General features: G+C 37.7%; 4 protein-coding genes and 1 long non-coding RNA gene across 34 annotated transcripts; 3 read left to right on the top strand and 2 right to left on the bottom strand.

The window, feature by feature from the left end:
* Positions 1-37,356: 37,356 nt before the first annotated feature.
* On the top strand, positions 37,357-124,638 carry CHD9 (chromodomain helicase DNA binding protein 9). Of its 7 annotated transcripts, none has more exons than XM_032122230.1 (41): positions 37,357-37,457; positions 45,535-45,612; positions 47,343-47,431; positions 52,171-53,773; positions 72,185-72,522; positions 81,952-82,063; positions 85,237-85,386; positions 86,553-86,621; positions 86,710-86,765; positions 88,138-88,255; positions 88,772-88,858; positions 90,171-90,308; positions 92,488-92,609; positions 93,855-94,098; positions 95,193-95,369; positions 96,189-96,332; positions 96,431-96,686; positions 97,494-97,704; positions 99,703-99,898; positions 100,645-100,812; positions 101,390-101,569; positions 102,883-102,993; positions 103,680-103,876; positions 104,658-104,857; positions 105,316-105,475; positions 106,420-106,509; positions 107,309-107,412; positions 107,535-107,652; positions 108,323-108,380; positions 108,713-108,755; positions 108,920-109,139; positions 109,262-109,464; positions 109,694-110,602; positions 112,755-112,915; positions 113,860-114,132; positions 114,903-115,071; positions 116,004-116,143; positions 116,642-116,836; positions 117,639-117,767; positions 119,760-119,864; positions 121,191-124,638. In XM_032122230.1, the coding sequence occupies exons 4-41, from the start codon at positions 52,337-52,339 to the stop codon at positions 122,052-122,054; spliced, it is 8,652 nt and encodes a 2,883-aa protein (XP_031978121.1). In that variant the 5' UTR covers positions 37,357-37,457; positions 45,535-45,612; positions 47,343-47,431; positions 52,171-52,336; the 3' UTR covers positions 122,055-124,638. The 7 variants fall into 7 exon arrangements, with proteins under 7 accessions (XP_031978121.1, XP_031978118.1, XP_031978120.1 ...); XM_032122227.1 differs by having other exon boundaries at positions 37,358-37,457; positions 116,615-116,836; XM_032122229.1 differs by having other exon boundaries at positions 37,358-37,457; positions 112,752-112,915; positions 114,930-115,071; positions 116,615-116,836.
* Positions 124,639-128,136: 3,498 nt separating this feature from the next.
* On the top strand, positions 128,137-148,352 carry RBL2 (RB transcriptional corepressor like 2). Its single transcript, XM_032121550.1, has 22 exons — positions 128,137-128,322; positions 129,684-129,814; positions 131,019-131,219; positions 131,853-131,917; positions 135,237-135,365; positions 136,174-136,334; positions 136,440-136,504; positions 137,190-137,376; positions 138,087-138,253; positions 138,872-138,981; positions 139,861-139,964; positions 140,323-140,460; positions 140,669-140,833; positions 141,391-141,502; positions 142,102-142,374; positions 142,855-143,126; positions 143,709-143,885; positions 144,066-144,137; positions 144,519-144,636; positions 145,634-145,836; positions 146,043-146,207; positions 146,628-148,352. The coding sequence occupies exons 1-22, from the start codon at positions 128,254-128,256 to the stop codon at positions 146,796-146,798; spliced, it is 3,255 nt and encodes a 1,084-aa protein (XP_031977441.1). The 5' UTR covers positions 128,137-128,253; the 3' UTR covers positions 146,799-148,352.
* A 2,502-nt stretch (positions 148,353-150,854) lies between these two features.
* On the bottom strand, positions 150,855-164,555 carry AKTIP (AKT interacting protein). 2 transcript variants are annotated; one of them, XM_032121552.1, is made up of 10 exons: positions 164,494-164,555; positions 160,183-160,298; positions 158,700-158,905; positions 157,098-157,162; positions 156,914-157,014; positions 155,529-155,617; positions 155,356-155,454; positions 155,031-155,138; positions 154,409-154,469; positions 150,855-151,781 (listed from the first exon to the last, which is right to left on the bottom strand). In XM_032121552.1, exons 2-10 carry the CDS (start codon positions 160,222-160,224, stop codon positions 151,671-151,673), a joined length of 882 nt encoding a protein of 293 aa, XP_031977443.1. In that variant the 5' UTR covers positions 160,225-160,298; positions 164,494-164,555; the 3' UTR covers positions 150,855-151,670. The 2 variants fall into 2 exon arrangements, with proteins under 2 accessions (XP_031977443.1, XP_031977442.1); XM_032121551.1 differs by lacking the exon at positions 164,494-164,555 and having other exon boundaries at positions 150,855-151,778.
* Positions 164,556-206,281: 41,726 nt separating this feature from the next.
* Positions 206,282-257,376, bottom strand: LOC116449779. 16 transcript variants are annotated; one of them, XR_004242540.1, is made up of 15 exons: positions 257,303-257,376; positions 255,707-255,866; positions 253,039-253,130; positions 252,120-252,264; positions 239,884-240,031; positions 238,637-238,708; positions 234,572-234,710; positions 231,536-231,710; positions 228,002-228,060; positions 221,338-221,520; positions 218,800-218,886; positions 216,402-216,483; positions 215,194-215,560; positions 211,874-211,993; positions 206,282-208,577 (listed from the first exon to the last, which is right to left on the bottom strand). It is a non-coding gene; the product is annotated as an uncharacterized LOC116449779 (long non-coding RNA). The 16 variants fall into 16 exon arrangements; XR_004242546.1 differs by lacking the exons at positions 228,002-228,060; positions 231,536-231,710 and adding an exon at positions 253,857-253,929; XR_004242544.1 differs by lacking the exons at positions 228,002-228,060; positions 231,536-231,710 and adding an exon at positions 242,455-242,574.
* FTO (FTO alpha-ketoglutarate dependent dioxygenase) lies at positions 257,315-492,135 on the top strand. 8 transcript variants are annotated; one of them, XM_032121609.1, is made up of 11 exons: positions 257,318-257,571; positions 297,989-298,066; positions 302,967-303,624; positions 314,463-314,606; positions 322,070-322,149; positions 322,405-322,548; positions 328,418-328,537; positions 362,164-362,288; positions 488,222-488,301; positions 491,453-491,575; positions 491,667-492,135. In XM_032121609.1, the coding sequence occupies exons 1-11, from the start codon at positions 257,533-257,535 to the stop codon at positions 491,684-491,686; spliced, it is 1,611 nt and encodes a 536-aa protein (XP_031977500.1). In that variant the 5' UTR covers positions 257,318-257,532; the 3' UTR covers positions 491,687-492,135. The 8 variants fall into 8 exon arrangements, with proteins under 8 accessions (XP_031977504.1, XP_031977500.1, XP_031977501.1 ...); XM_032121613.1 differs by lacking the exon at positions 328,418-328,537 and having other exon boundaries at positions 257,315-257,571; XM_032121610.1 differs by lacking the exon at positions 491,667-492,135 and having other exon boundaries at positions 257,319-257,571; positions 362,132-362,288; positions 491,453-491,569.
* Positions 492,136-576,716: the final 84,581 nt, after the last annotated feature.

Genomic DNA, 576,716 nt, shown 5'->3' with positions numbered 1-576,716 from the left:
CACATTGCCTGAAGCAACCATTTTCTGTGACCACAGAATTTAGTAGAGATGCTGACTGTTTGTTCAGCAAAAAAAAAAAAAAAAAGAAAACAACAAGAATAAAAAAACCCAGAAATTAATAATAGAGGAATAGGAGCAAATTACACGAATTACTCCCATAAAAACAAGCTGTATACAACAGAGGGGCGAATTTCCAGTAACTCACTTTTCAGGACATTAAGGAAATATTTCTCCTTGGAACCATCCAAGGTTATACCCATCAAGAAGCCAGGCCACTCTGACAAACTTGTCTAGTACATTAACTGTGGTACAATCAAGTGCAAACAGAGCATTCCCAGAAAACTATCACAATAAGAAACAATGGTTGTATGCAGAACTTAAAAGTGACATTTTAAATTGCTTAGGCCCTGAAGACAAAAGCAAAACTAAAATCTGCAAGCTTCCAAAAACCACTAACAAAGTAGGTGCATTATACAGAAGATCCATCCATTGCATTCATCTTCCCTCTAAGAAGAGGGTAAAGTTAAGAAATACAAGCACAGAACCATCAGTGGGGACTTGGGCTGATCTGAGAGGCACGGAGGTGCTCATTGAGATGTGGCTTTAACTTCTCCAAAGTATCTTTGCTATAGGCCCTGAGGCTTATCTGTTTTGCAAACCCAGTGTGTCACAAGCTGGTTCTTTCCTTGAGTCCCTGATTACATTTTAAAAATACTAAGTAATCTTTCTAAACACTTTACTTCTAGAACATGCAGAAACAAAAGTTCAGGTACCACAGTTTTTTCCCCAACTTCTAGGGCATGGGAAGACAGTAGTACATTGCTATGTGAAGAGAAGAGGTGCTTGGGGATGCAGTTTAGAATCACTGCTTTGGAGATATGACAGTAGCTCACACAGTTCAACCTTCCCCTTGAAGCAGGACTACTCAGCTCAGCTGGGCTTCACCTTGCTGATAAACCTGAGTTTCCAAAGGTCCATACTCACCTAGGTGTGCAAAAAAGCATCACAGATGAGAAATACAGAGAGCCATGATTGCCGCTGGGGGTCTTTCAAATGCAGGGGCTCTAATCCTCAAAAGGCAGGGCATCTGCCAAGATTGAGTACTTGGGATGGGTCAACACTGAAAATCATCCCCCACAAATTCATTTAAACCCCATCCTTAGAAAACCTTTTTTTCTATCTACTGTCAAGTTTCCTTTGGGGGAACAAAAAGAAAGTGATGAATTGCACGCACACAGGATGGCAGGGTGGGAGCTCAAGCTTCAGAGATTTTTCTTAAGGCTCATCTTCCATATGAAAGAGGCAGATGAAAGGGGGAAGGGAAAGGAACATGAACTCAGTTATGCCTTCTGGAGCACAAACAGGACTCAGGTATGGGAGAGGATGGCTGATGCACAAATGGCTCGAGACAGAAGGACGCTGTCCTTCCTTGTCTAGGCCTTAAAACTGTGCTACTTTGCATTTGGACAATATAGGTCTAAATAAGCTAGAGTTCACTGTTACTTAAAAAAAGCCCATACAAGTCACATGCTTAGCTTTCTTGTATAGGGAAAAATACAGGAAGAAATATGCATTTGCTTGTCACACTTTCCTACTGATGAAACCCTCTTCACAAGGAATTGGATTGATAAAAGTACACTACACTAGAAAAATCATCTCCATAATCCAAGTCAAGAATAAGGCACATAATACAACAAAACAGAAATCAATGTAAATCAAGCCAAAGCAGAATTCAGAACTTAATATCCTATTCAGAACCAAGTCATCTATGCATAATTGATGGTTTCAATAAGAACAAAATAGTCTCATGGTGACACTTAACAAATGTTTAGGGATCCTGATGGGTTAAAATTACTATACAGAGACATTATTGTAATTTTGCATTTATTTTATAGTATTTGTATTTTAAATCCACATATACTACAAAACTCAAATAAATAAGTAGGATACATTCAGAGAGATGCTCTCTAATTCCATAACTTATTACCACTAACAATGATTAACTAAGAAGGTTTACAAGGTGTAGTGTTGGATTGTTAGTCCTTTATGACATTTTGTACCCTGTCTGAAACTGCAGGCTCTGGCATTTTCTAAGAAGTACAAGATCATCATCTTATGATAGATGCTTGCAAAACCTGCAGCCAGTTTAGTCAGTAATGGCCCATTAAGTTCTTTGGGAACTGCAGCAGAAGAAAATGCACAAATTGCAGCTAAAAATGTTCACTCAAGAAAACCTGTGCCCAAGAAGTCAGCCATGCATTCATGCACCATATTTCAAAGGCCAGATATATAAAGCCAAAACACCACTGTATAAGTGAGGTTTATGAAGTACCTGGGTCAAAATTAGTTATTCCTTAGGGAAGATTGCCTGTGCTGTCAGGGGAAGTGATGCTGGAACTAGCCAAAACTACCAGACTGCTACAAAAATAGGATGATTTCATACCTGCATTATGGTATGAAGAAAAGGATTAGATTTCACTTATTAACCCAAATTTCTCACTCTGAAAACTTAAATTCAGCTGGATAAGATGATCACTATCCCATTTGCCTTTGAACGCCCAGGCAAAGCACTGACCAGAACTCCTAAATGTTCCCTGCACTTCTACAGGAAGCAGATAGTGACTTCTGTCAAAACATCAAGTGAAAACACATCACACAACCAGAAACTTTTCCAAACTCTGAGGAAATTTTCATCTGGAGTTTTACATCAACCCCAATACAAAAATAACCACAAAGCACAACATCTGCTTCTACTAATTTCTTTGATTCCCTTAAAATATTTAGACTCCTTGGCCAGAGTATATTATCGTAAAGAGTCTACATTTATATTACTGGTTTATATATGCTCCAGTCACTTGCTTTTCATCTGAAACCTTTACTGTCACACAACAGCAATCTTTAGGTTTGGAGCAGAGAAACTTCTTTTATTAGAGAGTTTGTGGCTTCTCTTCAATGTTCTCACTTAAAGACCTCATGAAATTTTAGGATGAGATTACTACATGCATACCCTGTGTGACGCAATTATTTAATAATAACCTAGGTTAAAGCTGTTACTCTGTACAAAGTTATAGGGGTAGTTTACACAAAATGTTCTATTAATGTTCACATTAATAGAAGTAGAAAAATTAAGGTGCTAAGTACTGCCTTTAAAAAAATGGTTATTTACACAAGAGTATACATAATTGGCATTCACAGGCTGAAACACAAACATAGCAAACAAAAAAAAAAATTAAAACATTTATTAACTCAATTCTAGCTTACTAGGAATCCAGAAATGGAAATGTATTGCAAATAGCAGCATCATGTTTGATCGTGCATGCATGACCTTAAGATATCATTTTATCCACTTTAATGCAAAGAATATTTCTCAAGATACCAAATAACACACATAAAAGAGTACATAATTTATTCCATTTATATTTTTCATATATCACACATACATGTGATTATGTACACACTCCATATAAGTACTTTTTTTTATATATGTGAAAGTGCTGAATCAAATAGCACAGAATACTTACATGGTCATGCCTGAAACAAACCACAATAAAAGTTGGGGTAAGTGGGGCTGTCAAATGCTTTTGGAACCCTTATATAAAGTCTAGTCCACCATACTGCTCCATCAAGGAAATATTATAGAGGAGATTTTTCCACCATAGTTTCTTAATAAGCAACATGCAGGGATTACACACAAAATCTTACATATGGAAATATGACACAGCACAAAAAAATAAGATTACCTCTGACCCCAATCCTGACAGTGAAAGGCTGGCACAAGTACTTCCACTGCTGAATTAAGTAAATGCTCCTCAAGCTGTACTAATGCTTTACACTTCCACATTACTTTTCATCCTTGTCAAGCTATTGCATTTCTAGACCAATTCTTCTTCTTTGTCCTGTAGCTTCATACAATTAAGAGTAAGCATTTTACACAAAAATGATTTTCTCTGTGCTCTGACATTACTATATTCACATAAAAGTAGCATAACATACTTGATTCATTCTTGGATGCTGGGGAACTGAAATACTTGAAATATTTCAAAGTTATTATTGCTGATAATTCAGGGGTTTAATATTTAATATTGCACATACTCGGTGCTTATGCTTATATGATATGGATGGAATTGAATGGTTTTCTCTCCACTAGTGCCAAAGAATTCTGATACAACAGTCAACAAAAAATTTAAGCCCATTTTACACATCTGTTACTTGTGCACTGCACTCACTTACCTACAACAAAGCAATTAATTCCTTTTTGCAAAGAGCTGCTCTCTTATCTGGGAAGAAAGCATGAGAAGTGTAAGGCAATAGGAAGCAATACAGATTGATTCATGAAGTACAGAAATATACTTAAGTGTGAAAAAATGTCCTAAAGCTGGAGCCAGTCATTCTGGCATAAGATTTTGTTAAACCCATTTTAATCAACTGTTTAAGTATTTCACAGAACACATAGGGCAACAGTTGAAAAAGTTGTGTTTTCTGTATACTGCAAGCCATACTTATATCTTTATGAGCAGGTTGGTAGATACCATTCTCTATTAAGCTGGTGAAGGATCAGAAGTATATATGGACAAGACATAAGCACAACCAACACTACCAAAGTTACATTTATAGGATTTGTTTTTATTCAACTGTAAAACATATTCCATCCTGAAAAGATAAACTGTCTTCTTCAGCCAGTTTTTCACATACTGACATTTTCTTCTGTTAATTTTTTTCCAAGTGTGGTCTCATTTACCTCTAGCTAAGGAGTAATATAACCTGAAAGGCAGCACTGAATAATTCTACCAACTATTGGCATGAAAATATTTATTTTTATATCTATAAAGACTTAAACATTGATGCAAAACAGTAACAGGCAAGAGAAGAAGTGATTTCAAGTCTATAATACTGTTCTATCTTTATCTTGTAACATGGAGGAAAAAATGTAAGAAATGTTAAAAAACCTCTAAAGCTCTGAAGAGGTACAAGCTACATATGAATTTACAGAAAATTGCATGGATCTTCAAGTTACTGGCAAACCTCTGCCTGACTCTCATCAGAAGAGGTAAGGTTATAACAAAAGGACCTAAAAAAGGAGATCTGCGGAACAGCAAGTGAGATGCATTTTTTCACAATTACTCTTTGAAATAATATTCTGTGGATAACGAATCAATTTTACACAAGATTCTCCAAGAGACATGGATGTTACAATAATATCCTAGATCTGATCCTTTGTTTTTGAATGTTTATGTTAAAACATAGAACCAGAGTTATCAGTTTACCTTCTCTATAAACAGTGAGTGCTTAGAGCTCAACCTTCACATCACCCATATTGCATTAGCATCCAGTCATCTACTCAGTACAATTCAGAGGATTATATATTGCTAAACATATTGTATTTCACAATACTATACCAGCACTATGTTATAAAGTGCAAATTTAAGACATATAAAATATCAGTATTCCTAAACAGTGGTTTTAATGTCATTGTATTTCTTCTCAGTTTGAATGAGATGAGACAGCTCATTACTCTATAGAAGAGCTTATGTAACATTAAAGAATCTGAAAGCTGTGACTCTTGAATTTGAAAATCACTAAAGCTTGAAAAACTGAAAAATTAACAGCTGATGTTTATTAGAAGGTTGTCATGCATCTATTTTAGACGTTTTAATACACACTAATCTGAACTCAGTGTTGCATCAGTTAAATAGTTTCCTTCAAGTCTATCAAACAGCATCACTGATAAGACTGGCCAGGAACAACTTCAAAACACTACAAAATAGTGTTCTCCTACTCTGTGTCATTTTACTGTCTGTCAATTTTCTTCAGATCATCATCTTAGTGCATATTTGTCTTCAATTGTTACAACAAAAGCTCCTTTCAAGTCATATCAAGTGATGCTATTTTCTTCTTGCAGCAAGCAGCACTAACAAAGTAGTAGCAATACTAAACATTGTCTACAATTGTTATGGAAATATATTTATCTGTATCCTGTTGTCATGGAAGCCAAAGATCAAGGCATACAAGCTACATCCAATAATTTATACTCCTCTGAAAGAATATTTCAAGGAAACATTCAAATGTATAACTGTATAAAAATCAGAACAGTTTCAAAGGCACTAGTTACCCAAGGCATGATTCTGAGAGAGTGGTATTTCAATCAATATTAAATTCTTTACTTACATCCTCTAGGTTCTATTAATGTCCACAGTACATCCAATTTAACAGCTCAGGCACTCTCAAACTTCTAGCACTTTTCTATCTTGGCATTAGACCAATTTTAGCAGTGCTCCAAACTACAGAAAAGGACATTTGCTGACATTCCACATTTGTTTCTTTTTCATAAAGCAAGGCTGTTTATTCAAGTCCGTTGTATTGCAGCTGACCAGTTTTCTAAAATGGAAAATTCATTTGATTTCCCACAACATGGAGCTACTATTCTTTTATGAGTTATGTTCCGTTTGCTCCATTTTTACTTCTCCGAAAAGGAACGCTACCACTTTTTATGTACCAAATGAGTCTGAGCCCTTCCTTACAATGAAATTGTCTTTTTCTATACAGGTGCGAAACATGGTTTTACCTGTGCATATGCATAACCACTCTTCTTGGAGAAACATCGAGTGCCACGTAGCATTTCATTTTCGAAGCTCTATGCAGAGCAAAACATGATACAAATGTAGTTTTGTGAAATAATAATGCATTCATTTTGTTTCATCTGCTATTCAAGAAAAAAAACTCCACATATCAAGTTTGCTAAACCAGCTTTAAAATTTAAGAAACCTCACCAATCATTACCCTTATATGATGCTCTGATTTCCTGTACTAAACCAACTCCTTAGGGCCACTAATAAAGTAGAAATTATTTTGTCTTTTCTATGATGGCTCTTATGTCATGATCCAGATGAGAAATTGGGGTATTACACAGACCCGCATTAGAATGGCAATAGAACTTCAGTTAAGTCTACTTGTCACTGTGACTATACCTGATAATTGGAGAGACATTATAATTAGTTGATCGTAAGATTACATCCAAGTAATTCTAGAATTGTTAATAACAGTTGTAATTAATAAAAATGGCAATGCAACAAGTCCCATGCTCCACAGAGATGACCTGAAATTGTTTTGAACTGTATTGTAATATGAACCACAAATTGAGTGGTAATGGAATCACATCAGAGTCTGTTCAATCTTTAAATCCTTCTGCCATAAGAGTATTGCATCATAATAGCACTGTGACAATAGCACCATTTTAAGGAACACAACCTTTTTCCTATACCACAATAACACAAGTTAATAATATATGCACAGCACTAAGCTAACAGGATACTGAGAGAATACAGTATGTTGGCGTGTTAAAGTTTGCAGTATTTTACAACAATTCTAGTTTGGATTTCCACAGAGGTTCAACATGATAGCACTCAATTATACCTCTGCTAGGAAATTCCCTTCCCACAAAAAGCTACCAAAGCAATGACAGGAACAGACTACAAATCTAAAAATATTTCAAGATAATCCACATTGGTTTTGTGTAAATCTGCTCAACAGTGCTCTGGCAAAAAAAATGGAAAAGCAGCTCTACAACAAATAAAGAAACTTAAAGACACCCCTCCCATCTCAACTGAGTAAAGGAGTAGAAAAATGTTACTAATGACAAAACTACAGAAAGGAAACAGAATTATAATCAAGGTATGAATGACAGGATTGTGCCTGATATTATAGATACAGAAAAAATATCTATGCTTAACAGTTGTACATCATTCAAAAATATGTCCTCAATTATTCAAATAAAAGCACTCTAAGGCCTTCTATCCATATATTTTGGCTCATTCCATTTTTGGTTTTGGTTAGGCCACTATTGTTAACTCCATTAAAGTACAGCAATCTCCTCATTGAGCAGACTTTCCCTTAAAATGTTAATAATGGTCATATAAGTTTACGCAAAAACATGATATGCTTTTTATAACAATAAAAGGCAAAATGCAAATCAAATAAAAGTAATCCCTCATTTCAACAATAGTTGTTTCAAGTGTACAAAGACAGGAAAAATTAATTTTGAAGTGATCCATTCCGGAATTTAAATGGTTATAATGATATAATCATTAAGTTACTTAATGGATTTCATTAGGCTTATTTCTGGGTTTGATGTCATTTTTCTTTCCAATTAACTCAGCTGTTAAGATTAATTTTATATTACTATAAAAAGTAAAGATCAGAATCAAGATTTCCACTAGTTAGGTTCACACAACCATACAGCAACCAAATCTAGTTTTTCCTCAGCATAAGTATAAAATGTACTATATCCTTACAACAATAACAACAATTTCTATAAACTAGTGTTGTTTTCATATTGTTTAAATGAAGTCTCATATTACGCCATTCAGCTACAGTCATCTTACAGTTTAAGTGTACTTCAGTCACAAAATTTAAATGTCTTGTTTTCAGACAGAGAGATAATAGATGGCACCTTAGGTTGTTGATAAACCTATAGCATTAATACCAGTTCAAAAATATAGCATGAATCTGTCATGCAACTCTCAGAAACACCACAAGAAACGTAAGATTTTTCTTTTCCAAAAGCTCAGTTTGGACCAAAATTAACCAAGTACAAAACTCAAGCTGAAAACTGTCAATCAAGATTTGGTTCTACAAAAGCCTGATGCTGCAAAGTTCTGAGCATACCCAACTTGCATTCAAATCAAGGAAGATTAGGGTTAAATTGGAGCATTAGGTATGGGATGAAAACATTAAGCCCGCTTAACAATGGATGCCTTATCCACAGGGAAGGAAAACGTAAGGGGATTCAAGTCATTCATTACCTGACACCCACCATCCCCTCCCCTCAAATAAAATTTTCAAAACCATGAAGATGGTGGAAATCAATGCCTTGTGATGAGACACGTATCTGTAATATACAGAGAAATTGGAAAGGTTTTGTTTCTGTTCTCACAGGAATTTCATATATCCTGTGCTGCTTTGAAGGAATCCTTATGGATAAACAATGTGCAGGTAAAACATTACTTTAACAAAACATTAAATCTGCCACAAAAAAGGAAAAATAAATTCCTGCTATTTCTGAACCATGTTGTTTTCAATCTTCAGGAACTATTTTACAGCTAGGATTTATAAACCATCAGGATGATACAGGTAGTATTATAGAACATGAAATGTGAGAGAAATGAAAGAGAAATTAAAATATATCAATAGCTATCCCACCCTACATTAGTTGCATATGAATGCTATTCTCTAATCAGAATCCAAAAATCATCAGCTTAAAAGCTCTTAGAATCATAGAATGTCCTGAGTTGGAAGGTACCCACATGGATCATTGAAGTCTGACTCCTGGCTCTGCACAGCATAGCCCCGTGAATCCCAAGATGTGCCCAAGTATTGTCCAAACACTTCCTGAACCCCAGCAGGTTTGGTATATTGAAGCCATTTTCAAAATACTGGGTTGCACAATTTTAAAGATCAACTGGTTATTTCCAGCCCCCCTGCCACTGGCAGGGACACCTTCCACTATCCCAGGTTGCTCCAAGTCCCATCCAACATGTCCTTGAGCACTTCCAGGGATGGGGCATCCACAGCTTCTCTGAGCAAACTGTGCCAGTGCCTCACCATGCTCACAACACAGAATTTTTTCTTATTATCTAACCTAAACCTACTCTCTTTCATTTTAAGACCATGCCCCTGTGCCCTATCACTACCTGTCCTTGTGAAAAGTCCGTCTCCAGCTCTCTTGGACAAGGTCTATAACATCTCCCCAAAGATTTCTCTTCTCTGGGCTGAACAGCCTCAACTCTCTCAGCCAATCTGCAATGGAGAGGTGCTCCAGCCCTCTGAACATCTAACAGAGAACAGCAGAATCAATATAACTAAGCAGCCTTGTGTAGGATCCCTGTCATATCCCAGTGTCAGATGCAACTACAGGCAGCTGATCGGTTCCCTCGTTGCTGTAGATACATAAATTGCCATATAATGGGAGGATGGGTGAGAGTTACCACCTACTTTGTTGGTTTATTCACTGACACTTGCCAAGATTTACCAACTGTTCGTTTCAAGCAAGAAGTAAATATTGTATTTGGTTCATATTTCAGCACAAATACTCACGTGCAAATGTATGCACACATACCAGAAGAACACTGGGTTACTTACATTTGTTCACATTCTGTAGTAACACAAACAGCAATATTGCTGCACCAAAACATTCCATTAGGCTAAGGAATAAACTACATACCCTTCACATTTTTCCACTGCAGTTCACATGGAACGAGAAGGTAACAACAAAGTTTTGCTATACTACATACTGATTGCTTGCATTCTTTGAGCTAGAGCACCGTTTAATTCCTACACAGATACTTTATTAAAAGCAACAAATAAGCAGCATTTTAAAAGGGAAAACTTCCAATGAATTGTCATGAACTACAACAGTATAACCTTCATGCTTTTTAAGCTAGAATGGCTTCTGATCTATTCACATGAAAAGCAAATTCTGGGGCCTTATCATCTCAGACACTGAGCTAGTGGGAGAGTAAACTGCAAGGGTTCAGCTGTTTAAAAGCAGACCAGTGAATAACAAAAATGCTAAATTTATCACAACATCTGCTTCCTTAGTAATCTAGTCTTACAGAAAGGTATATATCATCTGCAACATCAAATTACTGAAAAGAAGGAAAAACAACAAAATTGAGAATCCTAGATGACATGAACAAATCCTTTTTTCTGCATCCTTTTACAGCTGAGAGACAGTTAAGTAGGAAAGAAGGGAGAAAATTGGGATCAACTTAAAAAATAAAACCAATGTTTAGGTCATTCAATTTTAAAGAAAAGTATTTAGTAGGCAGAAATAGGCTTTAATACTTCCTAAATGCAAGCAGAAATTACATTATTACATTTACAGTGGCTTAAGAGCCCAATATAATAATGTGAATTATCAAAACACATATTTGTCTAAGCTTAGAACAGAAAAAAAAGCTGAAGAGATGAGAGAAAAGGAGAAAATAAAGAAGCACATTAGCCATAAAAAGGAAATATCTAAAGAAAATAGTTAAATACAATACAGATCCTAAGATTATGAGAAGTCAAAGTTGATTAACCCAACTTGAAACGAGAATTTTTCAAGCTTTTCTCCAAAACAGGCTTTCAACTTTCATATATCAAATACAGCAATTGTTCTTCTTCCTCTACAGGAGCCTTTTTAATCAATAATTTTTACAGCACTAACACAATACACAGTGCTCAAGTAGAGGGGTTTTTCTTTAACGCACCACATGGATTTTGGCAAATCTAACATTACACAGCACAGATTATGGGCTCTGTTATGGTGTGTCACAGCACAAACTGTCAACCAATACATCTAAAAAGGTACTTTTATAGAAGTACTCAAGACAACAGAGAGAATGAAAAGGGGCAGCATGGAACAGGACAGAAGGCAGAAAGGGATTTCAGAATACCTGAAGGGCTCCTAAAGTTTCACATTCACAGCCTTAACCCACATATGATTATGGATCAGAGATCATTAGATCAAAGGATTTTCTGGCCATCCTGAATAAACAATTATGCCAGGCAGCTGCCTAACTCTTAGCTTATTCCATAACAGGCTGAACAGAAGGCACAGGTAAACACTGAACTAGATGGATGTGGTACTGAGCTATTCAAAGATCCAGTGGCCTGCTGGTTTGGCTGCCTGGATTACGTTTTCAGGGTGCACATACAGGAAAACTTGCTCAGCATCTGAAAATGGGTAATACTGGAAATAATTCTACCTCCCCAACCACCAAAAATAAATCCATATATAAACCATAGAAGGAAAAGTAAGAGGTTTGTGCAGTATAATATTTATCTTCAGAGTCTGTGTTTTGGACTTGCCATGAAAGACACTGGAAATTCTCAAAAAGGGAAAAGCTGGCTTTGTGTAATTTACTTGTTTGGGACATTTAATTGACTGGGGACAAGGGCAAATGTGCTATTATGTCCCCAAGTTCCTGCTGACAAGAGAACCTATTCACTATTTATTTAATTCTCCAGGTAATAGTTGGGAAATTACTGGAACATCATTATGTATTACAAATAGATGTGCAGTAATATAATGACAAGGATATTTTCTTTGCACTTAAGTGAAAATATAAACAACCTCAAGAACTCTGGAATCAAATAAGTATAAACAAGCCCTCTCACTGCTGCCTCATTAAAGAGAAAGCTTTTAATTAGTACACAAATAATAACCATGATTTTGTCTTCCTCTCTTGTTTTTGTGTCAGATTCCACAAAATGACACTGATAAACTCTTAATATACTTAGGGTAGAGAAATTTAGAACTGATATTTTGAAAAAAGGATAGCATAGAGCAGAAAAGAAAAAGAAATCTATACATCTTAATATTCAAATCTAAACGTGATCAGATAATATTTAATACCGATATTTCAAAAATCATTTAAAATTCTTATATAAAAGAACAATAGTCTTGTACATAACACCCTACTCAGCTCACTTTCACAATTGTGGAGTAACTTAGAATATTTAACTGTCATTTTCAAGTATTCAGCTATTTCAAGACAGGCATAGTCACTTGATCTAGCCACAATTTTAAGACACAGGGCAGGAAATGGAAATTTGAGAAAAGGCATAAACATTCTATGCACAACTCAGTCAGCTACAAGGTGCTTTGTTTTTCTTCTGCTCAACAGATTCAGGTATCAGAAGTCAGATGAAATGCAGTACAAAGATAATGAAGCCTTAGGCTGGAAAGACAAAAAGAGTATGACAAATCTTTTGCAGAAGATTTAGTTCCCTCTGATGAACATTCAATAGAGCTACAGAGTGTGAGGAACTTCAGATCAATAACTGGATTTGCTACAGCAATTTAAAAATAAAGAAGCTGGGGAAAGCATCAGCAGTAATAGTCTCCCTAAGCAGATGCCTACAGAGGTCATCTCTAGGAAGAGCTGTAATGAGTTTACTCTTACTCCACCTAGCCTATCCATAGGGGTAGGTTACTAATGATTGGTCCTTTCGCAGCAGTTAGTGTCTTATGCCTCACTAGATTAGATAAATGAGATAATTAAGCATCATGGGGAAAAGCTTGCTAGTGATTAAAGCAGACATTGAGCCAGTTTTCTATTTATTCATCTTCTATACATTTCGGTTCTACCCAATTTACATCCGCAGATGTATAGTTGTGAATGATCAAATATCAATGGGCATTTCCCTTCTCCTCAAATTTTACATTTCTCACATACAAGAAATGGAACTAACTCCAGTGTGTGCTGCTTGGCAGATATCAGGTATCTGCTCAAATAATGGACAGTAAAACTGATACTTGAATAAGCTATAATATAACAAACTTATAAGCTATAATGGTTCAAGAGCATCACACAGCTGAAACAGTTGATAAGCCTCTTCTATACATGAAACGAAAGACCATGATTTTGAGCATATGGCCAGGATGTTTTGTTCTTCAGAAAGAATGCATGAAATTAGGTGACAACTTCATCGCAGTGCCTGTGGAAGCTTTCTAGCTCATCACTCACTTGAAAGCACTGAACTAGTGCAACGGAAACTCCCCTGTCCAACCATGGAGATAACTGGCAAGTCTCCAACAGAAATGTTTCTCCTCAGAAAAAAAAAACTATAAAGGATCACTTAGGAAATTTTAAAAGTTTTAAAACGGTTCTACATTTTTGAAGTGAAGAGAATATATCTGGGACTTCAGAACAGCTTTTTAAGGACAGTGAAAGTTAACTTTCAATTGTGACCCATTTTACTTTTTCCTTATTATTAAAAAGAAAAAAGAATAAAGCAAAAACAAACAAAACACATACACACCCCCCCCCCCCCCCAACTGAAAAGCAGGTACCCTGTCATCCCTTGAATCCAGATGAGCCAGGTCACTACCAAAATTCTATGCCAATTCCAGTCATTTGCATCTGAGGATTTCTTTCCAACATCAAATGTGGTACAAAATAGATCTATATCTCCCCCTTGACTTAAAGGAAGAGCTTGCACAAGTTTCAGAAGGATCTTACTCTGTATGCTTAAGGCCTGATTCATGTCCAAGCCCAGGAAGGTGACTACATTTACGGGGCATGCAAGCCTCAGGTGTGATCAGTTCACTTCTGCTTTTTGGCAACCTAAGGAATAACTTGCAATCTATGGCCTTCTCTGTTTATAGTTTAACTAGAAGTTTACTTCAGCTGTAAGAGAAAGGTTTATTATTCCCATTCATCCTTCCCTTTCAGGAAGGGAAAGTCAAAAGAAAAAGTGGAACTGTCCAAGATGAACTTCAAGTATTGGAATCTGATAGACATTTAGATGCTGCATTCATTTTGTATGCAAATCTCTTCTTCTGACTTTCAAGAAAAGTCTTTCTACATTCTGAAATATTAGAAAGTCAAAATGTGGAGGCTTACCAGTACCAGCAGTAGCACACCTCATAAAGTAAATTTCAATATGATCAAAATTAGTGTTTCCTTCAAAAAAGTATCCATTTAAAGCTCTGGAAACACTGAAAAGATTTTTAAATCCCTAACAGAATTACTAATTTTTATTTTTTCCCCCCCACATGACCTCATTTAGCACAGCAGAAGACTACTTTTCCTCATCTATTAAGACTTCAATGAAATAATTCATTTATAGTTAACAGCCACAGTATTCACATTTAAACCTGAATATTAATTGACTGATAATGAGATGATAAAACTGCTTTTCTCTGCAGGTGCACCAATCAATTTCAATGAAACTGAAGGAATATTTTTCCTTACTGCATCTACAGTTAAAAAGTTATTTTATTTTCTAATAAAATGCCTTACAGTGATCTTCTGGAAAAGTATGGTTTCATTTTCACCTTTTTGAATTATAATAGTTTCTGTTTGCATAGAAATTATTTCCCAATATTACTTTTCTCCAACTGATGATTAGCTTCCATATAATTAGCTCTGCAGAATTCAAAAATCACTCCAAAAAACTAACTTTTGTTAAACTTTCATTCTATTGGCTGGAGATCTTAAACTGTATAAGAGACACAAAAGTATCAGAATGATTTTTAAGCAAGTATTTCTCTTGGACTTCTCCATTTGTACAAACATTAATGTTCATCATTGTGGCTCCAAGACAACTATTAAAGACCTTTGACACTCATCAATAACAGAATCCAGCTTGCAGCAATTCAAAGTACCCATTATCTACCAAAATTTTCTAACACATTTGAATAGAGCAATCAGATTTCACTCCAATAATATTATTGTCTTTCAAGTGCTAATAATTAAGGAGCAATGAAAAGAACACTCTATTCTGAACATGTTTCAAACACCAGACTCACTGTAGGGACCATGAAAATTGGGTACAGATTGTTTGCTTCAAAATCAGGAGACCACAAGAAGAATGAAAATATGTGATATGTGTAAAACATATACAACTATAGGCATAAATATTACTATAAACCCAGAGAAACTAAGGACAGAAGCTCAACCTCAACTCCTTTGACCTCCAGAGGTCTGACACCTTACTGGGCACAGATGGTTAACCAAGGTGGCACTCATGGTATGTGCAAACAACACTGGTACTTGATTAAAAAAAGAAAATAAAAGTTTAATGTTTTAGTATTTGTAGACATAGGATCATTGATTATTAAGAATGGTCTGAAAGAGACAGAAGAGTAATTTTTTCTTCACTGAATGAGAAGTCAAAACAGAAGTCATCATCTCCAGCATTCCCAGTGACTAATCACACATAAGTAACTACTACTGAAATTGGAAGCGATGATAAATTCCTCTGTGATCTTACCAAACTTTTTAGAACAGCAAAGACTTCACTTGCATGTTAGACACCAGAGTCCTAGATCTAAACTCTGGATCTTCAAGTGACTGGCAACCCAAATCTCTTACCAAAACAAATACTTCATAGCACAAAACTAACTTTAGTAAAAACATTAAAATTAAACAAGCAAATAATGCCCAGTTGTGACATTGGTTCTACCAGATGACTGAAGCCTGCCCAGATGGGATCTGATGTGAGCACTGTAGACAGCAGCCATCCCAGAAAAAACAAGAGTGAAAAAGCTGCAAACCAAGAAATTGCTTTCTTCTCATATACATTGGGTAAGGATAATAGATATATTATCATAGATAATGAGGGAGAGCCAACACAAGCTCTGGAAAGTTTAAAGAAAAGTTAGCAGAGTTTGGAAGCTAACTCCATAACAAACCAGAAACCAGTACATAGCTATGGAGACAAAAATGATGCCAGGACTCAGGAGTTAAGGTGCTAATGCATAGTCTTAATGAAGAGCATGTGTGTAGCTGAGACATAGTACTCAGTCTTCTATAAGCTTCTCTTGAAGGATCTATCTAGATAAATAATTTCCCATCATGACAGGGCCTAGAATTTAACCACATAAACAGCAAGTATTTTTATTATTTATCTAAGACATTTTTGGTAGATAATGCAGGGTAAATTGATCAGAAAGCACCAATTTTGTTGTGACAGAAGCTACAGAAGCAAAATTGATCAAAGACTCAAGGATGTAGGAGAGTAACGTTTACTATGACAGCCTTTAAGCAGACTTTTACATATACTTTGCAGGCAACAATATTCTTTTTAATTAGAGATCACTTCCACTAAATGTAGAACTGCATGATAAATACAGGAAATAGCTTTCCATTAGAAAATCTCCTTTACAGCATTTATTATGTTCCAAGTATTTTCAAGCTACATGTATAAACTTACGAATAAACATAATTAATTCTCCACTGATTTAAGTATTTCATTTGAAGAATTTAGTTTCTTAATGGTATCATCTAGCTATACCATACCTCTGTTCATTGAAAAGTAATTCCTTTTCTTACTGCACTGTAAGAGACTGAAATATGTTTAAATTAGAATAGATTTTAATTCTACTATTTTCCATGATAGACCCAAACATACCTGTTTCCATTTTGTTAAGAATCATCATCTAAAGACAGCAAGCCTAAACTCATTATAATTTAACTGTACATAAACAATATTTTCTTCTCACATTTAAGTACACAGCAGTTTGAAACATTTACTATAATAAAAATCTTGCATCTCCAGCATTACTCTGAACTCTCCCCAGAGCGCCACCATCACATTTCTGTAAATCAAAAGTAGTTTTTGTTCAGCCTCTGAAGAACAAAGGAAATGATAAGTTCCAAAGTAACTGCAGTTTAGTTTAGGTAACTGCCTCTAAACTGTAGCTTAGAGGCAGCATGTGTTTCCTCAAAGGTCTCCCAACAGGATTCTCCATTGAGCCACTGACCTTATCTTCCACTACTGCTCAGCTCCAAATTTAGAACTAATTTGTACCCTTTGGAAGTCATAATTGACACAACATCAAAAACAGTTTAAAGGAGCTCAACATATTGGAGTCACAGAAAAAAATAACCTGCCTCAGAACAGTGCCCATGACTTAGTGCTACAGACGCCCAAATACGACCAACAGGGCCTGCGTGCACAACAGCAACAATGGCACAGAAAACACTTGAGAACAAAAGCACTAGGTGAAAGACTTAAAACCCTTCAATTCAGAACAATGGCAAAAAATTAAATCAAAGCCTTGGCAGTTAAATCTACCAATCAGAAAGGCTACATGTTTTAATCTAGGCAAGGTTAGTGTTCTGCATTTTTCCCTGCCGGCCCTCAGCAAAGATTCCCTAACGTGGGACAGCTTTTAGTCCTGCAATTCCTTTTACAACACTGCCCTCCAGTGGGCTTTGCCTGCAGGGATTTTCTTAACCAGTAGCTAAATTCTTTGCTTCAAGGATTTACAGAATCACAGAACAGTCTGAGCTGGAAGGGACCCAGAAGGATCATCAGGTCCGTGAAGGGCCCGTATGAGGATAGAACCCACAACCCTGGCACCATTAGCACCACACTCGAGCCAACTGAGCTCATCTCAGGGTCATTAGCACATCTCAAGAAAATATGACAGGTCTTGCCAAGTATTTTTGTAGGCACTAAGTAGCTAGGAGAGAAAAAGGATATGGACTTAAGATTTCACTTCATCTAACCCACCTTTCTTGGAATTTCAGTTATTTATAAAGAGTATTTTTAAGTGAAGATGGGAAGACCTTAATTCCAAAAAAGCCTACCATGCAGACCTTGCCACCAATTTCAGAGTTCAACTGCTATTTAAACTTAAAAGTCATTGCAAAAGAAACTGTTTCAGAGTCAGAGAATTAAAATATATAAATAAATTTATATTTTGGGTTTTGTCGTAAAACCAGTAATGTCCAAGATTTAGCGCCTCATTGATTTCTGTGAGATGACTTCAGATTCAGCACTAGTTCCCAGGAGGATATGTTGATGGCAAGGATTCTCTTGCAACTTACATAGGTTTCCTTCAGTATTCTTGCAGTGAATTCATCAGCTGAGATAGCAAATCTCACACCAGTGTCTGTAAACGCAGATTTCCTTAAGATCCAATATGAAATCTGCCTTTAGCTACACTATCAGTAACACAAAGATCAATCCTTTCAGGCACAAAATGCCAATAAACAAGTTGCTTACTTCATAGTTACAGTGTGTATTGGGAGCACATCAATACCCAATTTCAGCTTGTTCAGTCACATGCACTGTTCTTTATAGCATCAGCAGTTGTTTCTGTGCCAGGGTCTTAATTTTTTTCTTCTTCCTCAGGCTGTCCTCCAGGTTTCTGGACAGATTCCATAACTCTTGTGCTCTTACTGGTATTGCAGCCCATTTGGTCTTAAGCAGTAAATGAAAAGATTTATCTTCTTTTGCAGATGCCTACAGCAGGCTCCCTGCATTGCAGGAATGAAGAACAAGGAAAGGAATTCCAAGCTAAATAGCCTTCACTAGGCCAATTAGTTAGTATCAAGTATCTCTGATTTCTGTAACAACTCACTGATCCTGGCACTCAAACACCTGCTATTAAAGAGCCATGGTTTACTGCAGGTTGCATAAGAAAAGTTTTGAGACTAGGAAACTGTTCTTCATTAGTATTTTTTCCAACAGTGTAACTCATAATTGCCTTGCCCAAGAAAGCCTGATTTAACTTTTGAACATTCTTAAGCTCAGTACTAGGAAACAGTGTCTGGAAACAGGGAAAACGCATGTTGTCAAATTAGCAAGTCTGTACAATCTTGTAAACATCTTCAGTATCATAGTTTATACTGCTATATAATTACCAGTTATTTTAAATGAACAGTAACACCTTCATAGTTTTCTTCCTACTGTTTTAATGGCTTTGAGTCCAAATCCTTCAAGTTTCAGTGCAAGTTGTAATAGAACTCCTTGACCCATCCATGAGGGATAAATAGGTTGCTCAATTCATTTATACAATTTACTAATTTATGTCACAAAATTAGTGGTTCACAACTTTTTTAACAAAAACCTGGCTATTGGCATGTCCCTCCTGTTGGCAAATTAGGCTTCCAATTTGACACAGCTCTGAAGTAACAGTAGCAGTGATTACTAAGTCCATCAGTAGGTAGGTGATTTGCTTGTCAGCACCTTATCCAAGGGATGGGACAGTCACGGTTATCACAATTTATTAAGTGAAAAACCAAACAAGGCATCAGTCTCAGACCGTATTTTTAGTAATTAAAAAAAAAAAGTCGCCATAACTGAAGACAGTCACAAGTTTCAAAGTTACGTGGCAATTTATAACTTTTTGGTCCAATAAGTAATTAACACGAAGCTTTGTTTTGACTTTGTAACCTATCACCTTTGGCATTATTTACTGCATTGCTTCTGTTTCCCAACCAATAACTTGCTAGCTCATGTACACACATATACTTCTATTACAACATCTAAATTCTTAACTTAAGCTATAAAATCACATTACTATACTTAAAAACCCTTCACCATATCACCCAATACATATTCTTACTTATAACTATAGAAACACAGGTTTATAATTCTTCTGCTTAAGGTCTGTATACCTTTATCATTGCATCAACCCAAGCTCTTTCCAGGGCTGTAAATCAAACTCATTAATGCCTGTGGAAGTTTCTACTCCTCTGTTTCCCACGTGCAACAACTTGTGATTTTCTCAAACTTACTCAAAACGTTTTTGTTGTAACCAGCCCCAAGAAAAAGCCTCAAGAGTATGGAGACACCTTGCTTGAGATATTTGTCTCTCAGAAGTGAGAGAAGTTTATATGCCCCCTTAAAATATCAGCTTGAATCTTAGACTTAAGAAATGCAAAAGAAAACAAACAAAAAATAACCCCATCCACCCAAAAAAAAGATAAGTCTCTCAACTCTGAAGTATCTTGAAGTTTCCAGTTGTAAACAAGCCTGAATACTTAATATACTTAATATCCAGACTTGTCAAATAGCACATCTCTACCAGATTCTAAACCAACAAGCTAACTTACAAGAAATTAACCTAACCCACAAGAAATTTTCTAGTAAGTGATATACAATGAGTTCAAAGGGACTGGCTTATACTGTCATTGATCCATACAAACTAGCTACAAGCCAGTAGTACCTTCACATACAAATGGACCTCTAGTGTTTATTTTCTCATGAGAAAAACTGTCTTCTCAATTTTTTAAACAGTTAACTACAAAGGTGCATTCCACAGAACTCTGTCGTAGAGAAGTGCTCAACAATACTAGACCTTATAGCAACCCATGTATCCTGTGGGCTGCCACACACACAGATTTGACTACAGGAAGATCCTCCCTCCCACACAGCCCTCAATCAGCAGTGCATTGAAGCTGAGCTGCAATTCTCCATAATATACTCAGGAATCTAGAGAGGACAGCTTCTGATGAACGTTGATTGTTGTAGGGTATCCATCTATGAAGTCAGAAAAGGATTTAGGAGGAAAGTTTCAGAACCATTTCCATCCTCAAGCTAGAGCTAGTTTAACCTCAGAACAATCAAAGGGCATGCAGAATACAGCTGCTCCGGAAGAGGAAAAAAAGCTGCTGAATGGAAATATGAGGATTAGGCAGAGAAGAACTATAGCTGTGCTGAAACATTTTGCAATTACTCTTTTATCATGTTTTTAAACATAGTATGGGACCACATTTTCTGTTTCTAGTACACAAACAGTGCATTTCTGCCAAATACTCCAAATCAGGATGAGTTTCACCTCAGTTCAGTCATCTTGGCTATACTGGTAATACTGGAACATCCAACCTAAGGGGCTTTTGGAGTGAGCTTGGCTTAAAGCTACATAGAGTTGTCAGAATGAGGTCCACACAGTAACAAGTGGAGCCTTTGGAATTTCAATCTGCTGAACTGACTTAACCCAGCATATCCATTTTGAAAATACAAGACTGGAAGATGGAGGTATTCAAACTCTAAAGGTACATAGGAAGTTTTTGGTTTTATAAGAAAACCCCAGGAATACAATTCTATGCTTCTGTGCTTCACTATTTGTATGCTTCATTCACCTCAGTATACTTCCTCCTTTTAATTCAGGTTGGCTTTAATAGCCAATACATTCTTACTTGCGAGCACTACAGTTAAGACAAAAATCTCAGCAGCTCCCCAGAGTGCAAACCTGAACAAGTACTATTATTCCAGAGTTTTTACTGGTCTGCATTTTCAGAACACTGTCTCAAATCCTCCACTAGATGGTAGCTGACTACTATGTTGATGGTGCAATATTATACAGTCTGTGTTACCCACAGGAGCTGCACCTGATGACTACGACTTTTCAGGATTAATCGCAGTATCTTAGATTAAATATAAGACATGCTCAGAGACTGACACTGTCTTAAATATTTAAAGGTAAGAGATGCCTAGATAATTACACTATCCTGCTTCTTAGGAGTTCTGTGGTCTCACAGCATTCTGCTTTTAGTTCAGTTTTGTGTTTGCCCACTATTGCAACAGTGTTTGCGAGCCTCCAGAGTCAGGTATTTCTTTCAAACACCCCTTTATTTAACACATTTACTTCCCTCATCTGTTGAAAGACAATGCTTTGGTTTTTTTTTCTGTAAGGCTCTTCATTACATCCCTGAAAAGGCTGAAAAATTTCAAAACAGATTGCTTCAACTTAGGAAATCATTCAGCTCTGAAGTACTAATTTCGTGTTTGTATTAGTAGCCACTGACAATAAATGCAGAAGCACTTTACATAAGAGTATTTGCAAAAGGCTTAAGGTGTTATTGATTATACTTAAAACCCAATTCTCTAAGTTTCTGACCTCCCTCCACTCCAGTCTGGCTACGCACCAGTTTAGCACCTGGGCAATAGTCCAGGTACCGATGTGCTACAAACTCCAACAGCAACAACTTCTACTCAATTGCACCAACTTTTTGTTCCCATAGCAACAATACTAGTTTTTCCATCCCATATTTCCTTTTCAAAACTGGAAGTACATAACAGCCAGACAAATAAGAAAGTATTCCAAACTTAACCATGAAGTAGGCCACTTCACAAATTTTTAATAGACTAATGAAGACACTTTTTGTAAATGAACTGAAATACAACTTCTTTTCTTTGTCTACTTATTAGACAGATTATTACTTGCCAAGTACTTTTACAGAAGCACGCTGAAAGCAGAAGAAAAAAGTCTACACTGAAACACATTATTCATTACATTGTGCTGTTTTAATTGAGTGCTTTTGTACCCTTTATTTCTCCTGACAGCAAGGGAGATCATCTAATTAATCTTATAACTATTCCATCATCTCCAATATTTCAAGGCTGCCTAGTAGACCCCATTTGCAAAGCTGTCTCAGTTTGACTGTGCTTCTCCCAACTTGAATGGACAGTATTCCATCTATCTCCTCTAAAACCAGAAGAAAACCTTCTCTCAAAGCTTTTGTAGCAAGTTCCATGCAAAGTTTAAAGATGAAAGTCAAATGCACTTCTGAACCATACAGGCCACAGGCGTGGCAAGTTAGTTCAGCACAGGAATTCTAGGATTTGAAGAAGCCAAGGCACAGTGACTAGTAAGCCAACTAGCCATGAAGAGACAGCTACACAAATTACAGATATTCAAGCCACTAACGGAAGAAACATTCCAAACTCTTGAAGGAATTTTCCAGCACAATTCTTGAAAAGCATCCAACACTTGAATAAATTATAATTTAAATGATAAAGTGTTAATTGTCAAAAAAATGCCTTGAATCTAGCTGAATAATTTTACTGTCAAGACAAGCAAGAACAAAGGTTTTTGGGTCCAAATTTACTTAGGGTAGAGTGAGAAAAGTTACAAGAAGCAAGAGAGACCAGACTGAGAAGTCATATAGGTATATGAATCTAAGCATTCCAAATTCACCTAGCATAGCTCTTCTGGAACAACTCTTCACAGCTTTAGCTAGATTCCATTTCAAATGACCCTAAAATGATTTATATGACCCTGGTCATGCTTTCTCTAGAGAATAAGTAGCATTTTAATCTTCATCCCAACTTCTCGGAATTTGTTCTAATCAATTATATATCTTTTACAATGAAAAAAATACACAAACTGTGAGACTTCCAAGACTTCATATTTCTTCATTTAAGAAGTACACATTTATTCAAGTAGCATAGAAATATTCCCCCAGAGTATTTTTATAAAGAGGTGAATTCACTCACATACAAGGTCCTCAGTCGAGCATTTATCATACCTAACTCAAACATGTAACTGATTTGGTACTTACAGTAACTGAAAAGCTAAAAAAATACTTGTTCAAACCAAATTATCTATTATACAAAGCAAGCCTCTATACCATCTAATCAAACAGCTAAACTGAATGAGTTTTTCCTCATTACCACAGGTAACAAATTAGAAGGTTTTGCAGATGTGACCACTAAAAATACAGGTCTACAGGAAAGAAAAATCAGTGTTTAAACAGTTCAGACTACTTCAGTGAATCATACACGAATATATTATGGCTTGATTTCATGGTATGACTACAGTACACAGCAAAATATTAGGCCTACAACTGGTTTTGAGCAGGAAGACTCAACCTCTTATACAAAATCCAGAAATCTTCAGTTTGAACCCCTGCGTAGAGAAATTTTGTATCACAAACAGCAAGCAGGATATGCACACTGTTTTCTTAGCACACCTGGAAAAGGTTTCCATAATGTAAAATAGAGCTCTGCTCCATTGGCAATGTTTTCTCAGCACTGCACACTGATGACAAGGCCCATTGACATATTCTGGAGATTCACCTTCTGTCATGCATTTAGCTAATGCTTTTATGTGTGTTACCTCCTATTGACTAGAGTTTGATAGCCAGCAGCCAGATCCACTGGTCAAGCATTTCCAGGCAGGAAGAAGATACTGTAATTACATTGCAGGTACACAATCAAGGTACTTAAATTTTGTGTGTGCTTAATATATAACTTCCTTCCCCACTACTCTGTTCTGCATTTTCAGTGGCAACACAAAGGAAGTGTTAAAAACTCCAATGGCACATAAAGTATATACTGTCATCCATGTATTTATCAGATTTTTCAAATTGAATGGCTAAACAAAACTTGTAGTAGTCTTTATGTTATTCTTCTTTAAGAAGTTGTCTGCCCACCTCAGCCAAGTAATCTTAAAAGATTTTTTTAATGAAATTCATGTCAAGTACATATGGTTTATCTCCAAATAGCAATATGAAAATATACTATTTCCTTATTATTTTTCATTAGTAGTTATGAAGGATTAATTTAGCAGTATGCTCTTAAAGGACTATTTGCTATTCATTGATTCAAAAGAATAAAAAAGCATATATTGGTAAGTGTTCTGTTGAGCTATCTTTGTGCCTCCATCCTACCATGCTGTTCTGCTGCTGTCAAATATGCCTGTGTTTCTGTACACTAAAGAGAAGGAACCACGACAATCTGTTCTCTCTTTAAAAACACAATCTGTGTTTGGCTGGCTGAAAGAAAAAACAAAAAGTAAATATGTTACGGTACTTGAAAATTTCACTGAACTAAGTTTAAGAACTAAGCTTTTAGAATTCTTAAGAGACCTGTCACTCTTAAGATTTGTGTACATGCTTTTGGAACATCAGTAAGATCTATTGCACTGAATTGCTAAATGCCAAATTTCTGCCATTTGCCAGGTGAGGGAGAAAGAAATAGCGAGCCTACAATATGACATGATAAAGATCCTGAGATTCTAAGCTTTTGTCTATCTGCCAAAAGAAAATGTTACCTAATTGGTGACATTGTTTGCTGTACATACACACACTTGGTCAGTTCACACTTAATAAATCATTCTCTTGAAGACTAAACAAAAAACCTCTGCTTAATACATGCTATAAATCTCACAAGAATCCCATTCTGACTTGACAGAAAAAAAGTTCTACACATTCCAGCAAGATATGACAGTAACAACAGCCTGACCGGATACCTCAGCAATCAGAAACTGCCGAGCTAAAGAAAGAGAAAGACAGACCACAAGCCAGTGTGGATTTACTACAGTCTAAAGTTTTATTTTTATAACAGTGTCTAATCATATCTTATCACTTAATTTCAGAGAAAGACTGACCTGGGGGTTTTTTTGTTGTTGTTTGTTTTTTATTTGGGTTTTTGTTGTTTGGGGTTTGTTTTTTACTGGGGGATTTTTGATATGGACATATTCTAGCCGTAGATAAACTTCTTTATATTCTTTCAAGTTTGGTGCCTGCTTTGCATTTCTCCTAATTCTTATCTCACAGAAGATAATCAGTAATGAGTATTTTAGACCAAACCACTACACATGTAACAAAGTTTTTCAAATAAAAATGCTGAAACATGTCTCCTTTGGATGGCAGAAGTCACATAAGAAGTGCTTTCAGTGCTTTCTATGACAAGTTCAGGAATAAATCAGAGCTTTAGTGGCATGCTCCAGGTGCCAGATAAATACACAGAAAAATAGTGTACTGACCCTGCCAATCCCTCCGTGGGACAGATCACAACCGCAATAGAGAGAGGATGGAAGGGGCTTCACTTATGAAGCACCAGGAACTGTTAAAAATAAATCAAGCTAGGCATTCCAGCCACAAGTTCGGCCCAGTAGCTTTTCAACAATACACAAAAGTTCTATCACCACAGTCGCAATTCCATCAAAGATCATAATACTTCAGTCATTTTGGGACAAAGCTCCAGTTGCTCTACGAGTCACAAAGCAGTGATTTCACAGTACTGCCAGAAAGTTACAGTTTTCCTTTAACCAGAGAAGACCTTATTATTCTGCATTTCATAGAAAGTTTGGACATAATGTGACCAACAGACTTTATAGTAGGCTATCAGTGCAGCAATTCAATTCTTTCTGCTGTGCAAAATCAGACTCTAACTCTGCAAAAAACCCAAACAAACCCTAGATTCAAAGTCAGCTCCATCAGTTGTTGATTCACCTGTACCAAATTCACCTATTCCTTAATGAGATGGAGTCCAGTTACTTGAACTTGTGAATAAAAACCAGAAAACTTAAGTTTCAGTATGCAGGCTGCACTTGATGAAACACCTTCTGGGAACGTTCTTGATCTTTTTCGCTGCAATTTAAGTAGCTAACTTAAACAAGCCATCCAACATGTGAGAAGCCTGGTAGTACTGTACAAACTGTGCCACACATCCTAAGAAAACATACCATGGTCAAAATGTTCACCCCAAAAAGTACTGAAACCTGAGTTTGGCAGACAATCTGTTCATGTCTACTTGCTCTTTAAGCCAAGCAGAATGCACTTGACAATTCATTTCGTGTCATTTTAAAGAGCTGGGGAGGTGCTCCCAAAATACAGGTGAATCAACAACTGATAAGAGAAAACGGAAAAGGCAGAACTACTGAGGAGCTTAACAGTACCATGGGATAAGCTGCTGAAGCAGAACTTGGAAATCTCTGTAAACCAGGCTCATTAGCTGAAATTATCACTCTAGTCCTCACACAAATGACAGGAGTTCTTCTCATGTAGCTTGTATACCTGGGTAGCTCTTCACATGGACTAAGTTAAGGAGTAAGGTATTCAGGCTGGTTGGTTCTTTCAAGATAGATCACAGCAGTGTCACTGCCTAGATTTATAAGGCAACTGCAATACACTGATTTACTCCTTCCCACACAGGATCACATCAAATTCCACAGTAAACCAGACTCATTTGCCATGAACAGCAGTCACACAACATTAACAAAAAGACTCAACTATGCACCCAATTATTATTATCTGTTCTTGATGAATTATTTATCTAGACATTCTTACTTAAGAAAAAATTCTCTCACTCTTGTTTCAAAACTGCACTGTAACAAGCCTGTCCCAACAGCTCAGTCTGCTTAAAATTCTAAATTGTGCCTACGTCTTACCAATATCAAGTTCTTATTGTTTAAAACAAAAAATTATCTTCCTTTTTGACTTCACTTTCAGAGCACTGTATAAAAACCAATTTTATACTTATCAGCTAAATCCTGTTCTGGAGATCCTAAGTTCATTCTGTTATCAGGAGCTATCCTTACTCTACTGAAACACCTTACACCATATCTTACTCACTTCTTGTAGTAATCTTTTTTTTCCTCACTGTACATTTGGGTGTTTCCTGTAGCTTTTATCAGCTCCCTGCACCACCTTCATAATCCTATGGTATATGTGCTTTTCGGAAGCATATAATAATTTTTATATAACTACAGATTTTCTTCCATAGCTTTTCATGGACTCTTCAGCTATTTGCAATTTGGCTACAAACCTGCCTTGTCTATTCAGTGACAGACTTTTTCATAACTGATTTTTTGAATGTCTATGCCATTTAATGAGAAGTAATTTCAGAAGAGGAAGAGCCATTACGGAAAATTGTAAAGTCAGTTTGTTATAATGAATTTCTTCAGCAGGTAGACACTAAAAGCCCAACAATTTGTGAGTTGTCAGTCTTTCATATTTCCACTGAGAAAAAGAAATCCTAGAACAAAAATTATTCAACAATTATTCTTAAATACAACAAATGCATGGATTAAAGGTAACCAATAATAAAAGAAAAGAAAAAAGAAAAACCTCACTGTGCTTTACAGTTCATGCACTATTAAAATTATGTATTCACAACTTCGGCATGCAATCCAATACTTAATTTTGTTTTACTTAAAGCACAGAGTTAAATACACACCAAAAAGCAGTTTGCAGAATCAGAAACAATTGACCCACATCAACTAATTATTCTTTCAGGAGTCAGACCTTGAGGCAAGAGAATGTTATCAAGTGTAAAGACAAACATGTTCCTCCAGCTGTTTGACATACTTATTGGACATAATAAACTTGATACGCTGGAGGCTATAATTAATCTTTACTAAGTGAACACTCCTCTCATGATGACTTGCCTACTGAGCTGTCTAATGACACTTAAGGCTTTGATAAGTAAATAAATTAGTTCATTATGGTCAGACAGTCTTCCCTTTTTTTTTTTTAATGAGATCACAGCTTTCTTTATCTTACTTGCCTTACTCAGTCATCATCAGCTACAATACTCTGACCCCGAAGCTGACACAAGGACATTCCATTCAAAGATCTCAACTCTAATTTCTGTATTACTTCCAATACCTTAATTTCTGTTAAAAATAAGAGCAAACCAAAACCAAACTGGCAATCTATACTGATAAGAGCTTCATTTTAAAATTACACTGGAAAATGACAATATTATTTGCTTTTCTGTTGCTAGATCTCATGGCTCAGAATAACATGCACAAAAGTAAAGCTGCAGTGCCCTCTTGTGAGCAGTCAAATCTCATTTTTGCAGAAGTAGATTTAACAATATTATGAAGTTTGAAAGAATTTGTGCTACAAACTGCCTCTTCTGAAGTAGAGGCATGGTACTATACGCATATACTTTATATATGGACACACCCCTCCTCCATCTAAGCTAATAAAAGAGGCTCATATAAAAAGGTAAAATACAAGTATTTTCCTTTATTAAGTTCAGTAGAATTTAGGTTATTTCTTTATTTCTAACTTCCAAATAGGAGCAGCCAAAAATCAGTTTCTTCAGAGCCATAATCAAGGGGCACAGTCTTCTTTTATTAAGCACTACTGAAAAAAACCCAACAAACCAACAACACAAAACCCCATGCATGTGCACAAACACACAATTCAAGTAGCCTTCCAATTTAGCCATTAAATAATGCAACTGACAAGGACTGGAGGGAAAAGTAACTATTAGAGGAATTTGGAAAAAAAAAAAAAGGGAAAACAGGTGGTAGTAGGGAGCACAAAAGCAATAAAGCAGCTAAACAATCAAACCCAGTATAGCCAAAATGCAATCCTAATTCTTATATGTCTGTGGGGAACCATTAGAAGATGGTGATAAAAGTCTGCACAGGTATTGCATTCCTTGTTGGATAGAACAAATATTTAAGATCTCATTTTTTGTGAATAACAGAAGTTCACTAAAAGTCAGCAGTTAAGTCTCATACTAAGGTCAATTTTCCAAAGCATTGCAAAATGCATTACAAAATATAAGATCAGTTACAAGTATCTGAAAAATTACCAAAGTTTATAGCAGCAATAGAAAACTAAACAAGCAATACAGAAACAGTACCACACAGTTGATTCTGTTGCCCAGGAAGCACATTAGAATTAATTTTCTAAAAAGTTATGGTGTGTTACCTGCCAAGAAATGTTTTGCTAAGGCTCAAATTTCTCATTTCCCTTGCACAGATACAGTTTATTGTATGCAGTAGTCTTCAGTCATTGAGCAGACAACCACTAGTACATACTTAGGCTGCACATTACTGTTTCAGTTATGTTTCCACAGGTAACAATTATAAAGGCCTTTAAGTTTCATTTCACCATATTCTTCTAGTTTGTGGCTGGTAAAGAACTTGTACAGAAGTGAAGCTGAACAAGAAATGAAAGTCAGAACAGTTGCAATTCTTTAAAAGTTCATCTTATCATATTAACTAATCACTTGTAAGCAGATGTTAAATATTTGACTTCAGCCCAGAGAGTCAAGGTCCAAAGGAACTTCATTTGTTTAGGCCCAGATTCAAAGAATTATTTCAACTGAATTTAGGCAGACAGGTCCAAATTACCACAGAACGCTAACAAAACAAAACCTCTCTCCTGTAGCTTCCTAAAATCCCTGTCAGACAGACATCTCTGTTCTGCCCTCACTCCCTATTGGACCCATCAGTCCTGCAGATGGGCAGAGCAGCCACAACCTGTTTGTGTAGCTCTTACAGTATTCAGGATTGTCAGAAGCACTTTAGCCAAATGACTGCTGAATCCCCCAGAGTTCACCTCGAATCAGTCCTCAGGAGAAGATACTTTGGGGCACATAGACACAAACTTCTTTGGTTTAGAAGTCTTACAATCAGTACCCTACTGTAAACCCTACGGCAGGCACAGCAGTCATGCAGAGCCACTCTGGAGATGCACAGACCAGTGAGATTCCTGGTCTAGCACAGATGATGCAAGTTAAAATACATGTGCTGCAGTAATCAGGTGATCAACTACACCATTTATAGAATTCAGTAACATTAGCAGTTATTCCATCATACCTTAGAAACTCACAAGACAACCATTTGCATAAGCTGTATGGCATTGATCAAGTTTACACAGTAATAAATTTCTTTCACGCAAGTGCTGAACTACAGTTTTCTTCTGCATGTATCCAGTTAAAAGCAAAGGCAAGAAGGTTCACTTTAAAAATGACTGGTATTAGTGGCACCAAAAAAAGAATTTTCTTTCTCTTTAAATTTTTTCAGGTGAGTTTTAGTCTCAGTTAACAGCAGAGAGTTATAAAGAATTGAACTCATGAACTCGTCTACAGTTTCATGATTACTTGGCTATTACCTCAGTGGAAATTTGAGGTTTACTTACTGAAGCCAACACTGACAAGAGACTGAATCATAGGTTTATAGTTTCACTACAATTTTTGTAAAGCAACAAATGATAATCCACGTTTTCCATCAGATAAAGAGTATACGAGTTGGCTTGGCTTATTACATTATTTAGATTTACAAAACAAATTTCTCAATATGTTCAAGACAGCACAGGACATACCAGATTCCTAGAATGTGTTCAGATACTAGAAAACAAGCTTCAGGAAAGCATGTTCCTGCCAGTACTGTCTAGATCTGAGTGGCAGCCTCATCATCCAGCTTGTCACCTGGCCCTACCCCATTTTCTTGTCACCTGCAAACCTCTGCAAGCAGCTGATAAAGCTGTTAAACCGAACTAGTCTCAATATGGGTCCCTAGGGTATTTTTTCTCTTACCAGAAGTTGTATAGTGTATTAAAACACTCCCCCATGCCTGTTTATCCAGTTTTCCATTCATCTGATTACTTACCCATTCAGAGCATGAAATCCTAACTTGGATAGATGAATACTGCAGGATATGTGATGAAAAGCTTAACAAAAGCTGAGATAAGTGACATCCACTGCTCTCCTGTCATCCACAAAGCTAATTTTACCACAGAAAAATACTTCATACCCTGTAACTAGCTCTTTCGTACCAGAATAAGGACACCTTTCACTTTGCAGGCAGCTGAAAACTCAGCTTTTCAAAGGAAAGTTAATGTTCCAGCAGCTCCAGAGCAAACCCGTGTCCATGGGAAGGGCCACAGGAGGGCAGCAGGACCTTTCTGCACGGAGGAACAACGAGAGGGTTGGGCGCACCGGGCACAGCCACTGCTCGGCCGCGCTCTGCCTCGCCTGTCACACGTAAGTACTGAATTAAAACGTAACATTTTAGGGATTTATTCCATAGGCTGCTCAGAACAGGAATATGGATGCCCACTTTATATAAAACAGTATTTCCAGCTCTAATTTCAGAGGTGCTTAAATGAACTCTAAAAACCCAGGGGATGTTCTATGTTTTCCCTCAAGCTTAAGGGGTCCCAGTGTTGCCTAGTTTTACAGCTAGCTGTGGAGTGAAAGCAGTCCCAAAGCTACAACCTTAAAAAGTTTAGTAGAGCTACACGGGCAAGCCCTCAAAGTCTATTGTTTATGGTTTGCAATTACTCTTGACTATCTGAGCTGCTTTTCCTTCAGGAGGATTCCCTCCCTACTCCAGTTCAAGAATAAGCAACTGACAAATTAATAACTTATTCTTACTTCTATTTTGTACATTCAGACTCCCTGAGGAGTTTCTGAAGCTTCTGTTATTCTGAAGTGTTGTCCTATCCTATCAGAACTCGATAATACATTGATTTTTCCCACTCCTTACCAAACTTTTACCAGAGGCTTTTGCATGGAAAATCACGCTATGAAAAGCCAGTGCCCATAAAGCAGACAGAGTTCTGCAACTTTATTCGAATAAAGGGAGAGAGTCCACTGGACACGTGCCCGTGGGGTTTTGTCTCTCGAGGTTTCGAAAGGTGCAGCCTCCTTTTATCCTAAACTCCCGGCCGCATGTTGCCCTCTCCTTTTCCCTACTGGCTGAGGTACTAGGAAGGTACAGCCTTCCCGAACCGCCTACCACAAAGCCCCCCTTGAACCTGTCATTTTACCCCAAAGTTCAGAATTCAGGCTTGTGCAGACCTTTTTGTCTGTTTCAGGAGCCAAGCTGTCTGGGCTCTGCAACAAACCTGCTGCCCAAAGTTAGTAGAGACATTAAGACCCATTTCAAAGGCTTTAACACCCATACCATCACCCATCGAATTGTTTGCAAAGACATTTAGCGCACGCCTTCCCTCTCGAGGACTGTAGAAATAGCAGAAAAACACTTTTCTACAGCTATAATTGATTTCTTTCTCTCCTGAAAACTCCTCCCTACCAAACCACTCTGCAGAAAACTGCAAGGAGGCCTCAGTGCTGCCTTACGGAGACAAGAGAGAGTCAGGTGACCTGAGCTCCATGTGCTCATCACAACCTGCAGCTGGGCTTAATAAAGGGCTGTTTTCTTCCTAACACAAGAGAGCCTAGAGGAGGTCCTGTATCCCCCTTCTTCTTTAAAAGTGATCTTTACAGACTACACTTTAAACCCCAACTCACAAATCGCAGTGCCTAGAATCACAAACTGACCCCAGCCTATCAAGATACAAACTTCTGTTCTTTCAAAAGACAATGCAGTAAACCTTTGCTAAAACCTAAAATTGGGCACTGCCATGTGTACCCTAAAAACGTGCTTTATAAGTTTCTTAATAAAAAACATGATGTGGTAGAAAAAGAATTTTTCAGTAAGCTCAGATTTAAAATGTTCACCCTTCATACCTCCTATTTCATGACAAATTTCAATACTATCATTAGGGCTTCATCAAATTAACAGCATACTTGTGGCTGTCATTGTGGTAAGCAGACACAGATGTAGGTGTTTGAGGAAACAGCAACGAAAATAGTTTCAGAAATCAGCATTTTGATACTTGACTGCAGGTTCACTCAATTTACATCAGTAGTACGCAGCTGCCAGTTAAACTTTTAGGACATAGTAAAAGTAGAACACTCTAGCTGCCAACAGATTTCCATATTACAAAGCAGATTATTTGCACATATAATTAGCAATCAGATCTTTATTTGTAGTTGTTTATCACAATATGAAAGGTTTATATGCAGAATTCCAGCCTCTATTTCTGACCCACATCCTTGGACGCAATTGTTCTCAAGCACTGTCAAATAATTAAATTTTGTCCTAATCTAAAAAGATTTATAACGATATCCTGATTTACATCTGTCTCTGCTAGGCCATGAGAGAAACCATCTGCTTCCGGGTACTTCCTTTGCATCTGCAGTGTTTCAGATGTGCAGGTGCACAGCATAGCTGCTCCCTGCAGGAGTTCCAGTGTTCATTCCAGCTCACACAAAACCACAAACTGCCACACAACAGCACAAGGAAACAAGCAGGGCTCCCCGATTTGAACCGTATGGGAACATGTGACTTTGAATATATTCAAAGGTAAAATGATATGAGCAGAGCCCCTCACCTTGCAGAGTTGTTAATAGCTCCAGAAATTACCTGGAGAAAGTGTTCCCTGTTCATGCTGCAGGTTGCAGAGGCACCCACTGAGCAACCGAACATCTCAGCAAGGGCTTGTTTTGCGTGGCACTGCAGGTCTTCACCTGCATCCCAGATTTTACCAGGCTTTTAGAGCACAAAGACACAGAGAGAGATGCTCCAACACAGCGATCTGTGCACACAGCTGCCCTCTGCTTTCCCAAGCCACACAGAGTGGCTACTGAGAGGGATCAAAGCAGTCACTGTGGCAACAGTGAAATCTCAGCAGCACATTCAGTTGCATGAGAACTTTATTGCTCTCTCCAGCTACCTGAAGGGAGGAGGTTGTTGTCAGGTGGGGGGCCGTCTCTTCCCCTCAGTAACAAGTGATAGGACAAGAGAAAATGGCCTCAAGTTGTGCCAGAGAAGGTTTAGATTGGAGATTAGGAAACATTTGTTCACTGAGAGGGTTGTAAAGCATTGGAACAGGCTGCCCAGGGAAGTGGTGGAGTCACCATCCCTGGAGGGATTTAAGATATGTAGATGTGACATTGAGGAACACGGGCCAGTAGTGGGTTTGGCAGTGCTGGGGGAACGGTTGCACTCAATGAGCTTAAGAGGTCATTTCATACCTAAATGATTCAATGGGTCATTTGAGCCCTGACCTAACACCTCTGCAGCAACTTCCATGGATAACCGAAGTACAGAAAAGCTCAGCAACTGATTTCCTCTATTAGAGGTTTTCTTGCAAAATTTTATTCCACACCTACAGAAGGATAAAGGATGAATATCCTTGTTTTGAGTACACAGGACTTCTCCCTCTATAGGCTACAATGAGTTACAAGACACACACGTGGTAAATCCTGAGCAGAATAAATCACTATAGTTCTGTAAGAACCGAAAACATTAAAAAATGCATGTGTTCTAAAAGTGTGGTACATGAGACATTTGAAGAAAAGTATTTATTTAAAAAAAAAAGGAGAGGAGGGACAAAGCATTCTTTCACTCTTACCAAACCCAACATTTCAAAAGAATCACCAATACACTATATTCTAGACAATATAATTACCTTGTGAAGCAGTGCTGCTGAGAAAATAAAGATACCATAAAATATATAAAACCTGTTAAAATTATGATTGCTTGAAACAATAGTAGGATTTCAGGGTGGTAATGTAAAATGTAAGAAGCTTTGATGGAAATAAAAATTAACACTGTGTAAAAGCCATCTCCAAAACTGATGAGACAGTAATGTGTTTAAGAAAATGAAGCCTAGAAAAAAAATCACCATTTAATTCTGTACATTTATGCAATCTGTTTTCTAACTTTTAAAAGGAGCCATCTAAACATTAAATGCTCATGAGTTTCAACGTCCTTTTGAGCAGCAGAATAACCAGTCACATGATCCTATTTTCAGTCGTTCATGTGATTTATGATTCTAAGCTTGTGCTCTCAACTTATGACACTGCCATTCACACTATCCAGAGCTGAGAGCACTTCACAATGTTACACTGGTGTTGATAGCTTTATTAAGGAAGCGCTACCATTGGCTGGCTAATTGTAATAAAAGGGTGAAGGCTACCTTTTTTCCATTGAAGAACTTGCTTATTTCTCTATGGGAGCTACAGGAGTAAAGACATAAAGGTTTTGATTTAGAAACCATTAGGACTTAAAAAAACCCCCCAACAACTATATTTATTTTTTGAAGTTTTTCTCAATTGCTAGTGAGAGAAAAGAAAATTAGGAAGAAAAAATCTATAGGGCTGGCTAAAATAAGAGAGTAACACAGAAAGTTTAGCATAAATATTAACAGTAGTCTTCTGAATAGTCTGAGAGGAAAATTAAAGTTTTTATGATGAAGGATTTGACAGATAGGGAGAAAAATAAAGGTACTGTAAAGCTAAAACATTGAAGCAGCTTGCTTAAAGGCTTGTCCTCTAAACTAATGCCAAGCAAGAACCTACCTTACGCTTGTAGGTACAGAATCTCAATAGAGAAACTATTTAGAAACTCTGAAATCAATTAATGAGTTACAATATATAATTAAGCATATAAGATACACAACAAATCTGACTCTTGGTATAATGATAAAATTTATCTTAAATTATATCCTAACCCTAGAAGCAACAGGTTGGAGAGAACCAGAAGCATATCCCTAGTTCCCTGCCAGCAAGGAACGGAAGACTTAGGGTGAGATTTCTGATTGCCTCTATGCATGCGGTCCTCACAGGCACAATACCCAAGCATAGATAACTCTGACTGAGAATTTTCTTATATTCCTGGAATTCTTAATTCAGTCTTTAGGTCAACTCACAAGAGCTATGTAACTGCCCACGTAAAGTGTTTCTTCTTCTTCTTTTTTTTTTTTTTTTCTCTATTTATTTGGCACCATAAGTAAAGCTGCAGGCAAGACCCAACAAGGTTTCTCATTTCAGCCATGCTACAAACTCCCTCCTCGAGCTTTTTGCTCTGCTGTCCTGCTACAGGCAAACGACTCCTGTAACAGCTTTGTAGCTTGACACTTCAAAAATAAAAGTTATTTCAGATAATATTGAAGTGGTTTTGGCAATGGTTACTTCTGAATTTTCATCTTGAAATCAATACTTGGGGATAAATGCGCTTAATTTTAATATGTTTGGAAAAGTATTACGTAAAAGAAAAAGCTTATAGTTAATTTTGTAGGAATGTATGTGCCCTTTTAGCATGTTCAAGAAATGTATTCCAAAGTGGCTTGATATGGTGTACCTGAGGCTACGCTCGTCCTGCCTGGCATCCACCTTTTCCTTTGACAGGCGGGAATTCCCCTTGCTCTCCCTGCAAGCACTTGGCTTTCAATGGAAGACCTGGTGGGTCAGATGAACTGAGCTGCCAGCCCACAGGCTCCGCCGGAAGGGAGGGAGAGCCTTGGATAACAAGCAGCATCCCCAGTGTCGGTGTCAAACGCGCCCCCGCGATTTCCTAGAGCGAAGGTGGCATTCCCGCTGCTGAGCGCGTTCTTCCCGAGGCACGGCCGGGGCGCCCACAGCGGCTGCGTGAGCGCCTCGCGAAAACGCGCTGGAGCGCCAAGTTTCCCTTTCCCAGGGAAAATCCCCGCTCCCCCCACCGCCGCCACGGGCCTGCCCCGCATCCCGGCCCGGCCTCCGCCGGAGCCTCCGGAGTAACCGCGCCCGGGATTGGCTTCTCCCGGCACAGGGGCCATATTGGATATACCCAGCCCGCCGCGCGCACCATTTCATCGGCTCCGCGCCGCCCGCCCCCGCCCCACCAGGGCGGCCCCTCCCGTGGGGGCTGCGGCGGGAGGGAGAAGGTGTCTCGGGAAGGAAATTCGCACGCTCCCGGCTCCCCTCTCCGCCCCCCGCGCATCCCCGCCCCGCGCACGCCCCTTCCCGCGCCCCGTCCCCGCTCCGCCCGCCTCTTCCTCCCCTCACGCCGCTCCCTCCCTCCCTCCCTCTCCGAGCCGCCGTGTCAGCGCGCGGCGGCGGCCCCCGCGCGGGCGGCCAATCAGCGCGGGGGTGACAAATATGCAAATGCGCCCCCCAGCCCGTCCCCGCGGGTTCGCTGGGGCCGGTGGGGTCGCGGCGCGGAGCGAGTGAAACTTCGCCCCCCCCCCTCCTCCCCCCCCCCCCGCGCGGGGCCCCTCCCGCGCAGCGCCCGCGGGGAGGAGCGGGGAGAGGCGCGGGGACAGCGCCGAGCACCGCCCGCGCCGCCCGCCGGCCTGCGACACCGCACGGTGAGTGCCGCCCTCGCCCGCCGGCTCCTGGGGGGGGGGGGACACGGGGGGAATCCCCGCGGGGGGGAGGGGAAGCCGCCGCGCCCGCCCGCGGCCGCCCCGGCGCGGAGCTGTCACAGGCGCGGGGTATCGCCGCCTCCTGCCGGGCAGCGGCGGCGGCTCCGTAATGGCGAACCGGGCGGTGAGTACGTGCGGAGGGACGGGCAGGCCGCGGTCCAGGTGCCGGAGACACCGGACGGCCCCGCCGGCCCTGCCCGCCCCTGCTGCCGCCGGGGTCGGCGCGGCGCGGCCTGCTCGGCACCCGGGCTCTCCCCGCCGCCGCCCCCGCCCGCTTCCGCCCCTCGCCGACACCGCCGGGCGCGGGGCTCCGCGCCGGCCCCTCGCACCTCGCCGGCGGAGGTGGGAGGAGGAAGGGGGGCGGCGGCGAGGCGAGGCTTTTCCCGGGGGCGGCGCGGGTGGAGCGGGCAGGATGGAGGCGGCGGGGGCGCCCTGGGATGTGGTCCCCGCCACCCGCGGCCCCGCCACGGCGCCCAGAGGTGGCCGGGGGTGGGGGCGAAGTTTGGGGGGAGGAATTGGGCCTTCCCGGGGTAGCGGGGTGGGGGGAGAGCCTGAACGTCCCGCCCTCTTCCAGGTAAGAAGATGGCAGGGCGAAGGGAAGAGGGCTGGTCTCCTTAGGGGAGTCAGAGGAAAAGGCTGCATGTCCCTCTCCCCCACCGAGGTGGCAGGGAGAGAAAAGGGTTGAGTGGAGGAAGATAGGGAGGGCAAGGATGTCCCCGGCCACCTTGTGTCGTTTAGGAAGGTACTGTGAGGCAGGGAAGGGATGCAGACCCTCCCAAGCAGAACAGTGGGCATGGCAGACCTGGCTTCTCATCACACAAGATAATAGAGGTGGGCAGAGGGAGAAATTAAAATCATTTCCCAGGGCAAGGGAAGCAGTAAGGAAAAGAGGAGCTGAGTTTGGCAGCCCACTGGCTTGCATCGACCACACCAGGAAACGTGGGAGCAGGGGAAAGGAAGATGGCAGGGGAGGGTTGACACGAGGTGAGGTGTGTCTGGGAGAGATGGAGATGGGCATGCAGTCTGCTCTCCTGGGCTGCAAGATTGCTGAGGTGAGGAGAGCTGGTGGTGCATGGCCACAGGCTCCTGCTGCATGGGTGGAGGCTTAAAAGGGGATTTGGCTGTCAAACTGCAGGGCTGGAATTTATGGACTGGCGTTTTCCAGATAGGGGCTGCAAGCTGACCTCCTCCGGGGATGACAAGGAGAGGATTAGGATTCTGAGGCCAGCTCGGTACTGTGGGTAGATGGCACTGGGTGGATAGGTGGCATGCATCTTTATTCTAGTGAAGTGGAGAAATTGTCACATTTCCCAATGAGGCTTTAACACAGCAAAAGGTTAAAACCTCTTCATTCCTTCTTTACACACAAATTTTTGTGAACGGGGATGAAAACCAGGTGGAAAGGATTCTGAATTCTCTCTTTTTTGTTGGATAGCTGTGACAACAAGGTTGATGCAGACACTTTCAGTTTGCAAGAAATGGTTTGGTCTCCTCACTGTTGCATCCTAAGTGCCTTGAATCTTTAGCAGCTGAGAACTTCCTTCAGTTCGTGAAAGTCATTTAACTTCATCAGTGTGAGAAGATACGGCTTGGTCTCCTGCCATTATGTTGAAGACAGCTGAACCCTTCTGTGTTACAATTCATGCTCATGGGGGACAAAGTAACAATTTCTGTGGCAGGATAGGGTTTCTAGTTCTCTTGGGTGTTTTTTGAGACTTTAAAAAGTAGCCTTAAAGAGTAACCCTCCTCTCTCAGGAGAGCTAGGCCCGTCAGTCCTAAGAGATCCTTGCAACTCTTTTTAAACCTGGATCATTTGACACCAAGTTCCCAATTGGCAGGTGTGAGGTAGAAAAATTATTTCACCTTGTTTTACATGTAATCATTTGCATGCAGTTATAAATATGTTTATAATTCAAAGCAGAATATTAATATTCCATCATTTTTGAGCAAAATCTGGATTTTTATCCTGTCCCTGAATTTTAACGTTTTGTTGCACAGATCTACTTTCTGTTAGTTTCACAGGGTAAATATTCTAAAATCAACGATTATTCCTATCTTAGACTTTGTGAACTATTAAGGAAAGAGTAGCACTTAGTAGTTTTTACACACCTTCAGCGCCTTACACCTGTAACTAATAATGACTTTTTCATTCTTCCTGCATATGTCGGATGAGACTTCCAAAGTGCCACGGACTTCAATGCCCAGATTGTGTAAACCAAAGAGCAAAAATTAATACACGTGTTTTTGAATGTTAACCTATTCAGGGATCAGTGTGCCAGGCCCTTGGCACATGGAGAAGTTAGTGGGAAGTAAAGTAGGATGTCAGCTTAGATATCAACAGCTCTGTGGTTAATGGCCATTGTGAACTCTCTAACCTTAAAGTAAATATGAAGGAGCTTTTTTTCTTTCCCTGTTAGTGAGTAAGCATCAATTTACTTTGTATTTAGAAGATGACAAGGGCAGGCACCTAAGTAGTTACAGTGCATCTGTGCTGGTTTACCTTGTGCTAACTTGCTTGTTTGTATTTAACCAAATAGTTCTATTTATACAACTTTATGCTGCTTTTCATGATGAAGCTATGCTAATTCACGCCACTCAGAGCAAGGCTATCATTTTTTCTGTAAAAAGAAGTGGAATTTAAAGTCTTACAGTTCCTCAAGAATTTAGAGGAATCTCAGCACCTTCTCATTTCACATGAGCTGCTTGTGCTAAATGCTCCTGAAGATTAGTCGAAGAGTTCAGTCATGGAAAAATGTTGATGAAAGCAGAGTGTGGTTTTAAAAAGTATTCTTAGTGTCATCTAAAAGATGTATGACATGAACCACTACTGAGAGACTATGGAGACCCTAAATCAGGGAATTTTCATTTGTTTCCTTTTATGAGTGAGATAAGTTAATGATGCAGACAGATTAAACCCAAAAGATTGACATGCTTTAAAATTGCCTTTTTTGTGGAACCCATGAAGTAAGTAGATGCACATTTGTTCTCACTTGGTTTATAGGGTTAGTTTTAAGGTGGTTTTTTTTAATGTATCTTACAGTAAAAATATTCCATATATTTATGGTATATGTATCCTTCAGACACTTCAGAAGTACAGGTAAGCTGGACAATTATATATTTTATGGGTTCAGATTCTTTACAGTGCTTTTTTCTTCTTCTATATCAGTCTCGTAGACAGAAGTGCCCAAATACCTGCATCATCGTATTTCTTTGATACTTTTCATACAATTTAGGGTGGAGTCAAATGGCATATCCTATTCATCACTGAATTGCAGTATTCTCCTTCTTTCCACCATTATATATGAACTGAATTCTCAGTAATGCTTGGTACTTGTGTTTAGAAATCATCCAGTTGAAACATTTTTGTGTTTAACTGAAGTCTGGTAACCCTTCACACCCAGATTATTTCCTAACCCATATAATTTTGTCAATACTTTATATTCTTCCACCAACCTATCCAGAGTTGTCCTTTTAATGGTCTTGGCTCTACCAAACCATGTTAGCTGTAAGCTTAATGAAGACTTTGAAATCTCACACTTACTTGGGCTCCCTTAGTGTCCTCATTCTATTTCCCAGTGCTCTTCCTGTAGTCAGATGTGGTGCCTCAGGAACGCAGGGTATCCGTGTACACAGGAATGGATGATGGAGAAACCAGCTTTTTGTTTAGTCAAACCTTAAAGAATTGATAGTTAACATTATTATATTGTTGAAGTATTCTCTTTCCCTTTCAGCAAAAGAAAAATACTAGGAAGTGATTATTTTGCTGATAAAACAGCAACTGAAAAGCATTTGCAGCTTTTGCTTTTGCTGAAGGAATAGCAAGATTCTCATATTTAATCTGTCTGACCAGTTCATAAATGCGAGAGTGAGCTGGACAAAAGTCAAACAGGCTGACCACAGGACTTTCTTATTTACAGCAGTGCAGGGAGGGGAGATCGTTTTTTTAAGCAGTATTTTTTTTTCTAGAAGTGTTACAAGAAAATGTATAATGTGGTTTACAATGACCATGTTTTTGAGTAAATGCAGCATTGAAAACTTGCAGAAGACCAAGTCTAAATAATTTTTAACAGTGTGGTTAATGAAGATTTATCTTGACTTTAGAAACACTAGAACCTTAGGAGTACTTTCAAAATGTGTATGTAATAGAATTCAGATGTATACTTTGTTACCTCTTAGCATGAGCTTTAGTGATCAAGTAAAAGGCTACTTTTGGAAGCACCTTGGATCCAAGTTCCACTTTCAGTGCTAACTTTATATTACATTCACTTTCTAAGCTGCAAGAAAAATGTTACAAAGTAGGAAGCATTTTTTTTAAAAGTCAGAGTTCAGTAGAAATACATTGGTAAGGTATGGCATCTGCCAGTAAGCAGATGTGTTGAAATCTTCAGGTTCATTCATACAGATTAGCCAGGCACTGCCAAATATTAATGTCTGTAGGCTGGCAGTGTACATGTGTCTTTCTCTTTGTAAGTGATATATATTTTTGTTTTAATCTTAAATCAACAGTTAGAATTTGCAGGAAGATGGAAAAATGTTCCCATCCTTTTTCTGGAGACAAATGGCAATTTTGACTTTGTTCTTTATCTGAGTCATATTAGAAAATGTAACTCTGGTTACCAAATTGTTTCCGTCTGCAGTGTTTTCTTGGGCACTTTTCCTTGTGCCGCATGAGCAGTATAAAAGGTTTGTTCACTCTTTTATGCTGGTCACTAAAATTCAGGAATTCCTCCAAAATTTGTTCTGTAAATGGCTTTTGAAAAGAAATGGTTTTATTACATTTGATACTGAACACCCTAATGAAGAAACTTTTAACTTCAGAAATATTTCATTTATGTAATGCCATGAAAGTCTGCCCATCTGATATTCCATATGTTATTGGAAATCCGAGAATTCAATACAATATATTTTTGCTTTCAATTACCCTGTAGTAAAGCTACTGTAGTTATGGCTTCCACCTACGTTAAAAACAGTGTTAGGTATGACAATGGGCTTGAGTCCATGTAATATGGTGTTGCTGGTTTCAGCATGTAGTTCTTCAAAGTATTTTTTTGCTGTTTTTCAGAAGCTAAACTTAAGTTTAGCTTCAGAGGCAGGTTTTTAGGCAAGTTCGTAAGAACTAATTCATAAATACTCTTGATAAACAGGTGAGTATCGTCCCATTTAACTGGGGAAGTTTTTTTAAAGTCCATTTTGACTGTCAGATTCTTGTGCCAAAGTATTGATGTCACAGTGAAAGTTGTCTGGAGTCTCTGTCTGTTGCAGGTAAATTCAGGAATATGTCCTGACTGTGCTGGAAACTGAGACAAGATGCAAAATGATGTTTTGCTTGAGTTATTAGTTTTAATTGATTTCCTAATTTAAGAAGAGTATACTGAATAAATTGCGAACTTGGAGTGTCTCGCTTAACATGTGCCTGAGAGGAACTCTTTTAGGAAACTTTCTTATCAAATCTCCTTATATACAGTTTTAAAAAACCCCAAAAAACAAAACAACAGAAAACTTGTAGGCAGCCTTCCTCTGAATGGGGCAGACTTGTGATATAGATGAAACTCCTTATGCTGGTAAATGTGGTGTGGAGTGGGATGTCTGAACCTGTTTTATTCAGTAAAGTACTGGCATATCCTAATCTGGCAGTGTCAAGACTTGAAATTGTACTCTTTTTTTTCCCAATGCAGATTTCTGTCAATGTCAAGTCTTCACAGCTGCTGTCTGTACTCATCAACCAGGATCCATAGGAATCTGTAAAACAGGCACAATCCTTTGCATTGTTCTAGTTGGTACTTCCAGGTTATAAACTTGCAGTAGTTCACTCAGATGCTTATCAGGCTAGAACATGAGAATTATTGGAAGATAGTGTATTATCAGATTGTGAATTGAAAGAGGGCTGTGCTCTGAAGTCTTCTGTCTCTGATGTTTTGTAATGAAATCTTGGTTTAGGGCACACGTGAAAATGAAAAGGGTTTTTTTTCTGACTTTTAATGCAAATGTTTTTCTAAATCTTAAAATGGCCTAAATGTTCCTGAGGAAAGATACCAGAATCCAGAAACATATGTTGTAGGTCTAATTTAAAGTGTAACGCTGAAATTGATGACAAAACTATAGAAAGCCTGTAATGCTTACATCTGAAATCTCAGCAGCACCAGAGGATTTTCTTTTTAAATTTACAAGGAAGTTTGTGTAACTCTTTCTAGTGATCAGAGGTAAACTGCAAACTATAAATACATTACACTGAATATGTTACTCTTTTGACAACTAAAGTTCCAAAAGAGACATTTGTATTTTATGCAGATATACTAAAAAGAAAAAAGTTGAGTGTAGTGGTATTAAAACAAAACATGGGAAATTTTTGTTTTCTGTATTAGAAATACAAGAAGGAAATCACTGAAGTCCTGAAATTTATGAGAATCTCCACAGGTGCACTTTAGAGAAACAAAATTGCAGTGTTTTAAGAGCAGTACTTATTACTAATATGGATTCCTTCAGTAGTTTGGTGGCCAAATGCCTGAACTTCTCAGCAGCTATTTTCACCTGACTTGGGGATAAACTTTGTTCTTTGTAAAAAGATATTCCAACCTCTTGGTATCTTTCTAGATCCCTATCAATAGTAGCAGATTAAGATGTTGTTATTCGCTGTATTATCATTGTCCCTTTATTGTAATTAACGTACACAAAATATAAATGACAAAATCTGCCGTTTTAATGCAAAGTCTAATGGGTTTGTTAAACAAACAAGAGGAACAGTTAAAACTTATGGGAGACTATATACTGAAGCAGCAGATGCACACCTACGTGTTTTGTTCTGCAGGTGTGCGTTGAGGGCAATAACCTTTGGCAGAAAGGTGAAAAAGGTAGTCGAAAATAGTGTCTTCAACTGCTGTTAAATTTTCTAAAGGTATTTGCCAAAACTGAAGACATAAAAGCACACAAGGATGTTGTGTAAAACTAAACTGATTTATTAAAATTTACATGACATTTTAAAAAACAGAAGTTTGGGGAGCTATTCTCAACTAATTGAAATGAAGTGTTTATTTCCTGTTACACTGACGTGTATAAAAATCTGTGGTTTAGTGTCCAAAATAAGAATTACAGATTCACAGAATAGGTCAGGTTGGAAGGGACCACAGTGGGATCATCTCGTCCAACCACCCAGCTCAGGCAGGGCCATCCCAGAGCACAGGGCACAGGATTGTGTCCAGACAGTTCTGGAATATCCCCAGTGAGGGAGACTCCACAGCCTCTGGCCAATCTGTTCAGTACTTGGGCACTGCACAGGAAAGAAATCCTTCCTCATGTTCAGGTGGAACTTCCTGGGCATCACCGCTCGTTCCCCTTGTCCCATTGCTGGGCACCACTGAGCAGAGCCTGGTCCCTGCTCTGAGCCCTCCCTGCATATATTTAGAGAAATAGCCAAAATACTGTTGTTCACATTTTTTTATTAGTAATAGTAATGCTTTAGAAATTCATCAAGGAACATAAGGGAATCATGTACTTAGGGAAATGTGTATTTTTCTTTCAGTATTTTAGGAAGATACTATATTAGTTGGACTGTGAAAGATAATTTTTTAAAAACTTTCTAAGATGGTTCAATATGGATCTAGGCATGCTTATAACAAACACAGTTCTGGATCTATTTAATGAAATGTAACTTTTACTGTATATCAGTTAATTTTACCAATTCAAGATTCAAAAGCAAGGATTAAGACCTTCTCCCAAAGAAGGCATCTTTACAGAATAATCTTTTTAACACATCACACTTAACAGATACATATGTATATATATGTGTATTTAAAAGTTCACGTGCAATATAACTTATGTGAGAATCTGTGGAGGTAGATCCCATTTTGGAACTTATGAAAGCTCTAAGTTCCTTTTGTGTGGATTTCTCTTTGGCACTTTGTATAATCATTAGTGAATCTTCTGCTGTCTGACGTATTTGTTGTATTTCATATTTAGAATAATGTATTGCAGACCTGGTAAATGTATATCTAGTTTTTTTTTTTTCTTCTTCTTTTCAATGTAGGATTTTTCAAACTTTTAAGTATTCCACAATTGTCTCCATATTGGAAGCTGTTCAAGCAAGTGGACACTGTCCTAAAGAGTAAGAAACATCTTTTTTTCTCTTTATTTTTAGGATTCAAGAACAATCTAGTTGAAGAAGGATACACAGGTGTTTTGGATAGCCAAAACAGAACTTTAAATAGCATTTGTCTTATATGGTAGATATAGGTGAATTAGATTTCTTTTTTTACTGTTGAACTCTTACAGGTAGGATAAATTACCTGATACCAAGTTTTCAATTTTTCTTTTTTCAAATAATAAATTTTTGAATGCCTCTATTCAGTTAGTTAACATATTGTAAAACCTTTATGCTTTAACTTTATTTAGCCAACAAAGAACTTTCAAATAAGCAGAGATTTAGGAACAAAAAAATAGATTAAAATGTTGCATAGAACCAGACAGTTAAATAGTTTCAAACTCTATTCTAATTTCTGGATGTGAAGAGGACTTGTGCATGACAGGAGCTCTATTTGTATTATGGGATTTCCAGTACAGAAAAACAGAACATCTAGAGCAAGTTTTCTTGCTGTTTGGATACAAAATTCATATCCCTTCACATAGATGGTAAACAAAGATGGATGTATTTTAGCAACTTTCCCCTACATGTGTGTTTGGGTACACGCTTACCTCATATGAATTTTAGAAAAATACCTCTCTGCGTTAAGTGTCCCCATTATTACAGAGCAGAGACATTTTAGTTTAGCAACCTTGGAATAAGTCTTGGAAAGTTACTGAATAATAAAAGGAGGTTAAAGGTAGTAATTTATGTACCAAATTAGTACCAGATAATTTTTTTTTTTCTGGAACATTGCAGGATTTGGTACTGCTATAACCAATTTGTATCTTCCACATATGTTACAGCATTCAAAGATGTAGGGAGAGGAAATAATTGTATTAAAATCTGCTTCTCAATACAGTAATAGATTCTATGCTATCTTCTAACGAAGTTTAAGTTTGAACTGTGTTAATAGTTCTGCAAAGGTGTTTGGCATCACAAAACTATATTTAGGGAAAGAAGAATCTCTGTATTGGAACTGGAGGATGTTTGGTGCCTTGGACACAATAATCATTTTTGAAATGGAAAAACACACTGGTGTAGAATATCAGTTCCTATACAGACTGACTGTCTTTTAATGTTAGAGAATAGATTTGTGTGCTTTGAGGCTTTTACACAGAGGCCCTAGAACCACCCCACCCCCACCCCCCATGCACATTTTCCCTTAAACTTTGTAATGTTTTGAAGCCTCTTTCAGATTAAAAGAGAAACTCTTGAAATTGAGCTCGTCTACCTACTGTCAAGGCAAGGAATAGGATAAAGCTGTCAGGCAGGCATTCTCCCCCGGAAAGGCAGTGTCAGTTCCCATTGAAGTCCGTCTGTCAGTGTGGAACAGCACACTGCTGTTAAAAGACATGTACAGGGCTTCTCAGACTGACAGGTTTAAAACCTAACCTCAAAACTTTTTGTTTTGTTGTTGTTTTTTTTTGAGTACTTATATTGTGTCTTAAAGTTACCCTAAACCTTTTAGTATTGTGGCACAAACTACCCTTCACCCTTAGAAGTTTGTAGACTTGGGTTATTTTTAGTGGTCTTCCAAAATGAATGTGTACCTATATACCAGACACTTAAAAAAGCTACTAGTGATTGTGTATTAATTCTGGTGTTCTTGGATTTATGATATCTAGTGAGTTTTTGAGTTGCAGGTATAGCATTTGAGTGTACACTCCTGAAGTTGGTTATTGTGTGACTTGTTTAACATGCTTCATTTTCAGGTCTCTGATGATGAGGTATCCATCTGGATTTAAAACACATCTCTGAGCTTCTTAACTCTTCATTAAAGAGATGTGTTCTATATTCATGGGTAAGAGTATTTTTTATTTTGACATGGGACATTTTATTAAAGATATATTTTTAATTTAGAAGATCTCAGCAACTTATTTTTGTCTTAAAGGTTTATCAGGAACTTTTACAGTATAGGGTTCATTAAGTGCCTGTGCTAGCTCTTAACTTCAACCCAAGCTAATAATTAAACTTTGGAATTCATATATCTAAGTATTAATGCTCTAATTAAATCACTAACTCTTAGTATTGCAGATAAACAGTGGTATACAGGTAAAGAATTTATAAATTGATCTGTGAGTTAAGAGTAATTTTCTGATATATACAATACTATAGGCTTTAATGATGCATCTTGCCATACATCTTTTAAATTTGCAGTTTTGGGAAGAAAGTGATTCTAACCTGGAATGCAACCAAAGCAAAGGGTCTGAATTTTGTGCAATCACAACAAACACCACCACCTTTTCTCAACAACATAAACCTTACTCTGTCTGAAGAAGTTTTGTGGTATTATACACACCTGCACTTCAAAACAGTAGGAAAAAAAAAAAAAAACAACCACAAAAGACTCTCTAGAAAATATCATTTTTTCAGAAAGCTGCTGGTATTTTTAATTTTTGTAGGTCTCTAAAGAAAACAGCTAAGTTTACTTCATACATTACAGAATTTGTTATTTTGTCTTCTCTCCATATAATAAGTACAGCTTACCGAAATACCATTTTGAGGCTTCATAAATTTACCTTGAGTTAAAAACTAATGTTAACATGGATCTGGTAAAGAAGTATAGTAAGTAGCCTAAGTATATGCTGTGGGACTTTTTGATACCATGTTGTTTTATTGCAGAGAGTTCTGTGCTACACTTTCTCTTTGGGATGGTTTTGCTCTAGTGAAGGCAGACATGGCTGAGAATGGTAGAAGTGTTTTCAGTTAGGGAATAAAAGAGTTTAGATCTACTAAACGTTCTTTTTTAGTCTTCTGTATTACTGGGATTTTGAGGAAATTATGTCCCTCTAGTCCTTTTAAATTTAACATGTACATTGATCTTTAAATCTATGATAGAACGTCATTTATATTGGCGCATCAGCAGGAAGTAACTTCTGTATTATTTAATTAACTCAGCCTTTTGAACTTGGCCAAAGCTTTAGTTAAAATCTGACAAGTAATGATAGTGTAATTGTCTTTTAATATTGGGAAGGGAATGTTTCATTTCTAAATATTGTGCAGAAGTGATCAGTTTTTTGAGTATCTGCGTTTTACCATGGTGTATTGCACCTCTTTTGACACAGTATTCCATCTGCTAATAGATGGGCAAATCATAGCAAGTCACAAAGCTGTCATGCTGTTGCAAGTTACATAGAATTTAGCAAATACAGTGATTTTTTTCAGTCTCTTTGGCAGATTTCTTGTTTGTAATGCCTGGTTGCATTGCTTCCCTAAAAAGTCCCCAAAACTAAACCCTTTGCATCCATATAATGTAAAACTCTTCCCTAGTTATGGCTCTGTGTTTACCTCTTCTGTGTCCTTTTCCTGTAGTCTGGATTTCTGTTATGTCATGTTTTTATGACTTGTTTTAATTCCTTGTGGTTGTTAATTTGTCCTACCTTCTCTCTGAGATGGCTTCTGTTATTTGTCTGGATAGCCATCATTTTAACTTCTTTTGAAATGGCTACCAAAGTCACTGATTGCTCTTATCTTTGGTACTGTTGCTCATCAGTCACATGAAGCAGTGCTACCTGTGTATCAAAGTGTGAAATAGTGGATATCATGGTAATGTGCTTAAGCTCCACCTGATTTACTTGCCTATAACTAGAGTAGCTTCATTTCTGTTGTCACTTCAGCAAAAGTAGCCAAAAATGCAATTAAATAAATATATGAAATAAAATGCATCCAACATTTTTATTATATTCCTTTTACTGCTACCCCCACTTCATGTTTTGAGAGTGAAATTTGATATCCATTGCCTTATGTTTTTGTATGAGTTCAGTCTTTTTTTGATATATTCTGTAAAATAAATCTTGTTTTCTTTTTCTTCTGGTATAAGACAGACATTAAGTTTCCTTGAAGACTGGGTAAAAGTACTTCCCTGGTCAAAACGCAAGTTCTCTTTGCAACAGAGTTGTGTTCAGGCTATCTATAGTGGTATTCTTTACAAAAGAGGTTTGGGTTGTTGGGGTTTTGTTTGTTTGTTTGTTTTTTTGTCACTTCACAATCTCTTCTTTACATAGAAGCTTTCTTCTTAGTAAGTTTCCATTGGTCTAACTAGCTGGGAGAGGTTTCTCATGTACGTAGCCTTCAGATTTCTCGGTTTGGAAGTTCATCTGTGCTTACCCAGCTTGCTTGGATCCTTGAAGTGAAGCTGACATCTTCAGATTATATTTCCTATTTATACCTGCTAACATTTATTTGTTTTATAAAACCTTTGCATTTTAAAAGGAGAGTTCATATTATTTGTTCATGATTTCCTCTTTTGTTTTCCTTATGCTGAAAGAAAGTAGGAAAAACTAAGATGGAAAGTGTTTCTTGGTTTTTGAGCCAAGAAGTAAATTTCTGTGAGGCCAGCTCTGAGTGTGCTGCAGTGATTCCAGCTGTTCTGTAGGCTTTTTTCCCTTTCCTTACTGTAAAGGGACACAGTCAGTAAAACATGAAGAGATTCTGGTGTTTGTTTAATACGGGGTTGTTTTAGTCCTGTTGGGTAGTTAGTTCTAGGCTTCTATAGTTAAGAGCATGTATACTAGTTAATAATTGTACATCCTTTGGATCTATATTGCAAAAGATGGAAGAAATATCTCTTTTTCCCCTCTATTTTTCCCGGTTACCAAAAATTGATCAGACTCAGTATGTAAACTTACTGATACAGGCTTCAAATTTGAGATTTTTATCAGTAGTCCTTGATAGCCTGGAACATGACATTTTACCCATGGCTACCATAATTTCCATCTTGTCTTTCCTCAGGTGGGGTTTCTTGAATTGCATTTGTTCTGTGTCTACAATATTTTTTCTTTGTACTTAATCTGAATTGGTTTTCTTCTGAGCTAAAATAGCTCTCTCCTGACTTATCTTTTGAGTTGAGATAAACTACGATGAGATATCATTATATTAGCAATGTTATAACCCATGCCAGACCTTCTACCTGGATCCTGCTGTTTGTCATCTGTTGGAAGGTGTTCCATATTGGGAAAGTCATCATTGTGTTGCATTTAATCATAAATAGACAAGTTAATCAGTGTTAGAAGATAATGAGGTCTAATTTATATTAATGCTTTCTTTATCTTGGGACTTTAGGAGATCTCAACTTTAAGCAATAATTTTCCCATGTATAATCTGGGATCCACAGCTGCTTTGCTGCGCTAAGGTGTCATCTCCCTAAGCTTCTGTCACTTCTTTTTTATCGTGCTTGTTCTCTTGCTCACTGACACATCAATCCATACTTGATCGGTGTCTCTCAGGATGATAACAGGATCCATCTGTCCTTTCTCTGTACAGACCAGAAGTTTCATATACTCAAACTCTAAAGGAGCTTTGTGAACTTAAGTTTGGTTTTAGTCTGACTATGGTCACGACCTTCAGTGGCCTAGGAGTATATGCAGCATGGGTTTTCATCAGCTTGCTGAAAAGTACTTTGGGCGTAGTAGGTTCAGCACTAACCTTTTCCATCACAGAGTATTTCGGATTTACAGGGTGTTCACTTCTGGATGGATACTATACTAATTTTATTCTTAGGAAAATTCATTAATGAGGAATTGCAATTGAAGGTGAGCTTTAGTAGAAGGGTCAGGAATTATAAGTTGTGGCTGGTTCCCCCTCCCCCCCCCCCTTTTTCCCTTTTTTATTTTAATTAGACATATGTACTGACAGGATAAAGAAATGATTATTCCATGAAGGTCCTCATTTAAAGTGATCCCTCCCCTATTCTACATGGTTACCAGTTTTCTGGGGAGTTACATTATCAGACACACTTTTTCATTCATTTCCCATTCTGTTTGATTACACTATAAATGTGGGAGTTTTTAGGCTAAAGTTAAATTGACCATGCTTTTCTACTCTCCTTAAATCCCCCCCTGCAAGTCAATTAATTGATGATCACTCAGTGTTACTATGAATAAATTGTTTCAAATGTTTCAAAACTAGGGGTGCAAACTCCCTTGAATGAAAGCTTGTTCTTTTTGGGTTTTCTTTGTATCATTGTATTCATTCTCTTGTCTTTCCTTCTAAGAAGAGTATGTTATGTCTTTAGTACAATAAAATACAGTTTCTTGGGAACTTGCATGATGCAACTTAAATAGAAGAAACAAAGTATCCCAGTTTTTCCTAATGAAATTAAGCTTTGACTTAAATGTAGTTTATAACCTTTCAAGTTTTTTTGTTTAAACATATAGAATTATTATATACATCTTATGTAGTATATGGTTTCTTTGCTATAAATAAATTCTAATTCTGGAGTACTAAAACCCAGTTCTGGTGCAATTTGGTAGTTTTAATGAATATGACCAAGGAGAATCTAAAATTGTGCTTTGAGTGAATAAAACAAATGAAACCATTACAATTAAAACATACTTATATAAGGGACAAAAATTATAAACCCTGCACAGGGCATCAAGTATAAGCAAAAATAACTTATATGATTTGTGGTTTAGCCAAAGTTTATATTATGAACAAAGTATCAAAAATCCTTAAAAGTGTTGGGAAGGGGAAGGAAGGATGAAGAGAGTCGTTAAAGTAAATTTTTCCTTTCTTTTTTTCCCCCCCACTCCTCTCCCTCAGGATGCTTTAACACTTGAAGACGAATGTTTCATCAGAAGCACTAATGGCTGTTGGCATGCCTTGGATAAGGTGGTGACCGCTGGATGTCATTTGTTTCTGTTCACTGCAGAGAGACAAAATTGACTCCATTTGGAGTTGAGAGCAAAAGCAGAACAGACCTCTCAAGATGACTGATCCTATGATGGATTTTTTTGATGATGCCAATCTTTTTAGTGAGACCTTAGAAGGTTTGTCAGATGATGCCTTTGTTCAACCTGGACCTGTTTCACTTGTTGATGAATTGAATTTGGGTGCAGAATTTGAACCTTTGCACATAGACTCACTGAACCATGTGCAAGATGCTCAAAATCAACAAAAGATGAGTGAGTTTGATCAGCTGAATCAGTATGATTCACTGAAGCTTCACTCAGTAAATCAGTCTTTTAATAGCTCAGCTGACAATGTCTTATCACCACACTCTCAATTCAATTGTTCACCAGTTCATCCGCAAAACCAGTCCAATGGGATGTTTCCAGATGTGGCTGATGGTAGTCCTATGTGGGGTCATCAAACTGCCACAACTGTTTCAAATCAAAATGGGTCCCCTTTTCACCAAGGACATTCTCAGTCTATGCAGCAAAACAAAAGCTTTGTAGCACACCATGACTTTGCCTTATTTCAGGCTAATGAACCACAGCATCAGTGTGCCTCGCTACGGCCGCAGCAAAGCAGGAACAACACGGGGCAGGATGCTCTGAGTCAGCCAAAAGACTTCATGGAAGTTAACGTGTCTACTTCCCTCAGAGTCAGTGTTAACCACCCACCTTCAGTTTCTAATCCATCAACTTCACAGCAGCCTCTGTCTGTTCAACAGTTTTCTCAAACTGCAAGTGCTTCAATACATTTTTGTGGGAATCAAGAAGGAAATTTTGATGGACAGTCCCCAACTATTACTCCATGTTCTGTCAGTAATAGTCAACAATTTTCATCTCCGTATTCTTACTCTAATAATCACATTTCTCCTACCAGCCTTCTTCAGCCTACAACAGCTCTTTCTACTAGCCAGCAGACACACTCTATCTCTGACTTCACTGGAAGCGATGCCTTTACATCTCAAACAGGGACCAAGCAAGAAACAACCGAGCACATGTTGAATCCTAATACACCTTTGAATTCAAGTACTTTTCAAATGTTGCATTCTGCGCATCCTCAGGGCAACTTTAGTAGTTCAAAACTCTCTCCTGTGAATATTAATTTTCCAGCTTCCACTGGTTCTGCTTCTCAGATAAGCCATTTCACTGACCCTATTGAAAGCAATGGTTTTACATCTTTAGATGACAACCTACTTCATCAAGTGGAGACCCATAGTGAACCATTCACAGGACTTGACCCCGATGACCTCCTGCAGGAAGACCTTCTGCCACAGTTCGATGACTCTGCGTTTGTTCAGGATAGCACAAGCCATGTTTTAGAGCCTGACCTAGAACACCACATAACCCCACAGCAAGTGACACCGTCATCCGAACTCGTTCGGGCACAGTCTCAAACTCAGATCCATCCTTGGCATTCTTCAGTTTCTAATCAGCACCTGCAAGGTAGAGGTCGTGCAACCTTACAAGGACAGGTATGTAGGGATTTGGGAGTGGGGGTTTGAACTGTTTGATTTAGTTGATCAGGTGAAATGAATAATAGTGACTGGTGTTTGAGTCAAAGCATGACAACTGAATCTCTGAGCTGTTACTTGACCCTGAAGAAGTCTAGGTAACAGCTAGTTCAGGAGAAAAAAAAAAAACCTAACCAGTTGATGCAGACCTTGCTTTCTCCTGTTGTTTTCTTATCACTGCAGAAAGCAAGACTTGCATGATCTTATTCAGATAAAATGGTGTTGCTCCTTCTGCTGCTTGTATTTCTGAAGTACAGCAGAGAAAATTTACTGATTTATGATTTTGGTGCAAATATAATGGCTTATTGTCTTGAAAAGTACTTAGAGAAACATGTTCTTAAGAGCTTTGGTAAGGTTTGTATGGCTGATTTCCTGCAAGAATTGCAATGCTTATGTTGTTGCTCTGTCCTTTGCTTTGTGTCTTTGTGCTCATGTTCATTTCCTAAAAATACACACTTACTATTCTTGTTTTTGATGTGATCAATAATAATAGAAAACATATAAAAAGCTGTGTGTATGTTGGATTTTGTAACTTTTGGCTAAACCAAAAAACTCAGCAGTTGTTTTACTATAATGTGCACATCTACTGCAAGTATTCGAGTCCTCCACATGGAGGAGAAGATGACATAAAAATTGTTTTCTAATTTTCAATCTGTGCATTTCAAAACAGAAGCAACTCCGACATCAAACATACACATTCAAAAAAAAACGGCTTTAAAAAGGTTCTTGTAACTGGTTTACTTCTGTATTCTTGCTACCAATATTCTCTCTACCTGAGAATATAGAATGCTGTCTTTCTGGGGAAAAAAAAAAATATGAGGAAGGCAAGGAACTTAGCTCCTGACTTTTGATTCTACTTAGTTTGTAGGACACAGGCCTGTGAAGGAGACAATGCAGCATGTTTCTTTTCCCCCTGTTAATTTGATATCATCAGTGTAGAGATAAGGGCTTAACACGCTTAATCTTTGGTCTTGGTTCAGTAGATTGCTTCTCCATCACAACTTCTGCGTATGTTTATGGACCATGTAATTGTCAATTCCTACCAGTGAAACTTTTTCTGTAAATTGTGGTGGAGTGTTAATGGAACATGGATATCCAGCAGTGCAGTTGAGATGAGCTTGATTAACTGAATGATGCAGTAGATGCAATCTGTTGGTTTTGATAAAGATTTCCTTTCTTTCCCCTTCCCTACCTAAAAAAACAAAAGAGGGTGCACCCAAGTAGGTACTCTTGTTTCAGACATCTCTACAACTTGAAGACACAGGGTGCAGCAACTCACAGAGGAGTGATCCTGTTGGAGTGTGTGCGTGCAGTCCTGCCATGGGAGCAGCGCCCCGTTCCCTGCCAGGCAGCAGAACGAGGGGTTGGGAACAGGGGTGTTGAGGCTCTTGGGGTCTCTGAGCATACTTGGGGTGAAGGGTGAAGAGGAAATGGGTTCCAGGAAAGGGGGGGGGCGGGGCGAGAAACCCAGGAATTAGGATCACTTTTGAGGAGCATGTGGGATATAAGCCAGGCAATGAATAGTAGGTCTAATAGAACTTTGCAGTGCTGTGACTTTTGTGTTGTATTTGTCAGAACCTTTTTAGACTTGCTTACATCTCACTGACATCAATTTTAGTACTTTGCTTTGTAACAAGGAATAGAGGGAAAGTTCTGAGATCTGTGGAGAGCCTTTAAAGTTTTAGGGGTTTGGTTTTGTTTTTATCATGGTGTCAAAACAAAGCAACTTTGCAGTATTTAAAATTTTAGTGTTTTTCCTCTTTGAAATGAAACAGCCAGAAACTAGATAGTTATAAAACTGCTTGGTTTGGTTTTTATTATTTTGGGGTATGCAATAAATTGTATAAATTAGATTCTGACCTTATCTGGTCAGACAGATGTTTAATGTTTCCTTCAGAAACTGGTTGTGAAGTGGTAGCTGTCAAACTGCTGAGGAATGTACAGATGGGGGATTGACAGAAGCAAACAATGTAGAAGCCTCTTTAAATCAGTGGAGTATGTAGTATGAATAGTAATGGAAAAGTATGGCAATTACTGAAGTGTTTCAGATCTGTCTTTTGACTGACTACAATTCCAAGAGGGGCTTTAGTTGTAATGCGCACTTCTATTCTTTGATCTCTTTTTAGAATTTCAAGTTCAAGATGAGTAGGTTCTGTTAGAGCTTTTACAAATGTGTGCAGTTTAGCCAGGGAGGAAGAAGGTGGGGTAAAGGGGGAAGGAGTTTTGATCTTCCTGAAACTGGTTGGCTTTAGGAGTCAGGCGGGAAGGGATTTTGACAAGTTACATACGTAGTAGTTAAGGTAAGCTTTTAATTTTTTAACAAGACAGTGTTTCATACTGGCTTTAGTGCATATTGAAGAAACAATTACTAGTGAATTTAATTTTTTTCCCAACAGTTTCAGTTTGATAATGGTTGAGGTTTTCCCAGAAAGAATAACTTTATTTTATGAAATAGTTAATGAACTGTAGGTCTTGGAATGGACCCAATATTAGAAAACCAAAGATCTTTAACTGTAGCTAGACTGAGGTTATTTAAATTAAGGAAGAATATTAAATACTTGTTTCAGTATTTGAGAGCAAGCATACTCATAACATTTTTACTTGTATGGTTATTCTTTTAATGGAAAGTTAATTTAAAAATTAATACAATCTGTTTGGTGTAATAATGCTGCAGAATTAAAAAGACTGTCTTATGCTGCTAATACACTTTCTGCTGTAATTAGATTAGAATTGTAAATAAATTGCACCCTTAATTTTACATCATGCATTTTTCATCAGAGTTAGTTTGAGAACAGAAAGTAAAGTGGAGAAATGCTGAAGAATCATGTAGCCTTAGCTTTGACTGATGCAAGACTTCTGATCTTTTAACTCCACTTATAACTGGTTTGAGTTTGCTAAGGCTAAATAATCTATTCGCTTTTCAGAAGGATGAAAAAAGGCTTCAACGTTGTTTTACATCTTTAGAAGAAACAGGAAGTTGAAAAGATAATGTGAAATATAAACTGTTGGAAAAATACTGTGAAGCATAAACTGTTGGAAAGATAATCTGAAGTATAAACTGTCCTAAGAGAAGTTTACAGCTGTCTCACTGTGTATGTTATTTTGTAAGAAGTGTTCTAATGTCTTCTGGCTGCGCACATGAAAGCAGAGGAATTGAGATTAAAAATAATATGAAAATGAAAAATATACTGATGAAAAATAATATTTCATTAATAATATAAAGTGCTATAGGATGAGGTGGTGGTTTTAGTTCTGAAATCACATAATTAATTTTTTTCCTTTTTGTGACTTAAAGTTTGGCAACTAACTTGACAATTCAGTGTATTCATGAATTTGTGTAACAACTGACTTGAAACATGCAAGTGTTTTTATGCCTGCAAGCCTGGAGCTGTCCTACCACTTCTTTTATAGAAACAGATGACAGTAATTTTTTTGAAAGAATTTGTCTTGCCCTTATTGAAAGTTTGGCCAAGTCTGAACCTCATAGATGATTGCTTGGGTGGTGTTGTACCCCAGGACATCTGTATATATCAGAATGGCATAACCTCATATATGAGCATATCATCAGAGAGGGAATTAACTCTCACCAGATCCAAGTGCAGATGTATGTGCTGCTGAGACATCCTGAGTTGTCACAGGCCATTCATATCTGACTGTGGTATCAGATGGCACTTTTATAACAATTCTAAATTCATTGTAAACATGTATCCCTTGGATTACTCCACTTGTAAAACTCTCATCCTGCCAATGGTTGCTGTTCTACTTGTATATACAATCTTGGACTGTGAAGTTTTTATGAGAGAAACACACAGTAAGCAGTGATATGCTTTCTTGACTAGCTGTGAGATCTAAAACCAGACATCTACTTGATATATATGCAGTTATGGAAGATGTATCAAAATCAAGGATATAGTATTTGTGTGTGTATATATAAATATATATATATATACACACTATATTGTATAGATATAGTATAGTAGTAGAATGTATTTCTTACATTCTGTATGGTTAATTTTAAGTAAGCCTGTAATGAGGAATATTTTAAATTAATGAATTGATCATACTATATAGAAATTCTTTGTAGAGGAGACTGGCTATTTTGCATAGTAAGTTTGTAGGATATGGCTCCTAAGTGTTGGTACAATACAAGATTTTAAAATTATGGTGCTGCTATACGCATGTGGCTTGGGAAGCAGTGCAATATTCAGTGAGACTGGGCATAATAAAATACACATCTCAAAATCTGTCCTACTTTGCATCACCTCACATATTTGCATCAAGTCGAAGGTTGGACTTGATTTTGGGAGTCTTTTCCAACCTTAATGATTCTATGATTGGAAATCATAGTATCCAGTAAGAATTTGGATATCTTGTAATTTTGGTATGTAAAAAAACCTTCATACCCCTAAGAACAACTCACAGATCAAAAAAGCCCTAAATGCTTATTCTTCCTAAAGTGTTTAATAGTGCTGGTATAGCTCCCATTAAGCATATTCACTGTATTTATATTGTTCCTTTAATTAGGGTCAATTTTATGGGTGACATCATATTAACAAATGTAAATCTTTGTCTGAAGTTTCCTTTTAGGCGTTTCTGCAAGTTGTATGCACTGGATTTAGTTTTCTGTGCCTCAAGAACATTTTCTACCTTCCTCATAGGAACTTAAATCCTGTACCACAGTGAAGCAGCAGAATTCCCAGCACATAATAAGTTTATCATCCATGCTGAAGTAATGAAATCAATCTCTCCACTGACCAATGTGCAATATTTTGCAGGTTTTTTGCTTTATATCTGTGATTTGAGAAAAACCTGCACAAACAGGTGGGAGTGACCATGGCAAAGCTATGTCAAATGCCCAGAGTTAATGAGAAGAGTAGGGCAGCATCTCTGAGCCTAAGTAGTGCAGTTCCTGGAATGAAATTCTAAATTATAGCTGTATATAAAATGTTTTCAGTATTAATCTATGGCTTTTTGCCAGTAACATATTACTCATTAAAAGAGCAATCTTTCAATGGCTTTATTTATAGTTGAATATGTATGAAGCACTTGCTTTTGTATATATTATATATGTTTTATATAAACCTTTTATACATTTTATTTTTTAAAATTGCAAATTGTGTAAGTTGGGGAAAGAAAGTACATGTTTGTGAGATAAATTTGTAACACATTTACTGATGAGTATAATATTTATTGTCTGCATTTTCATTTCCCCTGTTTTGGCTTTCAAAATAAAACTGTGTAGTAAGGGCAAGACAAAAATTGCTGGGCTATTCAGAACAGTGAAAATGTGCCAGAGTAATTGTTTTACAGTTTTAAAAGCTTTGAGTTTGTTAGTAATTACTGTTGAGTAGAATTAAATTTTTTCCCAATTTTTTGGATCTTTTTGCTATCACTAATGCTTTTCTTAAACCTTTCTTGAGAAGGTCTCTCTCAACCTTCATCACTTGTCAAATAATTGGGCTGTCCAATTCTTTGTGTATGTTTCCTCTTTAAAAATAAGTACTTGCTGTTAAAATGATTGTCATAATATAGTAATATATTTTTTCCTGAGATAATTGCACACACATTAAATAACTGCTATAATTGTCCTTGAAATGTGCCAAAAGAGAAGCATTTTTGTAAAAAGCAGTTAACAGATGGCAGGCATCGGAAGAAAGCTTCTGGCTGGGTCAAATTGCAGGAGTAAAATAGCAAGGTGAGACTAGTTGATAAAAATAAGTTAAATTGACATTATTTTTTTAATGATAATGCAGGGTAAGTGTGGTTGAATAATCTAAATAACTGTTTGCAAATAGGTGTCTTGTTAACACTGAAGAACTATAAAGCAATTCATTAATGGGAGAGTACTGATGTAATTGTGCCATTTTAGTGTCTGGAACAAGGGGTACCTAATTACAGAGAAAAGAGGAAACAAAACCCATGTTGAATTGTCTTTTAAAGACAGCAACCCATTCTATAGGCTGTTAAAGCTGTTATCTTCAATATATGCCTAAACTATAATAAATTATGGGGAAAAAAACAGTGTAAAGAAAAAAGCTCCTATTTCACTTTGTGTTGTGTTAATGCAACGTTTGGGCTATGAACCGAATTGGGAAACTCCTTCAGGTACAGAGAAACTTGGCACTTTTTTTGTCAAAGGTGTTTTTCCAGAATACAAGGCCTGGTTTAGTTCTCTCAGTTGCACAGGATCATGTTGCATAGAAACACCAGAGGGGCAATGCACACAAATATGTGAAGGTGTCAAGAGCACGGGCCAGACTCATTCCCGTGGTGCCCAGTGACAGAACAAGGGGCACAAACTGAAACACAGGAGCTTCCATCTAAATATGAGGAAAAATTACTTCACTGTGAGGGTGACAGAGCTCTGGAACAGGCTGCCCATAGAATTTCTGGAATCTCCTTCTATTCAAGAACTGTCTGTACACCATCCTTTGCAGCCTGCCCTAGGGGGTTGAACTACATGATCTCCAGAGGTCCCTTCCAACCTCAGCCATTCTGTGAGAGAGGAAGGAGTGAGAAACATTATTTTCTGCAGTACAGGCAAAATAATTGTGCTTGGGCCTGCAGTGTTAAATGCAGAGAGAGTGCAAGTGGAGTCCCTGTGAGACTGTCCATTGGCTCCAGTAACTACTTACCTGCTTTAACTAACGCTATTATCTAAACTCGGCATTTTTGAGTGGCTTCGAACATACCGTTGCCTGTAAAACTTCCAGAGCAGCATTTTATCTTGAGACATTTTGTAGATTTTGTAGAAAATCATCACTTTATGAAGTGTTAGTGAAGCATTACTACTGAAAGAGAAGCAGAACTTGTAAAGATGTTAGCCAGTAGTACGATTTTGAAGCCAGAGAATCTGAAGTACATTTGGAATTCATGTGGCTTTTGTCCAGATGTCTGTGTGTTTTGTGCACTCAGGTTTTGCAACATCTTTTAGGTACTATGTTAATTCTAAATATATAGATAGATCAAAGCAATTTCCAGCACTTCGCCTATCAAACAGCCTCCTACATCTGGAGAGGTATTGTTTTCTTTGTTTATTATCAGGTTGAAAAAATTTCCTCAATTTCCTGGTTACACAGATTTCTAATAGAGTGTTTATCATCAGGTGTTGAGTGGATTGAATTTGGGAACTCTTAAGGCTAATAAATATAAATTAGTGGGTTTCTTAGGATGATGAGATGGAGAATTCTAATGCTGATTTGAGTAAGCATGATAAATGAAGCTAGGAATGTAGCTTTAGGCTAGAAAAGATGACAAGTTTTACATTTTTGAAAGCTGTGTAATTTGTAGCAGAGATTGATTTTTCTTTCATAAATGTGGCAGGTTTTCTTTTGTGTGGATTATTTGGCTTGCATTTTACTTGAGTTTTTTGTTCCCTTGATATCTTACTGTGAAAGCAAGCATTTTAATTTATATCTCCTGAAATTGTTCCTATCTTTTACATACTGCCTGCTCAGGAGTTAGCCCCCATTTGAAAATAATTTCAATGTTAATAGCATATCATATATGTGCACATAATGCTGTTGAGCAGAATATTGAACTGCAAACCCAAATTAGTTTCATACATTGGTAGGCAGGCCTCTTTTAAGAGACATTCATGACCTCACAATTTAGTTTTAGTTTATATCTTGGAAAGAAAAGAGAAGTTAGCCTTAATGTTAAAGAAGACATGGCAAATATTGTGGTTCTGAGATTTTTGTGTATTTTCTTAGAGTTTAAAGCATTGTTTCAAAAAGATAGCCCTACTGATAGGTTTTAAAAATAATCTTAAGTAATCTTAAAAGGAACTGTTTCACCGTACCTTATTTTTTTATGAGTAGCACAATACAGAGATTTCTTTAATAGTATTTTAAGCAAACGCACAAGAAAAGCATAGCCCTTGCACTTTCTGAGACTTGCAACGTGCTATGGGTTACAGTACCTGTTTGTATTCCTCAGAAGGATAAGAAGATGCTGTACATGAGCACTGTTTTTTATCTTTGACTCACTGCAGCAGTTGTCCATGACGCCTAGGTATGGCTCAGCCTGATGTGTAAACTTCGTTGTAGCAGGAACTTTGGTCCTTACAACTCTTAAAAGCAGAAGCCAGCTGTTAGAGAACCCAAGCTGTGTCAGGGAAGGCAGGTAAATTATTTAAGGAACATCTGAGTGACAAAACCAGACGTGTGTCTTACTGTCTTTGAGTTCAGTAAGAACAATTTTTAAAATAGATTAGGCAAATTTATTTTGATGTGTCTGTATTGTAGCTCCTATTTGTATCATCCTTTGGAGGATTCTTTGACGTGCAATCATGTAGTGTTTGAAATCTGATCAACTCCCGACACTACACGAAGAGATGTGTTTTATGGTGCCAGCCCAATGTGCTTTCTGACTTAATGTGGTTTGATTGCAAATGTGTACAGGCTTTGACCCAACCTTGCTTGTTGGGGACAGAGGTACAAAGGGGCTCCTGCTCCATGATCATGCTTGGAGATGCCCTTGGCAGCACACTGTGGTCTCTAACCAGGCTGTCACTCTGTTCTGTGTTGGTGGCAGTTTCTGCTGACTTCAGCTCTGTTAAAGATAAGAATTTCTGTTTTCTTAACCATTACAGTGGATCTAGTCTTGCCCCTTTTGCTAGTAGCCAAACTCACTTGAGATTAGAAGCATAACCATAGCAGTAACTTTTCAAGACCTGTCTTGCAACTTTTTCTGTTTGATCCCTACCAAAAAGTTATTTTATGGTTATTCTTATGAAGCTCTTGGATGCTATGTTCTTTCTCTAGAAATTTTATAGGAGATTTTTGGTGAAAAAACAGTTTGGTTTTTTGCTTTTTGGGTTTCATTTGCCTGAAATCAAACGGTTGCTCCCCAGTAGTATCCTCTGACTTGGGACTTCTTATGTTTGAACCATCACCCTTTTTGATAAATTCTTTTTCTTTAGGCATCTTGTTTAACTCCTTAACTAGGGAGAAGGATTTTGTTCATGAATATTCAATTAAGAAAACTAGATTCAAGGGAAGTGGTTTCATTAGGTTAGCAAAAATGCCAAAGTACTCTTTTGTCTTGAAGATTCTGGCATACAAAGCTGCTAAAGTAGTTTATTGAAGCTGAAACAAAAAATACGTAAGTTAGTTTGAATTGAAGTGGAAGAAATATGCCCCCTCTTTGATTTAAATGGAAATATGCTGTGCAGTCAGTACTGATATTAGTGACTCCCCAGCTGTTGATGTTAAAAATAATTTTCCCAATTTCTGTCATATATATTTTAGTGTTAAGTGCTGGGTTTTTTTAATCTCACTGAAATTATGAACATTTAAAACACTTTGGATACTCTGTAAAGTACCAAGTAATACTATAACAAAAAGGCATGTTCAAAGATTAAGTAAACTTTTAACTGCTTCTAGGGAATAAAATTATTGTACAGAGATGCTACGTGCTAGCCTTTCTGAATATGCAATCTGTTTTGATTTAAAGAGCTTTCATGATTGGTATTTCCCTCTTAATCAAATGATACTTATTTTTCACATCTGTCATCATTCACAATACTTAATTGTTTTGCTACAAACAAGCACTGAAAATGCATACTTTAAAAGAAGAAAAAATTAAAAAGGAGGCTGCCAATATTATCATAGGATCATTTCCTGGGACTGCCCAAGACAATGATCCATTGCAGTGTTTTTCCAGGAGCCATTATACTTTGAATAAGCTGGTTCACTTAGCTTTTAATTGAATTGTATTTTACCATTGCACTCAATGTACTACAAAATGTGAGTAGAATTTGGTAAATTAGGCTTTTAAAGCATGCTGTGGAAGAAAATCTACCTCTGTGTTTTGTTCAATGTGTGGTTGTTTCTCTGACCTAGCCCGAGTTCCCTTTCTGTAGGTATTTGCAGAAGTGAGGCATTCAGACAAAAGGTGGGCAGCTTCCTGCTGCTTCTGAAGAGTTCTTGCCCATTTGCCCTTCCTCTCATCCCTTCAGTAGCCTCGGTGACGCCTCCAAGTAGCATAAGAGCACCAAGAATAGACTATGGAGGGTTGTGCAGCTTACAACCCTTGACACCCATAATGCCTTCTGAATCTGGGCTGATAACAAACTGAGAGAGAGTGGGAGAACCGGGGGATAGTGGAAGGAAAAACTGACAGTCGTAAACTTCCTAAGCATGAAAGTGGGCTTTGTTTCAATCATAATGTCTTCTTACAAGACTACTTCCATGAGAGATGTAGAGGGAAGGAACACTGTAACTGAAGTTAAGTTTTCACAAGAACCAACTACCTTTAAGGTCCTGTTGCTTTTTCTTGCTGAGAGATGGCTGCTGTGCTGGTTTCTTAGTGTGATTGGTACAGGCATGCTGAAGCTATCTTGGATGTTGGGATTAAGGGGAATAAAAAGCTCTTCATGTGATGTTCTTGAAGGTAGTTTGGGTGGGTTTTTTTCTTCTGGTCTTCTCTGGTTGGTAAGGAAAAACAGAACATGAGAAAATAACTTTCTCAGGGGCATACAAAAGTGGTGGCCATATAAAACATGGGTGGGTATGTGACAACTTGTGAAAATTCAGCTTGAGTTTGTTGCAATTTTGTTTTCTGTTCTGAAGACTTTTGCAGTCAATTCTTTATTTTACCTTTACATCATCACTTTAAAAGATTTTGTCACCTTAAATTAGAGCAGTTTCAGTTAATGTTATGTTTTTCTGGAGTTTAAGAAGGTCATTGAAAAAAAATTTGGGGATAGAAGCTACCTGGCTTTTACATGTTAAATACATTTTTCCAGTTGTAAAATCAGGCATGTGTATGTGTGTTTCAGATAAGGCAAACCCTTATCTGTACCTTCCACTTCCAAGAAGGTGTTGGATGATGTTAGATTTCAGTGGATTTAGAGCTTTATCTGGGGATTTTGAACCCTAATGACTACTCTTTAAAACATAAATATCTGCTTGATTTTTCTTGTCCGTAACTATTTGGTGAAATATTTTACAGATTTATTTCCAGATGCCCACATAAGACTTGTTTCCAACAGTGAACTGAAACCTGACTTGCCTTTTATAGAGTAGAGAGTTTAGTCAACTCTGGTTTTTAAGCAGTCAAGTAATTGCAAAATTTGTAAAGTTAAGATTAGGCAAGAATGCAAGAAAGAAACAGAAGGTTTTGCTAGACCATTTTGACCCTTAGAATAGATTAAAGTAGAAGATCGGAAGGTAGAGGTATGGCATGACTGTGAATTTGGTCTGGGTATAGTAACTCAATGGTGCATCCACCAGGTGCCTTGAATATGATAATTACATTTTTTTCATAGACAGGAGCCCATGGTTTTCTCATGGTAAGTGCAGTGATTCTGCTGGTGGGGACCGCACCCCATAGTGCACCATGAGGTGTGCACTGCATCAGGCTTAGACCAATGCAGGTTCTGAGTATTCCTGGCCATGCATGTGAAAAAGAGCACTGAGAAGTTTTGCTGAGGCAGTGGGTTTTGTTGGCATTGTCTGCCATTATCCAAATAGCTCTTACATTTCAGACTGGAACCGAAGAGAAGTGGGTACATGATGGGCACAGAACATCAAGCCACTGAAAACTGAAACTCATTAAAAGCAGCAGCTTGGCAGAGCAAGCAGGATGAAGTTCTCAATTTCTTTCATTTCCTGGCAATTTAGTATGCTCCATTACATAGTGCCTCCTTTAAGAGTTACAGCGCAAACTACACACACGTTTTTATACCACTACTAAATATTGAGAAAAAAATTCTAACGATATTTGGCACTGAGCCTCAAAATACTTTCTTCAAACAATCTCTTCCAAATGGAAGCAAAATGTGTGCTGCAGACTCATTCTGTAACTTCTGATGCTGCCTCTGCAGCATGCCCAGGTTAGCAGCTGCTTACATGGACATGGCTTGATCTTCCCCCCCATGAATGATAGGGGAGGTCACTGGTTAAGAAGCTGCTACTACTGACAGCTATGCTCTCGTCACTGTATTAGTGGCAAAACATGTTTAGTGATATATTACTGGGCTCTGTAGCATTGAGATGTGAAACAACACCCCAGAGAGAGTGTGACGTGCTAACAGGTGCATGTTTCATCTTAGAAATGTGACTAGTTTAAGGTTGCTGACCTTTCCATTAGTGTTTTCATTTCCACAGAAATTTAAAATTTGGTTATAAGCATGGTGCTAAATGCCTTGTGAGGCATAAATCACATTCACATCCCAAATCGTAGATGTGTGTTCTGAAGTGATTGTTACACAGATAAAAACTGTTTTCTGGCCACAGTGCTGTAATTGTTAGCCATTCATTTACCAACATCATAGATAACAAGTATGGAAGATGAAAAAGGTGGACTCTCACTTGGTATCTTTTTCCTTTTTTTTTTTTTTAATGTCTATTTTAATTTGGGTTAGGTTTCATATATGTGTGTCTTGAAATTCTGTATCCCTTAAATACTGAGACATTCATTAACAGTGATAATAAGCTAGAAAAAGAAAGAAGTGTATTATCAGCATATTGAAAGAATCACAATTCGGAATGCTTCACTGGCTCTCTTAAGAGTTCCATATATGCACCAAAGAAAATGGAAAAATGATAGAACCCCACAGATCTTCATTTGCTAGTGCTCTTGGCTTTGTGAAGCAATCCCAGCAGATGGTGTGGGGCAACTGTTGAACAAGAAAATAAAAAGCAGTTCAGAAGGAATTCTGGGGGGAGTTCTCTCTGGAGAAAAGAAACCCTGTTGCATATTTAGGTGATCTTCGCATTAGTTGTGCAGGAATAGCTTGATTTACTGAAAAATCTCATTTCAGTGTACTGTCTAAAGAAAATGTCATCTTTTGCTGGGATTGCCACGCAGCAAAGGAGATGCCTTTCTGCATGCCTGTGGGGTGACACACATTGATATGATAAGTAATCTTCTACAGATGGACTCTGTCAAAGCTGTGAGGTTTTGGGTTTTTTTAATAGATGTACTTTTTAATTACAAATCCACCATTTAAAAAATCACTAGAGGAATTATTTTTGCAGATGGTTCTAGAGGAAAAAAGTTCAGAGTGCTAGAATGGAATTCAGAAATCACTGAGTTGAGTCCATGCTTTCGGGGTTTTTTGAAGTTGCATTCCTAAATACAATTTTATAATGCAAATGATGAATGGATATACCTTTAAGAGTGAGTTAAAAACAACTGCAGTTTTCAAATTTTAATGTGATTATAATGTGAAAAAATGAGAAGCTAATTTGGACAAAGTCCCCAAACTATTGATATTGTAAGTCATGCAATTTATTTATTTGTACTATGGTTCTGATATTAATACTATTTTGGTGACTTGACATGCACAAAGACATGCCTTGTTTAGTAATAAACATGAACAGAGGTGATGTGGTAATGCATGAAGATCAAGTTTCCAGGTGGCTAATTTTAGCTGCTTTTAGTGCAGTTGATGTCAAGGTCATCTTGATTTCTTTAAGACCTGGTAGACTGTCAAGAACTTGTTATGCTCTCACGGCAAACAGTACTTGCTCTGAGCATCATCCTGCAGCTGTGTACAGCTAGCAGTAGGAGTGAAAGAGTCACTCAGGGCATTGCAGATGTAAACCTTAGCTTTCTGTTGTTAGACTCATTAGGGTCATAATTTAGCTCTTAGTTGTAGCTAATCTAAGTGGTCAGTAGATCCACAAGTGAAAAACATTATTTCAAAAAAATGCCTTGTATAATTCAATCACAAATGTGTGACTTGTTAAAATTTCAGAGAAAAACATTGTCAGTTCTTAGAATATATCAAGAATGGGTGCAACTAAGGAGAGATATTTAGTCTGAAAGGGTTTGTACACACAAAGAATTGAAAGTAATGCTACTCTATTGTGAATTGCCATACTTACTGTAGGAAAGGTGTTCTTACAGTGGAAGCCATATTTTACTATTGGAACAGATAAGGCAGGATTTGGCAAGGTTTTCCAGGAGGTTAGAAGTAGTTTCAGTGTTAAACTCACCTTCTCCTTGGGGCTTCCTTTGTAGTGATATGCAGAGGATGTGAAGGAATTATTTGTTGTTGTGGAGAAAATGAAAATGGGTTTAGGCTTTAGAGGAGAAAAACCTGATGTCTCTCAGTGTTGAGGATGGTGGTTTGTCCTTGCTGGGGGAAGGACTGTTATGCCAGTGAAGGTCTTCAAATGCATGTCCTATGCAACCACAACAAAGTGTTGGAGGAAATGCCTTTCTATGAAAAGCCTCCTCAGCTGAGTACTGCTATTGAAAAGATGCTGTCATGATTCTGCTTCTTGATACTGCCTGGTAACTTGACTGCTTTTACATTAGTTCAACTAAGAAATCATTCAGATATGTATAGGGTACCTTCTACTCCTGTGAGACAGCATGTCAAATTCCCTTGAATAGTGCCAAAAAGATGCTCCCCTGGCTGTGAATCAGGGCATGTGTGGGGAATTCTACAGCTGTTGTCTGAGCTGTTCCCTGAGTATTTTTCTGGGCTAGCTCTGCGGTGTGAGCACCACCAGGGCCCATACCTGCTGCTGCTAATGGCTTTTGCAGGCAGCAGCAGTAGTGTGAATCTGAGGTGATTCCTGCCAATTTCCCTGCTGCCCACAGGATTGCGTGGAGCAGCAGGGAACTGACTGGAGGCTTGTTCGCTGCACTCGGCTGCTGCTTGGCAAAGCCATTAGCAGCAGCCGATACCCTGGAGCTCCCTCTGTGGAGATTCAAGACAACATTGCATTGCTTTGCATTCACTCATATTGGGATGATTATCTTTGCAATGGTGAGAAGTACAAACCTTTTTCCAAATAAAATCTTGAGTTTTTAAATATATGGTCGCCTCAGGGTTTTCCTTTTCACCTTCTCCTATATGTTTGTCAGTTAAAAATTTCTTTCTTATTCTAGATAGAATAGGTTTGTAAGCCATTGGTGAGAGGATATATTTCTTTATGATGTTTATCTGCGTTCTGTCTCACTGAGGGGGAGGGGTTTACCCTTTTTTTTGTAGATGCTGTGTAGCTTTTGAAATGGTTTTCAGTGTGCATCATGATTTATAACTGTTCAATCATTTTATAGGCGTGCATATTTTTGAATCATGAAATTATTACCAGAATAAAAGACCTCTGCTGAATTAAATGGCTTTTTTTGCTAAGTACACACAGATCCTGTCCTCTGTAGCGCAAGCGTGTTTCATATTCTAATCTCAAAACATTTGCTTTCCAGTTTTGGTTTTTGTGACAATGGTGACTTTCTTGATGAAGGTTTCATTACAGATTTATTTAGCTTAGAATGGCTGGCTGGTGCCTTCCTGCATCTTCATGAATGTCATTTCCATATGGTTACAAATGCCATAGCAAAATTTAAAAAAAAACATGGTCTGGGATTTCTAACAAATAGCTTAATGTTTGTGCAGTGCAGGAAACAGAACTCGGAAGGGATAGTACAGAGCAAGACGCAGAGGGTCAGCCTGAGGAATTATAACACTGAGGAGCCTCGTCCAGCATACTCACAGTTCTACAGTAAGAGTGTAGTAAATGTTGTTGAAGAATAAACTGGGAAGCAGCTTTGAGCTCTGAGAAAATGTAGCAAAGAAACTTTGTTTTAAAGGAATAAAATATCTAGGAAGAGACTGTAAAAGGATTCACGAAAAAGCCACCACTTCTTTATTGCCTACTTAATTATTAAGCTTTTTTGTTTGTTTGTTTCTTAATGGCCCAGGAATGTTCAAGAACAGACCAACAGTACTGGATTTAGTAGCATTTGGCTTATAGCTGAAATAATACCAAGGGTACATTAGGAATATGGTTTTTTGTTTAGCTGATCTCAAAATGCAAAATAGTTGATTATTTACCATTTTTACTAAGATATGAAATAATAACCCTAAATAATAAATCCCTGTAATTTATAGTTACTGTAAGCATAATGTCTTGGCTAGAGTTCTCAAAAGTAAAATTAAAATGTAGTAATTGTCCTTGTGATGTTGCTGCATAATTACAGAAATATCCTTGAATTTAAGTGGTGTTGTTAAGAAAATAATCCATTTAAAGTAATGGTACCACTAGCGTTTCCACTGGACAAGGAACTTAATTTTGAAATCAATCTTAAATAGAAGTGAAATTATCTTTTAAAGCAATGACTAATTTTAACAATCTCAAAGTCCTTGCCACATTTTACATTTTCTATGGAAAAACATATATCTTACAAAATAAAGGTATATGTATATATTGAGCAAAACAGAAATCAAGTCCTGATCTTTCTTCATTCTTCTTGAGTGGGCTTTTGAGAATCAAGGGTATTGCTAGGATGGAGCTATGCTGTCAAAAGCTTCTTGTTTTTGTGTGTTTTTTTAAATAACCTTGCAAAAACCCCCATCTTCTTTTTAGTTTTATTTCATATGTTTACGTATTTTAAAACTTGTCTGATTTGTTCAAAATAGCACTTTAAGCCAGCCTGGGAAAGAAGAGGCGCTTACCAGAGAGCCGTGTCCCGAGGAGGTCTCCACCGCAGGGTCCCGCAGGTCTGGGCAGGGGCAGAGGGATAAAACCGAGGAGTTCTTCCATTTTCTGTAGGAAGCAGGGGAGCCTGTCAGCAAATGATTATAGTCACTGTTGCCATCTTATAGTAATGAAGTAAATGCAAGAGAAATTATAATTTAAAAAAAAAAATCAAAAAGTACATTGGAGAGCAAAATCTGTTTGCGAGGCCACAGGCTCGGCTTCGGCCGCTGTCCCCCCCGTGCCCTCCCCCGGGGCTGGAGCCGCAGGCTTGCAGTGCAGCGAGGTCCAGGACGAACAGCGCCCGGTTCCCACGGTTTTCCACGGGAGCGAGCAGCCGCTGTGGGCGGCGCTGCGGGCGGGGAGCGGGAAGGGTTAAAGCCGATCCCCGCGGGGGTTAAACGCGGAGCCTAATGGAATAATGACGGGTAGCACCATCTGCTGGCCTAGTTCCGCGGGGAGCGGGTCTAACCGGCGCTAATATTGGCGCTGATGCCTTTTGATGCTTTGTGCGTTTCTTTCCGCGCTTTGTTGGGATCCGGCGGTCCGCGCACGGCGGGGCCGGGCCGGGCCGGGGGCGGCGGGTGCGCGCCGGGCAGGGCGCGGGGATGCTGCTGAAGCGGACGAGCGCTCGGGGAGGGCTCTGCGCGGCCCGGCTGCCGCTCGCTAAATAGGCCATTTAGCAATCTTCTCCCCATGCTTTTCTCCTGAGCACTGCCGGGGGTGCTGGAAAAGCGGAGGGCAAGTCTTTGTCTGACGCCAAAAATGTCTTCAGTGAAGAGGCCAAGAGGAAGGGTAAGTGAGAGCCTGAATGAGTGGGAGGAGGAGGGGTTCTTTGGGCTAAAAGGCTAATGGGATTGAATAACCTTCCTTATTACTGGCTGCTGCTGCGGGAGCCGCATCGCCATCTTGAGCTGTTCCCGAGCTGGGTCCGGCTGTTTGTTCCAGCCCCGGGGCTTTAAGGTGGCATCGGGAGCGGCCCCATCCCTGCCTCCCGCCCCCGCCGCCCATGAGGCACCTATAGAACATGTATCCCGGGAAGTGCACGGGGTTTGGCCAGAAAATGTGTTTGGAAATTCCTGGTGGCTTTTCTTCCTGCTCTAGGCAGAGGCGCATTTACGGGTGAGAACGTAACATAACTGTTATCTGCTGGGGTTTTGTGTTTGAATAGGAAATTCTTTCCATTCCTCAAAGGGGGAGGGGAGGAAAGCAAAAACATGTCTTCTGGCTGGCTGCAGGAGAGGCTCATCAGCCCCGTAAACAATTCTGCGTCCATGAAATGGGCATTAAAAACCCGAAAATAAAAAACCAACTTACGTCTTTTATCCAAAGCATGGAATGTATGTTGATCTAAATAAAAGAAACGCTGCTTTCTGGTCCGTTTATGGATATATAGCTGTGTAATTTTAGTTTTGGTTTTATCTTTTGTCTGTTTTTTAATCTTGGTGTTGCTCGAGCATCTGTTGTGTTCATCACTGAGTTAGTCCTGTAGATCATTTGTCTGCTTTAAGGTAACTGTGGTCCTGGTATCCTACCAAAGGCAAAAACACTGATGCTGGTACCTTCAGGAGCTCCTTGCTTTTTCATATTTTATTGAAGGTGTTGGAAGTGTGTGTCAAATGTATGGGAATGCTGCAGAGGTTTAGGATTGCTTTCTTTAATTACAGAGGTGGAGAGAAGGCTGAGAGAATTTCAGAAGGTTATTTTTTATTGTCTTTGAGTACTTGGATTGGTTGTTTAAAACCAACAATTGATGTAGTTATTTTGAAACCCACGCCATTCTGTGGTATAAACTGAATTCCTCGTTTTTTGTGTCCACCTAAGTCCCTGGCAGTTACAATTTTTAAAAATGTATATCTATATCAAAAATGTTTGTACTTCATATTTTTAAAGTAAGGGAATTTAATTTACTTTTTGTTTCTTGCTACAGCCTCCTTCTTCCAAGAAGACTGATGGTTCAGGATCATATACTAAGTTGCAGAATACCCAGGTGAGGGCAATGTCTGAAAAGAAGCAGAAGAAAAAAACAGACTCGGAAAGTAAACAAGAGAAGGCAAATCGAATAATATCTGAAGCAATTGCAAAGGCAAAAGAGAGAGGAGAGAGAAACATTCCAAGAGTAATGAGCCCTGAAAACTTCCCCAGTGTTTCAGCTGAAGGAAAAGAGGAAAAGAAGGGTAGAAAAGTTAAATCCAAACCAAAGGATAAGGAGAGTAAAAAGCCGAAAACTGGTTCCTCATCCAAAATTAAAGAGAAAACAAAAATTGGGTAAGTAGATTAAAACATTATCTCTCTTCTCTTCAGACTGTAAATCCTTGATTAAAATGGAAACTGCTTACTGATAATAAAATGTTCTCCTCCACTGCCTACACAAAATTCTTCCTGATTAAGTCCATGTGTGGACTCTCTCATTCAGGAACAAGAATGCTCTGTTTTCTCTTTAGATAAAATTGCTGTAGGAGTGTCCTTTTGAAAGGAATTATTTTAAATTCATATTCTAAAATATTCTGTACTCACTTTGAAGCACAGACCCAAGTATCTTTTATCTAGTGTTGTAGTCAGGTCTGACTCCAAACTAAGTTTTTCTGGATTATAAATGCTGTCTTTATCAATTTTGGCATGTAGCTTCAATATAGTGTGCTTGGTGAACTGCACAGGGAGAAATTGGAAGTTTAATGAACTTGTAAGCAAGAGAATACTCTTATAAATATCATGTGTATCAAAAGTAAAGCACATATTGGAAAAATTAAATCCAAAGACCTTTGTAGGCTTCGGTCATATCAGTTTAATCTGCCGTCTTAAAATTTTTGCAGACTCAGCTGGGTCAAGCTGGGTGGATACCTTGGGATGAGGAGCTTTCAGAAGGCTTTAGGTGTTAGCATGCTCCAGGGGCTTCAGGAGCTGGCTCATCTTGGAACTCCAGAGCTAGCCTACGTTGCCTGTTTACTCTTAAAGGAAAGTGTGTGATTTCCAATGTTAAGTACGTCAGTCAGAACTTGAAATGGAAATCTTAGCTGCAGTCTGGTTTTTTTTTTTTTTTCTTAAATCCATGCTCTTTTTGCGGTAGCAGAAATATTAACTGGCATATCTCTCAAATTTAAATGTCTCATATACATATGCATATTTTCATGTATGGAGCAGAAATGAATGTTCTTTTAATCGGCCTATTTCTCTGCATTTTCTTTTTTTTCTTCTAGAGATCAGTGCTTTTCTTACATGTTTAAAGTAAACTGTTTTGAGTAGTTATCCTGTAGTATGAAGGTTACTGCTCTAAGTTCAACTTCATTGTTAACATAAAGTTTCATGGTGTTAATTTCTTTCTGTACTGTTTATGGGTTGGCATATGGTGCTGCTTGTAAGTGCACTGAGTAGTGCTTCCTTTTCTTTTTTTCTCTGTCTAGTTTAAGGTGGGATTATGGATGTGTACTTCCGAAGTTGATTTCACTTTCATGTTTCTGAATTTATTCATGTTCTATAACAAACATTTTGTGGGTCTACCTAATCAGAGAACTTACACAGTGTTGTCTAGGTAGTGTCAGTTTCATGAAGCTTTGTGGTTTATTCTTCGTGTGCTTTTTATTCATTCTTTTGGATAATTGACAAAACCTGCCAAAAGATTGTCCTTATGATATACTACATAGTTGCCATGCTATTTTTACTGTTTTTAAATGAAAAAAAAAAAGAGAGAGAGAAGCAAACTATTACATTCAATTTATGATTCTGCACTCAGTTTTGTCTTGGTGAAATGCTTTGCTGTGCACACTTAGGATCGGTTTTCAGGATTTCATCAGACGGCGTCAGTTGAGAATGAGACATTTCTCAAACTGTGTTTTTAACCATGGTGTTTGTGTTTGATGCAAAGTGCTTGCAAGCTGCTAGAGGAGCTCCCATTTAATTATGGTCAATGTTTCATAATTTTGCATTGAGCTGTGAAGGTTTGCCTCCCCATTATTTACCAGTTTAATCAGCTAATGCCCCAGTAGCACTCTGCTAACTTAATCATGCTGCCAAGAATTGCTTTAATTACGTGGGGTACATACCTAAAGATGCAGCAGTCAGGTCCTGGTAAGGAGCTGTGAAGAGTATTCTAGAACCACATATTACAGATTTCTGTTCATATTCACAGAATTCCATTTTATTTAGACGGACAGCAGCAAACCAAGTGCTTTGAGACATCCAGATACTTCATTTTGTATCCAAACAGATTCATGTGTTGTGTTGAATTAGCACTATTGTATATTATTGATATAAATACGTAAAATAATAACTATTTACCAAAGAATATACCAGTGATTTTGCAGAGCAGTAATTGCAATAAGGCCTTGATTTTTTTAAAAGAATAATCTTACCAAACTGCTTTCTATGCAAATGTAACTGCTGATATTATAGCAGAATAATTGCTATAGAATCACTATACTTGTCTTTTCAGCCATGGTCAAAAAAATTGTATGATTAATAAAATTTGTTTTATTCAGAGAAAACCAGAATTAAATAATAAGGAGTTTAGAAGGCTAAACAGCTTTTGCAGAGTTTTCATCCTATCTTCGTTCTTAAGAAAATATTTCTTAATGAATCTAAGCACATCCTTGGAATTTTTTTAAGTCCAAATAGGATTGGGTTTTTAAGCCTGTGGGTTGCTCCATTGATTTTCTTGTTACCTTAAAATAAACTTTGACTGAATCTTGGGAGAAAATTTTGCTATGCTAGAATTTTCTCCTGTAAAAGACAAGTGCTTTATTGGGCAGGAAGGGAAGGGAAGATCTCAGTTCAATGGAAATAGGTTTTTTCCTTGGAAAGAAAGATTTTTGAAATCTGTTTAAAAGGTGATGAAAAAAATTAAAATTCTTTTTCATTCAATAATGAGGAAACCTTTATGTTATAAATATATATACATATTTATATATATATGTCATTCCTTGCATTTAATCAGAAAACAAAACCTGAAGTCCCCTCATGTTTTAAAAAGATCAAGTAAACAATTCCCAAATTTCCAACTGTTAGACTGTTAGAAGCTATTGTGAACTAATTTTTCTGCAAGAAGTATAGTCATGAGTGAAATCTTAGAGCCAGTAAAGGTTTACAGTACAATACAAAAAAAAAAAAATCAATATACCTTTTTAATAGTAGTGGAGAATTTGTTTGGGTGCATCTGCTGTTCCGTTTTAGGAGTTCTATTGTGATATGTCCATCTCAGATGAATACATTTCTTTTCATTCAGGTTTTTCTATACCAAACTCATTTAACTTGCAGGAACTGTTAAATCTGTTGATTCAGTTTGGATTTGGAGTGTCAGAACAATGCGGGAGGTGGTGCAGAGTTGTGTGTGCTTGAGAAGATCTGAAGTCACATGTATGTTTTGGGTGACTCCTGTTTCATTTTTGCAGGCCAACAGTATCTGAAACAATAATGAATGTGTGAATTTCTCCTTTTTTTTTTTCTCGAAATATTTGGGAAAGAGCTTTAATCTGGTCTTTCACATCTGTGCTCGCAGCAAGCACAGCCTGTTCAATACAAGCACAATGGTACCTTCTGTAGCCCAGCACTCAAACAGCAAACTCTTCTTTAGATTGTGATCATAGACTTCGACCTCTTCCAGGGCTTTTGTCTGTGTAGCCAGTTCTGTGTTGCTCTTGAGGAGGATTTTCAGAGTTACAGTTGAACTGTAAATGCTGTCCTGCAGAGCTGCAACACTAATTGCTGAACAGACCTTGATAAAATTGCCTGGTAGCCATCTGTTTAAAAAAAAAAAAAATTATGTTTTTAATTGTAATACAGCACAGCTTTTACTGAAATTGAGTAGCCCTCATCTGGGATCAAGATGAGTTTTAACTACTGTGTCTGGATTTAGGGAGCAGGATGATTTTTCAAAAGTTTCTGTTCTTTGCTGCTCAAACACAATCAGTTTGTGTTTGGTGGCTTCATGTTAACTGTTTATATTTTCCTTAGTGCCTCTGAGATCTGCATGTACAGGAAAAAAATATAGCATGATTCATTCCAATTTATCATTGCTACTTAAAAATTGTTAGCAGTTACTTTCTAGGCAGGCTGTAGTTTCTTTCTAAAGGTGAGGGTTAAGGTTTAATTTCCCTGAGCTGTGAAGTCAGAGAAATAATGCTTATTAATTGTAGCCAAGTCTATTAGAACTGGATTCGGTGGTTAGTAAAATTTCTGTGCCATAAGTATTGGTGAAGATTAATGACTAAATTATATTATTACCAAGAACGTTGTAAGGCTATGACAGAAATTATTAGAAGAATGTATGTATAATTTATTTAGTATTACCAAATTAAGTTAACCAATTTGCTTTATGCATTGATTACTGATTAAGTTAATTCTTCAAAATTTGCTTTACAATTTCTCTGCAGACTGCAGAACCACTTTCCGTATCCTGGCTATTTACCAATGTGTATTGACATTTAGGAATTTATTTAAACCCTTCCATATATCTGTATAGAACTTTTTTCTATTTACAAGCTTTTTCTAATTGATTCTACTTCTTCCATCTAAGGTGATGCATATTTAAGCTAAAAAGTGTACTTCTTACCACTTGATGTGAAGAATTATGAATTTGTGAACATTCTCTTGTTCAAAAAAGTAGATTGGCATTTAGGTTTTATAGCTTTCAACGTATTCCCACCTACTCAAACATAAAATTAAATATCACAGCCCTGATGAAAAGCAACAGCTCTGCACTGATGATGTAAAGGACAATATCAGTTGAATACATTTAGGTAATTTTTTTTCTTAATCACTGCATAATTTAAATAAATAAATCCCCCAGATTCTAAGAACTCAATTTACAAACGTTTGCGTCAGAGTGGTAGTGCTTCAGTTCAAAACTGCTACCAGAAATGGCTGTATTATTTCTTGTGCTAAAAGAGCAATGGTGGATTTTGTTCATTAATCTTTGAATTATGTAGCAATGAATCCAGCAAGTGGGATGTGATCCTGTGCACTACTCAAATGAGTAACTGTGCTTGTTGTCTTGAACCTTGAAGTAGGTCTCACAGATACTGTTTACAAGCAGTTTGAGGACCTAAGACCCTTACAGATAATCTTTGCTTGTTGATCTGATATGTTAAGGTGGTTTGAAACCCTTATAAACTCAGGTAGCAACTCAGCCGACATGGGGAGGGGGGCTGGAGAGGAGGTGGTTCACTTGTTACACTGATGCTGTATTAAGTGTAAATAGCTACGACTTGAATTTCCTGGGAGGCAGATTCTGGCAGTTGTCTTTGTTACTTCATGCCAGTGAGGCAAATGCTGGTGACCAGGTCTGTGGTCAGAAAGAAGGGGTGCTCACTGAATCTTTGAGTTCTGTTAGATCATTTAAGGTCATTAACTTGTGTCATTATTAAAATGGCACATAAATTCAAGATTGGACCATACTTCTGGGATGTTGTTGCATGCTCTGAGCTGTGACTCCGGTTAAGTTTTCTCTGCTCCCAGGTTGTAGTTTTGATGCATAAGCTGGGTCTAAGTGGCATCATTTAATGTTTCTGCTGCAGATTGTATGAATACAAAGTGGTGTGGTCTTAGCAAATAAATTTAAAATAAAAAACACTTTTTTGTTATTTCGCATTGTTGTTTCAATATTGTATGAGCTTGAAATGACTGATAATTCCAAAAAGAATATTAGGAGTGTTTAAAAATCTGTGCACAGTCCAGAAGTTATTAATTTGAAATACAACTGTAGAAGGAGACAGTGGTTAATATTACTGTGTTCATATTATTTGTTGTAGTATTATTTGTAGTATTATATGCTAAAAGGATAAGAGAAAGTGGTTTTATACCAGCAAATTAAGTCTCATCCAAGAGGATACAGTATCTTGTCAAAGAAACTTCTACTTTACATTTTTAGCTAAGTTTCTAGTGATAAAGAATTGCTAATACTGTTGATAACATAGGAATTTTATTGTTAGTAATTTAACAAAGTGCTTTGGCTACAAATGATAATAACATAGGAATTTTATTGTTAGTAATTTAACAAAGTGCTTTGGCTACAAATGATAATATCTTAGAGGTGGCTTTGGACACTAATAATTAGTTACTTGGTGTTTCCTGTTTTGGGAAAACTGAAGTAAAATGATATATTAAAGGCATGCAATGAAGGCCAAATGTACTTCCTATTCCTGACATGCCTATTACATATTTGCTGCCTTTTTCTTTCTATCCTCTTTAATATTTCCTTTTTCACTATTTGGAAGGCTTTGGAAGGTGTTTATCGCTTTAAAGCTGTTCAGAGTACTGACAGTGTTTCCATCACGTTCTCAGCTATCAAACAGAAAGGGAATGGAGCACATTCTTCTTACTGGTTTTCATTTGTAAGAAAGAAGTCGCAGTGCTTCTCAAATAGTGGTTCTTGGTAGCTCTAAACCATGGTAGGAGTCTTATACTGAGGATCAGAAGTAATACTGGCTCATGAGAAATCTTCTTTTTAAACTTCTTTTGTGGTATAAGTTTCTCAACATCTTTGGTTTGTAGTTATAGAAGAAGAAAATATGTATTGAAGAAATCTACTATATCTAATTGTTGAAATATTTCGTGATGTTATGTAATAAGATAAATCTAAATTTAAAAAGACAAGAGAAAGTGAAATTGGAGTGGAGTCTGGTGATATTATTTTTTCCATGTCTACAGTGTGCTGTTAACTTTTCATAGAAACAGAATAGATAGTTTCTGTTCAGAACAGTTTGTTTCAGGATGGAAAAAGGGATTTTAGCCAAGGATCTTTATGCTTTCATGCAGAAATTTATAAACTGGCAAGAGAACTTGTTCGCTCAATGAAAATTTTTCACAGAATTGATCCAGTTTACAAGCTTCTGAAAATCATTGTTTTCACATAGCAGATTTTTTTAGAAGTTTTTGGCCAAAATATGAGCAGATTGCATTTTTACTGATAGGAATGTATGACTTTAGCACCATACTGTTGTTCATCAACTTCTGATAGCAAGGAGCATTGTGATTCTGGGCACTGGATCAGAAAGAATTGAAACTGCATTTATTCCTTTCACTGGCACCATATCCATATAGAGGAGGAAACATTCTGATCTGTAGCATGTAGAGATGTTCAGAAAATTTCAGGGAGATGCTTGTGAATTATTGGGCATAGGGAATGTGAGCTCCAAGCAAGACACAAAAGCTGACAGAAATAGGATAATGTGTGTTGGACTGCAGGGGCAGAGCAAGAGGTGAACCCAAGGAGGGACTAAAACTAAGAAAAGGAGAGGAACAAATATGCAAGGAAAGATGTAGCTAGAGCAGTCTAATCACAAAATATCCCCATGACCTAGAACAGAAGGTCCTTAAAATCCTCAGCTATTCAATGGATGCCACTGCAACCCAGCGTAAACCCCACATCCCTTAATATTGTGCTTCTTGAATACTCAATATATTTACTACTAAAGTAGTAAACAGTTGTGCATGAAGTGAGAATAGGCTGTGGTCGCACAAATACAATTACTTAACATAGCAACATGCATTTATGGATTGTTTTAATCTACCATTTCACAAAAGAGGATCAACATTTAGAATAGATCGTCCAGGTACCTACCAGCTGTCAGCCTTGGAGATAAGTGGAACTTAACTGCGCTGAGCAACATAACAGAACTCTGAAACTGGCATTGAGTAGGGATCACAGGTCTTCCAGAGACCCCTTCCAGCTTGACTTACATCTTAACACTTACTTGATTAAAGAACATTCAGTTATCCTTTTTCTTTGAAAGAATTCAAGAGCAGGGAAAACATGTATTGATACTTTTTTTTCCAAACACAAAAGGTACAAACCAGGAACCTGGTGGGATGGATATTGTTTCATGAATGGTCTTCCAGGAAATTCTCACTCATAAATTTACCAGGTTTCCCTTTAAATCCATGTTAAGTTTTAGCATCCAGAATTCCATTTAACAACAATTTCAGAAGGTCAATCACAGCGTGCCTCATCTGCATCATTTTGGAATACATTAGCTGATTTGACATATTAGTGACAAGTGCTAATGTAACACTTAAATTTTATGAAACAAAGTGAGATAAAAATGGAAAAAGTCATTATCCAAGTCCATAGCTAGAAAGTGTCATATTGGACAAATACCCAAGAATACAAGTCTTAAAATAAAAACCAAGGAAAACAGAAAGATGATTCCTAATCAGAGCTTAAAAAGTGAGGGGAAAAAAACTGCTCAAAGTAACCTTGAAGTCAGTAGGGAAACCAGTGTGTTTATTGCTGAAATTATTTCCTGTGATTATGAAACATGTTTTCTAAGTAATAATTAAACTGAGAACACCTAATGAAAAGGCAAGGACCAGAATTTACTTGTGAACAAGCAGCTCTGTGATTATGCTGACTGCAGCTTCATTTCAACCTGCATCCATCAGTGCTGTTGACTTTGTGCTAGAAGTAAAAAAAAATATGGGAGTGGAAGATCTTCGGTGGTTTTGGGGTTTTCTAGCCTTTCCACTGAACATACCTAGTGATTAAATATTGAAAAGCAATGAAAATGTTCATTGCCTCTGAAGATATACCTGGAATCTTTTGTAAGCCATGTTGTTTAAACTTTCCATAGTGTTTTGATAATTCAAGATGCTTATTTTCTATGTGAACTGTTAGTCTGGACATAGTAAATATGTGTGTATTCTCTTTGAACACTGGCAAAGAGAAGTCAATGAGTTGTGTTTCAACCATTACATTCTCACCAATAGTATTCTGATCAGGTGACCAATATATTTGATGTTATTTTGCTGTAAATAACTTGTATTGTCTGTATAGAGACTAAAATCTTGTGCTTCATTTGTTTGTAACATGGCAGAAACAGCTTGTATGGTGGAACACTTTCCTCGTATTCTGTTACAGGTCTGATAAGAGACTATATGAAATACATATTTTAGGACAGCTTCTATCTGTGATTTTCTTGGACAATTTGTCACTATTCTACAATTATGCCACTGTAAATATATTTAAAGAAGTGTATTTGGCACATGTCAAATATGGAAAAATATTTTTACACTCTTTAGTTAGAAACAAATCTGATGAATTGGTGTGATTTATAGTGTAATCTTTAAATCCAAACAAAGAAATAGTTGGTGCTTTTTCATTAGAGTTTAACTAATTTATTTAGCACAATGGTGGTTCTTAACATATTCTGATAGGTTCTAAGATTGCTTACAGATAAAACAACCGGATTTTGGATATAGCTTGGCTTTTTTTTATAAGGACAAAAAGGATTTTTTCAATTCCCTTATTTTTTTTGTTGAATGACTTATTTAAGTGTAACAGTTCTGCATGTAAGACTGATTTGAGTGATTTTAGTAAAAATAAAGGAAGATACATTTTAGAGTGGTAGATTGTTTGTGATAAATCATTTAGTGTTGTCATCTGCAGATGGTATCTCTGCTAACTTTGTGTAGTTCACCATTGACAGTTGGTTTACGTGTTGGATTTTGTATTTCTGTTTTCGTGTAAAGACTTAAAATGTGTATGATAATTAGGAATTTGTGATAGCAAGGTAACTGTAGAGAAGCTCACTAACACTAGTGAACAATATGCTGTAAGGTATTTGAGAGCTATTACTTATTTTTCAGACAGGGGTGTGCTATCTGAGTTTTATATTGAGATTATGGGAATTGGTAGTGATGTGATCCTGAAGTTACACACACTGGTGTACAGCATTCACTCAGGTGCTGGGGTTTTGTTTCCAACAGAAAGCTGATCATCACGCTGGGCAAAAAGCAGAAAAGGAAAAACGAATCTTCAGATGAATTGTCTGATGCTAAGCAGACTCCACAGAGGCCGCTGAAAGATGAAGACTCACAGGTAAGTAGTCAGTATTCTTCCTTTATAAATTTGTGTGTGTTATTTCTACAGATCTTTTTTCCCCTCTCTCCAGAAAGTTACGCTTCCTTTGACACAGTGACAGTTACTCTCACACGTCTGTGTATCTCGTGGGTAGAACCTTTCATCATCAGCCACTTTCCTCAGTTGAAAATCAGAAAATCCTACAGTGTAGAATCCCTTTTCCATAATGGGACATCAATGCCCTGCTTGTATCTGTTTAATTTCAGTACAGAAGCCCATAGGTTTGAGACTGTAAGTACTTACGCTGAGCTGGCAGTTAGACCTGATCCTTATTTTGGCTGAGAGTGAAAATGCAGAGATTGCCTAATAGAAGGGACATTTATCAGTGAAACTGGCTCTTTGAGAACTTTTAAAAGGGTTTTTTCAAGCTTTAATGTGGTTTTTTTCTGAGCTCTGCTTCTGTAGAAACAGAAAAAAACCAGATTTCTTGCAGTGTTGGATCTGAAGGCAGCAATGATCAATATGCCAATAGATTCGAGTTGCTTGTGGAATACGTCAGAAGTGCCAGATGAAGAATTGAAGTGGTCGAGTCATTCTCTTGAGGAATAGCTCTCTTGTAACTTACTTCCTGCATTTTTGTCATAGATTGCCCAGGAATAATAGTAACATAGCTAATTATTTCTAAAACTTGTGTACAAAGAAGCATGAAGTGTTGATAAGAGATTATATTCTATTTATGTGTGTATTAGTAACAGAATTATAACTTCTTGCTTTAGGGCAATCTCCAGTAAAGTAAGGTTATGTGCTGGAAATGCACAGGTTTTTGTCCTGTGGCATTTTCATCCACAGAGGCAAAATCAGTTTTCAAAATAAGATGCTGTTGACTAGAAATTAATTGCATTAGTTGATGGTAGTTGTCAAAAAACAATTATGAGATACTGAATTGCCCTCTGGTGTTACACAGATAATAATGCTGGAGGGGAAAAGGGATCAGAAGCCATTTCCCAGAATGACTTCTCATTAACTGAAGTGATAGCTCATCTTAGGTAAAGGTTACATGGAAGGAACTGTAACTTCTCAGTAGTGTTCTGTTATCAGATAGACATAAATTTATAGGCCAACAAATATGATATACAAGACTGAAGATCAGTTCTTTCCTGGGTGTATTGTGTAATCACCTGCTCATGGTGTGAAGGGAAAAGAGGGTAGAGATGGTAAGGGGTGGTGTGAGAGAGAAATAACTTTTACTGCAGAATGTCACAGCATTGCCCTGCTCTCTTTGCAGGAACTGGGGAGAAGCAGGAAAGACATAAACTCCTTTACTTCATTAATTCATTTTCTCCTTAGTTTTCGAACATGTTCATGATTTTATTTTCAAAGAGCTGTTTAATTTCTGCTGCGAATAGCTGTTTTGAAGCTCTGGGGGGCAATTTTAGGCCTTTTCTCTCCCCTAATTTATTTTGCATGCTTAGTTTCACATTTAGTGTCTTCCTTAAATAGACAGATTTGTTTTTATTTTTATTTTTAATGTGTGATCCTACTTCATTTTGTGTCTTAGAGCCATTTGTTTATGGCCATAGTTCTCAGCTCAGGGAAATACAAAAGTTTTTTTCCAAACAGCTCAGATTATGTATTAATGTGTTGGAGAACATATGTTGATGTTTTGCTAATCACTTCATACTTTAAGAAAAGACATAGTAAGAAGAATTGAAAATGCCAGTTACATAATTTTGTATTGCTCATATTACCTGGCTTTTTTTTTTAAATCCTACTTCTGTCAGCAAACTATTATTGATTTAACTGTAATGTGACACTAGTGTGTCTTTGAATTAGAAATTCCTTTTGGTGCTAACACCCAACCCCGCAAGAACTTTATGGAAGAACAGCTAATCTACATAAATGTGCAAAGCTCATGAAGTAGTTTCATTTTTGCAGCTTCTCTAGAGGAATGGTCATGCCCATTCTTTGGCTTGGACTATATACGTAGGTTGCTGCTCTGTAGTTGTGATGTAGTTAAAGTACAGCCACGTCTTTTACCAGACACCAGCCAGACCAAGGGCTGAATTAACAGTCAGGAAGAAAAGCTCCTGTGCTGCAATCTCACTGTTACTTAATATCTGCTCTGCAGAAGCCAGTGTGACCACAGGATTTTGGGTTTTGTCCTATTCACAACTTATTCTCCCAACTGAGTACTGCAGTGTAATAAAACATTGCAACTTGCAATGGATTTCCTGCACAAAGATACCCTCTACTGTGTAGCTCAATATAATAAACTTGTTTCATAGAGACTGTTTTGTTTTGCTGTTTTTATTTTTGTGATGATCAGTTCTCTAAAGCAGATTATAGTATTTTCAAATGTTAGCTGACTAGTTTGATACTGCTATTTTTATCCAGTGAATCCAATTTACAAATTAATCTTACAGTTAAATAGGCAGTGTCTCATATATTGGTACTGAGGGGTTGGAAATGTTATGCAATATCCTAATAATCTTAAGTATTTGAACTGTGAGTGAGAAGGAGTTATTTTCTTTGACTGAACATTACTTCTTCAGCTGGAATTTGTTGTCGTCAGATTCTCGCAGAAACCAGAATGGAAGGTTAGAGAGAGAAACTGCAAAGTAAGCCAGATAATGCTGTGAAACAAGCCTCGATTAAGGTGGAGGAGAAAATACAGACATTAACAAAGGAACAGACTTTATTAGCCATCACGTCAGACTTCATCAGCAACCTGACCGATCTAGTGAAATCTTCATAATTTTTTATATATAATCCACCGTTGTTTAGTAGAAACACCTCAGCTTATTTGACATCTTTTCCTCTGATTCTGGAGTTGGATGGTAACACTCTGCTGTTACACCGCATTAGGAAATCACTGTTGAAATACTGATGCTCGTGGGAGATCTGTTAAATATCAGCTTTGCTCCCATACCGTGAAAAGACTGCTGTTTCATGTTTGCTTTTGAACCCTAAAAATAAAAGTATTGCATGCTTACATGAAAGAGAAAAGAACTGTTTAATTAATTGAACATAAATGAATCACAGAGGTACATTATTTCATGGTTTTTATCAAATGTTAGCCTTTAGTTTTAGGTGCAGCTGAAGTATTGCTTAGAGCGTCCCAGAACATGCAGCTCATGTTAGGGGAAATTTTGGGTAAAACCTGTATCTCTTTTCTTTCTCCTGCATGGCAGAAGAGAAGATCAAATCGTCAAGTTAAAAGGAAAAAATACGCTGAAGAGGGAGAAGGGAAACAATCAGAAGAAGAAGCAGCTAAAGTTTCTGTAAAAATCAAAAAGAATTCTGCCCCTTTACCTGCTGAACAGCCTTTACAATTATTTGTGGTAAGTAGAAATTGGCTTGGTCTGTGGGAAGTTTCTATTTGTCTCAAGCAGTTCAGTGAATAAAGCTCCTAATTTGGAATGCATTATTATTTCTAAGCCACAGTTTAGTGTGACATTTTGCTAAGATCTTGAAAACTGGAAGAAATTACTTCTTACTATTTTTTTTTGTGTTGCAAACTTTTGTTGACTTAATTGAAGTTAAGAATAAGGATAAGACTAAGGATGGGTATATCTCAAGTAATTTTTTATATGCCATAGGCATATGAAAAAGCTCTGTTCTAATCTTACCATGACTTAGAGAAGCATCAAATTATTTGGGGGATCTCTGGTTACTGAGATATTTGAAAGGGACACTCCTGCTCTCCCCACAATGCGTTCAGGTTTACACTTCACTGTTTAACTTGGTAGACTCAAACTTACTGTCAAGCCATTGGAGGTAAACAGAGTGACAGGGAAAAAACAGGAAAAAAGTGTTTATGAGATGCTTGAAAGAGTGCCAGAAGTTGTAAGGGAAGGAGAACGATGGTATAGTTGGGAACAAATCAGACAAGAGGGAAGGTGACTGATTATTGCAAGCAACTTTTTCAGATGATCTCTTTATCTCTGGAACCACAGCCGCAGTTGTGGCAGAGCTGTGTAATCCAATCTGCGTCTCATCTAAGACCTGCTGGAATTCCCAGCCACAGCCTTTTCTCTCTGATTCCACAGCATGTTTGTTACCTGTGTTCAGAGTAGATGTATCAGCCTGAGTTTGTCACATGCTGGGTTTCTTTCCTCTTTTTTCACCTGCCTGTCAGAGTTCTTCTCCACTTGCGTATAACTAAATTCTGGGTATGTCCAGTGCATCGGTTTAACTCAGCAGGGCATTCACAGTGTCTGGAAAGCATCAGAATCCCCAGTGCTTGCAGTGAGTGTGTTTGGCAGGTGAGCACTGCAGCTGATGATGTGTGGAAGGGCCGGACTTGCTGTACTTCTGCATGTAATCCTTTCTGGGTAGAGACCTGGATTTTAAATACTACTCCCAGCCTGTTAGGAAATGCTACTGGTAGAGGTTAAATTTACCTTTATTGCTCATCTTCTGACAAGCCACTTGTGGTTGAAGGTTTTAAGCCTGAGAGAGAGGGCGTTTACTGCAGTTTTGTAATATTGTTTTCCTGTGTTTATAGGAAAATCCAAGTGAAGAAGATGCAGCAATTGTAGACAAAATCTTATCCTCCAGGGTAATAAAGAAAGAAGTAAGTGATTGTCATGGAATAGAATACTTTCTTTGAAAAAGGGGTTTGCATCTATCATTTTACATTTCCCCTGAATTTCCTTTCCTAGATATCTGCTGGGATGACAGTAGACACAGAAGAGTTTTTTGTAAAATACAAGAACTAGTAAGTATTAAAAAGTTGTTTCATTAGATGTGTTGACTGCACTGTTAAGTATCATATTTATATACTCAAGTTTTGTATTGTTTGAAGGTTATTTTGTCATCTATTGAGATTTTTCTTTACCACTTTAATCTTTAATTTTCTAAGAATCTGCAATATATTGATAGTAATAATTCTAAAATTATCAGTGTTGTGAAATCAGCACTGTCCAATAAGCTGGCAGCCTTTATTTGCCAAATAAGAGAGTTTTTTTAGAGAAGATATTTATTAGATTAGAAGATATATTTATTAAATTCAGCAGGGACTACATGCCTGAAGTAAATTTTAATTTCATGAATTTAAATCAGAGGTGTTTTGTGAACCTAGATTAGATTTACAGTGTCATGTATTTAGGAGATGCCGATGTAATAGTCTTACTGTTTCAAAAAGAAAGAAAAAACTTGTGGTAGAAGTGATTTTACATCAAAAGCAGGAAATAAGAAAAAAGACTGAAGAAAAAAAAGAACTTTTCCCATACTTTATTTTAAATTTCATAACTATTTTCCTGTTACTACTCAATTCTTCATGCTGAAAATCAAGCACATTTTAAATTTTACATATGTGAATAATTTAATCAGATTTTTGCTAATAAATGTAATCTTTTTTTGAGACTCTGGTTCCACATGTTGTTGGAGAACATTCACCTCATGTTTTTTTGAAAGGATAAAGTCTGTCTTTTCATCTGAGAATGAGTAATCCCCAGCTGTACTTTATTTCTAGCGTATCTTTAGAAAGCTTAAAAAATGATGACAATATACTAAAAAAGGGGGGTGAGGAAGAAATATGTGTCCTTCTGTAATGTAATTTCAGAAGGGGTCTCCTGGGGGCAGTTAGATGCTGTAGGTACTGGTGCTGATGTTTCCTTCTCCTTTGACTCTGAGCTTCTCTCCCAGCCCAAGCCAGTGACAAGTTCCTCTCTGCCACGAGCTCTGCTGCTCCTCACTGAGCTTTCTGTGGGCTGAGCTCTGTAATCCAGCAGTGCTTGTGGAGAGATGGTCACAGGAGGTACATGGGAAAATCAGATCCAATATATTAAGTAATTTATATCTCTGGGTACTTTCTGATAGAGGTGTCAGTTTTTAAACTTTACTTGTTTAAGCTCACTTGAAATAAGCTTGTTTCTCTTCTTAGGACACATGAAAGAAATTTGTGAATCTATAGAGTTCTATAGATTCCAGCTCAAAAATGCTGCCTTAACTTGGTGCTGCAAGATGATTATTTGGAGGAATAAATCTTGGATCTTTATGGTGTATTCTGTTATTTTAACTGTATATTAAAAATAGATAGTAAGCTTTTGCTTTCACCAGTGCGTTAATGTCAATCTCTGTGATTTTAGCTCATATCTCCACTGTGAGTGGGCCACAGAACAACAGCTTTTAAAAGATAAAAGAATCCAGCAGAAAATAAAACGATTCAAAGTAAGGAAAGCACAAAGAGCTCACTTTTTTGCAGATGTGAGTATGAAATATAAATTAAATAAGCTTTTTTTTTCCCTTGTAAAATTGTGATTAGTAGTTTGCTTTTATATAAAAGAGCTGATTGTTAGGAAGTAAAAATAAGCCATTGGTGTTGCAGCAGGAGGGTGGGTTATTTAATGCAATTTTAAGAGCCAGTCTTCTGGAGTCACTGAACTAACCTGACTTACATGGTTTAAAGTGGAATTGGCTGAGTAACTACTTAGAAGTGGTAAGGAGGGAAGAATTACGTCAGTATGGCTAGTTTCTCTAGGACTTCCACAAGACAGCATTTCATCCAAGAATGAGTGGATCTAGTGTCAAATTCCTCTTCAGTGAGTGCTGCCAAAGAGAACCAAGGGGATGTGTGCAGGGGGCTGGTATGGAATTTAAGGTCTGTGCAAAAGCCTCAATAATTTCCAACTACCAAATTAATTTTGTGTATAATGAGACCAAGTCTTAACAAATACCAACTATTTTTGCCTCTCTACTGATTTTAATAATCTTTCCCTGCAGATGGAAGAGGAACCTTTTAATCCTGACTATGTTGAAGTAGACCGGGTATTAGAAGTGTCTCTTTGTGAAGATAAAGACACTGGTGAGGTAAATATGTGTTAAAGCAAGTCAGGAAGATAAAATTGTCAAACACTACTTGGAGGTGTAATTTTATCAGATCTCACAGTAACACTTTATTGGTTTTAAAACTTCACTAATATTTTTAATGAGACATGGCAATCTTGTCCTTTCCTGTGCTAGCTGTGGATTTGAAAGAGAAATCAGCATTTAATAGCTTATATTTTTATTAGTATTAATAGGTCACAGTAGACAAAGCTTAGGTATTGACTGACATAAATGTGAGGTTCAGTAGTTGTCTTGTGGGTTCCATCAAAAGGCTGTGTCTCTGACAGTGGCATGGGGTCACTGGTAATAAAAGCTTTAGGCAGACAGTGATTTGAAGCTTTGATAGCCACCAGTGAACCTTTCCCTCTGTATTTATCAAAACTCTTTCTTTAAAGTACCTCTTCTGAAAAGCTATTACAGAATGAAAACATTCTGAGATTAAAAAAAGAAAATTAAAAAAAGAAAACAGAAAAGCAAGTCAAGCAATTAAATTGCCAAAATTCAGGAAGAGTCTGAGACAAGTGGAGATCAAAGACTGAGAAGAAAGTTGTTGATTAAGGCTACTGGAATATCTGTAATGCTTATTCTCCTTGTGTAGATAGCAAAATGAGCTGACTTTTACCCAGTGATTTCTACATTAATCTTCCTAAAGCAGGGTTGAGAGTTAAAATGACTTTTCATTTGTATGCAGCAGATTTGTCATTATTAAACTTTTAGAAAAAATGTGTTGTCATAAGACTTTACCCTTAGCTTCTGGAAGGATGACTCTTTATTTGGTTTTTAAATATTTATGTACCGAATCTAAATAAGATAATCTGCTTTGGTTCCATTTTTTTATATATGTTGTTCATCAAGACTGTAAAGCTCTATCAAAGTTTTGTTGATAAGACTCTGGTTTAGGAGCTCTAAAGCTCTTTGGTTTAGGCCTAGGTAGCCTGATTTGGAGAGTGGAGGAAATGTCCTGGGTAGCACTTCTGTAGTTAGTCCTGCCACCCTGCCCCATTTCCACAAATACCACAAATACTGTAATTTATCTTTCCTGAGGCTAAACCATGATCTACTTGTGGGTAAGTGGGATTGAAAAGTACTCCACAGGTCTACAAAAAGTGGCAGAGTGTGAGGAACCAAGGATGAGTAGGTAGCTAACAGGAATCTCCATTGAACATTTAAAAAATTGTTAGAAATACGCTTTTGATACCAGCTCTTGTGTAAGCAAGCTACTCTAATAGTAAGGCATATTAGCAGTCTGTATACTAAATTAAAAACTGATAACATTCAGAATTTTCTTCTGCAGCCTGTTATTTACTATTTAGTAAAATGGTGCTCGTTGCCATATGAAGACAGTACGTGGGAGCTGAAAGAAGATGTAGATCAAGCAAAAATAGAAGAATTTGAACAATTACAAGCTTCCAGGCCTGACTCAAGGAGATTGGTAAAATTATACCTAATTTACTTGTCTGTCTTGGTAAATCTGACTTGATTTTCCCAGCTTTAAACTCTTGTGTTAAAACCTAAGGCTTATTGACATTCTGTGTAAGGAAAGCATCTGTGTGCCTTGTTACCTAGGAATAATAAAATACTCAGGTAGGCATAGATAAATATTCTCATCTTAGTTGTTACACTAAAAAAATAAAAATTTTTGCTTAGGAAAAAACCTGAAGTGCTTGAGCTTCTAACTGAGCAGTGAGCTGCACATTGAAACTGGCTATCACAGAATCTGAGCACCTTTAAAATGAGCAGAAACCAGGATGATGTATTAACACCCTTTTATAGAGAAGAGAGTTAAGTCTTGTGCTTCAGCACTGAAGAGAGTTGGCAAATGAGATCTGTCAAACAGATTCTGTAATTTCTTCCTGCTTTTATTTTTCTTCTTGTCGTTAAATAGCTAGCTGAACGAAAGAAAAATACGTGTAATAAGGAAACATGTTTTATCTTTAAATTATCAATCTTCTGTCTCCTAGAGCAGGAGAAAGCAAAATAGTTCTATTTCAAGTCCTGTATGTCATTGTCAGAGTAGGACATGTGTCCTGCGTGGTGTAGTACAACACTTGTTCTAACTTACTTCTTTTACATAGCTAAATATGCACAGTGTTTTAATTCGGAGGCTTTGGAATTTATTTTAATGGTTTTTCCATCTACAGATAATGACAGTAGTCACGATTAACATCTTTATATTATATTGAGTTCATTTTTGTAGTATTTATTTAAAATACTGACATTTTGGCATGTGGGAAGAAGAGCTTTTATACCTCTGTTACCATATTTGGCTGTGAGAGAAAAAGATGATTAAAGCGCAACTGTACAACTGACAGTCATCTCAGCATCAGCAACAAGTATTTTTGCTTCAGGCTTCAGCAGCTACAAGAAATTATTTGCTGACTGCAGCCTTGCAAGCAGGAGTGTGGCTGCTGCGGGTGTGGGGGAGTGGACAGATGGCAGGTAGTGGGAGAGGGGAGGAAGCCACAGCTGCTGGGGAGGGACAGCTCCTGCTGTGCCCAGACCTGGGTTCAGGTGATGCCGACGCTGGCAGTGCAGAGAGAGAAAATTCACGTGGAAAATTCAGAGCTGCCACATGAGTCTCGAGTGAATGCAAGCTTTTATAAATGTTGAGAAATGGGGAGGGAGTGGGGGGGGAAGTACAGCTGGTGAGAAAAGCTCTTACTAAAATTACTTCACTTGAATGTGTGAGTTTGTTCACGTTGGGATAGAGGAGCTATCAGAAGAGTTTTCTGCTGGAATCCTACCTAGTATCAGTCAAAAACTATGATTTCACCTCTAAGTTGCCTGCTAAGCTAGAGGCCAGGCTGTTCTGGCTCCAGGCTTGGAAGCTAGTGTGTGTGTGTATATGTAAGTATTTTATATGTAGCCTCTCAGCTTTCCTTAGCTTGCTAGGGCCCTGAAGGTGATACACCTCGATACTGTCAGTCTGTTTTGTCTTGGCCTTTGCATCCTGATCCTGCAGATGCTGATGCTGACTTTGGTCTGATCCCTTGGGGAAATCTATTCAGGACACTAAACCTCTCAGAAGTTTGCATTTTTTTGTACTCCTGACCCTGGCTTCCTGCATTGGCTGTGGGACAGAGTGGTCAGCATTGACCAGGGCAAGTGCAGAAGGGAGAGGATAAGATCACAGTAACTGTGTAGATGCCCAGACTGCTTCAGCATCAGCATTCAGAGCTACCTAAGACTTCAGGGGTGTTGGTAATCCCAAATACTCAGTTGGCTTTCTTGTAGGTCAGCTGCCTGTTCTTAGAGCTGCCAAAGTGAAATTTCAAGTAGTCTTGAAATATCATGTATAAATGAATTAGCGTGTCATATTATTCCTGCTAAAGTATTTGTATTCTACTTTCTAGAAACTAGTTGCTTGATTTTATTATAATATAGTCTTAAATTAATTTTAAAAGTAACAATTCATAGAGAAAAATAAATACAAATTTCAGGTTTCTGCAGACTATTAGCTAGTAAGTGATGTTAACAATGACACTTTACTTTTAAGTTTGAATAATAACATTCTAAATCTAAAGTGATACACTCACAAAGTAGTGCAGTTAGATATTTCGGAAAAATAAAGCATATATCAACCTGTATGTATATTAATCTTTCCCTTAAAGGATCGACCACCTCCAAACTCCTGGAAGAAGATAGAACAGTCCAGGGAATATAAAAATGGCAATCAGCTCAGGGAATATCAACTGGAAGGACTTAACTGGCTCCTATTCAACTGGTACAATAGGTATATGCATGGAATATTTTTTAATGTAGATTTTGAACCATATGGAGTGAATTGCTGTTATTTGGTATAAATACTGTTTTAACTAAAAAAATTGCAATTTCTCTGCTTATAGCTAAAAGGATGTAACTGGAACAAATTTCTCTCCCTTTGGGTGTGCAAGGATGTTTTTATCTACAAAAATTAGCAAAATATTAAAATAATGCAACTAACATTTTTAATGGCTAAACTTTCATAACTAAATTTTCAGTGGCTATGAGGAAGTTAAAACAAAAACAAGAAAAGTGCAAGCTTTCAGAATTTTTGAAACTGGGAAATGCATCTTTTAAAATGATTGCTAGAAATAGTATGTATTTCAAAAAAAGTTACCTCTCTTCAATAAGGCTAGTAAATAATCTTATTATCTGAATTTTAAGCTAAAGTTAACTTTTGTTCCTTAATGCTATGTGATATGAACAGGAATATAATCACTTTGAAGATCTTTTCCAGAATGATGTATTTTCTCTGTATCTAAGTTGAATTTCTATTAATGAATCTTCCTGCTTGCTGTATTTTCAAACTTCCAGTTGCGTGTCCCTCATAGAGATGATGGCAGCAGGCATAGCATTTACCATTGATCTGCAGAAGGAAATCTGATTTTAATTCTCATTCAAGCAGTGCAGAGCTGTGTGACACCTGCAAACAGAGTGAAGGGCTGGAATGTATGGCTGAGGGCAACTATGGAGTGGTACTTCATGCAGTAACTTAGTTATAGGCATCTGTCTAGTTCTGGAATCAAAAAGGGAAATCTGTTAATGATGCTCTAATGGACTCCTTTCATGTGAGTGTAGCTGGGATACTTCCCATCTATGATTTCTAGGGAATCTTCATTAATTTCTAGCAGTTTTGTCAAGGTGAATGTGCATGTACGAAACCTGCTTAATTTAAATTCCTTTAATTAGGGCAGAGGTAGTCCCAAAAGAATACTTCTGGAATATTTTTGTAGGAGAACTTCACGGAACACTCCATTCTCAGGTTTTGACGATGCTAAACCTGATGCAAAGCTTTACACAAAAGTTTTGTGAGCATTCTTTCACCTTAACAAGGGAGCACTTGCAAGGATCTTTTTGCAGTTCCTCTGTTTTGACTGTTGTTGTAAACTGGTATATTTGAGCTTTGTTTTTTGTAAATTGCTCATTGTAGTAACAGCTTTAGGATGGTCTGTACTTTCTTTGATGGTAGTAACAAATAAATATTTTTTGCTTTCAGGCGAAATTGCATTTTAGCAGATGAAATGGGCCTTGGCAAAACCATTCAGTCCATTACGTTCCTGTATGAAATCCTCCTGACTGGTATAAGAGGCCCTTTCCTGATCATAGCTCCGCTTTCCACTATAACAAACTGGGAGAGAGAATTCCGCACGTGGACTGACCTGAATGTTGTGGTGTACCACGGAAGTATGATCAGCAGGCAGATGATTCAGCAGTATGAGATGTACTTCAGGGACTCCCAGGTATTGTAAAGTCACTTGTGTGCAGTAACTCACCCAAAATATGGTTCAGGTGGCAGTAATGACAAGTGTATTTGACAATATCTGTGTGTTTATCTTGGTGAAAGTCATTTCATGTTCCAGGATGTTACATATGAGCATCTTCAACAAATGCTTACTGGGTAAATTTAGTGGCAGTGTTTTGCAGCAAGATGTGTGTGTTGTTTCACTGTGCTGAGTAGTTTTGCAATTGAATAGCAGTGATGCTGATACTCTTGTGGAGATTAAAGTGTACACAGATGGTTACAGTTGGGTCCTGAATTTGAAGAGCAGGGAGAAAGAAAACAATACTAATTAAGCTCTGCTACCTTTATGTAGCTGTTGATTTCCTTTTGCTGGTGTTAACTGTGTACAGTTTGCTTTTCAGTCTGAAATATGTACCCTTAAATGGCATGAGAAAACCTTGAAATCTCATTATTTTAAAAGGGTTTTGTTTTCATTTTTTATATATTGTGCATAATTTTTTTTTTAATTGTCATGGTATTTCTTCAAAATTGATAAGGCTGAGAACTTCTTATTAATTAGTGCTAAATATCAAAATGACATCTTGTTTGTCTAGTGAGTTATTCTATACTGCCTTGCTGAAGGCCTTACATATTCTCCTTGTCAGACCAATGGAGTAAACTGGATAAAAAGTTTTCATTTAGCTCTCAGGTGGAACTGTGATTACTTACTGTATGACTGCTAACTGTATTAATGTCATATATTTTGATTGACTGACTGTAGAATTTTTCCAGTCACTCTTTCAGATTTTCTCAGGGTTAAAAATGGGGTTTTATCTACATGCACCTTCTGAAACAGTTCTGTTAGATGGTATATCTGTAATTCAAAAGTGGTTAAAATTTTACTGTTGGTTAGATAATACCAGATTTGGGTCCATGAATATTACTCTTTAGTATTAGTTAGAGAGTTACAAAGATTAATAAATGTGATGGCAAAGCAATTTATAATGTAAAATCCAGTGTCTGACTCCTGGCAAAATTTCAACAACAACAAAATCTGTAAATTGAGTAGATGGGAGGGAATGTAACAAATTGTGTGTGTTGATGAATTTCTAGGGCCGTATTGTTCGAGGTACCTACAGGTTCCAGGCCATTATTACAACCTTTGAAATGATTCTTGGTGGGTGTCCAGAATTAAATGCAATCGAGTGGCGGTGCGTTATTATTGATGAAGCTCACAGACTGAAGAATAAAAACTGCAAACTTTTGGAAGGACTAAAATTAATGAATCTTGTGAGTAACTACAGTTCACTTTTTGGGGTTGATTCTAGTTCAGTATAGTATGATAATAAATAAAAAATTTGCTTTACATGCCGAAAAAGACCTCTCAAGTGGTCTTTCTTGAGAGATAACTATTCCTGATACTCTTCAAACATATGTGGTTTTGATAGCTGATGCCGGTATATTTTTGATTAAACAAAATGTGGCAAGTTCTCACTGTAAGCATAATCTATTTCTGATGATACTGTTATATCGTTTTAGTTTTGATTAGGATGAAAATATAATTTCAATTTTGCTTTTGTTTTTGTGCAATGTGTTAAAATCTAGAAAGTATTTTAAGCAAATTATTTAACAATAAAAGCAAGCAAGTAGTGGAATTTTAAACAGATTTATTGTCTAGTCCAGTAGTTAAGATTTTTTAAAGCAGATAACTACCATGTATCAGATGCACCAGGACTAGTTTTGCATTTTTTTTTATTGCTTCATTATTACTTTCTTTTGGATTCTCAGAAGTCATCTAAATTGCTTTCTTATACGTGCTTAGTGTATACTTTCCACGCTGTAGAGAGGGAGGTTTATAAAGGTATGAATATTACAGGGGAAGTCACTGTGTTCACTCATTCTTTCATTACAGATGTAGGGAGAAAAAATTTGAAGAAAAGCTACTAGAAAATACTTACTAGTGTTTTTTAAATAAATCTGCTTATCTGCTTATTACCTGTGTTCTTAGTGACACACAGAACTGGTATTTTTGGGGTTTGATGCTCAGACGTAAACATTTTGGCGTATGTGTGCAAATCAGGTTATGTAAGGTTTTTTTTCTTTTTCTAGGAGCATAAAGTGCTGTTAACAGGTACCCCACTGCAGAACACAGTAGAAGAATTATTTAGCCTCCTTCATTTCCTGGAACCATTGCGCTTTCCTGCTGAATCTACGTTCATGCAAGAGTTCGGAGACCTTAAAACAGAGGAACAGGTATAAGTTCATCTGAGCTTTAGTGTTTAAGAGGGACTTCCTTTTAATTGAGCTACAGTATCACCTTACGTTCCAACAAACTGTTGTGCTTCCTTTAGGTTCAGAAACTACAAGCTATCCTGAAACCCATGATGCTCAGGAGATTAAAAGAAGATGTAGAAAAAAAGCTGGCTCCTAAGGAGGAAACTATAATTGAAGTAGAACTAACTAATATTCAGAAGAAATATTACCGAGCTATTTTGGAGAAAAATTTTGCTTTCTTATCCAAAGGAGCAGGGCAGGCAAATGTACCCAATCTGGTTAACACTATGATGGAGCTCAGAAAGTGTTGTAATCACCCTTATCTCATCAAAGGTAAATACAGGATAAGAACTGATTTTTTTTAAACTTTTTTATTTTTATTTAAAATATGTAAAAATTTTGTAATAATTTGTTGATGTTTTCTTCAGATTTTCCAAGGATTGGATTAGGTAGAAACATTTTTTTGATAGTCACAAGACAAACTTGTGAGACATTTGCATATTTGAGGCCTGAAGCTTGAACTTTTTCTGTAGAATTACACAGAACATTTAGAAGCAGTTATCTCATGGAAATGGTACAGCTTGTTACAAGCTGTATGAACAAAAACTTTAAGGTCTAAGTTTTAAAATGAATGCTTCTTTCAAGTTATATGATCTCTGTCAGTCTTCAGTGCTTTTCTCACTTACTGATAACTGATGTTTTTCCTGACTTGCAAAAAAAGACACTTCACGCTCCAAAAGTTCTGGCTGTGGTTTCAGAAGTAGTATTCAAAATACTGGGTTATTTTCAAAGACTCATGACCCATTTAAAATATCACAAAGAGAAAAGAACTTTTTTTTTTGTAGGTTTTTTTACATAATACTTGAGAATAAATATTTCAGTTTCTGAAATTTGGAGGAGGGGGGTTCACCTCATCCAAGGTGTTTGTTCTGTTTAAAAACTTAAAATTAGTTTTCAAAGCTGATAAATATAAATGTTCTTGCTTAGACTTCAGACCTATCCAGAACTCTGTTCTGTCTCCATCAGTGCCTAAAGGGGAATATTTAGAGTACAGCACTGATTTTGGTAACTTAGATTTGAATGTATGTAGAGATATTTGTGTAAAAACACCTATAGATACGGAAATACATCCTTTGATAGGTGCTGAAGAGAAGATCCTTGGAGAGTTTAAAGAAACATACAGTCCAAGTGCTCCTGACTTTCACCTGCAAGCAATGATCCAGTCTGCTGGGAAATTGGTTCTTATTGATAAGCTTCTTCCAAAAATGAAAGCAGGAGGCCACAAGGTCCTTATCTTCTCTCAAATGGTGCGCTGCCTTGATATTTTGGAGGATTACCTTATACATAAAAGGTAAGATTCGTATTCTGTATCCTGTAGTGTATTGTTGTGTGAATGGTAGTGCAGGATTAATGACAGCAGCACACCAAAGCTGGGAGTTGTTTTGTTTGCTAATCAGTGTGAAACTTTGTGTTCTGTGTTCATTTGTTCACTGACTAATTAAAAACTTCAGAGGAAAACTAAGGAGAGGTTGTCCAATTTGAGTAAGCGATGTGCCTTCACTTTGTTGCTTTTTCCATTAAACATTCAATTATGTATATACTGGTTTTACATTTTCTGTCAGAAACCAAGTAAATTCACGCTTATCATTGCTTGTCCAAACCCCAGGAAGCACTGAATGTGTTCTTCACTTACACGGTGTTGAACTGGAACCAGATGGATCCAAGATACAGCTCCTTGCTTCAAAAGGAGTATAAGGACAAAATGATAAGCAGCTGGAGATGTGTTTTTTATTAATGTAAAAGTGCAAATGTTCTTCCTATCTTTCCTAAATTGACTGCTTTGAATTTTGCAGCAGAGCTGGACTCCCAGCCATAAACCTGCTCCATAAGCTGGCTTTGGTCATCACATGTAATTGCACCCTCTGATTATTACTGACTGTTGACTCAATGAAAATGAAATGCTTATTTGGGCATATGACTAAATAAATGCCTAAAACCTTAAACTTGGTTACAATCAGTAGTTGCTGTATCAACCTGAAAATCTGTAACAAGGCATAGTTCTTGTTTTACAAGTGGATTTGTTGCAGTGTACATACTGCTTTGAAGTGTGTAGTTGTCAGTGAACTACATCATAGTAACACAGAGTTAACATGTTGAAAAACAAAAATTATTAATGTTAAGCCTTCCTGCAGTGGATACTGGAATACTGGATAGTAGATTATTTTAATTCCTCTTTTGGTGATAGTTTTATATTAAGGCTGTCTGTTGGAACTGGGAGTGCAACAGTTTCTATGTTTTATTTTAAAAAATTAATTTTAACTTCATAGTAGTACTTATAATTCAGTATGGAAAATATTCCTTCTTCTGCAACGTTGTTACATTTAGACCAGTGAATCATATCTACAGGTGGAATCTTCTGAAATCCATAAAAGCCGAAATTTGCTCTGTGCTGCCATTTGGTTAGAAATGCTGGAGTGCACACATGAGCAGACTTAGCACTTGACAGAATTCAGGCCTGTAGGAGATAGATGGCTGCCTGCCAGAATGCCTGTGGTCCTGTGGATTATCTGCTGTGCCATTTTATAGCTGATGAGAAGAAAAATGGTTGTGAGGCTTTTTGACTACTAGATACACATTCGGCATCTTATTCAGTTTACAAGTACGGAAGTATTTGCTCCCTTTTTAAGCATTTTACTTGATTTCAGAAGTCTCGAAGCAGTCTTTGTAATTGTCAAAGTTAACAAATGACAGTTTTACTTCAGGCTTGAAAATTTGCTGGGTTAAGTCTAGGAAGCCTTGGTAAAGACTGTTAGAGGTGCTGTCATGTCATTTTTGTTCCATTTCTCTTCAGCTTTACAGAATCAATATGCTTTTGTCCAGTGACAGCTCACCAAATTCTGCTTTCTGCTGATTACTTGGTTCCCCCTAATGTGTTCAGACAATTTGGTGTATAATACAAGAGTCCACTGTCCTGCCTCTGTGATCCTAGACCGGGATCCAAGGATAGTATGTGAAAAACTTGAGCGTCCACATAGGACAGGGTGTGTTCTAATGCAGCTAAGTGCCATGGTAATATATGTATAATCAGGTAGTTGCTTAGTGGACAAAATGCAGAAGAACTTGTCTTAAAATGCTCAGTGTTTGGACTTGCTGATGTGTGTTGGTGCTACAGACATGCAGGTTCTGACGTGATTCTTGGTTCTGTTACCCACTGCTAATTAGAGTTAGTCTTTTTAACTTTCCTTCTCTGTAAAGAATAAATCTATAAGCAGTAGATCTGTTCAAATCCACCCTTAAATGATAAAAACATTTGTAATGCTTTGTGTGTTGTATCTGTGGCCGTTGGCAGGTATTTGTACGAGCGAATCGACGGGCGCGTGCGAGGGAACCTCAGGCAAGCTGCCATCGACCGCTTCAGCAAACCAGACTCAGATCGCTTCGTCTTCCTCCTCTGCACCAGGGCTGGGGGCCTGGGCATCAACTTGACTGCAGCAGATACCTGTATCATTTTTGATTCTGACTGGAATCCTCAAAATGACCTGCAGGTAAATTTCTTTGGTAGTGAGCCCTAATTAAACCCGATGGATGAAAATTTCATCACTTTGAATATTGTCTCTGTTTGAACACACGTAATTTTAAAACATTCATGTTTCTAAGGCATGTGTTTAAAGTTTTTTGATGTCTTCTATTCTGGACAGATTTCATTTGGTTGGGAACTTTTTCTTTCAAATTGGTGACTTTTGAAAAATGCAACACAGTTAAAGTCAGTGAGTTGATAAAACCCTTAAGAATTGATGACGCTGTGAACCTGGGGGCTATATTTTGGATGAACTGACTGACACAATTTATGGAAATAGAGGTGTTCAGTTGAAACATAATATACAGAAAAGGATTAATATGCATTAAGAAAAAGTGAATTAATCAAATCTAGGAATTGGATGCTGGAATTGAAATAATTCTCAAGTTGCAACTCCTTTATTGTTCATATCTGGAGATCAGATAACTTAGGAGCTAGCAGGTCTTTTTACCTGGTGTTACTGCAAGGGAAGTACTAGTCAGGAGCATTCAGCACAGGTCATTCATCTGCATTTTACTTGCTACACTGTTCAGAAAACTGTTCATAATGTGTAAAATGTCTGATAGCTTCTGTTTGCTTAAATGTGTATTGACTCCTTTTGAGTTCATGCTCTTGTTTTTGGCTTGGGCTACAACAGAAACAGGTTTTTAAAAATCAGTATCTCGTTCTTAGATAAGTCTAATTTCTAACTGCCCTTTTCCCATCCTTCCAAAGGCTCAAGCCCGATGCCACAGGATTGGTCAGAACAAAGCAGTGAAGGTCTACAGGCTGATTACACGTAATTCCTATGAGAGAGAGATGTTTGACAGAGCAAGTCTGAAGCTGGGACTGGATAAGGCTGTCTTGCAGAGTATGAGTGGAAGAGAAAACAGTGTTGGTGGTGTATGTAGATTTATTTCCTGAAATAACCTTCCTTTTGCTTTTGTAATCATGTGGGAATTACTTTAAAATCACAGAAGCTGCCACTTTTCCCTTTTTCTCTCACTTGCATCTCCGTTCTGTTTTCTGATGTGGACTAGCAATATAGTTGATACAATTTTAAATATAGTCAGTTATTCTGATAAATCTTTCACCGTTTCTTGCCTCATAAAGTTCAAGGTAGATAATGGCAAAGTTTAAAACAAGGAAAAAGGTTTCTCTTTGTTTCCTTGTATCTTCTCATATTAATATAGTGTGTTGCTTTAATGTAAGTATGAACAGGTAATTCTTTTAAACATGCACATCATGGTTTTGAGAATAGCCAAAGGAAAAGAGAGACACACTTCTAAAAATGTGTACTGTAACCACCTAATTTATTATTTCAGCTGTTAGCTAGACTTTTCTCTTAGCTTTTAATACTCCAGAGTTAGGCTTATAAATCATAAGGCACAGCTGGGTTGTGGAAAGATGTGAAAGAGGAAGGGAAAAGACTTCCAGGATTTTTTTTCTTAACTGTCTAAACCCAATTTTATTTGCTCAGATCCAACAACTCTCCAAAAAAGAAATAGAAGACTTACTTCGAAGAGGTGCCTATGGTGCCATTATGGATGAAGAGGATGAAGGCTCCAAGTTCTGTGAGGAAGACATTGACCAGATTCTGCAGCGTCGGACTAAAACGATCACAATTGAATCCGAGGGAAGAGGCTCCACATTTGCCAAGGTGCAGAACAGCAGGATGTTCTGTGACAGTACAGAGCTGTAAATGTGGCTGGATGTTGAAGAGTTTAGGCTTTATTTTTAAATTAAGTTTACTTGTGTTTAATGGGTGTGTGTGTTAGGTACATATTTTGGGTTCTTGCATCTGTATGTTTATGTTACCGTGCACATAAAAAATCCAATTGGCACAGACAGATTTTGTAAATGCCAGGTGCAAGGAGCATGCTTGAACAAAGATGAGGAATGGATCTGTACTGCTTTGGAAAAGGCTGGGGGTTGTGTGAAATATAACAAGCTGCATTAACCAAGAATATTAAAACAAATTTGTTTATAGATCTATTTGTATTTAGATACAGTAAGAGCAGGGGAAAATATATATGACAATAGTTATTAAGGTTAAAAATTGTCAGGCTTATTCTGAAAATGTGTAAACAAAGGATATATTTTGAACCTTAATCTTTTTTGGTCAGAATTGGAAAAGCAAAATAAGAAACCTCCTAAAATAGCAGTGAGTGGAGATACTTTTTGTACATGGGAAGGAGACTGAGAGTGTAAAATACAAGCAGTAAAACTGAGCTTGGGGTGTGGGCACTTCATGAATGCAATTGTGAGAATTCCAAAATAATTAAAAAGGCAAAGAAAAAGGAAGACTTGAAATACAGTAAATGTATATTTATATTCTTAAATAGCAATATTTAAAAATATTATTTATTTACATGTCTATTTAGGTTTTCTTATATCTTGCTGATTATGGCTTAAATAAGAATTAGGTTTCTAAAGATCATCATCACTGTCTTTTTATCAAAAGAGTTAGAAATTTTTATATATATTTACTCTTTTCCCAAATGCAGTGTATCAGGGTTTTTTAAATGCCTTCTGAAATTAAGCCTATTCCATGTACTCAGGCTTTGATTGTTGGCAGCTTAAACGCCCCTTTGAAATTTCCCTCAAGCGAGTACTTCTGCATGAGATGAAATCCCCAAATGCTGATAAGCCTCTTCAAAAGATTCTTTTTTCTTCCATTCGAGTAATTTAGATTCAGACTTAGAAGCAGAAGAATCTTGCTGCTTAATGTTCTTCTCTCCTGATGGTGCATAAAAGTTCATTAGATTTTTCTGATATATTATGGATCTGATTTTTAAAAATTAAGGGGGAGGAGAGCTTTTGAGTTGCTTTGCAGTGTAAGTAACTTCTAAAGTTTTAACAGCTGCTTGGGAGATTTTTGATGAAATAAGGTCGTGCAATCTTCACAGCACTGAGGCAAACTACAAACTTTTGATGTATGATGTTGGTAAACTTTAGTTTTATTTATTACAGGCTAGTTTTGTTGCATCTGGAAACAGGACTGATATTTCACTAGATGATCCCAACTTCTGGCAGAAATGGGCCAAAAAAGCAGAAATAGATATTGATGCTATCAGTGGTAGAGTAAGTACTTTTTTAATGTGTGTTTTTTCAAGTCCATGCTTGCTGTTGAATTCTGAAATTGCAGGTATGGGATTTCTGGTGCTTTTTGATAAATATTTCAACAAATCAGACTTTTTGGCTGGCTGATTTGTGCATGAGCAGTCAGCCTGCTGATAGCTGTAGTATTTCCTGTTTCCCTGCTGTCCTGAAAAAAGTTTGGGCATCTTTGACTTTTGTCAAAGACCTGAAAATGATGGAAAGTATGGAATTTCTTCTGAGTGCCCTGTTTCTCTGTCTGTAAATCCTGGACTGGAATCTGCAAAATAAGTGACTAAAACCTGTATAAATTGTATAATACTGCAATCTGTGAAATGCTATGCTTGAAGACATTCCCCATGCATTTGATTCAAAAAGGTTACAGTGCCCCTTGTCTCTCACAAAGCCTGCAGAGTAGGCTGTGTAAGTATTCAGCTCAGATGAGATACTCTGTGTTGTTTATAACTGATGTACTGGCATTAGCATATGAAACTTATTTTTTGTTGCCTTAAATACCACAAAATGTTTTACTTGCTCCATGGGTGTTCACTGTGATGTCTTTACAAAATAGCTGTGAATGACAAGGTATAGGAATTGTTTCTGAGCTGAAGCCCAGCACTTAGGAAAAACTCGACAACTGTTTCTCATGAGGTTTGTTTGCAATTTTGCAGAACAGCCTGGTTATTGATACCCCAAGAATCAGGAAACAAACACGGCCCTTCAGTGCTACAAAAGATGAGCTGGCAGAGCTGTCTGAGGTGGAGAGTGAGGGTGATGAAAAACCAAAGCTCCGCAGGCCGTGTGACCGTTCCAATGGCTATGGAAGGACAGAGTGCTTCCGGGTGGAGAAGAACTTGCTGGTCTATGGGTACTGTGTACATCCTTCTTCATTCTATGAAGCGTTTTAAAAATACGGTTTTTCCATGTACTAAATTGTATTTGTGCAATAACTTAACTCTATATTAGCAGTAACCTAGTGTGTGTGCAGAGAATATATTTAGAACAGGAATTTGTCTTGCACCCTGTACAAATCTTCCTGACAATTTGCAATTAAAGAAACATTAAGAGAGAAGGGTGAGAATCTTTCTTCAAATGAGATTTTAGCATTTAACATGGGTACTACAGGAGTCTCTCTAAAAATCATTACAGTAAGTGCTGCAGGCAGACTCGAGACTCCTTAAAAAATGTCTGAAATAAAGCCTTGGTAGGTAACTTGATTTTCATAATTGTAGAACATCTTGCACTTCTGGGAGGCACAAATAGGAACTGAGAATCTAACCAGTTATTTTAAGCATACTGAAATCAGATAAGTTGATTTGGAAATCAAATCTTAGGTCTTCTCTCACCCATCTTACAAGAAAAATAACAGCATTCTTGTCAGAATGAGTTTGCATCAGTTTTGTGTCTTTGAAGTCTACAACAATCATCCATATTTTTTGTAAAGAGGCACTTTTTATTTAAAACTCTGTTTTAATCAGATGGAGTTATGTTGCAAATGTTACTTTCTTATTTCCACTCAGTAACTTAAGCTGAAAGAAAAAAGTTGAAAGCTAAGTATTTTAGAGAACAATTCCCTTTTGTAAGAGGAGTCTGTAGGCTCCCCCAGTGCTCCACTTCCAGGTGCTGATTTGTGTTTCACTTTGGGCCAGGTGGGGTCGATGGAGAGAAATTCTGTCCCATGGTCGCTTCAAGAGGCAGCTGAATGAACAGGATGTGGAGATAATTTGCCGAGCCCTATTAGCCTATTGTCTTGTTCACTACAGAGGGGATGAGAAAATAAAGAGTTTTATATGGGATCTCATCACCCCAACAGAGGATGGGCAAACACGAGAGTTACAGAACCACCTTGGTAAGGACTTAATGTGTTTGTGCAGTTAAACAGCTTTATATGTGTGCCTGTGGTACTGGGATAAAAACAGCTAAAAACCCTCTCTGAACACACCTACTTGAAATAAATGGGATTTATTTCAAACACAATTCAACCGATTCAAGTGTCATTTCTGCTTTGCCTTGGATTTGATGGCTTACCCAAATGATGCTTGGTGTGAGCTTTCATTTCAGTTCGTAAGAAGCTATTCTGTTTCACAGTAGGTGACAGACAACACACTCCTCTTTTGCCCCCTCTCCTGTTTTGTCCTTACTGGCTATGTGTACTCCAGAGATGCTCTGAGATAAAAAAAGATTCATGTCCAGAGCCTGATGTTAGTGTTGTTCCTGCCCTGTAGATCACAATACCTGCATAGGATATAGGAACTGTAAGAATCATGGGCGTTTATATCTATACCTTTAATATTTTGTGTTATGTAGGCTTATCAGCCCCTGTGCCAAGAGGAAGAAAAGGAAAAAAAGTGAAGACCCAGGCTAGCACTTTTGATATACACAAAGCAGAATGGCTTCGAAAATACAATCCAGAACATCTTTTGCAAGATGAAGGATACAAAAAGCACATAAAACACCATTGCAACAAGTAAGCAGTAGCTGAAGTGTGAATGTCTTTTGATGTTTTTTTTTTTTTAAAGTTTGTTTTTTCTTCTAATTTCTCATTGTCTTAGAAAACACTAGAACAGTTGTGGCAGTAGGAGGAAATAAGTTTTAGTGGTGTTGGTTTGATTAGAATAAACAGGTCATAGTGTATTTGGAGGTGAACGGATGATTTCACATGTAAAATAATTCTGTTAAATTTTTAAAGAAATTGGTTTTGTCTGTGAAGAGATCTCCTGCTAACATGTTTGGGATGCCTTGCAGCAGCCAAGGGACTAAAGAGTGGGAGTGCTTATCAAAGAGACTGAAAGCACTGAAGTTGTTGCCCCTGAATTGTCCATGCTGTTACCCTGGCATGTTTTCTAGGCTTCGGAGACTCTGAGCTACCAGCTTGTGAAAGCTTAGTCATTCACGGCAGTGACTGAGCTTGGTTTAGATGAATGATATTTCTGTAGCAAAATTTGTCATATTCTGCTTGGACAATTCATACAGCTGTAGTCAAGAATTGATGCATGGAGAAGTCACGGGGGTCATGCACCAAATTTATGAGTGACAAGGAATGGAAAGGCTAAGGGGAGGATGTTCATTGTCAGCCCACTCAGTCCTCTCTAAGGGCATGTTCTAAGCAGGAAAAGCGAAATAGCAGTTTGTTCTTAGCAGTATTTTATGAAGCAAGTGAAGAGTGTTCTGCTGACCCTGGTCTTCAGGATTTGAAAGAAGTTTTGCAGTGAAACAATTTGTAAATGTGATAGCAATAAAAGCTCTTAGGTCATCTGAGTCGGATGTTCCCCCCTTTAGAGCTGAAGGAAGTATGTTTTAGGAAAATTACTTGAAATCTGTGTGATATTACAAAAGACAGGACAAAACCATCCACAACTATTGAAAGCTCTTAAAGTTCTAATATTTGTATTTCTCTTCTTCTTTGTTTAGGGTCTTACTTCGAGTAAGAATGCTGTATTACTTAAAACAAGAAGTCATTGGTAATGAATTCCAAAAGGTCTTTGATGGAATTGATGCCAGGTGAACTATAGAGAGAGTATTTTTGCTTGTTTATTTCAAATGTCAGATGAAAATTGAAAAATCTGCCTAGACCTAAATAAGAAATGTTAAAACTAAATGTATTTATCCTTAGGCTGTGAGGAATGTATTTCTGTTTTCTCTTTGTTTACTAAACACTTCATCAACTTGACATGAGGAAGTCCTGATTCCTTTATGAGTCTAGCTATATCAACTAAAATAACATGAGTCAAATAGACTGAAAAAGTGAGTGAAAGATAGAATTATGTACTTGACATGCTAATTGGCAGGGTTTCCCATGCTTTTGATTATGTTCTGTGTATTCTGTTAATGTCTTTATTTTTTATTTAATTTTTTTTTTTTAAATGCAAATATTCCTGTTTGGAAATTCTTGAACTCACTGCTACAGGAGCTTGTGGCAGATAGAAAGCTGTAGGTTGATTCACAAACATGAGTGAAAGAACAGTCCCTCTCATGCTGTTAAACACTAGCACAGATAATCCTTGGTTTGCAAAGTTGTGTAAGCACAGATTGCTGGGAGTTGGTGAAGTTCACGGAGAGGAAGAATGCTGTATACTGGTTTTGCTTTTGTATTCTTTCCCTGTTAGTGGTTTCTCAAATACAAAATACCAAGCTGTCTGGGCATTTTGTATTGCTGGTTTTAGGGATTTACTGTATTTGTGTGCTTGAAGAGAGAAGTTTGAAGTCCTACATAAAGTAGAAATGTACTAAGAGAATATAAAAATTTACTTCTTCCTCGGAATTCTATTGATGTTGGTATGCTCTTGGTGATTCTCTTCAGTGAAATTGATGTTTGGGTTCCTGAGCCAGATCACTCTGAAGTTCCTGCTGAGTGGTGGGATGCAGATGCAGATAAATCTCTTCTAATTGGAGTTTTTAAACATGGTGAGTAATGAGGGTGACTGTGTATGTGCTTCCCCAGCCCCCAATATAAAAACACCCTACACTTTTTTTTAATATAGTTTACCCTGGACGTTGAATTTTTGCCACTGTTTTTTCCTTTATAGGTTATGAAAAATACAACACTATCAGAGCAGACCCAGCTCTTTGCTTCTTGGAAAGGGTTGGAAAACCAGATGAGAAAGCAGTTGCTGCTGAACAGAGAGCAAATGATTATATGGATGGGTATGGAAGGGAATGTTTTGGGGCCTCAAAGCAAGCAAATTTGAATTTACATGCTGTACCTTATCCTCTTCCTAACTGGTTTTACATGAGTTTGATGTCATTGTTGTGAGGAATACTACTTTGATTTTACTGCCATAGAGTGGAAAAGAGGAATGGTATAACGGAACCATTGAAGTTTGGGATTTCACAGTTAGGGGGAAAATGCAGCAACTTGTTATTAACAAGGATTCTACCTCGTGTTAATTTATTAATACTACTTAGACACTGAAGTGCAGAAGCCTTCAGAGGTGGAGTGCTATGGAGCTGTTTAACTTGATTTCAGGTCAGCTTTTGGTGTCTTAGTCTTGTGTAGCTGACCAGTGACCCCAGTAGATCAATCTGAGAATTGCTGATAACTGTTGAAAGAGAAAACTGCTTTTATTCATTGCCTCATCAGTGAAGTTTTTAGTTGTGGTCATAAAGAATACTTTTGAATGAGAAAGCGAAGTAGGGCAAGCAGGATTCAAGCCAAAGCTGCCATGAAATATTTTCTTCATTTAAAATGAAAGTTAAATACAGTATCTTACTAAATTTAAATCAGTTTTTCTTAATTGAAAAGAGTGTAAGAACTTCTCAATTAGTAGTGTAAAATATTACTAAGATGGCTTCTTTTGTGTTGAAATTTTAACAGGGATGTAGAAGATCCAGAATATAAACCAGCACCAGCAATGTTTAAAGATGACATAGAGGTATAGTAGGCACCAATAGCTCCTTTTAACACTCATTCACTTAGACACTTGGTAATACTTTCACCTTTTTGTTGAGTAAATTACTGTGTCTTTTTCTGTATTTCTCTAAGTTGATAAAGCTTACTCCATGTGTTTCTGAAGTTGTCTGGGTGGGTGGGAATGGTAGGGAATTGTTGCATAGTTCTGTTGTATGCCTTGTTAGCCATTTATCCGAACTATTTGTTACTCTTGTTCTTTGTCATATTCATAAATTGTTGTAAGAGGTAAGTTTAACCTAAATCTCTGGAGAGGGCTGTATTTTAAATTGTGCTTCGCTTTTGTTTTTTTTACAGGATGATGTTTCATCCCCAGGTGATCTAGTAATAGCAGATGGAGGTAAATCCATAAAACTTCAAATCTGAGCCAGTTGCCTTTGTGTTTTGAATTGTTTAATTCTTGTGATTCTTAGCTAAAATGTAGTTAGATTGCCTAGTGTAGAGCCATAGACACCTAGCAATGATCAACTTCTTTTTTTTTCTCATGACTTGGTCTTCATGTAGATGGACAAATGATGGAAGGCGACAAAATCTATTGGCCCACTCAGTCTGCCTTAACAACGCGTCTGCGCCGCCTGATAACAGCTTATCAACGAACAAGTAAAAACAGGCAGGCCCAGCAGATCCAGCCAACATTCCCAGTACAAACCAGTATGATGCAGCCTCCATATGAAGAAGCTGCACTAAATCCAAAGATGGCTGCTAAGATTGAAAGACAGCAAAGGTATGTGCAGCATGCAAATACGCTTTTTCAATCTGCCCTTAGGTAAAAATGGTAAAGACGTAATAATGTGTGAAACAGTGAAGAAAATGACAGAATTTCACATCTTTTTCTTGCTGGTCAAGATGGACAAGAAGAGAAGAAGCTGACTTTTACAGAGTCGTGTCCACATTTGGAGTGGTGTTTGACCCTGAAAGGGGACGATTTGACTGGACCAAGTTTCGAGCAATGGCTCGGCTGCACAAGAAAACTGATGAGAGCTTGGAGAAGTACCTGTATGCATTTATGTCAATGTGCAGGAGGGTCTGTCGTCTCCCCTCAAAAGAAGGTGGGTGTGCATGTTTTTACTTTGCAAATTTGTGTTGTCAGTGCTTACCTTAAAAAGGTTTTTCTTTCATGTGTTGGAAAATAAAAATAGGGGAGGAGGAATTAAGGAAATTGTTGAGAGTAAAATTGAAAGCTTATAGTGGTGAGACAGATAAACTGATCAGAGTCGTCTATTTAAAGTACTGATTTGGTGTTTTTGGCAGATTCTCATTTGTTTTGTTCTTGTACAGAACTTGTGGACCCAAACATTTTTATCCAGCCCATCACAGAGGAACGTGCTTCCCGGACTTTGTACCGCATCGAGCTCCTGCGGAAAGTGCGAGAACAGGCTCTCAGACACCCACAGTTGTTTGAGCGACTAAAGCTGTGCCAGCCAAACCCAGACCTACCTGTCTGGTGGGAATGTGGGACTCATGACCGGGATTTACTTATTGGAGCTGCTAAACATGGAGTTAGCAGGACAGATTATCATATTCTTCGTGATCCTGAACTCTCGTTTATGTCTGCCCAGAGGAACTATAATCAAAACAAAGTGGCTCTCTCGAGGACTTCTACTCCACTCTTGCACCAGTACCAGATGGCATTATCTGCTTCTCCTCTTACACCTCAGTCAAGACTGTCAGATGCTAAAGTGAATGCTTTCGAGGACGCAAAAGCTAAAAATGAAAATCTGAAAGAGGACCCTCAGTCTTCTGAAGATGAATCTATGTCTACAGAAGAGACACAGACAATACTGAAATCTGAACCTCTGAGTCCCAAAAATGGCACCCCGATACAAATTACAGACCACAGACCTAGCATGAAGGCTGAGACAGACAGGCGCATGGTGGCAGCAAGGACAGAGCCTCTAACTCCAAACCCAGCTTCCAAAAAACAGAGAGTCAGCAAAAGGGGGTCTGACTCTAGCTCTGACTCAGACTCTGACTCAGATAGATCATCCTGTTCTTCCAGGTCATCATCTTCATCCTCTTCGTCTTCCTCATCTTGTTCGCACTCTCGATCTGGTTCTAGCTCTTCATCATCTTCATCTTGTTCTTCAGCATCTTCATCCTCCTCCTCATCGTCCTCATCATCATCATCGTCGTCATCATCATCGTCTGAAGAGAGTGATAGTGATGAAGAGGAGGCACAAAAACGTGGTATGTGTGTAGTCTTACTTCTGCAGTATAATTCTTAACTGAGCAAGTTTATTCTTAATGGAAAAATGTCTAAAAAAGGCTATTAAATCCCACAGAAGTAAACTTTATTAAACATTAAGTAAGCGTAAATAAACGTATTTGCTTGATTCTTCCAAATGAGTTGGAAGAATTTCAGGAATACTGCTCTTTGTTTGCTTCATATCAGTGCCTTGGGTTAGGTACTTAGGATGTTTGGACTGGCTCCCTAAGCAAGGTTGCTGTGCATGTGCTTTGTATGTGGGAGAGTGGAATGGACAGTGTTTTCTGGAAATATATTATGTGTGTGTGTATTCCCTACTGTGGTTTCTTTCTTGTTCTAAACAGACTCTTTAGGTTTCCCTGTTTGTTTTTTTCACTCTTGCTCACGTCTTTGTAGCTTCCTCATTGTTCTTTCATGAAACCTGCAAGCTTCCTTCTGTCCAAACTCAAGTCATGTCAGCTGCTTTCTCTTGTGAACTGGAGGTGCCCAAACAATGTTCTTGCACTGAGAATTTTCAAGCACTTAAACACTTCTCAAAAAATTAACTTCAAAAAAAACCTGCTTAGGCAAGACTGAGATGACTGCAGCACATAAGACCACGTAACACAGAGACACAGTGAAAGCTTTGAACTAGAAGCAAAAGCCTCTGATAAAGTGATTTAAAGTTTTTAATAACCTAACCATTCATTATTTAATACACTCCTTTCTTTGCTGCTGTGAAGTGTCCTCTACATCCCCCATTGAAATTCAGAATGTGGAAAGATTTCTCTAATGTGTGATACAAATGGTAATAGAGAAGGGAAGAAAATGAAGGTAGCCAGTGGGATTAAAGTATAAGTAAAGAAGAGTTTTCTTTCCAATACCTTAGGGAAAAAGGCATTGTGTTAATCAGATGGATCTTCTTGTCCATGGAAATGACAAATGGAAACCATGGGGTTAATTTACTGGGGAAATGATTGCTGGGCAAGTAAAATGCCACTTAAAGAAAATTACTAATATGCTGCTGTGTGTAGCAGGAAAAGGACATTTTCAGAGGAAACAGTTGTATGCGAACAGTAAAACAATGAGAGCAAAGGAATGCTTATATAACATTAAATATTCAGATAGAAATTGTGGATACCATAAGTGTACTACATGTCCAGATACTAGGTTTGTTCTGTGCCAGCCCAGTCTGTTTAGGCAAGTAATCCTGCCTTCCTTGGACTGCAGAATCCCATAAGTCAGTTGGCCTTTTTGTTTTGGGGTTTTTTTGGCAATTTTGCTGTCGGTGTTGAAGAGATTGGTAAATGCTGGAAAGTTCACTTAACTTCATTTGTATTTTAATTTTAAGCCCAGGTTTTATTTCACTGGTTGTACCATGGCAATGACCCTTTACTTTCCACATTTGGAACATCTCTGAAGGGAGTGCTGGATTCTATCAGATGACTCAGTACAGAGCCATTGTTAAAGACAAATTTGATTTCTGTAGAGCTGACCCTCTTACTCCTTGTGCTGATGTAGTAGTTACCTTTTCAGGCAATACTTCTTTGTTGTTGTTTCAGACTATTTCCCCATGTCATAGTGAAACTTCTGTTGTTGTCTGGATGGAGGCAAAAGTGAAATACTAATGATGAGAGAAATATAAGAAAGTCAGAGATCACACTGGAAAGATAATAGGAAAAAATCCTCAGTGATTAAAAATTGAACAATTGAATTATGCAGGCACACATGTTCAAGACATGGAACATGCAGTAAATGAAATGGGCTGTCCTTCAAAGTACTATCCCGATAGATTTGCCATGTGCTGGTGATAGATACCTTTGATTTCAGTTTAGTTCTATACTTTAGTGAATGTAGGCTTGCAAAAGAAATACATTAAGTGAAGACTGTCTGTTAGATTACTCTGAAGCATGTCTGTTTCCAAATAGCTAAATGTTCAACATCTTAAGCTTCAAAATACTAACAGGAATATGTGTGGAATTTATATTCCTAGGAAAGGATCGGCCTGAAAAACCTAAGAGATTAGTTCTTCAGTTTAACTTTGTATTTGGACTTTCTCTGAACATTGTTGTGTGTATTTTGTTCTCCTGAACCTCTTACAATGAGTGTTTAACTCCCTTACAACATCATGATTTTGATGGTTTTATTTAGCAGAAGGAACTCCACATATAAAAGCCTATGATGAAGAGAGTGTGGCCTCTCTGAGCACCACACAAGATGAGACACAAGACAGTTTCCAGATGAACAATGGGACACCAAATTCCGGTTATCTCCTACAAGGTGGATACATGTTGGCTGCGTCCTACTGGCCAAAGGCAAGTTTATAATGCAACTTTGAAAACCAAAGTAGTATTTGAAGATGGGCTCTGACATCAGTATTCTGTTAAATATATTAAAACCATGAAGCAGGGGAAATAGCTGTAGGATTTGAATTTTGGGACCTTTAGTTGTTGTTATGTTGGCTTCTGAAACATGCATTAAATCCACATAGTACTTCTCATAATTTTTGAAGGGAAGCATAACTTTTATGTCACAGGTCCATGGCACTTCGTGAAAAATTACATTCAAAGTGTAAAAGGTTGACTTATATCAAATATAGAGGAGAGTCTTGAATTCAGAAATAAGTGTTTGCTTACAGAACTTGTAATTTTAGCAGTCACAAGTTTTATTTGACAAATAACTGTGAAATGATCAGAAAATCCAGTAGTTTCTGGAGTCCTAATGTACCCAGCTGAGTTTATTGGGACTTGAGAACTGTGTATTATGGAGGTGTGTGAAGTGTTACCTGTGTTTGGTGTCTAAAGAAGGGGAATGAGGAATAATGTGGTTTTGGAAGCTAAAAGGAGACATGAATAAAAAGACTGTAGATCTTCTTTTATAAATGCTATTTGCTGTATGTTATGGTGGTGGCTCACAGGTTCAGATCCTGCTAGCAGAGAGTCAAAGCCACACATACAAATACTACTTTGGTAGTTACCATATCTTTCCTTTAAATATCAGGGAGACAGTATATTTCAAGCATTTGCCAGACCCTGTACACATGAGAGAGATTGCACATTTGTTTACAGGTACACAGTGAAGTTAAGTACAGAGGTAGCTTTCACTGACTTACAGGAAATCAGTACAAATCCAGGAACTTGAAAATCTTCAAGTCCAGAAATAACGTCATTTCTCTTCTCTGTAGAATTAAGAGCTAATACATCAATGTAACAGTGTTGGTAAGCATTGGTCTTACAAAATGATTTTCTCTGTGTTTTAGGATCGAGTTATGATTAACCGACTTGACAGTATTTGTCAGACAGTGTTGAAAGGTAAATGGCCTTCAGCCCGAAGGAGCTACGACAGCACTACAGTGGCATCGTTCTACACCACCAAACTGCTGGATAGCTCAGGGGCAGCTGCAGAGTACAGTGAGCCCAGTGCACCTACACCCCCTCTTGCAGCTGTAAAAGAAGAATATGACCAATCACCCCAGCTGTCAAAGGTGAAGAAGCATGTACGAGAAAAGGAGTTTACAGTGAAAATCAATGACGTATGTTTATTTTTATTGCCCTAGGACCTGGTTGCGATTGCGGTGTGCGGCATGCTTTACCTGCAAGTGGCTGCCTGCTCTCACTCTCACTTCCTTCACACACTTGTTTGTGGGTATTTGGGTCTGCTGCTTCTGGGCACTGAGTGTTTGGGGTTTGGGTTTGGTTTTTTGGGGAGGGGGTTTTTTTGTGTCCTTTTTTTCTTTTTCTTTTTTTTTTTTTTTTTTAATTTCCTTAAGCCACTGGAAGGAATCATTATTTTTCTCTCTGAACTGAATTTTTGCCATGCTGATGCTTCCTCAGACAGCTTGTTTTATGCTGTTTCTAACAAATGAAATGGTTAGTATAAAAAGGTATTTCTGCTGTTAAGCTTTTTTTAAACATTCCAGCAAGTGCTTTATTATTTCATGGTCTTTTAGAGGATTACAGGAAAATTTCCTGGTTTACAAGCTAGAAGCTTCAAATATTTTGTTTATGTGTAGTTTGAGATCTGTTTGTAGCACATAAGAATATATGACTATTTGCTCTTGTAGTTGGGTCTAGGACTGGATTCAGGAGGTAAACAGCTTACCAGTGTCTGGATTTTTCAGTTCAAATGAAATTTCTGTTCAAATGTTGGTTTTACATGGAAGAACGAGGTTGTATAAGGTCTAACATAGTGTTTTCATTCTTTCTTAATTCTTTTGGAGTAACTGTATGTGAAAACCCTGATTATGAAGTAGTTATTTCTGCTTCAGCAGAAGCTCTTCTAACCCTGGCATTTATTTAACAGGAAGGTGGTTTGAAATTGACTTTTCAGAAGCAGGGACTGTCTCAGAAAAGGCCATTTGAAAGCGAGGAGGGTGCATTGGGTCAGCAGCAATATCTGGCTCGGCTACGTGAACTCCAGAATGCTTCAGAAACCAGCCTTGTCAACTTCCCAAAATCACTTCCCAAATCAGGTACATAAAGTATCAGAGAGCAGAAGGGTAATCTAGTATTAAATTTTCTGTGTTCTTCTGTTGATGTCCATGGATCAGCAGTGGAGAGAGATGTTTGCAATGTTGCTGTTCTAAACTGCAATCTGGAGAAATTCTATCTAGTGTGGAGACACTCTCCAGTTCGGAGCACCTGATACTTTGTCTCAGTGTCAATTACTGTAATGTTCATTTTTTAGAATGATGCCATTATACACTGTAAACATCCCCCCTCCAAGAAAATTTTAGTACAGTGCATCACCATGCACTGACAGTAATCAGTTTAACTCAGAACTTAATGTGGCTACTTGTAAGTTAAATGACAAGTTCCAGATTTATGCCTCTGTCAATTTGCACTCTTCATAATCTTTCTTGTGTCTCCTATAAAGAGACAGTGGAGGACAATAATCTAGAATCAATTTTTGATTTATAGCCAAGAACTTACAGCTTGTTTCAGAACAAAATAACAGGTATACTCTGACAAAAATGAGCCCGAAGTAAGGAGTTAACATTTGGATTAAAATACTTGACATTATTAGAAATGGGTTCTCAATTTAGTCCAGCTTCTGCTTAAATTTTGCAACATACCATTAAGGTCTTGCTAAACATTTATTTAGGGATGTCTGCCCCTCTGTGTATGTGATGTCAACAGTTTTCAACAGCTATCATCCCTGAACAGATTAATTTGGAGGGGGTGGAAGGGCAGTAATGAAATTTTCATAGTAAAGTGGCTTTCAGAGCCTGTTATTTATGATGCTTTAAATAATCAAAAAACAAAGGGCAGTTTGTCTTAGCTATTACATCTAGAAATTGTATGCACTCACACTATTTCAAGTAATTTTATTTTATTTTTTTATTCAGACATGTTTCTCTTTATAAACAAGCATCTGACTCAAGTTTTATTGCATTACTCTTAGGTACTTCCAGTCACTTAACAGCCAGTGCCAATGGAGTCATAGTTGACAGTCAGCCTGTAGTCAAAAAGAGACGAGGAAGAAGGAAGAATGTGGAGGGGGTTGATGTCCTCTTCATGAATAGAAATAAACAGCCTAACCATGTAAGTAAACTTGATTTTGTATCCAAAAAATAAGATCAAAATTATTATTAGTGCCTTAACTGAGCATAACCAGCTGCCCCTGTCCCTGTTCAACTTTTGGGTTTGGGATTGTTTTGCTGATAGTTTATGATTACACAGATGAGAACTTCATGAAGTATCATTAAATATTAGATATATAGAATATTGATAATTGTTTTTAAAATGTAACTTTAATTCTGATGAATTTTAACAATGTATTATTAGAAATTTGTGGCTTGACATAGCAACACTTCCTGACGTGCTTTCCTGTACATCTGTTATGGGACCAGATTGGGCAGTGACTTGAAGGGATTTCTGTGACATGAGCAGTGCCCAAGTCCTTGAGTGTGCCCTTAGTGATCTGCAGGACTGTGGCCTTCGTTGACTTACACATGAAATAATTGTGATGGTTTGTTTTCAATGCAGAAAGTCAGATGTCTTTAATTTCTCCAGGTTAATCCAGGTATTAACTCCTGTCAGGTTGCTGCAGGCATAAACCCAGCACTCACTTACACGCAGTCCCAAGGCATGCTTGATGCAGAGAGTCCCGTTCCTGTTATTAACCTAAAAGATGGAACAAGGCTTGCAGGTGATGATGCCCCCAAAAGAAAAGATTTAGAAAGGTGGCTTAAAGAACATCCTGGATATGTTGAAGATTCAGGAGCTTGTATTCCTGTGAGTATTTCTTTCACCTCTCTCTAGCTAAATAGTAAGATAGTTCTCATATGATGTATTTGGGTTTGTATTCTATGTTACAGGGAATTATTTCCTTGTTCCGTTCCACTTAGGAAAAGGAAAATACCCATTTCTTTTTACAACGTGAGGTCTGCCAGCCGTCCTTTTGTCTCACAAGTGTAATTGCCAAGATAACCAATACTAAATCAAGACATTTGATCTTTGTATTGTTTCACTTAGGATTTAAAATATTATCTAGGATAAGAAAACTCATATTACCATGGTACTGATGATTGGAGCTGAAAATGTGTAACAGCATATTTAGTGATGTGGAAGAGGATTAAAGACTTTCCTATGGAATGTATCTCATACCTACATTACAGTGCTATGGTAGTGATGTTTGTGTGGGTATGATCTTCTCATTATGTTACTTCCAAATTTGAGATTTGTTAATATTGAGCAGAATGTAAGAAGATCTTGTGTGTGACGTCTGGAATAACAACCTTACTTCTCCATGAAGATGTTACAATTCAAAACAGCAGCAATGCTCAGGACAGTTAAAGCACTGTTAAAAACTGGAAATTAGTGAAACAAAGCAATGGGCAAAGGCATCAGGGAAATGATGTAGTGCTGTTTACTGCTTAGTAAATGATTGTGATTAGTAAATAGGTATTGTTATTAAAATATTTCTGAAGTTGGAGTTGACTTCAAGTGAATGCCTGACTCAAGAGACACAGAGATCTTACTGTTTTTAAGTAGTTATATCAGAAAGATAATAGGCTTTTTAATTCCTTTATAACAGAGGATGCAGCTGCATGATGGGAGGCCCAAACAAAAAAGACACCGCTGTCGAAACCCCAATAAACTGGATGTTAACAGTTTAACTGGTGAAGAACGTGTCCAGCTCATAAATAGAAGAAATGCGAGAAAGGTATTCATTATACTGGTACTCCCTAAATGAAAAATTACTCCAGATGAAGAACTTGATATACTACACTTGCTAAAATGTTCCCAGTATACAAATGAAAGGTTTTTGCTTTAAAGTTTTGGCACAGAGCAAAAAGGTCAATTACAATCTTTTGGTACATGTTTTGCAACTGGGAAAATATGTAAGATAGAAACATGGTTTATGTTCAGATAGAGCTGAACACTCAGGGTGGTACAATGTTTGTCATTGACTCAGAGGCAGGGCCACTAAAATACGTTTTCAAAATATGTGATCAAAGTGGCAACTTCATCAGGAGTTTGAAATGTTTTGTAATCTTCTCATTACTATTTTTGACGTAATTAAAATTATATTGGTAGTATATCCAGCAGAGAAGCTTGTCCATTGGAATTAAGAATCCTGTGTACTGGATTTTTTTGCTTTTTTCAGTAATATCTGGCATTTGCCCTTTATGGATCACCAGTAGATATTGGCTGTCAGTCACATTTTTAGGTGCAATGTTAGGGAAACAGGAGAACAAAAGGAGAAGGGGAATTCTCGTGTTAAAATGCAGCAGTGGAAGATGTGAGAGCAGGCATTGAATTGAATTTTTGTACAGGTGATCACAGTTTGGGAACAGCACAGTGCATTTGAATAGGCTCTGGGGAAGGCTAAAGGCAATATTCAAGAAAAGGATGCAGAACATTACTGGTGTCTGTTGAACAGATCTGGCCAGATGTGTGTGATGGTGTCTTTGAATGTCAGTATAGCACCAGAGCAGCAGTCCAGTGGGAATCTTTGAGCTGTTGTGTCCATGTATGGAGTGTTTTCCCTTTCTCTTGTTGCACTGCCAGCTTTTCTTTTTGTTAGAGCAGCTGCAAGGGAAGCAGGATGGGGTTTTTTTGTATGCTGCTATATTAAGGTCAGGAGCTTTGTCCATCTGTACAGGAGAGCGAGGCAGAATTTGAGTCTTTAATCTCTTCAGTGTATTGAGACAGCAGCTCTAAAGGGGAACCAGAATGGTTTGTGAGTCTCTGGAAACTGGGATCTGTGGCTGCTCTTCAGTAAGCTCTGCCCTGAGGGATCTTGTCAAAATTGAGGATCAAGGAGTGAGAGATCTGATCTCTGTTTACTGTGAAAACCTGTGTTTTCATGATAGCTTTTTTCCCCTCAAACTTCCACTCCATAGTTGGCACTTGGATACTTTATTAATCTCTGTTTTTCCATATATAAGTTGTCCTCAACTTCTCTGCATCACCAAACTCGTTTCATCTCATTTTCTTTTATAGTTTTGTAACATTGTGAGTAGCAGAGGGTGAGGGACCAAAAGTAGCCTAGAAAATATGAGTTTAAGTTGCAGTTTATAGAGAAAGTTAAGCAGAAATTGGAGAATTTTTCCTTTTTTCTTTCTGGATCTGAATAACACCTCCCATTAATTTAAAAGCTTGCTTTCCTGTATATGTGCTTTTGTTAGGATATGCTGTTCAGCAATTTTAACCTGGCCTTTTTTGTGTGAAAAAAACTCAAGAATTTATTTCATGATGGCAGAGCCTCTTAAAAGAAGTATTTCTAGAAGTTGACTGAGATGATAGAATAGGATTGATATATTAAATAAAGGAAAAGTCTAACAGGATTGTACTTACAACCTTCTTGGTAATAACTGCACCACCGTTGTTCTCTGTTCATGTGGTTGGTCTTCCATTCATTGCATGTCTAAATAAACATTAAATATTAAACATCAGTGGGAATGTCAAATATCGAAGTCTCAAACTGAGTTTAATATATGAGTTTGAATTTTGTAGATTTAGAACAAATCATGTACACATTTACCACCAGGAGTCAGTCAAAAGCTGGATCATGCTCAGTGATAATTTGAAGTGAGGCTTTATTTGTGCTGTATTATGTAAAAGGTAAAAATGAAACAGTGTCAGGTGTTAATGTTGCCTTTTTTCTTATCAGTTGTCACATATTCGCTGACTTTTATCTTCTGCTTCTCAGGTTGGAGGTGCATTTGCTCCCCCTCTGAAGGATTTGTGCAGGTTCTTGAAAGAAAATCCAGAGTATGGAGTGGCTCCTGAGTGGGGAGAAGTTGTAAAACAGTCTGTGAGTATTTTCAGAATAAGATAACCATGACATGAAATGTATATGAAAGAAAACAAGGCAAACAAAAAAAAAAATGCATGCCAAGAGGTGTGATTTTCGTTTCTGGTATTACAGTAACAGCGAACATGAGTCAATGTCAGCTTTCTGCCAGCTTAGTTCAGTAAATGCTGTGCTGGCGCAGCTGGAGTAGGAGAAAGGTGGAACAGTGACTGGCAACCCCAAATTAGAGATTTTGTTGAAGATGCTGTAATACTGTGACTTTTCATGTCTTAAATGTAGCCCTAGTGGCTTTTAGGAAAGATAATAGCCAAGGAATTATTTATGAGTAAGAATATTTTCTCTAAAGTTCCAGTTAGGAAGAAAAAAAATGCTTAATCTTAAATATTTTACTTTCAGTGTGCACCTTTGAGAAATTAGGATACTGAGGATACTATCAGTTAGTCTTGCCTTGAAGATAACGACATATTTTGAACTTCAAAAAGTTGTGCTGTATAGTGTACATCTCTGAATATAGGTATAAATAATAGCAGAATTACTTTGAGAAAGTAGTAGTTATCTGCAGTAGGGAAGAACAGAACTTGTTCTGAATTCCTGTAGTTGTATTAAGCTAATATAAATTAGAGTTATTTGCTGGGGGAAAAAAGGCAATTGTACTATGGAGTTGCATAATAATTGATCTTATGATTGCCGTTTTAAAAAGGAAATTTCAAGACCATGCATTTCAAAGGGAATATTGGTGTTCATTGCAACTCTTTCTTTGTTAGGTAGGAGGACTGAGAGTGGTGAAGTAATACTCTACAAATCCTAAATAGAAGTACTCTGAATTTAATTTAAATTCAAGTTGAGTCTTTATTGTTTATTCTTCAGTTTATGGATGAGATGAAATATGAGGACATTAAAGAGACACTAGCAGTAATAAAAAAGGCTCAGAGATTGTTGGTCTGTGGGCAATCACACATATTTAACTTTAAATTGAAAACTAATTAAACTGTCAAGTGATTGCTGTGTGATAATATTTCAAAGCAATGCTGGTTTAGAACTTAGATTGAGCTTCTCCTATAATTAGCTATGTTTGGCTTGATGTGTCAGGAAACCAGTAAGGATGAGTTAGCAGAGGGTGTGAGAAGATCTGTGTGTAGCCCTCACAGTGGAGATGGGCCTGTAGACATTTGGGATGTGGTAGCACAAAATCATCCCAAATTCCAGAGACTTGTCTGGAGATCAAGCCTTTGACACTGTTTTGTACACTTGAGTCCTCCATTTGCTTTTCTTTTGCCATCTTTAAGCTCTCAAAATACACTAAAAGTGCCCCTGTGTCTCTCCCAGGGCTTCCTTCCAGAAGGAATGTTTGACCGTATCCTCACAGGCCCGGTGGTGCGGGAAGAAGTGAGCCGGAGGGGGAGGCGTCCCAAAAGCGAGATCGCCAAGGCGACAGCAGCTGCAGCGGCCGCCTCTGCTGCCAGCGTGTCCGTCAACCCCCTGCTGGCCAATGGATTGCTGCCAGGAGTGGATCTGCCCAGTCTTCAGGCCTTACAGCAAAACCTGCAGAACCTGCAGTCGCTGCAGGTGACAGCAGGATTGATGGGAATGCCAGCTGGCTTAGCTGCTGGAGGAGAGGCCAAGAACATGGCTGCCATGTTCCCCATGCTGCTGTCAGGGATGGCTGGATTACCAAACCTGCTGGGCATGGGAGGACTTCTGGCAAAGTCGACAGAATCCATTTCGGAGGAGAAAAAGGGAAGCGATTCAAAGGAGACAGATACAAAGAAAGAAAGGACAGAAGACCAAAATACGGATACTGGTGGTGAAAACTCTGTTTCAAGTTCTCCTTCAACATCCTCTGCCGCTGCAGCTGCCAATCCTCTCTCTCTTAACCCTTTACTTTTGTCCAACATACTTTACCCAGGGATGCTTCTCACTCCAGGCCTTAATCTTCATATCCCACCTTTGTCTCAGTCTAATATTTTTGATGTACAGAACAGTGAAAGTAATGACACAGGCTCAGCCAAGCCCACAGAGGAAAAGGAGGAAAATTCTAGGGTTAGAGATCAGGATGACAAAGGGGGAACAGAGCCAAGCTCTCACAATGAAAACAGCACAGATGAGGGTTCAGAGAAAGCAGATGCTTCATCTGGATCTGACAGTACATCGTCTTCATCTGAGGATTCGGATTCGAGCGATGAAGACTGACCCCAGACTCTGCACTTAAATTATAAACTGATTTTGAATTTATTCTTTAATTATTTCATTGTAAATAACCCAGTGTTGAGTGCATCAATGATTTACTGACCGAACATTTCAGTATTTGTTTAGAAGTGCAAACTGCTTTCAGAGACGTTTTGCATGTAATATTTCTTGAAGTTCATAAGTTTCTGAACTTGTATGTACTATCAAATACACAATGGTGTAAAATTACAACAAAAGGCATTATAATTTTGTTGGGGGGTTAATTTTATGAAAATAATGCTCAAGTAAGAGCTGTATATTTAATATATTTGCAGTGAACACAGAATACTTTATGCATATTATTGATTTAATTTGAATATAGTTTTACAGCCTCCTTGACACTTATAATTTACAGATCAAAACTCAGCAATAATTTGGGCAGCTAATGAATGTCATGAAAGCTGTAGAATCTACATCACCATCCATTGCTTTAATTACATGAAAATGCTCTAGTGTTGTGATGCACTGCTGTTTCCAATTCAGGTACAAGTGTGTTTAAAAGAAGATAAATTTTTCCCAATCAGCCAATTAAACTGGCTACCTGTTACCTCAGCTGAGTTAGTTTAGGAAGTTTACATTGGTTTCTATTACTTGTTTTCAGGTTTTGTTTTGTTTTTTAAAGACATCCTGTATAGCATGTTAAAATCTGAGTTATTTGAGATAAGACTGTTGGGGTTTTTTTTCCCTCTTACTGCAACTGTTGTCTTCGACAGCAGTAAGGGGAAATTAAAGCAAAAACTGTCTTACCTCATGCTACTTGGCACCATGTAGATCTATTTAGTTTACACCTTGCAAAGTTTTGGGCTCCCTCTGCAGAATAAAAAGTCCCAAAATGAGGAGTAGTTTCCCCAAGACTCAGAAGAGGCAAACTGTCATAAAGTGCCACTGAAAAGACCTTTCAACACTGCATAATTCATGTAAAAATTGTTTGTTTGCTTTGTTTGTGTAGATTTCTATTTGTGTTTTATGTCATAAAACCTCCTGGAGTTCCCAGTTAATAATGGTAAATAAAGTACAGATAGTTTTGAACTCCTTTTGAGTTTAAACTTCTCTGCAGATTTAAATCTGATTAAATATTATCCAAAATCATTATTGGGATATCACTTCATATATTATGCTGAGTTACCCACTAACGAAAAAGCACTTTGAATAGTAAGGAAGACAAATTATTCCTAGAAAACGACAGTAACAGGGCATAAGGCATCTGTTTAAGTCCAAATCCTTAGAACCCTTTACTATATAAAATCTGTCTAAGATTTGATGTGTGATATGATTCCTCCTTCTTAAGCTGCTATTACTCTGACACAGTCGAGGCCCAGATTCACATTTACAGAACTTCTGAACTGACTGAGACTTCAGTTGACCGTGGTTACATCATTTGCGGTCCAAGAATAGGCAAGTGTTAAGAGAAAATAGATACAGGTACTAGTGAAAGTCATGGAAAAAGCTTTACAAAGGGATAAATTTAAAAATAAAAAACAAAAACTGTATATTTTGATATAGTTCTGTTGCTTGCTTGTACAGTAAAACAACTGTGTTGTTTTTTATCAAGAACTTTACCAATGAAATATAAGTTTCTATGTGCAAAATAACTAGCCCCATGATTAGAAGCAGTATTAGATGTAATTACACAATTATACAAATACCATTTGGATTGTGCTGGTTACGTATTTTCCCAGATAGTATTCTGATTTTTGGCCCTTCATGCAGTGTCTTAGCAATAGTGAAAATCAAAAACTGCCAAGAGAAGGGGGTAGCAATTCATCATTAAAAGAAAAAGTATTTCATATTTAATATTTTGCCCTTTGTAATATAGCACTTTTATTTAACTAGGATGCATCTATGAAATAGCCAAAGTTTTACAAGCAGTTATTAACTTTGTTTGCTGATGGAGTATGTCAACAATACCATCACTTCCCACCCTTTCCCCACAAAACAAGTCCTAAATCTTGTGGCTAAAACCTAATTTATATCAGATTTATGAAATAAAGTATTTTCCTATTATGGTCAAGTAAGTTTGGTTACTGTTCTAGTGATTCTTTCTATGTAATAAGGCAATTACAGTTGCAAGTAAAGAAGGCTGGTGTAGACTTGAACATAATTATATTTGGGTTATTTTTCATCAGTTTGATCCAGAGGGGGAAAAGTGTCCCACTATCAGCTAAACTATATGCAAATACGGTTGTATAAAGTTAAGGGTTATAAGGAAACCTCAGTAGAATTACACTAATACTGAAGTTAAAATTAAAAGGATATCCAAGGTGATGATAAAGTGTGTGTTGGTAGTTACTAAAAAAACCTTAGCTGTTATTGCCTTGTATTTCTATCCCTTGTTTCAGGCTTCATGATCCAAGTCTTAGTCCAGGTTTTTTTTGGACATTTGCAATATTTGCCGGTTGTGTTCTGTGTAGTCTGAATTTGCTTTCTGTAGTTGAACAAGCGTCTTAAAAAGTCATTTGTAATTTATTGAATTACTTTCTATGATGTTCTATAGAGCAAATGGAAGTTTAATTATTTTTTATTAAACATATTCTTTGACTACCCGTGATGTCAGCCTCAGTATGTGAAAGTAATGCTGTGTAAGGATTAAACATGTATCTTCCAGCAGCAAAAGTCAAGTTTTAAAACTGAAATTATTCTTAAGACCTTAAAAAAAGCCCTGCAAACAAGCCAAGGATGTAACACTCACACCTACTGCCAAAGACCATGGTTTACTCTTGTATGATTTTACTGGGAATCAATTGCTTCTAGTGCTCTTGTCTTCCAAACAAAACCAGCTGTCGTTCCCACCCTTCAATACTTATGGTTAGAAAGGAGTGTATGGCCTAGGTTCTGGTCCGGAAGTTACCTTAATTTTAAATAAGCATGTTGGCAGTGAAGTCAGTACCTTTTCAGCCTTCCTTTTTAAAACCTTGCATTACTTTCCACATCTTTATTAAAGCAATTAATTGTGTACCCAGCACTTATTATTGCATGTATTTCACACAGGGCACAGACATTTGTCCTGAACCCAAGTTGTTTCCTGCTTGTCCGGTGCCACCTTGTTTTAACCTGGCATTACATTTGAATGATTCAATGGTATCCTTATTTATTTCAGTCTGAATTTTGTCTTCATATCCCGATCATCGTTTCTGAGCTTCTGCTTCCTCAGATCTGTACACAGGTGATAAAATTGCGCATACACATGAGCTCTGTTCCCAAATTCTCTTTCTTTTTTCCTTGGAAATCCTGCAAAATCTCTAATAGTATTTTTTTAAATTTATTTTTAGAATTCAGTCTTCTTGGTGTATAAATTAAGATACGAGGATCTATTTCTCAATGAAACTATTCCCAAGGAACAGGTGATCTAGGCACTATATTGGTGGTTAGTTTCTTGCACTCGTTTGAAATTTTTCCAAACACTGTGTGGGGGTAGGATGATTAGATAAGACTCTTAACAAGGTGTCGAGGGCAAAGTCTTGTCCTGTTTGTTTTATTTTGTCTCTGAGAAAATGATTGATGCCATGTTACTAAGTAATAAATTTTTCATGGATTGCTCAGGGTGACAGTGCTGATCACCCATTAAAATGAAGGTTTGAAGAAGGTCTAATTCAAGCTGTAGTGAGATGAAATGTGCCTGGTGTTCAGGGTTAGTATAAAGGGATATGCACAATAGTGTTACAATAAATTATTTGTGATGCGCAAATTATAACATCTAGTTTTATAAGCAGTTTCTGATCTAGTTCTATTACACCTATAATTACCTTCCACATGAGCAGGCTGTTTCAGTGCAATGGGGATTTACACTGCTATAGCTGACCAACATTTACAATGTTATATCTGTATGTTGTTGGGACCTTGGGCTCATGGTGTCTGCAGAGGAGACTAATTGTACTGGTGTAGCCACAGGAGTTTACAAAATAACTGTCCTGGCTTATCTAAACGTCCCTAATGTTACACAAACAGACAGTATAATTTCTTTGTTACATTTAGAGGAAAAGGAAATAAAGATAATAGCTTTCCAAGGTTTTTTATTTTTTTTTTCTTGAATGCTGCCTCCTTTTAGGTTCTCCCATGCAATGAAGGAAGGAAAATAAAATGCCCAAGATCCTGCATGAAGTTACACTGCAAAATGAGGACTTGTTTGCTCTGCCTCCTGTGTACTTCCAGTCTGAGCAAGGCCTGACAGTGCACAAATCTCATTAGTGTTCCAGGTAAGGTCTCATGAATAGAAGGGAGGCTGGTTTGGGAAATTCTTGGGATCCTAATGTCAAATATGGTATCATCATCTCTCTCGCTCCCTAGTGCTCACCAAAACCAACAGTAGTGCTCACACTGTTTTCTGTTCTCAGAGGATAAAAGTGTTTGATTTGGGAACTGCCATGTCAGCTCCTCTGCTTGACACCATTTGACCTGTGTGCAGCTGCTCAAAGCAGGGGACAAGAGCATGTTCACAGGGAAAATTTCTGAGACTGCAGGACAGTAAAAAATGTATGTTACTGTGGGGTAGCCGAGCAGCTGTGAGGGACTCGAGCTGAGAGGGTGTTTGTGGCTATTACTTGTGATACTGGTAGATCTAACATGGAGTCCAGTAGTGGAAAGGATTCAAGTAATTAACATGCCAAATGAGGATAACTCTTTATTATTCTTACATCTTTTTCATGGGGGAGGAGTGGGAGGGAAAGAGGGGAGAGGTAAAGTGGAAAAACAAGTGAAGCTGAGTGCTCAGGGCTAAAAAAAGATTTCACTAAAATGTTACTTGTCTAAGTTTTCAGTACACCATTAAATGAAAACTTTAAAAAAAAGTTTTCTACACAGGAGCAGTCAAGTTAAACCATTTATTTACAAAGTCTGGATGCATAAAACCATAGAGAAGTACACAGGTGTAGTCACAGCATAATAACCTTCCCTTTAACCTCAGCTTTGTTTATCTTTCAATATTGTGGGTGTTTGTTCCTCTTTTTTTTTTTTATATAAAGCATTTTTAAAGAGTAGATGAATGTTTCTCAGTAGAAATTAAATACTGTAATAAGTTATTGCTGCTTTGTGTTTTAGTAGATACTATAAATTTAGCTAAACAGAAAAGCCCTACGTCATTTATATAGTCTTCTGGGTGGCAGAGAGCTTCCCATCAATGCCCTGCATATCTGTGAGCAGGAACTTGGCCTCCCTGCAAAGTTCACAGCACCTCTGTGTTAAAAAGATGTAAGACATGAAATACAGCATAATCACTGATCTTTAATGTTGTATGTTGTTCTGGTAGTCTGGGGGCTGCAGGTATGGGGGAGTTCCTGCTGCCATCACCGTCTTCCAGTGCCAGCTCGGGCTTTCCGTTCTCAATGCTGGGTAACAATGTGTATTTGTGTCTTGAATCGTATCTCGGGTCAGCAAAATCATCTTTTCTTGACATTTCTTTTTCCCCCCCTGAAGCTTTCAGCATTTGTAAAATACCAGTAATACAAAATCAAGCTGACAGGTTCAATAAATCTCTTTTAATCAAGCCCAGCCTGTTTTATTGATCACATAACGGACATGTACCTGCTCTAGGACTGACCTCTCCTTAAATCTTATTTTTGGCAGCCTTCTCTCTGCTCGGTTGGGACTTGACCAGGGGGAACTATTTCTGTCTCTTTCCTACCTCCCACAGTCTATGTCTATATGTGTATGTACAGCCCACACCCCGCACTGTGTGTATGTGTGTATTTACAGCCCCTCCGCGGCCCGCTGTGTGTGTATGTATTTGTGTACAGCCCCTCCGCGGCGCTGCCCGCTCTCTGCCCGTTCCGGGCTCCCCTCACAGCCCCGCGCTCCCCTCACGGCCCCGCCCCGCCCAGGGGCTCGCGCGCCGGGCGCGCTCCCGCTCAGCGACGTGCGCGCGCCGGGGCCGCGGAGCGCCGTGCGCCTGCGCGCGGGCGGGGCGGGCGGTGGCGCCGCAAGCCAATGAGCGGGCGCGGCGCGCGGCGGGGGCGGGGCCCGGGCCGCGGTGTTTGGATTCGAACGCGCGGGGCGGTGGCGCAGGCGCGGTGCGCGGCGCTGCCCCCCAGCGGCGGGGCGCGGCATGGCGGGCGAGGACGCGGCCGGCGCCGAGCCGGGTCCCGCGGGGGGCGCGGCCGCCGCCCCGTCCCCGCCGGGCGAGGACGGCGAGACCCGGCAGCGCTACGAGGAGCTCTGCAGGAGCCTCAACATGGACGAGCGCGCCCGCGCCGAGGCCTGGCTGAGCTACCAGAGCATGAGGCGCAACTACACCCTGGAGGTGAGGGAGGGGCGACGGGGCCCCGGCCGGCCCGGGGGGGAGGCCGGCGGGAGGTGGGGGGTGAAGTGCGGAGGGAAGGAACGGCCCTGGAGGCGCGGCGGCCTCTCCCTCGCACCGCCCGGGCGGCCGGGAATAAACATCGCAATTTGGAGTCATAGCGGCGGAAAGGTGTTAAAAATGGAAGTGCCCCCGTCGCTGTGGTCCTTCCGCTCCCAGCAGTTCGGCCGAGGAGCGGCACGGTGGCCTCGGCCAGCGCCGCTCCGCAGCCGCGCGGGGCCCGCGGAGATGCCCAGCGCAGGTGTGATCGCATTTATCAGTTATTTATTGGGGGCTTGTATGGCCGCGGCACGGCCCGGGCTGGGGGTAAAGGGTAAAAGGTAAAGGGTACAAGGTAAAGGGTTGGTCACGTCGTTCTTGAAAACAGGAACACGCGGTGACGCGCCGGGGAGCTTTGGAGGCGCCTTTTATCGGTGCCTTCCTATAGTAAAGGTGGCGCTTGTGATAATCCTCGGGAGTTCTCCGGTCTCCCCAGCGCTGCCCTCCCCGTGACCGGGCGGCTCTCGGGCAGGGCTCGGTCCTGCAGCGCTGGAGCCGCCCGTGCGGGAAGGAGGAGTCCCGCTCCGACAGCGCCTGTGTCACATCGCAAACGGGCTGCGATGCTCGGCAAGGAGCCTTGACTTGCCCCCGAAGGTGTGCGCTCACCCGGCCCCGTGGCATCACGTAGCCTGACAAAACTACAGCATCGAATTCAGTTTGGCCCCTTGTTTAGCCCGTCCTTTTCCCACTGAAGTGTTGCTGTTTGATCAAAGAGGGAGACTAAAACTTCAAGTGCTCATTAGAATTAATTTCTGTCTTTAGGTGCCAGACTGAATAATTGTTCTGCTGTGTAATACAGAGCAAAATGGAAGCTATGTTTTTCTTTTCCTACTGTCTGTTGAGGGCAGAGGAATGTTTTGGTGGCAAGGAACTGTAGCCTTTTTTTTTCCTTTTTTGTTTTGGTTTGGTTTGGTTTTTTTGGTTTTTTTTTTTGTTTTGTTTTGTTTTTAGTCAAAACAGTGCAAAATCTGTAGGAGAAGAACACTAAAAATATATTGCTATACTTTGAGTCAAGTGTGACATTTATAACGGTAACTAGTAATTTTGGCTTTGATGCAGTTCAGTATTAGGTGTGTATTTAGTACCTGTTTTGTTGCAGTTAAAAACCCAAAACACAACAGAACTTTGAAACAGCAAATCAAGTTTGTCACTGGTTGAACTTCATCTTTTCGGGACACAGTTCTTTTTCCCTGATGCTGGGGTAGCTGAAAAGCATGTTTTTCTTTTCAGTGAAGTTTTCAGATGCCTGATGTTTTGATTCACAGGGAAATGACATGCATTGGCTGGCTTGTGCCTTGTACGTGGCTTGCAGGAAAGCAATTCCAACTGTGAGCAGAGGAACAGCGGAAGGAAATTACGTATCCTTAACCAGAATCCTGCGCTGTTCAGACCAAAGGTAACTTTTCTTGCTGACTTTCCAAAGACTTACAGGACCTCAAAGAGTGCTTATCACCTTGTGAAATTGGAAATAGAGAATAAAAGCTAAGTGTGTTTCTTGTTTTCTGCTTTTAAAGATAGACTTTTTATCACTGAAATGTTTGTATTATAGCTCACTGCCACAGGAGTAGGGCAGCTCCTTTGGCTCAGTACTGTGTTCGTAAAAACACTGGTTTTCAAAGTAAGATACTGACTTCCTTCACTCAAAGGAGAAAGAAGCCAGTCACTGAAGAACAGTCAATTTTTGGGGTGTGTGAAGTGTGAACTTCTGACATGAGAAACCATTTTTAGTTCACTGTGAAAATACTCATATGATTTATCTCCATTTTTACATAAGAAAACTTCACTCTTCACATGTTCTTGCTAAAGTCACTAAATGAGGTCAGAATCTGATGAACAAATTTGCATCAAATGTTTATGTCCATAAAGTAATAAAGAACAGCTTCTGAAACATTTTACTTCATTTATTAGCAATCTCATTGTTTCCTAAAAGTTCTGTAGGTTGGCACAAAAAGAAGAAAGAATGTTCTTACATACTTTTTCTCCCATTTTCTCTACTATTGAAGCATTGCTGTTGATTTAAACAATGCAGAAGTGTTCCTGTATAAACTTTCGTTTTCCAAATCAGAAATTCAGGGAATTGAATGTTCATAAATTGTTTCTGTGATCTGGGCTATCAAAGACTAATAACACTGAAAAAGAAGATGTAGATAAAGAAGCCGAAAAGGAATTAAAGACAAGTTTGCAAAGTGCAATTTACTAAAACTTAAGAGGTTTTTCATACTTTGTAGAATATTCTTAGCATTGTAGGTCTTACAGGTTGTTTTATTTAAGTTAATAAATTATTCTGAAAAATAAGGCAAGTCTGATTTCAGAGTAATCTGACTGTTGGAGTTGATTTTGTCTTTGTGAGGAAATGCCAGACCTGTGAGTACATAGTTAACATGGTTATCAGCTGAGGATCTAAAAATATTTCACGAGCTGTCTGAGCTCATCCATGTTTATGGGTGAAGGACTGGCTCTGAGTTCGTTGTCGTGTTTGCAGTGCCACCATTTCCTCAGTAGTTTGGGAAGTAGAAATTGCACTTTTGTTGAAAATCTATAGTTTATTTCTGCAGGAAAAACAAACGGCCTTTCTGATCTAACTTGTTGGGTATTTCCAGCTTGATCGAGTTTTTTAACAAGATGAAGAAGTGGGAAGACATGGCAAATTTACCATCCCAGTTCAGAGAGCGAACTGAGAGATTAGAGAGAAACTTTACTGTTTCTGCAGTCATTTTTAAGAAGTATGAGCCCATTTTTCAGGACGTTTTCAGGTATCCTCAAGAAGATCAACCTCGTCAACAGAGAGGAAGAAAACAGAGGTGTGTTTCTGTTATTTCCAGACTAATTTTAGAGCGTTACTTTAGTGAAAATATAATGAACTTGCTTGGTTGTTTTAGTAGTAATTTGACTGTATTTTCATAGTTGTTTATTGTATCAGAGTTGGTTTGTCCTTACCTGTGGTAAATTTTTAATCTCTTTTTTGGTTTCAGATCTGACAGGGGGCAGGAAATCCCGAAGCTGCTGAGTTTCTAATTATTTGGGGGTAGGGGAGAGGGGAGAGATTTCAATCAGCCTGTAGACAAGGGAAGCACTAGTATTGCAAAGTTTAGTCTGTTTCACTGCCCAGTAACTCCCATGGATTTCTTCATCGATGCAGATCTTGTGGATATTTTACTTCATAGTGGAAGCTTTGTTTCTTTCTTACTCTGTGTGTTAGGAGTGCTGTGGAATTGAACTTGCAGGCTGAGGCTGGGGTTCTGATTGTACCTACACTAAACCTGTGTGCATCTTTCTGTATTAGCTTTAGGCAGGGTTTTGTGGGAAGGGTGTAAGATTTTGGCCACACTGTAGTAAAGCTTGGTTTTCTCTTTGAGTTATTGACTGTTGTATGATGTTTTGTCAGTTTTGTTTCATCGAGCTTATTGTCTTCTTGCTGTGTTTTCCTCCAAAAGACGACAACCATGTACTGTGACGGAAGTTTTCCAGTTTTGTTGGGTGCTGTTTGTTCATGCAAAAGGTAAGAGATCTGAAACGGATGAAATACAGCAGACATGGGTTTATTAGTCATTATTTTATATCAGTCCTTAAAACACCAAATAGGTGCAGTGTACATATAACCTTTATTGTAAGAGCAGACTTAAAGCTTATAAGAACAGTAGAGAATTTCAGATGTTTTTCTTGATAATGACTGTTGAGAGTAAAAAGAAGGAAAAAAGGGATTAAATCCTCATTTTAGGCTTCAGTTGTTCAGTCATAGCACATATAGTCTAAAATCTTTCCTCATCAAATCTGTGTCTTGAAGAGTTCCCACATTCCTAGGCCTTGTTTCAAGTCCTGCTTTGATGAGTGTTCACTGTGAGTGATACATAAATAAGGTAGTGCTTTGGGGAAGGTAAAGACAGGATTGATATTCCACATGGAAAGAGCATCATTGTAGGTTCAAATCCACTGATAATGTCCAGTAACTTGATTTTTTTTCATAATATAACATCTATTAGGGGAAAACCAATATTTTAATGTCTTCAAGGAAAGGGATAAAAGGAATTCTGTTTTGGTTTGGGGGTGTGTGGTGGGATTTGTTTTTTCAAATTTAAAAGTGAATCAGTGTTAAGAATCCCACAAGTGTGCTTTGATTCCCTTAACTGGATGATTTTGAGGCTAGGACAGAGTAGGCTGTGGCAATATAGAATGGCCTGGCACTAATTTTGTTCAGCACAGAACTTTTTTTACAAAGCCTTTCTTTCTACACTGTGCCACACTGCAGAGGGATCCTGGCAGCAGTACTGAACCCTCAGCACCACAGCCCTGTACGAAGGTCAGGAAGGGTGTGCTGCTGGGCACAAGTGCTGCACTGAGCACTCTGTCCTGTGAAGAAGATGCCTTTTTGTAAGGCTGCAGATTTCACCTTATTGCACAAGAGAAATCTTTCCTAGACAAGTGTGGTGCTTTCAGCCCTGAAACACCGCGTGATTTCATCCACTGAGCCCAGAGGAGACTTAGTACTGTACTTATTTCCAGTCAGTCAGGACTTCACTTCCTTAGCGTAGGCAGGCAGCTGAGAGAATAAGTAGGTCAGTCTGAAAAATCACAGATTTTTCTTTTCCTTTCTGTAAAGTCCTTATTTCTGTGGGAAGCCTGGATGGTTGACAAGGTGCAGAGGGACTTCATGGTTCTTCCTGTTGCTAAATTATTGATTAATATGTTTGAGTAACTGCATCATTGATTGACTACATCTTAATTAGCAAGCAGTTTCAGACATGCTAACTAACCTTATGGAGAATACCTTGTTGATAATGCATCCAACTGAATTTTAAAAGAAAAATAATTACAGTACACAGAAGCTGTAAAGTTACTAGGTGATTATTAAAGTGTGGCAGCACAAAAATGGAAACTGAATGTTGACTATTAAGGCATTAGGTGTTGGTGTGAGGTTTTGTTGTGTGTGTTTTGGGGGTGAGCAGTAAATCCTTATTACAGCAACCACACATCAGTGGCAGGCCCAGGCTTGTCTGTTCCTGCAGCCCATTGCCTTCAGTTCACGCACTGCACACGGAGGGAGCCCCTTGCTTAGTGGGACTGTGCTTCTGGCATACTGTTTGTAAGGATCTTTAAACTCTTCTATTTCTTTGTTTAAAATCAATGGGGGAAAAAAATCTCTGCTGCACTGAGATAACATGTTTTTTATTATTTGATACGAGGTTGTGAAAGTGAGCATTGTTTGAAATGTCAGCAACAAAAAATTATTATGGAACTACTGGTACTGTGCAATTATATTTATTTTTGACTATGCTGACAGTAATGACTGCCATGGTAGTTGTCGTGGTTGTGAAGTTGAACCTATGTTATGACAGTTACTTTGAGAATTTTATTGATTTAAGTTTTTCTAATAGTATTTAGGACTTTCATTGTTTTGCTGTGAACTTTTAATGATTTGGAAATAACTGATAAGTGGGTAAAGTTAATTAAAATTTCATCTAGGGTTCATTATTTTCAATAGTTTAAATTCTCTGCATTGAAGTTATTTTTCTTCTAACAAACACAGAACCAGAAAATAACATAAATTTGAACAAACTAGTGTGTTACTGATAGAACACATCAAAATGAATATACGATTACAGAATTTTTCTCAATTATGCTGTTATTTTTCTAAGTGAGTTTATTACTATATGATAGATTTCTTCAAGAATTTAAATCTGTTCTTCAGAGTGGGTTCAGCTAAGTGATTTGGAGCTTCCCTGAGGAAAAAGGGGAGAGGGAAAGAGTGGAAGAGTTATTAGTATTTAAGGAGTAATAGAAACATCATGCTGTGCATAAAAAATAATGGAATTGTGATTTATGATATTAATTAATTGTATAGTTTATTTTACAAAACTGTTTTTAGCTGTGGCCACTCCTCTAGAGGAATATCATAAACATAAATGAGTTCAATAGAGTAATGACTCTGAATGTGATCTTTGTGGAAGGTAATAAAAGAGTGAAGAGGTTACAAGGACTCTTTCCTGCAGGAAGATAATAAACAAAAAATACTTAATAAACCAGATCAGAGATAGGCACATTTTAGCTCTTCTGTAAAGCACAAGAGAAATAAAGTTAAATTTATTACTATTTATAATGACCGTGCCCCCAGCAAAATTTTTGTAAGAAAACAGATTGTTAAAAAAAAAAATCAGACTTTGAGTTAAATAGAGATTTGTTCTGGAGAGTGAGGGGCAGGGGCTGAAGGAGGGAGCAGTTTCTAGGCCATCTGAAAACCTGGGTCTAGCCTTGCCAAGGTTAAAGTTCTTTGCAACTTTTTACAGCAATGCAAAGTCAAGGAAAAGGGGAAAAGTTGAGTCTCAGAACACCTTCTACCCCTCCTTGGCCTTCAGAGCAGGATTTGCTTTGGGCAGGTGCAGTGGGAATCCAGTGAAGGACGTGACTCTGCCAGGCAGTGGGGCTGGTGCTGCCAGAGTTAGGGAAGCACATTTTTCTTCCTTGAGGCAGTTTGCACTGCTTTGAGTTATTTAAGCACTGGTTAATGAGATTACTGTGAATGAGGGAGCAGCAACAGCATATTTGTCAACATTTTGGTATTGTTTGACTTCAAAACAGCACAATATATTTGAATTCCTTCACAGTTATTGTTTCTGAAAAAATATTTTACTTTTGTATTTGTTTTATGTTGCTAAATGTGAGTCTGCTTTACTGCCTGTGTTGCTATCCAGATATTTATAGTCAGCAAAGTCTGTGTTTCCAAGATTCCATTATTCATTGTAATACAAACATCAACAGTGTTTTGGTTAAAAAATGTTCAATTCCATGCCATTTTTTTGTCTTATGTCTTTCTAATATTGCAGGAAATTTTCCTATGATCAGTGATGACTTGGTCAATTCCTACCATCTCTTGTTATGTGCTTTGGATCTCGTGTATGGAAATGCTCTGCAGTGTCCTAACCGTAAAGAACTCCTGAATCCTAATTTTCAGGGTATGTTGAAAAAAAAAGTTGATTTGAAATACATGAGAATTAATATTTTCTGTTTCTGGCTATGCAATTCTAATTCCATTAATGTAATAATAACAGACTAGTGAATTTTGTCAATAATACATTAAGTCAAGAATTTGATGTACTGTGGAAATACCCTTGAAGGAAGCTTGATAGTAATAATTTGAGTTAATGAGGGTTTAATATCAGTGAAAAAGTGCATAGTGATGCAGCCATCACTGGACACAGTAAGACTGGAATGTTCCCGTCATGCAGCAGTTTGGAAAGGCCCAGGGCTCAAACGGGAGATTTGTTTCTCTCTCATTTCCGGATTGCTGCTGTTCTCTTTCTGAAGAGAATGGAGGTATAGGTTGACTTGATAACCACAAATGCAAATGAATGGTGAGAAGTTGCCACTGAGTTTCTGATGTAACTCTTCCCAGACTTGCATTTCATTTTCAGTGCTGTACAGTATTGGCCTGTACTTGCAGCGCTTTGGATGTGACCTGGAACCATTATCTCAAATAAATATTGTAGTTCACAAGTGTTTGATTTTTTTCCCTATTGGAATTGATATATTTAATTTTTATCACTTAGTCACTAATGTTCTTAAATCTCTAACTTAAAATTTGCTTTCGATAACATTACCCAGTTGAGTGGGCATTATGTAATTAGTAGTTCTTTCAAAGGAACTAGTTAGTTTACTGTTTTAATTTCATACTAGCTTGACTACACAGCTTAGAATCTAAGTTTAATAAGAAAACAGGATATGGATTTGCAAAATTATATCATACAATATTCTTAATTGTAGGTCTACCTGAAGACTTCCATAGTAAGGATTATAAAGTATCATCTGATCCTCCCTGCATCATTGAAAAACTGTGTTCTTTACATTATGGATTAGTTTTAGAAGCAAAAGGTATAAAGGAACATTTTTGGAAGCCATATATTCGGAAGCTTTTTGACAAAAAGGTTCGTCAGTCAATTTGTAATGTAGAAAAATCTCTCCTTACTTGTTAGCTTCAAAACGTTTCTAAGAAATGAAGTGCCCATCGTTTGTTCTTAAATGTCTTACAGCTCTTAAAAGGAAAAGATGAAAATCTGACTGGGTTTCTAGATCCTGGGAACTTTGGAGATAGCGTGTAAGTCACTGTGGTGTGCTTTGTGTGAGTGTCCCTCTGTAACCCAGCTGCCCTTGTTACCTTATCTGAGCACTGGTAGCTGCCTCGTGTGTTTAGTAATGGCCATCCACCACTGCCTTCCAGTTCCTGTGAGTGCTGTGGGCTGAGGCCTGCTTGAAAGAGGAGTGATGTTTCAGGATGGTGGTATCTGATGTCTGCTTTTACTCTTGTGTTTCTCTTTCCAGGATTTTTTTTTTTGTATGTAACTCAAAGGGTTATTGTGAAAATGCTGTGGGAGCACGTTGAGTAGGAAGTGGGAGGGAAAGAATTGGGTGTGGTGGTGTTTAGAGATGTTTATGGGTGTGAATTACTTTCTTTTAATGATACAAAAATGGTTCAGTGTAGTTTATGATACGATGCTGTGTAAATTTTGAGGAGTTTCCACAAAGTAGGAGTTCTCAGTATTTTACTGCATTTTTCCTGCAGCTGGATAAATGGCAGGGCATCAGATATGTAGGGAGAATAATGTCCTTGCCGCTGTTATGTTTAAGGTGCTGTAGATCTTAAAGGAGCTTCAGTGCTTCAGTGAGGGTCAAAAGAAATCTGAAGTAGACTTCCCCCAGGCCAGAACTGTGTTTGTTGTGTGAGCAGGTGAACAAAGCAGTCTAAATAAAGGGGGTTTGTCTGTCTTTCCTTCCTGCTGTAGAAAAGCCATCAACAAGGCCTATGAGGAGTATGTTCTGTCAGTGGGAAATCTCGATGAGCGAATCTTCCTTGGCGAGGATGCAGATGAAGAAATTGGAACTCTCACAAGGTGCTTAAACACGCCTTCAGGAATGGAAACAGCTGAAAGGGTACAAGTGAAGAATAATTTGCAGCAGCATTTTGACAGGGTGAGTATGGCATGGTCTGTGTTGCTGTTTTTATATGCCACCTTCCCTCACAGTCTATGGAGACAGAAATAAGACACACCTAGGAGTGTGGGGAGAAAATGGGAGGAGTATTGGGAGCTAGACTTCATGGTGAAGAATGTAATGTGTTTGTTAAAATAAGTAATTGTGTGGTTAGGTGATTAGAAGATGCATTGATTTTGCTGTGTGCTAATTGAAGGGATGTCCTTTATGTTACATTATTTTAATGCGATGGCTTGATCGGATGCAAATAAACTAAAATGCTGATCAGAAGAACTTCTCATATTAGAGATTAAACCTGCTGAAAGGAAACCCTAGCTCAGTACACTTTTCGTATGAGGTGCAGCTACCTTTGTTACTCAGGGGCTAGGAAGGGAGTACTGGGGTTTGGGGGGATTTTTTAGATTGGTCCAGTTGTTTCACACTTTAATTCCAACATCTGCATTTCAGCACAGGTCACATCCCCTCTGTTTATACAGAACGGTTTGATACAAACATATGAGCAACGCAGACAAATTCTTCATTGCTGGTTCTTACCTGAGTCATGGTCTGGTTTGGGCTGTTTGATTGGGAGCCATTTTTTTACCATAACACAGAGTAAGAATTCTGCAGATTGATGTTTCTAGGTTATGATCTTTATCAAAGTTTATAAAAGTGTGCATATGTATATGTGGTTATATTTTTGTTTTCAGTCCAAATCACTTAGGATCACAACCCCCCTTACTGGCCGCAAGTACATTAAAGAGAGCAACCCATATGTGACACCTGTTTCCATAGCAACCTACAGCCTGAGCCGCCTGCACACGATGCTGGCAGGACTGAAAAATGCCCCCAGTGAAAATCTGGAGCAAATACTCAGGTAAATTTGATGTTTAGCCAAATAATCCTATTTTCTATTCTAGTTTTAATAACAAACATTAATTCTGAACAGTGTAATTTAAAATGCGAGCCAGTCTTTTACTCCTGGAGTAAAATGGAATCCAGAGAGACATTTACATTTCAAAGGAATAATCTCTTTATTTAGACACATCTGTCCTTAGAGACTGATAAACATCCACCATTTAAAACCCAACAGTTTTGAGCTTCTCTAACCACAAGTTGCCAGTATAAATTGTCAAGACTTTTCTTCCTGCTTAGCAAATGGCACTACATAGGAAATCACTCCATACTGTAGGAGAGGCAAACTGCACCTTATTTGCCATGTGGATAAACTGTTGCTTCAGGAATAATGTATTTTTAAACAATTTTTATGTCATGTGGAAAGTGCTGTTTAAATATCTCTCCTTGATCATGAAAAGATGAACATATTTACTGCAGTCTATACAATAATATGATGTTTTGCAGTTAGACACATTTGGATCTGTTTGTATTGCTGTGCAATATATTTCCTTTTTTTTGTGCTTTCAACATATAAAAAATAGGGGGCTTTTGGTCTTTGTAAGAACAGTATATTGAAAATGTTTAGTTTTTATTTCAGGTCGTGTTCCAGAGATCCTTCTCAATCCATTGCAAACAGAGTAAAAGAAATGCACGAAGTGTACTGTCAGAGCACACAGTCTGAAGGAGAATTCAGTAATTTTTCCAAAGGTGGGAAACATTTTGCTTATCCAGATAAGAATTAAAATGCCTGTAAACGCATCCATCTCTTGTAATTAAGTTTTACAAACAGGTTATGCTTTAGCACAAGTGGCTTTTCTACTTCTCTTGACTTTTCATGTATTCTTTAGACAGCAAATTTCAATGCTGTGTAAAATTTTATAATCAGCCTTAGTTTGAATCACTGGAATTTGATCATGCTTTGAGTACTAGAGAAGTGAAAAGCACTGTTAAGTGTACCACTTTTTCTCTCAAATATAAGAATATTAGTGGTGGCATGGATTTCTATGATGGTAGAGAAAATCTGAGTAACTGTAGTCTTTAAAAACCCAACAGCAATTTTAGCTTACATGTGAGGATGGATTAGTACAGGTATTAAAATCCTGCCAGTAAAAACACAAAAACACAACTTGCAAAGTTGTCTTGATATCTGAAGTGCCTGAAGATGGATTGAATATGAGGAAGATGCTCTTGACCTTGTTTCTTAATAAGGCCTTCCTTTGTTCTTGTCAACTTAGTTGCTTCAGTGCTTTTTGTTGCACAGTGCGAGGTGGATCCTTACAGGTGTGTTTTTCATTGCATTTTCTGAATTGGAATTGTGTACATTATAGCAATGTTAAGGATTGTTCTTATACATGGTGATGTCACCGAAATCTGGGTTCAGTAGCAAGTTATTCTGCTCTGCTTTCACAAGTCAGTGCAATGTAGGAGAAGGATCCCTACTTTAACTGGTTTAGTCCTGAAAGTATTGTAGCCACAGAAGCACAGAAATCCACACAAGCTACTGTTGCATCTCTGTACCTGAAGATGAAGAAGATAATGCTTTTATGTTGCATTTTACAGTATTGCTTTTATTTAAACTTCCTGCAGATGTTGCTAGTAAACATTTTCGTCGTGCTGAGATGCTCTACTACAAGGTCTTGGAGTCAGTCATTGAGCAAGAAAGGAAGAGACTGGGAGACGCTGACTTATCTGTAAGGAAAACTAATCAAAGGGTTCCTCACTTTTAAAGTTGGACCTGCAAAAAAAGAACACAGATGTAGAGCAGAATTGTCAGCTATTTAAAATGAGGGTAAATCTCTGAGAAGAACCCTGTAAGTACACCTGAATGGAAGAAAAAAGGTTCAAGAAATTATTTGTGTTTGCAAACACAAAGATAGATGAAATTTTTAATGAGTAAAGGAGGGCTCATTTTGAATTCTATTCTGTCCCTTACAAAATAGCTTCACTTTTTGTAAGCTTGAGAATCTTGCTGTTGAGACAATTAAAAAAGTTGTTTATTGTTCTATAGTTACACTGTAAAATAAGTTTTAAAATTTGCAACTCTTGCAGGCAATACTGGAGCAAGATGTGTTTCACAGGTCTCTGCTGGCATGTTGCCTGGAGATCATTACCTTTACATACAACCCACCTGGAAACTTCCCGTTCATCACCGAAATATTTGACATTCCAGTTTATCATTTTTACAAGGTAATGTGTTGGATAGCTAGAAATGCTGATCAGGTCATGAGTGCTCATTGACCTGTATGACAGTATAGGATTGAGTCATAGTAATGCAGCCTTCATATTTCTAATAGTCTCTTCTTCCATGAAAATCAAGTATTGGACTTAGATCTTTGTTTAAGAATCAATGTATGAAACAAGTACGTTATGTTGATCATAATTATCCACTGCACAGGTAATTGAGGTTTTCATTAGAGCAGAGGATGGCCTTTGTCGGGAAGTGGTAAAACACCTGAACCACATTGAAGAGCAGATCCTGGAAAGTATGGCATGGAAACGGGAATCTGTACTGTGGGACAGGATCAGAGAGAATGAAAACAAAGTTCCTACTTGTGAAGAGGTGAGCACATCTGTCAGTGTGTTACACTGCTTTCATAATCAGACAGAGGCCTTCGTACCCTGAAGGAGAGGCCTTACGAGGCCCAGTAGCAATCCCGCCATCGCAGCCCATCAGTGCAAGGAAGGCAGTACGTGCAGTGCAGTGTGCTCTGGCCTGGTTAGAGTCATCTCTGTGGAGACATCTGCAACAGAGACAGGCAGCAGAGAAAATTCTCACCCAGTATTTTATCTAGTATTTTATTGGTTAGCAGAACAATGAACAAAAATGGTCAAGCAGGGAAGTCTCACTTGAAAAGATTATTAAGCAAGAATGTGGTAAAAAGTACACACAGCAGTAGTCACAGAAAGACTATTACAGTGTGTATCTTCCAGAGCAGCACAATCACTATGCACTACTGGTTTTCTTGGGCTAGTTTGGCTTAGGGTAAGTTGGTCACTTTTCTTGTTCTTTTTCCACAGAGTTTTGCTGTTCAAAATCTGTAGTGCTGTAGCTTTTAAAAATTTGCTATGTAGTTAATGTGTGATAGAGACACTCTAATAAAAGGATAAATATTTTAGGTAATGCCACCTCAGTACTTCGAGAAATCTGCTGGGAACAGTGTTGTAGGTTCACCATTGACACCACGGCGAATAAACGAGGTTCGTGCTGAAAGTGGAGGACTGGGAAAAGGTGAGATTTTTTAAAAGCAGAACATGCTATGCATTGCTTAGCTAGATTAAATTATGTAAGGAAGGACGCTGCTTTAATGCCAATGTACAGTTAGCTGCAAACACATTTGTGAATGGTATTTGTATTGCAACTCACAGAGTTGCATCAGAGGTGTAAGACTGATGGATTCATCGTATCACTGAACTAAATACTGCTTTGATAGGGTGTTCTCAGGTGATAGATACGAACAGCATGTGTGTATGTATGTGTTAAACAGTATTTATACAGGCACACACACAACTTATGCTCTTAATTGGTTTGCTTTATTATTATGCCAGGAGAGAAACTCCACTATATATTGAGTTATGTGACATCTCAAACTTTTTTTGCTAGAAGAAATAAAATATAATACATGAACTTAGAAAAATATTAAACACAGCATTATCTAAGATTAAGTCATCTCTAAAAGCAGTATGTACTTCCAGAAATTCTTTCCTGAAGAGCTTTGCATGACAGATTTTGGTTTGCATTAGATTTCCATCACCTAGTTGTAGAAGAAGGGATTATAAAACAAGAGTTAAATCTATATTTATATGTGTGTGTGTGTTTTTCTTCCCCAGGCCTTTCCTCCCCTCCAGCCACCCTGTACGACAGGTACAGCTCTCCCACAGCCAACCCCACGCGGCGGCGCCTGTTCGCTGACAATGACAGTGCCCCCGAGGGTGGCACCGCGGTGAGGGTGCCCCCGCAGCCCGTGGTGAGCACGGTGCCAGTGCAGAACGTGAGCCCCGAGGCCGTGTCCGTGACTCCTGTGCCTGGCCAGACCCTGGTGACCGTGGCAACGGCCACCGTGACAGCCAACAACGGGCAGACGGTGACAATACCAGTGCAAGGTGAGGGAAAAGCTGCTGCACAACTATTCAGGCTTGTTCCCATCAGAGTATTAGAATACAGCCAAGAAGAGAGGGGGGAACAGTTGGCCAGAAAAAAGTATGTTCATAAGGATTCATAAGTAGGAAAAATGGTTTGAATAGACAAGCAGAGTTTAAGGACGGAGCATGTAGAGCCTGAGGATGTTCTTCTGACTGCCAGGGTCTGTTTTATAAAACAGTTGTTTCAGTAAGCCCTCCTGGAACTGAGAGGGGATGAAAGCTGCATTAGTATGAAAACCTTAGTTCAGCTTCATTATCTTCTTGTCTTAGGATGAAGTTTCCAAAGTATTTTGATTAAACAATCTCATGTATAATATGCTAAGTGTATAGTTATAAGCAGCTAATAAGAACTGAATTGTTTTAAAAAACTCAAAACCACAAACACACACACGTCCCCCACAGAACTTGCCCTTACTTCAGGCTCTTTTTGTTAAATTACAGGTATTGCCAATGAAAATGGAGGAATAACTTTCTTCCCAGTCCAAGTAAATGTAGGTACCCAGCCGCAGGCTGTGTCTGGGCCCATGCAGCCTCTGAGTGCCCAGACTCTGGCTGGCACCCTGAACACTCAGATGACTGGGGCAGCACTGCAGTTGCCAGGCCAGTTAACAGTGCAGCAGATCTCCCCTGGCGAGCAGAGACACACCCAGCACTTCACTGCCACAGCTGTCAGGCCTCGCAAGATGGGCTCTCTTTCACTCTTCTTCAGAAAGGTACTTCTTGATCTAAGGTTGCTTTGCTTAGTTCTTATTTTGGTAAACCTGCAGTAATTTAAACAATACACACTTACTGGTTGTAATAATGAGGGTGTATTTAATTTAATCTATGCCTTTAGTTATTCATACACACAGAGTAGTTTTCTCCTGCAGGCCACTTCTCACTAGCAAAGGAGTGTGCTAGCACATCAGGACTTGGAAATAGATTCTGTACTTGGCCAGCAGGTTCTTAAAGGTGTCCCTTTTCTTGAAGGCTCTTCCAAAGAAAGAGGTTCTCTTTTGAGACTTTCTGGTTTATTCAGTACAGGGGTTTCTGTAGGCAATGCAGTGCCCTTTCTGGGCTCAGGACAGCTTAAAGGCTCAGGACAGATTTAAGCTTCAAACAGATGTTTTCTTAGCACTGACACCAGTACTGAGAATGTCTGTGTCTTGTAAGTAAAAAAGTTAAATTTGAATTTAGTTACTCTTCTCTTGGCTTAGCACTGGCACAAGCTCTACAGGTGTGCAAGTCTGAACTACTCTTGCTGGGTCAGAAAAGCAGTGTTGCTGTGGCCCTGAGCACAGTGTCCATTGCCACAGGTGTATCATTTGGCCAGTGTTCGTCTGAGGGATCTCTGTGTCAAACTTGATGTGTCTGATGAGCTGCGCAAAAAGATCTGGACATGCTTTGAGTATTCCTTGGTGCACTGCCCTGAAATCATGATGGACAGACACCTGGATCAGCTGCTGATGTGTGCCATCTATGTCATGACTAAGGTAAAATGTGAACAAAGAAAAAGCAAACAAAAACTCCTTTAATACTTAATATTCCAAATACTACAATTCCTCAAAAAACCTCAAACCAAGAAACACACAGAGAACCACCCCCAAACAAAACAAAATACAAAAACCCGCAGACAAACTGAGAACCTTTTCTGTGCATCCCCCTTCCATTAGGTTACTAATGAAGACAGATCATTCCAGAACATCATGCGCTGCTACCGGACACAGCCACAAGCCAAGAGTCACGTGAGCACAGTCACAATTTAAATATGTGGGGTCTGGTTTATTAAATGCCTTTGTTCTATTGTGGGAACAGATCATTTGGCAAAGCAACGTTTATTATTAAGGGGATGCAGTCCATGAGTCATTCCCAAAAGAGAGCGGTCATATCCAAAATCCTGCACTACTGAAAGCTTTCTATGCTAAACTATAACTAAAATAGAAAATGTCTTTATTTAAAACCTAAGTAGGCAGTACCCATGGGGTATTATTCCTCTTAGGAGGCTGTACTTTTACTGCAAGCAGCCGTTTGGTACCACAGGCAGCAGATGTGTCATGCAGGCAGTTGTTCCCTGGCTGGGTACCTGCTGCACCCTCCCCTGCTCACGCTGCTCCCTGTCCCCGCAGGTCTATCGCAGTGTCCTGATCAAGGGCCGCCGCCGCCGCCGCCACTCCGGCAGCAGCGACAGCAGCAGCCAGCAGAACTCACCTACGGACAGGAGCAAAGACAGGAACAAAGAAAGAAGTGAGTGATGACAAATGCCAGGTGTTTGGGTTTAATTCAATTTCCAAAACCGTGCGTAAAGTAAGAGTCGGATTTTGTGTTGTCCCACCCTAAACAGTTCCTCCTTTGATAAACTTAGACACAGTTAAAAATACATTGATAACATTTAAGAGTTGCTCTAACTTAAGGTTTTTATTGCACCCACTCTGGACAGTTTCAAATCTCTCCCCACATGCACTTACCTTGGGAATTTGCTGTGCTGGTCTGAACTCTGAATTTGCAGAATGAGGAAATCTGGGCTAGCCCAGGTTCACAGTTACTCTTATCACAACCACAGAGCTGCAGCATTTCTTTTGTAGCACTGTCTGTCTGCAGAGATAGGACCACCACCACAGCATTGATTTCAGTATAGCTGACAGCTCTGAAGATCCTTCTCTTGCTGTGTGAACTGACACATTTTCCTTGAATTAACTTCTATAAAGGAAACTGAAGAAGTGATGCTGTGTATTCCTACCAGCAGTTTCCAAGATATTTAACAGATGATGGTAGAAGCTGTAGGTATTAATATTTTCTGTCACAGGGAGGTGGCAGGGAGGGAAGGGAAAAAATACATATATTTTGCAACTTTCCACATTAAATTAGTATGAAGTATGACCAAGCCAAGTATTTCTCCTACTAACAGAAAAAACTACCATTCTTTACTTGAAAAGGTGACAGGTGGCAACAAGAAAGAGCTAGAAGTATAACACAAATGCTGTAAAATGGAGTTTCAGCTCTTTTTATATTGTCATGCAACTCAGCTCCTAGGGAAAATCCCTTGCAGTTTATCCAGTAAGAAGTCAGACATCAACAAAGCTTTTATGTACGGGAAAACGCTCAGGGATCAAAACGGGCAGCACTTTTGGTGGCAGCAGGTTCTGGTCCCTGTTTCCCAAGGGTGGCTGGCTGTGTGTGTGCAGGGGAGTGTCTGGGCCTGCAGGGCTGGCAGTGCCTGAGCAGTGTGGCTGTGCCCGTGCAGGCAGCCGTGACTCCAGCCCGGTGATGCGCTCCAGCAGCACCCTCCCCGTGCCCCAGCCCTCCAGCGCACCCCCGACCCCCACCCGCCTCACCGGCCCCAACAGCGACACTGAGGAGGAGGAGCGGGGGGACCTCATCCAGTTCTACAACAACATCTACATCGAGCAGATCAAGGACTTTGCCCTCAAGTACACTTCAAGTGCAGTAAGTTACATTCTGTGCTTTTCCTTGGTAAACAAAGCTTTTTCTACTTACTATGCAGTGAAGTCCCCTTAAATTAAAAAATACTAATCTGCCCTAATAACGCAACAAAACTTGAATTTGTTGTACGTCTGTATGGTCTCATATCCGTGGAAGAGCAAGCCCTGAGCTCAGGCTGCAGCTGCTGAGCACCTCTTCTCTCCTCACAGACAGACTCCCCCCCACTCTCGCCGTACCCGTTCGTGCGCCTCGGCTCCCCCCGCAGAGTGCAGCTCTCCCAGCACCACCCCGTGTACATCTCGCCACACAGGAACGAGTCTGCCCTCTCTCCCCAAGAGAAAATATTCTACTACTTCAGCAGCAGCCCCTCGAAGGTGAGACTAAAGGTTTTCAGTTTGATTCTCTAATTCCTTAACCCTGTTTCTTGTTCTTGGTAGTGAAATTAGAGCAGACCCTACAACACGACATTTTGTTTACCTTGTCCAACACACACATCGTCACTTAAGGCTCATCAAACTGCCAGTGCAGCTGTCACAGCTGTAGGGCTGGATGGGCCTTTGAGCTCTGCATGCAGAGACACAACAAACTCCCTTGAGTTTGAGTAAGACTTTGTGTACTCTAGTAAGGGAAAGACCAGCAGAGTGATGACGTACCTTGGTACAGTACAGATTTCCACAAGAAAAGCCTGTGCAGTCCCACTGTAATGCATCTAAAAACAGTTCACATCATATTGGGGCGGTCACTAAATACAGTGAGAGCTAATCCTTCTTTTGCCCCCTTCCTCCCTCCTCCAGAGGCTAAAGGAAATTAACAGCATGGTTCGAACTGGAGAAACGCCCACGAAGAAGAGAGGCATCCTCTTGGAGGATGGAACTGAAGCCCCAGCCAAGCGAATCTGCCAGGAGAATCACACAGCTCTGTTAAGACGACTCCAGGATGTAGCAAATGACCGAGGGTCTCACTGAGCCTGCACAGCTCTTCCCTCCCTGACTGTGTCAAGCCTGGACCAGGGCATGAGGGGAGACAGCGCTGGGGACAGGGAGGATCCTCCTCAGACCCTCTACACAACCCCAGGGCCTGCTTAAGCTCTTCACAAGGCAAGTGACCCCTTTCCAGCCTTGCCTGGAGAACACACCCCTCTCACAGCTGTGGACCTTGCAGCAGGTATTTACAGCTTTGCTTTGCTCTAGTCAGTGCCCTCAGCCCGTGTTCATGGTGCCTCACCTGTCAGCTGTGGCCAGACAGGTCCAGGTGCCTCAGCACAGAGCCCTGCACCAAGGTACCCACAGTCACCAGTGTCGGGGTTCCTCACTAACCCCCTCCACAAACTAACAGCTTAGGAGTAACATTCTTACACAGTCCTATTTTGCTTGGAAAGGGACAAGGGGAGTAAGTGGTTTGAGCCCTGATGGAAGCTGGATGGATGGACTCTGTCCCTATTCAGGATATTCCATGTGCCCTTCCATGAGAACCATCAGTGGTAAGCTTTACTGTGTGGCCTTTTGCTGCTGTCCCAAGGGAGGTGATTATGTTGATTGGTTTGAGCTGTGCAGTCTTTGAAAGTGAACTTGTGTTCCCAAGGTGACACCTGGGCTGGGGCTGTGGAGCATCATGTTTAAGGCAGGTGAGTTTTGCTGTATATTTGCAATGGCACTTTCTAAATGTGAATATTTTTTGCAAAGGCCGACTTCAGCTGTCTTTCTGTACTGAAACAATTTGACTTTTGTATTTATTTCAATCTGACATCCCATTGCTCCTCTTGTCAGCAAATGGCATTCAGAATTCATTGTAACTTGATGTATATGCAACAATGAATGCAAGAAGCCAGGGATGTGTACTTTCTTCAAGGAATTTTATATGCTTTGTTGTGCTTTTCTTGATAGTCAGGCACTATAGCCCTTGTGCCCTCAGCAGCAGAAAGGTGGTGCCCATCTCCTAAAACATATACTTAGATATTTTGTGTTTAAAGGACAGGGCTTGGGCGTTTGGTTTTATGTTTTGCTTTGGGTTTTTTAAATGGCCTAAATGAGGCTGCCTATGAGAAATCCCTCCCCTACTAACAGGATCACGAGGTGGTGCATATTACACTTACCACTTGTTTGCATTTAAAATAGTTCCAAAATACCAGACTTGTTAGGAAAGCATCAACCCTCTCCCACAGTACAGGATGCCAGTCCTCTGCTGGGGAGGGGGTGTTCTTCATGTAAAATGTGGCACACTCAGGTTCCACAAGGCTTTCTAAGGAAAAGCTAAAAGCCCTGTTTTCAGTCATTCCTGCCCTTCCAAATAATAGGAAAATTTAAGACTTAATTCCACTGCAAATTCAGCTAAAGTAAAATAAAAACATGGTTTTTCTTACCTGCATAACAAAAAGCTGAAGTCCAGAAGTTGTGTAGATGTTTCTGTAAAAATATTTATGGAAGTGTCAGACAATTCTTGTTGTTACTATGTTCCATTTACTTCACTTTGTATGAAAATATTGCAATTGTATTTTTCAATAAAGACTTTGTAAACTCACAGTTTTATGTTCTTGTGTGAAAAAGTATTGTATGTGCAAAGCTAAAAAGTCTGCAACAAGGACTGCAATTAAGGGTTTAGAAATAAATAAACACATGTCTTAGGGAAAGGATTTACTCCTGCCCTGGTTTAGTCACTGTGGTTGTTCCAAGCGTGTCCCTTCCTGCTGCTCCATCAGAAGGCACCAGGCAGGGCCTGACAGGGACAGCAGTGCCAGGGAATGCCCCAGCTCCCTTGGCAGAGGAGGAGGAGGGTGGCTGTCTCACTGCACAACAGGAGGGCTCCAGAACGAACAATCTGCTTTGCCTTCCCTGCAGGAGCTTTTAACACAACATCTCACACACCCAAAAACTTTATTTCATATGCACTGTGCACTCCAACTGAGGGAAATTTCTAAACATTCTTAAGAACAGCTTTGACCACTACTGGCCAGTGCTGTATTTGTACAGCTAAGGCTGCACTGGTTTTCTCCTGCATTTTTACCTAGGGGCCCTGATACTATTTCATCCACTGCTATTTCTGTCCATTTCTGAAACCAAGTTGCTAAGTTAGTATCAGGTGTAAATAACAATAAAGATACAAGTTGCAGTTTATAGTTTTTTAGCATTTGCTTCAAAAAGAAAAAAATCAACAAAAAAATACTTCAACAGAGGTGTTCCAAAGGAAAATAAAAAAGGCATGCAAACTTGATATTAAAAGAAAAAAAAAAACAACTGAAGCGGCTTCAAATAATTTCTTCCATTACTTAGGTTTGGTTGAAATCCAACTGCAACCTCAGCAGGAGACTCCACTGGTGTAACTTGCAGATCTCTGGGAAATGTTCTTTAGAGAATTCAGAATTTCAAAGATGATATTCAGAAACATCCCCTTCTCAAAGTATTGGCCAGACGTTAGTCTTTCATCAAATTATGTACCTGTTCTAGGAAAACAGCACAATCCAGGAGAAAAGGATTTGATTTCTATGGCACTGTTTCAGTACTCATTCACCTACCTTGCTCCTGGAACAGCTTCTTGTACACAAATATGACTACAGAAATACACAGCATTCTCTCTCTCAGTCTAATAAAAAGAATAATTTTTCAGATTATTCATTCTAAACTAAAATTCTACATTCTCTAAAGCAATAAAATTATTCTTAACAAACTGCTGTTAGCTGGATTTAGCTTGGAGCAATCCAACCTAGTGACCAGCCTTGCAGGGGTCTGTGACAGCTCACAGAAGAACAAAACTTCCTCCAATAACCATCACTTTCACAGCATTATCCTGTCATTCCTTCTGGACATTGTTCCTGGCCAACAGCAGCACTGGCAGCTGGAGCTGTGCTGCAGCCAACACCAAAGAGCGGCCCAAGATTAGGAGGATTTCACTTCTACACAAATCCTTCGCCTAAGTGACTTAGGAAATGTGCAAGTCAGTGATGTGTTAGAGGCTTCTGAATGATCATAAAACTGAGTAAAGAGGAACTGTCAGAGTCTGGTTTAGCTCCAGGCTGCCCCTGCCCAAGCAGTTCACGCGCTCAGCACAAGGCCAGGCCCATCGTCTGCTTCACACCAGGAGTCCTCTAACTAAAACCTTGCCCATGATAAATCTGAAGCATTTAAATTTCAGTTTCAGCCTTCCCAAAAAGTTAGAGAGCAACAGAACTCATTTTACAGTATTTTTGTGGCAACACTCCAGGACAGTACATATACCCTCCAACTCTTCCCCCGTCCTTTCCTTGAAAGGCAAACACCACCGCTTTTCCAGGCAATACAAACTCACCTTCGGATCATTTCCTCCATTCCTGTCCTCTACTGCAAACAACTCAGATCAGGCACACGACAATTCCAAGGCACTTCCAATTGCTCATTACATGCTGGGCATCCAGAATACCAAGGCTAATGGGGCATGAATGCCACTCAGAACACTGACTGAGGCAAGCGCCACAGAGCCATCTCATTTTCCTGTTACTGAGTGTATGACACTACTGGGGAAGTCTTCGTCTATTTCCTTAGAAGCCAAGCAGTTGTTCTCAAACAGAACAGTGAAAGGTTGTTAACAACAAGTGAATTTAGCCTGCCAGATAAAAACACAAACTCAACACAAAACCCACATCACACCTCCTGAAATACCACCTCATGTTCACATGAGTCACTACAGGCTGTTCCAAGGCAGCTGCGTTGGCACTAATCCACCAGTACAGGCAAGGGGAGCCAAATGAACAGCAGCCCAGCTCCAAGGGGTTAACACCACAGATTTTGATAGGACAATCCCAGGAGGCAAGAAGAAGCATCACACCAGGCTGTGGCATTAGGAAAACTCATGTGAAAATTTTAAGAGTCTCTCCCAAGTTCACTTGTGTTTTGGAGAGGTTTTCCTGTGTGTGGAACACAAGTCTCCTATGTACAGGGCTGCTCCTGGCATCCCATGAACATCCCAAACACCTGTGCAGACAAGTACCCATGTAGCCAGGTGCTCCCACTCTTCACTAAACATCCACAGCACAGACTAACAGGGACAAAAGCTAGAGCATGGTTTCTTTTTATTTTAAGATGTCACTATTAACACACATTAGTCAAGCTACCCTAAGAAATCCCCTAGACACCTAGGGAATCTAAAACCCTCTAAGAATTTATTAGCTCAAGAGACCACCATTAAAAGCTTTGATTTTAGTGTTTCTGTACTAAAAGTCTAACAAGCCTGACATTCTACTTTCACCCTGTCAGACTAATGTGCGCTTTAGTGACAGTATCCATTTACAAATCAATAATACATCATACATCATCCCCAGCTTTACTTCTGGAAAGTGCTAAATGGAGTCAATGAACCGTCTATTTACAGTTTCAAATCCTAACATATTTACAATAGAAACCAAAAGTATTTAAAACCATTAAATATAGTGTTTAACTCTGCTATATTAGTTTACATGAACACAGCTTAACTCTGGCATCGTATTTCCAATACTAATATTTCTGCCAGTAATTTAAGATTTTTTTTAAAAAACTGCTATTCCTGGAGGGAAAAAATAAAAGCTTAAAAACCAACCCAAAACCTCCAGGCATTTCAGAGCCCTGAGGAATTACCCACCCTAGACAGTCTTCAGGTAGAAGTACTGTAGTGTTCAAGAGAGACTTCCAAACTCCAGGCAAGCCTTTAAAACCTAATGCATATGTAAAACATTAAGAGTCAGTAATCCATTGAACAGGTTTACTGGAGTCACTGCTACCATTCAGGTTTTACTAATCTGTAGTCAAGAAGGAAACTGCTGCTTTGCTGTTTCTCCCTCCGTTACATTCCCTCCACCCCCAGAAAGTGTTTTGTGCACCAGTGTCCAGGACAGCTTAAGTGGGCATCGTCTTCTCTTCTTTGCTGAAGGGCTGGACTGAGCCAGGCTTCACCCAGGACAGGCCAGAGACATGCATGCTTTTGCAGTGCTGATCTTCTGGCTTCTTCTGGGGAGAACAAAGTTAAAGTTACAATTTTTAGATACCCAAACCCTCTCAACTCCCCCTCCATTCATTTTACCTTTAGCAAATACGCAAAAAAGAGGCTTGCACCATTTCCTCTCCTCAAAGAGGAACAGCAAGATGGCCACTGGTTTCATTTCTGGGAATGTGTGTGGCATCTGCAGAACTACCCTGACAACACAGGAGTTTTAAGGACTTTACTTGGGTACAGCTGCCCTGTGCCACCATAAAGACTCAAGGATACTCCTTCTGCTTGTAGGCCCCAGCCCAGCATCACTGCACTGCTCTTCACCACATTTCTTGGCTCTACAGAAAGAAGTGTCAATCCAAACACTCCCCCAAACACTCCCCCTACACTGCACCTGTAGTTCTGCCTGGTGATGCAGAGCATGCTGGGGAGGACCACTACACCCCACAGGTGGCTGGGAACCCAAATTAATGTGCAAAAGTAGCAATTAATGCCTTTGCTAAACCTGGGAGTTTCCTAATGCTTTCCAAGGATGGTCCTTCCTTTCCCTGGGCATTTGTCACAGTTAAATGCTTGAACAGTAACTATTACCCAACAGTGCACCCAACATTTTAACTGCCTATTGCAATTTAGAAGACCAAAAAAAAAAAAAAAAATCACTTCAAATTGAAGAACAAAGATACAACTTGGAGCATCTGTAGATTCAAAGTAGTTAAAGAGATCAGTAAATTAGACATTACTCTAGCTGGCCAAAGCAGCAAAAGAGCTGGCAGGGTTTTTTTTAATACCAGGAAGCGTAAGACAACGACATCAAACCTGGAATGGTGTGTTGAGCTCTAGAAAATGATAATTGCATGAGCAGACTTGGTTGCACCATGAAAAGTCTTTTGCTTGACAAAGTAAATTACGGCAGCAAGAAAAGAGAAGCTGCACTGCTGCCCTTGCCCACGCTTTGTGCCAAAGGTGACGCTGTGTGACAGACCTGCCGTAACACGTTGGACAACAACAAACAAGAGGGATGGAGTTAAGCCTGAGCCTGGCAGTGGCAGCTGCCTCTCCCATGCCGCACACAGGAACCACACCCTGGAAAAGCCACGTGCTCAGAAGGGAACTGGGACATCACTGCCCTTCCTGGGCTGCAGCTCCAGAATGGCCTAGCTGTTTCCCAAGGAATAGGAATCACAGAGGTAATAAAGAGGATCCAGGGCTGTAGGAAGGTTTGGGAACTTGTTTTTACAGGGAATGTTCTCAGCTACACTGGAATTTTGGGACAAATCTCCTATGGCACAGAAGCTGGGACATTCCTATCAACACATGACAGGAGCAACTAAGTACCATGGATGCAATAATTACTGAAGATGTTCGTTTTCACCTAAAAAGAAATCAACATGCATCTCTCTAAGAAAAGAGGACAAAAGAAAAGTCAGTTTGCTATTAGTCTCTGAGACAACATCAGACCCTTTCCATTTCAGGCACCTTGACCTATTATTTCTCTTTGATTTAAAGGGTAAGAAAGAAGGAGATGAAGAATGAAGGAGAAAGGGAGGAAAAAAAGAAGTGTCAAAAGTATTTCTTAAGTTTTGTAAGAACATCAAGAAGTCAATCTGACCAAAATATTTTCCTGTGTGTTCCAAGGCTGTAATGAGACTGGCAGTTGGGTGCACTGCCACATTGAGCTCAGGCAGTGTATTGTATTAAGATAAAACCTCATTCATGCCAGAAGACATGCAAGAACACGAGATAAACCTTGCAGTGCGGAAGACAAGTTTGAACTGACAAAAAAATAATTTTTCATTACACAAAACCCCAGCAATCGACAGCACAGCTTTAGCCCAAGTCAGTAACTAAAACATTCAGAGTGCATTTCCTTGTCAGTCCAGCTAAGACAGCAACCACTGTTTCAGAATCCCTTTGTACTACAAGTGGATTGACTTGTCAGGCCACTCAGCACAGACCCAGAATTGCTGTGTGGCAGCTCTTGTCAAGTGCAAAGCAGTAATTAAAATAAGAAAACAAAACAAACCATGAACAGCTCCCACCCCAAATCACATCCCATCACCCCATCAGGTGAAAGCTCTATGAGCCAACACGTTCTTGCTCTGTCAGTAAGAGCACTCTGTGATGGAAGGAATTCTCAGTGCCTTTTGGTGAGCTGATGTCTCATTAGAAATCAACAGCATCAGAGAAGTAAGAGACTGTGCTTGTGCTGCTTCAGAAACTTTGCAAGGAGAAGAAAGTGCTGAAGCTTTGATTCAGTAATGAAAGACTCTCAACAGAAGAAACCCAAGAAGCTGGAGACTGTCAGGTAATGCAGAAATGGTAACAGCCATGACAAGTGCAGAACAGCCTAACAGGCAGCCAGTGAATCTCTTCGTCCCTTCCATCCATAAACAAAAAAAAAAAAAATCTGCTGTGTGCCAAGAACTGTACTAATGAAGCTTTCTGGCTAAGTGACTAATTGCTTAACACTCTGAAGTTAGAACAGTGACATAACTGCTTCGTTAGGAGATCACAGCAGTTCAGCATTCCTGCTGAGCCAAAAGAGGGGTGGAAAAAGGTCTCTCTAGCACACAGACAGAGAATCTTTCTTCCTGTATCAGGCAATAAACCCTTCCTAGAGTGAGAATGTGAACTTTGCAAGTACCTTCTGAGTCAACATCTTCTCTCTAGCTTCATCATGTATAGCTGGATTCCACGGAGAAAAACTATGGAAAAAGTATAGTTAATTCTTACTTGGCATTTTTGCAAACTACAGCACAGACAGAGCAGAAAGCAGTGATTTTACTTTGCTTATTTTGTTGAATTTTAAGTAAATTTTAAGTGAGTATTCAGTGTTAAAACACACAGTTAAGAACTAAATTCATATTGTCATGGATCTTTTCAACACTAAATGTTTAGGTTTTCATTTCTGTTCATACTGAGAACTGGAAATTCAGAACATGTGACATGAAAAACTACTCTCATTCACCATGAAGCTGACTGCTCCATCCCCCATGCAGGCAAGCTTTAGAAAACCAAAGCTACAGTCATGCAAACTGAGTTCTGAAAAGACAGAAAGCAATATTAATTAATGGGCATTTCTGCTTGAGGGAGGTGGGCGCTTCAGGGCTTTTTGCTTGTTCTGAGGCTTGTTTGGTTATTGTTTTCAGATTTTTCTAAAGAAAAAGCAGGTCAGTTAGCCTGACAGAGAAAGGCTGCCATCAGCAACTACACCAAAATTTGCTCTCAAAACATTAGGACAGGGTGAACTTGCTCAGAGTACTCACATGATTGCATAGGGGTCCTCTATTTTGGGCTGATCAAATAAATGACTACTGCATAGTTTGACACTGTCTACCACTTTACTTTTGAACAGCTGAACATCCTTTTCATACCTGCAAGACAGAAGTAAGTCGTGTTAAGTAATTGCAAGGAGCCATGCGTTTGCTCTAGAAGCACAGACAGACTCGGCAAAGCCCCAACTCGAGCTCCTAACGCAACCAAGCCTGGAGGCAGAGACCACGAGTAGACAATTTTACAGACCTCTTGCTTTTGCAAATCTATGCCAAAACCTCTTAAGAGGCCATGCCTATACACATGGAAGATACTCACAGCACTGCAGCCTCGGGGTTCAGAGGACTGGTTGTATCAATCTTGTAGAAGACTCTGCGAGCATACATTAACACCTGCCATATGTGATTATGATTTCGCCTTAAAAAAAAAAAAAAGCACAATGAAGAATAGAACAAACTTTATAAATTATACATCAATTTGTCAGCACTAACCTCCATTTTGCAAATGCTCTTTTCACATCCAGTTCACCAGATAAAGGGTCCACTAGAGGGTGGAAGACAGGCAGGTCAAAAACCAAGCGCTGCATTAGAAAAAAAAAAAAAATCATGATGACATCTTCAATCCTAATGCCAACACCACTGGGTGATGGTCAGTCAAATGTTCCTGCCAAATACTAATCAGTTGTCACTGTATTAAAAGAAAGTAACTGCAAGTGATTTCTACCAGCTGTGAAACTGTAACCCAACACACCTGTGTAACATGCAGGGTCTTGTCCTCTCTCACATGTTATCACCAAATCAGGAAACTAATCCAGTTAACTGCACAGGCACTAGTGCCAACACAGGTAATAATATCAGATAAGATCAGATTAAAGGAGTTTTTCTGGTTTAGCTATTTGTGACTGAAAGCTTTTTACATACTTGAGCTACAATTGATACCTTTTTTATCCTACTCACTTTTAAGTAAACTGTGCAGTGATACGCTAGTGTCTTTGCCTCTGTACAGCTCATTTCCTCCAGTGTTCACACATTCTTCCAAAAGAAAACTTAAGTTTCAAGAGGAATGTTCTAAAGCCCTCTTCTAGCAAAAGAATGTTGGCTGGCTGACAGATACTAAAGTCTAACCTTTAAAAGGCACTGTTTCCTACTAGTCCTGTTCTTTTAAAAATGATAGCTTTACATAAAACTTGACACCAAGCAGGCAGCTACCCAACACAGTTGTGTGCACCTGCCCTCGAATCTTCCTTTTAAAGAAGTTTGGCCAAGAGGGTGAGCTGCTCTGCTCTGAAGAGTCAGACTGCCACAAAATATTTTTTTAAACTAGTCTAATAACTTGGAAACTTTTCACTAAAGAAAAAAAGAGAAAACAGAGATGGAAGATAACACCATACTGCCTATCTCCTTTTCCCTTTGCTTCACCACGTTCTCCTCAAATTTTTAGTTCTTTGTTTCAATGTAATTTAGAAGAGACAATTGAGAAATCCTGCAGTATTACAGCAAGCACAGCACAGGTGTCTGGATTTTACATTCCATTATATCACGACTCAGAATTCTGATACCTCTTTAAGTGTTTCAGTATTAACTTCCTGCTGAGGAAGTAGCAAATCAAGAGTGGAGGGAAAGAACTGTTTGATTACTTAACACTAATGCATCTGACCTCAGGAAGTTCACTCCACACCAGTCTCAGTAATCAGAGTAATGTAATTCCTCCACAGCAGTTTGCAAATGTGTACAAGACATTGCAAATGAGCCCAGCCAAGTGAACAAAATGAGTTCAAGGAAAAAAGAAGCTAATTGGTGTATCAGCTTTAACAAAAAGCCATACTTATAACACCAGGAAAGAAAAAAAAAAAAAAAACCAAGGCACAGTCACTTACCGGGCAGTCTCCATCTGGGTAATTATCAGGAATATAGACAGTGAACTTAAATACACCATCCTGGTAGAGCCCATTTCTTATGAATATTACACCAAACCACACTGCAAGTGAGAAAGTTTGCTTGAGTGAAAGAATTTCAAAATATATGTATATAAAAAAATTTGAAAGTTGAGTTTAAGCTTACTTAATGCTGATCGGTACGAGGGCTGCACGTAGACACCTGGCAACTTCTGCTTCACAACCAAGGTACTGCAATCAGAGTCAGTATTCAGAGAGCTCCACAACTACACTGACACAGCAAACCCAGAATGTACCACCCACAGCCCAACAGGGCCTTCCTCCACAAACGTACTCTCAATTCCCAAGGCTGCTCACTGAAGGAGGTGACAAATAAAGTAAAATCACACTCTTTCCCTCCTGCTTTTTGCGGCACTCCACTTAAAGATTTACTAACAGAAAACACTATTCCTCTTGATAAAACTAAATAGAGAAGCAGAAATAAACTCTTCCCTCAGTAAACTCAGCATTTAATGTATGTCAGTACAGAAATTTACAATTTTCTACTGAATCCCCAGTTTCAAAGTAAGGAAGAAAAAAAAAAAAATCCAGTTAAGTAATTTTGAACACAGATTCACAGTCAATTATAGTTGCTGCTGAAATGTGACCAAACTTCAACCTCAAATTTAAACAAGTAGCTTTTCAGTTTTACATGACACCGTGCTGCAGGTCAAGCTGAAATTACTCTGGCAATGGCGAAAACAAACCAAAAACCTAATTATTTACTTCACAGGTTTTCCAGTTACTTGGTATATGGGTCCATTAAACTGAATTCTACATGCTCACACAAATAACAATTATAAAGCAAAACATTAACACAGTTCCCTGCTTACAGTTTCCCTAATATTGGTTATTAGTTCCCTAATAATGAATTTGTATTATAGTACCAATATATTTACTCAGAAGAAAAACATCTTTCTTGAATCAAAAAGTCAGGGTTAATTCCCTGAGAAAGAGATAAATGTTTTGAGAGTTCTCACTTTCAATTTAACAGTTAAATACACAAACTGAGACTCCCTTGCATAAGGACTCCAGGGATTTCATTCCAAAAGGCACTACATACTTGGGAATCCAGCACGTCTATTACAGAGGAAGTCCCTTCAGCTTTGTCGCACTAACCAGTTATGTAACTAGAAAGTTTTGAGGACAGAGATTTTTATGCTCCAACAAATCACCAGACTGGGTCAAATGCAACTCCTCCCTCCTAAGTTTCATGTTAAATATCACAGAAATGAATATAGTCTTTCCAACATCCACTTGATCAGCTGTATCAGGTGGTGTTCTAGCGTTTCATGTGACAACTGAAGGAAGCTCCCACATCCTAACTTCATTAGATAGCACCATATATTCATGAGCATCTTCCCACTCAACATCTGCTTGCTTCTATTTTAATACTTGTTTCAATTATTTGGTATTTCTGACCAAAAAGCTATTAGGATAACTGGTCAGGATACCTAAATTCACAGTGTGTTTACTTCAAGATTAAGAAATTTAATAATTCAGAGAATGACATCTAAAAATGCCCCTTAAAATCTCATCACACTTTCTTTTCCCTTTCTGTCTCAAGGGACTGAGATTGCTGCTCCAGAGAAAGAACTTTGCAGACAATGTTTTACTGCCTTCAAGGGCTATGGCAGAGACACCACCCAAGAACTAGGCCCCTGCAGTGTTTTTTCCTAACTGAAACGTAAGCCCAGTGACTAAAGAAGATAAAAAAGTGAACACCTACAATTCTGCAAGAAGCGAATACTCCAAGTAAAATGGCCCATAAGAAGCATGTGTTCCATTTGTGGACTGGGAGGAGGTGGCAGGTGAAGCAGGCTTGGTTATTGGCACAGCATTCTTTGGGATAGAAGGCAACTGTTTCTTTGCAGAGGCTCGCAGGGGACTGGTTCGCAGCTCTCCACTCAAAGTTTTCTCTTCAGTGTCAGCTCTCTGTCAAAACAAAGGAGAAGCCATGAGATCACAGGCCATATTTCAGAAACATTTAACATATGAACATATTTTAACACAGGTTTAAACCCAAATTATGCCAATTACAAGTTAGGGCAATGAAACATATCTTGGGTTTTGGTGTTCCACTGCTTGGGGGAGGGCATGGGAGGGGTCTCTTGCCTTTTTGTTTTTAAATAGACTTTTGTTCAATTAAACTCAACCTACAAGTACAAAAGTATTCAATGCTGAATAGGAAATCTGCAGATTAGGACAAATGCTTAAGGAGGCTTACATTTATTTAGAACCTGAAACCAGACAGTATACAACATCAGCTTACAAGTCAATCTATTTCTAGCACACAGTGCATCAAGATAAATCATTTCTACCGACAAGCATCCTTACACTGTAGACTTCAAAGACTCTTTAGAAGTGGCGTAGTAAAATTGAGATAAAAACCCCAAGTTTCACTTATTTCACTTTCTGCCTGTGCTTAAGACATCAATATTCCACTTGGAACTGATCCTATAGCTCACCCCCACAGTGAAAATCGCCACTTGGCAGTGGTATCAAGTTTAAATAGTTTTACCATAGGAACCCTTTTATGCCTTTGCTATCTTTTCTTAGAAGAAAAAAAAAAAACCAACCCATTGCCAGCAAACACTGTACTACACACAGACCCCAGAATCATTCTAGAGATTGCAAAGATAAACCTGCAGGCTACAGACTTGTGCTTAGGCTACGTGTGGTAACTAAAGGCACGATTTAAGCTACAGTGTTTTGAAGTGCCCAAGACCCAGACTAGTAACAATGCCTCATGATTAAAGTTACATAATTTGCCCTAGTACTGAACACCTGAGAAGTGATTAACCCTAGAACTCCCACGCTTTTATTACTGCTACAACCTCAAGTTGTAGCAACAGCACTATGGAGGCACAGTTCTGTCAAAGCTCATTGCACCTGGCTAAGCTCTATATAAGTCACTAAAATGTCCTAACAAAAAAGTGCTTCAACCACTTGAACACATTTGTTTCACATTTCCTATTTAAAGATGCTTCATATAAGAAAAGCCAACAAATTCTGGAGTAGACTCTATGCACAGGTACATTCCAGTTAGCACAGCTCAAAGCCAGTTTACACTTTCACTGAAGGTGATCACAACCCTCAGGATAAAGACACAGTAAAACACTATTTGCAGATCACCTGATGGCTTTTTTTCCAGCACTGCTACCACCCCTCCCAAGCATGACAACACTTTCTGGCATCCATTCATTAAATACCTTGCGTACAGAACCTGTAGACATGCTCCAGAAAGGGTTCATAACGTGTATTCCAAATAAAGGCCTGCAACTTTTCTGTGTCTTCAGTGTGTCCTCAGGCCCTTCGGATTTATACCCTAAAAGTACACAGAATGAACATGCATTTTAACAGATAAACAGGACTCAGTATATAAATAGGATTCAGATCTAATTCTGCAGCCAGCATTACATTTCTGTAACTTCAGAAGATAACTTCACATAGGCAAGACCAAAAAGATTTAAAAATGCCAAAGCTCTATTATATGCTCCAGAAGAATAACATATGTCTATTTTTCCATGTGAATCTCTGTCTTCTTTCTGCTAGAAAAAGACTACATTCTGCATTCCATGCTCATTTTGTCAATGAGAAGAAAAAAAAGGATCATCTCTTGGCTCAACAGAGTTAAGGAAGACCCTCTACACAAGCAAATATTAAAGTTATCACCTCCCCATTTCAGACCAGCACCAGACAGAACTAGGACCCTGCTAAGTGCTGTCCCTTGCAGACACTGTTGACTTTGCACACTTCTGAAGTGTCCCAGTTTGAGAAATTCTGTCATTCCCGGTAACAGAGATGATCCTTTCATTGAGTTCACATCATGTGTCATTTTGTTTTCATCTGCATTGGAACACCACCAGGAACAGACAAAGCCATAGAACACAGAAGCTTCTCTGTAGCTTATTTAATGGTTTCATCATGAGCACTAAGGCTTAGTGCTCTTTAGATCAGCAGCTCAATAACAAGGACTTCAGCAGTATTTGGTGTTTCAGTGTCATCTACTGTGTACGTCCTCGCTCTCCTCTTTTTTTTTTTTAAGTCTTGCTATTGCTGGTTGAAGAACTCTGGTCTATAGCACCTCTTGTCTGGCACACCCTATTGCCTCCACTCTTTTCTCCTCTCCAGTTCTCCTACTTTCCTTCCTCATTTCACCCTCCCATTTTTGGCTCCATCACCTAAGGTTTTGAGGCACTTTACACAGTTTTTTTAATAGAAAGTTGCACAACATTGATGAAGAAAATTAATGGGATGTGAGACAGACAGAGCCAGTGGCACAGGTTTCTACTGTGGTCAACACTACATTTTTACTACAGTAAGGACAGCAGCATCTGTTCACCATTGATAAGTTTATAGAGAAAATGGAAAGACGATGACCAAAATCTTCCTAAAATTAAAATAAATGCCAATCTTTTTAAAAGAAAAAAAAAAAAAAAAAAAAAACACAAAATGCAGACAATTTATCCTCAGTAAGTCTAGGAATGCTAAATATTTAAAAGAAACATTAATAACAAATCATAGTCTTCTAAGCTATGCAGCAGCCATGCATTCAAAAAAATGCAAGAACCTTTCAGAAAAGGGATGAAAAATAATTAATTTCCCCACTCAGAATCATCTCAAACATTCCTATACGCAACAGGTTCCTCCAGGTACTTTTCCTCTTCAGCAGCCAGTCTCACATCATTCTGAGCCACTGAAGAGAGAAAGTCAAAGCGCAGCTACTGCCCTGTGAAAGCAGGGAGATGTTTTCACTTTTCCCCATCTCTTGTCTGGAAAGCAGAGTCATGCCAGAGGGCTGTGCCACAGGCCTTTTCCATCAAACCAGCCAGACTAAGTAAGACAGGAAGACTGGGCCAGGAAGGTACGAGACATTTCCTTGGGAAAACTCTGGTGTAACCAGAGGGCAGAGCAACTGACGCACAAAGAGCACCTGAGTGCTTGGGCTCTGACAAGAGGGAAAAGTGCTGGAAGTTGAGGTACAGGTTGGAAGACAATTAGCTGGAATCTGGAGTGATTATGGGATTGGGGCGGGAGTATTTTGTTTGTTTTGGGCTGCTGTTTTTTATGACTAGGTAATACAAGCTGCATTATCCCGGAACCAGAGATAGGAGAACAGGAGTCAGCAGGACAAAGTATGACATACGTAGGTAAAAACCAGCCCAACCTATTCCCAGGGAAACAGGGAACTTTTCTAGAAGCTTGGTTAACTGATGGTAGATGCAGTTCAGTCAGCAGATCCATCTTTCAGAAAGCAGCTGTGTATCTCAGTACACTTCCAGCTCTGCTGAAAGGCCTTTCATTATCGTGCCTACTTACATGCTGTTAAGAGCAAATAAAACATTTTATGTCTGGTTAAGTTAAAGAATAACTTCCAGGGGTTCTCTTGCACAGACATCTTTTATCCAGTTGCTTGCCAGTTATAAATCATACATAGTATTGTCCTAAATTTATTGTTAAACTGCCTCCAGTCTCATACACCTGTTAAAATACTATTTACAGTGGAGAACGCAAAACCTGAGCTCAGAGAAGAGGGTCATTTAAGAAGCCTTTCAAAGTGTTTTAAGAGTTTATTTTTAATCACATTCACTCCTATGCAACATCTAAGTGGAGAATCATAGCTCTAAAGGAAACTTACCCACAATTGCTTATGCTCTCTAGTACCTTCGCCTTGCAATTTACTACCCATAACTAATCACAAAAATGATTAAAACCGGTATTAAAAACAATCAAGTAACAGCAAATTTACATTAGACTGCCTATTCTACTTCTCACTACGTCTGCAGCAGACAGAGAGCTAAGTCCTGATACCATTAAGTGGAATTTCTAGGCAGTTTAGGCATTCACTCTTACGCAGGGCTCAGTGTCTACCCCAAGGCACCCACCACTGCAGCATCTTACAGTGCTGTAACTACTAAATCCATCAGCTTCCCAAACTAACCCAATACACTCTCCCCATTTTACGGAAAGAGGATAAAAACATTCAAAGCCATCCCTCTCTCTCGTTTCACACTGTCAACATTCATAGTACCTCATCCAGAGGAGGCATGATAGTGTGTCACTCAGTAGTACATTCCACTAATTTCTCCTGCTTTAAGAATAGCAATTAACAGCAACCCTCCTAAGCTGTCCTCCTCCCATGTGCTTTTTACGGCTACCTTCTTCTCTAGTGCTTTCTTTCTAGTAAAACAGCAACTAAACAAAGACAAAACACAAACTTGTGAAGAAACATTACTTCAAATACTGCTTCTTGGAAAGGCCTTTTAACTTGTCCACAGCACCACATTAAGACCAAAAACCACCTGCTGCCAGGCATAACTTCATGTCCGCAATATATGCCAGCACTCAGAGCAAGTGTAAAGTCATCTGATACTTCATCAGCACTCTAAAAGGCTTCAAAAAACCGAAGTTATCACTAGCAAAACCATAACATTTAAGTACTTTGCTTCTGCACCTTTTCCTTACATTAGGTAGTCTCATAAAAAAATGTCTCATTTTACCCACTATCGCAGTATGTGTCGTATTTTTCTCCTCTCACCAACAGAGTTATTTGATCAAACACAACACTAAAGCAATGTGAAAAAAACTTTATCTGCCTGGAACAGAGCACTCTTCTGAAGGTTTCCTGGAAACATCAACAAATCAAAGGGAACCACTCCTACACCTGAGAACAAACCGAGCTACTCCAGCAGAGTACCAGAGAACAGTGTATGTTGAACACACAGTATTATGTGCTTGTCCAACACCTGCAGATGTCAGTTTACACTAGAACTTATTTCTCCTCAGCACAGCCACTCCTGATCTGCTTTGGACCCAAGGCCCTCCTCGCTCGCTCACACTTTAATCTGCCGGACAACGCGGGAGCCGCTGGTGGCGGTGAACAGGAACACTGACCAGTCAAGCCTGTTCGCCAACTCTTCTTCCACAGGCGAGTTACGCGTTCCATACCAACACCTGCTGCTACGAGTTCACTCCTCTACGAAACTGCAATCTACGTCAACGAGACCTGCTCTTAGATTCAGCAGGCTAAGGGACATAGGGCGATGGCCGGCCGAGTCCCACAGCACAGGTTGGTCCAGAGGGACCTGTCAGCCAGGGGGTCACAGGAGGTTAAGAGCACTCCTGCGAAGCCCGAGCGGTCTCCGCGGTGTTTTCCACCGCGGCCGCGGCCGAGCCGGACACCGCAGCGCGATGCCGTTCGCAGGGCGGGGAGCAACGGGCGGAGGGTCGGAAGCCGCCGGGCCGGGCAGGGCCCCGCTGGCAGCCGCCCCGCGCCCGGCGCTGCCCGAGCCCGCGGTGCCTCTCGCCCCCCGCGAGGGGCGGCCCCAACGGGCCCAGCCCCTCCCGGCGACAGGTGACGGCCCCACGGGCGCAGGCACCCCGCAGCCCCTCAGGGACAGAACAGCCCCGCCACCCTCCCGCGCCGCGGGGACGGGACTCCCGCGCCCACCGCCTTCGTTCCGCCAGGCAGGGATAAGCCCGGGCAGGGCCGGACGCTGTGGCCCCTCTGGCTCACCCACCGAGGCTCCGCCGCTCCCCCGCGCGGCCCAGGCCCCGCCGCCGCCGCCGCCGCCGCCGCTCCCGCTACCCCCGGCACAGCCCCATTTACCGCCCGCCCCTCGGGCCGCACATCCGGGCCGCCCCCCGCGGCCAATCGGCGCCCGCCGCTACCGGTTCCACCCTGCGGGGCGGGCGGCGCGGCCGCAGCCGCCACTCACAGCTCGGGACGGGCCCAGACGCGCCGGGGCCGCCCCGGCACCGTCACTGCGAGAGCGCTGAGGGCCCCGCCCCGCGCGCGGCGATTGGTCCGAGGGTCTGTCCGTCTTGTGGCAGGCGGACCAATGGGACCGCGCAGGTGCACCTGTCACTCTCTCAGCTGGCTGACAGCGCCGGGGGTGGAGCTTAGAGAAACGAGCAGTTCTCATTGGCCGGTGGGGCGCGCGGGGACGCACGCCATTGGCCGGCGGGCTCGAGCGGCCGCCTGGGGCGGGGCCCGAGGGCTCGTCCGGCACTGCCCCGTGTCCGAGCGCAGGCTGGCGGGGCCGCGGGGCGGGCGGAGCGGGGACGGTCGGGCTGAGGGAGGGGGTCGGCATGCCGGGTTACCTGGAAGAGCCTGGGGAGGGGCAGGAAGGGCGGAGCTGTGGCAGTGCGATCCGTGACAGCCGCGGCGACGCGTTCTGGCACCGTACAGCGAGAGGTAGCGGCACAGCGACCGCCCTGCGGTGCGCTGCAGCTCGGTGAACACCGTATGTGTGTGTGCCTCTCCAAAATTTTGCAGCTAACGCTGCCTGTATGAGCCAAGAACTCCAACCTCCTACTAGAGGTGACGTAATCAGTGATGGGCTTTCATCACTCTTTCTCGCAGGCTACTACAAATGGACATTTAAAAAACATATTTCAACTGTTTTTTTTTTTTTTTTTTCTACAGAATCACAGGATGGGTCAGGTTGGAACGGACCATAGTGGGTCACCTGGTCCAACCTCCCTGCTCAAGCAGAATTACCCAGAGCTCAGGGCACAGGACTGTGTCCAGACAGTTCTGGAATATCCCCAGTGAGGGAGACTCCACAGCCTCTGGCCAATCTGTTCAGTGCTCGGGCACTGCAGAGCAAAGAAGTTCTTGCTCATGTCCAGGTGGAGCTTCCTGGGCATCAGTTTGTGCCGGTTCCCCTTGTCCCATTGGCTGGGCACGACGGAGCAGAGCCTGGTCCCTGCTCTGAGCCCTCCCTGCAGACACGGACAGACAGGAATGAGGGCCCCTCTCAGCCATCTCTTCTTAAGGCTGAACAGCCCCGGCCCACTCAGCCTTTCCTTGTAAGAGAGATGCTCCAGTCCCTTCGTCATCTCTGTTGGATGCACCTTCTCCAGGAGCTCCATGACTCTCTTGTGCTGAGGAGCCCAGAACTGGACACAGTAGCCCAGATGTGCCTCAGCAGGGCTGAGTAGAAGGGCACCCCCTGACCTGCTGGCAATGCTCTTCCTAATGAACCCCAGGATCCCACTGGCCTTATTGGCCACAAGAGTACACTTGCTGGCACACTTTAAAACCTCCTTTTAAAATGAATAATACCAGCTTCTGATACTATTGCTGAGCAGATACGTACACACACAGTGTAAATTGATATTAACAATACATACACACAGATATACAAAATCTACCTCTAAAATCTGCTGAAGATAAGGAGGAAAAAAGAACAAACCTCAGGCATTAGTTTTCATTTGTAATTAGACTTTTTCTGAGCCCAGTAGAACAATTACAGAAGTGCTATACCAAAACTGAAGTAATTTGTCAAGGTTTGGAAGATGACAAGAAAATCCATGCTATCTCAAATATAAAAATTACAGAGAATTTCAAAAATCAATGCATGTAGGGTGGATTTATTTTTGTTCCTAAGCTATGGGCAAAAATACCATGCTAAGGTTATCACTTTGTCTCAATTATTGTAACCTTCTATCCCCTGTCCTCAAAATGCCACTTTAAAGTCTTCAGTCAGTTAGTAATGTTATTATTCTGGTAAACCACTGTCTCGAGTTTCTAAAACCCTTTGGCAATTTCCTGTTCTTCTGTGTTTCAAATTCAAGCTCCTTGCCTGCACCACTGAAGTGCTGCACAACTTCCCTTTAAGCTCATATCCTAAATTATCTGCCTTCCACTGCTACATGCAGTAGGAGCAGTCACTTGTTAGCTCCCTTTTTTTTTCTTAATCTCTTTCCTACTATTTTCTTTTTCCTGCTCTAAATCTCTTCCCACCAACTCTCCTTTGAAGGTTGTGTTTCCAGAAATCTTTTTTACATGGTTACTTCCATCAGTGGGCTTTTCAGACCTAACCATTCCTCAAAGTGTCTTGCCTGTATCAGGTCCTGACCTTGCTGAGGAATGAAAGGTGATAATGAAATCCTCCCTTACAAGCTATGCAGATGTCATAGATCTTACTCTGCAAAATTCTGTGGCTTGAACAACATTTTGGTGTTGACTGTATATGTTCAGGTTGGGTTGTTGCGAAACTATATTACAATGGGAATAAAATTTTGACTTTGATAGGAAGGATTGTGAGGAATACTTTTATCAGGCCTTTGAACAAAACATTGTTAATTCTCCAAACCCCACTATAATCCAAAGTTTCCTATTTTGCTAACTAGAGGAATAATACTCTAAAAAGAAAAAAGCTTTTGTGTAATAAATTTTCTTAAATGCTTTTTAGATTCCCTTCCTAGTCATACCAAATATTAAATAAATCTAGTTAACAAATCTTTGTATTTTAACCAGTATAAGAGATTAATCAGGCCTAGAATGCTTTTTGTGTATTATTTATCTCATGAAAGATTTCTTTCACTATGGTTGGTACCTGTAGCAAACATTTTATGAACTCAAAGGTCTTTTCCAACCTAGTTCATTCTGTGATTCTTTAAATAACCTTTAGATACCGTTTTTCCTACTTTTAGATACTCTCCATTTCACCCAGAATTCTAAATGCTGTGAGGAATTTTTCCACAATATCTGTGTTCATACCCCAAACCCATACATACTCATAATCCAAACCCCAAAATTGCCAAGCACCTTCCTGTACCTTTGCAGAAGAAGGAAGGGTGCGATGGCCGTATTGTTTAAGGCATGATCAATGTGATGCTTAATTGTTCAGTGTGGGAAGACTCTGGATAGCTCTGAATGCACCAGAATTTCCACTTGTGGTGGCCGTGGTTTTGAGAAGGAATATGAGCTAAAAAGATGCGAAGAAAGTTAAAGTAAGTCTGGAATTAGCTCGGGCTCGGCACCACTAGATGGTGTCCTGCAGCTGCTCTAGTCACACATCGCAATCCATGGGCAGGTAAGGGACAGAAACACCTCCTTGGCAGGAACACAGTGTGTGCTGCAGGACAAGCAGAAATGATCACGCCCAGTGCTCCTGCTGAAGTCCCCATTAGTTCTATAGGGAGGCTGATAAAGAATTTTGACTAATAACCTACATAACCACACAAACCTACATAACCTTACTTGATAGCTACTGATATTAATATGACCTTCCTAAAAATGCAAAGGTGAAAGATGGCATTTGCTTTTTTCAAAGCTAAAAAGCAGAATTACAAACATAGTTTAAAACCAGAACCCCTGACTATCTTTGGTTTTGTACTTTCAAGCACAATTCCTTTGTGATTTGTATACTACAAGAACATATTATCAGCACTTTATAGAGCAATCTAAATAAAAATAAAAGCAGTCAAACAAACAATTTAGATTTTTGTTTTCTTTTTTACCTTGGTGAAAATGGTATATTATCTCATAAAGGGATTGTTTTAAATTTCTCCATACTGATCTCTATTTGCATAATTGCTGATAACAAGGCCTATCCTTTCAGTAAACCAAGAGAGAGAAATTGTCATATCTCTAAAATATGTTGACAAGCCTACAAAAGTATTTAAAAATGGGTGTTTTCAATTTAAATGTATCTATGAAGCAGTGTAAATACATCCATGAAGCAGTGAATGGAAGGAGGTGATTCACAGTGCACAGCAATGAAAGTTACCTGTAAGGAGGAAGATGTCAGGTCACAGTTCTCCCCTCATTCCAAAGGACAATAGTATATACAATCATTGAACCAACTGTTTGGAATAGATACCTGCTGGTAAGGCTGGAGCTATTGCATGGCTCTGACCCTTCAATGGCAATGCCAGCTACAGGCCAGAGAGGTATTTGCTTTGGGAAGGTCTTCCTGAAACTTACTGCCTGAAATATGAATTGCCAGACAGGCCTTCATGGCTTGACAGAAAATGCTGCCCAGATTCCTATTACCTGTGCTGGGGCTTGAGCTGCTTTGGCACATTGCTCTGTTTGGATTTGAAATTAAGTTAACAAAGTAAAAGAAAGAAAAGATACAAATTAGAAAAGATTAATTAGAAGCCCATTTGTATTAGGAACACTATTGGAAACTAATAGCAAATCGAACACAAACCCCTTTTCTAGTTTACCCCTAACAGTGTGATGTTTCTCTATTTTCTTAAAAAGAAGCATAAAGATGGAAACTTTTTCTAATAGTAGTGTTGGTTCAAGATAATGTACTTATTTTTCCCATTTTCTTTTTTTATTACAATGGAATTGCTAGCATGAATGTAGCTATAGCTGCACCAATATAAAAATGCTTTTCACTGTGTATTTATTTTCCCTGAGGAAGAAGTAAGACGGAACAGCACTAACTGCATCATCAAAATTTGTCATTTAGTTCTTAGGGTAGAATCACAGGACCTACTGTTGGTCTCTGCTCAGTCAGCAGCAAACTCACTGTTATAATAGAAGGACGAAATATCAAATTTATTTATTCCCCATAGAAAGCCTCCTGTCTTCCTAGACTCACTTAATATAAAAAGAATACATTTGTGTATAGTATTCAGACACTTTTGTATTTGCATGGCTGTCAGTGTGTTTCACAACATAAGAGATTGACTGTATTAATGGTTCCTGAATAGCAGAAGCTCCTATCAATGACTAATTAAAGATCAGATCATAGCCTTCAAACTACACTTTCTTCAACATGTCTCACACAGTGGAAAAAATACATTAAACATTTAAATCTGAATGTATTTCAGATTCCTTAATTTATGAATTAGAAACCTCAGTTACTGTGAGTCCAACTGTGCAGAATTCAGAACCATGAAACTTGTAAAACTGACTTACAGTACTCCTTTTATTCCTTTGTATTTGCTTACCTAATAGCTCTTATTTAAATGGTGAGAATTACAGTTCTAAGATGAATTTTAATTCTGCACAGTATGATTTTGAAAGTAATTTCCCATTATGAGGAAAGAAAGGACTCTTTTATCACTATTTTTTTAAAGAAGCTGAACACTTGAATCTGACTAGAGGTTTATACTGTCAGAATAAATCCCAAAAGAAGACTTAGATCCCAATTGCACTGGTTTCCTACTTATGGGAATACTTGCTTGTAGGTAAAACATCCCAGGGAAGATTGCTGGATGAGAAGCACTCAATTTGTTAGTCACACATTTTGAAAATATGTTCCTTAGCTATCAAAACAATACAAATCCTGTTTGTAAATGCTAAAATGTAAAATTAATCTTAAATTAAATCTCTACATATCCATACAACTTATTTGTAATAGAGACATTTTCAGGGTAAAAGCCTATATATTTAATTCCTACCATTGAATATCTAGTGATGAATTAAAATTCCTCATTTTAGAATTTTCACAGCCATTCATTGAGAACTTTTTATAAGGTTTTAATCAGACTAACTAGACTTACAGCTATAATTAATATTTCCTTATTAATAAGCTTTTTTTTTTTCCTCAATATCTTCCTTTCATGGAACATTTTGAATCATAATAACGTAGAACATACTTTTAAACAAATATGTATGTAATCCCACAGTCTCAAGGATAACTAAGATTACAGAGTAATCAGAACGAAGAATCTTTTTGAAAAATCAGTTTTGCAGAGAATAATCATTAAAGTGCATCTGTATGAGACAACTTTGGCAAATCAGCGAACACAGTCCGTGTAAACAAGCTTTGATCAGCAGTTTCCACAATATCATTATGAACTCCAGTTTTTCCTGTAATGGTATGATATGATGAGTGAAAGGCAGACCAAAACCAATTCATAATTTTCAGATGGAAAAATCACAGTTAATTTGTTGACTGAAAAATAACTACATAATTTCAGAGATGATGAGACATAATAAAGTAGGACTATTTTTTTCTCCACTCAGACCTTGAGCCATATTTCTACACAAAAGTCACTTTCCTCCTTTCATCTTCTTATTACTTTCCTGGTAAAGTGACATATTAAGCAGGTATGTAAGTGGTTGGTAATTTTAAAAAGCTGAATATTTAAAAAACTTAGTGGATGACTGATCAAAGAACTGAATATAAAGAGTAAAGACTGGGGAGAGAGAGGGTGAATATGCAAAGGAAGCTTTCACATTCAATGGGGAACAGCTATGAAAAGCTACCAAGGATTGTAGCTCAGTTAATAAAGCCCCAAACAGAGATGATGTTGGGCTTAAATAAAAGGCTGCCACTGAGCAGCACCTTACAGCCCACACTTACAACCCATGCCATAACAGCCTGTCTCTAGGACTGCTCCACCCCTCAGTGATCCAGTCCCCATTTCCAGCTGCCCTGCCATGCAGTATAACATTGGTGACCTCAGTGTTCCAATAAAGGAAAAGCTTGTGAGAAAGACACTTTCTCCTCCCTCCATCTCTCCAGACAGAAATTATAGCTGATGCTACTGCCTTAGAGTTTATAACTGGGAGCAGAGAAGTTCCGTTTGCAAACATAAAGGGCTGAATGGAAACTCAGAAACACCCCTCTCCCTTACACACTTTTTTTTTTTTTTCCCAGTTCTATATTCTGTATATACATTTCTGGCTCAAACTAAACAGGATAGTAGGTAGTATATATTTAGAAGACTGCATATAAAGAAAGCATTTACTACATTTCGTCCTTGTAGACTGAACACACGGGAAAAAAAAAAGACCAGCAGCTCAGCATCTTCCCACAGGCTGCCCATCTGGCACCTGGGGCAGATGTCAATGTGGCACGGTCATTCTTTCACTGGAAACAGGCAGATAGGAGCTAGGTATGTCTCAGATTTGTTCTCAAATTTTTAGGCAACACAAGCTGAACACAAGCTGGGTAGTGCAGGAAAACAGAGTAACATCTGAGTTCCACTGCAAATGGATCCCTTCAATGTGCAGGAGAGGAGCAAGAACACTGAGTCAGATGACTATCTTGGAAATGCAATTGGACTCAGGATCTGGCTATCCAGTTACAGCTCAAGAACCTTAGAAAAATGAACACTGGTAGATGGAATATCAAATATTTGCTCAGTAGGAAGCAATTTCAAGTCAAAAGAGGTTAGCTTCTACTGCATCATGGCCAGGATATGGGAACCTCAGTCTGCCTCCCAATTTGGACTATTCACAACCAATTTGACTAGTCACAAGTTAATGTTTTAGGGACATTACAGACCAATTTAAAAAAACAAGGAAAGTCCTGTTAACTTCAACAAGATTTCAGTTGAAATATTTCATCTACAAATAAGAACTTAACGTTGGCAAAAAAACTCTTCAAAAGAACCTCTGTCTCCATCTGTTTCAAGTGGTTTCTTTTTCACCTGAGTTTTTGGGATCTTTTCTATGCCATCTGCAACCTTTTCTTTGTAAGTTAGTCTAAGTTTGTACCTCCCATTCAGTTCTATTTCCTCAAAGTAATAATTTAATTCAATCTTATCTTCTATACATTTGTCCGTTACTAAATCCACAAGAGGTTGGGAGGTCTAATTTTTCTTCCTTTTTAAGGGACACAAGTAATGTCTGCAGTTTTGAAGTCTGACTTGGCTGTTTGTGGTTTTATTACACAGCATTTCATTCTAAAAAGCAACAGTGTGAACTGAGATTAGATTCAAGCTGATCTTTCCAAACATCATGAGAATTCCTCTGTCAAACAAAACTTTCATCTTAATCATCCTTAATAATTTCCACTTTGCAAACATAAGGTCCCTTAATGCCTTTGGAAAATGAAGATTATGAGAAAGAGACTATAAAAAGATAAACATGTCTCATTTTGCAGAATTTTAAACACCTTCTTTCAGATAGTAAATCTAATGTTAATTAATAGCAGGGTATAATATTAGATTTCTCTCTTTTATGAAAATCCTGGATAGAATGTTCCCTAGTGCAGTATTTTCTCTGTTATTTTATATATTGATTCAAATTTAAAGCCAAGAATATTGCTGAAAAATGTCAAGTAACTTATTCAATAGTCAAGCAAAGAACTACTGTCACAATTAAATTAATTTTCATTATTTAATTACAGACTGTGTAATTATAAATTATTCTTTATTTTCAGTCCCTCTGAAATCCTGCTCACCGAAGTTTTGAATACAGGCATGGGGTTTAACTATTCGAGCTGGACAGAAATTCCCAATTTTCTTTAATTTATGACCCCTTAGTGTGTGTCTGTGTATGCACAAGTCTGTGTATGTAAATGCACAGAGTGCTAATTCAAACACATCAGTTCTTTTCGTAAGTAATTATGGCAGCTGCACACCAAACTAAGCACTGTATTCTTAGGAAAACTAATATTATTTTTACTACTGCAATACATAATTCAATATGCTAGTTTGTCTGAAACTAATATATCTCTACAAAAAATATAGGCAACATTTTTGTTTTAAAACTGTTGCTACTTCCTGTTATAAATTACATAAGGATGCTCTTGGAAAGGAACATGCAATGGAGTGTGTACAGAAAGGAGAACAGGAGCCAACATCCAGACAAAAGCAACACAGCAGCTGTACTTCCATGTGGGAAAACCATCACCCACACAATAGTCAACATTTCTTCCAAATATTCATTACATTTCTAGAACAAAATCAGCCACCATGACAAAATAAACATATTTAGAATTAAAATAGTTTTAATATTAGAGATTAGGAACGATCAAAACCCACCATAAGGACAAGAAAATGAAACTCTCCTTCTTTCCTCTCTGAGTGTTTTTGTGATTAATCTTAAATCAGGATTTTTTTCAAAGCAATCTTTAGGTCGTGTTGTTGAAGTTTCTGTGGCTGGCCTCTTTGGAAATCTGGTTTAAATACCTTTATTTAGCAGAAAATATTTTGAATCTGCTCCTACTGACTAAAATATTATGGCCTACAATTAGCTAAGAAGATGTGCATTTTTTATCTCCCCCCACCAAAAAAAAAAAAGAGAAACAACCAAAAATACCCAACACAAAACAACAAAAAAAAAAAGACCAATAAGCCCCAGAAACAAAAAAATCTCCAGATCCCAGAAACAAACAAACAACCCACCCCACACACATATGATGAAGCAAAATAAAATTCTTTACAAATGGTAATGCAGATTATTATATTTGATTTCACTGTAAAATTATTTCCTACCAAATGATGACAATAGATAATTTTATATGTTTATACCCTTTATATAAAAAGATTTTGCAAGTCACATGGCTCTTCTGCATCCTTGAATTACAGAAAGCATGAGTTTGGAATGATCCTCTGGAGATTATCTGGTCCAATTCCCCTGCTCAGCTGCAGGGCTGTCTGGAGAGGATTGCTCAGGACCACATCCAGCTGAGGTTTCAATATCTCCAAAGATGGAGAGACACTAAAACTTTCCAGAGCAACCTGGTCCCTACTTGACCTCCTTCACAAAATCTCAAGCTTCATGACCTAAAACAAGCTTCATGACTAAAACACAGGCTGCTGTGTTTTAGTAGCAACAGCTGGTCTGCAGTGAACAGCTATTTGGGGCAGAACACAGTATGAAAGCAAAGGTAAATTATGGAAGAGGACAGGATGAGAAACTGTATTCTACAGAAAAAAATACTGTGTAAAGTGTAACATCTATGCAGACTGGTGACAAGATCTTTAGTTGTCTCAAGAGAAAAAATCCTCATCTCCCTTTTCTACTCACTAGATTTCTAAATATGTCTGTTTAACAAGCTGAAGGATATATAGGTGTTTTTACCAATTTCCTTTGCTGAACATTTTGTTTCTCAAGAAGGAAAATGAGAGTTCTGAGTTTGAATGAATCTGCACTGCTATGTGGAATGCAGAAGGGGAGCATGCAAGATCATTCATGAAGCAGAAGCAGCCTAGGCAAGCCATGTTGTGGTACCTAGCTGGAGTATGTTTCTGATACCTACAGCCCACGTGGCATGGCTGGTTGTCTGAACACATAGTCCAGCTGAACTCCACTGCACTGTCAGATCTTGAATGTTTTATATCATGACTTGATAAAGACCTAATACATTTTTCCCTAACAAATAAGTTATAAGCATACTTGGATAATAGAAATGCTTAATCCATTCACAGTGGTAAATAATGATCAAGATATGTAACCAAAAGATGATCACAAGTACTTCAGAGATATGCTCAAAAAATCCAAACTAAATACTAAATGAAAAAAAGAATGCAGCCCTTTCTTGTAATTAAAAAACCCCAAGCAAAACAGAACTAAAAAAAAAATCAATCTTAGCTGCCCATTACAACAGCTATGCCTCCTTGCCCCCTGAAAAAGAGGTTAACTTTATACAAAACACTGCTTAGATAACCGATGTCATTACTTACCTGTGATAAAAGCAAAGAGCCCTGTACACACAGAAAGCTTGGGGAGAGACCAGGGATATGTTAAGGGATCTGTTAATTTTGCTAAAAACTACTGAGAAAGAACTCAATTACAAGACAATAAAAAAAGAACAAATATTCTGGGAGATAGATATCTTTAATCTAGTGTGGAAAGCCATAACAAGAACCAATTTTGAATAAGACATTCAGTAAATATTTTAATAGAGAGAGTGATTAACCACTTTAGCTACTGAATGGAGTTATATCTCTTGATTTCTACAAAGTGAGATTGAAAATCTCACAGTATAATTTTTTTTTTTAATCTTGCTACTGGGTTCAGTATCACATTGACTGGATGAACTGCAATGGCCTACCAGAAAGGCTGGAGGTGACCTCCTACTCCTTTTGAGGCTTCTGTGAATTAATGGGCTCCCCATTAACTGTCCCTATGTTAATATTACAGATAATCACTATCTCTTTCTATATCTGAAAGACTATTAGATTGAGTTTATAGAAATAAAAGTGTATGGTCAAGTTCAACAGCTTTAAAGCATTAGCACTTCCTCTGGCCTACCAACAGAGTCCCAGTTAGGCTCAGTGCAGGACTTTGAATAAGAATAGGAAAGCTGAACATAAACATAGTCTCTCATATGGAATTTTAGCCTAGTTTTTAATTTTCTGTAAAAGAAACATTAAGCACTTGCTATTTGGAATACATTTAAATATGAAGTATTTTAGGCTCCTAACGAGTATGCCACTGAGGTGGAATCACCCCGAAAGTATTGGATGGTAATTATTATCACATGGCAGTGACTGATTTATTAACTGTTCAGTGAAGGAGCCAAGGTTTGTGTTGCAGGGATAGATTCCTCATTTTTACTTCCACCATCCGTCATAATAGAATCTACTGGAAAATGGAGTACAAATCATTCAGGAATTTACAACAGTCACTTGAGCTAGTTCTGTGCTCTATCATTTCTGGAAGTGAATGCCTTTGTTTTGCACCCTAAGGGCTGCTCATATGCATAAATAGCCCCCCTTTTTCTGTTTCTGAATCACAGTGTCCAGCCAATACAAAAAAGATTATGAGGTATGAAAACTGCACATATCTCCACCACAGAACAATAACAAGATCTATACTTTGATTTCCTGGGAAATAAAAATTGTAGCTATACTTCCTGTCAGCCCATTCCTTTGAACATGTTCTCTTCATAATTTGGATTTTGAATCAAGTTTAAATGGCAGTTAAAAATCGTGTGTGGCAGTACACAATGAAATTTAGCTTGACAGCCTGGACATCAAAACTAAAAATAAATGACTTCACATCCAAATAATAAGTAATAACAATGTTAGCCTGCATAAGAATAGCAGGACTGGATTCAAATACAATATTAATTTTAGGGATATGAGTGACTAGGGAGAGACAGAGGCAAAGAAACAAATCCTTCATATAGCAATAGTCTCTTCTTATCCCCCAGGCAACTGGCTGCCTTTCACCTCGGCGGCGGAGCAATTATGTGGCATAATGACTGCAGTGCAAATAAGCAGAGAGATTTTATTAAACCAAATGAGCAAATCATCTGCGTATTATTGCGATTTGATTGACAGTGACAAGTGTCGAGCAGACACGGATGTGAATATGATAAAGAAGCTTGCAGGAAAGCTCTTGATAATGTTACTCTTGATAAAGTTGCTCTGCAAACCTCTCTAAGTAAATAAAGGGGAAAGAATATGATGCATATTAATTCGCATAGTTTACAACCTGCCACAGGACTAGAGGAAAAGTTGCAATAGGTTCAGCACATGGCATTTCATATGAATTCTAAAATTGCATTTATGAGTCTCATAGACTTTACAATAATATATTAATATTAAAAGTAAAGGTCATTCCACATAACAGTTAAGCTGCCTGAGCTTCAACCTTTATATCAATAGCAGACTTGGGCTGGGCGCACAAGGAGGAGGAAAACAAGTGGAATGATCTGAATAAATGTAAAATGTTACTTAGAAAGATTGCTGCCTTCTGCTGGGATGTCCATTTACACATTTGTACTTCCAGTGGACAATTACATTTCTGACAGGCCTGCCATCAGAATGATTAAATCAATACCTTTCATATGGGAATGTGATTCATTGGCATGGGCCTTCAGGCCTCCAGGTAAGCCACTCTCACATTAATGACTGTCTTATGACATCATAGCTGCACACAGTCCAAAGTTTCACATCATTTCAGGCAGCATGGAACTTTGGATAATTACTTTTGGCACATGGAATGATTTAACCAAGGTGACTGGGAAGCTTTGACAGCAACAACCATGGAAGAAAAGCAGTGGGGATAAAATCTCCGGTGCTGCGGTGGCACTAACATCATGAATAAATTTGGGCTTACAAGTTGAAATTGTTTTAGTGGATAAACCATGTGATAAATAGTTCTCTTTCCTCCACTCCTTCATATTTTTTATTACTTTAAATTTGAATGTAACAAGCTACAGCGTTATGCCACACTTCAGTGAACATTCTTCTGCCATCAAGTACCATCAAGTTGAAGATTTCCACTCTTTGAAAAAGAATCATAACTGAGAGAAAATGTTCTTGTCTTATGAAGTACACTGTAAAATGTGGCAAGCATTTTTGATTTATGTTGTAATACTGATTTGAATATCTATTTGGACATATTCCAAAGAGACCAGCTTTGCAAGGTTCTGCACAGCCTGAGCTGATTCTTGTGCTGTGCTTTAACTGTGCAAGTAAACTTCAGCATTCAAGAGCTGACATGCTCAGAATAACTGAAGCTTGATAAAAAAGACTTAAAGTCTCTGTAACTTACTTACATTTTCCAGGATGTGAGCCTTCCAGCTCCAGTGAGCCGTCCAAGGGGTATGAACTGAGAAAAAAAAAAAAAAAAAAGTAGAATAAAATATTAAGTACCAAATCCACTTGCTGTAGTATTTGTAATAATTTGTTTTATAATCCATATGTTACAGTAAAAAAATTACTTACACAAATGTTATAATTTATTGTTTAAAAGCATCAGATGACCTTATTTCTACAAAAAGGAACTAAAGCATTCAGTAAAACATGTTACTCTACCAACCTAGTCCAGTTATGGGAAATTAATTAGTAATTTTTTGTTCATATGAAAATCAGAATCAAATTTCATACAGTTGAGGGATTTTCACTGGTTTGAAGTAAAATGCAAAAAAAAAAAATAGACAATACTATCTACACACCAGGAAAAAACTGTCAGCGTAAGAATTTCCTAATTTTTAACATTGTTACTTCTGGGTTTGGGGCTTTTTTAATACTTTGAATATAATTTTTAACTTTTTTTTCTTTTTGATAAATATGTTTAAGAAATATCACAACCTAGACAATTTCAGAGTGCCTGATATTCTTCAAATTAGCATCCAGTTTGATGCCCTCTGGTCTTTAAATATGAAACTAAATACTCTGGTTACCACAGCTTGATCATCTTCAAAACCTAATCCCTCACATGCAGCATTTTTTACCACAAAGCAGTTAAACAAGTATCTAAGTAAGTCAGTTGAACCATTAAGTAAGTCTAAACCATTTAATCCTAAAACTAAACTTTTCCTATAGAATAAAGTCTGAGATTTTACAATGAAATTAATTTTTAGAGTTTAAGTCTTAAATATGAAGTAAATTATTTTATATTTAAACTAAATATTAACTACATAAAACAATTTCAGGAGTTATCCTAAAGTACTTGTGAGCCTTCTGGTGTAAATTATAGTCATATCCCTGCTGTCACTTCCAAAACAGTGCATGTTACGTTCTAAAATGCACAATTTCTTTTTAGAGAAAGAGATCTTATAAAAGACAATTTAGTACCTAAAGCCATTAGAAACAAAAATAGTAATTACGTATTCAAAGTTAACTGACACAGTGATGTTTGCTGAGACTACAGAGAGTGGATTTGAGAACACAGTGTTATTTTTGCTCATTTTACTGAGATGCTGCTAATTGTATGCCAAAAAAATACTTAAAGTTATTATAGAATATTAAGGCATGGAAATTTATTAAAACATCATACTAATATGTTCTCCTATTGCCACCCCAACGTGGAAAGATATTAAGCTGGAGTACTACACATTTTCAAGGTTTTGTCAATCTTTGCAAAAAGCCAAATTAGTATAAAATTGAAGGCTGTTGTATTTATATTTTGTTACTTCTATCACACTTCAAATAGAACCCCATTTGTTCAGAGTGGTGAAGCACCTTCCACTTTTAGTATATGGCTGGATCTGCACATGTCCCTCCTTAACCTCCAGGCATCTTTAACATTGTCAGTGAAATGCTGGGTGTGTACATCTTCAATTGAAGATTTAAGTAATGCATACACAACACTCCAATTTTTCTGAAAATTTAGAAAGGAAAAGTTCCCAAAGTTTTTACAATCAGAAAAATAGGACCAAGAGGATGAATGAATTCTATATAAGTCTTACTTCTATGTAAAAATATTATGATCCCCTAAAAAAAAATGAAGAATGTCTGTGATTATAGTGGAAAGTTGAACATTTTGCAGAAGGAAACACAAATCTGTTCACTGTGAGGAAACAATTAAATTTTATTTCAAAAAATCATATGTCTGAATATTCTATGCAAAATGAGTATGAATAGGCAAGTATGTAAATTAAGCAAAACCAGACATTAACCTCATCATGATTCCTGGGCTGTTTAAAAAGTTGACTCACTTTGCAAGCCTGCTTTTAGTGGTGTGCAAGTGTAAGGCAGTCCTTTGGGGATACAGTCTTCATTGCTTGTTTTTGTGGAGCCAGAATTGATTCTAAAGTGTAGTAAGGTTGACCCTCCTGGAAGGAAAGAAAAGAAAGAAATTCAATCAACCAAACAGAAGACAAAATTTAGACCATTATCTGAGAGATTCAAGTCCTTGAAGAGTGCAGCCAGTAGTGTTCACTGACTTCACTTTCTTTGTATCATTAAAATCTTATCTATCATACTATTTTAGCACAAAATCTATCAGGAAGAAAAATTTTCCAGGACTGGAAAAGAAATATTTACAAAGCTAAAATACAAACATGAAAAACATTTTACATTTATTTTCTAATTTCTTAATTATTTTCAGGGAGATAACCAGATGTAATAATAACCACTATTATAATTTTTCCCTAAAATAATACTTCAAACCAGAATTGCAACCTATGCAATGTTTAAATAGTCATGCCAAGCCTAATTAAGTTTTTAATAAACGTCAAACACATTTTTGGAGAGTCCTTTTTGTTTTGGTTTTTTTTTAAAAATTAAACTCATTTGCTTAAGACGTAATTATAACTAGAGACTTACCTTAAGAAAACACTAGTGTTAATTTTCACTCTTACTATTCCCTCAATAGGGAAATATTTATGTACGTATTGAAGAGTAGGCATGTGCTAAATGTAATTTCAAATGTCTACTCTTCCAGAAAACCTGGAGGATATGAGCAGTTGAAGGCTAAACCAAAATGTTATTTGCTATACATCTAATTCATGGCTCTAGAGATAAAAAGTGCAGATCCCTGCACATCTCAATAAATGTACAGCAAAAGCCAACCACAACTTGCCAATGTATCTGGCCCCAGATCCTTAATATTTTATTTAGGCAAAAACTTTGATTGTTCTGGAGTTCTTACAAAGCTTACTGAGAATCCCAAGCAATCAGTGCACTATTATTGGCCTTTGCTATTGCTGTTAATAAAATTGACTGTACTAGGTTGCATCCAAAATAATTTTAATAAAAAAGTCTGAAGGAAAGTGTAGTGAGAAAAGAAGTGCTGAATTGTTGTTAGAGAAAGCTACATGTTGAACTGATCCTGGCCTGGATTTAGTTTCTCTGGTAATATCAAAGCAGCATATGACAGAGTTCTAACAGTAGATGGGAGAACTTGGCTACTGTTATGTAGATAAGATAATTAGATACCAAAGTCATTTTTGAATGGCCTTTCTTACCATGCAGGCTGAGACTGTCCTCACTCACAGTTTGTGGACTAATCTTGATCCAAGAAGATGGAAATATAAATACATTTCAAGTCATTTATGCATCATACTATCCAAGCTTAGGATCACATGCTATCAGTCATAATCTGCATTATTATGACAGTCTGTCACCTTGCTATATTCATTGTGAGAACTAAGAATTATGTCTATAATAACAAAAAAATTGTCGTTGAAAAAATAACATAGAAGCAATCAAACAAAATCTTCCACTGCACTTCAGAAATAATGAGATATTAAAGGAGGCATTGACACGAATCCCTCTGTGGGGAGGATCACAGTATTTGTTAAAGTAGGCAACGATTTAGGATTACAATAAAAACACTAAACAAAAACCAGTTAAATTACACTTTAGGCAAGCATTGTTCATCTGTTCTGTGAACTGTAGCCCCACCTCAGCTCCAGAGAGTTCAGTAATATCACTAATGATGATAAGTCATGATTAGTTTCTGTTTCCCATGAAAAACTGGAAGAAAAAGGGAAGTGCTGGGTCAGGGCTTCCCCGTTAGCTTGGGGGGTAAAGTGATGTCGCCTTCTGGGTATCCCATTCTTCCCTCATCCCATGTGACCTGTGAGCTTATGAACTGTGACAGGATCTCTGCTCGAGGAAAGGTGGTATGGCTGCAGGCAGAACAAACCTGAGAGCAGCACAGCCATTCCAGCTGGGCTGCAAAATCCCGGTGATGGCCGTAAGGAAGAGCCCCTTGCTGAAACAGCTAATACAGAGGTCACAAACCATTTGTAAACCAAATGCAATTGGAGTACACCCTGCACAGCACAGAACAGTTCGTACAACTAAAGGCAATCATAAAACAAACCAGGTTTTCTCTCAATGCTTTCATCTTTCCCAATTAAAATACCTTTAATGTAAGAATCATCATTTAAAGAAAAACCCCTAAACCATAACCAAATACATTAGTGGCTCTCCTAGAACCTATCATTTATTTTGGTACATTCTGTGATACTGACACTTTTGAACTTCAATAGGCATGAGATTTTTCTATATTATTATTTTTGAAAAGAAAATACAAGGTTGTTACACAGAGCTTTTGATAAAGTAGAAAAGCTAAGAACTCAACTGCAGAAAATATAAACCACAACTACCTCTTTGGAAAACTAAATTGTAAATATTTGGGAAAAATCTAGAGAAACAAAGGGATAAATACATGGCTCGAAGTTTCATTAAAAAGTACATAGAGTCCTAGAATGGACACTCATTACCAGTATTCAACCTCCAGAAAAAAAAAAGGGAGTATTTTGAGACAGGAGAACTCTAAACAGGTAAAGGAATTGTGTCTGAATCTCAGCATTGCCCTTGTATTCATCTGGGATACAGGTAGGATCCATGCTATGTTTCTCAGCCACAGTCATTCTCCCTGCTCCACCCAATAAACTCCTTCACGAATTGTCCAGATTGTGGGATGACAACTTAGACAAGTAAATCCTGTTTAGATAATTCCATGTCAACATATTAAACTTGTGTTCTGTACCAAAACCCCCTAACTATTACCAGTAATATCTCAAAAGAACTGAAGTAGGTGGTTGACAATAACAGTAAAAGGGTGTTGAATTTTTTTGTCTTCCTTTAACTCAAACCCTCAGATGGAGGAAAACATGCCTCCAAAGCAATGAACACGCAAGCCTACTAAGCCCAGCATATGCTTAGCCAGTGGCTGCATTTCTGTTGCTCAGGGTGGCACCAGAAGTTACATGTTGTATTTTTCATCCTCTGCAGTGGTAATTTCTTGGTCATTTACCTCCTCAATAATAATGTTTAGCTGAGTAAAATAATGCTTTAGGCTTTAAGTCTTAAAGGCTCTTCCCCCTTTGCCCCACTCAGCAGGATGACTGATTTCAGCCCTTTAGAAAAATAAGCTTACTTATGAGACATTAGTGGCATTATTGCCTCCTTTAATATTCGTGACAGTCTCCAGCAAATGTATCACAAGTTGGCATTTATTAGTGCTAGGCACAAGTAAGGGGCATGTTATTTGATTTGAATAACAGCTTGGAGCTACAGTTTGAGTCCAGAAATATATTAGTCAGAAACAATCTCATTTAATAACACAGAAACTAATAAAAGAAAAGTATTCCAACTGATTCAAAATTGAATTTATGAATATTGCTTAGCAGGATTAATGATCAAAAACGGAACCTGTTTGTCATGTTATAACAGACTTTTCGATTTAAATGCAAAACTAGAAGTCAATGGGTCCAATGGATTGTATATTGCTTTGAAGAAAACCAGTTCATTTTACACATAAGCTTTGAAATTGGCAATAAACTTTAATTACAGGGTCAGATAATCAAATTATAATCAAATAGCCTCACATAAAGTCTGTGTTTGAAATTAATGAGATACAATTCTACTAGTCTGTAATATTGTACCTCTGAAACTTACTAAAAGACATTTCATTTTCATTTAAAAGTCACCTTAAGGACTTTTTCCTCAATTTCTTCTGCATAGCTCAATTTTATTTGGAAATGTCTCATTTTTAGACCACACATTACTAAAGACTTTTGCGTATGGAAAAATCATTTGTTGCTCCACAGATTTTTTTTTTTTATTGATAATAAGAATTTTAATACAGTAATATTAGAAATCCTTCAAGTAGATGCATATTTATGCATTTTTAGAGAAAGCCACAGTTTGGATAATAAAGCTGTATAGTTGTTCAAATGCACATACTTATTAAAATTTTCATTTAAGATGAAATTTTTGATGACTGATCTTAACTTGCAAGTGCAAATGTATCTGCTAATGTACACTACTGCATAGTCTATTTCTTTCTGGGGTGTACAACCATGATAATTTCTCCCTACATGTCTCACCTTATTTGGAAGAAGAAATATATCTTATATTTAAAACAAAAGATAGAAAGAATAAATCCAAATCCGCTCTGGCTATCTTAAAGGCTTGCTGCTGTGTGGCTTCAGGCAAGTCATATTATATTTTATAGCTAAGCTTTCTCATGAAAAATGGCAGTTAAAGCTTCGTACAGTTTCAGTGCAACTTACTGGGCTTATCATGGTTCCTTATTAATTGTACAATGATTATCAAAATGAAGATGCAAAATTGTCAGATAGATAATGTCAGACCTCACTAAATATGCAACTGCAAAAGTACAGAAAAAGTCAAATACTTCTAAAGCTATCATTCTACTCAGTGGCAATACAAGTGCTTGATAGCACACAGCATAATTAAAAAAAAAACCTATGCCTTGTACTGAAATACAAATTTGACAATACAAATGTAAAATTTTACTACTAAGCAAAACATTTGTACTTTTAAAAAACAAGTTATTCCAAGTTAAAAAATAACAATTGTCAAAAATAACTATTTAACACAACTGATCTTCTGCTTAGATGGACTACAACAATGAAAACTAGATCCTTGCACAAGAAAATCACCACTTAGTAAACTTGGATGTGAACTTACATAAGAGTAGTTACCACATCTCAGTTAGGCCCCAGTGGGGTACTGTAGTCTGATTACCTCCATTTGCCAAGAACTAAGACCATTCACACACCTTCTTAGTGTAGAGCAGCATCTCTTCCTGTGTTCATGCCCTAAAACTCAATACCGACTTTTTCTAGGAGTACACAAATGAATCTCTAGAAAGTTAAGGGCATATTACAACTACTCCCATTGATTTGTCACATGTAAAAAGCAATAAAGTTGTATCTTTTGAATCACAGCAGAGATTTTTAAGAAGTTGTCACAGATGCTTGAAATCGTTAATATCACTGATTATTACGGGTCATACTGTGGATATTAAGTACTGAGATAGGGTAGGAGCTTTCATCAGTCATTGTTCAGCCTTGTCTCTGCCAGATTATGCTTGAGAACATGCATCATATTTGGGATAGTTTTAAAAACCCTGAAGCAGTGGGGACTCCCTAATGCCATGTGTGAAGTTAACTTACAACTTTACCCATCTCACCATTACCAAGTTTCTTGTCTTTCATTAGTGTGATCCTCTTTCTGCCACTCTCATCTCTTCAGAGCAATATAAATAAGCATCTTTGATGTTTACTCAATTAAAATATTAGCTCCTTTCCACTCTACCACATACAACTATCATTTAGGCAGGTTATGCTGGCTAATACACTCAAGCCAACTAAAAACCAACCACAAAACAAACCAGATAGAATATGTATTATTAAAATCAGAACTTCTGTTTGCTGATAAGCATGGTTGAAAATGTATACATTTTACATTGTATCTATATCTGCTGCAGATACAAATGGCTTGTGGTTTCAGCCATTAATAAACCTTTGTCTCCTTTATTTTCTGTATATACATTTAACCAGAAAAGATCAATTACAATCAAACTGCTGTCTGTAATTCACTTGCCTGGAAATGAGTGAGAAGTACACATGAATGCTAAAATTATGCTTCCACTATGGCATCAATATAAATCCAAAGTAACAATATTAAGCTCAAACATGTAACTACTTTAATTCTGGTTGAATTCTCCACATCATAAAGCTTTTGCCCTGCAATGCTTTAAAGCAAGTGTGTGTTTCCCCACCTCTCTCAGTTTCTGAGTGTTCTATTTCCTTGCAGAGGACAAAAGCCAATAAGGGCAAATAGAGCTTATCTAGTAAACATCTAAGCTGCAAACAACTTGGATTGAACTTGACAGGTTAGCACTTCATGACAACAGAGAAGGCATGAGAAGAAATGAAAGAAGATACAAAATCAAGGACTGACCTTGCTCACGAGACTTTTATGAATCCATTTATACAGCAGCATGTCCCTGGATGCTTTGCAGAACGGAGAGAAAGTCCAGTCAAACACTTTACATGTCAAGGCCTTAAACATCTTCAGATGGATGGTTTTCTCTCTGATAGTGGCAACATAAACTGTTTTGAATCATGCTGATTAAAGTGGGGATTCTGATGGTGATTGAAATCAGCAAGATACATCAAGTAAAAAAAGTTTTCCTACTTTTTCAACTCCAACCTCTCAATTTTCAGTGAGCAGTAAAATTAACTAATTTAGTGGCATAGTTTAGCATTAACATCACAGTTACCACAAGCTAAATATTAACAACAGTTTATGGTATATATAATTTTCATAGAAATAAAGCTTGAGGAGAAAGGATTTGTGAAGAGCTCACCTGTGTCATAGTGATCAGGTGAAACTGCAGCTCAATGCAGTGACTGTCACACAGTGTAAGAACAACCTGGAGATTACAGGCAACTCACTTTGCCAGTTGAGGAACACCAACATGTTCATTTTGTACAACATTTCTTTAGCTCTGAAGTTTTGAGGTTCTTTTCACAACTTCTGACTTTTACAGGAAAACACATATTTTGGATAGGAATTCAACTTCTTTCTCTATGAGCATAATTCCAAGTTGTTACTATTGGACATACTATTGCCCCATTTTTTACCTGGTTTGAAAACACACAAGCAAAAAACCCCCACCAACACCACTCCAACAACCAAAAGTTTACTAACCTCCATTTGTTTCCATTTGAAAAGAAACAGATGCTGAAATCAGGTGTTTTTTTCCTTTAATCCTGTATTTATAAAGAATGTTCAACAGTTTTGAACAGATGGAAATTGTTCCTTTTCTTCTTGCTTCAAAGTCTTTGTTAGTCAGCACATCATACAATCATTATATTGAGGCAATTTTACTGAAATCATTGTTATCACATCATGTATTCCTTATGAACAACTCCAAATAAAGTCTTGGGACCCAATGTATCCCACCCATTATTTCCTATATGTATGTATCAGCATTTTATTGGACTCCTCAAAGGAGTTCTGCTTTTCTTTCTCCTAGGATTATCAAATCATGCTTGGAAGCATTGTAAAGAGTACAGCTAAGAGTCCTTACCTGCTGGTGTGCTTTAATTCTTGCAGAAATAAACATGATTTTTATCTGCAGGTTTTACAAATAAACCAGATTATTTTCTTTCCTTTTTAGGAACTTCATCCATGAGAATAGTAGTTTTTCAGGTCACTACCAAACACTGCATGAAATTCCGTGAGGGTATTTGCAAAGGTTATGTCTAAGCTCTCTAGATTTCCTCTCTCTAACAAATGATTCCACTGAAAAGGTGGTCCTTCAGGGTTTGGTTAAATTCCTGATCTGAGTCATTTTGCAAATAATCTGTCTTTCTCTACAGACTGGAGAGCCTGAAAAACTTACTAAAACAATATAAGTCTTTAACCTCAGCCCAAGTGCAACAAGCTTCACCTTGCTTTCTTATGGGCTATTTGGTGAAAATGTCCAGAGTTGCAAGGCTATGAGAACCTCTCCCAGGTCCAAGCATAATGAGCAAAATGCCAAAGTTCCTGCATCCAGCAGCTTAAAAATCATGTTATCTCTTTATCTCCCCCAAATTAAGTACAGTCTGTTGTTACAGGTACCCATCACTGGAGAGGCATAATCAGCATAATTAAAATGAGCCCACACTCAGAGGGGCCACATCCTGTTCATGTTTCTGTACACCCTGTGACCTGGCATTCCAACCCTATTCATCTGCACAACAGTGCCCTATCCTGGTCATCATCAACTGGTTTTCATTTCCTGTAGAATACTTCATATTTCACATTGATCTTTTATTGTTATAGCTCAAAAAACTTCTTCCAAGCAAACAGTTTAACAACTGTGGATTCATAGGCAGCACAAATTTCAACATTCTACTTCCAGTTTCAGCAACTCATGGGTTTAGAATAGAAAAGGCTTTTTTTTTTTTTTTTAATACCAAGTTCACTCATTCTTGTCTATGGAAATACTTGCAACTAGCGATCCAAATTCTACATGAACGCAAAAGTAGCATTGCCATGATTGTGCTCTAGTTTGTGGCAAAGTGTGGCAGATTTGCAACAGCCTGGAAAATTTCCCTGAGAATACCTGAATCTACAGAACCATTGAATGAGAGGCTTGGTCTACCCTGATCATAAATTTGCAATGAAGAAAATACTCCTTAGCTGTAGTCACGAGTTAGTTTTGCAGTGATTTTGCTTTGGAAAACTCCTACCCCCATGTGTCCTCCCCTTCACCTCCCACCCTGGTAATAAGTTAGTAATATCTCAACCCCTTTGTGTTCCTGTGTCAACACTACCCCCAAACTGTAAGTGTTAGCAGCTGTGCACAATATGAAAGGGGGTTTGAAACACACAGCCTAAAACAGGAGCAATCACAAGAGCCTCTTTGACTCTCAAAATGCTAAATCACACAATGCTGATCACTGAAATGGTTTCCTTTCTGTACCAAACTTATGTAGTGGTTTTGCTGTTCTGGCCAACCTACCAGATGAACTTTTTGTAATAGGAGGCCTAAAAACTCTGAACATATGTAAGTATCCAAAGATTTGGCAAGTTTTGGACAGCCTCAGCTTTCTTTTCATTGTGAAAATTTCTGTTCACTGATTTACTTGCTTACTTGTTCTCTTCAACAATTTACTTGTTTTAAAATCTACTCACATTTCTTCAGATTGAATTTTAAATTCATACTGTAAGGTTACTGCGTTTATAAATGTATTGGTTTCTGCTCATCAAAATTTTCCATGCTTCAAAATACATTTTAGGTAGCCTGGGAAAAAAAAGAGGACAACAATGTCCTATAAGCTGTAAAATGTGGTGACACAACAATAACAGAACAACAAAAAACCATCACTTTAAATGACCAGAGACTTTGTCCTTCTCTGCAAGTAGGCTCTTTCTTGTCTTCCACCTTTTCTTCTATTTGCTGTCATCTTTTTTTATAAATCCACTCCAGAGAAGCAGGAGAAACCTGCCACAGTGCTCATGAGTTTAAAAAAAACCCCAAAACCCAACCGAAAACCCCTTCAGAATTATTTTACAGAACTTCCTGTAGTTCATCAAACATCCAGTACTGCAAGATTTTTCTTCAGTTGAACAGCGGTGGTCTTTATGCCTCTCCAAGTTGCAAAGATATTTCCCTTCCCCCTACTGGTGAATGCTGAGATAACTGAGAAAGAAGCGTTTCTCCCGTATTTTCAAACTGACATTAGCTTGGTCTTGTTGATTTGGAGCACTAGTCCTGATTTTTAATTGAATAGTTTCTTTAATAAGTTTTCTGTTCCTCATTTAAGGGTGGAGCACTGCAATGAAACTAGTCTAGAGAAATATTTTTGCGCCAACATCCATCACTCTTTCCTTTACAATACTTCCCTATTGCAGCATCTGCTAGAGCTGCTCATTATCATTTTGCAGTTCTTGTTTCTTTCCTTTCTATTTCCTACTTCTCACAAGCAGTAAGGAAACAGATGCACACCCATTCCGGTCTCATATCCCCAGGAAAATTAGCAAAGAGTAGTTTTGACACACAGGTTACCAGAGGGTGCCATCACCTGCTCCACATGATCACTGAGCATTCTCTTGCTGTGCACTGCCCTCCAGTAAACAGGAAGGTCGTGCACCTCACTGCCTTTGAGGTACTGGCAGTAAGAACTGAAATTTGCCCTCAGTAGACAGCTACTGCTGAGACTTTTGCAACTGCTTGGAGAACTGCTGCAAAGGGACGTCAAGAAAGAATTCACTTTGTGTGAACTTTATTTTAGAAGAAAACTGAGAACTGTATTTTTTATGTGCTGCTTTAAAAAAAAGTTACTAATTTTTAAAAAAACCCTAAGTAATCTTTTGTTTATCCATTACTTCAATTACTTATTCTTCCTTTTCTAATTAGAAAGTTCAGTATTAATGTTTGTTACTACACAGCTGTCCCATTTTTTAACAACGCTACTTTTAGATTTTTAAACATGCTTGGTCATGCTCAAGCAAATGCCTTTCTTAGCTACTATTACGAAGTGGTAGCTAAACTGTCATTAGTATAGAATAATTTTATATAAAAAATGCAGGAGTGACCTTTGTACCTCGAAGCTTTGTCCCATCCACTTCATGTGTCTATTTGCTTAAGCATGAGACTTCCAGTAACTATGTCAATGCTTTGTACTGTCCCCTATTTAGCCCTTTTTATTGCTATTTTTGATATTTAAATATTTTTCCTAATAAAATACCTCCTTCTATTTGTTTTATTAATGAAGAATATGATTTCGGTGGTTTTTCGCTTGTTTTCACTTACATAAGATTAATTATTCAATAGATTAACATAGAGGCATAGTAACAAAATAAACACACTTGCACTTACAGGTTGCTCAGCTTCCACCTTCCTCACAAGTGGCTGTCTTCAATTCTGCTTGACTGTTCCAAAGAAATGGAATACCTAAGTCAAATTCCAATTCATATGTTGATGGCAAAAAGTACCAAATATGAGAGAACTATTTCAGTTATTTAGTTATTGGAAATCGAGGCTGAGGATTACATCCAATCTATTTTAACTCAAGGTCAATAGTGGCTTAAAATCAAAAGGATACAAGAAGCCCCTTAAATACACTTAGATTGTCAGTACTGGAATGATGCTCATCATCTGAGGAATGATGTTCTTGAAGAGCCTCTCAAACTGAAATGGTGAGGAGGCAAAAATCCTAACTATTTTAAAAATGGAATGTGCAAGTGGGATTATATGATGACATTCTCTGCGCCTGTTAACCTTTTGATAATAAAATTACTTGAAATTTAAGCCACCCCTACCAGAATACTGGCATTTATAGTCAATGTAACCTTGCCTGCTGCTTTAGTGGAAATAATTAGAGATCAGATACTTTAACTGTGGCTGCAAATCAGCCTGAAGTATGCTGACCCAAATAAAAGGAGAGTTTATTATGGTAAACATAGTGAATCAGTGCTCCAGAAGCTGAGATCGCTGCCATCCATAGTAAGATTTGCTTCCTCATGACTGTAGATGGAGCCCTAACATAAGTAAATACCCTCTCAGCAATATAACTTTGGAATTTCATAGAATATATTGAGGCTTTCCAGCATTTTTACTTATTGAGATTTTAATTTTCTGAACAAACAATATGAGAGGCCCACTGTTTTTCTGGTTTCTCAATATGCCAAACTGATTCAGCTCTCCTCAAAAATCCAGAAAGAAAGAAAAGCAGTTGTTCAACTTTTATTCTGTCCTGCAATTATCACCTAATCTAACCTTCTCTAACAATTTCTCTGCTTAAGGGCACCTCTAGGCTTGTCAGACCAGCTGAATTCATTTAGAAAATGAAATCCAAACCTGACTAGTCTTATTCATCCCCTGCACCCATTATTCCTTTCATAATTTTATGCTACTGTACTATAAGGCAAGGCAACAGCACATTTTGAGGATTTTATTGTATTACATATAAAACATACTGCTGAAATATGACTGTGAGTTTCTTGGTGAAGGAGGAGGTGTCTCAGCACCATCTGACTGAAAGATGTTAGATAAAAGAGGAGCTATTTATAGGAGTAAAATATGTCTACAGTTATTACTGCGGCTAGCAATACAGGGTTCATCATTATAATTAAACCTTTCCTTCCTATAACTCACTTGTTCAAAAAACAAAGTATTTCTTGATTCCTTGCAGCAAAACAAACAAAAACTTCCACAAAACAAATAAACAGAAATATTTAAAAAAATACATTTTTTCATAGTTCTCAAGATACTTTGTCTGTTTCAAGCTTTAAGAAACAATTGGTATCACAAATGTTCTGGAAGTTAAATATATATGCAAGGACTGTTGGTATTGGATTGGTATTTGGCATCTAGGACTGCAAATTGAGAGCTGTAACAATCACAAACAGTTTTAGAATACTACTACTTCTTTATTATTTTATTTTTAAAAGCTAGTGAAAACCTTAATTTCATAGCATGGTTGGCAAATCTCACTGGTTCTAAAAGCTGCACATCAAACAGTTCACATGGCCAAAGGTCACTCTTGAGAGTCTGAGAGAGAAAAAGGAAGGACCAGCACAGTCACAGGTAGAAAGCATATCTGGGGACCCTGTGCTGCACTGTGGGATGAGACTGGGTCACTTCACTCCCTCTTAAAGTTCACAGCTTAAGGTAATTACGAGCCCATGCACTGCCTTCTATACTCACATGGCACAGCTGCTTGACCAACACCCAAGCACATGTGAACCACAGGTGATTTAAAAGACAGCTATTGATTGCAAATATTTTATATCCCTTAAGTTATGTGAAATGAATGGGTACATGAGTTTATTTTGAGAATGAGGTTAACTTCTGGTAAGCATGTGTGAAACTCACAATTCTACATGCAGAATCATCAAAACAAAATTTTTTTAGCACATGTTCATGAAAGTAAATTTCTAATTGTGCAGTAAAGTTGTGCAATTATCAGGTCATGTTACGTTACATAACGATGGGACTGGTATCTCAATTTGAACGAGGCAGTACTTCCAGGTTCAATACACATACACTGAATACAGACACAAAAGTTGAATATAAACTAGAATTCAAACTAGCGTTTAGTTGGGTCAATTACGCTTGCTATGCATTTCATATAAATTGTATATTTAATATCAGTAACTGCCATGAAGATGATTTTCAGACTGAAAATTATTTGCTGATTAAATTAACATGTTATGTTACTATTAAAAGCTCTTGGGAATATCTAGGTTTATTGCATACTAATAGATTCTCAGACAATGAATATGATATATCTGATTAATTATAAATTGTTTCTTTCAGTTGGACTTGGACTAAAAGTGTACTTAAGTACTTAAATATACTATACAGATTTGCAGCTTAATTTTGTTATTTTGCTTTATTTTGGAACCAAATATTTTGTAGTCATTTATAAAAGACAAAATTGTCTATAGGGAGATGATTTTTTTGGTTGTTTTTGAACCAAGGAGCTAAAAGTTATTTCCTCATCACTCAGAAAATTTGCCTAAATGACTGATAATAACCCTCCTCAGCTTCTTTGACTTCTTTATTCAATCATAAGACAGACGTATCTGGTAATTTTTACATATAATTTTTTTTTAAACTCAAGGAAAAGCAGCCTGTACAGACGAATGATATTAAATTTAGTCTATCCAGATGCTGAACTGTGCTCCAAGCTATATTGTATGAAATATCAAAGATGTCTGTGTATTCTATTTAAGTACAATTTTTCAGATTCTACTTGATTAAAATAAAATTAAGTTGCTTTTAAAAGCTAACCTGTCCAAAAGATGCCCAGTAAATTCCTGTGTGAGCTATTTATTGTTTTAATCTGTAATCACTTATACAATACTGTCTAATAGAAGTACATACTGTTTAACATTGAGAGATCTATTTAACTCTCACTCTTTATAAAGATAAATACAGAAATGAGCAGAGAGAAAGTGAAGAAAATAGGTTAGATCTGTCCTATGGTGACAGAATCAATATATTTAAACCAGCAAAACATAGTTCAGAGAACTCCCCTTAGAGCTCCAGTGTTTCTGAGCAGTTATTTGAGCTTCTGCTTCACAACACGGATCACATACAGAAAGTAAGGATTTACCTGCAGCATCTTTGGATACCTCTTGACCTCCAGACTGAATCATTTATCTGCAGCTTTTAAACCCTGCAGCAAATACAGTACATAATTAGGTGTAACAAGAGCATCTCCTATTTCAAGAAATTCATTAGCTGAGTAAAATAATCCTCTAACAAAAACAGTTATATCAATTAGTTTTTATTAAAATCAACATGTTATTTATTTATTTCATAACTCTGCTAAGGCCTTTTTTAATATATGACAGTATAATTTGTTTTCTGGTGTTCTGGCTTACATTAGATAACCACTTTTGGATTTTATGCAAGACATATGGAAAAATCCATCACAGATTTACTGCACATTTCCACACACAGTCAAAGTAATATCTGATCACTCTTGAAGAAGCAAAACCCTGTGTGGCAGTGAATACTTAAGCAAATTTCCAAACACATGGGAGTGCACAGCCTTGTGCAAGAAAGCTTCTGATAATCAAAATGCAAACCAAAACACTGCAATATTTATGGGTAAAGATAAAAAATAAATAATTGGGATTTGTTTTCACTTCAGAAACTACTGCAACAGAAGCAGCTGCAATAAAATAAAAGTACTGCAATAGCTACCTCCAATATTATGGATAAAGGATTCTGAGTTTTATAATTATCCATATGAAACACCTCAAAAACCTCTTCTTTTTTTTAATAGCTCTAGAAGACAGAACTTTTGAATGTTAGTCACGAAGACAAATCTTTGGGTGTCAATTAAATCTTTTTAATTCTATTCATTCTTTTGGCTGACTGCAGTTATCCATACGGATGTCTCCAAGAATAAAAGGTGAATACTCTACCTCAGTATTGTTTTCAACTTTCTGTTCTAAACGCCTTTTTTTATATATTTCAATTAGGCCCACAAGGCTAGTTTTAGTATCACTAAAGCAGGTGGAATGAACCTTTACCCCATTCCTACTTTACAATGTGTTTTGTGAGGCTCTTGACACTTTACTTCAGACCCCATTAGGAGGAATGTACTGCAGAAGTTATTGTCTTCTGAAAGTAAGATTAAATTATTTTCACATTTAATTACAGACAAAGCTAGTAATTTTCAGTTAATCAGAAATCCATCCTCTCTTTAAGGACACAAGCATTTTTGTTTATTGGGGAAAAAATAAACAACAAAACAAAACAGAAGCTGCCAATCCTAATTTGGGAAGTGTTTAACTGCAGGGCATGGTTCACAGATGGTTTTGCATACTCAACAGTTTTGTGGGCAAGATAGCTAACTTTGATTATATGAAAATGTCAAGACAAATTATCAGGGAAAAAACTCTCAAAAAGTTTTCTGAGGTTAAATGGCAATAAGCAGACATACTTTCTTCAAGAAGTAGAAGCAAGTATAAACCATTTTGGATGAGCAGATTGTCCCCTCGAACAAAGGAGGAGCCCACTGGAACAGAGCATTTGAAAAGCAAAATGATGCCTTTTGATAGATACTTTCTGTCGTGAACATAGTAGTTAATCCATTTTTTTAGCAAGATTAGCTGTCAGATTAACACATTACTGATGTGAGTCAGACTTAGTCTAAACCAAGGATGTGCCTGAAGAATGATGTGCACCCACATGAAAGAAGGTTTACAGAGGCTGACTTACAACACCACTATGGAATGCAAACCCTGTTTTTTTTTTTTTTGTTTTTTTTTTTGCTAATGCTGACCAGAGCTCTACAAACAGCCATTCTCAATTGCTGTATCATGCTGAGTTGATACAAGCCTTGATGTGGATTTTAACATCCATATGCAGGCCTTGCATCTGCCACACACATCCATGCATTAACTCTAGGGCATATATGCCTCTATTGTTCTGGACAATATACATTAATGTGTTAAAGAATTTACTTCATGAAAATGCTCCTTAAATACACTGGTTTTATCCATTCAAGAGCATTTGACTTCTTCTGGAAAGCCAAGTTTAAATAAATTTAATTCATAATAGAACAGGATATGATCTGTGAACAGCATATTTTCCTATCAGTCAAGAGAGCAGAACCATTCTCAAGCAGCTGATAGGTGTCAATATTCCATTTAAAAATATATATACTGAGCATATGAACCTATAGTTATATCTCTCAGACACCAGGTAAAGAAATACAATAGGAGTAATCTCATGTGAATTCAATGATGACCCATTTGGAGTAACTTGCTTTTGGAGACGTCATCTTATAAAAGATTGCACTGTAATATGTGGCTGCAGCTCAGAGGTAAAGGCCTTTCCCCTACCAATCTTAAACAAGCAATTTGGAGAAAACAGAAGTATTTTCAAGTGGTGCACCTGGTCTTGCTTTTAAGGTGAAGTACACAAGATGAACACAACAACAATTCTTTTTCAAAGCAATGCAATTTCTGACTGCATGAGAGTTACTTCAAGTCCTAAGTCTCTTCAATGTAACTAGAAAACTTTACAGGAAGAAGCAGGGGAAATTCCAATCGAGTATTATTCTAATCATCCACACCCAGTACACTGTAATAGGTAAACAATGAGGAAGCTGTCAGGTGCCAAGTGTTTACAATCTTATTAATAACAGGTCATTCAACTTATTCAGCTAATTAATGCAGATGCCTCACTTATTTTGCATTCTCTCCAACTCTAAGTAACAACATCCCAGAGTCAACGAATTAAAAAGAGTAACAGAAGCAGCAAACAGGGACACATGTTATGTTTGAAGATTTCCTGAATTCACCAGGAAACTAGAATCCCTTTTAGATCAAGATGAGATTCAGTATTGCCCTATAACTTAAGACAAGTAGTTCCTACATCAAACGTTCATCTCCACAGAGAGAAACAATAACTACTAATTCTATTGGTTCTTAGTTCTAAAAATGAATTATTGACAGAAATATTATCTCAGTACAAATGCTGATATTATTTCAGGTTGATAAATGAAGATATTTCCTGCCCCTTTATTTTATCTCCAAAGCACCAGTGTAAAGGTGGGGAATCATCTGATTTAATGTAGATGATAATGAAATAGTAGAACAACAGATGAGTAACGAAAACTGACAGGTTTTGTATGTGTTTGAAGTAAAGGATTTTTTTTTGTCCAGTAGAAATGCTGTTTGAATTGTTTCCCCTTATTTCATTTTAAATTTCAAAACAACATTCTTTTCTAAGTAGACAATAGGAACCAAAGCAAGAAACTGCATTAAATAAATCTCTAAAAATCTAACAGGCTTCAGGCTATGCTGTACTTTTTCTTTCAAATACTTCCACGTAAAATCAGATGTTAACTCTCTGAGTGAACCCATGTGCAAACTCTTTATTCATCAGATTAATGGCTGTGGAGCAACAGGCAACTGAACACATTTCCACACACATAAGGTATTCATGACTTTCCAGAAAACTTCACATTATTGCAACTACTTTTCAGTTAAATATGTTGCATCTAGTGAAGAAGAAAATAAACTGCAACAAGGTTTAATGGGAAACTACAGTAAATGTATTGACACTACTAGAAATTTTTTTCTTCAAACAGGACCTTGTTATTACTCTGACAGATGGATTTTTGCCTTTCCATACATTTGAAAAGAAAAGCCAGCCTTTTCTCTGAGATACTTCAGATTGCCCAGTGTAATATTTCTCTCATTGTTGCTTTTCTGCTGATCCAAGGCACAATCCATAGAAGAATTTAGTCGGCTTCTGTGCTATAGCAGCTAAGGCATATGTTAAGGTTGAAAATCTACAGGGTGAAAATACAGCAGTCAATATTCTATATCACATTTACATTTATACTGCATATTAGTACACGCTTCTAAATTTATACAACTTATCATGTCAAGTACAGAGTGATGTACAAAACTAATGAGAGGGTTTCACTTCTGGTCACTTTGATCAACAGGAACGTGGTAGATAAAGACAGGATAAAACATGCTGGTAATGATGCTGGTGTCACAAGGAGAGCAATGAATTCAATAACATTTGATGTAAAGGTGACAATATAAAAGCAAAATTAAAGAGTGACTCAACATTTGCACATATGAAAAAATCTAAACTCCAACAGGAAGTATCAAAAAACAAAACCCTGGAATTCGGAAAAAAATTCTCTTCAAATATCTAGTCTCTAGGATTAAAATACTTTCTTCTTTTTATCCTTCTTTCTCTGAGAAAGACATCTGCAGTACTGCAGGACGCCTGCTTTTTAGATTGATCACTCTACAGTCTTTCAGAAATACTGAATCAGATCTGTTACTTGGTCTGACCCTGTCTGTGGATCTTTATAAATATGATCGTTTTTCTTTTTGTTTTTAAATTTAACACAGATAAATTTACGCTGTGTGTTTGGGACACAGTGAAACCTTGCTAAACTGAAAATTTTGGGGCCACATCAGTTTGGATGAGAGGAAGTTCAAACTTGTGCAACACAGTGGTTGCTTGTTCAAGTATATATTTTCACATACACTAAAAACTTCAAAGCATATGTAGTAAACACGAAATTCTTGAAATGATAATAGTGGCTAAAGGACAGTGAGAGTGGCAAGTCAGCAAACCACAGGGTAATAATTTGATTACTGGGTTGCAGAATAGTTAAGTCCCACTGTGACCCCAAACTGAAAACTGTGTACAGTTCATGACCTATAGACTGTAAGGAATTCCAGAAAAAAGAACCTGAGCTTTTAGAATACATGACCTGTATTGTGCTTCAGCTTTCCTAATGTCAGTCCCTAATTTATTTTTGCTCTTTTTCCAGTTTAAAAGTGCTGTACTGCTGTCCTAAACAGGACTATGCAGAATGCAGTATGTACTGTTGAAAAGTTCTTTTGAGCAATGAAGCCTAACAAACAGGACAGGGCTTAATTTCAGGTTCTGATATTGTTAAGTCAGTAAGAGTGCCTAAATAACAACAGCAGGGAAAGAATTTTTAATACATCCTCCTAACATTCTCTCACCTTCTATCCTTTTTCAGCTCGGGGCATTTCTGAGCCACAAGTGTCTTCTAATACTTCTAAGCATTTAGTAAGCCTCCATGGATTTCTGTTCCTTAAGCTTCTCCTGTTGTCCCCTGTAGGCATACAAAGCTTAACATTTAGTGCAACATCCAAGGAGAAGCTGCCTCCTGGTTGACATCTCCCTGACAGCACCAATAAATCCTCAAAAAGAGAAATGGGTTTTCTACAGAAGTTAAGTAGTACCAACAGGAGCAACAGGTACTGGGACTGAGAGGGAAGAGTATGTGCCTTCAAAAACAGACCATTAGCTCTGCAATCTCAGTCCTTGTACGGTTGTGTTGCCACTTTGCCATTCCTCAACTTTCACCAACTGCCTCAACAAAGGTTTTTTTTCTGTTTGTCTTTTCAAAGTAATTTCTATGTGCTGCGCAGTTTGTAAAACACTTAAGGGTTCCTTGTCAGAAATTGCAATCCAAAGATTGTATTTGAAAAAACCTGTATTTCATGAAAGCATCCAACAACAATGGTATCTAACACTTAATAATAACAATGCAAAAAATGTTAATAATATCAATGTGATACTAGTTGTCATCTGCTGCAAAGTTATGTTTGGCATTTGTTACTGAATCATTTAAGATCTGTACATGCAAATTGTTCTGACAGACATAATTTGAAAGCATAAACGTTGGCAATTGCTTTGTTACCACTGTAGCTGTTTTCAAGTGCCATTTGTGCAGTATAAGTAGGGACACATACTTACATTGTGACTGGGACAATGCTTTACAAGCTTGCCAGAGGTTTGGCATTTGTGATTAATTTCTTCTTGGTCCTTAAATTATTTGTGCATGTAGGAATTTCTGACCTGCTAATCTGCACTGCTGACAAACTCTCAGAAAGCATCCATAGGTAGTTAAGCTGTACTAACTACTACTATTTAAGGGATAAACAAAAAGGGAATTTACAGTATTCAGAAAAGATTTTTAAAAACTTTAAAGCTTGTTTATTTGCTTCCTAATGTCTACAACTATTTGAACAAAAAAAAAATTTATCAAATTAACCATGTGTTGCTGGTACATTATGAAATGATACTCTGCATTTACTGTATAATTGAAATAAGAACTTACAAAGGGGTAGTCTGCAGCAACTAAGTACACTCTGAAAATTAATATTTTAAACAAATATGCTTTAAAGGTTCATAATACTAGCATGGATAGAGAGTCCCTCAAAATTACAAACGAAACACTAATCATTATCTCAATAACTTTTTTGTTAGCAAATTCTAGAACCAGGCTTTCACTAGTGCAGTCTTTCAGCTCATTTTCTTCCTGTAACATCTCATCTTCTATGCACCATATGTCCACATGAAATTCTAAAATTTAGAATTAAAACATGTTCTTTAAAGAAACAGTAGACAAATTAACCTCAAAAAGTTGTGAATTACAATTTCGTATGCAAATGTCACATCAGACAGTAGGGGGCAACTTTCATCCACAAGTGGTACTTTGTTCATTCTGATCTATGATATCATGATATGAAGTGGATACTTTTGGCACATACCTAAGTTTACTGTGTGGTCTATATCAATTCTATAAAATGGAAGGTTTCATTTTTAAATTCCCATTTTCTTCTCCAGGCAATGTGCTGAGAAAATATCTGGTGCATATACTAAAAAAATGCTGAAAGATAAAATAACAAACTACAGTCTCAAAGCTGTTGAGAAATGAAAGAGAAGGACAACTATACTCCTCTAGTTTGCTGTCAAAGGATTTTTGAGAGATCAATCTCAAAAAGATTATTTTTCCATACTTACATTTTGATAAACAATTCTTTCCTGAATAAGCAATTTTTAAAAGCAGTAATTTAACACCCTAAAAATCAGAACATGGACTAATATAGAAGTTGACATAAATAGCAAAATATTTATTAGTGATTTTAGCACGCATAATGAGATTGTGTTAAACAATGAATTAATATTTAAGGATAAACTGGTGTTCTATATTGTGCATCGTTAGAATCAGATGAAAAATGAAAGTTTTGCCATGCATTTCCCCTAACAGCAAATGCTAAATGAGGCATGCTAGCAAAGGAAAAAATAGTCAGACATAAAATAGGATTTTCCAAACGTGCCTCACTATATTATACAACTATAATTTTTAATTAAAATATTATATAATTTATATCATTTAATATACAACTGATTTCCCTTTCAAATTTAATTTTTTAAATGATCAGATTGCTGAAAGTAAAGAAGCAGTAGAGTAGCACTTAAAATATTTTTACAGCAAACCTAGTCAAGTAGAACAATAACACTTGTAATAAACCCACAAAACTAGGGCTAGTCCTGCCATGAGGGTCACATAATGAAGTGGTCAGGCCTCGGGTGAGTTTTTAGTACATTTGGGTAGAACCATGATTTCAAGTGAAGGATGTCAAATAATGGGAACCAAATCAGACAAACCGTCACGCTCCATTTAAGCTTCAAGCTTGAAAGTAAAATACACTGGATGTCAAACTGCAGTAACAAAGTGAGAAAGTGACTGCAGACCTTTCTCCTAAAGTGGCCTGAGATCCTTCAGTAATTCAGGCAGGTAACTAAATTCAAGAGCCTTTGTTAAGGAGTCAGAATAACTTACAATGAATGTCTTGTCTGGCTTTAAACCCAAAGAAAATGAACTAAGTACTTGTTTTTCTCAGTGATGCAGCTTTGAACATAACCCCACTTTATAATATAAATCTCCCATTTCACTTCGTGCACTCAAGCTACTTTACTTAATAGACAAAGCATAACATAAACAAGGATTACAAGATGTGAATAACATCCACCCTCCAGCAGTTCCCAAAATGAACTTAAATTTTCATGTTAATACTCAGAGAGCATGTGTGTAACTGGCATCAACAGTACTTCTTTACAAGAAAAATTAATCATAAAAAGCATAGTAAAAAAACCAGACCAGATATTTTACCACAACAGATTACTTGAGATTACCTCATGATCCCGTAATTTCTGACATTTTACAAATTACTGTGTGGTGGGTTTTGTTTTGTTTGTTTGTTCTTCTTGCTTGTTTTTGGTTTTGTTTTTTTGTTTGGTTGGTTTAGTTTTTTGGGTTTGTGTTTGTTTGTTTTGTTCTATTTTGTTATTTTGTTGGGGTTTTTTGGTCTTTTAACCTAAGTCTGAGAAGCATCATGCTGTTTTGTTACTGTGTTTTGACAGGACTGAATTCCAGGTGAAATCAAACAGCTGCTTCCCACCACCCTGTGTCTCCCCCTAATGTTTTCTTGTCTGTGTGACCTTTCATGAGCTGTGTGCCAGGACTCAACTTCCAGTTCATTTGCCTACGCACTTGTATCCAGAGTTTGATTTCAAATGGACAGTAGATGACGTGGCTAAGTAGGGTCATCCTGGAGGGACAATCAAACAGACTGTGAAGTTCAGTTGTGTCCTGCATCTTCCCTTTGTACAAAATAACCTCTATGTGATGGACTTGTTGCTAGTGAAATCCTGACAAGTGTTCTTCCAAGGCAAAAATGCTGCAGACATTTATGGAAACTTCCTTTTTCTCTAATATAAAACCTTCAAGAAATTAGGCTCAATACTGAAACAGGCAAATGAACAAAGACAAAACCATACTCACATCATCCCCCTGCATCCCTCCAGAATCCCCACCTGGGCCATCCCCCCCCTTTGCATCCAAACCCAGGCCTGTTACAGATGCTGAGGAGAAGCTCAGTGGGAGAGCTCATTTTGTATAGGACACCCACTTCTTTACAATGTTAACTTCTCTCTCCATTTTCCTTTTCATGTCCTCATCTTATTTTCTCTCATTCTTTGTCTCCCAGGATAACTCCCACATAAATTCCTCACTCCCAGACCCATATTTTTGCTCCCTTTCCCTACCGACTATACAGCAAGCCCAACAAGGAGCCCATAATCCTTGCAGGCACTTAAAAATCACCAAATCCTTTGCAGCCACTTAAGTTACTCCAGGGTAGACACAGCTCTTAAATCTCTCAGGTCCTACCTCTGCTTTCTCCTTCACCATGTGTTCCTGCAGCAGCCAGGCTGCACCCTGGTGGTCTGCGGTTACAGGGATTTTCCTCAATGTGCCTCAGCAGAAGTGGGAAAAGTTATGAAAAGATTTCCAGTCCTTTCTGCTTCCTCCCAGATGACGGGAACCAATGTGTAGGAATTAGCTTAAATACAGCAGAACAGTCAGGAGTAGTTATTAATTCTAAGGCCTCATTTCCGCACATGGCAAGCATAAAGAGAGAGGGAAGCTTCCAGTAAATGCCTAAATAATTTAAACTCTTATTTGAATAAAAGCCTTCCTCTCACCAACATCACAGATGCTTTTATTTGGGACCTTTTCAAGGATTGTTTCTGTTGGGAGGAAGCAAGAAATCTGTTGGATTGTCAACCCAATCTGTTGCCCTCTTCACTATGAACTAATTCTTAGAGCTTAATCTCTTTGCTCTACATGCTTCTGTGCTCTGTTTTTTCTGTTACCCATACAACTTGCCAAAGTCCCCCAAAATTTACAATGAACCAAGTGCAAGAATCAAGGTTATGGGCCTGATAGAATTTGGACTTCACGTTTACTTCAGTGGAAGTGAAACACAAAAAGTATTTTCATTTGTAGCATCTTAGAAGTTCTTGTCAACTTTCCCCAAAGCCCTTCTGTATGTTGATTTTAAAACAAAACTCACCATTAGTAGAAAATCTTCCTCCCACCTCCCTGCAGTAGGGAGACTGTCCTCCAGAGAAGGATGAAAATGGTCAAACAGCCTGTCTCACACTTACAGGCTTCCTAACAGCCAGGTTCTGTGCTCTTCCTGAACAGGCCAGCTCAAAAAGAAGATACTGAGGAGAGATTCACCAAAGCTCCAGAACTCAGTGCTCCTCACAACACATGCTGTTGTAGGATCCATCAACAGCTGTACAGGGCCTCTGTTACAGGCCCCTATCGTATCTGTCTGATATTGTGGGTGGAAATATAATCCTGTAATTTTCCCAAACGTCTGCAAAAAGCTCTGTTACTACAGACTTTAAGTCAATCACTGTAAATTCCATTCTAAAATAAATTATAAGTTACACTGACTTGTTTGCCTTTACTATAGACAGGCCTGCCAATATATATTGTTGCTCAGGTTGTATCTACTGCATGCTGATACACAAGTGGCTCTGTTCTATAAATAGATCCATTTTTGTGCATTTCATCTAAGATGCAAATTATACCACTGACAATACCAACCTATTGGAAAGTTTCCAGATGTGTCTGATTTTGGTATACTAAAATAACTGCTTATTACAGAGGAAAAAAGGTTAAGGAATGTTTTCAAAATGTAGAAAGATTTTCTCTAAAGATTTTCTGATGTTTTCTTAAGTTTGCTGTGTTTTCTTTATTGTTCGTGTACTTTGTGTTTGGAATCAGACACTGATTGGTGTCTCCTCCTTCTCTGGGAAAATTACCCTATATATGGTAGAACATTTTCTGTTTTTCATTATCATTGAAGTCAAAGACTATCACCTACTGTAGGTATTTATGCTTATGAGTAGGTAATCAAAATAACCACTGGATGATAACAGTTCTTCAAGAAAAAGAAACTTCTGACTGATTTTTTGTTGTTGTTTTAGTAATGGAAAGACCTCATTTCTTCCAATGGTTTTTCAAGGACACTGCAGTTCTTGCTGCTTGAATACATAGGAAATAATTTTGCATCCAACAAGAATGACATTTTGTCTAACTAGGAAATAGATTATTTTCCAAATCCACAAAAATGTTAAACAAATCATTGCTAGATCATGCTAGATCATTTTGATACCAAGAATGGTTAGCTGTTGATATTAGACCCCATTGCTCAGCGTTATATCCAGCCTGGCCTGGAAACCAGCCCATGAAAGGGTACGCAGACAGAACAGTTCCCTGAGCCTAATCCTGCAGGAGGCTGGACTAGAGGCCACCTGAGATCCCTTCTAACATGAATGATCCTATCCTGACAAAGTATTGTGACAGAACTACTACTCTTAAGATCTATAAGCATTTCCGTTTGAAGGTTTGTAATCACTTATTTCCACAGACAAAATATCCTCAGCTGGTACCTGATCATTTACAAGCAGCTCTTGTTTGAGATGAAATTTTGCTAGGACTGAATTAGACTTTGATGCTACCAAATGCTGAAAGCTTGAAGTATTATTCAGCAAGGACCTTAACAATAAAAAAAACTTTAAAAATGCCTCTAAAACCCACAGATGCATGATTCAAGTTCCTCAGAAGTTGTCTTGTCCCATTTTAAAAGATGGAAAAAGAATTAAAATTTATCACAAATACCAAAAAGGAACTAACAAAAAGCAAAAAGCAGTAAACATGGGGCTTACTGTGCCAAAAGCAAATTTTTATCATGTGCATACTAAGGTACTAACCTGAACTTATATTTTGCAATTAATTTCATACATTTCTTCCAATTCAGTATCAGTTGCAGGATTGGAATCTAGTCCAATTACTAACAGCTATAACATAAACAGTTATGTAGGTGAAGTCTTATAAAAATATTATCTTTTGGAATATCTTGAAAAACTGATGGATAAGTTAGTGTTACCACCTGCAAAAAGACCTGTCTGTAATTAAAACATATAATATTTCTCTGACTCTGAAATATGAAATAAGGTTTGTAGCACAATTTTGAACTTGTATTTTGTTTCTCAGTTCCAACACAAAATAACAAAATTAAATTTAACAGCTAATATTTAGTCTTGATATGTTTAGAGACTTCTTGAACTATGATAATGTCTTAACGTGCCTTAAAATAATAAAAAGCATTTCAAAACAATATTACCATTAACTTTAATATTGATCTATGAAACAAGTCATTATAAATTTTGTCATGTTACATCTACTCATATAATGAGATAAGCTTTGACTTACTCTACAGCAAGATTGATCAACTTCACAGAGCTGTTACCTGGTTCACGATGTATTTACTCTTACAACTTCCATTCCTAGGTTAAGGTTATAAAAGATTAAAAGCAACATTTAAAATAGATAAAGGTTTTTTTGAGCTAAGTTTCTATCTTGATCAACATTCTTGGTAACCTGAAGAATAGCAGTTACCATACCACACCAGAAGACATCATAAAGAAGCTATAAGCTGTAACAATAAATGGGAAAAGATACAAAATAACAAAACAGATCATTTGACACTGTCATTTCATCTTATGTAGGGCCTGTGGTGATCAAGTTACACTGTAGTAAAAATTTATCTACTCTACAAAAATGAATGTTAGAGTAACATTTTAAAGCATGGTAGTACCCAGCTTTAATATGGCTCCTTTGTACCTTAGCCTAGAGATTACATAGATGCAAGTTTTTGTGAAGCTATTAATTGCTAAAATCTAGACAAAATAGTACTACGTTATATTTTCCACTTTCCCTGCACAAGGTAGCATTTAGAATTAAGTTTTAAGAGCATGTTGGCAATACAGACTACTCAATGCAAGAACAAAACTTTCTGGTATGATCGCATGTTTATGTTGCATAAGATAATACAATCCATCTGTTGGGAAAATCCTCGCTGAATATTCTATCTGTTTTAGCAATAAACATGACTAGAAATCAGGATTAATTTTCTTTAAAATCCAAAACTGAGTAACAGTGAACCTTATGAAGAAATATGTCTAGGAACCTGAGGCAAATTATGTATGTTAATGTTGGAGTCACTGAGAACAGTTAACACAATGTAACCAAATGTCAACTGGAATATTTTGCAGTAACTTACCGAAGAGGTCTGTGTTTAATGAATATATGAACGCTTGGTTTCTAAGTTTCCAACTTCAGATGGCGAAGATTAAGTGTTAAGGGTGTTACTGTAAATGTTTAAGTGAGATGAACATCACTGATTTTCTAATTTTACCACATGGTTTATTTCAGAAGAAAACAAGCACCAGTTAACATAGTTCTCCTGCAAGTCAGTAAACAGTCACACAAGAAAACTCAATACAATTTGCTTCTTTGTTTATGTGCAGGATATTTAGTTTGGTTTGCAAAGTATTAGAAGAATAATAAGAACCTTCTGACAGAATACCACAACTAAATTTCTAAAAAGCCACTCAGTTAATCTCAGTGTTGAATCTGGCTGTTTCAAATTATTGTAATGTATAATAACAGTCTTATTGACAATATAGATGCACAGAGCCAAAAAAAGCTAGAAATAGTGGCCAAAATGATGAACTAAGCGCCAGCCCAAATGACAACAAACATATGGCCATTAACTGAAGAATGGAGGGGTTTAGGAATGCAGCTGTCTGTGGTCTCCTAAAGTTCCAGAGGAATGAAACTCTTTGAGGATTGGCAAAGTCTGGATGAGAAGTACTGCTGAAGATGGTAGGTCCTAAAATGGAGTCAACAGCAGATCATGTTGGAATTCAGAGATTTCTGTGGTCAGAATATATTCATTCCATTGGCCTCATAATGTACATCAACAAATTAATATTGTATGGATGTCATTTCAAAGCCTACTGAAGACGAAGAGCCATTACTGAAGCCATTAGAGCACAGATGGTTCAAACTATATGCAGATATTCATACTTGCATTTCTGCATTATAGCAGGGGTTTTTTCTGTTGAACTGTAATGAATTGTCTCATAATCTATTCCATCTTCTTGCCATTAGCAGGCTTTGAATGTTCACAAATAGGAGCAAAGAACTCATTTTCCAGAGCTTTAATCACACAAAGAGGGAATGCCTAATTCTCTAAATGAAATGGTCTGTGATCACTGAAGCAGAGATTTAATATATCACGGCAAATTAGGTAGATTTTAATAAATTACTTATCTCTCTGAATACTTTACATATGCTTATGAAGAAACATAGCCTGTTTGCAAACAGTGGAAATCCACAGTCTATAAAATCCTTTGAAGAAAATGACAAATAAAAAAGTAAATTAAAAAATGAAACGTATTATATCCTCGTTCTCAAGAGACAATCCTTTTGCAGCATTGATTCACAGCTCCATTAAAAATATCAATTAAATCCTTCACTGAGATTGGTTAAAAGCTGTAAAATTACGTTTCCACACTAGACACTAGTTATTCAGATACAACAATTTATTGTATATGTTTGATGTAAGTTCTAAAAGTGACAAAACCCAAATGAAAACACAGTTGCCCATCCCTAAACCCAAAGTAGGTGAAGCAAAATCTGATACTCTATGGCTTCTTTTTGTGCTTTGACAGATGTTGGCTGCAAGTAAATCATCTACTGTACAGATAATGATTGCGCCTGCCCTCCCCCTACTTCAAATTATGGTAACCATAAACAGCTGATTATAATGTTTGTAGAAGGGTAAAAGTTATTTAAAAAAAGGTTGCAGTAATTTAATAAGTCCTGCAACTAGCCTAATTTTTTATATTTAATTGATAGGAACTGCATGCATCAAAGAAAACACATACTGAGATTTAATGTGCATAAAATGGATATTAGCATTTTAAAGAGGCAGATTAACACATTAATCCAAGTAATTTTCATATATTGCTTTTAATAAAATCTTCACAGTATAAAATTCTTAATGAGGCTAATCATAGGCATTCCATTTAGTGGGGTGATTAGGGATAACATAAAAGTATTTTTAATCAGTTTTCTAAGGCTTATGGTTTTTTTATTAAAAATTAAAATTTTGACTTGCATTTTTATTACTGTTTTATGTAAGAAAAAATCTTAAAAATGCAAATAAAGCACATCATTCAATCATGTAGGTATTAATTATTTACAAGACGTTGTCCATTGTGGAGATATTCTTAGCCTTAGGGGGGAAATATAAAAACAAACAGACTGAAAAGTATACAAAACTTTACAACTACAAATCAAGCGTCCTTTTCATATAAATTATACATTAAATATACTGTAAGAATTACAAAGATCTCATCTTTGATGCACTATCAAGCATGTATTTACACTGGGAGAAGGATCTTCTGTAGGCAAACTTCCTTTCATGCCTCGTAGTCATCTTTGCATTCCCCTCTCAACTGAGGGCAGCGCATGGAGGGCTTCCACTGTTCCTTTGAGCTTTCCAATTACTGCACTATCATCTTGTGAATCAAAAACTAGAAAGGAAACACTGCAGAACAGCATTAGCAATTTCATTTAAGGTTTCAGTTTTGTTCTGATAATCTTCCTTAGCATTTGGACAGATTAAAAGGCTCCTAGTATACGGAAAAAAAAAAAAAAAAGGTAAATAAATAAAAAAGAAATCTTCCATTTCAGGTACTCAGCCCACTGGAAACCGAACACCCTAAGAACCAGCATGTATATCAATGAAAGCATTAGTGCTGGAATTAACTCTGAAATAAATAAAACTATTTGTATAATAATTGCCCGTATAAATTAATATTTTTTCATAATGTGTAAATAAAGGTGTTCCAAACTCTATTGAAAACATATATGCATATTTAGAAATAATTTTAAGTAACATATATACCAATTAATGCATTTTCTACACTGTGTGCATGACGGGTCCAAATCAGCCTGGACAATTATTAGTATTTAAACAGTAAGTTGTTCTTTCCAGTTTGTGCAATGCAAAATGATTTAAATTCCAAGCTTCTATGTTGTAAAGCTTCTGTGTTGTAAAATAGTGAAGTATCAACAAAGTTGATAATTTCCCTAGACTAAACTAACTACCTTCATCTTTGTGTATGGGGGTTTTAAAGTAGTATTTAAAATTTCTATTTTACAGAAATTAGCTGACATGATTTAAAATTGCACTCTTTTACAATATCTAAGTAAGCCCAGAGGGCCAGAATCTCTGCTGCTGTGATTAATACATGCTGCTAAGTCAAAAATGAGGCTCTTTCCCAGTCCTGCACAAAACGCAATGAGGCTGCCTAACATGACTCTAGAAGGAATTTGAATAAAAACAAATAATCTTGATGGCATATCTTTTCAAAGCAAATTATACAGCTGATAAATGGCAAGGTTATGTATTTACTCTATCAATTAGGATAAGTACTCTGGGACATGCAATGATGCTTCACGTTGCAACTTCTAGGCTGCCGGGACAGCTCAGAAGAGGTTTAGTGAAGGGAAAACATGGGATAAACCTTCCATCATTTACTCTGTTGGAAGACTTATTATAGGACAGATTGGATGCTATTCTTAGAGCTCCAAACTATTTTGTATATCCTTGAACAAGTAACTCAGTGAACTGTCAACTTCAGAGCAGACTTCAGGGGACAGTATTGTTTTTACCGTAAGAGCAGCAGGATAACTGTAATTAATTATATCAGAACATTAACTCTATTTTCTCAGTTTTCATATTGTCATATTATCTCTGAGACACATTGTTAGATGTCTTGACTGTACAGTCTCTTTTTCATCCATCCTCTTGCTTAGTCATTCACTTATTTGCTTCAAATTTCATGGAGGCCACTTTCACACAACCAGCAAGGGAAGGAACAAGATATGAAAAAGATACATGCTTGAAGTCCTCAAATAGAATGAAGGAAGCTTACGGTATCTGAGAATGACTACATCCTCATGTGGTAGTGTCCTATGAATTTTTCAGTGTCTAGGTTTATTCTTTTTCCCTCAAACCAATATCCATCTCAGAGAATGTGCACATATTGCTCAGAAATTCTATTTATTGTGCCATTGAATTTAATTGAAGTCTACATCCAGATCTTAAGAGCAGACCCTTTTCCAATAAATTTGTCCGAGAAAATACACTAACATGTTCTTCTCCCATGATCTGACATACATTAACATAAAATTAATTTCAATTCTCTGAAATTTCTAAATTTTCAGAAAATATGCAATGTTATATGTTATGGATGCGATAGAAAAAAAATAACTGTATGGCATCTATAGGGAAGGGCAGAAATGCGGACAGGAAAAAGAATGAAAGTATTTTCAGCTATTACTATCATTTTAATAGATGTAAGGCACATAAAGTAAAAATTAGTTCAAATGTCTTACAATTAGGGGAAGAAATGCTCCTCAATATTGAAATAGCTGTCATTACCTAATAATGATTAGCTTTTAACAGAACAATAACTAGTAACAAAAACCAGTCATTCCTGTAATAATAATTCTCTGAGATGATGATTAGGATTTTTAGAAGTTTTGTGAAATGTGACTTTCAAGAGTAAAAAATTGTATTTATATCACTAATCAGTCTTACCAAATAGGAATTATGACAGTGGAAATTATGGCGTTAAAATACAGAACAAAAACAATCTTCCAGTGAGAGACTACAAAATACCTTTTTGGAGATGTGCTTTTGCACAAGAACTTGGAGAAAAATTATTGGTGGAGAAAAGCTTAAGTGGTTCAGCCACATTAAGAAGTGCATCAAATCCATATATTATTTTTCCAGAGTATGGAGGTTTGATTCTTAGCATTTTCTTTATTGGGTTCTTGGAACTTTGATGCATTCTTTGAGTATTTTAGCTGCTGCATGGATGAAAATCATGCATGATAATCGAAATGGTAAGAAAGCCTATTTCTTTCCCTCAATACTCAGCTCCCCATCGCTCAAGGTACGGTAATTATCCCCAACAGCAGAAGTAGCAGTCACACTGGCCTGGCATTTCAGGAGGGCTAACTGGAATTCCTACTCTTCAGCATGCACTTTGTGTGCACTGTGTCCAGTCTTGGAGCTGGTTCATGTACTCACAGAGGGACTGCTTTATCACAGAGATACTCTCAGCTTCTTCCCTGAGCTTCACCACAACAGGAAAGAGGATTGAGACAAAGAGGGAGGAGAAAAATGCAGCATTTGTAACCATGACCCTGCTACCACAGGCAACAGGAAACTCTAAGCAAGGAGAATATTTTCCTTCGCTGTCTGTGAAAGGACTGAGTAACCTTCTCAAATCTTCTTATGAGCATTGTAAAAACACTCTCCAGTGGCCCAGGAATGGGAAGACACTTTAGCTCCTACTCACCTCACCTTGCTTTGGTGAGTCACAGTGAAGGGCTGGTCACAGTCTTTTTCAGAGGGGTGCTCACTCTAAACTGACCCCTAACCAACACCCCCAGCATTTCACACTGTCTCGGATACAGTTTCGTACGGAGGACACAAAAGCTGGATGCACTCTGGAGGTTATACTGTAACTTTAAATAAGATCCAGACATCAGCAATACAGAATTATTGACATAAATTTTTATAAATATATATAGATATTTATAGTTCTTTTACAATGAAGTATGTTGTACAAAATAGAGAATTACAGGAAGCAGATATGTCTTTTAAGTTCTTAGGTTTTATAAACTAGCTGGGGATGCTGTTTGATTTTGGTTTTTCAAATATATTTTAAGGAATGACAGTAATAGTTTCTGCAGACTTTTGCAAACAAATATGGAAGCCTTTAGTTAATATTAAAGAATTTCTTCTTGACACAATATCAAACAATTACTTTCACAATAAATCTTGCAGAGAAATTCAACAAATTGTTTTTAAGCTATAAAAGTTTACAAGAAAGTGATCTCTAAAACTTACCATCAGTGTCTTGTTCAATGATATTTCTTTGCTTCTGGAGTATCTCTTTCAAATGGACCAAAGCAAAATCAGTATCTTCACATTCAAGATCCTGCTCATCTTCTGAGGTATCACTGAGCACTGTAAATTTTAGGGTAAACACACACACAAAAAATTACATTCGAAAAGGGTTAAAAATCAACTTACAAAACAGAAAAAAAGGCAAAACTGTATTCTGTTCTTTATTCTTCCACTGAATAAACATAAACAAGAACTCTTTATCAATTAAATTCAACGTTTTCCATGACAAGAACAGTCTAAGACTTTCTTTTAAATCTTCCCCTCTTCTTTAATATTATTTAGCTGTACTGGAAGGACAGAAAGGTTGTAACCATAGATCCACAGGATTACAGAAATGTTTCATTTTTGTTCCCCCTCCCACCACCCCATGGTACAATTCTTGTTCAGAGGGCTATACAAACAACTATACAAAATATATGCCTCTCTTCTGTGAACTTAAATTACACCCATTGCCTCCAAGTATGGCTTTCCTTTCAAACACATAATTCCAGTATTGTGTTGGAGCTGGCTTGAGTTAGTGGCTTGTGTTGGGGCCAAAAACACCGAGACTGACAAAATGACAGGAATTTAGAGCTAACATTTGGTATGTCTTGGCAACATTGTTCAAACAGTGAATGTTTGCGAGCTTTACAACCTCAAAATGTTACAATAAGCATAATTTGAAATGGGTAACATCAAGTTACTTTATATCCAAGTCTACAGGAGCGGATATCTTAGACAAAATATGAATATATGAATAAAGCTATGGATAGCGTTACTGTCCCTTATCTCTCCCTGGGATCCCAGACTTTCTCTCTAGCTGATTTCCACATTTCATTTCTGTTAACACCAGGTATCAGTACACACTTGCAGGAATCCCAAAACTACTGAATAGGAAAAAAAATTATCATCCTGTTAAAAAGCACCATGTGAGAGGATATTTGCTAGGCACTGCAGGAAAGAACAGAGAACTAAATGAAACTTGTTTGTCAAAAGCAAAGTGAAAAAACAGTAAGTGCTTTAAGCTTAAAACGTGTTTTACAATGAAAGCCTGAATGATAATTTATTTTTGTTCTTGAACAACACTTACAGGCATTAACACCAGGAGGTAATTTAGACTGGACAGAAGCTCTAATGTAGGCAAATTTGATTCCATTTTTTTTTATTCCAGAGACCAGAATTTTAAGCAGCAAGTAGAAAACTTTGTGCATTAATTCAGTACATTAATGTGAAGCTAACACTGCATGCAAGCTCTATCCTGTAACATAGATTTTGTTACTTTGGAGAACAATGACTTCATATAGTCTGTTCCTAGGAATAACTATCATTTCCTACCAAGAAATGATGCACCTGTCAGGATCAGCCTGGAAACCTCTTGCATAAAGCTGTTCACTCTTGTTATCACAGCAGGATGACTCTTAGAGGAATGGATTCCTCCCTTCTTCACATATGTCTCTCCCAACACTTGTCAGAAGAGCACATACTCTACCTCCAGGTCTCAACACTTCAAGTACATTCTGGCATGAGGAATCAGTGAAGATTCACTACACAGCTGAAATTTCTACACTCTTAAAATGCTGAAAAACAACACTGGAAGAATAAAAAATAACTATGACACAGTTACAGAAAGGTAAATGGACTGCCAGAAACATGTCTTGCTAACTGATTTAGAGACTTGAACATGTAAGTAAATAATGACGGGGTTCAGATGCTGCAATAATAATTTTGTATCCTGTTTTTATTCCAAAGTTTTACAAATATTAGCAAGTATATCTTCCTCAATTGAATAGGGAATTTACATCCTGATTATACAGAAAAAGAAACAAAATAAAAAGACTACCCATGTCACACAATGCAGATATAAGAAAAGCAAATATTCTGACAAAATCTCCATATTAATGACAGAGCCAATGACTGTCTGAAAACATAAAGAAAAGATGCTTGTCAAAAGAAGAGAACCGCCTTTGCAGTTCGCAACAATTACTAACCTAAAAAGGATTTCAAAGTTTTCCTAGCCTCCTATTACCTCATGCTCATGTATTTTATGTCATTCTATTTAACAGCATATTTTTCTTGATTTTTTTGATACTGGTTATTTTTGCATTTTCTGCAACTAAAATCATTTATTCAAATGTGGAAACAAAATCAACATTTCTAACACTTACAATGATTCCATATCAATAAATGAAGTTGAAAGAAGAGAAATATCAACTTTATTTTGAAATCTTGTCTTCATGAGCAGGGAATTCCACTCCAAACAAATTTTAGACTGGATATTAAAAATTATTTACTGAAAGAGTTGTCAAGCCCTGGAACAGGCTGCTCAGTGAACTAGTGGAGTCACCATCCCTGGAGATACTTAAAAGTGCAGTGCTGGGATAACAGTTGGACTCAATGACTTGAAAGTTCTTTTCCAACCTAAATGATTCTAGGACTCTAAAAATGTTGTATTTTCCATATAAATTCCACACCAATTAACATTATTTTTTAAGCATAAACTAAAAGAGTATAAAGCTGTGAAATGCAGCAAATTGGTTCCGTTTCACCTACAGTATTAGCCTATAGTTGCAACTTCGGCTTAGCAGAAATTTTCTGTATTACAATAGTATATTTTTTTCAAGAGCTATTCATTAAAGTGATTCTTCTTTTAGAAGACAAAAATAGCATGTGATTATCCATTTATTTATGTTTTAATATGGATCCAATCATTATGAGTATCTTTCCAGCAACTTTCATTGTGACAGGAAAAAAATAACACACTACTTAATACACTGCCTATGCTGCTATAATTTGGCCTAGCACAAACACCAATAAAGTGTCAGGCTAAACCATCTGCAGGCAATTTTCAATGATATTTATATCCTTGATTATTTGGTTTCCTGAGCTTTAAAGCATTAGTTTAGTTCAGTTCCTGTTTCAGCTGAAAAAGCTCTGATACTAGTTTGTAAGGCCTGTGATAGAAAACATGTGTTGAAGATTTAACTAGGCCAGGTTTAAAATGCATAGAGTAGGAAACTTTTGGTGTATGGGCACAATCTTTCCATAAATTTTGTTTCTTGGTGGTCCTCTTGCTAGGATCAAGTGGGGAACTGGACTACTGATGAACTTCCTGTCTTTCTATTTAATCAATGCAGAATTGAAATTTCAACACAGGCCACGCCAGACACATCAATGACTGCAGGAAACAACCCACCTACAAACACAGAGGACAGTACCATGATAGCAACACGTAGAAGATGAATACTTCTGTTCAGAGAAAAAGATCACTGCTGTAATCTTACCTTACTTTCACATCAGGCTTGTAAAATAATTTTTATAAATATTCAAGTATTTATAGGAGAAATTGCATCCCACATGCTAGCTATTTCCCATTGCTAATTTATCCCTCAGGGAAAAAAAAAGAAAAAAAGGAGTATTTTATCCTTGGTATTGTCAAATTTTAGAACAACATTATCCATTTTCCTATTCTATATGGTAGAATAAATCATTTGCTTGCTTATTAAGTGAAGTATCTTTTTTTTTTTTTAAATCTCCAAACCTACGAATTGTTTTGGTATGGTATTTCCATCCCAACAAGTAATTATTTCATGGTGTTCCCTGCTGCATTCCAGTAAAACCTGTTTTCCGGCCAAGACGTGAAACTCAGATCTAGAAATGAAATGAAGAGAGATCACTCCTTACTGTGGAGTGAATCAGTTACTTGTGAATAAATACATGTTTAGAAGGTTTACAAGTAACTCCAACACTTCAAATACAATCATTAGGTTTTCTATTCTTCCACAAATTAAATAAATCTTTAATTTAGTAATTATACAATTTTAATGGAGATTGACCATCAAGAGAAAATGGAATCAAAGGATATTATTCATTCTGTATAAGTCATATTCTGTATAAGCACATACTATCTCAATCAAAAAATTTGAATAAGAGCAAACATTATTATTATGAAATTGGACAAGACTAATTTATATTTTTTCTCATATGCATTTACATAATAGCTGTCTGCTAGATCAATCTATCTATCTCTGGAAATTCTAGGGCCAAGGAACACTTTCTGCAGCTCTTAGACTCTTTGTAGTACTTTGAATTCAGAAAGCAACAAATGCACTACACTACACTGGGTAGGTATGTGCTTTTCAGATTCATTAGTGATAGAATACTGCTGATAGATTATCTCTTTTGCAGAACAAATTTGTTAAAAACAAAACAAACAAACAAACAAACTCCCAAACCAAATCCCAAACCACAGCACTAAACTAACATTAGATGCGGCTGCAATACTCTGTGCCACATGAACCTACACAGGGAAGAAATAAGATCAATTGTTCCATCAGAATGCAGTTATCATTCCTAGCTGAAACAAAATTTTTTCTAGTTAGTTAGGTATTGACTCCTCAGTCTAACCTCCTCAAAAGAGACAAACAACTAGGTGAACCACAAGCATTACTTACTAAGACCTATAATAGAGTTTTCCAATACTAACATGTACCTGTCAGCGAGTGGATCTGGCTTTAGAACAGACTTGAGATACTCTCCTTCTGCACAATTATCTGCCTGATCCACATTTATCACTGCAAAGCAAATCAGAGTTATTATTAGTATCAAATGCTTTTTTACCTTTTAGAAGAGCATGAGGAAAAGAACAAGGAAAAATAAACATTTGTTTCTTTCTTTTCTAAGGAAAAGCAACAATGTTAGAATCAAATCTGAAAGGTCATATGATCTAATGGTGTGTCACTGGCAGGTTTATGTGCACACTGTCAAAAAAGATACAAGCAGCATCTAAGCATGCCACATAGCTGTCACTTTCTGTTAATGGCAATAGCACTCATGATTTTAAAAGCCAGTGGTCTTTATTGCTTTGTATTTGAAGTGATTTACTGCATTTTCTTCCACTGAGGAAGCCAGTGATAATGATAATGTATGGCAGAGTGCTTGTCCTTTTTGACAGCCTCAGTAATTTAATCCTCCTTTCCTGCCACAATATTTCAATAACAGAAACCTCTAGACCAATGGACTGGAGAAAACCACAGCCTGGGGAGTGTGAGTGAGTGCTCTGAAAGCTTTTCATTGTTTTAATTTAAAATACAAACACAAGGATCAGCTTTTAATTTTTGCACTATTAATATGACCTCGAGTGAAAGTTAGCCTTGGTTTAGAAAACATACTAGCAGAATGAGAAGCAGGGTATTAAGAAATTCTTTAAGAAGTTTTTGGGCATCTTATATTACAGAAAGTAGCTGCTGGCTTGCAAATGGTATCAGCCTGCAAAAGCAGCAAACTACTATGAAAGATTATAAAAACTGAAAAAGTGTTAAAGGAATTTTTAAAAAATTAAATAAAGAAGTGAAACTGAAAAGGTTTTGCTGGGACAACTAGAATGAATACAGGCCCCTAAGAATCACACATAGCTCTTCAGAAGAGTTTTCATTTGGTTTTGAGGGGAGAAGGTGGAGCTAGAAATTTGTCTGTCATTAAACTCCAACATTTTTAATATCCACTCTCTTCTAGTTACTCTGCCACTGTATTCACAATTCTTTTTCACTCTCCACATCACAGTAAGTTTCCTTTTCCCATGTGCAGACAGAAATCTTTAACGTATCTCATACTGTCTTCTGCTACCCAAAATAAACTTACTTGTATAACTAGAAAGTATCAACTCTGTTAAGGAGCTGGGAGTATTGGAATACAGAAGTATGAGGAGCTATGAAAGTCTAACTTCCCAGTAGAGGGATTTACTAAAGGACATATCTCTGTTAGTCCTAGGAAACCCATTTTCCAGAGCTATTGATTTTTCAGTTTTCTCCAAAGCTGTTCCCCAGCGCCTACATGGCCAGCAGAACTGCTGTTAGGAATGGGTTACTATCACAAAACAGCCAGTGCAGTTACTTAGTTGCTGAGTCATTCAATCAAAGAAATCTGCAATTTGCCACCTTTTTCTCTACTATCAGAAAGCAAAGCACTGGCGTTCTGTCTTTGAATCCTTATCTTCCACTCAAAATTTCTTACTTTCTTAGGTTAAAAGAAGCTGTTATTGTCATCTGCTGCTCTTTTGGACATGTGGATGACTTTCCACATGTGCTACTCTCATGGCCAAGTGCTCCTGAGGTCACCACAGGAAGTGATGGGGAGGCAGCAGGGAGACAGATGGACAGCCAAAGAACTTCAAAGGAAATGCCACATCAACAGATTCTTCCCTTTCCCATAAGCATCCAAATGGAATTTCCTAAGTTTACCAGTACTGTATCTAAAACAATTTTAAATTCAAATTATTAACAAACCTAAGGAGTTCAAATTCATTTCACTCAATGGCAAAAATTCAGACTAGTAAGTAAAACATTCGGCACAAGAACTCCCTTCAAGTCTGGGGAAAATGATTAACCAGAGTTTAAATATATTTTTAGATCCTGATGAATAACATGCTTTCATAGCACCCCTTAGTACTGCCTGAACTTAGAAGCATTAACATTGCTGCAAGGCATGGAACATCTCATATTTCTATCCAATTAATTGCAAAAATAATCCAAAATTAACTTGTGACAGTTTGCCTCTAAAATTATCATTTTAAAGTTAGTCCTAAAGAAGTACTAAAACCTGAAGATTACAATGACCCTGGAACCTTGTTAGAAATCTTTGCAATTCAAAACGTTGTTCTGCTATGGTTCAGTTTTTTATAGTTCACATTGTAACAAAACTAAATGACTACATGATGAAACAGAGTTTCATCACAATGAAGAAAAAAATACTCTGCAGTCTTGAGCTTTAATGAAGAAAGGGAATAAACATAGAGAATTATAACAACATTTCCTGATGCAAAGCCTTAAGATTGAGGAATCCACCTTTTAGAATAGGTGGATTTTATTCCATTTATTTTTAATAAAACGTACTGTTTTATTAAGATGATTCCCACACCTCCTGTTCTTTTAGTCTCCTTCCACTTGTACTTCAAGTTGTTCAAATAGTCACATGTTCACCTGAGAAAGAAAAGTTTTTGAGAAATAGAAGCTTCCCAATTAAATTTCATATAAAACCTTTGCAAGGTTTCATAAATCTTTCTTCTGTTTCTGCTGTTCTCTAGAACCACTGCATAATTTGGCAAGTTCCACTGTTCTGTGAATTTGGAAGCACTCTTGGATATTCCAATTACTCTTTTCATTGGTAACAATCACAATAGCTCCTCAGTCACTATAATTATCAGGAGATACAACACAATGTCACAGGCAATCAGAAGGTTTGCAGCATAATCCTGCACTGTGTAAACTTCCCCATTCAAGTTTCTATTCCAAGACTCCGGAAGGAAGAAAATTATCTTCCAACCATTCTTAGTGAAAAACTAATAGTTAAAAAAAAAAAAAACCCAATTAATGCCAAGTTACACGCTTGAACCACCTGTGAAAATGGAAATTCATGGGATCTTGTATGTCCAGATCACTGGAACTCTACTATGTTGTTTTTCAACAAGGTTCTGTTAATCTTCTGTATCTCACATGCCAAACAATGACAGTGAAGAATGTGCAAAAGGTTTTCAAATGTTTTTTAAGCAATGAATCTCATGAAGCCTTCTGTAGCAGTTAAGATGTTTTTAAAACAGTCAATCTGTTCCAGTTACAGATAATATTAAATGCTTTATTTATTATAAGAATTAGTGGTTTTTTTAGATTACTTATGGACTTACCCTGATTTTCTCCATGCAAAAGTCTAAAAGACTATTAGTTTCCTTCTAAGCTCAAAGTAAATTTCTTTCTACCCATGCAAATCTCGTTTTTATTAAAGAAAATATTCAATTAACCTCAAATATTCAGCATACTCAAATCTAATTAGACATGAATAAGAGATGCAGCAAAGCTATAGTAAACACACATGCAGATTTCATTACTATTCTCTTACTAGCTTCTCAACTGGCATTATCAAAAAGCAGACTCATTAGGGTTTTTCCCCCTATATGCAAAACTAATCTTGAGTAGAAATTAGACACTCAATTATCTAAGCAAACCTCTGCAAATAACAACCACATTAGTATTATGCTGCAGAGTACAATCCTGAAACAATTAAGACCAAAACCCACCTTTTTATATTGATTTGTTGGGATATTTTGAAGTTCAAAGAGTTTTATAATCAATATCCAAGCAGCAAATAGAAAAATCAAAATTGCACAGCCAGGTTATGATTAACAGAAATAATACAATACAGCACTACTAGATTGGAAAGCCTTATGAATTACAGTCTCCAAATCATGATGCTATTTTCAAATATCACAGCTTGAAATGTATTGAAGTTTCATAATTACCTTAAAAGTCTGAAATTTTATTCTGTATTCATCATAACTTTCCTGCATTTTCAGGTAAACCTGGCAGAGCAAATACCTAAAATACTACCATGCTTAAACTATACCTAGTATACCCAGGAATCAGAATATTGTGTAAGACTTTTATACCTTCTGAATGCTTGCTATATTCAAAGCAATGAAAATTCAAAAAAGCAAGAGAAATTAAGAACCTTAAGAAGCTTTTATTGGCTTATGGTATTATTTCAACAAGGTTTTGAAAAACATATTTCATTTATGTCTGCCTATCTAGAACATTTGGAGAAGTGTCTACAGAAGCTAACAAGATGAATATTGTCCAGCTCATAATAAGAATTCTTATTTATGTAACGTCTTATTTAACATATGATGCCAGGAATCCCATTTGTTTGAATGGAAGGAAGCCTCAGTGAATGCAGGACTTTGTGGCACTACTGGGTTTTTTTGTGGTTTTCTTTTTCTTTCCTAAGGCCTTACAAAGACCAATGTCCTTCTTGGAGTCACAAAAGTTAACAATTGCATTGTGTATCGACATCAACTACTTTCAAATATTCATTTATTAGAGTCTAGCATATGCAACATGCAGGATTAAGTATTATGAAGTAAATAGCAACGTATTAGTACTAAATACAGTTGAGTAATTTCCCATTAAAAAAATTTCTTATTAAAGGTACACTGAGTATTCACAAGTGATGATCAAGTCCAATTACATATTTTCTCTAATTGTAATTTAGTTGTACATGGCTGGATAGAATGTTTTTCTTTTGCTGTATCATGTATCAATAGAAAAATTAGTTCATCACACTCTCTCAAAAAAAAAAAAATTAGTTATGTAAAGCCTAATTTTAAAATGTATGCATTACCAGCATATTTAAATATGTTGCAGTTTCAATTTCTTACACAAGCCTACTTTTGTTTTTCATTTTATACTTAATAATTGCATCCTTATCTCAGTTCTTAAAAACCATCATTAGTATTTCCCAAAATATTGGGAAAAATGACAAATACAACCAGTACACAGATAAGTGCAAATATAACGTATGGGAAGGCAGGCATTATTGCAGGCATTTTCCTAAGAACTTAAGGGAAAGAACACACCTGCTCAGGGATAGGTCACACTCACCAGTGCTATAGTTACAGTCACTCCTCTGACCACCTGTTGGGTTTGGAAGTGACAGTGGATTGTCCTCTGCAGGGAAATTGTTTCATCTGCATTCTACACACAGCTGCTGTATTGTTTCATCTGATGTAATTTGAGACTTAGTAAAACCAAGTGATGTAATTTTAATTCAGATTTTTCAACTTCCTATTTAAAAACAAAACACAAAGCAAAATAATTATTTTGTGTTTCTTGAAGTGTTAACGCAAACCAAGCATACATGTGAATCATCAGGTAGTTGGTCCATTGATTGATTTTGACATAGACACAATAAGAATCTAAACCTCATAGCTTGCAGTTGAGAATATTGTTGCAACAGATACCGGCTGACATTTGATGTTTAAAATATTTTTGCAATAGTCATAGCCTACTGGAATTTAGGTTAAGATCTTTATGTACTAATGCTATCTGAACCACTAATTTCAGTTGACATTATTTTTAGCTACACAGCAAAGTGAGCCCATAACTGATTGAAAAAGTTTCAGTAATATTAGGTATCAAAGTTTTCCAAATGGAAGAGAATTGTTAGTGCCTACTGCAGACTATACCACATTCAATAAAAATCCACCAAATCACAAAGTAGTTAGGCATGTAAAGTACAACTGCATGTAAATGGAATTCAACTTCATATACTGAACTTGACTAGTTAAATCAAACATACCTTTAAAAGTTAAAATTAACATCATAAAAGTAAACAATTGTTCTTCATCAGACCTGTTCTTACTCTCTTTAAGCAAAATTACATTCTTTTCTTTCTTGTAAATTTGTCTCACACTATTCAGCAAGGTCTATAGTATTTTGTACAGATACATTGCAATAAGGTTTATGTATTTAAGTGTGAATGTCACACTCAACAGAAAGTCACAAGTACTTCCCTAGGTAACTGTAATTTGAAGAAAGAAAAGCCACTCCAAGGTTTCCAAAGTGGAGTATGTAGGTGAGCCTTCAAAGACAATATTCTTCAAAGAGTAAACACAACACGTTGGAGTACAGATATGTCAAAAAAAAATTCTTGTTACTTCTTTCATTTCTTTCAAGTTCATATCTTTATTAAAAATATTTCCCCTATGTGGAAATATTTTGACAATTTTTGATTTTACACTTAAATCCCTTGAAGTATTAATCACATTCAGAAGATTAGCTTTCTAGATTCAGTGTTCGAACTGCAAGTCAATATTCTAATTTATTATGCAGATAGCTTACATTTCCCCAAGCAAATTATATGATTAATCAAACTGAAAAGCAGGTGTATCCTATTGTAAAAGTATCCATCATATAGAACAATTTCCATTGCTGTCAAGTCCTTTCAATATTCGATGAAGTAATTTTACCCCCTCTTTTCAAAAGACATTTCCTTTTATTATGTATCCTAAGACACTTTAACTAAAAACCCAAATCTGAATATTTCAATAAGGTTGTTTTATTATTCAGTAGATTCATGGAAATTTTACTAGGATGACAGAAAAAATTCCACACCATTCTGTCTCCACTAATACAGGTACACGGCTTCAGCTGGCAATATTACTGGGATTAGCATAGAATGATGAAATATTTAAAGGAATTTTTTTTTCTAAAATCTAATAAATCAAATGACTGCCAAATGTCATTAAAGTGATGGTCTCTGACTTGAATATGCTTTTCATATTCAAATTTGAAAAGAAAGAGATGAAAGCTTGGAAAGGTTACTCAGTTTCAACTAATAACCTCAAGCACTCTACATTCACATGCATAAAAAATGAAATTGGCTCTATTGTCTAATTTTACTTCAGAAACAACTCTTTTCTTCTTGCACTGAACAGATGTATTAGCATCTGTATTTAAAGGGATATGCTGAGTGGTTTTGTTCGCCCCAAAGTATTTAGCAGCTATGTCAGACTAGTTTGTACACAGACAGTAGCTTATGAATCAAGTCCAAATACAATATCCTGTATTATAAAGTATTCCTTTTACATATCTTAAAATTTGTTTGACATATTTAACACTTGTAATTGCATACAGTAGGCAAAGAATATTATACTTTTTCAAGGCTAGTGGGGTAAATCCAGGTGTTCTGCGTTTTAACTTAAACCAAAGCAAGTAACTGAGTCATACTATTAGAAAATTATAAGAAAAAATAACAAATTATCTTGGAGCTTAACAGTCAAGACTATTTTGAGTCCCAGTTTTATTGATACTAAGTGTGAATACAGCATATACAAAGGAGAACACAAGCTGATTAAAAAATATATTTACAAATAAAAAATATAGAACTGCTTAAGAATAGCATTAGCTATCATGTCACATTTTATCATTAATACAAAACCACTCACATTATGTAGCCATGCTGAAAATATATGTAGCATTCAATATATGATAGGAATTCATTTTTAAACAACCATTTATATTTCTATGATGCAGAGTGAAGTATGTTATTTAAATCTTTTCCTAGGCTGTTTTTTTTTTAAGCCTTGGTCTCATTTATTAGGTACTGCTCAAGTGAACAATGGATAGTTTGTCAATTACTGCCCACAAATAATTCTATTTAATGGGAATAAAATTACTCTTTACATTTAAGCATTTAAAACAAAATTCAATACAAAATTTCACCTAACACAGAGAATGGGCAGATATTAAAATAAAGAATATTAAATGCTTTCAAAAATGTCTCATAGAAACTGGTTCAGTGCTTTCATTTCAGGTGAGGAAAACAAAATATGGGTAAGATACTTAGTCTATGTAAAAATGGCTTCTCTACCATTTAATACCGAATGCTACCCAGAGATTTGGAAGAATCACTGCACTCCTTCAAAAGCTTTAGGATTAGGGTAAGTAAGTAGGTAAGAATTTGAAATCTTAACTTTTCTCACATTTCTGATTTCTGAGATTAAAAAACCCTTGGTTTAATTCTGTAATTAGTCTTGACTGCCATCTTGAAGCAGCTGTGTATTCCATATTTTGATTTCTTTTTTGGCCACAATAAAAGGCTAGCACTTTGATGTGAAAAATAAAATTCCAACTGTCTCAAATGGTCAACAACAGTATCCCACAGAAATAAGTGCTTTAAAAAGTAAGTTTGTGCTTTCTGCACAGAACAGTCGAGTTGAAAATACCTTGCTTAACGTTCCTATTTTTTACATCCACAGTTTTAACTAATATATTGCCTTGAAAAACTCAAAATAAAGGGAACTTCTAAACTGTAAGGTCAACTTGAATCCTCTATCTACCAGTGCTCAAAAATATGCGTGCGTTACTCCTTAGCATTTTATATATTTCCAGAGTCCACTTACTTCTATTTCAAGCAAAGAGCACATAAGATAAACTACAAGCTATTCTTCAATAATGACAAGTAATCATCCATTTGCTATCAATATTTCAATCACTATGAATATTGATTAACAAATATATTACTGAATGAGAAATAATCCTCTTCCTCTATCAAGTGCTGAATCCCTGTGATCATCTTATTAACAATGTCAGAATAGAGCCACAAAGAATGCTATTACAGGAACGTCAATGTAATTCAAGTGTACAGAGACACAAACATTACTCATTAATTATGATTAATAGGACAACACAGAATCATAGACACATAAGAATACATATTGCAAAAAAACTATTCTAGTCCTGTATGCAGTGACTTTTCATGTGAGGAATAACATCTTCTATTTTCACCTTTTCCCCACACTGGTGTAGATGTGAGAACAGAAAGAAGGATACAGAAATGCTCCCTGTTCATTCTCCACATAGAACTAAAGTGCATACACCTTAGACTCTCCCTAAGACTTGGGACGAAGAGATCTCTCCTTGTTGAACAGCTCTTTTGGAGGAGAATCCCTGCTGAAGGAGGGAAAGGCGCATATAATCTTTCTCCAGCATTACTGTTCTGCCACGTGCTAGGAGCAGAATGAAATGGCCCAAGACTAGCAGCATAACATGGTTTGATGCAATCCCTTCAGCTCTGACTAGAATTAACACACTAACAAAAAAATCTATTTGTGACAATGAAAACAACTCTGGTTGCTGCCATTCATTTTTCAGACCAGAATAAATTCATCTTTAATATCTTCAAAGGCATGAATTATTTGCTACAGCTTGAGTCAATTCAATGATTAGGTACTGGCTCTCTATGTGAACCTGTAATGTACCAGCAATGTACTCCTTTTCTTTCCAAAACGACAATTTCAAATTCAGTATAAAGCATCAAACACTTTAGAAAATACAAAGTCCTTGAGGGAAGTGTAGCTTTCCCACCACAAGCATGACAACTATACATCTGAACACGAAGTCACATCTGTACTTTGCTCATAATAGAACTTCTGATCACTCAAATAGTGCTTTCTTTCTCTTCAGCTTGCCTCACACCCTTTCTGAAGAAAAAACATAAAATTGTTCCATGTTCTTCTCAAGTGGAATTGGTTTTAAAGATTTGATTTTGCACCTTTCCCGTGGCACTGCCTCAACTAACAGATTTTAAAGATTAACTGTTTCTAGGGATGAATAAATACAGAAATATAGATACATCTGGACCTGTTGGATTGGTGAGATACAAACTTCCATAATTCTGAATTTTATTTTCTCCCCAAGGAGCCGGGAAAGCTACATAAGCAATACTGTTACTGTCCTGAACTAAGGTACACCTACTCTTGCAGACTGTCTCAAAGAGGAAATTTCACTTTTTTAATGTTTAATCACTCACCTTTGATTGATCCATCAGAAAAAATAAAAACCAAATACCAACTCTATCAAATCTCAAAGCCAGTTAGCTACACAAGTACCAACTAGTTACAAAATTCAGTAATTCAAAGGTTGTGAACTTACAACTACCTTTCATTTCAAAGGGAAGCAGGATCCTTAAGTTAAAAAATCATGAAAGGCAGAAAACTCCTTGAGGAAAAAAGATAGCTGTACATTTTTGGTACATTAATACACACCAACATTTAAGTTACACAAATAAGATGAAATAAGTAGAAGTACTTTGCAAGAATCTAGTCCAAGACAAATATAATGGGATTTCTGCCTTTCTATACCCAGCTGTGCATGTATTTTTCTATATGAAGATCACAGACTTCTGCCTTGATTTAAAAAATGAATTTCAAAAATCTGTATCTGAAAGTTAATCCATTAAGGAAAAAAAGTAGCTCTTAGAATGGGAAGAAAGCAGAAATACCAGTATAGCATCTTCGTTTGTTAGGCGTGCATCTGTAGTGAAAAACTGCATCAAATTGCACATTTTTAATGTGGTTGGGTTTTTTATTTAGAGTTTTAATACCTAGTATTTGATATTGTGTCCTCCCCTTGTCATTACAGTATTGTGTGAGAACAATACAGACCTTCAAAAATGAATAGAACTTGATTTTTATAATATGCATATTGTGAAAAAATGATGCTTGGTGATATTTATCACAACTAATCAAACTAAAACTCTGTTTCAAATCCCATCCTTTGCTTTTTAGACCTCCAGTTAGAAAAACACATTCTATTTGTAAAGTCACCATAACTTACTTCCATGTCCATAAATTCTGATAAATAGTCTCTCCAGTAAGCAACTGCATTTGTATTCATAACCTCAAAAAAAATTACTAGCTAGGTTGAGAGTGACTCCGCTGATGCTTTTCCTGTGGGCTTACACATTCATCCTTAAATCTGGTCTTCTACTTAATTTCATATTCTGACTAATTAGTTTTATTTGTTACCTAAAAAATAATGGGTAATGACTCAAGATTCTGTAGTTTTCAATCATTTTAAAAGCTGGAGTCTGGTGTTTTTGGGTATTATTTCTCCCTCTTCTTTCATTTTTTCTATCACAAAGAATGTACATGCTTTCAATTACAACTTCAAAGTGTATTTGACAAGGGGTAGATAGAAGTTGTAAATCCATCATTTCAGCATAGTGTGTACTCAAACTTCTGTCATCTCACACTTTATCAGTGGCAAAACACATCTTAGGTATTTCCTGGATTCTTTAAACTTTCTTTTACTTTAGTTTCTAGATTACAGTGACCCCCATAGCAAACAACCACCTTTAAGAAGGAGAATGGCAAATGGTTCTTTTTAATCTTAGACCAATCAGTAGTCTTTGAAAGTACTGACTACAAAGTTTAGTAAGTTACTTTTATCTTACTCTGACAAGATGGTTCTGTTTCATAGATTTTATTTCTTGTTTTATTAAATATGCTGGTGCAGCAGTTTTACTTCCCCAGTTTCTTACAGAAGAAAAGCACAAAGCAACAGAGGTTAGCTCTAGACAGGACTAGGAGAATACAAAGGATTAGTATTTCTGGCACAGTAGAATTAAGCCAACTCAGTAACACAGGGTAATACTAAAACCCTAAAATTTAATTCTCTAAATTCAGATTAGATATTCACAAAACAATCCAGGTTGAGGAAAAATATTGAACACTCAAAAATCTCCCTGAAGTACACCAAAGATATTCAAGTCCTGCAAAAAAAAAAAGTGTGAAGAGAAATCGTATCAGCCAAAATTTAAAGCTGCAATACAATATCCAAATAATTTCCTTTTTTCAATGAACACGGCTAGCACATAGACGGAAATACACTATTCAAGTAATTGTACAAAAAAACCCCATAGTAAATAGAATAGTATCTATTGCTTTGTTATACATAAGCTTGAAGCTTTACAACTTCTCACCTTAGCACAAATATGTCCTTCACCAGAACCATGTGCAATTGGTATTGCTTTGTTGCTGTCTAAGAAAGATTTTCATGTCAAAATTAGTTAGAACTTGAGATCTTAACTTACAGGTACAGGTAATGACTGCTATCAATAAATTGCTTTTAGAGCAAGAGAATGCACTTATGGTATCTGCAAGAAAACAAGAGAGATCTACAGAAAAAAACAGAGCACTACCAAAGAAATTGGGTTTGCCAGTAATTGTCTTGTGGCACATTTTAAGACAACTTGGAAGTTGACGGCAGTAAATTTTATTGTGAAAATTGAATGCTGTATAATCTCCTGTAAGGATATGGTGTAGATGTGGGAGTGCAAAGGAGGAGGGGATGGAAGAGTAAAGATTTTTTAATTTATTTTTTTTTAAATATAAAGACCATGCCAAAGAAAATGCAAATTCCCAGTTTTGATGTCTATTTTGAGGATCTGAAACAACGCTTTTAATCAATGTATTATACATCAAATTGATAATGTTAACTTCTGATTATTCAAATGTATGAAATATTCATAGAGAACTGTCCAAACTTTTACATTTCTCAGACTTCTTTTCTCTATTAATTATCATGCCTGGAAGCTTTTTAGTAAAAGCAGCAGCCATCAGCCTGACTGAACCTGACAAGCTAGCAAGGCCCAATTACACTGGCACTCTGTGGCACTTTGATGTACTGGAAACGAAAAGAGATAGGGGCAAATTGTATAGCACATTATGTTAATGACTTGATTTAATCCAGCCACTAAACTTTATGTAGCCTGTTAAAAAAGATGCTAACACTAATTATGCCACTTTGGAAAGGAAAGAAGGGGACAAGCATTTCATACCGACAAAGTGAAGCTCATAAATGTTGTAAATGAAATGAAACAAAATGAAGTAATCTATGATTAATCATACATCATAGACAAGAAGAAAAGAGAAAGAAGCAAGTGGTACAGTTAAGTACTGGAAAATCTGTTAGATATCCTTTATGATCAACATATCTAAGAAATAACCATGAACTGTCTAATTTGCAACATGCAAAAAAACCCCAGTATGATCTTAAATGGCTTAAACAGTTTGGCATACAACTCAGATTTAGAGGATAATTAGCATAACGATCTCTAAAAATCACAAGTTTTATTTACAGTGTTTGATTACCAGCAGGACATTTATCTCAAAAGATAAAAGGCAATGATTTTTAATCTTAAAAAAATACAAATTCAATAACAATTTTGACATGCTGTATTCTATAATTAACCTAAGAATTCATATAAAGCAATGCATATTTTTAAAACCCAATCTGTACCAAATATATTGTTGTCTTAATAGTTCAGAGGTTTTATTGTTTTATCTACTCTTCATGAACATGCATTTTTGTTACCAGAGGAACAGATCAATGGGGAAAGGTAGAAATTGATTAACGTGAAATGAAACTACACTAAATTCCCTCTGAAGTGCTCTTAAATAATTGTGATAAAATAAAATACACGATGACTAGAAAATTACAGAACAAGTGTATTATATTTTGACTTAATAGAGATGAGTAGTAGTCATTTTAGTTCTCAAAACTACAGGTGACAATTTTTTAACATTATACATATAAACAACACAATTCTGTCTTCCAAAGTACCTTTTATATCTTTCTGAAGAATATATGAGTGCTAGCATTTCTAAACCCCTTCCACAGCTTAAAAAAAAGGGAGCAATATTTCTCATACAAAGAATAGCTTCTTGTTGATAGTTGCTTTGTAGGATGTTTCACAGCCTTGAAAAGAGCATTTTAAAAAAAAAATCAAGCTACCTCTATGATATCACATTGCAGAACATTAAAAACTGTGAAGTCTGATAGGATCTAATGGTACAGCCCTAGTCCTTTAAAAGAAGGCTAAGACAGATTAGAAAATTATTAACTGTTAGAAGTACTGTCACCAATTTTAAGTACTAGTTTTATACTTAAGATTGTTCACTCAAGGTTAGATCAAAAGTATGAAATCTTTTTTTTTTACAGAACCATCCTACTGAAATACTGTTCAAAGTAAATTTTCCAAATTTTTATTAATGCTGGTTATTTTGTATATATGTCTTCATGCTAATCAATTGCTGGTTTTAAGAATAAGGCCAGAGAACATCATTAGTGTACTTGCCCACAAATGATAATAGGAAAAGAAGTACACTGAAGTGATTTGATACTGTACATATATAACTTTTCTGAAAACTGACGTTAGATACAGCAAAGCTACTCTTAGAGGGCATTAGGCTTAAATTTTTTTTTTTTTTACTCTGGCCAAATAATTGCCATAAACATTCTGACTCAGCTGTTTAATACTGGTGGATAACGGACTTGAAATAATACAGTCATTGCCATCAGTTTTTACTGACTCAACAGCATCATCATCTTGTCTATCACCTTGACCTGAAAAACATTAAAAGGATCAATGTGGTTAAACCCCTTGTATTGTCCATCTGAGAATTGCTGAGGAACCTGATGGAATATATGTGCTTTTGTAACAAATGAAGAGTAAGTGCCAGGCAAATCTTCTCTTCCTTGCAGAAGATTAACACTGCTAATCAATGACCTTTAGAGTAATCTAAACTGTATTTTTTTTTTTTGTGGTTTGTCAAAAAAATAGTAGTGTTTTCCAGATGAAAGTGGAGGACTGGAATTATATAAGTCCTGTGATGAACTGAGGTATGAACAACTGTTTTTATACAGGAACATGGCCTGAATTTGTGGATTTCCTCTATGTTTATTCTTTATGTTATGCACACATAAGAATAATGTATCTTTTTTTTAAATAAAAAAATAGTTCTGTATTCAGGAGGATTATTTTTAGAGCATTCTGGGTTTTTTTCTCCGAAGCAAATTACTTATAAACACAACAGAGATTCAACATCATGTTTTTCCAGTTTTTCTAATGTACTCTTACACAGAAGCTGCAAAAAAATGAACATGAAATTTTAGTATTCTACTTGTGCTTTTACTGTAAACTTGGTATCATGGACTTGGTTTATTTCAACGCTAAACAGTTTAAGCTCAGAGATGGAACAGGATGACCTGCCTTTTATAATCTTTAAATAAATCTGACTCTAACAACTTTAAGTCACAAATATGATAAGACATACTGTCCCTCTCTCTGAAAGGATTTCCAATAGCAGCATTGGCTCTTATCTACAGACAAAAGGAGCGTATTCATTAAAATAGTCTTTAGAACAGCATAGTTCTAAGGGAGAATATAAAGACATTTAAAATAGAAGCCAGGTTTCCTTTAATATTTTATGAATCTAGGTCAGATACCAGATTTTTGCATTCAATTACAATACAGTTTCCATTTGGGAAGAAAATAACACCACCATATCCACTACCCAGCTTCAGCTGTAAAGTACACCAGAATATAATTTCTGTCATGGAGCTTCTCATAATGAGGCAGCTCCCACTGCTAGTAAGAAATGCTTTAGTAAACGGAAAGAGACATAGATTTATTAACAAAATACAGTTACTTATTCATAAAAATGAATTCTACCTTCTGGTTCCAATTCTTCAGTTATTTCTGTCTCATTTCCAGAAGTAATTGATGTTTGGTCAGCTAACTGCTCCTCTGACAGATGTGAGAGCTTTTCTGTCTCCTGTTAAATTTCTTCAGCCATCTCCACCTTATCATCTGCTAGCCTTTCTTGTTTAACCTCCTGTCCCATATGCTACATAAAAAGATAAACCTACAGTCTTTTTAACACCTCTTGAATAGTAAAACTTACTAAAGTTCAAAACTTGAAGAGTTACAACCCATATTCATTATACAAAGCCTTTAAACAATGGTATTGCTTATGCAGCACAGGAAACAATGAGAAGTTGTCAACTGCAGTAACGAATAATTGATAAAGTAAAAATAAATTCTCTAACTATGTATATTTGTGAAAACGTAACTATTATAATCATTTGGTACCTGTCAACATATATACAGCCTCTTAGACTTCCAGATTTATTTATATTTCAGCTCTTTCAGTTCTACAAGACTCAGTTAAAAAAGCAAAAGAAAACAAAAAACCCCACCCCACTACCATCTTATTCAGTTAGCAATTTTACAACTAAATTATACGGTATTTTCTGTTTCAAAAGCAAACGAATATCATACAAAAAAGAATCAGCCTTGTTACACAGCACAAACATTCTCTAAGGTAAAATGTCTTCAGAGCATAACTTACTCTGAGGTAATCTTACTCCCTTGGTTCCCTTTGAGCTCAATCACATACAGTAACACCTCATCAATGGATGCAACATTGTAGGATTAGTCCAGGATGGAAACTTAGTGATGACTGAAGTCAATCATCTTAAACCCTAGAGAAGAGAGGCCCTGTTGTGCTCTCCTGGAGCACAGCAGCAGCACCAACACCTGCACCTGTGCACCTGCCTGCATGGGGCACCTCCCAGGGCTCACAGACCCTCAAATCTGCCACACTCGAAGGACCATAGCTGACAGTGAGGCCTGGGCTGATCCCCACCCACAGATTTCTAGAGTCCTCGAGGTCTAAACCCTGCTTGTTGGGAAACACAAAGGGATTTGATGTGATTTATTCACGGAACCCATGGTAGGTACCTTTTAGGTTGATAGGCGCCTGTACACACATAGAAACAGGTGCACATATCACTTTACCTGTGTATGTGAATTGATTATGGTATGAATGTCGCTATCTCATATCTACAGCTAAGTCATTGTTATAATTGTAGTGACCTCTATGGAATCACTTGGTAAATGTTAAAATACTCAGAGATTAAGTGCTGCAAAACTCCTTTGCACCCTTATCTTTGCATCCATATCTTGGTGCACTTACCCATCTTCACATTCCCGACTTTAGTATAAATCATTCCAAATTGCTTCTAATTTGATATTCTTTTGTATGCTCTAATCTGTGTAATAAGTGAGCCTTGCCAAGAAACTCTGTAAAGTCATGTTTTCACAAATTTGTATTAAACCCTGCTTTTGCCAAAACCTTTGATAGTGTTTCTTTAAGTGGCCAAACCACTTGTTCACAATACCTACTTAGCTATATTCTTAAGTTATTCCATTCGTTCATTACTTCCCCCAGCTATACATTGGTAATTTTTAGTGGGAAGGCAAAACAAACTCCATCCAAACAAGAGCAAAATGTGCAGGGCCAGAAGCTGGACTTCCATGATCCCTGTGGGTCCCTTCCAACTCAGAATGTTCTATGATTCTGTGATTCTGTGAGAATCACAGAACCATTCTGTGATTCTCTGAGTACTTCTGCAGTAGCAATGATAAGAAGCTGTAATCAAATCCTAGATACACAGGCCTTGAAGCGTATTAGAATATCTACTCAAGCTGCAGCAACTCTACTCACTAGCAATTGAAAGGGTAGTACCCTGGTGATACAGCTAAGAGTACAAGAAGCTATTAAGTGCTAATCTGGGGAAGGCAAAGACTGGCACTTAAACATTATGCCCATAGGAAGGACAGAAGATGGAAAACATTGCTTAATTTTCCACATTCAGCTTAACCAAATAATAGTACAACCTGTGATATTTTCATGCTCTGAATATAATTTTAAATTTAGCATTACATAATAAAGCTGTCTGTAACAACTGTCAATATGTCATAATATTAATGTAGCATAAGGTATTTTTATTTATTTTAGTATCACTTAAGGCCAATTGTGCAAATACTTGCTGTGGTCAAAGAAAATGTTTAAATATTCAATTTAGTATTAGACGTCAATAAAGCTACTCAGAATCTTAATGGTAAGCACATGATGAACTGAAGCCATGCTTATAAGAATTATTCACAACAAGTTGGCCCACTTTGTTCCATTAGATTGTTCACAGAAATACACCTTTTTAAAAATATACATTTGAAGAATCAAGTCTAAAAATATTCAGGTTACTTTCTGCCTGTGCTCTTCTTTTGTATACTTTATATATTGCCACAGTATATATCACAGTGTTGAGATACAAAAAGAGATTGCAGTCTTAAATATTCACTGAGAAGTTGCTCTACAGCATGGGAAAAACATGTATGAAATAATCTATTCAGTAGCTTAGAAGAAAAAGGTATTATTGTAAATGTACACAGCTGTAAATAAAAATCAGTGTATACTGAAAAGATTAAAAATTTCTGGATTAATGAAGTTGAACGACAATTAAACATGGCCAAGGGCCTGTATAGGCTTCATGTAACCTTGCACAGTAAATAGAATAGTGGATTATAATTTGAGAGACACTGTCAGAGGGACCTCTTTTCCATTAGAGCTTTCAATGTAGAGGAGAGAAGAAATACTGAATAAAGAATAAGTATTAATCCAACAGAAGAAGAATAAACGCAGCTGAAAAAATATAAGCCTCATTCAGCATATAATCTGTATTTGGTCGATTTTTGTACTTAATAGCTAGTCATAACCTTAGCATATTGTACAAATGTTCACTTAAAAGGCAGCTTTGAAATCACCAGCAATAGAAATGAAACTTTTCTGGGCAATATTCCTTAACTTCAACATAGGTATGACCTCACATCTTGAGAAAATATTAAATTTTTTCAGAAAAATACCTCTTTCTACTTTGATCTTGTCAAGGATTGCATTTTTGTCTGCTAAATCGGATTTGATAGCCATCTCTAGTTTAGCAATTTGCGTTTCAGTTGCTGTTCCTTTGATTTCCATTGCTGTTCATGGGTCATACAGAAGACACTGTAATAAAACATATGGCATGTGAAAAACTTTTAGAAAGCAGCTTCAACAGAAAATAATAAAGAAAAAAGCTTTTAGTGGCACAGAGACCACTGTCATCATGTCTTAGGAATTAAGTAAACACATGCTGGTCTGCTGCTGTTGAAACCAAGGCGCCTTTCTCAGGCTGCGGTTAAAAAACATGAAAGAGTCTGTGGGATGAGCAAAGGAACTGGCCTTAATTTAGAGCTCCAAAGTCAAAAAGTTGGCAGCATGCAACATTTGTGGGACTAGAAAAGGAATTCAGATGCATATCCCAGAGTAATCCACAACTCCAAACCTCAGCAACTGACAACTAACAAAACCATTCTTTCCGCATACAAAACCTCTTAATGTAGAGAACTAGGATGATCCACCTGATTTCTTTTAAATCTGTGAAACATGCAGAGCATAAAGTCAGTTGCCTGTTCAAAGAAAAATGTTGACCACAAAGTGACAACAGTTTTCTCATACTGTAAAACAACAATTCTGATACTGATTAAGAAGCACATTTAAAGTAATCTTTCTTCTACTTTAAGAAATAAAAACCAGAGATGGGCCAAGAAATTAGAATAACTATTTTGCCTGTAACATATTATTTACTTGTAAACTACCAATCTATGTGCAATAAGGATTGCATGGACACAGAATTAGAACTGTTGAAACCACAACAAAAAGTGTTACTCAGATGAAAACAAAATTAAATACATTATATAATTTACAGTGTAATTCTCAGTAGGCAAAAAGACAAAGCAATGCAATGAGTTTTCATATAAATTAGACACTATAGTCTTCATATTACTATTTTTCAATACTTGCATTCTTATTTACTGAAAAAAGGTCAATCTTAACCAAGCACAAACTGGTTTATTCACTTTTGTACTCTGAAAAATCAGTAATTGTAGGGTTTTGTAAACTAAAAAAGTCAGTTCCTCAACTCTTTACTTTGGTGAAGCTCATCAGCTAACAAACTTTATATTTTACATAGAAAAATGTACTAAAAATGTTCTGATATCTATCTATTTACCCACCTATCTCTTCAAGAGATCTACGTAACAAGCCTTGACCAGAAAAAGAGAGGAGACAGAGATGCTGCAGCAGGGATAGCCCACATAGGTTCACAGACTCTACATGCTGACTGAAAGAGTTCTGAGTACCTGTAAATGCATTTATCTTGCATATATTGGAAGAATGGCTCTAAGATTAAAGAAATAAAATACTATAGCATGAATTGAAAACCCTAAAGTATATAGGGTTTATATTCCTGATATGTATTTTTCATTAAGAAGTTGTATTTCCCTGTATTTTGTCTTCTTCTCATATTATAGCTAACCTATGTACACAGTTCTCTAGTCATAGAGCATCTTGTAGTGTGACTGTTTACAGCATGCATGAACTTAGACAGAGCTTCTAAGTCCTGCAGTAATAAATGCACCACTCTCCTATAATTTTGAAGATAATATGCAGGCAATATAATGCACTGAAACCACTACCATTCCACAGTATTGCAAAGGTACAGAAGAGACAGTGCGTTCTTTAATGCTTAAAGTTCGATTGGCTACTAGAAGGAAAGCATAAATCTCTTCAAAAAAAAGAAATACTGTCAGTTTTCACACTTCTGAAAATGTTTTCAAGTTTGAATGACAACACCCAGTTGTATGTGAGTTCATCAGCTTTAGGTAAAATTACTTCACATAAGGATGCAGCCAGGTATTATTTCAGTTTTTCAGAAGACTGTCCTGGGAGAAAAATCATTAAGCATTACTATGATGGTCGTTATGAATTTGGATGTTTAAATGAAGAACATTTTAGAAGACAGGTTTTATCCAAGCCCATATAATGCTAATGTTTATGTCAGTTCGAATTGAGTCCACGTGTGTTGCTTTCTTCTTTCGAGTTTTAAGGTTACTTTTACTTGAATTCATGTGGAATTTCTTTCATATTTACTGTATTTCACTGGAGTTAGAGCCATCTGTGTAACTATAATGGTCAACCACATCTGGCACCATTTCCTTTGGAAGGAGTTTAAGAATTGCTAGATTTGCATTACAAGGTCATATGAAAACAATTCCTCCAAACCTTTTATACAAACGAATTGTTTTCTTGGATACTAAATACTAATGACTGAATAATAAGAGTCAACGGACAAATTCATACTCGTTCTTTGCAAACAGTTCGGCAGTCTTGGCTTTGGCAAAATTCCCATCAACATCAAATAAATGTCCCAAAAATAACTTTAGCAAAGAATGGGTTTATGCACCTTTGCCTCCAGGCACCTGTGGACACTGGCCTACCCACTGCTAGCATACATAAGCTGTAGTAAAGTTGCATTGCTCGAATAGGCAACCAAAAAAGCTGGCCAGCAAATGGTGGTTATTTAATACTTCTCTTTCTAACTGTTACCTATACAGTAACATGGAATGATGAAACATGAATCAATGTTTAAATGAGAATATATGAAAAGACAGATCATTTTAGTAAAAGAAACACCACATTATAGATTACTGTGCTATAATGGAAACTTATTTCAATTTCTCTAGTTAAATATCTTTTTAAGTCATCCCATTATGTTTTTAAGTAGAACAGAAAATTTCAAGCCAAGACTGTTAAGTTGATTTCTTCGTAAGAATTATTTCTCTGAATAATGATGGAGAATAAACAAAAACATAATAAGAAATATTTATGACATGACTGAATTTTGGAGAAATCTACAGCAAGTAACTTAAGTGAGAGACAAGTGACCAACTTCACCATATGAAACTCTAAATATTGTGATTATACAACTGTTGCATGTCCTAAGTAAAAAAAAAAAAAAAACCTTAAGCTCTTTGTTCTCACAGTTTTTTATTACTATAATTTTTAAGTTCACCGTAGGCTGTACAAAAATTATGACAAATGCCGTAAGAATAATATGAACAAAATTTGGTATCACTCACATTATGCTTAGTCATTGGTATTCTTTGATAGATATCATACTGACAAGCCAAACACATTTTAAGAGAAGAAATAACTTGGATAGAAGAAAAGACTTCAAGATGTACTTGCTGCAATTATTAGCTCTAGGACATGTGTCTTATTTTCTAACCCTCTTCAGTGTAAAAGACAACACAGGTTCACAATAAAGGAAAAGTTCGTTTGAAGGTCATTTTTTCCTTTAATGTGCTTGTGGCAACTAACTATAATTACTTCTTCTCTGTACCAGAGAATTTCTGAATCATATCGTAACAAGGTATTTTCATTTTCTTTTTAAGCACTGCTCATAAAACTTATACATCTTATTATGTATAGGAACCTTTGTAAAAACTCATGTGAACCTACACATAAATTGCAAGCAGAATCAGAAGCGAAACGGTAGCTATTACCACAACAACCAAACCACCCCCCAAAAATAAACATTGGAGAAGCTGTCAAAGATCAGACTTTATGTAAGTTCATTGAGACGTGCTAGAAGAACTTACACAAATGTTCAAATACCACTTTTTTCAAAAAACCAAAACCAAAAACCCAAATGCAAGAAAAAACCGAAGGAATATATGTCTACCGAAACACACTCTTCTTTCAATAACCCCAAAAAAATCTACTAGAAATTAAAATAAGAGCTTTTTGAATTTATGTTTGAAATAAAGTGATTCCTACTTATTTTTAATTACATTTTTATAGAAGCAATCTACTATTTCAAAAGGATTAGAACAAGTATGGAAACCAGTCTGTTTCAACAGGGCCTATGAAATACAGCAGAGCCCCATGAAAGTTTCCTTATACAGTCATACAATGAACTGCAGCATGAACGTACTTACACGCGTGCAAAACCACAAAACATGTATACACACACTACAGCACACAGTATATAAAGGTCTATTAAAAAAGGACTGGAATCAAATTTTCTGTATCCAGAAACCCAAGCTTACCTCATGCAGCTTATCGTAGTTTTTTTTCAAGAACTCATTCTCTTTTTCTGAATTGTTTATTCCTTCCTGTAACTAAAATGAAGAGGGAAGTTTCAAGTAATGCACAGCACAAGAGGAAATTACAATGAATGTGTGAGCAGAAACAGCAAATAATTTTTAGGCAATGTCAGGCTATTATTTGTTCTTTTAATACAACTGTCTTAGAAGTTTCATAAGAAGATAAATCCACATGGATTTACATTTGGCTCAGTCTTTTTCATGCTGTTTATATGAAGCTGACACTAGCATGTTGCAGTTGATCAACAGGATCTATTCACATTCTGTCTTATGCAAAACAATATAAAAACCTGGAGCACTACATTTTTAACTTTCCTTTTAGTAAATGAATATCAGTATTAGCTAGTGTATGGCTTTTGCATAGAAAATATTTTTATTGACATTATAGAAACAACATACCCTTGCTTCCAAAACACTCACTAAAGCAGGATATGGTTTTGAAGACATGAGATACTTAAACTGAGAATATCTGCTCTATGCATTACAACACCTTAAAGGTTTGGAGGAAATATCTATGCGGTAACCTTGGTAAACTTGGTTCATGTAAAACACATTTACAAAAGGTAAAGCAGGTGGCAAAACTAAATACAAGTTGCTACAAAATGCAAGAAAAACCAAGTAAATTTGCACACTCTTATTCCTCATACACTGAAGAAAATGGGGAAGAAACCATTTGATTTTTAGCCCTGTATCTGGACAACTTGTTAGTGATGACAGAAGTCTCTGGGAGTCACTAGCCAAAGAAACAGGAGTGACTGATTTGAACTGCTCAGTAAGATGCAACACTGTACTCTAATTAAATCAGGTTCAATGAATACTGAAAACTAGCAATACATGATCAATAAGCCAAGTATTATAATTCTTTTTCTATTAATAAACCACTTGCTTAGTATCACAACTGACATGATATCTCATGCTTTAACCTCAAGTATTGTCCCAACACTGGTGTTTGGACAACATGGCACAGGGACCAGGTGTGGTTCATAATTCTATGGAATGCAAACAGCATTTCGGTCAGAAGTCTTTCTTTTGAATAGGATAAAAATATATATAGTACCGGGTCAGTCTTCTACATATGTTTGAAAGGTCTACTCATATCTCCTCCATTAAAAGGTATACCAACACTTCTTTTTCCCTTATCTACATGTACAACTAAAGTAAAAGACTTTAGCTCTTGACCACAACCTCACCTCTTCTGTCCCTCTGCTTGAAATAGTTACTAATTGCATTTTTTTTTTGAAGATGGAACCACTTTAGCCGCTCCTCTTTAAGCTGTCCGTTCAGTTCATCGCCTTTTGCTAACAAAGCATCATGGCTGGTCTTCGAGTTCTTTAGGCTCTATGGAAAGGAAAGAATATCCAGAAAAAAATAAAATAAATCACACCTAGTAGAATCTTACAATGCTGCATATTCCAACAGTGGTCTCTTCTGGCAGTATTTAGTGTATATATTCTCAATGTGGTCAACAGGAGACACTCTTGATCCAAGTAACTGAATGCACGGCCGGGGGAAGGTGGCACTCTTGGTGCTCTCAGGAACATTAAACCCTCAGTTCAGTCATGATGAAAACGACCAAGAAATACATCTGTTAAGCAATTAAAAGATTTTGCTGTGGTTATAGTGGTTAGACATGCTGACCAAAAAACACTGCAGCAGCAAGCAAAAATGAATGTTGACCACAGTTATGGTAATCACAGAACTTGCCACAGCTCTGTTAACCCTTAATTGTAGATATGTAATTGTTTCATAATCCTAATACACTCAGTTCTGTCTTCCTACTAGTAGTACTTTAAAGAGGGACTTCTGATTTCTTTTACGTTTTCATTTATTTAAATGGATTATATTAAGGCACACTTAACCAATTTTAATACTAAATGAAGGATGCTGACAGAACCTCTATTTTCAGAATATTAGTTAATTCTATAGTGGCTACATTCCACAAATGCTTTCATAAAGCCTCATTCATTAAGAATTTCAATGTAAATCACATTCAAAGTATGACTTGAAACAACAGAGCCCACAAGCCAATCATCTGTTTAATAAAATGATTGTATGAAAATTTATGTTATGATTATGAAATGATTATGAAAATATATATGAGTATAGATAATGCAGGATAAAGTTAGCTTCAGCTTTTTCAATATACTATTTCCTACAAAGTAGTTGAATAGAGAAGCTGAATCTGAATCCTGTACGAATTGTTTAGGTTCAGTTGCATCTGAATATACAAGAAACGAATAAAACCCCATTGAGTATAAGCCACCAACTTGATCTTCAACCTTTCATATCTCGTTTCTGAGTTGGAAAATATCATGGAGAATAAACAACATTAGCAGTTAGTCTTATTTCACAGAGTGAATAGAGTGTATTGTTCATCAATATTTAACAATCTTTCTTCAGTGCTCCTCTTGCTCTGTCCTGTATCTGCGAACTCTATTGCAATAACTTCAAAGAATTACACCTTAGAAATATTTTTTACAGTCTTAATTCTCTCCATATTTCATTTTCTTTCTTATCAAAATCACAATCCTTAAAGTCTATAACCCTTCCAACTGTCCAAGAGAACTCATTTTTTCTTTCTCATCTCTTAGCTTCAATTTTTTACCTGCAGTTCTCTTCCATTTCAACACACAATATACGAAGAAAAACAAACAAATTAACTAACTAACTAAACACCTTGGCAAAGCTCCTTTCATAGATTTCATCCTTGTCTCTTTCCTTAATTTCCAAAAGAAATGAAACCAAATCCATCAATAGCATTTTTTCTACCGAACGTCTCATTAAAAACACAAAAAGCTTCCACCTGAAAAGTCTCCTTGCTTCCACTTGATTCTATTCCTTCAGTGTCTCTGCTACTCTCCTGACCATTTTGGATTAGCTTTCCACATTAATTTTAAGGGGACCATGACTACAACCTCATTATTTTTGTATTTTTCTAAAATGCATTCTTTACCTGGATCATCTTCTACATCTGAGTATTCCATCAGCCTTTTTTTCCCCCTTATACATAAACTGTTTCTAGCTTGCTGTCCCTGGAGTATCCCAAGACTGAGGTCATGACAATAATCAGGATGATGATTTTCATTGAATATTTCTAGTCTGGAATTTTATTTCTTTGGGAAACATGTCTTGAACTTGTTGTCAGTTCGAAATAACTCATTTAAAGAAAATGGTTATATAAGTACTGCACAAATTAACACCAACGTCTCTACACTGCAGTTGTGCAGTTGTACCAATCATTCAAGGGAACTGACTCTCTTCAGTATTTTAATCTGTACTTCCACAGACTAACATATTTCATATTATAACTTAAGACACGCTGAATACTCAGTTTATAATTGAAGCAAATAAATTTACCAATGAGATCAAATATATACTCAAAACCAGCCAAACCTCCCCAGCTTTATCAAAGACCGATAAAGTGAGGGGGGTCTGGTACCCCTTTTTTCGGAAATCAGTATATTTAAGCCAAAGCTCTCTCTTTAAATCATCAGGAGTCTCTTTCAGTAGCCAGACAACTCAGTTCACTCTTACAATCTGCCTGGGATGACTCTGCAGATGAAATCACTAAGACCTCCTAGACCCTTCTGAAAAAACCCAAAATTTAAGACTAAAAATCCTTACTCTGTTCGGAGCAGCTTGAGAGAAATGTAATATGTGGTTCATCATCATGTACTCATTATTGACTCAACATCAAGAACTGTGTATTTTTTTTTTCATTTAGAAAGGCTTACATGATGAGAATATATAAATGTACTAACCAAATTCCAAATCTCTCTTGAAACTGGAGAAATTTTCCTTCCATTGCTGAAGGTACACTGCTCTTCTCAACCAGCTGTTTACAGACCTCGATAATTTCCACATTGTCCTGAATGTTTAGTCTTCAAATTTAAAAAGAAATACATAATGAGCTTAAAAATACAAAATGAATTATCATATTAGTTTTGTTTTGAAAAGTTGAACTCTTTTGCAAATCAGCTTCCTACAATGCATTTGGAAGAAGACTTAGTGTGTAATACCCAAATTAATTTCTTCTTCTATATTTCATATTACACAGTGTAGGTAAATAAACATGATGATACAGCAGCTTCAAATGCTACATCAGAATCTTTGATTATTGACAGAAAAAAACCCCATTCTATACTTAAAGTGATTGTTTGTTTTCTATTCACTTTTCCACCATCTGAAGTATTTAGTGTCAATAGAATACCATTTTATGGAATTTCCTCTTATAGTTTAAACATATCAAATACTGCTAAAAAGAAGTGACTCAGCAACTTATAGCACCTGAAGGCTTGTATTCCAACATGCTGCAGGTGTGTGTTACCTACACAAAAATCACATAATACCTATGTAGATATTCTTACAATTCTAAGATTACAAGATTTGAGGAGGATTTGTATTAATATAAATTATTATAAAAGCCAAATAAATCTTTAACATTTGAAAAGGTAACTTCTCTTCCAATATTTATCTATTTTAGACATATTGGATTACTGTCACAATGCTACACTGCAGCAAGAGAATGGACTACTAAGCTTACACATCTGTAAACCAGCTGACTACATGAAATACTTTCCTTTTATTCTTCAAAATATCAAATGCTTTTGTGTTTTGGCATTGTCCAGTTAATTGTCCTTGCACAGAAGATAAACACAGTCACAAATCTGAGATCTTCCCCAAGAAACAGGCCTAACTCAATGCTAAAACTATCATGTGTCTGAAACATGTTATCTACAGAAATTAAAGTTGTGGTGAGTATAGACAGCAGCACTGTCTCATGCTAGCTATTTAAAAGCTAATGTAGTGGCACGTTTTTATTAATCTTGTTCCACACATCAAACAAAAGGGTCTGATGCCTTCAAAGGCTTTTTTTTCCCCCTTCTTTTTTTAAGCAGGCTCTTTTTTTTTTTTTTTCTTTTTAAGTAGAAAAAGGAGCAGATGATAGTGAAATTTATGATGTACAGATGTAAACTCCATAGCTTCTGACAGTCAACATTAACTATTTTTTCAACAGTGAATGAAACAGTACTTGATTTAAACAGGTTTTAGATACTACTACTATGGAGCAAATTACTTAAATTCAAAAGTGAAAAATTACTTTTTATTTGGATCATTTCAATTCTTGCAACTGTAAGAGCTAGAGAAAGCATGTACAATTACTTACTTATTAGTGCATTACATTGATCACAATTTCTTTATTTATGTATATAAAATATGCCTAAGAAACGTCCATTGCATCCAGGCATATGAAAAAGAGCTTGCTGTTGGACAATGAGATCTTTTCAGATTTCGTGGGCAAGGCACAGTTAATCGAGGAAGACTCTGTTGGGAAGGATCATTTTTCTAGAAATGAAGTCACAAACCAGTAGAATAGAAAATTATGATCTTCACAGGCTTCTCCCTCCCAAGTAGGTATATTCTGCTCCCTGAACATCTGCCCAAGTATTCTGATATTACTTAAAAATAGGGGTTATATACAGATTTAATAGAAATTAACTAGTATTTTTCACTTAAACAAATATTTCCCTCAAAATAATGAGTAAGACTAAACTTGTACTGAGATAGCTGAATCAGTACTTATTTTAGTGCCCAGAAAGTAATAAAATTTGCCACAGAACCTGGACACACTGAAGTAGAGCTGGAACAGAAGTCAGAAAAAGAAAAGGAGCTAATATCCCTTTGGAGGCAATAAGATGAATTAATGGGCAAACTGATCTAGCTCTGTGCCTTCTATCACAACTGCAGAAATATGGAACATGAACTCTATTCTTCCTTTAAACCTCATCTTCATGCTGGCTTTAAAAGTCTGAAATGGAAAACGAAGTTAGGAGAAAGTGACTCTTAAAAAAGCTAAGAATTATTTTTGGGGTTAATGTCTTAAGTACACTAAAGAGACAATCTCTTTTCCAGACCTCTTATCATTTGGATTAAAAGCATATAGAGTGGAGTCCCAATAACAGGCTGAGGAGCAGCTGTGTGGGAATGGGGCACTGATAGCAACTTACACCAGAAGGAAATGATCAAAGAAACGATCTTGACCTCCACTGTACAAATTTATGCCAGTAAATCCCAGATGGCTAAGCTAATAAAATCGAGGTCTAATTAAACCACATCCCTTGCATCTTGTCTTTGCTTCCATATGAGCAGGACATGGATACAGTACTGAGACTACTCTTAAGGAGTCCTGACTATTGTATTAACTGGAGTAGTGGCTCAAAAGCTTTATCCATTCACATTCAAAAGTGGAAAACCAAGTAAGTAAAATACATATCACCACCAAACTTCTCAAACTTGCCCTCTGTCTGGCAAAATAGGCAAAAGGCTTTTCAGCTAATTCCTCTCAACCACAAATACACCAATAGCCAAGACAGACACACAGACTCCCAAGCAGAGAAGAATACAACATGAATGTGCACTACTACCTAATAGATCTACATACATCTAATAGATTTAAATAATACAGTGATAATATATTTAAATCGAGTCACAATGCAGCAAAAAATGCCAAAGGAATTAAAAACAGATGGGCAAATAAGCTCTTCATTAAAAGATCAAGTAAACAAAACACACACACAAAAAAAAAGCATAAACATGCAAATACCTGTTTCAAAAATGAAGTCTGGGATGGCTTTAAAGATGTTTTTGGAAAGTACCATGAGTTATTAAGTTATTTGAAGATACCTGCTTGCAAAATTATTGTATTTAGAATTAATGTTTTACCTTGCACACTGTGTACCATAGACATCAAACCACAAGGCTGTGGTTTTGGCCATCTTTTAATTATGAACAGTCAAGCTAATTGTAGATAAATTTTGTACTTAAAATGTGTTCAGTCTAATAATCCATAGGCCAAGTTTGTCCCTTAAGGTGGATTTATAAGTTCCTTAAAGAATCCCAAAACAAACTCCAATTAAATATGGAAAAAAACATTGATTGCAGCCACATTACAATAATCATCTCAAGGAGTGTTGCATATGAACTCACCTCTGTTATGTAGCTCTTATGTTAGACAGAAACTGCAGCAAAGCTGCAAAGGCAGCTTTAAAATATTACTGGATTTTTTGTGAATATAGGACTCAGGATAACCAGTACCTCCCTTCCTTATTGATGATGGACTAATGATTAACTATGGCTGCTTCACTAATTGGAAACTACAGTTATTTCAATCACAAGAACTTCTTCAACATGTAGCACAATAAAGAATGTTTTCCTAAAGGTTGACAGTAACCTAACTGCAGGCTGACATCAAATGGTGCTACAGCAAAGAGATTGGTGGAAGTCCAGTCCTTTTGGCACCACTCAGTTCCTAAAGAATTTCAGCACTGTCTTTACATGGTTATGTAGCAGGATGATAGCCACGTGTTTTCTTACAAAACACAAGAAAAAGCTGCTAATAATACCAAAATTCAAAGACAAGCTACAGAGATGAACTAAGATGACCTTATTGGTCACCCAAATGTCCAGGTTTTTTCCAGTATTCCAGAATTGACAGTTTCTTCTCTGCTAATATAAAGATTAAAAATAAGAATTACACAGAACCTATAAATCTGTTTATTTTTTTATGCAATAAAACAACTCATACAGACTGTTCTAGATAGCAGTTACAAGACTCTCAAGAAAGCAAGCTAATGAAAGTCTCCTTAATGTATCATGTACATATCCCTTTAAGTTCTGGCTCTGGTTCATTCAGCATCAAAAATACATGGAAAACATGGGGATTAAGAGTCTTCCATAAAGTACTCTGATGGCACAATTATAGAACACACACTACATGTATACTGGTGGACACTTTTCAATTTATTTCCTAGTATCTTCAGTCAAATACAGTAACTCTCAAATACTAATGCATCTTCTATCAGGTTTCAAGCTAGAAATAGACTGTAAAGGAAATACTTCCAGAACTTCAAACATGAACTCAGAGACAGTAACTTATCATGGTTTGGATACAAGTAATTTGATAAACATAAATAAGGATCTGTACTACTTTTTAAAGCCTGACTTTATTTAAGGACTTTTTTAGATGAATTTGAAGTGCATCTTTACTTTCAAACTCCTTAAAAGTTTTCACATAAATATGGTAGTTGACATAGAATTTAGATGTTATCTTCAGTTTCTATTTGCTGCATGTGAAGAAGAGTGTTTATACACAAATGACGCACAGAAGTTCTTCGCAACAGATTATTTTCAAACGATGAAAATAATATTTTAAATATTTTCTGAATTCACTGGAGGCACAGACTGAGAAATTAATTTATGATAACAACTTCTTTAACCTATTTAAATGATATAAAGGAAATTCTGAATAGGGGAGACTTATGACTCTGTGAATAATTTAACAGCAAACATTATGATGTATTATTTATGTAGCACCACTGATGCACAAAAGAATGCTTGCACATAATAGCGGGGTCGTCAGTCCCTTGAAAGGCAGTTAAAGAACTGATGACATATTTCTCATGCATGGAGAACTTCCACTGGAATCAAACAAGTAAGGAATGCAGGATCATGCCACATTAGATTCTTAATACAGTTAAAGGTAACAGTCTGAAACTGAAACAGTCAAAAAGGGGAAAATACATGCAAAGCTGTAGAATTTTGCATGTATTTTTTGCAAAAGTAAGAGAGAGAAAGAAAAAAGATTCAACTAATAGAGGCTTTATTATGAACACATTCTGCATGCATGTTTGCCTGACTTTGCTGCACTGCACAGCTACACCTAATTTGCTAATCTACCCTTATACAAGGCCAATAGTTTTCTACTATTTCTAGACTCCAAATTATTCATGGGTGCTAAGGAACATTAAATTGCTTGATATGAACTTATACCTAAAATTTTGTAATAATTATATCGAAGATCTTTTGGATCAATTGGCTATGGTATCTTCAAAGCAGCCAAACATAAAGCAGATACAGTAAGGTATATTTATTCTTTGTGGATTTTTTTTGTCTCTTCACACCTTAGAAACAGCTAAGCTCTCCTGAATTTTTCCAGCCATCTTATTTTTGGGTAAGTGTCCTGCATATTTTCTGATCTGAATTAAAAATGATTTGAGATTCAGATTCAAGATTTGACTGAGCAATCTAAGTGTTCACTTCTTTAAAAAAAGAGGGCACATACCCAACACAAGTCTGTTGGGTTTGTCATCACTGATCAAAAGGGCAGGACAAGAATATATGCAAAACAAAAACATGAAATAGTCTGTGCTAATGAATATTATAGAAAGTATGCTCTGACCTTATGGATTACAATACTACTGTGTTCAAGTTCTGAGTATTGGTTACTACATTTCTAGTAAGTTTTCACCTTAGGAAAATGTGTTCAAGAAATTGCATATTCAGAAAATTCAAATTACCAGAATCCCCTCTGGTTTGGACAAGGCCTCAAAAAGCAGACAGGCACACTAGAACTTCTGCAAAACTCCTGAACATTGTTAGCTGAGCAGGACGTTCTGTGGACAACTTTTCCTTTTTTTAAATTATTCGTGCTTTCGTCAGTTTAAGAATCTCTGCCTTAATCAATATGGTTCCAATCCTAGTTCAGCACAGGACATCTTACAACTGGATCTGCTCTTATTACAAGATAAGTCCTCCCACTCTGTCATATCAACATTTGATATGTATTCCCAGAACCAAGTTACCCTCTTCTATCTCATAGCCCTGGGCCTGAATAAATTTATTATATTTCTACCCTCATTCTGCATTTTTAAGATAAAAACCAAACAAACTGATTTTGGGAACAAAACTGCCCAATTAATGATATGAAGTGTACAAACATAGGTGTGTTAAAATTGTCAAAACTTGCCCTACATATAAATTACAGGCAAATTGGTAGGGACAAACACATTTTTTTATCTGTCTAAAACCATGAGAATTTTTTCTGTTCTCATATACCTGAATCAATGTAATGAAAATGAAGACTGGTGTGAGGGTGTAACTGGCCAGCTGCCTGACCCATAGCTTCTGGACGTTAAGGAGACAATTCTGATGACTCAGGTTTGAATCAGAGCTGTAACTGTTTGTTGAGGATTTTTAAAACACATTATCAGTTCAGTGTATAAGTTAACTGAGTACAACTACTACAAATGTCCCTACGAAAGTTTTAAAGTGTGAGTTCCAAATCTAACTAAATAAGTAAAGGACTGAGAGTGAGACTGCCTTAAGCAGTAAGTCTCGACAGTAAAAAGCACCATTATAGATGGCTGCATTGTAGTATTTACTTTTCAAAGTCCACACGTGTGATAGATTTTTCAAGTCTGCAGTACTGTGCACATATGTATCAAGAGACTAGAACAAACCTTGAAATTAAAAAAGGAAAAACATGTGCAAACAAATGACAGATGTGAAACTTTGTTATAACATGACAACACTAAACTTTTTCATACACTACTTTTATAACCCTTTAACATGTAGAAAGTTATACTAAGGAAGTCCAATGATTTTAACTATTAGAAAACTTGCCTGATAGCTACTCTCTTTTCAAATCTGTACTTTTGTTTAACCCTGACTACTGTGGATTCTCATAATAAGGACTTCAAAGGCAAACAAGCTATCATGACTACTATAAATGAATACAAGAACAAGGGGAAAGAACAATCTTTCTGCTTACAGGTACTAGCATTGCCCACTGATGAAAAAAAAGAGTATGGACTTGCTACAGTGAAGCAATTATTAGGGGTACTGATATAAACCACTGTTTTTAATAAATGTGAATTACACCTTTCCTTGTATGCTCTGGCATACCAGCAGCCTCTCTCACTTTTTTGAGACCACTGCTAATAAAAGATTGAACACAGCTGTATGGACAAGGTCTATGGCCTGGAATCTGGAGCTGCTGGTCAGCTGAAAGGAGTTTTCTGGGGAGGCTCTCGTTTTGCTTCTCAAGCTCATGAACTCTTTCTTGCCAATGCTCAATCCTTTCTTGCAGCTCCAGGCCTGACCCAGCCACTTGGGGCCGCCACCAACCTGTTCAGACTTTTTTTATCATTAACAAGCTGTATTAACTTGGTCATTCTGGGGAAAATAATAAAAAGATGAAAAAGAATGTGAAAAGTCAGCATAAAAAGCATTCTGTTGAAAGGAACATAATCACTGTGAAGACTTCAGCACAGAACCTGAATAATAAATTTCAGGTTTTGATATAACTATTACTGCCTGTGAAGAACTCTTTGAAGATAATTGAAACCACTGTGCAGCAATCTGCTTTATTGCACTGACAAATAACAGTTTCCTAAGGCTTATCATTTAAGGTTAGTAAAGGGAGGACACATATTTACTCCATATGGTGCTTAAATGTAATTTTTAACGCATGACCTTATATAGGAACCTCTGCATGCTGTAGTAAAGTTACAGGTTTGGGATGTGGGGGGGCAAACTATAAAAGCTACAACTCCACAGAACATTCAACTATTGAAAGAATGCTAATAATATGCAACATTCCAATGATATACAATTTCTAGTATTTTAGGATTTAAATATATATTTCATGTCTAAAGTAGCTAAAATATATAGGTGGAGATATTTAAGAAGGTACTTTGAAAAAAGACTTAACAGTTCTCATTACCATACTCAATTTTATACTTGGCAAGTAATACCAGTGTGCTTCAGAGAAGGAACAGTTAGCTGCAGAATATAATTAGATACAGAGGGTATGGTTGTCATCTGTCTTTAAAAGGATACAAATTTTGCTTTTGGTATCTCAAGAGTTGTACCTTTGATTTTCCCTTAGTTTTGATAAACATTTGTAAGCTAGAACAAAAGGCAGAGAGGGCACATGGGGCTGATGTAACATGCACGAACAGAAAACATACCCAGCAGTGAATGCAAAAAACTTGGCATATAAAGAAAGACAAGGTGGCTTTGATGAGAGAGACAAGTTCAAGACTTTACAAAGTCGGTTGCACATCTTCGAGACCTGTATCTGGTTTACAGGAAATCTATTTTTGAAGGTCCAGAAAGAAAACTGAAAATAAGGACACACTTCATTTGTTTAAAGGGGCTTGTTTTATTTTTTGTATACTTGTGGACAGAAGCTTCTACTTAAAAGAACAAAAGTGAAACAAAAAAAAAATTCCATAATAACTTCAGGATGTCACAGAATGTTACTTGTCTGTAAGCAGGTTTTTTGTTTACGTGGAGTTTTTTCAATGTTCTTCTACTGCAAATTCATTCCAAACTTCTAGTTAAAAGGGTTTTGGCAAGGAATGCTGGAAAAGAAATTTAGCTTGAGGAGTTAAGTTTTTTCACTGGCAAACACTGTATTTTTTATTTTCTGTGCCATAAAGTATTAATTCAGGTATTCCAATTTGGACATTCCATGTAATGCTATCTAAGTGGATGATGAGTTCATTTGGTAAGTCATCTAAGAGAAACACAGGAAATGCTGTTTAGAATAAGCAAACAATTCATGTGTTCCACCATCTTAGATTTGACAACAGCCTGACAAAAAAGATGGAAGTTATGTCATGCTGGTCAATTTGTTCCTGACTTACTGAATACTGAGTCAAAAGGAAAAAATGCTTTGGACTTAAAAAAATTATGAAATAGTCCCATCTACAGAGACAGTATTTTCAGTTGCCCATTTATGAAACTGTTAGCCACACCTTGCTTGGATGCAGTGTGATTTTATTAAGTACAGCACAGTGTGAGCACACAGCCATGGTGCTTTTGGATTAATTAGCCCTCCTGCAAAGCAGTAGCACTACAAACAGTTCTGCTGAGCCCCGACTGGTTTGCCAGCTCAGCACGAAGTTTAATAATAAGCCTGAAGTTCCTTGGGTACATTAACGATCACAGAATCACAAAATCAATTAGGTTGGAAAAGACCTCTGTGATCATGAAGCCCAACCTTTGACTGAACATCACCTTGTCAAACAGACCGTGGCACTGAGTGCCACGTGCAGTCTTTTCTTAAACACCTTCCTGGGCAGTCCATTCCAAGGTTAATCGTCCTTTCCGTGAAGAAATTGCTCCTAATGTTCAACCTGAACCTTCCCTGGCTCAACTTGAGACTAAAGGGTAGATGACAGTCAACTTCTTGACGGCCAGAGAAGCACAAAAATATGGGTGGAATCTTACTGTATAGACCATTTTGATTCTAGAATGAAATTCCTGATGAAACATTAAGCTTCTACAGCCTCTTCTAACAGCTCCCAGAACACCTGCTGTACTCTGACAGCATAGCTCTGAATCCAAGGTACCAGCTCCAAAGTGACAGACAGTGCTGTGCCTCTCCATACGGAAATCTAATACAGTCCACCACAAAGACATACATACACAACCAGAAATTAAAACAAAAATTAATTCCAAAGAATGATTTTCGCTACTGCTTTAAAAAGCGCTCAGAGAAATCAGCATTTTTAATTTGTTGATGTTTTAAAGGACAAAAATACTACTGTAAGCTAAAATAAAAGTATTAACCCCATACCTTTTCATTTTCTCCTCTTGCTTATTTGCATGCTGCTTGAGTAAGACGTGATCACCATGTACATGAAGAAATCTGTCCTCCAGTTCTTCTTGACTGATTTGTTACATAGCTTGCTGAGCTTCTACATTCTGTGCAGTTGATGATTCTACCCAAACCAAGACAACTTTAAATTACTTTCAATGCATTCAACAACATGTAGTTCAAAGTCAAAACTCACTCTGAAATACTGAACCCCCCAACTTTCCAAGTAATTTTGTATCTTACACTTGTATGAGTCTGTTAATTTTTTTAGATTTATTGTCATTTCAATCACTTCCTTCTTCCTTCCTCTTACAGATTAAAAAAAAAGCAATTAAAATTATACAGCAACCTGTTTACATACTAGACAACACAAAGGTAACAGTTTAGCAAGTAACCAGGTTCTGTCAAAGATACTATCTAAAAATAAGTAATACCAAAGAGATGCTTTCTAATCTGTTCCAAAGTTAACATAAATTCTCTTGAAGCTTGAAAAGATTAACTCATAATTCTTTACATTTAGTCAGATACAAGACTAAGCCCAGTTGTTCCATTCTAATAGCAGCTGAGTAACATAGCAGAATTGCATAGTACTTTGGTTCCCATTTTGTTAAATGGATCTGTCCTTGTCCTCAATTCAGCAAAAAATTCCTCTTTCCTCTGGAAGGATGAATGTTATAGCTCAATGACATTTCCACTTTTTAGCATCTCACAGCAACTCCGCTGTTATAACAAGCAACTAGAACATAGAATGGGTCACAGCATCTTTCACAATTTAACCCAGATTTTGAATGGTATTTGAACTTAATTTTGTGAGTGGCAACATCAGAAACATTTTTAGAAAGAAACTAAAGCCACTGATCAAAGTCTGTAGCTGTAATAAATAGCAGCTGGTACAAACCTTGTAATCCTTCAATTCCAGCTGGAGTTAGACCTGTATGTCTCACAGGCAGGTCCCCCACAGTTAGATCAGCTGCAACAAGCATGGTTTATCTAGGGATAACCAAATTCAAATGAAATTCCTCTTCATCTGTTATTTAAACTGAGACTAGAATGAACAATACACCACATAAAATGAAGGAAAAAGTTGTGGCAGATTCACTGAAATGATAGACTTGTGAATGCTCCTATCTCAACTGGATTGCTCAGAGGACAATCTAAACTCTCAAGTTTAATTTTATGCCAGTTTTAATCCATCCACAAAATACACCTTTGTTGTACAATAGCTCCAATTGTATTTAATACATGTACAATCAGCTTTCTGAAGTTCTAATTCTGTTGTCTTCAGGAATCTTTGGGCTAAGGCATCCCCAAGTGGACATAGGAAGGGGACCTGTGGGTTTTGTTTTGGTTTGTTTTTTTTTTTTTAGTTGGGAGTTTTTAAATTGTTTGTTCATTTTAAGGGAGGTAAAAGCTTAAGGCATCAACTGGTAGGTGAGTAACGCCATCTTCCACATTTTTAATGGAATTCTTTGAAACAGGTGCTAGGGGTTATGAAGTCATTCCAGTGTTGCCTGGCATTCTCTTAGTCTTCTTTCTATCACTGTCATATAAGCAATTACTTTTTAAGATAGAGACTCTCCTATGAATGATTCTCATAAATCTGAACACGATTCTATCTTGAAGCAACAGAAAGCTTAGCTACATGACATAGTGAGATTAGGAAAGTATTAATGTGAAAAAGTACTACATTTGTTTTGGTGTAATACATGAACATACTTGTTAACAACTGCTGTTTCTTTCTTGTCTTCTGGTGCAGAAAATTACATGTTGGTCACAAAGTCAAGTAATGCTGAAACAACAGTACGAGGAGAGACATGAAGTCCCCCGAAAACCATTGTTAAACTCTTTGGGTGATATAAATCCTTAGTCAACACAAAAACATCTAGGAAAGCATTAGGAAATCAACGGTGATACTACTAGAGCCTTATATCAGAGGGCAGAAGCGACACAGTATGATCAACAGACATCCCATGAAATATCTGTTAATTCGATCATAATCAAAAGTGCTGCCTAAGCTATCTCTTTCTTCCATCATAAATAAGTCTCCTTATGGCTTTGTCCTAAAGAAACAAAAGGGATTTAATGGAAATTTAGTTTCCAGCAAGTCAGCCTTGCTTTTAATCTTTTGGTTTTTTCATCACTAAAATTTATGATAAAATATTATTTCCAGACTTCACTGTTTATAAATAAACAGGAACACATTTTTCTTCCATGTGGAACAAATGTTTCCTTGTCATGACCATTGAAATGAACTGATCCCCACTTGCAGACTTGCAATATGGTTGCAGTTTCAATGCTGTCAGTGACAGAAACAGAAAATACTACTCTGTGATGCTGATGTCCACACCACGCAGCCGATGGCACAACTGGTAACCAATGACAAATACACATCAACTGGAATCCAGCTCCTCAGCATCCTCGGCTCTTTTTGCATTACTTCTAAAAAATCCTGAAAACTTTTTTGTAATTTGTTAAATTAGCTCTATCTGCAGTCATTGACTTCACTCAGGTCTAGGTTCATTATTGTGGTTACTGTTATATGTCCCTCTACCAGTATGGCTACGGCAACTGAGATCAAAGGGAAATAGAAACATTTTACCTCTAGAGAATCATCTAAATTTGGTTCACAATGGTAGCAAGGAGAAGATGCCACCATTATATGTCTTTCTAGAATGTGATTGTCCTTGCTTTCACAAATCAAAAATGACAGGGGCTTTTTTTGGGCAAGTTTCAAGAGACATCAAGAGCTAAACAAGTATTTTATCAGCACGACTCCACAATGATTGTGATCTATCAAAATCAGGCTTCAGAAACTCTAGCATAGTAACAGGCACAGACAAAAATTACTGGTTTTCACTATTTGCTACTTGCTAAAGAAACTTTGCTATGGATATGTCTACCTATTATCTTCAGTATGAGAGGAATCTACTAATTTAAAAACAGAGATAAAACAACACATGCTTGTCACTCAAATAAACAAACAAAAAACTCTTGTCAGCAGTAATCCATTACTGACTGCAACAAAACCACAGAAATACTTAAGCTATAAGCAAAATACCATAGCAGAGATGCACACAAAGCCAGTGTTTACTGGCAACATGACAAGACTTGAAGTGACAAAATAAAGCAACTTTAAATCTAAAGTGTCCTGAAAACTTAGAAGGTGAAATTTTCAAAACAAAGAGGAAGAATTGTTTCAATTCCATTACAAAGTGACAGAAATTAAGCACTCAGCTATCTTTTCTGTCCTGGGCCACAGAAAAAGAAAATAAAAAACCCAACCATATTAATTGGTTTTATTAGATACAGTGGTTTTGGATAGAAATAGTACAAACATGCCTCCTGGTTTTAAGGAGGCCAAATACAATTACAGATTTAGAATTTGGTTTGGCAACTTATTTGCCTGATTAGTTACATACCTATGTCTTTAATAATCACTAATAACCACCATTTATGCTGCTGCTTTGAGAGAGGACGCTTCAAACATCAAAGCATGTGCTACATATGCTACAGTTCCTCTTTGAATATTATCTCCGTGTCAATCACAAACACTTAAACAAAATTACTTTTCCTTGCAGTCCAGTTCCAGCGTTATTTCTAAAAGCATGAGATTTCTCCACAGCATTCCATATTACTTTTGAAAGCATTTCCAAAGCGATTACATCTGACAGAATTGTACAGCAACACTGCTACAAAAGTGATGGTACACTTAAGAGTGCAGGTTTCCTAAAAAAAAGCATAACAAAGGAAGAGAGATATAAATTTGTATTTGCATCTGGACAGATCCACATGGCATCCTCAACCTCAAAAACTTAAGACCAGGTTTTATTCCCAAGAAAGGATACCCTACAATCACTTCAGCACATACTGCTCCTCAAAAATAAGACAAAAGAACTTAATATACAAATAGAGGAATATTCTGTGTATCTCTGGGATTAACCTATAAGAACTTCAAGTTAGGTATAAGGAAGAATTTTCAATAGTTACTGAAGTTAAAGAAACTGTAACTCTGTTTTACACTTCACTACTTACAAAAGTGGTTCTGTCACCACCTGTATCTGAAAGTTTACTACAGAAAACCTGCACACGACTTTGTACTGTTATACAAGGCCAGACAGTAATGAGACTAATACTTTAGGTTCAGACTCTTATATAACTCACAGAAGTGTACTTTTGTACCAATATCATTCAAAAGTAGCAAAATTGAATGGGGATTACATGATTTTTTTAGAAGTTCTCAGCCAGTGGGGCTAGAAGGGACTTCCAGTGAAGGGATTTGTAGTGAAATCATAAAAATTACAACTTAATTGTTTCAACATGGATTTTGAATTTGAGTCTCAGACATGGCCAAGACGATCCTTTTGTTACAAAATCCTACTCCTCTGGTAGAGGGAATTTAGAAAAGGAGGTGAGAGGGACCACCCACCTATCTTAGCTTATCACAACGTTCTCCCTCTATTGAGTCCTTAAAAGATAAACGTTTGCACTTTATTGGGCTTGTAACCTAAAATAATCCCATTTATTACTTGGTAGAAATATAAACACATATCATCTTTCAAATATCATCTATTGCAGGGCTGTGTGTTTTGGGATGTGGACAGGAAAAAAAAAAAAAAGAGAAAACATGGAAGATATTAGGAGACAGGATCACAACATCCTGCTGTTGCCTGAGGGAAGGAACATCTCTCAGACCTGTAAGTCCTACTTTAACACAGAAAAATCGAAACAACCTTCAATGTATTTTACAAGCGCTTCCCAAATTTTGATTCAGCCGCGCCAGTCCCGGCGGTGACTGACAGGGCTGGAAGGGGCAGGGTCGCAGGGAAGGCAGAGTTTGCCTCACGAAGGAACGCCTACAGTGCTCCCGCCCTCGGGCACAGGGGCTCAGCTCCCGCTTCAGCCCAGCAGCCTTTCCAGGTACAAAACACAGGCCTACTTTTAACCAAACGCTGAGGCTCCCAGCCTTTTCCCATGGGTACCGAGCGAGGAGCCTCTCGAGCCTGGAACCGCCACCCTCAGCGCAGGAGCCGCCAGCCCCGCTCCTCGCCTCCCCAGCCGGGGGCCGCCCGCTCCAGGACACGGCGCCACAGCCCCGGGCAGCTCCAGCGCCCCCGTCCTCCCCGCGCCGTGCCAAGAGGAGGAGAAGCTCCCCCCGTACTCACAGCCCCCGCCAGCCCCAAGCTCCTCTCAGCGCTCCGTTAGCAACTGCCGCTGTTGCCAACCGGCCCCTTCCCCTTCCGGGCCGCCCTGGGCCTGCCGGGACTTGGAGTTCGGGGCGGGGCCGCGCACTGTCCGCGGAACCGCGGGCCGGCAGCTACAGGCGGGAGCTGCGCGGGGCGTCTGCGGTGCCTGGGGCGCTGCTCCGCTCCGGGCGGACGGCTAAGGTGGCACCATGAAGAGGAGAGCAGGAGAGCGGGAGAAAGAACTGAAGGTACCTTCCGTTTGCTTCCTGCTCCCCGCAGCCCCGAGGAGTGTGCCGTGGCTAGCCGTCTCTCCGCCGCTCGTGGGGCTGTGTGGGGCAGAGCTCACCGGAGCTCTGGTAGCTCCAGTGCTGGAGCCCCGAGCGAGGGGACTCCGAGGCCGCCGTGAAGTTCATTGTGAGACGAAGGAGCCCCGGCCCCGAGCTCGGCGCCGCGGTCACAGAGCCGGGGGTGCCGGGGCGGCAGCTCCGCACGGCCGCGTGTGCCCAGCACCGCCCCGCGCCCCCAGGGGCTCCGCCGGGGCTGCCCGGGCAGGGGGGTCTGCTTACCCTGGAGATGTCGGGTCGCCCCTGCCTTGAATGAGGGGCACCTTGTACGGCGTTAACAGGAGCTAGTGGTAAAGGCGTGTGCCATCTGGGCAAGATACTTCAATTTAAATGAGAGTTCTGTGGTATATGAAAAAAATTATGCAAGGACTATATGTTTGCTTTTGTCGAAACATCATTTCACTAAATGATGCACTGTGTAATTGCGCCTTAATTTTTAAATTTAGAAGTACTCAACACTAAGTCTGATCTAAATAAACATTTTAAAGTCTTTTATACGGCCCGAACTTTATAATGTTTCTTTTCTTGTTCATGTGTTTAGATGCAATGCTGTTACATGCTTACATTGAAGATGTTATTTCACTGTCTGTGGAAGCAAACAGGAGTGCTGAATGTTTACTGTTTCAGTGCCTTTGAAGGGCTTGTTTTACTACATTGTACAATATTTGACTTCAGCTCTTGATGGCTGTTGTACTTCTACTGATTTTGTTTACAAAATAGTAGTACTGAGAAGCAGTAAGTGACTTGTTTGAAAGCATAGTGCTGATATTAGTGGTGTTAATGAAAGGAAGGCTAATTCCATTATAAATTTAGAAAATGCCTTTGAAAATGGTGATCTCATACACCTGAACAGGGAACATGCTGGTTTTGGTATTACTATTAATTTACTATTCAGTATTAAAAGTTATTTCACAGTAGAGGCAGGGAAAAGGTCTGATGTAAGTTTGCAACTAAGTATTTTACTAGAAAAATTTAGACCCTCTTTGCACTAGTAAGTTTCATAACAACTCCTTAAGGACTACCCGGTCATTTTGTAATTAGTCTTTCTGCTATCCCAAGTTGCTGAAGGACAGCAATTTCAGTGTTACATTTGTATTCTGCCCTTTCCATATATGTCAAAACATATGCAGATATCCCATCCAGTATAAATACCTTGCAAAAAAAACCTCAACCCATACTTTTTTAGCCTGTACATTTGTGCTGTTCATCCAAGGGCCTTTGTCTTTTCAATGGGTCTTGCATGTATTGGCATTAGGAGAGTAATTGCCCTTGATAAGATAATCACTCAAGGATATGTGTGAGGGGGTAAAGGCCTGGTGCTGTGAACTACATTGGCAAAGGCGGTAGGAGGAAAGGCGCTTGAAGAGGTGTCAAGAGCAATGCATGAGAAAAGCTTGAGGTAAAGAACAAGAGTACTGCTATAGACACGACTAGATGTTGTGGGTGCACACAGGGAGAAGGATGAAAAATAACAAGAGATTCTTTCAGAGGATTTAAAAGTGTCACTACTCATAGAATGTGCCCTAGGGGGATGTAGTAAGTTGGGCACTACTTGAGAGAAGCCGAGTATATTGGAAATGAAGCAAAATGAACCTGTAGAACATCTTAGAATAATGGCTTCCAAAGGAGAAAGCAGCAGTGGGAAAAGGGGGGATATGCTAGAAGGAACATGTGTTTTTTTTTCCCCATGGAAGCATCCTCATGCTGATTATTTTCTACAGCTTAATTGGAGATGTAATCTCTGGGCTCCTGTCAGTGTTCCAAGTCACCCTTCAGTCCATAGGCTTAGCCATTCTTAGCTTATGTTGCTCACCTGAGAAATGCTGAAAACAAAGGAACAGTGTCTTTATTGTAGTAGTTCTGCCAAGACTTCCATTTAGGTACTGATTAAAATATTCTTTAGGAAACCAAATCTTAGTGAGGTTAACCCAACCTCTTCTGGAGAGTAAGATTTATGAGGCCTACTACTGAGAGGGAAGTGGTTGGGTAGAGAAGCTGGATTGGATTATGTGTCTCCTGGCAATGTCTCTTGTTTTCCAGAATTAAATCCTGAATAAAAGTTCTTGTTTTGCTATAATTGTATACAGTTAAATGCTGTCTATCAGAATCCCACTGATTGGCCTTTGCTTTGTAATTATGTAGTATGTTTCTTATATGTGATAAGCTGTTCTCTGGCTCAAATTTTCTTGTATATAGCAAGTTTTGATTTATGCTTGTATAGAGGAACATTTCTGTTCCAAGTACATGTGGTAGAAGTTCTGTAGAGTGCAGTGCTGTCAAACAGCAATTTCCACTTTGCAGATCACTCAGTTGGGTTGAGTAAGATTAAATGTGTAGAAGAAATAAAATTATTTGTGCTAGTATTTGGTATTCCAAGCCCAACAGGAGGAGGATACAAATTCATTCCTGGGAAGAGGGTTTGAAAAAAGTAGGAAAACCATAGCCAGAAGTTAACTACTCATCTGTTCTGAACACTATGTTGGGCATGCTAATGTCCTGTAGAATATTTCTCTGAGTCTTAAGTGGACAGGAAAACACAACTATTTTGAAGTTTCTAAAGACACCATTGAAGCTGTTGTAAGCCATCAGCTTCTCTGGTCTTCCCCATAGCAAATACTACTTCTGAACATAAAACCAGAGCTGTTAGAGTAGATACTGCTCATTAGCTGAAAAGGCATTTTTATGAAACAGCGTGTTGGGGGTTTGTTCATGCTTGTTTGTTTTAGCTTAGAATTCAGTTTTAATTAATACAGTTTATAATTATTTTGATTATTTTTTTCTTCACACTCTTGGTCAGAGTCACTTCTCTTTCACTGGGTGTAGAAATGTATCATGTAAAGTAAAATCAAACAAATCTCCTATTTGGTGATCTAAGTAGGCTATTTCCTCCTTTTAGACTTGGGAAGAAAGCTTTCTGCTTTTAGGATGTTTATTATCTTGATTGATATCCACAGGTGAGTTTAGTGTAAGACTTTTTGTTGTCAAGACTTACTTACTCAAAGTGGATTTTTTAAAGTAAGTTTCAGTATGACAGAGGCCAAGTTCTGGTTATTTCCTGTATATGCTTCCTCTTGCCACTCTTTGCATATTAACACCTTGTGTCATCACCATGTGAAAGAGAAGATACTCAGCTAGTCTGGAGTATTACTTTCTTTTAAAGTAAAGGTATTGCCTTGATAGGTCTTCAGAATAGACCACTAAGCCCAGTTCACAAATACCTTATGTAGCTGTTTATGCTAATTCACACTACTGTGAATACTGACTGCAGAGAATGTATTCCACAGACACTACTGTTATGTTTGTACAGCTCCCAGCACAGCTGGGACCCCAATCCAATAAAGTTATTGCTGTACAAATAATAAATGCATCAATGTGCACATATCTGAATATTCACAAGGGCTTTTACAAAGATATTCATATGCAGTGTCACATTTGTGAGACATGTTGAACAAAGTGGCAAGGAAATACAAAGCTTTAAATAACACAAAGCTTTGTATGTATTTTATTTACAAGGAGAAAAAGGGAATATACAGTGTTTCGGCTGAGATACCATTGAAAGTCTTATTTCCTGCATCATCCTCATTTTTTCTGCCTGCAAAAGAATACATCTTTACAAGGTAAATGACGTTGCTTCAGCATATTAATGCCCAGGGAAAATTAGGCAAGTATTCTCAGAGCACTTCAAAGCATGATTAAGGGTTTGATTTTAGAATTAATGCTGAAGGATGTTGCCCATACCATACAATGAAGTTTAAAAACTTTAACACTGTTGCCGTGGTTTGTTCTAGTATTACATGGATTTATTGTTTCCAGTTATTGTTCTACCTCTTAAGATAAAAAACATTATTAGAAAGACCCAAACAAAACAAATTTTTCTAATTGACAGATTAGATTATTCTAGAAGTTATATTTAGGAAAATTAATGAAACAGCTTAGATGCAGTTAAATAAGCTTCTTGTCATGTCATATTTCTGCTTAGGTAAACGGTGTGCAAGTTTTAGCAGAATCAGCAACCAATATGCCAGTAGCAATTTTTGTGGTAATCACATTATTGGACCTTCCCATTATTAATGAGACAATAATTAAGAAATAGTGTTGATAGTCACATAACACATGATTTGTATATTGGAAATGGTCAGGTAGAAGCCTTGCATATGCAGAATAAAATACAAGAAAGAGTGAGTGGCAAATGTTTCTTGCTTTTAAATTCATCACATTCCTGCTGTTTAAATTGCCTCAGCTGCTAATGCTGGAACCATTACAGTAATGGACTTGGCAAATGAAGGAGAACCAAGACATACACACTTTATTACTGGAGGGGTAATTTTCTCTTCATCTGTAATAGCAGCAGTGCCTAGTATTGATCAGACCATCAAGATACTAATCCTCTGTAAAATTACTTGTTATAACTGAAAATGTGTTAATCCAAATCAGTCTGTGTCCTGACTTTCTACTTACTATTGAATACAGACTATTAGATGGTTTATTTTTTGTGATTTAAAGCCTTTACATCGATAAGAGTCGGAGCTTCCTTTGCAAGAGCCTGTGCTTAATCTTAGCTATGGCCCAGGGTTGTCTTTTTGTTTTAACTAGAACATCACCCACTTAATTAAGAAGTGCATGTCTATCTTTCTGCTCGGAATTATATTGGTACTTTAGGCTCTGCAGATTTATTAAATGTGTTGTTTTACATTCAGTCACTTGTTTTTGCTGTAAATAAGAACAGATCTATGCTTCACGTATTGAAATCTACAAAGATCTTGGAGCTAAGGATGTGAGGAGAATGGCTGCTCGAAGCACGAATTTGGGTTTTGTGGATCGTGGCCTGGGAGGCTCGTGTGTATGGGAGTAGTGTAAGGGAAGTCTGGTGCCAGGGGTCTAAATGTCTTCAGTGTACTTTGATCCTGGTGATCCACTACATGAGACAGTCGTATGGCGAGCTGTGCATGTCCCATATCTGAATATGGGAACGCTACTTTTTCTTATTTTTTCCTTTTCTCTCTGTTTCATCTATTTTTTCATAGTCTTGTAGATTAAATGGGAAGCTCATGTCTCTTAAGTTTTATAGCCTCAGTGCAGTGGCTGTTCAGGTGCATGATACTCCATAGGACCTGGGTGTGGGACGGTTCCATGAACGCTGACCTTTTGTTAGACTCACTGCTCTGGGCTCCTGCCAAGTGACAGCTATGGATATCCTGCCAGCTCATGGTGGGCAAGGAGCATCCTAGGAGTGGGGCAACATGCCCCACTGGTCGTTTATTTTAAAGACTCTAGTAGCATTCCATGCATTTTAGAAAATTCTTGTTGTCTAAATTAGCTTTTTGCTCTGGTAAAAGAGACAGCATTTTTATCTACCTGATTATCCCCTGCTTTCTTTCTTCATTATAATTTAACTAATTCAACTTGTATCGTTTGGAGAGGCTTCACAGTTCCTAAAAGGTATTAGAGTATCAATACCTTTACAGGGATTTTGATTCCTTGTCTGACTCAGAACACTAAATTTTTCGCTCCTTTCTAAGGAAGAATATGAACACAGTATATGTTTCTTGCTAAGCCCCACTCTCCCTAGTGAACAGCCTCTTTAGTTTAGTTTTCAAGCAGTAGTCTAGAAATATGTAGAGCAAAGCATCTTGTGTAACGATGTGGAATTCACTTGTTCAGCTGAAAGCTACACTCCCAGATGTAAGGTGAACTTTAAAGTTTTCTGTTGTCTTAGTAAATTGCTACCAGACTGTTACTAAACATGAGTATGTTCTCAAACAGCAACCCTGAGACAAAAGAAACAGTCATTTACAAATCCAGTGATAGACACGAATTTCTAGAAACGTGATGATAGTTCTCTACATTATTTTTCAAATATTTCTGTAGCTTGTAGCATTCAGGAAAATTAATTTGCCCCCGGAAATTAGAGAAAGTAAATTTTGAAAATCCTTCCTGTTTTCTGTAGAAAAATAAAACTTCATGTGAATTTAATTTTGGGGTTTGCTATTTTTCTGAAGAGAAATCTTGAGGAACTTGTTAGCAGATGGTTCAGTTTCAGAAAGCTGGGTAGTCACCCAAACCCTTTAGTCTTCTGGTTCTGAACTTAGCTTATAATCTTAGAAGTTTCAGATGGAAATTTTTGAAATAAAGCTGTAGTGAAATGTCTCTCCTGGAGGTGCAGTACAGGACCTACTTTCAATTTTATTTTTCGATTTTGAAAAAATTTGGTGAATAATTATAATACTTTTTTCTTTTACATCAGTGAAGTTTCAGCTTCAGCTGACCCAGGTTAGTGAAAACTAGACAGGTCAAACAGTGATTGCCTAAAGCTTGTTTCTGTTCTCTGTGCAGTTGATGATCAAACTTATGCAGCCTTCAGCTGAACCTGGATTGGGCTCTCATGCTTCTAATACTTCATCCATTTAAATTATTTAATTACCCATAATGACCAAGGACATCTAAAATATCAAATGATCCTCTTTCCTTCAGCTGAGGCTGAAAAGCACTGTAATGTTTTACTGTATTCTGTTAGGTTCACTAGTGGAGTGCGAGACATGGTTATGAGTATTTATTGGCATTTAAAGTATGGCACAGATTAAACATATTTGAAGCCTTCTGGGTAGAAAATTTTATGCTGTAATTTCAAAACACTTGTGATTAGTTACTGGAGTCTGATTATGGGAGGAAACTCTGCTCTACCTTATTTAGCTTAGCAGTTTTTTGCCTTTGTATACATGCTACCCCAATTTCTAAAAGAATTACGTTTTTATCTCCTAGAACTTGTTCAGCTTCATTTTTCCCTTTTATCTGCTACTCTTCCCACCATTTTTATTTAAGACTGTAAAGTTACTTTAGTGTAACTGCTCTTGTCACCTTTGCCCTCAGCTAATCAAATAGTTTACCTTGAGGGAAGCATTTATCTCCCACTTTCATTATTATTATTTTCGTAGCTGTACAGATATATATTTTATGTCTCCAGAAGGGTGTAACAGTGAAACGAGGTATTGATCTGCTGTATTTGGCAATTTCTTTCCACCTTGCCATCGATATCATGTCAGCCTCTGTCTGTACTGTGGTTGACCTCACAAACAGCTCTTTATGTTCCCATTGGATTCAAATGATATACTATGCTCAAAACTAAATCAATGAATGATTATAAAGTTTTTAGTATTATTTCATAACCCTCAGGCAACTGGGCCTTCATGCAGTGAATACTTGAAAAGGTACTTGATTAAAATATGCTGTTGATTCTGTTCTAAGGTTTAAAACTGTATTGAAATCAAGCACCTTGTAATAAATTCAGGGTCTGAGTTGTGTATTTCTGTATGAATACTATAATTACTGAAAATTCTGTCTGTAATTCACCAGAGAGATTCCACTCTACACTGGCATAAGATTTTTCTTAAAATCGCCCAAATCTCATGGATATTCTGTCCTCTGAATGCAGAAATCTAATTCACTGGATCCTGCCAGTGATAAATCATGATTGTACATACCCTGTATATGCTTATGGAGGGCGGGGGAAAGGATCAAATAAAGATTTTAATCTCCAAAAAGTGAGCAGTAAGTTTAAGCAACTTCTGGGTTGGAAAACATTTCTATTACTGCCATGTAAACCAATACACTTAGGTACAATGCTCACAGTTTAACTGGTAAAATTCATGTTCAAATGCACATTTAATAAAGGGGTTGGTTTTTTTTTTTTTACTCTGATGGAAATAGGTAGGATTTTCACATGCAGTTAAAAGTCTTTAGAAGCCCAATCTTACTGATTTTGAATGTGCACTCAAGATCTGGAAAAATCTTCAGATTCTATTCTGTGTTTACATCTAGTGTAAATTATGTCAATGCAGCAGGTAATGATGCTCTTGTGCTTAAAGGAAATACTTCATTGTCTGATATCTGAATCATGTGATGGCCATCAACTGCAGTTCATAAAATACTGAACTGAGCTATGGTGCATATGTATGTATGTAATCACTGAATAAAACCAGAACAAAGTATTTTGTCTAATGATGTTAGGTAGGAGAAAGTTTTTTCGAGGCCTTCATGGTAAACAGTGCATATAAACATCAGGAAAATTACCATCTTTCTGAGTTGGAAAGCTATTTAGAGTCAGAGTCTAAGCAGACATTTCTTATAAGCTTTTGTAAAGAAAACGAGCATTTGTCAAACAAATCACTTTTGCAAGATATTTACATTAGAAAAAAAATTGTGGAAAGGTGTTCCAATGAGATTGATTTCAAGTGAAATGTTTCATTGCATATTGTGAGACCATGTGAGTGCCATACTCTGTAATACAATATAGTACCACCAGAAATTATACCAAAACTCTGATCAGTTTGAAGCTGTTTCTGTAAGCCTGGATTTTTTCTAAAATGTAGAAGAATATTTTTTTAATGCACTGCAGCTATTACGAAATTTTAAAAAATCCAGTTCTGTCTTCTATCCAAGTAGGAGCCAAAAAGTAACTTCTTACTAAATTTGTTATTTCATATAGTTGATTTGTTGAGTATAGTGCAACTGACTTGACAGGAGGTAGGATCAAAAGGCAGTTATGTTCCCACTTTCCAACCATTCCTGTGCCAATCATTTAGAATAAGATGGGTTGAATCAGTTATGTAGTTCTTTGCATCTGTGGTAATGGGGAAGGGAAACTGTTTTGGTTTGAATGTTTTACTGTGATGTTCAGTAGTCAGTTATCTGTTATGGATGTTCAATGCTCTGCTTTTTCACCTCTGGCATGTGAAATGTAAAATGTGTACCATATTGGTGGTTTGTTTCTTTTTAAACTTCATGCAGAAGGTGGTAGTTGAGAAAAACTACAGGAAGAAATGTTGGTTTGTGTAGACTTACCCCAATCTTTAAACCAGAAGATATTAAGCTTCTGCATTGTCAAGCTTGGGAGGCATCTGGTATGTGCTGTCTGTCATTTCTTGAGCCTCTGTTGCTGCTGTCCAGGAAAACAGTCCGTGATATAATCATATGGACACTATTAGTCTTGGTTCAATAGGAAGTGCTTATGGAAAGCATTTATACATAGGCAAAAATGAAATAAAAACAGATTATGAGTACAGCCAATGTTTTTATTTCACAGTCTTGTATTCCATTTTTAAAATAGTTCAAAAATATTTTACTTGCATTAGTAAAAGCTTGTATTCCTGGGTGCCTATTTTGCTTGACTATACCATGGGGAATTTTTTTAAAAAAAGCTTTGTTCGTCAGAGTTTCTCTGCATTCTTGATACTCGTATTTTCAAGTTAGATTCAATAAGCTTTTTTCTAGTATTGTTGTAAATAAGAGCTGAAACTCATACGAAATTTTCTGACCATGGGAACCGGTACTTTAGAAAACTATGATAATCACTTGACTGTTGCAAGATAGGCTTGATGAGCGTATACAGCAAAGTTCTTAGTGGTTTTATAGCTTAAACTTTTATAATGAACTGTAGATATTGATCAGCCTTCCCTGAACTCTTTTAAAAATGTCATATGTTACTGAAGTATTTCTTCACAGAAAGAGTGTTTGGGCATTGGAGGTGGTGGAGTCACTGTCCCTGGAGGTGTTTAAGAAAAGGCTGTGGCACTTAGTACCGTGGTCTAGTTGGCAAGGCGGTGTTGTGACAATGTTGATCTTTCCCCAAATTTATAATTTCTGCTTTATAATTTCTTGCCTGTGTAGAAAAGCTTTGAAATTTGTTATTCAGTACAAAAAAAGTGGAATTATAATTTTATGGTTCTGGCTTCCTGTAAGTAATTCAGTGTGATCAGGAAAGTAGATTGGCCGTTATCTGTGATTTGATAGGTATTGATAGTATGACTTGTGGAATAGAACATATAAATGTAATGTCTACCTAAAGTAGCTTGTGCTCTGTGTTGTGTGTCTGTATATGTGACAGACACATAGGTTTATGCTTTATGATCCAAACATATTCCTCATAAATAATGACAATTCCTTTTCTCTTCAGTTTGCAAAGCACAGTTTGTGATTAGGGTCTTTAATGGCATGGTATCATGACAGAAGGTGGTACAAAGCAGTAATGTCACAGGCGGGAGGATGCCAGTGACCCAGTGAAAGAAACAAGCACAATGCATGTTGATCTGTTTTGTGAGAGGGCAATTTTTGGCCCTGTAAGTGCAGGAGAGATGGACTGTTCATGAAAAGGGCATAGGGAGCTAACCCATATGATCCTTTGTCAGCCTGATTAAATTTAGTGTCAAGCGTTCATTCATATGAAAGATGAGACACATCACTGTTTATCTAATAGAAAAAAGTATTTCTATTTTTCCTGAAGTCTTTTATATGTTAATAGAGGCAAACATGACCATGATCACATAATTTAAATGTGTAAGTAAGAAATATACATCTTTACTGGCAATGGTTTAAAAGTAAGATGTATATGTTTTATGCAAAATAATGCAATTTCATTGTTAATCGTGCTGTTCAAGCCATAACTCCACACAAAACAGTGCTTTTAAACAAATGGAATGTACTGTTATTGTGCCATTTATAACAGAAATGCTTAGAATATTTAGAGACTGATGCAAAGTATTTATTTTGCATGCTTTAATGTATGCTTCTGTTGTGATATTAATATACAAATGCGGAATTAAAATTCCAGGTATTAGACCTAATTGTAAGGTGTTAGACTCTGGTTTTTAATACTGGAAGAAACACCAGTATTTAGAACAAGGATTACAACAGATGTAATGTTGGAAATATATGCATGCATACAAGAAAATGGAAGAATTTCTTGTGAAATAATTGAGCTTCTCCTAAATATTTAAAGAACGAGAGGGGAAAAAGTTTAGATGTCTCTCCCGAGACTCTTCCTACCCTGCCAAATGTGGCTTGCTTAAAAGAACTGCTGGGAGTTCTGTTTAATCTTACACTTTGCATGCATTTGTGATTTGAAATAAAAAAAAAATTTAAAAAGCCAAATTTGAGAGAGACAGTTTGAATGGCATGCTGTCAGTTTGGCTCTTTGTGAATTGGCAGTGGTCTCATTTAGGACCTTCAAATATGTGTCTGCCTGGACAGAATGAGAACATTTTGCATGTTCTTGAGAAGACAACCACTCCTTGCTGCTTCACAGTACTCAGTGGTGCATGACAGTTGCCCTTCATCGCTGTCTTCTTCGAACTTAACCTTTGACCGCCCACTTTGTTGCCGCGCAACGGTTGGAGCAGACCAAGATGTTCATGAATGACGGGCATTGGCCTGCAACGTGCTTGTCATTATTTGACTGTCAAAAGTAGCCTGCCATTGGGCTCCATCAAGGTTTGAAACCTATGTGCAGCAGTCCATATTACTTAACTTCCAAGACTGTCAACAGGACAATCGAATGTGCATAAAAAATGTGTGTTGAATATGTTTTTGATCATAATATAGGGAGATTTTTTTGTGTGTGTGCTAAATGTATTCGTATGAGTTTCACAGGGCCAAGAGGTTGATTCTGCTGCCATGGTAAAAAGTGAACTGTTGTCTCCTGTGGTCTAAGTTTCAAATAGCACAATTTAGATTTGAACAGCTCTGCCAGTTAAACTCTCAGCTTGTCTTGCGTATCCTATCAGCTTTTCAGCCAGCAGTATAAGCAGCGAGATACCAGACCAGTGGTGCCTGAGGTTGGCTGTCAAACTGGAATGTTATTTTGGATCTTGCTGTAATGTAATATCATAGAAGGAGGTCAGGCTGTGTGATTTGTAAAGCAGTTGTGCAAACTTAAAATGACTGAAATGTTTATTTCAGGTACTTTTTTTTCCATCAAAAAGCTTGACGAGAAGATAGAATTTATCATGAAAAAAACAAAGGCAATGTAAAATGGTCATTTTTCTCTCGAGTACAGAACACAGTGCATAAAAGAGCATCAAAATCCAGTATGAGGAGTCAGGCTGAAATTCACTGAGTAATAAATGCTTGACATTGAAAATATTTAACAGGCAGACATCTTTGTATCTTCTGATAATGAATCCCAAAAACATTTGGGATGAACCTTGTACTAAATTTAACAAATGGGAATTGTAACCCTGGGTTAATTGTGAATATAAACTTGGTGTGTAGGTAAATCACTTAATCTATCATATATTAACAAATACTTTGAACTGCTTCATGCTTGGAAGTGGCATATCCTACTTTAGTGGAATATTTACTATTCACTTGGGCAGCAGCTATCTGTAATTGCAATTTATTTTATTTGATTTGAAACTTGTCTATTTTCTCTCAAAATATATCAGTTCCTTCATAATTGAAATGGTATATTAAAATGACATCACAAAATATCAACTTAAGAAAACCAGAGTTTCACTAGAGCTCATTCATAATGACTTCTTTCCAAACCAGAAAAGTATCATTATCTTGCAAACTGGCTATAAAACTACTTTTTTTTTCCTTCAAGTTTCAAAACATCTTCATGCTAATTTAGTAAAAACAGTAGAATCATAGTAGTGGTTATTGGTTTGATTGCTTAGAAACAAAAAAGTATTATTTTCCTAATAGTTCTGCCCTCAGTGCATTTTCTGAACCAGATTTTATATTTTCTGCTTACAGTATCATTTGCAAGAGACCTCAGTTCAGAGGCAATGATCTAAAATATTCCATTGTGTCATGGAGATCTTTTTGGTCTTCTTGCTCTTAATCATAAATGCTGTTGCTGTTTAATAGCTCAACTCTTTGATTTTTAGTCTTTGCCAGTGCATTGACATGTGGCTACTCTGAAATTTCAGAGTATAAAATGCATGCATTCAGGTGTGTGCATACATATATGTACGCATGCATGCTATAAATGTGCACAATTCTTTGGCAAATGAAGTGGTCTGCTATTAGATGTTAAAACTATTGTCTTCTGAACTCTTTATCGTGCCCACGAAGTTGCTGTTAGTAAGTTTTGGTTTGTGTTTCCCTTTTCTGGAGTAATGTATAAGCATGCAATATGTTTTCGTGAAGAAGGACCGAATTTTGGAAGTGTGTATATATGCAAACATGCAATCATTTAAGTGCATTTAAGTAGAAAAATAAATAATGAGTATTTAAATAATGAGCCATTGTGTTTGTTGATACGGTCTCTGAAATCAGAACTCCTTTTGGTTTCCACAGTTTAAAAAAAATGCTACCAAAATTAACAGAAAAACTGACTATTTTCAAACTAAAGGAACGTTATTTTTCATTTCAGACAAATGTTGCCCCTAGTTTTACTGTACAAATCAAGGTTTAATTTGTACTGGGAGTTAACAATACTCTTTGTAGTTGTGTTACTGGGGGAGAAGAGTTTAAAATCTTCAAGCACAAACTTATTTTTTCGCTTGAAGTATGGAATACCCGTTCCTCCTCTAACCAGAGTACTGAAGAAACTGAGCATTGTTATGCAGTGTATTGCAAGTGTGTTCATATCTTTATATTTTTCCAAATGGAAGTACTTCAGTAAATTCTGTCCAGTCCATGTCAGAACTAAGAGTTTGCAATGTTTTTGCTCTTGCCCTGCAGATCTTTTTACTTTTCACTGTTTTAAAAGAATATGGAGAAACCAGTTTATTAAAATAAAATGCAGTAAAAAGTAAGTTCTTATATACATGTGGAAATGTATTAACTATCAGGAGCTGGTGTCTTTTCCCATTGCCTTAAAAGATAAAAGGAGCACTATAAAAGTGTTTGCCAACTTTCTTTAGACATTAGAATTTGAAAGTGAAAGCACAGTGAATAAAGATGACAGCAGTTAAGTGTCATTATTTTGTTTTGTGTTCTGAATTAAGAATATCCTGACTGAAAGCAAAATGTTTTAATCAAGCAAAGAAACTTCTGAAGTGGTTCTCAGAATGGCAGGAGGTGTGCATGTGCTTTTTATTTCAACTTTCAAAAGTGTTCAAAAGCCACATAAGTGTATTTGAGAGGTTAAACATCCACGATGCTCTATGGTGTTATAGGAACAAAATAAATCCTATTACCCAAAATAAAGGAGAGGTAGATACCTTACAGGAAGTGCTTTGTTGTCACCTATACACTCTGCAGTACAAATACCAGCTTGTCACAAAGGTTGAGACCTTTGTAGTGCATTCTTTTGGGGAACAAATCTGTCTTCTGGCTTTAATGTAAGAGCTGTGAAATATCTGTATTAGGTAAAATAGAGGTTAAGGTACCTTAAGGGCACTGAATTCTTATCTCTTTTTACTAGCAGTGGTGTCAACATGTACTAAAATGTGATGACCTACTCTCCTCTGATAAAAAGGAAAATGACCTGTCTACTGTGGATGGTGATAGAGTTGCCTGGGGCAGATTATATTGTCACCTTCATTAGTATTGGTGTGTAGGAAAATAAAAAAGGCCAGGATAGTTCTGCTTACCACAGAAGTATTTGACATTTCTAGCTACTGATAAAATATACTCATGGGTAGAAAGAAGAAACTGGTTTGCACTAGTTAACAAGGTTATGAAGAAAGGCAGAGATTGTTTATTGTGTGAGCCCTTGGTATTGCAGGATGTATGATACGTATCAAGAGATTCCTTCTGACCACTTCAGACACTCACAGTTCAAGTTCTGCATTTAACCCTGCTCTCCACTTGTCTGGGGCCTTTTGGGCTGGACACAAAAGGCTGATGTGTCTTGAGTCATGTCTTGAAATTCTGATGTGCCAGTGGACTGTGCAACTTAGAGAGTTTAATCATGCACTTAGTTAATACAAGTAACAATATTGTATTCTGGAAATAATTGGTGTCACATGCAAGACCTTTTCTTGGTAGCATTGCAGAGATTTCTAGTTTTGTAACAATTAATTTAGCAGTCGTTGTTAGCCATTGGCTATAGCTGTGTGTGATGAAATATATGTAACTTAGAGAGTTGATTTAAACTGTAGAGCTGGAACATCTCAAACTTTTAAATGTACTTTAAGCTTTAATTAATACTTCTGTGCAATTCTGAAAAGGAAGGTGTGCTTCCTGCTAATCAGAAACTGGAGTTAAGGATGAAGGAAAGATTTCTGTTGCACTCTTTATCAATATTTAAGAGTAGAGTGGGTTTTGGCATTCTTCATGTTTTGCAAGGTGGAGATGAAATGCAGATGTCTCTTATGTGAGTTTCTTGCATAATAATCTTGTCTTATTTTCATAAATAAATTAAAAAGGTTTTGTTGTTAGAGGTATGAGACTCCAGGGGATGGGAAATTGACTTCCTATTGCCAAACAGATACTTTTTCTAAAAACTAAAATCTATGTCCAAAATGTGCATTTTTGTGATGAGTGAAATCATAAGTGAATATTCATGAGAGAAACTGAAGATGTTTCTTTAAAAGGCATGGAAGCCTTTTTAAAAAAGCATAAACCCCATAACTTTGGTCTAGTTTTGGCTGTTAGCAAATCAAGCTTATTAATGTATTTGTAGCTTAAAGCTCTGAGTATTCATGAAGAAGGTAGAAATCTATTGGTATTGGGTTTAATGTCCATAGAAGATGGAATTTAGAAAGTCAATGTTAACTCATTTGAATCAGGTCAGTAAAGTGTGTCTTGTTAGATCCTGAAAATTCTGACATTATATTCTTCTGAAGCTTAAATAATTAACTTTGGTTTGCCTTAATAGTTTGGAAAATTTTTATAAGGCATGCGAAACAGGAGATAACTGTCAGACCATCCTGTAAAATGGCTTTAAGCAGACAATTCTTTTCAACTTGTTGAAATGGTACTTAGGCTAGGGTAATTTTGCCTCAAAAATCCAGTTTCCTTAAAGTTGGGGTGATGCTATGGTATCAAGTAGACTTGTGCTATAAAGGAGACTTGTGCTTGAAAGAATTTTGAGAATGATGAGCTGATGAATTAAATCAAGGTTATTTTAAACTATTGAAAGTATAGCAATATTTGTGGAAATATCAATTTAATTCTTGAATCTTTTGGTATGGTTATAAACTGATATCTGTATTGAAAACTAAAAGAACAGTCCCAAGAATTTGAATTTATCAATTATTGTAGAATGTTTCTGATTATATCCCAGAAGGGTAGTAGCTAGTTATAAAGTAAAAGCTTATTGCTTTACAGAACTTTCCACTTTCAATTTTTAAGTGTATATGGAATTCAATATTACACTGGCTCATATTTAACTGCCCATGATTTTACCCGAATTTGTGATTAAAGCGTATTTAGAAATTTGCATTAACAAGCCCATTTTTTAATCACCTTTTTTGTTTGTTTCATAATCAGTGAGGAACTTGTTATTGTTTTCTTGTAAATACTTCTATTCCAAGAAATTTAAGTAAAGAACAGGATATAATCCAGTTCCTACAGAAAATAAATTAGAGAATGAAGTCAGTAGTAAAGTTGGGCAGTAAGCAATGAAGGAGCAAAATAAGAACTCAGGAAAGAGGGACTTGCTGAAAGATGATAAAATACTTAGGCAGTGTGGTATTTTGGGAGGAAGATTAGATAAGCAGAAAAGTAACACAGAACTGAATGAGAGTCAATAAAAAGTGAGTTACAAAGCCAGACATCTAGTGGATTCCTGTGTAATAGTCTAGCATTTATTAGACTGAAATGTAATGAGTGACTGTTGTATACCATATATGTAAGTGAATTTACATGTGTGGTTTGCTGTTTAAGAGAGGCTGTTTGGCAATGTAGGTGCATCAAATTTTGTTAAAGGCAAGTAATTTTTCACTTGGGCATCTGCTAATTCTTTTCTCATGAGGAGTAGTGAGGGAGCGTAATTAATTGTTACTGCCGAAAAAAAATTGAAGAATTTTTAAGCATGGAATGTTAATATAGCTACAAATAATAAAAATGAAAACAAAATCCAAACAAATAGTTGTGGAGATCACATGACCTGCTCATGCATAAGTACCTGCTGGGTCTTGGCCGTTGAGTCCTTCAGAGAGGTACCTGGCTGAAACAGTCTGAACTGCTTTGAATGGATTTACTTACTCTTAGAAAATCTCCTTTGCATGTGGAATCTTCCCTACTATTGTGGCCCTGGGCCTAATCTTCTCTCCTTTCTAATTTAGTTTTGAAATTCTTTGAGAATTCCAAATTTCATCTATGTGTGCAAAATGGCAGAACTTTGCATGCATAATAAAAGCTCAGTGACTTCTTGACAGTGCCAGTGGCATGATTAATTCCCGTGCATAATATATTCAATCATCCTATGCATATGCAGTGACAATATAAGCAAAGGGGAATGAAGGATCCCTATGGATGATGTCTGGGAGAGAGCTCTTGTCTTGCTCTTGTCAAATACGTTTGTCTCTCCCCATGTCCCCACAGATTTCTTTTTCCTTGGGCTTTATGCCAATCGTAGCATCTTCCCCATCTGGTCAGTATCAGGAAGGTGGACCACACCTCAACCTCTTCCATCAGATGCTGGCAAGTTTGTGTGACTCTTGGTACAGATGTCATTTTCCTAAGGAGCCTTTACCTAATAATCCCTGGTGTTTGCCACATTGAGTCTTTTCCTGTTAATAAATTGCACTGTTTGCAGAAAATTGTGCCAGGTGTTTCACTGAAGCAATTTTGTATCAGGTGATGTAGTGCCTCATATCCCAAATATTAGGCCTTTGATTGCATTTATTCTTAGGAATGATCCAGGCTTTTCTTGGGTAACCTTACAGTGTTAATCAATTGTGTTTGTAGCATGCCACATAGTTTTTTTGTGCTTCTGCAGATAATTTCTAGGCATTATTCCATGAACAGTAGTAAAAATGTTAAGACATTAGAGGTAATTAAAAGATTTTTACTAGAATCACCAAAGCTCTCAAACTAGAAAATTACCTCAATCTCTTTTATGACATGAGCAGTTGCTCTAGCAGGCTCTAAACAGGGATTATGTGGTGCCTGTAAATGTTAACAAGAAGCCTTAGAGAACTTCTACTGACAAGCCAGTATAGCTTTATGACATGAGACTGGCAAAAATCTGTATGTCAGATTTGTGTCTACGTATGTGGAAAGGTATAATGCATTTTGCTAGCTGTAGTTTTTAGGCAGGTATGGTGATTTGATGTCATGCTGCACATATTTCTGTGTCATAGTAAACAAAATACTTGTATCTTGTTAAATTAATAAATCAAGTAGATTTTGTAGCTGTGTTTTAGTAACTGGATAAAATATAATTTAAATTCTGGCTGGTTACCAATGTTTATCAATGATGAAAAATTACAGATTAGTCTGTGTTTCTATAATCAGAACATTTACACAGTGGATATATTGTTACAGTTGTTGTTTTAGTTCTGATTATTACTCAGCCTGTCTATTGCAATTTTCTCATTTACAGCTGTTACTGAGCTCCATGTGTAATAGATGGAATTACTGTGTCTACCATTTATTTAATGAATAGCCTACAGAAACATTAGTGTTAATAATATTATCCACTTAATGTACACACCAGTTTATAATATGGATAGATGAATAATGTGTTGCACTATTTAAATTTTATTGGAATGAGATAAATAGATCTAGGGCATTTTTGTTCGTAAATGTGGTGTTGGAGTCATCTGGTCATCTTGGGGATTTAACAAAAGTCAATTCTAAGCAAAGTGATTGCAACTAGTCTGTTATTTAATATATGAATAAAATACTTTAGACTTAAAGCTCTTTTTTTTTTTTGGGGGGGGGTGGGGCATGGGGGGTTTGAACCAAGAGGAAATTTTTCTTTTTAAAATAAGTGTGAGTGTCATCTGTTCAAGTTCTTTCTTTTAAAGGGGTGTGTTCTGCTAATATGGAGAACTGGGTTGGAAAACTAACAATTTGGTTTCTTTGCTCAGTAGCAAGGAAGTGTATATGAGACACATATGTTAAACAGAACTAAACTAAATTTACCAGTTTGATAAATATGACATGCAGCTCTGATTAAATAGCAAAAATAGCAGCCTGTATAGTAAGCAAAGTCAGTCCTCATCCAACTCAGGCAGCTTCCTAGCTATTCTTGCTCTTTATCTGCTCTGTTGGCTTAGATCAATGTAGAAAGGCTTGATTTTGTTAGCCTAAGAGGAAAATATTTCCTCCCTCCTCCCCAGTTTTGGGCAATTTTGATTGTATGAAAGAGGAACTCCTTGGCCTGTTTTGTCAGACTTGGTAGGGCTTCTCTAAACTGACTCTTCAAGATACTATTTTTGAAAAAGCTGTTGTATTACAGGTAATAAGGATATACTTTGGTTTCATAAAAAAGCACTGTAAAATGGAGCAACCATCATTGAGGGGTTTTCCTTTTTTTTTTTTCTTTTGAATAGGTGCTTAAGCAAAATCTCCAGTGAATGTTAAGTAGAAGTTATGCTGTTTGAATCAGAGAAAATGAAGTTTGAGTTTCTGACAGCAGTGTTTAAGTTCTGGTATTTTCCTTGCTGTGTTGAGACAAGTTTGATAGATAAAGGTAATAATGTGTTAGACCAACTTGTAAGGTTATAAAAGTTAGACAAGGCTGAAGAAGAGCTTGTGTGTCCTAAAGCTAGACTGACCTTGCTTAATGGCTCTGGGTGGTCTGATAAGGGACATCCCTACGGCTGTTGTAGCCCAGTGTATGTTGGGTTAGTTGCCCTTACACCCCCAAAATGTTCTTTATAGCAGACAGGCTGAGCTATGCAGACCAGTGAGTCTTTGTTGCTGAAATTACACAGGTCACCTGTTGTTTAACTCCACAGATCTCAGTTAAGAACTCTGAGAGATGTTGGCATATTCAGTTGTGAATTTTTAAATTATAGTTTTAACTCTGTGGTGAATGGTTTAAACTGAGTGTGTACAGAAAAAGGTCTGTGCTTTTATGTACATCTGAGGGGTTCTTCTACTAAATAAAATACCTGCTGAGTCTTCCTGCCATTAAGACTTGTGTCCTCATAGCTGTGTATCCATAAATTCCTTAACCTTACCAATACTTTGTCACTCTTCATTCTGAGCTACACTGTAGTGCAGGGATTCATGAGCAGTGACCTACCAGCGTTTTAGGACCACCAGAGGACTGCAGAGAGCTGTCTGGTATTTTAACTCAAGTCCCTCAAAAGTACCTGGTGTTTCAGAGGGCAAAATATGTTCATCACATACACATGCTTTTCTTCTAGCCAGTTGTACAATGTTGTAATTTCCTTCCTTAAAAGAATGTGTCGTGTGTTACTTATTTGGGGCCATCTATAATTCTATTGCAGTGTAAAGTAATTTACTTCCAGCTTTTATGTGATTATTTCTCAAAAATGTTGAGCTTTCTAGAAGTTCTGTAACATATCACACATGAAGAATAGCACAAAAATTGATACTTTAGCAGAATAAATAATTTTGGTATCTTCAATGTTTTCTCTGGTTACTCTATCAGTTCTTTTCACAGATTTTTTTTTTTTTCTCTTTTGCTTACTACAGAAAAATTACATCAAATGCAGGATAACAGAACACTGTCAAACTAAGAAGGTTTTATATGGACAGCATTAGACAGGAGCAGAAAGATCCAGTGCACTAATAGGCACGCTCACATGAGCTACCTAGTCCATTGACAGTTCTTTCCTTTGTTCTCCCTCTCGACCCACTTTCTGCCAGTGATTTGTGACATATTTTGTAAGAGATCAAATAAGCCCTTGACACCTGATTGCAATGTAGTGCTTGTTTACAGTTGCATTTTTGAAGGACCTCTAGACAAGATGGAAGGTTTAACTTAAAGTAATTAAATTTGCATCTGCTCTGTGACAGGAATTTTCTTATGTGTGTATCCTGTTGAGCAACTTTTACTGTAATTGGCCATGAAGTACCAAAAGAGGGATCCAGGTAGACAAAATCACTGTTGCCTACTACTAAAATCTGTCATGGTGTTTCTAAGGACTGGCTTGTACTTGCCTTGTGTCAGGTTCTTTGAAATATAGTAATGCCTACTTTTCTTTTTTTTCTATTATTTTAAATGTGGACCCTGACTTGAAACACAAATTAAGCTGAACTTGATGAATAGCATTTTCTATTCACATCTTAAAGTCTAAAGAACTATTTTATAGTTGCTTTAAATTTATCGTGATCAATTAATATCTGTTATTTGTGGTATATTTTGGCCAAATTGATATTGTTGAGTCCTCTGATCAGTGAGATTTGAAGTAACCTGCCAGGATGTTCACCAAATACCATACGAAGTGGTTTTACGAGGACCAAGAATTATTTGCATCTTGCATGACCTGTCCTTATGGCTACTTTGGAGTACAGTGTAGGTTAGAAGAAGTAGTTATTTTCAGCATACTGACTACAAGCGAGATTAATAGCTTTTGAAAGGGCTGTAATGAAAGGCTGACCCAACTGGCTTTTGTATTATACCTTGTTTATCCTGCTCTCATCTCTATCACCTTTGGGCTACAACAAAATGTAATTTATGTTAGCAGTGCTTCATTGAAGGTGAAAGGTCACATTTTTAATGAGGGTAGCCCTGATTGGGATTCAGGTTTTAAAATGTTGTGTGGTAGAGTACAGTCAACAAAGTCCATGTGAAGAAAATTATTGCAGAAAGGGGCAAGGTAACATTATTTGAGGGGGAAATAAGGCCACTTTTTATTTAACCACTTTGTTTTGTTTAAAGTTCAATTAGCAGAAGTTAAATAGTTAGGAAAAGGGATAAATACCTAATAAATAAAGGGATAAATACAAAATACCAGCAATGTGATGGTCACATCTAATAAGCCTTTGTAGTTTTTGTAGGGTGGTGGGTTCTTTGTGCTGAGAAAAATATTTTGCAGAAAATCAAGTTCCTCTTTCCTTATTTTGATGGTATTTACAAAAAAAACATCTCTCTCTCTCATATCTTTGACTTGAGCAGGACAGAAAGGAAACAACCACCTGTGCTTGTTCCAGGGAGAACTTGTCTGTATTTGGAATGGTTAACCATAACACCCAACTAGGTTTGAGTTTTCCCTTTAGAAGGAAAAGTTGCATTATGCTCAGGAGATTGAGTAATGGTGTCTATTAGTGGTGTGTTCACTTTGGTAAAGCAGAGCTTTTGAGAGTGGTATGCTTTAAAAATGATCCGCTGGATTTTTGTTGAATGGTGTTAATATTAGAATTCACTATGTGACTTAACCAATTCTATGAAACATGCACCTTCTCTTAGAAGCCAAAATTTTTTTGAGATAGGTTAAAACTTCAAGAGAATTCTAGCCAAAAGAAGTTTAGCAGGTATATGGGGAAGTTTTAGGGTATAAGCAATGAAGGTAAAGTTGTAAACTCAGAGTAGTCAAAAGCTGATTTGAAAGAAGTTCTTGGTTTCAGGTTTTCAGCATTCAAATACTTACCCTGAGTGACTGGTGCTTGCAATGAAAACTCACTCTTTCATTTGTGTGTGTTGTATGCAAGTGACAAAGTGCTTCAGTTATGTTCAAGAAAGGAATGGGAAACACATCAGGGATTCTGAATTTCATTACTTTTTGTGGAAACAACTAACCTGAGCTTAGTTCAAAGTTTCCATAGAGAAGAGTGGTGGAACGAGCTGCTTTGGTTCTTTACAGACAAATTGCCTTTCATGGAGATACAGATTATTAAAGTCTGAGCTTTTGTATCTTGTTTTTTGACCGTATATATATATATAGATTGTGCGAGCGTAACCACTGTGCAAAACTGTAAGGCCCATAGTGTGGATACAAAAATGCTGCTAGCAAGGATTTTCTTGCTATTTTCTAAGCCCGTGAGAGACTTTTCTCTCTCACAGAAGAGATACCAGAGTTATGTAAACAACCAAACACCTGCAGCCTTGAGAAGTCTTGTTTATAGTACAGTAGAAAAATATTTTGACAATGGATGTTTTAGGATTTTAGCCAATCGCCCCAAGGGGTGGCTGATCCTTTGTCCAATTAGACTATGAAGAAAAAAAGTCTATAAAAGAGTTTGTAAAATAATTAAATAAATCAATCTTGCTGCACAATTCCTGTCTGCTGGATCTTCTCTCCTCCTCGCTATGGCTGCGGGACACGGTGATACACGCAAACCCTAGGGCATTTTTTTTTAATACCACAGGATTCACCTTGTGTGGGATTTCAGAATGAAAGTTTAGGAGGGCTGCAGGTTAGATTGCATAAGTGCTGCAAGACTTTGGAGAGGTATTGTGCTGATGTCAGAAGCTTTTTTTCCCTGGTTTTGGATTGTTTTCCGTGTCTCATGCTGCATCATAACAAAATACTGGATTGTGCTCCTGTATGAGAGGAACTTTTTATTCCATGGTGATATGTGAAGCAATATATTGACGCCCTGTTGTAGCAGTTTGAACACAGGGTTTCTTGTTCTTCTCCCTAACACTCCCTGCTCCTGTAGCTGCCCTTGACTTTTTAGCACAGGTCAGCCTTGCTGTGCTGCTCCTGCAATGCCTCTCCATCCCACTCTCTCCCTTCCTCCCTACCACAGCACTCCCCTGTGCTGGGCTCCTGCTGTCTCTTGGCAAGGAATAGAATCACACTGTGCTTTAAAGCAACATAATGTTGGGACTCCCCTTCTTTTCATCCATGCCAATAGGTCTTGAACTATTAATGCAAATCTTCAAAATGATTCTTTTAAATTTACACTTGTTTTACATTATTTTATAATTAAGTTTGAGTGTTGAAAGAGAAGAAAGGAATAGAAGTTTTTGAGGTGATGAAATATTAATTTTATTCACATTTAACCCTAATTTACATTAAGGATGTTAACTGAAAGGTAGATCTTTTGAATTCAACATTTTCATTTTCTTTTAGCCTCACTGATGAACAGTTAGATCTTGTCATATAAAGTGTCAGGGTCTACTGGGATAGAAGGAATAATTGTGCAGTCTTGTACTTTTTAGGATAGTCTGTTTGTGATTCTTACTGTTTCCTAACAAAACAAACAAAAAAATTTAAAAAATCTTTTTCTAAACTAAAATTGAGATTTGAAACAAGACCTCGTTTCAAACCTAGAGAGACTGTCCTGCTTGAGGAGTCTGGCTTACTGTATGTCTTAACAGGACTTTAGTGTCTTAGAAAGCGGATTTCTATCATATTTTACTGGAAGGTATATCAAGGGGTAACATTGGTGATAACATTTGAATTATGTATGTGATATATATACATATATTTCATGCAGGGATATGAATTTAGGTAAATATAAAAAAATTGTGCTGAATGCAACTACAACTACGTGTAAATCGATCACTGATTATTTCCTTTCAGAGAATTATGTTAACTAAAGTGCACTCAGTGTCCTTCTGTTAAAATCTATCATTCTTCCCTGAGAGTTCAGGAAATGTAGAATTTATTTCTGTGATGTAAATTGCTTACAGAACCCTGGATAAAAGTTCAGTCTTGGTAGTGCATGGTAGTGCTGTAGCCTATTCGGTGCATTTAGTGCTTACACTTGCACAAGTAAAATCCTGCAAATGATACAGGCCTTTGTGCGATGTTTAATAAATTATGGGACTTTGAAGAATCTTTGAGAAGCAGGGCCTGCATGTGACTGAGCAGTAGACATGAATAAGTGTTATCCTCAAGTGTATCTAGCAGACAGTAATAGATGCTTGAGCAGACAATATGAGCACTGAGTGAATGATGGTAATAACATTAAATATTTACATATAGCAAAAGCATTTTGACAGCAGAAAAGACACTGTCTCTGCAGTAAGGTGGATAAACCCCAGTGTGATATAGTATACCTTTCTATAGGACAACTTTTTATTAATAACTAGCAGTGTTTCTCTGTAAGACACATATTATGATCTACTGTCATACAAAACAATTTTCAAGACTTTATTGATGTAATCTCCAGGTGCTAATATCACTCCATACCTACCATAATGCAAAAACAGTTACTGAGTTCAGAAATAAGAATAATTGGGTAATAACTAAATGCTTAATATTAACCATAGTAGATTTTAACTTGTTACCAAAAGCCTAGAGTCACTCTACTTTGCCTTACCTCAGCTTTACATTGCATTTTCTAACATAGGAGCTGTCTGGAGAACTGCGTCCTAAAGAAAGTTGTACTCTGGCTATGCCCGAAAGAGTTGATGAAAGCAAGAAGTCCTCCTGCCCTCTCCACTGCTGAGCAGTTTCATAGGAATAAATCCATTTTATTGATTCCAGAGTTGTTGAAGTGCAGGATATTGTTTACGTGCCCTTGTTTTGGTTTCTGAGGGAACCTGCAAATTATGGTTGTAGAACAGTTGGTATTCCTTGCACTGGAATTGTTAAAATAGGTAATTCTTGACTTCCCACATAATTTTAAAAGGAAATTAGTTTATCAGAAGCATAGGATAACAGTTATTATACTGAGGACTGTATGAATTTTGTTAGAGGTTTTTATCCTTCTAAATGCATTCCAAATAGCTTTCACTTATAGGAAAGAAATAAAACAATGGTGACAGTAAATTGAATTTTTTTGAAATACTGTGATGAACCTGTTTGCATTTAATGATCTGTCATATCATGTAATTAAAACAAATTAATACTGAAAATGAAGTAAAATCGAGTGCTATCAAGCCACTTTTTCGTATATTCATTTTCTTGGGACAGCAAAAGAGAACACAGACCACAATTCTAGAATTTGTTTCTTTAAATCATCAGTAAGATTGGTTTTTATTTTGTTTCAATATTTTACGGCAAAGATAATCCTTTGGAAGTGGGTAAGGGAAACTTCTTGTTGAAAAGACGCTTGGCAGTTCCTTTCTTAGCAGTGGCTTTGGTGTGGGCATCCAATCAATGTCTATGAGTAATCTGCATCATTTGAGAATATGAATAATTATGAATATCTGGAATATCTAAGGCATATAACAAGTTGAACTTTGGTCAGTCAAGCATTTCTTGAGGTATAAGGGCAAATACATTTTTACAGCTTTTAAGGAAAATCCTGTGGAGAAAAGGGCTGGTATATTTCAAGAGGGAAAAAATGTTATATTCCTGCAAATATGTGAATGATATGCTTTGCAAAAGGAATGTCACAGAAATTTAATGTGATATGTTCTCTTCCTGGACAAGTTTTACTTTGAAGGGAAAAAGTTTTGGAGGTGATAGCTGTTCTGAGGAGCATTCCTCTGTGGCTGTAAAACTGATGTGGGCTACAGAGCTAGAATGTTGATAACTTGATGCCAGTGGATATGAGCTGAGATATTTTGAATGGGGACTGCACTGAAGATAAACCCAAGTGGGCTCGTTCCATTGTCTAAAACTTGAACCATATTCCTTGTTTGTTTCTTGGGTATCAAGAACTGGAAATGATGCAGCATTTAAATTTCAGACTGAATCTGGAATCTAGTACAGGAGCATGCCCCTGGCTTTCAGAGGGCTGTGCATCTCAGGATCCTTAAGAAACAATACCTGTTTTGGAGTAGGTGATCTGCATGTGTTTTTCAAGGCAACTGCTAGTTTGGGATCTTTTTGGATTAAAACTTCTAATATGATGATCAGGAATTACTCTAGTTTAAATCATTTTTCTTTCTAACACAGCCTCTGTGTTAGAAATCAGAAAGTATTGTAATAAAAGCAAGGAAACAACAGGTTCTTAAAAGCTTGGACAGTAATACTTCAGTGACCATCAGACTTAGGACTTTTTTTGTTCATTGCTATGGTAAACAGGGGCTTACACTTGGTTTTTGCTGTTAATGCTGCCTTCTTTCTCTTGTAGTCTCTACACATCCTGACCATTTTTCATTGCTTTGTATCAGCACATCTTCCCTCCAGTCTGCTCATTTGAACTTTCCTAGGTGTCAGTGCACCAGAAAGTACAAGTACTTTCTCTGAATCTGAAAGAGCAATTTGAGAAGCCATGAGCAGAATTCTATATGACACATAAGGAATGAGTTTATCTTGCTTTTTTTACTTCATATTTAAAGTAGGGACAATGTTGATTCTTGTGGCAGCAGTTTAGGTCCTAAAGTAGAGTATCGATTCAAATACTTAAAGTGTATTTACAGTAAAGGTTTGCAAACTTAAGAGTTACAGTGTGCTGCCCACTCACTGAGTGAAGCTTCTCCCCTTTGGATTTCTAAGGGGTTTTTAGTACTGCATGTGTGATTTATGCACTTTATATCATAACTGTTTGTCTAATACAATGGAAGGTTTAGTCCATGTGGTTGTATTGTCCTAATCTAACCATCAAAACGAGAATTTTAACTTTAGAAACTTCTTTCATTACACATAATTTCAGGGTTTCCTGATGCAGATAAATAACTGAATAAGATTCTGTGTTCATTATATAACCCTCAAGGTCTAGACGAAGCAGGTCAGGACCTGAGAACATACAAAACTTTGCTAAAGTTTTATATTTCCATTTCACTGAGTTTGCAGTAGGAAAATTACATTAGACAAACTCTAAACTCTGCAAGTGTCGTTCTGTTGCAGCCTGCATAATATTTTCATGAGCAATGTTTTAAAAGCTGTTATTCCTCCTCTTCATTCTTGCCCCTCACACTTCTCCTTGTGGCTTCAGAATTTGGAGAAATTATTTTTAAAGCAACCTCTAAGCATCTTGTGATACAAGTTATATTTCAATCAGAACAGACATTTGGTGTCCTCCTGTAGCAGTAAGTCTGCCTGGTGGGGATTTTTGATTTTTTTTCCCCCTTGTTTTGTAGTATACAGTTCTACATATGTTAAATTACATTATTTTTGTTTAGTTTAATGAAACAAAAAAAATTTGGAGTAATGAGAAGTGGCAATTTAATGCCAGTAATAGGAAGCAGCTTGGTTGAGGGTGATTTTGTGCTGAAATTAGTACTATAAAGTATTAATATATTGCTGTTCATTTCATGATGATAGATGTGGGGTTCAGATGTAGAATTTTTAATTGATTCATAAATATATAGAGTGTCCATAAATAAATGGTATCTGTGTGCTAAATGGCTAGAGAACATAGACTTTTTCTTGCCTTTTCCTGTAAAATTGTTGTGAAATAAAAATGCAGAGACTAATGGCAGGGATCGTACTAGCATCCTTCTTTGCAATCTATGCTTTTAACTTGATCTAAGCATGTAAATGATTTTTTTTTTAAACTTGATAGACAATTGTGCTGGTGTTCACACATTGATTTATATTCCTCATGAAATGTACTTCAACCTCTTCATGGCTTTTCATGAGTGGGGTTGTTTAGTTTGCATAAGTTTAGTTTGCATAAATCTCAGCATTGAGCTGCAGCACTGATCAGCAGAAGAGAAGCAGGGTAACGGAGATGTGGGATGGCTGTAACTCCATTGCAGTGACAATAAATATGATGGCAGGAGTATACAAAATGTCAACATGCAAGCAAGGAATGGAAGAATGTGCAAAGTTTGCAGCCTCTAGAACACTTTATTAAGCTGTGAAAGCACTCCAGATAAAAACAGTAATGATAGAGTCCATTTAAAACAGAGGGGCGGAAAATTAAAAATATTAAGGTGATGAAATATTTTCCTAAAATCAATTTCAAAAACTATCCCAAGCCTCCAGTGCATAGGCTTCACGATGCACTGGCTTGGACTGTAAGAGCAGGCTGTAGTAAAACTGTGTGTAAAGCGTTACCAGCTATTTAAGGGCGCGTGTGTCGGAGTTACAAAGCAAGAGGAGGAGCCTGTCTCGCTATAACCCCGCTTTGTCTGTTTTTTCCGGGCACGGAGGGAGGCTCCTCTCCTGTGCAGTGCTGGCTCCTCACCGGGCCGAGGCGGAGCCGTGCGGGCTTTGCTGTGGGGAGGCGCGGCCGAGGTGCGCGGCGCTGGGTGGCGCTGCAGCACCGCCCGTGCCCGCAGCGCCGCGCTTCCCCTGCGCGCCGCGGCTCCCGCGCTGCCGAGTGTCAGGGAAATTGTTTTATTGTTAAAGGGCACAGTGTAATATATTCATCTCCATCCGAGGCAGCCATTTAATGCCCTGAAACATGCCCTCTCACAGCTCTGGCCTGTTGACTATGCTTATTTGGTGTAATAATTAGCAGAATTTCTCGCTAACAGCGGTACTTACCAACACCTCACATTTTCCTCTGTGTTTTTGTACGTGATGGATTGTGCATTCTATGAATAAAGTTAAGCGGGTCACAGCCTAAGCCCTGTACAACACAGCTATTTTCTGCACAATAGTTCTGAACAGATATATATTAACTCCTTTTTAATCCCCGTGGTGTGTAATGCAAACAACTTTGAGTCTTTTTGTAATAGGCTATTGAAAACTTGTAAGCATAGAACACTTGTCAACTTAAAAACAGAAAAAGAGAAATGGAATGAGGAGCTACAGAAATTGGAGTGCAGTGTCTTTTCCAATGGCAGGCTTTAGGAGCCTGTTCTAGTGCTTCATGAAGTTTGGTACAGAACTGTACTTTGTTCTAGAGGAAAAAGTCTCATATGCATGTTACAGGTGATCTCTCTGCTGTCATGGTGTTCAAAGTTAGTCTGCTTGGTGTGAAAATACAGGTAGGAATTCTAAGTTAAACAGTTCTTGGGTTTTTTGCACTTCTCTATCTGGAAATGATTTTGCTTAAAATTCCTGTCATGGAAATTTAAAAAAAAAAATGTCCCTGAATAAATGCTGTGAGTAGGGATCCTAATCGTGGTTCTTTCCAAATGCAGGGGCTGATAAAGTTAAGCGTTCCCAAAATTATTAGGTAACTGTAGTCTTTTTTCAGTTAAACTCCTATGTAAAAATCTAATGGAATTCTTACATAATCAATTAGCTCAACTAACAGTTTGAAGCATATTTCATATGGCAGTTCAGCTCTGCATGGAGACTATCAAGCCTTTGTCACTAGTTTAGGTGGGAATTGCAGCATATGTAGGGCTAAATGTGGGTCACAAGCTCTTGTAGTTGTCTGTTATTTAATTTTAAAATCCTCCCTTTGAATATTTTTTTAAAATCCTGCATTGTTCATTCTTTTTTCATTCAGCCCTTCTTGAATTCTAGTTACTGCTAAAGCAATTCCACTGTAGAAGGAGAAGTAATACAGCATGTTAAGCCAGCAAATAAGAACAAAGGTGGGTCTAGCAGCTTTCTCTTAATGTCAGTTCCTTGCCCTCAGCCTCCCTTATTAATGCAACTGAGCTGCTGTCACTCAGATGGTTTTAACACAGACATGCAGGCTACGTGTCAGAAAGGGTGGCCTAGAATTTTGAATTTCAGGGTGAGAGTACCCCAACATACGGAAACCACTGTATCGAATTATAAAATGGTTGGCTCCAGTCCTTGTAGACATTCTGAAGGAAGTGAAATTTATTTATTCTTGTCTTTGATGTATCCTCTAAGGAAGTAAGAGAGTTTAGATTTTAAGGTGTCTGCAGTATGTTCAGTTGGATGGAGACTTTCCTATGTGCCTTTAATTTTATGATAGTTCAGAACAATCCTTCTCTTCGTCAAGTTGTACTTCCATGTTAGAATTATTTTTTGTGTGCTTGTATCCCTTTATATAAAAGGTTTTTACATTTTCTCACTGTTCTTCACTTGTTTTGCTGTGGGCTTTTTGATAATGTTCTTCTGTAACATATACAGATATTTACTTAAAAATACAATCAGAAATTATTTGGTGCTTTTTCTTTACTGGGTCATTTAATGGATTCAATTTTGAGAGTCACCACACAGTTGATTAAACATGTCTGTATTTTCCTATCAGCCTGCTACAGCTTTAGTATGTTGTGGATCAGCATGGCTGCTCTTCTTCTTCCTTTGTTTAGACAATGAATCCAAGCCACTCTAGAGTGAGTTAGTACTCTTGGTAGGGATTGTTAATTTATTAAATTTGGTAGAAGAATTTTTTTTTCAGCAGAAGAGAGCAAGTAGGGCAAAGGAGAGTTGTGTAGAAATCTGGAATAGTCCTCTGTGTGCCAGCCTCTCTCCTTTTCACCTTCAGAAATCCAGCCTGTATTTGAGAATACCGTGGAGAAAGGAAGAGATGATTTTGAAAAGATTTGTTATTACTGTACTACTTCACATTCTCAAAACACAGAGGTAGCAGCAGGACTATCTAGAGTCTTAGACCAATTAGGAATTTAAGTGTATGGGTAGAAAGGACAGGCAAGAGTTTTCCCTGAACAAATGTGAAAGGAAGACTTAAGAAATAATTTTTGTGCATTTCTATTTTAGTTGAGTAATGCTGTTCTGCAAAATTACACCTGAACATTGCAAGTGAGGGTAAAAGTTAATGAGAAATAAGATCTGTATATGCAAATACTAGAAATGAAAACTGGAAATTAAGTATTAGCCTTTTCATGAGTCAGAATACCTTTATTAAAACAGCATTATTTGAAAATGTAGGAGTTCTTAAGTTTGTTCAAAAAATGTATTCTTAAGCAAAATCTTGATCTGCATTATGAAATTCACCTGGATTTGACACAAAGAAAATGGCTTAACAGAGATCTACTTCTTTTACAGCACATAAGTGCTCTCTTGTATGTTACCTCTTAGTATACCCTAACATTATTTACATAATGCAAAGATGGCTTAAGAATAAAATGTGAGTAGCCCTTCTTTTAGCTGTAGTTCTTTAACCTTACCATAGTACTGCAGACGTTCTCAGTACTGTGAAATACAGATACCAACAAACCCCTGGTTTTTTGGATTGTGAGGCAGAAGAGGATTTCTAACACCAAGGTCTCCTGATTCACTGACCACTGGTGACTGGCAAAGTGATTAATCAAAACCAAACTGAGGAACGAGATGCATCAAACTTTCAGTCAGTGTGGCTTTGCTGCCTCCAGTTTATTTGGTTAGGCTGCATGTGCAGAGCTTCTTAAGGAAGTATGAATGATTCACTGTAGTCTGCTGGTCTACACAGTTTGGGAACCACTCATTTATAAAAACTTTCAAACTTGATATGAGAAAAAATTCCCATGAGGGAGAATTCATATTTCACAGAGGTGTCTCCTCCAGTGCCTAATTATCCTTTCTTTGCAATTGTGCTCCCTGTTTCTGGTCTGAACTTGCCCAGCATTTCAGACCCTGAATTTTGCTAATTGTTACCTGCCAACTTAACATTTAAATGTTAGCTTTCTGTTCCCCATGTGGCTTATTTCGGAGACTATGAATAAAACAAAGTCTTCAAGCTAAACAAAATTAACCAAGTCTGAATTGTTCACTATGACCAGTTTCTTTAAAAGACTTCTTTTTTGAAAAAACCCCCTTTTTTCAGCAAACCATATGGCAATATCTTTCTTGAATTTATATACCAAAATTCAATTCAACAGTATTTCATAAATAGTTGTCTTATAAAATTGAGTCAACAACTGTAGTATTTAGGTTTTCTAAATGAGTGTTACCATCATTTGACCAATGGTGTTGTGCGTGCAAAATTAGGAAAGCAGTATGTAATAAATACAAAGCAGTGTCTGTGCATTTATGACACAGGTCACTCTTATAAATCATAGAATCATAAAATACCGGGTTGGAAGGGGACCTCAAGGATTATCTGGTCCAATTGTGTAAAATGTTACAAATTGCACTTCTCCTTGCTGAATACTCTTGTACAAATTTTGTTATGTTAAATTTATGTGCATAATGTGATCTCTAATATTTATGTCCCTTAAAATACATTGTAAAAAGTGATGCAACTGTATTAACTCTGTTCTCATGTGTATCTTCAAAAATGATGTCTCAGTTGTGCTGTTTTGGAAAGATATTGACAGTGAATTCATTGTAACCGTGATTACACATCAGTGGTTACCTTTAAATTGTTTTGGGGAGCATGAAGCTTCTGCTCAAAGCCTCCCCTAGTGAGACACATTGAGAGGAAAATTTGAGTTTATCATGTCCTTGAAAAGGGCAAAGCACAAAGATTGAAGAGCAGAGGCAAGAAGCACGAGGCAAGAAGTCCGGTGCTGCTTCTGCAGCCAAAACCCAGGGGACTGGCATTCCCCTTCCTTTGGTGCATTCTTTGGCAGTGATTTTGTTAGCTGTGGCACACACTCTCAAGAATTATCTGGTAAATGCCTCCCTTAAAATACATCAGCTATGTGCCTGGTGAAATGTGACTAACACAAAAGAAAAGGGTTCCTGAAATACATTTCCTTTTATCTGTAAGGCTTTAAACCATCTTCTTGTCTTTTCATGCTGAAGTGAAGAATACAGTTCTACATTCTGTAAATATGTAAATATGATGTCTTGGAAGGCTGTAAAGGTCTTCAGATTTCACCAAGTTTGTAAGTGTTTTTAGACTTTCGTAGTGCTTATTGTGCTAATAAAATCTCTGGAAAATAATTTGGTTCTGTAAAAAATACCAAGAATCAACAATTTTTTAATGGCCTGCGAAGATGTTCAAATACTATGTAATGGGCATGACAGTTACAGTATGTGAAATTTAATGCTCTAGCTCCTTATTGATCTTCCTTGTAGCCGATTGCATGGCACATGCATTTGCACTTAAGACCTGCTCTTTCTACATTAACACTATCTTCTGCAGTGTCATCAAGGGCAGGTTAGAAGCTGCATTTGATGCTAAACTGAAGTATTTAAGGAAATATCTATATTTTTTTCTTATCCTTTTCACTTTACTTTTGACTGCTTTATCTTCTGGGTGATATTTTAACACTTAGAGTTTTTTTTCCCCCCCTTTTTAAAGTATTCTTACTGCACATGGATTGCTTCTACCATTACGCATCAATGTATATAGAGACCAGCAATCCTGCCAGGCTTGCTGTTTTAGAAATGATGAAAAGCTGCAAGAAAATTAATTGTATCTTTGATTTTGCTGGTAGTTCTGAAAAACTCTTTTAGTGTGACCTGCCAGAGTTTGTGTTGGCAAGTTCTTTTTCTGTATCTGCAGAAGTTATGAGCCTGTTGCAAAGGTTATGAATCTGCATTTGAAGCTGTGTCAGCCCTTGGGTTTCAATCTGGAGGTCCTTGTTCTGTTCTGTGGTTGTTGGTCAGTGTGTTTGCTCTTACTTTGCTACATCAATTAGATACTGAATCCCAGTGGAGTTTGTAGAATTCCACATTGCAGATATGCAGCACTTCCCAAAATAATGTGGTGATCTTTAATGTTTCTTTCTGTTTCCTTGAGTTATTCAGGGAGAAATAGCACCATGTCAGCATTATTTTCCGTTCTTAAGCATAATATGCATCTCCTAAGGCTGCAGAGATCTAGTGCCATGTGTCCTGGTAATAGATTTCCATAGAAGTTAGGAACCATCAGTATCTTTATGTCATTAGAACATGAGATGAACATGAACAGCAACACCTAATGTATCCTTGTTTCAATATTAGCCCTTGTTATAGTTTTTATTTTATCTGTCTTTAGTCTTTATTGAATCTTTTGTCTGTCAAATATCGTTGCTTAGTATTTCACAGCTGGTCAAACCCCCTTGGTTTCTTGGGACTGGCTGTGTAGGGGTGTTTTTGCTACATCATGCGGAATTAGTAATTGGTAACAGTCACTAAGGTTTCTGTCTGCTGATTCTTTGGAGGTAAACTGGTAAAGAATTGCTAGATTAAGAAATCTAGTTTCTCAGAAACTATTGGCTATTTTTTAGAAACTGTGCAAAGAATGGCATGCAGAAATGCTCCAGTGCCCTTAGCTATTCATTGTGACTCACAACCACATTGAACTGAAAGTATCCACTGTCTTAAGTATTTTCTGAAGTACACGTGTGATCTTGAGTGTCTATGTATGAGAAGAAACTAAGAACTGGAGATCTTAATGAAGCTTGTTCATTTTCAAACAAATTTGAATGTTCTTACTTCTCACCTAATACACAGAGCTGACCCACTTACTAACTGGTACCTGCTGCAAGAGGATGCATGGATGATAAGAGGGAACAAGACATGGATGATGGAATCAAAGTGCTTGCAGTGATGGTAGAAGAAGTAGTTTATTCACAATTATGTGCAGGAGGCTTAGGGACAGCCCAAATTGTCTGTGTTTGAACTATTTATTACTTCAGATTTTAATTATTATGACTTACAGTGCTAATCCATGTGTGACAAATCCACACTCAGCTAGGTAAGGAAATTGCCGGTTCTGTTCCATTAACAGCCACTGGCCAAAGGAACAATGTTCCTGTAGGTTAAAACAACAATTAAGGGGCCCTTAACACTTAAAGGTGGGGAGAGAGGGGATACTGGCAGCAGACGTTTTTCACACATTGCTAAGCTGCTTCAATGCATAAATTAACTCTTAGTTCAGTTACATCGGTTGAGTGTGTTGTGCATATGCATGACTGGTCTGTGTGTGTGTGAACCAAAACCTGGGCCTGGTGATTTATGAGAAAGGGTAAGAGAGGTTGAAATTAGTAAGCAAAGCCAAACAGTACCTTTGCAGCAGAGAATATCAAACAGTCTTTGAGACAGCTACTCTCAGATGCTGGTGTTAGACTTGAGGTCTTTGTGTGGCAGTGGATTGTTCATTACGTAATTTTTTTCGTGCCCAGGTCACTTGAACTGTATTTTGTCACTTCTGTAGCTGGATCCATTTGTTCAGTGGAAGAAAAGGATTCACTGTGGTTATAGTAAATAACAAGTATAATTTATTGTAGTATAAGTAGCAAGTGAATATATGGGACAGGAAATACTGCTAGACTGTTGTAGATAATTTTAATATGAGTTTACATAGAATAATAATAATGCATGGTTTTTCCCTTAATATAAAAATGTTTTTGACTTATATTAGGGGGGTGGGGAGGGCAGTTTATAGTATGCAAATGTGGTACAGTATGGTCATATATCTACCAGTATTTTTGGGAGGCTGTATTGTAGAATGTAGCACAGACAATGTTTTTGGTAAGTCTTGAGTGTAATGAAGGGTAGGCTGGCAATATAACATTTTCATGTCAGTAAATGGTGCTGTAAAATTGGCCAGTCCCTTAAGATCTTTTGATGAGTAGAGTTTACAGAAATAATTTGAAGAAAAAAAAAATTCTGAAATCTAATATATGTGATAATGGAGAAATAAAAGCTGTAATGGTACATTTAGAATGCATTTTTTATTACTTGATGTTCATTTCTGACATAACTTGTTTTAGTGAGCCACTTGAATGTTCTTGGTAGCTATGAAGTTTTAATAGCTAACACTTGGAAGGCCTTGTAGTTTAAACAAATGTCAACTTCAAAATCACATTCCTTCCTTAAGAAACTATCCCAATTTTATTTAAAAAAAAAAAAAAACCTGACATGTGAAAGACTGTTAGGAGGTAACGTTGTGAAAATTCCTGTAAAATGGTGGCTTTTTTCTTGATGGGGTCTTAGTATTGTGTCACAAAATTTTTGCTATATGTTTAATCGTCCTCCTTTATAAAACTGTTAAAGTATTTCAGAGCACTAGTCCTTTGTTTCATGCAGGACTTGAAAGAAATCCATGTTTTATTACAGTTGATTAAAAAAAAAGAATGAAAGGGAAACAGAAGCCCTAATGGACATTCTTATATGGGTAAAAAAGGTAATAGGACGGAGAGATTTTTAAGAAACCAAAGGTTTGCATCTGAACTGTGATTCAGATCTTTCTGTGATGACAATAGGCATTCTCAGGCATTCTGAAGCTGATAACCCTTTGGATAATGAAAGACAATTGGGAAAAACAGTATTGGAGAAGGAGATGATACTTTTTTATGCTTTGAATAGTGGGTCTTTTTTTAATATCTATCCCTGAAATTTCTGCAAACATATTGGATTGCATTAAAACCAAAAAAATTCAAGTGTGTTACTAGTTCTGGTACCGAGTAGTCTCAAAAGTGTAAAAACTGCAGTAGGCAGTTAGCAAAACTTTTTGAGATGAAAAAATGGACAATGTTTTAAGAACTTCTGATGAAAGGAGTTGAGGCAAAGGGGCTGTTGTAATCTGGGAGTGGAGATGATGTTCCAGAGCAGCTACACAAACCTTTTTGCACCCTCACCTCCACCAGTGTGGTGTTCCCACCTTTAGCCCCAGCAAGATCATTTGTCAGACCTAGATATGAGATAGGCAAAAAAAAAATCCTTTTTGCATGGATTTAAGTCTTCCTTGTGTTAACAATTGCAATTGCTTCAATGAATTCTTCAGTACATTTTATGCCAGGTACTTGGGGGAAAAAAACCCAAACTTTTGCTTAATGTTTTCAGTGGTTTTACGTGTTAGAAATCGTTATGCCATTGCAGCCTTAAATTTGTTGTCAGAACTAATTTCAGTAATATTTCAGTGTGATTATAATAAATTTAGTTTTTTATAGTATATTGTTTCAGCCAAGAAAATTATCTGTAAATTGGAAAATAACTATTGTTTTCTGACTTGCTTGATGAGGAAACTAAGTAGGAATTCTTTGTTGGAAACACTAAAGTCTTCATAAGCCTTTATAGCCTAGATATTGAACTTCTGTCTTACAATTAAGAGAGAAATGAAACCTTCTGAGAATGGTACTGACACCCCACAGGGAAAAATGTCAGCTGTGAAAGTTTTTATATTGTCATGCTTCTTGGTCAGAAAATGTCATTGAGTCCCATCTTTTCCTTACATCACTTAATTTGAAAATAGAAAAACGTGTGTAACATAACTGCATTTTGGCTTGTACTTTTGATGTGTCTTAGTTGTGTTTCCGTTACTTCTCTTGCTCTGTAACATACAATGCACCACTTCTCTTGCCAGGAAAAATAAATAATTACTAGTATAGTGATTGAGAGATTCCAATTATTGATATTCCACTTGCTGAATTTTACAACTGTCTCATTAATAATCCTATTTATTATTAATAAATGAGCAGAGATTGTTAATGTCTGCAGGATGTTCGTTGCACATTCTAAAACTGGATATTTGTGCTTCTGATCTTCATTGCAGAGTCAGTTAAAATAGCTCCAGAAACACTCACAGCAGCCCACAAAATGAGTATTTGCAGAGGTATTTGCCTTTCTGAAAGCCCAAGATGAGCACTTAACAAAGTTTCTAAAGCAGTGCACAGTGCATGGTGACAGGGATGGTGCACTTTAGATCGTCTTTCATGTATTGGCGTCACTAATGTGTGTATAAAAATCACACTGTTTTTTAAAATGGAAGAAATATAATCTTGGTATTGGAATAAATTGTTCCACTGTTGATAACTTTTAAAAGGTAAAACTCAGAAAAAGGCTTTTTAAGAAGCCTGATACCTTCAAATAGAGGCAATTTTTTAGTTTTTATTTAGGGGTTTAAGTGTTTGAAAAGCCAATAAACAATGCTTATGTAACAGTGCTTAGACTTTCACATCAGCCAGCTGGTATAGCCAGATACTGAGTTTTTCTCTTTTTTTACTTTTTGGAGGTATTTGTGAGTAGCTTGATGTTTTTGACATCTGTGTGACAGCTTCTTGCATAAGAGATGAGCAGCATGTTATACCACCCAGCTGTGTGTATTAGTCTGCACATCAAGCTGAAGAGCGGCACTTAGCCAGATCTGACAATCAAATGTGAACTACTACTACCTATACACAAGAGTGCATTTTAATGTTATGTGCTTTTTGCCAAGAGCCTGATACTTGACAAAGAAATTGTCAGAATCTCTCTTCTTCCCACTTTTTTTTTTTCTTCCCACAGATGTGAGTCCATGTTAAAATATCTTTTTTTTTTTTTTTTTTCTGCAGTTTAATATGGTTTATCTTACAAATAACAAAGCCAGTCTAATGTTTTCAGCAATTTCATGTAATAAAGTTCTGGCAAGCTTTTGGTAATAGAGGAGTGTAATTGTTTTAGAATATGCAGAAAATCAGCATGTCATTTTCTGCCAACTTAATCTGAAGTTACAGTCTGCTGGGTTTCACCAATGACTTCATGTCAACATACCAACAACCTGTCCCCAAAGAAAACTGAGGACATAGAGAAATTACACCACTAGTTCAGAAATGTCAGTGCTGCTCTTCTCAGGCTTGTTAAGAATTGGTGCTCAGCGCATTGTGAGTGTGGAGATGAGTGAGAGCCACCTGCTCTTATTGTAGTTTGACTGATCTATGAACCTTAAAATCCTCTACACTTCCACCTGACTTTAAGCCTCTGTCATCTTTCTTGATGCTTAAATTTGAATAAATGGAATTCATTGTCACAGAATTCAGTTATACTCCAGAGTTCAGCTTTCCTTGTTTACATGTTTGTTATAAGCCAGGAATTAGATACTACATGGGATGTTTTTTCTTCCTTTTTTAAATAGTAGTGCCAGAATAGGGAAGATCTGTTTTGACCTCCTTTTGAACTTGGTTTTATGAAAGTGTTAGTCATACCTTTTTTTTAACTTAGTCTGTTTCCCTTTGTATTATATCCTTAATAATCTTTTTAAAACAGTATTCCATTTCCATCTGGTCTTTCTCTTACAACGTAAAAATATTGAGTGAGCTGCAACTTGAGTTGTTTCTTGTGCTAGTGTTTATGTAGTTGAAAGTATGCAATAAAAATAAGAGCTTGAATCCTGTTATATATTTAAGCATTATGGCATATACAGTTTTATGGTCTTTGATTTGCAAGTAAGTCAAAATTTGTTAATAATCAAAGTTTGTAAAAAGTAATCCCTGCAAGCTAAAAGAAAGTAGAGGAAGGAGTTTATTAATTTTCTAGGCCAGTACTTCCACTGCAATAATTTTTACACTGTTGTTAATCTGTATTTATACCGAGTTAGCGTTGAGTTAGTCTGTGAGTAGATAAGTGTGAATGGACCTGTCAGGGATCAGGATTGTTTGAATCCAAAATTCTGATGGCATGTTTCACACATCTCTTGCACTTTGCAAATCATTAACACAATTAACTATATAGTGCCACAAAAAAATCTATTTTGATTAATTAAAACCTGAAAGACACAATTTGGAGAAAAAGCAGGCTTTTGTCTTAGCAATTTATTAGTGGTCACATTGACTAAATATTGGTGGAGATGCTCTTAGTCTAAACCAGAAGTAAAAATGGAGTTAAGAGAACAAGGGGACAGAGAAAACCTGTTTACAGGCAGGTGGTTCTTTGTGCACTCCCAGCATCAAACCAGATTTATGGCTGTCTGTGGGATAGAAGGTCTTGAGGATGGCATTTTAAATATTGTCAGGCTGTGGGGGCTTTGGGGTACAGTACACTGTGCTTTCTTTTTCCTTCATAAACCATTTCAGGAAATATTTTAGAGTACACCCAACACTGGGGCTCATTATTTTAATGAAGTGGGTTATTGAGCCATTTGATGAAATATGAGCTTTTTACCTATTGGATGCACAAATTGAAGTAAAAAACAAAATGAAAAGGAAATAAGAAATTAATGTGTAATTATAAAGGAGGCACGGGTCTGAAGAACATGAGGCCAAGATGAATTTTGATCAGTGTAACAAGGACTGATTATCTAAAAAAGAATTTAGGAGTAAAAGTACTCACGTGCTCTAAAACTACCTAAATTGAATTACTGCTTTGTAAGTGGAGAAGTTCCATGGATTTTTAAAATTCGTTTTTCATTGTTTAATTTTCCAGAATTGAAGGTAGTAAGAGAAGTAATTGCACATGGTTTTGTCATTTTACTACAAATACTTTTATACTTCTCTGTTTATATCTTGGTTTTTAGTCTAATTTTCTGTTTCAATTTTACCCCTCCAAAACAGAAGAAGAAACTTCTTGAAGAACTTGGGGAGAATAGGCTTCCATATCTGACACCAGCCGATGCTGATTTCCACCAGCTGGTAACGTATTTCTTTTAACTCGTTTTAAACTAAAATGGCTGTTTGCACTGAACAACAAATAAATCTTCCTTTGAAGAGACACTGTGAAATCTGATATGAAAAAAGATATCCTGATGGCTGATAATGCACTTCCAGGTGTGCGAAATAAGATCTCTAGAACTAGGATATTCACAAATGAGAACTTAGTGAACTTCTTTTATTTTTAGGTGTTTACCCTCAGTACCAGTAATGTATAACAGTTAATCACAGTATCTCATGCTTTGTTGAAACAAAATCCATGTCACCATTCTTTTAATTTATTGTTTTCTGAGTGGTAAAGAGACTTTTATAGCACTTTTAGTATAATAGGGGGAATATTAACTTAGGCTTAATTCTACTTTCCAACAACAAGTAATTGTTAAGACTTTGCTTACAAAACAAACTGTGGAAACTGGAATGCCTCAAATGAAACCAAACAAAAGTAAGATCAGGCCCAGTAGCCACGTGAATAGTAAACCAAGTGAGTGTATGGAAGAATATAATGAATTAATAAGTTTTCTGCATCCATCTTGGATCTTTCTACATCAGCTACAGAACTCAGGGTAGGTTCAATCAGATCAAATTGGATCATGGTAAGACAAAAAGGTGTAGGAAATCACCTGGGTGTTTGAACAGCTCCAGTGAACATACTCACGTTACACGACAGAGGAGCGGTGCCTGCCCTGTGTTGATACATGGCTCAAAGATGGGCAAGTGGACAAGAGCTGGGAAAATTTATAAGAGCAAAACAGACGGATTTTCTTTTTTCTTCTTTCTTTACACAAAAGCCCAAATACGTTCCTTTCAGTCTTAAACTTACGCTTATGAAGAAACTCTTCCCCCTTTTAAGAATCAGGCAGCTGTCTTTTCTCCTCCCTAGTCCTGTTACATTCCCTCCTGTTTGTTCTCTTCTATCTCAGATGCTGCCAAGAGCTGCTTTGCCCAGCATCTTTTTTTTTTTTCCCCATCTTTGTAAATTCACCTTCCCGTGGAGTTGATGTGAAAAGAGAAGGTGGAGTCAAGGTTGCCCAAGTGGCATCTCTTTTGCTCAGGGTCAGTAACCCATAAATGTAGAAGACAATGGGAACAAGATAAGCAGTAAAATCACACCTGTTCAAGCTTTAATTAAGTTTAGATAAATTCTTTTTGCAAATATAGAATTATACTTTTTATGTAGTGTTTGTGTGCATACTAGGTATTTTTAAGTATATATGATAACCATAAGCATCACAAACACCTTTTAAATTCTGTGGTGGTTATGGAATGTTACTTGAATCACAGCTGTAGAAATTGAAAGTTCCATGATGTTTAAATGCACTACAGCTGGAGAGGCAAAGAAGGGTGAGAGCTTGAAGACAACAAATCAGCAAAGTAAAATATCACATATAGTTTAGTTTTATAGTCTGTCTTTCCTGGACAGACCTGCTCTGCTCCTTGAAGGATCCACCTCTTACAAAACAGTATTCTTTGAACATGTTGGAAAAGTTAGGTAGGATGCAACAAAAAAAATCTGCCATATCCTGTCGGGTATGGAAGTGTACAGGCTGAACAGAAGTAAGAAATTCCATCACAAGCAAAACTTCCACTGACATCCTCTTTCAATGTGTTTTGCCTGATGAAGGGTTTTGGAAATGGGCCCCAGGCCATGAGCTGAAACAATGTAGTGTTTAAAGCCAGTACTGAACAAGAAAGGGCTGTAGCAAAGTAATTCCCAAATATTTGAAGTGCAGACTATCATTTCATGATGAACATGGCAGTTTGCTTATCAAGGGTCCTTATTGCTGATTCCTAACTTTATCCTGTCACACGAGTCCATAGGGTGATTCTCTGTGTTGAGTATCACCATCAGAAGTGAAAGCATATTTAAAGTCTTGTGTGTAACATTCACAAGATGATTTGAGCATCAAACATGCTTTTTTTTTCTGTCCTGTAGTTGCCTGTAATGCACCCACTCCTTTCAGAGTGAACAGTGGGTTGACCTTTAATACTGGCTGTCAGAGTTAGAACACAGAGTACATGATTACTGCCCTTCCCCATCCCCCTGAAACAACAAGGTGTCTGGTGTGATCCCAGCACTCACCCCGTGTTCTGATCCTGTAATTCTTTCCTTATGGAGGGCACAGCACGGGCACTGGCTGGGGATTTAAAGAAGACCAGGCTGTTTTCATGTGATGTGTTGGAAATTTGTTTCCACTTCCTGATTTCTTTTGAGATACCTTAATGATAAAATAGTTCTTAAGCATGTGATCTTAAAGCACAACCCAAAGGTAACATGCCTCTGACTTGGCTGGCAACTAAATGTGCAAGGCATTACCTCTGCAGTTCAGGAGGGAAATACAATGTTGTTACTTTTGTAAAAATCTGTGTTCTTCCTTTCTAGTCCATGTTTTCAGGCGTTTAATTGCTTTACGTCATATTGTTATTTCCCTCCTTCTGTTTCTAATAATTGTTAGGAATTTCGTGTGTGTGATTCATGTCAGAAATTCACTGTATTTATATTTTCATATAAATGGTTTAAAAATGTATCGTATTAGTGACTGTTCAAATATACCATAATAGCATATGTAATGTGGTATGATTATGTCCAGTATACAGAATTATTTAAAGAAATACTGGAGTACTGCTATAGCATCTGTTAGTGCTCTTTCTTTCATACAGGGCATTTGCATAATGAAAGAAATAATGAAGTAATAATCTTTATATGTCACAATATATAATATTCTGTCATTATTAAGTAGGATTGTGAAAGAATATTTATGATTCCCATCAGCTTGTACCTACACATCTGACTGCAGAGTCTTACATTTACAGTTACTGATTTCACTAGGTGTTGTTTTTAAGGATTTTTTTCACTGTACTGTTCAAAGGCTGGACATACGCAGCACTGATAGAAACAAAAGGGGCAGTTCAGGACCTCTAAAGGAATCATTTCAGGCTTTTGACAAGCTCAGGTGAACTTAGTTTATCAAGTTTGAATTCATTTCTTTGAATGAGAGCTGGGATCCACTGTTCTGGGATTGTAGAGAGACCTTCACACAGATCTGGGACTCTTTTGAAGCTTTGATGTTTGAAGCTAAGCATGTAAATACAATTGTCAGAAATTATTATCTGTAGATACTGTTACAGGTTTTTTTTCCTCTCTCTAGGAAGCTAGTTTTTGGAACCATAAGAATGGATAAAGAAAAGGAGTTAGCTTCACTGTAAAAATTTCACAAGGAATGGTGGTGAGGTTTATAGATAAACCAAGATTTATTATGTGTAATCATTATTTTTAAAATAGACTTCCTTTTATGTTCCCCTTTTTAGTAGAAACAAATTATCCTATAAAGCCAGCTCTTCAGTGTTGTAGGATAACAGTGCATTACGATGCAAAAGTCTGTTTTCATGCAGTGGAAAATGCATACTAACTGCCTGGTTTGTGTTTTTTAAGGGCACGTCCTTTGGATTTTGAAATTAATTTCCTGAAAGACGGGTTTGAATGAGACTTGGAAGTAGATAGTACTAGTAAAGTGGGTTTGAGTTGTACCAGAAGGAGCTCACAGATGGATTGTAGGTCAGTGTGGTGCTTTGTGATGGTGACTTTTATTTGTCTCTTTAAAAGCACTTTGAACATAAGCTATTAGACCAGTAGAAGTTTTGACAGGTCAGTTTTGTGCATCCATGTGCTCTTGCCCCGTTGCCTAATGCCTTCAGATTTCAGTTTACCTTAATATGTGTCCCCACACCACCATCAGTATCTACCTTTTATCCAGACTAGTGATTAATTTTTGGAGAAAAGGAAATAGGTGTGGTGAGTGCTTGGGAGCTTCACAAGTGCTAATTGATACCTGATACGCTCACATTACCACCCTTCCCTTACTGGGGGCACTAGTTTGCATCTGTTTCTTTTATTTATCTATTAATTTTAATGAAATACATAAGAACTCACTCTTCTTAAGCACTTATTCTCCAGCCTTTTTCCAGTTTGCCAAACAGTCTCAGCAGTAGTTAAAACAGACTTACAGGCAACCAATAAAAAGTGTGATTATGTGATACTCACTTCCTTAGAAAACCAGATTAACAAAATAAAATTATCCAAGCCTTCCTGGAGTGGGAACCGCTATTGTGCATACAAAGCAAGAAGCTGCTGATTAGCAGTGTTATACCTTGCTGGGAGTTGTTGCCTCCACACACGGCTGGATTCTGAACTCCAGCTGATACCAAAGCTGGTGTGGTCACAAGAGGATATGAGGAAAAAAGGATATTACAGGTAGGGAGCTGGGGAGGAAAATAAGTCTGGACATTTTCTGTTATCAAAAGAGAGCTTTTATGTAAAACAGGAGAGCTGATTGGCAGACACTAAGGAAAGTAAAAATAGAAAGGACCAGAATGTTAGCAGCGCATTTTTTTGAAAATTTACGTTTTGATGTTGTTATTTTTTCCCTGAAAAGTATTGCTATATAAAACTATTTGAGTTTACATAGCCCTCTAGATTTCTGTACATCAGATTGAAACAGAATGGTCTCTGCAACCATTGCAAGAAGAAGAATCACTTTCTTACTGCTCGATATTCTATTGTTTATATACTTAAAGGCGGCATTATCTACAGATTCATCAGACGAGTTATATGCTCTACTGAGTTCTTCTGGAGTCTTCCTATTTATTTATTTGGAGATTTGCCCTGCTTATGCTCTCTGGCTGAAGCCAGTGATACATATCCACAGTTTGTGCAATATACTGAAATATGAGAAAAAATTAACAAGTGCTGGCATCTGTTTCTTCACCACATTCTAGACTCATGCTTGTTAACTTGACAGCTTTGCCTTGTCTTGAAATATCTTGACTCCTGTAAAAAGAATAATTATTTTCCTATTTTTGTTGTTTGGGTTTTTTTCTTCTTTAGTGGAAGACCAAGTATTCCAAGCTGATTTTCAGGAAATCTGATATGGTACCTGAAGAGCTCCATCAAATGGTACAAGAAAGCTTTCTGACCTTGCGAGAACACAACTGTTTCTTCCAAGATCTTGTAAGGATCAAAGGAAAAGACTTTCTTACTCCAGTGTCTCGTATTTTAATTGGAAACCCGGGATGCACTTACAAGTACTTGAACACAAGATTATTTACAGTTCCTTGGCCTACTGAAGGTTATAATATAAAATATTGCAATCCTCAAATACATGATGCTTGTAAAGCATTAATGAGACTTAATGACTACTTGCATATTGAAGCAGTCAAGGCATTACAAGCACAAAATTTGTTTGAGACCAAAGAAATTAAAGATACTACTGTAATAGATAGGGAGCAAAGTTTTGCTACTTCTCTTACAGAGCAAGGGTCTGTTTCAAAAGTTCAAAGTGGTGTTTGTGTACCAGAGGATGACAGGAGTCTAAAGAACAGAACATCTTATAACTTGACTTTATTAAATTATATGGATCCACTACAAATGCTGTACTTGAAACAAGAACCTTACTTTGGAATGGGGAACATGGCAGTGAGCTGGCACCATGACGAGAATCTGGTGGAAAGGTCAGTGGTGGCTGTGTACAGTTACAGCTGTGAAGGTGAGTGCTGGGACTTGAACAGTCGCAAGAATATCTGAAATCCCTGAAGCTGTCCTCTGTTCCCTTGTGTGTATGTACATAAGCACACCTGCATGCTGGTCTAGACTTGTCACATGCTTCTGAATGCATTGTGGTACCTTTTGTATTTAAGCCTTATCTTTATTTCCACTAAAACCTGTACAAAATGCCTGTGTTTACTGCAGCTGGCTTAGCAGTTGTTCTCTAAGTAGATTTAAAAATTGGTATAATTAACTCCCTGACTAAGAGCCAGGAAATCAAAATCTTTCAAATACCTTTCTCAGGTTAATGCATGTGCATGTTTTCTATCCTGTAAAATGTTTCATTGTAGTTGAGATCACCGTTTTTATGGTGTTATTTATCACACACAGACTTGCTTTTCTTTATGCTGATTTTACTACTCTTTTTTCTTTGGAAAGATCATTTTCAGTTGGTTTTGGATAAAAGTATCACTGTATTTACTTAGAAGTATATGCATTTTGTCTAGGCATGCTGCAGTGTTAATGCGTGTTTTATGGAGGAGTTGCCAACATCTCCCTAGCTGGGAAGGGGGGACACTGCAATAAAACAACTGTTGTCTGACAGACTTTGCAGGCTCTTGCTTATTTTAAAACCACTTGTGTACAGTGTTTTGGGGGTGGTGATGGTAAAAGTGCAGTTGAGTCGTCATTAAATATTTCATTTTTAGTTTAAAGTACCTGTCCCATTTTTATCATTATTTAAGAGCAGACATGAGGATTTTTTGTTTGTTTTGTTCCTAACAGTGCTTGAACAAAGGCTTGGATTTTTGTTTAAATGACTCTCAGTTTTGCAAACATAAGATTAGAATTTAGACAGTTGATCTTGAATTTGCAAATGTTCCGTTCTGTTTCATAATTGACAAGGGATTTTTTTTCTTCCAAAAATCCTGTGAGGTTTGCTTTAGAACATGGGAAGAATTCATGTTGACTTCAGTTGGTTTTGACTAAAGACTGTGATATAAAAATAATGGGTTATACTTCCATGTGCATTCTCTTATTGTCTTTGTTACTAGTTTTGAAATTCTTGGTCACTTTTTTACTTAATATACAGCTGAATTCATATTCTTTATATTTTCCCCGATATAAAACATCAACTGGCTTAGCGAACTGAGTAGAAGAGATTTCCTGACAGATAAAAGTGTAATTTTCTTCATGAACTTCTTTATGTTGTATTTGTCAATGGTGTCAAGTAGATGTGATGGGATTTTTTTCAGTAGTACTGTAGAGAAATATTTTTTCAGTAGGATTTTAACTTAAAGAAACCTAAACATGAACTTGAAGTAATAATACTGTGTATGAGGATTTATTGTAGTATGTTTAAAACTTTTTTCTTTAACATAAAGTTTGCTTATGGAGGGGGAAGAAAGTGAGTCCCTTTAAGTTCAGAGAGCTATAAATTAACAAAAATGAAAGCTGCTATGTTTATTCATAACTTGTGAGTTGATTTTGTTTCTTTTATTCAGCAAGTTGAATAAGTAAAAATTATGGTATTTTAAAACCACTGCAAATTCTGTAGAAGATTTGATTGATGTGGGTAGACAGAAATACTTTATATATTTAGACTAAAAATTATTTTGATGTCTATGTACAATTAATGTTTTTGCCAAATACAAGGTCTTTTTTCATAAATATGCTTACAATTAAAAGTTTGTATTTTTTTTCTGAAAGGTTTGGAAATAGACATGAAAACAAAGAAACCAGCATCTTTCTAGTAAATAAATTGATTGATCTATCATTTACATTAAAAAAAAAAAAAATTAAAAGTCACTACTTAAAATTTTGCTGGTTTTGCATTGCTCGAGTTGGGTTCTTGAGCTTTAGAGGGAGATTCAGGTGCCTGACATGGCTATGAAGCATCATGGAGAAATGTCCTGCAGTACAGCTCTGTGTGCAAGCAGTTCACTCCCATCTCTGTGTTCAGGGTGTGGTTGTCATTGTGTATCCTTGAAGCAATGACCTGCTTATTCATAAATTGGAGGAAATGAATCCTATTTACAGCTTGGGAATATGGTTTTGTAACTGAAGTGACAGTAAATATTTGTTAACATTTTGTACCCAGGGCATCCAAGAGGATTTGATTTTAGAGAAATAGATTGTCTTCTTGCTTTTCTGATTTTCTGTTTACAGCTTTCCAATGCTGGTGGTTATAAGCTCATCAACGTTTATATTTCCAGTTCTCTATAATGTCAATGTTTTGATGGTTTTCTGCAGTTCAGAAAGACTTTCAATATTTCCTATATCCTTGCCAGGTCTCCATAACTCTGAAACATGAGGTTCTCAACATCTTTTTGAAGAATATTCTTATATCTTTGTAGAATCATGTCTTGACTTCTCTTATTTTCCATAAACATATTTAATTTTATGCTGATAACTTTTATTATTACTTACTCCATTAATTCATTTAGTATTGAATTAGCATTGAATTCTCAGTGTAGTGTAAAAAGACTGTCACAGACTCATTACAGGATATATAATCAAGAGAGTAGATGTAATCAGAATTTTTTTTATGGAACTATTTTTCCTTTAAAAGATGTAGATATGCTGGATTAGTAATTTCCTGGGAGAAAACAGTGATTCTGTGGGAAATGCAAACAGAAATTAAGCACGTTGAAATTTGCTGGAACTGGCTTGATTCTCTTTTCTGCCAGGTCTTGCACGTTTGTTTTGTCAGCTCGCAGTTCCTCCAATCTCTGAGGTGCTCCAAGCACTGAGGATCTGTGGCAGCCTTTAGCATGTGGGAGCTCGGGCTTCCATGGCTGGTGCTGAACTACCCTGCTGCAAATGCAGAATCCCCAGGTTGTCAGATTTTGAGCAGCAGGAGCCCTTGGAGTCAAGTTGTGGCAGCTCTGTCAGACTGTTTAGAGATGCACAACTCAGCTTATATGGTTTTCTTTTTACTTTCATTTACATTTTTATATCAGTATTTGTTTTGTACCTACTTATTGGATTAAATAGCATTAAAACACATAGTACTGTAATTGAAACAACTTGTTTTCTTGTTTATTTTTTCATTGTTTGATGCCATAATGAAAATTTCATGTTTGAAACTTTGATCAGTATTAATTGGAGTAGAAACAGTTTTCAATATGCCAGAAAAGAAATTTAGACATCAACATAAAGATATTGGAGCAAGCTGATATTCTAATTGGCATCAGTGTTTATTTTCTTGTTTCCAGTGTAAAACTCTTTCAAAGCAACTTCAAATGAAGTACATTTCTAACAACAAAATAAGGTAAAGATTTTGCTTGATGCTTTTACTTACATTACATTAGGTTAAGAGTAGATTGTCAAGTGATGAGAATAGGGCCTCATAAAAGTTTGAGAGGTTTCCTATTAGTGTGTATGCTGCATGGAAGTGTGTGTTGGGTTGACCCTGAGTTGATGGACAGTCTTTAAGACCAATTACGCTTCTCACAATTTACATATTTAAACCGCACAGAAAGGCGGGACTTCCCCTTTTGGTCGGAGCTCGCCTGCTGGAAGGTGGGGGGGGGCTCCGAGCCTCCCGGCCCCGCTGGGCCGGGCCGGGGCCACTGCCCCTTTCCCCCTTTCTCAGCACCACGGCACGGACCCTGGGTCGCTGGGGGGGACTGTCCCAGAGCCGCAGGCAGCTAAAATCAGCCATGGACTGCTCACAGCTAAACCCATCCAGCGCAGCTTCTGGGGACAGGCGGGTCCCTCTCCTCTCCATGCGGAGCCGGCGGAGCCAGCGGGAGCCGGCAGAGCCTCCTGTCTGCAGCCAGCACACTTCGTGCTGAACTGAAGAGGACACCGTGCAGCCAGCAGCACAGAGGGAGCGAGGCTTTCCCCACCGTCAAGCCCGAACAAGAACACCCTTCAACATGGCGGTTTCAGAGTCAGAGAAAGAGAAGTGAGTCACGTGGGACGGAGCTGGAAATGGCGACAGGAGAGAAGAGGGCGGTGCCGCGATTCTGGCGCGCAGCTTAAAAGAAACCTTCTTGCATGCCGTGGTAAGAAACCGTAATACCACAAACTGTTTGTCTCTTTAATCCAATGAAAGAACATGGGGGGATGGAGTATCCTCGTGTGCCTGTGAAGATTGTGAAGAATGCCTATGCCAGGCTATATAGAAGTAGTAAGAGGCTGTTAGAGACTTGTGGCGAAGAAAAGCCTCTGTGTGCAGGCCAAAAGAACTTATCCTTAAAAAGATGAATAACCCCATGTGATGGCCCATGTTTTGTAGTATGAAAGAACTGTGAAATTCTTCATGGGAGAGATGTTCTACACACAGCAGACTGTTTGTTTCCGGGCGGGTGGGCTGTTGGTGGCAGTTTGGGAACCACGTGCAACTGAAGGAAAACCTTTTCTTCCTTAAGCATAAGAGAAAGACTTTTCAAGAACTGCAACACTGACTAACATCCCATGTTCTGTTATCCCTTGTGTGAGCTGGATAAAAGGAGAGAAGTGCTGGAAAAGGGGGGGGGGGGGGGGAATTTACTTTAATTTTGTTTTGTTGTTTTCTCTTTACTTTTAATTCTGTTAGTAATAAAGCTCTTTCATTGTACTGCAACTGTTTAAGGTTTGTGCCTGCTTTGCTTTTCTCCTAATTCTTATCTCACAGAAGAAAAATAAGTAAATAATGGATATTTTGAATCAAAACCACTACATTTAATTGGTGTTTCCGCCCGGTTTCGAACTCAACCCGCTACATCAATGGTGGAGAATGCGGGCAATTAATGAGCGCTGTGAGATGAAGATTAATTAGGAGAAAATAATAAGCAGAGCAAGTAGAAAGTTATAACATTAAGTAGAATAATAGAAGAAATTTGCTTTGTAGTAGTGGTAAAAATTCTAGGGGTGGAGGTTTATGGAATTTGTTTTCTTTTAGCTCTGGTTTTGCTATTTTAAGTAACTTTTGGATATGTAAATTTTAAGAAGCGAGGGGTGGAATGTGTTGGGTTGACCCTGAGTTGATGGACAGTCTTTAAGACCAATTACGCTTCTCACAATTTACATATTTAAACCGCACAGAAAGGCGGGACTTCCCCTTTTGGTCGGAGCTCGCCTGCTGGAAGGTGGGGGGGGGCTCCGAGCCTCCCGGCCCCGCTGGGCCGGGCCGGGGCCACTGCCCCTTTCCCCCTTTCTCAGCACCACGGCACGGACCCTGGGTCGCTGGGGGGGACTGTCCCAGAGCCGCAGGCAGCTAAAATCAGCCATGGACTGCTCACAGCTAAACCCATCCAGCGCAGCTTCTGGGGACAGGCGGGTCCCTCTCCTCTCCATGCGGAGCCGGCGGAGCCAGCGGGAGCCGGCAGAGCCTCCTGTCTGCAGCCAGCACACTTCGTGCTGAACTGAAGAGGACACCGTGCAGCCAGCAGCACAGAGGGAGCGAGGCTTTCCCCACCGTCAAGCCCGAACAAGAACACCCTTCAACATGGCGGTTTCAGAGTCAGAGAAAGAGAAGTGAGTCACGTGGGACGGAGCTGGAAATGGCGACAGGAGAGAAGAGGGCGGTGCCGCGATTCTGGCGCGCAGCTTAAAAGAAACCTTCTTGCATGCCGTGGTAAGAAACCGTAATACCACAAACTGTTTGTCTCTTTAATCCAATGAAAGAACATGGGGGGATGGAGTATCCTCGTGTGCCTGTGAAGATTGTGAAGAATGCCTATGCCAGGCTATATAGAAGTAGTAAGAGGCTGTTAGAGACTTGTGGCGAAGAAAAGCCTCTGTGTGCAGGCCAAAAGAACTTATCCTTAAAAAGATGAATAACCCCATGTGATGGCCCATGTTTTGTAGTATGAAAGAACTGTGAAATTCTTCATGGGAGAGATGTTCTACACACAGCAGACTGTTTGTTTCCGGGCGGGTGGGCTGTTGGTGGCAGTTTGGGAACCACGTGCAACTGAAGGAAAACCTTTTCTTCCTTAAGCATAAGAGAAAGACTTTTCAAGAACTGCAACACTGACTAACATCCCATGTTCTGTTATCCCTTGTGTGAGCTGGATAAAAGGAGAGAAGTGCTGGAAAGGGGGGGGGGGGGGGGAATTTACTTTAATTTTGTTTTGTTGTTTTCTCTTTACTTTTAATTCTGTTAGTAATAAAGCTCTTTCATTGTACTGCAACTGTTTAAAGTTTGTGCCTGCTTTGCTTTTCTCCTAATTCTTATCTCACAGAAGAAAAATAAGTAAATAATGGATATTTTGAATCAAAACCACTACATTTAATTGGTGTTTCCGCCCGGTTTCGAACTCAACCCGCTACAAAGTGCATGAGTGGGAGTGGTGCATATGCAGAACTGAATAGGTTACAGAATGTGTGTTCAATTATACTGCCACTAACACTATTCAGAATTAATTTACGTTTCAGAATGTATCAAGGAACAGGAATTTCAAATTTTGACCAATTCAGCATTTTTAATAACACATTAGCTTACAAATACCCTACCACCTGAGAACATGAAGGTAAAAAAATTGTTCAGGATTTTAATATAGTAAGCTAATAACCTGTATTTATTTCCTGCTGCAGTTATAAAAGTGAATTTCAATCCAGCAGAATAAAGGCATTTTCAAAAATTGGATTTTATCCATGAAAAGTTCCTAATGACCAGATTTCCATCAGGTCATTGTAAGTTTTGTAGGAAGTTTTATTACGTAGCAGAGCACTAGTTGGTTCTAAAGATGTTCTTTGAAGTAGAGACTTGTTTCAGTTACTAACTTACAGGAGATGGAAAAAAATGTAAATACTAGAAGTGTGTCCATCTTTCTCTTACCTGAATTTCCCACAGACTGTGTTAGAGGTTGTATAAGTAGTTTTCTCTAGATTCTTTACCGTATCTAGTTTGTCTTCTTGCTGTAAGGCCTATTTGCTGTTTAACTCTTGAACTTCTAAACAACTGGCTCTGTCTGCTGACAAGGTAATGTTAAAAGGTTTAACGAACTTACTGTTAGTTGCAGTGATGACTGATCTTGAAAGACTTTTTGTGCTTGTTTCTTTTGTGAAATGCTGTTTGTATGGAAGCAACATCCTGGCACATAGCCTAATGATGGCTGTTTCATTTGATTGAGAATAAAAATAATTGAGATGCACTACAGATGTATGTTTCCTCACCATGTTAAAAAAAAATCCTGAAACTACGAAAGTTCTTCAGAATTTAAGTCAATCTAACTTTGTAGTTGACCAATAACCCTCTTTATGTACTCCTTAATGGATAAAAGTCATGGAGTAGATGTTTTTTGAAGGATTGGAATAGTTTCTAATGTCAATAATATAATAGAAATATTGTTTGTTGAAATAACAGAAATGGTATGTAGAAAATTTTAGTTACTCATTTCTTTAAAAGTAAGTGCATGAAATGGTCATGGCTCTAACTTGTAGCATCTGGCCAGTTGGAATTGTGTTTTGAGAGTCACAAATTTTTAGTGATCCACTTACTTTCACAGTAATAGATTTGAATCCCTGTTGTCTACAAAGAAATCATCACTTGAATAGACTGTTGTAGGTTGTGGGGTTTCTTGTAAACATGTTCTCACTGATTGGATCAAATACAGCCTCTCCTGTATGAAGAGATGACACAATATTCTTTGGTCTTATTCTAGTGCTTTTGTCCCTGATATATTTGGATACAGCTTTCCAAACATGAATTGATAAGAACATTGTTGACAAAATCTTACAATTTTTGGTTTTGTGAATGTCAGAAGAAAAATTTAAATGTTAATAGAGTTTAACCTCTTACGCTACGGCTTTTCAGTAATGAGGTAGAGGAAATAACTCTGGATAGATACTTATTCTTTCCCATCAGCTGCTGAGAAGCAAAACATGTTCTGCTTCTTTTACTTCTTGCATGTGACATATATAAATTGCTATTGAAAGACACTGATAATTTGTATATATTTTTTGATTGAGGAACATGTGCCCAATTTCTTTTACATTCTGGAAAAAATCAATCAATCTGTAAAAAAATAATATAACAATGGTCAGTTGGATTTAATGTGAAAGTAAATGCTTACAGTCCTTGTTCTTAGCAATGTGTTGGCAGTGATTCTATTGTCTTAAGAAATGGTGTGTAAGTTAGGATATAATTTGGCGTTACAGTTTTACTTGAATAGAGATCATTTAGGTTTCAGAGCATCAAAAAAGTCTCAAACTCTGGAAGATTTTGGAGCCAAATAGCAAAGAAACCTTCCAAAGCTTTTACTTTCTGTGCTGTGGAACAATAACCAAAGTAGTTCCAGGAAAACGAGTTTCATATTGTTCTGAACCTAACCATGACCCAAACCTGATAAGATTAGATCTTAGTGCTGGAACATCTCTGAAATTTGAGCTGTCTAGTTAAAAGCATAATGTTGTGGCCAATTTTCTGCAGCTACATTCTCTCTTTCATGGTTCTACTATAATTACAGGTTTGATGAGGTATTGTTGTTATGTTGTGGTAAGCTTTTTACTTCATGACACCATTTTATTTGGGATGCCAGCTTAAAGGTTTCTTGCAAGCCCAAGTCTGTAAATCTCTGCTGACCAGAATTCAAATTTGCACATAGTTTTGTTATCCTTCCATTAAATACTTGTATATTTGACCATTTTTGTATGGCTTACTACAAAATAAGTTTTTGTTCTTAAGGTGATGGGTATGTACAACATCCACATGATTTATTCTCAAATATTTATGATTTAGATGCGTCCAAATGTTTTCACTTAAATGGGAATTGTAATTATGTCAATAAATATGCAGCATTCAGTCATTCCTGAGGTGTCATAGAGAATTTAATAACAACTTCTTTTTATGTAGAAGTTTGTCAGTGCTACCTGGGGATATGCCACAAATGTTAAGGTGTCTTTTTTTCCCCTTGCTCTCACTTTCAGGGTAGCTTGCATTTAAAAGCAAGTAGCAGCTTGCTTCCATTTGTTACCAAAATAACATGGTAGGAGCAATCAGTTTCAATTGCTGCTGATAATTATAAGGTGCAATAATTGAGAATACAGAGAAAAGGAGACTGTGAGCTGTATTTGAACTCAGTACTTAAGCAATAAAAAATTTATCAAACTGCAAAAAATAAGTCATTTTAACGAGCACATTCCAAAGGTGCTGGATTTATGAGGAGACCCCAGGAAACTTTGATTGAAATTGCTGTCTCTGATTGTAGTTCTATATTTTATTGGTGCCATATTGTGAACAGTGCTGCTGCCAAAGTGAATGGGAAAGCAGCATAACAGAGAGAGTTAACCCAGAAAGGTTACTTCTTTTTATAATATCCATGATGTATTGCGTTAAAAATGCCTTGAAAGCCATCCTATTTGCAGTTTTCAGAAAACATTTTTCTTAAATTAAGTTACGATTTATCTGAGCAGGGTAGAAAATATGAAAGCCCCTTGAAGAGTTTAGTATTGCTTTTTCTGAGTATTTGTTAGCTCTTGTTTTCTCATTTGTGTGCTCCTTGATGGAGGGGCCTAGAGCTGCTCCCAAGCCAGAGCTTCAGTGGGATGAGAGCTGCAGCAGTGAAGGGAGTGAACTTAAGAGACTGTAAGAATTTTCACTTAAGAACATTTAGATTGACTCTTTAATAGGCTTTATCTCTCTGCTTCCTGAATTTAGACAATATTTAATTGACATAGTAGTTAATAAGTTAATTGTCTTAATTTTCTAAAGGCTGCCCCCAGCCAAACAACCTGCAGTAACCATGTGAGGTGAATGACATGAATATTTTTAAAGTGTGAGTTTGTGGTCACACTTCATGTGTGCCTCATGAAATAAGAGCTATACATCTTTAATATTTTTCTTCTAGAATTAAATTTAGACGAAAGTTTTAAAAATCATTACATGAAAGCATGTTTCAAGCGGACAGTGAAATGGACACAGTTACTAAGTTGTAAGTAAGAATTGGGCATGGTACATAGTTAATTTCTAACTGTTCACTGCTGGTTTGTGCCAACTGCTTATTAAAACTTCATCCTTCCTCTGTCAAAATGCGCTGTTACTTTAGCTGTAAAACTGTTACACCATAGCTCCCAAATACCTTGTTATAAATGCTGACTGTATCTTTCAATTTATACTGCAGTGAAGTAAGCTTATGAAAACAGTTCTGAGGGATTAAGCTCTAAATACTATTTCTATGCAGTGGATTATTTTTTCCCCAAGCTCAACATGTTCATGTTGCTTAATGATAAGAAAAGTGTTGTGACAAATGTATTGAAGCTTCATTGGCTCTTGCACATGTTATCTAGCATGTTTGACTAGTAATTTTGAGAAAAGAATGACAAAGATGGTTCCAAGATTTGCTTTGCTGGTCTAGACTGTGTTTTGTAACCATTATTTCACCTTACTTTGCCTCAGATCAAGATTTGGTGAAATTGCAAGTACATAAACAAATGAAATTGTTCCTAAAATGCTTTGGCAGTTTGACTTGAAATTCTTTCAGAAGTTATCTAGTGTTATATCAGCGTTGCTGCATTTAAATTTTTTTTTTCCATGCTTATAGTTTTAGTAATGAAAAAAACTAAATTGAGTGAAGCTTAACTAAAACTCCCCTTACATGTGCTTGAGAATTTCAGAAAACCTTGAGTCCATTACAAGCCTTGACTTGATTAGCCTTTGCTTGGTAGTTAACATAAACTTTTCATCTTGGTAATGTTGGTTGCAAAACAATTCTTGATCTCATATGGCTTTTTTTTTTCTTTTACCTATTTTGAATTTGGAGATGATCATTATAGAAAATTGAGATTATAGAATCTTTAAGCCTATTAAGATTGTACCAATATGGGGTATCTTTAAGTTTAAACCAGAATCTGTGTTTATGATTCTTACCTGTTCTCTCATTTTTGTGGTGTCTCTCTCTCTCTCTCAAGATTCAGCCATAGAAGAAAGCAATGAACAAGAACTGAAGGGAAGAGACCCAGCTGTTTGGCACGTAGGCTTGAAGGTAGCATGGGACATAGAGACACCTGGATTAGCAATACCACTTCACCAAGGAGACATCTACTTGATGCTTGGTAATTTTTAAGGACTAAGAAGTTGAAATTTCTGTTGAAAATAGAGAAAATTACATTTATGTTAAAATTAGTTACCATACCTTCCTTCCAGTTAGGGAATTTCCTTATTTAGAAAGACATGAAATCTGTCTGGAGTATATAATAAATTCCTTCTACCCTGCCTACTTACGGAGTATTTTAGGGAACTTTTTTTTCTTAATGTTGCTTTCACTTCACAGCTAAGAAAGAAATAGCCTTTTTTCACCTTTTCTGTCTGTTGTGCAGTCAGAACTACTAGTCCAAGTCAGGCTTCAGACCATAAGCAGAATTGCCCCAGATCATGCAAGAAGTTGTGCTGTATCTGTCCCATCCTTGTATTTCTAGATGTTTTTTGTATTCTTAATGCAGTTTTTCTGAGCATCTCTCATGTTCAACAAATAAATTTCTGTTCTTCACCTTGGCTTATTAAGTGGCTCCTGTATTATGTAAGATGTGAATAAATGTTTTAAAGTTTTCTGGTACCATGGTTCTTGAGGTTTCAATCTTTATGCCAACCTGTGGATATTTTATTAGTTTTACAGTACCAATTTTATACATGACACTTCTCTCCTCCTGCTACACTTTTCCATGTCTATATTCAGACATGCTATTTTCTAGTAGTGGGATTATACTAAGATCATAATGAACAGAGCTGTCTTACTCCAAGAACGAGTCTCAATGTCTCAAGCGTAGAGGATTAAAAAAAGAAAATTAAATTGAGTTAATTTGCTTGAGCAGCTGAGCTCATGTGCTAAGGTTTATCCATTGAAAGAAATGAAGTGAGAACTGTTGCTAAGGTTTATTGACACAAAATCTGTTGCTTTCTCTTTTGGCTTGTGTTTCTCTTGGTTATCATTTTTGTTAAAATAAATTTAGTTATAAATCACACAAAAACAAGAACAAGGCCTCTGACAACATGATGTTTGCCTGTTCAGTGTCTTGGCTTGACAGACATCATCTTTGAAGACTGAGAGCACTTGCAGAACTCCCTACTTACGTGTTTGTGACTTGGAAGGAGGTATTCTGTGGAATGTCCCTAGAATGACTTGTACACTCCCAACTTTATGGGCAGAACAGTCTTTTGAACTTTACCTTTCACAGTTTATATACTAAAACCAATACATTCATAAGCCATCATAAAAACCATATACCATTCCTTGTTCTTAGTCATCAAATCTTGTGCACTGTCATCAGGGAAGTATCTTGTGTAAAAGTACTGGACTAATTGTGCTCTGAAGTATGTTCAGACATGGAAAGATCAAGTGTTAAGATGTGAGGTCCTTTGACAGGTCTGGATGTGCCTCCCTTTTCTGTATTTGTAAGGGTTTAAAGTAGAAGTCTAGAGGGAAAGAGGGACAATGAAAGTGAAGTTTAAATGGCAGCTAAACATTCCTAGAAAGGTTATTAGTGATCTGTTTTTGTGCAATAGCAGTTAGGGCATCAAGTAAACTTCTTATCTAATCCTTGCTGACTGGAAACTTTGAGCATATAGAGCTGTGCTGGCCAACAGATTCAGAAGGTATTTAATAAAAGAAGGGGACTAACTTTAGTATTTTTATTGCAAAATACTGAAGATTGTAGTTGATTGAGTTACCAGATCATAAGGGTGTTTTTTATTCCCTAGTGGAATTTATAGAGTAACTAAAGTATTTTCAGGGATTCTATATGAAGGGTAGATCAGAAAGTTAGTTTATTTAATGAGTAACATCACAAGCATGTTTAGATGGAAACAAAGGATATATTAAACATTCTTTTGAAGATGATGTGTAAATCACTTTCTTATTAATACTTTTGAAGAGCTACAGATTTGAGCTCTGTAGGCCAGGTGTTTTGTTAATCTCTTCTGCATTTCCATAGTCTTTGTGTTTCTTTTAAATTACTTGGAAAAAAAATTACTCTCCTAAATAGTATTAGAGGGTATTCTCAAAATGGCCCTTTTATTAGGTTTCTTTGTATAGCAGAACTGCCTTTATCATTTTGACTTGGAGTGAAAGACAATATAAGGAAACATATAGTTTTAGCGTATTTTTTACTGTTCAGATTTTTTGCACTAACTTTTAAAAGTGGGCATCTTGAGGATGCCATCTAGAAGATAAAATATGAAAACTCTGCAAAAAAAGAAACTTGGCAATAAAAAAAAGAAAAAAAATAATTTTTCTTATGCTTTTGTACATACCGTATTCCAGAACCTCATTTCAGTAAGCAGAGTCCTCTTACTGGCCTTATGTTAAAAGCAGTGGCAGCAATATGCAAAACATCTAGAAAATAGGACATTAGGAGTCCTGCAGCAGGTGGTGGTTCATGTACAGGGACTGCTTGATAGGACTGGCAGGATTGGTTCTGCCCACCACTGATCCATCCACTCTAATGCAAAACTCAGCCACTCTGTAGATCTGTTCTTCCAGTTGTTAGAATGGTGTAGTGTTACTGCTTTGTATGAATGTTGTAAAACGCTGAAACATCACATTCAATATGTTTCTTATAATTTAAAAGTTAGGTCCTATCATTTCCTGTACCTGTACTATCATGCGTATTTCCTATGGCACACACAAATCTATATAAGAAAGTGTTAACTGGGTATTTCTTATAGTAGCGTGCAATTACAGTAACTTGTAAATCAAGATCAATGGGTATAGCAAAGTAAAAAGAAAACCAGGGGTTTTTTGTAGCATTTCTAGTAGACATTTAATAATGTTTCTGTTCCTCTCTTCATTAGCTTTATAGATGGTTTTTGTTATTCTGGGTAGAAATTTAGTAAAATGTCTTAAAATTTGCATCTTCCTTCTCAGCAGCCCTCTTCAGATGAGATCATGAGCCATAATTTAGATCTATGCTAATACTTAACATAAGGTGATCAAATCCATTCTCCTATTAAGCTATTACAATAATATAAATGTATTTTTGTAAGCAAAACCAACAAAAACTCTAAATTACTTTCAGTAAGCCAGATTTTTAAAAAATTTTTTTTAGGCTTTTCTTAATATGAAGAAAAAAGTGGTGAATGGCTGCAAGTCTGCTGCCTAAAAATTCAAATCTAAACTTTGTATCACTCAAGAAACGGAAACACTTTAGCTCAATTTAGAATAATATATTGGTCTGCAGAGGAAGTGCACGCTGAACACTGCTGTCTCAAGTACACAGTCAAGGGGTGTCTAATATGAAACGTGTTGGGTGCATGCAATAAATCCAAAACGCGTGGAGGTGAGCAAAGGGCCCCATCTGCTCTGTCCTAGAGCATGCTTAACTAGGCTTGTCATGGTCCTACTATTAGATTGGAATTTTTCCCCTAATCTTTGAGTTAGACATGACCAGATTTGCAAGGAGATTTACAATTTTCACTAATTTTCCTACCATGACTTCAAAACATACTTAACAAAAATACATTCTGGACTCTTTCAAAGGCAGATTTACTTTTCTGCAGCTGTTTCCCATAGATCAAGCTCTTGCTTGAAGGTTAGGGTTTTAAAACAGCATGAAGATGAACTTTGAGTCTTATACCACTCCCCTCTCCCAGAAAATTATAGTTTGAGAAGCATCAAAAAATTATTTTCATAACCAACCAGAAGTAGGTTGCACACATTGCAGAGGTTGGCTTGTGGTTAAAGATAAGTATTTAATGGAAACACTTCCACATGTATATAGTGACTCATTAAACTATTTCTAGATATTTAATCTGCTTCTATTTTCACAAACTAACTTGAACCCTCTTTGCTCTCTAGCATCTTGAATGTGTTGGAGTTTTTCACCCCCCCTTCTTTTTGAGTCCACATTTAATCCAAATGGTGTATTCCCTACTATTAAGACTTAGAAATCCAGAAATGTATTTGTCATTACCAAACTTTGATCATGGAAGTTTGACAAATCACTGACATACTTCTTTTAAATTCATTATGTTTTAGACTTTTAGTTAATTCTATTTTATTTGTGATGGTTTTCTTGTTTAAAAACTAAAAATATTTCTTAATTCCGGAAAGATCATCCCTCTAGCTTTCTGTTATGAAAGGAGTATTCCATCGACCCGTAATGTCTTATTGAAGGAGATATGCCTTCCTGGTGCTTTTGTTGATACACCTGCAGTAAAATTCATTTTATTCAATTTTCTCCTGTTAAAGTGTTGTGTGCAGTTGGATGCAAATAAAATTGGAAAGTGTGGAAAAGTATTTTACTGCATTGAAAATTGCACTGTAATATGGTTAAAAAGAAAATTTTTTATTTGTTAAAGGTAGTTAAGAAAATTAATATCAAAAGTCCATTTCACTTTTGTTTGTAGATATTTGTGGTGGTTAGAATATCAAAGATTTTGCCAGTGCTTTAAGCACCACTGTACCTTTTGTCTCTTGAAATAGATAAAAGACAACTGTCTAAAAAGTTCAGGAGGAACACTTGAGAGAAGATAGAAAAGACTGTAGAAACCCCTATTGGTAATTCTGGGAGCCATTTTTCGTTGTGGTTTGTGTTTTCCTGGGAAATACCTTACCTCCAAGTAATAAATTTAGGGCCTTTATCCCCCACTCCTTTAAGGATTGGCTAAGAATTTCTTGCCTTTCTACCTTGTATTTGTTATGTTGCAATTGTCTGCAGAGACATGGGTATAGTCATTCTTCCCACAGTGCTTTGGCTCCTCAGCTCACTGATAATTAGTTCAGTAGTAGAATGAGAGTTAAGTATATGTGTGTTATTTCAGTGTTTGTACACAGACATATCCATCTGTCTGTTCTTTTGACAAAGCTGTGTAAGCACAGGGCTCTCAGTGCTCCTGGTGGAGCCCAGGTAATTCAGCTGTCAGAAGAAAGACCAGAGTGGACAGAGCAGGGGCAGGGACTGAGAACAGGATCTGAGAGGAAAGGGAGGAACTGGCAGTAGTTTGAAGCAGAGAGGAGAGGACCGTGCTGACTTTCTGTGCTGGAGGGATGTATTTTGAGAAAACAAGAGGCAAAAGCCCTGAATGTTGGTATAGTGGAGGGAGAGACAGATGTATAATGTGAACTTGCTCCCACAATTAAAAATTGAATGTGCAACATCCAGATGCCAAAATGTATCTGCTATCTGTAAATAACAGGGAAATCACTGAGAAGTTTTACCTGGTAAGGGGGTCCAACATAGAGAATAATAGTCAGCATTCTATACTGAAGAGGCACAGTTTTGGTTTTCCAGACCTCACGGGTCAGTGCTTAGTCATGTAATACTGACACTGACTCCTTATGTGTTGTTTTTTACTGAGCCCCATGAGAGCACTGTGGTACTTCCAACATGGGTGACCAAGGAATGAAACAGCTTTGGTTTGGCTCTAAAACCAAAATAGTAATCTGGGTGTAGTGTTCTGTATCTGAATAAAAGCTTTTAATGCCAGATGGACAATAGCCAATTTAACAAAGAGTGTTTTTTCTTTTCAGTTAATATATATTTAGTAGAAAAAGAAAGTAAATCTTTACAACAATCTTTTAAGACTTTAGTCTTTTAAATGTAGTTTTTAATATGCTTTGAGGCATGCAATCAATGAAGCCTCAACTATTTTTGTACAATTAGAATTTTAGATTAATTGTAAACTCTTAAATTAAAATTACAGGCTTCTTTCTGAGATTTATAAAGGATTAGGGACAGTTGGAAGCAATTCCAGGGTGGAGCTCTACAATGAAAGATTTGCCAAGGTTTTGTATAAAGGTGCAAATCAAAATGCAATAAGTCTAATTCTATGTTTGCTACATAAAACACACCACAATGAATGATCACTGAAAGGGGAAGTGGAAGTGTTTTAAGTTTGTTTTTTGGACACAATTCTTGTTGAAAGTGATTGTGATATATACATATTGCAATGTCCAGGGAAGATAATGTTCTGTGCAAGGCTGGGTTCTGTGCAATTTTCCTTCACGTGTTTCTAAAGGAAATAGTTTTTTCATAAGTTCTTTTTTTATGTTTTGTAGCATTTTCCTCAAGCTTTTCAACTGCAGCTCTCTGCAAACCTCATGCAAACAGAAAATAAACCTCCCATCTAAACCATCTCAGTGCAAATTCAATCCTGTTTTTAACACTTGTCTGCTACTTCTTGTATAAATTATTTTTCTGATTTTTATTTTTAATTTTTTTCAAGTTTATCATGCTCTCTGCTGTCTTGGATATGTTAATAAATGCTTGTAAAATTCATAAAAAGACACTGTACAACTAGGATAACTTAAGTAATTTTTCTGATTTCTTATTTACTAGACTTCTTCAGTTTTAAAGCTTCAGACTTGCTGCAAGGCAAAATAGAAGTTTTAGACCATGTATTTTTTCCAGTAATAAAGGATACAGTGAAGTCTTACACACTGTATTCTGTTCCATACAATAGTCTCGTTATTATGGTCAGAAGAGTGTTTTCAAAAATTAGTAGGAATTTGGGATATCAGGCTTCAGGTTTGCAAATATTGATCTCTTAAAGAGAAATAGTTTTTATATGAAGCTTGATAATTTCTCGTCATGCTGGTTCCCTGAAAGAATAAATCTTACTAGAAATACAGACTCCTGGTTAACTGACATCTTTGTAGGTCTCTATTCCTGTTCTCTTCTAATTTTGTCTATGATGATTTTTTTCTTGGTGACTCATCAGGTCACCTAGTTTTGTATGATTTTTTAAATCTCTTTCTATGCCATACAAAACTGCATCCCAGGAGTGATTTTACACAAATTTTTGATAAATTTTCCTGAATGTCTTAAGGTTGAGAGAGCAGCCTGACTTCAAGAGCAAAATTGAATTGAATTCAACAATTCATTTGAATTGAAAGCATTTCATGAATGGCTTTCAACATAAATGTGAACGTTGTTATTAGATCTAGTCTGAACTTTTCCAGAGGAATAAGTCTCCTTAAAAGTGCTGATTTTTCAGAGTTCAGGCATTCTTCAGTTACAATAATTTTGATGAAATTCTTGATGGCAACCAAATAGGTTCAATCTCCAGGGTTGTTTGTTTGCCAGTTCATGAACTGGAGTCCATGTCAGTCCTCTGGCAGGCTACAAGGAAATCACAAAAAAGTTACTTTGGAGACAGTTCTTTGAACAGATTTGGGTGTCAGATAAAAAGATGAAGTAATGTGTATGGGGGTTCTTTTCTTCCTTTTTTTAAAAAAAATCAGTATTTTTTAGTGATTTTTGGGAAAGAGATTGTAACTTCCAAGTAGTCTGTTGAGTGATCCTCAGCTTTGGAGGAATTAATGTATTTAGTTGAACTTTCCCCATAAGAGGTGGGAAAATGTCACTTCTACACTGTATGAATTTGGAGAAAACTAGTGTAAGTAGAAGTATTTCTGACTCTAGGATGGTGAATAGTTATTGTGCTCTGCAACACATTGGAGCTATGAATTCTCTAAGCATTAAAGCAAAAAAAGTACTGTACTTAATTCATATTCAACCAGATTAACTTTTATTAAGTATAATTTTTTCCCTGTACTTAAGGTTTTCTAATCTGTCCCTAGATGATCTCAATATGACACATCAGCACTGTGTTCTGGCTGGTTTATCACCTCGGTTCAGCTCAACTCACAGGGTGGCAGATGTAAGTACCAAAAGTGTTTCACTCGTAAAACCAATATCCTGGTGCCATATATGCAGCACCGTGGTGTTGTACCCAGAATTGTGGTTCATGTACACTTGGTTCTGTATTGGTAGTTGGCCTTACCTCCCAGGTAGGCTTATCAGATGTGAATTGAGAATGTGCTGCACCACAACTCGTGGATTGCTGATGAAATATAGTTGAGAAATACATATTTTCTGAACTGGCTATATATAAGTTTTTATTGTGTCTTTATAGTCTTCAAGAGGAACATTGGAATACATACTTGGACAATGTGAACTGGCACTCCAGAATTTACAGACTGATTCTGATTCAATGGCTTTGTCTTTGAAATCACTGGAAGCTGCAGTTGTGAAGCAAGTAGAAGAAATACATAACGAGGTGAGATGATCTGCACTGAAAATACTTCAGCCAGGTCTGAGCAATGCAGTCTCCTCATGGAGTTAATGGCAATTAAGTGTGTTCAGCTGTGCTTTGTACCTGTTGGCAATGTGGCTTTTATGACTTTTTTACTTGGGTACAGTAATTGGGATTATCGTGGAAGTTTTCATTTTTCCTTCTTAAGATCCCTCTGCTGGTAAAGTAAGAGAAGCTTCACAAAATATTACACCAGAACTCGCTGTGGTGGACAGACAGACTACTCTAGCACTTCTCTAACAGAAAGGAAGAGAGAGAAGGGATTAAAGGGAAAGAGCAGGTAAAATTTTTTAGTTATTCCTTCCTGGTTTGTGTTGAACCAGGTTTTTGCATAATGCCACGGGTGGCACAATTGTGAGTGTGGGCTCTAAAGTATGTTCTGAAGAAAATACACTGGAAATAATTGTGAGGCACATACTTAAGCAGGTCATTTAGTTCTACAAAAGATGCAAGTGTGTTAATGCACTTTGACAGGATTCCACTGATGCTGGCAGTGCTTTTGTGCTTGGACCTGTGCTGTATTTCTACTAAGATAAATTAGAAGCTGTACATAGGTCATTTTCACTCAACTCAGAATGCATATAAAATGTTTAAATTGCTGTCTGCTGAGGAATATAGTATTGTGTAGTGCTACTAAAACTTTGTAGAACACTTTTTTATCTGTACTGTGTTTACACTGGGTAAAATGGAGCATAGTGTTGGCAAAAGATTTGCGCCCTTGACTTTTACCAAAACAGCTCCTAGGGCAATTTAAAGAAGTCTGATGCATGCAGGGGTTTACAAAACATTAATCAGGCTCAGTCCATAAAACTACACGCATATGTGGTTTGCACAGCAAGGGCCACAGGCACAGCTGGTGTAAATTTGCACGGGTCCTTTAACATCAAAGCCATGTGCTGTTTACATCAGGTGAGAGAGTAGCCCCTGGTGTTTGCAGTCACCTGAATAATTTTGCAATGTGAAATACAGGGATGTTTCCTGTTACACATATGGGATATACTGTAACAGCAATCCTTGTTTAGCTTGTACATATTGTGCACTTAGTAGATACATTGGACCTATATTTAATTTGAAAAGAGACTACCCATCCACCTATTTTCTATTCTTTTTTATTATTTTTTATCCCAGGGTCAAGTCTTCACTTGCTGTTAGAGTGCTACTTAATTTTCATTTATTGCTGCACAAGTAGACAAAATTTCTAGAGGCTTATCTCTATGGTAAATGCCTGTTTCTTTTTCAAACCTCACTGAGCTGAAAATATAAAGACCTGTGAAGCTAATGCAACTTTTCTTGAATATAAAAGCTTCCTACCTTCTTTCATGCTGCATGATAAATCTTTGTCTTTTCAGGCACTTATACAGGTTTTAGGTTCAAACTTTATCAGGCAGGTGGAAGAACAAGAGACTTTTGTTTCTTTAAAAAATCAAACTGCTTACTGATGAAAATGAGCCTTTAATTTGACTCTCTTAGTTTGTTAGCAACTTTTAATGCAAAATCAAAATAGCAGAAAAATCCAAATCTCCATAGGATTAATGGAGAACTGCCACCAAATTTCCCAGTTTTGCCTGGGTATTTCTGATATACAGCTTTCTGTGCTATTTATAAACCTCCTTGTGATTTTTTTCTCCTCCTCTGAACCAGAGATCATGAGCTTGAAATGAGATAGTATCTAGAGGTGATGATACTGTTGTATTTTATTTTAAAATATTGTCATAACTGAAGTTCTTCAGTTTAACTCTTATAACTAGACGCAGCCATTCTTCCTGGTTCTTTATCTTCCTGAAATGCTATGGGTTCATTCTTTTTACCCCCCTGCTGGTGCCTCCAAAGCAGTCATCAGAGAGCATTAACTAGAACAGAACCATCACAGTACCAAGCTAAAATACAGTAGTTTAGCAGGTTCACAGTCTGTGCTGAAATTAACTGCTCTGCCAAATGAGGCCTGGATGAATTATCTGTGTCTGCTCGAGGGAAAAAGCCTAAGAGTGGGTCTGAAAGAATGAGGAATGATTCTGTGCCTTCACTTTTGTACTCCTGGGCAGGAAAATTGACTTGCTGTGCTGATAAAATGTGTTTGAACTGAGGATCTGAAGCATAGGTGGAGATTTCGGTTTTTTCCAATTTTGTGGTGGGCAGAGAAACCTCTAAAAGAGGATCTGGGGGATGTCCTTACTTGATGTTAGATTTCCCAGAGTTCATTTGTCAGGACCCTGTCTTGGATGTCCTGACAGAGGTATTCCTGTTGAAAAAGTAAGATGCTAACCTGAGGAGGATTTTCGCATCTCTAGCGGGCAGCCAGGTGGAAGTTTAATATTTCTTTAAACCTGGCTTTGTTGTCATGGTCTCCCCCACCAAAACAGCCTTCAAAGGAATATCTGAGTAATTGCAAGGTATGTGCTGTGTGTTAGATGTGTGAGTCACTTCGCTCTCAGTGTGTACTTTGTAGTTGTTAAGTAAAGATAACCTTAATTAAGGGTGTTCACGTGCAGCTTGTCTGAGTAGCTTGTGGGCTTGCAGTATGAACAAATACTTCAGTGGCAGGGGTGTAGCAGGGTGAGCAGATGTAGTTACCTGGCAGCTGTGGAGTACAATAGCCTGACAACTCACACAGTCACAATCAGATTGTTGTTTGGTCAGGAATAATTTGTCCTGAAAGAAATGATCTTGCACAATTCTCTGAATGGCAACCTCTTGCTCCTACTACTACTTTCCTCCTACTTAGCTTTCCAAAACATATACAGCTGCTGAGTATATCCCAAACAGAGCTACACCCGGGGAAAACCATTGGCATCTAAATTCTTTTGAAAGGAACTAAATACTGCTGGACAGATCATGTAAATACTCATACATACAAAAATAAATCTGCAGAAAAGATCTTCACCACCCTGTTCTTCCCATTTCAAAGAAAATTTTTCTTGCTCTGACTAATGCAAAATCTGCTAATAGTTCATGTTGGTGTGAGGTACTTTCAAGGCTTCTGTATTTGCCAACACCAAACTAATGCCCAGATGTTCTCAGTGTAGTAAAACACTAGAGGAAGTCTTCTTAGAGTCATGGGATTGTGTTGAAAATATGGCAGGTTTCAAAGTAAGTACTCAATTTTGAAAGGTAGGGGTTTGTTCTCATCAGGGTATTTGCTCACCTGTGATAATCAGATCCTGATTACCATGATTAGAGACTGAATTGGTTGCCCTGCTGCTTGTGAGGTACAGTCACTTTTGCCTACAACAAACCCATTTTTATGGCAGCAGTAGATAAATTGAGCTTGGAGAGTGCACAGGGAGGTAGAAAGCCTGGGCTAACTGAGTTGAAGGGATGTGGTGTTAGACACTGAGGTCACTGATGAGAAAGGGAGAGGGTGTAGGCAGCCAAAGGAAGGATGGTATGTTTTAGCACATTACAGTAAGCTGACAGCATGGTTGGTGGCTGACTAGTATGGCAGAGAGAAAATACAGATCACCTACATGTGTGGCATTTAATAACCAGTACTTTTAAATAATTGACTGAGGAGCATTGCCTCACAAAATGTTAGATGCTACTGTTGGCCTTTTACTACCCAGTATTAACAATAACCTAAAATTGGCCTTTAATCATTGCTGAAAGGACAATTTGAAAATATGTTGAGATTAGACATATGAGGCCTGATTCTGAGCTTACTTGCACAGATGTAAGTCATAAGTGAAAATCAGAAGATGAAAATTATTCCTCAGATACTCAGTCTATGTATTTTTATATGTAAATATGTTTAAGCTCTGTTCTCTTCAGTCATGTAAAATGTTTTCTAATGATAACTAAAGTTAGTTCTCATGTATGGGAGTCTCCAAATTAAAACTCTTTGACAAAATCCTTAGCAAGAGCTGTTAACCTGAGAGTTTTGTCAGAGAAGATGAATGTTCTGTAACTTCCGTGCCAATAAGGCTAGAAATGAGCTTTCTGTGTCTCTGCAGTATTTAGTGTTGAGGGTTTTTTTACCAATACAGCTTCTCCTGTGCATGGGAGGAGAGAAGCCAAGAGGAGTGAGTTCCTGCTACAGAAAAAGTTATTACAGAGAGAAATCATGTCACTCTTGCCTCATCAAGTTAATTTTCTTTCTCAGAATCAACAATTACCTGTTCAGAGGTCATAGTTCAGAGCAGTCACTTGTCAAGCAGATTGGTGGCCACCTTGGAGGCTAAAACATTGTTTTTCTCCCCAACCCCAATTTATTAACCCAGGTTAGAGCTAAACAGAGATGCTGTGAGATGAATGCAGAGCAGAGTTTCATAGCTTTATTAGATGGCAGGCCACATCATTTAGCAGTCTCTTGTTGCAATTAGGTACACACTGACCTCTGATGAGACCAGCTAATCCTGCAGAAAATGAATTAGTTTGTTGCTATACTTTGTCTTAGACCTAAAAAGCAGCTCTTGTATGGCAAATTATATATATTGTGTATAGGATCAAGATACATTTAAATTTTGGCTAATATGCCAGATTGCAGTTAGAGTGAAATTACATACATTATTGTAGCAAATCAATATGACTAGTTAAAAATCAGATTGACTGAAATAGACCTATGATGAGACATATTTTAACATTGATTTTAATAAAAAGGTTTTTTTTTCATTGATTAATGGCCTCATGATTAATTTCATGGAGCCTGTTTTCCAAATATCACGTGGTAGAGGCCAAAAAAAACACAAAAAGAAGTGGAGAGAGAGAGAAAAGAAAAGTTCTTAAAATTCTAACTGAATAATGATACGCTCAGCTTTCCCAAAGCTGCACATACTGATTTTTTTACCTTTTTTTACCAAACCATAACTGGATCCTTCATACCTTGTTAATATTATAGAGGAAGCAAAGTTTCCTTCAGCTTTTTTTTTTTTTAGGAAGGATGTCATCAAACTTCTGTGCTAAAAAGTCGCCAGCTAGCAGTCAGGGTTTTTTAGAAACACTTTAAGATCTGTGTCTGCCAACTAATCATGTTGTATTTTACTAACATATGTGCTTTAATATTCTTTTTATACACTGAAAATGTAAGTATTTTTTATTGTAATCTTTAACATATTGACCAAACCTTTAGTTAATGTTAACTGGACCACTTTCAGATTTCTGTAGCTGTTCAGTTTTCTCTTGTAGGAAAGGAAGCATTAGGTGACAGCTTTGGGCAGTTTTCTTTATTCTTTCCCCTTGGTTGTCTTTGCGTCATCAGAGTTGAGCAGGGATAAACAAATCTTCTTTGTGGTACAAATAATGATTAAAGCAGCTTTGAACTCAGTGTGAAACGTAACTACCACAACAAAGATAAATATGGAATTCTAAAGACCAGAACTATGGATTACTCTTAAAGAAAAGCAGCATCTCTGGTAACTGGGTTGTCTGGTGAAGGATGAGACGCTGTGATTCCTTGTAGTGCCACCCTCTCATTCCACAGCAACTGGGCTGCATTCTAGCAGTGTTATTACTGCAAGTTTTTTTCAATCTTTTATGACTGAAACAATTTGAAACCCACAGTGTTAATCACAATAAGGCAGAGTTGGTGCGTATTTGGCTGAATTGTGAGTAAACTGGAATTTTTAATGTTTGTTGTGCATGTACAACATGTGAAAAACAGAGGAAAAAAAGAGAGTTGAGTTTTGCACCTCTCTGGGTTTGAAGAGAGTAGCTCAGGTCACAAATTGATGTGGAATAGAAATAAACAGCTGGGTGTAAGGGTGTGTTTAGAAATGACTACTTTGGTGACTGCTCCTTTTCTGTGGGGCTGTTCAGGTATAGCTGGATTCTTGCATTACCCCATTCCTGCCCCAGATAATGACCATGGATGTTTATGGTGCAGTATGTTTTTATCTTGCAGGTCGAATTTGAGTGGCTTAGACAGTTTTGGTTCCAAGGCAAGAGGTATTTGACGTGCACTGATTGGTGGCTTAAGCCTATGGCTAAATTGGAAGAATTTTGGAGAAAAATGGAGATTATGGTAAGTACTAGTTCTAAAGTCTAAAGCCTCTAGGGCTTAATTCTGAGAGCACTCACAATTATGTTTTTAATTGTACTGAAGTAATGGGTTTTAGACTTTATTCAGAACATATGAGAAGCAGAATCAATGTCAGCCTTTCACTGTCTCCTCTTACTTTTATCCCCCAGTAGCTAGAAAAAATGTGAGCAAAAACAGATCCAAACCCCCCGGATTTTAGTTAGCTCTTGACTTTGCTTGTTTTTAAAGTTTGAAAGCCTCGTAAAAGCCTCATATGAGCCTTTTAGAGCCTCATAAGATGACAGCTATATATTACACCACACAAATGCTGTGCACTGTCAACTTTTTTGTACAACACCCAGATAGACAACAGTGCTAATGACAACAGTGGTGCATGTGTCTGAGGAAAGTTGAGCATAAAATTGGTGATCTGGAAGTACAACTGTCTGTGGTCCACCTGCACAGTTAGACCATAGCCAGAACCTGCACGAGGGGATTATTTCAAGAATAAATGTAATAATGTTTTCTGGGTACTTCAAAGTACATCATGCATTCCTTGAAAATGGATTCAGTGCCAAACACTGTCATCCTGTTGCTGCTGCTGTCCATGTAGAGCCTGAGGTGAGAGACTGTGCTGTCAAAGTTTTCAAAGCGGTTGTCAGCATGCCTGTTTCTGGATTTGCACTCAGAAGGGGCTGGCAAACCCATGGTGCTCCTCTCCATCCCTCTGCATCAGAAGCTGCTTCTCGGTCACTTCTGCTGGTCACAGCATGAAGCCTTGTTTGCATGTACTGGCTTGGAAGAGTTTGTATTGTAGCTGAGGGTGCTGAGTGTGATTTGTATCAGGGGTGTGTTTGAGGCTCTGGAGACGTGGTGCAGCAAGAACGTGTTCTTGAGTCTCGCTGGAAGTGTTGTGACTCAGCTGCTCAAATGTATTGTGAGCTTCTCCAGCAATGTCTGGTTTCAGACTTGGAAAACACGCCTGGAAAAATGCAACTTCCAGTTGGGGAATCAGTTGCCACAAGAAATCAGTGAACATTGAATTTTCCTACAAAAGGAGAAAAAATAAAACTTGCTTATGTGGGTTTTTTTTTTCTCATTTTTACGTTCTTCTGTGCTCATATTTTTGAACGACCCTTATAATTAAAAAAAAATCTTTCGGTTTGTTTTTCTTTCAAATGACAACTTACTCTCTTGTAATACAGGCTTAGATGAGGTAGAGACAAGAACGGTTGATATTTTATATCCATTGTGTGTTGAAAACATGGAAAAACAGCAAACTCTGGAACTCTCAAGGGTTAGGTTTTCTGCAATTGGTGTGACATTGCCATGTGTCTCTAATTAGAAACATGGTGGCGTCAGTGTATCTCCTTTCAACAGGCCTCAGGATGATATTTATCAGCAAACCGAAGCTTGGGCCAAGACAGAAGCTGCTTCTAATTTAAATTTTAAGAATTGCTTTAATGTTTTATGACTTATAACATATTAATCACAATTAATTTCAGCTATTGGAGGAGACAGAAGAGAATGTTAATTGAGAATGTCTGTTTTGTTGAGTCTCTCAGTAAATTTGATGCTCGCGGTGTTCGGGCCTCGGCGCTGGGTGTATTTTTGGGGCCGTAACCCGCGTTTTGCGCTGCGCCGTTTCGCAGGGCGCCATTAGGGGGCAATGTTGAGCCGCAGTTCCCAGGCGCGGCCTCGGTAAAAACCCCTCGAAACGCGGCATTAACATCCAGAATTATCCCTGTTGCTCCAAGTTAGCCGTAATCTCTAAGATTCCATAACACAGGAAATCAATTGCGGGTTAACAAATTCAACAGCAATTTAACATAAAAAGTGCAGTGTTTTGGTGCATGCTTAGCTTCCACAGCTAAGTTAAATCACAAGGGTGTTTTTGAAGGTACCCAGTAGTCTACAGTGGATGGTTTCTTTTCCTCCAAATTTATAATTTTAGCTGGATGATTCTTAGGGAAAAAAAAAAAAAAGAGAGAATAATGTAAAATGCTAAAAGTAAAAATGTCTTAGAATTGTTGGTCTTGTTTTGGAAGAATTTTGCTATTTAAAAGGAATTATTTCTTAAAATATTTAAGCAATGTATTTTTCCTTTGTGTGTGAGCTGAACAATTGTTGACGTAGTTTTTTTATATGTGTGTCTAGAGTGATACAAAAGTCAGTCTTGGTGTCAGTCTGTGCCTTTTTAAAATTTTTCCCCTTGTTTAGTAAAGCAGCTATAAAGAAGAAAAGAAAGTTTCCAAAATTATCTCTGATTCTGCTAATTGTAATTACTCTTCTGTCACAGCAGAGTATGATATTGCAGGAAGTTCAGCCCAGTGTCTTCAAACCTGTGGGCTTTATTTAATATTTTTGTACATTATAGCAAGCACACAATTTTATCATAATGTTTATTCCTGGCATTTCTTTCCCTGAGGGTAGTTTTACTTGGAGCTCACTCTTGTGATGTAAATGTTAAACCTTTCATTTGAATGACATTCTGATAAAACATCACATTTCCCACAATATTACCTCATGAATTTATGAGCCATTAAATCCAAAGCAGTTTAACCAATCTTCCTTTTTTTTTCCCTCCCTTGAAAATATGAAGGCTATTCATATGTTGGAGGGGTTTTTTTTTTAAAAGTCATCCAAGATTAACACATTATCGCCTGCAACATCAGGATAAATGCTTGCAGAATTCAAAGGGAGAGTTACCATTTGAAAAAAGACCGTACAAGCTTTGCTTTCTGGGTAAAGAGAAGTCTGAAAAGCTGAAATCTCATGTGATTTGAGCAAGTCTTGCTGTAGCTGTTCTGAGATTCAGTGGAGAGACAATTTGTCTCTCAGGGTCTGATATCATGCAAACCTTGCAATCTGACATTTATTTTAGCTATGAAAATCCGTAACCACCACACCAAATCTGTAAGAACTGCAGAAGTCCGACAGCCTTTTTTTGGGTATTTTGTTTTAGGTTGATTCCCATTAGGAAAGTAAAATGTAAATCAATGAAATTATTTTTGTTTGTGGAATGAAAAGTAAACATATGTGGCTACACTTGCACGTTGAATTTTTGAAGGTTTTTTTAAACATATCTAGTGTTCCTTAACAAAAAAAAAAAAAGGCCCTTACAGTGCTATATGGTGTGAATTGTATTTCCTGCTTTGACAGTCCATTTAGCAATGTAGCAATGTATTTATATGGCAGTTGGCCTTAATAACCTTTATTGACTTTAGTGGGTAAGAGCCAAGACTGGTATTATTAAAATGTATCAATTTCATTGCAGTATAAAATCACAACATATATAATTATGTTAGGTAGGCTAGGCTCCATTTAATCCCACTTATTTATGCAGGAATTTGGCAAGACAAAAGAAAGTATGGAACTGAAATGTAGAGAAAAGTGTGAGTGGCTTGGAGTTGCATTTAACAGCACAACTGTCTGCCTACAGTGAAGGGACTGCTTGAAGGAATGAAACATAGATCTTGAGGAAGTAATTTCTTAATGGGATAACTAAAACACAAGTAATTTGTTTCACTTATTGGCATCTTAAAATAGAGCTGATGATAATGAAATGCAGCACACCTTTTAATTTGTAGTAGTGCAAAAGCAGAAGCGTGCACACTCGGTGTAAGTAGAATGATCAAAGTGGCATTTCATGCAGACTGGTATCTTTCTGCACAGCTTTCATCTTGATTTGTAAAACTTTTTAAAAACTATCTCTAGTCTTGTTATTACTGTTACTCTCAGTAACAAGCTTTTAATCAGTTTATACAGCTGAATTGAAATCAGAGCAAGGCTATTTTCTTGTAAAATTATTTTTCTTTCCTTTTTGAGGTCTATTTCGTTATTTGCTCCTATTGCTATATATGAAGTATGTCATAGTTCCAGCTATAAGCCACTACTGTCAGGGGCTTACAGCCTGACAGTTAGAATTGAGTCTACGCTGAAACTTGAGCTACAAAATCTCAGCCCAGAGCCTTTTTTTTTTTCCAAATTAAAGCAAGGGTTTAAATATGTATTTAAATCAGAGCATTTCAGTTCCCAGATAACCATGAAAAGCTCTAAGAAAAAATATGCTTTTACAAGGAATTCTCCTAGCTTTTGTAGACTTCGGCACTTTAAACAACTAACCAATTATTTTTTAAAAAATAGATAATGGGATCACAAACAGGCTGGTTGGTTGTTTAGCTTCTTTCAGGAATTGCATAGCAACTTAACTGACATTTGAATTGGTTTGACCTTGTCAGCCAAAATTCCAGGAACTCTGAGGTATTATTTTAATTTCTCTTCTGGTTTTCCCGTTGTGCTCAGATATTGCAGTGTCACACTTTATTGGAGGGCCGTGTGGCGATGGGTGATCGGATTTGCCTAATGAGCTGTGAAATGTAGGTACAACATGGCAGCTCGAAGACCCAAATTTTGCCTGTATTTCTTGTCTTTTGGGGCTTTCCTTATCTGTTTAGGCCAGAGCCTTTAAATAAATGTATTTTTGTCAGGTTATATTTTATGTACACTGGGAGTCAGATGTTTCTGGAAATGTATCTTTTATCTTAAACAACAACAACAAAACCTGATCCTGGAGACTTATTTTTCTTTTTTTTTTTTTTTCCTTCTTTTTCTGGCAATAATTTCTTTGACCTCAATATTTTTAGCTGTCAGAAATGGGAGAAAGGATTTAGCATTGTCTGTAGTAGAATCACAATGAATCTGTAAAAAGAAAAAAATAAGTAAAGTTGTATTGCACATCTTTGAGGAAAAAAATTATTTACAATTCTGAGGGAATTCAGACTTAAGCTTCCAAAACAACGTGTGTGCTGAAAGCACAAAAGACTGTGTTTATGATTCTCTTTGAAGTGTTTCTGCAACAGGATAAGGAAAATTTTAGAAACTGTCTGATAGTGTTCAGGGTAAATACTTAAACCCCTTTAGAGAATTTCACACACAGATACTGTGCAGCAGAAAAAAGGATACTTATGTTTCCTAAAGCTTCTACAGCCTACAGCTTTGTACTTAAAGACAGAGGTGTTGAATAGAATTCTTCTGAGGATACATCCAGTGACAATATCTACAGGAACATCAGAGTAAACCAGTGGATAGCACTTTCTATTTTTAACCCTTACGTGAGCTGGTTGAGATCTGAGCTGCGTTGATGTGAACCACTATAACATTTCTGTTATAAACTGGAATTGTTCAAGGGGCAGCCTTCCCACTCTGACAGCATTCTGGGAAAATCACTCTGACAACATTGAGGTGATAATGTGCACTGGCATAAGCCAGCAGAAGTTTAGGACAATTTACGTCCTGTGGGGCAGTGAGGTGCATTTCTGATGGCCCACGTGGGAGAACCATGGATGGGTTGTGTAGCTGTGCCCATGGTGTGGTCCTGCCTCTGCCTTCCCCTCCCGGTGGATTTGCACCTGAGTTACAAATTTGACATTTGTAGGTGTTCTTGTGCATGCAGCTGATCTTGGTGAGCTGCAGTTTTGGATAACTAGAATTCTATTGTCTTGTACTTAATTCTTACTGTAACAGGGCTTCTTTTGTGATCTTCACTCTATTTTTATACTCTTGGATGTATACAGTTGTGTGTACTAAATACCTGCACTTGTGTGTAAAATGTGAAGAGCTCTGTGTTAGTATTTAAGGCATAAATGCACATACCACAATCAGCAGAAATCAAAATTGTGCAGATAGGTTATTCCCAGTCTTGTGTTTGAATTGTGTAAATTGGTCTCTATGTCTGAGCTGAGACTGTGGCATAAACAGGTTTCTTTCTCCTCCACCACATGTTATAAGTTTTCCCATAGTGGATAGAGCACCAGAGCTGATGCACAGTGTGACTGTATGTGTGTGTACACGCTCTACACACAAATCCGTACACACCCATACTGGGGATTTGAACTGTGATGATCTAATTAACTTCTTTATGTGACTTCTGAATCATATAAACTTAAATTTAGAGAAAAGGTGTTTATAGGGAATGAGCACTGGGGTCAACTGCTTGCAGTTCTTTGCAGCAGGAAAAACATAGGAAAAGAGTTTAGAGAGCATTAGAATGCATTTGGCGGTACTGCAAGTTGCCCTGGGTCTGACAGGGAGGGAAAACCTCAGATCATGGTTCCTGCTGCATCCTTGTGAATCCACTGTCAATCCTGGAAGGATATTTTAGAACCTAGTCTTGCCACCCTTTTATTGTTGATGGGAACTATGTTGTTGGAAGCTATGCTGATTTCAGTGAAAGCAGAGTCAGTGTGGTGGGGCTGGTGTAGATTGTATAAAACTGTGTGCTGTTTCCACCATTGTCCCCCCAGAACCTTGGATGGACATACAGTAGAATAACAAAAGATCTTTGTATCAATAGTATGTTTATTGAGCCTTATTATTTATTGGGGAAATAATGATGCTGTAGTATTGAGCTATTGTTTTACCAGTCTCATTATTCTTTGCAAAGCCTTTCACAAGAGCATGGAGTGCCAGGACAAGGGGGAATGGTTTTAAACTGACAGAGGGCAGGTTTTGTTTGGATATTAGGAAGAAATTGTTTACTGTGAGGCTGTCAAGGCCCTGGCACAGGTTGTACGGAGAAGCTGTGGCTGCCCCATCCCTGGAAGTGTTCAGGGCCAATTTGGACAGGGCTTGGAGCAACCTGGGATAGTGGAAGGTGTCCCTGCCCATGGGGGATGGAACTAAATTGTCTTTAAGGTACCTTCCAAGCCAGAAGATTCTATGATATGCTTTAATGTTCTCAGAAATCTATTTCTTAGTAGCAAACCTGCATAAAAGACCACATTTGAACACTGAGAATAGTGTTTCTTGAAAATAAATTAATCTGTGTTTTTAGAATTTATGTTATGTGGTATGTAAAAATTGATTAATGATTACCAATATTTAAAATTATATCTAGTTCTCATTTATTCAATCCTAGAAGTGATCAGATACAGAGCATATGGATTTGTATTTGTGTATATATGTTTATGGACATGCTACACAGAAAAAAAAAAGGATTTGGCTTGGTGTTAGAACTGTGAATTACAGTGGTTTGGCAGGAATAATTTGTACTGTGATTGTTATAAACTAGGGTAAGTTGTGATTTTGAAGGAAAGTGAAAGCAAATGGCAGTATGACTAAAATGTCACCGTCTACATTGCTGTATGTTTTTTAATACAGCTAGTGTTGCTAAATGTGGTTTTATTGCTATTGTATTTTAGTGGCTCTGTAACCACTATAAAATAGAATACAGCTGCTTTACTTTCCAAATGGCTTTGGTAGGCAAGGGAGGTTGACATCTTCTGAAAAGCTGCTGTTGCTGCATCGATACCTTTTCTTTCCTATCTGATCATCAGTCCTTCTAATTCCTAACAAGATCATGGCTGAATAGTATTTTTGTAATGTGTTCTTTAACAGTTACTTCATCTTTGCTCAAAATTGCAGCTTTCATTTTATACATTATGAAATGAAACTTGGCTTCAGAAGTTGCTATGGAGAGCATTATGCCCTGATGAATTAGGTGCTAATTCTTTTACTGACCCTCTGTTTAACTTGTGCAAGTAACTTAGGTGTGGTTTTCAAAATCAGTCTGGCAATCAAAACATTGAGGTCTTACTTTGGTTTTAGATTGCAGACAATTTCTGATCTGAAATTCCTCCTCAGTTAGATGAGGCTATGTTTTTTTCTGTATCTGACAATTACTTTTGGCTATGTCCTAGGGAGAGAACATCCTGCATTTGAAGGAAACCAACAAATTTCTGCCTCCCCATATCATGATTGCAAAGTGTAGATGGGGCCACCTAGGAGCTTTTTTTTTTTTTTTTTTTTTTTTTTCAGATGGGCAAATTCTGTCTAAGAAGAGTTTACTGTGTTTTGGCTGACCCTGATTGTCTCCAGGCAGTTCCCAGGTCTAGTTCTCAGGAGCTTTTGTGTGAATCTTTTTTGCACTTTCTGTTTGTCACTACTCATGCTTCTGCTTAATGATCCTGAAGCTGCAGATATAATAATGTTTACTATTCTGCAGTAGGTAGATAATTACTGTTTTTTCTCAAATGTTACAAGTGAACATCAGATTTTGGCAGTTTTCGTTGGACTGCTAGTCAGTCTGAAATCTATATAATTTTCACAACAGAGGCACTAATATAAAGTGTAGCAAATCTTTTAAATTATTCCAGTAAAATAATGTGATTGTTTATCACAATCAGACTAGTTTTCATAGGACTCATTTTGAATTTCTGTAATAGAGTAGAACCATTAACGGGATGGTGAGAAGAGGACAGATTGTTGCTGGGGGACAGGAATGCCATCAGTGGAGCTGTGCTCAAGATGAATCCAGCTCGTGCTTAGCATGCAGTGATCCACAAAGTGCACTGTTAATAGCTGGGAATAGTGCATCAGTTCATGTTGTCTAGCTGCCTAGGGATCAATGTCATTGTGTAATAAACTGCAGTGGTTATTTTTATGTGTCTGTGTATATATGTGTGCATATATACACTGCTAATAATTACATTTTAGCTCAATCTTCAAGCTGTGTCCTACATGCTAATGGATTAGAGCTTCACCAGCTATCTAGAAAGTCAATTGTTTTGTGATGTTGTGGTGGGACTCAGCTTGTATAACTGAATTATAAGACTTTTTTTGTAATTCAGACACATGGCAGAGTAAATTAACTCGTTGTGATCCTTTTGGTCTCCTTCTGTCCAATGTCATGCTTCCATTTAATGAAATAGAAATCATGTGCTGAAATCATTTGCGGTAGTAGGACCACAAAATTCACTCTTTTGCTCAAAAGTAACGATTGGGTTTGTTGCTGATGGATGATAGAAATTATTTTAAGATTAGTCTGTACAAAGCAGTTTATGCTGATGCTGTGTAGTCCCACACAGAGGTGGTACTTTTCAGACTTCCATGAGGTTATAGAAAATCTGAAAGTCAGCAGAGCCTTACATTTCTTCATGTCTTCACTTATGGGCAAGAGGAAGGAGCAACATGGTGTTGCATGTCCAATGGTAATACATCCATCCCTAGGAAGCAGAAGTGAGGCAAGAAGAAATTAGCTCTGTATTGCTTTTATGTAGATGCTCAAGGCAAAGACCAATCCAAGTCCTGACTAGGTCCTAGTCCAAAAATGTTATGATGCTTTTAAAAGGATTTAAAATAAAGAGAATTAAGATTATTGATATTTCTCACTTGTAAAAGTCTTCTCCTGTAGGTGTTATCTTCATTAATGCAACTTTACAGGAACTGGCATTGTCTCTCAGAGGAAAGACAGCAGAGAAAGGAGAGGTTGCCATGCAGTCAAGGCATGTACTTGTACAGTCAAGGCTCTTCAAAACATTTTTCCATTACTAATCTTTTTGTTGGTTTTCATGTAGGACATACTTGATACACATGTTTATAAAATATTTATACATTCATGGGTCAATTCCACTGGTGGTTGTTATGCTAAAGGAATTGTGGATTTGCAATAATTAAGAATCTATTGGGGAGAAGAAAAGATGGGTAAGACAACAGATGAACCAGTCTGAAAACTCTCAGAATTTGCTGAAATGTTGAACAAAACAAAAAAAGTCTCACTGGTTTCTTTAAGAAATCCTACTGTTAAAAAACTTGATAACAGGGCTGTTTTCTCAAGTTTTTTCTTTGCTTTTCATCTTCTACATTTCCTTCTTAAATGTAAAATACTGTAATTGAATCACAGCATTAGCTGGCTTTTCCCAACATAACAGCAGATTTAGGCTCTTTGCTGCTAGTTTCAAAAGTAATATGTACGGAGAGAGAGCGCGAAGACAAAAATTGAGCACATAGATGTATAATCCCCAAGGAATAAACTGACTTCTACTAGACAAGCTGAAAGCTGATTAAAATATTTTTCATCCTTTGGGTATGCAACAGCTTTTGATGATGGAGAGTGTATTAATATTCAGCTTAGCTGCTTGTCGACACTTCAGACAGGTCCCAGGAAAGACTCTGATACTGACCAGGTTTTCTCACTCTGCCAGAAATCTTTATGAGACACAGAGCAGCAGCCTTGTACCAGGAAAAGCCAAGATAAGAATACTGCTATGTCTTCATTTTAGAAATTTCTTTTATAGATTTTAAAAGGATTGAAAATTTTAAAGAATTCTTTTAATGATATAAATGCATTTAAATACAACAAAGGAGAAAGATTATTCTTAATTATTTTAAAATAAAGCTATTGTAATCTACTCGATTTTCAATTCATTTGTCTGAGTTGTTTGTAAACTTACAAAGATTCTAGTAATAATATCAGTGATCAAGATTTTTGGAAAATAGGATGGAGAGGCTTTGCAGGTGGGAAGTGGTTATGGTGAAGATGGCAGAAGATAAGGGTGTAGCTGTGAGTCTCCTTCAAAGCTAAATACTGTGGGTAGTGATGTCTGATTTTTTGTGTTCCCATCCCTTTAAAAATGTAGTGTTTTGATAGAATTCCATTAATTGATACCTCTGTGCAGCAGTAATACTACATTTAATATGTTACTGGTTTGAGTACAGAATCAAATAAGGGAGGAATAGTCTTTGTTTAAGAAAAAGTAATTATGTCTAATGCAGTAAACTATTTGAAGTATGTTGGAAAGCATTTGCTTTTCATTCAACAATAATAATAATGATAATAATATCAGTGATCAAGATTTTTGGAGAGTGTGCTCCTTCTTAAATTATTTTGTAACAGTCACATCTGGGGTGGTGGGATACTGTTCTCTTAACTTTGTCTATTCCCTTGTAATGTAATACCTACCTTCCAGACAAGAATGAGATGTAAACAGCTGCTTTATCAGCTGATACTTCTGTTCTTTTGTTGGCATGCTGACATATAGGGTGTTTGCTTTTTCCCCTTCCACAGTGACTAAATATATACAGTATCTCTGGAAAACATGTCATACACTGTGTGAGGTGCCTTTAGGATGGCTCCAGGGCTAAATACTTCCTGTAGTAGGTGAAAGAGCATGGCTTAATCAGCTTAGTTAACTTAATTAAGCTGTGCTTTTTCTCATGGTACAGCTTTAAAGTGTATTTCATATAGAAACTGTCTTTTGTACTTGTGGAATGACACAAGGTTGGAGAAATTGTGTGGCATTTTTATAGTGGGCTTGAAAAAGATAAGATTTGCTACTTACTCTGCAATGGGAAGAAGTGAACTAAAGGAGTGTGTCATTTTTACTGAAGATTTAAAGGAGAAATTCTAATGCAGTTTAGATTGTGAAGGCTTCTCAAACCGAGAAAGTCTACTCTTCTTTTTATCCTTATCTAATTTTAAGATTTTTGTACGTGGGAAGAGCTGTCCATTTTCATCCCAACCTTGGCTTGCCTGCTTGTAGGTGTGTCACCAGATTCCATGACCCTACATTATTTTGCTATTCTTTGGAAGAAGTAAACTAATACAGTGTAATTGTGGGAATGTGGGTCTTTCCTCCACTGCTCTTTGAGTCTCAGCAGAAAATACTGTTACAAATTAAAGTAATTTGAACTCAGTTATTCTTTCTTGAGATGAGGTATTCTTCATATTCTTCATGAGGTACTCCATGTTGAGGAAAAGGTCTGATTTTCCTCTTGGGGAAATGCTGGGGTTCTGGTCCTAGTGGAACCCTCCTGTCTGGGTAGAGGAGGAGATTGATTAGCAAGGCACAGGCACAGCTGGAAACAGTAAGTGCTGAGTGAGTTCTACTTACCGTCTTATTTGCTTCATCTGACTCGTTAATGTTACTTCTTTACTTACCTCAACAGGTTTCTGAAAGAGTAAGGTGTGGGGGAAGAGGCAATCAGGGCCGCAGTCGCAGCTGGCCAAGGGGAGAGTGGCAGCAGGTGCCAGTAGCCAGTGACAACATGGGAAGAGGGCTAGGAGCCCTTCTGGTGGCAGAATGACAGGACTGAAGGCAAGGTGAGTGAGAGCTCCTGGGACAGCAGCTTTGGAGTGAGTGCAGAAGTGCTTGGAAAACTTGAAACTGGTTTGTGGGTGGAATGGACCTTTGGGTACAGTGGGAATAGAAAACAAGCTTGGCAGGAAAAGCTTTGGAGACTGACAAAGAGTGGGAGAGGATGGCAAAGGCTCTCAGGCAAAAAGGAGTGGAGTGGTTTGAGAGAAAATAGGATGGAGAGGCTTTGCAAGTAGGAAGTGGTTATGGTGAAGATGGCAGAAGATAAGGGTGTACTGTGAGTCTCCTTCAAAGCTAAATACTGTGGGTAGTGGTGTCTTTGATTTTTTGTGTTCCTATCCCTTTAAAAATGTAGTGTTTTGATAGAAATCCATTAATTGATACCTCTGTGCAGTAGTAATACTACATTTAATATGTTACTGGTTTATAGTACAGAATCAAATAAGGGAGAAATAGTTTTTGTTTAAGAAAAAGTAATTATGTCAAATGCAGAAAACTATTTAAAGTATGTTGGACAGTATTTGCTTTTAATTCAACAAACATGAAATTATTCTGGAAAAACCCAGGGAGGTTATAGATACATAGATTTAAAAAAATGTTTAAAATGCACATAATGATCAAGTCATGTGAATTAGTTTTTTGTGTTTATATGGCACATGGATGCATACCTATACATATACATGTATATACAGCCATGTGCACCCACAGAGGGAAAGATTTTTGCCTGTTTAAGTACTGAGCTTCTCTCCATAATGCTTGAAGTTGCAGAATCTCACTGAACTGATACAATGTGTTAAGTTTCTCATCTGAGTACCTCTCATCCCACTGCTTGGGCATAGTTCTGTTACAGACTTCAGTGTTTCTTGATTATATGGGGTGTTATAATTTCCTGATGACTGGTTATGTTATTTATAATACGGAGGGTGTTAATCCTTTGGTGATTAACGCTCTATTTGAATTACCAGAGGTCAAAGGTACATTCTTTTATTTGGGTTTTGGGGTTTTTTCAGTGTTTTTTCTTTGGATTTTTTTTTCTAAAGGTTTTTTCATTCTCTGTTTTATCTGAAAATTATTTTGAGACCATTTGGGGTGAGGAGAGGAGCATGCTTCTTCTGTAGGGGCCCAAGTCTGTTGAAGGTGTAGGCATTAGAACATAAGTTCTCTTTGCACTGAACAGCTCCTCCAGAAATCCACCATTTAAAGATAATGAAAATCTCATAACCAAAAGAATCATAGTAAAAAGCATATGGAAGAAAGTATTCTCTACTTAAATCTGTGAAAAAGTGGATATCTACCTGTGTCTCATTCTGAGCCTTTTTGGAAAGATTTATTAAAGATTATAAAGGTGTGTACATACATATGTGTATGTATACATATAAACACACACTTTATAAGGTATAAATATATATGGCTGTCATTTCAGGTGATGTGGAGATATTGCAGAGATTCTTGTCCAGCTGCCAGCTGTATCACAGTCACTGTGGTTTCAGAGTTGAGGAGCTCTATTAAAAGCCTTCAGTTGTTTCAAAGGCTGTGGCTGTGCAGAAGTTACCCTTGCCCTAATATTTCAATCCTTTCTTGAATTACCATAGGGTTTTTTGGTGTTTTTCTCAGCTGTGTGCCTTAAAGTGCTGGAGGTGATTGAGAGGGAAGCACCGAAGGATTTTTGCTGTTTTGTTTTTCACACATTTCTGGGGTTATGTAACCATTCCCACAGCTCCAGGAGAATTCAGTTATGTGTCCAGGTTTGCTGAGTTGCTGTGTTCAACTGCAAAGCCTTTACAGCAATTGCCAGTGTTCACCAAAGTGTGCTGTGGCACTGGCTTTGCTCCCTTCTGTAAAGGTGACTATAACACGTTCCTTGACTGAAAATCTGAGGTACATGTTCCCTCTGGAGATTCTTCATGCTGTGGTCATTCCACCTACTCCAAATCTGGAAAAGTGTGGGCATGATGGAAGACCTGCCAGAGTTCCCTCACTAGTGTTTTTCCACTCCAAAACCTCTCTGGTAGTACCTGAAACTGCAACAAGCCAGTTACAGGAGAATTATTTTGATGGAGCATAGCCCTCTGCAGTGTTTAGGACTTGCATATAAACAAAGGAGATGGTCAAAGAGCAAAGGAAACACTAAAGTTAGGAAGCCAGAAGCGGAAGGGGAGCGGCTCATCTGGTTAGGGCAGTTTTTTGAGCTTGTAGATTGTTCTCAGCTCAGATGATGGCAACCTGGGAAGCTGTAACAGAATATGATAAGCCTCCCTCTGCATTTTCCATTAGAGGCATAACTGCTCCTGACTTGCTGCTTTAGGAAATCTCAGCATCAGACTAGACTGAGCAAATGTTAACGGTGTCTGTTTTGCAGAGCTGGAACCTGAGTTCACTGGTGTATAAAGCTCTGTTTTAACTCAGTTACCAGAATGGGCTCAATGCCTGAACTGCTGGATGAAGTCCTCCAATCTGCCCGAAAATTGCAACGTATTTTAGTAATTCTTAAACATTTAATCTACACACCAACGTTCTAATGTTTAATGTTGCTCTACAGCAGATATGATGATTGTTACCCAGGTGGAAGCACAGAGGCAAGTTGCTCCTGTCCAGCCACTCATCTGATGATTGTGTTTTACTGTCTGTGCTCAGTTTCTCTCTGCTTTGCTCTCTGGTGTTTTGCTCTGAGCTCAGTGAGGTGCTGAGATTAGTGCTGGTTTGCTTTTGTCGTAATCTTTCATGTTTGCTGTGACGGATAGGTGAAAAAGCAGTATTTGTTCTGCTCCAGCATGCAAGGAATCCAGCTCAGACACTGAGGGCAATTAGTCCCTGCGTTGTGGGATAAAAAGCAGACATGCTAAAATTTTAGGGGTACTTTTTTCCTGTACATGCTCCAGGGGGAATGCTGCACACTGCACTGTGGCTTCCTACATGATTTCTCTGTTTAAGATTGCTTAAGTGCCAAGTGCCATTCAACTGCTGGTCTGTGGTTAGTGCAAATACCAAATGCTACACAGGCTTCATTCCTTGTGCCTTTAATGTTTCCATTTTAATAGTTTCATTTATGCTTAGAAATGTTTTTTTTCTAGTGCTGTAGAGAGGCTGTGAGTAGTCTGGCACCAAAGCGTGTTGAAAGCATTTGAAGTAGTTCAGTAGGAGGTAGAATTAAAGGTCAAAGTGGTTTTGTGACCAGAGCAAGAAATTGGGAGGGAAATAGATTGCAGAAAAGAGGGAGTAACAATAGCCAAGTGAGAGAAATAGGAATAAATATAATGGAAGTATAAAGGGTCTTAGAAGTGCAAAGGATGCTAGGGTAAAAAGAACTGAATTTTCATCTCTTGAACTTGGCTGCAGCATTTAATAGGGCCTTGCTCTGGGAATATTAAATATGTAAACTACTAATACAAAATGATGCAATTAGTTAAAAATGTGACTTTTGTCTGAATGTATAATTTCACTTTATATGTCAAAATAGTTTTTTGTCAGCTGACATATTTCTGAATCAGCTTTCTTGAAGGAGTGGTTACATTATGGTCTCACAGTAGCATAACATTCAGCCTGAAAGTCTGCAGATAGAACATTTGCAATAGTGTGTATGTGTGAAATTTTAAGTGATGAACTGCCTGATTAAAACAAGAATATGTTTTTACTGAAAATTGTTATTGGTTTTGTGTAAATCCATTTTTAATACTAAAAAAGAAAAAAAAAGCATTTGGGGAGAAATAAATTAGTAGGTAGCAAGCAAGACTGAAAGAACATACAACTAAAGGTGTAATTTAGACATATAAATATCAGTCCTTTAAATGAGAATAATAAGAACCAGGTTACTAAATAAGATTTGCTTCATGAAAGATGGAGAAAGTTGTTTGCTGATTTAGCTGGTATAGCTAGAACAGTGTACTTAGCAGTTTTCATATTGAAGATTATGTTCTGTACAAATATATAGTATATTAGAATTTTGCTAGTCCTGTTTCAAAGTCTTCTAAAATATTTTTGATTCCTTCTTACATTTATCACAAACAACCATTTATTTTCTTGGGTTGAACCATAAATATTTGCAGAAGTGTTGTAATCTTTTTTTAAAAACAACCATTTGAAAATCTGCATAATGGGCTTAAGTAAATAACATGACTTACAAGTAAGACTATGAGTCTGTTGCCTGTGATGCTCTTTTTTGGTGACTCTTTCCATAATCCGAATTTATACAATTAAATTATACATATATTTATACAATTATGTACTAGACATTCAAAGTATGCTTAGAGATTTACATCAGAAATAATAATTATTGATATCATGTTCTCATTTTACACCTACTTGTGCCTCACATTTGTACTAACCAGTAAATAAGCATATATAAACCATGTCAATTTTTTCTGTTTCATTGCATTTTTGCTGTTTCATTCCATTTTTCAAATATGTTTTAATCAAAACATATTTTACAGCTTATTTGCACTGTACAGCTTCTAAATCTAAGACACCACTGGGGTCAGCAGATAGCAGATAGCCTATCCAGTGTTTGAACTGGTACTCCAGTTCCTGGTTTCCTGAGGATAAATGTGGTTGCTCCAATATAAATGTTTTAGATCACAGTGACAGCTCTGGAAATTAAACATAGCCAGCAAAATCTATTTTCTGTCTAGCTAAGTAAAGGACAGGACAGATGAAAAAATTCCCTGAGCAAATGAATTCTTATGAACAGTGATGAATCTTTTCCCTGTGCTATATTAATCAAGAAAAAAAAAAAATCTAACCTGTATTTCTGTATATGTTTTTCATATTCAAGTTTATCATATAAGGTGAAAAACTTAGAATATCACTCCGAGACCATGTTGTAGCATTGCAAACACTTTTCTAACCACAGGGAAAAGTTAGCCTTTAGGATAGTTTCCAGAGAGTTGCAATGGTTTGTGAGTGGAATAGACTTTAAAATTCTATGAAAATCTGGGCTTTGGGGAGAGGTGAAAGACTTAAATTTTCTCAGGAATTTCCTTTCTCGTAATTTATTATGAACAGTGTTTTGATTTCAGAAGCTTTGCCTTATCCCGCCTTAAAGTATCTTAAAATGATGAGTTTACAATTCTGTTTCTTAAACACAGGTTTTGATACCTGCTTCAGAGGCTACTGCCATGCAGAAAAATGCAGAATTTTCTCATATAGACTATGCAGCAGGTTGGGCACCAAGGAAGAATAAGAAGAGAGAGACTCCCCTGCCAAAAAGTAACTCTGAGTCATGTTCATTGCTGGTTTGTTTTCTACCTGAGGCATGGTCCTGGACTCTGTGGTTCTGGAGGATTCCTTTTCCCTTCTAGTGAAACTGCTCTGCCTTGACCAGTGGTTTGAGTCCACTATTTGCATTTGTCAGAGGAGACAAAACAGTTCTTGCCTTTGCAGGTGCTTCTTTCAGCTGGGGCTTGGATGCTGTTGTTAATAAGCTTACATCCCTCTTCTCTGCGCCAATTCTTTCTTGTTTCCACAACTACTTCTAAGTAACTCCCTCTAGCAAAGTATGCTTTTAGAAACTTGCCATTAGAAAAAATTTGATAGTCGTTTTTGTGGCTACTATACCAATCACTGGATATATCTGCTTGGGCTGAAGAGTCAAAATGAGCTATGGAGTGCTCAGTTGTTGCATTGTGATTTTATTTTTTCTTTGTTGAGGTGGAGGAGTTAATGTAGGTTGTATCTCAGAAGTGAGGCTATGGGACATTACTAATTTAAAAAAAAATATACAAATATATTGTGACCCTTAAGATATACACGCACATTTTTTCTGTAGGAGTAAAAAAAAGCTCTCTTTAAAAACTTTATTGCAAAGTAAATGGTTAAAATGGAGCTGCAGTTACTTGAAAGAGACAAATATACATTCATTATTTCCTGAGTATGTTGTTTTTACGGGAAAGCAAAGGAAGCAATGGCTGGGTGTCATTAAGGAGTAGCTCGTGGAAAGCAGTGAAATGAGCAATGAGACTTGTAAAGTGTCATGAAAACTGAAACACCAGGGTACAAAGTACTGCTTATCCTCCCAGATATGGATACCATATGGCAACATGAAGGGAAATAGAAAGTAGGAGACAAGAATCCTATTATTCCTCACACTTTCATTTGCTTGCTATTTGCTTTGGGCAAATGACTTAAGAAGTTGTTCCTGAACCTTCTTCTGGCACAGTATTTATTGACAAGACACCTGTCTTCCCTGTCAGGCTCCTTGAAGTTTCTTTGTGTAATTCCAGCTTTGGCACTTCTGATTATAAATTTATTGTTGTTTTTCTAATAGTTTTGGAATAATCTCTTATTGACTGTTCCTAAGTTAAAATCTATATTAATTTTCTGGTACGATATCCCTTTCTTCTCTTACAGCATTTCACTTATTTTCCTTAAGGAAGACAATCTGCTATGGTAGGTTCTTGTTGTCCTTGAAATCTCTGTCTCCTTTTTTTCTTTATCTGCAAGTTGCCATCTCTGGACAACTTTCTGCATCTCTCTTTTATGTATCTTTGGAATCAAATGGACTGATCAGGGGTGCTTGGAAAGATCTGGAAAGGATTTGACTTCTGGAAAGACACATATGTGGTCCATGTACCTTTGAAATGGCGTGGAGGAGAGTCTGTATCATCTCTCCAGGGGCTGACGCAGCTCTGGAAAGATTTTGTCACCTCCTCACCCATTTCTTCCTTTCCACCTCCTAAGTATACACCTATCTACCACCCAGTGTTTTCTTCATTTATAACTGTTTCACAGCAGTTTTGTATTTCTCTGAAGTTAACAGATCTTCCTTAAATATTGTTAAACTAAGTCTTACCAATATACAGTACACTTACCTTCACTGTATGAAGTGACAGTTCTGGTAACTTTCACCTTTGCTCTTCTGACTTCTGTGTTTGTGAAACTATACTTGAGAATTTCTGGTGATGTCCCCCAAAGTTAATGGTTGGTAGAAACCAAAGCCAAAAGCCAGGAGTGTTGCAAGACCAGGGAGAGCATGTTTACCCACTCATTCATTGTTACTTACACTGAAACTTTCATCTATTTTGCCTCATCTGGGGGGATCATTAGTGTATGTGGCTTTGACTTCACCTAAGGCTGTGGAAACGGGCAGCTATTTGACTGTGTTACAGCAAGAAAATGTGATTTTAAGAGCACGTCCTTTTGTCATAGCAATGGGTGCTGTATCAAGAAAGATAAAGAAAAGCTGCTCAGAAAGGTTGTATGGGAGGCCAAGAAAATCATGCAGAACTCAACAGAAGATGTTACAAAGGGAGCCCCTGCTGCATAAGGTTTATGCTTTGTGTTTTGTAATACTGAAAATTAATGCTTCGTGTGTTACATCAGGCTGTTGTGGGCATATAGTGGTGAAATTACAGATAATAAATTGCTACTCTTTCTACTGAAGCTGTGTAACCTTCTCCTAATTTTAGCACCACAAGGAAATGCAGTTTAGTGGTTCTCTATGCTATGGAGTTTAGTGCAAGTGTTTGAATTTGCTGTGGTCTAGGAAAGCAGGCATTTTAAGAAGTATTCCATAGTTGCATAGGTTACCATTACACCATTATAATGACTTTGCAGTGCTTTGTTCAGTAGAACACTAGCCTATTTGTGGGGGAAAAATGTCCAAAAGACATCCTACCTTTTATTCTTTACAAAAGTGTTTGATATGACACAGCATTCAGGGTTAGAATCAACCCCATACATTCTCAGTTTCAGAAAGAGAGGAAAAAACTGAAATACTAAGCTATTCCCACTAGAAATGTTGTAAATCTTACAAAATATATAAGCTTTCCTCTTGAACGTACATCAAAGGCATAAAACTTGGGAGATTAAAATATGTTTTTAATCTTGGTTTGATGAGCAAAACTTTCACTGTAATATTTATTATGAGAGGCTCTACTTGTGTTGCCTCTTCCCTTTGTTCTGTTTATATATGACTTCCTTTCTTCCAAAAAAGTAGGAAGTATCGTTTTCACAAAGCCAAAGGATATTGCAATGGTTTGTTCATTTAAGCTGAATTGTAGGCCCACGTGGCAGACACAAACTTTTCTTTTATTGTCCGGCTCCCAGAGGACAAGCAACGCTTTCTGATGGCTTCCCATGAATGCCTTTCATTTGTGGAGGAGTTTCAGTGGCTTATGCTGACTGTACAAAGATCAAACAGGCAGGAAAATTGTGGTTTTATGAAACTTAGCCAAGATCTTTGTTATTTTCTCAGAAGTTTTTCTTCTCTAACCCTATTTTTTAAGGACAATATTAAGACAATTACTTTTAGTGACTGATGGGAAAAAAGATTGTTCATTTTCACTTTAAAATTTAAGTATTTTCTTGGTTATTAGAAAATTTGTAGGTATGTTTAAAGAAATTACTGACCATAATTGCAGTCTGTCTTTATTGCATTTGGAATCAATGGTATCCAAAATTAAGCTTAAAAAAAATGTTGTGGCTGTTTGGTCCTGCAATTTGATCTATTTTGGGCCACTGTGCCTGCAGAGTTTTGCTGAAATCACCCAGTTGGGGTTTTTTTCGCCTGGATACAAAGGTCTGTCAAACAGATTTGATTGTGACTTGACCTGTTTTAAGAACAGTTGGTTTTTTCTCAACAGGTTCTCTTAGCATTCATTACAGAGATTTCCTTTTTGCTCAGCTGTTGGCAAGCTTAAGCATTGGAAAGAGATATGCAGACCGCAACATCTTTTTAACTGCAGCAATGGCATGTTTTGCCAACAATACATAATTTTCATTGTGCTACTCGTATAAAACCTCATGTTTGTCGTACGAATTCAGTTTTTGTTGAAGGATTACTTTAATAAAACTAAAATGACTTAAGTTTCTGAAGTGAAACCCGTAGCATCTTTAGGGGTCAGACGTAGCTGAAACTTGAACAGCTGTACAACATGCATCCTAGATTGTTTTTAATTGTCTTCCCTTTCTCTAACAGCAGTAATTCTTGTTTATATTGTCAAGAACCTTTCCACTGAGCACAAGAGCACCATACTTTAAGGTCGCATGCTTAACCCCACTGTGGGGTTACAATGTAAATGGGCCCCCTTTGTTTTCGTTAGTGTGTGAGGGGTGGGTGCAAGGCAAGGCTGTTCACAAGGCTTAAATAACTTATTGTAAAAGTGTCTTAAAGAAAGCATATTTTGTCTCCATACCACAGTTGTTTAGCATTACTCTTGTGCATCCAACCGACAGCGAGTTTGGCAATGGATTTTTGTGTGTCATTTTGTTCTTTTGACCTGTGATACTTTTTTCTTTCTTTTTTTTTTTTAACTGAGCTAATGGATTCATCTCAAGTAATACAAAATGAAGAAGCTTTTTTTCTTTCTGTTCCTGATATCCTAAAAAGTAGTAAACAAAGGTGGAACTGCTCTTTTCCACCCCAAACCCTTTACATAACAATTTGCCAGTTCCTGTGTTGATGAAGATGTTTAAAATGAAGACTTTCTAAAAATGTCGAATTAAAATAGTATTCTCAGTGGTTTTAATCAGTTAAAAATTAACAAAGTATAGCCTTTTGAAATGGCTTCAGAAGTTTGAAGGCTTTTTTCTGCCTGTCACTGATATATGGAGGAAGAATTATCTTGAAATATTACAAGTTGTTTCGATTATCTAGAATTTGCCCTGAATCCCACAATTTTAGGAGATTTCAAGCCCAGTGCTGATGGTGATCTTTGGCTGGCACTTTTAGTTGGTTTTGCAGGCCAAAATAACTTCAAAAAAGTTGAAGTCCTGTTCTTAAGTGCTACACTGTGTCAAAAATTGAACCATTTTGGAGGGAAATCTCGCTTTTTTCCTGGAATGAAAACTCTTCAGTATGAACTTAATTTTGTAGTATTTGGTTGCTTTATTTTAAAATGGAAATGCTGTGACAACAAGTTTTCAGAAATGCTTCTCAAAATACTACTTCTCCTCCTAGTAACTGCTGTGCTTTTGGGCTTTGTGCAGAGACATTTTGTCTTGGGTTTTAATTTTCTTACACTTCATCTCTACATGACTTTAGTAAGAGCAACTTATTAGATCTAGTGATCTCTCCAGTATGGCAATAACTGATTTGACTGGTTGCAAACAGGATGAAATCTGCCGACCTTAAAGGATTACTTAGTACTCAAGAACATAAGTGGTAGTTTGACATTTAAGTAGTTCTGTTTGTAAGTATTTAAGAAACATTTCAGTGGAACAAAAAAAATATATAGCATTTAAGACTGCAGTAAGTATGAGTCTTCCAGCGTGCAGTCTTGACAGAGTTGTTAATGAATAGGAAAAAATAGTCAAATATTGTTAAAAAGCAATCCATATCCTAATGAAAATGTTTTAGCTTTTTTTTTTTTTTTTTCCTAGAGGAATGTGGTTATCCCTGAAAATTGATTTGGTACACATAAAAAGACTGCATAATGACATCCTAAATAAAAAATTTAAAAGTGGAAAAAAAAATAAGGAACACAAACTCTGGTGAGGAGAGACACCAGTTTATCAAATGACATGTTCTCCTCTTTAAGAAGAGAAATATTTTTATATACCACATTGATAGTTTGGGTGATTGTTCACCTAGGCTGTGCCTCTTATGTGTGGGCTCTGAATTCTGTGAAGTGTGATTTGCCCTGTAGCATCATGGTGAAGCAGGTAGACAGTAACAGTACATGGAGATTTTTAGAGCTCTGGCACGGCTCGTCATGATGTGTCTTTAATGGTGGAAGGTTTTGTATGAGAGAACACAGGTCAAACTGTTTTCCACAAACTATTATTTTTCATTTCTGCAGCAGATACAAAAGCTGTTTTGGGTTAGTGGAGAATATCTCCTTTGTGGCCTGTACTCAGTACGTGTCTGTTAAGGATGCTCAGCCAGTTTGTGTTAATACATCCTTGACATTGCTTTTTTACCAGTGGATTAACGGTTCCTTCTGGAAGAGTGCAGAGGTGATTAGTCAGCCACCTCTGACCTCTCTCTTAAGTTGGACTTTGCAGCTGAACTTGAGAACCCATATCTTGTTTCACGTGCCTGTAGAAGGAAGCGTTGGTGAGTGCTGAGGCAGGAGCTGGGAATGCTGTGGTGCAGGGTAATAGAATACACTGTTACAGGGTGTCTGAGCTCCAACAGTGTTATCTGTTTTCTAAATTGTATTGTCGTAATTTGTGAGCACATCATGCAAATGTCATCTCTGTTGAGTTGCCAGAATATGCAGCAAGTGATTTTTGTTTCAGAGAGAAATCAGTGTGCATGTGTTTGTATACGTTTGATTTGGTGATCACACGGGTTTTTTTTCTTTGTTAGGCACATGACTCAGATGATTAAAGTTTATTTTCCCTGATTGAGTGCTTTCACATTAATGAAAATTGTCTATATATTATTTTTTGATGTGGTGAAATTTTCAAGTAGTTGGACATTCAATCATCTTCTTCAGTGTTGTAGCACGGTGTTTTACTGGAACACAACTCTATCAGACTAATCAATAGCTGCCTACAGTTGGCACTAACAGCCTTACAAAGTGTAGGTTATACAGATACATTGCATTCAGAAGAAAAATAAGTAGCAATATATATTACTGAGTTCTTGGCAGAATGGAAGTTGGCAACTGAGTGTGTCAAGAGGATGAGAACCTCAGTGGGAAGTGATGTGTTCTTAAGGGGTGGAGGTGTGCCTGTGTATTCCTCAGGTTAATGCTCCAGGTCCAGGATGCTGCCCTGAAAGTAAGTGGAATGTGATGAAGCAGTAACTGCAGGTGTGTGGCATCCTGGTGTGTATATTGTATACAGCAAACAGGGACCTACACATATGAGATTAGACAGAGTTTCAATATTCTTTAGGAGGAGCTGTGGTTTGTGTATTTTATTTTATTTTTTTTTTTATTCTGGAAAAAAAAAGTATAGTTTTCTTTTGAGCCTACAGGATGTTACATTTAATCAGATATATTAACTACAGTTCAGCACTGTAATTTTGCAATTAACTCTTTTTCTTGTAAGATTTGTGTTGCCTTTATATACTAGTAAGATGTATTCCCCTTTATCACTCGTAATGGAAAATTAGTGTCTATCTGTAAGTGGCATATATATATAATACAGGTTTATGTAGTTTTATGTTCTAATAAGTCGGAATGACATGTGCAAAACTTTATTCCTGAACATGCTCTGAATGTGAATGCAAGAGAATTAAGAGTAAGTGGTTGCCTTGCTCTTTCAGGAGGAATCCATATTTAGTGTAAGTACTGAATCCAAAATAGTGATGGTACATATTTTGGGCAACTGTTTGAAGTAAGTTAAATCAGAAGGCTTTTCTGTTTGTTTTCCTTTGTCAGCTCCCCATTTTTTAAAATTTGCTAGTACATTGCATTTTGTTGTATGTTTTACACTGCACATCATCAGCATTTTCATGACCTACACATAAGGTACCTAGCACATGGTTTGATGTAAAGTATAGTTGTGTACTATAACAGCACTGGAGAGGAATAAGGCACTGAAATCAGACAGCCTGGTTTTCCATTGAGGAACGAGGATCATAGCTTCCAAAAAAATGTATTTCCTAATGCTGTTGTCATCAACTCCTAGCAATGTCTGGTAGTGTTCTCCTTGCTGCTTGACAGTGTCATATTCCCCATACATTAAATACATGTAGTGTAGCAGGCTCTGTTTTGGTTTTATTTCCTATGTTCTTCCCAGCAGTGTCCTCTCAATTCTCTTTCTGTCTGTTTTGCTATGACAGCTGGTATCACTACTGCACTTAAATGATTACGAATTTCAAATCTTCACAATGGTGTGACATGGTGTCACTGGGGGTAATGAAGTTGTTACTTGAGTCAAGTGTGACAAAACTTCATTTTTGAAAAAAACATGGTGGGAATCCCCTTCTCACAGGGATATCCACAGACCTGGTGCATTTAGGGCTGTGAGGATGATAAAGGCATTGAACCCCTTATGTCATTTGAAGATATGATTCAGCTATATGTGGTTATCTTGCATATGTACTAAATTGCTGTTCTGCTATGGCATGTGTCTTAGACAAAGCATGCCCACAGGCACTTCTGGACATGTGGCTTTCTGTTTCATTTGATTGTGGCTTGCAGCTTCTTCATTCTGCAGTGTTTAACCCATTCTGTAACTTGACTTTCTGTTTTAAATTATTTCAATAAAACTAATGACGTTGGAAATACACTTTAAATTTCTATATAACTATATTTTAGTGGACAGTGTGTTAAAAGATGTTGTGACTAAGGCAGTAAGTAGCTTGATGGCAACAGGTAGTGGCTTCAGTGATGGGAGAAAAATGCTGGTATTCTAGGCTTTTCCATACTAAATAGATGCTGAGATGTGCTGTTCAAGAAAATCAGTAACGTGACATGTAATTAAACACTAAAAGATAGTCACAAATAAAAATGTAATAATTCAGAATCTAGCACTCACTCCATTTTTTGTCATAACTTGTGGATGTTTAAATTTTTTTTATTATTATTATTACTCTTACCTTTAGAGATTCCAGTTTGCATTTTGAGCGCTACAAAGAGCAGAGATCTAGTTTGGCGATTTTGGTACAAGTTTGCATCTATAAATATTTTAAGAAGCTCGTATGTTACTTAGAATGGTAGGGCTTCAGTATAAATTAGATGAGTCAAAGCAATGCCTCACATGTCAAATTATTTCATTCGAATCAGTAAAATTATATGAGTATTTATTTTGAACTACAGTTCATTTCAGTGTCTGTGAGATAGTATTATCTACTTCTGGCTTTGAAGCCCATCATTTTTTCCTCTCCTCTCTCCTCTACCCTAATTTATTCATAATAGTTGATTATGTTAATTTTGAGATGCTAAGAAAAGTACGGGGTACTCTTTTGAGTTATTTTGAATGCATAAAATTATTTGTTGTGTAATTCTTCAGTGCTTATTAGAACTGCACATAATTGTTGATGATGAGAATTCAGACTGCTGGCTGAGTGAGCATGTGCAGGTTGTACTCAGCGTGATTCAGTACTGCAAAATCTAAGCTGTCCAGAGTGCAGATTAGCCAAGTGAGTCTTGTTGTGCATCTTAGCTCAACTGATTTCAGCAATAGTAGATAATCACTGAAGCATGCACTGCTGTGCAGTCCTTCAGAACTTAAGTGTTCAGCGTAACTACTGTTTGCATGTGACCAAAATGGAAAAAGGGAGGTGTATACAAAGGAGTGAATTATAACAAAGAACACTTTCTGCTTCAGTTCTTGTTCCAAAAACATATGTTCAGCCATGCAGGCAACAGTTGGGGTAAAGACACACTGTAGGTTTGGAAACAAAAGGCGTGTTCTTTTCTTGCATTCACAATGTTTTCAAACATATTCACTTGTTAGGGACTGGCCTGTCAGCTGGATCTTCTTGCAAGTGTGATTTCTTTTTCCTGACTTCTTTCAAAAGCTTTTTCCCCACAATGTTTTACACTTCATATAATCCACTATGCATGCTAGGCCTGCCTTGGTCTTTGTGCTATTGATGATTCAGAGGTGGAGGGGCCATGCTCTGGGAGAATGTGGCTGAAGGGTAACCTTTCAGTCACCCATACATCTGAAGATGCTAAGCCACTCTTATTCCAAATATCCTAAGTAGTGTGGTTGCTCTTTCATGATGAAGTGGGTTATACTTCACCTTTAGAACATTGCCAAACTGATTAGTGCAGCAAAAATATTTTGTAAGTGTTGATCTTTTCACATTTTTTACTTTATAACTACATATTGAAAATCTTACAGAGACTTGTCATAACTGCTTTAAATCATCCAGTAAAAAGGATTTTTTTTTCTCAATTGGAAATTCATCCAGTTGTGGCATGCCAGAGTAACCAAAAATTACTTGGTCATTACTTCTGTTTGGATTCCTTTTTCCTAAATACATGGTTCAAGACCTGGATATAAATACTTATATAGGCATAAAGGTAATGGTTATTTCCAAATAAGCTCAACCTGGTTTAATTTATGGCCTTTAAACTCATATAGCTAGAAAATGTACTACTTTAGCTCCACAGGTACAGATAAATGGAACAACTTTCTAGTGCAGACAAGACCTACAGTTTCTTTGGAAATGTCTAAGTGATCTACTCGCTGTAGGTTTTTCTAGGTCAAACTACCCATCTATCAAGTCAGGTATTCATCCTTTGTTGTCAGCAGTGAATACCTCAAAGCAAGGCAGGGCTGCCTACATTTTAATGCATGTAGACTTGTATATAGAGCTTAAGCATATGTCTAACTTTAAGCATTCTGCTCTATAATTGGGTTATGTACATGTTTAGTTTTGGTGTGCACCATTGAATATAATGGTAGGGGAGAATGTATAATCTTTGTGGCAATGGTTTCACACCAGGAGCTTGCGTTTCCATTCCTTTTATGCTATAAAAATGATATGTCTTTCATAAAACTCTCTATTCTTTATATTTTATTTAAAACCAGACATAATGTTTGACTTAAAAAACCTGATTTTATGTTGGAAGTTCTCAATCAATAACCAGAACAGTTAAGGAGTTTTATGTTGGCTTGCAGATTATTCATATGTTTTGTTGGAGTATTAACAATGTTACCTGAATTCTCAGTAGCCTGGGAAATTACCACTGATGAATGTCTAATGATTTGAATAGCCCATATAAGGCCCTTCAGTCCATGAGGATCATTTACTCAACTAGAAAATCCTGAGACAAGAAAACTCCATGTAAATATTTTCTAATGGAAGGTGCCAGCAAATGCATCCTTGCCAGTGTATGTCAAAACTGCCAGAAGATCTGTGAGGATGGGGATTAACTTTTTAGCACTGTCATCTTAAGAGCTTTGACAGGGAAACATTATTTAAATGTTTTTTCTTTGACTGCATATGACTGAAAAGATGTTAACGGTAGATAAAACTAATATAAAGTAGTTAATGATACTGATATATATTCCAAGTCTGCACCTTTTTCTTTTCTTGAGGTCTGTGTCAGAAATCCTTGAGAATACTACAACTTTAAAATAAATTGTCCTTCCTTCTCAAATGAAATTTGATGATTTGTCTCCAGTCTGATAAAAGAAAGCACATGCTAGTATATTGCTTCTTTTGAGGAATTTTTGTTTTGTTTTATAGGCTCCTTAGAAGTAAATTATGTTTTAGATGTTGCAGTGACTTCTCTGACTCTCAGAAAGAAAATAGTTAATAATAATTTCTTTCCTTTCAGTTCCCATGAGCCTACCTTCATTGCACAGTTTGCATATAACAGCTAGTAAGAGTAGAATGTACTGAACCTTAAACAAATCTATTAGGATCACCATGGCAAGAAACTGGGAAAATGGCAGGAAAAACGAACAATGATTTTGTAAACCCTCCAAAGGTCAGAAAAAGGCTTTCAGTAAGTATGCAGAGGCTAGAAATCAAATCCCATTTCCTATCATAAGAAACCAGTTGTTTTAGCAGCAGTGGTTAATGTACTGTATGTGAAAGATTTAAGACTAGTTGGAAAGCTTTGCTTCTGTTTTATTAGGCTGCTATTGAAAAGCCAACAGCATAACTTCAACTAGGTGCTTTGAGATTTCTTAATGGGCTGTCAAGGGCAAGACACCAGGTCTGTGCTATACTAGCTCTTTCCTGTACATTAAAACAACAGGGGCCAAATGATCATATACAGAAGTATGAATTACTTGATGCTTTCTCTGTTCCATATGGTCAGCCATGTCTTTGGCAATTAATCATGTACAGAATCAGTTGAGTGCTCTCTGAAGCATTGAAGTCAACATTTAGTTGTACCTGTGCCAGTGGGGGCAGTGGGGGTTACGAGCGTAAAATAGCAGGATGAAGAGCTGCTGGCGCCGAAGCCAGAGCAGCTGGCTTCTATAAACAACACTTTTTTCCTCTTTACCTTTTTTTTTTTAACTTTCTTTGACAAACATGACTCATTTTTCAATATCATCCAAAACATGAGGGTTGCTGAGTGAAACTGTGATATCTGGCATAGTGGATTAATAAACAAAAGGCAGAGAATTGGATTTAATGTGCCCAAATTACCGGGTGATAACTTAAACCATACTGGCTGTTTCTATTGTATCAGTGAAAATGGGCACATTTACTTGTGTTTTAAGTGGAAATTTTAAAAGTAAAGAAGAAATGAGCAGGGTTTTGTAATCAACTGCTGGCTTTTTTATCATGGAGGAGTTACAACATGTTAAATTAACATGGCTTAATAGATTTCAGGTTCTTTTTCCCTCTCCTCTAAAAGGGGCTATGTTCTAGTTTCATAGAATTTCATCAGGATACTTCTAGCACTAAAAGCAAATGACAAAAATAACAGGGAAAATACAGGACAGCATTTTAGCCCTACTTAGAGATTTTACTCATAATGTTTTTCCTTTCTGTATTAGTTATTGATTTTTTAGAGATGACTGCTATGTTAAAGTAGAAGTAGTTCGTAAAGATTCAGAAGCTTATCCTATTTAAACTGGTGGTGAGTAAATTAAATCTTAACTTAGACTGAAAAATCTGATTTGTTGACCCAATAAAGTAGGACCAAGAGGCAAACTGTCCCAAATGCCACTTTAGTTCAGGCTGAAGGCTAATTTGTTTGACAGAACACTAGGCTTCATGTCTCCAGTTATACAGTGTTTCTAACCTTATGTCTGACTCCTCATGAGGTCTGTATTGAAGGAAGGAAAAAATCTAGCTTTATAAGATTCAAAATGTACCAGTGTGGGCTTTGGAGTGTTTAGATGTTGCTTTTTCTTGCTTGTTTGTAAGCACATTGTGATATTCACCCAGGACACACAGTTCAGCAGGGTAGTGGCCTATGCATGTTAAAACAGACTTTCTTCTGCTGCGTATCTAAGGAAAAAATAATGTTATCCTGTTACAATACCTAGATTACCTTTGTTAGGTATCTAATTTTGTGTGTGTATCCTGGGTGAATAGAAAGACTTGGTTATAACAGTTTCTATTCAGTCCTGTGTCTCTGATATATTTTGTTGGTGGTAATTAGAGAAATAGGGTGTTGCTCTCTTAAAATCTAATCTTAGAACCTTCCTTTCTTACATAATGAGAGAAGATGCTCTTATGGCTGCTGCCTGATACGCCTAAATTTAGTTCTGCTGCTGTACCAGGAGGAAGGCAAAGAGTACAGTTTCCTAAATACTATTTTTAATGTAAAAGGCTGGATTTTCTCCTGGTATGTATATACACACACACACATACTTTGGGCTTTTTGAGAAGAGAGTTGTGTGTTTGTTTTTAAGACTTGGTGCCATTTGCGATTTACAAGGAAAGTCCTAAATACACAAATAGATCTGTAAGGATTGGGTAAGATTTACTGAAAATACGAGCAATGCTGCTTATTAAAGAGGTATGCTGGCCAATGAGACAGGGAGTTGCTTCCCAGAAGAGATAAGCAATTTGTGTAATCTCGTTGCTTAGGTTGTCCAGGATATGTTTTTGCCAGCTCAGGAAGCAGAAGAAAGAAAGTTTCACCAGTTTGTAAACACTACCACTCTCAAGAATCTCTGTGAACACAAGGATGAGATAAGAGGGGCTGTAGGGCTGGTTGCACTGTTTATTTATTCTACTGTTCTGCAGTTCCAAGTGTGCTGAAAAACACCAAGTCAGTGCTGAGTCCAGTTCAGAATTGTGAAGGCTTCACTCAACATTGGGCAAAGGGGGCCTCTGCAGGCAATTATCTGTCATTAAAAGAATTGAGACGCAAGATCAGATTTTCTTTGATGGGATGTGCAACTATAGTGATGTTCAAAAGAAGGTCATTCCTGCTCTTTAGAGCAGGGGTGGTATCAGCCGGGTTTCTGATGGATTTTTATCAGTGTTGATGTGAGGAAATGGCTTTCCCAGCTGATAACATCTTTGGCCGAGTGCCTTGAACCCTTGACCTTTATCAGTCAAGGTATATGTTGAATCTCCTTGTTAAAAATAAATCCCAAAACAAGTTACATGGAAAAGAAAACTTTCAAAGGAACATGTTTTATAATATTATTTTACCCAGAATGCTGCTTTATTTGTTACAATTCAAGATTTTTATTGCGATTATAAGAATAGCAAGTTATTAAGAAATGCCTCTATAAAAGCTACACATCAAGCCCTGCACTGGCATTCCAGGTGACCTTACTGCCCTTTCAGCACTCTTAGAAAACAAGTAAATCAGTTAAATTGCTATGTATTGTTGTTAATAATACTATTTCACCCTCCAGGTAGCTGTGACTGTACTCACAGGGCTCAATAAAGAAGCGTTTATGATGTCAGTGTCAAACTATGTGTTTCACTTGAGCCATGTACATCACCACATAAATGAAAGGTGTTAACAGAAGGCTGGAGCAATATAATTGTTCTCTCAGTAAAAAATAGATTATGTTCAGTTTCCAGAATTCTGATGTTTCTGTAGATGGAGGGAACTTTACTTAATGATACTCAGGACCAAACTTGCAATTTGACCAGGTCAACAGAATTCATACCATATCACATACAATGTGATTGCGAATACTTGGAGAAGTGATCACCCATCTCGGACTGATAATAATCTATTAACATCACCTTTTCATCAGATTTTGACTGAAAATTCTTTAGCAACTACCAGTTCTCCATGCTCTGCACTTTGTGAATCATTTATTTACAGGATCCTGATGTTTGTTGCACCAAATAACTATACATTTAGCTTTGCAAGGCATGGCATCATTAAACTTGGGACTTTCCTGAAGTCTTGGAGAGAAGCAGACATCTCACCATCACCAGGGGATTTTCCTCTCCCTTTGTGATTAAAATGGCTATCCAAAGATTCTGAAAGGGAAATATTGATGGACTGTAGCCTAGCTGTATGGATACAGTCTTATCATCCTATAATGCAGAGGTAAACTCTGGTTGTAGTGCTCTGTGATGTCTTGTACATGATGAATATAAAAGTTAAAGCCCTAGTAGGTATATTTATTGTGAATGACAAGGAGTGTTAATTTGCACCATTAAAGAATGTACATCATCTCATGTGAGTGAGTTCCCACTTGCTGTAGTCCTCTATCAAATCCTGCTTTAAATTGTGCAGCTGCTGGAAGCGAGGCTCTAAGGTCAGAATTGTTGAAGTTGGCGGATATTAGAGCTTGTGGAAAAGATGTTGTAGGTCAGTGCAAGGGAAACCCATGTCAGTGAATCCTTATCTGAAAATGCTCTCTGGCTTTTTGTTTGCTTTGTAGCAGGGTCAAGAATGTGATCTGTATAGACAGAGTTTTGAACATTTTGAGTTTTTACAAGAAAATGTTCTTGATGTTTAAGTCCCATATGATGGGGTAATGCCTTTTGGTAGATATAGCTGGGAGGTGGAGAGAAAGATGCTTTTTGTTCTTTGTCATGTGATGTTGCTGCAATACATTTATTTTCCGGCTCTGTGAACCCTGTCATGCTTCTCTCTTGGAACAACCATGGCAGTAGCAGTGCTACTCCTACTTTACATAGTTTAAGAAGTGTATAATCTGCATGTTATTGTTGTGGAAAAAAAACCCTATCAGAACGAGGATAGATCTGTCTATTTTCCAAACTGAAGATAATAACAATCATTTCTCTCCCCAAATTCCCAGAGGAATTTTAGTTGGGCAGGACAGAATGTAATGTGTATGTGATGTTGAGGAGGAGGCAATATGCCATGTGTTTTGTCATGTTGTTCCAATAAGGGGGGTTATGCTGGGAATTGGAATTGCAGCTCTTGGTTATGTTTGTGTTTTCAAACTCACGTGCACAACTTCCCAGGTGAGAAACTTTTTTTTGCCTCCTTTTCATGAAAACAGGTTTGTGTAAGAATTCAGTCTTCTGAATTCTGTTCTGTCATCCTTCCCAAAAGCATTTAGATGCTTTGATACATTTTTAGAACATGTGAGTAAAGGTTAGAATATCAAAAATAATTCAGTGTATATTGGAGGCTGGTTGAGGTGAAAAAGGCAATATAATGCCTTCGCTGAAGAGACTCTCAGTCTCTGCCATGGTGGCCCTGCTGCACATTGAGGAGCACATGGGCATTGGTGCATGTAAGACTGGTTGGTAGCTGAGCATCAACCATTTCCTTCCCAACTTGGTAGACGTGGAGAAGCGCAGGGAAAGAAGAGGAGAAAATGGTGCATGAGTTAGTAGGCAAAGATGGAGGGAGGGATCTGGAGTCAGCTTGGTGCAAGCATGAAGGATGGTAAGAGCATCTCCAGTTCTCTTACATCAGCTGTCAGCACAACGTTTGGTAAGGCCAGTAACATTTGATCTGCAGAGACTGTCATCCACCTTCAGATTACTTAAACCCATTGCATGTATATATATGTGTATATATATTTTCTAATTTATTCCATATATTAAAAGACTTTATTAGTTGTTTATTTGAAGTATTTAATGATAAAGAGAACATGGGGACATCAGCAAAAATTCCATTCAGAAGGTACAATACAAACAATTTTCTTCAATAGCTTTACCAAGGACCAAAGGGGAGAGTGAAATCCCCCAAACAAATGCTACATTGAGGAAAATACTTCTGATATTATTTGATACAAGATATAATATTTAGAAAATAACTATGCCTCAAGAAAATGTGGGCTAGAATACACAATGTCTTGTTGTGATACTTAAGGCAATGAGATTTTTAGGTTTACCTTATGTGCCATGTATATTGATTAAATACCAAATATATGGTGGCCATTTCTAACCATCATTTACTGTATTGATTTGTCAGCAGTGGAACTGTAATAAAAAAAGTTATTGATTTACTGTCCTTATTTGCTTATGGGCTTTTTATTAATTTTACACACTGTTTTCTATTTCTAGATTATAATTTTTATGTGTTTCCTCCCTTTAAGACAAGTCTGGTCCTCTCTGAAGTTAGAAAAGAGCAACAAATTGAGGAACAAAGGAATGAGACCATCAGCTGCTTCCTGCTACTTCTTAAGGAGAGACAAAAGCTACGTAAAGAATGGACAGCAAGGTGAGAAATACTCCTATAAATCCCTTGAGTGGAGAAAAACGATGTTTTAAAAAAAAATTCTAAATTTTCACTGTTCAAATAGGAATTCCTTGAATGGGATGGGATAGTCCATGTTTCTGTGGGGTAAGCTGCTCCCTTACTGTGCTCATACAGTGCACAGCTTGGTAGGCAGCACTCAGATCTGAGGAGTGGTGCCACCGAAAGTGCCTTCAGGTTTTCCACATACTGCTGCCAATATGAGCAATGCTCTTGGCTGGAATACTCTGCTAAAATTACACTTCTTCACCTCTTGGCTGCTTTCTTCATGCTCCTCCCATTTCCTTGTGGTGTCCTGCTGGTGTTAGCTGGGTCGTGTTGGGTGATACGGGTGTGTGTGTAGTGCTGGAATTCATACTGTGTGACTGTTTTACTATACGGAGTTCTTAAAGAGAACCCACTGCCATAGATCAGGAGGTGCTGTTAACAGTGTTAAAAAGCAGTTTATGTTTCTGTTTGGAAAGGTTTATGTTGCTGGTGTGTAATCAGCTGAATGCATTTCAGAAGCACCAGATACACCATACTTTTAGTTTGTTCAGAAACAGGTGAATGAAAGAGAATTTCCACCATGTTCTACCTTATGTTCTTGTCTTTAGCTGCTGAATGAGTTGATGTCACCTTTTTTCACACCTATGTCTAAAAGCTATAGGTTTATACTAATTTTATAATCTCTTACTATTTTATTTGATATTTACATACAATATCTAGCAGTCTGTGAAATTTTTCTGCCAAATATATATATTTAAAACCAGGAGATGTTGCTTACTTACAATTAAATATAGTTTTTAGTCAAAAGTATTTTTAAATCAGATTTTTGTTATGCAAATTTAGCATTTAACTGGCATGATTGTTTTATCTGCACTAAATATTACAGTTAAGGGAAATCTCTTGTATTTTGCTGGTGTAGTTCCTGAAGATTCCATGAGATTGCTTTTAAAAATGTTATCTCTAGATTTTGTGTCTGACACTTGAGTATCTTTCCTGCTCCAAATAATTATAGTAAATGAAACATTTTAGAAATTTTAGATAAAAATTGAACATAATTACATGTAATTATTTTTAAAATTACAGGTTGTGTTTTCTAAGTTTGTGTCCTTGTCAGTATGGAATGTTTGTTTGTATGCTACTCATTTAAGATTTCTGAGTAAGCTGGCTCTAAAATATTTTCCGTATTATTATATAGGGTTTACATTTTTTTCTTGAGCAATTTAAGGGATTTTTATGGGTTTTTTGTTGGGTTGGTTTTTTTTGGGTTTTTTTGGTTTTTTTTTTTTTTTTTTTTGATTGGTTGGGTTTTGTTGTTTTTTTTTCAGGGGGGTTGTTTATTTGGTTTTTTGCCTTCCATCACCATACATACTAAATAATGCAGATGTTTTAGCTATGTTGGAAACAGAGGAAATCACTTAAAGCTTTTCTGTGGGGCATGTGCATCTTCGTTGTGAAACAGAATAGAAAGTTCCTAATGAGTGGGATACGTTTTTAGAGTTCATTTTGTTTAACAGTGATTTCCTAATATACAAAGTCATCAGATATCATGGCAGTTGTGATTAATTTAGAAGTACTGTGGGTTTCAGTGCTCCTGGCCCCACTCACTGCTCACAGGGAGCTCTGGGGCTGGAGCCAGGGCTGCAGTTAGAGACGTAGCCCAGCCTCTGACACAGCAAAGCTGCAGCTCTTGGGGGGTGGGAGAGGCACAAGCAGATGAAGTGCAGGCCTTCTTAAAACTAAACACCTGAAAGAAAATTTCAAGAGCATTGTGCCTTGAAAGTTCTAAAAGAAAGTGTCCTTTGAGTATTAAATATCCATAATCCTTTTTCTTTCCATTTGATGTTTCCCATCCCAGTGACCTATCTGGGAGTCTCATCCATATGATCTGCATAAAGAGACTGTTACCGTACACCTCACTTGGCTCCATCAAAGCCTCAGCTCCGTGTCTGGAATGAAACACTGGCTGTGGCAGCCATGGAGCACACGGTGCTGAAAGTTATAAAACGTCCGCCGTGGTACAAGCAGGGCTGCCCATGTTTTAGAGATCAGTCTATTGTGTACTTTGGAATTACATGAGAAAAATGTGCTTGGACAGGAAATAATTAGCACTTGTCAAAGGGCAGGCAATAGGTTACAGTACTTTACTTTCAACAGGCTATCAGGGGATCAGCTAGATTAGATAATAGAATTTTTTTCCTGTGGAAGTTAAATACAGATGACTCTAATTACCTTACATTGTGCATTAGAGAGCAGATTATGAACAGTACAACTTCAAGAAATTTAGGTCAATGAAGGGAGGGCAGCTGGCAGAAAACTTCACTCTGCACTTGGTCTTTGTAGAGTTATGTAGTCATTCTGTTCTTTCTTGTGTTTTATTTGTGTCATTAACACCTGAAATTAAAAAAAAAAAAAAGTACATGTTGGGAACTGGTGATATAAACTGCTTAAACTTTTGGAAATTTAGCCTTTCCCAGAGGCATATGAGCTGTCCTGGTTTGTACCTACTCCATTAAAGCATATTCTTGTGTTTTTTGCTGAGAGTTGTACCAGTGTTTCTGCATATTAACAGACTGAAATGACTCTTAAGATTTTATTTCAGCTCCACAGCCTGAAACACATGGCAGTGTGCTTAGTGTTGTACTCACCATTTCATAGACTTGTGATGCAAAGATGTCATTGGTATCTTAAGTATCTGAGCAGGTCTTCCAGGGATTCAAGTTGTTCTCTGAGTGGTAGTGATCCAAAATACTTCAGGTAGGACTCAGTGAATGTCCTCTGAGTGTTAACAGAAATGGTCCAGAGTTTCCAAAGCCCCAAATTTGTTTATACTGCATGATAGTGCCTGATGGACAGGTTGTTATAGCTGTTAAAGAGCTGCTCTAGCCCTTTGAACTGACCCCTTCTTGACCTCTGCTTACAGAAGGTCACTGTTCAGCTTATAAAGTTAGGGGAACCTCAGATTCTACTGTAACAGAGGGTGAAGGGAACAGCTGTGAATTTCGGACTAACCATGCAAACCTGGATAGACTTTTTAGGGTCACTGTATGATAATGAAAATTGTTGCCAAATTATATGGAAATTTAACAGCAATAGTGGGAAAGAGAGGGTGGAGTCTAATGCATTGGGTTTGATAAATGAAGTGTGAAGTTACCCATCTGGCTCTAGACAGCCCTCTTTTTCTCTACGAAAGGGAAACATTTAAAAATAACCATGGTACATCTAGAATCAATGACCCATACAGAGAGCTGGAATAGATCAAGATTTAATGGTGACTGTGGAAGAAATTATCATTTGAAAAGTGAGACAAAGGATGAGAAAGTACAGTTCAATATCTGCACCTGATTCATTTTTTAAAAAGACCTTAATATTTTCCCTGTTGATGATGTTATTGACATTTTTTATTTTGCTTTTTAACTGGAACCAGCAAAGTTGTTATATCAAAAAGAAACAGGGGGAAAAAAAAGTACTTGAATTTCAAGAGAGAATGTTGCACTCTTCCTGATCAGTAAGTGCCTGAGAGAACTGGGCTATAGTGAAATAAAACTGTAGCTCTTATTTCTCCTAATAGAACTTGTATCATGTTATAATAGCATTGTCTTTAATGTTTGCATGACATACTGCACTTAATTGCTAGTAGGGTTTTGTTGTATTTTTCATAGAGATACATTAAGTACCAAACTAATTTGTCATCAATAAATCAACAAGAGATTAATTTAAAGGGTAGTGTTTAACTGCATTGAAAATATTAACTGCTAGGGAAAAATATGGTTAGTTAAACCATTACTAAAGTATGGGGTTTTTAATCGAAAAATTTTATTAGTACAAAATGGTTTTATTGTGACACAGACTCTGATGTCCATTTTGCTATTTCCCCTCAGTGAAATTGTATCATTTCTCTTAGGGGAAATCCAGCCAGATACTGGAAAATATAAAGTTTTGGGGAAAGACATGAAGTGGAAAGTTTGATAAAATTATTAATGATTGTTGAAGTTTCATAGTTGTGGGACTTACCCAAATTCTGAAATCTTAACTTCTCTCTAAATCTTCTAATGACAAATTGACATTGTGAAAACAGAATAAACATTTAATAAATAATCTGTACCAAAGTAAACACAAAATTCTTCTGGTTCATGATATAAACAGCAGAAAAGTGTTAATTGATTATATCTTGTAAAAATCAATAACTTATAACCTTGCATCATTAGAATAACACAGTAAAAAAATCTCTTTTTATGGGGTCATTCTATAACCCGTAATATTTTGTAGACCAGGTCACTGTATTTCTAGAATGGTTATATTCTTGCATTTTTGCATGGCAGTGGAAGAAAGAACCTCTTACTTGTGGCAAATCATATTAGTTTCAGGTTTCAAGTCATATGTGAGCTATAATTCCTCAGCATTTTTTGCCTTTGTCAAACCTTCTCTTAGATCTCATAATTTTGACATAACAATTTAAAGGTATGTATTTTTTTTCTAGCTACAATGAGCACTAATACTACAGAGATAGTCTTAGCTCTCAACAGTGAAATCTGGATTTCTATGTTGATATTTATATAGGAGTATAAATTATAAATACCTAGTGAGAAAACTGAGTCCTAATCTATGATAACACTTCAATTCTATGAGAAAAACAAAGACTCTTATCATAGAATCCTAAAATAGCCTGCATGTTAAATAAGATTCAAACTGGAAGATTTTATAGATTTTATTTTCTGTTTTGAAGAAAAAGTTAATTTTTTCTTCTTTCGCCTAACGTACTTGTATCTTGGAATTTTAGATCATAATTAAGGAGGTTATTGAGGGAGATTTTACTCTTTTTAGCTTCAGTAGGAGAAAGTGGTGTTGATGTAAAGAAGGACCGTGTTTGCTCTGTAGCAGGGGAAATGTTGGTGGGTTAAGAAGTTAACATGGGCTTTGAGAAAATCGGAGCTTTTTTTTTCTCCTGTCATAGGCTTTGTGTATTGTCAGGAACTCATGAATGCTATTTTTTAAAAGAAATGTAATAATACCAGTTGAAAGACTGGTTGAAAATACTGAATTTTTTTTAAACTCTCACAAACCTGACGAGATGATAAGTATATGAAATAATGTGAACTCTTCAGAAACTACTGCAATAGGAGCTATACCAGTTCCCAAAATTTTACAGACACACTGCAGAGGTATCAAAGTTTGTCAGAGAGTGGGGGGAAGTATTTGGGTTGTTTAAAACTTGTGGTTGTTTTGTGTAACATGAGAATGACAGATTTGTTTTTTCCATGTTGTGGAATCCAGTATCCATGTTTCTGAAATTAGTAAGGATCTCAGTACATACAGCTGCGTGATCTCCAGTGTGTTTTTTGATAACAGTTGTCCTCTCTGGACAATGGGTCTCAGTAAGTTAGCAATGAGCATACACCAAAATTTTTATTCACCATTTTGGAAATCACAGGGAGAAAAACGAAAATTCCCTTTGGATTCTTTGACATTCATACTTTAGATGTTATGTGTGTGAATATTCCTTAAAAGAAGAAAATGAAACTGTTCAGCACCCAGTATGTAACCTAAAACAGGTTTTCAGAATGTAAATATACTTAGACAATGTGCAGAAGGTAAATTGTGGCTCAGTAATCCTGAGTACCGTATGTTAATCAAGAAGATGTTTTGAGTCAGACTGGAAACCAACCTTGCAGCTTTCAAATGAGTGGAGAAAACACTGCAACATCGATGAAGTCGTCAGGTCTCCTGCTGTAGTTATGCTTAGACATCAGCTGCCTTGATTGACCTTTGACTTTTCTCCAGTTGCTTATTGCCAGATTTCTTTTGCTGCTCATGACCCTTCCTGTTTTCTCCCTCTGTCTTTCACCTGTGTTCCTTGTATGGAGGAGTCTTTGAAGCAGCCAAGCTTGGCATCAATAGGTCCAAGTACTCTACAGAACAATGGAAATGCAGCTTGATTAAATGCTGCTGTTTAGCTGTTCCTTTGAAACTGTCTTGACCCTTTACCCTTGGAAAGACTATATGTTTACAAGCTGTGGCCACTTACAGAAAATCCTGCCTCTTACCTTGTGATGTCACGATATGCACAGTAAATATGGTGCAAAAAAATTACGTAGTGTAGCAACCTAAGCCAAATGGTATTGTAGGGCAATCTAAGAAAAGTTACAGAACTTCAGCTCTGGGTCTCTGTGTGTGGCTTTCCTTTGTGTCAGACTGTCATTAAGGCACTTTGTAGGGATTGTTTACACTGAATGTTTACTTTATCATTTTAGTTTAATTTTAATGGTTTACTTCTGAAAAACCATAGAGATGCATCATCCTATACCTGAATAACTACCAAATGAAATTTCTTTGACATTTTTCTTTTTTGATTTTTTCTTCCTTGATTTTTTCTTATTGTGCTAGATGAATTTTTCAAATAATTCAATGGCACTTCCAAAACTGGCAAATGACACAAATTTAGTCCTTATTTATAGTGCAATTAAAGCATCCAAAAAAAAAAGTGATAAAGAATTTTCCCACTCTATCAGAGATTATTCAATGATTTATGATTTTTATGTTTGATTTTACTTGGACAGGCTTTTAAATTCAGCATTGGTGACATTTCCTTATTTACGTAAGCTTTCATAATTGCAGTACAAGAAAGATAGATAGGGTTGTTTTTCCAGTGGCTTGACAATGATTTGTTCACTACCATGGGGAGACCTGAACGCTGGAAATGGAGATTATTGCATTTCCAGGCTGCAGGATTCTGGAGATTGACTAGATCACAGAAGTGACAAATTTATAATCTGTGGAGACCAAGTGTTAGCCACATCATCAGACAGTTGAACCACAAAGTAGCATTAGCATCAGCTGTCATCCTTTCTGTAGGAGAGAATGGTGTCTACCAGAGGCAGGGGGAAAGGGGAACGGCTGGGAAGGTTCAGCGTGTTATGCTGTGCTCTATAGCTGCCCACATTAGATAAAGACCTGATGTTATAGACTAGGGATAAGGTGTGAGGGGTCCAGTGAATGAAAAATTATCATAGATTTATTTTATTTTATCCACTGAGGTCTATTTCTTCTGCAGTATCAATCCATACTTTCCTTTGCCTTCAGCAAAATGTGCTAATGTCATGGTGTCTAACATCCATTACACTACTGGCAAACTTTTTGTGAGCTCAAACTTTGTCTAAAACTAGACATTTAAAATTAAGAGTCTAAAGATAGAATTCTCTCTTCTGTAAAAAGATAGAAGCCTTATTCAAACTGGACTTTAGCTCTTGTAAAGCTGAATCAAATAAGTTTAATTTGGAGGTGTGTTAAATGACCTGTATACATTACCAATGATGATGAAGCAGAGGATAACTGAAAGGGTTTACCCAGCCAAATGGTGCTGATCATGTCATACCATGAGTGTAAGTGAGCACGTGCTTACGGAAGTTCCTGACTGAAGTCTTAAAGGCTGTCAGCCTTGTGTTATTAAAGTTTTTCCACATATATAGAACTTGATGGCTCCAGGGACTGGCAGTGAAATACAAAGCCTTTTGTTTTCAGGTCAGCAGTTTAAATATGGTTCAGGTAGGTAGTGCCAAAGATTATTCCCACTGGGTATCTGTGTTTGATGGCCTATGTAAAATGCATCGGTGCTCCAGCCCTGGTAGGCAGGTGTGTATATCACATAAAGCAACTGCTACAGCTGACACTAATTGGTACCGTTGCTGGCACTTCTGGAGCAGCCAAAAATTAAATGGATGTTGAAACTGAGCAAGATGCTGTCAATGCTCTGAGCAGTCCAGGCTACGGTGGTGAGGTGGTGATAAGCCAGTGAATGTCATGGATGGCTGTGGGCAAAAAGAGGCTCAGTCTACTGCGTTGCTCTACAGTTTGCTTGCATTAAAGTTATGGTAGCACATGCAGATAATCATGTGCTGGGAGAGGGGGTAAATTCCTGGGCAATCTTAACAGGATTGGCAAGAGGGGAGTGCAGTCCACGGAGAGGTCAAAGAATGGCTTGGAGATGTATCAGCTAATCTGAGAAACTAAGATGAACTGGAGAATAGGATTTGATTTACTTGCTACTGATGAGATCTTTTGGGCATTTGAAGAGTATGATTTGGCTACTAATATTTGTTCAATTTATTTTGTTTGAATTTTCAATACTTAATATATCACTGCTATGTAATTATAAAATTATAAACTATGCTAATCTTTTAAAATAGCTAAAAAAGTGAAGTTGGCATTTCTTAAGCTTAAGAGGTTCTGTAAAAACAGAGAACCTGGGGACCTGTTACAGAGCATACGTTGTTTTCATATTATTTGTCTTTTTTTTGGTAAATGACAGCAGCCCCAAATGGGAGCAGTGCTTAGAGCATATGTAATAGTAATAGGAAACACTGTTATAACTTACTTGAGTAACTGAGAACTCTTTCAGAGGTATGAAATAGAGTACTCATATTTCCATACTGCTGTATTTGAGAGATCATCTACCCTGGGTTGGTGGTGGAGCAGATAGGAACTCATGGGAGGAAGTGTGTTAAAGTAACAATGGTGGACATCAGCGATATGATTAGAAAGAGAGAGAAATAATTGGAACAAAAAGGTATCTTGAAAAGTATCAAAAAATTGAGAAACAAGTTCTCAAAATGCAGGGTTTGTGGGAGAAGCCAAGAAAAGTCTATTGAGTGTTAAAGTGAGGGCAGTAATACTAGGAGAAAAGAGTATTCTGTTGGAAAATGAGAGTTCTGAGAATTCTAAGAGCTACCAATAAGAGGGTGTTCCACTTTTTCTGCAAGGTTAAGCTGAATGGATCCATCAGTTATGCCTGTGGATATGCTGGAGTTAGATTTAGCCCCAAATTATGCTGGAGGGTGTTTTTTTGTACAAGTTTGGACAATACTGTTAAAATTTTTGCCAGTTGTTTTTAGGCAAGTCAACATTTTCTCATTTTTATTTTCTCATATTTAATAATGTCAGCATTTGGTCTTCCTGAGATATGAAAAATATTTTCATCAGAATTATTTTTGACCACCTAGTTAATGTAGATTTGAGCAAGTGCACAGGGGAGGTGAAGTAATCCCAGTACCCACTCCAGTGTAGGTGACTTGCTGGCTGCGCAGCATGTTTGTTGTAAGGCTATGTAGTTTAATGCATAAAAGATCTAAGTATTTTATATTAGACCATCCTGAAAGCACTTTAGGTATTTGCCCTTTTTTTCCTACTTGGAGGTATGGATAATCCCCGAATCCAGGTGTGTATTATTAGGGACTGAGGGGGTGGTTGAAGGAAGGGAAAGGAAGGGAGGAGAAGGATTTGAGAGGTAAGAGGGTGCAATATTGGAGGAGGCTTCTGCCTGTTGTGCTTGCCTGTAGGTGACACTGTTGCATCATTTATCTGTACATTTTCACATATGTTGTCCAGGGACAAAAAAAGTTTCATTAAAATAATTTGAGAGATTCAAAAAAATATATTTCACTAATGATTCTTTAAGACTTGGCTAGAGAATGGAGTCTTAGATGCAGGTACATGAGTTCCATGTTTGCCTTCCCAAAGATGGCAGCAGTTTATAATATTATTTCTGATTAACTAGCTCACTAGCATTGCATCTTCAGTTCAGTATTCCCTTGAAAGATGAGATTCTAAAAAGACTGCTCTGCATGTTTCTAAAGACTAATGTAATTGATAATACATTGATGAAAAAAAAAAATCTCTATTTGCTGCTGAGTTACAGCAATATAAAGTTAAAATGTTTTTCTTTGCTCAAGTCATTTAAATTAATAATGTATGTCATTGAGTGAAATATCACTGAGGATTTTTTCTTCTTTGCCATTAAGTCTGGTGGCTGCAGCGAAAATGAAATATTCTATGAGGCTTGAGCAATCATCTATCTCTAAGCTACAGTGTGCCTGCTGCCAGATGTTCAGGTGCTGGTGCTGCTGCTTTGACATGTATATCTCTTCCAGGCAAAAAAAACAATATATACATCAGTCCAGGTGCAAGGTGGCCTTGCCAGCAAACCTGCCTCCTCCTAGCTGTGACACTCATCCACTCCCCGTCAGAGTGTGTACGTTGGAAGGGGATTGTAATTAACCCCTGGAAAGCATAGGTTTCACTAAAGTGATGTGCACAGTAATGATATTGTTAGCTTCCTTAATTTCCAGTTTCACCATCAATTATGCCATGTGTTTCATCCAGTTGGTGCTACCCTCCCAGTGTTAATTATAACCTACAAGACTGTTACAGTTAATTTTATGGCAAGCATATTGTCTCTTCAAGGCTCCACAGAAGCTCATAAATTATCTTGAAGGTAAAATGTAACTTGGGGAACTAGTTATGAAAATTCCATCCATCTCGCTTAGGAGGTGCAGCTGCTACTGTCAGCTGCCTCGCTGCTGCATTGTGAAGGAATTATGGTGGGTCAGGTTTAAAAGGCGAGGCCCAGGCTGTCACTGAGGAGAAAGGCTGTCCTGGCCCTGTCAGACAAGTACCTTCTGCCAGTCCCTTGTGGTTTCACTTTGCAGGCAGTAAAAGGCAGGCAGTGCAGGTGGATAGTCCCCAAGCTGTCTCTGTTCATTACTTTACAGAAACTTGTTTTAGGTAGGCAGGTACGGAGACCTTTTCACTGTTGTCATAATGTTAGGCATCATCTGCAAAGTGCAAGATAGATAACTCTATAAATAACTCGCTGTTCTGTTGGGCTGGGATGGTGGAGAAAAGATGATTAGTGCTGTAGAGGCACATGAAATAGCTCGCTGGTTTGTAAAATGACTGTTGGTTTAATTTTAGCAATAGCTCGGTCTGGAAGAGCACATCTGTTCGCCTTTATTTCGCATGCACAATAAGAGGAGGTTCAATTTCACTGCTAAGTAATTTGTGTTGGAGTTTCACATTATATAAATTAGCATGGGTTTATATGGGCATTATTTATGATATCTGTGTGTGTGTGTCCTGTTTTTGTTGCTGAAGGAATTGCAAACACTCATTTCCTAAAAAGAAATAAAAATGGGGGGGAGTAATAAAAATAAAGCCGCCCATTGCTCAGAACAATGAGATCAGCATTCAGTGCTATTTATATTTTAGTAGTACACTTTTATTATTACTATAATGCCTTATTCTGCTCTTTATAGTAATAATACAGGACTGCTGTAGAATATAATGCCTTATTCTGCTGTCTCTTCCTTTAATATCTCGTATTTCAATAGTTTTAAATGCTGTTAAGCTTTGGGTGTTCCTTTAAGAATAAAACCAAAGTGCAAATCAAATTTCCTGAGAGGCTTTTTATTCTTCCACTCTTTTACCTTTCGAAAGGCCTTCTGTGTTTATGGTGTTGTTTCCTAACCTCATTTACAGCTGGGAGGGCACACGAGAAGGAATACTGAAAGCCGATACTTTTCCATAGGCAACCACAGTGCAGATGTGAATGTACAGACCCATTGTGAATGAGTAAATGTTATGAATTCAATTGAGGAGAAAATGAACAAACACAATAATGAAAAACAGTAAGGATAATTCATCTAAATGTATATTGTTGGTTTGTTTTGACAGTCTTAATTTAGTTCTAATTATTCTGGATTATTCATTACACAGGGAAGAAAACATTTTCAAAATAGTGCTGACATTGTAAATTAGACCTCTTATATGTTTGAATAGGGGAAAAAAATGCTCATTAGAGCCTGAAAATGACTACATTTTTAATGTATGTTCTTTCTTTCTTTCTTTCTTCTTGGAATTTGCAGTAAATGTGCCTTGTGTTATCTTTTAGAGGTCCATCCTTTTCCCAGAGTCAACAGCACACATTTTGGTTTATTCCCAGAAGCAACAACTAAGTTTCAACTGACCAGAACCCTGTATTTCTATTTGTTTAGTTTATTTAGAGGGAAGGTCTGCATTAGGTAGAGCCCTGGGCAAAGTGAGGTGTAAAAACAGGATCTCCTTGAGAGTAGACCTGGAGGTGTTGCTTCTCAAAGTTCCTTTTGGGCTTCATTCTTTCCTTGTCTCCCACAGAAGAGAAGGGGGAAAGTTCTAGGTGATGCTAGAATTTCCCATTTAATGTGGGGTTGCTTCAGCTGGTCATGTGTGTTATGATCTCCTACACTGTAGGATGTCAACCTATATACAGAGATTATCCATAAATACTGCCATAGCAATTCCCCTGTTGCGGGGTACTCCCACTTAGGATTCTGCATCACAGCTGGGGGCTCTCTGCAGCTGCTGTAGTGTAGTTCTCATGAGTTTGTTTAGGTTCAGAAGCCTGGGGGCAGGAGAGAAGTCTGAGAATTCAGATGTCCCATACTGGTTTCTTAAGGGATAATTTGACTGCTGAGTATCCAAAACCATAACTTTTATTTTGATTAAAGTCATGTGAAAGTCTCTGGATTATTGTCATCATCGTCTCTTCCCAGCTTAATTTTGCACCATTGCAGTACTGCTGAGTTTAAGAGAGTTACTCTTGATTTAAGTTAGTGTGATTGAGAACAGAATTAGAGCACAGGTCCTGGTAAATTTTCTTTCACACTTTCTGGTGATGGAATCTCAGACTTTGATTGTGATACTGTTACAGAAAGAGATGCATCTGATTTGAGAAATCTTTGTGGTTTTCATTCGACACATAAAATGATCTGTACCAAAGTAATTCTCTTTTAAATATAAGAAAAAAATTTTATGCAGTTGAATGAGAAAAGATTTCTTTTTTCAGAATAAAGTGCCTTTATTTCTTAGCTCTAGGCCAACTTTGAAAGGGAAAATCTGCATTTGGAAAGAAAACTGATGTATTGCAAAACTGCTTTTTACAAAAATGGATTGAATTAGCTGTAACATAATTGGAGAGAGAACTTCGAGTAGGATTGCTTGACTACCATAATACTATGCAAATTAAATTGTTTAAGCAAAGATATATGATTAAGAAACAAGATGTTGGTATGGGCTTGGTTCCTTACTCAGCAGAAGTATTAAACAAGATAATTTCAAGAACATTTATTGTTTCTTAGAAGGAAAATAGTTTGAAACAATATAAATAGAATCACGTATGTGAGTTTTCACATGTTCAAGGCAAGTTACTGTGTTTCTCTGACTTTTAGCATGAATTCAGGTCCTCTTGTTATTAGTCATTCAGTGTAAACTGCACACAGAATACTTTGTTGAAGACATTCTATTGATGGAGCTGGTTTGTACTTAGGATTTCTTGCTCTGTACAGTGTCTGTACAAGGAAATCCTCTTGGTGTCTCATCAGAGTATTTTAAAGCAAACAAAGTTGCCAAAACAAAAAATCCAGCAAAAGAAAACCAAACCTCCCTTAAACTTTATGCCATACCTGTGTTTATGAAATATGTAACTTTTCTTTTTTCTTACTAGAACCTATTAGCATATGCATTAGCGTGCTAACGTAGATGGTGATCTCAAAAAGTGCTGACTGACTTTTTCTGCACACTCTTAATTGCTAACTGATATGGAAAAGCCTTCCTTCAATTTTTGCTAATTCTTATTTTTATCCTACAAAAGAAACCGTAGTAAAACAACATGCTGTCAAGTATTTTTTTTTAAAGTTCAAGTGTACAACTTTTAAAAATGTATCAATTATTATGAGGGGCAGTTGAAGATGAATACATAAAAATAATTTTGTTTGCCTGCTCATTTTTTTTGCTCAAAGCCTGGCCTTTATTTAAGCATATTATTTTTCTGTGTCACACACAAAAAAATAACCCTACAAGATTTATTGGCGTTTGTATGGAAAAAATGAAAGGATTTTCATGTTTTGTAAGAAACTTAATACACTCTCACAGATGGCCCAGCTCAGGTGTGATTTTAATTATGAGATAAAACAAAGCCCAACACAGTAGGAAGTAGTCTTAATAAACGGCCTGAAGCTTTTGTCTTCATGTGTCGAAAAGCCTTTTTATTGTGTGATGAAATTTTTTTTTTCTAGCTGTTTCTAAAAATTGGTTGAAAAAAATATAAGGGCTCCCAAAGTTCAAGTGAATTATGTTGGCCAAGTTAAAAATAAGAATTTTTTTTTAATTTCATTTTTCCTCCCAAGTTTAGACTTCTGGAAAATGATAGGAAAAAATGCATTAATAGTAATTAAACCTGCAAGGACACAAATGCTTTATTTACAAGTAAAATAATTTTCTATTTAGATGTTGTCATTGTTTATTGGAGTATCACTTTGCTTAGTAGTAACAAAAACTGAGCATTTGCTAAACCTGGCTTAAACTGCACTATCAGAAACTAATATTAATTTAATCCTGACTATGGTATTCAGCCTCCGTTATTAAAACACAAATAGTATGATCCTGTTGTTAAATATTACTAATATATTATAATAACGTTGTACTGTCTTTCCCTTAGTGGGGAATTATGAGGACCTCATGTTAGGACCTCAGTGTCCTGACATAGTTAATTATCCATAGATAATGGTTTTCAGCAGTGGCTGTTCTGAACATCACAACCTCACTGTTAAGGGCTTAATAAATATTTGCAGACTCAGGTGCAGAGCACCTACGTCCTCCTCTGCAGAAGCAAACAGCTGTGGTTGCCTTCCTGTGCCATACATCACACCCAGCCTCTCATTTGTCCTGGCAAACCTAATGGTGCAAATGGCAAGTTTTATGTCCTGTGCTAGACTGGGGTAATGTTTGCTGCAGAAATGCTAACTTAACCTTTCAGTAGTCATCTGTCTTTTCTAATGCAGAAATATCTTAGGAAGCTGAGACTTCTGGGGTTCATTACTTGAATGCTGTGCGTATTGATAAAATTATTTAAAACTTCATTTTAGAGTGTATGACCGCTATCACCACCCGTGCTGGAAGGTGGAAAACTACAACCAGATGGTTCACAATTGAAATCTGTATCCATGAGCTTACTTTTAGGAGACAGTTATTTGTAATAATTATTTCAATTATAGGACAGTGAAGAGCTTAATCATAATGAGCTTTTACAAGTAATACAGGTTAGGGATTTTTCTTTTTCTGTGTGGTTGAATACATCTTACGGGAGGAAGCACCCATAAGCTTCAGGTAGTTGTTTATCATCTTAACGTAGGGCTTGGAATATTGGGTGATTCTTGCATGATATCCCAACTGTAACTGCTGTTGAATAATGGAGTGAAAGGAGGAAACTCTAGGTTTGTGTATGTGGAACTGAGCCACATTCAGACGGAGGCATTCTAGAAATGGTCTTACACGGTCTTTGATGCTTAGTAGTCAGTGAGCTTCTCTGTCTAACCAGTCACAATAGCAGTCTTATTTGAAATGCTACGCAAAAGCTCTTTGGCATTTAGTCCAAAATAAACCCACCAGCTTAAAGCCTTCATATTTTTCTCATAGATTTCAATGCTTTCAGCAAAGGCCCTAAGGGGGGAAGTTCTTGGGTTTTTTCCCCCAGAAGTTTTTCATTCTCTGTCTCCTCCTCGCCTTGCCATCTATGCATCCTCAGTCCTCATCCTTTTCCATTTTTGGATTTTTAATTGATCTTATCTAGTCATATTCATAATGTATTATGAGATGGTATAATATAAAGAGTAATCTATAATAAATTAATAATGATGTGGTTCCAGTTTTTGACCATGTGCTGATTGAGGGAGCATTTAGAAGAATACTGTATGGTCCATATTCTACAGAGCTTATCGTGCAGTTTAGGCATAAAAATGATCCTTGTCTGCCCTCTTCTGTATTAAGCACTGTGATTCTCACATTTTCTAGGAAATCAGTTATTGCTGAGCAGGGGTAGCAATCATGATTGACTTGTGTGGGTTGCTGTGAAGCAGGGATCCTCAGCATTATTGGTTACCCTGGTCTCGGGAACACTTCTAACTGGTTTCTGGATGTCAAACACACAAATTTTATTAATCTCACCATTCAGCAAACTGTAGTGACTGCAGGAAATCAGTGTTAATATTACTGTACACTTTACGTTTCAACTGAAGTTGTTATTATGGTGTTGCTTGTTCAGTTACAAGTTTGGTACAAACCTAGAGGAAGGAATTTTCATTGTGACGTGCACTGATTATGTCTTTCCTACTTGTTAATCCAATCCTGGTGATTGACTCTGGGTGAAACACAAGCTGGCATTACTGGTCTGTGTTACACTCACAGATGCTGCATTCTCCTTCTGCTCTGGGTATGAGCAGAGCTAACATGTCACAAACCTGGCCTGGCTATCTGGCCAAAAACTTACTAATGTCACATAAAAACTCCAAAGTAAACAACAGGTACTGTATTTAAGTGGTGATAGACTGTTAGTCCTAAGTGTTATGCCTCCCCTTCAAACAGAAGACGCAATGGCAGTGCTCGCTTGCCCTAAATTTCTAATGGTACAAACCTAAAAGCTACATGAAAAACATAGTCATGACTTCAGAATTAAAACTCAGCATTGGACTAATTTAACTCAATCATATTCCTTTCTGATTGGGTGCACTTTAAATTCTGTTCTATTATTCTATTGGTAGCCTTATGTCCCTTTGAATCATTAACAAAATGTAAGTGATCTTCATCTGTTTGGCTGGAGAGGGTGGGGGAGTTTAATCTTCAAAATAATCAAGGCAAGAAGCTTTTGGCTTACTCATGAAAGTAAATGTTTTCAATCCTTTGTTGTCAGATACCACAATTTTCTCCACAGCAAACTTAGATGAAACAGAAAACTGATACACTGAGCCACTGGAATTGCAGTCTTGTAATTTAGAAATATCCACTTTATCCTTTATAATTCACTAAGATTCTTCAGTCTGAATCTGATATAGGTAGGAGCCAAGACAAACAGTAACCATTTATAATCGTTCAGAATAGTTTGGATTTCACTAGAATGTAAAGCCAAAGAGTTCTTGGCTTTGTTTCATGTGTCTTGCAAGGATAGAAAGTGTATTTAAATTGTAGTATTCACCATAGCTGCATGTTTCTGTAGTATCTTCAAGCCTTTATTTTCAGCATTATAAAGATGTGAAAATATTGTACAGTAAAATTTCTCACTTTACCAGCTGAAGAACTCGATGTCAGGTTTTTTAACTTTCTAGAAATAGTGTGTACAAAAAGCTGTCTCCAGTCCTTCAAGCAGGAGTGAGAATGCAGTGATACTAGGGGTGTCATATATGTGCTTATATGAAGGAAAGGGCAGGTGTGCATCCCTTCTGTGTGGGGCATTACCCTGGAGTGCTGACACCTATTAAGAGTTTTGATCGTTCAGAACACTTCTGAATTCACAGCTGACTTGCTGGGCTTTTAAAGAACAAGTACTGCAGCAGAGAGTATTTGCAGGACTGAGCCATAAAATTGCTTTTGTGATTTACTTGTTTTAGAGATATTTGCTGACTAGCTAGAATAGCTTTGAGTGAATGTTCCAGTTGCATAGGACAAAAATGGAAACTACATTTATTTTGCCTCAGAAGTTTTAGTCCTAGAATTACAAAAGCTATCAAAATAGGTTCTTCCCCTCATTTTAGTGTGTTACTGCCCTACCACCCAACATATGTGTGCATGCACACTTGACTTCCAGGTATGTATACGGAGTTGACACAAGGAGTCCTTCTAGTAAGGAGAGTTTGCTAGAATATCATTCAAAACTTGTCCTGCCTTGCCCTGTCCTTCTGAATCACAAATAACTTAAGAATCAGAGCAATAGTGTAATTGCTCTGTACCTCCAGAAAGTTCTTTTTAGTGTAGGTTAAACTATGTAGTCTACCTTATATAGCATCTTGAAATTCCTAGATGAAATTGCCAATATGTATGACAATGAAAAAGAGAGAAGCTTCATGTTTACAACATCCATGCTGGGAAAGCATTATGGCAAAAACATTGTAGCACTCTACTCTTTTCAGCTGAAATTTGTGAAATATTTCACTCTGGACGTAGATAAGCTTATGGTGAGCTTTCCACATCTGGGGTTAAGCACTAGCAAAAGTTGTCTTATCCTTAGACTTGAGTTGGGCTGGCATTTCTGACAGACGTGTAAACAGATGCAAGCGTTGTTGCTAATGACAGGTGATTATAAGTGGCATGGGTGCCAAGGTAATTAAACCCTGCCTTGACAGGAACATTTGGTGAAATGGTATTTCAGCATTAGAAAAATTGTTGCAACACTTTTTTTCCCTGCTAAGCTATAACCTGAATATCATTCATTTTGATTCTTTGGCCACAGTGCTCCCAAACCTGCTCCCTGCTTTAGGTATAGAAGTATTGAGAAACAGCTGAATAGAACCAGTATGTATCAGTGAGGTCTTGGAGCTTTGAATTGAAGCATCTGCTCCTAAGAAGGTTTTTAGCATATAAATACAGTATAAAGTCCAACATGGAGGGGTTGGTGATGTATTATCTTACTTTATGACAAGATAATGGTTATTGTGCCAGATTTATTAATGGCTGAATTATTGTGCTAGTGTTTGTCATATATTTCTTACTGGACATCTTAACTGCTTTTACTGCTGCAGATTGTAGTTTCTAAATCTATTTAAGATTTTTTTTGTCTATGTGAATGTACTTCACAATGAAATACAGTTTATTCTTAAAGTGAAAATAATGGTTGCTTTAGAAGTAATGCACTCGATATTAGAACTTTTATGAACTTCAGGCAGTATCTTCTCAGCTCTTCATGCTGCAATTTCATAGTTTAAGATGACTTTATCTTTTCCATTCCAATTTCTGTAGCTGATAGTGAATAATGCTAAAGTTCCTTATTGATCTCAGAATTCCAAGCAACCCTTTATTTAAAATATTCACTCACATATTGCATCAGAGCAGTGCAAAAATTTGGTTTAATCCTATAAATTAATCAAAATTTATTTAATAAAATATGAAAAATCTAGTTTAGGGATATTTTTCCATTATTCTGTGTGAAATTCATTATAATCTTTGGATGGAAACGATCTGTTTGTATTATTGATGTTCCTTTGGTTTTTGTTTCAGCCTTGAAGCATAAGAGTTTAGTATAATAATCTCAGCTGAAATTCTGGGCTTCTACCGAATTTGGGAGCAGAATTTATTCCTGTTTATTTTTCGTTCAGGGCACTCAGGATGGAAAGAAATGATTTCTCTTTGCTGGTTGGTCAGGACATCATTAAGCAGTATAAGAAACTGCTACAAATACTCAGTTGTAGCTGATACAGTGTTAACATGTGGGCTGGGTATTTAGCAAAGGGTCTTTGAAATCTAGTCCCTTTTAGTTTAAAGGTGGTTCTTAAAAATGAAATTTTAAATATGGTGAAAGCAATTTTCACATCAGTTACTTGAAGAGATGCAATTAAATTATTTGTTAGGTGCCTTTCTTCCACATTCTTACAAGAAGTTAAAATTGAGCTAAACCCATCAAGATGGCAAAGAAATTTTCAGTGTCTTTTGTTGCCTTTTTTTTTGTTTTGTTTCCCCTATCTCCCAATTCAAGTCTCTCAACTTTCCATCCCCTGAATTCTAATGAATGTGCCAGTAGAATGCTGATATACCGTTAATACAATTTTAGAATTTTAAGCCCTTGGACTGGGGAAGGTCCTGTAAATAATTAGTATGGTCCAAAGAAGCTGGCTTGAATGTATCTGATGAATTCAGGTGTCGCAGAGGTGAGCGGTGTGCCTGTCAGATGCTGCAGCAATGAGCTAGCAAAGTGAAGTAGTGCCTCTACAGAGAAAATAAATTAGGGGATCACTTGTAAGGATTGTAAAGCTGAGAAGTAAGAGGGTAACTGGCATTTTTGCATTTAGAATTTCTATGTCCAGGAGTGTTTCAGAGGTTAGAAAAGCTTGGCTGTGTTCCATTTTCTTCAGTGAAACAGAAGGTGTGCAAGTTGTGCTCCTGTTACTGTTTGCAGCTTATAAGTACTGTAGCAGAAAGAAAAGGATTTGGACGCCCATAGTTAAGGGAGGTGTACAATCTGTAAGCCCTATCCGAAATAAAATCGGTGTCATATTGAGGTCCAGAATTAACTGTGTGTGTTTATACATACAACTTTTTCAAAGGATTTTAGTGTTATGTGCAAGTAACCTTGGAGCTGCCAGTTCATTTTATTTCTGATGTTGCCTGCTATTCCCTGAAGCAGAGAAGCTATGGATTTTTTTGATCTTCCATTTGCTAGGCTTTCGTTATGTTGTGGTTACAGTCACAATGTCAGCACATAAAATGTTAAACATCACTGGTCTGAAAGAAGCTTCCATTGTCTTCTACTTCTGGTGCCTGGGGATTCTTTCTAGTCTTGCAGTGGTGGTTCTGTCAGTGTAATGTGTCATGAAGCATTTCTCAGTAATGACAGACATTGAATATGAGTGACAGGAACTCTGACCAAGTGAAATGGGTTCAATTACCAGAGATGTAGGGTTACCTGAGATAAAGCCAAATGGTGCAATTGTGCTCGGTTTTGACCCTGTGACTCCCAACTATCCAGCAGCAAAGACAAATGGCTGATTAACCATCCCCTAACCCTCCTTTTCTGCGATAAACTTGTTTGGATTTCCTTGTCTGAATAAAAATCTAAGTGTGGCATGTTTCTAAAAGGAAATATGATAGGAAAACAATGGGTACTGGTGCTAGTCATTTTCTTCTCTTACCGACACAAAACAGAAAGCTGTCATTCTATCTTGGAATGTATCTTGGACATAGTGTCCAGAAATCAATACAAGATAAATGATTGCTCTCTTAACCTCACCTTTCTTCTGCTGCAGTGGTTACGTTGCTCCTGTTCACCTGTAGCCAACCTGACGCCAGAATAAATGAGAGAACCTGCCATGAAAAGTATCTTCTTGGGGTTTTTTTGTATTGGAAGGGTTTTTGTTGGCTGGGGGGGCAGGGGTTGCTAGTCAGTATTGAGTGCCGTTTTACACTTGTTCTAGTCCAGTGCCTACAGCTCCCAGATAGAGTTATAGCAAGCTCCCTAATTAAACTGTCGCTGTCTGCCCTCACTTGACTGCCTTTACAAAGTCATTTAACTAACAGACATTCCTGACTATTAAAGCTAGGAGCTGCGTGTCTCCAGTGCTGGAGATAAAACGAATGAAATTTGTTAATCTCCACTGACACTTGATCCTAGATGTTGAACTAATGCTGTTGCACCTGAACTTTTTCTTTATTGTAATTAGTTCTCATGTTATTATTTCATGTAATAAATTGGAAGAAGATTTCAACAGGTATTAAATTATTCAAGTTGATTTATGGATGCTGAGTGAATATGACATTCATCTTGTGCATTCTTCAAAAGCACAATTCAGTGGATGTTCAGAGCTGGATTCAAGGATTGCACTAATAGAAAACTGTAGTAAGAGGATGTATTTCCTTCATTTAAAAGGAATGTCATTTAAAAGTCTCTACTCTTTAGTAATGAAGATAAATTTTGCTTTTGTGATTTTTATCTACTCTTAATTTAAGCAAATACTTTGATTGAAAATTTGATACATTTTCAAATAGCACATAAAAAATTGCATGCCATTGGTAGATTTAGAAGGGCTCAAATTACAGGGTAGAATTCAGTTCTGTTTGAAGGAACAAACTCTTTAAAGGAAGATTTGTAGTTTATTTTCCATCTCCTCTATTTGTTTGGGGTTCTTTTTCTATCATAGATTTTAAATCCAGAAGGGGCATTTAGACCATCTGGTTTGACCTTCTGGTATATTGTAAGAAGTTACATTTCACTTGGCTGTCTGTATTGAGCCCAGTGATTTGTCTTTGGGTTTAAATGCATTTTTCAGAATGATGTCCATTGGTTTGAGGATAGTGGGAAATGGGAAACTACCCTTTCTCTGGAAATTGAATCAATTGCTAATTAGCCTACAGCTTAAAAGTTCTATTTTCTGTTTCCTACTGGAATGCTTTGCTTCAGCAACCTTTCTGTACTATCTACTTCATATGATTTTTTTCTGCTGGAAGGAAAAAGCCCAACATTAGTGTCCAGTTCTTTCTGCAGAAGTATGTGTAAGCTGCAGTCATTTCAGTCTTCTCTCATTCCCAAACTGGGCAGACTGAGATCTAGGAGGGTTTATACTTCATATAGGCTACAGGCAGAGCTGCTGCCACGTCATGTTAGCTCAAGGCTCTGCACCACCTTCTGTTGCATACTTTTAGTACTGTATTTCCAGTGTTGTGAAGTTTCTATGGGATCTTTAGTGTTTAACATCTAGAAGTGAACAGCAAGCCAAAATACTACTACTACTAATAATAATTTTCTCTTCCTGCTCTTTAGGAACTCCCAGATATACCTATTTATGCGGTTCATTTTAAAAGCCTTTACACTGTATAACAGTGATAATTTATAGTGCTTTTAATTCCTAGTGAACTTTTACAAGTTCATCACCATCTTCATCACTTGGTTCTGCTCCTTGTTTCCAGGTCAGAGAGTTATGTTTTGAACCTTTCTGACTTTTCTGCATAGTGTACTAATAAAGGTATAAAATACTAGGAGATTTGGTTGTTCATATTTCAGCATATTTATTCCTGCAGGGTTGGAAGGGAGATGTTTCTTTAAAGTACCTAAACATTGTCTTTCCACCCCAGAGATACTTTAGTTAACTTCTTTCTGCTAAAAGTAAATAATAATGCCAGTAGAGGCTGAGACTGCAATTTGTTGATCTAAACTAATGGATGTGATTTCTGAGCTCAGGACTTTGGGTGATGATATAAATGGTTAGTCATAGGTGGTTAAATGTCATTTATTTCCTGTGAAAAAAAGTTTTCTTTAAGAAAAGTTCAAACTGTGTTCCCTTCCAGATAGATCAGTAGTAGAAGTATTATTTTGTTGGTTTTAAGTCATACCTGAAAGATTTACTGTAAACTTTCTTGTATAAAAGAGTATTTTTTAACTTGTTTTTAATGGCTTTTTGCATCTGCTGGCTGAAACAATGTTGTGATTTATTTTAGTCCTGGAATTAGTGGATAACCATTAACTACCTTGTTCACATCTTTTTTGTGAGACTGGTAGTGTATCTGGTGCAGTTTATTTTGCTTTGAAAAATTGTTCATTGTTTTCCCATTCACAAATGCTGTTCCTACCACATATAAACAGAGTTCTAGAGAACTTCTGCTGATTGCTAAGTGTTATCTGCCCTCTGTCCTTTACAACTAACAGCAGCCAATAAAAATACAGTCTGTTTTCTTTTTGAAATAGGATTTGGTCATATAGGATTGGATTTCTTGAAATAGATGGGTCATGACCAATGTCAATTCTGTTCATGCCAGAAAAAGCTTGGATGCAGCTCATCTTTTCTGTTATATTTTTGCAGTCGAGACTAATACTGAACTTGAGAGTGACTCAGCAAAAAGCTGTGTGTGTATCTACACACTCTACAGAACAGACAGGCATCTCCAGGAAAGTCTCACAGTCTTTCACCTTACCATAGTAATTCCTTAATTCCTCACATCTTCTAATATCTGTGAATTTGCATCCCCAGTGCAGCCTCGTCCCCATTGTGCCCACCTAAACAGTGGTTTTCAGATGAGAGATGTGTTGCTGCAAAAGGACAGTGCAGCAAGTTTAGTGGAGTCTTCAGCAAATTGTACTGTTTGTTTTTCAAATAAACATATGATTGGTTTGGGGTTTTTTTTAGTTGATGCAAAATCCATCATATTTTGAGTCTAATTTACTCTGTTTTAAGCAGACATTGTAGCCAGGCCTTTAGGGGCTATTCACAGAAATAGGATGTTCAACAAATCAGCTTTTGCAGCACCAAGATACTGAACATCAGTGACAACAGCCAGAGACAGATGGATTAAAAAATATGCATCTTTATTTACACATCTAAATAAAATATGTATCTGCAAACTTCTATATAGTATCTATCCAAACTTCTGTATAGTAAGCAATCTTCTCTGAAAACAAGAAATATTTCATTAGCATTGGACTGTGGAATAGTATAAACAGTTACTAGCCAGTTATAAATCTACATTTATTTCCTTAATTTTATTATTATGTTGTTATAATGTTTCTGTGACATCCTTCCCCTGCCTCCCCTTTCCTGTTTTGAGCTTTTTACTCCCATCATTATAATACGTCACTGTACTCTACAAGAATAAATTCTTTGAAAAGTAGTTCTTTGGTTCATGGACATGCTTTTTGACCCTCATGTTCCACAGCATCCAACATATTTACAAAATCCATATCGATATATAGTGCATTCCAGTCCCATGCTGTTCTTGCCAGTGCAGCTATCCAATAAAAATGCCTTCCACAGCTGTCAAGATGCAAGTTTGCAGGAAGCCAGCCATGGCATCCCACTTGGAGCACTGTTTGTGTGCTGCTCCCCCTGAGCCTGGCGGGCCAAAGTGAACAGTGGGAGCTGTTGATCGATGGATAATATTCAGTTCCAAGCTTCCATAGCACCTTATTCTGAGGCTGGCTCATTCACCAGCTCATGTTCTGTGCCATGAGAAGTCTGGAAAAAAAAACCCTGGTATTTTGGCATTTAGAAGATGTAATAAGATTGTGTGTGTTGAATTATTTTACTCTCATGTAAAGAGTGGTGGGTCAGGAGTGGTTTATTCACTATTTTGGGGGGGGGGGAGGGGGGTGGTAGTGAATTTTTTTTTTTTTACCAGTTGGTCTTCACTTTAATATTTGTCTGTTGTATTACTAATATTCTTGAGGTAGTTGGAATGTATTTCATGAGTATAAAAATATGTACAGAGCAGGTTTTTCTCTCAGTTTCTAGAGGCCTGTATTTAAAACCAAACCAAGTAAAGCAAGCAAAAAGCCTCACCCTGTGTTATTTCCTAAACTCTGGGTCACAGGGTCTGTAAAAGAAAGCACTGCTTAATGCAAGTGTCAGGAACACTATGGATTTTCTACATTACTGTAAAGGCTACAGGGTATAGTCCCTTGTGTGGCTGCCTAAGGATACTTGTCCTCGTTTGTGTAGGACTGTCAAGTGAAAAATTTTTGTAGATATTTATTGTACTGAAAAACTAAATTTTTTGCAGTCCTGTAAGTGGTCATCTACCTCAATATAAGATGACCTCCTGGTTTTCTTTTACTCCATCTTCCTTTAGAAAGGCTGCCACAATCAGGTTCGTAGGTTTGAAAAGACAATTCACAAAAATATAGAAAAAAGATGGTCCATCAGGTACAAGTTCAAACATGAAGAATTAGATTGAAGAAATATTGAACTGATGGACTAGATACCTTTTTATATAAATATCATATTATGCTGGTTCATCAAATGTGTATTTGAGAAGGATACAATACAAATTTAAAAATGAAGTGTATATATTGGCTAGAACTACCAAGCTTTATCAGTGGAATAGATACCTTGGTACTTGGAGTAACCCAAAATATAATTTTTACTATTGTAAGCTATATATTAATTAAAAATCACAGTGCAACTATTGTATTTCTAGAATGTAATTATATATTTGCATATAATAAAATTTTGTGAAAAATAGTATGAAGTCCATCTTTTGGAAGCTATTTGACATAAGTTTGATATTAATATTCATTGTATTAGTAAGAAATAATCTCTACATTTCCTTACCACATTTAGTAAGAAGTTTCTTTTCACAAATTCTAAAACAGTCATGTGGTCTTAGTAAAACTGCTTTATTAGGACTTCTGTAAGGTTGAATGTATTTATTAAGAGAGCAGCACTTTTTCAATGCTGTATTTTCTATATAACCATGAGATTCAGGGAGGATGGGTGAGCATTTTCCCTCACAGAGACTTTAATCTTTGTAGCTCTGCAAGCTAAACCAGATCTTGGTGCAACTTTGTTTGGTGGGTATCCACTAGTACACACAATTCTGTTAATTTTAGAATTCTTCTGCTTTAAATCTGTGTCCTCTCACATTTCATCTGTGTAAATAAAGCTCCTCGTGCAAGCCGGCCAGGAAAACATATGATACCATTTGCGATTGCAGAATGCGGCATGCTGTTCTTCTGTAATTATAATGGCCTGAGCAGTGAGGGGTTGCTTAGCCTTCCTTAACAGTCATTAATCTAGCGAGCCTTAGGTACAGTGGCCCATCTTGGAGAACAGCAGTCCTTGGCATGAGGCACCTTGGGCTGCGAGTTTGTTGTGAGCGAGGGATAGCCTTGTTTGTTACATGCTGCTGCTCGCCGCTCCCTCAGGAGTCTGGGAGGAGGCTTTTGCCGTGTCTTGATTGCTGCTTGCCCTCTCCCTCACTCTCTCACTTGTCCCTTTATTTCTCCTTGTTGTGAAAGTTTCTTTCTGTGTGACTGGGAGTCTGTTTAGCAGACCATATTGCAAGTGAAGGTGCATCGTTTGTTGCCTGATTTTGGCGATGCTGGGCAGTCAGCTGGGATGTAATTAAGACTCTGAGAACAGGCTGTCTTCTCCACAGGAAGGGCATGTTAGATGTTGCTGGGATTTGGGGCTGTCAGTTTGGCCAAGGCTGGAAACTGAGAGCTAGGGACAGTGATCTTTTCTTTCATTTATAATCCCTTTATGTACAGTGTATGCACTTGGCAAAGTTTACATATAACCTAGTGGCTGGAGCTTGCAAGCCAGTGCGGCTGAATTAGCATATGTTACATGTATATTTTAGTAATATTTTAAAGCAAGTGCAAATTTCCAAAGTGAATTATGCATGTATGACAGAAATAGGGTTGTGTTGCATTGGGTGTCAAATCCCACAACTTTTTGTCAAGACCATGGATTTTACATTAAAAAGGCAGAGAGACTAAACGAGGTAAAACAGTTTTAATTTTTAACAGTTTGGTCCAGCCCAAGGAACTGCTCTCTGACAGTTATAACTGACATTTGAATAATTGGATTAATTCAGAGAGGGGCAAATCCTGTATTGATAGCTGTGCTTGTTCTATATATTTTTCAACTTAGGGAAGGAGCCGAATGGTTTAATTATTTAAAGGACACATCTTGCAATATAAAATACTGCTGTTTTGAAACTTTGGTCTAAAATCAAGGAGGAAAAATATTTGCATTATTTCATTCTTTACATGTAAAAGCTTAAGGAAGAAAAACCCTGAAACTTACTGCCGTGTGGTTTTTAAGCCAATGTAAAGAAAAACGCAAGAGGCAGAAATTATCATTTGTGGCCCAAAGCACCAGAAATGGAGATGAGCCTGATTTAGTCAAGTAGATTCCAATCTTTTTTAGGGAAGTGTAAATCCTCAGTAATAATCACATTACGCTGCAATTGCAGGATATTCAATCAACGTTGTTGCGAGAAGGACAGCCTCCAGTTTCCTTAAGCTAATATGAAATTCTTTTTTTATTCAGACTCTTTTTTTTTTTTTTTTTCTTTTTTTTAATGAGAAATTTTAAATTTACAGAAGTAAATGGTTTTACTGTGCTGAAAACCAAGGGTAGGAAGGCTAACTATTGTCAAGGACAGTTCAGAACACCGGTTTGGTTCTGGCTGTTTACCCAGCAGGACATAAAGAGTATTAACACTCAAGGAGAAAATGTGCATTCACAGCTTACGATATTAACACCCTGCAAGTGAAGTATGAAACATGCCTATGAAATGTCACATGCATATATAGATGCATGTATGACTTCAGACAAGCAGAAGTGCTTTTTTGAAGGATTGTGCAGTCTGCTTTGGTTTTGTTAGATTATGTTGCAAAACAAGCAACACCTTTCCTAAGCATTCCTTACTCCCAGGCTGCATTTACATGTTTAAATTCTGCTACCGTCATTCTCTTTTCCAGAAGGTCTGTTTCAAAATATTTATATATAAATAACTAAGTGAAATTTGGAAGTGTGTGAGTGAATTCTACATTTTTATTATTAGATGGCAAGGAAGTATTATTTAAAGTGAATATTATTTAACGTGAATTTTGTAAATTGGCATCCTGAGGACTTTCTGTATAGCCCTCAAATGTTTTATCATTTGCTTCGCAAACATGACAGTTCAGCTTTCCTGTATCCAGACTGTTATTCCTTTGGGGCTACTCAAAGCCTTTTAAAATTATGGGGGTTTTGGTGTTGGTTTTGTTTTGCGTTGTTGGTTGGTTTTTTTTTTCTGGGGCAGTCTAAGGAAGTCCCAGGAGTGAAGTTGCCATCTGTCCTCTATATTAAAAGAATCTTCTATATTACTTACCTGATGTTCTTGTCCCAGAGATAAATGTTGATAATTAAAAGAATAGCATTTGTCCTTTATTCTGAATTAAAAATTCTTTCTTAAAAACAGTTACAAAACTTATGAACAATTTTTAGGTTCTTTAAGCTCCTATTTTCTAGTCTGTGTCATTTTTTCTTGTTACAGTTTTGATAATTACTGGCAGGTAATTAGAATAGTTTATTAATCTAAGCATGTGCATGTATTCAGCAATGCTGAATACAGTTGAGTTGTAGATAAATTATTGTTACAGATAAGTCTGTCTTGTGGAAGAGAGGAGGGAAAGCAAGGCATTGAGAATGAGAGATTTACACAAGCCAGACACTTATTTTGGGAGTGTTTCCTCCATAAAAATTGCAAGTTACAGACTCCACCTCCCCCTTCAGGAAAGGAGCCTTCTTCATTGTATGAACTTCCTTCCCCAGCACACATTTGCCCAGGAACAATTCTGTATCTTTACACTTCAGCTGTAGCTCATTAGTGTCCATAGTTGCTCCCAGTGGTCCCTCCTTTCAGAGCATTGTGGTGCATGCATGGCCTGAATACCAAGTACTTCTGTTCTGAATATCACACTTACGCAAGTCAAGATTAATAATTTTTAAGTAGCATCCTTGTTTGTTGTTCTAACATTCTCTCCATTTGTGGCTTTAAGACAATAATGTAAAGATTATGTCTATCAATAAGAAGAGTGGGGGAAGAAGAATGCTGTGAAGTTTGTATAATAATCTGTTGTGCTGCTCTCTTTCCCCCATGATGAGCAACACCATGCCAGCTCACACCAAAAACCTTTCTAGCCCAGTGCCACAGAGTGAGGGACAATAGCACCCAGCAAAACAAAAACAAAAAAAAAACCAAAACAAACAAACAAAAAGAATAAGTGATTTTCTCTCTGGATATTGATCTAGCCCTGAGAATTTGTGGCTAACAGAATTTCTGATGCAAAGGTGGTATTTTTAATGGTCCTGTGCAGATACATCTTCTCAGTGTATTTATGCAGTAACTTTTAATTTATGTGGACTTTTAACAGCCTTGCTATTCTGTTCTGAGCTGGGGCACTACATACTAAAGATTATGACTACAGCCCACCCCACTCCTTCCCCCAAAATATTTCACAAAACAAACCCCCAAACCCAAAAATTCCACAAAACCAAAAATCTCACCAACCCAAAAGTTCTATCTCCTTTTGCTAGCTTGTTGTTTTTATTAGAAAAGAGTAAAAACTTAATTCCATAGGTAAAGTTTGGTGGTTGGGTTGGATTGTGGATTTTTGTTCACTCATGAAATTAAATAATTTTTCATACAGAGTCCTCTACTCATCAATCTTTTTTGTCTTTCTTAATTGCATTGTATTTGCTTTGAGATGGGGACCAAAACTATTTAGTTCTTCATGCTTTGCCACCTAATCATATCGAAACCGTACTATATTAATCTAAATTAGTTCATTTTTCTTCCTCGTTCTAATTTGTCCAAAAGAGACTGTATTTTTTGTGAAGTGAAATGTCAGACACAGGATTAGTAATTGTTGTTTTCACAATACAGTACATATCTAGTATCTACTATTCAGATCTAAAATTGTGTCATTAAGCATACAAGGTAGAACTGAAGTCAGATCAGAGTTTATTTACCTACCTTAGGTAAAAGAATGAAGACATTTACGATCTCTTTGCTAGGCAGAATACTGCTGTTAATATATCAGTGTACATGTAACACAAATATTTGTTCTAAACTGAGGTTATATTCTGTCTGGCATACCTTATATACATAAATAATGCAGAAGTTAAATCCAGGAGTTGTGCTAGCGAAACTCCTCCTTATAAACAGGCCACTGAAGAATTATATAGAACTTTATATTAATATTTAGTTCAGAAGGCTTGTTTGCATACAGTGCCTGTCTTTCCATTTTACTGCCAGACCATCAGCAATCAGAATTTTTAATGACTCCTAAGAACTTCTGTGCAGCAGTTCTGTATATTTCTGTCACAAACCTGTCTTTATTTAAAGATTACGGATTTTCTTTCGGTAATTTAAAAAATTGCATATTTTAAATGTTAGTCATTTGTAAGGCATGGAAATGTATTAACATTCATTGTTGCTTTCTTATTTGCTCTGATTGCCGTATGTAGTTAGGTACTAAATTTTTGGGTATTTATATGAAGAAAAAACCTTGTTTTATATGAAGATTAAATATTTTGCATGGTCCTTAATGGCATAAAGTTAAGCAAATGTATGCTGTATACAGATCCAGCTATTCCACCTTTTAATCGTTTTGTTCCCATAGAGGATTCCAGCTTAGCAATTTTGGATGCAGTGAGTTTCCTACTGATGATATGCATACAGGAGACATGTATTTTAGGTAGTGATAAGTGGCTTATTTCAATCTTTGTTCTTCAGCTCCCTAAGAGTTACTTGTTCAATTTCTGATACTAAGTTTTGGTTTAGTGTATGTGAGGTGGCAGGGCCTAACTGATTAATGACCTTCCAGAGCACATACAGGATTGTTAGTCTCTTCTTAAATTCATCCCTTGCAGATTTTCTTTTATGCAGTATGCATCTATCTGATGCTGTAATCTGTATGATTATTGAAAACTTAATTTAAAAAAAAATCCTGTTCTCCAACAGCTTCTAATGCACCAGGTTTTGTTACCTTAACATTTTTCTTTCATTAATATTGATTAAACTGTAAAGGGTTTTATTGCTGTTAATAGGGGGCACATTTTAAATTTTACATCATTAACATTTAAATAGTTTTTAATTGTTACATTTAACAAATTTATGCAGGTAAAGATTCAATTTCTTCAATTAATTTACATTTACATGTTCAGAGATCTTTCGCTAGGGCTATTCTCATAAAACTTTAAGGGTCCCAGAAGGATCTCTCTATACTTATATTCTTTTCATTTTATCCCTGCTACCCTTTCCATATTATGTCTTTGAAATTGCTAGGCTTATTTCCATGTGCTACTTAATAAAATAACATTTCTTTAGCCTTTTACGTGGAGGCTTGTTTCAACAGATTTATATGTAAAGAATCAAGTGAAATTTATGTATATGAGTGAATTCTAAATTTTACAAGTTTCAGACTTGATCATTCTTCTCCATTATGCTGTACATGGGGAAAAATAAGTACCTGCTTGTTTGATATAACGTGCAAATCAGTCAAAGAAAAAATTCCAGGGAGTACTTTTTCATTCCCAAAGGTTTCTGAAGTCCAAATGAAAATAGATAAAGTTAGTTTGGTACTTTATCTCATACAATAGAGGAAAATTCAGAAAGATAGTATTATGCATCCCTTGACTTGGGTCTGGCGTTTCTCTGGAAGCAAAATATCTTGGGTATAGCCATGTTCTACACAGGATATAAGTATATAGGATAAGTTTCTATCAGTTTGGTAAAAAGCTACCTGTTTTACTTTATCGAACTAATTGACTTGCATGATATCAAAATAAAACTTAGTATAGAGCAAGGACATGAAAGAGGTGGTGAACACCTTCTGTCTTATGAACAAGAATACGAATATCTCTTGCAATATTAAATTTCACCAAAAAGAGAGACGAATTTCTTCATTTTCTTAGAAACAGCCAGATCAGCTCATACTTGGGAAAGTATGCTCCTAAATGAATTACTAGTGAAGATTACATGTAACACATTTTATATTTCTGAAAGTTATTGTGTGTCTTGAAATAATTGTCTGAATTATCTAACCCAGCCTGGAAAAACAGGGACTCAAGGGATTGTAGAAGATGGATCAGTCATTTGAAGTTTTTAAGTTGATAAGAAATTTGCCAAGAGTTGTCGGGGGCATGATGTGAGTTAGACAGTGGAGTCAAATCACTAGACAGCAAAGTGTTTATTATGGTGGAAAGCAAAAGTTTAATGCATTCCACGTGAAGGAACTGGTCACTTGAAGAGATGACTGGACCAAGAATGGGATGGGGGAGGACAAGGACCTGCTAGAAGACAATATCAAACTGTGGAAGAGAATATCAAATGAATATCAAATTAATCTTAAATGCTCAGACAGAAGCAGGTTTTAAGCACTGTGGGCCCAGCAAGATTAAGGGCAATAAAGGCGAATGAAGGTGCATGGAAATAGTAAAGGCTCTAAAAATTTTCAAAGTAATGATTACACCATTTGGTGGAAGTGATTTCTGTGGACAAAAGGTGGTCCAGAATGAGGTGATCAGAAAGGAAGCTGATAGAAGCTTGACTCAAAGGTAGTGAACTGATACTCAGTGCATATAAGAGGAATAAAAATGGAAGTAAACATTGGAAAGGAAATTGAGACCTACAATACCATTTTTTTTCTCACGCTAATAAAAGATATTTTGGGAGGATTTTGCTGATAAGGAGTGAAAAGATGAGTGAAAGAAAAAAATTGAGATGGAAGAAAGAAAGGACTTGAACACGATGGGAAAGTTTATATGATTGTTAGTTGACATAAAATATGATCAAAAGGACACACTATTGGGGTATACTGACCATTAATGAACAAAAGCATATACATATCTTGAGGGTACCTTGTCTTGTGTTATGAGAGGCAGCTTGTGTCAGGGGGTGGAGTGTTTCTCCTGGTTGTTATTTATCCTGTCAGACAATATTGATTTTAATTGTGTAGGAAATACTAGAGAAAAAACCCAGCAGCTCCACCATGCTGGCACTTACTGGTTCAAGGTTACCAGATTTCTATGAAGGAACTGTTGGCTGCTGTTCTGGCAGCATTCATAAATGTAATTATTGTTTGTAAGGGGCAGAAAGTCACTTGAAAGTGTGAAACTCACTTGGAAACTGGAAAAGAATTTAAAATATTTCTTGACTGGGTCAATTTCTTGACTTTATGATAATCAGTGTTCTACATGGCCCCCTCCAAAAAAAGAAGTTACAGAACTGTATATTCATCTGGGAAATAGAGCTCAGTTGGAAAGTGATGTAGATTATCTCACAGCATAAATACAATTCAAAACAACGGATATTTCCCTCCCAGAGACAAGAATATAGAAATGTTTTTCTTCAGCTTTTTGCTGAAGGATTTGCTTTTTCATATTTATGATTTTACATCTGTCCATTACCAAATGCAGACGGAATTTTATGCATTTAAGACAGGAGAAGGCAATCTGATTTCCAAGAAAGTCTTTTATATTAAAGCATCATGTTAGTCTTGGGCTTCTGCTAATGTGAAAATAAAAATGTTTGCTGCTGAGGGACTGAGATCTCCACATAAAATATCTATGAAGGAAATAAATATTTTAAAATGCAAGCACTAAAGTGGCATTGGCACTTCAAAATAGGGTCAGAGGCTGATTCCTCCTTTAGAAGTGTCAGTGTTCTAATGCATGTGACTGCATACACTGAACCTTTCATGATAAAGTAACTACTGCTGATTTTTTTCCAATGGAAAAAACATACAGTTCCTTTTTCATTCAGATCACAAGTTTTCTATAAATAGTAATACAAGGCCTAATATTATGTGAAAATGGAAGGTTTTATAAAGCTGATTTATTCTATCCAGACTCCACAGAAGAGAACACCAGAATAATATCTGCCTGGCAAGTTAATTCATGTTTCTTTTAATGAAGATAACTTCTTTAAAATGAGCAAAGAATAAGCTGAACTTTTGCAAGATAAATGTGTCTTTTTCCAGTTGATCTAGATCTAATACTGAAACATGTAAAAATGTACTTCAGCCTATATGTACTCAGCCTCAGTGCACAAAAGGAGAGGTGTTCAGCATTAGGTATTTGGAAGCTAGGAATTTCTGCAGCCTGCTGTCATCAGCTCTGACTCCTCTTTATTCTAGGTAGCATAAAGGATGCTGGAGGAGACCAAATCTTTGCTTCAAAAAGCTCCTTGCGCCTAATATTGGTGATGTTATTTCACCTATCTTTTTAAGACAGACTGATAATCAATAATAGGACTTTCCAGTAGTCCTGTTTCCTTCTGATGTACAACAGCAGCAGGGAGTACTCAGATCTTCCTGGCTTTGCATATTCCCCCAAAATTGGTTTGTGCCTTAGAGCACATGTTTTGGTTTCAACTTTTGGTTTCAAGGTCACATTTTTGTACAGACTCAAAGTGTTTATTACTCTTTAAGTAATTGTCTGTAAATATGAAACTTCTAGTAGACTATTAATAAAATAGAATGAAAGAATACAGATTTTGAGGACCCTAAATGGGAATTTCATTTGGGTCCTGAGCTTGACACGTACTGAGTACCTGTAATTAAGTGCTGAGCAGTCTGAACTTCTGTTGACCTGGGAACTGAAGTTGTTTCAAATGTGTCTCTTATCATTTTAACAACCCCCAAGTTTCTCTTGCAAATTGCATATGGTTGTGGGCAAGTGGGAAGGTTGAATAGCTTGTGCTTTTACTTACCTTGTCTTGCACTCCAACTGCTGGCAGATGAAACACATGTTCAGTTGTGTTACTCCTTAGAGTTTGCTATAGTCCAAGATTAAAATAAGAGAGGACAAGAGGGTGGTTTAGCAGGGAGTGGCTGCCTCAAGTCAGTCTGGTTTGATCGCTGGTGCTTGCAGTGGCAGCAACGCAAGTTCATAGACAAAAGCAATTCCTAGGTGACATTTGGGTGTTTAGATTAGATGTTAGGAACAGATTCTTCCCTGTGAGGGGGATGAGCCACTGGAACAGATTTCTGGAGAAGCTGTGGATGCCCCATCTGTAGAGGTGTTCAAGGCCAGGTTGGATGGGACTTGGGGCAACCTGGTCTAATGGAAGGTGCCCCTGCCCAGTGCAGGGGGTTGGAAGGAGATATCTTTAAGGTTGCTTCCAACCCAAAGCATTCTATGATTCTATGATTTTATGACTATTGTTAACTGTTTATTTAATATAAAAATAATTTGTTAGGAAAAAAAAAGACATGCTTTTGCATGTTCCTACAAAGCTCTGCTTATCAGCTTGTTGAATCTGCTTTGGTCATATGCAGCCTAACAAGTACACAGAAGTGTAATAGGATACAAAGAAAAAACTCCAGCAAAATGTAGGTGTGCACACAAAACCTACGTAAGAGCTGCTTCATGGCAGTAGATACAAATTTCATAATCTTATTATCCACCTACACAAGTCTGTACAAGTGCCTTGGATAGAAAAGCATGCAGATGGCAAACTCTATAAAAGCGTGAACAAATAAGGTAATTAAAAGATAGGTTTTATTGCAGATAAAAATGTATGATTGCTTTTCCCCTCAAGTGGTACTCCAATAGAAGTCCCAGCTACTTGCATGCAACGCAAATATTTTAATACAAAATATTACCACTATCTTAAGTTCCTGAGAGTGACAATAGGAATACAGAATCCCGCATTTGTATTTCCTTTTCCAGACTATCTCTCATATGCTTAGATGTGCCTTACCAATGCACATCTTTGCATTGTGGCATTATGGCACATGCAGATGTGCCATACCAATGCACGTACCAAAAGTCACCCTTTTGGGTCCAGGCTTTGAAATTTTAGCCCTTTCCAGTAAATACGTTTGAATGAAAATTAAATTTATTTTCCCTTCATTAAATAATCAAGGAGAGTTGATTCTAGTCTTTTCACTGTACTCACTATATCATGATTATTAGTCACCCAGACTTATCTCTAGTGAATTTATGTTTGTGCAGAGAGAAATAGAAGTAAATATGGTGTCTATCCTGAAAACTGCAAGTCTCTGCTAAAAATAAAAAAGCACACTCAGGTTGAATGTTGGGATGTGGTTTCTGAGTCCAGCCAGTCCAGACAGGTCTGACTAAAACTATAATCAAGTTGAATGTATTGCATTGGTATTCTAATTTCCAATTTGGGATTTTGCCACATAAACTCTAGTAGAGTATGTCTAATCTTTATGAGACCCAGAGTCTCTGTATAAACTCCCTGAATTTTCCTCCATGTGTCTCTGCTAAACTGAGATGTGTCTTCTGGCTGAGTTGTAGAGACATTAAATTACTGAGTAAATCAATACAGTGCTGTTATGTCACTGTATCTTTTTCAAAGACCAGCTCAAATTTTGTGTGCTGTAGCTTTGATCCCTTTCATTTAATTCTAAGAACACTTGTTATTATAGTAACTGTTGTTTGTATGTTATTTTAGCTTTTTACTTAAGTAGCTATATAGCAATTTAAATGAAAATGTAATTGGGTTACATCTGTTTTACATGCATGTAATACCACACAGATGTAAACTTACATTAAAACCATATTTTCTTTTTGGCAAAAAGGCATAAAAATAGAATTGTAGCAATCATGCAATACATCTTTTTTTTTTTTCTTTTTTTTAAGTAGTGTACACAAAATGTATTCCAGTGTTTATGTTGTGATGGTAACAGCCTTTTCTATTTTTATGGGAGCTAACTGGTATTGCTGTACAGGGCCAAGTACACTGTTATGCTGGTGTAAATCCAAAGGAACTCCATTGAAGTTAGTTAAAATTCCTTACCAAACTTATCAGTTTCAATAACTGACTCTTTCCAGAGCCAAATTTCACTCCAAGGATCTCCACTGAAATAAGGAATCTTTGTGAGGCTACACAGTTATGAATGACAGTGATACTTGGCTTCCAATAGCTTTATTTTAAAGAAAGATGAACTTCTTGCTGGCTGATCTTACAAAGTGCTGAGTGCCCTCAGCTATTGTTGATTTTGATAGGGTTGTTTTCTATGATCTGGAAAGAGATAAGAGATATGGATTCAGTTCCATCTTTCTCTCTGCTTTTGTCTAGGTACTTAGGGAAGGTACTTAATGTCTCTGTACTGCTGTAATCATAACACAGAATTCCTCCTGCCCTATTTCCCTATTTGTCCTGTCTTTTTTTTTTTTTTTTTTTTTTTTTGACTCTAGGCTCTTCATAGCTGATTACTATTCTTTGTTTATGTGGTGTCTAGCACAATGTCAGGATTGTGAGTAGTGTCCATTGGTACAGATTCATGTCCCAAGTGAAATATAGGAATGAATTAGAGTACCTGGCAATTCCCTAAAATTACTGGGCTCTTTTAAGGTTCTGGAATTTATTTAGAATAGCTCTTTTGTAATCATCAGGCTAAAAATATTAAGTATTATGTTTGTTCTGTAGTCTAGCACACACCTTTTTCATAATGCAATGCCTTGAAGCCTGTGTTAGTAAGGGAAGACTTCTCACTCCCTTTGTTTTACTTATATAAGCATAAGTTCAAAATACACCATGCATATTTTACATGGAGCAAGGATATATATATAGCAGACTTTTTTTTTATTTCAGTATATGTTCCTGTTCAGTAACTCTGCCTTTTTAGAGAGTAATTGTGAAGGACACATAAGAAAACTGTTGCATGTTTTTCTTCTTACTTTTTACCTCTGAACATTTAAGACTCTAATTCTACAGCCATGAACATAAACATATGAGACAGAATCAGGATATATAAATTTAAATTTATTCCAGTTTCTCATTATTAAGTGCTTTTAGACTAAATCTTGTTGTTCTAGAGTGTGAATTTGGCCCAAATAAGGACTTCAGGATTGTCTCTGAAGAGAATTTAAGCAGGTATTCTGCAAATTACCAATGAAAAGATGATAGGAAGCCATACCGAGTCAGTAGTAAGGTATTGTTTCTCAGTTGTGGCCAGTAGCTCAGCTACAGTTTCTGTTTGCTACAAGGTTTGTATTTCAGGAGCGAGTAATGTATTTATTCTGAACAATCTGTAATGATCCACTCAAAATAATTTTCTCCAAACACTTTGTTTTCCCTTATTTGTTTAAATTAACTAAGCCTGGGACTTCATGAGAAGTCCACAATCCAAGCCTTGGTTAAAAATTATTAGAAGGTAGTTTTGTAAATATTGACAAATCAGATTTTTGTGAGAATATAGAGTAAAAATCTACTTTTAAAATACTTTTTCCCCATATGCTGTGTAACTCCTAAGTTTTGTCATTTCATAGAATTTATCTTTTGCTTTTGTGTTAACTGAGCTGGCCCAGTTAACTTTGCTGTATAAGATACTCTAAATTTTCTTCATGAGTTTGCCAGAGAAATTGATGGATGCAGAAATCTTTACTTCCTACACGTGGACTTCAGTTAATTGGTTGTCTGTTGTGGAGTTAAAAGTTGGACTCAATGATCCTTGTGGATCCCTTCCAACTCAGAATATTCTGTGGTTATACCTCCTGTATGTACATAGCATGGTAATAGTAACAGCATGAAGAAAAGAAAAACAAAGAGGTTTTTTAAAGTATTGTTAGGTAAAGACTGAAAGCTGGGATGCTCCACATATTTCCCCTTCCTCTTTTCCCTTTTCTGTATAGAAATATTTCTTCCCTTTCAGTGCCATTCTCCTTCCCTGTGGACTGGGCTCTGAAGCACTTTGCCTTCAAGTTGAGATAATGATTTATAGAAATATATATATATATGTATATGTATAAATATACATAGAGATATGTATATATACAGATGTATAAATATCTATCTAGGGAGATATATATATATATATATACACATTTTTAAAACCTCTTGAGTTTTAAGCATTTTTAGTGGCCCAAAGCCATGCTCTCAGTACTGTAGGAACTGTCTCGGCTTCCAGACCGCTGGTGCCAAGGACCCTCAGCTGCTGCTGCTGGGGATAACTCTGCTCTCTGCACCTCTCACAGTATTTGCAGACTGGGTAAACTCTGCAGAGAATGATTCAGTGTTAACTCACACAGTGACTGCCCCTATGATTTATGGAGACTTTCAGTAGGAACTTAGTATGTACAGTGGATTCTTTCTATTTCTGTCTCCTTCTGGACAGCCGTAACTCCATTTATTCCATGTAAAAAGTAACTGCTTGGCAAGGAAAGCCATCTCAGAGATGTGGTGGGGAGGCTTAGAACTTCTAAGTACTTTGTCCTGGATCCACAGCTGGTCCAGCCACGCTACTCAAGCGTTCCTTCTTTTGACAATGAGACAGAACATGTCCCTAACCTGGCCTTTTATGCCAGTGTGATGTAATGCTTGTGGTAAATAAAAATCACTGTAGTTGTGAGTTAATGTTAACTTTGATTATTGACACCTCTAGTTGACTAAGACAGATCTCTGCCTATTAGAATTTTCAAAATAGTCTTACAAAGATACTGAATATATTTTAAATTCAATCTATTGAGTGCAGGGGGAGAACACAGTTACATGATTAATAACAATTACTAAAGCACTTGATGTGGCGTGTAACATCTTTCCCTTTATGCTATGACAGTTTCCTTTGCTGAGGAGGTAAATGAGTGTCTGTTACAACTGCCAGAGTGGGAAAAGAGCACTGGAACTTGGACTCAGTATCAGATCATGTTTCACTAACAGAACAAGATTGATTTATTGTGTTACATCAGGGTTAGATGGACCTAGTACTGCTTCACCACATGCTATTTCATTCCCTTGTCTACTAAGTATGCAAGTACAAACAGCTTTAACACAATTCTTTACCTAGAAACAAGCCTGAGGCTTCATCCAAATACTTTTAACATATGAAAATTGAGCTGCTTTGAACTTGTATGTTTTTGATAACTGCTTGGTATGCTTCCTGGAGGATCACCTGTAGGCTTTTCTTTCCAAATCCTAATCCCTTTGATTAAGTGCCAGGACAGATAGCTCTCATTGAATAACTCCAGTCTCATAATTCTTCCTTCATTCAGAGTTGAAAGGGAGCTGCTCAAGCTTCAATAGGTAAATCCTCAGATTTAGTTAAAGTAATTCAGACACTTAGAAACTGAAATTGTTTTGTTCTGAAACAGGGTTCAGATGGGCTACCGAACATTTACATACCACTTGCTGCCAGAAGCTGTAGGATGAAAAAGAAACAAAACTAATTTTTTTGCAAGAAGGATTAAGAGTAAGCAAACTTTGAGAACCAGACATTAAAGACAACCTGGCATGGAAATTTAAACCCAGAAATAGGAACAGAGTTACTTTGCTTGACTGCTCTTGTGGGTTTTTTCCTGCAAGATCGGACTGTGGTGCTGGGCTAAACATTCCATTCCTTCCTTGGCCCATCTTGTTAGGAACTACCAAAATAGGGAGTAAGCAGGGGAAAAAAAACTCTAGTTTTTATCTTTACAAGTATGCCTGCTGGGAAGAAACCTGAGCCAGTTCAAGATTCTTCTATTTAAAAGTGTTTGTGGCAGACGAGTATGACGGGGAATTACAGCTAAACCTGTTAGCTGCTGATATCTGGGGGAAATAGAGCTATCTATTGCACATACAGTTTTGCACACGTCAGTTTGCCTATGTGCATAATAAAGCAGTTTTCTCTGTGGAGGACTTGCTGTTCACCTAGGAAATTAGAATATTTCCACATGAAAAATTTGCCTTGGTTAATTCTAGTACAGCCAGAAATGGAGCAGAACAATTAGAGAAACTACACTCAGTTCATGTGATACAGATTTTCATAGCTCGTTCAGCCTGAAAATTTGCAGAATGCAACCTGCTAAAATAGTACATGAAACTGAGTATTGTGGCACTGAAGAACTGCCCATTCTGTGAACAAGAGATGGGGCTTCCATAGCTATAACCACTTTCTAGTTAAACTTCAGCAAAGTGACTGTGCACCTTGCCAGCATTAGACTTTCAGTCAGATCCTTTTGCCTCTTTGCTACCAGATTGTTCCAAAATATTCATATGCAGTCATTTACTCTTGTAGGTAAAAAAAGATAAATTCTTACACTGTCTTCCTTGTTTGTTGTTGCCATGGCAGGCAGTAGTGTTATTTCTGCAGCTCTTTGGCAGGTAAGACATGTGAGCCATTTGAAGATGCGGCTTTACCATGAAAACAAACCACCACTGGAATTAAGTATAAAACTTAATTACAAGATTAGATGAAAAATTAGGAAATACGTAAAGAAAGCAAACCCTACAAGTCTGGGATAGATCTGACTGTTCAGATTGCTTTCCAGTGTGACAGTAAAGTTCAACTTGATCTTTTTCTTTTAAGAAGACTGGTTTTTTTCAGATCATATTCCCAATATCAAGAGATCTGTAATTGAGTTGCAGTTCAGATACATCAATATGATTAAGTTTGGTAAAAGAATGGAATGGTATCCAGCTGCAACTAGTAAGCAAAATCGAGTAGGCAGGATGACATAAATGAGCTAGAATTTTTAAGGACACAAGTGCTAATTTCTTCAATCTAGAAAATAATTACATATGGTAGAGGATTAGGATTTCAGTCCTTTCTAGGAGATCTTGCTGCAAACAGCAGAGCAACACCTATGGTCTCAAATGAGTACAAACTCAGTGTTACATCCAGATGAGTTCATCTCTGTCTAATGACATTTTTTAAGTTCTTGGGTCTAGCTTGTTATTTCATTCCTTAACTAATTTAATAAATTAATCCAGTAGGTATTCAAATTGTTATTAGGGCAATGACAACTTGAGGGTTCTGGTTAATAAGATAAAGTAGTTTGCTTAAATAAACTTTGAAGCAGAAAGCCTGAAGGCCTCTTGTTATTACCTCATTAACAAGAAATGCCATTAAGTTATTATTATTATCCTGTAATGGTTCTCCTTCTTATCACTCTTGCATTCTGATCAGCAGGGATATTTAATGAAATAGCAATGAATTTTAAGAAATTGCATGTACCCAAGCAACACTATAAACTAAAAATGGAAATAGAAAGATTTCACTTTTGAACATATATTTTTGAAATGGGGAAAGATTCTGCATGTTCTTGCGACAAGGCTTCGGAATGAAAGCAAAAGTTTATGACACATTTTATTCGACCTGTAAATCTGAAAGCTTAGCTGTAGTTTTTAATTTTTATTTTGCCTCCATAACTATTTTCATACCCTCCTTACAGTTGACTGGTCCAAATAAGTTCTGCTAGGAGTCTATGCCCCATTAGTCTTCTATAATAAAATGTGAACATGGGCTAAATAAAACATGATGCCTTAAGAGCAATTAAGAATGGTCTTTTGTAGATAACTGTAACATGAAATACAATCACTGTTTTTATTAATGGATTTGGGAAAAGCAGCTCAATGATTTATAGCAGAGAAAAGGATTATTTTACATTTTTATTTCTTTTATTTTATGTCTCACTCTTCAGAAAACCTTTTAAGACCCCTGAAATAATCAAAATCTGTATTTCAAATGTTTATCATGTTAATGTGAACCTTGGTATCCATTTTATTTAGGTAGTGCTATGATGTCAGCTAAGAACGTGTCCTTTTTGCTGTTACTCCATTCCAAAAAGTGTTGTTTTAGAAAGAAAATCTTGTTGAATGTTTTATAAGAGTGATAAAATGTAAAAGCTGTGCATTGTACTTTATAAAGGCAGGATTTGAAGGACACAGACATAATCTATTGGGCATTGTCTGACCATAAAGCATAGCATTTAATTCATACAGTTTCATAAAAAGTATAAACACAGTTGACACGTCTCTCTAATTGTATAATAATTGTTTCTTTGTGATTACTACATTAAGCTTCTAATAACTTGAAGTCTTCAAGATCAGAGTTTAATATGGCTGGAAATAGAATCAGCACTGTTAAACTTGGAGATGTTCTTATGTTTGGCACACTTAGAAAACTTCTGTTTGGATTACATCATACTAAAGATGCTACTTGCAACAAGCAAAAAGTGTAAATTTGCCATCATTATGAATGGGGGAAGAAGGACAGAGAAAAGAAGGAAGATCTAAAATGAACAGTGTCTTTTCTTATCTCCTTGGGACCATAAATGCCTCCAGTGTTCTGTGGGCTGTGTGCTCCTTAGGAGGCCCTGGTTTCACAAAGCCCTGAAAGTTCCTTCTGGGTTCCTTCTGACAAACCAGGTAGCTGGGGGGGTGTCACACATTGTCCTTTACATCTCAGTCTACATCTGTGGGGACTTGCAAAATCTTGAGGCACAGAATCTTGGTTACACAGAATTTGGAGCATATTTTCTAGACTTTGTACTAGTGTTTTGATATCTCAAATAAAAAATTGATTATTATGTGATATTAAGTGTTTGAATAAAGGCAGCTCATTTTGCCTATGAAACCTCTTTTTCCACAGCAGAGCTGAGTGTAGTTTTAAAAACCATCAGTGTAGAAAGAGAAGGGCCACAGCAATATTCCTCACGAGGTGACTGCTGGCATTTACCACATGCAGTATCAAAATAGAGTGCACCTTGTAAAGAATGGAGTATACACTACTCTAGGCTAGGTAAGTCTAAATTTTAACTGATGAACCCCAACTAAATTTCATGTCTGATATCAACATTTGGAAAAGCATTCAAAATCACATTAGCTAAACTTGTCTTCAATTAAATATATACAGTGTTTATGTACATATATGTGTGTGTGCATATGTATATGTAATTTATGCATATATATTTGAGGGGGGTGGGTATTTTAGTGTACAAGAGGCTCTTTATGCTTCTGAAGGGTAGTAGGGATGTGATCACTGGCCTTATTTGTGCTCTTTGTTTCACCTGCCTTAAGAAAGAGCAAGTTTTAAATGAAGCTTCTTCTACAGGAAATTCTGCTTCCACAACTGTGGAAATACACGATAAAAATCAGTAGCCTTACACTTTGCACTTACAGTAAAGTGTAGTTGCAAATGAAGCAATTTATTTAATTTGTAAGCACATTCACAAATGTTTTGACAACCTTCTAGTTTACACCACAAATTGTGTGGTAGCAGTGACTTCTGGAGTTAAACCTCCTGGCCCAAAACCAAGGGTGGCCTTAACTGTCTTTGAATGCTTGGCCCAAAGTATTATTTGGTAGGGACAAATAGTAGCTGACATACACTGTGCTAGTAATATCCTCTGTCTGCTGTAACAAGATCCTTCCCCAGCCAGTGCAGTGCCCTATTTTTGGAATGTGCTGGCTGGCAGTACAAAGTGGGCAGTTAGTCACCTTGAGTTCCACCCGCTTGACTTTCACTCCCCAGGGTCTCAGCTCCGTGCTCAGTGCTAGCTGCTGTTGGCACAGGCCTTGAGTCAGTCAAAATTCTGTTCATTCTTCAAGATAAGATCTGAAATAAATGTGCCTTTTGAAAACTTACATGGTTGCCATAGCCATAGGAATGCAGCCTTCATTTAAAATCAGCAGCACATCAGAGTCACTGTCTGTGTCTTTTAGAAAATGTTACGTGGGGTTATCCAAAGATTCAGAGGCTAGAGAATGAGGAGGACGTGCATTTCCTTAGCTTAGCCTACTTCAGAGAGCTAGCCAAGAAAGGTTAAATCAAGAAGATTCAAAGAATCTGGCATGTATTCTCTTTAAAAGTGATAGGATTGTGCTCTGAACTCACCTAGGACAGCTCTGAAATTGCCACAGAAAGTCAAATGGAGCTAAAGGGTAAAGTAGCCTAGGAAAAAAAACTGTATTGAGACTCAGCAATCCACCTGTGCAAATCCATTTGCCCCAAATACACCTCCAGAAGCAGCAAGGGAACACAGGGTTCTGTGGGAACACTGGGGTTGTTACATTGTGCTGCATCATCTGAGATAATTTGGTAATGAAGAACCCAGTTCTGTCTCTAGCAAATCTGAATATAATGGCTTTAATGTAGATGATAGAATGATCCCCATTAAATTCACATAGGGATGTAAAATTTGAGGAGAAATATTTACCTTGGCATCATACCACAGGAGCATGAATGTAGTATGTTACTGGTTTACAAAGATTATATGCTAGATATTTTTCTTTTCTCTGCATGGCTCTGAAAATAATAATTGAAATGAATGATAATTGTCATTTTGCTATAGCACTTTATAAACATTAATGTAATACTTCTTGTCAGCTTTCACTTCTAATGTCAACATGGCCAATTTCCAAGGGTTTGTGTATGGTTTGTGAAAATGTACTTTAATGTGATCTTTCTCTTATTGCAACTGGTCAATATAGTTGGGAGGTCTGCAGGATAATTTAATTATCACTGGGGTTTTTTTCACATTAAAGCAATTAAAAACAACTTGCAGAGCAAGTCAAACAGTTAAATATGCTCATACAGTCTAAAAACAATTCTTGAAGGCAAATAATTCATATTTGGAGACAGAAGTGACTGTGGCTGAAGAGTGTGTGTGATTACTGTAGGATTACTGCTCATCACAGAGGACCACTTTTTTCTTTTTCTGTGTTTTCCTCTTTGCTAAGATGATTATTAAATAGTTTCTATAAATGCAATAATTAGTCTTTTTTAACATTTAGTATTTTAAAACACTTCAGATGTTTTTGAAGGACAATGTACAGTGGAATTACCATGGATTGTATTAAACAAAATGGATGCTTTGGTGTTTTAGTAGTAGTATTGACTTGAGAGTGAATAATAATGAGATTTAAGATGTATAAATCCGTTCAGGGCCTTTGCTTGAGAATTTGTCTTGATGCAGTTCCCATGTTTTTTCACTCACCCTATCTGCTGCTCAGCCTTTTACCTTCAAAACAGGCAGTATGATTCAGGCAGCATCCTTTTTTTTTAGTTTTCAATGGAACTTGACATTTTTTATTAATATTTTGCATCATTTGAGTTTCCTACCTTGAAGAAGTTCAAGGCTATTTGGATGTCTGTGAGAACATTGCTATTAACAACAGCAGGGGCTGGGATTTCATTCAGGAATTTTATAGAGATTTTGCTTGTAGCAGGTGCAGAGCTTCAAATGCTGTCCAGAATCATGGAGGGCATGTGTATCACATCTCAGAGCAAGTGACTAATAATCTTTTGGAAAATGAGATGCATGCTAGAGATCAATTATGTAGAAATGAGTGTTGGGACTGTTCATGTTTAGAATTCAGATTCTAGATACTTGGTTTCATTGTTTTCCCTTCATGCACATACCTAGCCAACACCAGCTAATTATTGTGTTACAGCACAGTTCATGTGGTGGCTGTTTACAAATTGGTCAACAAAAATTGTCATCACTACTTTGCATTCTTGGCATTTTCCTTTGGCATTTAAATTCTTTTATATATTGGGATACGTAAGTATTTATTATAGTATCCCAGAATTATTTTTTCAAGATAAAGAAAATAGAGAAGCATTGGCAGAAATGATATCACTATGTAGAATCAGTAAATATATTTGTATGTTCATTGAGTTCAGTTATATTTTAAATTCTGTTGCTGTAAGATATTCTGTACTAAAAAAAGGTTTTTTACTCCTTATGGACAGGTAATAGGTAAGTAAAGCTTAGTTTGATTTTGATTTATGGGTCTGATCATTGATATTCATCTTTGATGCACAGTGCCTTCAGCTCCTTCTATGTACAACAGATCTCCAATTAACTTTGTGTTACTTTGCACATGTGCAACAGCTTTATTTTCAGCCTACTGTGTTTCGACTCAAGTCTCTACCTACAACTGTTGACTGTGGTGGGGTGCTATTTTCAATATTTGCAAGTATAGAGTACTTGGGGTAAAATTTAATTGTTAAGATAATGGTTCATAAAAGACCTATACTTTTATATAGAAAACGGAAAATATGCATTTTCTTATCCACTTAGTTGTTGAATAGAAGAAGCACAAAAATACTTCTTAATCGATTTCTTTCAAGTCTTTGTGTTCTCTGCTAGGAAATTGTTTTGCTTTTTCATAATTCACAGAAGTTTGTGCTTTTATGGCCAGTGTGTGTGACACTCAGTTCTGCGCTGCTTGTACTGAGACACCTAATGTTGTTTATGTTGTCCTCGTAAATACCATAAGTGATATGAAATATGCACTAAGGACTTCCATAGAGAGATAAAGACTTCCTTAAAATTCAGTTTACACAGGTTTGGGATGAAACAACCCACAGAGCAGTTGCTGAGATCGCATACACAGACACTGTGCTTTCTGTAATTTTTAATTGCTTTTTAAATTATAGACTAGAAACTGTTTGATGTCTTGAAAAGGGCTGAGTCTTTCTGTGGTTCGTGCTCTGGTTTGGGGGCTCTGGCTGAAATTTCATAGTCCTTTCAGGAATTCCCTCAGAGAGTTTGGAGGAGTCTCTTCATGAAATGTGAGAAAGCACTAGTTAGCTAACTGTGCAGAGCAGCTTGTGCAGACAGGAGAGTGGATGTCTCCAGCCTCCATGCATAAGGTATACTTAAAATCACATTTACTTACAAGCTAAATGGTATGTTTGCACTACACTAACATATTATGTTTAATGGATGCTGGAAAAACCACCAATAATCAAAGGATTTTTAGTGAGATGTGTTAGTGTCTTGAGGATGGGTTAAGATACTCGAGTATGAGCATTCTTTCAGCAGGAGATAGCAAACTTGTTTGTGTTCCTTCGTTTAAGGCCAAACGTCAGATCATCTTTCAGTAATGCTAGATTTTTTTTTATTTTTTTTTTGCTAGGGCAGATAATGTTGTGACAGTATTTCAGTGTTGTGACAGTATTTCAATGCTGTTATTGCCATAAATTCCATATTGAATGAAAACGTTTCAAGAGTATCAACTCTGCTTACCTGAATCTTCCTATTTCCTTTGCAAAATTTCTTTGAAAGTCTGGAAAATCATTTTGTGTATTGTCTATAGAGTATAAGAAAAAAGGTACATAGAAGAGGGGGATAAAAGAGCATTTCAATTATGTGATAAATAGAAGAGCTTATGTTCTTTTTTGTAAAAATAATCAGCTCTGTGTATTTCAGAGTATATTACTGGAGTGGCACACTGAGAGATTTCCTGCACGAGGGTCAATTTAATCTTTGTGTTTTGTTGGACACTGCCTGCACTGGCTCTGAAAGCTGTTTTTTTGAGAATATAGTTGCTTTGAGTCATATGAAAAGGGTACTAAGAATGCAGTAATGTTGGTAAAATGGAGTTCTTGGGAATGCTGCATTATCCTTGCTTGTGAACTTTTAGTAGTTTGATTTTCTATCAGAATAAACAAGGGTTGAAAGATGACTAGGTCCTACTGATTATGTGCAAACTTTATCACTCAGCTATTACCAGCTGAAGTCTTGTGTAAACAGCTGGACCGCAGGGGACGTTCTCTAAATTGCGAGGTCCTCCCACTTTGCTACCACAGAATGCTGTCTGCAAGTCAGTCTTTGGCAGCTCATGTTAAAACAGACCCAGTCCCTGTGTTAGGTCATCTATTAGAGGTACATCTCGCTTGTAAATCAAATTAAGCTTTCTCTGGGCATCTGCTTTTTATCATCAAGATTTTTAAACTGCTAACACTCATTACCATGAACAAAGTTGTCTTACTGGAGGACTAAGTAGCTGCATATGGGTTTCCTATGCTGTGGACACGAATTTCCATGCTGCATCTACGTGCCTTTGAGGAAAGAGCGTTTTGTTGATCTGCTTGGGCTTGTGTTTGTATTATTACTGCAGATGCTTTGAAGAAGTGAAATTTGCATGTGATCTAAATTTTGAAGTTAAGGAGACTTCTTCACCTCAATTGTAAAATTTACTGTGAGAGCTACCTGCTAAAAGGGCTGAGCAGGACTGGCTCAGAAAGCTACAAGAAGGCATTTTTTTTTGTTTTTCCTCTGCAGGTCTTGTTGCAAAGGTATTAGAAAAAAAAATTATTAAGAGAAGTAAAGGTCTGTGTTGTTCTTAGTAAATATAAAGGCAAGTATAAATACGCTATATAGAAGTTAGAGTAAGTAAAAAGAAAATCAGTGTAAGGAAATCAGTAAGCACTGACATTTATATTTGCATCATTTTGCTTTAAAATAAATATGTAAAAATAAACATGAGGCTGTACAGATGTCTTAAGATCGATGAAACCCAGTAATGAAGCAGCACACTTGTTTACAGCTCAAGTGGTAAAGTCAGATGGCTGAAGGAGTTAAACACCTGGAGCAAGGCTGCTAAACTGCTAAGCTGGCTTTTGGCAGCGTGCAGGGAGAGTTTTTCCTTCATTATGGTTCACTGACTAATTCATTCAAAGCTGAGAAACCAATTGAGAGTTGAAAATGCAGGAAAGCTTCTTTTCCTATTCTAACCTTTATATATATTGATATATAAGAGGAACTTGAGCTGCAGGTTTTAAATGCTTGCTGGACATGAAAGACAAAAGAATTAATTTTTTTTGTAATATGTCCAATGTACTAAGTTTTATTTTAATTAAAAAACAACTATTCAAAAAATTATCATCTTGTAATTTTTAAGTTTTTCCTAACAGTAAACCTAAATCTTATTTTTGGTTAATTTTACTAGTAATTATTTCCAAAGTAGTAAAATATATAGAATTGGCTAAATAGGTATGCGTTATGTAGAATTGACAAAATGCATTTCTATGAAGTATGGTAGTTATCATATTGAACTGTAAAACAGTTTTTTTAATAGTTACTAGTCAATTAGCAGTATTTTTGTAAGAAAACAACTGAAAGTTTTAATTAGCACTTCTTGGCTTCTTACAAATAATCCCTTCTTTTGGTGCTTCCATTTCTATTTACTTTGTTGTTCCTCTGAGCTAAAACTATTCTTTCATGACAAAATATAGGTTCATATGGCAGATCTTGAGCATTTACAGATAGCAATAACTGGTTTATGAAAGTGTCTCAAGTTTGCCTATTTGAAAATAAATACTTCTTTAAAAAGGCTAGAGGTCATGTATAGTTTTGATAAATTATATTTTTTCAATCAGATCTTTTTTATCCTGCCTATACTTGTAAAGGCAAGGAAGAAGTCTCATATACGTTCTCAAATTCAATTTAAGCCCACTGCCTAGTATGTTGAATATGTTTGGGAAGTTTGGAATAGAGTTTTAGATAAACGGACTTACAGAGAATTGAATTACAGGAAATACTCAGTTTGAAGTTTTAATTTTAGTTTTTCCTCACCTTTTGATTTGGGAAGTTAGATATAAGTTAGAATACCTTTAATCTAATATCTACTTTTGGCTCTGATCTTTTAGTTACCTAAACAAAGACTTAGATCAGTGTTCACAGGAATGCATCAAGTATTGGTTGATTAAGATTTCAAAGGTTTTATTTTTTTTTTTTAATATAGGATTGCAATTGTAGATAAATATTTTTCTAGTTTATTAAGCTCTATTTCATCTCTCTATAATTTCAGTTTCACAACCTTTTCCCTCTTATTTCAAGAGATATTTTGAATATGAAAAGATCATCTCAAAACTTAGCTCTACCCTTCATCAGGCTTTTTAAAATCTGAGTTAGAATTCTGTTTCTAAGATAAACAGATTTGGATCAGAAAGATTTTCAACTAGCTAGTATTCATTTTGGCTGAGAGTTCAAGCAACATCTTTAATCATATTTTTGTTGATTATTTATTAGTTTCTGTGGGAAATCAAAGGACAGACAACCTAGAATACGTCTTCCGTAAGATACATCATGAATCAGAAGCTGTAGCAAAGAATTTCTAGGATGTGCCTTTCATGTACTTATATGAACTGATTGAGAGATAAAATATACATCTTTAGTGTGTGTATAACATGCAGATGAAGGCTGACCCAAAAATGGAAGGCACCACTATCTGGCTGGAGTATGATTTGTATTTCATTACCAAAGTAAGAAAATCTGTTGTGAGAGAAAAGAGTATTTCTGTTCTGTTCCTTGTCATCTGAAGGGCAGTGGTTATCACTAATGCAAAACATCAAAGAAAATTGGCATAAAAGTGCACATTAAGATGATATTGGCTACCTTTGGAAATCTTGCAAAATGTGTTTCCATAATTGGCATGTACTTGTATAGGGTAGTAATAAAATTTGATATCATTCCACAATATCTATGAGACCCCCATCAACTTTTAGCAGTCACTCTTACATAACTTTTGAATGATGGCAGTCGAAGACTGACCTTAGTACTGACACTAATGAGGAGACAACAGTCTCTTCTTGGCATTGAAATACTCTGTACATTTTATTGCACACATCAGTGGTAGAAAAAAAAAATCAGTTGATTTAAAATGTGATTATGTAAAACTAGTTCTGTGTTTTGAATCTGCTGCTGAAAAAAATACCATTCTAAGATTTTTACGACTTTAGTAACCCACATTTCATTCCGGAAGCTCCTTGGCCAGGGAGAAGCACCATTGTCTAACAGAACAAGTGAGAAGCATTTAGCTCATTTCTAGCTGCCAGTTCATGTCTTTGAGCTTTTCTAGCTTCTTCAGCTTGCAAGGGATTTGTCTCCTTCCTGCCTTCCCTTTCCCAGTCCTTCTTGGTGCACATTTTCTAGATTTCCTACTTCTCTAGTAACAGGGTACCTGTCATCAGTGATGTAAATTTTTGCTGCAATAATTTGTTGATACAAACTGAGCAGACAGAATGTCCATCATCAAATGCTCTGCCAGGATGCTGCTGGCTGCCAAGAGGAGGATTGAAATACTGAAAAAGTGATGCATGCCCCTAGCAAGAATACTAGAGAAAAAAATAAATGGTGAGCAGATCCATGCCAACTTCGTGGTGGAATTTGGATTTCATTCCAAAATGTACTGACAGTTCAATAAAAATAATTTAGAGAATGGAATTTTACCATTAAAACCAATTATTTTTCTCATATTTGTTTCCAGTGTGAGTAGCAAATACATTTTTCTCTGTGTATACCAGTTTGGCAGTAGAAGTAATTCTGATTTTTTTTCCCCTCAAACACAGGATAATAGAAACCAAAAGACAAATATACAATTTTTATAAAATAAATAGTATAACATGTTCTTAATTTTTTATTGGAAAGCAATCAAATATCTTGTTACAATAATATTTTCTTTCTGTAAAATATATTGAGCTTTTTTTCAAAAAGCTCTTTCTTATGGGGGGGAAGGTAATGATTTCATTTAAATCTTTAGCTTTTCCTCATGAAGGTTTCTGAAGGGCAGAGTCTGCTGAAGTATTAAAACAGAGGTTTTTTGCTGCATTTGGAATTGGGTGCTATTTGGCAGTCTGAATATCAGTGCTGCCAAATATAATATGATTCAAACACCACTAATAGTTTCTACTTAGCCATATGTGCGATTTTGTAAATGTCTATGGAAATTGTGCAATACTCATTTTTTGGGGATGATCTATATAGGCAAAAACACAAACTGTGTCCTCATTCTGCATCCTAAGGCAAGACCTCCAAATAAGTGAAAGTATGAGCCGCTAGCTAAAACACAGCATAGCTTTTATTTTGAGAGCTTGTGTCATCTTCAGTGTAGAAGTTCTGTCTATCCAAAAATAAATTCATTACCTTGTGCTTCATTTTCATCCAATGAGCCAAATACTTGAAGAAAGCATCAACTCTTAATTAGAGAATTAAATAAGAATAAATAAAGAATAAATTATGTACAGCCCCATGTTAGCATGCCTTTGTCAAGAAGGTGAGAGATGCTACTGCAGTTTATTGGACTTGTATCTTAAAGTGAGAGCAAAGCCTGCTGTGTTTTCCCCTGCCCTTTTCATAAATACTTCTTTTTTTATTTTATTGTAGTGATTTAAAGGCACTTGGGACTAAGGATTTTTATTTTTTTTATAGTCATTATTTCGTTTCTAGATGTATTGGTGAGGAAACAAAGATTACCTTGTTCATAAGGGAATTGGTGCCCCAGGTTAATGTCCAGGTGTTCTTTCAACTGATGGCTGAGACTAATTTCTTCCTGACCCTCTGGTAACCAGCTGAAGCAGGAGCCCAGCTGGTATATCTTCACTCTTGCATACCAACATCTTTCACTCATTCACAGATTTCCTTATATCCTCAGTACTTCCTCTACTGCTTAACAATCTTTGAACAGTAGTTTGAAGATAAATGCTGTTTTACCTTGCAATGGCTGCATGTGAACCAAGGAATGAATTATTATTTTTTTTTTTAAATCATAATCTCATAATGATCCTTGTAAGCTCCATTTGTCAAAAGGTCATAAATTTGAGAACCCATCAAAGGTTTGCTAAAGAAATACTTAACACTGAATATTATCTGGTTTGAATCTTGTGAGTTTGGATGGCATTTCAGCAGGTAATGCTACAAAGAAGAGTTCCTAATATGTTTAAGTCAAGCATTCAGTCTCTTATTTTCTCACACGTGCACATGCACACTTATCTGCTGCCACCTGTCAAAGTTCACAATTTCAGTCAGACTTTGCCTGCTACGCATAGACTATGTCAATCTAAAAATACACTGAGCAGCAGAGACATCTGATGTTTCTTTGTTGCACTCTGAATTTTAGGGTGCATTTATCCTGTGCTTAGTTTTTAAGCTTCCTCGCAGGGTTTACAGATCTTTTGTATTCACCATTTAGTGTGTGCTCTGTTTGAATAAGGGAGGTGGTAAATGTTGGATGGGAGCAGATGAGGGGACAGCAAAGGGGATGACATCAGTTTTAACTGCATCTTAGGAAAGAATATGCTTACCCTGAGGGTATGTGGAAAGTGGAAGCTTTGGAGTTGGAGTTTCTTGTGGGAAAAGATGACAAGCAAAGTGATCTTTGCAGGTGCTGTTGACCAGTGAAGTAGGAAGAAGGCAGATCACTGTTTATGTGGTGGAAAATATTAGATGGGAGTGCACAAAATAGAGAGGAAATAAATTTAACCTCATGCTGTAAACTTGAGGAAATAGACTCTGAAGACCATTGTCAGGAAAAAACAGCAAAGTCACAAGGGATTCACTGAAGTAAAAAAGCTTCAGAGTTTTCATATGAGCCAGGATAAAACCTCACAGTTCTGAGGGCTTCTCAGCACTACTGTAGATGTATTTGTGTGATGTTACTTAGTTGTATATAATTGAATCATACAGGCTATGTATATTTGGACATTTAGACCAAATTGAATTCAGAGCAAATTACACATAACTGCACCGGCCATGAAGGACTGGTAGTTAAGATGTGGAAAGAGAAGGAAGTCCTTATTCACCAGAATGTCCATATAACTCTATGTCTGCTTTTATTGTAGTCACTCAGACTTTTCCTCCCTGTCAACATGAGAAACATTTAAATCACTATTGACAAATGTAGAAGAGGGAAGGTGGAAGCTGCTTATAATGGTTTGTGTAAAGGATTGTTGTTTGAACAGCTCTTTTGAGAGAACTTCTGAAATTATTCCTTTTGTGTTGTCTTTAAAAACTAAAGTGCAGTTCAGTGAGTTATGTTAATTCTCTCAGGTCTGTGTACAGTATCATCTGGGGATTCTTCAGTTCCACAAGGACCTTCATAGCATAACTGCATGTTCTAATTATATAATCACACATTTACACCACTTATATCATTAAGTATAATTGCACTTGCCATGTGAACATGCAATGATAGAGCAAAAATTACTTTGAGAAAAATGATACAACAGAATCTTAAAAAAAATTAAATATGTAAGACATAAGTACCAAAATAGAGTATATACTAGAGACTAGAAACTCCCATGATGCACAAATATTTGCAAAATCTCAGTGTTTTCTTATGCGAGCACTTGTGAAATCCTTGCCTTAATTTGGCTGCAGTTTTTGTTGTTAAACTCATCTAATGTCTGTGCTACCTAGAAATAATACTCGTTGTTGAGAGCTGTAGTTTTGGATGTAAGCAGTCAAACCTCTGTGTATAGATTCTACCATCATATTTAGCTAAGGAAATATAATCTAATGGCTTGATAGTTTTACAAGACTTACGTAACAGAAAAACATGGTGCAAGAGTTAGTGTGGCACAAGTCTGCAAGTGGCACTCTCCATTCTATCCCTGGTGTGGTATTGTCAGTGGGAACTGTTGTTCCACTGCTGATGGAACAAAAATATTTTGGATGAGGCAAAAGTTCTGTCTTTGAGGTATTGTGAAGATTGCTAGCATATATTCCACAAGCACTCTGTGAAGAGAAGAGCCTTGGTCCAAATAGGTGTACTTAGACTCATTCCCCAGACTGTTTCAGTTGGACCCCGATTTATCTTTTCCTAAAACTATTGATTTGTGTTAAACAGCTTTTGCCTTTTATTCAGACCTGGCTGGAGTTCAGCAATTTATCTGAAGTTGTGAAGGTAGTCTAGGACAACTCATCAAAGGCTCAGCAAAAACAGTTTCTTAATGGGAAGTAATTTTCCAATCACCATTTAACAGAGCCGTAATAATACATTGGAGTATCCTTTGATGTAGCTTAAGACAAACAGTTGCCTAATAAGAATGCCTAATTGTGTAGATTTCATTGTATACAGCTCAGGAACAATTTTCAATAGCTTCTAAGGTATCATGAGTTACTTTTGACTGAAATTTAAATTCAAGATTATATCATATAATGAAAATGGAGACATGCTGCATTAGCATAATTATATCTCTCTAGTTGTAAATATTTATATAACAATGGTGCAAAGACCAAATATAGTTATGTGCTTTTCTTCCAGTTGGTCTAAACATTCAAGAAAAACTAGCTCTTCAGCAGTTCTAGGAATAGTTTACTTGTCAAGTTGCAAATAAGCTTTTAGAGGATTTAAGCTCACCTTTGTAACACAGATTTATTTTTTCGTATTTATTTGCTTCAAATATTTCACTTTTTTTTAATGGTATCCCATGAAATTTCTCGTACTTCTAAAAAGAAAGCCCCTTTAAAGTGAAAGTTTCTGTTGAAAAAGTATGCTTATAAATCTCACCTGTACCTTTCTTTTAAAGAGAAGCCTGGAGAAGGGACATTGTCTGCTAGGTATCTCTCTGAACATATGGGCTGAATTACTCAGCAAAGAATTGAACTACACTGTTTCAGATTGGTTACGGTGGTAAAAACTGCCTCACACTGCTCTGCAGAAGAGGGATGGATAAAATGCTCTTTGAACAGTCAAGATTTTTTTTAAAAGGTCAGTGCAGAGGGCTTGCATTTGTGTTTGGCTTTCTAGACCTGCCTCTTGACCTTCTAATTACTTGATTTGAAACAGCACTGAGGGTATAATAAAACTGGAGGTTGTCTCTCGTTTGCTTTATCATAAATTAAAGCTGTTAGTTTGGTGAGGTGAAAGTAAAGGCAGAGTGTTCATTACTGCTCAAGTGACGGCTTGTCAATAGCACTGCCTTTTAGTTTGTTCTAGTCAGCACTTGCTGTGCATTTTGTTGGACCACTGGGAAATAAATACAACAAGATTATACATTTGGAATACCACAAGAGTTCATGAAGGGAAAAACCAAAAAAAACCCCAACCAGATGATAAATTATACACTTGGTAGAAAGTGACATGCTATCTTGTGCTATTAACAACCAGAGATAATTGCAGTGAATTGTAATTGCAGTTTGCAACTTACAGTACAGTGTGTCCAACATCAATCTTAATAGTGAACAAAGCAATTTATATTAAAAGTTAATTCACTTGGTAAGTTTCGGCTGTATACAAGGGAGCTAACAGATGTAGCTTTTCAGAAAGTTCAAAGGCGTTTGGAACATGGAGAGAAATGCTAATGTAGTAAGCCTCAGAGAAATATTGCATTACTACTTGTAATGAAAACAAATGTATGCCATTATATCCCAGTTTGTGTTTATTTAATAAACTATGCAGTTTTGTACATTGAAGAAATTCTGTTTCTGAATGTTACAGAACCAGATTTTTAGTCACAGATTATACAAGAATAGCAATTACATATGTATATAGCAAATGGGGTCTAAATTTCCATGTATTTGATTCTATATTCAGTTTTAACATACTCCTTTCGTGAGTCAGTGCTGAAAAGAGTGTGTGTATGTGTTTATACATACGTATTACTGGAATTTTTAAATCTAGGCCTTTATTCTGGAATTGTTTAGTAGTGCCCAGGGTATTTTGCTAGGTTGCCTGGTTATAATTACTCTAGATTTTGAGTGATATCTTTAATCAGGTTTAATTAAAATGAAACTTTATTTTGGGAGAGCCTAACACTACCCTTCTCATGGAGATGATAATCTGGCATTCACTGACCATCCACTGGTGCCCTCCTGTCTGGGAGAGCTTCTGCGTACTCGCTGACTTTGTTTTGTGGGCTACAGCACTTCACATTTACTTTAACAAGCACTGCCATTCTCTGAGTATTGTGGTCAGTCCTTGGTGCTCATCAAATGATGGAGAATTCACTGATCTGCAGAGTCATGTTCCAAACACGTAGTGCTGTGCTCTGGGACTGGCTGTGCATTGGTGGGTGACCATTGATACAGTTTGAAAACGCAGGGTGAAAGTGCTGCCATTTTTGGTAGTTAGCTGGCAAAGTATGAAAATCTCCAAATTAAGACATAGTTAGATTTGCCTAACTGGATGATTGCTACGTTTTTTAGAATGGGGAAAAACACTGAGAGGGAAGGGGATTGAGAAGGTTTTGCTTACTGTCACCTTACGCATCCCCATCTCGTTCAGAGGGCTCATCCAACAGAAGGGAGCATTGCTCCCATTTTGTACCATCTTGCTTTTCCATAAATGTCTTGTCCTTATGAGAGAGCAGAGTTCATTCATATAGAAGTCTTGTCTAGGGTTTCACCCAGTGTGAGCTGCTTCAGTTCTACTGAATTCAGTGGAACAAAGACATTTAACGCTAGCTGATGATTGATTCTCGCAGGAGTTTGGGGAGTAGCTGAAAAGCTGGACTGAGGCTATTTTTCTTCTTCATGACATTCTTTTGTCAGGTAGGTAAGAAGGTGTAATTCAGAACTAAGTCTTGTTTAGATGGATAGCTTGGAGCTTTGCTTGTCTCTGCTGAAGGAAATCCGGAGCTGCACTAAATGTCTTATACATGTATCTTATATTGTCTCTCTTATACAATGTACACATGTGCATTAGGCAGGGTTAGGGTTTCAGTAAAGATCTGTCCTATTAAAAAGACAATCTTAAATTATTTGATCATTAAAGTTTTCATGTGGAGATAAACTAACAGTATGTAATGGCACACTTTTAAATTTGATTGCAAATACTTGGCTGGAATTTTTAGAATGATATAGAAGATAAAAGAACCTTTGCTTTTTTGCTGGTAATTAATTTTCTCCTGTAAAACAACATACTGAATTTGACATAAATTGGCAGGAAAAGTAATTTGAGAAACACAGCTTAGAAACGCTACATATAATTTTCCATTTGTTTTAGCAAAAGTCATCTATAGATCTAAGGGATGTTTTGACAGCCAGTCATTATGGATATACATTATCCTATTCAAGCTATTTTTGTTTACTTTTTTATAGGTAATAGTAGAATTATTAAAAATACAGAAAAGTATATTTTACTTCATTTTATCAGGAGCAAGTTTCTGCATATGTGAATTACACTAAGTTGTGTAATTCATTTTTCAGACAAGGGCATGTGGTGCTGGCTGTATATATATTTTATATGTCATAATAGGAATTGAGTTCTTTCCCTTAGCTTTTTGACTGTAAGTGCATGTTCCACGTATTATTCTGCTAGCAGAACACCTATCCAAAAAAACATCAAACCAAATTGATCCTAAAATGTATGTCTAGTCTGTAACCCATTTTACATTGAAAAGTAGAGGGAAGTTGGGCAGGGCAAGGTGTAGAATCACTGCTCCTGGCACTAGAACATCTGCCTGCCAGCATGGGCAGGTGGATAAACACAGGAGTAGTGCTGTAAGTTCAGAGCAAGGATCCATCAAACTCCTGTTCTGCCTCCAGGAGTGGCCACGTGCAGATACACAGGGAGTAAGGACAGGGCAGGTACAAATAGTATTTTATTCAGTCTCTAGGTATGAATGAAGGGGATTCTTAGCTGTGATGCCAAGGCCCCAGTGCTGTGTCTGGGCAGCTGCTCCAGATAGGTGCTGCAGTAGCCTTGGAGTGACTGACTCTCGCACTGGGGCGGTGGTGGAGACCTGCCTGGCAGGGACTTGCTTTCCCTCTTTTTGGGTAGCACTGGGATACAGTAGCAGTGCATGAGGCTGGGAAGCACAGGCTGGAATGGGGTAAGATTGTCTTGCAGGAAAAAAATAATTGGAAAACACAAGGAATCAAATTTTTGAAAAGCTCAGCAGTTAAAACCTTCTATTTAACAATCTGGTTTAAGGAGACAGGTTTTCACAGGAGTTCACGTACCATGTATGGATTTACTGTTCTTATATATACATTCCATAAAAAGGTGTGCCTGTCTTCTTCCCCAGGCACTCTTTGAGAAATGTCAAAAGTGCAATTATAGAACTAGACTACTTGGGACCCTTCATTCACCTAGAAATTAACATAAATCATAATCTGGGAACAAACTTTATTCCTAGGCTTTATTGTCTCCCACCAGAACAGTTAAATGGCCAGACATCAGAATTACTGAGCTGTTAGAAACTCTTCACACAGAACAGAATTTATTTGGTTTTTGCACATGGATGTCCGTAGAAGGAAGACTCCTGAAAATTAGTCTTATGAGTCAGATGTGGCTTAGTATTGCTCTTTCTTTGTGTAAATTATGTCACTTTGTCCATTAGTAAGAATGTTTAGCATTAATTTGTTGTATGTTCAGCACCTACTTCAGAGAAAAAGTTGCAGTGTGTTAAAAAAAAGAAACTTAGTGTCAGGAATTTATTAATAATGAAAATGAGCAACATGGGAAAAGCCTGAGGGATTCTACAAGGTAAGTAATGGAGCATGCCATGAAATATCTTTTAATGTACTTGAAATAATTTAAAGTATTCCTGAAACAGAACAATGTAAGTAACGGAAGGATCTACTATGATATTTTTACTTCTTCAAAACTGAAATATATTAGGGATAAGGAGAGGGACAGGAAGCAGAAGACACTGACTAGCAACTCCTTTTTAAATATTAGGATACTAGAACTAGATTAACTGGTTTGCCAGTGGAGTTGGAGAAATAAAAGCAATAAATACGATAGTTGTAAATTTTAAGTTCCTATTGTTTCTTTGCAAGATTCCAAGAAATTGTATGCACAGAGGGAAATACTTGCACATTTTGGTAAAAATTCGGTACCTTCAATTATAGTTTTATGTTCGCATTCTCTGTTCACTAATACAAACATCATTATGTTAGTCCTTCCATATTACTTTTTGGCCGTAGATCTCTGAACATCTTACTGAGAGGTAAATAATGTATTTCAGGAAACTGATGAACAGAGAACTCATCCAAAGTGACTTTGAAATATTGTGGTGTGTTACTTTATTTAGCAACTTTTAATTATCCTTTCAAACAGTAAAACCAGTATCCTATTTGGATAGCATGCCACATAATGGAAATGAAAAATACGCACTACAAGAAACAAGATTACAGAGACCGTTGCCTGAAAACAATTTGCTGAAAGCATTTAGGCCATTCTTGCAAAATAAGGATGTGTTAAAAAAAAATTATATTCCTGTAAGGAATTTTAATAAGATCCTCTTCGAACTTGAACCTAGTTCCAGTTCTTAGGACTTTTGTGGGGAAACACAAGTCTAACTCTGGTTACATCAAGACAAATGAAACCAGGTCAGGAAACCCAGCTCCACCACCACTAAAGTCTGTGAAAACACGATCCAGCCTGAATATTTGGTGTGGTGTCTGTGCTAGGAAGAAGCATGAACAATTCTGGTAAAGTAGTGAAAATAGGAATTTGGGGTTTGGAGGGCTTTTTTTGTTATTACGAAATATGCAAAACGGGTGAAGTTATTGCAAGCTGGATGTTTGCTGCTGTGCATTTGTGTTTCAGGATCGCAAGTAGCTCTCTGGTTTTAGGTATTAGAAAAGAGATGTCAGTGGGGCTATTTTTTTTTTTCCCCAAAGTAAACAAACACACAAGTAGCAGGGTTAAACAAAGAAAAGTTTTGGTTATTAAATAAAGTTCCAATACTTCTTACTCGGTCAAGATATTTGCAGCAAGTTCTCTGGAGTAGAAAATGAAGGGAATGTGCCATGCAATTTTTCTTTAGCCTTTTTGCAATGCAACAGGGCAATCGATACAAATCTTTGCAGTAATCATATATTGATTTTCCTAGAATATAACTCCATTTAAAGCATTTTTATCCCCAGGAGTGAAAGCATTGGAGGCTATCAAAGGAGGAAGTAGCTTTCCTTGACCCCATCTGCAGTTCACATTGATTAACAGAGGCTAGGTAAAATAAATAAATATGTGTGAGAGAGAATAAAGAAGAAAGAGTCACAGAAAGGTTAATACTGGCTGGGGAGAAACATAATTATAGTGCATTAGGGTTTTTGTAAAATTATTAGGTCAGGATAAGCTAACAAGTGACTTGGAGGAGGTAGATTCTTCATTAAGTCAGAGCCAAATACTGCAATACTCATTTTTCAGTGACTGTGCTACAAGTTCAAATAATGTGGAGCTTTCTAATGATCTGCCCCTGTGCACATGCAGGTATCAGGACAGTGAAATTGAGTTGAAACTGGTAGGTTTTCACTTTACCCTGTAATGGAACGTCTGTTATGATATACTGAGCCTGGGACAAATTCATAGTGAGTGTGCAGAGGTGGCATTGAAAGAAGCTTGATGAATCCATGACATTTTATTTTCACTAATTGTAAAAGTGCTGTTGTTGTAGATGGTTTTTAAAAGTTGCAAAACCACAATAGATTTGTTCTCTTTTTTATTTAATTTTATGAAAGATTAAATATCATGCAAGATATTATTTTAAGATCGTTTTAGTAACGCTGAAGCAAGTCTCTTCTTCTTTCGTGTGCTGAATACAATTTTCAGTGTTTAACCTCTTGCTTTATTCACTGGAACTGCAAAGTAGACGATGTCACATCTCATGTAAGTGTCACACTCTCCTAGGAGACAGTAAAACCAACACCGTATGCCATAATTTTGGAATCAGATTTTTCTCAGAGTCAGGAATTTTGGGATTTTGTGATTAGTCTTAGCTGCCCCAAAAGCCCCTGCAGCCTATCCCATGCATCTCTATATACTTTCAATCTGGCAGTTTTACCTCCTCTCCTGCCACTTCGGTCATTTCCTGGCCTTTATCTTCCCTTCCCTATGTTTCTGTGGCTGGAGCTAAATTCTCCTAGATCAGCCTTTATTAAATTAAAAGGTGTGTGTAGCCTCATTATCCTTTGCAGTGCATTGTAGTTGATACTGTTTGTTTTACCAGCAGCTTCAGAGCTATTTTGCTTCAGGCAAAGCAACTACTACACATTGTCAGATAAAGTACCTTATCTGTCAGCAGCAGTCTTGTGAATTAATCATAATTCAATAGGTTTACTAATCAAGATTTGAGATGAATGTTTTGATAGAGCAATCAGATTTGTCCAATCTATCATTACTTGACAGTTGCTTTAGGCAGAGTGCTAACTTGGCATTAGGACCTAGTTTGGATCAGTTTGGCGTGGCCCCACCAGTCAGTGGCATCAGTTAATGAAGCGATGGACATCTACATAGATACTAATTATAGTTCTTTTTCAGTTTGAGAGGGACTGGAGTGAAGCTGAGATCAGGCAGCTCACACCTACCCTGTTCCACATTATCAAAACATTTTTGAACCAGGAGTTCACTTTGTAATTTTCACAAATAACAAAACTATTCCAAGTTCGTTGACAAATCTGAGACATGATTTATGGTAGCATATGCAAAACATTGCTTAGGACTGAAAGGGTCCTGGAATAGAAAGGAGATAAAGTTAATATATTGTTAAGTGTTGCTAATTATGAATCAAGTCACGTCTGATGTCACTAAAATTTGTTCTTTATTTTGCCCAGTTAAACATTCTTGGGGGTAATTTACAACATAGCTTGCAGCAGTTTCCTCAATTTGAAAGCATAAATGACGGCTTTCATTGTATATTGACATATTTTTCTTGTTAAGCAATGTTTAAAGTACTGATACAAGGTGCTGTAATAGTGGGTTAGACTGCAAGTGCAAGTTTGGTACATTGTAGTCAATAATGCATTAGTGTGAGAAAATGAATAAGAGAATTGATGTGTTTGGGGTTTTTTTAAGATGGGTGGGGAAGGAAAAAAAAGCCTTTAAACATCCACAGCTAAATATAGACCTATTTTCCTAGTTCATGTAATTTTAGGGTATGTGTTAGTAGTATGAACACAATACATGTGTGGACCTCTAGTTTCATCATCGTTTCAACATATATTCTTTCTCTCATGCTAATCTTATGGTACTTGTGACTTTGGGGAGAGCATGTACATGGTGATGTGATGGGAAGCCCACTGTGCACTGTCCTCTGTACAGAGAGTGGCTGTAGCTGAAGCTTGTTCTTGTGCAGCAGGTACAGAGAACTGTCTACCCATTACATCCTCTTGAAGCTTAGCACAGAGCTAAAACCAGTCCCTTACCAATGGGATGTCAGCTCTTCTGTCTACGTACAGCTTCTCTTTTAATAATTTGAAAACTTGAAACACATTAGGTGAAAGAAGAAGCTAAAAAGTACTAATTCTAATATAGATATTCAGCCCTAAGCCTCAAAACCTGAAAACCTACAGGCTTAACATTTTATATAGCAGAAATTAAATGCCTATACTGTTGCAGTCAGAGGAGTTTAGTACAATGTCAGGGTAACTTGCCTTGCTGATATTTTGGTAGCAGTGTCATTTAGTGATGACTTCAGAAGATCGTGGTATAAATACTTGTGTTCACTTGATGCTAAATAAGCAATCATAATGCTAGATTGTTGCAGCCCTGTTTTAGTTGCTTTCCTGGAGTAATCTGTGAGCTCCAAAGGTTCACTAACTCTCAGAATACCTGCACAGCTGCTTTCTAAAGTCCTGGTGCAAATACTTCTTGGAAACTGCACTGGAATAAGGCTGCCAGCAGCACTAAAGACTACTGGCAGATGAGCTGAGTCACAGCCTAATGATCACCTGACCTGTATTGAATCTGTGGCAGACAGTGAGGACAATAACTCCTCTCAGTAATGATCAATTAGATACTTTTCTGGTTAACTTCAGCAGAAGTGGAATGCCTTCAGTACCTGCTGCTTGTCCGGGAGAACGTTCCTGTGTCATCTTGTAGAGCAACATTGACTAGTAAAAAAACCCCAAAGTGATACTCGAGTGCAAGCAAAAATGAACCTCTAATTTTAACATTTTGGGTGTTTTTTGGCATAGCCTGCCAAAGTTTAAAAAAAGAAAAAAAAAATACCATTTTATGACTTTTATTTTAAAAAGAATTTTTTTTATTTTTGCCAGTCACTACTGTGCTAAAAGCCAAAGTGAATATTATTTGTACTCACTGGTCATAAAATACCATAGGCCTGTTTCTATGGAGTGATGAGAATTACATTGACTTTGCCACCACAGGATTCCTTCTAATATCCTGTCAACATTCTCATGCCCTGCATTTACTGCTGTGCTCAAATCCCATCTCTCTGTAACATTTAAAAGGAATAATGAAAGAGCATCTTTCCCAATACCAAACTACCCCGTTGTTTCATTTGTACACTGAACTACTGTTGATTACTTTGCAAGTTCCCTCTGCCTGGTAAACCACCTGGGTGAGAATTTTTCCTGTGCAAATTTAGATGAAGAAAGCTTTTTGGTGATCAATGAAGTACCATGTATGTAAAGTGGGTAATTAAATTTCTTTCCTTCCTCCATCAAATTCTGCAAGTTAAAAATCCCATTCTGAGGTTCTCCACTCACTGAAAACCCTAGTGCCTTGACAGCCACCTTTGACTTCATTTTCTTCTTGATAAAATCTATCATGACATGCAAGAGTGCCTTGCTCATGTGAGATGAATGATGGTCCTTCATGCTTACTACAATAACACGAGATTAACATAGATCAAAGATTTGCTAGAGTTATTAAGAGTAGGCAGTCTCCACATACTTAATATATCTGGATTTTTTTTCTCTTTTGCTAGTTAACATATCAAACTAATAAATAGCAATGAGTCATTCTGCTTTTTTTCCTTTAGAGCGCTAATAAATGTATGTGAGTTGACAGTTTTATAATGGTGAAGAGATAAAAAATGTTCTTGGTAAAAAGATGCTCTGTGTGAATCCTTGTATGAATTTCTGTTCACATGGTCATATATCTAACACCTGTGTGATCCCTCAGGCAATTCAGTCACTCATTTTTCCTGCCAATTTGCTTGCTTCATTTTGATCTATGTTTGCTATCATTTGTCAACTGACACCTTTAGCATGTTTTCACATCAGTTGTTTTGAGAACACGAATACTGATAATTACATCAGTGCTGTCCCACTGCAGAAGTATAGACTAGACAGTCACCTGGGACTAGTTTTTTTATAAGTTATTTAACAGTTATTAATTTCTGATTTTCATATGGTGCAAAATTGATGGTTGCTTATCAATTTCTCTCATTGCAGATTTGTAGTGGTAACTACAACTCCTCCATTAAGTGCATATAACAATGGCCTCAGTATTTGAGCTTTTGGTTGGGTCTTTTCCCCAGCTGTACATCTCTTGCCTCCCCTCAGATAGATGCCAAAGACCTAAAGAATAGTCTCAGGTTTCCAGTGCCTCAGTTTTTCTCAACTTCCTTAGTTTAAAGCAAAATTCCCCAGAGTTTCTGCATGCACACAGCCGCCATCTCTGCATTCCTAAATTTCCATGAAAGATCAGTATTTTTCATGACTTACTGAGGCTCCCTAAGGGCTTCATGCAGATATTCTTAACGGTGTCAGGCATTCCTTGTAAGTTACGTTTTTTGCTCATTACCATGGTAGTTCCATCATCCAGTTCCAGGTTCTGGTTGTTCTTCCTTTCTGTGGGAGCAGTCTTCTCTCTAGCATTCACTTTTAAAAATGAGTGTAGGTGAGATCTAGAGAGTAATTGTGGTTCCCACTCATATATGGCTTTGCACAAACAAGATATCCCAGGAGACTCCTTGCCAAAGTTAATTTTCATTTTAGTCAACTGGTTCATGTGGTTTTCTTCCCCAAACCTCATGCCTTGAGAATGGAAGCGTTCAGTGCAAGGAGTAACTTATCTTTCTGTGTATGTGGGACTAAACATTTCACCAAGCTGTTGTCTTTTTATTTAGACAAAGATCTAAAGACATTATGAAATAAGCCAGAAACTCATTGAAATAGAATGACATTACTGTAACAGAAACACATTTTGTATCTAAGCAGTAGATGAAGCTCCTTAACACAAGTTTTAAATAAAACAAGAATTGTTCCAGTAGTGTTAAACAGTGCTACTGCTTTAAGAGACTTACCCCAAAGGGCTTATTACCACAATTTTCCAAGTCTTTAATTTATTATGTGCTCGGTGTTTTACTACCTTTCCCAGATTTTAGTTATCTCAGCCCCACTCTTGAGTGCTGAAAGGTCAAGAGGTGCACTGCAAAGGCTGTGAGTGGAAAGGCACATCAATGCTATAATGTTTAGACTATTTGAAATCAAGGAATACAATATAAAGCTGTTTACTTCTGAAGTGCTTGTGCGTATTTTGAAATCTGGCATAAACCTTCTTTAAACATTGTACTGCATAATTAGCTTTTACCTTTGTATCTACGCATTTCTTCATAAGTGTCTAGGACAGGATTTACTGGGAATTCAGTATGAGTCCATCAGGTTTTCAGCCTGAAATCTAAATGTGTGAGTTGTGGACTTATGTTTTTACTTTTTTTTTTAAATTTGGGGGTTTTTTACTGAAATTTTGGCTTTTAGTGTGTCTTCCACAAGGAGACAAAGTGGTAAGGCATTCACAACAACAAACATGCAGTCTGCAAACATCCAGATGTAAATGTGTTATAGGGGACACGCAATATTGTTGTTTAAAAATACAAATAAATAAGTATATAAATAAATCTATGTAGCACCTTTTATCCCCAATGATCCCAAAGTATTTTAGAAAACTCTAAACATATGTTGGATCATCTAGCATGCCACTAGAGTATTAGCACCTGTGGTACAGACCACAATGGCCTTTAAAAACAGTAAAATCCTTTATAAAAATATAGGTTCAAAAGATGATAAGCATTCGGGTCAACTGCCACTAAAGTCTTCCTATCAATTTTGATGGGAGTACACAAGAACAAATTCAGGGTATTTTATATGGCAAATCGGAAAGAAAAGCATTTTCCATTTTTCTCCCCCCAGAATCTGTGGTTTTACAGGATCATTAGTATACTGCTTATGGTTTCAGATCCTAAGGAAACTTTTTAAAATCATCTCAGTTTAATTTTAATTGTATGTACCTAAATTTGCACTGTCCAGCTCCTGCATCTGGGGAAAGGGACAGGGTTTGGGACAGAAGTGCTGCTGGCACCTGGAGACAGGGAGCAGATAAGGATGGCAAGATCACTCCATGGTAACACCAGTGGTGTTAACTCTTTTCTAGAAAAAACATATCCTTTATCAAGAACAAATGATCTTGATGAAGACCTCTTATAATATACAATGTATTATCATTACTAAAAATGTATTTCACTTGATTTGTCATAATAACACTTCTTGGAAGAGAGATGAAAAATACTCTTCTGAAAGTCCGGTGGATTTAGCTTAACTTTGGGAAACTTGGTACCCAGTAGCAGTGGCCAGCCCAGGCATGTTTTTAACTCCGGGAAACATCTGTGTGAAAGAGGTTTTTAATTTCTGATGTAATGGTTTTGGTTAAGAAAACCTCATTTTTTTGGCAGTTGCATGAATGAGCTTAATTTTTATAATTAAAATACTTCGATTAATTTGTTTCATTTTAGTGAAAATGTCAACAACATTGATTACATTTAGATATTTTTCAGTCTAAATTAAGTGGTAAATATTTTTGTAAATGAATTCATCTGTTGTTCAGAGAACATACAAGTGTAAAAGAAAGCAGAGTTAATTTGTTTCTTACCCCATTGACCATCCTGCTAATATTCACCATCCCTTTGTAGCACAAGTTACAAAGTGTTTAATACCTTAAGTCAGAAAACTATGTTGGCATTTTTACAGGGCCCTTTTAAATAAGTCTTTGGCTTGGGAATGTTTCCACACCTGTCTCTTCCTTAAAGTCCCCTCCAAAGAGAAGTAGTTTTAAATCATGGTTAGTCTTTATCTAAGACTAGTGTTTACTTGCCTTTGCAGCCCCTGCACATGTTAGCAGAGTGGGATGGAAGTGGAAAAATTACTTAATGTCATTATATATGATGTAAACCCCACTAGGAACATAAAGATGTGATCCTTTTTTTTTTTAATTCTTCTCCTTACAAAGGTGAGGGGCAGCCATTAATAAGGCAGCCATTGCTGTGGGAAATAATTTAAGAAATATCCATGATTATGCTGTATCCGTTTCATTGATTTCATGCAAACTAATGGCTTTTGCATGTTTTTAGAGAAGCTGGTTGGGTGTCATAAGAAATTAATATGCTTTGGAAGATGTCCAAAACTTTGATAATGCCTTTTTTTTATTACTAGTTATTAAATATTCTACAGTTAAAATAGGTGACAGCTGAGTGTTGATTAGGGTAGGATAAATCAGAACAAGTATTAATAACTTGCTTGTGTTCTGCATGGGCAAAATTTCAAGTCAGTGGTAAAATATTGTTAATCAGTGGATTGATTTGACCATAAAGCAGTTGTATATTGATGCAATCAAAGCATTAAATTTGAACGTTGTCATTTCTGTGTGTCTGAGATTTGAAAGCTACATTGCAGCCTATGAATTCCCCATGATTGATAGTAATCAGAGAAGGGGATTTTTAAGGGAGATATCCACCCTCAACAGAATGGAAAGGGGAAAAGTTCTCTAATGAATATGATGCAAGATGATCAAAGCAGATCATCAGAGTATGGAGGAGCTACTGTAACAGTCATATCCATACTAATGGCCCTTGCTGTCTGCCTGTCACTAAACTGTAGAGAGAGGGAGGGGAAAAGTAGTTCAGAGGACAAAGTAGCATGGTGGGGAGATTATTTTCCCAAGCACATTCATGATGTTTGAGTCCCTGAATCTGAAATGGTTAGTCGTAGTATTAAGCAGTGATTTTAGATGTATGACTTTTACTGAGCTGGAAGTTCTAGTTCAGGAGACACTGAGGTCCAGGTTTAATTTTCCAGGAAGTACTATTTGGATATTTGGTGTATTGACATTAACCATACACTGATTCAGAACCAAAAGCTTTGTCAGTTGTAAATAGCTGATCTTTTCCTCTTAGAAGTGAGTTTTCATCAGGTGGTCTCTCATGACAAAGGAGTTGTACTGAGATTAGAGAATTTATTCTTTATTTCAAAATAAAAGGACATTTGAGTCTAGGCACAAGGGAAAATGTCTACTCTTTGCCTCTTTAGCACCTCTCAAATCTATTGGAATATGTTTATTAATTCTCTGAAGACTGAAAAGGCTTTGAATTGTCAGTGGCACATGTACTCACAGAAATCTGAGAGAAGCTGGAAATTTTTTTTTGTTTTGACTGGCACTTGCAAGACATCAGCTAAGTGAAATGCAGTAGGTAGCTGTGAACAATTTCCTCCTCCTTTTTTTGTGTTCATATTTTATTTACTGTAGCTTGCTCTCAGTGCTCCAAATAATCTTAAAATAAATCTGTTCGTATTTGGTAAGACCAACAGTTTCTTCCCGTCTTCTCTCTTCAAATCCAATCAAATTCCTTATCAACCTAAAAATAATCAGAGCAAGTCTCTTGAGAATTCCACACAGCCATTACTTGACTTTGCCCAGAATATTTCCTCATCTCTTAGGGAGAAGGCAGTGCCAAAAAAATGCCAATAGTTGGGCTTCAAAGAGGAGATCTCACTCACTGACTGCTATTGCTTCTCCTGGGGGTTTCTTTTGTGAGCAGTTGCAGCAGTTGCTACTGTGGGCAAATTAAAAAGAGAGGAAGGCCATCTAGACAGGTAATTTCTCACAAGTTTTGGTGATATACAGGAAAAACTGCGTTTAAAAAGGTGCTTAGAAGACAGCTGTAAATAGAAATTTCCCTTGCAAAGCTTTGCAATGTTTAGGGAACCACCACTTAGACAAATTGCACACTGGTTACATTTTCCAAATGGACTGATTATAGATACAAAACATTATGGAATTGTCATTGCCATGTTTTCTAGTGTAAATGAAGTAATCATTCAGCAGAAAACAAAACCAAACAAAAGCAGGTGGTGTGGTCTCCATTGCTAGGGAACAGTTCTGAAGCATGGCAAAGCAGTTTCAATAAGCAGAAAAGTTGTGTGGTATCTTAACCCAGTAATGCTGCATTGCACGGTTAAACATCCCAAATGAAGTCAGAACAATTAAAGAATGAAAGACTGGGTTTAACTGTATTTTTTCAAAATCTATGCACATGAAAATAACATATAGAAGAACTCCATTTCTAATTGGGGCAACATTGTGTGTAGTGATGAACAGATGCCCAAGTGTCTGAAATTAAATGACATGAATGGCCCTTTCTGTAGTCACAACCATAAAGGAAAGAGAGATTTACACAAGGCCATCTAGTGAGTTCCTGGGCATGCCAAGGAGAAACATCACTCTCTTTGGAATCTCAATCCAGAGCTCTGCCTACCTTGTATGGAGACATGCTCCAGCTTCCTCCAAGTGAGCTCTCTGATTCATGAGCTCTGAACATAATTAAATTATGCTGTAGATGTAGGATGTGAATTCTTACATTTTTACCTCTCTAAAATGTAACTTAATGAAAGTCACGAACTGAATGGGAAAGCTGCCATTTTACTCAGGAGTGCTTGTTGTCTCTTTTGGGCTCAGCAAAAACAACAGTAAGGGCCAAGGGTCATTTGATCACCGTTATGTGTAGTAATTTGTCTGAAGTTATTTTCTCATTGTGCTTTGGAAAATATTACAGAATAGGGGTAGAGGGGACAATTTACAGCTGTTTTTAATAATTCATTTTAGCATTGATATATGACAGAAAATCTCCATTTGAGCTCAGAGGTTGAAAGCTATTTCATAGCAAAAGGAAGCGACTTGTTTGCATTGGTTTCTTAATACAGAATGCTTAAAGCAGCAGAAACTACATTAGTAAAACTGCATGAAATAACTACAAATATATTGAGGGGATTTGGGAAATGCAGTTTGTGGATGGGTCTATATGACAACAGAAATGAGACCTGTAGTATTTGGGTAGAGATTGTTCTTCAGGCTGCAAACTGCCTTTAGGTCCATACACTTCTCTCATCTGCAAGTACAAAGGAGTCTGTGCACAGGGGAGGAGAGAAATGTAGCCCTTTATGATGAGTGAATTGAGAGCTTGAGTACACATAAGCACTGTTCTATTAGCACAGCCCAAGACCAAAGGTATTGCAAATTAATTGAGCAAAAGAATTTGTGTACAGTTGGCATGTCTGTTCTTACATGAATCAAAAGGAGGAATTGGGCAGAGCTCCTTTTAGGAAGAAAAGAAAAACATATGTTAGTTATTGTATTGAGAGGATGTTTTTATGAGAAAAGGGGATGCTGCTTCATTAATAACTGACATGTCACACCAGTTCTGGTAGGTCTGATAGATTAAACATGAACCTTTCATTATTCAAGCAGCTGAAATGTATTGGCTGCTTTACCCACCTAATATTTATTCCTTGCACAGTATAACTACAAAATTGACACAGTATAACTACAAAATTGTTTGGCTGTAATAAATATAAAACTTTCACCGCTGAAGTAAAGCATTGCTAGCTGGCATCATTTCCTATCCCTTTTTAATTATTCTTGACACTGTGGAGAAACATCTAATATAAATCTGTAATGTGCTCTGATGACAAACTACACGGTTGGAAGACCATGTAATCTCTCCACAATTAATTAAAGTGCACAGAGCTGCTTTTTTTTCCCCTTTTTTTTTTTTTTTTCTCCTTATTTTCCACCCCCCCCTTCCCCCACCCAAGCAACCAGATGCCACTGACTGGCTCGAATAACGTTGCTGTCAACTGTAAAAAATTAAGATCCAAACCCTAAGAAAAGTACTTAAATAAAGGAACCAGATGCCCCAGATGCCAGGTTACTTTTTGATATTATGGCATACATCTTGGTGGAAGGCACTATTGTTCAACATCTGTAGCTTTACATACTTAATTACTGACATAGCAAATCTGTTGGCAGTTTTCTTCCGCAAGTATCTGTCACTTCAGCAAATCCTTTATTGAAAACTGAACGATGCCAATCAGTGTGAATAGTTCACCAGCACGCCTAGAGCAATGATATTAAGGAGGGTTTGACTGCTGTTTGTTCAATGGGCATAGCCTTTTGTTTTGCAATGGGTGTGAATCTGCTTCAGAAGAGCTTCAGCTCTCTGCTAGAAGCACTTAGCAGTCCTGTAAGGCTTGTGGACACATGGAGTCGATCAAATGCAAATTAATAACAATTTTTAGGCCACATATGAATGTTGCTGTAACATTTATTGACTGTAATAATACTGTGGATGGAAGACAGGTTAATAAAAAGTGTTTATTAAACATTATTGTACCACCATATGACTTTCAATGGTGAAGTCTGTAGCCACAGGAAACTGCAGGTGCAGGTTAATTTGCAAGATATCAGCAAAAGTTCAGACACTATTAATTAACATTACAGGAAAGAATTTCATAAGCACAATCATTTTTTTGTTGGCATTACGGTATGAAAAAATCACCTCAAATTTATTATTTAATGTGGCTTTTTTGAGAGAAATGTTTGAAATGTGTCAATGTGCTTTCTGCTCTTTCTGTAAGAATAGAATGAAAAGGATGATATGCTGGGGTCTGGTTTTCCTACCCACCTGGCAGGTATATTTAGATCAACAAAGTAAAATGTTTTGGAGTCACAGTTATTCGGAAAAACTCCACTGTGCTTCATTACTTTTCAGTTAGGGTTGTTTTATTATTAGATTTTTTCAAGCATCACAAAATAAATCATGATTGTTAGTGGGGCTTTTTGTGGGTGGAATGTGCAACTGTTGTGACAAGTGGGGGCAGTTTCCCATCTCCAGCACCTCTGCTGTGTGCACACAGCTCGTTCTTCGTGCACGGGACCAGCTGTAGGGCAGAAGTCCCAACAATTGACCTCCTCAGGATTAGCAGCTCCATAACTATGGAGTCGTGTGACCCCACTATCTGAGCTGATTATGCAGTGCTGAAGGCTTCCAGTGCAGTAGAAGGTCTTTAGTTCTGTTGTGTTTTGGGGAGATTTCTCCTTATGGAACAGTGTCAGTGTTTGTAAACGGTTCTCTTAACTCACCAATTTTGATTCACATTTCACTTTATGCCACCATTCACTCACTCCTCACGGATAATAAATCAATAGGATTACAGTCCATTTCCTTGCTGTGTGGTGTATTTTTTAAAAGAAATTACTGCTCTTGCTAGAGACAGAGGAGGGTTTTTTTGCTACAAGGCAGTTGGCACAGCTAGAACCTAAGCTACACTACTTTTTAATGCTCTTCTTGGAGAGGAAACTCCTTTTTAGCAAACTGTACTGACTCATCAGCTTTCTGATTCGGCTTACAGTGCTTCCACTGAAAAGTTTTTTAAAATAGAGTGATCAAAACTACAGAGCAGTTCCTAAACTGAGACTATGGATGCAGTGTGGTGGTGTAAATCCATATGAAGCTGATACAAACAATGTATAAGCTTTTCTGTGCTGGTTATTTTTGCTGTGTTTTTTAAAATACTTCATATTCTGTCAAGGGATTTAGTGCATTCTCAATTATTACATTTTTTTAAATCATCGTATTTGGAGTTATTTACAGTATAATCATGTTATTTATACTTCCATTTTAGTTGAGGGATTTACAAACTGTGGATCAAATTTCACTATCAAGTACTTCCAAGAAATCCCATTAGTTTCACCCGTTTTAGTGGGCTAAGAGCACGTAGAGACCCAGATGAATGTGTTTGCATGCAAGACCTTGCATGTCCTTGCAACCATTTGAGGACTGGACAGAGCACCCACAGTGCAGAGCAGGCAGGGGGGACTTCTCCCTGCAGAAATCAGGAATAAAGCATAAAACTTGTGCATTAAAAACTTTCCAGTTTGGACAAAATCAACATTCTAAGGGCACAGTAATTGCCAGGGGGTTTTAGTGACCACAAATGGTTAGGAACTTGGTTTTACATCTCATCTGACCAATAGTTTATGACGCGCTGTGGTTTTTGCTTTTCTCTAACAACATGTTTCTTGGATCGTTTAAAGTATTTGGCTTGCAACACCTCTGAGGCATGGGTTAGCTTGCAGTAATGCATACTTTGATGTCTCTTACTGTTAAATTATATAGTGCGTACAATATTTCATTTTATTTAATACAAATCATTTTTATTTACTTAAAAGGAGCAAGCTGTCTTCTTATATGTGTTTGGCTTAGAAACAAAGAAATTATATTCTTTTAAGAGGTGTTTTATGTTTTATGGTTACTGAGAGAATAAATGGCCTTTTAATAGGCATTTATATAAGTGGGATCCATGTCTCCACTCTATTATATATTTTCAAATAATTAAAAGTGCAATACAAATGCTATAAGATAGCTTCAGAAAAAAATAGAGGCCCGTGTGGTATAAAATATCAGGAAAAAATCCGGTTTCTTGGGGAGGGGGGAGGCAGAAAGGTTTGTTAGGGTAATTTAATTTCTACTGATGCTACAAACAGGCATGGGATGAGGATGTGGGGGTTCAAGTGTAGACGCTGCTTGCACTGTTCCCTATGGTGACCTGTTCTTCATTGAGACAGTCAATTGACACAGACGCCAGTGCATTTATTACTGAGTCTACTGTAAATGAGACTTTCAGTCTTGCCAGGGATAGATCTTTTTCCTGTGTTCACCCCTATCACACATCGCATTCGAGGACGGGGGAAAAGGAACTTTTAAAACAATAATATCAAACAACTTGGGGGAAAATGTTAAATATTACCATATGAAGAACTGATTAAATTTGTATGGTTTTCTTTCAGTAAAAATTGATATGTGATGAAACACAGTACAGCTGGATAACTTGTTTTGGCTAACGTTCCAGTGTTCTCTGATCTCTTTACCCAGCTATATATAAAAAAGAAACCATATCAGCATCCTTGTTCCTGTTGTACAGGTTCTGACATAAATGCCCCCTCTCGGTTTGCCCCATACCATCTGGACTGCAAAAAACTTAACATGAGTTTTTTCATGCCAGTGAGGTAGTTTATCTACATATCTTCTTCATACTCAGATCTACTCTTAAATATCATTTTTTTAAGTCTACTCATTGCAGTTTTCATGCATTTAATTTGTAAAAACTACTGTACATAGGTATTCCCAATCCATCAGTGCTGGAGAACCAAGGAGCAGATGTTACTCGTGCTTCCTTTTCAACGTAGCCCAGAGAAAATTTTGTTCTGATAGCTGGGAACTAAAGAATAGGTCTCATATTCAGAACATTGTCTGAACATTGTCTTGTGCAGTCCTTCAGACTTCATGGGGTCTTATACACAGTCATTAATTAGTGAAAACGCTACAGTCTTTAGGTACCGCTTACTGTTTCATTGCAATACAATTTTTGGTTGTGCATATACTGGGCTTATGATTGTGGTATTTTTTGTCTGTTGAAGAATTCAGGAGCACTTCTTCCATGAGGATAATGTGTTCAAAAAGCCAGCTAATTTTTGAAAAGGCTCTGTCAAAGTAATAAACTTCTGCTTGTCAATATCAGAGGTTATTTTTAAATTGGTATTCCTTATGAATATTCCTCAGCACCTGAAATGCAGGATTGTGAGTTTAGGCTAGTTTGCTTACTTCAAATTCCTTTCTTCAGCCAAATGTCCTTATATTGCAGGCTTTTTGGCTGGCACAGGAAGATCAGACTTCCTGCTCATTGATGTAAATAGAATTTTTCTTTTATTTTGGGAGTGGCAGGGGGTTGCTACAAAGTTTAATTTTCCATTTTGTTAACTAAGAACATATGCCAAGGGTCTTGGACTCTCTGAAGTACTGACTGACATAAAATATAATGGCAATCCAGCATGGGCTGGGGCTGAAAAATTTTGGATATTGTCCCACTAGATACTGGAAGACTGCAGATTTTTTTAACTGGGATAGATAGCATGGGTAATTTGCTCTTCACTTTGGCACACTCTGTTTAATTGCAACTACAGCAGAGCAAAACCATCTGCTAAAGTGATCAAGGTCATAGATTTTGAGTTATGAACATTAGAGAAAGTCATAGATACAGTTCTTCTTGTCATTTCTTGTGGTGGAACCCCACGGACAGATCCCCCATCCGTGGTCTGTAGTGGTTGTCTCTATTGTTTGATAAGTGCCAACCATGTGCTCCATCCCCTGCCAGTCCTGTGCTGCTGCAGCTGCCACCACACTGTGCTGCTTCTGCTTGCTCTGCTTGTCGGTGTTGTTCCTAACTCTTCCATATTTTTCAAGGGTGTTTGATGCAACCCTGTGTTGGAAAATAGGAAAAAAAAAGGAAAGCTTCGTAACCAGTGTAGACTCCAGTTAGGAACATCTGGAGCTGTGAGGTTTTCCGCACGTTGTAACAACAAAGCTCTGTTTTAGCCATTTTAATAATATTTTCTGCTTTTGATGCTATTCTTTGCTTAGGAAAAGTTTGTGCCTGTGGCATCCTTGGTCTGTCCACGAGGACTGCAAATGAAATGATTCCTCTGTTCTTGTGTTTGTCACTGCTCATCACTCTTTATTAGCTTTCAAATTGCTCTTCATTCTCAGCATAAACTTGCTCTGCAAACATCTTCACAGATTTCTCTTTTTTAGTATTCAGAATGTTACACTTTTATGGAAAAAACGTTCCTGGGAAAAAAAAAATAAGGCTCCCAACGGAGAATTAAATAAGAATGGGAATTTATATCCCTGCAAGAATTATCTGGATTTAAAAGGAGATATCTGCAGTTCATATACTATTAACACACTAATTCTACGGCAAGTTTTCCATTTCTATTAATTTAATTCTCTGGAAATGCTAATGAACTTTTATATTAAATTGGATACATTTTCTGTTTTGAGTGAGGAAGGCATATTATTACTTATTGAATGGCAGGACAGAAATTGCAATGTACCTTTATCCCCAAAACACTAGGACTAGAATTCTAGCATTCTGATGATGTTCTCATTGTGTTTAGCCTTCCTGAACATGATTGTTATATAGGGATATTACACCTTCTTTTTTGTCACTGCAATGCACAATTATACTTGTGGATTTTCTATGCTCAGAGTTCATACTATGTAAATGAGAAGTGTTACAGAACCAGCTTTTATTGTCCAAGCTCCTAACCATGGACAGAAAGGCTGATATTCTAAAAGGAGCAGTTACTAGCTTCTACTTTTTGAACAAAATTCTGATGCAGTTGTAGCCATTTTCTGTACACATAAAGAAAGATCATGGCCTTTTATGCCCTTTAAAACTTGCTTGTTTCATTTTTCTGTCTTACCTTTGCTACTACCATAGCTCTCTTTCTGTTCATATTAATGTTATATTTGTGTTGCCAACTTAACCTTCTAGGGTAAAGAGTATCTTAGTCATAATAATATAGAAACTGTTATGAAAGTTCAGGTGAAAGGTTCACCTAATTCAGCAATACAGTGTGAACTGTGCCTAGTTTTGGAAGCATAAAGAGTGGAGAGAGGATGCTTGAATGCAAAAACTGTTTTTCCACATCTCAAACTTACTGGACATTTCTTGTATTGGTATAACTAAGTGGGAGCTAAATCTGTTGAAATACAGTAGAACTTTGTAAAAATAACTTAAAAATTAGTGTGCCATTCTGTGCCCGTAATTTAATTCAGATGTGTGTGTATTAGTTATGATTTCAGCATGGTGTGATGTATATGCTAAGTTATGACTGACAAGCTAAAATTAGAATTGCAGTTTGTACAAAGAAAACCAAATTATTTAATAGATGTACAGAACTGAGTAAGTAATTATATAAGTTCTGTGATACTTTTGTTCACACAGAGGAATAGTACATGTTCTCCGTAGTAAGGTTCACTCTTTAGATGTATAGGCTAAATAACAGACTTCATGAAGTCAGTAATTTTTGCAAGGCTCTGTCGCTTCTTTCCACAAGAGCATTGTCTGATCTGTAAACTGCAGAACCAAAAAATTTTCAGAATTACTGCTAGCCCCCAAAATTACACTGTGTTATCCTAAAGCTCAGCCAAGCAAAGTACTGTATCCATGTGTATATGGGATGATATGTTTTCACTGGAAGAAAGAAAATGTTCAATTTTTAGACTCTTTTAGAATACCTTTTACATTTTTCCTTTAAATAACATCAGTCCCTAAGTGTAACTCATTGGAAGGAGCATATTTTAAAATGGTGTATGTGTGGTCCTTAACTTCTGAGAAGTGGCTACTGCCTGAGCTTTGTGGCTACTGCCTTGTTTTAATTCTAAAATACTGGTTCTGACATGATACAGAGACAGCAGAAATGACCCAGAGAAGGTAGGAATCAGCTAAAACAAAGGAAAGCAAGTGCAAGGGAGCAGTAAAAGAAATTTTCTTCTACCAGTTCAAAGTCTTGTCCATCTGCTCTTAATTTACTGTCGTGCAGACAATGGATCTTCCACTGCTGTTGGGCCACACAATGAATCAAATCCTGTTTCCTAATTTCCACCATTTTAAATTATGTTCCTAGGAAATGGAATTCTCCAGTTTCTTGCCTCTCTTCATGACAGCTGGAGGAAAGGAATGAGGTGAAGAGAGGAAGCTGGCAGTGTAGACCTTTCACTTGGGACTTACCTGGGTCCCTCCCTTTGGCTTGCAAAGTGTTGAGGTTTTGTACGTCTTTGACAGACTTTAGGTAAGGGCTTCCTGTGGCCATTGCATTCTCTCTTTATTTGGATACAACTGTGAAGAATTTTTCTTATTTTTGCTAGATGCTATCCAATGTTTAATGGTATTTCATAGAAATAAAGGTGAAAATGTTCTATGGCTGAATAGAAAAAGAAAACACAGATGGCTTGCTTCATGCATTGCTTAGCTGTCCTCTTCCAATAAAGTCAAAATTACATTAAAAGCTTGGAGTATCCCTTCTCAGATTTTATTTGATTATTTCAATATGCCTGATTTCTTTATTTCAATGATGTTGAATTAAGGGTATATATAGTTGGGAAAGAATTTTAAATAAAGTTTGGGCTCAAAAAGACTCCAAACCAAGTTCACGGATTTGCTTAAAGGTTAACTGCTTTTCCTAAGATGTGAGAGGAATTTGGTATGAAGTGACAGGAGTCTGGGTATTAGGCTTGTTCTAAAGATATGAAGCTGTAGTCACTGCTCTGTTGTGTTCTCCAAGTGTCTGTGCATCAGGATTTGCAATTGCGGCGAAATTAGAGTGCCCACACTTCATGCATTGACTAGGCAAAGTGCAAATAAAACTAAGACAGACATCTGATACTTCTGGATGACAGAGCAAGGGAGGTTTTGGCAGATGGTATCCAGGTCTGCTTGGAGTGCCTGTGTATGGTATGTGATGAACCCACGAAGAGTTTGTGATGCTTATGTTTGATTTCAGCCTATAATTACATCGTGAGGTCATTATCTGATACCTTTAGTTTAAAACTGTCAGTTTTAAAATATAGGTAGCTTGATGGGCAAAATTGTGGACCACATCACGCCACAGTCCAATAGCATTTGAAGCAAAAGAAAGGCTGCCAAACAAGGAAAGACTTAGTACGTAACTAGTGTTATGTACTGCAGTGAAGTACCAGCTATTGTGAAATTACCTTTACTGTGGTGAATGTCTGTGGCAGACTTCCTTTCCCCAAAAAAGCATGTTGAGAAGATGTCATCTCAACTCTCAGAAGAGCTTTCCAAATTAATTTTTAAAATCTAAGCAATTAATTTACTTATTATGTTACATTTGTGTAAGCTGTTAAATGTAAATGCTTCGCTTTCAAGGGAAACCTAAATCATTTGTACATTGTGGTGTAATTGTTTTCCATCAGAATCAGAAGAGTTTCCGGCGAGGTTTTCTCCCACACAGAGTCAGTATGCAGCCCCTCTTCTTACACATCCTGGTGTGGGTTTTTCCATGAACACTTTTTGCTCTTTAGTTATTTGTTGTAATTATCAAGTTCATTTTTCTCTAATAGATGTGATTAAGTATATTTAGCACTGTGTAATGAGTTTTCTGCCTGGTTGCATTCTGGCTAATAAGGAATTCCTCAGAGTCTCTTCTGACAGCTGCTGTGGATCCCAGGTTTGTGCTGCCACAAGAGACCTCTTCCATGAATTGCTAACATTAGAGAAATTAACTCGGTTAGACTAACCATAAAATCTGGGCTGAAATTTGATTACTAATAGATCTTGTGCTAGCTTTCGGCAGCACCGATATTGTGGTATTCTCTTGCACAGAAAAACCCACAAAAAATCATCATAATTCAAAAATACTTTTGCATTCACACAGAGTGAGTATGTAAACTTCTTTGTGGAGGCTGTACTGATTAAAAAAAAAAGGTTGAAAATAACACTTCCAGTAATTGTTCAGTGTTCTTGTTACAGTAGCTTTTTTTTTTTTTAGCTGTTATGATCCATCTGCTAACTTACCGGTCTATGGATAATGGTTTTGTTATCCATACTACTTCCTATTATTATACCAGCTCCCAAATTTGTGAGGCTGAAAATGATGGGAGCAATCTGTACTTGGTGATGCAGTGCTGTGGCTGAGTTGCTTAGCAACAGCGGCTGCAGCCCCTGCACCCGCTCTCCGGAAGGGGGATACAGAGACAGGGAGATGGAATAAATACACCTTCAACGGGGCTGACTTGAGGAGGGAATGAGAAGGGTTGGAAGTTATTTTTCTGCCAAGTGCCAGTGACTGTGGGAAAAGTCTTCTCTAAACAGGTCCTGTGAAAAAGGAAAAAAAATGGAAAGTGGTCACTTGACTTTCTGAATTACTGGAAGAGAATGAAAATCCAGCAGTAAAAGGGTTTTCTTGCTAACTGTGAGCCTGTGCTGCATTATGAGGTTTTTTCTACTATGGTGCCTAATCATTACAGAAAATGCGTAATCATAGCCATATGTCTTCTATTTATCACTACAATTGAGTACCAAATTCATGGAGAATAGGGATTGAAAATTAATGCCAAGTACCTCTTAAATTCCCTGCTGGTATGTTAATTACATAAAGACTGTTCATAATAGGGTTAGCGGTAATGTAATAAATATGGATGGGTCTACAGTTTTAAATTCTTTTGAGATCTGAACAACTCTACATTTAGGATCACACAGTATTAATTGCTAGGAACTATATTTCAATCCTCTTCTGGTTTCCAGTCAAATATTTTACAAAGACTTGTGTGATTACTGAAGTATCACAGTGTTCAGTGTTATTTTCAGTTCCATATATCCCACACCCTGAAGCCTTTGGAAATCATTTGTGCTTGAAGCCTCTCTGTAGTGAGGTATCACTTTGCTACGACATTTAGTACAAAATATCAGCCTTTAGGAAGCATAAAATGTAGAAGGGAGTGGGAAGTAAGTTGATGCAGATACACCCAAGTTTGTTAAAGGGCTCTTATCAGCAGTCACCAGCATCACACGGGATTTTTCCAAGTGCTGGTTATTGCTGCTAGTCAGTGCTGCTTTGCAATTAGTGTTGGACCACCTCGATAAGGTGGATATATAGGAACTAAGAACAGATAACATAAATGCAAACAAAGAAATTTCAATCTTTTAACCTCCTTTGTACTTGTTTACTTCTGAATTGACTCTTAAGGAAGCAAGCAAAATGGAGTTGCTTTTTTTGGTTCCTTTGGAGGAAAAATGTGTCTAGAAATTTAGAAAGACCTTATTATTTAGGAGCTTGTATTGCTTCACTTCCATATTTTGCGAATGGTGCTGCACTTGTCATAAGCCTGGTCCTAAAATTCATCGTAAGAAAGACATTGCTTATCATAAAAGCCGAGGTTTTGATCTAAGTGGGAGTCTGTGGGCTCATTTTTAGAAGGTCAGATTGATAGACAATATCTCACAGTCTAGATAGTGACTCTATCAAACTAATTCTTAAACACATAGTAGTACAATGAATTATTCCTGTCTTGGAAGTATGGTTTATGACCTTTCTGCCCCAGGTATTATTGCTGATTATTATCTGAGAATGGGTTAGTAGCATGCTTTTTGTTTCATTGGGTTTTGTGGTTGATTTGAGTTTTTTTTTATTTTAACTCAGGCTGTTTTTTAAGCAAATCTGTTTTATGAACCACTTAATACAGCAGATTTATGATAAAATAAATTTATCTTATAGCATGGTAATAAAGAAATGCCCTTCACCTTCCTTTTCTCCTAGAGGTTTGTTTAAACTAGTATCTCAGGTTGTATAGATAAATATTTCTGTGGCCTTTTGTTTTCCTTTATTTTTAATGCCGATTTGCAGAAAAGTGTGAGCATTTTAGAATATTTTAATTTATTTTGCAAAATCTACAATTGCGAAGTTCCAGCTTTTCAAAAACAAAATGGTAGAATTCTTCATACAAGGCTGCATAAAAGATGGACCTATTTTGTATATAGAATATTGCCTGTCCTTTAGATCTATGTGTTTTGCTTATGGAATAAACCAAAGTAGGAGAGATAAACTAATATTTTGTATAAGCTCAGCCAGACAATACACATGATAAAGATGTTTCATCTTCTTATGTATGCAGAAAATATGAAAAATTGTAGTTTACACATATTTTCTCAATTCAAGTGTAAAATTGGGCCCCCAGATTGCCCTGGGCCACGGTGGTTGTGTTAAAGAAGCACTATTTACCTAGCAGCTGAGTGAAAAATGATCAGAATATTAGACTCATCTAGGCCACATTAAGGAGCCATTGCATTTCCCGACAATTTTATGCTATCTCAATATGAAAACAGAGCAATTTCAGCTCATATCAGGTTATGATCGGCAATTACAGTTGCATAATTCACCTAGTCGTCTCTTTTCAGGGCCTTTATTTTCCCTCTTGGTGACATTCCTGAGAAAGTGCCTGATAAAAATGTCATATATCATCCTGGCTTTAAAACTCGTAAGGGGGTAATCTGCTATGCCTTGCTGAGCCTATATTCATCACTAGATTTTTGACTTGGAGGGGTCATGACACTCATAATTTCCTTTTTGATATTGTCCTCACTAGATATGACAAGGGGCTGTAAAAGCTCCGTTGTAGGCTGTGGTTAAGAGCCGTTCCAGTGGGGCTCATCACCAGCAATAACAGTGCATTACTGGGGATTGTGCAGTACTTGGCCGTTTCGAAGATAATTAGATTTGATGTCAACATTTCTTTATCACCTGCATCCTTTTGTGCATCTGCATGTCAAGTTGTTATTTCCGGATTTATTAGCACCCTCAGAGCTACTATCTATCTGTCAGCCTGTGTGGTGTTTGTGTTGACAGTTGTAAAGTTAATTACTAGTACTAATGAGCATCGGGCTTTTGGTGGACATGGCATTTTGGGCATTTAAAACTGTAATTAGATTTTTTTTTTTTCCTTTGTGTACAGCCACAGGAAAAATGCAGAAAAAGAAACTGAAACTGAGCACCCTGACCTCAAATCTCCATCTCCAATTTGACATTGTTTGCAGTATCTCTAATTCAAAAAGCTCAAACAGGCAGCCTTGTTTGCTTTTTGCTACATTTTCTTCTCATCATTAACTCTATGAATATTTGTTTTATCATGTCATCCAAACCCAGATCTTAAGGGAAAAAAAAGTTTTGTTTTCAGATGACTTTATTAAAAACATGTTCAGATAGCATATGTATCAGCCATTCCTTTTTCTTTTAAAGTATTTGTATTTTAGCCCACAGACAATATAAGTATTGTGGTTAAAAATAAATTTGTAACAACATAAAAATTAGCCCATCCTCTGATCCCTCTCCTTTTAATATAATCATGTATTAAACCCAGTGAACACGTAGACAGTTCTTGTTTATTATGTAATTGTAAATCCAGAGTAATTTCAGTGAAGTGGGATTAACAGAGATGTAACAGAAAGAAGAATTTTGATACTTATTTGCCTTGCATACATGTTAAATTTCCTATCCTGTAAATCATATTACCAGCTCTTTTATGTGATGTTCCAAGTAACATATAACTCATAGGATTTAGAATAATGGCACTTATATGTGACATATACTTTATGTAAGTATATTGTTTATTCCGCTGCTGCAACTAAGAACCACTCCCTTGCTGCTGTTTCTATTTGCTTTCTATTTATCATTATCTGCCATTTTCTTAAACAACTACCCTTCCCAGACATAAATCATCTGTAAAAATGCTCTGGCTCAGAGAAAATTTCACCCTGGCACTGAAATGATGAGATAACCATTTTCATCTCTTGTTGAAGCATTGAGATTTATTGGGCTTTGATGGGCTACAGACCAGACATCATTCTCTGCTAAACAGACTCCCACTTGCATTTATTCTTATTGCATTTAGCAATTCAAAATGGAGCTCCCGAAGTCCCTGCAGAGCCCCTTCCCAGCTTAGGTGGGGCACAGGACGTCAGTGTTATTACTTTATATTAGATAAGGAAGGGACACACACTGAAGCATGTGGTGATTCAGATGATTTTTTATTTCCGTTTAGCAGTGATGACAGAATGTCATAGTGAAGTGGCTTCAAAAGTCATTTTTCCCTCTGCCCTGGTTCTGCAGCCTTGTCCCTCGAGGGCACTTCCATTGTACAGTTATATTAATTCTGCTAACTTTCAGACTTCATTGCTGACAATAGGCCTTTTGGCTTTCTCAGACTATTACATTAAATTTCCCATCAAACCATGTCAGCCTCTGAGGTCAGAGATTCCAGGAGAAGCTTTAGATATTTTGCCTTTTGACTTCATGGGCAGGTTTTTCTAAATTGCTTTTAGCTTTGTTTTTCCAATGTCAGAAATCATATTGAACCTATCTGAGAACTCAGACAATGAGTGTTTGTCAGGTGAAGGACAAATGGTCCGAGGGGTGGGGAGGGTGTGCACAGACACCCAAACATGTGTTTGCTGGAACACTCCTGTCCTCGGTCACGCCGGTGTCAGCGAGGGTCAGGTACCCTTGGTCCAGCTGCCTTTCTCAAGGCAGCAGTGCCTGACCATGCTTTTCACACACACAGGCACCTTGGGTCATTCTCTAAAGATTCATCTTCCAAACAAATGGCTTTTGCTTTATCTCAGTGTACTTTTAATGTTGACTAGTTTTGCTACTCTGGAGTTCGTTTGCCATTTTTATAGGAAAATTGAGTGTAATGATCTTCAGTTCACAGCTGGGGAAACTGAGGCACAGAGAGATGAGCTGATATAGCAGGGTGATGAAAGGACAAGAACACAGGGACTCACCTTCAGAGTCCTGTCCAGTGTCAGTGTCTGGAAACACTTACCTTGAGGATGTTTTGAAGAATTGAAGTACAGTAGACTTAAACAAAGCAGAACTTATTTGCATAAAACCTGGTTCATGTAAGAATCACCAAAATCTTAGATTGTACTATGTGACCGTTGAAGTAGTTTTTAGATTATTGAACAAGCTTTGCTGCTGAAGCATTCTTTTCGTCTGTATTTATCAAGATTCTCAGCCTTCTTCAATTAATATACAAATTGTTTTAATTTGATGGATTTATTTTTTTTCCTCTTTGGAATGATTTTACATTATAGGGGGGAAAAAAGTTTTTAAACTAGCGCTTGTCACATGAAATTTTAAATTTATCACAGATAAGCATCCAGTGTTGAACTGGAGAAAATGTTATTCTAAAAAAGGTGTTACTGCATGCAAAATATAATTAAGTAAAAAATGCAACAGAATTATAGGGAAAAAAACCCAGGCTTTCATTGATAGACACACATGAAAAAACTAAGAGCGTGGATGGCATATAGAATTCAGCAAAAATCAATGTGTGCAGATTTTTAGCCACTATTTTGAATTTGTAATCATGGTTTCTGTATTTAGAAAACAGACATTCTGCAGTGTATTCTTCCCCCAAAATCCTATTATTTAATAAGCAAATGAACAGATTTTTCAGAGAAAAATATTTCACCTTGAAAGCAAGCTCTGCTCTCTTTTTTTGGTGGTAATTTTAAAGTACCAAAATTAGAACTGTCTTAATTCTTAGCTGAGGTTTACATCCGTAGAGGGGAATGTGTGTGTGTGAGTGCAGAGTAACGGGTGGGTGGCAGGGCTGGAGAAAGATGAGCTGAGGAAGGCAGTGTCGATGTGTTACTACCTGCTTGCAGCCATAAGGCCGGGGAATCATTTGTGACACTCTGGGGACAATTTTGTCACCCTGACACTAATGCTGTTATGCACCAACTTGACACACAGGAAGAATCCATAAAGACAGATAAGTAACTGTGAAAGTGGCTGGGGATCAGCCTGAGTGCTACCACTCACCTGCAGTGACAAATAGATAGTCATGAAGGATTGAAAATCCTGCCCAACACAGAGATATGTCAGTCCAAAGCCAGAACGCTGCGTGGTTACACAGAGGTTGTAGTAAAAATACACATAAGGCACATGCACAGAAGGGCCCCCAGGCGTAAGTATGAGAAGGTTAACTTCAAAGTATATTAGTTCTTCTTTGTAGCTTTTTTTTTTTCTGTAAGAATACTTGATGTGTTTCACAATCGGACCAAATTCTTATATTAATTGCATTTGATTGGGCTAATTCCTGCGATTTTAATTGAAATGGGTATATGTTAACATTGGTGTAATGAAGATGAGAATTTGGCCAGTGTGATTTTTGTGGGAATCAATGGGTCTGTTTCCAGGTGTCATTTTTTTTTAGTAATTATTTTATACCAATAGAGGTCCCCATCTGCAAATCCAATGAAGAAACTTGTGACTTAAGAAATACATTCTGCTTTTAAAAATACTGTACTTTAGCTGTTGCAGTCAACCATAAGTGCTAAAAATCAGTACCAAACTGTTTGCTGTTTGTTATGTTATGCAGTTTAAAAAATATTTTATAGAAAGCTAATGGTAGTTTTATTGCTTTTTGGTCTGTTTGTTTAAGACAAAGGGATGTAATCTAACCTTGAAGACCACTTCAGAATTCAGTCCCTCTTTTGTGACTTCTGTTTCATTATTCATGTTTGATAATTTCAAGTTTATTTCTCAGGAAAGAAGTGAGTTACAACCAAAGATAGATGATGTGCTTGACTTCCTATTTTGCTTACTTTATAATCTCTGCTTTTCTCCTTTTCTTCTCAGTCTGGCCACTGGCTTTCACTTTTAAGGAACTTCCCTTTGTAGGCAGTCTCTGAAGTAATTTTGATCCCTGGAAGAGGGACTAGAAGAACCTGTCAACCCTACATTTTCTTAGATGCTCAGTATTATTTTTTTTTTCCATGTGTTTTCTTTTTTTCTTCCAATCTGGAAGTTCCTTGTTGTGTCCTCAATTCCTTTCCATAGTGGCAGCTTTTGAGCAGAACCTGCAGAGCTCTGAGGTGGTGACTTCTCCCTTCAGTCCCGTGCAGTGCCGAGCTGGAGCTCAGCAGGGTATGATGGGTCTGATGCCGACTGCCAATCCCAGCCTCCTTGCTGAGCACTTCCACACATCTCATGCACATCCCACTGAACTATTTATTTCATACACTGCCAGTTTCTTTTTTATTCTTTGCCTCTTTGGCATAGTGTTGGGCACAGACTGCCTGGATGGTTTGTGCAAGGTGAGTCGTGGTGCATTTGGCTTCTTCCCCACATGATCTGCACTGACTTTCCTCCAGTCACCCTTTTGTTGAGCTGCTCAGGCATGACCATTTTATTCTCTTGATAATGCCCTCCTCTGGAGATGCTGAAGAATAAGAGTTTGGGTTAACTCGGGAATCAGTCCCAGTAATGACAAGTCACATAATGACCTTTTGTGCAGTAAGATGCACTGGTCATCATCATCAGCGCTTTCAAACTATTTAGCAAACACCTAGCTGGCTTCTCTATCGCTATATCTTATTTGAGGCACAGATAAAATAAACCTAATACACCAAAATAGCAAACCCTAATAAAGAGACTTTAAAACCTATTTTCTCCCTTGCCCCCTGCCCCACCTCAAGTTCTTCATCGCAGAATGCTTTTTAGGCCTAAGTCAAAACATCTGTACCTGCTCGATCTTCCCCCTTACATTCCTGCACTGTTTTATTCCTTCCTTTTGGTTTTGTTCTTTTCTTTCCTTTTCCCGACCACTTGTGGTAGAGTACCTGTTCAGACAAGCCTTCCATTGCTTGCAGGTCTTCTCTTGTGCACTACCAGCCTGGACAAGTGGTCCTTTTTCTTTACATTCTTCCTCCTTGTCCAAGGCTATAACAAGCCTTTGTTAAGAATCATGTGTAGCCACTTTAGCCTAGTGTAAGACTTCTTTGTGATTTTTTTCTAGTTGTGACAGCAATTTGGAGTACCTAGAGAACAGTTTTACTGTAAGAAATGTCTCAGGAAAAAAAGGAATTTATAAATTTGGGTTAAACAGGCATTAATCTCTCAACTGTTGATGAAATGGTGTCATCCCCCCTGTTCAGGTTCGGCCTGACCCCCAGATATACATTTTCAGCTTCTTTAAGACCGTTTCTAATGTGTTTTCAGCTTCTATTTTTGAGCAGGTAGGGTTTGTGTTTCTATTGCAATCTTGAACAGTAAAGCCTTTTTAAAGAAATCAAGATTCGTGTCTTATTCAAGTATAGGAATTATTTAATAAAGATGCAGCAAATACTCTGAAATTTTTGTGGTAAGAATTAGCACAGCAGTATCTAACTTCCCATTTCATCATATTTTTGCTGAGTTAAAATTATTTGAGCTAATTAAAATTAAGGTCAAATATTTCTTCACCAAAAAGTGCAATTTTTACAAAGCTATGGTTTCCCATGATAAATGTCTCTGTTTTATTAAAACAAAATCTGCTTCATTTTGTATGACTTTGATCTAAAGTTCAGGTTTTTGATTATTCAAAAAAATTTAATTTTGTGGCACTTGAAATCACCTTCTAGAAGGGTAGATCAAACTCCCATTTTGTTCAGTTTGTTCAGCTGCTTGACAAGAATACTGTATCTTTGATGTATTTTGGACTTTGTAAGACAAAACTGTGTAATGGCCTGTAGGAGTTAAATGACTGCTGAATAAATTATGGGAGATGTCAACTCATCCCACAAGGGATGTCAACTATGGTGGGAACGTGAACGTCAGGCTCACCTGCCACAAGTCCCATCAAGCTGAACATAACCACAAAGAAATCAGCCCAGTGTTCTGCTGACTAAAAACCAAGTGTTTCAGCTCAGTTCTACGAATCAGAGGGAGTTTTGCAATTTATAATTATTTGGCCATTATTTGATAAAATAAATACAATGTATAAAAAAGGAATGGAAATTTCAAAATTTCCTCTGGCACGGAGATTTGCGGTTTCACTCAGCTTATGTGCAATATGCCATTGGCAAAGCAATTCCATTCTATAGTCAATTGCTCTTGTTGGTTGAACTGAATGCTAATGCAGGAGCTTTTATCTCATTTGAAACATATTAGTCAGAACCCAGAGAGCAAGAGGATACTGCCAAAAGGTGTCTTGCATTGACAGCAAAACTTCCAGCTTTGGGGCTCATCTCTCCTGTTTCCCTTCTAATCTTGGCTCTGATTGGAGTAAGGAAAATTCAGTTGTTTCCTGTTGCTGCCTAGGAATGCATGAAAAAAAGTCTGTTTCACATTTTCCTTCTCTTTTTGTAGTGCCTCTCCCCAGAAGGTACATAATTACTGCAGTGTTTATGGTTTGAATGGTGTTAAAGCAGTAGTTGTGCTTTACTAGCTCATGGATTTGCAAAGGGTATTGGAAGACTTTTTTTATACTGTATTCCATACACTCATGAAAAAATTGAATGTAATAATTGAATGGATTGGAAACATATTGCTTAGCCAAGGTCTTTTTACCACCGAAGTCTGAACCTCACAATGAATACCTCTTCAGACTGGAAATGAGTAGAATGCTGTAGTTATTTGTTATTAAGAGATTGAAAATGATAGGCTTAGATAACCTGAAATTCAGTATGTATGCTGATTGCTACATCTTCCTTTGTTAACTGTGATTATTCTGTATTTTCTTGGTGATTGCAAGCAGATTACTTCTACTTTTGTATTTTCTTTTAAAAAAAAGGTATATCTTCTTTTTAGCAAAGATCCATACTCAACTCATAAGTCCAGTGCTTTGGCTGGTACACGTTCTTCAGGCACAGTGTAAATTGGGCTGATGGGAAAACAGTACAATCCGGGAAAAGCATCTCATCTTTGACTGACTTGATCCCAGCTAGGGAATGTTTACTGTGCTCCACTGACTGCCATGACACTCTGAATTTATATTGTTTAATGTTACTTTCAAGGTTACTATAAAATCTAAATGGAAAAAAAAAGGTAGGTTGCACACTCCCTGGAAAGGCAATGTGTTAGTAATTTTGTGGCAGGAGACTTACAAGACTAGATAGTTTTCCATAACACTGCGCATTTTTGTCTCTATACAAAAGGAAATAAAGCCTTGAGCCATTGTGCTTAGTCATCTGCTGCAAACCTCAGTATCCAAATTTTTTACTGTCCATGCTAATCTAGGGCTCTTCCAGAAAGGAAGAAGCATAAATTGGTATCAGGAGAATCTGGATCGTATTTGTTTCTAAACTTGCCTATCGTTTGATGCTTCAAGCTGCTTTATCAACCATCTTAAGCATTTTATGAAAGACACCTTAAATCATAATTTTTTAGTTGGGTGGGTCTGTAGTCATTGTCTACAGAAGGTACCAATGGGGTCACAAGTGAAAAGTGTAGCAGATTTTTTTTTTTTTTTGTAAAATCAGGAAATTTGATATGTTGGTTACTGTGGGCCTTTGTGGTTACTACAGGCTTTATTGTACTTCCTGGTTAGTAAAGTAGTTATCTGTGAAGTGTTTCTACTAAGAATGCCTGACCAAGGGCAGGGAATGGGAGGAAAGCTGGATTTGTGGGGGTTTGGTCAGAGAGACCCACGGTGCTTCCAAGCCAGTAGGACATGGGGTGGCTGACAATTCAGGAAGAGTGCTGTGAACTAAATAAGCAATGTGGACACAAGGAATTGTTTTGCAGGGATGTTTAACAGGAACTGAAGTTAGGAGACACCACGCGTGTTCTACTGCAGAGAAGGCTGGAGTTGTGCACAGAAGCAGGAAAGTCACAGTGTTACGAGAAGGGCTCACAGAGGTCAAACCCTCCATTACAAACTGAATAGATTGTAAATAATACGTGTAGGTCACAGAGATATCTCTTTTTCCAGTGATTAATTATGCAAATCTGGTATTCTATCTCAGGTCAGATCTCTGACCATGTATGTAGTTTGCTCCTTTTTTGTGGAAAATTTCTGAGTTCTACCCTCTCCTCCCTAAAAGGAGCTACTAGAAGAGTTTCAGATGCATTTTTTGCTAATTTATTTCAAGCAAAGTGCCTTTTATGAGCTTATCTACTATTTTTTTGCATTAAAACACAAGCAGAACTCAACCAACTTGAACAGGTTGAATGCCACATCTGTGCAGAAGATACCAGCACACTTATTTACGGCTCAAAGAAACAGAGTCTAAATTAAAGCAGCTATTGCTATAGAATGGATAAGCGGCCATTATGAATTATCCTTAATTATAGTGATTTCCTAAACTAATAAACCTGCTAAATCTTTTTTGCAAAGGTTAGTTTACACAGTGCGTATAAAATCCTCATGTGCTACGCATCAACCACCAGCTGTCTGACAGTGTGTTGCTATTGCAGTGAGTGTTCACATAAATTTTATGTTGGTTATATTAACAGTCAGTCCATATCACTACCCACAGATGCCAGTAGACATAAAAATTGCTCTCCAGTGAGCCTAAATATCCCTAGAAGCTAGTTGTGTCTAATGTTCCATGTAGTATTTGTACGTGAAAGCAGCAGATTGAAAAGTTATTTACAGATGAATATTTCAATCCAGTTAGTTCATATTGGCCTACTTAGGCTTCTTTGCTGGTTTATTTGTATGCTAAATAATTCACTAAAGGTTCTTGTTTACTTTCAGAAGTAGTTTCTATGAAATGCAAACAACAGAGCCAACTTTAGGTGCTCTAAAGGCTAAGCAGCCCTGTTTTAAATGCAGGTCAGAGCTACAGACAGCATCTTGCAGATGGGCTGTCACTCACAGTTTTACTCTTTTAGTTGCTGGGTCTTTAAAGAATTTACTGGGATTTGATGTTTTAATATAAATATTTTGCAATAATGGGTTATTTTTTCTTACTCAAGCCTTTTCTATGGACAAATTTGAAGTCCTTCAGTGTCTTCCCATTAAGCAGACAGAGCTGGCATGTTGTGAGCTAGTTAGATGGATTCTTGACAGCGCGCAGGACTAGCAGGTGCAATAGATATGTGATTCCTCCTGCTGTAGGACATAAATGCATTTTCATGTGAATGTCTATGGTCTAACGTTTGCCTACCATTTGTTGTATACTTTGATTTCTTGATTAATCAGAGCACTGGACAAATGCAGCCGTTGTCTGTTCCTTTATTGAGATCCAGGAACTTAGCAACACTCCTAACACAGCACTGTCTACATCACAGTGTTCATCTGTGTGCTAACTTTTTTATTTTATAATATTGATTTTATCATTTTTACTGTTTGTAGTAGGAGTTGCTTTATTGATATTTACTCAACCCCTCTTTGTGCAAACGCTGTGGAATACTTTGTTGCAAGTATTGACATACATTTGCTGGTTGCTTCACCAGCATCAGCTTATTTCACCCAAATGGTATTCAGATGCTGTAATTGTTTCTTGCTATTGATTTTAGATTGCATTTGTAACGTGCTTCTGGAGACCGTGGCACACATGCTGAGTCTGGCTACAGCTTTAGTTCAACCTTTTCAACAATGTAAATCACATGTATTAAAATTGCAACACATAATGTTTTAAGTCTTGATTTGCTTTTCAAAGATCTTTCAAGAAAGATGGAGACCAGTCAGCTCTTGATAGATTGTGAAGGAGTATCTTACTGCTTCTTAAAGAATTCTGAGCTATTAATGAATATTCCAGCATAATACTAGGGATGATGTACTGTCAATGCTGATCTGTTTTTGTACAAATATGTCATTGCTCGGGCATAGGTTCACAAAGACATTTAAGAGTGAGTTATTTTGTTGCCTGCATGTCCTACCATTTGTAAAATGAGGGCTTTTGGACAAATCTTATCTTCACCAATTACTCTGGATGGGTGTAGAGTGCAGCATGCCTTTTGCAAGAGTTTCTTTAAAGAATGTGTGGTTTCACTTGACTTATGCTCAAGTACCACTCAGTCTTTCCACAGAAGTCTTTATTAATAAGTTGACCTGCCAAAGTGCCATGGAGGCACGGGCCTTTAGTGGCATCACCCAGGGAATGAAAACCCCGAATACAAGTTAAAATAATTTCACTAGGAAATACCCAAGGATGAAGTAGAAGCTTATGATACTACCTAAGAAAGTTAACTAGTAAAACATGCATAACATGTCTAGTGACTTTTATCCATTAAATTTTTATTTATTAATTAGCCAGCAACAGTAGAGCAGAATTACAAATTTAGATAAAATTTGTAAACTTGACACGACCTTCTAAAAAACCAGAGTAAATGTAGGTTCTATAAAGTATAGGAAAATTTCTTCTCTTGTGCCCCTAATGTATGAGATGGCTCCTGATTTATTACTCATTTAACTGGTGGTGCATTTTGCACAGCAAGTGCTGTGTTCCCATGCTGGTGTAACTTTAGGTATCTATAGAACATCTCTTTGAAGAACTGAGTAGCAGCTTTTAGAATTAATTTGTATACTTGTTTTTGAAAACTGAGTTGCATTTTAATAAAAAAAGGATGGTACATTAAATACAGTTAAAAACAGAATCCCTGGGAAGGTTCATGAGGGTTTGCACCAAAAGTACAGATTAGTACAATTGGGCAGATTTGAAAATTTCACTTGCATTAAGAAAAATTTTAAAAGGAGCATTTCATAAACATGCAAGAGTGTACGTTTATGTGGAGGGAAACTTCATTACACGGGGAATTCGTTGTCCCAAAAGATGAGTTGAGTGTTGTTGGTATTGAAATACAAAACCCATTTGCCAAGATACCAGCAATCAAATGCAGTCCTCATGTGATTGCACCAAATATAAAACTTGGCCCCACTGTGTTGTCTGTGAGTAAAGACAAATCAGCAGTTCTTCTACAGCAGACAGGCAAGGAAAAAAGCCATTATGAAATATTAGTGAACATGTCATGAGACATCAGTAGTTTGCAGAAGCTGTCCTGTTTGTCAGTGCTGCCCTAGTTTCTTAGAATACATGTATTTAAGAAAAAATTCTGTGTAATTTTTATACATAAAAAACCGCAAATTCATTCCAAGTCCTTGAGAAACACAAGTCTTATGAAAGGAATTAAATTGCATGCTTTTTATTTAGATCAGAATGTATATGTTTTGCAAGTGTACTAAATATTTTGAATGCAGCATTTTAGTGTGGAGAAATTGTGGCATCTTCAGAGTGATTATCAGCTTTGTGCTTTTTCTGAATTCAAGGGAAGTTTCCTCTGGGCAAGGAGCTCAGGACTGGGCTCCGTCATCGTCAGTTAATTGGGCAGAAATCTGAAAATGGCAGTGTTTGAAAGAAGTGTGTGTATGAAGGCAGACAGGCATCCTGCAACAACTAATTCGCCCACATAGCACATCTTTGAACTGTCTAAGGCATAGCTAACTGTTTACATGCTACCAACAAGAGTAAATACTCTGAACAGAAGGAAGAGACAGAGTTGCTGTGAATAAAGAAAAAGATTACAAGACAGCCCATCTGCTAGAGTACCTGTCACCTCCAGTTACAAGCTGGAGGCAGCCCTACCTCGGAGCAACTAGAGACCAGTTTATTATTCAAACGGGAGAGAAGGAGAAGCTAACTTAGACCTCCACTTTCTGTCTGATACGGTGTCAAAATATCAGTTTCAGGGAATTCTGTGGACAGAATAGTGATGATAAGTTGAGTCTAAACACTAACATGAAAATAGCTAAGAGAACTGCTTCAGCAGAGCTAAATGGCTCTCCTGGCTAATAGCTGTGCAGGGGCTCTCAGGTGTAAACAAGAATTCTGCCGAGGAATGTACTACTGGCAACATGGACGAGAATTATATTAATAGCTAAGGTAATCTTGTTATCCTTAAGAATCCTGATTATAGTAATTTAAGAAACAATCACCTGGTTGTCATTGTACTGCAAGCCTGACAAAGGCAACTTTAGAGAGCCTTAAATTAAGCCACGTAATTTCCTTTTCTCTTTGGAATACCTATTGTTTGTATACATATATAATATAGCAGGGATTGGAATAGCTATTGTCCTTGGAAACCTATTCTAGATGTCTACAGCCAGGTCAAGTTTCCCTCCTTCCATTACCATTGTCAAGACCAGGTAGGGTGGTCACAGACAGTTTTCACTGTTCTTACAATGTGTGAGGAACCAATTTAATTTTTATTTTTGCCTCAACGTTGCCCAATTTTATTTCTCGAACTGTGGGTTAAGAATCCATTTTCTGAGAGCAGGAAGAAAATTACTGGAGGAGCTGTACACCACGTGCTGAAAGTCCTAACACATGGCACATGCAGAGGTCAGCTAGCATGTGTCAGGGGGTGGAGACCGCCTACGTCACAGTGTCTGAGCAGGAACCCCTTTAGAAAACGGAGGGAAGCTCTGTCTCTGAGGAGATCTCCCCTGACAGACAACCAGGGGAGAGAGGTCCCCAGTGGGGACCTCAGCCCCAGCAACAAGGTGCCCTCTGTCTTTAGTCTTAGGCTTCAGAGAGCTGTTGAGCCTACAGCTCCAGGGACACTGTCACTGGAAAAGGCATTGCAAGGGCATCACAACAGGGTGGCATAACATTCCTGACACTGCACTGTTGTAATGTGGGCCACCTGTTGTGATCAGGATCTCACCTGGAGTGCCAAGCTGCCGTGAGTGTTAGGGTTAGGATTTAGGGAGTCACAGAGCCTACAGCTCTAGGAACACTGAGGCTGGAAGAGGCATGCCATGGTGATCCCATCAGCACCCCAGCATTGCTGCTCCTACATCTTTCTGACCTTCACTACCTGATTTAGTCCAAGGATGTCACCCAGGATTCCCCTCCTGTTCCATCCAGGATGGGTGGGACTGCCCGCTCACAAGACAGTCATTTTGGTCACAAGGTTGGCAGAAGGGAATCCCAAAAAAACTAATGAATGGTCTCCCCATGGACATGTTGGAGAAGGTGGTACTAGAATGCCGGACGAAATGTGTGAGAAACCAAGCTCAGAGAAATGTAGTATGAACCTGAGCACACGCCCTTTCAATGACCTACCCCGGGAAGAAATTGTGCTGCCACGGCTCGCAGCACGCACCCTCTACCTGCTGGTTGGAAGCTGACGGTGCACCCTGGGATTCTGTCCCTTTCTTTCTGTTTCTCTCTTGGTCTCTCTTTCCCCCCTCTCTACTTAATTTTCTCTTCCTCTCCAACAGGGACACATACCCTTCCTTATCAATAAATGGTTCTCAGATACAATACTTGCCTCATTTGTGCTTGATTTCGTCCAAGAAATCTGTTAAAAAGAATCCCCCCCATGATTTCCTCATAATAGAACGTGACACAATGTTTTTGTTTTACCTAGTATCCCTTGGGGAATGCACAAATTGGGTGCAGACATGTAGCAGGCCATCTTGACATTGATTTTTGAAGGTTCATTAGATAAATGCTGACATCATAGATTGATGTCTCTTTAAAACAGTGCCTGGCACAGAACCATTGGGAGAATCAAAAATATCGACTTACCATGTTTGTGCAGGAGGCCCATGGAGATCTCCTGCATTAATGGGTCTATCAATTTGGGTATTCTTTAATTATTCTGATTGTACACCTTGCAGCTGGAAAGTGGCTTTATTAGGACTTCTGGCTAGGTAGTCACACCTTTTAAAGAGGAGAAATAGTAGTGAATTATCTACTTTGTCATCACCTCTTGAATTGTTCAGGGAGTTATTTAGTTTGTTTCTTTTTCTTTATTATGTGCTAATTTGCCTGTGTAATGTGGTGGTAAAAATGAATAGGGATGCAGTGATGGGCCAATGCAGAGGCCAAAATGCTATGTGGTAGTTTAGAGAAATAGTTGCTGGTAAAATAAAGTTGATGGTTTTGTTCGTGTTTAACCCCTCACCCTGGCACCATCAATAGATTGAAGACATCATTTGTATCTGCAAGTGTTTGTTTAATTAAGACCTCCTAAAAATCTTTGCTATTGATTCATTCCATTATCTTATTGATTAACTGCACTGGATCATGTACTTGCTCTTTAGTGGAAGGCAACAGTTTCAGCCTGCCGTCATTTACCCACAGATGTGAACAGTAAGCAATGTTCAGCATCCATGTCTGCCAAAGTGTCTTGTGTTTTAATGAAGTACTGGCTGCAATTCCCTGTATTACATGAGAAAAGCCAGTTGTCTCCTGCTGGTGGTGTGACCAAGCATAAAGGTTTTCTTCCAGTTATTCATAAAGCAGCTGCTTACCAGGGAATGTTGGAAAGCTGTGCTTTGCATTTCTATGTTAAAATCTAGAGGTTTGAGTCAGAGCAGCAAATTAACACAGATGACCTGCATATCTCATTTTCACGGTTTGTAGTTTGGATTTTTCCGTACTGGAAAATGATGTAAACCAGGATTTTTATAATACGATGTCATATGTGTGCCTTGCAGCTTCACCTTGTGGAGTTTTCTGCATAAGCTACTATTAATATATGTGTATATGTGATAAAAGCAGCCTACCACTGTCTCTCTGAAGATTTTTCTCAGAAAAATGATTCAGTAGCAATATTCTGGCTGCTCAAGAATTGCACTGTCTGGCTACATTTGTGCAGGCACATATGCCCTTGTTTGTCAGCTCTTTGTCATCTTTTTTTTTTTTTTTTTTTATTTATTAGAGTCCTTTCCTTATACCATTGTGATAGCAGTGTGGCATGTAGTACCTTATTTTACAATTCCAGAAATGAGTTTCTGTGTTGGAAGTGAGAATCCGACAACTCCAACCTGCGGGGACCAGCTGCCACAAGGTCACATAAATGTGATGTCCTCGGCTGCTTGCCCACCCCAAGGTGGGCTGAGTGCTGCTCTCAGAATTGCTCATGCCACCTCTCAGATTTTTAGGGGATACCATTAGTGGCAAGAAAAAGGTGGTGACTGACAGTAAAATTATTGGTAAGTCTAAAGCAAGGGAAAAACCCCCAGCCCAGCATTTTCTCTTTCTGTCCTGACATTTGAGTGACAATCCAGATTGGACCAGGGTAACAGCCAATATTTCAGTGGAAAATTTTAAGACATTATGCATGCCATATTGAAGTGTTCCATAGGAAATAGGGCATATATTTATTTTCACATGCAGCTCACTCTTGCCATTTCCAATATACTATAGGTACTGTGGGTGGTCTCCTAGCAAATGCCAGTGGGTTCTTTGCTGCTCTTGTGAAGGAGGGGCTCAGAAACTCCCACCATGACAAAATCACTACTTTTTCCTCCCTTTTTTATATAAAATGAAAACTTCTCCACTTGAGCTGTTTTAAAATTCTAGCTCAGTTGAGACTTTTATGTTTAGTTAAGTTTATATATCTGCTGGCATGCTTTGTTAATTTAAGCCAAACCCTCAAATTTACCTTGGCAGAGTCACTGATTTTGTTGGGTTCCCTGCACCCTATTAAATGACCTAGCACCAAAACAATATCCAGCAGACAGATGACTCTGTTCTGATTACTTTTCAGGGTCTTTGATGGCAGCAGTTGGTCCTGACTCAGCCTTTTTGTTACCTTAGCATGGCAATTTTTAGTGCTTCAGGTTATTTGTAACTGCATAAATGCTAAAATTAATTCACAAAATACACATTCTTTAAGTTCTTGTTCTTTAAGCCATCTCTGAGAAAATGTCATACAGCCTTTTTTTTCCTTCTTTTTTATGTGCAAGTAATAGGTTCTTCTGATTGCTATCATAAATAACTGTAATAATTATGATTTAGATATGTAATATGTATCATATATGAGAAATTGCTCTTCAGGTTCTGGAATTGTGCAAGACAGGGTAGAAAGGATTACCTTTTTACAGGAATCGTCTTTGTTTCCCTTCTGGTCCAGAATCATTAATTTTTTCTGTTTATTTAACCTAAATTACTGCATCACTTTGGGGTTGCTGTTGTGGGAGGTCCTGGCAATCTCTTAGGTGGCTGGTAATATCCTAGGAGGCTTTGTCTCAGAGCAGATCTAGAACTGAATTTTGTATTTGGTGGGAATCAGTAGGAACACAACTATTTGCCTGACAGGCCCACAGGAGGCTGAAGGACTACGGCAGCAGCCTGGGGACATGGGACAGGGTGGGACTTGTTCCTTCCTTTGATAGGCCTTTCTGAACTGCGTGGCCTTGGCATCTGTATCATATTCTTTCTGTGCCACGTTTGGCTTGGATTTTTTGCTTAGCTGGAGTCTGCTCCTTTTCTTAGGTTCTGAGCACTTAGTGTGATTAGAGAACGCTCAGCCAGAATGGGCTCTGTCCAGTTCTTACCAATTATTGAAATGATGGGAGAGAAGTTCCACATGTCCCTTCTTATTTCATCTGTGGGTAGGCTGATCAGACCCAAATTGCAGTAAATTCACCTTAGTTACTTGTACCCTTGGTGGCTTTAAGTGAGCTTCAGGAGGTTTTGGTGAAGCACAACTACACCGTGTCCGTCACCTTGTTGAGGGCCCGGTTTACTTTGCCAGATGAGAGACACACACTTTATTCTGGGCACTGTTAGATAAACTGTTAGGGGTATCCTGGCCAGCTCAGGGGTGCTTAGGGAAATGGGATCACACCTTTGGATTGTGAATTAGACTTTATTAGTTTATGTTCAAATAAGTAAAGAACAGTAGAGTTCCACGTGTTTTTGTGGAAAACAGAATGGTTTTGTTTCTCACTGTTACAACTATTCCAATTATTTTTATTCCAATTATTTTGTATTATTTCTATTTCTGCTGGAAAATGTAAATAGTAGTAATGAGTACTGATATAAAGGGCAGTCATAAGTCCTGTGGAAAATATCAGCATTTGAGACAGTTTCTATAAGGACAAAAAGTCAAATTCTTAAAAATTTACTGTAATCTTCAATTCAGAAAACACTTTAGCACAGGTTAGTGAAAGTATTTTGTGTTCCAAAAATATGTCTTTTGAGAGATCTTTTGGATATATTTAGCTAAATGTAAGTTAATTGTTTTGAATATGTTAAAATGAGATTTTTTTACAATTGGAAATGTCTTTCCAAAATATCTTTGAAGCATTTAATGAATTGAAACCAACCCCTTCCATGAACTTTTATGCTTTCAAGAAATTAGGATTTTCTGGGGAAAACATATTTCATTGAAAAGATCCCAGCTAAATCTATTGAAGATTTATTATTTATCATGGACCAAACCTTGCTTTCTGTACCTACATAAATAGTTAATGAAAGTGCTTCCAAGCATAAAGCATGAACTATTTGGACCAATGTTATAAAGTGCTTTGAGCTGGGAGAAATAGAAGCTGGAACATGGAAGTTACATTATAAGCAGAGTTATTTTTGTTCTGTAGAAAAACTTTTAATTGTCAAAGACTTAAAAAGAAAGTACTTTTTCCCCCTTTTTCAATCCTACAAGAGTTAACTTCAACACACGTCTAATATTATATTGCAGTTGTCAAAAACACAATGCTACTGTTTTGATTGCTGAAACATAGGTGGAGATCAGTTGAACAATTATAACCTCCAAGTAATATTTCAGGAATTGTCAAACTGAGCATGAGCTTCCAGTGGGAAGGACTTACTTTTAAGGTTGAAATTTTGGTGTATAATGTCTTTGCCAGTTTACGGCTTTGCTGACTGGAGTATACAAAGGTATTTCACAAAACACAACATCTTGGTCTTTTCTAGAGAGTGAACTTACTACATTCATATACTAGAAATCTGAACTCATGTGTCTTTATGTAACATTGATTAAAATAGGGTATTTTATGAAAAATAACACTTATAACTGCTGGAACTGGCACAAGTGACTGGAGTACTTTGAAATCTGAATAGAAAGAAAAGAACACTTTGAAGTAAGGTCTGCATTAAAACACAAAGGTAATCCAGCATTTTGGGGAAAGAAAATGTATAGGATTAATCTTGCTGGATTTTTCCCCAAAATTGCTGTTTAGCATTTAAGATAAATTCTGAACATGCTTCCTATATAATACTGAACACTCTATCAAAGTGAATGGGGGTCTTGTCTGAATGAGAACAGCAGAATAAGACTGTATATGTTAATATGAGGCATTACAAACTGGAAGATGTTTGAAAAAAGTAAATTAAAGCTTGATGAATCTTTCTTGTTAACTATATGCACTCAACACAAACAAGACAGCTTTCTCAACAGATGGGGACCACGGATAGTAAACATAATTGGGCAAAGTATGTCTAAGAACTTGAGACATCATCCTATTCTGAGCCCTTCATTGTTGTCAGTATATTAGCAATTTCCAGGTTAATTTTCACATGGAATACTACAGAATAGAACTATCCTAAAATATATACTTCATATTCAGGCACTCTTTGATTTCCTATAGAACCTATAGAGTTCAAATGCAAACTGTGACTATGATTCTATCTAGCATGTTTGCCAAAACATGGCATACAAAACTTTTCTGAAGATAAGACAGTCAGAATTTTCACTGCTCTGGGTAGGTTCTTGTTACTTGCTTGTATTTGCTTATACTATTGGTGAACTTGCCCTTCCAGCAGAGAGTTTGGTATGTCATTCCACACCAGTGAGGAAAAAAGTGCACAACAGCACTAAAAGTAAATAAACAAAAGCCTCAGTGGAATTTCTGCTCAGCAAAACACTGTGTTGTGAAGATTTCTTTCTAACTTCCCTGCTTTTCCCTCCATCTGAGCCCAGATATGTGTCCATTAGGATTTCTTGTGGGCTGTAGCAGGCTAAAACAATCCTTGCTGTGATTGCTGGTGCACTTACGTGGTTCTGTCCCTTTTCTCCTGTAGACAGAAATGTAAAGTTTTCAGAATCTTTGGCCAGGGCTACCCTAGCAACCTTCTGTAAATGGGATATACTTTGGAAGAAGGATCCAAAGATGTATAGCTGCATGTTGATTTTCATGCACCCCAAAAGACTGAACTGTTTCTGTTTTTCCCCCAGGCAATTACTCCATCTCTCTGTAGGTAGGCAAATAACTTCTCACCTGGAAATGAAACAATGAGCAAACTTGTATAAATTGCTTTTATTTCCTGACCACTTACTGCTGAAACACTGAAGTTTAGTTTTAATCTTGTCTATACTTCTACGGAGTCCCTAGGGAAAAGGAGCTGTTTTATGTACAGCTTAGCCTGAAGCACTTGCGTCACTGTACAGTTTTGTACTGCTTGTTTAATAGACCAAAAAGTCAACATCTCTTTGGAAGAACAATTTGTGCTTAAAGTAGTCGCAAATTCCAAGAGATCCTGTTGAGGCAGAATGTTGTGAGAAACCCAAAGTTGGAACAAAACCTCTTCTTCCCTAATTATAATGTTAATACTTGGGAAAACTTAAGTCATTCGGTGTTGGTTTATGTCAACAAAGGTTTGGGATTTTTCTTTCTTGCCCATCCTGCTTTGGGAAGCTGGAAGTAAGTCAACGTTTTTACCTTCAATGTAAGAATGTTTCAGTTGCATATTATTATGGAAACAGATTACATCTTTGAAAAGAGACAGTCTGCATTTAAAATATCTTTAATGAAAAGAGGTCAAAAACTTTAGTTCTCAGATTTATAGAATAAGTGAAATTGAAAGGGATTTCAGGAGTTGTATAGACCAACCTCTTGCTCAAAGCATTATTATCAATGAGGTCAGATCAGATTGCTCAGGGCATTTACCAGTCAGAGCTTGAGAACCTTCAAAGATGGAGATGGTGCAACTTCTTTGGGCAACCTGTTCTACTACTTGGCTGTCTTCATGGGAAGAAAGATTTTTCTTATATCTGGTTAGAACTTCTCTTGTTTCAGTTTCAATCTTTTGCCCCTTTTCTTCCTCTGAAGAGCCTGGCTCCAGCATTTCCTTGCATGAATCTCTATGGTACTTTGTTGGTTCTTGTCACGCAGGTAGAATGCAAACCATTAACCTTTTTGCTCTGAGCCCCGAGTTGTCAGAGTAATTTTTGTTTTGCCTTTCTATGTGTCCATTCAACCTGGGATGACTTTATTTTTTCTGCAGTGGTTTGTTGTAGGTGTCTGTCAGATAAATCCCACCTTTGGTCACAAGCACAAAACATTCTGTTGTTTAGTGTCTTAGTTAGTGAAATGCAACTAAGCCACTACTTTTCATGGAATGGGGCATGTAGTGTATGCACTTTAAAAAGTGCACAGTATACATTTACACAGGAAATTAAGCACTGAAGCCAATATAAGATTGATGAGAAAAAGCTCACTGTCAGCATGTCATAGTATTACAAGCTGTATCAGATTTGTGTGCCCAGCATTAGGTTTAAAGAAAGCACATTAAAAGCAATGTATGGTTGCCTGGTTTCTTCAGCTATCAAATACAAAGCCACACATGAGCAATTTCGAGAGCTGAATATAACCCCTCTGACAATATCAAACTCTTGAGTGCTTCTGACAGCCACTGTTGAAGCCAGCTGATTTGTAGAATAACACATTGTCCATTCCTTCAGAAAAGTGAAATTACAGTCCTCGCCTGGCCATATTGAAATTATTTCATTTGATTTCAGGTAAATCCATTTCTGATCACCTACAACTTTTTAGCAGTTTCTGTTGTGATTATAGTTTTACAGATTTCATACAGCAACTAGAGCTTCTATCCTCCTATAGAAGTCCTGAATAGTTCTGTGTATACACTCACATCTGTATTAGGTGTGTTTCATTCCACAAATTGCTAAACATTCCAGGCCTACTTTTGCAGGCTGTGTGTAAGAGAATCAGTAGTTCTGTTGAGACCCATGTCTGACAGTGAGTGTATGGTGAATGACTCAGAACCAGAGTATGCAAAACATTGTGGGATTCTTAACAGTTTATTGAGGTTGACAAGATCCTAAATATCTGGATTTTATATTAATCTTGAATTTTCAATCAAGAAATATTTCTGCAATTGTGCTTTCACTCTTTTTGAAGGGAATAAAGAATATCAGCTTTTAAATGGTGGCATGACCACGGAGTGTCTTAATATATAGGTACAAGTGGTCTGGCAGCTTGTCTGTTCAGCGGTTTACTATGGAAAATCTACATGTTACCATCCTCCTAGAAGACAGTAATCTGAACTGCAGTTAATCTGCTAGATTTTTGCTGTAATCAATATTATTATCATGTCTTAAAATTATATGTGTATGGTTAATCTGATTGGCATTAACCTACCATATATTTGATGATTTTTTAAGCTGTCTTGTTTCTGTTGGTTTTGCATTGTTTCCTTTCCATTTTAGCATCACCGTCATGCAGGTTAATTTGAACATCCTACTTTGGAAGACTATCATGTCTCAATTTAACATCTTTGTTGAATTTATACTATGTTTGATTTTCTCATTCTCAAGCAGAATGTGTATTTTGATTAATTTAATGCTCTGATGTTTTCTTTTTATTACTAAACAGCAGATTCTGTCTCTTGCAAGACAAGGATGTTTGCATGTAATGTTTCTCCCATCATTCCCTCAGTTTAGCAGGGATGCCTGGTTGGGGTGTAACTGAAAAAAAGAAGTGCATGTAGAGTACCACTGCATCTTAGTCCTTGTTACAGCTCAGCCCAGACAAGCTTACAGTTTGTAAAGCTAATCATGCTATATAGTTTATGTACCTAGAAACATTAATCACTAGCAACTTAAGGAGAAGAAAGTACAGCAAAATCCAAGGTACAACGGGTGTTTGCCTCTCACTTTTATCTTCTGAGAAATTTTAGTTTCAATAACCAAGGTAAAACAAGCTGAACATAGGCAAAGCTAATTAAATAGAAAACAAAAAAACCCTGTTTTTTGTCTGTTTGAGGCGTCAACACAAATGGCAAAGGAAATTCAGCAATGCTGTGGAATAAAATATTAAGGCACATTTTTTAGCTGGACCAGAGAGTGGCTGATGTACTAAAACATAATAATGAACTGAGGGAGATTTGTAAAGAACATGGAACCAAGCACATTTGAGGCCCAAAGAAGTAGCAAAAAAAGGTCAGAAAGACCAGCAAAGTCTCTTTTGGAAGCTCATTTTATTGGACCTTGATCTTATGCCGGACAAAGAGAACAGAGAGCAATAGTAATTGAGTTGAAGATACTTCATATGAATTACAACACTAGACAAAATGTACCACTGCTGTAAAATGGAGCAAATTATGAGTGTAGCAGAGGACCTTCAGCAGATTTTTTTTTTTTTCTGGATTTTTCCTGTAACAACATGCAAAATTTTTATCATATAGTAACATTTTTTTCATCAGCAATTAATTGAATCCATTATCTACCTCATTATAGAATACATGGAAGGGGGAATTTTATGAAGGACATTATAAAAGATATTACTTATTTGGTCATTCGAAGTTGCTGGGATCAAATTTGAAAGCAGCTTGCTCAAATTTCTAGGCTGCTGTGGCCTAGCACCTTGAAAGGTGCCTGTTATTTCCTACCCATTTGTTATAGCATCCTGTTCTTGGCAGGATGCCTACTATTTAAGGTTGCTTTCATTAATCAGCCATAAGTTAATTTCTTTGCAGGCAGAATCTCTGATCTCATTATGTTGTCTTTAAAGCTGAATACCTCAGGTTGTTTTATTTTTACTTTGATATCACTGTAAAAAGATAGTCGTAAGTTAAAGAACTGTGTCTCTGGGGAATCATTTGGTAGTCTTTGAAAAAGTGACAAATTGGACAATCATGAAGCAATATTCACATCTTTAGTTAAAAGTCACAAAATTCAGTGACATGCATTTCTGGAATGTGGATCATATCCTTAAAATAACCTGCACTCTATGGATTGCCTTGCAAAGGTACATAGAAGAATTATTCTTACAGGCTGCCTGGTGTCAAGGCTAAACACATAATTAAGTCAGTGTTAACATGGGAAAATCATTTTTTCTGCCCAGTGACATACAATTCTTTTTCTAGGAGTTATGTGCATATTTTAGCTTATATCTCTGACTCTCTTTGTTGTACTTTTTTCTGACTTTTTTTAATAGCAGTCAACATGTTTAAAAGTTTATAGGCTGATCCGTGACTCCTGTGTAGTACATTTTTGCTTTGAGATGTTTCTTTTCTAACAGACTGATCACTTTTCTTTTCTTTTCTTTTTTTTTTTTCTTTTCAAAGATAGATGGCCATTACCAGTACATGGGAACAGCAGTCTGGCTTGATATGTTGCATATACTATGAGTTTAATGTTTTTTTCCATTGCACTTCATTTCCCTAATGCTACCTGAGGTACTTCGAGACACATGCATCCCTGTCTTCTGTCTTTGAGAGTTAACTTCAACTGGACCAATAAAATCTGGGTGCTTTTTAGAGCATTAAATCTGGCGAGTGGATATTTGTCATGATGTCTTTCAGGACCACCAGGTGTATGTCAGGGAGTGGGAAAGTTGCTCCACAGGTAACTCAAATCTCTCTGAGCAAGCCTAGTACATGAAGAAGCCATTTGTATCCCACTGAGTCCCATAATGTTGAGAACGTTGCTGAGATTTACACGAGTCCAATCTCTGCAGCTGATAAGAAGGGTGGCTGCAGCAAGGCAGCATCCATGTGACCTGAATCCCTGTTTCTCGTGCTTCAGAGTGGCACTAGTGGGGTTTTTGGTTTTTATTTGTTTTGGTTTTTGCTGGGTCAAAGCTGCTGTGAAGGGTGCATTTTATTAAACCAGGCAGCTGGAAAGCAGTTACGTGGGAGAGCTCAGGAAAGGGAGCCGCGCTGCCTCTTGGGGATGAAGTGGGAATGCTGGGTCAAGGGAGTGTATTGGCAAAGGCCCTGAATGCCTGTTTCCATAGCTTACTTAGGGTTGCCCCAATGCTTTTAGACAGAATTGTTGTCAATGGTATTGATCAGATGTTCTGATAATCCAGCAAGCTTCCTGATGTGTTAAATTCCCTTCTTTCACGTGGTGTTAAGTGTGGAAGAGCTATATGTAGCTCTCAGTGGATACCACCAAAGGATGACTGCTCGCCATCAATTGTGCTGCACATGCCAATTCCAATCAGTCATTTACCAGCCACTTTTAACACTTTCTAGCAATTTGGTGTATCCCTTCAAATATACTCTGTACTTCTAGAGTTTTAATTTATGTTTTCATTGGAAGAATTACACAAAAAAATTTATTTTCATCAGACATAGAAAATACTGAATTAGATTCCTACTACCCATGGGTTCTTAGAAGTGTATATCCAAACTGAAAAGTGGACACAGAAATTATCAACTGCAGAAGAGCAAAATTTTCTATTTAAAGCAATTTAAATACAACAAACAGGACCAAATGTAACATTTGAATGTAAGCTAAAATTTGCAATGCATCTTGGAAGGAATCTTAACTTTGCTTAAGTTTCTGATTTCTTTTTCATAGTTGCTTGGTAGTTGTTTTATGAATAAATTCTTTCTATAGAAAATAACAAGTTTTCAATCTACTTTAGCTTGTGCTTTGAAGCAGTTACAATGAAAGAGGAAGGGTAAGATTTTCAAGACCTCTTCCTTTTTACTTGTGTGCATGCATGTACAGTAACAGCTTCCAGGTTTCCCATTCTCCATCATCACGAGCTCAGAAGAGCTGTTAATGCAGACAAGATCAAATGTCATCACTAGTTTTGTCTAAAGGGTCTTGTGTGATGTCCCACCTAATCACCACCTCCTCCCTTGCTCCGCAGTGGAGAAGGGCAGGAGTGCAGCCCGTGAGCCTTGTGCAGCTCACAGGAAGGCATCCAAAATTCCCTTTTAGTCAGAATGAGACTTAATACAGCAAGAAATGGGTTAATTATTGTATCTCCACTTCAGCAAATGCGCAATAAAGAGGTAGATTAGGAGAGATGAAAAATTTATTGCAAAAGTGGCACAGTATTATGAAAAACAAAATGATTTCATTGAGTGGGAGTTCTGTTACCATAATCCTAACAATAAACTCCGTTACAATAATAATAGGAGAAAAACTAATTGCAGCAAGGACAGGACAAATCTTTTTTAATCCTTCTTGTCATCTCAACTAAATCCAAACCTATTTGTATTAACCTTTGCTGACAGAGTCACATGATGGACATAATTTCTAGTAATTTACCAGCAGTAGATCTAACCTTTCTTCATCAAATATTCATAAAGGCATGATTCTCAATGATTTTCTGTCTCTTTTCATATTTACAGCTTGTTGTCTTCTTCCTTTTTACTATAATTTGAACACAATTGAAGTCAGATGGAATTAAAGTGGAATTGCTTTAGTGGCTACAGTACCTGAAAGCAAGGAATAACTAATTGAAATTTCTTCTAAGTCAAGATCATGCTGTACTCTGATGGGACTGCATTAAACAGTCCACATGTCCTTGCCTTTTGAGGGTTTAAAAACCCAGGTTAAATGTCATCAGTTCTTGTCATTTGCATAACTATTTATAGTGTGTGTGTCATGCATCTGCATAAGCAGACGTGGAGTTGAAAGTATGAACTTTTACTGAATCCTTGGACAAGGTATTTGAGTCATGAAAAGAAATGCTGTGGGCTCAATTCTTTCTTTAGGTGTAAATAAGACTAACCCTTGAACTCTATTCAATCGTGCTAGTGTAAAACTGATACAAAAGGTTGAGGATAAAGCAGTTTGTTTGAGGCAGTGTAGAACTAGTATGAAACCTGGACTATGCATCTCTTTCCTTCTAGGAAGTTTAAATCTGAAATATATATTACCTGTAGAATGATCACACTTCCCAGTGGATTTTGTTTCTAATGAAGAAATTTGACACCTTCAATGCAAATATAAAGTATAATGAAAAATATTAAACAGAGAATAATATGCATAAAACATTATGTGATAAATTCTCAGAAATACTTTAGACTGGTATATTTGAATTTAAGATGATTGGACAATTGCTGTAAACGTCCTTTGCATTGTGCTGTGAGCCGAAACTGTGCCTGTGAGTAGTTCTGATAGACAATGTGGTATCACTGTGCTCATTCTCACCAGAAGAGATTGTGGATAAGTGGAAACGATATAAATGATTTAAAATAAGCTAAAGAAGTGCTTTTTCAGTAAGCATAGTGTGCATAGGATTTTCGATTTTTTTTTTCCTAGTTCTTTTTTTCTTCTTGTCTAGTTCAAGTGCTCATTTCCCGTGCACTGAGAGCATGTCATTGTGACAGCAGAAGGGGGTTTGCTGTTTGGATAGAGCAGTGATGAGGGCATAGAATGCAGTTAAATATGCCCTAAAAGGAGATGAGCTTACAGGTAAATACTATCTGCCGAAGCAGTTGATATGCTTTTGCTACAACGTTTGGTATATTTAGAGTTAGGTGTAGAGGTTTTAAAGAATTCCTTAACTGAAACTAAATGAAATGCTTTGGAAAAAAAATGCAAGAAAGCTGTCTTGGAAATAGAAAAAGTTATTTAATAAGGCATAGAGAAATATATAAAGCTGTTGGTTCACTTCAACTTTGCAGAGAATTAGAGCAAATAGTATGTATTATTTCAGTTATTCTAGCCTTTGTCAGAGAAAAGCCCTTTCTATATCCGTAGTAATTATGAAATAAGAGGAATTATTCCATAAATGACATATATGCATATTTGAATGCTCAAAATTACTAATTTGCAGAAATAAAACTTTTTAATTACCAAAATGAAATTCTGTCCTAATTTTCCACTGTTTTAGAATAAAATTGAAATAAGTGCCCTTGTTTGTATCTAATTAGGACTTTAAATTAGTTGTATAGGGCTTTAAATAAACGAATTTTATAGGAATGTGCAAAACTGCATTGCATTTCAGGTGACAGTTTTAACTATTACAAATAAAATGTCTATAAACTCCATAAGTAACGTTAATGGCATTTTCAGGTCTGTCTCATATAGGTTCAGATTGCCTGAACTCACAGCTGGTTTATCTTTAGAGGTACATCCAGTGAACATTTTAAAGTGCAGACTGCTTTAAAGAGCGGAAAGCCAAACAATTAAATATAACTAACATCCTCTCATCAGTTATTGTTATGGAACTATGATCTATTCTTAACAGCTCAGAAGACTGCAACACCATAAAGTTAGATGAGATGCCCCAGATCATATTTGAATTTGGGGAAAGAGTCAGAAATTACACAGAAAGTCTGTAAAAGGAGGTGTGTGCTCTCTCACCATTATTCAGTATTTGCGTCTTTCTCACAAATAAACCACAAAAAATCATAAAATAAACCACACCCATTCACCCACACATCATTTTTCATTGTTTGTGCCTAAATTTTTAGAATTCTACTGGGAAAATTATGGTGAAAATACCATATTTTTACCATGACCAACATGGGAAGAGCTTAGAAGGACTTCTCATAGATTCATGGCAAACACAGTATCTTCAAAGCACTTGGGTAAATACAGAAAGAACCTCATTATTCACTAGCATGTGGGATGTAATAAAGAGAATCTGAAACCCAATATTGGTGTGGAAGAACTGGTTACAATCTAGAGATTCCCCCCTCTCTTCCATGTCACCTTATTTTATGAGGTTCTGGCAGTCTGCAAGTTTACAATCACCAGGTGTTGATGCAATGAAATGGTCACCAGCAGTCTAATGCAGTTGATTACTCAATCATAATAAAGATATAGAAGGAAACTGTACTGGGTTCTGATACATTTCATATTATATATGTAATTTGTTTTCTGTAGTGAGCTAATTATGTCTTAATAAGTCAAACTGCTTGCTCTCATGGGAATATGAGGGAGGATTCTGTACAGGGAAAACATGCAGAGTTTGTAATTTAGGCACATATTGAAAGCATGGGTTTAGTCTGTTTGTATTGTAAAGACAGTGCTTTAAAGTGTGAGGCAGGTTAACTCCAAGAACACTTCCTTCCTGGTGACTGTGCCAAAGTTATGCTTCTCTTTGGCTGACGGAAGTCTTGACATAGACTCTTGAGTTTAGACTGTCTTCATATTTAGAGAATTTGTGATTTTCAACATAATTATAATGCTCGTGGTAATTCCAGCAGACAGTAGAGAACAGTGCAGTGGGTGTGGCTTGGTGCTCCAGGTGAATCTCAGGCACTTCCTCTTGTGTAACTGCATCTAAAGAGTGTGACCACCAAGTCGTCAGCCTCCTGAAAAACTGCTTTTTCCATCAGTCCCTTGGCAAGGGCAGGAGGTTACTGGGACTAATCAAGTTGGTCTTGTGGGTAGCCAGTGAGGCTTTACAGCTTCCCAGGTGACCTTGGTCCTGTAATGTACCATAAAGGACTGGCTTTCTCCATTAATAGTTTGTTTGTGAGAGCTGGAAAGGCAACTTGTAATACAGCTGCTTTTCCTGATTCTTCCATAATGACATTCTAAACAAGCAGATGATGTCCTTTGATTCAATGTGACTTTGTATTTTTGGTGATTCCATGATGTCTTTAGAGAAAATAAAATTAAAATATAAATATACTTATATATCAATATATTTAATATCTTTCATAAATTACATCACAAATTGCAGTATTAATTAAATTTATGCGTGTGTACATACCTTTTGACCAATTCTCTTCTCAGTTAAACCTATGTATATTAAACATTAGACTTATACCTGTTTAACAAGTCCAAGCAAATGGGGAATATTTTTTTTTCTCTGCATAAGGGCTTTTCTCTCCATGGTTTCAAAGGCTAAACTGATTCTTTTGGGGCTTTGAAAAGGGAACTCTTCTGTCTTCTTTCATTCTCCTGGTGTATCCTCTCCAATTAAAATGTATAATTTTACAGCAAGATCTATTACAAGGAGCTTTGAAAGTCTTATTCAAAGTAAGCTCGTTAAAGAATGGATATATAGAAGTTTGAGTGAGCATCATTGTATTTGGGATTTTTATGTCAGTTGTTTTGACTTCTATCACAAGTTACTAAATTTTGTTCTTTGATGCCTATGCTAGCTGTGTAACTGCATGGTTTCCACGCAGGAATCTTTTCTTGATTTGAAGATGTCAGAAATTAGGAATATTCTGTTCCTTTAACAGTTTGTCCCAGTGTGTGATTGACTTCCCTGTAAAAAACAGGCATATTCAAATTTCTCTGGGTTCTTTTTCGAATTTCAGCCCCCGCTGCTAGACAAGACAGTTCTTCCATACAAGGTATTTTCCTTCAATCTATCACTTTTAAATCTGATAAATGAAGCAAATTGAGTAAATAATTACTGTGTGTTTTTCACCTGTCTCCACAGTTTTCTCTGTTTTCTTCAACCTACTTCTAAAAGGCTGGAAACAAGGCTATTCCATGTCATTCTCATTTTGTTTGTCCAACAATATTTATTTTCCAGAAAAAGTACACTGATTGTCATGCTTTATACGCTGATATTATTTGTCAAATGAGTCCTGCAACAGATTTTCTATTGCCTGATGATATGCTACAGAGCCTGTAGAAACCTGGAGCATTCCATCTCCCTTTTCATGACAGTAGCACTCTAACAGTCTGTAATTTCCAGAATTCAAATCAGCATTATTGAGCCACAGAGTTCTTCAGTCTGGTCCAAGTTAATAGCACAACATAGTGCCAGACGTCAACATCTCTAAGAGTCTGTGTGCAAAGGTGAATGTTGTTTGTGTGTATGTATTCTGGAACAAGTTGAGAAAAAATAAGTTTGAACACTGCTGAAAGCTTGATGGCACACCCCCAGTTGACTTCTGCCAAGTGGGGTTTTTACATTGGTAGAAAATTATTTAATTCCTAAAATTCAGTGATGCAGAGAAGAACACCCTTTGTTACTCTTTAAACCCCAAAGCTGTCATAATGCAAAGGTGTTCTTTGAAGGTATTTAAAGTCTTCTCATTAGAAAGGCCACAAATATATCAAGAAGATTGGCATCTAGTTTAAATTACGAGACAAATGTAAATGACAGTATTTTTCTAATATCTTGTCAAGAGGAACACAGAAAAAAAAGAGGAAGAAGTGCATGGAGCATTCCTCAAGGGTCTGAAAAGAACAGGTGTTTACAGTGTGATTTCACCAGTGTTTCACCCTGGCTGTGCAGACAAGCCAGCATTAGGTAAACTGGACCTGATGAAGTCATTAAGTCTTGGAAGAGGGAGATGAAGCTGATAGCTGTTATCAGAAATAGCTAAGCCAGGCCTGTCAGTGTTCGGGCAGGCAGCAGTGTGCTCCATGCCCAGTCGTGGTGAAATGCTGGAAAAGCTCAAGTGAAAGTGCAAAGGACAAACTCTGTAGGAGAAGGTCTAAGAAAATTCCTCATCTTCCTGAGGAATGTCATTAACTTCCCTAGATGCTCCTACTGGCACTTAAAAAGTAAAGCAGGGTAGAGGGTGAAATTTCCATGTAGAACTGCACATATCTGAGAAATACAAACTACAGATTAATAACTCCTCAGGAGCACTTAAGAATGGAAAAAAGAAAAAGGAATACCTGCTGTTCGGACTGAAAAGAGGAGGATTATGTAGCTACTGCCAAAATCCTTAAAGTTTACATTTGTTTCTTGGCATTTTGACAGGCTGGAGTAATAGCATTTCAGCACAGAAAAAGGTGAGCACATTGCATTGTAGATTAATATGATCACAATATTATTTGAAAAAGCAAACAACATAGGAGGGATATTAGGTCAGTTGCATACTTGGGGAAGCAGTGTTTCTTGTAACAGGAAGAGAAAAAATTTCATCAGCAGTTCATTGTAAGGAAGCTCAGCTGGCAACCTATAAACTAGGAAAAATGGAGTCTGAAATACAACATTCCTAGACAAAATGAAATGTATAGAAGACCAAAATCATCCACTTTTCATAAAGTTTAAATAACTGTTCTTTAGAAGACACAGAACAAAGGAAGACAAAACAGTAGGTCTCTTGTGAGAGTAGTGAAATTGATACTTTCCATGATGTATATCTTGATTTTTCATGAATTTGCGCAAAATATGGAGAGATGGAGTGTTAATGGCACCCAACAACAGAAGATTTCTGTTTCCTTGGTGTCAAAAAATTACACTATTATCCACAGAATTTGAACCTGACTGTGTAATGTAGGTTACTTGACAGAAACCCCTGAGAAGTTCTTCTGGTAGGTTACTGAAGTCCTGCATTACTTCAGGCAATACGCAGCAGATTTTTGCCCATGAGTTAATGTTCAGTGCAGCACAGGGACTAGAGACTAAATGCAGGGTGAGCGATTGGGGTAGGGATAGGATGGCTGGCCTTAAGAGAAGTTGCAGATAATCCTGTATGTGTGTATAGCTGTGCTTTGAGCAGAGATGGAGAGATCACCTCCCGGGCTCTGCACAGTAGAGCTTTTCAACCTGTGCTGAACCTGAAATATATTTGAAAGTTCCACTGGGCTAAACGAGTTTTGAATGTGTGACTATGCACTTTCCTCAGAACTGAGAGAAGATTGAATCAGGTCCTTAATTAACTAATATAAGAAGACTTTGGAATTCTGATGTGGTGTTTTAGGAGGAATTCTATGATAAAATGAGTAGCCTTGTGGGTCGATCGGCGCAGCAGATGTTAGCTTCTCTTGTTAGCAAACTTTGGGTTTTGTCACCATTTCATGATAAAGAATAAGTCAAGAGAAAACACATTAATTTGAATTGTGCCTTGCAAATACTAACAAAATAACCCATCTGAGCTACTCGTAAGGCATTAGCACCATATACTTTATTATGATTGCACTGTTCCCTGTGGCAATAACTTCAAGAATTTCAAGAGTAGTTGTGTTATCTATTGAGAAGTAATTTTTTACTTTCTATAGAGGCAAGATAGTTTTACGAATAACTCTGAAGTTTACTCCGAAGGCCATTTCAATCGTCCATAGATCTTATGATATTATGTTACCTTCTTTCGTTTCAAATTCACAGCATAAGAAAGAAAAAGAATGACATAAATTGGATGTTAGAGGAGTTCTGAAGATAGACATCAGAAGAATTCAAGAGTAAGAAGAGAACTCAGCATTATTTGTTATTTTCCATCCTAAAGTAAAAAGAGAACAAAGCATCAAAAGCATCAGTAGTGAGAGAGAGCTCAAAGCCAGGACTATATATCATAGCATATAAAACAAGTGAGTTGGCACCACCAAAAGGTCTAAAGTCTTAGTCTGTGGTTTAAAGTCATTGATATTGCAGTCAGAAAGATCTTTCAACTGCAGAAGTAAGATGAAGAGCTGTATGCATTTGCTGCGATAGACATTTTAGGTTTTGCCTGCTAGTAGCATTTTGGTACTCACTAGGGTGAATAAGTTTTCATGGTGCTGAAGTCTACTGATAGGATGTTATAGATCAAAATCTTGCACTTTTTGTAAGTACTTCTGAAAATAATGGCTGTGAATGTAGGCCAGGATCAGATGCATGTACTTTATCTTGTGTTTAAATTGATTGAATGCAATCATATTTCATAAACGAAAGCATATTCCAGTCTAGTAACTTTAAATCATCATCCAGTCTGTACTGGAATTTTAGTTGGTTTTAAAAAATATTGCAGTGTTACATTGATTCAAAAATTTTAAACTATAGTGATGTTGAACTTGAAAGTAATAAAATACATTTATTCACATTGTATTTGGGCAATGCTAATTATTTTCAAGTGAAAGTAAAAAAGGATATTTTAAATCTCTATATACATGTTTGATGTTATTTGAAATGCAAAGGGTAATAGAAAAAATTCTGAGGTCTTGCTTGGTAGTCAGAAGATTTACTCCACTTGTAGAGAAGCAGCTTGTTGAGCATATTGTTGCCATATGATTTTTATTTGTGGCTGGATGTACTGTAGCATTTCCTGGGATATCAAGTCTATTTCTCTGCCAGAACTGGAATTTTTTTGGTGGTATATTTTTATAGTGATTTATCCATAAAATATCACTGAATAAAGCAGCAGCCGTGGAGAAGTTCTGCAGTGGTTGAAATGTGATTAGTTACATGAGGTTTTCTTTTTTTATTCCTAAACTCCTACTTCCTCTTCTTAAGCCTCTCTGCCTTTCTTGTATCTGTTTTCTCATTTCCCTATTATTTGTTCCCTCCTGCGTCCGTTTCACCTCATGTTGACCTAAAAGAAACTGTGTTTTAGCTCAGAGGATTGCCTTGCTCTTTCAGTAGGAGTTCCAATATATGTTATAAACATTCTGGTTGCAGGCTACAGCCAAGGTGCACAACACAGGGAAGACAACGTTCTGCAGCACAATAAACCTTTAGTTTTGTTTGTTTCTTTGTTTCCTAAGCCTCTTAGGAGTTCAAGGCCATAGCTCTTGATAGAAAATGTGGTATTAGCTCCTCTTATATATGTGTGAGTACACATATATATGTATAAAGGGAGAGATGTCTGTATGTACATACATATATTTATGTTCTCAAGGTGTAGTGATAAGCAAGATTTTCATTTCAGTCTGCAAACAGAGAGTCTTGGACTTGTTTGGCTCTTGCATGTGGTACTTGCTATTCATCTATCATAGCTTCCTTTTGGCTATTGAAATGTGCAAATTCACTGAAATGGAGCAAAGGAGGAAAGAGGTGCCTCTTAGTAGGAGTCTGAGAGGATCCAGACGGTTTCGGGGGCAGGATCTCCGTTTAGTGTCACTCTCCCTAATAAGCCGTACATCCACAGAGGACTGTTCCGTGTAAAATCATATGTGGAGTCCTTGCACAGTGGTTACTACAAACATCTAAGGTCTGCAGTTCCATTCAGCTCCCAAGTGCTGCCCTTTCTGGGTCACCCTTACTTTGGTCCTGATGGAAGCTGGGGGATTTTAGGGGTGGGTTGTATTAGCAGCTGGCAGGAGTGACGCAGGAAGGATTACATTGCTTTGATGCTGAAAAGATATAGACCCTTCTCCAGTCTGATTTAAGGATCAAGTAATGCAGTTGCTGTTAGTTGCATTCAGTCCTGTTTCCTTTGATTTTACTTTCCTTATATAACAGGGATTTGTCGTACAGCAGTTGATTTTTATTAACGTGAAAAGGTGCCTTATGGAAAAATACACACTCAACAAGGCAAATGTTTTAGCTTTCTTGCAGAAGGGCAGAGCCTGAAAATCCTGAAGTTCTTTGGATTGCTTATTTTAAATGAGGTGGCATTAAGTGGAAGGGCCATCCTCCTGCCATGTCATTTAAAATGGTCCTATGTTCACATTTTTCTTTACCTGTATGACTTTCACATAAAAAGAGTACAAAAGATAAAGTGAAAGAGTAAATGATTCTGGAAGTATCATTAACATTTCAGGTGACATTCTTTTGGAAAATGTAGTGTCTTTCAAAAAAATGTGCCATATGCATGGCTCAGCCCCAGATCTTCCAGCAGTCTAATACTGCAAGGGAGGGCATCTGTAGCCCCCTGGGAAGTAGGCTGTGGGGATTTCCTTTTCTCCTCTTTGCTGGTTTTTATTTCCATTTCCTTTTCCCCTCTTTTTTTCAGTCATTTAACGCTGTTCTGCACAACAGAGGGGAGCATCTGGCCCCAAGTAAACACCCAATAAAATAAGTGGGGGAAGTTCACAGCTCCCTTGGTGCTGTTGCGTCTGTCTGTCTGGTTGTGGGCTCAACAAGATAACCATGCATCAAATTACATTGTCCAGGCTATCTTCACAACCAGAAGTGCTTGAAACCTTATTTTAATAGAAGCTTAGATTCTAGAGAATACTATAAAATCTCTCCAAAGGCTCCAAATCAGCAATTCCATCTGTGTTTCTGCAAATGTAAAGGAACAATGCCCCAGCTGATTATGCAAACAGAATGAAAATAGTTATTTTAAAAGTGCATAAAATCGATACTTTGGGGAAAACAAGTCAGCTGTGTTTATACTCAGCATATAGCAGACATTTTGTTTCTTTGTCTGAAAAAATCATAGGAAAGCAAGGATTGCAAGTGAAATAAAACAGCCGATATACAGTGCAACAGAGGGGACTGGAACATCAGATGTCTCAGCAAAGGCTTAGAGAATTTTAGGTTCCTTTCGAGAGAATATAAATTATATTGAGGTTGATATATTCGTACGTTCTTTGAAGTCAAAGCCAAATATTCTTAGCACGGTGGGAATAACTCCCTTCCCATTGCTGATCATGAAAAGTATGTAACTAAATCTATGTCTGTGGTGCTGAAAATTTCCTCCTAAATGCTGTCTCTTTTGGACTAATGGGATTTTTTGCAAGTATTGGTGTGAAGGGGTATGCATATAAATATGTATAAACGTGCTTCTCATACAGTCAGGATACATTCCTTGTATACATATTGTTCTAAAAACGGGAAACAAAAGCATCTGAGAAACAGGACTGAAAGGGAACAATTTTTAGACCTGTAAGTTAAATTGGATTAAACTTCATCTTTCAGCAAATGCCATGTTATTTTTTCAGTATTTCTCTGGGGGATTTCCCTACCCCCTACACTTTATAGCGAGTACTGATGTTTCTTAATTAAAAAATCAAACAAACATGGAGTTGGGGCTGCCCCACACAGACATTCTCCTGTGGGAATAGGAGGTGCACTGATTTTCTCATGGGTAGTTTCTTGGTGTGTTGGACACAAAGGAGGGGAAAAGCTCTGTCTGGGGAAGTCAAATTCACATCATGCATTTGATGCCAGGACTATTCTCAGTGCTGCTGGGCCATCTCCTAAGTATTCCACTTTTAAGGGAAGAGCTGGTGGACATGGTAAGAAAGGTCACTGATAAACTCATCAGAAGTTGGGTAGATTTCTGTTTATTAATTACCCCACAGTAGAGATTACTGTCTTGGAGAAAGGAGCTTCTTGTTTCCTCTTTTCTTTCATTCTTTCCACCCAGAGCTGGAATATTTCTGAGGTTTTGGGGCTTTACAGTCCCCACTCTGTAGCTGAAACAAACCTTTGTCCTTTTCTTTAGTTTTCTTACTCTGAAGTACATTTTGACAGATTTTAGTTAATATTGTGGGGGGAAAAGTATTTTGAGTTCTTTACAATTAAGACAAAGCAAAATATATTTTAAAAATGGTTTTGAGTTTTATGTATTTCTACAAATGCATGTGAAGCACATTGGTGCACCACTTGAAAAGTCTTTCGGTTGGATTCCACCAGTGCTGTGGTTGCTGTTATTTCAACATGTGGAGGGTTTTTCTCATATTTACCTGGATTACTGTTTGAGTAATAATAGAAACTCTGACATTTTCAAGCTGATGCAACTGTCATTTCACCCTGTTTAGTGTCAGGTTCATTGATCTCCGCTCTGCCTTTCTGTGGAACAGCAAAATGCACTCTGCAGGCCGGTGTTAAAGATGGATTCTGCTATAGATTCGCTTTGTCAAAGTACACACAAGGCTGGCTGTTTTCAGGCTATCCTGCTTTGTCACCAGTGATGCCTCAGGATAATGTAGCCACTGTCTTCATTTCCAATGGAATGGTTTATTTTGGAGGCATAAAGCTCTTGAGTCAGTGACTGTAAACTTTGGTTCTGTGGTAAGGGCCAAAAGCACTAGTGACATGAGTCATTATCAACTTTTGAAAGAAGCAGACAGAGATCATCTGATGTGCCAGCAATGTATTTGTTCTTGTGTCTTTGTACAGCTGATACGTTTTTTTTCTTAGATTAATATTTAACTGATATTGCCTCCATCCCTTTCCTAAAACTGGCATTCTCTTTTCAAGTTTCTTATCTGGAAACAAACTCATTTTGTCCCTTCTATAAATGCAATCCCAGTCTCAGCCATTATTTATGGCTGGGTGCACTGTAGTTACAGCACATGAAAGAACATCAGCAATGACTTATTGTAAATGGGACAGACTTCTTGGGAATGCACTGGGGATTAGATGTCCAAAAGAATGAAGCACTGCTCTCTTTCCATCTGGCCACTTCATTTCACTGCCTGTTTGGGACTTGTACTTCTAAAATTTAGTTTGCAAAGTCAAATATTGATTTAATTTGTTTTGTTCTTAAAAGATAGAGTAAACCTCAGAAAGTTTTAGTTGTGCAGAGTCACAGGAGGGACAAGCAGAGAACAACTGAAAGAAATGCTTTCTGCCAAAGTTGGCAATTTCCTGATCGTTTAATTAAAAAAACTAAGAAAATCTTCGGTTTAAAGTTTAGATTGCAATCAATAACTTTCAAAATGTCAGTTTTGACATGAAAAATTGGAATATTGTTGGTGATATTGCCATAATATATATTAAAAATATATATTTCAGTATATTCATATTTTCTTCATCCTTTTTTCAGTAAATAGTCTTTAGGATGCAAACTAAGAAAGTTAATACCAAGTGAAGGATTTTTGATTGTTAGCTTCATTATGTTTTACAGAGTTTAAACAAAGAAATCAGAAAGTATTCCACCCTAGCCCTGTGTCATGATGGGGTGTTAGCCAACCCCCATTTTCCAAACATGCTTCAAAACACCTTTGGTGAAGTTCCAGTTGAAATACTGATTCTAGATATGTTATTTCTTCTAAAATAAGCTAATCAGATGTTAAGATTTCAACATTTTTTTAACTATAAACAAGTTAAGCTTCAGCTCCCTATGTAGATCTCATGTCTTGGATTAGTTCTCCAGAAAAGGTACTTCTGGGAGAGCCCAGGGATGGTTTCCCTTGGATATAGGTGATCCAGGCTGGAGTACTGTCTATGCAGGATGAGGGCACCAGTGACATAATGGCTGTTGCAGGTTTTGCTCCCAATGGAAGAGTTGCCATTTCTTCAGCTGTGTTTGTTTCCATTGTTCTTTGGGAAGTATGTCCATTCTCAGGAAGGGCATGGAAAGCTGTCACATACCTCACATGCACTTTTGGTCAATTTGAGTTTTTACTTTAGAGTTTTTCTGTTCTTTACTGATCAAGTCAGTTTGATAAAATAGTTTGTTTTCCTTTCTGTGGCAACTTTGAAGTTACAGAACTCACATCTTGTGAGTTCTAATACAACTCCATGTTGTATTAGCTGGCTTACAATGCCACTAATATAGCCAACATGGTAGTTGGATAAAAGACTTGAGTATACCTTGCGAAATTTCTCTTTGAGAAACTATATCCAGCCTTTTTCATTCCTTCCATAGTTTCTTTTGGATGGTGTTTATATGCTTCGTAGCTCACGTATATTGTGAATAGTTTCTAGAAAAGTGTTTGGATTGAAATCTTGGCCTTGTTGAAGTCTCTGAAAGTTTCAACAGTTACTTAAGTGGTGTCAGCTTTTAATTGTGATGCTTTCAGCAGCAGAAGTAAATTTGTCATACCTGTCAGTGACATACACTGTTTAGAAAAAAAGAAAAATCAAGATTAATTTATTTATTTGTCCTCGTGTATGTAATCTCATCTTTTCTCTGTGGCTTGTATGATTCAGATTGCTGGGAACACACTGGACCCTTTTGTATATGCTCCGGCAACTAAGAGTGTCATCTTGAAAAGACATGGGATTATCCTAATAATCCCATTATTAGAGTAACTACATGCAGGTTGCATGATAATTTCCATGCGGAGGAATTGTTTGAGAGACGAGAATGAAAAAGTCCAAACCTACAGGCAAATCTCTATGTCCCACGTACCTATACTAGCAGGATTTGTGTTCCACAGTAGAGCTCTGTGTTGTAACATTAATAACCCATGTTTGATCAGACCCATATGTGCAAAGTCATTGTGAGTTTTAAGAATGGAAGATGGTGTCTAAAGAGGTTGCTGCTGTTGCTCTTACTCAGAACAGCACCCCCCATGTTAGCAGAGTTTTGCCATTTTACGCAATGTCAGGCTGGGTTTCAGGAATGTATTTGTCTTAGTAAAGTGATCCAAATGCTTTTTTCACCTGGGCCATTGTTTTAAAAGTTACTCTGAAGTTTTGAATAACAGTTCAGTAACACCTTTATTCCAGCATGAATGGAGGAAGAAAACAGCTCCCATATAAAACGTAAAATTTCAGGAATGCTGGAGTAAGTATGTACAGGTGAGTGTGTGCTTTTGTACCTGGAGGGCAAATGTCCCATCCTCCCCTTCTGACCATACCAGTACATAGGGAAAATGGCCAGACCCATTTTCCTTGTCTTACCCTATGAATTTCCATGTTTCTCCATTGGTCTTTGAACTGCCAGGGATAGGCAACCAAATTAGTACCATCTCAGAAACAGGACTGTTTATATCTTCTCCTCACTCTTAATATGCCTGTGCAGCCTAAGCCACAGATTGACCCCTATTGATCTGATTTGACTACACTTCTGTGGAGTAGACAAACAGTGCAAGAGAATCCAGGGACTCTAATTCGCAGTACCTTATTTAGGTTCCTAGGTAATAATTCTTATTTGCATTAACCACATTCATCAGCAGAACCCAAGGCTGCCTCTTCCCTTATATGCCTTCCTGTTCCTGACAACGGAACTAAAAGGTATCTACTCTGAAGAAAGTGTTTTAAGTATATTAACACTTGATACTTAGTAGTTGCAAAACTTAACTATTAGAAGGAAGACGTTTTTTCAAATCAATGGCTCACGCATTACTGTAAAATATATTGATTAAAAACAAAGCATAATGTTAGTCATTTAGTCAGTAGAGTGACGCAATACTGAAATAAATTCATCCTTTGACTTTTGCATTAACCTTTTATTGACTGCTCGCATACTCATAATTAACACATACTTTAGCTAGCTTGGTTAATTTTAGCATCATGATCAGTGTCCTCTAATGTAGATGACACCCTGATCATCAAAAATCAGTGCAGCCCAGGCAAGTGTCTGTCTCAGTGAATGTGCACCTGCCCATGGGGATATCAGCCACCTTCCAGGGAAAGCATCATGTGGTGTTATGCAAATAGTCAAACTGTCATGCAAATGTTTGTCATCACTTAGATGAGCATTGGTAAATATTAACGTGCAAAGTCCATTTGTCAAAAACAGACAAAAAGGTTATGAAAAATCTGAGAACTTTAGAGGGTAGAGGTAGTGAGAACATGCACTTCAACAGTAACTAAAAATGGGCTTTTTTAATTGAAACTGTCACAAGTCTTGATTGTTTTAGTAAAAAAATAAGGACCATGGAGTTTTTTACATTCTATAAACAAACAGTTCTTTCTGTAATATGTTGTTGAACATAAGGTGTTCCAGCTAAATTGCTCTGAAATACATTATGGCAGTTTTCCTGTTCTCCTGCTGCAGATAAAGTATTGAAGGCATCTGTTCTGTATTTCAGAGCTTGTGTGATTTCCACTCTTTACACATCTTTTACATATAATAAACACACGTTAGTTCTATTTTTTTTTGGAGTTGTGACTCTATTAACTCAAATAACAGTTTTTAATTGATATGGAATATTTTCATTAACTTAAAATATTGCAAATCTTCATACTTTCCTACTACCACCACAGCTCAATGTTTGCAGTCTTTTTTTGTTTATTTTTGTTTATCAGGAGTTATTGTTTCTGACTCATGTTAACTGTCAGATACAAAGAATTTTAAATATTTCTGTACAATCATTTAGGTGTCTTCGATTGTTCTGCTTCAGTTTAAAAGCTCTGTTCCTCTGCTACAAATTAAAGACCATTGTAGGAAATATTTCTCCTGTAGAAATTTTTTTTCAATCAGTAATATACTCATCTGAAAAGGTCTGGTTTGTGCACCCTAATTCTGAGTGAGAAAGCACATCTTTGACTGTGTTCCAGATTATGGGAGCTATTCAGGTGAATTGTTTATTGAACTGCCAGGTGCAGTGGTGACTGCCTAGAACCAGCTCCATACCTTTGAATATGAGAAACTTAAGCCAGCTTTGATGACAGCGGATCTGACACGGGGATTGTAATTTTGGTCAAAATAGATGATTCACAAATTATAGAAATGTATCCTTCCCTGCTGTTCTTGCTAGTATGGAGCAGAGCAGTAGAAATCCAACAGAAGGATGAAGGCACCATGGGATCACTGAACTTGGAGTGTTAGGCACTGCTTTCCCTTTTTTATATTTTTACAGCACATTGATGCCTTTCTGTCATCAAACTGGCACAGCCAGTCTGAGGGCCTGACGCACTTCCATTCCTCTAATCCCTCACATGGAATATGCTATGGCTAAAACTTCCCAAGTGCATGGTTGCCTGGAAGTTCACGCACCTGCTTAGTTGTGGGGAGACCTCTCAGTGATGGCTCTGCTGGTAACAAATATAGAAAAGGGAAAGTAGCAAGTAGTGGCTCTTGGGCTATCCAGGCACAGCATCACCGTGACTGCTACCACATTTACAGCAACACAAATGCCCAGATGTGAGGGAAAAGCTGGTCAATCTGTTTGTGTGAGAGAGAAGGGAAAAAAAGGACATGAAAGGTAGAAAGAGGGCTCTGAAATGGTGAGGAAGCTAAAGGTTGATAGATCTTTTCTCTCAGTGAAAACCCTTGTTAATAGCAGATGTGAGAGAAAATGTTTATTATTATTATTATTACTATTATTATTATTACTACTATCATTATTAGCTGAGTTTTGCAGATCACATAACATGCCTGCAGTATTTACTGGCTGAGTTTTGTGATTTGTCATCTGCAATAATCATGGTTAATTTATCCACTTTTGGATGGAAATGCTTAAACTGGAATATCTTATACTACACACCAAACTGAGTGTATTATTTTGTGCCGAGACAAAATAAAGCAAGATTTTTAAAGCTTTATAGAGTTATGCTGTAATTAGTTTCAGCTTCCCCTGCATATTAATTTTCTCCTGGTCCTTTATATAATTTGGAAAATGTCTTCTGAACATGATGGCACAATCAGTTAAGTACCTCTCAGAACTCACACACTAAACTGCATTTGCCCTAACAACTATTATAAAGCAGCCAGCAAAACAAATCCTCTGTTATTCTGTACAGTGCAGCTTATCAATGCAAACAGTTTAATATTTATGCTAAGAGGATTGTCACAAGTAGCTTCTGTTCCTTTAATTCTTGTTTTAAATAAATAATGAGAACATTTAAACACATTACTCTTCCCAGGGCCCTGAGGTCGGCTAATCTTATTATTTATGAAGTGATGTGCTACATAATAGTACTTAGTGCATGTTAACAGATGCTATTATCAGGGGCTGATGTGGAGAGCTGAAGATATATTGGAATGCTATGTGTTAATACTGTCCTTGTAGTGTAATGTACGATGGATTGAGTGCCCAGGATGCTGGTGCAGCAATTAACCACCCAGCAACATGGGTGTAAAGCTGAAGTATGTTTTCTCATGGGGATTACACTGCTATTAATAATTCCCAGGAGAAGAAGACATCTTTCATTTGGCAACAGTCTCTTCCAGAAGGTCAATGGTGTGGACAAAGAAGTTGCATGTGTCAGTATTCTTAGAGTTCATTCTACTGAGATGAAAGTTACATATGTGTTTAAAACAACTTTAAATTTCTTACAAAAATTATGAGCTTTATAGAACACAAATTTTAAAAAATGGCATTCAAGAGATGAAAGTGCATTTCTGCAATTTGGTTGTTATCTCTTTAAAGAGCTACACAGACCTGCAGTATATACCAAAATTAAAGTAATTCTCAGCATTTTTCTTTGTCTTGCCCTATTGCAAACATTAACTAATTAATCAGCAATGTGCAAGTTGTTTGAAGGAAAGGAAAAGAGAGGGGGAGAAATCCTCCTTGAACTGTGGCAGTGTTTTTGATGCAGCATGTATTACAGTCTTATCTTTAGAGATGTGATGGTTGCCACTTATAAAAACTTTCCTCTGCAGGCTGCAGTTCAGTTGAATATTATAATTAGACTTCACTAGTATTGATGAATAATCCATTTAATGAAAAACATTGTAATTTAAACATTTTCTCTGGGGACTAATGTACACTAACCTCTTAATTTAATTTTATTGAAGTTTTGCCCACCTATTCATCATTGGAAGTTGTTATTAACCTCCATTTCCATTTTTCTTTATAGAATTTTCTCTTTTTATATTGCCTTTTTCAGTGCTAAGCAGGTTGATACACTTGTAAATCTCCAGAATCTACAAAGCTAGTCCGGCTTCTTTAATGTTGTTTAATCTATCCCCCCTGACCTTAATGCAGTAAATTCAGTTTAATCTTTCTCAATAATCTAGTAATACATTGGAAACTGGCAAAAATTTAAATCTGATAATGGTTTAATCACATACTTTAAATAACAGCTGAGATAATGAAAAAATAATTCACCATATAAAGGAACACTAACTGAGTTTTCTCTGTGATTGGCTTTTTGAGAAATCCCTATAGAAAATACAAAGCCTACAACAGAAATCAACTTCACTGGAAATGTGCAATCCATTTGGTGTCAGAAGATGTTGTATTTCTTTTTTATTATCATCTTTCTCTTTAATGCTCAAATGTATCCTTGCTGAGTATTCAGTTTCTTGATACAGTTTTACTTAAGTAGTTTATCTGCTTACCTTTCTTTTCAGATGCCAGTCAGATGCAGCAGAGAGCTTGCCAGAAGAGCAGAAACCAGAATGCCATCCCTTCTGGACAGATAATGATGAATGTAATATGCCTCTGCCATATGATCTAGAAGAAGTAATTGCTTATCTACAAAATCTTGTTCAATGGATAGAATAACAAGTGACCTTCCATCCTAGAATTATTGATGCTGGTCATCCAGGGAGAAGCTTTGTAGTTACCATAAATCTTTTCAGCTTTATGATTCTTTGTTATTTTATGTGTCAGTGCAGATTTTACCAGCCTTTACACAGTAGCTTAGTTTTTGTCTCATAATAAAAAAGACCAGCCCCCAAATTTACAGAAGTGTGTGTTTTTTTAACTCCTGAAGTCCAGAACACCAGCCTTAGTTCCCTCCTCCTCTGCTTTAATTCCCATTGACCATCCAGCCCAGGGATATCCGTGTTTCATAGGACAGGATGGGTCAGGCTGGAAGGGACCACAGTGGCTCATCTGGTCCAACCTCCCTGCTCAGGCAGGGCAATCCCAGAGCTCATGGCACAGGATTGTGTCAGTTCTGGAATATCCCCAGTGAGGGAGACTCCACAGCCTCTGGCCAATCTGTTCAGTGCTTGGGCACCGCAGAGGAAAGAAGTTCTTGCTCATGTCCAGGTGGAGCTTCCTGGACATCAGTTCCTGGACATCAGTTCCTGCCCATGGCCTCTTGTCCCATTGCTGGGCACCACAGAGCAGAGCCTGGTCCCTGCTCTGACACCTCCAGCAGATACTGACAGACATCAATAACGTCCCCTCTCAGCCATCTCTTCTTGAGGCTGAACAGCCTAATTCAGCCAGTGTTTTGACAGATTCCCTTGGTATTTAAATGTCAGCCTCCATGAGTGCCTAGAGCTGTCTCTGGCCTGGCAGGTTTGAGCAACCCAAGGTGTAGCTCACACTTGTGGCAAAGCAGACTGCATGATCTGGGCATCCTAATGAGAGGCCAGCTTGGGGTGAACCTGCTGGAGATCTTCAAAACAGAGCTGTGAATTCTTCATCCAGTGACACAAAGGGGCAGGAGATGGTGGAGGTAGTCCTTTGTGCAGTGGCTCCTTCTTAGACCATTTTTTCAGATGGGGAGTTCTGGAGGAGCATTCTAACACAGATCCCAAGACTTTCTTACTGTTTTGCCTAATGGCAACTGAATATACTACTAGGAGAGATTTCTAATGTGAATCTATACCTCCTGGGCTCCCTGGAATTCAGAATTTAGTTCCTAACCATTGCTTTGTTGCTTCATGTTGTGAATCCTATTCTGAGGCCAGGTTTCCTAGTGCATTGCCTAATGAGCTGATGGACCTAAGGCCTTCCATTTGGGTTGTTTGGTCCCCCAACAAACTAGATTTAGATTGTGTGATATTGGGTATTGGAGCATCAAGTGAGATCTATGAGAAAAAAACCAGAAAACTATGAGAAATGAAGCTGTTTGTGATGTTTTGTAGTAACATGCTGTAAAAAGAATAATTCTGTGTGGGATGATACAGGGTGCTCCTGAATGAGATAGAGAATTTGGATTTGATAAATTGCTATTTTAACTGAGCTGGTTGGACTGGTGTCTGACTTTGCCACAGAAAGCAGAAAGTCATTACAGCAAAAAAGCACTCAGGCTGTGTTATCACTACAAAAGAAGCCAGTAAGATTCAGAGTTTGACGTTGCCACCAAGAGATGAATATGCCTTCAGTGTTAATCTGGTGTTTAAAGTCTCTGCTGAGGCCAGGCTCACCCAGAACACACCAGCTTTCTGTACTGGCAAAGTGCTGTGTCTGTGTATGAGGCTTGTACTCCTGAAAATTGTGCTTTTGACAGTATCACATATGCCAGACCTCCCTGGAGCTAAGGAAGCTGTGCCAGTAAAAATTCCATTTTAGTGGTATAAAACTGTGTCCACACCTACCAGCTTTTGCCAGGACAATTATATCAGGTAGAGATTGTACTTCATAAGACTTTTGGTATAGATGTGCCAGAAAAAGTATAAAGACCTGAATCAAGTGTTTCCATTTTAGTCCTGGGCTTCTGTGAAAACTTTTAGTTACCCTGTAGAATGGAAAAACTCTCTGAAGAATAAATTATTACTTAAAACAGGTTTTGATAATGTTACCTTGATCCACACATTTGTCTCTTGTGCCACAGATTTCATAACATTTGGAAATACTGTTATGGGCACAGCTTTCTCTTTCCTGCACTAGCTAAAACTGGCTTTACCAGTGGGCAAATAGCACATATTTGGATTAGTGCCACACTAAACACTGTTTGCTTTGGAGATCACTTAGAGAAAAGCTAGCTGAAAATGTGGGAATTCTGCTTTTGAAAAGGCAGTTCTCAGAAACAGATATTGCTTTGGAAATGAGCAATATGAATTAACAAGCTAATGATGTAACAGTGTTAACACAGTGTTTGAGGGGACTGTTTATTTATGCTGCTACTTTATGATTACTTTGTGTTTAATTAAGCGCTGCTAAAAACCATGGGGATCACAGTATTGAAAGGAATCTGACCACCACAAAGGGTGGAGAATGCACATCAATGTTGAAGTTTGTAGCTGAAGTGGAGGCAAAGCTATTAAAAAAATGATTGGCAAAAAATTATTTCCAGCAGTACTAAAAAAAAAAAAAAAAAAAAATCCCAAACCTATTAGGAGACTGCTGACAGTAATAATAGAATTTTTAGAATACATGTTCCCAGGTCTTGCCTATGCTTGAAGATTTAAGGTAGTGAATTAGGTGAACTAGTACTAGTCTCAGTGCAGTCAGATAGCACTTATCTAAGCCATGGATAGCGATGACATGGACAAATGAACACCTTTGGAATTAATAAGACTGCCAAAATACCAATAATCAAGTGGTTGAGGGCTCTGTGTTGCGTTCCAGTCTTGCATCACCTAAATCAGTATAAGCTGATTGAGTTCAGTTGAAATGCAGAAGATTTCATATCTCCAAAGCCCACAGGAGTTGATAGCAATAACATGAGTAAGGTGGTGGAACTGTTTGAAGCACATAATAATGCCAAAGGGTACCCCAAAAGGAGAACACAGTTAAAGGTAAGTATATATAAAAAACTTGAGAGATCAAGTGTAAATTATTACTGTGTTTAGATTATGTATTAGAAACTGACAAATACTTTGAAGTTATTCTTTATTCAATTCAAGTAGTTATAATTTAGCTTGTTTCAATGATTCTTTAGCAATCCATTTATATTTCAGCATTACATAATCCATTTCCTTTTTGGATGAGCTGGAAGACAGCCTCTAATGAATGTCCTGTGTTTGCCAAGCCTGGATGCTTTAGAAGCATGAGGACCAAGGTGAATTTTTTTCAAGGAAGAGGTGAGAGCATAAATTAACTTTTGACATTAAATTCAGTGGTTCTTTTAAAATGGTGAAGTTCACGGCTTTGCTTACAATTACTTTTCATCAGCCAGGACTGAATTGAGGTAAAATAGTTCACGTGCACATGTGCATCAGGCTAAATGGATTGCAGAAGATACAGATCTGTTTGCCTGTCTGCACTTGCCTTTAGACAATATTCATCAATTTTACAAAAGCTACTGACTAAACATGGAACCAGTACAAATGAAATGCTCAAGGCAAGGGCTTTCTTTTATAAATCTGATACAGAGTTGGTTTTACACTGATAGAAAGAAAATGTTGGCAGAAAATGAAAAACTTCTATTGTTTCTGTAATTTGGGGGATGAAAGATACAGACTGTTTTTAAGTATTTGATAGAAAACTGCTGTGTTATGCAATGTAATTAGAAATGTTTTTATAATGCTTTGTTCAGATCTCTGTATATGAAAATATCTTATCCCATAGGTCCTTTCTTCTGTTAAAAAGGTTATGTAAATAAATACAATTAATCTCAATACAGTAGATTTTAAAGGCTTTACAGCAGGTTCTGATTATTTAAAGGGTAAATAAGAGTGCTGTGAGTAATCACTGACTGGTAACTGTGCAGGATGGGTAACATGCACCAATAGATATCCAAATCTGTTGTCTTACTATAATTTGAATATGGTTTTAGGTTCACTGGTAGTGGTGCAAGATGCACTATAAAATCATGCTGGACAAATTAATGCAGTGGGGCAGATTCAAGGATTCCATTGATGTAGCAGGGCATAAAGAAATTCAGATTGTTAAAATCCATCTTGAAAGGTGACTGAAATGCTGTAGTGTGCTGAGAGTTGGCATTGCTCCTTTCTCAGTTACAGCAGTGCTGTTCCATTAGTCCTGTGCCCGGCAGCATTGGGCTATTGGATATTAAACCAGGCCAGGAGCTGATGTCTAAGCTGGGCTGAGAGCAGGGCAAGAGAGACGAGGTGAGATGCACATGAGACCCAAGGGATGTGCTTTCTCAAGGCCACAACTTCATTAACTGAACTCATATGGGAGTCATTGAGCTCAAACTAGTACAGTGCAGGTCAGGATCTCTCCCTTAATTGTTACCACCTGGTGCAAAGTTAATGTTGGCTTCCTAAACCCCTTCCTGCCCCTGACAGCCAGTCCTCAGCTTTTTGCTGGGAGCTGACCACTCTCAGCTCACGCCAAGATTACCTAGCTGGGAAGAGTGGTTGTTCCACTGTAGCAACAGGGATGAGAAACTCTCATCCCCAGCTTCAGCCTCCACCTCCATCCTTCTGGACCTCCACAAACCGAGTACCTCCAAACATTCTGTTTCCCATTAGAGATTCAAGTTGCTGCAGCTCATCTTCTGTCCTCTTCCACCAGGACAGTGATCTGACACAGGGAAGGGTCAGGCAAGAATGCTGTTTGAATGAGGTTCCTCATCAAAAATAGACACTCATTGCACTTCCCATAAGAGTGAAAAATTCAGCACTACACTAATCTGCCTTTAGAAGGTGAAGCTGCTTGGGAATGATGAAGGACTCCGGTTAAACTGCCAACATTCCTTGTTCTGTAGGACTCCCATCCTGCCCTATTCTGGCTCGCCCCACCTGTACAGGCAGAGGCAATCCTGAATAGAACTACTGTTCTCTTTTCTGTCCAAACTGACTCTTCACCTTCAATGGCTGGGCTTGCACCTTCATTTACATTCATCTGTCCTCTTCATCTTAGCCTGAGGGCACTCATTGAACAAGAGAAGGTAATTTATACAATTACAAAAAGACTGTCCGTAGAAAGGCTTCAGAACTGGCTGAATAATGTGTAAAATAAAAGCCAAGAAATAACTGATAAAATTAGCACATTAAAATGCTGATGTTTGGGCATGAGCACTTCACATATGTCATGTGAATTATAGTGTCCCTTCTTGTTGCTTTGGAGATAACATTCATAATCCAAAAGGATGTATTATGCTATGGTTTACATTCTCTAAATCTCTACTGGTTTTACAGGGCTTGTCCATGATGATTAAGAATTTGGTCACAAAAGTTGTTCTCCTCCCCCTCCCTATGGTCAAATACTTGCTTTCATGCCAACACATCTTGGTCTGATTAGTCCCCTTGATTACAGGCTAAAGTAAAAAGTCAGGTGTATAAGATTCCCATTATCTTTTATTCCACTGCTTCTAAGAACAGGTCAGATAGAGTTATTTCAGTGAAAATGTGAACAATCAACTTCTGTTTACCATTAACCTTCAGTTTTCTTTTCTTAAAATCAAATCAGAGCTTGGTAGGCAGTTATTTTCATACATGTCCCTTGATCAGTGGAACAATCTGTCAAAAGCCATTAAAGCCTCTATTAGGTTGAATTGCATTCAAAGTTAAGCTCTCCAATCATTTGAAGGGCTGTGATGATTGTTTTTAATATGGTATACATTGATTTCTCTCTCGGAGTAGCAACGTAACTTTCAAACTAAGTGTGTATGACTTGTATTTTGCTCTCCAGCATGTCTTGAGAAGCTTTGTTTCTTGTGGAAGATGAATGTCTACATAAAAAAAGGAAAAAACAAATGCAGTGAAATCACCTCTTTATTGTCACAAGTTTTTCATTTTTCCTAGTTCATTGTAACCCTCTAGATGTAACAGATGAAATTGGAAGAAATTTTCCAGGGTCCATTTCCTAACAGCTTCACTGAAAAAATTATCTAATTCTACTGGTATTTTACAAGTGGCTCTTTATCTTGAAATATCAGGATGCTTTACACAGAGAAACTGAGGCAGAGGTCAAAAGTGCAGCTGGGGTCTGAGTGCCAACACTGGAACGAGTGTTATGTAATCCTCTGTCGCTGGCATATCTCCATTACTTCCAGTTAAATCAGCTCAGTTTACAGATTAAAGATGCTCTCATAGAACTTGTTGTCCTCCAAAGTTATATCTGAAAGTGGAGCTGGAATCTGTGCTACTCATGTCATATTTAGCACAATATTTAATTGCATAACATACAATAATATCATATCTATCAATAACATCTCATATAATAGAGATCTTTCAGACCTCCTAAGGTTTGATTAAAACTTTCCAGTGAATCTTTTAGTTACACTCCAAGTCCCTGAGCTCTCAATGGGAAAGATAGATTTTTACTGGAATTAAATGATTCCATGGAGAATATATGGTATATAATACAATATAATATAATACTATCCCCACTCTTCTAGATCTATTTTACGTATTTCCACTGCATGCCCCATAAGGTGCTGCAGCTGCTGTATTAGGAAACTCTTAAGAAAATACCCTGTTGGTATTTGTGCTGTTTTTACCAAGGTGAAGATGAGTTGCTGAAGCTAACTGGAATGCTGGTTTTGCACCTGTTAGCACTTTGGTCTGGTACTTATTTGGTAGTCTGGTAGTACTTTACTGAGAGCACTGCTTTACTAGCTATTTTGATGAACATCCTAATAATTTATTATCCAACATCAAAGAATTCCACAATTTTTTCATTGCTGTTCTTTCTCTTGTATTGACTGATGCCCCTTCTCTCCCTTTTGTCTCAGTATTAACAGTAATGTTATTTACAAGTTTTGTTCTTTGTTAGGCTGATGTGACCTTTAAGTGAGAAAACTTTAGAGTTATGTATCAGATATTCCCTGAAGTACCTTTATTTTCAAACCAATTTATTAGGTTATTTTGACTCCTTTTTCATTTGGTACTGCTACTTTTTATTAAGACTTGTTTATAAAACTCTGCAAGATATACTGTGATATGTAATTTTGTGTAATGTATTTACTAATTTACTGACATTTATCAAATAAACTGCTTAAAGAATCTGTTTGTCTGTCATTTGCCCTCCAGAAGGTGTTAGGTCTTGTCTTCAATACCTCATTGTTGCAGTGCATGGAAGAAGAGCATATATTTCAAACCAACTACGTTCAGGTGCATAGGTGACAAAATTAGTTTCTGTAAGCTCCCTATATGCCAAATAGTGAGAGATAAACTTCATAGAAGCAGGAAACTCAAGGATGCTGAATCTGCTCTTCAGTGGCACATTTCTCACAACCTGAACTGTGTGTCAAGTCCGAGTGCATAGTTATCCTCATCTGCCTATGCTGGCAATTTAATAATGTTAAATAGATAAAACAGGTGGAGAATTTGTTTTTATTCTTGAATTGATAGGATTAAATTCCGGTTATATTGCAAATCTTCTAGTAAGGAAGGCACATTAATTTCTGTGCCTTTGGTAAGACTAATATCATAAATGAATATGACTGACTTCTACTCCCTGTAATAGTGTTTCCTTCAGCAAAAATTTATGGCTCTACTAGGTTTAGAACACATTCTTCAGTGCAACCTCACACTTCCTATGTCTGACACAAACTGTTACATTAGGTGAATAGCAGGAACTCAGTGCCTACCAACACTGCAGCAGCCTGTTTGAGTTTATAAACTGTTCCGTGTTTGTTGCAGTAGAGCTTGCAGTTTAAAACATATGTAGTCATGTTAAACAAGGCAATGTCAAAGAAATGTGTGTTGTATGTAGAGTAAGAGTGAGGTTTGTGATGTCTGTTGTTTCTAAAGAGCTTCATTTCACAGATTTATCTACAGCCACATTAGACTTTGTGTAGGATTCTACTATATCAAAGGAATAGTTGTCATTAGCTGTCTCTTTCCCAGTGGAAAGCTGTCCATGCTATCCCAGATTCGGGTGGCAGATCAAGGCAAGGACCAATACTGCAGCACTCATTTGATGCTCTGACAAGAGCCATTGTAGAGGACAGCAGAGTGATTTGATGTGCACATGACTGTGTGGCTGAGGTGCACTGCAGTGTTCTGTAATCCCTGAAGTTCCCTTCAGGCCAAAAGCTGTGTGCTGAAATTATTCTGCATTAGTAGATTCCAGCCAAGAGGTTGGAAATGTGAGTAATATTGGCCAGGATGGAATGGAGTCTTGGAGTGAAAAAGTTGACAGAGACCATTATTAACACACTCCAGCTCAGAGTCAGCAAGGCATCCAAGAGGTAAGAAATTTGATTTCTTAGCCTAGAACATTCTTTTCTTGGCTTTAGAAAAAGTTTGATTGATTTAAGTAAAAGGCAGGCAACTGGATGGAGACCCATTTGCAAAACCAGGGTTTCTGACAATGCACTGTGATATATCCTATATGTATCTAGAAAGACCAAGATGAGTGTCCCTGGGATCTAGAGTGCCTTAAGCTCTTCCTTTTTTTCCCCTCTTTTTCCTCTCCTTTTTTTACTTTTCTTTTCATAAAAATGGGTAAAACACATGACAGGAGTGACCTTTCAGAAAAAAAAAGATGCAATAATCAGGGCCTTTGCTGGAGGGACGCAAGCACAAGGAAACTAAAGAACAAGCATCGCCATTTGAGAGCAGCTGGTCTTAATTGAGGCAGAGACTAATCAGGATTTGGTGTTTGTTGAATTTTGATTTTTACCCTAATTTCATTCTTTCTATAGAAGATCTGTTGTGAGAACTTAAATTCTCATTGAGGAGACAGACTTGTAGTTGTCTTTTCACCATAAAGGCTCTTGCACCCTGTTATATACAGTTACCCCCCTGCAAATGAGAGTTTCGTAAGGTTATACACCCTGCTATAGCTAAAAGATATTCTTTTCATTTGGTGATGAGACTTCATTTCTGATCTAAAAGGTCTCAAGTTATATTGCTGAAGTTGCAGATGTGCAATTTACCTGTCAGCCAATGTCTGTATTTTGTAGTCATACAATCACAGTTCAAAGTGAGTTTTTGCTAAACATTTTAAAAGTGTTTCGTTTTTTATTCCCAGATCATTCATGTAAAAGAACCGTCATCTCAAACCAGAAGAATCACACTGTTTGTAAATAGGTAAAAAGAAGTAAAGAAATTTTGTATCACTCTGGATTCTTGCTTTTTCAGTAAGTCCAGAGTATGATTTTAGTCTGTAACTGAATCAGCTTATCTGCTAAAAACATACGTGCAAGTTTTCATCTAATCTATATGATGCCTTTTGCACAATTATATTTCACTTCAGCAGGTCTGTATGAAACTTGCTGCATAATTATCACAAAGATTTTGGAACTAACAGCACTTCATTAATTAGGTTTCTGTTATCCTGTTCCTAGTTGCATGTTAATTAGAAAATAAAGGGCACTTTTCATAAGCCTTCATATTTTCTGTTTACAAGTATTTTGTTAACATCTAATAAACTTAATGACCTCTAACAACAAGAGGAAGGGAAATCCTACTTAGCAAATTCATAGCTTTTCAATGTATCTTGTGGCTTTATGGTATGTCAAATGTAGGAATGTAAAAGTGGTTTAAGGAGCTGTTGCTAGGTTCAACTAGCTGCAGAAGCTTTTAAGTTATTTTTGTTTCTCCTTTATTGCTTAACCTCTGGGGCCTAAGTTTGGGCTATTTGATAAAGCAGTTATTCAAAAGCATACAAGCTTTGACTTGATAGACTTAGAACAAGATCTTGTATTAAACATACATTTTAAAAACATAATTTCGAATCTGGAAATTGATTGTGGCTTGACCTGTGTATATTGAAGAGCTCACTGTTCCTTACTTTCTTTGCTTTACTGATATTATTAGATCTATTGTTCTTTTACCAGAACTCCCAGCTGATAGAAGAAAAATCAATGTAGAGCAAAGCATTTTGGGCAACAGCACTTTCTCTAGAGTCAGGGCCACAAGTGACTAACTAAGACTAAGTTATGACATTTCCACTTTCAAAGGTTGCAAATGCTTGTATTATGCATTTTCTGGTATTCTCAGAGGCCAGAGTCAAACATGCATGAAGCAAGCTTGGAACACAGCAGTCTTTTTAAAAAATTCAATGTAACACACTGATGTTTTGTACACACCAATATGAGAATTATAAATCACAGGGAATTTCTCTCCAATGTTTTTTTTTTAAACATAGCATACATCCAAAATGACACTTCCAAGGATTTTATATTTACCTGCATAACCTTACATTCAGTCATTTCAATGAACTGCTGGCCATACTGATCTCTCTTGCAGTGTGCATTCGGCACTTGCCTGGTACAGAGCAGGATGCAAAGGGATCTCTGAGGATGCATCCCTTCCAGACACCATCGCCTGAGCTAGCTCATCTTGGATTGAGGATGCTCAGAGGTCTGTAGTTCAAACACATGTCTGCCCAGCTAATGGGGTCAGAACATCTCCTTCCAATAATGGATTGGTTCTCTCTAGGGTAAAGTGTCTCTAAGAGAAATTGAGAGGAGATCCATCCTTAAATAAGATTTGATGCAGCCTGGGAGAATGACAATTACATCTTCTGCTAACACTATTCCTAAGGCAAAGTCAAGCTTTGTAGGAAACAGGATGATGGAGTACTTGGGGAGATTTTTGTAGTGTAGTGACTAGTAGATTGGTCCATGCTATAGAAAAGTTCTGTGAGAGAGAAGATGAAACTCATGTAAATGGCTCTTCTGTTGCAGTGAGAAGTGTCCCTGCGTGAGTCACCTTAGTAAAGCTGGGGTTATTTTCTTCTTGGGCTAAGTGCAGCTGGTGACAGCAGTGGATATTTTTATCCAACAGATGAAAAACACAAGAGCCACTCCTGGGGTTGAAGTCCAGGGACCCACCTGAGATGTACAGTAAAAGAGGCACTCAGAAGGGTCTGCCAAAATCAAGTTAGAGCTGCAATTAGAATTCATACCTGGTGGTCCTTTGCTATGTCCCAGGGCATAAGTCGCAGCCAAGGGGCTGCTGTGGGGCTGGGCAGAGGTGATTTCATTGGAGCTGTGTCTGCACCTGTACTTTCTCCCTCTCATACTCACACATATTATTTCCCCACACTGTGCAGGACTGTGCACACTATAGCAGCAAACCTGCCTCAGAGTCACCAGCACAGGGAGGCCACCATGGCTGGGCAGTAATCCCATGGCAGGGAAGGGAGATCCCAGCAGTTAGAGGGTGTTAGACTCACCACTGAGCTCTTTGTGTCTGAACAAACATAGGGTGAGTTTGTTTGCCCCTCTAATTCCGAGAGTGCTGATTTTCAGAAAGGCATTTTCAACCGTTATTCTTCAACTCAAATCCTGATTCTCATGGCAGGTCTGTGGCTGAAATATGAGTTGGAGGTGGGAGCTGTAGCTGAAATTTTGCCTGTCTCTGACCACTTAATTTCCAGTTTTATAATTCCACAGCCTTCTGCACATGTCAGTTTTACATGCAAGATGTAACAGTAGGCTCTCCAGTCATTCATCCTGACTTAACTGATGTCAATCATCCATTCTGGACACTTGCATAATACTCCTGGCCCAGACTCCTACATCAGCACTAGCTTGTCAGAAGTTCAAGTTGCATGGCAGCACCACAACCCCTCCAGAAATGTGGCTGCAGCCCCCTGCTCTCACCTTCCTGCTGTCACCCAGCACGCTCTTACCCTCCTTGTCTCTTTCCCAGGTTTTTCATAGGTACTTGCACTCATTTCTGGCTTTGCCCCTATGGTGAGGGTCCCTTTCCTTGAAGAAACATAACTCAGTGGTAGTGATGAGACACTGGAACAGGTTGCCCAGAGAAGTTGTGGATGTCCCCGTCCTGGAAGTGTTCGAGGCCAGCTTGGGTGGGGTCTAGGGAAAGGTGTCCCTGCCCAGTGCAGGGGGCTTGGAACAAGCTGATCTGTAAGGTCTCTTCCAACCCCAACCATTCTATGATTTTGGGAGTCAGCTGCTTCTGCTCACTGTGACAGCTCTTCTGCGATTGCTAATGACACTTGGCTGGCTGCTCCACTGGCATCCTGCTTGCCCCTACCTGCTCTCTGTGTGACACCTGCTGACTTCACCTATGGCCGTGTCCTGTCCCGTTTTCCCACCAATGGGATGTTTATGTGGCTCCAGCTCGGCATGTGGTTCTGGCAGCAGCAGACTTGTGGGGCAGTGGTGGGGTGGCCGGGGAGGGGCAGCCAGGTGCTGTTGCTGGCACGTCTGCTTTACATCAGTTCAGCACTCATCTGGCAGTAGGTGTGAAAAGACATCTCGAGATCAAGGCTGTCTTTGTGAAAGGATTTGACACAACGTGGCACGTTGAACTGCAGATAATGTTTTATGCCTTTCTTTTTTCTCTTTGAGAACAAACATGTAGCTCCTTGTTAATGGCTAATGAACAGGACAGAAAAATCTGTCCAGCTGTACATTCAAAATTTTGCATTCTGTGGCCAAGGAGGGAGGTAAATGTACAGATATCTAATGGGGGCATAAAATGGTAACAAAGAGCTGGATAAGCAAATGAATGTGTATGTGGCTGTTTACCACTCAGAACTTCAAAAGAGAGCAAAAAGGGGCTGATCTGAAAGTGACTGCAGTAGTTGCAAGTATGTTGGGATTTCAAACATACCTGTAGAGTACCTGCCCTGCCTCTGTCCCTCTGCCAGTGCCACTTGTGTTGTAGTTGTGTAGCCTCCATCCTCTGTTCCCTTTGGTGTTGCTGGAGGTAAACAGCACTGTAGCACCAGTGTTTGCTTCCCAAGGCAGCCCTCTGACTGCCCCCCAGTCACCACCTGAGCAGTGGATGGGCATTGCTGGACATTGTGTCACTCCTTCTTAATTCTCATTTACTGTATGTACCTTTCAGAGCCTCACGAGGCAAAAGATAAAAGAATACAAGCTCCTGTAGTGTAAATAAAAATCCCAGTGCTAAGGAGCTATGAATATACACTTCCTGAAATGTACTGCAGGATTTTCTATTATTTAGAAATGCTGTAAATCATTATTTTATGGATTAGTAAAATATGTAAAAACATTTCCGTATAGCTCTTTTCTAAATCTAACACAGAGGCTTTTCTCCCTTTTTTTTAAAGCAACCATTTAATAAAGTCTGACACTTAGCAATGTTTTGAAATAATTTTTGCTGCTCTGCCAGCAGTTAGCTTTGCTGTGAATCTCTAAAGACAAATCCATCTACAGTGAATCTAGCAAAATTCAGCTCCGTGTTGTATGTCAGGGTTGAGGACTACTTGTCAGCTCTGGCACTGTCAGATTTTATCTTTAAATATGACAGGCAATTTGTTCAGGGAGCACTTCTGAATGACAAGATATAGTGGTGTTGTAAAACATGGCACCTGTGTGGTATGCCCTGCCTCTGTGGACATCAGAGGCTATTGTTTCCTTTGCTATTAGACAGCCACAGTCACACAATAAGGTGTGTAAAATGTTCACAGAAACCTTTTAAATAGAGTAGCAGGAAAGTAGATACCCTCCGGTCATTTAAGTCAGGCCATTTATCATTTTATCTTATAAAACACAACATTCGCTAAAATGTGATGTAAAGAGAAAACCAAACGCTCTGCTGAGCAATGTCGGTGCAAGCCAAGGGCTTGAGCCATGCTGTAATACAAGAGGGTTATCTTTAAAGTGAAATGCAGTAGAAAAATTTGGATTTTAACTCCTTCCCGATCAGACAGGTAGCAAGAGCCCTGCAGAGGGCTGTTGTTGGCATATGGGATGAATATGGTCCCACTGAAAAATCTTCTGTTACCACAGGGGGGCTTCCTGGAATGGGGCAGTCAGAACAGATGATGAAACATTAATACACCTAATATGTTGAGTTTAAAAATAAGTAAATAGAGGGTCATTTGGGATCATTTTCTTGCAATACAAATCAAATCAAACTGGGAAAATTAAAGTGGAGACATACTGTGGGTATGCCACTGCCAAAGTCAGCAGAGGGCATTTCCACCCTGCAAGAGCCATATGTTCATTGGGCTGGTAAGCAGCCTTCTTCAGAGCACCAGTGTAAAACTGAGTCAATCTAGCACAGTCTGATGCTACAGAGACACCGTATGCAGGCATATCCCAACACACCTGTGCTAATGCTCTTGCTCTTGCCCTGCTGACAGGGAGTGGTGTCTTTACTCTGCAGGATGTGGGAGGGGGCCAGCTCACTCTTTTAAAATTAAAAAAAATTCCCTTTAGACTTTTGCGTTTGGCCTGTTTCTGTTACCAAATTGCTGACTGAAATCTGAGTGCCTGTGCAACAGTGCTGTGTCTGTCCAGTGGAGCATCTCCCTTGCCTGTACAGGACTTGGAGCCTTTGCACATGAACCAGCTCCTGAGCACACCCCTTCCCAACCAGCACCACTGTCCTGCCCCTTGCTTTCCTTGCTTTTCTACCAGCAAGTGAAACTGCTTTACAGCTGGGGGAGGCGGTACAGGTCTGCCCTTACGGGTGAAAGAAGGGATTTGATCCATGATGTGCATTTCACTTGCCCTTGGGGGCCAGGCAGAGTCTGGGCTCTGGTAGATCTGTACCATGAGAAGTCTGGATTAAGGCCATTCTGTGTAGCCTGAGAAAAGAGAAAGTGTCAAATGATAGGGGTTTGATTAGTAGTAACGCTGTGATCAGATCAAATTAATGTCCAATGGTCAGCTGGAAGGCATGCAACATTTGGGATTTTACTAAAAGTCTCAAGCCCTAGAAGTGAGGGATTCTGTAAAAACACTGGTTTAGCTTTCTTGTACGAAGCAAGTGTTTAGACTTCCTCTTTACAGCTGAGTGGAATAGAACTGAACTCTGCAAACTCAAACACTAGGTGGTAAATAAAGTGATATCGGTTAAACCCAGTATTAGGAGCCTACATTCTCCATTTTTGCCTCATTGATAGCATTTAGTGGTGGCAATAGTGGTATGCATGTAGCTTTGGCAGGGCAGTTTGAACAAAAATAAATGTAATACAAGGTGGTGGGTGATGGGATGGGTTTGGTAGTTAGAAAGATGCAGAATATGTGCAAGCAGATCCCTCATTAGGAAGGACTTGGCACAGTTTAAATATTCTTTTTTGTTTCTTATTGTGAAAAGAAATTAAGTAATGTCTTTTTACCTTGGTATAACTACTTTAAAGAAAATTATCGAGATGAAGCAGAGGAGTAGCCTGTGCTATGTCTTCTTTGGCACACAAAACTATCTGTCATGTTCACTCTTACTATGATTTCCCCATCTTCAGTAGAAGAAAATAATACTTCTGTTTTTGAAGTGTCATAACTGTGTTCAGATATTTATACATTCTCCTCAGATATTTTTATCTGTTCCTTTTTTTTACATACAAGGTTGCCATAATTTTAGAACCATTGGGAAAATGAGCATTCATCTTATCTAAGCAAAGATCTTTTGATGATTAGCTCCATGTTCTGACATGGTTCCCATAGTGAATGAATAGCAAGAAGCATCTCCAGAGGGTTAATCATCCCACCTGGATTTGGTATTTCTTTCATGTTAGCGTGAACTGTCTCTGAAGAAGTCTATCTCTTGTCACTGACTCTGGAGAGAGATGAGGTAACTTGCTTGTGTAACTTTCAGCTAAATTTGGCTGAGGAAAGTCATCTTTAGTCACTGAAATCCCTTGACTTTCTCCCTGACATAGAAGCCTAGATAGATCACAAAGGTGTTTTCAAGAATGTTTGCCTTCTCCTTGTTCACAAGCATTTGACCATCTGTGGTACAACTTCATAATGGAAGTTAATTCAAAGGGCTTTAGAAACAAGGAGAAAGATTTTTCTGTAATTAATAGTGATGGATGACTGGTATGGTCACACAGAGCAACATAAATCTTTGTGCCATGCCTAGTGCTAAAAAGCAGACAAACTCTAGCTCAGGGAACTTGGGTACTTAACCATAGGAAAGTCCTACAGGGAAAGGGGTTTAGACCTCATGTCCATTAGGAGGGCAGATAAACACCCAGTGAAGTAATTTTGCCTGCCCATCACCAAGTAATGTCCTCTGAAATGAAGTGCTGCACTTCAGTTCCACCCTCCTCAAGCAAGTGGCCTTGCCAGCAGTTTTAGAGAGAATGTAATCAGAAGGAAAAATCCCCTCAAACAGTAATGAGGTACTACATACATCAGAGTAACTGCCCAAAATCAGAAGCAGCTGTGAGTAATTATCAGTTATCTACCAGTGGATTTTCATGAGGAATGAGATATAAAATACTTCATATATATTTCAAATGCTGTGTATTTACTGGGGTGTATGTTATGGAGCTGTATAAGAAGTACTAGCATCAAGGAGTAAGGTCTTTTTTTTTAAAGGTGAAAATTGAAAATTTGGTATAAAAGCGAACTGACTAGCAGTCAAAAAAGACGTAGACATCTCACAAACTGTGCAATGTTTTGCTGCTACAACAATTTCTCCTCTTAAATACTGTCATTTGAATATTGCTGTTACAGGAAATCTGAGATGTGCCAGGTAGGAAGGAGTAGTTAATCATATTATGCACTCTACAAATGGTGAGCATGCTTTATTAGTTTCTTCTATAAATGAAATTAAGTGATATCTGTGAAATATCTGCAGAAAAGATATTTTGGGTTATTTTTGTGCTTTAATGGGCTCCTTCAGTCCTCAATTTGCCTCCTCTAAGCCATGAAGTTGGTTATCATGTAAGTTGGGCTTATGTAGGAATCAAAAGAATGGCATCACATACAAAGGAACAGCTTTCTTTGTTAGGGGAAAATTGCAATTCATTGATGCACAAGAGGCCACCCCTCTGTGGGCTCGAAACACAATGGACATGGTTATCCACAGCTGGAGTGAGTCTGAGATGACAGGAAATGGGAGCACAGATGCAAAAACTTCATTCATTCATTCAGTTCCCAGCTGCCCAGGAGAATGCCTTGAGTCTGTGGCAGTGAAGGGAGCTAGAATCATGATGTGAAGGAACTCAAGAGCCTGGAAGAAGCTGATGGACATGCCTGAAAGCAGAAAGTGGCAGTGTTTCTCCACATTCCTGTGTTTACTATGGTGTTTTGAACAAAGTCTTGCCTTTGGTAGAGTAAATAATTTATATGTTCTGTGATTAATAGAGGGATCAAATTCAGGCATGGCCAGTTTTCATCAGGACTTTTCCATCTGTAGGAACAAGGCTTTGGTACCCCTCTGGACCAAGCTTGGCTGGGGAGCTCTGTTTGCTCTGGTGGTTTTTAACTCATTGTCCTTAAGGCTGTTGAATTTTTGGCTAACTTTAAACTAATATGAAATAAAAATTCAAGTCTCAGAGATTCAACTTCTGAAATTGTTTTGTGAAGTTCGGAATATGGCAAAACAAGGGTGACAGAGAGCAGTGTCCCTTCTGAGGAGGAATCAGCAGGAGGTGCCCATCACTGTCCCTTTGGAGCAGCCACCTGGTAAGTCAGGCACAGCAAGGGCTGTGTCCTGTGTAGAGGAAACACTAAACAACAGGGAGAGAGCAGAACTGTTGTAGTGAGGGCATAGGGGCAGGATTTTGGTGACAAAGATTTTGAATTTATGGGAAATTAGTCTTCATTAGTTCTGCTGTTCACACAACTTCTTTCTGGTAAACCTGAGAAAACCAGGGCTTTCTCTGTTTTACACTTATAAAACTAGGGTAATGTTATTTAAAATGCTTTGGCTGTATAACAGTTTCCCATAAGCTTCCAGCAATTATCCACAATGGATGCACATTCTTAACTCATGTTTGATTTTAATAGTCAGTGTGACACTGAGTAGAATTGGATTGGGCATTGAGCTTTTCAGTCCCAAACCACCAGTGCACTTGGGGATATACTTAGATTTAAATTGCATGAGTTTCAACTGGAAAATGTGTAAGTGATTTGCTGGATCCAAGCTGGTGCTTGGTATCTCAGTTTTGTAACTTTTTGAACAGAGATTTTTCGTAAGAGTAAATCATTTCATGTGGTTTCCTAAATAAGTGTGTTTGCAGTCGTGCTATGTGCTCAGACAAGTAAGCCACTTCTGTACCCTAATCAACCAAGGACTGATTTAAACCAAAATGAATTGAATAACAGGTTAAGTTTCTGCTGCTTTTATGAGAATGGAAGAGAGGCATTATTAATGCCTGTAAGGAAAAGGCTGTTTTGAGAACTCAGTCCTACTAGAAATCATCTCGCCTACACAGCTGTGAAATTATGAGCCAGAACTCCATAGCAAGTGGGAATTCATGGGTCTTGTGGCTCAGGGAGCTACCTGTAGCTTTTACTGTGACAGAGCTTTAAAAGAAAACACTATATTCAAGGCAACTGTTCAGAATGTTTAACCCAAAAGGAGGGTCTTTTTTTTGCTGAGGGACATGTGTGGCAGGCTGCACATTAATGCAGACCTTAGTGTTATCCAGAAGCATCACAAGCACCTGTGTGACTCTGCAGATACTGAAAGTTCATGTACCAGCTGACCACAGCCTTCCTCCCCTCTTCACCTTCCTAAATGCACAGAAGGGGAACATTGAAAGGAAAGGTGACCCAGGCATGCTAATGTGAGTGTTAGGATGAAGAAGAAATAGCTTGTCAAATAACAGTATTGTCTGAGCTAATCAAAGAGACATGGACTTATTTTGGGTGGAAAAGACTTTTAGGATTGAGTCCAACAGTATCCCCAGTACTGTCAAGCCCACCACTAACCCATGTCATTAAATTCACATCTACACAGCTTTTAAACACCTACAGGTATGGTGACTCCATCGCTTCCCTGGGCACCCTGTTTCTCTTATTCCTACAAAAAGCTGGCAATTACATTGCAGCTTTATTTTATTTGGCTCTTCTTAAAAATCAACTGAATATCAATCTACAATCAATAAAGAAAGTTGCCTATAGGCAGTTCTACCTTCAAATCTACTCCATGGATCAGCTGCTGGTAATCTATACACAGTCAATAAGATACGTTTCAAAAGTGAGGTTTTTCTCCCAAAAGGCAAAACTGCTCTAATTTACAGCTGGATATGAACCGGGCAAAGTATACACCTGAAATAAATGTAATTTCTAATTTACAAGAAACTCTGGTGAAAGATTAGATCTGATCTTCTCTCTATGCAAGTAATCTATGGATATTTATATTATGATAACTGGAGAGCACAAATTGCTTTGTTTTTTCCTTTTGGGTATCTTTTTCATTTGTTTGTTTAGCAAAACCTGCAGGGGAAACTTGAACAGCTATAATTACAGTCACAGTTACAAGTTGTGGGTTCTGTAGATAATAAGCTACAAGGCATTTTTATTGTGCTTTTTTATTATTATTTGGTTAAAGAATGCTTTTTTTCCCAAGACAATCCATCTGTATTTTGTAGGAAGGAGAATCAAAGCAATAGCTGTCAAATATCAGTAAGATAGCAGATTTACAAATTAATCCCATTGCTTTGTATTTCCACAAAGGTTGAAATCTATAATTGGTGCTAGAAACTATAATTAACTTATTAGAAGCACTCAGGCAGCTAGGTGTATAAAATGGCAGCAGGTGTGTAATATCATTAGAAATACACTGTATAAAAAAAGCACCTTGGAGTTTTATCCCTTTAGTTTCATGCTACCAGCTGCCAATTTGATTGGTTAAGTAGTTTTGGGCTGTGCAATACTCTTTCTTTTGGATTGATGTGTTTATTACTTTTTATGACAGGGGATCCCAAGGCAGATGTTCAATAAAGAAACAAGCTGCTACAGACCAGAGTAAAGAGATAGGTGGTGTAGATGCAGGAAATTGGGAAAGTTATCATATGCGCTAAGTTGTTATTGAAGATTTTGCTCCCAGCATTTGTAGCAGTTGTGTTATATGCTCTTCCACAGACAGTAATCTAACAGGGAATTATTGAAAGCCAAGTGCCAAGATTTCAAATTGCACTATATGATGTGGAGCTGCTACTCGAGCAGGGAGCTGGAGCTTTGAAATGATAAAGACGTGTCCATGCCATTTTTCGGAGCTGTGTGGGAACGGTGGGAGCTGTTGTGCTTGTGCAGAGCCTTTTCTCACCAAGACACAGCTGAAGGTCTGCTTTTCCTTTGTACTTTGTGCAATCATTTACATTGGTGAAACCATTTACATTAGCACAAAGGGACTGAAAATTGTTACTGGGAAGGAATATTGTTCAGAATTTGGATAAAGGGTGAGCAAATTATGGTTGTTTAGATCTGGATCAACCAAAGCCAAATTCTGCTCAGTCTTCACCAGTAAAAACACAGGCTCATCATATTTAAGTGAAAGGGAACATGCAGATGGATACATGGGCAAAAACAAAAAAAGAGGTTTTTTAGTTCCTATAACTGTTCACCACTTGATTTATGTTTTGCTTAGTGCTAAGGGGGGGAGAAAATACAAGTTTCATGGCTTTTGGAAACTTCTGAACACTCCTGAAGGGGAAAAGCAAATATTTTCTAGAGAGGCTTTTTGGCATAAACCATTTCTTTTTCAGTGCTTTAAAAGGAAGCAATAGACTGTGATTGACATAAAAATCTCCTTTTTAATTGATTTAGTATATTTTGCTGGTTTTGTGACTTTAATTTAATCTATTACAACCAGATATGAGGAGTGCTAATAATTCATGAGAGATGTTATTTTCTAATTAGATTTTTATGAATGCCCCTAAAGCTTCTGCCCAGAAGCAGAACCTGGCCAAAAAGATTGAATTATATTGAGAGCGAACTGTTCTGCTCTGTCCATATTCTTTGATCCACTGCTTTCCTTTGGTTTCTTGGAATATTAGCATTATCCCTGAAATAATATTTTTCCCCTGTGTTTTGAAGGGATGAGTATCTCATTCCTCCTTTCACCACCTCTGAGACACTTCCTGTCCTACTCCTGTAATCTCCTCTTGACTTTCTGAGGCTCAGCTCTTCAAGCTGTGCTGGGCACAAAGTTGCTGCCATCCTTTCTCTTGCAGACAAGAAGGTGTGACTGTTTCGAGTTCTCCTGCCCCCACAAACCAAGTTTTGTTGAACCAGTACACTGGGCAATCCCAAACTTTCCCACTCCTGTGTGTGTCAACAGTTACTTGAAACCTTCCTTCTTTGGTTATAAGGTTGTGTCTTTCCATACCCTCTGCCTTTTCCTGATGTTTGTGAATTATGGTGTGGCTACAAGGGAGAAAAAGGAAATGTGTAATAGTCTCTTGCTGTCTGTTGGGGGAAAAGCTGTTCAAAATGAGACAGCCCTGAGGTCTGCAGGATTTCTCATGGCCTGAAATGGCAGATTTCATGGGCTGGGACAAGTGTTTCAGGTCATATCTCAGCTTTTCCATCCTCCTCTAAGCTATTGAAGCTTTAAGGAGGAAAGAAAAAGATGTTATAAAATTTAGGCTGTTATTGGACTGTTTGTCAGACCAGCCTAAGCAACAAATTCCAAGTGCTGCTGTGGAATTCTGATGGCTGCAGTTTCGTTGGCAGGAGGCACCGAGACAGGTCAGGGAAGGCTGAGGCTGTGTGGGACACAGCGGAGAGAAATGCCAGGGGTGTGTTAAACACGTGAGGCAGAAAAGAGAGACTGTGACAATGGAGTTGTGTTAGAGCAGGAGCTGAACATAGAACTCGAGAGTACTTTCAGTAACAGGATGTGTTTCATCCAGGCATCTCAAAGCACAAACAAAGGCAGTGAAAGAGACAATGCAGACCTTGGGAGCTGAGGAACATGGGAAAGAGAAATCATGCTAAAAAGCAATATGAGCAGTTGTGGGAAATGACGTTTTAAAAACAAACCACAGTGGTTGCTGCATTGTACAAACCTAATAAGACATAGTGAAAAATATTGGATTTATTTTTACAAGTTAAAAGTGACCTTGTTGGCCTTATGAATGGATTCACTTCTCACAGTACCTCTTAAGGGCATTAGGGTTATGACTAACTCATAAAAATAAATCCAATATTTTCCCCTTGGCCATGTCATATCCAGTGTTGGAATTCAGCTGTGAGAACTGGTGGGGCTCTGACTTTCATTTAGTTTGACCTCCTATTATGAGAAGTACCTGGCTCTCAATCCTGGTGGGTTGCAGCATAGTTCCAACAGTGTTTAAATCGCATACAGAGTGGAAACAGAAAACATCCAAGAAGGCCTAGGAAATAGAGGGTCGTGAAACACAATATGTAACTGAAAGCAACACGTGAAAGGAATAAGTATTTCAAATACAGATAGGTTTTCTTCCTGTCCTGTTTTCCATTTGACCAGCATAACAGAGCAAGTCAGGACTGTCAGTTTAGTCCTACACTGTATATGGGGGAGGCAGAATCCAAGTTGATGACTGAGCTCATACAGTTGTTCATTTCTGTTGGAGTCTAAGGAACTTTTAAAAATCCAGTCAAGAGAATAACTAGAGAACAAGTGATTTAAAAATGAGTTGAGAGCTTTAAAGGTGACAGACACACTTATCTAGTATCTGTGATGGCACAAGGTCTCTCCTGAGCAATAACCTAGTTCAAAGCAGTAGGAAAAAAATAGTACAAACTGTTTTCATCACCTATGGATGTCTACAGCTACAAATCTGAAGCTTTGTTGCTGCAGCTTAGTGGGCTCTGTCGATTACTGAGGGCTTGTATTGGTTCCACGCATCCAGGTGACCTCAGTCTGAGGTGGTCACTGTCATGTATCAATGAGGAAATGTTCATTTTAAGTGCATACCAGATGTGCTCTTTTTATAATTTGTATGTATCAATGAGGACATGTTCATTTTAAGTGCATACCAGATGTGCTCTTTTTATAATTTGTATATTCTGCTTATCTGCTCTGCCTGATAACCATTCCCTTTCCAATAGTCTCAGATGAATTCACCTTCCTTTTGGCTGAAGAACTTTTAAAGGTCTGGTACATGCACCTGGATGTGGTCCTGGGTGACAGGCTCCAGGTGACCTTGCTTGAGAATGGGGATTGGTCTAGGTGGTTCCAGCCCCAACCATTCAGTGATACCATGATCTTAAATTCAAGCTATGACAGCACAAACCTCTGTATAAGCTCATTTACCCTGTCAAGAAACATAGAGTGGGCAGAAAACCAGTCAATGACATAGTAGTGAAGGTGCTATGGGATTAACAAGAATGTTTGCCAGGTTCAATTAATTAGGCCAAGCTGAAATAGAAGCAGAATGAGATTAAATATTTGTTGCACTGTGACTGTGCTTGCAGGGGTAAACCCTTAACTAGTGTAATTTGGATTAAATATAAACTCAAGTGCAAAGAATATATAAATCCATTTATCTGAAGCCGAGTTGGATTCCAGCTTTGGTTACTGCAAAGTTAATTTTGCCATTGTTCAGCATTGCCTTTTGTCTCCACAAATTCTCTCCCAACAACTTGAGCAGCATGCTGAATTATAACTGTAGAAAATCATGAATGACATGCATATGTTGTAGGCATTTTTGAGGTTGCAGGGCTAACAGTAAATATTCACACTTAAAATATTGAATTTAGGTTTATATGCCATGGAAATGTTGAGTACCTTCTTTGCTTTGTTTCCTCTGCCTCTGCTTTTCCCATGACTCTTTTATTACACTGAACGAGTTCCATATCTGTAACATACAGAAGTTGACGGGTTCTCATATTGCATTTCCTTATTTTCTCTGAACAAGTTTCAATGAGTATTATTTTACCTGCATCATTTTGGTGTCCAAAGTATTCCCATAGTCAGATCAATCATGGGAAAATTTTCATTCCCTAGGAACATATTGGATCCAGAGATAGGGGATTCCCCAAGTGTGTGAGTTTCAGCCCTGCCCTGCTGTGCTCTGTACAGCACATGAGCTGTTGGCTCTGCTGTGGAGCAGCCCCTGCACCCCAGTGCTGCCCCAGGCCAGGCAACCCCCGCTCTGAGCATCGTGGCTGCTGCTGCAGTAGCTACCACACACTGAAAAGGTGTGTTGGCAAGTAAGCCACAACTAAAGATTTAGATTTCTTTTACTAGACAGCTTTGTCAGGATTTAAAGGTGTTTTTTCCTAAACATGACAAATAGGCCTGCTGAAGCAGCTAAGAGCACTTATTTATATAAACTGGCACTGATGTTACCTTGTGTAAAATATGTTTAATTTTAACCAATGCATATTTGAGTTATAGTTTCCATAAATATTTGTGAATACATTATGATAAAATCTAAAACCTTGGCAACAGTTAAGAGAAGAGATTGCAGATAAAAATCAACATTGCCTGCAGTATCCCAGGAGATCATACTGCTAGTGAAGTTTAAATTAGCTTTGCCCTAAAATCTAAGACATTCCTGCAGCACACTTTAAAGCATCTTAAAGTGTGAAGGAGTTAACCTAATTACTGTAGCATTTGAAGACAAGACATTTGTAAAATTAATGGGCTAAAACCTGCAGTCTTTCATTCAGCAAAAATTCCTACTGCAATTATGCATTTATTGTGGAAGAGCTGCACAACTCAGTCCTCTGTTTTAAAACCATGTCATCCTGACAGAAAATAGTCCAAATACTGGGGGTTGGGGGAGGTGTGTGATTTCTGGTTACACAATGAGAAAAGGAGGAACATGGACCATTTAACTTTTCCATCACTTGATGTTACCTGCCTGTGATAGCAGGACCTTATCCCAATCCCCAGCAGAGATTCTGCCTGGCACCATTTCCACTGAGAAGATTTGGTCTCCTCACCAGTTTCTGTGTTTGTCCTTGGCTGTCCCTGGGCCCACAGGGCCAAGCCTACACAAACAAAAGTCATACAACCCAGTCAGAACAGTGCTACAAAGCAAAGCATGTAGTGCTAAAGGCCCAAAGGCCACATTGTGGGTGTTTCAGGGAAGCCTATTGCAAGTGAGCTCAGGGCTGTGCCCACATACCCAAGTGTGTGCTGGTGGCTGGAGAACATCAGGTTTAGTTTCACCTGAGAGGATCCCAGTTCATTCTGTGGCTTTCTGCTCCGCACAGGAGGTGGTGATGGTTGGAAAAATCACCCCAACAGTGACTCCCCATACGTACTGACACACCAAGGTAGGTGTGTCCCAATGCACTGAAGGTACCTGCAGGGGCTCCCAGTGACACTGGGTGCTGTGGCTGCTCTGCAGTAGTTGGCATGTCCTCACTCTGTAGGAATTGGCAGCATCACCTCCCTAAGAGGACAGTGAGAGTAACAGGATCCCAGGCTCTGCTGCTTCACCTATGCAGGGGAATCTCTTCAGATGTGATGTCTGTGCCCTGTGTGGAAGGAAGATTAGCAGGGCCATTGCTGCAAGGTTGCTGTGTCTCCCTGCACACAGGAGAGATGGGCAGAGTAGCTGGTGAGAGGACAGAAATTATCCAGTTTATTATTATTTATCCAGTTTATCAGGGGGACATGAAGTGTTTGGTTTGGGCATGAGCTCTGTTCAGCAGCTTTGTTCTTTCTCAGCCTTCAGTGTTCTCACACAGGGACATGTACAGAACACAGATGTATAGGAACAGGTTCAGTTAACAGTTTCCTTTGTGAGGTGTTAGAAGGATGCAATTCTCTGTTCAAGTATTTATAGGGCAAAGCACTGGTTCCCTGCACTTCACTGGTGCTATTCACTGTAAGAATCACTGACGTCTAGGCTCAGGCTTAGGAAGGTGAGTGGTTTTCTATTCAGATTGATCCCAGTCTGTTTCTCCTCTAAACCAGTCCAAGTCAGTAGTGCAATTACAGAAAAGACTGAAACAACTTCCACTCCCCTTTAACAACAAGTAGCCTTGTTCATTCCAGGCTGCTGAGACATTTCATCCACAATTGGTTTTTAACTGAAGATTTTTTACAAGGCATTCACAAATGTGAAAAAAGAATAACATGTTATGTGAAAATTTTTCCAGCTGCATCTTGCCAGGTTTTGTGCTGGTTATTGAAGCGGCTGGCTAGAAATGGGTCAGTAGAACTGTAACAGACTTCTTGGTTATTGTTGTTTGACTGAGAGAGTCCAGACTTTGCTCACCTTAAAAAAAGCCTTGCTTTGATTTCCTGACTGAGGTAGGATTCAGTTAATGGAAGTTAAGAGTTGGTTTGAGGGTGAGCGGCTGGATGGGGAGAGGATTGCTGCTTGAGAATTTACAGCATGGACTCTGCTGGAAAATGCTAAGGTATGTTTCACATTTTTATCTAAATATAATTGTGTTACTGAGTGTTGCCCAGATGAAAAGAAACAGTGCACCAGATGCAATTTATACGCACACACACACATGTATATGTGCCTTTGATCTTTATAGAAAAATGTTGTCCTTCCAGTAGATTCGTTTTCAGATGAGTTTGCTTGTCTTTTTCCAAACTGAGGTTGTAGTCAACAACTGAAGTTAGGGTGGCAGAGATGGTACTGAAAATTGGTCAAGTTTATGGGAAAAGTGTGATAATTGCACCTTTTATAGCTGTCATCCAATGCAGTTCTGTTTCACTGGACCAGCAACTGTTAGTATTTCAATTCTTTCCAACTGTTATTTGAAGAAGTTTTTTTAAATAAAAATTTTTAAGTGTTCCTTATCCTTTTGCAATGTGTTTTTACAGTTCACTGCAATATTCCAAATAACAAGTCTTTATTATTTTAAAACCGCCATTAGAAATTGCTTATGTGGAGCTGTACAGCTCATCAGCTTTTTGCAGGGCACCTTCTGTGCCTGCTCACTTAGAAGTTTATTGGTTTGAACCACATTCTGAATCTGTCCTCTGCCTTTAAATTCCTTTAGCATCTCTTCATGTACCACTGACATATGAGTATTTTACTTTTTTTATTGTGTCTGCCACAAGTCTCAAGCACCTTTTTGGCATGTAGTAGGAGCCTTCAAACTTACAGACAAGCACCTAAAGGAAGCTGTAATAGCAAAGCCTGGGACCTGGAGGCCTGGCAGGCAGGACTCCTCTGTTCATCCCCAGCAGCTGCCCTTTCAGAGCAGGTTGCGGAGCTCACAGTCTCCTTGACAGACTCCAGTGTGTCCTTTCTGAATTGTTTCTTCCCTCGGGCAATCTGAAGGAGTACGCCTCAGATGACCGTGTTCAAGCAAATCTCACCCTTACATTTCACTTTAGTCAATTTAAATCTCACACTTTATGCTGTAGCCAAAGCCATTAGCCCATGTCATCCTTCACTGTAATGCAGATCTGCTCCTATCTCATTACAATGTGCATAGCTCTACCACAGGGTCTGATACACACATCCAGAGCTATACTGAATTATTAAGGGTTTCACTTAAACCAGCAAAACTGAAGAAGTTTTGGAACGCTGTCTTTAATGTGACCTGTAAGGTTGAAGTTCTTGAGGTCTCTCTGAACAGTTGATGTTTTTAGTACACTCTGTGTGGCACTTCAGGTCTGTATAATTACATGGATTTTGAGAGAGAGATATATATTCTGACTTTGGACAGCTCTGGCTCTATTGCAGCTTGGCTGCAACAAAAAAAACTAAAGACCTTTTCCTCTTAAGTACATAAACAATGAAATCCTTAAATCTTCCCTGTCAGATGAAAGCCTGGGCATTCCATAATAATATTTTTCATGTGCTTACAGTAGGAATTATTTTGAGTGCTCAACTTTGACTTAGTAGGTCAAAGATGATATTCTTTTTATACAGATCTTTAATATAAGCAATATTCTCTTTCACCCCTGACACATAATACAGCAGTTTTCTTTCAAAGCGTAAATTAAAGTGAAGCCACAAAAGGGTCATTAATGGACTTGGTAGAGTCAATACTGAGGGTATCATGTACTGCCTGTTTAATATTAAAAGTGAAGTCAATGGAAGTATGGTCTTAATATATGTGGGCTTTGTGAATACTGAGAGAGAGCAGAAAGTTTAAACTTGGGAGTGTGCAGAGAGATGAAACAGCTTGCAATGCAGCATAATGTTGGGGTTCATTCCTGAAAACCCAGGAAAATATATGCCTGCAGCTAAAGGTCAGAAACTATTAGTGAGGATTAGGATGGTGTCATCCACTGTATTTCATATGTGGATTTAAAAAAAAAGTTCTAATGAAAGGAAAAGATTTGTAATTCCAGAGCCACCAGTTAAGCAGTAATATCCAAATCATTGGCTAATCTTTTCCTTCAAATTAATGAATAGAAAGGCCAGAATGCCAGAGCAAAATCCCCTACAGAACATACCTTATGAGAAAACTAATAAGACACACTGTATAACTTTATTCTGCTTACAGTATGGGAGACTTTTAAAGGACCAATTAAAAGAGACTTAAAACGCAATTAAAGTGGAAATCCCTTGGCGACAAGGTATTAGCCATCTCTCCCATCAGCCCTGCATTAGCAAGCCTTTAGCAAGAGATTTGCTGGTGGATAACGTATTTGTGAAGTATAATAGTAGGACTGAGCCCAGGCAGCAGAGAGGAGGCTACAGCCAAGCTGACCTCCAGGGAAAGGCCTGGGACGGCCTCTTCTTGCTGTGCTGAGATGTAAATGGTGGCAGGTGATGGGAAAGAGGAGCAGTTTCTGAAAGATGGCTGCACTGGAGGACAGGGGGCACAACCTGTGGGAGCTTTTTCACCCCTCTGATAAATGGTGCTGCAGCAGGGAACCCATCTGTTTCTACAGCTGACAGTGCAGATTTCTTTTTAATACCAGTGTCTCTTTCCTTGGGAGGAGGCAGGCAGTATTGCCATTGCTTGGTTTTGTCCCAAGGGATCCCTCACCAGAAGTGTAGGGGAACAGTCAGGTGAGGAGATGAATCGAGACATCACTGGCCGGTGTGTGATTAGCTCTTATCCTCGAAGTGCACCTTTGTATTGGGACAAGGGGTGTTTCTGATGTACTTAAAGTTTATGTGTGTTGGAATCTGAGCCAGGGAGCCATAAAATAGAAAATTCTGTGGAAGTAAAAAGAGCTGCTTATACTAAGAAAAAGCCAATGGCAGAAAAAAAATGGGGTTTGGGTTTTTTTACTTAAAGAAAAAATAAGTAAGTAGCAGGTTTGTGTGCGTAAATCCAGGGGGAAAAAAAATAAAAAACAACAAACTTTCTTTGAAATGAAGTTAAAATTGCAGCCACAGAGCTGAGTTTAAGACCTGGAGACCTGATCCAGGCAATTCTCCTTGCCTGTGGGAGGGACTGTCGGTGCAGGGCCCTAGGCTAAATAATGTCTAATACTCTCATTAATATTAGGTGATGAATGCCACAAATGCAGCCACATCAGTAGATGAGAAACGTCATTTTAAATATGTACATGCTGCTTGGGCAATTAAAGATAGTGTGTGTGTGCATGGGGGCTTTTGGGTCCTCCATGTTCAGAACCTTGTTCAGTCAGAGGCACGGCTCTGCTAACACGACCCTGTGTCATACGTGTGTCTGCATAATCCAAAAGCAGTTTGAAATGTCTGTAATGTGTGGCAATGAGTCATGACAGCAAGCTTCTTCCAACCATCTCATGCCAGAGCTGATCCCTGGACAGGTACAGCTGACCACACTTCCTCCCCAGCCCTGGCTATGGAATGACAAACCCCATCGCTGCTGCTGCGGGTGAGTGGTAGAGGTGCCTGTGACAGGATTCCTGTGAAAACAGTCAAGCCATGAACCAAAAGGCTGAGTAACTGGTCTGTGTTATTTACAAAAAGACACCTTAGAGAGGCAAGTGCAGGGTTTGTGCACCTCCTTTCTCCCTGATAAGTAGCTGTTAGTCACGTGCTACTGCCTATAATTTTCAGAAATTAACATTAATAATTTATTTTTCCTTTTCCATTGCTGTTTATATTTCAGACACAACTTGAGTGTCTCTTAGCAAAATTACAACCATGATTCGTTTTCAAAATTTAATAGTGGATAGTTAGATTATTTTTTTATGGAGGGAAATACCTTAAGAGGAGGCAAATCAGAAGCTTGGCCATTTTATTTTAAGCCACATCGCATGGACAATGAAGAATAGCTACGTCATCCACGCTTTAGCTAAATGAAAGAAAGGACGGGTTACTATTCCCTGCCTTGCAATGCAGCAGAACCCTAAAAGGCCATGTGTTTAACCAAAGCACTGCAGACCCTGACTGGCGAAGCCTCTCCATGAAGTGTGGGACTGACATTCCAATTTAGAAGCATCACGTAAAATCTTAATCAGTGCAACCAAATTAGCAGAGCAGAGCTTTTACACCATGTTCCTTGTTTACGCTTATCATTCTTAATAAATTCTAAATGCTTTTACAGGTGTGGAAATAAGCCTATTACCAAGATAATTTTTTTAATCATAGACATTTTAGATTGAGATGTGACATTTGCCATAATTCCCTTGCTCTATCTCATAGCTTTCTGAAAGCCGTCTACATTCCCAACACCATCTCTGTGGTAGAAGCAGTCTCTTGACTGATGTATGTCCAAATAAGCCTTTGAATACTTTTCCATATTGGCCTTGAAATAATTCAGATGTCAAATTACCTCTCTCCAGACTTCCTGACTCCACCAGGCCCCTTGAATATGTTTTTTAGAGTATTTAGGGGGAAAATATTAAATTTTTCTAAGCTGGGTCAGGGTTCATAGAATTTGCTAATAAAGAGTCAGGCAAGGAAGATATTTACTTGGGGAAGGCTTTGAGTATATTTTGTGTAACAGCTGCAGGTTGAGACAGCCTTTAGTTTGTGTTTCTGAGTTTGCATGCCTCCAAGCTTTTGGCATCTTTGCTTTTATTTTTTTCCTCCTGTTTTCCTTTCAAGACAAATAAGGAAACAATTTCAGTCTTTTCACACCAAGCCTTTTAGCATGGTCCACATATTCAAACCTCAGGGTGAGACGCTTCTCAGTTTGACAAGGAATATCCTTCAGCTTCTCATTTTGTTCTCTTCAAAATGCCCTTACAGCTGAAATGCATTGAGAGCACAGAGCTTGGAGGGTCCCATCAGCCAGGTGTGCTACAGGCCACAGCACCACAGCACTTGAGCAGTTGCTCTGCATAACATTTGTGTGATGTAGCTAATCAGGAGAAATTAATCCTGCTGTTGTTTTGGTCAGTGGAGTCAGCTGTGTCTCTGAAAGCTTTGGGATAATTTTTTGTTTGACGTAGGTATTAATTACCCATTTGTCTCTCTCAGTGGTTGTTGTTATAAATTCCCCATCACTGTTCTGCCCAAGGGCCACATTGTAAAATTGTACTGCCTGGGGCCAAATCTTCACTTTCAGCAAAAAATCCCAGGTATGTTTTGGGAGCCCTTTGCAACAGTGATGGCAAATGGCCTCTGCCTTTTTCTGTGCAGGATTAATAGAGCAGCCCCTGAGCCACAGCTGGTGCCAGGGCTCTTCGTAGAGGGGCTTTGCATATCCTCATCAATTGAGTAATGTGAGCTTAGGAGGGAAGAGGGGGTAACTGGCCTCCTCCTGCTTAAAAACTCCTCCCTTAAAAACTACCTCCAGATAAAGGTGCAAAGTGAAAAAGGTTTTTATATGGAGGTTTTTACACTGGTCCTTCTGGAGGGGCTCACTGTGGTCAGTTCCCATCTGAACCCAACAAAGGCACAGGGGTGTTCTCCTGCAGTGCCTGGCAGAGAGCATGGCTTTCCCTCACTGTTGTTCAGGAAATTGTCTCAAAATGCTCCACCCTTTGGGGTTTTGTCGTTCTTATGTGATAAAAAAACTGATGAAACAAATTAGCGTCACAAGGATGTTGCTCTCCAGCTCAGTGGTGTTTCTGCTGAAACCTTGCAAGTTTACCCCCCGTGTAAGCCAGGGGGTAGGAAATGCAAATAAAATTCAACCCTGGTTTCATCTTGTCTGTATTAAGATCATGACACCACAAATACTAGCAAATAAAACTTTATCAGAAGCTTAATTACTTAAAATTAGCCATTTCCAAAAAGATATCAACAAGGTTGCTAATTGATTAAATATTTCAAGTTGGGTAAGAAACTTTGAGGTCCAAGACAACAACATGTGACTGCCCTATGATATACGCAGGTGGAAGCTGATGCCTATATTTTTAATGAAATGAAAAAAAAAGTATCCAGGGTTTATTTTCTTTAAATAATGCACTAAGAATGCTAAACAGAAACAAAGGTAACAATATTAGGATAATTGTGTGGAGTAGGGTAAAAAAAATTTTTTTTAATTGTCCTGATTGTAATAATCTGCAGTGTAATTACGCATGTATAAGGAAATGTGCTTATTTGCTATCTCCATTACTAAATTTGGTGTCCCCATATTCAGCCCCTTTATCCAGTTTGCTCTGTGTTCCACTTGTGCCACTTGAAAAAGAGGTTAATTGCAACTTATCACTATTAAGAATGCATTTGCTGCAAGCATGTGATATTTGTCAGGTGGTACAGAATTTGTTCAGAACCATTGACCTAAAATGCCCACAAGTATTGTTTCCTTTAAAATATTAGCCTTATCTTGCAGTGTAGACTCAAGCAATCTGAAAGGTAAATAATCAAAGAAAAGCTATTACCCAAGACTGCTTACAGTTCTTTAAATCAAGTGTCTGTGCAATGGTAGAGATGCTGCAGTTAATTTTAGAAACAAGCATGTGACAGCAGTCACACACTCTCAAAAATGTTTAAATTCAATGATTATAATCAAAAAGTAATTATACACAGCATCCAAAAGAGACAGTTCAATGCATCTCAGAGATCAGTTACAACCAAAATCTGTGAACAGAAGGAGTGAGCTCGTTTGACTGTCACACAAAGCCCTACCAAATTACTATTCACTTCGATTAACTTTCAGTGACCGTGTCTATAGGCTGCTTGGTTAATGGTTTTCTGTCAATACTGTAAAAATGCTAACCTGTCTTTACATCTAATCAATTTTGAAATGGCTCTTTACATAAATGGTCTATTCCTTTACTTCATTAAAAAAAAAAAAACAAACCAGAAGCAATCAAATAGGATTGAACGGAACAAGCACTTGTGTAAAAAATACAATAATTAATTTTAAGTCCGTGTATTTTGAAGTAGTTGTCCTTGAGTGTTTTCTTCATCACCATTTTTTAAAGGGCATTGAAAATCAATGTTTCACTTTACTATCATCCATCTTTATATAGTAATAAATTAAGTGGAAAGTATTGATATTTTTGACTGAGCTTTTAAAATTTACATACTAATGACAATTGTACCCTTGTGACTTTTTATTTGTGTTGCTGTTTACTGACACTGACTAGCGGGAAATTTCAGTCATCTGGGGACCATATTTCCTCTGAAGGAATAAGACAGTATCATGTCTCTGATTTTATATTATGCTTGAGATCTTAGCCATAGTACCTTTTGCTGGACTTCTTTCCAAAAAACCATGTAGGCAGCAGAAGTGGTTGAAATGCTTATCGTGTCACTCTGTCTTAGTGTGTTCCAGCTACAGGGATGTACACTGCAAGCACAGCTAATGGACCCACAGGAAAACCAGGCTGTGTCGCAGGGAAATAAAAATAAAAATGCTGGTGAGGGAGTAGAGGTGCCTTCATATGCCCTTGGAAATGCAGCTGGTCTGGGGAGGAACCAGACCCTGTCCTGGCATGTGTTTGGATGAGGGATTGAGGAATATGAAGCTAGGACTTTTGGTGAAATCTTATCCTTTCTGGCTATTTTTCCTTTGTATGCCAAACTCATAAGCAATGTCTGGGTTGTATGATAGCCAAAAAACCCCTACATCCAATTTATAAAGGAAGGAAGCCTTTGTGGATTCTATGATTCTTTTAAAATTTATTATTTAGAGTACAGCTTATGATTAGACCAGGATGTTCAGAGGGGTTATTTTTAGCTATGTGTGAATACTTGAAAAAATTATTTGTGATATTTCAAGTGAAGGCTGCAAGTGACTTTGACAGTATTTGCTCCCTTTTTTTTTCACTTCCTGGGAACTTTGAGCTCTTTTCTGTGAATCGAAACATTTGCAGACAGAACTCATGATTGTAAATTAGTGGTGTCAAAAGTATGTGGTTGTCTAGTGTGCTCCTTGCTGTCATGCGAATCTGCTAACCCCATAGAGCAGGGAGAGAGGGAAAATGCTGCCTGACTCAGGTGAGGAAGTGCTGAGCACAAATAGTTGATGGCACAAAGGACATGTATTCAAAGTAATAGTTGTGGAAAGAGACCTGCCAGCAAAGCCCTGGCAGCAGTTTGCTGACACAATCCATTTGCTGAGTAATTCTAGATATCAAACAGGTGCACAAGCTCATGCTCTATTTGTGGATAGTTTGCAAACAGGGAGTCACATTTTTTTAATAACTTGTTCATTGCACGTATCTCACTAATAGTTATTTTCTACTGTTTATTCTCTACACAATAAATTCTATGATATTTCTTCTGCTACTGCATGATTTGTTTAGGCAGGCAGGATTTATTTTCACTTTTGAATATCTTCTAATTAATGTGATGAGTATCAATTCTTAGTTTATTGGCTACTAATGTCCATTGATGTGTTAGTTCTCCATTTTAATAACATACAGGTAGAAAACAAAAAACTTTTCACTGTAGGATAAAACCAAATATTGACAGGGCAGCCTTGCTGGATTTTCAAGGCAAGTAAAATCCACCTACTTCTGGATATTTGTAGGTATGTTCATGTAAGAGCGTGCAAATACTGTACTGGAATATGTTAAGTGAGTACAGAAGTTTAATGACAAATAGCATACCAAAGGCCAAATTCTGAAACACTTTAGCATGAATTTTATTCCAAAAATCTGTTTTACCAAAGGCTTTCCTGTGAGTAACTCATGAAGGGTTTGTAATTTGGGTAGGAAAGGGTCTCAGGAGGTCTCTTGTCCAACCTCCTGCTGAAAGCAGTCAGCTGTGGGCTTTGAAGTAGTTATTCAGGGCTTTTTCTTGTTGGATCTTGAAAACCTTTAAGGATGGAGACTGTATAACCTCCCTGGGCAAGCTGGGTCCCTGGTTCCTTCTCCTCATTTCCAGTCCTTATGTCACCTCTTGCCCACAGTGCCTCATTTTCCCACCACGTACCACTGTGGCCTGGCTCTGGCTCCATCTCCTTGCTAACCTCCTCATAGGTTCTGTGGGCTGCTGTCTGGTCCCCCGAGGTGTTCTCTTCCTCAGGCCAGGTGAGTGCAGCTGCCCAAGCCAGCTCTTGCAGGGCAAGCATTCCATCCCCACTTGTCTGCTGGACCTTTCCTCTAGACTGCCAGGGCTTGGGCAGTCAATGGGGCAGGAGCAGAGACCTGCTGTGCCTGCTGCTCTGGGGTGTGTCAAGCACCAAAAGCACCTGCTGAGCCTCCCCAGTGGCACAGCAGCACCTCTGCCACTGCTTGTTCGGCAGTGAGCTCGCTCCTCTAGCCAAGGGGATGGGTACAGGCTCCAGGGCAAAATCCCAAGCGATTAATTCGGAGTCCTTCACGGTGCTGAGCATCTGACTCTGGTGCCACTCCTCCCTCAGGTGGGTGATAACCCTCTGGAAGAGAGCCCCGGGACACGAGCTAAGCTGCAGTGTGCTCACAGCACTGGTTTGGTAGCTGCACTCTATTCACACCAGCTTTTTTTTTTTTTCCCTGTGAGCAAACAGTGGCTCAGTCATAAAGGCTAATTTTCACAGTAATATTGATTGCCTGCAACACGCTCAATTCTAGTTTAGATTCCACAGGATAAAGACGCAGCAGCACTGATGTGTTTTTTCCCTCTGGAACTTGAAGGGTACTGGAAAAGACAAATACAAAAGAAATTGTGCACCAAGGTACAGACAAACCATATGTTAGCTGCAGCTCTCCCCAGGGGAAGGTGCTAAGTTTTGTTTACCTTTTGCCAAGACAGCAATAAAATTGTTTGTTTACAGGTGACAGGGAGAAATGGGATGTCCTTAAAAGCGAGCTATGCATGGGGATGCAAACAGCACACAGAAGCACAGCTTGGAGCAAAGTGCAATTAATGCTCCCTTCCTGGACAGCCCCCAGGCGATTCATTTTGAGGAGTTAGCCAGTCCTGTGGGTCATTATGCAGGATTATAAAAATATTAAGGCTGATGAAAGTTTTCCTTCTCCAATTTCCCAGTGAACGATGTTGTGCGCTATTAGATCCCACTGACCAGGATGTGCCTCGCAGCCCTGTCTATGTGCAGAGGACAGAAAATATGAGAGGTGTGGAGAAGGACTCACTTTCATCAAGGTATCAGTTTCCAGGATAGTTTGGAAGCCCACAGCATTATTGTATTACACATTGCACAGAAGCGTGCCTTGTTCATTTTTTTTCGTGTTTTAGAAATAAAAGACTTTTCTTCCAAATTGCGCTGGGAGGCAAATTCTTCAACAGTGTAATAGAAAATGTTAGACAATATTCCTTACTGGAGCTATTGACATTTTTGGTAGTCGTGACACTTTGATTTTTCTCAAAACATATGGATCAAGCCTGAGTGTGTTATTGGACAGGAAGACCTGATGAAAGGCCTTCCTTTATCTTTCTTTGTATTTTTTCCCCCTCTGTTTGTTCATGGCTTTCTCTCTGAATATAATCGCAGTTTTCTTATGCTGCCCAGGGAGTCGTTATTGCCTTACTAAATATTTTATAGTGCACAGTGCACCATACCTGCCAACTGGTTATTATTTGTTATATGAAAAAAATCAGGGGTAGCATCTGAAAAGGAGTGTTTGTTAAAATTTCAGAACTACACACAGGAAAATTTTAAACCCTTAAATTGGATGTCAGGCTGGGTTCAGGTTTTGGTTTGGATTTTTTTGTTTTCTTGAAAAAAGATCTGTATAGTTTTTGGGGAGGTTCCCTTCTCTTTTTGGTATGTGTGCCTCTCTGATTCCAAGCACTTGTTTCCTCACAGTTTCACTTCCTATTTGTTCAAAAGGGAAAAGTTCAAAGCCACTCTGGTAGCTGAGGGAAAAGCTTGCTGAATACTAACCCTCAAGTGTCTGTCTTGTCCTGACCTTGAGAAAGTAGCAGTAAACTGTTCTATTGCAAACACCACATGTGTGTTTTGTTAGACCAGGTTAGGAGGGGTCAGAGCTCACCTGAGGCTTGGACTGCAGATTTAGACTGCTTTTCAGCAGCATAATGTATTTTTAAAAAGGGACATTCTCGCCTTTGTATGAGCCTAATATAGGCTCTGTTTAAAAACCCGTCAAAATCTCAAGCACACACTCCATAAAATACAAATAAGTACTTACTGTTTGCAGATGTTGCTTGTTTTTCATAATGTTTGTATTTGAAGTCCCGAATCCCCGCTTCCTGTCAGAGCCAGCCCTGTTGCTTTAGTCCATTTATTTCTGAAGGAAAGGGAAGAACTTCAAAATGCAATTTCTCAATGAAGACACTTTCTGTCAGACCTGTCAACATCCGCAGCACAATTACCTTTCTTCAGACCAAGGCTGGCGTTTATGGCTTTGACTGCATGCACAACCTCTCTTCCCCCCAGCTCAGCTAAAGCAGTTGCTGTTTTTTAAGACTCCCGCTTGCCATAAATTGTGCCTTTAGGTTCTTTCAAAGCAACAGGATAACTTAGCAGGCCTTTCTCCTATTTGCATGTTTTAATTCCTTTGATAATGGATACGAAGTATATTGTGGGGAACAATTCTGTCCTGGGAAAAGGGATAGATCAGATTTTTTCATGTGCAATCTATCAAGAATCTCCCTCGGTAAGGTGAGCTCTGTCGAGCCATTTCTCAAAAGAGGAGAAAAAAGACGGGGGAAAAAGAATTGTTTCAGAAACACGGTGACCAGCTCGCCTTGAAAGAAAAACAGCATTTCCTGACCTACTATCTCTCTGAAGAGTAGGTATAGATCATTTTTAGGGTACCATCAAAATTACACTTAGTCCCAAGAGAATTTTCTCAGATTTGGATTGTGCTTCTGTTCTACCCACATTATAAGAAATAGTGCTTTAGATGGTTATCTTATCTGGGATTAGTTAAGGTATTATTTGTGTTATTTCTCATACCAAAAATTCAAATCATCTGGATACAGGACTTCAGAAGTATTTCTTGTGCTCAAACCTTTTTGTGTAAGGGGGTGTTTTCCGCGTGTGATGGGCATGTATGGGCCGATGTGAACAGCCTGACAGGTAATTCCTGGGCATCCCACTGCTCAGCCTCCCTCCAGAACCCCACAGCACTAGGACTGTGTCTTATTTGCAATGTATATTTCCCCAGTCAGTGAGGAAACCTTACCTTCATGTGCCTGCTTTAGCCACCATTTTTTCTATTAAGTTCCTTTCTCTAAGTGCCTCCTCTCTCGGGTTAACCTCTCCTCTAGCAGCAGGCTCTTTAGTGTGCAATGCCACCACACTGCTGGCAAGGAGAGGGGGAGAAGAAAAGCCTCTCCTTTGTATTACAAATTCAAAGGGTCATTATTCCAGCGTTCCCTATGGACGAATGTGTGAAGATTATTGTGGGAAGTTAGTATTTATTCTGAAGCCCTAATATGATCCTCTTGAACATTTTAATAATGCATTCTCTGGGGTCCGTGCTGCAAGTGTTTAAAAGGAAGCAATATGCGTTAGCACTGGATGGCTGCTGCTTTGCTGGAATAGTCTAAATTGTGGGGTTGCTTTTGATCAGTCCCTGCTCAAAAAAAAAAAGCAGAAGTCCCTTTGCCCCCTTCCTCACCAGCCTAGAGTTCTTTTATCAGTTACGTTGATCTAGAAGCAAGAACAAGGCCACGGTATTATACATCCACATTTGTTACACTGATTTACGAGTTTCTTAATTCTAAGACCCTTACCTTATCAATGGCCTCAGGAAGTGCTAAATCCCTGATATTAAGCAGAGAAAGAAAACATTTAAAATCAAAATAGGTGGGGTTTTTAATTTTTTTTTTCTTGGAGACAAATAGAGGATAAACAGTGTTCACTTGCAATTTGCTGCTTTCCCTGTAATTTTAAAGCTTCCCTAGTATGAGTTGTTTCTGTAGGGTCTGATTATAAACATATGCGTGGGACAATGCACATGCATGCTCAGATCAGGTCAGTGGAGTTTTCTTCATCTTTAAAGCTCAAAAACCATAAATCAAGATGAAAATACTCCAGCCAGGAGCTTTACCAATTGATACAATTTTAAAATAGGCCGCTGCTAAGGCTTGGGGGAAAGCTGACATGATGACTTTTATAATAGCAGAACGTTTAAGGTTATAGAAATAAAAGGAAGAGGATGAAATCAGTCGCGTTGATCTTAGCCTGCAGGCTCTCTCAGCTAACTCGAAGCTCCAGCAATTATTTCTGCTCTGGCTTTTCCCCCTTTTTTTCAGCAGTCTGTTTGAAATGAAGCAGAACCAGGCATGGCAAGCTTATCAGTGTCGTTAGCTGACAGGGAGCACATCACACCTGCTTTTACTTGCTAGTTTTTCAGGCACTTTATGCCACAGAAGAATGTTGATTTTGTTCTTATAATGTGTAAAGATTCATTTATTTCACCTTTTGAACTTGGCAGAGCCACTCAGTTTTGATGGGAGTTTGTTTTCAACCTGGTGTTTGGAAAACCCTGGCAATTACTGGACTGTGGCCCAAGGCTACCTTGATAAAATAAAGAGATGGTCAAACTCAACAGACTATGGCTCTGGCCCAGCTAAAGTACCCAGCCCACTGAGAGCCTGTGGGACTAAGGCTGAGGCTCAGATGTGCCAGTGTCACCTTGGTCATGGTACAGCTGCTCCCATGGACACTCACCAGAGCGTCAGGACACAGTCGGGGCTCAGAGCCCTGCAGAGGAAGGGTCCTGGGTAGAAATGATAGCAAGGATAGGGCCAGGAAGCTTCTCTTCATACTTGTCACCTTTGGGGGTTTTAGTCTTATCTGAGTTTTCTAATTTCTCCTTAGAGAAAACCTTGAATGTTACAGCTGTTGCCTGATGTTCAGTTATTTTAGCAGCTCCTGCCCAGTTTGTTATGGAATCGTGCAAGATTAGGAGGCTCATAATCCACGATAAGAGGTCTAACTCATCTTTTCCAAAAAGCTGTTCTCTTCTGTGGTACAGATAGGTCATTCTTTCTGTACTTTGCAGTCAGGCCCATCTAATCACACTGCTCAAGGAGCAAAGGAATTCATTCACCCAAAGGGTCCCATTACAAGATATTCTGTCATCTCCATTTTAAACCTGTGAAAGCCTTATTTTGAGTGCCACTGCCAAATGTGGTAACAGGACTCTTGCACTGCTGAAGAGAGCTCAAGTATCTGGGATCAGTGCTATGTAATTGTTCTTACACAGACCTACTTTCAGTTGCACAATGATGCTTGCAGGATTTGAGCTTGTAGCATTGAAAGCAGTAGGATCCTCTCTGCTGACTTTTAATGAGAACAGCTCAGACCTTCTTTAAAGCTGGCACTTTGGCAAAAGATTTCAAATGTTTCTTGCAGCTATTGTTATTTTCTAGCCAAACAACCTACTAGTGACAATTTTGGAACTATCAAATACTTGCAGATAACTGGCTAATAGACAGACATGCCATGTCTAAATTCCAGGCGCTCTTTCACAGCCGGTACCGTGGCAGAGCCCTGCTTTCCAGACGCAGGCAGCCAGGTTCTGAATATATCCTTACTGATGTGATCCCTTTACATTTGGTCTTTGGGAGTGAATCTCACTCATTGAAGAAATTCAGAATAAATCTGGACTGTGAGACTATAATGTGAACATACCCAGTCACACTCTACATGGCGAGAAATAAAAGCCAGGGAAAGTGCCAGATGTAGAAGCATTTCTGGTGATTGTTTGCTTAGAGAACAGCTAAATATTCATATACATATGAAATAATTAGGTGTGCCCAAGATGGAACCGTTGGCACAATATAATCTATTTTAATCAATTCCTGCAATCAAATCTAAATTACAAAACAAAGCGCTCAGGTTGTTTATAGGAGTGAGTGGAACTGATGAAAGGCTGGGATGTGCCATGACCTGGCACCTCTGTGTTGCCTGTGGTGCAGACAGGGGGGAGCCTGGCTTCCTAAATCATCTTTTTCTTCCTCCATCCTTCTGTGATAGACCCTGTCTGAAGGTATATTCTTCATAGCCCCTGTGGGCTATAGAGGAAAGAGGGAGAAGCCTGAGGCTGTAGGAACCCTTACGCTCTCTCCAGCTTTACTACATGGGACATAATGCCTGTCCTCCTGGGCAAGGGTGGAGAGAAAAGGGCTGAAACTTTTATTTTGAGCTACGTTTGTGGAACCCAAGAAAATATTGCTGGGAATGAGCTCAGGGAGGTGTCTGTTGAAAACCTGGGCTTCGGGAAGGGCTGTGGTCTGTGTGGGCAGGATTTGACTCTTTGTCTTAATTTGAGGAGTGTCTGTGACTCCACCTAATGCCTATTTTTCTGAGTCCAGTGATAAATATCTCAAAGGACTGTATGATAGACGCACAGCAGAAACAATTTAAGTGTTGCTTATAGTGTCATGAAACAAAACCAGATTCTCTGCCAGCTGCTTCCTTTATCAGCTGTTCTGGGAAGATTTTCCTGCGTTTTGAAACATATGGCTGTTTCTTAAAGTGCCAAACAAGGGTTTTTAATGAACCTGGATAAATTACTGGTTTATTTGGTTAATTTTTGGGATCAAAATTATATTTAAAAAACCCCTGAACCCAAAAATACTAATTTTAGCAGGTGATAATTCAGCAATGTTACTGCATTATTATTGCTCAGCAGTATTACTTAATACATTATTTTTCTGTTCATAAGGTATTTTAAATGTGAAACAGTCAATCTGGAAATGTCTGAAATTGCACCATTAAAGATGTGATTACGGATGAAACGAAGTTTGTAAACGGGAATTCCAAGGTCAATTATTTTCTGGACCTTCTCTCATCCTCCTTAAAGAATGCTTTGTGAAAAGGACTGGGCTGAAAATTCACAATATTTACTCCCTCCTTTCCCCACCATTTACAAGTGTTCAGATTTTCTAATCTATGTATAAGGGACAAAGAGACTGTAAATGTGCCAGGAAGCTTTACAAGTCTGCTACCATTCCACGATCAGCTGTAACTGTCCAGCATAATATGTTACACACAGGCATAAAATATGCTCCTGTGTGCCTTTATAGACTATGTCTTGATGAATATTTATTATATCTCATTATTGCAAAATGTTCCTGTGAAAGCATCTGATTGACAATTAGTTTATTGCTGTTTGGTATCATTTTTGTTTCGGCAGAGCCTTAAAAACTGACAAGCATTTTATTATCTATATTTGGCTTAGGAAAGCTTCTGCAGATTCGTTGAAAATGTATACATTTAAAACAAAAAATTACCCACAGCAAAGTAATCTTAGTTTGACCCTAGGTTATGTTTTGTGGTATCCTAATACCACCTCCATTATTCTCTTTAGTTTAAACTAATGGGCTGATATTATGCTGGGCAACTTTAATTAGGGTGTCTATTGCTTAGTAGGCAGCATTTTTGCTTTCAGGCAAGTATGACATTTTGTACAGTAGAGACTTAATTCCTGTTTAGGCATTAACCATAATATATCTCAGTTGCCAAGTGCATCGTAAGCAACCACTCTGAGGGGAAAAAAAAAATTGAAAAAGGTATTCTTTCCTAGATACAAAACACCCATAATCCCATTAATGTAAATGAGTGATTACACATGTGCATATCACTGGGAGGATACATTGTCAGGAGATGCCAGAATTTTAGATGAGATAGAAATAGCACATGGTATATCACTTAACGAAGAAACCAAGTATTTCCAAGAAGAAAGTTCTGTGTTACCATCAAGGCTGAATCTCTGGATTTTTATTTTTATTGTCTCATTAAAATTATAGGAGAAATAATCTCTAAGGCTCTATTTCTATATTAATAATTTTTTATCTTCAGCTTTCCTTTCATAGCTTTTTAGATTTGCCTTGCAAATGCAAGCTCACATTTACTGGAGATGACTTTAATGAAAGGTGAGTTTGTTAGATGACATTGTGGGTGCACATATAATTCTGGAGATATTTTGTTGAAATGTTACAGTCCCTAGGACACATCATACAATTCAATATCAGTGTTACTGACATATCTGTGAAAACAATCACAAAGATAAAGAAGGTGCTCCATCATGTGTTCATTTCCATCAAATTAATAATACATGAAGTTCACATAGTACAAAATGTCAATTATTTATTTTTTGTATATGCAAAAACCAAAAAGAACTGTGCAGGAAGAATTTTTGTTGTCAGAAAAAGAATATGAATTTAAAAGATCAATGGTAATTGTTCCATTTTAAAGTAAAAATTGTTATTTTTGCAATACAGTAGAAGATGTTATAAAAATGTTTATACTATATTCTGTTGGACATTCTTTGAAAGCAGACAGAGATTTATACTTTAGTCCTTTCAGAATATACATTGCTATATTCCTAAACTTTTGCATGAAAGGAATAAGGATGGAATATTTCGGTAAAAACAAGCAGTGATTTTTAAGTTATAGTAAGACATTAAGACTGGGAAAATTCAGGTGAAAAGAAAAACACTGTAAACATAATGAAGTTATTGATTTTAATTTTCTGCCTTTCCCATTGAAGAATGAAGCATCTGTGTAGGATAGCTGATATAGAAAAGTGAAGGAATTGGAAATCTAGAGCAGATCTAGTGGGGGGGCTTCAATAGCTTTAAGATAAATAAATTTCTTTTTTTTTCATATGCTTGACTGGGAACAAAAAACACCGAACAGTAGCATTAACTTAGTTGTGTCTCCACAAGTAGACATGTTTGGACATATCTCTCATTGGTATTAAAGCACATATATGTCAGTCAGTTTAGACCATTTACCAATAAAATGTTATTCTGCAAATCCAGACTCCTTTTCCTGTTCACAAATGAAAACAACCACAAAAAAGCTCACTCCTAGAGAAGGCTGGGGGTTTAGTGTGAATTCAGAGACCATGCCCTAGATTCCTATGTGATCCTAATCTCACAAGTTATTTAGTACCTTTATGCCAGTAAAATAACAAATATTTTCTTGCCTGTCCATAGACTTGTGAAGTTGGTTTTACTGAAGAAGCTGTTATTTCCTACAAAGAAGTCTTCAGCAAAATCATATTTTGCTTTGTTAGCTATGTTGCCAAAATTGTTATGTGGAAAATGCGGGCCAAAATGGTTTCTTTTGGATAGTAATATGACTTTCTGTGGAAGTTTAGCATTCTGTGCAATTGAAAATAAAAAGTTTTTTATAATATTGAAAAGTTTCAGTTCTGATACATTAAAAATCTACAAAGAAATTTAAACCAGAAGTCATAGCAAAAAAGCCTGAGCTGCAATGGAGACACATGAGCATCGAGGAACTGGAAATTCTGGGGTGTTTTTTTCCATTTTTCACTGTGTCTCTGACCTAAATAGTGATTTGCATTATCTCTGTGCTTTTGTCTTCTATCTCCACAACAGTGCTGGGAAGATTAATCCATTAGTGGTTGTAAAGGGCTCGTATTAGTAGTGGTGGTGTAGTCATGATAGTCTTAGAATAAAAGTGAGGCAAGATATTTAGGGAAGATTCAATCTCTTATTAGTTATAAGCACCATAGAATTACAGTTATATTAGGCATACTTATGGAGAAACAGATGAAAAAATTGGCATGCAAGCCCACTTTTCAGGTCTGAAATACAAGCAGCAACCTTGATACATTCAGATGAGGTGTTCTGGAAATCACGGAGCTCTCCCATGTCCAGTCAGCCCCCAACTCCCCTGTCAGCCTTGGAGGGCCAGGACTGCTGAGAAAAGCTGTGGGAATGCACAGCTTTGCTGCTACTAGAACCTTCAGAACATTGGTGTAATAGTCCTGGTTGCTGACAAGTAAGAAAAAGGTAGTGGGCAGCATGGTAGGGGTCTTGTGTTACAGATTCCCATTGGAGTGAGAAGTTAGAGACCCACTTGCTAAGGACAGACAGTGGAAAGCACACAGGAGGTACTGCTGCCTGTGCTGATAAGTATTTAAAACCACTAATTGCCAGCAAAGAAAGGATGACCACATGAAGGCAGAAATGTGTGTACAGTTGCATTTGTGGGGGAATCCACTGTCGAACTTTTTTGAGAAATATACCAAATGTGGATGCTCATAAGTAAGACAATATCCTCAAATGAAGATCACTTTCTTCTCTTGAAATGAAAGTATGGTATTTAGTGATTCTTTGACAAAAGGGGTAGAGAAGTCATCATGTCTTATTTACAGTATTCTGGTGCTGAGGAGCTGTAGTTACAGACTCAAATGCTTCACTGGGTTCAAGTACATCATTGTGCTTGGTGCTGTACAGGCACAGCTGATAGGCAGGTCAGTCCTGTGAGCAAAGAAACCAGAAATACACAAAGAACACTGAGGATCAGAGCGACAAGCAGAAGTTTTAGCACATATAAGCTACCCAGTTGTCACACTCTGTATGGGTGCAACAGCAAAGAAGTTTGAGAAGGAATTTGATGGAGACCTTTCGTATCTTGTTCTTCTGAAGGTCAGCTGTGTTCTGTGGGTGAGGCGTTTTTGGGGAGTGCTTGGTGCTGCATGGTTGATGAGGTGCGTTTGGGGCAGGGGGTTTACACACAAGGATCTGGTGACAAAGGCACAGCATCTGCAGGGACAGGAAAGGGGGGACAAGCTGCAGGAGAGCTGGCAAACCTAGGGCAGGAAGAATGCCACCTAGAGCCCCCACCACAGCTTCTCTGCCAAGTTCAGTTTTGGCTCTGGATGTTTAAGGAGCTGATTCTATAGGGAAGTGATAGCTCTTTAGGTACCAAAACAACTAAGATAACTCATGGTAATTTAAGTACAGTCAGAGGCTTCAATCCTGCATTCCTTCCTGGCACAGCTAATCAGGGCTCTATCCAGGGGGTTACAGCTGTGTACAGGACCACAGTCTGGCTGCTCACTAGTTGGTTGAGCTCTTAGTGTTTTTCATCCATTTTTTGTGTGAAGCAGCATGGCACAGTAACTCTGGGGATATATATAATGCAGAGAAAGGGTCACTGGGTCTGCTCAGCTTCTTTGAGGTTAGACATCTTGGGAAGCTGTGAGTCACCCTGAAAATAGGATTCATAAAGTCATGATGGCATTTGAAATGGCTGAAAAGATTGCAGTTGCTGTCTTGTGTACAGACACCAAGCATAATATATCAGTGATATGGAGCTCTTGTTATGATGCAGCAGTGCAGCTTCATGGTAGGCACTGCATGGGGCAGAGCTGGTGGGTGGGGCAGAGCCCTCCTGCAGCACCAGCACTGACTGTCATCAATGAAACAGGATTTCAGTGAGATGTGCAGCATCTCCCGGGACCTTTTTTCATTATACAGTGACTCTCATTTCCCTTCTTAAGTACCTTGACTTGGCTGGAGCTCTATGACTGCACTGTGGTTGAGAGAGGAAAGACCAGATTTAATTCCTTACTCCAGTTGTGATGGATTTTCCATCTACTCATTCAATTCTTATGCTGACATGTTGCCACTGATTTCAGTGAGTTTCTTCTGAATATAGTAGTACTATATTTAAGTACTTATTTAGATATAAGAATAGTACTATATAGTAGTACTATTCTTCCAATAGTACACTATTGGAAAAAGAGAAACAAATCTATAAGCTGATACATCTGGAATAGTTTTTAAGGAACACCTATAAAGTTTATCTGTATAAATTCTGAAAATCTGTGTTCCTAGATTTTCAGATTAACTTAATTTATGTAAAATTTCTAGACTTCTAGTTACTTCACTTAAAAAAATCCAACTCTTCTCACAAACATTGCTATTGCGGACAAAACTGAAAATACAGTTGTCATCTCTGAAAAAAGTTTGCGTGAAACTATAGGACTGAGAAAACTAGTATTATTCCTCCCCCCACCCCCCCCATTCTCTCTCCTTAATCCTTGACTTGAATTATGAGGGTCCGTGACCTCTGAACATGCTGATTCGATCCAAAGCAGCCCCATCTGAAGAACTGTAGTAGGCTGGCACAGAGGCAACTCAGCAACCAGCTGGAATGGACCTTCCAGGCTTTTGGGAGTGGACCTCAGGCACTCACTGAGACAAACGTCTCAGCATAAGCACTTGTGATGATTTCCCAGTGCCTCCATCTAGGAAAATATTTTGTGCATCAATTATTATTAACACTTCAGAGACACCTCTCTGCCTCAAAAAAAAAAAAATTAAATATAATTTTTTAATCAAACTTTCATCTACACAAAATTGCCATTTATCAGCAGGATATGGACCTGCAAAGTTATTGATGGTTTTATGAGTGGCTTAAAAATTATTGACAAGGAACAAAATATAAATTTTTTTATATACCTATGCTTTTCAAGTCTCTAAGGTCACATTTGCAAGCTCTTTTATTTTATGTGTTTGGACGAGCAATAGTCTTCAGTCAGATTGTCAGATAATTTACTCTTTTTCAGCTGCAGAGTTCTAATCTGAAAATATTTTTTCTTAAATGAAAAGTTACAATTCTCATGCAATTCTCCAGGCTCCAGGAGTTCAAGAACAACAAACATTGCAAGACCCTTGATAAAATGTTAACATTTGCAGTATCAGCTTAATCTCTTTGTTTGCAAACGTAGCCTGGTGTAGCTGTTCAGGGCAGGTGCCTGTTCTGGACGCTGAGCTTTGGTGAAGGTGATGCCAGAGCAGCCCAGCCCTCCAGGCTCAGCAAGGACTGATACAGCCAGGGTGGGGGGGGGAAGGCAGCTGTAACCTGGAGCAGGCCTGCTGATGGAGGGGGAGGGCAGCAGCAAGCTCAGGTGGTCCCGTTTCTGTCCAGGATTTCCTGGAGTGAAATATGTGCTCATGTGCAGCACAGATGCTCTGTGCATTTGCAGCAAACCTATGGTGCACGAGACCTCCAGCACGTGCCCTGTGCACTCGATGGTGGACACTTGTGCTGGACACTTGATCCATACTTGCTCAGGAGCCATTGGCTTGGCATTTCTGCATGTCCATCAGCCTCGATGTAGTTAGTTATATCTGGGTTGACAGAAATCCTGGAACAGTGTCCAGAGTGTTTACATTCAGCCCAGATGAAATTTCCAGGTGAAAAAAGGAGGGCAAGCCCGCGGCAATACCATTGTAGCCTGACATAAAAATTTCTTACACCTGGAAAATGTTTATACTTTTAATATATTATTAGTTTTATGGAGGCAACCCCTCCCCTCAACTAATTTTGCAAAGATAACCTCCTATGTGAAAGATAAGCAACTTTTTATTCTGGCATAACCAGGTAGAGCAATTGTATTTATGCATTACCTGCTCTCAAGGCACAGTGTGCCAGGCACTGGTGCATGCTCCACTCCAAGCATAGCTCCACCAGGGATCTGGGGTTTCTTACTTGAGAAATTGTACTTACTGCATACACCCTCCCCCAAAAAAAGTTTTCCTGTGATTTTGAGAGGATCTTTTCAATCCAGACTAAATGGATCCTTCTGTAATACCACTAAATTGCCTCTGAGTGTCTCTACAGTTCATCTCCTTCTAGGAGCAGCCAAGCAGGAATAATGCAAGAGAAATGAGTCACTGAAATTTATTGGTGTCAGCTTTGGTTTTGTATTCATAACATCTTTTACTGTTATTTTTAAGGATATTGCAGATTGAAACAAGGGAGGATCAAGTGTCCCAGTTGTGTTTAAAGGAAGTAAATCTTTAAGAAATTATTGTGAAACAGATGTTAAATAAATGATTTTGAGTTCAGATCTGTGACAAAGCAGTGTACCTAGGGAGACTCTTTAATAGCAAAACTTGCAGTGATTTAGACCTATGGCTGATAAAGGGAGCTCAGATTTTTATTGTTATAACTACACAATGCAGTAATTTAACACACAAGTAGAAAAATTAATTGAGTCTCCTACATGAATATTATTTTAATCCAATGATTGCTTATTTTAAGAGAGCATCCTAGTATCTGTAAGGTGAAGAGGTTCATTAAGGATTTCAGGTGGAATTTCAGGGACTTTTGGCCATGCTGGGCACTGAGATGGGTGTGTTGGTAAGAGTGGGTAGTACTGGGAATAGTGCGTACCTTTATCAGAGTGGCAATCAGACTTTGGGAACAAGTATCTTGAGAAGATCGTAAGAAGAACTTGCTATATGATTATTGATGAGGCTTTAATATGCACGATATCTATATAGAAAAGAAAATATTGTGTACATATGAAATTTTTAGGAGTGACCTATACCTATGATTGTTCAGTAGCACATAATTGGAGTAAATGGCCTAATGAATAACCAAACCCCTTTTCACAGGGGGAAAAAACCCAAGCACATTAAGTAGACAAGTCATACCAGGCTTTGTCTCAGAGCTGCACTACTTGTGGATACAACTTTCTACTCCATAGTACTTACATCCACATGCATGTAAGGGTTTACAGATTTGAAACTGAAGTCTTCTTGGTCACTCTTATTCAGACAAGTTTATCAAGAAGGCATTTCATGACTGTATTTCTTCAGGACAGTTCAGTTGCATTGTGAGCCTTACAACTGACCTGGCCATTCACAGTCACAGCAGCAAATCTTTTGTTTAAAGAGGCAACTGAGGTATTAACAAAATGGAATTTCTTTCTATTGAGATGTTTTATTGCTGCTGTATTACATATTGACTCACGTTTGTGTCATAAGTTGTATGCAAAGATCACTATCGAGAGAAATGAAAGCTGAATTTGTGCTCCTTGGTCTGATGTTTACAGCAGAAATATTTCTCAACCTCAAATGTGAAGCCTCTCATGAACATGAAGAACAATTGATGCATTCAGTCAAACCTGGAGAATGTAGACACTTGTGTTGTTACAGCTCGATGAATAGTGTTATGGAATAAAGGGAAATACAAACATTTACCTTTTGCACGGTGACAACACTGGCTACAGTATATACAAAAACGGAGGGGAAAAGCTTGTCTCACTCTAATGATGAAGGTTCAGGTTTTGAGATTATATGACAGAACAGAAAATCATTTTTAAATAAAACACTACATATTTATCCCTCTCTAGGAAACTTTTACACCTTCAGTGAGGGAATTTATTTGGCCTGTAGTACATAAAAAGATACCTTGTTCTGCTCTCTTTGAAAGAGTTCTTACGCTCGTTGTTTGAGGCAGGGATGTGTTCCTTCCACTGAAAATAAGTATCATGCATTGATAGTAAGTTTGACAAGGGTAGACTCATGCTAGTAGTTTTACATACTTGTCAGAATAAGAATAACAATATGGCTGAAGAAAAGAAGATTTTAGAGTCCTAGGCCTTAGAAAATGATTTTGTTTTCCCCTATCCTGCACCCTGTACATCACTGCATATATGAGAACTTTGTGGACTTCTCAGTGATCTCTGATCACACATCTGTCTTGGCAATGGTCTCTCTGTCCCCAGCATCAGCTATTTGTACCTGGAGAAGAGGAGCCTGAGACCAGAAGGGGGGCTCTGCAGTAGGCTTTTAACAGGCACAATTTAAATAATTGTCCACCTCACTGCTGAGGCGTGCCTGTGTGTTTTCTGTGGCTGGTAGAGTCCTCCATCCTGGTCGTCTTCATCTCTGCTACTGAGGGACATCTGGGCAAAACTGTTCTTGCCCTGGGAAGAGCTCCCTGCCAATCTTAGACTGCAGAAACAGCCGGGGCTGTACCACAGCCTGGCAGACGGGGACTTGCAGAACAGAAGCGATCTTCAGCATGGATCTGTTGGAAGTATCAAATGACAGCCCAGCAAAAATGAGTTTTGTAATGCACTAGTGCATTTGAGCTTTCCCAAACGTAGCTGTGTGTATTGGAACAGTATCCCACACGCATCCTCTGCAGCACCATTTGCGCAATGGAACCTGCACTTTGCAGATGACCAATCTCTTACTCACCTGCACTGTGACAAAGGTGCTGTGTGTAATTTTAGGTTGTGCAAGGCAGGTACAAAACATTGTGACTCAAGCATGGAATTGAAAAGGTGGAAAGTGAATTAAGAGTATCTGCCAGATGATAACTGCTTGTACGTGCCTATTGGAAAAGACTTTCTTGTGTTTTCAGAAGCCACCAGCTGCTGATCCACTCTACATAAAATCTACGCTAAGTATTTCTGAGGCAGATTTGTACTGAGCACTAAACCTCTCCCACTGGAGTTGAAAACCATTCTTTAAATTACACTTTTGTGGGAAATCTTCATGTGTGCAAACCCTGGCATGCAAGTTCACGAGTAGTATTTGTGAGAACCAAGTGAGACTTTGGATGTTCAACCCCTTGAAATGCACATGTGACCCAACAGCCCCGTCTTGCACGGGGCAGGGAAGGACCCTTACGTTCCAGCTTGAATGGTTGTTGAAAGCAATGGGAAATGTAATGGATAAGGGGCTTGGCACTTCAAAAGAGGCAGCCTAATGTGTGCTCACAATGGCAGTCATCCAAATATTAAGCAAACATGTCAGAGATAAAATTTGCAAGATGCAAATTATAAAATTGGAGAAAGAATTTCTAAGAGCACTCATATATCCTACAATGTGAAACAAAAAAAGAAATTCAGACAGACTAAAAAATGTGTGGCATAATAATTTATATTCTACTACATTATGATGCAATCTATCTTTTTCTAAAAATGAAAAAAACCCATACAAAATAAATCTGCTGAAGGAATTAATTACTTGTCAAATTTCAGGTTTGAAACACAAATCATTTGATTACAAAACAGCATTTTAAGCCACTGATGTATGTTATTTGCTTTGCCTTTGCGTAATTTAAGAACCCAATTGACATGTCTTAATTTGGTATTTTATGAAATTCCCTCCAGGGCCAAGCCCTTTCTTTCCAGATTTCCTCCAAGTACAAATTTTTCTATGGAAATTTCTAAGCTCTCGACACAGATTTAACAATAGCAATACAAATATGTTACTATAAGGTTCCTGTTCCCTTTAATTTTTTCCCCTTTCATCACATTGCAAGCACAGAGAGAAAACATGAGCTTCTCCATATGGAATCTTAAAGAGGCAAAGATGGAGCCATGTCAGCTGAGATGCTGCCGAGAACTGAGGCACTGGGAAATTTCAGGGCAAGCACATACCACAGCTGTTTTAAAAAGGCACCTCAAACCTATAAATTTTAAGTTTTGACTTTGTTCCTCAGATTTCCCCTTTTGATCTGAGCAAAAGGTGACTAGGCAGGAGCAACAGAGAATAATTGTATGATTGTGTGAAAAAATAGAGTGAATTTCATTTGTTAGCAATATTTTGACTGTCATTGGGATATTCTTAATTATTTGGCTTTGAAAAATGAGTCTCTGAAAAGAGACAGAAAGGAAGTCCCTAAAACTGAGACTTGTGAATGAATGAGACTTTTACCAAGTTACCTGCAGCTGGCTCTGCTATTGGCTGGCTTCATTATTTAATGTGCGTGCACCATCTCACTTAGCTGAAATTAGTATGCGAGAAAAGATGCATCGAAGTCAGCAATTAAAGTGACTTCATCTAACTTGTTGAGACAGTTGAGTAGCTGTGTTTGATTTTGCTTAGGAAATCGTTAGCACCTTAACAGAAGGCAGGAAACTTTGATCAAGATGTGATAGATGCAGATCAATATAATGTATAAAGATTTTATTTGGATCTGGTATTGACACCTGGTAAAAGAACTGGCTTATGGACTGTTATCTTGGAAAGTTTGCATAATTGTTCAATGCTGGCCTAGTGTTTTACATGGGAAATGACAAAACCAAAACTCGTGTTACAGTTTATATTACTTACTTCTTTTTATTCCTGCAAAGACTGTTTACCTGTATTTAAAGGGATTATTTATGAGTAGGTACATAACCTGTTCCAGTCAGTGAGATATTCCAGTGGGGATATAACTGACCAGACACACTTGGCACAGGAAGATGGAAACAGCCAAGCTGTGAAATCGGGGGACACAGCTGGGCCGAGCCAGCTGAGTCATTCTGTGTGATCTGAGTGGGGTTAGGAGGTTCAGGAACCTCACACACACATTTGCCTTAATAAAGGCCACTGTCTGTCATATCTCCTGGCACAAGGGTGCACATTTCTCAGTTGTACTTTGTCAGGATTATCCACTTTAATTTAATTTTATTTTCCTAAGTCAGTGGTTCTGAGAGCAGATGAGGGATCAGCCAGTGTGCTCAGTGGAGGTGAGCACTACAGGGGAACCCCAGGGCTTCTTCTTTGAGACCATCTGTAAGCAGCCTGGGGGGAATAAGCAGGAATTTTCTTCCTTTCAGACTTGAGCACCTCTGTGCTGGTCTGGTTTGGGTGGTTTGGGGTGCAGAGGGTGGTTTGGGGTGCAGAGGGTGCAGCCCTGGGTGAATACCTGTGCTCAGCAGAGTTGAGCCCAGCCCCCTGCATGCACCCAGATGTGTCTTCTAGCTCTGCACACCTGGCTTTGCTTTTACCCCCTGATGGAACTGCATGTGCACATATTTTGATGGATATAGAGGGACTCAGCTCTCTGGAGCATGGCAATAGCAGTCTCCATCACAAAAACATTGTAGGTTATGTTCATAATTTTATTGTATTTTAGCTTTCTTTTTTCTGCTGCCTGAAGCTGTGAGCAGTTAGGAAAGGTCCTACAGCACTACCTTATTCCTCAAATCATAGACCTTACTTGTGTGGTACTCCCATACCAAAACGCTGAAAGTGTTTATTCACCTCCAGGGTGATGAAGGGAATTTTCTTTTTTAAATGCACTTAAGAATTTTTTGGATGTTTAAGAAGGGACAGGGGACTCTTGACTACCTTCTCGTTTTGTCCTCTCTGTGTTGCTTTAAGCTGCTCTCTTTTATCAGGATCCTGTTAATGTAGTTCCCTGGCTCTGCTGGATCTGTACAGCACTTCCTTTGGAAGACAGCATTTGCAATTCTTTATTTAAGTTAAAGATACGGTCAGGTAAGAGTGTTTAGTGTTCTCAAGGGAAGGAAAGCTTAAATGCAGGGTTGATTTATGTGAATAATCAGGTTGGCATGAATAATTATGGTATTTAATAGAAGAGAAACTTTAAACACCTTAGCAAATGTGTCACAGTGTGAAGTTATACAGCAGTTTGATGACTTGTTCGGGTTTGAATTTATGTTGGACTCAGCTCTGCAGAGCATTGCAAGGGAGTGAAATTCCAGGCTGCCTGCAGTCAGCAGGAATTGAGGACAGCAGTGCTTGGCTCAGTAGCACTCACATCTCTTTCTAGATTTAGCCCTTCACACTATGTGAAGATAATACTATTTACTGAAGTGGATGTTGCAGTGATCACTTAACATTTACAATGCGCTTTTAGGATGAAGATTCCATCTTTGTCAACTTCCATGAGTTTCTCTATGTCTTATGATTGAAGAGGTTTTTCGGACCCCAGCTTTAAGATTCCATTTAAAATACACACAAAAATTTGTAGCCTACCTGGTTATGGAAAGAATTACAAAATAATTTAAATGTGAAAAGTTAGCATCAGAGAAAAGGGAACAAAATCCAGGCTGATTTTATTTTTTCAGAATTTTCTATGGCAATGATTAAAGGGAGGATGGTAGTGTTGACATCAACAGAACCCAGATACTACAATGAGTATTGCTTAACATAGGGAATCCATACATCCATATACTTAAAGACTAGCTGGTGCCTATTTTGAAAGCATGCTCAAAGGAGCCGGAAAGTTCAATAATCCAGTCAGCCTGACACCTTGGAGAGGCTAGGAATGGGCTGAATTTCTTTTCTGTAGTAACTGAAGGAGGACTTATGTGCACGTATACTGCACCTTTTTAAAGGATATCACAGCTCAGCTATGACGTGAGCAGGCTGACCCCTGAAGAGGGGGTAAGGATGTATCCACACCTCCTACAGGAGGGATGATAACACATCTACTCCTGCAGCCCAAAACAGGAGGGCTTTCAAATCAAGAGAGAGAACTGTGTTACTCCAAATCCAGTGTCCTAATAATGAGTTTACTGGCACTTGAAGTGAGAATAGCCCCATCATTTTTAAATCTGTGTGTTTTGGCTTTTCAACCTGAGTAAGATCCAAGTCTCAGATGGAATGAGTTCAAGAATGAAAGAAGACCAGAAGTACATGAATAACATACACACACACCAAGTTTTTCTCCAGTTCCTAGTTCACATCCTTTAAAGTATTCTACTTTTCCTCCCTTCCCAGAAAAAGCACTGTGGACAGAAAAAGAGCAATAAAATATTTCCAAATAAACCCTCACAGCTACAAATTATAAATATTCCATATTTTGAGCTATTTCTCTTTCATGTGTTCCCAAATAGCATTTAATTTCTTCCTCTCTTCTCGCCTCTAGCTTTAATTGAGTCTGTCAAACCTTGATGCCCCCTTTGTAACAGCTTGCTTCCAGGTGAGTTTCCTGGGCTAATTCAGCCCTTGTTCTGTGTTTTCAGAGATTCATGGTAAGACTCTCTCTGTAGTTCAGCTCTGACCAAGTGACTAGCAAGGAATTTCCACTTTGTGCTTCTCCCTGACTCACAAAATTGAGCTGGTACAGAGTAAAGCAAAATAAATAAGAAGCAAGACAAATAATTCAGAAGAGGAATCTCAGTTTGTCTCAAGTGTCATCTGCCTCGTATCTGCTATGAAAATGGTAGGTCTAAATTCCAGCTTTAATGTGCAGACTGCCCACACACTAGATTTTATTTCTCTGCACACATCTGCCATTTGGCAATAGGTTCATCTGAGCTCACTCCTTGAGCTGGAGCTGCATGTGCTCAGTGTCTCCCCAGCTGGTTGGTGCTGTTGTGGCCCAGGTTCTCTCCAGCTGCTTTGCTCTCTCTGGGAACTTTCCACTCTTCTTTATAGAGGGACTTCGGATTTGCAGTGCTTTGAATGACGATACAAATCAATAATCTGTACTCATCTCAGAATATTAATTTAATTATCTATCAGAAGTCATTTAATAGAATGACAACTGAATTTCTACTCTGTATATTCTGCAGTGGAGAGCCAAATTTTTCTAATTTATTAGCTACTGCCATTCATGAGCTATCTCTATGGAATGACTTTGGGGTCAGGTCCTCGATGGTGTCAGTGTGTTCTCAGAGGCAGGACAGATGTAACTGTACATATGAAATACAGAGCTTTGAACTACAGCAAGACAGAAAAAATTGCTATACATAAAAATACAGGATTTTGCACTGTAATTTTAATTGTACTCCAATTTAAAGTCTTTCTGTAATCCTGCATGGGCAGTCCTGTTTCATGTTGCTTGCACCCAGTCTGCTTGCTGTGCTGCAGCACACAGGTGCTGCACACCTCCTTGCTGTCTTACAAACTTATTTAATATATATCAGCCAATTCAGACTTGTTAAAGGAAGATCCCAGTTTGTGATCTCACAGGATGTGAGGAGAGTGGGAGCAGGGGAAGAATATACAAGAGATGGAAACTGTTGACTAAAATTTTTTTTCTCTTTTCTCTCCTTATGTTTCAATCAGCTGGGGTCCAGCAGTGCCTCATGTCCAGAGCCCATATTGGGCACAGTCGCCTCTTAAAAGATTAATGTCACAAGTGGCTCATGGAGGTAAAAGCTGATATGAACAGGTTGACTGGCATTTTATCCATGCTCTGTTTCTTCATGCCTCCACAGGCGTTGCTACACATAACAGTCTAGTGAAGTGAACACAACTTTCACTCAAATATATTTTTCTCAAATATTAATGTTTTACTCTGTTTTTACAAATCGTGTTCTGAACAAGCCTGTGCAGGCTGAAAAAGTGTAGGTTTGGGCCAAAAAAAGGAGCAATCCATGATGAGCTAGAGTGAAGGTTTTTAGGGGTGGTATTATTTATATGCCTCACTGTTCTATATCGTGCTTAAGTTACATGTTAAGACTTCTCAGTATCTTTTCATTGAAAAACCCCCCAATATTTTTTCCTGATTAAGAGCTGATGCTCTTCATCACAAGCTCTTTGTACCTCTAATAAAGCCTGCTTTCTCCCAGGCAATCTCGAGGCATGCTGGGACCATGCAGACGGCTGTGTCCTCTCACTCCAGTGCTGGCCTATGACCTTACAAGTAGGGTCAGTCAACATGCCACAAAGCTTTCCTTGCCATTTATCAAATAACAAAGCAAACCAAATTACATAGTTTCTATAGCAGGCCACTACAGTATGTAAACTGCAGAGAGGGCTTACACTGCTCGCTCATTCTGAGGTGCCGACAACATGAAAGGCCCTTTCGTTCCAGTGCCCGGAGCCTGTATTTGTCTATCTCACCTATTACCAGGAAACAAAGAGGCTGCAGAGGTTGAGCAAGCAAATGGAAAATGAAAATGGAAGAAAAAACAACTGCCTGGCTTCGAAGAACTGTTTGTCTAAAATGTATGCAGACATGTCTCGGGCAGTTTATAGGTGCTGAGGGCCCCTTTCTCTGACTGAGAGCTGCTCTCCCTCTGCAGTAATAGAGTCAAAGAAAGGTTGAGGCAATGTCTCCTTTAACTGTGTAATGTATTTATCCTCCCAACTGGTGAAATGCTCAATAGCTGTCATGATTAATCAATTGTATTAGTATTTCATCTCAGACAGTCCCAGTCGTGCGTGTCACTACAGATGTGTTTTCAGAGATGCACAGCAGCGTTGCCAGTGCTGCCAAAATCAGCTTTCCTAGTTTGGGAGCAGTGAGAACATATCATATCATCAGGTGAAATTTGTCATTATTCAGAAAGTCTACTCAAAGCTGTGAACGAATTAAGCTGTGGAAAGACCTCCCCTTCAAAATCTATCTGCTTCACTGAGAGAAGCTACTGCTCCTGGGTATGGATTTCCATTCCCTGTCCCCTGTCAGGCTTTACTGCCTTTGCTGGTCTGCCAGAGAGCTTAGTTCATGTCAGGTGAGCATGTCTGGATGGGCATAGACCAGTCATGTAAACGGTGTAAATAAGTCCTCTTTATTTTGTCTGAGCTCTATCAAGTGTCTGTACCCTCAGCAAGGGAAGAGGTCACAGGCATTTAAGGTTAGTCATCTGCCTGCTGATGGAGATGCACTTGGAAGGAAATGCGTGCTCACAGTTCAGGACCTGGCTGGTTGCTGATTTTTGTGAAGGACAAACTTATTTCACAAATGGTGATAAGGACATGTGTTCCCCCTCTGCTCAGCAGTGGTGAGGCCACATCTGCATGATGTGGCCTGATGTGGGCACAGAAGTAGTAGTACAGGAGACATGGGTGTGTAGAAATGAGCCCAGACAAAGACTGAAAAGGTGATGAAGGGTTTGGAACATTTGTTGTATGAGGAGAGGCTGAGAGATCTGGGATTTTCCAGTCTTGAGAAGAAAAGACTCAGGGAGGCCTCGTAATTGTGAACAAATACCAGATGGCGTGGGGAGTAAAGAAGATGGAGAGTCAGGATCTCCACGGCAATGCCCAGTGGAAAGACTGGAGACAAGGGGCATAGACTGAAATAAGTTCTGTTTAAAAGTAAGATCTATTTTACCACAAGGATGATTGAACACTGGATCAAGTTTCCCAGGGAGGTTGTGGAGTCTTCACCCTCAGAGATGTTCAGAAGCCCACTTGATACAGTCCTGGGCACCCTGCTTCAGATGACCCTGCTCAAATGGGGGTGGGATGAGATGATTTACAGAGGTCTTTTCCCACTTCATCTATTCTGGGTGATTCTATGGTTTAGTGTTCTACCGTGAGTGTGGAACCTCCTCTGAATCTGAATTTCACTGCTGTTGAAGAGCTTCCAAGGATGGGAAGGATGCAATGCACATGTGGAGGGCAAACTTTGAAAAGGAGCTAATATGTATTGGCATGAGGATATCTGCACACAACCACAGAGAAACTTTTCCAACTTTTTTTTTTTTTAATCAGCAAAACAGGGTTTTTTTAATGAAAGGAGCTTATCTAGGCAGAAAGTAGGAAAGAAAAGCAAGGGATGAGTGCAGTGGGATGAATGGTGATTGCACAAGAGTTGGCAAATGCAACTATATCCAAATATAATGGCATTAAGTGTTCATTGTGAAATTAGATCAGCTTTTTAAGAGCTGCAGGGTGAAAAAACACAGTATTCAGCTAATTAGACAAAGTAAAAAGATAATATTAAATTCTTTTCCTTCAAAAAGTATTTGTCTGCACTACCATGAATTTTAAAATAGAACTGCTTGAGATGGCAGCGTTATCAAGTGATCTGCCATTAAAAGAATTATAATTCAGGTCTTTTTAATTCCCTATTGTGGAAATCTTTAAATTAGAATATATCTAAACTGTACAAATCTGTAGTTCTCCTAGAACAATGCTGACACAGTTCTCTGATGCTCATTAAAAAAATTTTATGCCTTGATTTCTATATAATGGAACATGAGGAAATTTAACTACTCTTACTGGGTTTTGTGCCCAGTCCAGATAATTACTAAAGCATCTGCCCAACTTTCAACATGTAAGTAGTTTAATCAAAGTTGGTGAGACTACTGACGCACTTAAATGAACTGAAACTGTAGTTGCCATTCTTCATTTTGAGTGTCATGAGTCAAAGGCTATCACTTTTAAGAATACAAGTCACAGCATTACAGAATATGCTGAGTTGGAAGGGGCCCACAAGGATCATCGAGTCCAGCTCCTGGCCCTGCACAGGACACTTCAAGAGTCACACCATGTGCTGGAGAGCATTGGCCAAACACTTCTTGAACTTGGTCAGGCTGCTGCTGTGACCACTGCCCTGCAGCGCCTGTTCCAGTGCCCAACTGCCCTCTGAGTGAAGCACTTTTTTCCTAAGTCAAGAATTTAAACATCAAAAGTATATCAAGTTGAGAATATTAGAACTGACATCAAATGAGTTTACTTTTGATAACTTACATCTGTACTTTTGAAACCACATTACTCTTGTATGTGTTTATTGGCAGCTAAAAGTGCTTTGCTCAGAAGCTTTGAGGTTCTTTAATAGACTCTAGCAGCAAGAAAGCTTGATGATCAAGCTCCTTGAAAATTAAAATTAAAAAATCCTATTTGTCAGAGGCAAAATTGTCCTGTGCTTTCAATGGATACTTTATAACCTTTCATTAACAAAGCAATTGGACAGTTTTTTTTCCTTCACCCAAGGAATGTAACATTCACTACTGGAACACAAATAATGTTACTAAGTATATACTTCCATTCTGTTTGGCTTTTAACTTTTTTCTATCTTTCATTTGTTGCTAAAGCTCTTTGAGATTGAAAGGGTTGATGCAGGATTGGGGCATAATTTGAAGCAGGCATTTGGTTAGTGTCGGAAGTTTATTGGGTTTTTTGAGTTCAGATGAGATTTGCTGTCCTTTTCCTAAAGATATCGTGTATCCAAATTACTTACTTTGCTCTTCTTATCCCAGATACAAAAAATTTAATGATGCACTTGTACTTAAGCATGTGCTTACATAGACCCTTGTGTAAGGATGTGAGCGTGTATTGGTGTAGCTTGCTGAATTAAGGGCCAGAAGCACATAGTAATTTGATTATTAAATGTACTTCTGTCCCTGGAGGCCCATGGTCATGCTTTTGGTAGTTAGTCCTGAATGAATTAGTCCAAACATAAGTAATATTACTAGTCAACAGCAACCCAAGCCAACTGTTTTGTCAATAGTTTTGTATAATTCTGTAACTCAGAACAACTGCACACTAATTTTATAATGTTTACATATCAGATAAAAAAAAGTGGTTGAGGATAAAGCTTTCTTTAGGATTTTTTTTTTTTTACATTTATCAGATCATCTCTAAGGGAATGATAAAGTATTTTCTGAAGGAAAAAAACCCAAACATATCCTGGAAAGATGGTACATCTTTGGGACTGTTTTTGTTGTTATTAAAATAGCAAGTAATTAGAATCATCGGTCCATGAAGTTTCAGTTGGAAACAAAAGAAATCATAAGAATTTCCCTGTTTACTAGATTCTCTCCAATTAGAAATGGTTTCTGATAATATGAGAACAGCATAATGAAAACTTGCACAATGTGTAAATAACACTTCATTAAGTTCCTTTTTGTTTTTGAAAGTATCTTGTCTTGGACAGAAGGGCAAATTTTGCCAAGTGGAACTGCTTTCACCTTTGCATGATAGGGATGTAATTGAAAGTAGCCCTAGGTGTTCTTCTTGTGCTATTTATTTAAAGTATTTATACAAGAATAAAAACCATTGAGATGAAACCTCACATATCTAGAGTAGTCTGTCTGCAGTAAGGATAATATTGATTGCTATGGCAGAAAACTCTGAAGCCAGGTCACCTTCCAGCCATTGATTGTCTTCTTTCAGACTGCCAATGATGGCTGCATTAATTGTGTTGCTGAACTTAGCAATTCTTATGGTTTTTTTATTATACCTCTATCCGTTTTCCTAAAATGATTGAAATATGGTAGTCATAAAAAAAGACTTGAAATAGAAGCTAGAGGAATTTTAAAGAAAAATATTTTTTGAATGCTAATCAACAACATTAAGTAAAATCACTGTCTTTACATTTCCATTGGCAAGACATAGTCCAATTTGAGAACATGGACAGAAAAAAAACCCAGGAAGGAATGTACAGGGCTGCTAGGGAAAGATTCCTGGAACATGGCAAAAAAAAGAGGAGTTGGTCTGCAGCCCCATGTTGAATGTTTTAATAATCTGGCCGTTCATTTTGTTTAAGGTAGGGCTTGCAGACATTTATCTGTCTTTATTGCAAAAGTATTTGCATGCTTACACCTATTTTAGCTGTTTTTCTTCACATGTATATATGTGTGTAGCTTACACACAGGTAAAATGGATAACACAGTCTGTGACTGAAAGACGATTTTTGTTCAGTTCCATAAATAATTACGATGAATGAAAAGACTTCATATTCTTTCACAGTTTGCAACAGAACAGCTTTACAGCCAGGAGATATGGCTGGGGTTCTTAGAATCTGATGGTAGCCAAATTTTGTTAGTGTTTCTTTAAAATTCATATTCAAGAAAAGAGCTGTTCAGAATCCCCAGTCTTAGATGCTCTAATGGGTTTTAAGTTTGGGTTGTAGCAGCTGAGCACGAGTGTCAGCATGGAGAATGGTTTTCCAGAGAAGTGAGATGAAAAAGGTCTCTCAGATCTTCCTCAAGGTTTGCTCAAACTCACAGCCCAGCTATCCAAGGATTTATGTCCTATCATCAAACCCTTCTCATGAATTGCAACTGCAACTATGGGCAAGAGGAAAGGAAAGGAAAAGGTAACTCAAGTCTTTTCAGCAGTACAGCCCATGAATCCACAAACCTCTACAAACACAGGTGTAGATTGTATGTATGGACAGCAGTGCAGAGCAGAAACCTCTCCTCGAAGTGGGGGACTGCCATGGAGGAAAGGGGTTGAGTTTTCAAGAAGAAAAACCTGGAACACAGCAAGGCTTCAGGAGACACCTTGGAAAAGATCTTTTCACTCTTTTGCCGTCCTTAGTCCTAACTTCGGCAGTTAATATCTCCAAATCAAGATGTTTCTCTGGGTCTGTGCTTTTAAAGCCTGAACAAGCTGCTGATAACGAGTTTATAGCCATTTTCTATTAACCTTCTCCAGCTCGCCTGTGGTGCTGCATTTGTTCCACTGTCCTCAGGTGAACATTGCATCCCCAAGCAGACCTGGAAACTACACCCTTATCTTTTTTTCCTCTTTCAAATTGTCAGCTGATTTCAGCTGCTATGAAAGCTGGTTCCCAAACTAAAGAAGTACTATTAATTGCCAGCAACATTAGCAAAGTGTCTCATTTGAAAACATCAAGGCATTTATGATTCCATGCAGCAAAATAAAATCATGAGTTTCTTTAGCTATTTGGTTTATTGAATTAGGTAAAATAAGGCACTGATGTTGCTTTCTACTCAATTTCCTAATTTAGGAGCATTTGACATACATTTTTCATACTAATGTATTTATATGCTCATTTGATTCTTAATAAAGAGGATAGAAAATATTAATTTTTTCTTTTATATGAGCTCTTATATAGAGGTCAAGCAAGATTTCAAAGAGCTTGCTGTGCTAATAGTGTAAGTCCAGGCACCTTACACATGCCAGAAGAGGAACATCTGTAAATGCTGTTACAGGGGGCAGATGTGCCGTGAAGTTTCAAAGGCTTGGAGAGGCATGTGGAAGCTGCCTCAGATAATGCACAGCTGACAAAATTAACAGTTTCTGGTATGAGGCTCTTTTTAAAGGCTTTTTTTTTATTAACACATGTGGAGAAAGTATAGCTAAAGAGCTGATAATTTGGGTTGTTGCAATAACAGTTCCCATACCAGAGGCGAAAGGCCACCTCCCCTTTAAATGGCTTGAAATGCAATACATTTCATAAATACAGTGGAAAAGAAACAGCTCTCCTCACCCCTTCCTTTGCCTAGGTGAAATATTCCTTAGGGAAATTTGTCCAGTGAGACTATTTCCAGGCTGGTGCTACACAGCAGATATGCTTGGTATATTCGCTTCTTTTCCGTTGTCTTTTCTACATTGATCATAAACCAAATGTGAGTCCCTTTGTATCCATCCCTCTTACAGACAGCTGCAGCTTTGGTGTGGTGTCTTGTTTAGGAAGAGCAGCAGCTGCCCAAGTCACAATTTGCCTATTCCTTCAAATCATACACACTCTACTTAGAAACCATTCCTTTTGTTGTTGTTGTTGCTGGTTTTTTTTTGTTTGTTTTTTTTTTTTTTTTTGACAGAGGATTTATTAAATAAAAATGAGGAGGGTAGTATTGTTATCTGAGAAGATCAGATGTGTCATGTAAGCTGTAGAGTCAGGCACCTGCATCCATCAAATATTTAAGAAAACATCTTAGGATAACATGTAGCACAATTCTTTAATTTTAAAATCTCTTCCCACAGTACAAAACCTATTCTCATAGATACTTAGTTTCTAAAGGAAATAAGACTTAAAACGATATTTGATAATCAAATCTCTCCACCTCTATCCTTGCTCTTTAAATCTATATTTTAAAATAAGTAAGAATACTTTTCCCCAAACTTCAGTCAGTTTTTTACCTTTAAAAGATGTTTCTTTCAACACAACTCAACCACTCTCTCTATTGCTTGAATTTTTTACAGCCAACAATTTTGTATATGGATAAAGTCCTAAACACTAAAGTGCTGTTCTAGTGTTACACATAGTTCTCCATGGAAACATAAATCCAGAATTAACATCACACTGAAGAGTAGCTGAAGACATTTTAAGAAATGTCCCAAATTACTTCAGTGTCTAGTAGCCAGACAGAAACAAAAAGCACACACATTGCAAGATGTTATGAACCTTTCTATCAAAAATAATAAATGAATATGTTTGCTAAAGTTGTTGGGTTACAGTTTGACTCAAAACACTGCAAAAGAGATTAGACTGGGGGGAATATTTTCAATAGTCCTGTTCAATAACATCTATCTACTAATTGCAGCCAGTTAGGAAAAAGTAAAAGATCCAGCTTTGTTTCATCTGATTTTGTAAATGAACCAAAAGTGGTGGTGCATGATTTTGATATAGAAGGACATCTGTAAATGACGAGAGCTTTACTGAAGTATTTCATTTCAGTAGCAGTAAAAAGAGCCTACTGCTCAAATCATTAAGTGGCTAAAAATCTAGCATTCTTTTGGAAGACTTTGCAAGTTTGCATTAAGCATGCTTTCAGTTGTCAGGCTCCTGTTGTGACATATTGTTTGAGTCAGGCTTCATCAATCTACAAAGCATTACTTGAGGTCTGATGGCATGTGCCTACACCCAATATGCTATGTACAAATGGAAGTGATACAGGATTCTGTAATTACTACATTTCTTTTTAGCCCATAAATATTTGGTGCACTAAATTTCTGCCCTGAATTTTTCAGAAAGCAATTAGTTGGTTGCCTTATCTGCACAAAGTAGATAAAATATTGTGGTATTGATGATTTTTCGTGTGCAGATGTTTTGATTTTAGCACATCTGTATGCAATAAATCTATTTTCTGTGTAGAAATCGTATTTTATTATATGATTTAGTATGGAATGTTGAATAAATAATTTAAATTGAAATTCTTTCTTCGGGGCCACACCAGAATTATTTGCAATAGCTGATCATACCACATATATCCTTTTTTGCACATAAATATATTAGCCAATTGCTTTTAAAAAAGCACCAGTTTTGCTAATATTACTTTACACACAGATGGATAAATGTCAAAAATTATCTTATGTGTATTCTGCCTGGATTTTTGGTTGTTTCTTATGTTTCTCTCATTATAGATGTTCTAGCCTAGCAGATTGAGTTTGCAGCTAGATTGTGGTGTTGGCTGTAAAGAATAGAAATGAGTGCATGGAGGGAAGAGTGGAAATGTTGGCTTCCTTCTGTCTGTCTTCTGTTAGTCATCTGTGAGCCAGGGCAGAGCTTTGCAAATGCAAAGTAAAGTCTCCTGTACTATAAACCCTATGTAAATTAGCCTCTGAGGACAAATTTTATACATGGGGAGTGGAGTGAGCCGTGTGTGCTCCCAGCCCTGGCAGAACACTTGGCTGTAACCCACAACCTGAGAGTTCAGCCATGAGTAACCAAGAGTGGGTTTTGATTAGTTTTTCACTGTAATCATAAGTACCAATACAGTGAGACTAAATCATTAGGCCAGTGCAGGGGCTGCAGGATGTGGGAGCAGCACAGGAAGACGCTGTGTCCCATTCCTCTGTAGGGTCTCACAGGGCAGAAGGTTTTGGAGAACAGATCTGCAACCTTTATGCTTCTGCTCCCAGAGCCATTACCCAAAGGTGTTAAAGCAACTGCATGAGGGGCCTCCCTCAGCTGTAAAATCACAGGGTCTGTTACCTACTTTTCCTCATTGAAAAGATAACTATCCTTTCTGGTGAGGAATTCGTTGTAACAACGGATCCATGTGAAAGAAGACACTTCTCATCTGACAGTTCTCGCAGTTGTGTCCATAGGAAAGCAGGGTAGGCAAACAGCAAGTATTTTTCTTTCTTCAGTGGTTGGATTTCCATGCTAAATAGCAAAATGGACAATATAGGGGGTTTTCTACATATATATATATGGTCTGTGGACAATAAATTGCTTCCTGACCATATAACTGTCCTGCAGGTAATTACATTACTCTTGCACAGGAGTTATTTTGGTTTTGTTGTTTTTTCTGTCGTCAGCTCCTAAATCTCAGCAGCCAGTAGTTTATTTTATTACCAAGCAGAACACTTTTAAATGACTATGGATAGTTCAGAGACTTTGTCACTTGTTTCTCCTACTAGTCCATCCAAACTTGAGGATTGTTGGGCAATAGTGCAAAGGTTTTCTATCTTTTGTTTTTCTGTGAGACATCCTTGTTGGTTGTCTACATCTATAAATATATGCATGTATGTATGCATACATTCAGAGCTGAAGCAAATCTATTCAGAGTTTTTTGCTGGGAGTTTATTTCTGCTGATACCAGGAGTCAGGTGTTTTTAAAAATATTTTATGCATAGTGCCTCTGTCCTGGTGCAGCCACGTTGAGCACATATATTGCAAATATCTATTTCTAGACAGCATTCCAATTTTTAAGTAATGCCCTAAATCCTTGTAAACTGATGTCTGATAACATATTCAGTAGTAACCCTAGGCATCAAATTATTTTCTTTAAATATCTCTGGTTTAAAGTAAAAACATGTGCTGCTTTCCAAGTGTATGGTGTTACGTAGTGCTCCCGATGCAACCGCTCTGACTTTTATTCTGTATGCCATGAATTTGTGTATCTGTGTGTATATCCTGCCTAGCCTGAAATGTGTTCTCTGTGACCCTGACTACTTCCTCAGCTGAGCTACAGTGAAAAGCAAGTGGTATCTGTGGTCATGGCTGAGTGATGCTATGGCCAGTGCAGCAAGTTCCAGGGCCAGAGCACAGAAACCTTTAGTACCAGTCATGCTTCCAGCACTGAAAGAGGGGCTTTTGTGGCATTTGGTTGTTTTGGAGTTGGGTTTTTTGTTTTTTGTTTGGGTTTTTTTTGTTCTGGTTTTTTTTCGTTCTATCTCCAGTCTTTGACCCTATGACCAGTCTGGGACTGAGCAATAGAAACTGGGAACACGAGTTTAGGAACCTTCACATGTTACTCAGCAGGAGTGGCCTGGTACCAGGGAGGTCTTGGGATCCTAGACATAGAAGGAAACTTCACTGGGTTTGCAGAAGATTGCATTTGCCAATATCAAGCACAAGAGAAACTTTAAACTGTTTTAGGAGCGATATAATGGTGTAATAGGTAAGGAGCAAGGTAAGTCAGCATCCTTGGTTTCTATCCCTGGCTCTGCCAGCTGCTTGCTGTGTGACCTTGGGTGAAAGACTTATTCTCTCAGTGTCTCAGTTTACACATTAGTGAAATGAGAGTAATGATACTTACCTATCTCATTGGGGCTTTTTGAGGCTTAATTAATTGATGTTTGTAAATCACTTTGTGATCCTCTAGTGAAAGTTGTTAGAGATCTGCCAAGTATTTATCCTCTCAGGTTTTTTTTCCTCCTGCTAGTCTGCACTCATCCATCTAATATCTAAAAGCATGCTCACAGCTAGCAACAGATAGTAGCCAAATTACTCTTAACAGGAGATGTATGGAAGCTTTCACAAAATTACTTTTGCAAAGTACCATGCTTTTTGAAGTACCATGTGCAGGGATGTAATGAAACAGTCTGTGATAAGTGTCTGTGCTACTTGATGAACTGACTGTGGTTGTGATTTCTCTTGTAATATCTTTCAATGGTCCCAAACATAGTTTTGAATTTCAGATGTGCCTTTCTTTTAACTAATTTGACTTTGGAAATTTCTTTGTCACTCCTAAAATTTTTTCCTATGTTTTTGATTTCATGTACACTTGTCAGCAATAGGGCTGTATGTCTTTTCCTCTGGGATGGCAAAAGAAACACAGGTTCATTGTTATTACCTATTTTGCAGTTTCTCCTCAACCTGAGAGAAGGTTACAGACTGTGTCCTGCCAGAGGTTTAAGGTGGGCAGACTCTTCAAGTGTTAGAAAGCCTTGTGGAAGTACAAGGCTACATCCTTAGCTGTACAATAGTGCCATAAATTCAAATCCTCATTTGCTTTGAAACTGTAAAGGAACTACATTCCGTCCTGGGGGGCACAGCTGAAAATGCAAAAGTGAGGAAGCACAACCCCTCCCCACTCAAAATTTCCTTTTCAGAAGGAGGAGAGTTTCTTCACTGCTGCTCTGAATGGGCTGTGCTGTGCCTGGAGACCTGGCAGAGTGCAGGTCTGAGCACATGGGCAGAAGGTTAACCCTGGATATGAGAAACTGCTGCTCAGAGTGGTGAAACTGGGCTTCAGAAAGTACACCTGAGGAGTGTTCGAGGAATTTGAATATGAGATGTTGCAATAAGATGGGAAGGGACCCAATTTAAACATAAACTAAACTTCTCAGACATCATATTTCTTGCAGACATCAGTGTCAGTGTTAAGGGAGGATATAATTCTAGAAATACTGTGCCTGTTTTACAAAAGAAATTGTGCGTGTCACTGCATTATGTGGATGACGTACATTCCTGTATGGAAGTATAAGGACAGGCTCTGACAGGTCCCTCCACGTCAGTGAAGAACCCCCAACTCATTGGTTAGTCATTTCCTGAGATGAATTTAAGGGATTGTCTCACCTCAGGAGATGCTCGTTTCCAGCACTGGACCTGGTCCTTTGTGAATCCAAGACAAATTTCAATCCTTCGTAAAGAGAAAAGCTTTGTGTGTCCATATGTGTTTGCACAAAAAGTCCTACTAAATACTCTGTAAAACTGCCCACAAAGATCTCAAAAAGGGTATCCCAAGGTATCCAGTGTTATGGCAATGTTCTGCATCAGATTTGATAGTCAGGAAAAGCCTGTGGAGGAAGAGCAAGGATAAGAGTATACAATGAATTAGGCTTAGACATAAATAGACCATGAAGTATTACGTAAATAAGAGACCCCTTCTCTTGAGATTTTTCTTCTCCCTGAGTATTTCTGCGTCTTGATACTCTGCTCACAGAAAAGTCATGGGGGCATCTGAGCTCAAGGACATGACTGCAGGACTGACACCCAGCCTTGGCCAGGGCCAGTCAGGTACTCAGCAAAAATCTCTTGTAACCATATCCGGTCCAGTATCTGGTTAGAACATATTAAAAATAAACACTCTCTGAGAAATGAAACAGGATTTTTATCTGTTGAAATTTATGAAGCAAACAGCGAATGTGTGAGTGTGCCTCCTTCACCAAAGAGTGCTGCTTAAATGACTGCAAAGTTGGATAGCTATCGGGAATTCATTTGGAAGTAGGCTTAAAATAAAATTACCTTGCTGTGCAAAAGCCATCATAATACTTTTGACGCTTCCTTATTGACAGAGATTGCAGGGGAAGCAGTGAAATTATAAAATAAATCTACAGGCCAACTTTGAGTGTTCATTTAAAAGAGGACATTCAGCTACAGTTCCAAAATCAGTTGCAGTATACACCACTGAAGTGCTTGAGCTATAATTAGTGAGGTCCTAAATGAGATAAGCATGGCAATTTAATTATCAGATAACTTTAAGATATGCTTAAAAGGATTCCAACTTGATAAGAATTGTGATAATGTTTTCTACTCAGGGAAAATATCAACATCTAAATATTTAATACAGTCGCAGGAAATTTAAATGAAGTAAATTTTCAGAGAAAAACGAGGCAAAATGCTTCCTACAGCAATATGGTTCAGACAGGGTTTCCTTTTAATTTTTGATGAGTATTTGTTCTTCTGAGGGTTACATAAGTGATATCACAAATTCTAAGCCCTCTTTTTCCCTTCCTCCTGTGGTACAACTAAAGGCACATTTAGCTTGCATGTTAATTCAGAAATGTGCCTGATAGGTCTCCTTAACAAAACTGTGCTTCAACTTTGTGATGGGAACTAATCTGTGAGCTGAGCATCCTCTCTTCGTTTTGCTCATGAAATCCAGCCATACTTTATATAAGAATGCAGAGAAGAAAGACAAATAGTTTATCCTCTAAGCCACCCAGCATCCTGTTCTTGATATTTCAGGAACATATGCTAACATATGCTTTCCTCAAGAACTTCAAAAACATGCTTTTAGCAGCAATGAAAATAGTATCATACATCGAATTCAACTTTAAACCTCATAGTTTACCTCTAATACCATTACCTCATGTATAGAAGAAAATGTAAATCTAAAATATGCTGGTGATTATAACCTTTCTTCCTGACAGACACTGCAATATAAATGCACATAAATTGAATTTCTTCTTTAAAGAAATTTGAATACCTTTGGAGCATTTTAGCAAATCATCTCCAGCCCTTATGGCACAACTTCAATGGACTGTGGAAAAGTGCTCTCCCTATGGCATGACTCCTGCAATAGAAGGACACAGCAAGGCAGAGAAATGCCAAGAAAAATAGAATGTATTCTGTTGATATTCAAAATTTATTTTATTAAACTTGCACAAAAGACCAAAAAAATGGAAGCTGGTTTTATGAGAAAAGGCATTCAAATATTAACTCTGTGAGTGCCATTTGCATTGCTTGTCTGGAAAAAGTAGGAATTGAAGATAAATAATTTGACTTTGCTCCCTAGAAGAGCTTTTTGATTCTGCATGTTAACCATTAAATCAGAAACTGTGAGAATGAGTAAGTCATGAGTAGGAGATTCTGATGCATCAGATGAGAGTTCTTCAGAGGGATTCTCCCTTGGGGGAGAAATTAGTGTATTTGAGCAATTTTGTACTAATTAGTAAATATGCCAATTGGTGGATAACAGCCATATTTCAGAATTCTATTTCTAGGGGAACATATGGCAATGTTCCTGAATACCGTCAGCTGTCAGTGTTTATCTTAGAATACGGATGGGATATGAAGATGCCAAAAAAAGTATTTTTCAGAGCAGCAAATACTAATATTTCCATAATATGTTGGAAGGATAAACTAACTGAAGGTTCGTAAGTGTTTGGTTGAGTGGAGAATGGCCAAGTTTGCTCTAAATTGGTTGGAGCACTTTCCTGTTAATCCAAACAAGGCAGGTGTTTACTTTAGCAAGGTGAGATGCTTCAGCAGATTACAGATTTTTACCTCTGCATAGTGCAGTGTGAATACTTTACGGTAATCTTGGGGATTGAAAGAACTGCTCATTGACGTAGCCTCACCACATGGTATATCTTAAGATGATCTACTGCCAGGTAAATTCATGGGTTATTTCACCTCAGTGGTGAAATATTGCCCTTAGCCTTTGGCTCCACATGTGGTACAGACTTTCCAACTTCAGAAAATTAGAAATTGGTAAACACTGTAACTTGTCAATAAATATGAAATGTGTGTGTATGTGTCAACATTGTCCCAGTCTGCCGTTACAGGTAATGGCCTGGATTGTTTTCATTCCTTCTATAACCACTTATTTTCAGAATTTTATAATTTATGCATAAACACTTCCTTGTGACAAAGATCTAGGATGTAACATAAGCCAAAAATTTGAGGTTTTTTTTTAAACCAAACCTGTTTTTACACAAGGTTTATTAGTAGAAAGATATTCTTTGAATTCTGAAGAAATAACTTTTTATAGAAAAATTATGAATAGGGGTTTTGTTTAGTCATTTTTCTGGGTGAGAGTGTGTAGGCATCTGAGATCTATGTGAAGTGAACTGTGGTGCTGGACAACCCTAGTGTTCCTTTACAACCTTTTTGCATTTAAGCAGAATCTAATTTTTCTTTATAAAATATGTCACCTCTTCATTTTTCCATTCTAGTTAGAAAACAGGGCGGGTAAAAATTTCAAAGCTCCTCCATGGCTTAGGGCCAGATGAGAGTTAAGACTCTAAATGTCATTTAAAACCTGGCCATTAGTATCTTCTCAATAAAGCAACAAAGGCGCTGAAGAGCCTGAGTCTCACAGAGAGTCACTGGGATTTAGAACACTATAGACTAGAATTAAAGATTAAAATAGTCAATTAAACTGCTTTTTGAATGCATGTAGACATTCTCCTGCTCTTCCAGACACCTGGCTGCTTTTGGGAATCTGGCCCTGAGTCATGTCTGCATGTCCTGTGCTCAAAATGTGAGCTGCCAAGTCATCTGGAGCAAGGCATTGTCTATGCTAGCAATTTAAAGTAAAGCTTGCCGGAGTTTTTGATGTGGCTATTTAAAATTTACATTAAATCCCCATCAGAGCTATAGCAAGGATGGGAGGAGGTCTAATGCAAACACTTCAAGCCAATGCTCTGCTTCAGTTGCTGCAAGGAAATTGCTGGTGGAGACTCAGCAGTAGAGCTGCTCTAACAGTGGGCCTTCAATGCAGGCAGGGAAATGCACTGCAGGGGATGCAGTCATGGAGTCATTGTGCTATCCGGCAGTGGCCAGGGGAGCAGGGATCAGGGGTGCTCAGGGCTCTGAGTCGCCTGTGATGCCAGGACCATGGAAGAGACTAGCACAGAACCTGGCTGGGCAAAATCTGCCTGGAAGGTTTTCTTGGTTTCCTTGCCCTTCTGCATCAGTCTGTGGTAGAAACTAAATGCATCCAACTGATGAAATTCTGTAGTCTAGGACCCAGTGATGGTTTTATTCTGATAAAGTGCACCAGCTGTTGCAGGGCCAGGGGGACAAGAAGCTTTCAGAGCTCCAAGGCTGCACTGCTGCCTCACAAGTCATACTGGCCCAAAAGAAAGCCTAGCCCAGCCAACCAGGAGTGCTTCTGGAAAGAAATTCATAATGTTTGGAAATACAGACTAGAACATGTTCAAAATGGCTACTCTTTTTCTTCTGACAGGTATAAAAAAAACATAGAATAGAAAACTAGAATGTAGTGTAATACAGGGCTGGAAAATTTCTTGCCTTTATCATGACTCTTACTTACGTAGGTCTGTCTCCTGAATTCAAAGGATGGAGAATTCTTTAGCTAGGAAATGTATAGCCTATACAGTGCCAAGAAAAGCTAGATAATGTTGAAGTTGATAGCTTCAAAAAATGCAAGGAATATAAAATGATCTCTAAGTTTGTAATTTTTAGGTTCTGTAATTTTTAAGGAAAGCTTCTAATTTTGGGACCCAGGTTATGATATGTGAATGTTTGGGGTTGATGGTAATGTACAGAATAATAAAGTCATTTGGGCATCTGTCAATTCTCACGTTTGAAAGATCAGTTCCTCTTGGAAGAATACTTGTTCCCTGCCAGTACTGATATATTGATTAGACTGCTGTATCTTTGGCAGCTTGTTGTTTCTTTTGGAAATCTGAAATATGTTTTAAAAATAAATACAAAATCTCCCCTCTCCCTGACCCATGTAAAGACGGTCATCTGGACATAATCTCTAATCACAACTACAGGCTGTGAAACTGGGGGTTGCAATAGAAATGCCAACAAAATTTTAACTGTGCCATAACACAGTAGTTACGTAAATAAAGTATATAATGCACTTAATATGCTAATCTCTGAATATCAAGAAGCAAAATCTCTCTGGACCAGAACTCAGCTATGACACTGTAGCCTTTTGCTTACAGAAAAAAAGGGAATCAATCGCAGAGCCTGTAAGGGTGAGCTGGTTCTTCTGGTTAGCCCTAGCATTTCTGGGAGAATGAACAGCACTTCTTAATTTTCACTTCAACCACTAGCTGCTTTTTTTAATGGTATGTCTTGCCAGTTAGGCTTGAATCTGCCATGTTTTTGATGATTTATTTTTGTTTGACAATAATGTAAAATACAAACCATCTGATGCTAGGTTTTAGCTCCATTAGCTAGGAACCACAAACCTATGCCATGTCACTTTTTCTTTTTATAGTGCTGTTTCAAACTTACTGGCATAATTGGTCGATCTTTTTCTTTGTCTGGATTAAATGATGGTTTTGGCTAGAGTTTCAAACCATGATGCCAAATTTTCTTACTCTTATGACTCCCATCTCCATGTTGCACAGGACTAACTATATAATATTCAAATGGCTCATTTGTAAACACACAATTATGCACACAAAGAGTGCTTCTTAATGTTTCCCCAATTTGGCTCTGCTGTTACACTAGTGATGGCTGCTGGCATGCAGACCAGCTAATTTGTGCCATGCCAGCACTCCGAAAGCTGAATTAAATTCAGCCTGGATAATGTACAAATACTGCAACCTAATGCTTTTTAAAAGTCAGTCCCTGAAGATCATACATACAGATGGGTTTCTGTTCAATACGTGTATCTGTGCGTGCACCTCTCATGCCAATATAAGGATTTTAGTGAGGATCCAGTTAACAGACGTATGTTGGCACATTATTCCTGAAGCAGTTCTTCCATTACGTAATGGGGCTGCCTAGACATAACCAAAACAGCTCTCCTCAGACTTGTTGGACAAAGGGATCACAGCCAGCCCTTACCCTCTGCTGGAGGTGCTGCAGAGAGACAAAAGAACAGCCTGATGTGTGCAGAGGATCCATGTACCACCCACAGAGCCACAGCAAGATGGAGCCATGGAAAGATGCTTTGCTGGAGCCCAGGAGTCAGGGCGGGCCGGGGGAGCCAGGGGATGTGCACAGGACTGGAACTGCTCTACAAACACAGGTTTGCAAACATGCACCTTTTGGCTGCAGTAGTCAATTTGCTTATCCTTTAAGGTAGAGAGACAATTTCAATTTGTGAAAATTTCTTACAAAGGTATTTCTTACCTTGACATAGGAAGCACTCCTGGTTGGCTGGGCTAGGCTTTCTTTTGGGCCAGTATGACTTGTGAGGCAGCAGTGCAGCCTTGGAGCTCTGAAAGCTTCTTGTCCCCCTGGCCCTGCAACAGCTGGTGCACTTTATCAGAATAAAACCATCACTGAGTCCTAGACTATGGAATTTCATCAGTTGGATGCGTAAGTGATAGGAACTTTTTGGAAGGACAGTAACAGATTTTACCCTATGTGAACCTCAATATACAAGTCTCATCAGCCACAAGCCAGTTCACACCCCAGAGTGTGAAGCACTAATGAGTCACAGTGGCTCAGCAAGGTGTGTAATCAAAGTGTCCTGAGCCCACCAGAGTATGTTATGCAACAGAAACACTTTCAGCCTTTTTGGAAGTAATGTTGTCAGTAAGTTTGTGGTGTTTAATGCTCCCAGGTGTTTCAGTCTGTCTCTCTTCAAAATACAGGAGATACCAGAGGTGTGGCTCTGTCCAAATGTCTTAGTCCAGGTAGTGTTTATTCACATTTTTTGAATCTATGCACTGGAATACCTTCTGTAGCAGTGAAAGAAAGTAGGAAATAAAAGATATGAGTGTGCAGCAGAAACAGAATGAAATTGCACTGTGGAAAACCTTTTTCATGTTTTAAACCTTTTCTGCACATCTGTAGGCTGTTGGGATGTGCTAATCACCAACTAATAGCTGCTGCTTTGGAAAATAATAGGATGAATATAAGATATGGAGGGGATGCAGAATGAAGATTTGATTATTTTAAACTTGACAGGTTTCCGAAGAGAGTTTTTAGTGGAGGAGGTATTGGAGGTGGTTGTTGTCACCATGTATTTGGGGGAGGAAGGCCACTGCTGGTGCTTTGTGAAGAACCTGGAGAGCTGGTTCAGTTTGTGCAGGGCTGCAGATTTTGGCTAATTCACAAAGCAAAAAGTAAAATCAAAAGGAAAAAAAATCATTTCCTCAACTACAAGGTATTAATATCCTGTTCAATTTAATTTCTACCTTTTGTTATTGTGAAGCCTTTAATATGTAGTGTCAGCTTGGCAAGGATTTTCCAGCAGTATCAAAAGAGAATTTACCCCTGATATATTGTCACAGGAATTGCTGCAGCTCTCAATAACAGAATGTCTCAAGAAGCAGCCATGGAGTTGACTGCTGCAAGGAGAATAAATCCCCCCTGAGCAAAGTACTGCCCGAAGTCCCCAGGAGTCTAATAATAATTTCTGAGACAAATTAATATAATCAGGATGCTGCAAGTTCCTCACTGTGTGGATATAGCTCAGGTGTAAGGCTGAGCAACAGGCTTACAGTGAGGGGGAAGAGCTGGGCTGGGCACTGGTGGTTTCGGGCTGCAAAACCCTCCTGCACCACGTGTGCTGAGATAACTTGGCCTGGGACAAGGAGGCACAACTGCTGTGCAAGGAGGCTGCTCATGCAATGCATAAATACATTCCTTTGTGCTGGGAGGTGAGGCAGCTCTGTGCTAGAGAGCCAGAAGTGCTCTGTACAAATCTCTCATGCTATTATCTCAAAGATAAATATTCTCCTTGTTCCACATATATTGATTTTTCTGATTAAAGAAAAAGGGCATTTTCACAAATATACTTCCTGCCTTTAAAATATCATAGAACTCAAGTTAAATTGCCCAGCACTTTTTTCATGATATATTACTGTTACTGTGTGTTTGCTCCTACTCAGATGAACCACAGATGGAATTTGCCTACTTTCAGTCTTACATTAGTCATAAAACCACCAAAAAGATTTATTAAACTGAGACTTGAAAACAGAGCTGAATTCTCCTTTTCTGTAGTTTTCATATTCTGAGTTTTGGATCATTGCTGGTTTATTTGCAGGTCTAGAAAGCCTGCAGGAATTGCTGCCTTCTCAGCAATTACCCATTGAGACAAATGATAAAGCAAAGCATCTCAGTGCTTACTAATATTAATTTAATGAACACTTTCTAAATTGTTCTCCCAGTGTTGAAAAAATAGGACAAAAATAGAAGTAATTTAGAATAGATGATGTTGATAATTCTTATCTAGTTCACACATCCATTTAATTTGGGTATGAAATGTATCTTTCCATTTAAATCCTGGAAAATTAACTAAATCAGTGTTCCATGAAACCCTCTCTTCCCACTGCTTTATTAAGATATTGGCCCACAGTGGACCTTTTTCCTTACATCATTAAAATGCTTCCTTTGGAATTATCTCAATTCCATATATGACCTGTGTCCTCAAGTCACCAATTAAATGACTTCAGCAATACCCTATTTCCACTGAACAGCAGCAGAAATATGATGTACCTTTATTCTTTACCAAGATGCACAACTCGGGTATTTAGGGTTGACTGAACAGCAGGACTGATTTCCCGTCCATTCACCCTTCACCCCTTTATTGGAAGAAAAAAAAAAAATTATCTGGGCTCTATCATCACAGTGGCCAAACCATTTTAGTATCTGTTATTGTTTCCCTGCAATGAGTTTACAGGATGTTGCAAAATATGAAGATGTGGTTTACAGCGCTCCAGTTTCATGCTGTATGTGAATAGTGTTATACAAGTCATGTGGCAGCTCAAACATGTGTTTTGAGGTTTTTGGTGTGTCACTCAAGGCCCTTGGCCCCGTGTCCTTTGTATGGCTGGATGATGAATTTTATACTGGCAGAATATGATGTTTGTGGAAAATAGATTTTTGTGTGGAGGAGCTGCCAACATATTTCCTTAGACTGACATCAAAGTACAACAAACGCTGTCAGGGAAGCCTTGTTCTAAAATGCATGGATTTGTGCATTAGTGTCTGTGGGAATCTGTGTATGTATTCAGGGCTTTTCTCATATTTAATAATAATAAACTACCAGACATATGTATCTGTAACTCGGCACACTCTCTCTGCCCCATCTACAGCCATCACCTCAAGATCTTTTATCTCAAGCTAATGACAGTTCTGCCTTCAATAGTCAACAGTCCCTGACAAAATCCTGGAGTTGGCCAAGAAGACACAAACCAGAATTCCTAGAAATATCTAATATTCTTCTTACTTTTGGCATTATCACAGAAATTGTTCGTTTTAAATTCTGTTTGGCATATCCGAGACCTTAAGATCATCTGACAGGATCAGGTTCAGTGTGAGTGTTCTCTTAATTCCAAAACCATCCAGCTTTCAGTCAGTTTCACACTTTAAACCTCAAAACAAATGTATAACCTTATTGATTCTCACTTGTCATATGACTGTGCAGAAGCTTGTTTAATTGCTTTGTGCAATTAGATATAGTTACATATAAACACCGTAGATAAAAAAGAGTGAAATTTGAGTAAGAGGCACTCCGTGCTGAAAAATCTTAACTACATTGCTTCAATATTTTATCATTTGAAAATATAAATTGTAGGGGTCCTCTTACACTAATGACTTTGGAAAATATAAAATCAATGCCTTCTCTATTTCTGAATTTTATTAGCCTAAGAGTGAGAAAGTAAAACATTTAAAAATACGTACAACCTATTTTTGTCTTTGGGCTGTTTGCTTTGCTTTTGCCCAGAGACATGGGAAACAGTGATGGATAGTCAGAGTGGGCAACCCATCTCTTTTATTCCCACTGTGCTCTATAATTTTTAATCTTTATTGTGTCTAAAGCTAAATCTGAGGCATTCCAGAGCCTCGATGCTGTGTTCAGCAAGGTCCAGTCAACAGCACTCTGAGCTGGAAGGCAAAAGTCCTGGTGCCAGAGGTCAGGGACTGAATGGGGAGCTGGAGCCCAGAGATCAGTCCTCTGCGGTCTGGAGCTTGTGCAGAGCTCTGCACCAAAAGAAATGGAGTATAAAATGCTGCCAAGGCAAACAAAAGCCTCTTACTTTCCTTTTGCACTGGTAAGAAGTGCTGCACAGGCAGCAGTCAAACTCTTCTCACTGAGACCATGCAGTCATTCCACTGCACTGTTTTCCCAGCAGCCAGGTATTTATAATGATGCTTTTCTATACTTGAGATCTGTGGCTGAAAATTTAAGTGACTTGTTAGTGATGTTTCTCAGCTTTTGGATCCTGCATAAATAATATATTGATAATGGTTTGTTATTTTGCTTTGGTTTCCTTTCAAGCATTGTCAAACTGTAGTTCTAAAACACATTAAAAAGGAGAAGGATTATTTTGCAGTCAGGTACGGCTCTGTTAGAGAGAGGTAATAGGGAGAAACAAGCTTCAACAGATAGGCAGGCAGTTGTCTTGATCGTACATATGTTTTAACTTGTGAAAAGACAAAAATAGTCTTCGTGGCAGAGATGTCTAAAGTCTCACTGAGTTGTCATCTCAATAAACTATCAGTCAGGACCTTTGTCATTTTGTTACTGTCTGTTGTGTGGCTTTATTCACCTCTCCCTGCACTTTATTGCAGGGAAAGTCAAAAAAGTCCTAGGTGTCTTTTTTTTTTTATTATTTTATTTTATTTCCACAGAGCCTTAATCTGTTTTACATCTGTATGTGACTGCAGAAAGGCAAGAAAGGGTGAAAATTGATCAATCCACAGTAAAGCAGTGGGAGAGCTACTTAGTACTGTTGAAATAACTCCTGTCCTATCCTGACAGATCTCAGCGCTGCAGCTTCAAAACCGCTAGCAATCCTACGGAGTGTTTTTTAAGTGAAGTGCTAGTATTCCCTTTCGGTACATTTCTGAAACTATACATATGTAGGTTTGCTAGAAATATTTAGGAGAAACAGCTGGACGTTACAAGAAAGCTGTCTTTTATACTTAATCTTTTTTATACGACCAAGTTCATATTTATAGCATATTTTCCTTCAGCTTTCCTGCTTCTAGCCCCTGTCTCCTTAATCTTCTGTGTCTTACATTTGTGTCTGAGCATACTTTCAAATGAGAGGTCAGAGAAGATTGAGCACAGTTTTGTCAGTGCTAAGGGCCTGATTCTGCACTCCTGATTGATGTCAGGAGTGTAATAATCAAAACGATCAGGAGGCCCCCGCTGTTGCCTGGATGAAGAATCAGTCTGGCATCACTGCTCTGGGAGAAACCCCCTGTTCTCCTGCCCTGCCATTTTATACTTGCTTTTACACAGATAAGATATGAAAACCTGTGGCTGCCTCATTTGTATCCACAAATGTGTTTGCAACCATCTTCAAATTACCACTTCTGCAGCATTCCTGAATGCCTGCTATGAATAGCCTCCTTCAGGATAAAGTTACAAGCACAACATGGTCCAACAGAACATCAGTGAAATGCCACGTTACCTCTGAGTCACTTAATTGGGCTCAGAGCAGATAAAAAAATATCCCCAAAGTCACTGCTGTTATTAGATCATTGTCTGGCCAATGCATGGAGAACATGGAGAGCCCTAGGAGGGCTTTTTTCCCTTATTCTGTATTTAAATCTATGGGGCTGAACTGTTGATTCTAGACTTGGACTGAACTGAACCTTTCAATAACTTGTATTTTAATCAAAATCAGATGTATATGTGCGTGTATCTTCCTGCAACCAGCCCAGAAGATTTTTCTTCAGGGTATTTCGAAATCATAACACTTAATGGGTGATGTGGTGCATTTTGACATTCTGAGACAATATTTATCTTCATTATAACAAAATTATGTCATCATTGCTGTGCTCTAAATGTTATAAACTAATCAAGTAATAGTTTGCTATGGGAAAGCTGTTAGAAGTATCAAGACTATAAGGATAATAATGTCCATTAAAAAAAAAAAAATGTGTACAATAAAAAAATCTCTTATCTCACCTACATTTGTAAGAATTCACTGCTTCTGTCAGTCCCTGAATTTATGGTTTTCTTCTGAAGAATGGACTGAAGAAAGTTGTTCAGCCAAGCCTGAGCACTTAAATTTTCATATTTGTTTGAATATGAAAATTACATCACTACCTTTTGTGATGATAGTAGCCATACACGTGTGACATGATGAGATAAAATTAATTACCTTTTCCCAAAGCAGCCTTTTCACATGGGGCTGACCTAACCCCATCAAGCCAAGGGGTCAGCCTCCGTAGTTACTGTTACCCTTTCACTATGATGCAGAAAGTCTTGGGCTTTCTGAGGGGAAGGCACCCAGCCCAGCTGGCTGGGACTCACCAGTCACAAGCCTGCAGCTTAATTAGCCAGTTTGTAGTCCAAAGGAGTCTGAAGAGCAGATCAGTATGATATGCTCTCTTTTGCTTCTCTGAGTTAGAAGATGAAAGTGTATTTTCCTGGAGAATGTGTTACATAGCTCAGTTTATGACAATCCAACCTGACAATACTGAAGATATGAATGTGGGGATGTTATCCCATCAGGAGAATCAGGAGTGCAGAGATTGCTTCTGCTCTAGTCCTCAGTACCAAAGATAGATTCAGGAGGAGCCAAGAGCAGCATAATATTTTAACAGTGGTGGAGAAGGAGCCCTGCATATGAAGGGTAGCCCATGTGCTGCTTCTTCATTCCAGTGTTTTCTCCTTTCAGCCAGTATTGGCTTGTCAGGGTGTGTTTTAAGCCAACTGTTCTTCATCCAGATTCCAGCCTCCCTCATGCACCCAGAGGTCTGGAAGACAGTGCTGGCTGTGCAGGATGAAAAGGATATGTCTTGGCATATTGCTGGGCTATTAGTCCGTATCACTGCATGGTGGTCCCTGGAGATGGCTCTGGAAAGGGACAAATGAACTGGACAGTATTTAGCAAGTTAGAACAAACTAGGACTGGCCAGTAGCTAGGCAGGTACTTGGCATGGGTTGCAGGTTTCCTGATGGTGAATCAAGCTATCTTGGTCACAGAGCTCGTGTGCTTGCCTTCACAACCTGCTGTTTCAAGTCAAATAGATTTTTTTCCCCTTCTTTTCTGGCATAAATAAATCATACAATTAGAAGAAAAATCAAGCCGCACACAAATTCCATGAGCCAACCGAGTGAAAAAATCTGACAGAGAAAACACATCTGTCTGCTTTTCATTTTTAAGTGTAGCAGGACTTTCCCCTCACAACTACAGTTAATCCACTGGCCTTTGTCTTTTCAACACAGAAAACTGGTGATGTAACTGTCTTAAGATGAGAAAAAATTTCTTTAGTTACTTTTGCCTGCTGATGTCATATCCCACCATAGCAGGCTTTGTGTGCCTGTGCAGAAGTTTCCCAAGAGAATTCCTCTGCCACAAACCCACCCTGCAGCTGTACAGCATACAGGAGTGGGATGGAGACACGTATTCCTGCTCTAAGAGAAGAATGTCTCTGCATCACAGGTTGTGAATGCAAAGGTGAGATTTGGAAGGACTGGAGCTAGAATAGTCTGTTCATTGACATCTCTAACTGGCCTAGGACAAGAGAAGGCCAGCCTGGCCACTTTGAAGCTCTCTGTCATGGGAATGCCTTCTGGAACTCTCTGCTTGACACTTATCCTCCTAGACTAGGTGGTGGCACAAGTGCCACAAGTTAGCTCTTGGATAACATATAGCTCGTGTCTAAGATGCTATTAGATTTAGAAAACAGAATCATTTGCCAAAGCCCAGAGGGAGCAGAAGGGGAAGCAAAAGGGAATGGTTCTTAAAAAGTCTTATGTTTCTCTTTGGAAGAAAATTACCATCATCTATCTTTCCTTTCTTGCAAGCTCCTGGAACCTACTAGTAGTGCCCTGCTGCTGGGTTTTCAGACTTCTATTTTGCTGAAGAATATCCCTCTGATGCAGGTGCCAGTGTCATTTATCAGAGGATGATGTCAACATTCCTGTGTCATATATGACAAATGGCAACAGAAAGGAGTGCCCCTTGAATTCTCTAACTTTCACTAGGCTCTTTCCTTTTTCCAGTTAAATGACATTTTATTTCCTACAGTGTTTCAGTTTAGACTTCTGCTGCCTCTGGAGAGTGTATGTTCAAATTGATTCAGAATGAGTGATTAGTACTAGGCACTGAGCTCCAAATTCAGTATTTAGTGTAATACAGCTGCACGGCATGGACGTAAACTTTGCTTTCATGCTTTTGGGGCAAATTCTGCCTTGTCTTACACCTCAGAAAACGCCAGAGACCTTTTTGTATATTTCCCAGTGGCAGAGCTGGCTGGATGTGGGAGCATCTGCCTCATCCTCTGTTTCTAATGCTTTTAAGGAGATGAAAGATTTTGAGTTGGTGAAAACTACCGTATTCAAAAGAGTTTGCTTTGCAAAACATTTACCTGGTCTTGTACCAGTGGGCACTTGGCTCCAGAAATCCATGCCTTGACCATGTTCTGTAGGTGGGTTTGGTTTGAAAGGTCATAGAGAAATTAACTAGGTTGGCATCCAGTGGCACACTCGGTAAATGGAGCAAAGCAAAATAAAATCTTGGTAAGTAAACAGGCAGGACAGAGCACATATGCTGCTTCTAATCCTCTTTTTCTGCTGCTTCTTTCTATTCTTCTTGCTGGAAGAAGGGATTTGGACTCTTCTCTCTTAAGCCATGCATGTACAAAAAGGACTTTATTTTTAACTCATGTTAAAATCCTTTCTTGGACTAGGCAGCAACAGTTTTAACATGCTAGCTGACTGTGCCAACCCAGAGGGGGGAGCCTAGGGTTCATCTTGACCAGTAAATGCCTGTTAGAACTGCTACTGCTTTGACTAACGCTTGTTAAAATATCAGTATGGACAACACGTGTTTTTAAAACCACACACCTGTACTCCTAATGACAGCAAGGCCTTGGGGGAGGAAGTGATTCACAGGACTGCTGCTCCCTGCACTTTCCACCCACTCAACATTTCTTTATAGTGTACTTTCCTCTGTTCAAGCATGCACAGGTCTGCCAACCCTCTGATTTTTCTGGTACCAGTCTTTTAAGCTAACCAGTAGCATGGCTTCCCTTTGTTCAGCACCCAAGGAAAGGGCTGGATTTTCATGAGAGCTCAGTATTCGGCAGCAGCCAGTGCATGGTTTGACATGTGCTTAAATAGCGTCCCAAAAAATAAACTTTCTCCCATCCTGCTGTTTTCTCCCACTGCACTAGTCCAAACACTAACACAGATAAACAAGGAATTATTTAGAGAAACTAATCCAGCTGAAGAGGACCATAAATAACTTGATTTTTCACTAGTACTGCCATTTAGTTGTTGTATTTCACACCTTCTATCTAGAATCAATAGAATCAGCAAAGCCACTTGTGGACTTTGAGATGTTTCTGGATCTTTTCTTGGAACAGAACAGATTTTTTTTTTTTAATTCACTTATCTTACAGGCATTTCAAACAATCTCTCCCTGAAAGGACAGGCTTGTTCCCAAGATCAGAGGGAGCTAGGATAGTGACAGCAGCAATTTAGATGAACCCCGTTCATTATATGCTGGATTTAAAATTTTTGCACGAGTTTGCATTAGAAAAAATACGCCTATAGCGACTTTAACAGGAGAATGATATCTGCATGGTGACTTGCACTGCCTAACTAAGCAGAGCATAATTCCTGGCAGAAACTGGGAGTAGAGCAGCCCTTCCTGGTATTACTGGTGAGAGTAGAGGGAATCACTCACTCATGGATGCAGAAGTGACTCAGATGTTTTCATATATTTATATTTTCAAAGGTTACTTCAGAAGGAATAGATTTAGCAACATACCTCTCCTTTCTTTTTAATATGAGAACAGAACTTTTTTACTTCTGTACACTTCTAGTGTTTCCCCAAAGCAGGGGTCTGTTAGCTCCAGGCTCCAACAGTCCCAAGGGCTGTGATCTTATCTTAGGCTGCCAAAGATCATTATACACATCACTGTCAGGTTGCTATGTTGTTGGTGGAGCTTTTTTCTTCTGTTTCATTTTATTTGTTTTCTACAGAGGTAAAAAAAAAGGTAGTAGGGTTTTTCTAGCCCTTAGACATGTAACCCAGGACAAAAGGCCTCAATTTCTCGCACTCTTCCCTTCCAGCTCTACCAGCTGAAGTACTATTTTTCACAGGATGAATTGCTGATATTCCTACTTACACAAACTAAGGGCAACAACTGAGTCTTCCAGTCTGTAACTGTCTTAACTCAGACAGTACCAACATTAATATTCCTAATGGTAAAGCTTTCATTTTGGTTTCTATTCCATGGTCTAATATATATTTCTCATTCTCTAGTTACTGAAATATTTCTGATGTGCCCAGCAGGTAACTTCTAGGAGTCACAGTAGGTCAAGCTTACTTTAAAAAAAGGAGGAAGGGTAAAAGCTGGAAAGGATAAAAACTATGAGTTTCTTATATCCTGCAGTCTTGACTTTATTCTGTATTTCTGAGCGGTTTTTTTGGGCCCACAGTATTAAAGCCTGTTTATCAAAACTGCTACTAGCTTTCTTTGCTATTTTATGTGGCTCAGAAGTGACGCAGAAGTTTTATAATTAATCTGTCCTAGTGATTTAGGGTATATATCCTCTATCTAGATTCCTTTTGGTAGCTTTCACAGCTCTGCTGAAGTTTCCAGGACACCGAAACTCTTGTGCTGAAGGAGGCACATGGTACTGCTGGTGGAGACAGAGGTGATAGTGAGGATGTGGCCAATCCTCCTCCAGTTTACAGACTGTATACCAAAATTTTCCAACACCTGAGAGGCACTGGGCAGGTACCTGCCTTAGACACAGAGGCAGAACCTTGCAGGTATGAGGTGGTAGAATTGCCATGGGGAATCTCAGTTTTGCACAGGGGCTGGAATGGGCACACAATCACATCCCAGTGTAGCCTGGAATATTGTTTTTCGGAGTTCTTGAAGACTTACAACATCCCATAGCTGAAGATCTGAATCACACAGAGGGTTTTCCAGCAACACAGTCCTGGTGCCAGACATGATGTGTTTTAGCACAGGAGCTGTATGCAATCTTCTCATCAATGTCATGAAGCTCAAGTGTCACAGGTTGGCCATTCCTATGGAGGATGGGATTGGCTTTCTTACCTTGTTCCTTGTATAACACCTCTGCTGAGGCCGTGCCTGAGCTTGTCTTCCTGGTAAGACAAGGGTATAAGAGGGATTCAGCCAAGTCAGCTGTCTGAGGCAATTGGGAGTAGGAGTCACAGAAGCCAGCACACTAAGGAGAATTTAGGAGGTTCTAGAGACAGCCCTGCTGGAGTTGTGCCCTTCTTGAGTGACTGTGTGCCTAATGGAGATCCTAAACCAGACCATGATTTAAATCTTCCAAGCTTGAGGCCCAAAGTAGCAGAGAAGTAGCAGAGCAGGGTCAATCCTCCAGTCTTGGATAAGATACACCGATAATTCAAGTGCTCTTCGGAGGTGGATGAGGTGTGAATTTGAATGCTTTCAGCCAAGCAGATGCCACATCTTGAGACTTCCTTAACTAGGAGCTATGTCTTATTCTAGTCTGAATACACTTTGTTCTTTGTCTTCAGCACAGTGCTGAGGGAAAGGAGTGAAAGACAAAGAATGGCTCACCTTAATTTAGCCTAGATTGCTGATACAATTTGCTTTGGCTCTCCAGTTTAGAGTTTGTGGTCTTCATCTGATGCTCTTAATATGGAAAAATAACTCTATTATTTAATGTAAACTAGACTTCCAGCAGTGAGCAGGAAAGACTAAAGAGGTCTGTTTTCTCACCTATAGCCCCACTAAGGCATGACTGCTTCTCTAACCCCTAACCTATAGCTAAAATCCATGATGATGTATTGTAGGTGTGGTTGTGCTGATGCTGGTGTATCTCCTGGGATGGAGTGAGGGCTGGGAATGTCAGCACCATCTGCTTCTCACCACTATTTTTATTATTTTCAAAAGTTCCTAGAGGCTTCATCTGAGATCAGGGCCTCAACATGTCAGACAAGAAGGTAACTAGAGGCTGGCTTCTTGTATGAAGAACTTGTGCTCTAAAAAAGCAAGACAGGCAAAAGTAAGAGGAGAAACAGAACAGTGGAATGATTTATCCGGGGTCATGGGGCGGGTCAGTGGCAGAGCTAAGATCAGAGTCTGTGTCTCTTGGTTTCTGCCAAGACATCACGTAGAACATGTCCACACAAAGGAATGTTTCAGATGAACATGTGGAAATTGCAGGAGTTCACTAGTATTGGAAATATTTCCATTTAGAACAGGAGTGTTAAAGATTAACTTCCTTTTCTGCTGTCATTCAATTCCTGCCTCAGTATGTTTGAAAACCTTGTACAATCCACCAGCTCTTCATGTTGAGGCTTTCCTCTGCTTGTTAATGATACTGGGGCTTCCACAGGGTAGCAACCTCTTATGATAGCAACCTCGTATTTGCCCACATCTTCAGTGAGATGACAGACAATGGGAGGAAGTCAGATATGTTTAAAATATACTTAGTTTTAACAGCACTGAGACACTTAGCTTGTCAGCAATCCAATTATTAATCAGATTAATGGACTTTAATAAATCCACTGCATCCTTAGGACAATTGCCTGGTTAATATTTCATGCATACAAAATAGGGCTTCTCCTGAGCTATGAGAATTTCAATATAAAACTAAAACTGAGAAGTAATCCTTAGCTTACTGTGCTACCACACCTTGCATGCAAGAATGCTGATCATTGCTTGTGTAGGAGCATCATGTAATTATATTTTCTCACTTCTGAGCTTAACGCAATTGAAGGAAATCTACCAGCATTTAATTAAAGACTAAATACAGTCAGTCTTTCTATCTGGTTTGGTACCCACTTAGAAATACATTTGATACCTAGACAGTCAAAAAGGATACTGGAGGTAACAGCATTAGACAAGGTTTTGCAAGAGAATGGGAATCTAATTTGTATCTGGAAATTAAATTTATATTTGAGATTTTAGGAAACCATTTAAGAGGTATTGAACCCTCATCTGGGTTAGAAAGTAATGGAAATAAGTCATCCAGTTACGTCTTTAGCTTTCTAAGGGAAAGAATTTTTTTTTAAATAATTTTTAAAGTTTTAGATTTAGATTTTAGATTTAGATTTTAGTCCAGGGTGCTTCCAGCCCCTAAAACATATTTCAATTAACAAAAACAACTCATGCTGCAGCATTTTCCTGTTGGCCTCATATACAACTTGACATTTCTGGTTGAGCAGTGCTGTGTTCTGTGTACAGAATTTAATACTGATATTCTACTTTATAAACTGAATTTTTTAAAATTTAAATTTTCAAAAGGAAGCTGAGAAAAAAATAACATGAGTTCTGGCTCCTAAAAAGAAGGCAGGTCCAATGCAAATCATATGAAAGTAAGTAAAAACTTAATTCATTTCAGTTAATTTTAGATCAGGTCTGGAGATCAGTGTGTTCAGAATAGAACACCACAGAAGTCACTAATGTCAATGTCATGATGGCATTTTCCCCTTGAGTGAGGATCACAAACAAACGAAATTAACAGAGGCTTTAATATTGATTTAAGAAGGTGCAGGCAGGGGCTCTAAGGACTGATAATGTTAAGCACAGGCATAAGCTCTCTCCAGAAGAATTTATTATTTTTTTACTTCAGACACTATGTAAGTCAAAGGGAAAAGCATATTTGTATCTGTGTGGGAAAGAACTTTTTCAGTTATAAAAACAAAGAGCTGTGAAATGCCTAGTTGATGAGAGACCCCTGAAGGGAAGCAAATAACAGGGGTTATATATGTAACCTTTTTAGTGGTTAAATTAAACTTAATTATAACCTGTTTTTTACTTCAGCATTGTAGTACTGAAAGCTGCTTATACACTTATGCATTTGTCTTGTTCTGTAATTCGTATGGTTGGGTTTGTTACCTGGAGTGTAGGCTTGCTTTCCTGCTGAGGGAAGGCTCATGGGGGCTTTTAGAGCAGAAATAATAAATAACTGACTTCTCTCAAGGAGCCATTAAACTTTTTCCATGTTACATGAAGTAAACAGGTATTGTACCCAGAAATGCAAAGTCTCTGTCAAGATTGTATGTGTGTGTGTCTTTAATTATGGTATATATTTCCTCTGGCATGATTTATTAGTTTCCTTTGTAGTTTTGTCACAGAGTTTACTTGCCATTTCACTCTGAAGTAGGCATTACTTGTTTTTTTTTTTCTTCTCTTGGCAAGAAGTAAATCTGTACTATTTGCTGATTTGTTTATTACTGTCTGGAAATTTAAGCCTGCTCAAAGTCAAAGATTTGAAATATGTCAGATCATCTTAAAGCTACTCTACTATAGTTATATGGGTGATGCTATATGTGTGCAGAGAAATTAATTTCAACTACTACAAATGAGTCCTTTAGTAATACTCAGGAGTCATAATGTGTGTGACATAATGAACCCTCCTAAATTAC

The sequence above is a fragment of the Corvus moneduloides genome, chromosome 12, assembly GCF_009650955.1.
Source record: "Corvus moneduloides isolate bCorMon1 chromosome 12, bCorMon1.pri, whole genome shotgun sequence".
NCBI lineage: Eukaryota > Metazoa > Chordata > Aves > Passeriformes > Corvidae > Corvus > Corvus moneduloides.
The sequence above is the reverse complement of the archived record's forward strand: the minus strand, read 5'-3'. Positions and strand labels throughout refer to the sequence as shown.

What these genes read in the sequence shown, in the direction of transcription:
- AKTIP (XM_032121552.1), bottom strand. Translation starts at nt 160,224, where the DNA reads ATGAACCCTTTCTGGAGCATGTCTACAGGTTCTGTACGCAAG. An exon ending in AGAGCATTTGCAAAATGGAG is followed by an intron (nt 155,455 to 155,528) that starts GTTAGTGCTGAC and finishes TTTTTTTTTAAG; the next exon opens with GCGAAATCATAATCACATAT. An exon ending in AACCCCGAGGCTGCAGTGCT is followed by an intron (nt 155,139 to 155,355) that starts GTGAGTATCTTC and finishes TCTGTCTTGCAG; the next exon opens with GTATGAAAAGGATGTTCAGC.
- FTO (XM_032121609.1), top strand. Translation starts at nt 257,533, where the DNA reads ATGAAGAGGAGAGCAGGAGAGCGGGAGAAAGAACTGAAG. An exon ending in CAACTCACAGGGTGGCAGAT is followed by an intron (nt 322,150 to 322,404) that starts GTAAGTACCAAA and finishes GTGTCTTTATAG; the next exon opens with TCTTCAAGAGGAACATTGGA. An exon ending in CGTAAAGAATGGACAGCAAG is followed by an intron (nt 362,289 to 488,221) that starts GTGAGAAATACT and finishes CTTTCTTTTCAG; the next exon opens with ATGCCAGTCAGATGCAGCAG.
- RBL2 (XM_032121550.1), top strand. Translation starts at nt 128,254, where the DNA reads ATGGACGAGCGCGCCCGCGCCGAGGCCTGGCTGAGCTACCAGAGCATG. An exon ending in CCTGAATCCTAATTTTCAGG is followed by an intron (nt 135,366 to 136,173) that starts GTATGTTGAAAA and finishes TCTTAATTGTAG; the next exon opens with GTCTACCTGAAGACTTCCAT. An exon ending in CCATCTATGTCATGACTAAG is followed by an intron (nt 143,886 to 144,065) that starts GTAAAATGTGAA and finishes CCCTTCCATTAG; the next exon opens with GTTACTAATGAAGACAGATC.
- CHD9 (XM_032122226.1), top strand. Translation starts at nt 52,337, where the DNA reads ATGACTGATCCTATGATGGATTTTTTTGATGATGCCAATCTTTTTAGT. An exon ending in TGTACTTCAGGGACTCCCAG is followed by an intron (nt 94,099 to 95,192) that starts GTATTGTAAAGT and finishes ATGAATTTCTAG; the next exon opens with GGCCGTATTGTTCGAGGTAC. An exon ending in AAGATTGAAAGACAGCAAAG is followed by an intron (nt 109,140 to 109,261) that starts GTATGTGCAGCA and finishes TTGCTGGTCAAG; the next exon opens with ATGGACAAGAAGAGAAGAAG.